Here is a 490,264-nt window from a genome sequence, read left to right as displayed (position 1 = left end):
ACATGGCCAAGCGCGGTGGCTCACACCTGTAATCCCAGCACTTTAGGAGGCTGAAGCAGGTGGATCACTTTAGGTCAGGAGTTCGAGACCAGCCTGGCCAACATGGTGAAACCCCGTTTCTACTAAAAATACAAAAATTAGCCGGGTGTGGTGGTGGACACCTGTAATCCGAGCTACTCAGGAGGCTGAGGCAAGAGAATCGCTTGAACCTGGGAGGTGGAGTTTGCAGTGAGCCGAGATCATGCCACTGCACTCCAGCCTGGGCAACAGAGTGAGACTTCACCTCAAAAAAAAATTTTTAAATTAAAAATAAAAAAAAAAAGACATGCTGGGCACAGTAGCTCACGCCTGTAATCCCAGCACTTTGGGAGGCCGAGGTGGGCAGATCATGAGGTCAGGAGATCGAGACCATCCTGGCTAAAACAGTGAAACCCCATCTCTACTAAAAATACAAAAAATTAGCCGGGTGTGGTGGCATGCACCTGTAGTCCCAGCTGCTCAGGAGGCTGAGGCAGGAGAATGGCATGAACCGGGGAGGCAGAGGTTGCAGTGAGCTGAGATCACGCCACTGCACTCAAGCCTAGGCAACAGAGCAAGACCCTGTCTCAAATAAATAAATAAATATAAATAAATTAATAAATAAAAGACATTACCTAGGCATGGTGGTACATGCCTGTGGTCCCAGCTACTCGGGAGGCTGAGGTGGGAGGATCGCTTGAGCCCAGTTCAAAGCTGCAGTGAGCTATGTTCATGCCACCGCACTCCACCTGGGCAACAGAGCGAGACCCTGTCTGAAACACACACAGACATAGACACACACACACACGATATATATAATACACATATATATAATGTATATAATTATATATATTATAAATATATAAAATATATAATTATATATATTATAAGTATATAAAATATATAATTATATATATTAAATATATAAAATATATAATTATATATTATAAATATATGTAATATATATAATTATATATTATAAATATATATAAATTAAAAATGAATAATTATATATATTATATATAAATAAAATATATAATTATATATTATATATTATATATAAATATATATTTCTTTTTTGTAAATGAAAATTTAACTCACACAAAAAAGTTAATACATAAGAAAATTAATTCTGTTTTCAAAATAACTCTCTGGCAGTAGTAAGTACTATTATTAGCCTCCTTCGCCAGAGTATGAGATTGCAGCATCAGAAAATTAAGTAACACGTATCCAAGGACAGATAATTAGAAAGCAGCCATGTTAGGACTGAATGAAGGCTGGCCAGGGCCAGGGCCAGAGTTCTACTACCCACTCCTCAGCAATGGTGGCCATGAAGGTTATTTCGAGAGGGATGAGATCCTGAGATTCCTCTGAATTAGCAGGTGTTCTCTGGGTCCCATTGCAAAGGAATCCTCCACTCACTTAAATGTCACCATTTACACCATTTACTGCCGGATCACTAAGGACTCCAGATAGAAGGACTTAGTTCAAACAAACAAAGGCTTAGCATTGACAATGGAGGTGAAAACAGTATCCAGATCAGAGGTCGACTGGGACTTCTACCCATCACTAGTTGGCTGTTAAGAGGCCTTTAACACTTAGGAGACTCCTCCCTCACTCCTGGCCTGCCCTGATTCTCTTGAACACCCATTCTCTTCACCCAAGTTGTGACGCAGTCTGCACTCATATCTGGGTGTTGGAAAACATGGTCCTCCTCGGCAAAGTCACCTGGATTCCTCAGGCTGAGTCAGGGCTTCTTTCACCTTCCACAACCTCCTGGAAGCATCATCTGCTATGCTTGATTACTATATCCCCTCCATCCACCTGGCTGTCAACTCCTTCGGGGCAAGGACTGGGGCTTCTACTTTGCTGTGTCTCTTCCCCCTTCTCGTTGACTTGTTCACTACTACTCACCCCTCAGGTCTCATCTTAAAAGGTCACCTCTGGGTGGGCCTGGTGGCTCATGCCTGTAATCCCAGCACTTTGGGGGGCTAAGGCAGGAGGATCACTTGAGCCCAGGAGTTCTAAACTAGCTTGGGCAACGTGGCGAGACCCTGTCTCTAAAAAAAAAAAAAAAAAAAAAAAAAGGGGTTACCTCCTCCCAAAAGCCTTCCCTGGCAACCCCCATAATCCCTATAGAAAATGTTCCTTGGCCGGGCACGGTGGCTCACACCTGTAATCCCAGCACTTTGGGAGTTTGATCATTTGAGGTCAGGAGAGTTCAAGACCAGCCTGGCCAACATGGTGAAACCTGGACTCTACTAAAAATACAAAAATTATCTGGGTGTGGTGGCGCCTGCCTGTAATCCTAGCTACTCAGGCGGGGGGGTGAGGCATGAGAATCATTTGAACCCAGGAGGTGGAGGTTGCAGTGAGCCAAGATTGTGCCACTGCACTCCAGCCTGGGTGACAGAGCGAGACTGTGTTTCAAAAAAAAAAAAGAAAAAAGCAAACATTTCTTGCTGTGTGATGAATTTTTGCTTGTCGAGGTCGCCTCAGCCCTAACCCAGGGGTTCCCGCATCTCAGTGTTTATAAGGCATCTGGGAAGCTTGTAAGATGCAGATTCCTGGGCTCCAACCACAAAGCATCCGACTCTGTGGGACCAGAACAGGGTCCGAGACTCTGCACTGCAATAGCTCACACCTGAATCTCGTGGAGAGGAACAATAAAATAAATGTGACTGGCCAGGTGTGGTGGCTCATGCCACCTGTAATTTCAGCACTTTGGGAGGCAGAGGTGGGAGTATTGCTTGAGCCCAGAAGTTCGAGAGCAACCTGGGCCACATAGTAAGACCCCATCTCTACAAAAAAAAAAAAAAAATTGAAAAACATTATCTGGCCATGGTGGTGCGTACCTGTAGTCCTAGCTACTCAGGAGGCTGAGGTGGGAGGATTGCTTAAGCCCAGGAGTTCAAGGCTGCAGTAAGCTATGATTACGCCATTGCACTCCAGCTTGGGCAACAGAGTGAGATTCTGTCTCTATAAATAAATACATAATAAATAAGTGGGGCTGCTTGAGGGCAGAGACCATGATCCTCATGAGCCCGCATTAACCAGTCTGTGCCTGGCACATAGGAGGTGCTCATACATGATTTCTGAATGAATACTTAAATTAATGAATGGTTGCCAGTGTTATGATACACTCTTCAAATACAGCAACTTGGGCCAGGAGTGGTGGCTCACGCCTATAATCCCAGCACTTTGGGAGGCCGAGGCAGGAGGATCACTTGACGTCAGCAGCTCAAGATCAGCCTGGCCAACATGGTGAAACCCTGTCTCTACTAAAAATACAAAAATTAGCTGGGCACGGTGGCAGCTGCCTGTAATCCCAGCTACTCAGGGGACTGAAGCAAGAGAATCACTTGAACCTGGGAGGCGGAGGTTGCAGTGAGCTGAGATGGTGCTATTGCACTCCAGCCTGGGCGACAGCATGAGACTCCATCTCAAAAAAAAAAAAAAAAAAAAGAAAAGAAAAAAGCAACTTGAGTTTGCCCTTGAAAGAGCCCCATGGCCCCATGGGCCAGGCAGAGTGGCTCACGCCTGTAATCCCAGCACTTTGGGTGGCTGACCTGAGGTCAGGAGCTCAAGACCAGCCTGGCCAACATAGTGAAACCCCCGTCTCTACTAAAAATAGAAAAGTTATCCAGGCATGTGGTGCGCACCTGTATTCCCAGCTACTTGGGAGGCTGAAGCAGAAGAATTGCTTGAATCCAGGGTACGGAGGTTGCAGTGAGCCGAGATCGCGCCACTGCACTCCAGCCTGGGCGACAGAGGGAGACTCCGTCAAAAAAAAAAAAAAAGAAAAAAGAAAGTAAGAAACGAAACAAAACAAAACAAAACGAAAAGAAGGAAGGAAAGAGAAGGGAAGGAAGGAAAGAAGAAGGAGAAGGAGAAGGGGAAGGGGAAGGGGAAGGGGAAGGGGAGGGAGGGAAGGAGGGAAGGAAGGAAGGAAGGAAGGAAGGAAGGAAGGAGGGAGGGAAGGAAGGAAGGAAGGAAGGGCGGGCCCCATGGAGGTCCTACTCTTCCGTAATGGAGGGGGGGTAGTGCTGGGGCCCTGGTGTCTGCAGTGCTAAATTGGAAACCATGGACTTCACTTTTAGGCTGTGCAACGTGAGCAAGTCATTTAGCCTCTCTAAGCCTCAGTTTTCTCATCTGCAAAATGGAGATGATAATAACCATGGCTGCGTCACAGGGCTGTAAAGAGATTACATGAGATAAAGCTTTTAGCACAGTGCCTGACCCAGAGCCAATATCCCAAAACTTCTGGATCCTATTATTATTACTATTATCATTATTACAACTATTAACACCAGGGCTGGAAGGGATCTCAGATCCTCAAATTCAGGGGCTCCCTACATAGGGTTCAGTGGATCACCCCCTCCCAAGGGATCCACAGTAGGGGTTCAGGAGGGTGGTCTGTGTGCATCTGGAAATAGAGTACAATATTGTGTCTGCTCATTTTCCTAAGGATGAGAAACTTAGCTGTCAACAAGTAAAAAATGGGGAAACTGAGTCCAGAGAGGGCGAAGGGGTCTTGCTCCAAGTTTCTCCCTTTATTCATTCATTTATTCATTCACTTTTTGTTTTTTTTTTGGTTGTTGTTGGTTTTTTTTTTTTTTTTTTTTTTTTTTGAGACAGAGTCTCGCTCTGTCTCCCAGGCTGGAGTGCAGTCGCGCGATCTCGGCTCACTGCAAGCTCCACCTCCTGGGTTCATGCCATTCTCCTGCCTCAACCTCGCGAGTAGCTGGGACTACAGGCACCCGCCACAATACCTGGCTAATTTTTTTTTGTATTTTTAGTAGAGACGGGGTTTCACCATGTTAACCAGGATGGTCTTGATCTCCTGACCTCGCGATCTGCCCACCTCAGCCTCCTAAAGTGCTAGGATTACAGGCGTGAGCCACCGTGTTGTTGTTGAGATGGAGTTTCGCTCTTGTTGCCCAGGCTGGAGTGCAATGGTGACATCTCAGCTCACTGCAACCTCTGCCTCCTGGATTCAAGCGATTGTCCTGCCTTAGCCTCCCGAGTAGCTGGGATTACAGGCATGCACCATCACGCCCTGCTAATTTTGTGTTTTTAGTAGAGACGGGGTTTCACTATCTTGGCCAGGCTGGTCTTGAACTCCTGACTTCGTGATCCACCCGCCTTGGCCTCCCAAAGTGCTGAGATTACAGGCGTGAGCCACTGTGCCTGGCCTCCTTCACTTCTTATTTCTTCAACCCAGCACCAAATCTTTCCCCAGGGCCTACATTGGCCCAGGATCACAGATGAACCAGACATGGTCAACTTCTTAGTCTCTACTCCTTACCTCCTTCCCCCGCCCCAGGGGATCTTCCTCCACAAAAGGTAGAGTTTAGTGTTTTCATTATAGTTCCTTTGTCAACACCATGCCCTGGGGCTAATTAGGCACTTCATCAAGTAACTCTAAATTCTTGCCCCAGTTGAATGCCTTACTTACCTCTACTTGGAACCTTCATTTCTCCTCTCTGAGCCTCAGTTTCCCAACCTATAGAAAGGGGGTAATAAAAGCCTTCTGCCTGGGGTTGCAAGAATTAAATAAAATAGAATTGAAAGTGCTTTATAAGCTGCAAAGTGTGGTGCCGATATTAGTATTATGGTCTGGAGAGAGAAGAAATCAAAATTGATAAATAATTGAGAACTGCACAATCTCCTCTCTCTCTCTCTCTCTCTTTTTTTTTTTTTTTCTGGACGGAGTCCCGCTCTGTTGCCCAGGCTGGAGTGCAGTGGCACGATCTTGGCTCACTGCTACCTCCGCCTCCTGGGTTCAAGCAATTCTCCTGTCTTAGCCTCTCAAGTAGCTGGGATTACAGGTGCCCGCCACCATAACCGGCTAATTTTTGTATTTTTTAGTAAAGACGGAGTTTCACCATGTTGGACAGGCTGGTCTTGAACTCCTGACTTTAGGTGATCCGCCCGCCTCAGCCTCCCAAAGTGCTGGGATTACAGGCATGAGTCACGGCTCCCAGTAGTTTATTTTTTGAGACAGAGTCTCACTGTGTTGCCCAGGCTGGAGAGCAGTGGCAGATCTTGGCTCACTGCAACCTCCGCCTCCCAGGTTCAAGCAATTCTCCTGTCTCAGCATCCCGAGTAGCTGGGATTACAGGCACCCGCCACCATGCCCGGCCAAGTTTTGTATTTTTAGTAGAGATGAGGTTTCACTATGTTGGCCAGGCTGGTCTCAAACTCCTGACCTCAGGTGATGCACCCACCTCAGCCTCCCAAAGTGCTGGGATTACAGGCAGGAACCACCGCACCTGGCTTCTTTTCTTTTTAATTAAGCTTTATTGGCCAGGCATGGTGGCTCATGCCTGTAATCCTAGCACTTTGGGAGGCCAAGGCAGGAGGATTGCTTGAGCCCGGGAGGTCAAGATCAGCCTGGGCAACATAGTGAGACCCACGTCTCTACAAAAAATACAAAAGTTAGCCAGGCATGGTGGTGCACACCTGTAGTCTCAGCTACTCGGAAGGTGGAGGCAGGAGGATCACAGGAGCTCAGGAGGTCAATGCTGAATAAGCCATGATTGCGTCACTGCACTCCAGCCTGGACAACAGAGTGAGACCCTGTCTTTTTTTTTTTTTTTTTTTTTTGAGACGGAGTCTCGCTCTGTTGCCGAGGCTTGAGTGCAGTGGCGCGATCTCGGCTCACTGCAAGCTCCGCCTTCCGGGTTCACACCATTCTCCTGCCTCAGCCTCCCGAGTAGCTGGGACTACAGGCGCCCGCCACCACGCCTGACTAATTTTGTTTTTGTATTTTTAGTAGAGATGGGGTTTCACCGTGTTAGCCAGGATGGTCTCCATCTCCTGACCTTGGGATCCGCCCACCTCAGTCTCCCAAAGTACTGGGATTACAGGCGTGAGCCACCATGCCCAGCCGAGACCCTGTCTTAATAAACAAACAAGCAAACAAAAACTTTATTTTTTGGAGCAGTTTTAGGTTCACAGCAATATTAAGCAGAAGGTACAGAGATTTCCTATATATCTCTCTCCTCTCCAGACACAGGCACAGCTTCCCCCATTATCAACGTACCCTACATGAGTGGTGTTTTGTTTGTTTGTTTGTTTTTGAGGCAGAGTTCTGCTCCTGTTGCCCAGGCTGGAGTGCAGTGGCGTGATCTCGGCTCACCGCAACCTCCGACTCCCGGGTTTAAGCGCTTCTCCTGCCTCAGCCTCACAAGTAGCTGGGACTACAGGCACGTGCCACCACACTCAGCTAATTTTTATATTTTTTCTTTTTTTGTTTTTTGAGACAGAGTTTCGCTCTTGTCTCCCAGGCTAGAGTGCAACGGTGCGATCTCAGCTCCCTGAAACCTCTGCCTCCCAGGTTCAAGCAATTCTCCTGCCTCAGCCTCCCGAGTAGCTGGGATTACAGGCACTTGAACTTCTGACCTCAGGTGATCCACCTGCCTCGACCTCCTAAAGTGCTGGGATTATACGCATGAGCCACCGCGCCCAGCCTGTATTTTTAGTAGAGACAGAGTTTCACCATTTTGGCCAGGATGGTCTCTATCTTCTGACCTCATGATCCGCCCTCCTTGGCCTCTCAGAGTGTTGGGATTACAGGCGTGAGCCACCGCACCCAGCTTGTATTTTTAGTAGAGACGGGGTTTCACCATTTTGGCCAGGATGGTCTCTATCTTCTGATGTCATGATGCGCCCGCCTCGGCCTCTCAAAATGTTGGGATTACAGGCGTGAGCCACCGCGCCCAGCTATGGCTCACTCTTGATGCTGCACATTCTGTGGGTTTGGACAGATGTATAATGATATGTACCAACTAACTTTTTGGAGTCTTTCCAAAGCATTCAACTGCATTCATAGAAACATCCGTCTTCTTTTCCGACTCATATTTTATCAGTTTGTCCTATATAATTATAAGATTTAATTACAAGAGTAACTGATGGCCGGGCGCAGCGGCTCATGCCTGTAATCCCAGCGCTTTGGGAGGCCGAGGCAGGCAGATTACTTGAAGTCAGGAGTTCGAGACCAGCCTGGCCAACATGGTGAAACATTGTCTCTACTAAAAATACAAAAATTAGCCAGGCATGGTGGTATGTGCCCGTAATCCCAGCTACTCCGGAGGCTGAGGCACAAGAATCGCTTGAAGCTGGGAGGTGAAGGTTGCAGTGAGCCGAGATTATGCCACTGTACTCCACCCTTGGCAACGGAGTGAGACTCCGTCTCAAAAAAAGGAGTAACTGATGGGAGAACCAACCCCCCTGACTCTTGATAACCACATGGTCACATCTTCACTCAACAGGAGTTAGTGGCTTGTCACACTAGAAATGAACCCACCAGCTGCTGTGGGCCTCACATTGTTCTAGATTTTATAGCAGGCAAAGCGAGCATTTGTTAAGCTAGTGAGCCAATTCCAGGGATTTTTTTTTTTTTTTTTTTGGTAGAGACGGGGTCTTGCCAAGTTGCCCAGGCTGCTTCTGAACTCTTGGCCTCAAGCAATCCTCCTACCTTGGCCTCTCAAGTCGCTGGGATTACAGGAATGAGCCACCACGTCTGGCCTCCCATGAATTTTTAATCCAGTGAGTTGGTTTATCCAGAAAGCTTTCCCTATACAACCATAAACAAAAAGTATAACAAAAAGTGATCTCACTGGAGTAATTGAAGTGACCAGGGTTGATTCTGTCCTTTTTACTCATTTATATTTTCCAGCTTTTTGTACCTTTAATGTAGATGAAAGTTGGGATGTGTGTGTGTGTGTGTGTTTTGAAGACTTAATTAAGACTATAGGGTCATATATGCCTAGGGCTGAATGAACTATACTAGACTTCAAATTCCTTGAATCGAGCGTATTGTAAAAGGCTGGACTTGACATAACATGCCTAATTGGGATAATGACAGTGGAAAAATCTTGGTATTAGGCCATGTTTCTCAAAGTGTGCCCCAGGACTGGCAGCAGCAACATCGCCTGGGAACTTGCTAGAAATGTAAATTCTTGGGAGCCGCCCCAGAACTGCTGCATCAGATACTTTGGGATGGGGTTCAGAAATCTGTGTTTGAACAAGCCCTCCAAAGGATTCTGGTGTTCCCTCAAATTAACAGATGGCTCACCTCACAGGTTTACCACTCAGAGGCTGTGTGATCTCAGACAAGTCACTGCACCTCTCTGAACCTATTTCTTCTCTGATAAGAATAATAGCAGACCTACCTTACAGAATGATTGTGAAGGTTAAATTAAATAATATGTGTAGGCACAGTGCCTGACACACAGAAGACACTCACTAAATGTTAGGAAAGCTAATATTATTTTTAGGAATTCATGAGTGGCAGCTCTAATTAGGGTGAAAAACATGGGAGTAGGGTGTGGTAGCTCACACCTGTAATCCCAGCACTTTGGGAGACTGAGGTGGGAGCATCACTTGAGTCCAGGAGTTGGAGACCAGTCTGGGGAATATAGTGAAACTCCTGTCTCCACAAAAAATTTTAAATTAGCTGCATGTGGTAGTATGTGCCTGTAGTTCCAGCTACTCAGGAGGCTGAGCTGGGAGGATGGCTTGAGCTCAGGAGATTGAAGCCGTAGTGAGCCGTGATTGTGCCACTGTACTCCAGCTTGGGCAACTGAGTGAGACTTTGTCTCAAAGGAAAAAAAAAAGGAAGAAAGAAAAACATTTGGGAGAAAAGAGGAAAAGATGTTATGGAGTTTAAAATATTTCTGGTGGGGAACAGTGGCTCATGCCTGTAATCACAGCACTCTGGGAGGCCTGAGGCAGGAGGATTGCTTGAGTCCAGGAGTTCAAGACCAGCCTGGGCAACATAGTAGGACCCCATCTCTATAAAAATAAATAAGTACCTATAATCCCAGTACTTTGGGAGGCTGAGGTGGGCGAATCACTTGAGGTCAGGAGTTCAAGTCCAGCCTGGCCAACATTGTGAAACCCCGTCTCTACTAAAAATATAAAAATTACCCGGGTGTGGTGGTGGGCACCTGTAATCCCAGCTACTCGGGAGGCTGAGACAGGAGAATCACTTGAACCCAGGAGGTGGAGTCTGCAGTGAGCAGAGATCGCACCACTGCACTCCAGCCTGGGCAACAGAATGAGACTCAGTCTCTAAATAAATAAATTACAAACTATTTCTGACTAGGCACTTTGACCTTATTATGTACCTTCACCCTCCGAATAAACATGTTAAAGTAGAAGCAGGTATCATTATATTCCCTGCCCATTTCACAGATATGGAGACTGAGGGTTGGTGGGGCTGAATGATAGCTAAGAAGTAGCAGAGCTGGGACCTAACCATATCCATGTGCCCCACCTCACTCTCAGCCTCAAACAGATGCAGGCAGATTGCCCACTCACCAGAGCCTCCCCCCTTCCCCAAACCATCTGCCCCTCTGATTGTTTTCTTGGGGCTCTAGAAGTCAGGCCTTTCAGCTCATCTTTACTGCACAGGGATTTCTCCATTGGCCGGTTTCTGCTGCCTGAGACCCTTGCCCAGCCCCAGCCAACACCAGCATGATTCACTTTCTGTTTTTTTGAGATGGAGTTTCCCTCTCGTTGCCCAGGCTGGAGTGCAGTGACGTAATCTCGGCTCACTGCAACCTCTGCCTCCCAGATTCAAGCAATTCTCCTACCTCAGCCTCCCAAATAGCTGGGACTACAGGAGTGCACCACCACACCTGGCTAATTTTGGTACTTTTAGTAGAGACAGGGTTTCGCCATGTTGTCCAGGCTGGTCTCCAACTCCTGACCTCAGGTGATGCACCCTCCTCGGTCTCCCAAAGTGCTGGGATTACAGGTGTGAGCCACCGCGCCCAGCCATGATTCACATTTGAACCTGAGACCAGAGCTCATAAATGCATTAATTCATTAATTTCTCAAACATTCTACATGCTATGGGATAGGTACTTGGGGTACAGAGAGGAGCAAAATGGACATTGGCCCTACTGCAAAGAACCTGAATATTCACGTGGAGTATTTCCCATCACTTTCTAGGCCTAGCCTTGATTTTTGCTGAACCCGGGCCAAGGCAGAGGCACAGGTGCCTCCACAGAGCAGAACCAGACAAATATTGTACACTATAGTCAGTGCAGGGATGGGAACACAACCTGGCTCTGTAAGAGGCCAGAAGAGGCCCTTGATCAATCTGCGGGTGGAAGGGAATCCATGAAGACTTCCTGCAGGTGGTGACCTCTGAGGCTGATTAGGAGGTGTTTGCCATAGTGTTTCATCATTTTCTCATTTTATAGATGGCAAAATGAGTCCAGAGAGAATGACTTAGCCCATGTATTCAATCAATTGAGCAAACATTTCCCTAATATCTACATTCCCCATTATTGAGCCCTGAGCCTGGGGATACAGAGGTGAATAAGGTTAACAGGCCTGCTAGAGGGAATGGTATAGAGAGGCCTCAAGTATCCAGGATACCTCACCAATCACTGCCCATTGGCCTCTGTTTTTTTGTATGTATTTTATTTTATTATTATTATTTTGTAAATTTTGAGACATGGTCTCACTCCGTTGTCCAGGCTGGAGTGCAGTGGTGGAAATATAACTCACTGCAGCCTCAATTCCCTAGCCTCAAGCAATCCTCCCATCTCAGCCTCCCCACTAGCAAGGACTACAGGCATGTGCCACTGTGCCCAGTTAATTTTTTTTTTTTTTTTGGTAGAGATAGGATCTTGCCATGTTGCCCAGGCTGGTCTTGAACTCCTGAGATCAAGAGCTCCTCCCACCTCGGCTTCCAAAGTGCTGGGATTACAGACGTGAGCCACCACACCTGGCCTATTTTATTTTACCTTTTTAAAAGTCAGGATTGGCCGGGCACGGTGGCTCACACCTGTAATCCCAGTACTCTGGGAGGCCGAGGCAGGTGAATCACCTGAGGTCAGGAGATTGAGACCAGCCTGCCCAATATGGCAAAACCCCATCTCTACTAAAAAATACAAAAATTAGCTGGGCATGGTGGTGCACACCTGTAGTCCCAGCTACTCAGGAGGCTGAGGTAGGAGAATTGCTTGAACCTGGGAGGTGGAGGTTGTAGTGAGCTCAGACCGTGCCACTGTAGTCTAGCCTGGGCAACAGAGCGAGACTCTTTCTCAAAAATAAATACATAAATAAAATTAAAAATGATAAAAGTCATGGTTATTGCAGTATACATACAGTAAAATTCTCCCTTTTTAGTACATATGTGGCAAATGCATAGTCCTGTAATCATCATCACAATCAAGACACAAAGACACAGGTCATCATTTGAATCTTTTTTTTTTTTTTTGAGTCGGAACCTTGCCCTTTTACCGAGGCTGGAGTGCAGTGGCGTGATCTTGGCTCACTGCAACCTCTGCTTCCCAGGTTCAAGCAATTATCCTGCCTCAGCCTCCGGAGTAGCAGGGACCACAGGCACGCACCACCACGCTCAGCTAATTTTTGTATTTTTAGTGGAGACAGGGTTTCACCATGTTGGACAGACTGGTCTTGAACTCCTGACCTCAGGTGATCCACCCACCTCAGCCTCCCAAAGTGCTGGGATTATAGGTGTAAGCCACCGCGCCCGGCCCATCATTTGAATCTTATGTTCATCCCACTTCCTGAGTCCAAGCCTTCCCCTTAATTCACTGTGTTATCTTGGGCAACTCTTGCCCTCTTTGAACCTCAGTTTCTTCATCTTTAAAATGGGAACCATAAAACCACCCTTACAGGATTGCTGTGAGGATGGTTGCCTGGCACACAGTAAGCGCTCAATTAACACCAGCTTTTATTCACACTCCTTCCCTTTTCTAGCCCTTTCAAACTCCCCCTCTCCCTCTGGTCTCTCTCCTTCTGGGTCTGTCTCTCCCTCTCACAGACACACACACAAACACACTCCCTCTGGGACACACACACACACTCTGGGACACACACAGGGACACACACACACACACACTCCCTCTGGGGGACAGACACACACACACACACACACACACATTTTGAAGCCTCTTGTTTCCCAGAGAGGTTTTATTTATAGGCTGTGCCTCATTGTGAATGTGAAAAGGAGAAAGCCCAGGCCCTCCGTAGACCTTTCATGTGTAAATCAGCCCGGGCCTGGAGCACGGGGTCACCAGGAGGAGGATTTCACTCTTAATTACTCCTAGAGAAAGCGGGCGGGAAGGAGGCCTCTCTGGGAGCCCAGGGCCTCGCCTGGCGCCGGGCCCCTCGCTCCCCAGGCTGGGGAGCGCTGGCTCTCCAGGGCCGGGATCAGGCTAGAGCTGGGGCCAACACTTCCTGGGTCTGGCCTTGATTTCTGCTGAACCTGAGCCAAGGCAGAGGCGCAGGTGCCTCCAGGGAGCAGGGCCCCAAGTAGGTTTCTTTGAGGGCAAGTTGTTTGGACACAGAAAGAGGGCACACAGCTTGACAGGGTTGGAGATAGCAAGGGTGATCTGCTGAAGTGCCAGGCAGGGGTAATTAAACAAAATTTTTAAGGTTTTAAAATTCATTTCTGATGTAAAAATCACACACTCTATTATAGAAAAATGTTTGAAAAGATTCCTATCCAGGCCGTTAACATTGTTTATTTCGAGGGGTAAGTTTGTTTGTTTATTTATTTTTGAGACGGAGTCTCACTCTGTCATCCAGGCTGGAGTGCAGTGGGGCAATTTCAGCTTCCTGCAACCTCTGCCTCCCGGGTTCAAGTGATTCTCGTGTCCTCAGCCTCCCGAGTAGGTGGGATAACAGGTGCGCGCCACCATGCCTGGCTAATTTTTGTATTTTTAGTAGAGAGGGGGTTTCACCCTGTTGGCCAGGCTGGTCTCACCTCAGGTGTTCCGCCCACCTCGGCCTCCCAAGTGCTGGGATTACAGGTGTGAGCTACTGTGCCTGGCCAGCGGGTAAATTTAGAGGTAAAGAAAGGGACATTATTAACATTTTTATACATTTTTTATTTTTAAACTTATTACAATGACTATGTATTGCTTTTTAATTAAAAAGCACAACGTTATTTTTCATAGTATCCATGGTACTGTTTTCTGATTACAGAAAAGAAATTAATATTTGATATAAGACATTGAGAAAATAAAGTATAAAAACTATCTGTGGCTCCATGAAAGAATATCATTTTTTTTCTTCCTTGATTCTGCATTAAAGGAAATCAAAGAAAAACACTTTTAATATTTAAGTATATGGCCATAGATGATTTATTTCTTGGCTAAGTAGTTCATTTTTATTTTATGTTCATTTTGCATACTTATACTGCACAAACACTTTGGGTACAACTTAACACACTGAGGTTTTCTTTTTTTTTCTTTTATTCTTTTTATTTATTTATTTATTTTGAGTCGGGGTGCAGTGGTGTGACCTTGGCTCACTGCCTCCTCTGCCTCCTGGGTTCAAGCGATTCTCCTGCCTCAACCTCCTGAGTAGCTGGGATTACAAGCACGCGCCACCACACCTGGCTAATTTTTGTATTTTTAGTAGAGACCGGGTTTCACCATGTTGGCCACGCTGGTCTCGAACTCCTGACCTGGTGATCCACCCGCCTTAGCCTCCCAAAGTGCTGCTGGGATCACAGGCGTGAGCCATGGCATCTGGCCTCACACTGAGGTTTTTTTCTTCCATTCATCTTTTCTCTTCTTGTGCTTTATATACAGTCGTCATTCAGTGTCCCTGGGGGATTAGTTCTGGCACCTCCCTCAGATACCAAAATCCACAGATGTTCAAGTCCCTGATATAAAATGGCATAGTATTTGCATATTATCTATGCATACCCTCCTGTATACTCTAAGTCATTTCTAGATTACTTATGATCCCTAATACAATGTCAATGCCCGGTAAATCATTGTTATACTGTGTTTTTTAGGGAATAATGATAAGGAAAAAAGTCTGTCTATGTTCAATACAGATGCAGGGTTTTTTCCCAAATATTTTCCATCAAGGTTGGTGGAGTCCAGGGATGTGGAATGAATAAATACAGAGGACCACCTATATATATGTATGTTACTGGATGGCATTATTTTGAAATATGAAATACACAAGCCCTTGGGGTCCAGCAATTCCACATCTAAAATTCTATTCATGTGAGTAGGAGTAGGTAAATAGTAGAAACAAATTTGTTCATTTTGAAGGTGTTTATAAAAGCAAAGGCTAGCAACAAACTTGATGGTCATCAGTAGGAAATTAAGTAAGTAAATCATCATGTAACTTTACAGTGAAATGTTTTGTAGTCATTATAAGAGTATATCGGCTGGGCGTGGTGGCTCAGGCCTGTAATCCCAGCACTTTGGGAAGCCGAGGCGGGTGGATCACGAGGTCAGGAGTTCAGGATCAGCCTAGCCAATATGGTGAAACCCTGCCTCTACTAAAAATACAAAAATTAGCCAGGCGTGGTGGTGCGCACCTGTAATCCCAGCTACTAGGGAGGCTGAGGCAGGAGAATCACTCGAACCCGGGAGGCAGAGGTTGCAGTGAGCCAAGATCGTGCCACTGCACTCCAGCCTGGGCGACAGAGCAAGGCTCCATCTCAAAAAAAAAAAAAAAAAAGAAAGAAAGAAAAAGAAAAAAAGAGTATATCAGGCCAGGTGCAGCGACTCACGCCTGTAATCCCAGCCATTTGGGAGGCTGAGGCGGGTGTATCACTTGAGGCCAGGAGTTGGAGACCAGCCTGGCCAACATAGTGAAACCCTGTCTCTACTAAAAATACAAAAATTAGCCGGGCATGGTGGCCCTCACCCATAATCCCAGTTACTCGGGAGGCTGAGGCATGAGAATTGCTTGAATCTGGGAGGCAGAGGTTGCAGTGAGCCAAGATCACGTCACTGCATTCCAGCCTGGGTGACAGTGAGACTCCGTCTCAAAAAAAAAAAAAAAAGAGTATATCATACATGCAAAGATATCCAAAAATCTGTACTATAGTAAATAACTAAGCAAGTTCCAAAATCATTTGGATTGTGTGATTCTATATCTATTTTTGTTTTGTTTTGTTTGAGACGGTCTCACTCTGTTGCCCAGACTAGAGTGCAATGGCGTGATTATACCTCACTGCAGCCTCGACCTCTTGGGCTCAAGTGATCCTCCCATCTCAGCCTCCCAAGTAGCCTATATCTATTTTTTAAAATATAATAATCATATCTAAGTATATAGGCATGGAACATTTTTGGAAGGATATACATGAAATTGGTAACAGTTACATTTAGGGAAGGAGTCTAAGGGGTAAAGAACTTTTACTTTTTCATCTTATACCTTTGTGTACTGACGCATTTTTTTCTTTTAATGTGAGCACATGTTACATTTGTAATTTTTAAAAACTAGCTAATAGAAATGTGGTTTAGGGCTGGATGCAGTGGCTCATGCCTGTAATCCCTACACATTGGGAGGCTGAGGTGGGTGGATCACCTAAGGTCAGGAGTTCAGGACAAGCCTGGCCAACATGGTGAAACTCTATCTCTACTAAAAATACAAAAATTAGCCGGGGGTGGTGGCAGGCGCCTGTCATCCCAGCTGCTTGGGAGGCTGAGGCAGGAGAATTGTTTGAACCCGGAAGGCAGAGGTTGCAGTGAGCAGAGATCATGCCACTGCATATCAGCCTGGGTGACAGAGCAAGACTCTGTCTCAAAAACAAAACAAAACAAAAGAAATGTGGTTTTGCTATATATAATTCTAATATATATTTATTAAAGAAAATACAGGCCGGGCACGGAGGCTCACACCTGTAATCCAACATGGTGAAACCCTGTCTCTACTAAAAATATAAAAATTAGCTGGGCATGGTGAGGCGCACCTGTAGTCCCAGCTACTCAGGAGGCTGAGGCAGGAGAATCGCTTGAACTTTGGAGGCGGAGGTTGCAGTGAGCAGAGATCTCGCCACTGCACTCCAGTTTGGCAACAGAGCAAGACTCCATCTCAAAAAAAAACCAAAAAAACAAAAAATGTCCATTAAATAAACACAGTTTCTTAAAGAAATAGTGTTGATTAAATAAAATATAATCCCCCATATTATTCAAGGCAACCATATTAACATTTTAATTTATTTCCTTCTAGTTTTCTCTATATATATATTTATACATTTTTAATATTTTACAAATTTTTTTTTGAGACAGAGTTTTGCCCTGTTGCCCAGGCTGGAGTGCAGTGGTGCAGTCTTAGCTCACTGCAACCTCTGCCTCCTGGGTTCAAGTGATTCTCTTACCTCAGCCTCTGGAGCAGCTGGGACTACAGGCACACGCCACCATGCCCAACTAAGTTTTGTGTTTTTAGTAGAGACGGAGTTTCACTATATTGGGTAGGCTGGTCTTGAACTCCTGATCTCATGATCCACCCACCTTGGCCTCTCAAAGTGCTGGGATTACGGGCGTCAGCCACCGCACCAGGACCTTTTTTTTTTTTTTTTTTTTTTTTTGAGACAAAGTCTTGCTCTGTCACCCAGGCTGGAGTGCAGTGGCATGATCTTGGCTCACCACAACCTCTTCCTCCCGGGTTCAAGCAATTCTCTTGCCTCAGCCTCCCAAGTAGCTGGGACTATAGGCACACACCACCATGCCCAGCTAATTTTTATATTTTTAGTAGAGACAGGGGTTTCACCATGTTAGCCAGGATGGTCTCGATCTCCTGACCTCGTGATCCACCCGCCTCGGCCTCCCAAAGTGCTGGGATTACAGGCATGAGACACCGTGCCCGGCGACACCCTACAATTCTTTAAACTCCCAACAACTCAAAGGAACAGATATTATTATTACTCCCATTTGCAGATGGGTAAGTAGAGGCACAGAAAGATGAGAGGATTTGCCCAAAGACTTGGCTGGTATTTGGCAGAACCAGGATTCAAACCCAACAGGCAAGAGCAGAGTTGTACACTTGACCTAGCTATTCTGCTATTCTGCCTAATGAGGTTCTTTTTTCTTTTCTTTTCTTTTTTTTAAATTTTTTTTTATTTTTTGAGACAGAGTCTCACTCTGTTGCCCAGGCTGGAATGCAGTGGTGCGATCTCGGCTCACTGCAACCTCCAGCTCCTGAGTTCAAGCAATTCTCCTGCCTCAGCCTCTTGAGTAGCTGGGATTACAGGTGTGCACCACCACACCCGGCTAATTTTTGTATTTTTAGTAGAGATGGGGTTTCACCATGTTGGCCAGGCTGGTCTCAAACTCCTGACCTCAAGTGATCTGCCTGCCTTGGCCTCCCAAAGTGCTGGGATTACCAGGCGTGAGCCACCGCGCCCGGCCCTAATGGGGTTCTGACAAAATCCAGGAATTCAGTGCAGGGTGGGCGGACCTGTGAGTGTGTGAGTGAGGGATATGCGTACTTGTGGAGCCACAGATATGCACATGTGTACTCACGTGTTCACCGTGAGTCTGACGGCGTGGGTGCATGCATGTGTTAACCAGTGCTCTGCTGACATCATGGTGCCCAAGCACGTAGAGATGTATGTGCCCATGGATTCCCCTGTCCAGGCTCCCACAGGACCTATCTCCTTGGTTTCTCCACCTTCCCCTTGGTACACAGGAGGCATGAGTGTCCAGGAGGGGCCAGGGTTTGGATTCCAAAGCCCAGCTGCCACTTCCTTATTCCCACCATGTCTCCCAAGAGTAGTTAGGGTCTGGACTCTTAAAACATCAAGCTGGGTGGGAGGCGGTGGCTCACACCCTTAATCCCAGCACTTTGGGAGGCCGAGGTGGGTGGATCACTTAAGGTCAGGAGTTCGGGACCAACCTGGCCAACAAGGCAAAACTCCGTCTCTACTAAAAATACAAAAATTAGCTGGGCATGGTGGCACACGCCTGTGGTCCCAGCTACTTGGGAGGCTGAGGCAGGAGAATTGCTTGAACCCCGGAGGCGGAGGTTGCAGTGAGCTGACATCATGCCATTGCACTCTAGTATGGGCAACAGAGCCAGATTCTGTCTCAAACAAACAAAAAAACCTCATCAAGCTGGCCAGGCACAATGGCTTACACTTGTAATCCCAGCACTTTGAGAGGCTGAGGCAGGAGGATCACTTAAGCCCAAAAGTTTGAGGCTGCAGTGAGCTATGATCACACCACTACACTCTAGCCGGGGTGACAGAGCAAGACCTTGTCTCTATAAAAAATAACAAAATAAAACATTAGCTCTTGCAGGGCGCGGTGGCTCACGCCTGTAATCCCAGCACTTTGGGAGGCTGAGGCAGGCGGATCACAAGGTCAGGATTTGGAGACCAGCATTGCCAGCATGGTGAAACCCCGTCTCTACTAAAATTACAAAAAATTAGCCGGGCATGGTGGCACACCTGTGATCCCAGTTACTCAGGAGGCTGAGGCAGGAGAATTGCTTGAACCCAGCAGACAGAGGTTGCAGTAGGCCAAGATCACGCCATTGCACTCCAGTCTGGGTGACAGAGCGAGATTCCATCTCAAAAAAAAAAAAAATCAGCTCTTTATGAAGTAGAGTTGGCATATGGGCCAGGGAAGTCGGAGAACAATGTGGTTTTCCCCAGGAGGCAGCACCCACAGCTTTTAGCCCTATCTGGCCTCCACTGTGGGTGGCTGATATCTACTACCACAGTGGAGGCCATATGGTCCTGGTTAAGAGTAAGCTGTAAAGTGAAACTGTTGGGTTCAAATCCCAGCTTTGCCACTTAGCTGTGTGATTTCAGCAACTTACTCTCGGATCCTCTACTTCCATCCCTGTGAAGTGGGAGTATTATAATAGCAACAACTTTGAAGGGTTTGGTATTTTAAATTTATTTTTATTTTTTATTTTATTTATTTTTTTAATAGAGACAGGGTCTCCCTATGTTGCCTAGGCTGGTCTCGAGCCCCTGGGCTCAAGTGATCCTGCCACCTCGGCCTCCCAAAGTATTGGGATTACAGGTGTGAGCCACAGTGGCTGGCCCCCTGAAGGATTTGTCGTAAGGCTGAAATAATGCTGAGCTCAAACTCAGTGTTCAATAAATGTTAGTTTTATTACTATTTTGAACCCATACTAGACAAGTAAAGGGCAGAGAAATGTGCTTTTCCAGAAGACAGTGCCTTTGTCATACGGGTAAATTATCCAACCTTGTGAAACAGGTATTATTTTCTTTTCTTTTTTTTGAGACAGAGTTTCACTCTTGTCGCCCAGGCTGGAGTGCAATGGCATGATCTTGCCTCACTGCAACCTACGCCTCCCAGGTTCAAGCGAGTCTCCTGCCTCAGCCTCCCAAGTAGCTGGGATTACAGGTGTGTGCCACCATGCCCAGTTAATTTTTGTATTTTTAGTAGAGACGGAGATTCACCATGTTGTAGACATGTTTGTATGTTTAGTAGAGACGGAGTTTCACTGGTCTCGAACTCCTGACCTCAGGCAATCCACCCACCTCAGCCTCCCAAAGTGCTGGGATTACAGGCATAAGCCACCACGCTTGGCCCCATTTTATTTTATTTTTTGTTTTGTTTTAAAGAAATAGAGATGGGATCTCGCTATGTTGCCCAGGCTAGTCTCAAAGTCCTGGGCTCAAGTGATCCTCCTGCCTCAGCCTCCCAAAGTGCTGGAATTACAGGTGTGCACCACTGCACCCAGTCTGTGCCCATTTTATGGATGAGGAGACTGAGGCTCAGCAGTATGCAGTAACTTGTCCCAGGTCACAGAGCAAGTAAGTAACAAAACCAGATTTCACTTGCTGGTCTGCCTCCAATTCCAGGGCTCTTTCTGCCACCCAACAGCTGCCTTGTTGTTTGGCCTAGAAGCTTCATCCTGTAAGCTCTGATTTGCGCAGATTATCTGCCACCTACATGTCTTTCTCTCATGTTGCCTACTCACAAGAGAATATGTAGGGATTTGCAGGTGGTCAGATTTTATGGGAAAAAAAATAGACATTTCCACACAGAAAAGAAACTCCAGGGAGACAGTTGAGACAGTTAGGCAGGGAGTTCTTGGAGGAAAATGGGAGGTTCAAAAGGCAATTAATGCTACTGTCTGAAACTGTAAACAGATAGTTACTGGCTCTGACACCACCAGCACACAGACAAAAGGCAGACAGAAACAGCGCACCACAAGGAAGCTGGGCATAGACTACGCCCAGGGTGGAAATTAAATGTTTTCCTGAAAGCAGAAAGGAAAACCATAGTTAAAGCCAATCCATGACTCTAAGTCTATGACTCCATGACAGCATAAGTCCAGTGAGTAAAGGCCCTTCATTTGCACCTAGGCGTTGTTATGAATCTTAAGGCCTTACTCCACATTCTCTCTTGACCTAAGTTTGTAAAACAAAAGTAATAATTAGAAGTGACTCTTCAGCATATACTGTTATTTTAATCAAAGATAGATATACACACACACTATATATGTGTGTGTATATATGTATATAGAGGATCTATAGTATATATCCTCTATATACATATATATTATAAATATATATGTATATATATTTATCTATATATACGTATATGTGTATATATGTATATATGTATATAGAGTATATATATTTATACTCTATATACACATATACATATATATACACTATATATATGTGTGTGTGTGTGTGTGTGTGTATATATATATAACAGACATGAGCCACCACACCTGGCCCCATTTTGTTTTATTTCTTGTTTTATTTTCAATAAATAGAGATGGGCTCTCACTATGTTGCCCAAGCTGGCCTCAAACTCCTGGGCTCAAGTGATCCTCCTCCCTCAGCCTCCCAAAGTGCTGAAATTACAGGTGTGCACCACCATATATATATATGGAGAGAGAGAAAGATGTGTGGCTGGGCACAGTGGCTCACATCTGTACTTTGGGAGGCCGAGGTGGGAGGATCGCTTGAGGTCAGGTGTTGAAGATCAGCCTGGGCAACATAGCGAGACCCTGTCTCTACAAAACAAAACAAAACAAATATACATATATTGTTTGTTTTGTTTCGTAGATACGGAGTCTCACTATGTCACTCAGGCTGGAGTGCGGTGGCGTGATCTTGGCTCACTGCAACCTCCACCTTCCGGGTTCAAGCGATTCTCTTGCCTCAGCCTCCTGAGTAGCTGGGACTACAGGCTCACGCCACCGCACCTAGCTAATTTTTGTATTTTTAGTAGAGTCAGGGTTTCACCATATTGGCCAGGCTGGTCTCGAACTACTGACCTCATGATCCACCCATCTCAGCCTCCCAAAGTGCTGGGATTACAGACGTGAGCCACCGCGTCTGGCCCATATATAGCACACGCCTGTAATCCTATAATCCCAGCACTCCGGGAGGCTGAGGCAGGTAGATCACCTGAGGTCAGGTGTTCGAGACCAGCCTGACCAATATGGTGAAACCCCATCTCTACTAGAAATACAAAAATTAGCTGGGCGTGATGCTGTGCCCTGTAGTCTCAGCTACTCAGGAGGCTGGACGGGAGAATTGCTTGAACCCAGGAGATGGAGGTTTCAGTGAGCTGAGATCGGCCACTGAACTGTGGCCTGGGCAACAGAGCAAGACTCCGTCTCAAAAAAAAAAAAAAAATATATATATATATATATATATGTACATATATATAGACAGAGAGAGAGAGAGAGAGCACACACATTGGCACATTGTTGGCAAGTTTCCTCAGCATTCCTAGTTGTAAATGACAGAAAACTCACTGATGCAAACAAAGCAAAGAATCATAATAATTATTATTATTTACTGATTTACAACTGGATCAAGGAGTTCAAAGATTCCAATTCATGTCCTTGCCATGTCTTGACTCTGCTTTCTTCTGTGGTTTCAATCTCAGACAGACACGCTCCTCCCCAGGGTGACAAGAAGGCTCTCAGGAGCTCCACCCATGCTTTTTCCTGTTGGTTAAAAAACAGTGCCTCTCTCCAGCAAAAATCTCAAGTCTCCCACTGATTGGCTCCCATTGGGTCATATGCCTGTTCTTCAACCAATCCTGTGGCCAGGCTGGATCCCAGGGCCAACCCTGGAGGCACAGGTGGGCAGAGTAAGTTCCATCCAAGATACAGGAACTGATATTGGGAGAGGGAGAGTTCCCCAGGGAAAACTGGGGGGCTGTTTCCAGAAGACACATGTTCACCATCTGGTAGTTGCTGCCTCTCTGTTAACCAAATTTAATGAGAAGCTGTCATCAGGAGTAATTTTCTTGTATTTTTACTAGAGCTGGGGCTTCACCATGTTGCCCAGGCTGGTCTCCAACTCCTAAGCTGAGGCAACTGCCCACCTCGGCTTCCTAAAGTGCTGGGATTACAGGCATGGCCACCACGCCTGGCCATGTTTATTTCTTATCTTCATCTCACTTCATCAATGGGCAAATTGACAGAGAGGTTAAGGAATTGGCCCAAGTTTATACAGAGAGTAAGGAGTGGAGCCAGGGCATCCTTTCCAAATTCTGTGCTTTAGTTTCTCCAGGAACTACAGTTAGAGCTGATCTATCTCTCAGAATTGCCAGCTCCGTGCCAATGAGGAAGCCCTGAGCCTTCTAAAGGACCACCTTGCAAGGTTAACCAATGTGGGATGGCAGATATCATCCACACACTCATGAGGGTTTATCCTGGAGCAGTGCCTGGACACTGAGAGGTGTGACAACAAGGCAAGTCTGATCCAAGGACCATTGTGGACTCAGGAGCTGAGATTCCTCGGTAGCCCTGCTTCCCTACCCACAGGAGTGGAGGAGAAAGAGTGCAACGCACAGAGAAGTGCCAAGATTGAGCCCCTAACCTGCCGCTAACCAGCTGTTATGTGTCTTGAATAAACTCCTTTAAGATCTCTGTGGCCAGGCACGGTGGCTCACGCCTGTAATCCCAGCACTTTGGGAGGCCAAAGTGGGCGGATCACCTGAGGTCAGGAGTTTGAGACCAGCCTGGCCAACATGGCAAAACCTCGTCTCTACTAGAAATACAAAAATTAGCCAGGTGTGGTGGTGCTTGCCTGTAATCCCAGCTACTTGGGAGGCTGAGGCAAGAGAATCGCTTGAACCCAGGAGGTGGAGGTTGCAGTGAGCCAAGATTGCGCCATTGCACTCCAGCCTGGGCAACAAGAGCGAAACTCCATCTCAAAAAAACAAACAAGATCTTTGTTTCTACATCCATAAAATGGGCATAATAACACCTTCCTCAGAGGTTAGCGAGGATTCTATTAAATACTGCAGGCAAAATAATACCTGCTTGGCTGGGTGCGGTGGCTCATGCCTGTAATCCCAGCACTTCGGGAGGCTGAGGCAGGAGGATCGCTTGAGCTCAGGAGTTCAAGATCAACCTGGGCAACATAGAAAGACCTCATCTCTACAAAAAATATGAAAAATTAGCTGGGTGTGGTGGCGTGCACCTGTAGTCCCAGGTACTCAGGAGGCCGAGATGGGAGGATCTCTTGAGCCAGGGAAGTCAAGGCTGCATTGAGCCGAGATCACGCCAGCCCGGGCAACAGAGCAAGATCCTGTCTGTAATAGTAACAATAACAATAATAATTCTTGCTTGTCACCCAGCTGGTCTCCATGAGGTTAGTTGTCTCCTTTCCATATTATCCCCCTTCTCCATCCCCCAGACTTAGCAAGAGCAAGGCAAGCGGAGAAAGGAAAGCATCTTTTATCTTCTCCTAGCCGGCCTGGTGGGGTCTCCTCCCCTCCTCCTCTGCCCAGCATCTGTAATAGCACCAAATGAGCACGGAACCTCGCATCATGTTCCTGGGTTTGACTCCCAGCTCAGCCGTCCTCTTCCTAGGCTTGTGACCTTGGATAAGTCCCTGTCACCCCTCTCAGCTGAAGAACATGCTCCCTCATCGAGTCTGATGAAAACGCCCTCCATAAACGTGCCTGGCACATGGTTTGTTTATTCTCTGGATCTGAAACGGTGAAAGAGGCAGAGCTGAGTAGGTCGGGCTGCCTTGGGCATGGCTTTGGTCAGCAGAGGGGCCGGCTTCACGCCACTTCCCATCTCCTGAATAATTCATGACGAACAAAATGACTGGGCCAGACCTGGGCCCTCCCTCCTCCTGTCGTGAAGGCAGAAAAGTTTCTAATTACAGATCAGCCGGCCAGGCTCCCCGGGGCCCCTGGGCGCTGCACACAGGGGGCATTTATGGGAAGAGACCATGGAGGGGAGGGGTTCGGTCCCAGCTCCTTTCCAGAAGAAACTCAACTCCTTTTGAAATTGTAACCTTGGCCTGCTAAGGCCCAGGAAGGGACTGGGGAAAGAAACTTAGAAGAGGAAGAGAAAACCCTGCCGAGGGGTCAGAGAGAAGCGCCCAGAAAAAAATGTCAGGTCAAAGAAGGGGCTCTGGGGACGTCCTGGCAAGAGGAATACACAAGCTGTCAGGGGAGGAGATTTGCTCGAGTCCCGTGGAAAGCATGACAAAGCCGGGCTTCAAAAGGAAGCTGTCCTTCGAAAATACATTGAGAAAGAATAAGATCTAGCGTTCTACCATACAGTAGGGAGACTAGAGTTAATAATTTGTCATAGAGTTCAAAATTGCTTGGCTGGGAGCGGTGGCTCACGCCTGTAATCCCAACACTTTGGGAGGCCGAGGCAGGCAGATCACCTGAGGTCAGGAGTTCGAGACCAGCCTGTCCAACATGGCGAAAGAACCCGTCTCTACTAAAAAAATACAAAAATTAGCTGGATGTTGTAGCGGGTGCCTGTAATCCCAGCTACTTGGGAGGCTGAGGCAGGAGAATCACATGAACCTGGGAGGCGGAGGTTGCCGTAAGCCGAGATCACGCCACTGCACTCTGGCCTGGGCCACAGAATGAGATTCCGTCTCAAAAAAAAAAAAAAAAAAAAAAAAATTTGCTGGAGGAGAGGAACGGAGATGTTTCCCAACATGAAGAAGGGGTGAATATTTGGGTTGATGGATGTCCCAGTTATCCTGATTTGATCATCACACATTGCATGTATGTATCAAAATACCACATGTGCCCCCAAAATATGTACCATTATTATGTATAACTTTTTTTTTTTTTGAGATGGAGTATCGCTCTGTCGCCCAGTCCTGAGTGCAGTGGCGCCATCTCAGCTCACTGCAAGCTCCGCCCCCCGGGTTCACGCCATTCTCCTGCCTCAGCCTCCCCAGTAGCTGGGACTACAGGCGCCCGCCATCACGCCCGGCTGATGTTTTGTATTTTTAGTAGAGACGGGGTTTCACCATGTTAGCCAGGATGGTCTCAATCTCCTGACCTCGTGATCCGCCTGCCTTGGCCTCCCAAAGTGCTGGGATTGCAGGCATGAGCCACCGCGCCCGGCCCATGTGTCACTTTTTTAAAAAAGGAAGATTTCTTGACTCCAACACCACAGCCTCTCAGTTACACTACAATTTACTCATTCATCTGTAAAATGGGGAGATGCCCAATAATGCTACCTTACAGCATTATTGAGGAGTTACACAAGTAAATAAATGTCAAGTGCTTAGAATACTGCCTCACACATAAACTAAAAATATATATTAGTAGTTGTAGAGTTTTTTTTTTTATATTATGCTCCCTCCATAGAGTGGTCAGTAAAGGGTGAAGGTGACAAGAAGAGAAGATTTGGGGAGATTGTTAGAGAGAACAATGATTGTGAGGTAGTTTAGTATAGTGATTAAGATGAGGACCCCATACATAATACCGTAATAATAATAATAAAAGAGGTCAGCTGCGGTGGCTCATGACCGTAATCCCAGCACTTTGGGAGGCTGAGGTGGGCAGATCGCTTGAGTTCAGGAGTTCAAGACCAGCCTGGGCAACATGGTGAAACCCTGTCTCTACTAAAACTACAAAAATTAGCCAGGCATGGTGGAGGGTGCCTGTAGTCCCAGCTACTTGGGAAAGTGAGGCATGAGAATTGCTTGAACCCAGGAGGTGAAAGTTTCAGTGAGCCAAGATGGGCAACAGAGCGTGACTCTGTCCAAAAAAAATAAATAAATAAAATAAAAAAGAGGCCAGGTGTGGTGTGGTGGCTCACGCCTATAATCCAGCACTTTGGGAAGCTGAGGGGAGTGGATTGCTTGAGTTCAGGAGTTCAAGACCAGCCTGGGCAACATAGTGAGACCCTGTCTCTACAAAAAGTACAAAAATTAGCTGGGCGTGGTGGTGGGTACATGTAGTCCCAACTACTTGGGAGGCTGAGGTGGGAGGATCACTTGAGCCTGGGAGGTGGAGGCTGCAGTGAGCCAAGATCGTGCTGCTGCTCTCCAGTCTGGGCGACACAGTGAGACCCTGTTTCAAAAAAATTTAAAAAGTAAGGACTCCAGCACTAGTTTGCCTGGGTTCAAATCCCAGCTCTGCCTCTTACTAGTTGTGTGATCTTGGACAGGTTTGCTGTAGGTCTCCGAGCTCCTATTCACTGTCTGTAATAAACGGTAGCCACTGCAGTTAGTGGAGAGTGGTGAACAAAATGACCAAGGTCCCTGTCCTCATGGAGCTTACAGTCTAGCAGGAAGGTTATACTAATCAAGAGCGTTTATTGCATGCCAACTGTGTGCAGGTCCTGTGCACTTGGCAGACATTCTCTTAACGAAATTTCACAGAATCCACCCCTGTCTTACAGATGAAGAGGGTGAAACTCAAAGAGGTCACAAGCAGAGAGAGGATTTAGAACTGAAAGGTCACTCCACAGTATGGATGAATCACCACATTAGCATGGTGAGCGAAAAAAGCCAGATGCAAACGAGTACACATTGTATGATTTCATTTATATGAAACTCTAGAAAATGCAAACTAACTTATAGTGACAGAAAGCAGATCAGGGGTTGCGTGGGACAGGGTGGGCGGGGCATTCACTGCAAAGAGCCTGAGGAACCTATTTGAGAAGATGGAAATGTTTTACATCTGACATTGATACTAGTTACATGGGTGTATGCATTTGTCAATGTTCATCGAACTGGACACTTAAAATGGGTGTATTTTCCTGCATGTAAATTATACCTCAATGAAGCTGATCTTTTCAAGGGGGTGGGGAAGGTATACCAGACTCCAGAGCTCTGCAACCCTTCCTATATTATTTGAGTGTCTGATTTCAAGCTCATTTGTGGGCAGAGACTGTAATAGATTCATCTTTAGGTCCTCCCCTCACTTCCCAGCCTGAGGGCCTAGCAAAATTCTTTTTTTTGTTTTTTTTTTTTGAGATGGACTCTGACTATGTTGCCCAGGTTGGAGTGTGGCAGCACAATGTTGGCTCACTGCAACCTCTGCCTCCCGGGTTCAAGAGATTCTCTTGCCTCAGCCTCCCAAGTAGCTGGGATTACAGGCGACTGCCACCACATCTGGCTAATTTTTGTATTTTTAGTAAAGACGGGGTTTCACCATGTTGGCCAGGCTGGTCTTGAACTCCTGACCTCAGGTGATCTGCCCGCCTTGGCCTCCCAAAGTGTTGGGATGACAGGCGTGAGCCATCGCGCCCAACCAAAATTCTTAAACCCAATAGTTCAGATTAGCAAATATACCCTGGGCACCTTCTCTGTGCTGGGTGCTGCGGTCACAGACCAATCAGTCTAGTGGGGAACACAGACGGAAAAGGCCAAATAGACACAGTACAGTGGGTAAATGTGCTGATGGAGTAAACAGTTCATTACTGGGCCACAGCAATGAATCCTGCATAGAGTCTGGAACTTGGGATGTGAAGATCTCAAACTGCAATTCATCACCTGCATTCAAATCTCCACTCTACCGCTTGCTGTATGACTTTGGGTGACCATTTTAGCATGCCAAACCTCAGTTTCCACCTCTGGAAAATGGAGATCATAGTAGCTCCAATCTAGAGGGGTGTTATGAGAATTAAAGGAGACAGCAATAAAATGTTTAGCATGGCAGGCATAGTAAGTACTTCATAATTGTTAGTCATTTTTATCATGAATGAAGAGCAGGGAGGTGGGGAGAGGCACACGGGGTGTGTGTATGTGTAGTGGGGTTTCACTACCCAACCTGAGGTGAGAGAGGACTGAGAGGTGCTTTCCCAGAGAGGTGATGCTTGGAGGAGGAATTGGCTAGTTTAAGTGGCCATGGGGGCAGGAGGGAGTGGGAACAGCTTGGAACAAACGCTCAATAAATATTTGCTCAATAAATAAAAAAACAGAGACTGTGCAAAACCTGCCTGTAACCAAGGGGACAGAGAGGGCCCGCCAGAGGAGACTGGGGGGTCCTCAGGAGGCGGGGGCTGGGTGGCTGGCCCCCACAGGCAGGCTCCAGACCTTCCTAGCCTGGTCCGACCCCACCCTGTGCCCTGCCCAGTTCCCCTGATAGGTTTGGACAGCCCCAGACCTGAGGCCTGGAGCCCACGGGAGGAGGAACGGTGGGGAGGGCTGGCGGGACGGGGGTGCTCACAGGCCTTCTCCCTCTAATGAGAAACGGCCAAGTCCCCGCAAGGCGCCTCCCGCGCCCCCGTTGTCCGAGCCACAAAGGACCAGGATCAATGGAAGGCGGGAGCGACCGAGGGGCCTCCTCTTTGTGCGGCTGTCTCAGGCCTGTTTGCGCCGCCGTCTCCGCGCCCCCATTGATCAGGCATGTGGAAAGATTCCGCCTCCCGGGCTCCCTTTGTGGCCGCGTTGCCAGGCTGCGCCCGGAGTGACTGCACCGCGCAGGGTGTACCCGCCTGCGGTGGGCACCGGGCTGCGAGACGGGGTGGGATCCCAGGAGGGCAGGGTGGCCAGATTTAGCAAATAAAAATACAGGACTTCCAGTTAAATGTGAATTTCTGATAAATAACAAAAGCAGACAAAAAACAAAGTATAAGTATGTCCCAAATATTGCATGGGACATACTTACACTCAAAAAGTATTGGTTGATTATCTGAAATTTCAACTTAACTAGGCGTCCTGTATTTTGTCTGGCACCCTTTGAAGGGGAAGCTGAATACATCTGCATTGCCTAGCACTTATATTACCCCCAACTTCAGTGGTTGAAGTTTTGTTTGTTTGCTTGCTTTTTGTTTTTTATTTTTATTTTTTGGCCATATCTGCACACCCCGAACTGCTATTTAGATAGAATTTTTCTTTAAATAAATTTATTTTTTAAAAATCTTAACCTGGCCGAGCTCCGTGGCTCAAGCCTGTAATCCCAGCACTTTGGGAGGCTGAGGGGGGGAGGATCACTTGAAGCCAGGAGTTCAAGATCAGCTTGAGCAACAAAGTGAGATCCCATCTCTACAAAACAAAACAAAAAACTCCCTTAACCTATTAACCGTGATTTATTGATGCATAGTGCAAATACATTAACTTGAACAAATATGAAATGTACCTGTTGATGCATTTTTGCCTACAAGAACACTCATGTGACCGCACCCACATCAAGATATAGAATATTCCCGGCCAGCAGTGGTGGCTGACGCCTGTAATCTCAGCACTTTGGGAGGCCGAGGTGGGCGAATCACTTGAAGTCAGGAGTTCGAGACCAGCCTGGCCAACAAGGTGAAATCCCCTCTCTACTAAAAATACAAAAATTAGCCAGGGGTGGTGGTGCACGCCTGTAATTCCAGCTACTCAGGAGGCTGAGGCAGGAGAATTACTTGAACCCGAGAAGCGGAGGTTGCAGTGAACCGAAGTGGTGCCACTGCACTCTGGCCTGGGCGACAGAGCGAGACTCCATCTCAAAAAAAAAAAAAAAAAGATATAGAATATTCCCATCACCCCAGAAGGTTCCCTGGCGTCCCTGAGCAGTTGAGCAGTATCCACCTCCCCATTGGCAGCCATAGATTTGCTTTAGCTATTCTTGAACTTCGTATCAGTGGAATCGTATAGTATAATGTGTACACTCAAGTCTAGCTTCTTTCGCTCAGTATTATGTTTGTGAGGATGGGCATGGTGGCTCACGCCTGTAATCCCAGCACTTTGAGAGGCCCAGGTGGGTGGATCAGTATCACCTGAGGTCAGGAGTTCGAGACCAGCTGGCCAACACAGCGAAACCCCATCTCTACAAAAATGCAAAAATTAGCTGGGCATGGTGGCAGGTGACTGTAATCCCAGCTACTTGGGAGGCTGAGATAGGAGAATCACTTGAATCCGGGAGGCGGAGGTTGCAGTGAGCCAAAATTGCACCACTGCACTCCAGCCTGGGCTACAGAGTGAGATTTCATTTCAAAAAAACAAAAAACAAAACAAACAAACAAAAAAAGTCTGTGACATTTGTCCCCATTGTAGATTGACCAGTTGTTTGTTCCCTTTCGCTGCTGGCTGAGTATTCCATTATATGGCTGTTCCACGGTTTGTTCCTCTATTTTCTTGTTGATGGGTGTCTTGATTGTTTCCAGTTTTTGCTATTATGAATAAAGCCGCTATGACCATACTTGCACTGGTCACTGTATGAACTTAAATATATTTAACCTAAGCAATACTATTTGTGAACTCACAGGCTTAAAATGCTACTTTAATTTTTTTTCTCCTGCACATTAAATATATAACGATGACACATGTTTCTGGGAACATCTTTGTATTGACCAAGCTCACTGTGAATGGTCACATATCAAACTGCAGAATAGACGTTAAGAGAACAGACTGGCTTGGGGTAGGTCTCGAGCAAGTGCGTCAGTCCCTCTGGGCCTCGGTTTCTTCATCTGTGCAATGGGGGGTGATAATGTTAATTATCTCACAGAGTGGTTGAAAAGGCAAAATGGGCCGGGCACGGTGGCTCACACCTGTAATCCCAGCACTTTTGGAGGCTGAGGTGGGTGGATCATGAGGTCAGGAGTTCAAGACTAGCCTGGCCAAGATGACAAAACCCTGTCTCTGCTCAAACCACAAAAATTAGCCAGGCACGGTGGCAGGCACCTTAATCCCAGCTACTTGGGAGGCTGAGGCAGGAGAATTGCTTGAACCCGGGCAGCAGAGGTTGCAGTGAGCCGAGATGGTGCCACTGCACTCCAGCCTGGGCAAGAAAGTGAGACTGTCTCAAAAAAGAAAGAAAGGAAAGAAGGAGGAAGGAAGAAAGGAAGGAAGGCAGGCAGGCAGGCGGGCAGGCAAGGCAAAATGGGGTAACACCTTATAAAAGGGCCAGCCATGGTGGCACACAGGAGAGTTGCTTGAGCCCAGGAGTTCAAGATCAGCCTGGGCAACATAGTGAGACCCCGTCTCAAAAAAAAAAAAAAAAAGGATACAGCATAGGGCTGACACATAGTGGGTGCTCTACACAGGGAGCTATTATCCAGTGCTGGATGGGCAGTAGCAATTGAACTGGCTATGTTAGATGCCTGTTCTCATTCTATTCTCATTTCAACCCTTTGAGGTAGCTACTGTTATTATCAACCTATTTTACAGATTAGGAAACTGAGGCTCTGAGAGGCAGTCACTTGCCCAAAATGGTATAGTTAGTAAGCGGCAAAGGCACCACCTAGTGTGTTTTCCAGAGCCCAAGGGGGCAGGAGGGACCAATGAGGCTCTCATGCCTGGAGATGAGAATGGGTTATACAGGAGGAGGAGCTGGGTACCTTCTCCTTCCTGCCTCTGCATCCCCAATTAGCGCCCAGCTTGAAGGCAAGCAGGTTTCTCTTTGGAGGGTGGGAGGAGCTGGCCTGGACATTTCTAGGAGACGCCAAGCCTTCCAGCCAACGGGCAGGTGGGAGGACAGGCAGGGCAAGTCTGACGGGGTAAGGAGGGGAACAGAGGAAGCCGGAAGCTGGAGGAAAAGCCTGGCCTCCTGTAGCCACAGCCGCTGGGCAGAGCCCGGCCTCGCTACCTGCCATCTGAAGGGCACGGGAACTGCTGATCTCAGGCGATTAGCATAACAATCCCCGATCCGGCGTCCTCGGGTCCCAAAGCTGGGTCTGCACAATCCCATTTCAAGCCAGCTCTTTCTTTAGCTGGTTAATTAGGGAGGGCACAGACTACTTAAAGGGCCCTGTACACACGGCCTTGGCTGCAGCTGGGAGCAGGAGAGGGCCCGACAATACCTTCAGTCCTGGCAGGTGTGGGTGCTGCCATAGTGCTTCACGGCAGGCCACGGCGAAAAGGCTGCTCTCACCGGGGATTTCACCGGGCCTCCTGTTGCCACCCTCCAAAGCCCCATTAGTGCACATCTAGGATAGATATGGCCTGTTCACAGCTCATGCCAGGGCTCGGCACAGAATAGGTGCTCAAATATAACTTCTAAAATAAGTAACTGGGCCAGGCGCAGTGGCTCATGCCTGTAATCCTAGCACTTTGGGAGGCCAAGGCAGGAGGATCACTTGAGTTTCAGACCAGCCTGGCCAACATGGCAAAACCTTGTCTCTACTAACAATACAAAAATGAGCTGGGCGTGGTGGCACACGCCTGTAATCCCAGCAACTCAGGAGGCTGAGGCATGAGAATCGCTTGAACTCGGGAGGTGGAGGTTGCAGTGAGCCAAGATTGCCCCACCGCATTCCATCCCGGGCAACAGAGCAAGACTCTGTCTCAAAACATAAAAATAAAATAAAATAAATTATCCAGGTGTGGTGGTGCGTGCCTGTGGTCCCAGCTACTTGGGAGGTTGAGGTGGGAAGATCGCTTGAGCCTGGGAGGCTGAGGCTTCAGTAAGCTGCGATCCTGCCACCGCATTCCACCCTGGGTGACAGAGCAAAAACTTGTCACGAAAATAAATAAAATAAGATAACTCACTGAAGCATGGAGCCCATAGTCCAGAACTCAGGACTCTACCTACTCATATAATGAGGGCCCAGGCTGAATGCTAATGGAGGGTACAGGGGCAGCCCCAGCCTTGCAGGTCCCTCAGGGTCCTAAGCCCTTCCTTCCCCTTCCCACAGCCTCCTTGCACTGGAAGTCCAAGAGGGCACTTGGATCAGAGTAGGCAGAACATAGTCTTTGGGATGAGATAGAGGGTAGAGCTGGGTTCGAATCCTGGCTCTGCTGCTTACTAGCTGTGTGATCCAGAGGAAGTCTCTTAACCTCTCTGAGGCTGTTTTCTCTTCTGTAAATGGGGATGATCAAAACCTGCTTCAAAAGTTGTTTACAGGTATTTCTTAAAATATCATATGAGAGCGTCTGCCACAGAGTTGGGGCTCAGGGAATGGGAGTCCTTCCTCTTCTGTAGAAATACCCACTGCCTTTCTACCCGCGTGGCTAATGTTCCCCAGGTCCCCATCATGCACCCGCTCAGTGCTTGTTCTCTCTGCCATCCTGTCAATGCCCTTGTGAGGTAAGTTCTGTGCTTTCTTTTTTTTTTTTTGAGATGGAGTCTCACTCTGTCGCCCAGGCTGGAGTGCAGCGGTGCGATCTCGGCTCACTGCAAGCTCCACCTCCCGGGTTCATGCCATTCTCCTGCCTCAGCCTCCCAAGTAGCTGGGACTACAGGCACCTGCCATCACACACAGCTAATTTTTTGTATTTTTTTAGTAGAGACAGCATTTCACTGTGTTAGCCAGGATGGTCTTGATCTCCTGACCTCGTGATCCACCCGCCTCGGCTTCCCAAAGTGCTGGGATTACGGGGTGAGCCACCGCTCCCTGCCAGTTCTGTGCTTTTTAAAGAAAAGGGGCCCGGTGGTGCAGTGGCTCATGCCTATAATCCCAGCACTTTTTTGTTTGTTTGTTTGTTTGTTTGTTTGAGGCAGAGTCTTGTTCTGTCGCCCAGGCTGGAGTGCAGTGGCACAATCTCGGCTCACTGCAACCTCTGCCTCCCGGGTTCAAGTGATTCTCCTATCTCAGCCTCCCAAGTAGCTGGGATTACAGGCACCTGCCACCACGCCCAGCTAATTTTTGTAATTTTGTAGAGATGGGGTTTCGCCACGTTGGCCAGACTGGTCTTGAACTCCTGACCTCAGGTCATCTGCCCACCTCGGCCTCCCAAAGTGCTGGGATTACAGGTGTGAGTCACTGCGCCTGGCCAATAATCCTAGCACTTTGGAAGACCTAGGCAGGAGGATCACTTGAGGCCAGGAGTTTGAGATCAGCCTGAGCAATGTAGCAAGACCCTGTTTCTTCAACAAAATTATATATTCAAAATGTTAAGGCTGAGCGTGGTGGCTTGCGGCTCTAATACCAACACTTTGGGAGGCTGAGGTGGGAGGATGGCTTAAGCCCAGGAGTGCAAGATCAGCCTGGGCAACATGGTGAGACATCATCTCTACAAACAAAATTTTTTAAAATAAAAAATAATGATTTTTAGGCCAGATTTGGTGGCTCATGACTGTAATCACAGAACTTTGGGAGGGCAAGGCAAGCTGATCTCTTGAGGTCAGGAGTTCAAGACCAGCCTGGCCAACATGGTGAAACCCCATCTCTACTAAAAATATTAAAAAATTAGAGCCAGGCACAGTGGCTCACACCTGTAACCCCAGAACTTTGGGAGGCCGAGGCGGGCCGATCACAAGGTCAGGAGATCGAGACCATCCTGGTCAACATGGTGAAACCCCGTCTCTACTAAAAATACAAAAATTAGCTGGGCGTGGTGGCACATGCCTGTAATCCTAGCTACTCGGGAGGCTGAGGCAGGAGAATCGCTTGAACCGGGAAGTCAGAAGTTGCAGTGAGCCAAGATCGTGCCACTGCACTCCAGCCTGGCGACAGAGCGAGACTCTGTTTAAAAAAAAAAAAGGCCGGGCGCAGTGACTCACACCTGCCTGTAATCCCAGCACTTTGGGAGGCTGAGGCAGGCAGATCACCTGAGGTAAGGAGTTCGAGACCAGCCTGACCAACATGGAGAAACCCCATCTCTACTAAACATACAAAAAAAAAAATTAGCCAAGCGTGGTGGTGCATGCCTGTAATCCCAGCTGCTCAGGAGGCTGAGGCAGGAGCATCACTGGAACCCAGGAGGCAGAGGTTGCCGTGAGCCAAGATCACACCATTGCCCTCTAGCTGGGGCAACAATAGCGAAATGCCATCTCAAAAAAAAAAAAATTAGTTAGGTGTGATGACACACGCCTGTAATCCCAGCTAGTTGGGAGGCTGAGGCAGGAGAATCTCTTGAACCTGGGAAGCCCACTGCACTCAGAGTGAATGAGACTGGGCCACAGAGTGAATGAGACTCTGTCTCAAAATAAATAAATAAATAAATATAATAATAATTTTTTAAAAAGGAAAATGAAGTCAGAGACAAAGTGACTTGCCCAAGGCCACACGGCTAGAAAGTTTCAAAGGGAGGCTTGAGCTCAGCTAACCCTAAGAACAATGGCTCTGGAGCCAGGAAAGGATGGGCATTATTGCAGCCACTGCTCCCTTTCCACTCAGCCAGCCAGATAGTCTCAGGTATCTTTTGATCTTCTGCTGTGTGTTAAGCATTGTGCTGAGGGCAGGGGATAGAGCTGAGCACAATCGCCATTTTCCATCAATGTCTGTGAGTGTTAAGGGCTTGAGGACAGTAAAACAGGGTGATAGGCTAGAGGCCTGGGGGTCTAGGAAGACTTCTTCTGTATAGGTGATACTTGAACTGCAGGATTGCCATGGGAAGAGGGGGGCAGGTAAGTGGGAAGCATTCCAGGTAGGCGGGAGAGCAGGTGCAAAGGTCCTGAGGTAGGACTTAGTTTGGGGTATCTCAGGAACTGAAAGGCAGCCAGTGTGGCTGGAGCACTGGGAGGGAGAGTGAGAGTGGGATGGGCCAGGCTGGAGAGGGAGGAAGGGCCTTAAGGGACATCCTAAGAACTCCTTCCTTCCCTTCCTCCCTCTTCCTTTCCTTCTTCTCTCCCTCCCTTCCTTCCTTCCCTTCCTCCTCCTCCTTCCTTTCTTCCCTCCCTCCCTTCCTGCCTTCCTTCTCTTTTTTCTTCCCTTCCTTCCTTTCCTTCTCCTTCCCTCCCATCCTTTTTTTCTTACTTCCTCCCTCAATCTCTCTCTCTCTTCCTACTTTCCTTCCCTCCTTCCTTCCTTCTCTTGTTCCTTCCTCCCCCCTCTCCTTTCCTTCCTTCCCTCCTTCTTCCCTCTTCCCTCCCTTTCCTTCTCTCCTTCCTCTGTCCTTTTTTTTTTTTTTTTTTTTTGAGACAGAGTCTCAGCCAGGCATAGTGGCTCACGCCTGTACTCCCAGTACTTGGGGAGGCCGAGGCAAGTGGATCACCTGAGATGAGGTCAGGAGAGTTTGAGACCAACCTGGCCAACATGGTGAAACCCTGTCTCTAGTAAAAATACAAAAATTAGCTGGGTGTGGTGGTGGGTGCCTGTAATCCCACCTACTTGGGAGACTGAAGCAGGAGAATCACTTGAACCTGGGAGGCAGCAGTTGCAGTGAGCCAAGATCATGCCACTGCACTCCAGCCTGGGCGACAGAGCGAGACTCCGCCTCAAAAAAAAAAAAAAAAAAAAAAAAGAGACAGAGTCTTGTTCTGGCACCATCTCAGCTCACTCTAACCTCTGCCTCCCGGGTTCAAGCAATTCTCCTGCCTCAGTCTCCTAAGTAGCTGGGATTACAAGCACCTACCACCACATCTGGCTAATTTTTGTGTTTTTAGTAGAGACGGGGTTTCACCATGTTGGCCAGGCTGGTCTCGAACTCCTGACCTCAAGTGATCTGCCCACCTCAGCCTCCCAAAGTGCTGGGATTACAGGTGTGAGCCACCGCGCCAGGCTCCTTCCTTCCTTCCTTCTTTCCTTCCTCTTTTTCTTCCTCCCTTCCCTCCCTCCGTTCCTCCCTTCCTTCTTTTCTCTCTCTCCTTCCTTTCTTCCTTCCCCCCTTCCTCCCCTTTTTCCCTGCCTTCCTACCTTCCTTCCTTCTTTCTCTCCTTCCTTCCTCCCCTCCTCCCTCTCTTCCTTCCTTCCTCCTCTCCTTCCCTCCCTCCCTCCTTCCTCTCTCCCTTCCTTCCTCCTCTCCTTCCCTCCCTCCCTCCTTCCTCTCTCCCTTCCTACCTTCCTTCCTTCCCTCCCCTCCTTCCTTCCTCCCCTCCTTCCTCTCTTCCTTCCTTCCCTCCGTCCTTCCTTCTTTCCCTCCGTCCATGCCTACTGTTTCTCAAGCACTGGCCCAGGGGGCTGCAGGCCTCTGAGTCTCTCTGTGCTTCTCTCCCTCTTCCCTTCTCCCTTCCTCTCCCCTCCCCCTCCTCTTCTAACAGCCGCCCCACCCCCACTGGTCCAGCTCTTCCCCTCCCCTCTACCCCATCCCCTCCCCTCCACGCCACCCCCTCCCACTGACAATGGGGAGGAACCCTGGGCTCAGCTCCCCACAGTATTGTCCCTTTAAGGAATCCCTAAATCCGGACACCCCTCTCCTCCCCCACCTGAGAACCAATTAGGGTTCCCGAATTCAAGTAGAGGCTTTTGTGTGTCACGTGTTTGTGGAACAAAGCCCTCTCCGGCAGGAATAAAAGCTTCTATTCAGGAGCCAGTTTGCTCTCATTCTAATCGTTTCCACTCCAGCCTCGCCTCCTTCCCGGGTTCCCAGGGCCGCCCAGCTCGGCCTCACCTTCCCGCTTCAGCACCCTGTATTAGTGCCCTACCCAAAAGCAGGTGGCCACCGACCCAGGGCTCTGCCCACCTTTTCTTCCCGAAAGATCACGTGATGCCGACTGGCTCCGAGCTGGGCCCTGGGCTCAGCGCTGTGTGAGCATCATTGTACGGGACTGTGAATAGCCTCAATGCAACGGAGGAAACTGAGGCTCAGAGAGGTTAGGGCACTTGCCTGAGGTCATACGGCTGGTAAGACAGGGAGTCTACACCCTCGGGCATTATTCTATGGTACCCCCAGCTGGCCCTAGCATAGCACAGGGTGCAGAAGAAGGGAGCTGCCATTTTTATAAAGCCCATGGGGCCAGGCACCTGCTGGATATTAGAGACTCCTGACAATGCCACGTGAAGGAGCAACGATTGAGGTCAAAGTCACTGACAAGTCCGAGGCAGGATGGCGTTGGGACTCAGAACTTGGAGGGAAACAGTGGGGCCCTCAGGTCTGAAGATGAAGAGACAGGGAGTATGGGAAGCCCATATTACGAAGCCATTAAGAAAACTGTATTGATATGGAATGGTAATTGACACATTGCCAAGAGAAAAAGGCAGTACATTGAATGGAATATGATCTCATTTGCATAAGAGGAAAAGGAAATATCTACACACAAACATGTATACACATATCGCACATTTCTATCTGTATGGAATAAATTTGGGGAAAAAACATCATAAATTGTAGTATCCTTTATTTCCTTTGAAGAGTGGAAATAGAGCATGGAGAGAAGTCACTTAGTACCATTCTGTGCTGTTTGAAAAAAGATATTTTCTTACTATGATCATGTATTTATTTTATGATAATTATTTTTGTTTTATTGAAGTTAACTATTTTAAAGCTTGCATTTCAGTTGCATTTAGTATATTTACAACGTTTTCATCACCCTAAAGGCAAACTTCTAACATCATATCCAGTAAGCAATTACTTCTCCTTCCTTATTCCCCCCGCCCCTGGCAATCACTAACCTGCTTTCTGTCTCTACAGATTTACCTATTTTAGATATTTCATAGAAATGGAATTATAGCATTTCATAGAAATGGAATCAGTATGTGACCTTTTTCATCTGGCTTTTTTCTTTTCCTTCTTTTTTTTTTTTTTTTTTAGATGAGCTCTCACTCTGTCACCCAGGTTGGAGTGCAGTGGCGCGATCTCAGCTCACTGCAACCTCCACCTCCCGGGCTCAAGCGATCCTCCTGCCTCAGCCTCCCAAGTAGCTGAGACCACAGGTGTCCGCCACCACACCCAACTAATTTTTTTGTATTTTTGATAGAGATAGGGTTTCTCCATGTTGTCCAGGCTGATCTCAAACTACTGGATTCAAGCGATCTATCTGGCTTGGCCTCCCAAAGTGCTGGGATTAAGGCCGGCAAAATGCACCCCTGAGCTCAGCCTGGTTTTTTTCATTTAGGATGATGTCCCTCAGGTTTATCCATGTTGTAGCATGTGTCCTATTTCATTCCTTTTAACGGCTAAATAGTATTCCCTTGCATGGGTATACTACATCTTGTTTACCCATTCATCACTTGATGGACATTTGGGTTGTTTCAATCTTTTGGCAGTCGTGAATGGTGCTGCTATGATCATGCATGTTTTTGTCTGAATACCTGTTTTTAATTATTTTGGGTATATGCCTAGGATCTGGGTCATATGATAATTCTGTTTTACTTTTTGAGATACCATCGAACGGTTTTCCACAGTGCCACACCATTTTACGCTCACACCAGCAACGTACAGAAAGCTCCAATTTCTCCACATTCTTGCCAACACTTGTCATTTTCCATTTATTTATTTATTCATAGCTGTGGTAGTAGGTGTGGAATGATATCTCATTGTGGCTTTGCCTTGCATTTCACTAATGGCTCAAGATGAATATCTTTTCACGAGCTTATTGGCTATTTATGTATTTTCTTTGAAGAAATATCTATTCAAGTCCTTTGCCTATTTGTACTTATTTATTAATTTATTTTTTGAGAAAGAGTCGCACTTTATTGCCCAGGCTGGAGTATAGTGGCTTGATCACAGCTCACTGTAGCCTCGACCTCCCTGGGCTCAAGTCCTCCTGCCTCAGCCTCCCAAGTAGCTGGGACTACAGGCACACGCCACCATGCCTGGCTAATTTTTGTATTTTTTTTTTTTTTTGTAGAGATAGGGTTTCACCATGTTGGCCAGGCTGTTCTCAAACTCCTGACCTCAAGTGATCCGCCCACCTCAGCCTCCCAAAGTGCTGAGATTACAGGTGTTACAGGTGTCAGCCACTGCACCCAGCCCTTTTCACTTTTTTTTTTTTTTTTTTTGAGACAGTCTCGCTCTGTTGCCCAGACTGGAGTGCAGTGGCACAATCTTAGCTCACAGCAACCTCCACTTCCCAGGTTCCAGCGATTCTCCCACCTCAGCCTCCCGAGTAGCTGGGACTACAGGCGCCCACCACCACTCTAAGCTAATTTTTTGTATTTTTAATAGAGATGGGGTTTTACCATGTTGGCCAGGCTGGTCTCGAACTCCTGACCTCAAGTGATTCGCCTGCCTTGGCGTCCCAAAATGTTGGGATTATAGGCGTGAGCCACCACACCTGGCCTCACTTTCTTGATAGTGCCTTTTGATGCCCAAGTTTTTATTTTTATTTATCTATTCATTTATTTATTTTGAGACAGGGTCTCGCTCTGTCACCCATGCTGGAGTGCAGTGGCACAATCATAGCTCACTACAGCCTCGAACTCCTGAGTTCAAGCCATCCTCCAGCCTTAGCCTTCCAAGTACCTAGGACTCCAGGCTCGTGCCACCACCCAGCTAAATTTTGTTATTTTATGTAGAGACGAGGTCTTACTATGTTGCCCAGGCTGGTCTCAAACTCCTGAGTTTAAGCAACCCTCCTGCTTAGCCTCACAAAATGCTGGGATTACAGGCATGAGCCACTGCACCCAGCCAAAAGTTTTAAATTTAAATGAAGTCCAATATATCTATTGTTTTCTTGTGTTGTTTGTGCATTTGGTGACATAACTAAGAATTGCCAAATTTAAGGTCATAAAGATTTACCCCTGTGTTTCTTTTATCCATTTTGAGTTCATTTTGTTTTTACATGGTGCCAGGTCCAACTTTATTCTTTCACATGTAAATATCCTATAATAATTGTTTTTAATCTTTGTCTTTGCTGTCTTAAGAAATGATCTCCAAATTTTTGTGATGATACATCCCTAAGAGGAAACAATCTTTGAGCTCATATTTCTAGCATACATACATTTATATATTTACAAAATATATACATACTCTACTGTTATAATATCTATGTTACAAACATCTATGCAAAAGAAATTTTAAAAAGATGAAATAGGCTGGGCACAGTGTCTCATGCCTGTAATCCCAGTACTTTGGGAGGCTGAGGTGGGTGGATCACTGGAGGCGAGGAGTTCAAGCCCAGCCTGGCCAATACGGTGAAGCCCAGTCTCTCCTAAAAATACAAAAATTAGGCCGGGAGCAGTGGCACGCACCTGCAATCCAAGCACTTTGGGATGCTGAGGCAGGCGAATCACCTGAGGTCAGGGATTCGAGACCAGCCTGGCCAACATGGCAAAACCCCATCTCTACTAAAAATACAAAAATTAGCTGGGCATGGTGGCGTGTGCCTGTAATCCCAGCTACTTGGGAGGCTGGGGCAGGAGAATCTCTTGAACCCAGGAGGCAGAGGTTGCAGTGAGCCGAGATTGCACCACTGCCCTCCAACCTGGGCCACAGAGTGAGACTCCATCTCAAAAAAAAAAAAAAAAAAAAAGCTGGGCGTGGTGGCACATGCATATAATCCCAGATACTCAGTAGGCTGAGGCAAAAGAATCACTTGAGCCTGGGAAAAAGAGATTGCATTGCAGTGAGCTAAGATTGGGCCACTGCACTCTAGCCTAGGCGACAAAGTGAGATTCTGTCTAAATAAATAAATAAAATAAGAAATTAGCCAGATATAGTGGCACGCACCTGTTGTCCTAGCTACTCAGGAGGCTAAAGTGGGAGGAAGGCTTGAACCCAGGAGTTCAAGGCTTCGGTGAGTTATGATTACATCACTGCTGCACTCCAGCCTGGGCAACAGAGGCACACCCTGTCTTAAAAAAAAAAAAAAAAAAAAAAGAGCGGGGAAAAGAGATGAAATAGAAAAAAATACTATAGAAGGCCTGATCTTTTCTTGGTGGATGATTTTGAGTGCTCCCAGAGACACTCACCCCTCTGGTGCTTGCTGGTGCTGCTGATGACAGAGTGAGGTCAGCCCACCCTCTAAAGGCACAGCTGGGACAGCTGCAGGCAGGCATGGGAGTGGGCTCTCCAGGTTGGGTCTGACTTCCCTCTTCTGAGTCACAAAATTTCACATCAGAAGGACGGGTGTTTGAATCCTGGTTCCATCTATTTCCTAGTTGTGTGTCACTATATTAAGCTGTATTTGGCCGCGTGTGGTGGCTCACACCTATAATTGCAGCACTTTGGGAGGCTGAGGCAGGTGGATCACCTGAGGTTAGTAGTTCGAGACCAGCCTGGCCAACATGATGAAATCCCGTCTGTACTAAAAATACAAAAATTAGCCAGATGTGCTAGCAGGGGCCTACAATCCCAGATACTTGGGAGGCTGAGACAGGAGAATCGCTTGAACCTGGAAGGTGGAGGTTGCAGTGAGCCAAGATCACACCACTGCACTCCAGCCTAGGCAACAAAGTGAGACACCGTCTCAAAATAAAAGCCATATAGCTATATTAAAAAGCAAAGTCTTAACAGCCTTTTTTTTTTTTTTAGACAGGGTATTCTTCTGGTATCCAGGCTGGAATGCAGTGGCACGATCATAGCTCACCGCACCCTTGATCTCCCGGGCCCAAGCGATCCTCCCACCTCAGGTTTCCGGGTAGCTGGGCCTACAGGCAAGTGCCACCATGCCTGGCTAATTTTTAAATTTTTGTAGAGACAGAGTCTCCCTTTGTTGCTCAGGCTGGTCTCGAACTCCTGGCCTTAAGCAATCCTCCCACCTCGGCCTTCCAGAGTGTTGGGTTTATAGGTGTGAGCCTTACACTTAGCCTTTTTTTTTTTTTTTTTTTTTGAGACGGAGTTTCACTCTTGTCCCTCAGGCTGGAGTGCAATGGTGCAATCTCTGCTCACTGCAACCTCTGCCTCCCAGGTTCAAGCAATCCTCCTGCTTCAGCCTCCTGAACAGCTGAGATTACAAGCATCCGCCCCCATGCCAGGCTAATTTTTTTTTTTCCCATGACAGAATCTTGCTCTGTCGCCCAGAACTGGAGTACAATGGCTCGATCTTGGCTCACTGCAACCTCCACCTCCCAGGTTCAAGCAATTCTCCTGACTCAGCCTCCCGAGTAGCTGGGATTACAGGCGCATGCCACCTCGCCCGGCTAATTTTTGTATTTTTAGTAGAGACAGGATTTCACCATATTGGCCAGGCTGGTCTCGAACTCCTGACCTCGTGATCTGCCCGCCTCAGCCTCCCAAAGTGTTGGGATTACAGGCGTGAGCCACCACGCCCAGCTGGTTATTATTTCTTAAGGCTTAAAGGGGCCAATGTGTCTTCCCCACAATTTACCTATTTGTTCATTCAGCCAAGATGTAAAGAATGCCTGCTATGTGCCAGCCATAATGGGGAACAAGAAGAAAGCAGTCCTTATTATTTATTTATTTATTTATTTATTTATTTATTTATTTATTTATTTTTAGAGGTGAGAGTCTTGTTATGTTGCCTAGGTGTTTGTAACGGTGCCTGGCTAACAGTCCTTTCTTTTGAGAAGCATATGACCTCGGGATACACAGACATTACAATATACACACACAAATACACATTGTCTGTATTTATGCAGTGGAGCAATCATAACTCACTACAGCCTCTACCTTCTGGACTCAAGGGATCCTCCCACTTCAGCCTCCCAAGTGGCTGGGAGCCACCATACTCAAGGCATGAGCCACCATACTCTGCTAATCTTTTATTTTTAGTAGAGGTGGGGTTCTCAGTCTTTTGCTTAGGCTGCTCTGTCTTGAACTCCTGACCTCAAGTGGTCCTCCTATCTTGGGCTCCTGTCTAGCTAGGATTACAGGGACATGCACACCACTCTCAGCTAATTTTATCTCTGCATTTCTGATGAATGAGTTTTTTTTTTTTTTTTTTTTTTTTTTTTTTTAGATGGTATTTCACTCTGTCGCCCAGGCTGGAGTGCGGTGGTGCAATCTCAGCTCACTGCAACCTCTGCCTCCCAGTTTCAACTGATTCTTGTGGCTCAGCCTCCCGAGCAGCTGAGCAGCTGGGATTACAGGCATGTGCCACCATGCCCAGTAATTTTGTATTTCTAGTAGAGATGAGGTTAGCCAGGCTGGTCTCGAACTCCTGACCTCAGGTGATCCGCCCACCTTGGCCTCCCGAAGTGCTGAGATTGCAGGCGTGAGCCACCTAGCCTGGCCAAATGAGTTTTTTAATTTAATTTTTTTTCTGCCCCCGAAACCACCCTGAATGAGTTCTATTCTGCATCAGTTAACCAATAATTTAATGTTGACTCAACATCATGGTGGACACTAGAGGCAATAGTTGGGCCGGTGGTAAATACACAGTTCAGCCAACACAAGTACCCACTGGCTCTCCTTTGAGGAGTGCCCACTTCTCTGTTTCTGCTTTTCCGACCCAGCTTAGATGCCAGCCTTCCCTTTCCTCTCCAACCCACTGTACTCCCTCCCTCCCTTGAGCTTCCAAAGCTCTCTTAAGGCTCTCATACTTTGCTTTGGGATATAATTTGTCCCTTTACTGGAGCGTAAATGCCTCAAGAACTGTCAGCAAGCCTTATTCAGGTGTGGATACCTCCAGAGTACCTGACACGGTGGAAAAGGCACATTTGATTCATTCACTGAGAAGAGAAGAGGCAAAGATGTAGCCGCTGAGTACTAGCTGTGTGACCTTGGGAAAAATAATTCTTTCTTTGGATCTCTAAGTTTATCCATAAAGCAAGAGGGGGGCATCAGAGGCTCTCCAAGGCAGCCTTTCTCAACCTTTTTAAAATTGGGACACTCCTGATGAATGGCATTCCCACGTGACTCATGCTTCCATGGTGTTCAGATAAGATAGTCTGAATTCTGCGTAACCCCAGCTCTTCCTCTCTCCCTCTGGAGAGCTTGTCCAAAGGCCAGGGAGCAAGAGTGACGTTATTTATAGACATAACCTTGACTCCACTTCTCCTCATTTGTTTATTTCTTTTTCTTCTTCATTTATTTATTTAAGGCAAAGAAAGCATTCTCAAGCTTCAGTAGAGGTAGTGGTTAAAAATACCAGACCAGAAACCAGAGACACTTGCCTTTGAATCCCCTCTTTGCCATTTCTGAGTGTAGTATCCTTGGGTAAGTTTGCTGAGCCTCAGTTTCCCCATCTACAACATGGGAGGATCATCATAGAACTAACTTTAGAAGACTGTAGAGGGGATTAAATGCGATCAGACAGGAAAGCTCTTAGCACCATGCTGTACATGGTAAGGGCTCAGTAAAGTTGTCAATATCTACTTTGTTGTTATTAGTTACATGTTACATGTGACACACTAAAAAATTGGGATATGATGCTGAGACCAAAAAGTAAACTCTTGATTAGCTTCTGCCAAATTTGATCTTTTGTGATTTTCTCACCCAGTCTTGGGGACGCTGAGCCGTGGTGAATTTCTCTGCTGGTGGAAATAGATTCACGGATGTAGCTCAATCCTTTCTTATTTTGTTTTATTTTATTTTTGAGATACAGTCTCACTCTGTTGCCCAGGCTGGAGTGCAGTGGCGCGATCTCGGCTCACTGCAAGCTCCGCCTCCCGGGTTCACGCCATTCTCCTGCCTCAGCCTTCTGAGTAGCTGGAACTACAAGCGCCCGCCACCATGCTAATTTTTTGTATTTTTAGTAGAGACGGGGTTTCACTGTGTTAGCCAGGATGGTCTCGATCTCCTGAGCTAGTGATCCACCTGCCTTGGCCTCCCAAAGTGCTGGGATTACAGGTGTGAGCCACCGCACCCGGCCAGATGTAGCTCAATCCTTCTTTACCTTTGTTACTCTATCTCCACTCGCTCATCCTATTCCCCTTTTAATTTTTTCTGTTTTTTTTTTTTTGTAAAGTATCACTCTCACTCTCACTTCTTTTTTTCTTTTTTGACAGGGTCTTGTTCTGTCACCCAGGCTGGAATGCAGTGGCACAATCATGGTTCACTGTTTCCTCAAACTCCCGGGCTAAAGAGATCCTCCTGCCTTAGCCTCTCAAGTAGCTGGGACTACAGGCTCATACCAACATATCTGGCTAATTTTCTTATATTTTTGTAGAGGTGGGGTTTTGTTATGTTGCCCAGGCTGGTCTTGAACTCCTGGCCTCAAGTGATCCTCCCACCTTGGCCTCACAAAGTGCTGGGATTAGAGGTGTCAGCCACTATGCTCGGCTTGGATGAATTTCAAAAATTGTAGGTTGAGGCCGGGCACAGTGACTCATGCCTGTAATCCTAGCACTTTAGGAGGTGGTGGAGGGCAGATCACTTGAGCCTAGGAGTTTGAGACCAGCCTGGACAACATGGCAAAACCCCATCTCTATGAAAAATACAAAAATTAGCCGGGGATGGTGGTGCATGCCTGTAGTCCCAGCTACTCAGGAGGCTGAGGCAGGAGGATCGCTTGAACTTGCTTGAGGTCAAGGCTGCTGTGAGCCGAGATCATGCCACTGCACTCCAGCCTGTGTGACAAAGTGAGACCTTGTTTCAAAACAACAACAACAACAACAACAAACTGTATGAGCAAAAGAAGCCAGATGCAAAAAAATACATACAAAAATTCCATTTATATGAAATTATGGAACAGGCAAAACTAATCTATGGGAAGACAGGTCATAGTCGCATTTATCTTTGGGAAGCAGATATTGACTTGGAAGCAGGAGATAACTTTCTGGAGGAAGGAAAGCTTCAATATCAGTGCTGCCCAATAGAAATAAAATGCCAGCTACACTCACGCCTGTAATCCCAGCACTTTGGGAGGCCAAGGCAGGCGGATCACGAGGTCAGGAGATTGAGACCATCCTGACTAACACTGTGAAACCCCATCTCTACTAAAAATGCAAAAAATTGGCCGGGCGTGGTGGCGGGCGCCTGTGGTCCCAGCTACTTGGGAGGCTGAGGCAGGAGAATGGCATGAACCCAGGAGGCGGAGCTTGCAGTGAGACAAGATCGTGCCACTGCACTCCAGCTTGGGCAACAGAGCAAGACTCCGTCTCAAAAAAAAAAAAAAAAGCCAGCTACAGCTGTAAACCATATATGTAATTTAAAAATTTTCTAGGAACCACATTAAAAAGACATAAAGGCCGGGCGCGGTGGCTCACTCCTGTAATCCCAGCACTTTGGGAGGCCGAGGCAAGTGGATCACCTGAGGTCAGGAGTTGGAGACCAGCCTGGCCAACAGGGTGAAACCATGTCTCTACTAAAAATACAAAAATTAGCTGGGTGTGGTGGTGGGTGCTTGTAATCGCAGCTACTCGGGAGGCTGAGGCAGAAGAATCATTTGAACGAAGGAGGTGGAGGTTGCAATGAGCCAAGATTGCGCCACTGCACTCCAGCCTGGGTGAAAGAGTAAGACTCCATCTCAAAAAAATAAAAATAAATAAATAAATAAATAAAAATAAAAAGACATAAAATGAAACAGGTGAAATTTATTTTAATAATATATTCAAAAATTACGTTTCAACATGTAATCAATGTAAAATTATTATCACTGTATTTTACATTCATTTTCTGCATTCTTTGATATCCAATGTATATTTTGCACTTACAGCACTGGTTAGTTTGGGCCAGCTGCATCTCAAGTGCTCAGTAGCCACACGTGGTGAGTGGTCACTTTTATGGATCTGTATCTTAATCTGGGTTTTAGCTATATATAAAAATTTATATATAAAACTTGGGAGGCACTCCAGCCTGGGTGACAGAGCAAGACTTTGTTTCAAAAAAAAAAGAAAGAAAGAAATTCATTTGTATTGTTATATGTATCTGTCATTTGTGTGTTTTTTTTTTTTTTTTTTGAGATGGAGTTTTGTTCTGTTGCCCAGGCTGGAGTGCAGTGGCACGATCTCGATCTTGGCTTACTCCAATCTCTGCTTCCTGGATTCAGGCAATTCTCCTGCCTCAGCCTCCCCAGTAGCTGGGACCACAGGCTCACACCACCACACCTGGCTAATTTTTGTATTTTTAGTAGAGACAGTCTCACGATGTTGGCCAGGCTGGTCTTGAACTCCTGGCCTCAAGCAATCTGACCACCTCAGCCTCCCAAAGTGCTGGGATTACAAGCGTGAGCCACCAAGCATGGTCTTTTTTTCTTTTTCTTTTTTTTTTTTCTTTTTTTTTGAGATGGAATCTCTGTCACCCAGGCTGGAGTGCAGTTGCGTGATCTTGGAGTGATCTTGGCACACTGCAACCTCCACCTCCCGGGTTCAAGTGATTCTCCTGTCTCAGCCTCCCAAGTAGCTGGGATTACAGGCCTGTGCCACTACACCCAGCTAATTTTTGTATTTTTAGTAAAGATGGGGTTTCACCATGTTGGCAAGGCTGGTCCTGAACTCCTGGCCTCAAGTGATCCACCCGCCTTGGCCTCCCAAAGTGTTGGGCGCCCGGCCCTTTTCATTTTACATAGTATTCCATTGTACGAATATATCATAGTTTATCCATTCTCCTGTTGATGGACGTTTGGATTACTTCCAATTTCTGCTTATTATGAATAATGCTGCTATCAGTGTTCTTGAACAGTCTTTAAATAGACTCATTTAAATTATTTTTACTGTTTTCTGGTTGTTAAGATAAATCCATACTCACAGAAAAAATTCATACTCATACTAACACACACGCCTCCCCACCACGTTAAACAGTTTTTACTGTTTTCTGGTTGTTAAGATAAATCTATACTCACAGAAAAAATTCATACTCATACTAACACACACGCCTCCCCACCACATTAATGGTTTGATGCAAATGGCTTATGGTTTGATGTAAATTCTTTTCCTCCACATATAGAATCATGTATTATCATTATTAATAAAATTGTCACTTTGATGGTTCCTCCCTTGGTTGTCTGACTCCTGGGGGTGCTGCGTAGCTCTTAATCCTTGCCCTTCTTGTTGTAAGGTCTCTAGAAGACCAAAACTGGAAAGGATGTAGTGATCATCTAGTCCAGAGAAGGCAACGCTATAGCACACCTTCTACTGTTCCATGACTACCTGCACCAAGGCAGACATCACTAATCAATCACCCGATTTCTATCCTTGCCCAGCCCTAGCCACTACCAGTCATTTTGGAGGTAATTTGAGAGGCCAAGTAGAAAAACTGAAACCAATTTTCCATCTCTGGAATAATATGCCACTTTCCATTTTGCACATGAATAAACTAGCGCTCAGAGAGGGGAAGAGCCTGTTTCAAGGTCAGAGGTGGAGCCCCAGGCTCCTAACTCCCTAATACTTTTTCCACTAAGTTCACAAACTCCAAAAACTATTTCCCTGGTCCCTGAAAACCTGGGCTCTAGGGAGGGTGCTTTGTTCTCCAGATGGGGCTCAGAGATGAGAACCTCCCCTCTAGCCAGCCCTTCACCTTTAGGTCTGGCCTAAGTGTAAGAGAAGCCCCTGCCTGCAGCCTGGCACCCCTTTCCCACCGTCAGCACTGACAGACCTGCGGTTTCACTTCTCCAGGTCCACAGTTTCAGTTTCCCAAAATAAACATTAAAAACAATAAAACATAAAGGAGGCATCCTCTTAACATCTTTGTCTTTGGCCCCTGAATTGTAGAATGATTAGTTGAGCAGATTAAATCACAGAGTTAATTACAGCAGAGAGGTGACTTCAGATGCTGAAACCATAGAACTCTGAAGCATCCCCCCTTTCACCGACACATCAAACCAGCCCTGGCTGTCATTGGAAGCGACAGTGAGAAAGTGAGAAAGTGGGAGAGTCAGCAGGTCTGGACAGACTGTGGGTGTTCTCAGCTGGGCAAGCAGAATAGTTTATTTAATTCCCTCCCTGCCAGGGCAGTGGGGAAAGTCGGGGGGTGGGGAATGGAGACAGAGTGTAGCATAATGTTTGGGTCAGGTAGAGCTAGATTTTTAGACTGGCCAGCTGCATGACCTTGGGCATGTCACTTCAGATGTTTGAGTTTCAGCTTCGTCATCTGTAAGGCAAGCACATTAATAGAACCTACTACATTTAATTATTGCAGTGATTCAAATGACTTGGTTAAAAAGATGTGTATCAGCCAGGCGTGGTGGTGCATGCATGTAATCCCAGCACTCTGGGAGGCTGAGGCGGGAATATCGCTTGAGCTCAGGAGTTCAAGACCAGCCTAGGCAAAAAAGATGTATGTAAAACTACTGTGTCTCCAGATTGTCACATCTGTGAAAGTAGGAATCACTGTCTGTCTCATTCACCATCTCATCCTCCAGCCCTAGCACAGTGATGGTTTCTAGGCAAGCACAACTAGTGAGGCCGGGCATGGTGACTCATGCCTGTAATCCCAGCACCTGGGGAGGCTGAGGCAGGCAGATCACTTGAGCTCAGGAATTCGAGACCAGCCTGGGCAACATAGCAAAACTCTGTCTCTATAAAAAATACAAAAACTAGCTGAGTGTGGTGGCTTGAGCCTGTAGTCGCAGCTATTTGGGGGGCTGAGGTGGGAGGATCCTTTGAGCCCAGGAGGCAGAGGTTGCAGTGAGCCGAGATCATGCCACTGCATTCCAGCCTGAGTGACAGAGTGAGACCCTGTCTCAAAAACAAACAAACAAACAAACAAAAACCAACTATTGAGTACTTAGTGTAAGGTATGGTCCTGAGGATAAGGGGTGGTGGAGGAGAATGCAAAGAGGTTTAAGGGACTTTCCCTTAGAGAGCTCCCATTCCAGCATAACAGACATTCCAGAACCATCTGTAATAATAGGTGCATTGTGTGTGCATTAAATAGGTAGATAACATAAAATTATGTTCATGATGAAGTGCATGATGGGAATTCTGGTATCAGACTTGAATTCAAATCTCAGCCCCCTCACTTACCACCCGTCTTATCTTTATTAGCAAGTTGACCTCTCAATGCTTTCATTTCCTGATCTGTAAAATAGCGACCTGCCTCAGAGAGCTGTTGCAAGGATTGAATGAGTTTCCCAACGCAAAGTGCCTGAGACACAATAATTGCTCAGAGTCTGACTCTGTTGCCCAGGCGGGAGTGCAGTGGCAGGATCTCGGCTCGCTGCAGCCTCTGCCTCCTGGGTTCAAGTGATTCTCCCACCTCAGCCTCCCCAGTAGCTGGGATTACAGGCATGTGCCACCACGCCTGGTCAATTTTTGTATTTTTCGTAGAGACGGGGTTTTGCCATGTTGGCCAGGCTGGTCTCAAACTCCTAACCTCAAGTGATCTGTCCACCTCAGCCTCCCAAAATGCTAGGATTACAGGCGTGAGTCAGCACACCCGGCACCCCCATAGTGCTTTTGATGGACTACCTTTACTTTCCCATAGTGCTTTAGAGTGTCTAAGGTGCTTTCAAATACATGATCTCACTTAAGTCTTGCAGCAACTCCGAAAGTAAATGGAAGCTCAGAAGGCTAAGTGGTGTATCCCTAGAACCACCCGACCAGAAACAGTGGTAGTCCCAAGACCAGCATATGGATCTTTGGACTCTCAGTCAAGTGCTTTCATTACTCCAGCTCATAGCCTTCTGGTTGAGTCCAGAAATCTGAGAGAAGGAAAAAAAAAGAGAGAAAAATTAGGACAAAAAAGTGAGGGACTGAAGACCTATGTCCACACAAAAACCTGAGCTTTAATCATAATTGCCAGAACTTGAAGGCAACCAAGATGTCTTTCAGGAGGTGAAGGGATGCATAAACCGTGGTACATCTAGAGCACAGACTATTATGCAGCACTAAAAACAGACAAGCTATCAAGCTATGGAAAGACATAGACGGGGTCAGGCGAGGTGGCTCACACCTGTAATCCCAGCACTTTGAGAGGCTGAGGCAGGTGGATCACTTGAAGCTAGGAGTTCCAGACCAGCCTGGGCAACATGGTGCAACCCTGTCTCTACAAAAAATACAAAAATTAGCCAGGGGCGGTGGTGTGTGCCTGTAGTCCCAGCTATTCTGTAGTCCCAGCTGTTGGGGAGGCTGAGGTGGGAGGATTGCTTGAGCCTGAGAGGTTGAGGCTGCAGTGAGCCTGAACATGCCACTGCACTCTAGCCTGGGCGACAGAGTGAAACCTTGTCTCAAACAAACAAACAAACAAACGAAACAAACGAGCAAAAAAACCCAGGAAACAAAAAAATAAAACCCACACACAAAAAAAGCCACCATAGAGGAATCTTAACTGTGTGTTACTAAGTGAAAGAAGCCAATCTGAAACAGCTACTACTGTATGATTCAAGCTATACGACGTTCTTTTTTTTTTGAGACGAAGTCTTGCTCTGTTGCCCAGGCTGGAGCGCAACGGGGCGATCTTGGCTCACTGCAAGCTCTGCCTCCTGGGTTCACGCCATTCTCCTGCCTCAGCCTCCCGAGTAGCTGGAACTAAAAGCGCCCGCTACCATGCCCAGCTAATTTTTTGTATTTTTAGTAGAGACGGGGTTTCATCATGTTAGCCAGGATGGGCTCGATCTCCTGACCTCGTGATCCGCCTGCCTCGGCCTCCCAAAGTACTGGGATTACAGGCGTGAGCCACCGCGTCCGGCCTATATGACATTCTTGAAAAGAGAAAACTATGGAGAGTGAAAGATCAGGGGTTGTCAGGGGTTGGGGGAGGGGAGAACAAATAGGTGGAGCACAGAGAATGTTTAGGACAGTGAAACTACTCTGTATGACAGTATAATGGGAGATACATGTCCTTATACATTTGCCCAAACCCATAGAATGTATAAAACCAAGAGTGAACTCTAAACTATGGACTCTGGGTGATAACAATGTGTCAGTATAGGTTCACCAATTGTAACAAATGTACCACTCTGGTGGGGGATGTTGACAGTGGGAAAGGTTACACACATGTGGGGTCAGGCGGTATGGGGAAATCTCTGTACTTTCTCCTCAATAAAAATAAAGTCTACTTTTTAGGCTGGGCATAGTGGCTTATATTTGTAATCCCAGCACTTTGGGAGGCCGTGGTGGCAGAGGATTGCTTGAGTGCAGGAGCTTGAGACCAGCCTGGGCAACATAGTTAGACCCCGTTCTGCAAAACAAAACGAAACAAAAATTAGCTGGGCATGGTGGCGTGCATGTGTAGTCCCAGCTATTTGGGAGGCTGCATTGGGAAGACTGCTTGAGCCCAGGAGGTTGAGGCTACAGTGAACCCTCATCGTGCCACCGCGCTCCAGCCTGGGCAACAGAGTGAGACCCTGCCTCAAAAAAAGAAAGAAAAAATAAAGTATATATATATAGGTATATATATATATTTTTTTAAGTGGGGGAAGTTTGTAAAATGGGCTGATTATAAATGCATGGCTCTTAATCAGCTTACAGTAAATTTTTCCTTGTCTTGCATGGACAAGAAATGGGAAGTTCCAGGTAATTCAGGGCTTTGCTTGGATATTGCATTTTCTTTTGTTCTTTTTTTTTCTGAGACGGAGTCTCATTCTGTCACCCAGGCTGGAGTGCAGTGGTGCAATCTTAGCTCACTTCAACCTCCGTCTCCTGAGTTCAAGCAATTCTCCTGCCTCAGTCTCCCCAGTAGCTGGGATTACAGGCGTGCGCCACCACGCCAGGCTAATTTTTGTATTTTTAGTAGAGACCGGGTTTCACCATGTTGGCCAGGTGGTCTCGAACTCCTGACCTCGTGATCTACCCACCTCGGCCTCCCAAAGTGCTGGGATTACAGGCGTGAATCACTGCGCCCGGCCAATATTGCATTTTCAAAGAATGAGAACACTGTGAAATACTCTGCACGCTAAAACCACATGGACTATAATTTAATCTTTAATTTTGTTGTTGTCATTCTCAAAGGCTCTTCAATATATCTTAAAGCTGTGTTTCTCCAAGAGTGGCCAAGGAAAACCCTCAGCTCTCAGCCTTCTCATCTGATAGAGGTGTCTGTTCAAAAACTGCCATTTTCTGAGCCCCCATCCACCCCTAGTCCACTTGACCTACAGTTTTAGAGTAGTGAAAGTCAAAATATGAACGTTAATTATCATTGTACTTAAGAGATGCAGACATTCTGCTTAAATGAGAGTTCTGTATCATAGAGTAGACTCATTTACCTCATCTCCTTCAAGTCTTTGCTAAAACGTCTCCCTCCCCATGAGAATGTTGTTGATTTAAAATTGCATCTCAGGCCAGGTGTGGTGGCTCACGCCTGTAATCCCAACACTTTCAAGGGCAGAGGTGGGCAGATCACCTGAGGTCAGGCGTTCAAGACCAGCCTGGCCAACACGGCGAAACCCCATCTCTACTAAAAATACAAAAAATTAGTCAGGAGTGATGGTGGATGCCTGTAACCCCAGCTACTGGGGAGGCTGAGGCAGGAGAATCACTTGAATCCAAGAGGCAGAGATTGCAGTGAGCCGAGATCATGCCACTGCACTGCAGCCTGGGTGACAGAGCAAGACTCCATCTCAAAAATATATATATATATAAAATTTCATCTCACCTTCTTCCCAATAGTACCCACCCTCCCTATCACCCTTCCTTCTCTGTGGCACCTACAACATCTAACTGAACACACCATTTATTTATCTATTGTTTATTCATTCATTCACTCATTCATTCATTGACTCATTCATTCATTCATTTACTTGTATGACTCTCATCTCTAGAATGCAAGCTTTACAAAGGCAGCTGCTGGGACTACAACACCTAGGACAGTGTCTAGTACATAGAAGATGTTCGGTAAATACCTGTGCCAAGTTGCATAATATCATTTGCCCACTGTCTTTCTCAAGAGGATTTTTTAAAAACTATAAAGCAAATTCTTCTTTTATTCTTTGAGTGATGTTCTGTGTGTGTAGTACCAGAGAAAAAGAGCTGGAACCACATCCTCTAATCTCTTAATTCTGAAGTCTGGGCCTGTTGCTCTAAAGATCATTTTTCCTTAATACCACTGAGATCCTCAATTTACTATGAGGATCATGAGTTTACAACTGCATTGTCCTGTGAGGGCTACCTCTAGAAGGGCTTGTCGCCCCTATTGTGAACAAAGTGGACTGAAGCTGCTGCAGCTGAGATACACCTGCACTGAAAGAGGATTTGTCTAAGTCTAACCCATGTTACTGTGATACAAACAAGCTACTGACCAAAAGAGGTAGACGCTTCCTCCTCAGATTCTGAATGAATATGCTAATACATGGATCCTATCTCAAGCTACTTCTTACACAGCATTGGCTGACTCTGAACAGATGCCTTTACCCATTTCCTTTTTTTTTTTTAATCCAAAATGTGTTTATTGAGATGGTTTCCCACTCATCTTGATTCAGAGTGCTTTGGGTGCTGCTTCCTCCTGAAGGAACATCCTTCTGTAGCCTTCCTTTTCCTCCTGTAGGCTGGCAGAGAACAGTGGAGCAGGCAACACACAAAACTACCGTTTGTGCATGGCTACAGACCATGGTGATTTTATAGCATCCTGGGCATGTCATATCCATGAAGTAGGAATCGGGACTCTGCACCAGGCGTTTCTTCTTCTGTTTCCTCTTCTCTTCTGGAGAAGGATGAAGGAGATCCCTGTCGAGAGGCATGTTCTCGTGGGTAGGTCGCCACTGCCGGAAAGGACCCATTTCCTATCCTTCAAGCTCATCTGCCCAGCAGCACCAGCACACAAACCAAAGTCCAGGAACACTGGAAGATCCCTACTCCCCGCACCTCTCCAATGACCCTTTTTAAGTTCAGACCTAAGAAGAGTCACCTCCCTAATACCGCAGAGGCTACCTGCTCACCCTCATCTGTGTCTCTGCTACAACACAAACTGGAATGCTTTTGTGTCGGAATGGTAAGAAATGCCTTGTGTGGGTGGCCCTCCAGTCCCCAGTCCAGGGGATGCTGAGAAACTGTGGGGCAGAGTAGGGGACACAAACAGGAAAAAGCAAGTTTGTTTCTAGTGTTATGCTCACAGGGTGGCAGGATATACCTGCTGAGCATTCCCAGAAGGTCCCCAAGGAAACCATTACTGTAAGTCTCTCACTTTCTTCTCTGCCTGATGGTTGGGGTGGGGAGAGGGAAGGAGGGCTATCAAGAGGGGGATGGGCACCCTTCCAGAGGTCAGAGTTATGATGCCCAGGAATAAAAGGTGTTGAATTCAGGATGGAATGTGAAGGTGAACAGCAAAGGGCTTGTCAACATGGGTTGTCACTGGATTACACCGGATGGATTAAGGTAGGGATGGGGGAAGGAGTAGAAGGTGAGTTGGGAGGGAGGGGCTTGTGTGGCACTGAGACCCCCAGCAGGGATGGGGAGAAGGGGTGTTGGCCACCTAAGCTTCCTGGTTTGATCCTTTTTTGGCTGGTTTCAGCTGGGGAAGTGAAGGGTCCTAAGGCTTGGATATGGAGAGGTGGGAATATGGAGAGGTGGGGATATGGAGAGGCGGGGATAAGGAGAGGTGGGGATAAGGAGAGTGGCCCCGCAGCTCCCCTGGTGAACCAGAATACTTTCTCAGGGTTGTTCCCAGGCTGGAGGGAGGGAATTTTAGGGGTACGTAAGGTGACTCCAAGGAGCCTTGGGTGCAAGTACTGGGGGATCCCAGAGACCCAGAAGATGGGGGTAGAAAGGAAGGTGTTTGCCTTCACGGGGAGTAGCCTCAAAATAAGAGGGACTGAGGGAAGTCATTCCAAATGCAGTGGGTAGGTAGTTTAGGCTCTTCCAATGGGATGGGGTGGAGCTTAGACCTCTGCAAAAGAAGGGGGTCATTCGGAGGGGACGGTGCACAGCTGAGGCGTTGGGCTCCTAAACTGGAAACAGGAGGCTCTAAGAGGCACTGCCTTTTCCTCCAGCCTCGGTGTGGTGGGGGTGGTGAGTGTCTGGAACCGGGTTTCCCGAATCAGGACAGGAGTCTGAATGGATCTCACAAAAACCGGCCAGGGAGGGAGAGAACCAGGGGAGACTCCTCACACCGGGAGGTGGGGGTGGCGGCAAACTGAGAACCCGGGCTTGGGGCGCGGGATTTTCTCAACAGACCATAGGGTCCACTAATGTGGACGGCAGGGATTTGGGGAAACTAAGGGGGACTCTCACTTTGGACACCAAGGGCTGAGGACGGATTGGGGAAGAGGATACGGTTTCTACTGGGGTGCTGATGGAGGTTCCCCACTCGGGACGCGAGGCACTGAGTGGGTCCCCCAAACTGGATATGGGATCCTGGGAACGGAGCGAGGGCTCTAAATTAGAGCCCTGGGGTGGGGGTGGGGGGCTGTAAATTAGGTTGGGAGGAAACTGGGGGCTCTGAGGGCGGCTTCTCGCTCCGACTGGGGAAATGGAGCATGTGGGGACTGGGGAGCACTAGGGCTATCTCCCGCCCGACCCGAGGAGATTGGGGTTCTCTTCAATTCTGGACAGCAGGGACCTGAGAGGGAAGACCGGGGGGGTTCCCGATCCGGAACCGAGCTACCTTGAAGGCACCGGGAAGCGCTTCATTCCGGGAGGGCGTTCCCGCGGCCGGGCCCCCGCGCCGGGGTGGGTGGGGGGTGCGGCCGCGCCCTGGTCCCGGCCCGCACCGGGATTCGGGGGTCTCGCTCGGCCCCGGAGACCCAGGAGCCCCGCGGGAAGGGGGTCCCGGCGCCGCCGCCTCCGCGGGCGCCCGGGCTCGCGGGCGAGCGCGGGGCTTTATGCGCGCAGGGCGGCGGGGGGAGGAGCCGGCAGGTCGGCCCCCGGCGGGCCCTCCCCTCGGCCGTCCCCGCCCGCCCGCCCGAGCGGGGTCGGGGGAGGGGGCAGCATGGCCTGTCCGTCCGGCCCCCTTCGCCGCGCTCCTCATCTGCCCCGCGCCGAGCGCCGCCGCCGCCGCCGCCGCCGCCGCTCCGCTGCCCGCGCCGCCCGCGGCTCCCGATGGAGACTGACGCGCCCCAGCCCGGCCTCGCCTCCCCGGACTCGCCGCACGACCCCTGGTACGGCCCGGCCCGGCCTGCTTGGCCCGCGCCCGCCCCGGCCCCGCCAACATGGCCGATCCGGGTCCGGCCGGGCCTCCCCGGAGCCCGGGCCCGCGCCCCCTGCGCCCTGGCGCCCGGCGCTCACGCGGGCCCTTTGTGTCTCTCCTCCTCCCGCAGCAAGATGTTCATCGGGGGACTCAGTTGGCAGACTACGCAGGGTGAGCGAGCCCGGGAGCGCCCGCCGGTCCGGCAGGGCACCCCGGACCCCCCGGCGCCCCGGACCCGGACACCCCAGCCCGGCCCTGCGCCCTGCTGACCCCGGGCGCCCTCGCGCCCTCTTTCGCGCCCCGCCCGGAGACCCCGAGAGCGCAGGGCGATCCGCGAGCGCACCCGGCCCAGCGGGTGGAGGGGAGCAGATGAGGGGTTCAGGGGGTATCGGGGGGTGGGCTGGGCCCCCGGGACCCGCCGGCGGCAGCGCCAACTCCGCTCGCACCTGCGGCTCAAACTTTTGTGAGGCTGCTCCCGGAGCGGCGGGAACCCGGCCGGAGCCGTCCCCCTTCCAGCCCAGCTCGGCCCTCGGCTTCCCGGGGCCCCGGTGGGCGCCAGGAGGCTCAGCGGGAACGGGGCGAGGGCGGTGGGGGGCGGCGGCAGTGGAGAACGCGCGGGCAGCTTGGCGCGGGGGCGGCCGGGCCGCTCCGGGGTCACCGGGGGCAAAGGACGGGGGGGGGGGAAGGGCGCGGGGCCCGGGCTGGTCCGAAGGCGGGTGTGTGGTTACAGAAGGGCTGCGCGAATACTTCGGCCAGTTCGGGGAGGTGAAGGAGTGTCTGGTGATGCGGGACCCCCTGACCAAGAGATCCAGGTGAGCCCCTCACCCCCTCCTCCTGCTCCCGGCTCGCCCCCCTCCACCCGCCACTCACTGCCTTGTAACCATCTGCCTCTCCCTCACTACGGCGCGCAGGGGTTTCGGCTTCGTCACTTTCATGGACCAGGCGGGGGTGGATAAAGTGCTGGCGCAATCGCGGCACGAGCTCGACTCCAAAACAGTGAGTGGCCCTCGGGGCTTCGGGGGTCCTTTGGGAGAGGGAGGCTGCCGGAGGAGAGGGTCAGGACTCTCCCCAGGGGACAGCTGGACGGGGTCCATGAGGAAGGAGGGAGTTTTTCTGAGTAAGAGGGCTGCCATGCTCTGAAACTTTGTCACTAGAGTTGGGGGGGAGAGGGAGGAGAAAAATCCCTGGCCTGCCATGAGATGCTACATCCCCCCTCCCCTAGTCCTGGTGAGGGGAGAGGCAGCCGCCACCCTCTCCCTAGAAGTACTAATCATGATGCCTCAGAGCAGAGCTTGGGGTGGGGCTAGGTCCCTCCCCCAGCCCAAATTGGGTGAGTCAGGGTAGCACTGACCCACCCGGTGGCTTCTGTGAACTCTAACTAGTATTTGGCTCTGCGACACCCCCTCTTCATCCAGACCAATGGCAAAGCATCCCTTGAAGCCCCCTCCCTCTCTCCTTCCCTCCTCCCCCGACTTTTGGTCAATGAGCTCCTTGCTTTGTGTGGAAGACAGGGACCTGCTTTGCCCACGGAGGGGATTTATGAGAAAGGCTCTAGCTTGCCTGGAAACGACCCTTCGGAAGACTAGATCTTAGGAGAAGCTGCTTGGTTGGCATTCAAACTCATGGAACATTTTGCTGTTGTCCCACAGCTCCTTCGTGTCTTAGACCCTGCAGGGGGCGCTGGCTCCAGGGCAGATGGAAAAGTAGAAAAGTCAGAGGAGGGGGTTACTCCCATGTGATGGGGGTGTCTGTCTGCTGGGGGCAGGGATAGTGTGGATCTCTTCTCTCCATGCTTCCCTGCTGTCCCCCAGCCTTGGGCCTCTCTGCTTGGGTCAGTCCCTGGCTCCCGTTTACCTGCAACAATAGCTGCTTGTGCCCAAGAATTTGTCAAATTACCGCCTGTCCCCAGCTCCTGTTATCTCTGCCCAGTGGCTCCCGCTCCCGCTCGCAGTAATGAGCAAATGAGGCCAGGCCTCAACTTTGCCGGCTCTGAAAGGATCTTCTTGGCGCAGCCTGAGTGACCCAAGCCTGGAAATGGAGAGACAGTGGCCTATTGTTTTTGGTGATTATCTGCCATCAAGCTGCCTGTTCTGCTACCATCCCCTGTCCTCAGAATGCACTGATGGCTTCTGCAGTGCTGAGGAAGCTGAGATTTAGGGGCTGGGGGATGGAGGAGTGGAAGATTGATAAAGGGGAAGAGAATGAGGGAGGAAGGAGGGTGAGATGAGCATCCTTAGGAGATGGGGCTGAAAAGGGCCAGGGCTTTGTCTGTGTTTGGCGTCCTCCAGCCTGGGAAAGGGGGTGGGAGGGAGGTTTACTGTGGGGAGTCTATTTTGAGCTCTGACTTTCACCTTTTATTTACTTGTTGGGTTTTATTTATGTTGCCAGCTGTGAGTCACAGTGGAGGTGGGGTGTGTCAGGGATGGGGTGTGCGTGGGTCTGTGGGATCGTGGCTTGGGTACCATCTCCCCATCGGGGTCTGTGTAGGGGGACTGTGTGTGGTGCGCTGGTGGCTGGGGCGGCTGCTTCTGGGAGAAAGAGAAGGATGGACATGTCCGTGGAGGTGTGGAATTGAAACTTCAGGCGGGAGAAATGGGCAGTTGTGATTTTTCCCTGGAGCCCAGTGGGACTTGGCAGGAGAGGAGGCATTGCCCCAGTGTGGATTTTGGAGGTTCCATCTCTGTGGACAGATTCCAGTGGGGGAGCCTGTAGGAGGCTAGTTCCTGGTCTGTGCCATTCAGAGAGAAGCCAGAGCCAGCTGCCTAGAACGAGGCTGAGTTTTGAACAGAAGGAACTTTGGGAAAAGATAGATCTTCCCTGCGATTGGCTGGTGAACTTATGAATGACGTCCACCCATGTGGGTGGCAAAAAGCTCTGGCCTGACCTGGCCCTGTAGGCCCTGCATGGATCACAGCGTCTCATGCCCTGTCTTTTGCTGTTTGTCGTACAGCTATAGTACCCAGGAGTACACCCAGATGCATCTTGATTTTTCCCTCTGGTTGTTCACAGCCAAGGGCAAAGGTGGCCTGCTGGTAATAGCACCTTTGTTTGTGCAATGAAGGGCAGTTCACAAAGGGCCGCTTTCACCCGCGTTATCTCATCTGATTCCCCGCAGCTGCCCCTGGGAAAAGCGGGTGTGATTGTCCCCACTTTGCAGATGAAGGAACTGAGGCTCACAGAGTTCGAGTGCATTACCAAGATCACAGGCTTGGCAAGAGGCCCAGAGTTTCTAGGTCAAGTCCCATGCCCTTTCACGTCACCGAAGACTGCACTCTGCCTTGCCCCAAGCCTAGCTGCATTATCAAGGAGCTGTTTGCTCACAGCCTCAAGGAGAGCTATTTGATGTTGATAGTACTGCGAAAACAGAACTGAGCCTACTCCTGATGGTTATGAACTCTCAGCTTGTAGCCTTTTGCAGACAAAGAGTATTCCCATTTGCAGGGTTTCCAAAGCCTGAATTGCATACCTTACCTAGATAGGTCATCTGTGTGAAGTCAGTTACGCAAGGAAGGCCCTCGATTTACCTGATACTTGAAGGAATAAGACGGCTTACATTTTTTTTGTTTTTGTTTTTGCTGTGAGCTAGACACCATGCCAAATGCTTTGTATGCATTATCTCCAATAATCTGCTGATGACCCTTTGAGGTGGGTGTTATTATTTGCCCATTTTGCAGGTGAACTTGACCCTGACGTTCAAAGAGGGGAAATAACTTGTCCATGGTCTCACAGCTGGGAAGCAGTGCAAATGGGATTTGAACCCAGCAGTGGGACGTTAGGGTCTAAATGCTTAACTGGCTGGGCGTGGTGACTCGTGCCTGTAATCCCGGGACTTTGGAAGGCTGAGGCGGGCGGCTCACCTGAGGTCAGGAGTTTGAAACCAGTCTGGCCAACATGGTGAAACCCCGTCTCTACTAAAAATACAAAAATTAGCTGGGTGTGGTGGTGCGCACCTGTAATCCCAGCTACTAGGGAGGCTGAGGCAGGAGAATCACTTGAACCCGAGAGGCAGAGGTTGCAGTGAGCTGAGATCGTGCCACTGCACTCCAGCCTGGGTGATAGAGTGAGACTCTGTCTGAAGAAAAAATAAAAATAAATGCTTAACCACTATTCTCTCCTCCTAGAGGCTTTTGTGATTTCTGTCACCTTTGTGTCCTGGGAGGAGAGAGGTCCTGAGGGCTGAAGGCTGTGTGGTCGCTCTTCTAAAAATGCGATAACCAAGACCCCTTCTACCTCTCCCTTTTCTTGTAGATTGACCCTAAGGTGGCCTTCCCTCGGCGAGCACAGCCCAAGGTAGGTGTGTCTATGTCTGGGAGGAGCTCTCTTACTATGGGCAATGCTGGGCAGTGATTTTCCCAGTATTTCCTGCTCTGGAAGATGCTTCTGGAACCTCTGCTTGGAGTGTTTGTGGAATGGGCTGGGCTGGGAAGAGGGGATTCTTGACGTCCTTGCTCTGTGGCCTGAAGACACTATATGTCTTTCCACGTGAGCTCTGGGGTGGACTGGAGAGGGGCTTGTGTGTGTTGGGAGAAAGGGGAGCTACTCAGAGGATTCATCGTCCTGTATTTGAACCCAGTAGAGTTTGGAGCCTGAGTCTAATTCCAACATCATAGACCACAGCCTTGATGTCCAGGCCTCTGGAAGTGAAATACAGGACAGACTTAGACCCTAAGGCCGCGCTACAGGCAGGCTAGGGAGCTACCCTTGGATCCCCCCAGTCACCCTTTGCAGAGGCAGAGGGGACCACAGACTCTGTCACCTGTTGTCTTTCAGTTTAGATGTCTGTGGCTGCTTTCTCAATGCTCTCTTACCCTGCTGCTCTGGCGAGTTCTCCCAGTGAGAGGGTCAAGGTGCGCAGAAAATGGATTTCTGAGCAGTTGAGTGATACAACACTCAAAAAACTTTTGGTGCAGGGCAGGGGCCTAAGAGTCTATTCTAGGCCTCAGGGCAACTAGCCAGGTCTTCCTTTTGAAGCAATTGAATATAGAGGACAGAAGGAGAGACTGATTGCGGAACATGGGGTCAGGACCCCTGAGTTTACTGACTTATCATGGGTCCTAGGACGAGGTCCCTCTCTAGGAGAGTTCGGTTTCCTCCTTTGCCAGGTGGAACTAGAGCTCTTTAAGATTCCGGGCCAGTGAATTCCATCAAGTCCCCCAACTCCTGCCAGGGCTGAAGGAGAGGAAGAGTTTTGGGAGACAGGAAAGGGGCATCTCTGGAAGGGTCCAGTAGAGGGCCTGAAAGCAATTATGGAGCAGGTATTCGAAGGAAGCCGCACCAGGGAGCACATGGTTGGAACTGGGTTAATTCCATTAAGCAGTTTGGTGACAGAAGGTGCTTTAGTGTTAGGATGGGGCTGGGAATTGCCGCGGATTAGCCATGCGCTCCTGGGGTAATTAGGACCATGTGTTCTTCCTAAAACAGGGCTGGGGCCACAGGGCTGCCAGAGGTTGTGTTGGGAGGAGGCTGATGAGGAAAATGTCGGCACTGAGTTCAGGGAGACTCTGTGATGGACCTTGGGGGGTCTCCCAGGAGGGCCAGTGAGGTCTTAGTGTTAGGCTGTGGGTCTGGGTCACTGGCCCGCCCCCTTCCCTGTGTTAGTCCTTAGGGAAGGCATTTTCTGGACATAGTCCCTAGGGAGGGAGGCAGGAAGGAGGCACACTCGAGCCAGCCAGGGTGTGGGTGCACAGCTGCCCATGACAGGCCTAGAGGCGGGGGTCCAAGAGGGAGCTTGCGGGGGGGGGGCCTTTAAAGAGGCTGGGGCCACAGAGAGCTTGTCAGCTGGCATCCTGGCAGGGGGGCTCGAGCCCCTGCTGGTGGCGGTAGGCCACAGGACTCAGATGCCCACTTTCTCATTCCCTCCCCTAACAGATGGTGACTCGAACGAAGAAGATCTTTGTGGGGGGGCTGTCGGTGAACACCACGGTGGAGGACGTGAAGCAATATTTTGAGCAGTTTGGGAAGGTGGGTTTAAACTGGGGGCGCTTGCTGCTGGGGCTGTGAACACACTGTAGAATGGGGCACTAGCAAGCCGAATCCAGCCAGGTCATTCCATTCCTGCAAAAGATGAGAGTGGGGCTGGATCCTGCTGTGGGGGCAGACCAGGCCAATCCACCTTGCAGCCTCCTGGCTCATCTGTGAGCTTCAGACTCAGGATATCCCTCGGGACAGAGAAGCCACACAGTAGCTGGCCCTGTTGTTGCCCTTCCACTGTATTTTTCTCTTACTTATCTTCATTCTCACAAGGGAGGCAGTGCTCCCACAGCCAGTTCAATCAAGTCAGCCCGTGGCCTCCTGGGAGTTTGCACCTGTCCAGGCCACAGGCTATTGAACCTTTCCCCACTCCTTCCAGGCGAGGATGATAAGGAGGCAATAAATATGACTCCCAATTGCACTCGGCACCCTATTTGCACAGGTGGGGAGCTTGGAGCCAGAGCTGGGGGGCTGCTGGTCCCCTGGGTATTGGGGGGAACTGATGAGAGCATCCCCCAATTCCTGATCAGGCCCAGAGGATTGGCTGTGAGCTGTAAGGGGCATGGAGCTTTAATTTCTGGGCCTCTGAAGAGGTAGATGTTGTGGCGACATCCGACATTAGGGTGTCCTCTGAAAGGTGGACAATGTGAACTTTGGAGTCCCATGGGGAGATGGCAGAGAGGGTCCTACGTTTGAAGTCTAGGAGGGAAAGAGGGTTGTTTTGCTTGGGGCCGGGGTCCCTGGTCTTTCTTCTTTTAGGTGAGACAGGCGAGAGGCTGGGTCTCTACTTTCCCATCAAGACACTTCGAGTCACCCCCAGGCAAGCGAAGGGGGACGTGGCCTGGGAAATGGGCCTGGGATTGTGTGGGGGGGGGAGGTGTCCCCTGGCCAGCTGAGGCTGGTGGTGTGGGGGACCAGAGGCCTCGGCTTTCGTGCCTCGGTGGGCACCTGGGTCCGGGACAGAGGGCAGGTCGGGCGGGCCCGGGCCCCAGAGGGTAGGGCGCTCCTGGGAAGCAGCAGGCCCGGCTCGGCTGCGGCGGGGTGTCTTTGTGTCTGAGCGCCGAGCATTAGAGCTCGCACTAATCTGATCCAGCAGCTGTGATTGGAGGCCGCCTGCCCCCGGGGCCGGCGTTGCCATGGCAACCGGGCCCCAGGAGAAGCCGTCAGCGGCCGCGTCTTTTGTTCGGGCCTAAATCGGCGTTGGCATGTGAAACCGGCCCGGGGAGGCCAGGGGGAGCCGGAGAATAGGCTGCCAGGGAGCGAGGGGGACAGCCGGGAATGCCAAGGGCCCCGCGGCGGGGGGCCCCCCGCCCGGATCGAGGGGCCGCCGCCGAGGGGGGAACAATGGTCAGCCGCCATGGCTGCCACTCAGGCTTAGCGGCCGCCGAACTTGGCGGCTCGGCTCCTACTGGTCAGCAGGCCTCGGCCGCCTCCCCTCCCCCCGCCCGATCCCCCCTGCCCTCGGGTTCCCATGGAGACCAAAGCCTATTAAGGACACTGGGCCGGGAGCCTCCCTCCCCTCAGCTCGCCCCAGGAGGGGACACCGGTGGGGCTAACCCGGACCCCCAGCCATCTTCCTTGCCCCCTGCCCTGGCCTCAACCCCACCGTCCCACTAGGGGCCTCTCCAGCCAAGGCCCAGGTTGAAGGGTGTAGTGGGGCCAGGGATGGTGGCCTTCCTTGCAGGGTTGGGTGGAGGAAGGTGGGAGAAGTTGTGGATTTGGGCTGAATCCATTTGTGGGTCAGGCAGGGACTCGGAGCTGTAGGATTAGGGGGGAGGGTGTGGCTGGTTCGTTCATTCATTCATTCATTCATTCAAAAAATGATTGACCTCCAGTCAAGGTGCTCAATAGGATGGTGGTCATGGCCCTAAATGACACAGACGATGTCCTCATGCAACCTTCAAGCCATTAGTATCTGGCTGCTCTCTCCCCAGCTTTGCCACGTTCCCCCCGTGTAACTATGGGCAAGTCCCTCCCTTGTAAAGATAATAATAATAGCTATTATTTATTAGGCACTTACTATATCCTGGGTCTGTGAGTTAAGAGTGTTACATGCACTATCTCACTAAATCCTCTCATAGCCAGGCTTGGTGGTGCACACCTGTAGTCCCAGCTACCAAGGAGGGTGAGATGGGAGGATTGCTTGAGCCTGGGAGTTCAAGACTAGCCTGGGCAATATAGCGAGAACCCTTTTCCAAAAAAAAAAAAAGGTGTCTTTCATTTAACTTCAACCTGTGAGATAGACACTGTTATGCCTATTTCACAGATGAGGAACCAAAGCCAGAGAAACATCAAGTCACCTGCCCAAGGTTACCCAACCAGCAAATGCAGGATCCAGGATTCCAGCTCAGGCCCGTCCTACCCAAAGCCTGTGCTATGACCACAATCCTTCTTTCTGGGTTTCTGTTTTTCATTGGTTAAGTGAGGGGTGGGCAAGATGTGCTGAACCTGAAATGATTGTCCCATTCGGGTGGTCCAGCTGATTTGGGATTGGGACTCAGAGTGGGTCCATAGGATGGGAGTGAGAGTGCCACTCTGTTGCGTGGGCCCCAGTACAGGCAGCTCTTTGAGAAGAGAGATGTCATGAGATTCTCCAGGGACCTTGTTGCCTCCTGGCTCAGTGGGGTCCTGGTTCTCCCAGTGGGAGTCAGAGGCCCACTGTAGCTTGATGCCTAAGGAGAGCTGGAGGATCACGGTAGTTCAGGGTGTTTAATGAGGCAGGGGAGGGCCTTTAGAAGGTAGATGATGGGGTCGGGCCTGGTGGCTCACGCCTGTAATCCCAGCACTTTGGGAGGCTGAGGCGGGTGGATCACTTGAGGCCAGGAGTTCGAGACCAGCCTGGCCAACATGGTGAAACCCCATCTCTACTAAAATACAAAAATTAGCCAGGAGTGGTGGCATGCACCTGTAATCCCAGCTACTCAGGAGGCTGAGGCAGGAGAATTCCTTAAACCTGGGAGGCGGGGGCTGCAGTTAGCCGAGATCATGCCACAGAACTCCAGCCTGGGTGACAGAGTAAGACTCTGTCTCCAAAAAAAAAGAAGGTGGTGGATGCTGGGCCTGGAAGTAGAGGGAAGGAGAGTAGGGAAGAGGCTGGTTACCCATGGCTTGATGGCTTGAGAAAAGTTTTTTTTTAATCCTTTGGATGTCTGGTCATTTGGGGGAGGGTTGGGGCCTGGAGTAGGATTGGGTTGGGTATCAGAGGCAGCCCCTGATTTATACCAAAGGTGACTCAGACCTTAACTAAGAAAGAGGGCAAGGAGGAGGCACCAGATGCAGGCAAATGGAAGGTGGCACCAAGGCCTTTGGTGACCGTATATCCAAGGGGTACCTAGAGGAAGTAACAAGAGTAGACTGGGGTCCAAGAGAGGATGGATGATGTAGATCCTCCCCCTTTCCCAGTCTCCTTCCCTTCCCCCAGTCAGTGGGAGGCAAAGCAGCCCAGGCACTGAACTCTACTTGCTTTAATTACAGCCTCTAGCAAAAGGAAACCTCAATTAGAGGAAAAGATCTGTAGCCGGAGAGGGGAGTCCAGTCTGGTTGCTGTCCTCCTGGCCTTTTACAGAAAGGGATGAGGCTTTTGCTTCCCCATCTTGTCATTTTCCTCCCTCCCATATTTCCTTCTCTAGCATCTTCTCTGTGCCTCCCCAGTTTGGTCAAGGTCTTGCTGTGTGATCTTGGGCAGGCAACTTCACCTCTCTGAGCCTACTTTCTTATCTACACCATGGGGATCTTACCATGCAGGGAATGTTGGGAGGACAATGGAGCTTAATAAATGCAGGCTGGTGCATTGAGATGATGGTGATTGAAAAGGGTTTTCAGTGGGGTTGCAGAAGGAAAGTTGTCCCCTGTGCAGGGAGCAGGTTGAAGGTCAAGCCTGGAGTGGGCAAGAGGGCAGTGGGTTGCCAGAGCCCCTGTTCCTTGGTGGTAGTGGGTTCCGCTGGTATCTGCTGGGTCCTCCATGGCGGGCTGTGTTTCAGGTGGACGACGCCATGCTGATGTTTGACAAAACCACCAACCGGCACCGAGGTGAGTGTGGCCCCCTCCCCCTTCCCAGGCTGGGCCCCGTGGTCAGCCAGGGGGCTGCAGGTCACAGCTGCCCTTTCATCTCGCCTTCTGACATCCTATCCCCCAGGATCTGCGTCCTCTCCCAGGCCTGGCCTTACAGAAGGCTTTTGTCCCACCATTTCCTGTGCTAGAAACTTGCCGAATTGCAGACACACGAGACGAACAGAGGAGTACCCACCCCCCCAGTCCCTGCAACCCACTGAGTCTCCTACCCCCACCCTAGTGGTGTCTGCCTCTGCCCGGGCTTACCTTGTCCCTGGTAACCAGAGCTTAGGCCAGGCCGCCCAGGGTCAGGCTGACTCCACAGCCCCAGGCAGTCACCTCCTGCCCAGCCCCCAGCCCCCAGCCCCGTTGCCTCTGAACCTGTGAGCATCTGGGCCACACCGTGTGCGTGTGCGCCACCTGGCTGTTTTTCTCCCGAGGGCCTTACCTTCTGAGAAATCCCTTTCCAGTCCCTGGGGCACACCCAGGAGGAGACAGGGTTGTTTCTCCAGTTGTTTCAGGACTTTTAGTCCATTTTGGGAGTGGGGTATGTGTTCTGTGTGTGTGTGTATTTGTATCTGTGCAAAAGGGGGTATCTGTGCCTAAATATCTGTTTATATCTGGTATGTCAGGGTAACTGCATGTGTCTGCGTGATACGCAGGTATCTAGATGTATGCATGCGTGAATGTGTGTCTATGTACATTTGTATGTTTGGACATGTACACCTTTGTGTAAGTTTAAATGAGTGTGCATGTGTGTTCCTTCTTCCCTCTTTGGAAAACACCTGAGGACTAGAAAAAGCATGTTGAGTGTATTCTCATCACAGCTCTACCACTTTCTAACTTGCTGTGTGACCTTGGGCAAGTTACTTCACTTACCTGAACCTTATTTTCCTCATCTGTATTCTGGGACTTGAAACCCTGTCTCAGTGGATAGTTGAGAGGATTCCAGGCTGTGAGCAGAGCCTTTCATTAACTCTCACTCGCCAGAGAGAGAGGAGCGGGGATATTGGTACGACCTGGGGTTGAGTTTTGACCCTGCGCTCTGGTTCTGACCTTGCCTTTATCCTTTGTCCAACCTCTAGGGTTCGGGTTTGTCACGTTTGAGAGTGAGGACATCGTGGAGAAAGTGTGTGAAATTCATTTTCATGAAATCAACAACAAAATGGTGAGTTGGGTCCGGGCGCAGTGGCTCACGCCTGTAAGCCAAGCACTTTGGGGAGGTTGAGGTGGGCAGATTACATGAGGTCAGGAGTTTGAGACCAGATTGGCCAACACAGTGAAACCCTGTCTCTACTAAAAATACAAAAATTAGCCAGGCATGGTGGTGCGTGCCTGTAATCCCAGCTACTTGGGAGGCTGAGGCAGGAGAATCGCTTGAACCCGGGAGGTGGAGGTTGCAGTGAGCTGAGATTGTGCCACTGCACTTCAGCCTGGGCAACAGAGTGAGTGAGACTCCGTCTCAAACAAAACAAAACAAAAACAAAAACATGGTGAGTTGGGATTGGATGGAGCGCAGGCACAGAGAAGACTGGGGCTCCTTGTGGGGCCTGCCAGGGAAGCTATGAGGTTCTAAAGGCAGGCAGAGGGGCTTCGAGTGAGTGGAGGCAGAGCCAGTTCTTCCAACCCCTAAAAACCTAGACAGGGAGGCAGTGTCACACGGTAGTTAATCAGGCAGATGACCTCCCTTCTCTGAGCCTCAGTTTCCACATCTGTCAAATGGGACTGGAAAAGCTCCTCCATCATAGTATTGGTAGTATTGGTGTAAGCATTCATTGAACGATTGCATGCAAAGCCGTTTACACACTCCCCAGCACATAGTGAGTGCTCCATCAGTGGTAACCATGAAATAGTTTTCAGCTGGACAGTGAAATTAATAAAATTAATAAAGGGGCTTTCCAGGGAACAAGAGGGCTAATGACTCTAGCTCTGTGGGAAAGACTAACCGCCAGGTCTCATTGCAGGTGGAATGTAAGAAAGCTCAGCCAAAGGAGGTGATGTCGCCAACGGGCTCAGCCCGGGGGAGGTCTCGAGTCATGCCCTACGGAATGGACGCCTTCATGCTGGGCATCGGCATGCTGGGTATGCGCGAGCCTGCGCCTGCGGCTTCTTTCTGCCAGAACTGCTCCCAGGACTAGCAGGGGCTGTGTGGGTGTTGCACCTCCCCTGTGGTCTGCCCTCCTCCTGTCTGAGTCATTGAGCAGGAGTGGGGACAAGGGATCTGTCGGGTCTGGCAGTCCTACCCAAGGTGGGGTGGTTTGGTTGGGGGGTGCTGCCCTCTGGTGGTAGCCAGCAGAAAGGTCCAACCATATTCATTGGTCCTGTCAATCTGTCCATTCTCTCGTCCATCCATCCCTCCATCTGTCCATTCCTCTATCCATTCATCCATCCAGTACACAGTTATTGAGCAACTCTATATGCCAGACATTATGCCAGGAACTGCAACAATGACTTTCTTTACAATCTGGCAGGGAAAACAAGTAAGAAGATAAAATAGATTTCAGATGCAGAAGTGTAGGGTGCCGAGGGAGTGTGGTCACAGGGAACTTGACCGTGACTTGGAGAAGTGGGAAAAGAAGTTACATTTAAGTTGAGTCTGCGGGTGGAGTAGGAGCCAGTGATGGGGAGGCTGGAGAGACGGGAAGGGGAAAAGTGTTCCAGGCGGAGGGAACAGCATTTGCAAAGGCCAAAGGCCTTTGGAGGGGGCAAAAGGAAGGCTGCCTGGTCTTATTCATTCAGGTAATATTTATTGAGCAACTTCTGAGAAGGAGAGCCTGCTCTCATGGGGCTCTCCTTCAAGTTGGAGACAGGAGTAAATGGGCACTGCCACTACAGAGTGACTGGAGGCTGTGGGAGGCCCCTAAACCCACCTGGAGGTTGAGGAGACTTCCTGGAAGAGGTGAAGGCTGCCATGAGCCTTGAAAGCTGAGCAGGAGTCAGCTGTGCTTTGGGTCCAAGACTGAGGGTGGTAAATCTGAGTTTGGCCCCCCAGGAAGCTCATAGGCTCCCTGGGGAGATGAGATGTGTACACACAGAAAGAGAACAGTACAAGGGGGTCTTTATGCCAGGCATGGGGGAGTGGCACACAGAGAGGTACTCTGGGAATTCAGAGGAGGGGGCACGGCATGGGCTAGAGGGTCAGAAGTCGGGGAGGCGAGCAGCCTCCAAATAGGGCACAGTCTTCCTTGAAGCTTTTCTTTTTTCTTTAACATGTTATTTGGAAGTAATCCCAAACTCAGAGGAGCTGCAAAAATAAAACAGTACAAAGAACATCCATATACCCTGTTATCAGATTCACCTGTTCTTAACATTTTGCCCCCATTTTGGTTGATCAGTTTTACTCTATGTGTATATATGTGTGTGTATGTGTGTTTGCAAATATGTATGTACACATGTATAGACACACAGACTTGTGATTTTTCACTGAATCATTTGAGGGCTAGTTACATGCATCGTGGCCCTTTACCCTTTGATGCTTCCTAAGATTAGGGATATTCTTTCATGTAACCACAGTTTAGTTATCAACTTCCTAAGTTTATAATTGATACAATATTTTTTTCTTTCTTTTTTTTTTTTTTTTTGAGACGGAGTCTCACTCTTTCGCAGGCCGGACTGCAGTGGCGGGATCTTGGCTCACTGGAAGCTCCGCCTCCTGGGTTCACGCCATTCTCCTGCCTCAGTCTCCCGAGTAGCTGGGACTACAGGCGCCCGCCACCGTGCCCAGCTAATTTTTTGTATTTTTAGTAGAGACGGGGTTTCACTGTGTTAGCCAGGATGGTCTTGATCTCCTGACCTCGTGATCTGCCCGCCTCAGCCTCCCAAAGTGCTGGGATTACAGGCGTGAGCCACCGCGCCCGGCCTTGATACAATATTTTTATCTAATCTACTTTCTATTTTCCAATTTTATCAATTGACCCAATAATGCTCTTTTTTTTTTTTTTTTTTTTTTTTTTGGTAGAGACGGGGTCTCACTATGTTGCCCAGCTGGTCTCGAACTCCTGGCCTCAAGCAATCTTCTCACCTCAGGTTCCCAAAGTGTTGTGGTGGTAGGCATGAGCCACCATGGCCAGCCAGACCCAGTAATGCTCTTTATAGAATATTTTTGTCCTTCAGAATAAGATCCAGGCTAGAATCAGGTATTGTAGTTAGTTGTCTTGTCTCTTTCACTTTGTTTTATTTAGAACATTGAGAAAGTTTTATTCTAAGGTGATTCATGAGCTGTTTTCACCCTTCATTTAAGAGGTGGAAAAAGAAGTTAGGCACCTTGGCTCACGCCTGTAATCCCAGCACTTTGGGAGGCTGAGGCGGGTGGATCACCTGAGGTTGGGAGTTCGAGACCAGCCTGACCAACATGGAGAAACCCTGTCTCAACTAAAAATACAAAATTAGCTGGGGGTAGTGGCACATGCCTTTATTCCCAGCTCCTCGGGAGGCTTAGGCAGGAGAATTGCTTGAACCTGGGAGGCGGAGGTGGCGGTGAGCCGAGATCATGCCATTGCACTCCAGCCTGGGGAACAAGAGTGAAACTCCATCTCAAAAAAAAAAAAGTGGAAAAAGAAATTATCTAACAAATAGTGAGATCGGTGGTTAAGAGGCTTGGAGCCCGTCAGATCTGAATTTTAATCTTAATTGCACCATTATTGCTAACTATTGGATTTTTCTTTGAGAAGACAGAAAATCAGCACTTAAAGAAATCATGAGTACTTTCTGGCCAAGTGTGGTGGCTCATGCTTGTAATTCCAGACCAAGGCAGGAGGATCACTTGAGGCTAGTAGTTCGAGACCAGCCTGGGCAATACAGCAAGACCCCATCTCTACAAAAAAATTAAAAATTAGCCAGGCATAGCAGCACACACCTTGTAGTCACAGCTACTAGGGAGGCTGAGGCAGGAGAATCACTTGAGCCCAGAAGTTTGAGGCTGCAGTGACCTACAATTGTACCACTGTGCACTCCAGCCTGGGCAAAAGAGCAAGATCCTGTCTCTAAAAAAGAAAAAAGAAAAAAAAATCATTATATAAGTTCAGATAATGATCATCAGTACTAAGAAAAGCCAAGGTGACATGATAGAAATTGTAGCTGATGGGAAGGAGGACACCTATGGGAAGATGTTTCGGAGTCTTGTACAATGAGAGGGACTCAGGCATGTAGTCATCTGGAAAGAGTGCTCCAGGCAAAGGCACCAGCATGTGCAAAGGCCCTGAGGTGGGAATGAGCTTGGCAAAGCTGAAAAACAGCAAGGAAGCCAATGTGGCTGGAGCAGAGGGAGGGAGGAGCAGTGTGCAGGAGATGAGGACAGGAGGGAAGCAGGAGCCAGAGCTCAAAGAGCATTGGATTATTCTCAGCCAAAAAGTGTCACCTTTCAGAGCCTCAGTTTCCTGTCTGTAAAATGGGGTGCCTAACAGTACCTACCTCTAAGGCGAGTTTAACGGGATAATAGTGTGCAGTGTGCTTGGCACAGGGCTTGGTATGAAGAAGGTATTTGGAGGGTATAGCTATTATTCATGATAAAGGAAGGTGAGGGGACATGAGTGGCTCAGGTCCTTCTCCATGATCAGGATCCGCCCTGTGGATGAGCCATCTGACACTGCCCCCTTGCCCCATCAGGTTACCCAGGTTTCCAAGCCACAACCTACGCCAGCCGGAGTTATACAGGCCTCGCCCCTGGCTACACCTACCAGTTCCCCGGTAAGTCCTGCTCAGTATCCCTCTGCTGCCAGCATGCCCCTGGTTCCCGGGCAGTCTGACTTCTCAGGGTGGTGTCTAGGGGTGCATGGCTGGGGGTCTGCTTGCTGGAGGCTTGGAAGGAAGGGCATGTCTGAGGAAAGAGGGCCTCTCCCCACCCATCCCCCCCAAACCCCTCCCCAGAAGCTGGGGACAGGGGCTCCCAGCGTGGCCCTGCATGGCACCGTTTTCTCCCAGGCCATCCTCTGCCTGCCTCCTGCCTGTCTCTCCTCCCCACCCGACTCCAGGGTTGCCACTTCCACCAGAGAGGGCATTGGGCTTGTAGTGGGGGCCTCTCCGAGGGCCATTGTTGGTTGCATCATCACAGACACCTATAATGGCCAGGCTCTAGGCTGAGCTCTTTCAAGTCCAGACAAGGTATTATGCTGAGACCCTAAATGCTGAAAACCAGTTGAAAAGCATTATCATTACCACGCTCATTTGTAAGCCAACATAAAGATAACACTAGACCTGAAAGTAAATGTCAGGAAGCCCAGTTCTGGACTTCCCATGATGACTATTCAATGCAGTTTTCTTTGAAATAAGAAATACAAACTTTTGCAAGGCCATTTATTTATTTATTTACTTGGGGGTCTTATTTATTTGGAGGGCCCCTAAGCACTTACATCCTCTGCCTCAGGGCTGTTCAGCTTGGAGAACTTTGTGTACGGGACGTTGCCTAATTCTCTCAATAATCTCATGGGGGAAGGATGCTTATCCTCATTTTAGAGATGAGGACATAGGCTCAGAGGAAGAATGACAAAGCTAAGATGAGCCAACTAGGAAGTGGCAGAGCTGGGACTTGAACCCAAGCCTGACCTATTCTACCTATTCTAGGGCCGTCGCTTTTCATCAGGCTGCCTTCCCCCAACACACACACACACACACAAGAAGAAGAGGATTCTGGGAGATGTTTTTGGTAATAGTCAAATTGTAAGCCTTTTAGAGACACCCGAGCCTGGACATGGTGACTCACGCCTGTAATCCCAGCACTTTAAGAGCCTGAGATGGGAGGATGGCTTGAGCCCATGAGTTTGAGATCAGCCTGGGCAACATAGTGAGGCCTTGTCTCTACAAGTTAGCCAGGCATGATGTTGTGTGCCTGTGGTCCCAGCTACTGAGGAGGCTGAGGTGGGAGGATCGCTTGAGCCCAGGAGGTCGAGTGTGTAGTGAGCTGTGTTCATGCCACTGCATTCCAGCCTGGGCAGCAGAGTGAGACCCTGTCTTTTTTTTTTTTTTTTTTTTAAATAAAAAGGGCCAGGCGCGGTGGTTCATGCCTGTAATCCCAGCACTTTGGGAGGCCAAGACGGGCGGATCACGAGGTCAGGAGATCGAGACCATCCTGGCTAATACAGTGAAACCCCGTCTCTACTAAAAATACAAAAAATTATCCGGGCGTGGTGGCGGGCGCCTGTAGTCTCAGCTTCTTGGGAGGCTGAGGCAGGAGAATGGCGTGAACCCGGAAGGCGGAGCTTGCAGTGAGCCGAGATCGCGCCACTGCACTCCAGACCGGGCGACAGAGCGAGACTCCATTTCAAAAAAAAAAAAAAAGAGAGAAAGAAAGAAAAAGAAAAGAAACAGAAAAGAAGGAAACAAGCCAACACCTGGAATCGTAGCTCCAGCCCTGCCCCGTGCCCAGGGTATAGGTGGCAACTCTGCTCCCTCTCTCTGTCTCTCCTCTGTGTCTGTCTCCTTGCCCTCCCCTGCCTTCTGGGAACTGTGCTCTCCCCCTCCCCAGCTCTTGGGTCCTGTGCATGGCCTGTCTCCTCACCCAGTGTCCCTGTGGGTGCATTTGTCCTCCCTGGGCCATGTCCAAGGGGCCTCCCCTGCTTCTTCCTAAGCTGTTTTACGTTTCATTTTAGAATTCCGTGTAGAGCGGACCCCTCTCCCGAGCGCCCCAGTCCTCCCCGAGCTTACAGGTCAGTCGCTCGGATTTTGTATACCTCTCAGGCCACATGGGGAGAAACAGAAGGGGCCCAGGGAGTTTCCTGGGGAAAGCTAGCGGGATCCTTTTCTCCTGCCCGCCAGCCCTCCGGCTGTGGGGACACAGCAGACTGTGCCTGGGCACTGGCCAGTCTGGGCGGCTACATGGCCCTTAAGGGTGGGGCATAGGGCCAAGCCAAGCAGATGGAGGCAAAGTCACTCATTCATCCATTTGGCAAATATTTATCTAGCACCTCTCGTGTGCCAGGCTCCATGGAGGCTCTGGGATCCCGCAGTGAACAAGCCAGGGTCTCAAACTCATTGCAAAGTGGGCTGGGTGGGGACGTCTGCACACCAGCGTGGGCATACCTGCCCTCGGTGCCAGCTGACTCTTGCCGGGAGGGGACACAGACTCACTATGCTCAGATCTCATGTTTTTCCAGAGATGCCAGAAACCTGGCTTTTGCTTTCGTATGAATTTTTCCATTATTTTTCAATGTTGGCAACAGATTCTAAATGTTTAAAACACTGTGAGCCAAATGAAATATTGCCAAGGGCCGAATCCAGCCCTTTGGTGACTTCTGGACAAGTGGGGTGAAGGTGACAGGGGGCCGGTTTCCTGGCTGGCACCTTCACTCGGGCCAGCCAGCTCAGCTGCGGAGCCAGCCTTGAGCCGAGGAGACTGCAAGCACGTGGGGTGGGCTGCAGGGGGTTTCTCTGTCCAAGCTGCTTCTCCCCCACCCCACCCCCAGACTCTCCCCTCAACCTGGCCATGTGTGGAAGACGTGAGCATGGACCCTGCTTTAGATAAGACCTTCCTTCCAAGGGGTGCTCAGGGTTCCCCCAAAATGGGGGAGAGGAAGAGAAACCTGGAGTGAAGGAAGGGGTGGGGAGGAGAACCCTAGAGATGCAGGTAACAGAGGCTCTTCCCTGAAAAGAGGGAGAGTTTGGCCACTAGTTGTCAGGGTGGAGGGCTGGAAGGAGGTCCTTGTTACTCATTTAAGAACTGTGTGTGCTGGGCGTGGTGGTTCACGCCTATAATCCCAGCACTCTGAGAGGCCAAAGCAGGAGTATCCCTTGAGGCCAGAAGTTCAAGACTAGCCTGGGCAACATGGTGAAACCCCATCTCTACTAAAAAAAATAAAAAACTAGCCAGGTGTGGTGGTGGTGCATGCCTGTAGTCCCAGCTACTTGGGAGGCTGAGGTGGGAGGATCGTTTGAGCCCAAGAGGTGAAGGCTGCGGTGAGCCATGATTGCATCACTGCACTCCAGCCTGGGCAACAGAGCACCATGTGTTACGGACCTACTGTGCACAGGATGCCCTCCCAGACCCTGGGGACAGAGCGGGGATAAGACAGAGGCAGGCCCTGATCTCACAGAACTCGCAGTTTAGAGAGGGGAGCAAATACTTATTATATAAATAAGTCATTCTTTACAGTGTGGTAAGCACATGCTGGGGTTGGCTCCTCTGACTTTATGGAAATGCCTAAATGAGCCAAACAACAGACCTCAGAGCCCAGTCCCTGGCCTTAAAGAAATGACAGAAGAAATGTCCCTTTTAGAGATATCTTGGCAGGCAAGGGAGTAGGTACAAGATCAACAGTGCTTGGGCACCTAGGATCTGAACTTTCCTCTAGCCTTGGAGAAAAGGAGACTTGGGTGGTTTTTTCATGCATTCGATAAATATTCATTGTACCAGACACCACTCCAGGCACTGGGGCCACAACAGTGAGTGACACAGACAAGGTTCCTGTCTTCCTGGAACTGAAATTCCAGAGGAAGGAGACAGCAGTAAACAAGTAAACAGGCCGGGGGTGGTGGCTCATGCCTGTAATCCCAGCACTTTGGGAGGCTGCAGCAGGTGGATTACTTGAAGTCAGGAGTTCAAGACCAGCTTGGCCAACATGTTGAAACCCCATCTCTATTAAAAATACAAAAATTAGCTGGGCGTGGTGGTGCATGCCTGTAATCCCAGCACTTTGGGAACCTGAGGCAGGCAGATCACCTGAGGTCAAGAGTTTGAGACCAGCCTGGCCAACATGGTGAAACCCCATCTCTACTAAAAATACAAAAAAAATTAGCCAGGCATGATGGTGCACACCTGTAGTCCCAGCTACTTAGGAGGCTGAGCCAGGAGAATCACTTGAATCCAGGAGGCAGAGGTCGCAGTGAGCTGAGATCATGCCACTGCACTCCAGACTGGGCAACAGAGCTAGACTCTGTCTCAAAAAAAAAAAAAAAAAATCAAGTAAAACAAGAAAGGCTTACCTGAGTATCCCCAAAGCAAATAAGATATTTTTGGGCTGGGTGTTGTGGCTCATGCCTGTAATCCCAACACTTTGAGAGGCCAACACAGGAGGATAGCTTGAAGTCAGGAGTTCGAGACCAGCTTGGGCAACATACCAAGACCCTATCTTTTATTTTATTTTATTTATTTATTTTTTTTGAGATGAAGTTGTGCTCTTGTTGCCCAGGCTGGAGTGCAATGGCGCGGTCTTGGCTCACCGCAACCTCCACCTCCTGGGTGCAAGCGATTCTCCTGTCTCAGCCTCCCATGTAGCTGGGATTACAGGCATGCACCACCACACCTGGCTAATTTTGTTTTTTGTTTTTTGTTTAGTAGAGACGGGGTTTCTCCATGTTGGTCAGGCTGGACTTGAACTCCCGACTTCAGGTGATCCGCCCGCCTCGGCCTCCCAAAGTGCTGGGATCACAGGCATGAGCCACCGCACCCAGCCTTTCCAAGACCCTATCTTTACAAAAAAATTAATTTAAAAAAAAAAAGATATTTTTGGAGGGTGAGAAGTTCCATGAGGAAATTAAAGCAGGGAAATGTGCTAAGGCGTTATGGTTGGGGACAAGGGGCCGCCTGAGTGGGGGTATTCAGGGAAAGCTTCTTAGAGGAGGTGGCATCTGAGTGAGAAGGAGCCCACTGTATGAAGTTTTTAGGAAAGATTCACAGTAGGAGGTGCTCATCTCTCAGCCCCAGGGAGCCCCAGGCTCAAGCCATTCAAGCCACTGGGTGTTTTAAGCAGATTCCCTTTCTACTCTTTCAGCAGGTATTAAGCACCTGCCGTGTACAAGGCAAGGTGCTAGGTGCTGCAGAGGTGGCGATGATGGCAGACAGCAAACAAGGGGATAGGTGCCTGTGTCTGAAGAGGAGATGGCAGACAAAGAGGCTGGGGGGATTTGGGGGAGGCAGTGGTCATTTCTGGGTGGTCAGGGAGGCCCTTAGGGTGCTCTCAGGAGACAGGGGCGAGGGGAGCAGGACAGGCAGCAGAAGGTGCGGTGCAACGCTATGGCCTCGGTGTGAGCCCAGCCTCAGCCTGACCCCTAGAGCGCTCTACCTGGGGGCAGCAGGCCTGGGGGCCTGTCCCATGTCTGTCTATCGCCAGGTGTCGTGGGCTGCGAAGAAGGACGTGAGCTCCCAGGCACCTCTGGGCCAAGTGATCCCTGTTTTGCCAAGGGCATCCTGGAGAAGGGGGCAGCTGCGGGCAACCTTCGCAGCTTCTCAGGGTTGGGTGCCCTGCCTCCACCCTCCATGAGCTTTGGGTTATTCAAGCATGTCCCCCCAGACCAGGGGAGAAATTGAGGCTCAGCTACTCACTGGGAAGCTGTCCTCTCTCCCACCTTTTTCCATCCATGCCACAGGTCAGGACACAGATGGTGTGGCCCAAGGTAGCCTTTTCTGCCTTGACCCTGGGGCTACATGGAACCCTCTGAGGTAGGGCCAGGCTGGACAGGCTCTGCCTAAAAGGTAGGGGCCTCCTTCACCCATCTCTGCCCCTCACCGCCATGCTGATGTGCCCATCCCTTTCCTTTCAGCCATTCCTCTCACTGCCTACGGACCAATGGCGGCGGCAGCGGCGGCAGCGGCTGTGGTTCGAGGGACAGGTGAGCTCTTCTGAGGTGCAGGAAGAGAGATGAGGGAGCACAGGGAGCAGAGAAGTCCAGGGGAGGGGAGAAGGCCACTGCCACCCCTTTGCAGAGGGACACTTGTTCATTCACTCAAGTATCACCTGATTACCTGCTCTGTGCTGGGCATCGTGCCAGCATGGGCGAGCCAGCCCTCAGCAAGACTGACAGGGTCGGCTGGGCGCGGTGGCTCCTGCCTATAATCCTGGCACTTTGGGAGGCCAAGGTGGGCAGATCACCTGAGGTCAGGAGTTCCAGAGCAGCCTGGCCAACATGGTGAGACCCCGTCTCTACTAAAAATACAAAAATTAGCTGGGCGTGGTGGTGCGCGCCTGTAATCCCAGCTACTCGGGAGGCCAAGGCAGGAGAATCGCTTGAACCCGGGAGGCGGAGGTTGCAGTGAGCTGAGATCACGTCACTGCACTCCAGCCTGGGCAACAGAGTGAGACTCCGTCTGTCTCAAAAGAAAAAAAAAAAAGACTGACAGGGTCTCTGCCTTCCAGGGCTTGCAGCCTGGTGGTGGCATCAGGTATTAAAAAGGCAATAATGCTGATGGCTGATGCTGCTGCACTAGGGGGAGTCCAGTACCAGAGGAGCTCCCAGCTGGGGCCTCTAGGAAAGGCGAGGGAAGGCTTCCAAGAGGAAGGGCCTCTTAACTTTGCATTCAAAGGCAAAGAGGAGGAAAAGTGTTTCTGGTTGAGGGAATAGCATATGCAAAGGCTTGGAGGCCAGTGGGTGGGGAAAGTGCGGAAGTGGGGAGTGGAGAACGGAGGCAGGAGGAGCCCGGGTGGTGGGGAGACAGTGGAAATTGCAAGTAGCAGAGGGACGCGGGTCAGGGTTTAGAACATGCATTCAGCTGCTAGGTGGGGAGAGGTTGGGAAGGGGCTCAGGAGGTGAGGCTGCTGAGTGGTCAGACGAGATGATGGGGGTCAGGGCTAGGGGTGACTGGGTGGATGGGCATGGGGAGATCTCCAGGAGGTGGGCCCACAGGACTTTCTGAAATGTGGGGGTCCAGGTTAGGGTGGGTGGGACAGGCTTGAGGGGGTGCCGTGGGGTGGCAGAGGGCACCAGGGCTATCACCGTCTTCTTTCTGGGTTGCCAGGCTCTCACCCCTGGACGATGGCTCCCCCTCCAGGTTCGACTCCCAGCCGCACAGGGGGCTTCCTGGGGACCACCAGCCCCGGCCCCATGGCCGAGCTCTACGGGGCGGCCAACCAGGACTCGGGGGTCAGCAGTTACATCAGCGCCGCCAGCCCTGCCCCCAGCACCGGCTTCGGCCACAGTCTTGGGGTGAGTGGCCAGGCCTAGCGGCCCCCACCTCACCCCCCACACCTTGAGAGACCCCCAAGTTGGGGAAGGGAGAGAACTTCTTTGTCTCTGGGGGCAAAAGGAGGGTGAGGGAGGATGAATGGAGAAAGATCACTAAGGAAGAGTTGTGGGGGTTATCATTCATTCAGTGGGCACTTAGTTATCGCCTCTGAATGCCAGGCATAGTGGGCTCTAGGTGCAAATGAGACACATGGCATCTCTGCTCACATGGAGGTTTGATTCCAGGGGTGCCCTGGTTTTATCCAGGGTACGGTTTGTGCAGATTCCCTGGCCCTCTGTTGGAGAATCTTTGAGCAGACCTGCAGTGGGGGGTGATCCGGGTAGGCAGACCTGCAGTAGGGGGGCGATCCGGACAGGTAGAGAGAGGTCAGCGCCTCACTTCAGATGTCCTGCAGAGAGAGAAGGAGCCCCTGATCTTCCTCTATTTCCCAGGAATCTAGGAGTCAAATTCTTTCCTTTTCAGGGCCCTTTGATTGCCACAGCCTTCACCAATGGGTACCACTGAAGCAGGGGACGGTGGCAGGAGGTGAGGATGTGGGGGTGGGCAGGTGGTGGGGTGGCACTGGGGAAGCCTGTCCTGGGCCATCGAATCTGGGACACAGACCCCATCCCTGCCCTCAAGAACCACAGTCCCAGGGGAGACAGATCTTTATACCAGCTGTGGTCAATAAAGATGAAAAGCTGCTCACCCTACTCCATTTAAACACAGAAATCAAAGCAACAGTAAGGCTTCACATCCCACCTATCAGGTTGGCAAAGATTATTATTATTATTATTTTTGAGACAAGATATCGTTCTGTCACCCACACCTCCTGGGCTCAAGGGATCCTCCCACCTCAGACTCCTCCCGAGTAGCTGGGACTGCAAGCACCTGCCACCATGCCTGGCTAATTTTTTTACTTTTTTTGTAGAGACAGGGTTTCACTGTGTTGCCCAGGCTGGTCTCAAACTCCTGGGCTCAAGGGATCCTCCTGCCCTGGTCCCCCAAAGTGCTGGGATTACAGGTGTGAGCCACCAGCGCAGGCCACAAAGATTTTTTAAGATCGTTTATTATTATTACTATTATTTTATTTTATTTTTGTAGATGGAGTCTCGCTCTGTCACCCAGGCTGGAGTGCAGTGGCGCAATCTTGGCTCACTGCAAACTCGTCCCCTGGGTTCAAGCAATTCTCGTGTCTCAGCCTCCCGAGTAGCTGGGATTACAGGCATGTGCTACCGCACCCAGCTAATTTTGGTATTTTTTTTGTTTTTAGCAGAGACGAGTTTTGCCATGTTGGCCAGGCTGGTCTCAAACTCCTGGCCTCAAGTGATCCATCTGCCTCGGCCTCCCAAAGTGCTGGGATTACAGGGGTGAGCCACCGTGCCCAGCCCTATTATTATTATTTTTAATAGAGATGTGGTCTCACTGCCACCCAGGCTGGAGTGCAGTGTGCAATCACAGCTCGCTGCAGCCTGGAACTCCTAGGCTCAAGCCATCCTCCACCTCAGCCTCCCAAGTAGCGGGGACCACAAGAGCATGCCACCATGCCTGGCTAAGTTTTTAAAAAATTTTTTTGTAGAGATGGGGTCTCATTATGTGGCCCAGGTTGGTCTTGAACTCCTGGCTCAAACGATCTTCCTCTGCCTTGGCCTCCCAAAGTGCTGGGATTTCAGGCATGAGCCACCGGGCCCAGCCACAAAGATTTTTTAAGTTGAACACTGCCCAGCATTGATCAAGATATGGGAGAAGCAAGTAAGTACAGTGGCTCAGGGGTTCCCGGGGCAGTCTGGCAGTGTTTGTCCCAGTTTCAAACATTCATGCCCTTGGACCCAACAATTCCACTTCTAGGCATTTATTTTTAAAACTGCAAATAACTGAAATATCCATCAAAAGGAAAGTGGTTAAACAAATTAGTGTGTGTACAGTGGTATAGTACACAGCTATCAAAACAGGATACCTTGGCCGGGCGCAGTGGCTCACGCCTATAATCCCAGCACTTTGCGGGGCCAAGGCAGGCGGATCACCTGAGGTCAGGAGTTCTAGACCAGCCTGGACAACATGGTAAAACCCCATCTCTACTAAAAATACAAAACTTGGCTGGCGTGATGGTGCGCACTTGTAATCTCAGCTACTCGGGAGGCTGAGGGACAAGAATCGCTTGAACCCAGAAAGCGAAGGCTGCAGTGAGCCGAGATCAGGCCACTGCACTCCAGCCTGGGCAACAGAGCAAGACTCCACCTCAACAAACAAAAAACAACAGGATACCTCGACTTGTGGGACTGTGTACACGGCCATCACAGTGTCTATCCAGATGGTGGGAGACTGTGAGCCCATGACATTCTGTTCATTCACCCATTCATTTATGAGCCCCATTCCAGGAAAGAGGATGAACAAGACAGACAAAGTCCTCTCTCATTTCACAGGACAAAAATCAAGTGAACATATGAGATAATTCCAGACTGTGCATGACAGGGCTATTTTAGATGTGGGGTTTAGAGAAGGTATCTCTGAGAAGGGGACATTTAAATAAATCCAGCCATTCGAAATCTGGGGAAAGAGGCATCCAACCAGGGAACAGAAAGTGCAAAGTCTGGCTGGGTGTGGTGGCTCACATTCGTAATCCCAGATCTTTGGGAGGCCAAGGCAGGAGGATGGCTTGAGGACAAGAGTTTGAGACTAGCCTGGGCAATATAGTGAATCCCCATCTCTGCTACAACAACAAAAATGAGCAGAGTGTGTTTGCTTTCACCTGTAGTCCCAGATACTACCTGTAATCCCAGAGTCTCAGGAGGCTGAGGCAGGAGGATCACTTGAGCCTAGGGAGGTTGAGGCTGCAGTGAACTATGATCGCTGTCACTGCACTCCAGCCTGGGCAACAGAGCTGGACTCTGTCTCTAAAAAAATAAGAAGAAGAAAGTAGGTAGTTTACGAACAAAGCTCTTCTGGGAGAGAACTGGGGAGGGCTGCGTGTGCTCCGGGAGCCCCCATAACCTCCTGGCTGTGTTCCCAGCGCCCCAGCCTGCAGCTGACTGAGGACCACGAGTGAGCCAGCGAGGGGGCGGGAGACCTCAGCCGCAGCCGCCGCCCCCTCCCCTGCAGCGACTCGGACCCGCTACTGCCTGCCCCCAACTCCCCGGGCCCGGCCCCTGCCCTGCTGCCCCCAACAGCGTCTGGCTCCCCTACTAACGTCCCCCTCTTCGCCCTTGCCCCCATCCCCACCCGCCCCTCTCCCGGCCCTGCTTTTATTTATTTTGGATTAGCCGGTTGCCCACCCCAGCCCTCTGGTCCATCCCTCCCTCCGTGCCGCGCCCCCCTAGGACCGCCCCCTCCCCAAAAGGCTTTTGGATTTGTGCATAGCTGGAGTGAAGGCGGAGGGAGCCTGCTACAGGCCGCAGCCCAACCCCTGTTTTTTATTCAGATTTCCCCTCCTTTACCCTTTCCCTTTTTTTTTTTTTTTTTTTTTTTAAAGAAACCTTTTTTAAACTATTTCTAGGTTTGTGAATGTGAAGCCCCAGGCCGCAGGGGGCAAGGGGCCAGGTGCCCCCCACCAGCTGAGAACAAAGTGTCTATCTGGGTGTGGGCCCCTGGCCGCCTCCCTCCAGCCCTGGAGAGGAGGGCAGGGCTGCGGGGAGGCCAGGCCGAGCCCCTGGAACCATCCCGTCCTGTATCATATGTAAATACTGTGAGGTGATGTGCCCACCCCTCTCTAAGACCCCTCGGGGGTGAGGGGCTCCCCCCTCCCCTGTTTCTGTCCCCTCAGACACCGTTACTGTAAGCTTGCAGGCCTCAGCTGTGGCCACGGCAGGCCCGCTCTCTCAGGCCCTCAGGGTCAAGGCCTTGGTTGGACCTGCCCACTCCAAAAACCCAGTGTGGGGGCAAAGGGCGTGGGAAGAGCAGGGCTTGCCCAGCGACACTGCTGGACAGGAATTAACTCTCCAAAGGTCTCCCCTGCTCCCTACCTAGGTTGGGGCTTCATGGTTTCTGCTCAGTCTGTCCCCCTTCCCCCTCGACCCCCGCAATGAGTGGGCACCAGGGGACGCTCTGGCGAGGGCAGACCCCAGGGGAAAGCAAAGGGCGTCTCAGGGAACCCCCACATTCTCTCACTGAAGTTTCCCACCAGGATGACCCCACAGCCAGAGTCCCTTGGCAGCCCCTCACCCCAGACCCCCCTTCTAAGGAAAAAGAGAGGTTCAGAGCGTTGGACCTTCATGAACAGTGGCCTGGCTGGCGTGGCAGGGCCAAGGCCCACCCACTGCCATCCCCCTTCTGTGTGTCCCTCTCCCCCAGTTATGAGGCCCAGGGCCTGAGCTCTCTTCCCCAGCATTGCCCCCACCCGGAAACCCCACCTTTGGAGAGTTAATTGTCTGTGTGAGGTGCTTAACCTATCAGCCCTGAGAACACAAAGCAATAATCTTTGTTACTGAGATGCGCGGCTGTTCGTGTTTTGGGTTTTTTTTTTTTTTAATGTTTCCTAATAAAAGAGAAGCTGCATTTTATTGGTTTTTATTTTTAATTTTCTACACGTTTGAGCTGAGTCCTGAGACACTTAGCTTCCCTCTCCCTCATTCCCGGACCCTTCCACCCCACTGGGCCCAACCATGGGCTCAGGACCCTGGAATTCCGTTTTCTGATTTGCTTTGGGATTTTTTTTTTTTTTAAGATGTTACATGGTGTTTCGAAGCCAGCAAGTTACCATCCTCCGGTGTCTCTTCTCTCCACATCTGTAACTTCTTTTTCCAGGTTTTATTTTCAGTTTTAAATTCCTAATAAATTATTTGAAAACGTTGCTGGGCTTGTGAATGTCTTGTGTCTCTGTGCATTCAGGGATACCTCATTTTCCTGTTTTAGGGATGGCAGGACTCACCTCCATCCTCTTAGGGTCCTGGCAGGATCCAAGAATTAAATTGACACAAGATAGATGAACAGGGCCAGTCAGTCACAGTGGCTCATGCCTGTAATCCCAGCACTGTGGGAGGCAGAGGTGGGCAGATCAATTGAGGTCAGGAGTTCGAGACCAGGCTGGTCAACATGGCGAAACCCCATCTCTACTAAAAATACAAAAATTAGCCGAGTGTGGTGGTGGGTGCCTGTGGTCCCAGCTACTCAGGAGGCTGAGGCAGGAAAGTCTCTTGAACCCTGGAGCTGGAGGCTGCGGTGAGCTGAGATCATGCCACCGCACTCTAGCCTGGGTGAGAGTGAGACTCTGTCTCAAAAAAAAAAAAAAAAAAAGAATAGGAGAAAAGCGTACACATTTATTTATTAAAAGTTGTGCATGGCATGGGAGCCTCCATAAAGAAATGAAGGCAGAGTGTGGTTGCTCACACCTGTAATCCCAGTACTTGGGGAGGCTGAGGCAAAAGGAGTGCTTGAGGCCAGGGGTTCAAGACCAGCCTGGGCAACTTAGTGAGACCTTCATCTATATAAAATATTAAATTATTTAGGTATGGTGGCACAAGCCTGTGGTCCCAGCTACTCAGGGGACAGAGGTGGGAAGATTGCTTGAGCCCTGGGAGTTGGAGGCTGCAGTGAGCCATGTTCTTGACACTGCATTCCAGCCTGGAGGACAGAGCAAGATGCTCTCATTCTCAAAAAAAAAGAAGAGAGAGAGAGGGAGAAATGAAGACCTAAAGAAGCAGTTAGAGTTACTGATATACTGGATTGGACAAAGAATAGTAAATTATGAAAAAGCCACTCAATTATGTGGAGAAGCTTAAAAGATAACAGCTATTTTGGGCCAGGCATGGTGGCTCACGCCTATACTCCCAGCACTTTGGGAGGCCAAGGCGGGCGGATCGCCTGAGCTCAGGTGTTCGAAACCACCCTGTGCAACATGAAACCCCGTCTCTACTAAAATACAAAAAATTAGCTGGGTGTGGTGGCACGCACCTGTAGTCCCAGCTACTTGGGAGGCTGAGGCATAAGAATCGTTTGAGCCCAGGAGGCAGAGGTTGCAGTGAGCCAAGGTCGCGCCACTGCACTCCAGCCTGGGTGACGGAGTGAGACTGTCTCAAAGAAAAAAAAAAAAAGCTATTTTGGCTGGGCACGTTGGCTCACAACTGTAATCGAAACACTTTGGGAGGCTGAGGAAGGCGGATCCCTTGAGTCCAGCAGTTCGAGACTTGCCTGGGTGATATGGTAAAACCCCATCTCTACAAAAAAATACAAAAATTAGCCGGTTGTGTGGTGGTGCAGGCCTGTAGTCTCAGCTACTTGGGAGGCTGAGATGGGAGGATTTCTTGAGCCAGGGAGACAGAGGCTGCAGTGAGCTGAGATTGCACCACTGTACTCCAGCCTGGGTGACAGAGCAAGACCCTGTCTCAAAAAAAAAAAGAATTACTTTAACAAGGGCCTGCACAGAATCATCTCGGTGCCGACTTCCCGCCCTCGAAGATAAGGATGTTGCCTTTCCTTCCAGTACAGGTTGGGGGTCTTTCACTCAGGAATTTCATCATCTTCTGCTTTTAAGAAACAGCACAAAGGTGAGAGTGATCATCTTGTTCCTGCTGTTTTTCAAGTGCCTTTAACTTAAATAATCAGAGTGGATATTTTTAAATATTCTCTGCACTTTCTCCCTCCTGCTTTCCTCCTGGGAAGGTCTTTACTTTCCACTTGACCCAGAGCTTAGTGTTGACAATGAGATGCCACTTCACACTCATTGCTGGGATTACAGGCGTGCACCACCGCACCCAGCCCTTCAAACAGATATGTGTACGCCAGTGTTCACAGCAGCAATATTCATGATAGCCAAAAGGTAGAAACAACCCAAAAGTCCATCAATGGATAAATGGATACGTAAAATGTGATCTATCCATACAATGGACTATTTATTCAGCCTTAAAAAGGAAGGAAATTGGGCTGAATGTGGTGGCTCACACCTGTAATCCCCAGCACTTTGGGAGACCAAAGCAGGTGGATTACCTGAGGTCAGGAGTTTGAGACCAGCCTGGCCAACATGGTGAAACCCTGTCTCTACTAAAAATACAAAAATTAGCCAGACGTGGTGGTGGGCACCTGTAATCCCAGCTACTTGGGAGGCTGAGGCAGAAGAATCGCTTGAACCCAGGAGGTGGAGGTTGCAGTGAGCCAAGATAGTGCCACTGTACTCCAGCCTCCACCCTGGGTGACAGAGCAAGACTCTGTCTCAAAAAAAAAAAAAAAAAAAGGAAGGGAATACTGTCATATACTACAACATGGATGAACCTTGAGGACATCAGCTTACATCGTGTTATATGAAATAAGACTGTGGATGAAATACTATATGATTCCACTTATACAAGGTACTGAGATTAGTCAAATTCACAGAAACAAGAAGTAGAATGGTGGTTACCAGAGCCTGGGGCAAGGGAGAAGGAGAGTTGTTTAATGGGTGCAGTTTTGGATTTGCAAGATGAAAAATGTTATCAGTGTGAATATACTGAACACTACTGAACTGCCTATTCAAATATGGTTAAGATGGTAAACTTTATATATTTTTTACCAGAATTAAAAAATACTTAAAGTTTGAAATGCATACAGAAGTGCTTATGAATAAAATGACTTGAGAGCTATGATTTGCTTTAAAATAGCCAATAAAAAAGAAGTATGTGGGTGATATGGTTTGGCTCTGTGTCCCCACCCAAATCTCATCTGGAATTGAAATCCCCAGGGAGGGATCTGGTGGGAGGTGATTGGATTATGGGGGTGGTTCCCCCCATGCTGTTCTCATGATAGTGAGTTCTCACAAGATCCAGTGGTTTAAAAGTAACACTCCCCACTCTGCTCTCTCTCTCCTGCTGCCATGTAAGATGTGCTTTGCTTCCCCTTTGCCTTCTGCCATGATTGTAAGTTTCCTGAGGCTTCCCAGCCATGTGGAACTATCAAACCTCCTTTCTTTATAAATTACCCAGTCTCAGGTAGTATCTTTATAGCAGTGTGAGAACAGACTAATACAGAGAATTGGTACCAGCTCTCATGAGATCCGATGATTATATAAGGGGGAGTTTTCCTACACAAGGTCTCTTCTCTTGTCTTGCCACCATGTGAGACATGCCTTTCAACTTTTGCCATGATTGTGAGGCCTCCCCAGCCAGGTGTAACTATAAATCCATTAAATCTTTTTTTCTTCCCAGTCTCAGGTACGTCTTTATCAGCAGCATGAAAACTGACTAATACATGTGAAAATGCCTGGATGTCCAGGCAGAAGTCAGCTGCAGGGGCAGAGCCCTCATGGGGAACCTCTGCTAGGTGTACTGCTATACAGATAACCTGAAACTTGTAGATGTGACTTTGGAATTGGATAACAGGCAGAGGTCGGAACAGTTTAGGGGGGGCTCAGAAGAAGACAGGAAGATGTGGGAAAGCTTGGAACTTCTTAGAGACTTGTTGAATGGTATTGACCAAAATGTTGATAGTGATATGGATAATGAAGTCCAGGCTGAGATGGTCTCAGATGGAGATGAGGAATTTACTTGGTCCTGGAGCAAAGGTCATTCTTGCTATGCTTTAGCAAAGGGACTGGTGGCATTTTGCTCCTGCCCTAGAGATCTGTGGAACTTTGAACTTGAGAGAGATTATTTAGGTTATCTGGCAGAAGAAAAATTCTAAGCAAAAAAGCATTCAAGAGGTGAGTGGCCTTTTCTGAAAGCATTCTATCATGTGCATTCACAAAGAGATGGTTTGAAATTGGGACTTATGTTTAAAAGGGAAGCAGAGCATAAAGGTTTGGAAAACTTGCAGCCTGACCATGTGGTAGAAAAGAAAAACCCATTTTCTGGGGATTCAAGCCAGCTGCAGAAATTTGCATAAGTAACAAAAAGCCAAATGTGTTAATGGCCAAGACCATGGGGGAAAATGTCTCCAAGGCACATCAGAAATCTTCATGACAGCCCCTACCATCACAGGCACAGAGGCCTAGGACAGAAAAATGGTTTCGTGGGTCAGATCCAGGGCTCCATTGCTCTGTGTAGCCCCCAGACATGGTGCCCTGCATCCCAGCCACTCCAGCTCCAGCTGTGGCTAAAAGGAGCCAAGGTACAGCTCGGGCCATTGCTTCAGAGGGTGCAAGCCACAAGCATTGTCAGCTTCCATGTGGTGATAGGCCTGCAGGTGTGCAGAAGAAAAGAGTTGAGGTTTGGGAACCTCTGTCTAGGTTTTAGAGGATGTATGGTGATATGGTTTGGCTGTGTCCCCACCCAAATCTCATCTTGAATTCCCACGTGTTGTGGGAGGGACCTGGTGTGAGGTAATTGAATAATGGGGGCAGGTCTTTCCTGTGCTGTTCTCATGATAGTGAATAAGTCTCATAAGATCTGATGATTCTATAAGGGGGAGTTTCCCTACACAAGGTCTCTTCTCTTACCTGCCACCATGTGAGACATGCCTTTCACTTTCTGCCATGATTGTGAAGCATCCTCAGCCATGTGGAAGTGTAAGTCCGTTAAATCTTTTTTTCTTCCCAGCCTCAGAAGTGTCTTTATCAGCAGCATGAAAATGGACTAATACATATGAAAATGCCTGGATGTCCAGGCAGAAGTCTGCTGCAGGGGCAGAGCCCTCATGGAAAACCTCTGCTAGGGCAGTGCAGAAGGGAAACGTGGGGTTGGAGCCCCCACACAAAATCCCCACTGGGGCATTGCCTAGTGCAGCTGAGAAGAGGGCCATCATCTTCCAGACCCCAGAAAGGTAGATCCACTGACAGCTCACACCATGTGCCTGGAAAAGCCACAGGTACATAGCCCCTGAAAGCAGCCATGGGGGCTGTACCCTGCAAAGCCACAGGATGGAGCTGCCTTAGGCCTTAGGAACCCACCCCTTACATCAGTGTGTAGGGTCCAGCCCCACAGGGTCAGTGGGTCTCTCCCCATGTGCAGAGACGAGAGAGTGTAGAAATAAAGACACAAGACAAAGAGATAAAAGAAAAGACAGCTGGGCCCGGGGAACCACTACCACCAAGTCACGGAGACCGGTAGTGGCCCTGAATGTCTGGCTGCACTGTTATTTATTGGATACAAAGCAAAAGGGGCAGGGTAAAGAGTGCGAGTCATCTCCAATGATACGTAAGGTCACGTGGGTCACGTGTCCACTGGACAGGGGGCCCTTCCCTGCCTGGCAGCCGAGGCAGAGAGAGAGAGGGAGAGAGAGAGACAGCTTACGCCATTGTTTCTGCTTATTAGAGACTTTTAGTACTTTCACTAATTTGCTACTGCTATCTAGAAGGCAGAGCCAGGTGTACAGGATGGAACATGAAGGCGGACTAGGAGCGTGACCACTGAAGCACAGCATCACAGGGAGACGGTTAGGCCTCCAGATAACCATGGGCGAGCCTGACTAATGTCAGGCCCTCCACAAGAGGTGGAGGAGTAGAGTCTTCTCTAAACTCCCCCAGGGAAAGGGAGACTCCCTTTCCCGGTCTGCTAAGCAGTGGGTGTTTTCCCTTGACACTTATGCTACCACTAGACCACGGTCCACCTGGCAACGGGCGTCTTCACAGACACTGGCGTTACCGCTAGACCAAGGAGCCCTCTGGTGGCCCTGTCCGGGCATAACAGAAGACTCGCACTCTTGTCTTCCGGTCACACCTCACTATGTCCCCTCAGCTCCCATCTCTGCATGGTCTGGTTTTTCCTAAGTTATGATTATAGAGCGAGGATTATTATAATATTGGAATAAAGAGTCATTGCTACCAACTAATGATTATTGATATTCATATATAATCATATCTAAGATCTATATCTAGTATAACTATTCTTGTTTTATATTTTATTATACTGGAACAGCTCATGTCCTCAGTCTCTTGCCTCGGCGCCTGGGTGGCTTGTCGCCCACACAGTGTGCCCTGGATGTGAGACATGCAGTCAAAGGAGATCATTTCAGAGCTTTAAGGTTTAATGACCGCACTGCTGGGTTTCGGACTTGCATGGGGCCTGTGACCCCTTTGTTTTGGCCAATTTCTCTCATTTGGAATGGGAACATTTACCCAATGCCTGTATCTGCGTTGTTTCTTGGAAGTAACCAACTTGTTTCTTATTTTACAGACTCATAGGTGGAGGGACTTACCTTGTCTCAGATGAGACTTTAAACTTGGACTTTTGGGTTATTGCTGGAATGAATTAAGACTTTGGAGGACTGTGGGGAAGGCATGATTGATTTTGAAATGTGAAAAGGACATAAGATTTGGGAGGAGCCAAGGAGGAATGATATGGTTTGGCTCTGTTTTCCCACCAAAATCTCATCTCAAATTGTATTCCCCAAGTGTGGAAGAAAGGACCTGGTGGAAGGTGATTGGATTATGGGGGCGTTTTCCCCCATGGTGTTCTCAAAAAAAAAAAAAAAGAAGAGAAAAAATATATAGTATATTTGAGTTTTAAAGCATAATAACACCCAGTAACCTCTATCCAACCCAATAGTCATTTCAAAAAAAAAAACAAAAAAACAAAAAAACAGTGGTTTAAAACTACATAACTATCAGAATCACCTAGAAAAAAAAATTTTTTTTTTTCGAGATGGAGTTTCACTCTGGTTGCCCAGGCTGGAGTGCAATGATGCGATCTTGGTTCACGGCAACCTCTGCCTCCCGGGTTCAAGCGGTTCTCCTGACTCAGCTTCCCAAGTAGCTGGGATTACAGGCATGCACCACCACACCCGGCTAATTTTTATATTTTTAGTAGAGACGGGGTTTCTCCATGTTGGTCAGGCTGGTCTCAAACTCCCAACCTCGGGTGATCCGCTGGCCTCGGCCTCCCAAAATGCTGGGATTACAGGCGTGAGCCACCATGCCTGGCCTGCTGAAAAAAAATTTAAATAAAAAAGAGCGGCTGGGCACGGTGGCTCATGCCTGTAATCCCAGCACTTTGGGAGGCCAAGGCGGGCAGATCACCTGAGGTCAAACGTTTAAGACCAACCTGGCCAACATGGCGAAACCCCATTTCTACTAAAAATACAAAAAAATTAGCCAAGCGTGATGGCGCATGCCTGTAATCCCAGCTACTTGGGAGGCTGAGGCTGGAGAATCACTTGAACCTGGGAGGCAGGGGTTGCAGTGAGCCGAGATTGCACCACTGCACTCCAGCCTGGGTGACAGAACCAGACATCGTCTCAAAAAAAAAAAAGAGAGAGAGACCACAGATTTCAGATCCTTATACCCAACCTGCACATCTTACATTCCAATAATCTGTATTACCTTTTTTTTTTTTTTTTGAAACAGGGTCTCCCTCTGTTGCCCAGGCTGGAGTAGAGTGATACAATCATAGCACAATGTGGCCTTGAATTCCTGACTCAAGCAATCCTCCTGCCTCAGCTTCCAGAATAGCTGGGATTATAAGCTTGAGCCATCATGCCTGGACTATATCACTCTTTAAGTTTTCCAGGGGAGTCCAGGGATCAGTCAAGTTTGGGAGCCACTGGCTACACTATCCCTTCTCCGGAGAGATGGAGGTAGACAGTGCCATTATAGCAGTTAGGAGGCTGTCAGGAAGATCCTGACACTGAAGATGGTGGCTTTGGGAGTGGAAAAGGTTTAGTTACACCGGTATACTGCCTCATTTTGCTCATTGGCACCTGATGGTGGGCTAGCCTATACAAGGCTCTTAGTATCCTTCCTAGCACAGCCTCACAGCATGTTAATTGCTGCTGTTGTTATCATTGGAGAGAGCAGGAATCAGAGGCAGGTAGACACAGGTTCAAATTTTTTCTCCACTTTCTAGCCATGTGACTTTGAGCAAGTTACTTACACTCTCTGAAACTGCTTCATCATCTATCTATAAGATGGGGAAGATGATGACAACTATCACAGTAATAATAACTATATCAGAAGAGTGTTGTTAGGCTGAAAGACAACATATGTAAAGCACAGTGCTAGCACAGTGCCAAGCGTATAGAAACACTCAGCAGATGGTAGCTGGTAGCTGCTGTTAAGCACTTCCTAGAAACAGGAGCCCTATCCTTTAGAAGCCAAATAGACCTGGCCGGGTGCGGTGGCTCACGCCTGTAATCCCAGCACTTTGGGAGGCCGAGGCGGGCGGATCACCTGAGGTCAGGAGTTCGAGACCAGCCTCAACATGGAGAAACCCCATCTCTACTAAAAATACAAAATTTGCTGGGTGTGGTGGTGCCTTCCTGTAATCCCAGCTACTCAGGAGGCTGAGGCAGGAGAATTGCTTGAACCTGGGAGGCGGAGGTTGCGGTGAGCTGAGATCACGCCATTGTACTCCAGCCTGGGCAACAAGAGCGAAACTCCATCTCAAAAAAAAAAAAAAAAAAAAAAAGAAGCCAAGTAGATGTGGCCTTGCTGAAGCGTGGGTACGCCCTCACCTGAAGGGGCCAAGCAGCTATGCTTAGCTGTTCTTTCCACTGAAGAGTGTGTTTTTCCCAGGCTGGGAGAGGCTGTGCTTCGCACACCTGTGCAGGGATCTGGGGTGGTGGAAGGTCAAGGTACAAAGAGTGTAGGGGCTTGGGGAGCTACCTAGTGCCCTTCCAGGTCCCTTATACTGTCACCTTTGTGGCAGGAGCCACAGAGGTCTGGGCTGTCACAGTGAGCATGTCTCTTTCCAGGGGGAGAGGGTTGTGGCAGCGGCCGGACCCCCTCCCCACCAGGTGCTTTGCCTAAACTCCAGCACGTGGAGTTTGTCCAGATTGTTCTTAGGAAGGCTTTCATGGGCTGGGGAAGGAGGGAAGTCGTAGGTTGGACTGAATCTCTTCCTTCCTCAAGGGACTTTCAGTACTCCCTAGCCTGAGATGGTAGCATGAGAACCAGATCGAACTCATATCTTGGTCCTGATGTGTGACTCTGGGGCAGTCACTTAACCTCTCTCAGCCTCAGCTGTCTTCTCTGTAAAATGAAGTTTGTACTGGACCTACCTCGACCTTTGTGCCAGGTTCTTAGCATATGGGACCTGGGATGGAGTTAGCGCTCAGTTAATAGTAACTCATTAGCCAGGTGCGGTGGCTCATGTCTGTATTCCCAGCACTTTGGGAGACCGAGTTGGGTGGATCACTTGAGAGCAGGAGTTTGAGACCAGCCTGGCCAACATGGCAAAACACTATCTCTAATAAAAATACAAAAATTAGCCAGGTGTGGTGGCACTTGCCTATAGTCCCAGCTACACAGGAGGCTGGGGCAGAAGAATCACTTGAACCTGGGAGGTGGAGGTTGCAGTGAGCCAAGATTGCACCACTGCACTCCAGCCTGGAAAAAAAGGGTAATTAATAACTTTACTTGCAACCATAGCTGCTTCTCCTTCTTTGAGCCACCCCCAATCACCCACTTAGCATCCTTCAGGCCTAAACCTAGGAGCAGTGCCTGGTCCTCTGTCTTGTTATGACCCCAAGGAACCCACATAAGAGGGACTGAACATTTTGCTGGGCAAGGCTTCCCTTTGCTTGGGCAGACTCCACTCATTCTGGGGCTGCAGAGGCAGGACCATTCAGTCAAGCTGATGTGGGATTCTGACCTAACCAAGTCCCCCTCCATTAGTCCTCATAGCCCCCACCTCCCATGGGGCAGCCCTGAGACAGGCTCTGTGACAATCCACAGCAGCCCTGTCCAACAGAACCTTCTGTGATCATGGAAACATTCTGTGGCTGCCAATCTGGCAGCCACTCGCCACATGTGTCTATGAGCCTTGAAATGTGGCCATTGTGACTGAGAAACTGAACTTTTAATGGTATTTCATTTTTATTTTTATTTTTTTTTTATTTATTTTGAGGCAGAGTCTCACTCTGTCACCCGGGCTGGAGTGCAGTGGCACTCGGCTCACTGCAAGCTCCGCCTCCCGGGTTCACGCCATTCTCCTGCCTCAGCCTCGGGAGTACCTGGGACAACAGGCACCCGCCACCACGCCCGGCTAATTTTTTGTATTTTTAGTAGAGATGGGGTTTCACCATGGTCTCGATCTCCTGACCTCAGGTGATCCACCCGCTTCGGCCTCCCGAAGTGCTGGGACTGCAGGCATGAGCCACCACGCCCGGCCCAGAAAAGAGATGATTAAACATAAAGCAGCCATGTGATGAAATGGCACTTTGCCTCTGTGGTCTTCCTCCCCCAAACCCATAACTGTAATCTAATTATGAGAAAAACACAGGACAATTCCAATAGAGAGCCAGGTGCAGTGGTTCACGCCTGTAATCCCAGCACTTTGGGAGGCTGAGGCGGGCAGATCATGAGGTCAAGAAATCAAGACCATCCTGGCCAACATGGTGAAACCCCGTCTCTACTAAAAATACAAAAATTAGCTGGACGCAGTGGTGTGCACCTGTAGTCCCAGCTACTCGGGAGGCTGAGGCAGGAGAATCATTTGAACCCGGGAGGCAGAGGTTGCAGTGAGCTGAGATCGCGCCACTGCACTCCAGCCTGGTGACAGAGTGAGACTCCGTCTCAAAAATAAATAAAAATAAATAAATAAAAATTAGCTGGGCGTGGTGGCACGTGCCTGTAATCCCAGCTACTCAGAGGCTGAGGCACAAGAATCACTTGAACCTGGGAGACAGAGATTGCAGTGAGCCGAGATTGTGCCACTGCACTCCAGCCTGGGCGACAGAGTGAGACTACAACAAACACACACACACACACCCACACACACACACACACAAATTCCAAGAGAGGGTCATCCTGACCAATACTCCTCAAAACTATCAAGGTTGCTGGGCACAGTGGCTCACGCCTGTGATCCCAATGCTTTGGGAGGCTTAGATGGGAGGATCACTTGAGGCCAGGAGTTCAAGACCAGCCTGGGCAACATAGGGAGACGCCGTGTCTCCAAAAATTTTTTTGAGACAGAGTCTCGCTGTGTCGCCCAGGCCGGAGTACAGTGGCGTGATCTCGGCTCACTGCAAACTCTGCCTCCTGGGTTCACGCCATTCTTCTGCCTCAGCCTCCCAAGTTGCTGAGATTACAGGCACCCGCCACCATGCCCAGCTTATTTTTTGTATCTTTAGTAGAGACAAGGTTTCACTGTGTTAGCCAGGATGGTCTCCATCACCTGACCTCGTGATCCGCCTGCCTCGGTCTCCCCAAGTGCTGGGATTACAGGTATGAGCCACCGTGCCTGGCCCAAAAAATTTTTTTAAATTAGCCAGGTGTGGTGACACATGTCTGTAGTCCCCACTAATCGGGAGGCTAAGGTGGGAGGATTGCTTGAGCCCAGGAGGTTGAGGCTGCAGTGAACTATGATCGTGTCACTGCACATCAGTCTGGGAAACAGAGCGACACTTTGTCTCAAAAAAAAAAAACAGATAAATAAATTAAATAACCAGGCCCTCCTTATCCCACAGGGTTGTTGTAGAGGTGACATAGGAACAGAAGAGCACCAAGTTAACCAATTATAAATCTATATAGAGAGAAGCAGATCAGAGGCCAGGCACAGTGGCTCATGCCTATAATCCCAGCATTTTGGGAGGCTGAGGAGTGGATCACCTGAGGTCAAGAGTTTGAGACCAGCCTGACCAACATGGTGAAACCTTGTCTCTACTAAAAATACAAAAATTATCCAGGCATGCTGGCAGGCGCCTGTAATTCCCAGCTACACGAGAGGCTGAGGCAGGAGAATCGCTTGAACCTGGGAGGCGGAGGTTGCAGTAAGCCGAGATCGTGCCATTGCACTCCAGCCTGGGCGACAAGAGCGAAACTCTGTCTCAAAAAAAAAAGAGAGAGAGAGAGAGAAGCAGATTAGCAGTTACCAGGGGCTGAGGGAGTGTGACTGCTAATGGGTACAGGGTTTCCTTCTGGAGTGATAAAAATGTTCTGGAACCCCATAGAGGTGATGGTTGCACAACACTGTGAAGGTACTAAATGCCCCCGAATTGTTTACTTAAACGTGGTTAATGTTATGTGAATTTCAGCTAAACAATGTTATGTAGATATTTGGCCGGGCGCGGTGGCTCACGCCTGTAATCCCAGCATTTTGGGAGGCCGAGGCAGGTGGATCACGAGGTCAGGAGATCGAGACCATCCTGGCTAATGCGGTGAAACCCCATCTCTACTAAAAATACAAAAAAAAAAATTAACCGGGCGTGGTGGTGGGTGCCTGTAGTCCCAGCTACTTGGGAGGCTGAGGCAGGAGAATGGCATGAACCTGGGAGGCAGAGCTTGCAGTGAGCCAAGATCGCGCCATTGCACTCCAGCCTAGGCAACAGAGCAAGACTCCGTCTCAAAAAATATATATAAATAAATAGATATGTGATGTGACAGGTTTTTTTTTGAGATGGAGTTTTGCTCTTGTTCCCTAGGCTGGAGTGCAATGGCGTGATCTCAGCTCACCGCAACCTCCGCCTCCAGGGTTCAAGCCATTCTCCTGCCTCGGCCTCCGGAGTAGCTGGGATTACAGGCATAAGCCACCATGCCTGGCTAATTTTGTGTTTTTAGTAGAGACAGGGTTATTCCATGTTGGTCAGGCTGGTCTCGAACTCTCCACCTCAGGTGATCTGCCAGCCTCAGCCTCCCAAAGTGCTGGGATTACAGGCATGAGCCACCGTGCCTGGCCTCTGATATGACAGTTCTAATGCCCTTTAGTATTCTATAATTCAGACTCAGGCCTTTGGAATCCAAAGCCCAGGTTTTTCTCACAAACCCACACTGCAGAGCGGAGTGGTGGAAAAAAATAAAACCTCTGCCTTGGAATCAGACAGATCTAAACTGGAGCCCTATTTTGTCATTTGCCAACTGTGTGACCTTGGGCAAGTTACCGCAACTCTCTGAACCTGTCTCTTTATCTGCAAGGTGCACGACTGATGGGACTATTCAACCAGACCCAGTGCACAGATTCAGGCACTTGATAAGACATTGAGGCTGCAGGCAGCGATCTTTTTTCTTTCTTTCTTTTTTTTTTTTTTTTTTTGAAATAGGGTCTCACTCTGCTGCAGAGGCTCAATCACTGTTCATTGCAGCCTTGACCTCCCTGGCTCAAGAGATCCTCCCATCTCAGCCTCCTGAGTTGCTGGGATCACAGGTGCAATCCACCACCACACCTGGTTAACATTTTTTTTTTTAGAGATGAGGTCTCTCTATGTTGCCCAGGCTGCACTTCCTTCTTGTCTCCCTTATCCCAGCGTCCGACTGAACTGACGGCTTTGCTTTCCCCAACCAGCCCGTGAAGCTGGGCTGAGTACAAAGTGGTGGGTATGAGGGTCAAGATTGTAAGATCTGAAAACTCCAGAAACCATCCCTTTGGTTAACAGTTGCTAAGGACAAATGCATAACATATTTTCCAGTGATCCCATGCTGGCAAATCGTCAGGGTCATTCCTGCAACAGACAGATTCAAGGCCAGCCCCAAACTCAGCCAAGAGCAAAGCAAACACTCCAGCCTTATCTGGGCAGGGTTGTGTGGAGACTGACTATAAGACTATACCTGAGACTGGTCATCTCAGTTCTTTTCTCACCTTGACTGCAAGATGAAACTCCTTGTGCTAGCTGTGCTGCTCACAGGTAGGCAAGTCTCCCCGGCTCCACCCGCCTTTCTCTCCCAAGTGAGCTAAGATCTCACTCCTCTGGAATGGGGGCCACAGGCCACAGCAAACAGGGATGGCCAGCCCCGCAGTCTCAATTCGAGGTTCCCAGTGGGGCTTAAGGGCTCCTCTATTGGGGTTCCCTCAAGGCTGGCACTTTTTCAACCTGCAAGTCTGAACTCAGATTGCCTGAGCTAAGAAAGCTTGCCTTTATTTTCTTTTTTCCAGACAGGGTCTTGCTCTATCACCCAGGCTGGAGTTCAGTGGCATGATCATAGCTCACCACAGCTTCCAACTCGTGGGCTCAAGTGATCCTCCCACCTTACTCAACTAAGTAGTTAGGCCAATCTCCCATTTATTTTATTTTATTTTAATTTTTATTTTTATTTTACTTTATTTTATTTTTGAGACGGGGCTCACTCTGTCGCCCAGGCTGGAGTGCGGTGGCGTGATCTCAGATCACTACAACCTCCATCTCCTGGGTTCAAATAATTCTCTTGCCTCAGCCTCTCAAGTAGCTGGGACTTGTAGCTCTCAAGTAGCTGGCACACACCACCATGCCCAGCTAATTTTTTGTGTGTTTTTTTTGGTAGAGACAGGTTTTCACCATGTTGGCCAGGCTGGGTGACCTCCCTTTTAGATTCTCCTCATCCTGCTCTATTCTTCCCCTTTCTAATGCAGTATCCAGTTTCCTTACTTATCACATTTATTATTATTCTTATTATTATTGAGACAGAGTCTTGCTTTGTCGCCAAGGCTGGAGTACAGTGGTGCGATCTCGGCTCACTGCAAGCTCCACCTGCTGGGTTCACGCCATTCTCCCGCCTCAGCCTCCCCAGTAGCTGGGACTAAAGGCGCCTGCCACCACGCCCCGCTAATTTTTTTGTATTTTTAATAAAGACGGGGTTTCATCGTGTTAGCCAGGATGGTCTCGATCTCATGACCTTGTGATCCGCCTGCCTCGGCCTCCCAAAGTGCTGGGATTACAGGCATGAGCCACCGTGCCCGGCCTTATCACATTTATTATTTATTGTTTTTCTCTCCCACTAGGTTGTAAGCTCCATGAGGTTAGAGATTATTATTATTATTATTATTATTATTATTATTATTATTATTATTATATCTGTTCACTGCTGTATCTCTAGCTCCTAGGACAGAGCCTGGCACATAGTAAGTGCTCAATAAATATTCACTGGATAAACAGTGCAGATAGTTTAAAACTATCTGACCTAGGGAGGCTGAGGCAGGAGAATGGCGTGAACCCGGGAAGCAGAGTTTGCAGTGAGCTGAAATCGTGTCACTGCACTCCAACCTGGGCAACAGAGCAAGACTCCATCTCAAAAAAAAAAAAAAAACTATCAGGCCTAGCTGGGTGGCACATGCCTGTAATCCTAGCTGAGGCGGTAGGGTCCCAGAAGAAGAAGAAGAAGAAAAAGAAGAAGATATATATATATATACACACACACAAAGATATAAACTTTATATATATAAAGTTTTCATTAAAAAAAAAAAAAAACCTCTACCCACTTTCACTTTACCAGGTTCCTGGGTCCAACGGTCTTCAGAGGAGGCAGCTGGCAGGGGTCAGGGAGGCAGCGTGGGACCCGAGGGAGCAGGAAGGCAGTGTGTCCCCGGGGTGCTGGCAGACCGATTTGAACTCTGGCTATGTCTTCTTGCAGTGGCCGCCGCCGACAGCGGCATCAGCCCTCGGGCCGTGTGGCAGTTCCGCAAAATGATCAAGTGCGTGATCCCGGGGAGTGACCCCTTCTTGGAATACAACAACTACGGCTGCTACTGTGGCTTGGGGGGCTCAGGCACCCCCGTGGATGAACTGGACAAGTAAGTGATCCGCCTGCAGGAAAATTGGAGTGCCTGCCGGGGGCGGGGTGGGGCACACGCCAAGGATCTCACGAGGCATACAAAGGGGACTTGCATATCTGCTAAGGATAACATATTTTCACCTCTTGTCAAATAAACAAATATGTTCCAAGAGGACCCTGTAGCGAACGCACCCCGTTAGAGATGGAAACAATGACCGACGTGCAAAACAGTGGGCGATGCTGCCCTCCAGTGGCAGAATGTAGCAACAGTAAACATCACAGCAACTATCCACGTGTCATTTTCTAGCAGTGGTTGTCACTGCACCTTCTGAATACAGGATTTTACTGTATTCTTGCAACCATGTTAAAAATCGCTTTCAGGCCAGGCGCGGTGGCTCATGCCTGTAATCCCAGCACTTTGGGAGGCCGAGGCGGGCGGATCACTTGAGGTCAGGAGTTCGAGACCAGCCTGGCCAACATGGTGAAACCCTGTCTCTACTAAAAAATACAAAAATTAGCCGGACATGGTGGCGAGCGCCTGTAACCCCAGCTACTTGGGAGACTGAGTTGGAGGTTTCAGTGAGCCAAGGTCGTGTCACTGCTGTCCAGCCTGGGTAACAGAGCAACTCTGTCTCAAAAAAAAAAAATGCTTTCAATAAATATATGATAAAAGGACTTATATTTTTTCAAGCCATAGGATCATTTCTCCTGAAGCATCTTGGCGAAGTCATCCCCACCTGTTCCTGAGAGTGGGCAGGTGAGGGCTGACCTATTGCTCTGCACTTACTCCTATCTCAGCTGTCCCTCCCACTTTCCAGGTGCTGCCAGACACATGACAACTGCTATGACCAGGCCAAGAAGCTGGACAGCTGTAAATTTCTGCTGGACAACCCGTACACCCACACCTATTCATACTCGTGCTCTGGCTCGGCAATCACCTGTAGCAGTAGGTTTATCCCTTCCTTGACCTATGAATTCTAGTTGGTTCTCAGTAGGCCGGGGGGAAATAATAGTAACAACAGCCATGATTTAGTGTTAATTTTCTTGGTTCTGGGCAGTGTCTCCTTTAATCCTCAGAACAACACTATGGGATAGGTACAATTATCCTCACTTAACAGATAAGAAAACTGAGGCTCAGAAGGCTGAGCTATTTGCCCAAGATCACACAGCTTGTAAGTGGTGACAGTTTGGGTTTTTTTTTGTTGTTGTTTAGAGACAGGGTCTTGCTCTGTCACCCAGGCATGAGCACAGTGGTGCAACCATAGGTCACTGCAGCCTCAACCTCCTGAGCTCAAGGGATCTGCTGACCTCAGCCTCCCAAGTAGCTGGGACTACGAGCGTGCACCACCACGCCTGGCTAATTAAAAAAATTTTTTTGTAGAGACTGGGTCTTACTACGTTGGCCAGGCTTGTCTTAAACTCCTGGCTTCAAGCAATCCTCCTACCTTGGCATCCCAAAGTGCTGGGATTACAGGGGTGAGCCACCATGTGCGGCTACTTATTTCTTTACATTCCATCTTTCCAATAGAATGTAAGATCCACAGAACAGGGATTACTGCCTATTTTCTTCCTTTCTTTTTTGAGACAGAGTCTCACTTCATCACCTCAACCTCCGTTCAGCTCACTGCAACCTCTGCCTCCCGGGTTCAAGCGATTCTCCTGCCTAAGCCTCCTGAGTAGCTGGAATTACAAGCGTGCACCACCATGCTTGGCTAATTTTTTGTATTTTTAGCAGAGATGGGGTTTTACCATGTTGCCCAGGCTGGTCTCAAACTCCTGACCTCAAGTGATCTGCCTGCCTCAGTCTCCCAAAGTGCTGGAATTATAGGCGTGAGTCACTGTGCCTGGCCGATTACTGTCTATTTTCTTTATTGCTATATCCCCAGATCTAGAGCAGTGTCTGACATATAGTAGGTGCTCAATAAATAATTGATGAATGCACAGCCTAGATATAAACTTTCTTTTTCTTTTTTTAAAACAATCTTGACAACTTTGCAGAATAAATACAATCTTGCATTCTGCTTTTTCACTTATCACCTTGTTATGACTTTTTCATATTGCCTCAAACCTTTATTGTTACTGTTTTTTCATTGTTACTATTTTAGTCACTGAATAATATGGCTTAATTTGCTTATACATCCTCCTGCTCCACTTTAGAAGGCCAAATTTACAAATCTGATGAAAGCTATGAACCCTCTCCCCAGAGAAATACACACACACACACACACTCACACACAGTTTTTTTTTAATGTTTGCAACTAAGACAAGAAACCTGCATTAGAGGATGTTTGTTCATATTAATTAAAAATAACTCAGTTGGGCACAGTGACTCAAGCCTGTAACCACAGTACTTTGGAAGTCCAAGGTGGGTGGATCACTTGAGGTGAGAAGTTCGAGACCAGCCTGGTCAATATGGTGAAACCCTATCTCTACTAAAAATACAAAAATTAGCTGGGTGTAGTGATGCATGCCTGTAGTCCCAGCTACTCGGGAGGCTGAGGCAAGAGAATTGCTTGAACCTGGGAGGCAGAGGTTGCAGTGAGCCGAGATCCCACCACTGCACTCCAGCCTGGGCGACACAGCGAGACTCTATCTCAAAAAAATAAATAAATAAAATAAAGGATCGGAGAGAAACAAAACTAATAAGATTCCTGAAGGTAAGCAGAGATACGTAAATTATATGTAATAAAGTTTAAATGCATTTTAACTGTAATCTTATTGTTTATTTTGGTTATAAAAGTAAACAAGCCAAAAGTAATGCAACTTCAAACTCTACATAAATATCTATTATGGAAAGTGGAAGGCATCTATAATCCTACTACCCAAAGATAACCAGTTACATATTCCTCCAGATTTTTGGGGCATACACTAGCTTTTTTTATTTGGGAAAATTTCCATGTGCAGGCATACCTAATTTTTCTAAATGTCTATGTAGTATTCCATTTAAGGATGTTCCATAATTTTTAAAATACATGCTTTAAAGTAGAGAAACTAGGTTGGGCATGGTGGCTCACGCCTGTATCCCAGCACTTTGGGAGGCCGAGGCAAATGGATCACTTGAGGTCCGGAGTTTGAGACCAGCCTGGACAACATGATGAAACACCCTCTCTAATAAAAATACAAAAATTAGCTGGGCATGGTGGCGAGCACCTGTAGTCCCAGCTACTCAGGAGTCTGAGGCAGGAGTATCACTTGAACTCAGGAGGCAGAAGTTGCAGTGAGCTGAGATCACGCCACTGCACTCCAGCCTAGGCGACAAAAGGGAAACTCCGTCTTAAAAACAAAACAAAACAAAAAAACACAGGATGCCCAGATAAATATGACTTTCAGATAAGCAATGGATAATTTTTTGGGGGGTATATGTCCCAAATATTGCATTCATTGTTTATCTGAAAGTCAAATTTAACTGGGCATCCTGATGTACTTGTATTCACTTAATCTGTCAGCCCTAAATGTGCATCAGTGGAATGGCTGCCAGCTTATTCCAGTTAATTCTTCTTGCCCCAGATTGTACAAAACAGGGTCCACCTTGGCTCAGTCCTCTCCTTTCATCCCTCTCCAGGCAAAAACAAAGAGTGTGAGGCCTTCATTTGCAACTGCGACCGCAACGCTGCCATCTGCTTTTCAAAAGCTCCATATAACAAGGCACACAAGAACCTGGACACCAAGAAGTATTGTCAGAGTTGAATATCACCTCTCAAAAGCATCACCTCTATCTGCCTCATCTCACACTGTACTCTCCAATAAAGCACCTTGTTGAAAGACCTCATGTTTGGATATTGTTTTATTCTCTGTCTATAAACTAGGTCTCTGCCTACTCTTTTATTTTTATGTATTTATTTTTTCTAGGTGGAGTCTTGCTCTGTGGCCCAGGCTGGAGTGCAGTGATGCCACCTTGCCTCACTGCAACCTCCGCCTCCCGGGCTCAAGCAATCCTCCCGCCTCATCCTCCCGAGTAGCTGGGACCATAGGCATGCACCACCATGCCTGGCTAATTTTTGTATTTTTTGTAGAGACAGAGTTTCGCCATGTTGCCCTGGCTGGTCTCAAACTCCTCAGCTTAAGTGATCTGCCTGGCTCGGCCTCGCAAAGTGTTGGGATTACATGCATGAGCCGCCGCGCCTGGCTACTCTGCCTAGTCTTTTGTGAGTATCATTTCTTCCAGCCTTGGAAGCTAAGTTGAATTAGAAAGACACTTCCAGGAAGCAAGCAAGCACCTTGAAACCTGAGTAATGATTAACGATCACCATCTACTGATTATTTACTCTGTACCAGGACTGTGTGTCCATAAATCCTCTTGACAGCCCTGTGAGGTATTGGCGCTATTAGCAAATCTTATTTTCCTAAGCTGAGGCTCAATAGGAGAGGTCACTTTTCCAATGCTATCATCTAGTAAGCAGCAGAGAAGGAATTTGAACTCGGCAAGTCTAACAACAGAAAACACATGCTGAACCACTGCCCTTCCCTGCCTGAAGTGGTAGGCTTTAGTTTGAGCCAGACCTTGCCCCCGTCTCATGATTCTGCCTCCATTTTCAACTGTATTAAACCATTTTTCTACAATGACTTTCTTTTTTTTTTTTTTTTTTGAGATGGAGTCTCGCTCTGTCGCCCAGGCTGGAGTGCAGTGCTGCAATCTCGGCTCACTGCAAGCTCTGCCTCCCAGGTTCACGCCATTCTCCTGCCTCAGCTTCCCGAGTAGCTGGGTTTACAGGCTCCTGCCACCACGCCCAGCTAATTTTTTGTATTTTCAGTAGAGACGGGGTTTCACCGTGTTAGCCAGGATGGTCTCGATCTCCTGACCTCGTGATCCGCCCGCCTCGGCCTCCCAAAGTGCTGGGATTACAGGCGTGAGCCACCGCACACGGCCACGACTTTCTTTTCTAAATAAAAGACTTCACCACACTCTACAGGCTAATTTTGACACTGTAGTCATGAAATATAATAAACATTAACAAGCCGAGCATGGCGGCACGCGCCTATGATCGTAGCTACTCAAGAGGCTGAGGCAGGAGGATCTCTTGATCCCGGGAGTTTGAGGCTGCAGTGAGCTATGATCACACCACTGCACTCCAGCCTGGGTGAAAGAGTGAGACCCTGTTTCAAGCTACTAGGGAGGCTGAAGTGGAAGGATCCCCTGAGCCCAGGAGTTGGAGGCTGCAGTGAGCTGTGATCACGCCACTGCACTCCAGCCTGAGTGACAGAGAGAGACACTATCTCAAACAAACACACACACAAAACACAAACAAAACAAAACAAAACAAAACAAAACAAAACAAAAAACCAATAACAGCTTGCATTTCTGGAGCACTTACTGCATACTTCCTTGTTCGGAGTTTTCCACATCTCATCTCATTAAATGTTCAAACCAGCTCTGTGATATTGATATTTTTGCTCCCATTTCATGGATGTGGAACTAAAAATTCAGAGAAGTTAAGTCATTTGTCCAAGATCACACAAATGGCAAAATCAGGATTTGGCCAGGTCTGTCTGGTGGCAGTGCCCAAGCTTTTAACCACTAAGTCACTTCAGCCCAATTCCTCTATGAGTATTTATGACTACATTTACATTGAAATTCACCAGAACTAAGCCAGGGACAGTGGCTCACGCCTGTAATCCCAGGACTTTGAGAAGTCTAGGTGGGCAGATCACTTGAGGCCAGGAGTTTGAGACCAGCCTGGCCAACATGGCAAAACCCTGTCTCTACTAAAAAATACAAAAATTAGCCGAGTATGGTGGCATAGGCCTGTAATCCCAACTACTCAGGAGGCTGACGCAGGAGAATGGCTTAAACCAGGGAGGCTGAGGTTGTAGTGAGCTGAGATCACACCACTGCACTCCAGCGTGGGTGACAGAGTGATACTCGGCCAAAGAAAGAAAAAAAAAAAAGAAATTCACCAGAGCAAGTGGGGAGAGGCAGAGAAGGGAACTGAAGCAGAAAAGCAAAGTTGAGGCCAGGCATGGTGGCTCACGCCTGTAATCCCAGTACTTTGGGAAGCCGAAGAGGGCAGATCACCTCAGGTCAGGAGTTCGAGACCAGCCTGGCCAACATGGCAAAACCTCATCTCTACTAAAAAATACAAAATTTAGCTGGGCATGGTAGCGTGCACCTGTAATCCCAGCTACTCAGGAGGCTGAGACAGAAGAATCACTTGAACCTGGGAGGAAGAGGTTGCAGTGAGCCAAGATAACACCACTGCACTCCAGCCTGGGTGACACAGTGAGACTCTGTCCACTATCAAAAGGCACCATTAAGCAGTTTCAGACCACTGGAAACTGACAGAACAGCCACCATTTCTGGGTATGTGGTGGGCAATAGAAGACCTTCCATTTGAAGAAGGGAGTGTGTGTGGACTTATCTTTTGGCATAATTTCTCCCTCATTTATTTATTTATTTATAATTTTTTTTTTGAGACAGATTCTCACTCTGTCACCAGGCTGGAGTGTAGTGGCGCAATCTCGGCTCACTGTAACCTCTGCCTCCCGGGTTCAAGAGATTCCCCTGCCTCAGCCTCCTGAGTAGCTGGGACTATAGGCACGCACCACCACGCCCAGCTAATTTTTTGTATTTTAGAGACAGGGTTTCACTATGTTGGCCAGGATGTTCTCGATCTCCTGACCTCGTGATCTGCCCGACTTGGCCTCCCAAAGTGCTGGGATTACAGGCGTGAGCCACCACGCCCGGTCCCTCATTTTATTCATCCATTCAATGATTATTTATTGAACACTTACTCTGGGCCAGGCACCACACAAAATGCTGAGGATACAATGTATTCGGGGCTGGCCACAAGACAATGATTTAGTGTTAGTATCTGTCTACAATTCAGTCTGCTCTGAGACTTTCTTCCCTACTCTTCAAACTGGCATCCTTGTATATATTATGCTGTATGCTCCAGACGGTGTCATGTCTTTTGCACAATTATCTTGTCATCCTTGAAGTTCTATAGTTGTAGGTACTGTTATATCCACATCTGATGGATGAGGAAACTGGCTTAAAGATGCAATGGATTGCCAAAAGTCACTAATTCCTGGGTGGCATAGCTGACCTTGGAACCCAAATCCAGATAATTCAGAGAAGTGCTATCTTTTTAATTCTTTTTAATTAAAATTAATTCTTTTTAAGTCTTTTTAATTCTTTGGCAGGCAAGAATGGGACTATTCTCAAATTCAAATTCAACAAGCATAAACCGAAGAACCCTTCTTTGCATATTGTGCTATGAAGAATTTCAAGGGATGCAAAATCAAGTTAGACCTGGCCTTAATCTTCAACGAACTGTGAAGGCCATAAAAAATATTTCTTCAGTGGAAAGAAATTGCAAGTCCCTGTTGGATGGAAGAAAAGTGGGCTTTTAGGAAAATGGTGCTTACTTCTTCTTATTTATTTATTTATTTATTTAGATGACAGAACAAACGAGAGAGAGAGAGCAGTCACAGGGCTACTAAAGGCTCTAAAGATATCCTCTGATGTAAAAATCTCTCTTGGGCCGGGCGTGGTAGCTCAGGCCTGTAAATCCCAGCACTTTGAGAAGCTGAGGCTTGCTTGAGTCCAGCCTGGACAACACGGTGAAATCCCGTCTCTACAAAAAATCAGCAAGGTGTTGCATGGCTGTAGTCCCAGCTACTCGGGAGGCTGAGATGGGAGTATCACCTGAGCCCAGAAGGTTGAGGCTGCAGTGAGACTGCACTCTGGCCTGGGTGATAGAATGAGACCCTGTCTCAAAAAAAAAAAAAAAAGAAAAAAGAAAACAAAAAACCAACAACAAAATAACCTACCTCTTTTTCATTATCAAGGCTTGGGAAAGAGAGAATAAATTCCCTTAATTATCTTTAAATGAGCATTTGTATGAAAGTAGGATACGGAAAACTAGTTGAATGTCTAGGATGATTTGAATGAAGAAACAAGGAAATAAGCTGGACAGAGTAATTTGATGGAGAGATTACAATTTCTAGCAACCGCATTGTCTTCACATTGTCTAGCGCATCACATAAGTTCATTAAATAATTGTTCAGAGACGGTAGTGTGACGTAATGTTTCGCCGAAGCCAAGGAGAAAAAGCCACGTGGCCTTATTTACCTTTTCGTGTCACGTGATGCTGTGTGCCCAACCCGATCAACCTCTAGTCCACGCCCCCCAATCCGCCGCCACAGGATGTGATTGTGATTGGATATCTTATGAGCACGTGGCTCTCGATCTCTCTTTTCTATTGGTGAATGGCGGCCCAGCCGTCGGTCTACTTCTGCCCCTTCCCGGCCCAGGCCCCGCCCCTCTGGCGCGCACAGAAAACCCGAGTCTGCGCAGGCGCAGTGGCTGGTAATGGTCACACTAGGTGGCGTCCGCGTGAGGTGGAGGTGTCAGCGGCTCCTGTCTGCAGCTTCCTGGGGTCCTGGCGGCGCTCTTCTCCTGAGCCAGAATCCAGCAGGAAGGACAGAATGGGCGCTAGAGTGTGAAAAGAGGGCGAACTCACGTGGATGTGACTCTCCGGGTCGCTCTTCCCTGTCACCCAGCTCCTCCTGCCGGTTTCCTGTGGGCATCGCCTGCATTGCTTTTATCCCGGGGACGGATTAGGGGGTAGGGAAAGTGGGGTGCAGGGAACAAAGGGGAGCTGAGAGGAGAGGTGGCCAAGCAGAGAGGCAAGGGGATGTTGGGCGAGCCACAGGCCTCTGAGGCGCCCCAAATCTACACTTAAATTTCCACCCCCACATTGAAGGGAAAAAAAAAACCGAAGAGATTTGGTGGTGTAACAGCCATGCTTTTTGCATGAGTGGTTTCCTCCCTTTTCCTACCTCGTGAAGGCATGTTCATCTTTCAGAACCCAGCCTGGGTCACTTCTGGAAGTTTCTTGAGCTTTGTCCTTCTTCCGCAGGTACAGCTGCTGTTACCCCACCGGGTTTCTACAGCAGAAAGTCCGAGAGCGAACTCAGAACTGGACAGACTGGCCTTCATTCCTGGCCTAGTCACCCTCTTGGTGACCTTGGGCAGGTTACCCGAAATAATAGTGCTCTTATCATAGGGTTGTGGGAATTAAGTGTCCAAATATGTTGTGTAAATGCTTCCTAAGTGCTTGTTGTATAGTAAATGTTCGATAAATACTGTTTTCCTAAGGGGAAGGAGAGGAAAGGATAATGCACTTTAATTTTTCTTGAGAAAGTCTTTATTACATTAAGCAAGCCTTGATTTGTAATCTTTTTCTATTTTTTTACTTTTTATTACTATTATTTTTATTTTATTTTATTTTTTGAGACGGAGTTTTGCTCTTGTTGCCCAGGCTGGAGTGCAATGATGCTATCTCAGCTCACTGCAACCTCCGCCTCCCAGGTTCAAGCGATTCTCCTGCCTCGGCCTCCCAAGTAGCTGGGATTACAGGCGCCGGCTACCATGCCCAGCTAATTCTGTATTTTTAGTAGAGGCAGGGTTTCACCATGTTGGTCAGGCTGGCTGGTTTCGAACTCCTGACTTCGGGTGATCCACCCGCCTCAGCCCTCCAAAGTGCTGGGATTACAGACTCACATAAGCCACCGTGCCGGGCCTATTATTATTATTTTATGTATATATATGTGTCTATATAATTTTTTTTTTGAGACGGAGTCTTGCTCTATCGCCCGGGCCAGAGTGCAGTGGCATGACCTTGGCTCACTGCAGCCTCTGCCTCCTCTGCTCAAGCGATTCTTCAGCCTCAGCCTCCCGAGTAGCTGGGGTTACAGGCACTGGCCACTACGCCCGGCTAATTTTTGTATTTTCAGTAGAGACAGTTTTCACCATGTTGGCCAGGCTAGTCTGGAACTCCTGACCTCAGGTGATCTGCCCACCTCGGCCTCCCACCGAGCCTCATTTGCAATCTTTTTTAAAAAAGACAAACAGGTACACTTTGGGAGGCTGAGGCGGGTGGATCACGAGGTCAGGAGATCAAGACCATCCTGGCTAACACAGCGAAACCCCGTCTCTATTAAAAATACAAAAAAGTTAGCTGGGCGTGGTGGCTGGCGCCCGTAGTCCCATGAACCCAGGAGGCAGAGCTTGCAGTGAGCCAAGATTGCGCCACTGCACTCCAGCCTGGGCAAAAGAGAAAGAGCGAGACTCCGTCTCAAAAATATATATATATATAATTAAATATATAAACATACAATCCACATACCTAGTGTGGTTTTTTTGTTTTGTTTTGTTTTGTTTTTGAGACAGAGTCTTTCTCTTTCACCCAGGCCGTTCAGTGGCACAATCTCGGCTCACTGCAACCTCCGCCTCCCTGGTTCAAGCGATTCTCCTGCGTCAGCCTCCTGAGTAGCTGGGACTACAAGCACATCCCACCATGCCTGGCTAATTTTTGTATTTTTAGTAGAGACGGGGTTTCATCATGTTGGCCAGGATGGTCTCCATCTCCTGACCTTGTGATCCACCCGCCTATGCCTCCCAAAGTGCAGGGATTACAGGCGTGAGCCGCTGTGCCTGGCCCTGGTGTGCTATTTTTATTTTTTATTTTTTATTTTTATTTTTTTTGAGACGGAGTCTTGCTCTGTCGCCCAAGCTGGAGTGCAGTGGCGCGATGTCAGCTCACTGCAAGCTCCGCCTCCCGGGTTCACACCGTTCTCCTGCCTCAGCCTCCCAAGTAGCTGGAACGATAGGCGCCTGCCACGACGCCTGGCTAATTTTGTTTGTTTGTTTGTTTTTTGAGTCTCGCTCTGTCGCCCAAGCTGGAGTGCAGTGGCAAGATCTCGGCTCACTGCAAGCTCCGCCTCCCAGGTTCACGCCATTCTCCTGCCTCAGTCTCCCCAGTAGCTGGGACTACAGGCACCCGCCACCACGCCCAGCTAATTTTTTTGTATTTTTAGTAGGGAAGGGGTTTCATCGTGTTAGCCAGGATGGTCTCGATCTCCTGACCTCGTGATCTGCCTGTCTTGGCCTCCCAAAGTGCTGGGATTACAGAAGTGAGCCACTGTGCCTGGCCCATTTTTTTGTATTTTTAATAAAAACGGGGTTTCACCGTGTTAGCCAGGATGGTCTCGATCTCATGACCTCGTGATCCGCCCGCTTTGGCCTCCCAAAGTGCTGAGATTACAGGCTTGAGCCACCACGCCCAGCTGCTGTGCTATTTTTGAAAGATTCCTTTATCTCTTGGTTATAAAAAATTAATTCATGGCCATTGCTTATTTTTTCAAAAATTATATCAAAATGGTTCAGTTAAAGACACTTAACCATTTGGATTATAAATTTAGTCATTTCCTTCTACCCTTACCCCACAAAATTAGTGAGATCCTTGGGTTGGCGCTCCAGAGACCACTCTGGCCTACATATGTCCCAGGCCATTTCTCCTGCCAGGTGAGATAAAAAGGAAATGAATGCAGCTGCTTCTTTGAAAAAGTCTTTGTTCTGGGGCAAATCTCCTCAGCCTAGACCTTAACTCTTTGGCTGGGAAAGCTGCCGGGTTGAGAAATGGGCTGGCAGAGAGGTGTTGATTTGTTGCCCCCTACAGGCTGCACTCAGCGAGCTTTGATTAGTTTGAGAAAAAACGGATGCTCCTTAGGGATCTGTAAAGAAATGAAACAAGTGAATGCAAAGATAAACGAAGAGCAGGGTCCAGGGAATGCTTGTGAACATCAGCCTATCAGTCACAATACCATAGCACTTAGGACATGGAAAGATGACCACTGGCCGGGCTTGGTGGCTCATGCCTGTAATCCCAGCACTTTTGGAGGCTAAGGCAGGTGGATCACTTGAGGCCAGGAGTTCAAGACCAGCCTGGCCAACATGGTGAACTGAAAATACAAAAATTAGCCGGGCATGGTGGTGGGCACCTGTAGTCCCAGCTACTCGGGAGGCTGAGCCAGGAGAATTGCTTGAATCTGGGAGGCAGAGGTTGCAGTGAGCCAAGATCATGCCACTGCACTCTAGCCTGGGCTACAGAGCGAGACTCCATCTCAAAGACAAAACAAAACAAAACAAAACACCCGGGCACGGTGGTTCACGCCTGTAATCCCAGCACTTTGGGAGGCCAAGGCAGGCAGATCACTTGAGGTCAGGAGTTTGAGACCAGCTTGGCCAATATGGTGAAACCTCGTCTCTACCAAAACTATAAAAAATTAGCCAGGTGTAGTGGTACGTGCCTGTAATCTCAGCTACTTGGGAGGCTGAGGCAGGAGAATCACTTGAATCCAGGAGGCAGAGGATGCAGTGAGCCAAGATCACACCACTGCACTCCAGCCTGGGCAACAGAGCGAGACTGTCTCAAAAAAAAAAGTTTTGGCCGGGTGTGGTAGCTCGTGCCTATAAAGTCAGCACTTTGGGAGGCTGAGGCGGGTGGAGAGCTTGAGCTCAGGACTTCGAGACCAGCCTGGGTGACAAAGTGAGACCCTGTCTCTACAAAAAATAAAAACAATTAGTTGGGTATGGTGGTGCACGCCTGTAGTCCTAGCTACTTGGGAGGCAGAGGTGGGAGGATGGCTTGAACCTGGCAGGCAGAAGTTGCAGTGAGCTGAGGTCAGGCCATTGCACTTCGGCCTGGGTGACAGAGCCAGATCCTGTCTCAAAAAAAAAAAAAAATTAGTTTTAGTGCTCTCTTCAGCAGCACATATACTAAAATTGGAATGATACAGAGGTTAGTATGACCCCTGTGCAAGAATGACACACAAATTCATGAAGCATTTCATATAAAGCTGAACAATTTTTTATTTAAAAAAAATGAGTTTTAATTAAGAATATCCACACATTAAGATACCTAGAACCTTCTATACTTTGTCAGTGCACCCTACTCTGTTGAATGGGAACTGGAATCTGTCATTTGAGAAGGCATTTACATTTAGCAGCAAGATTCAAGTGAAAGTCCCTGTTCCAGGTTCTGGAATATCAGGCTGTGGTCAGCATGGGTCTATCAAAGGCAGCAACTCTCCACAACGAGAATTCAGTTTCAGACACGCCAAGTCATCCGACCGTGTGGGCCCAATGTTCAGTATTGCAATCGGGAGCTTCTTCTCCCAGGCAGTGAGGATAAACCTGTAACCAGAGTATACCTGCACGGAGAAAAGACACACATAAGAATGTCTAGGTTCTCTAGATCTAGAAAAAGTTAAACCAAACAGGGTGTCTCTCCAGGACTCCCAATCCCGCACAAGGGGTGGTTACCACTCTTGCCAAGTCAGATACCTGCAAGGATGATCCCACCACCAAGAGGGAGTCGGCTTCTTTTACACGCTTGTGCACAAAATCAACCTTGTCAGGGTTCACTGTGTCCCCGAAGAAAACGACATCTGGTTTCAGATGGCCTCCACATTGAACGCAGGTTGGGACCTGAAAGCTCCGGACTTGCTCCTCTGAGAGAAAGACGTCACCATCAGGAGCCAGGCCATGGGCCTCAGCACTCCAGGTGGGGTTCAGGACTTGGAAACGCTCTTGCAGCACCCCCCGGGGAGTCTGTTCCCCACAATCCAAGCACAGGACCCTGGAACCAAGGAAGACGCTGACTGAACAGTATGCCCTTGGGAGGCACAAAGCTGTCAGAGACGTTTCATCTCCAACCATTTTCAGCCCTTCCATCGCTGCTTTCTTTCCCTAACACACAATCCCCACCCCATTTTAGCCATACTTTCTATTTTATTTTTTTTATTTTTGGAGACAGGGTCTGGCTGTTGCCCAGGCTGGAATGCAGTGGCACGATCTCAGCTCACTGCAGCCTCAACCTCCTGGGCTCAGGTTATCCTCCCACCTCATCCTCCTGAGTGGCAGGGACTGCACTACAAACACGCGCCATCTCGCCCAGCTAATTTTTGTAGTTTTGGTAGAGACGGTGTTTCACTGTGTCGCCCAGGCTGGTCTCAAACTCCTGGCCTCAAGTGATCCTCCCTCCTTGGCCTCCCAAAGTGCTGGGATTACAGGTGTGAGCCACTGCGCCCAGCCCATCAATTTCCTTCCTATACACTCCTTCCTAACCTTCTGCTATAGCTCACTTTTATCCTTAACATGACTGCAAATGCCTTGCCTGCTGATTTCCTTAATGCCCAAACCTGCGTTTTTCCCTCTATACTTTCCCTTGCTCATCTGCTGAATTTGCCACTGTCTATTACCATTCCTTCTAAAATGCTTCTCCTTCTTGGTTTCCAGGACACAGTGTCTCCTGGTTCTCTTCTCACCTCTTTTTTTTTTTTTTTTTTTTTTTTTTTTTGAGAGCAAGTTTCACTCTCATTGCCCAGGTTGGAGTGCAATGGCATGATCTTGGCTCACCGCAACCTCCACCTCCTGGTCTCAAGCGATTCTCCTGCCTCAGCCTCCTGAGTAGCCGGGATTACAGGCAGGCTCTACCACACCCGACTAATTTTTTTTGTATTTTTAGTAGAGACGGGGTTTCTCCATGTTGGTAAGGCTGGTCTCAAACTCCCGACCTCAGGTGATCCGCCTGCCTTGGCCTCCCAAAGTGCTGGGATTACAGGTGTGAGCCACTGCACCTGGCCCCCCTTCTCACCTCTCCAATCACCAGAGCTTGAGCCAGTGAGGGAGAGCACTTTGTGTCTGTTTTTATTTTTTTATTTTATTTTTTATTTTTTTGAGACGGAGTTTCACTCTTGTTGCCCAGGCTGGAGTGCAATGGCGCGATCTTGGCTCACCGCAACCTCTGCCTCCCAGGTTCAAGCAATTCTCCTGCCTCAGCCTCCCGAGTAGCTGGGATTACAGGCATGCACCACCACGCCCGGCTAATTTTGTATTTTTAGTAGAGACGGGGTTTCTCCATGTTGAGGCTGGTCTCGAACTCTTGACCTCAGGTGGTCTGCCCGCCTTGGCCTCCCAAAATGCTGGGATTACAGGCATGAGCCACTGCGCCCGGCCTATTTTTTTTTTTTTTTTTTTTTTTTTTAAGAGACAGGGTCAGGCTGGGCGTGGTGGCTCACGCCTGTAATCCCAACACTTTGGGAGGCCGAGGCGGGCGGATCACGAGGTCAGGAGATCGAGACCATCCTGGCTAACACGGTGAAACCCCATCTCTACTAAAAATACAAAAAATTAGCCGGCCGTGGTGGCGGGCGCCTGTAGTCCCAGCTACTCGGGAGGCTGAGGCAGGAGAATGGCGTGAACCCGGGAGGCGGAGCTTGCAGTGAGCCGAGATAGCACCACTGCACTCCAGCCTGGGCAACGAGCGAGACTCCGTCTCAAAAAAAAAAAAGAGACAGGGTCTTGGCCAGGCGTGGTGGCTCTTACCTGGAGTGCAGTGGCATGATCATAGCTCACTGCAGCCTCGAACTCCTAGGCTCAAGCAATCCTCCTGCCTTAGTCTTCCAAAGTGCTGGGACTACAGGTGTGAGCCACCACAACCAGCCTCATTTTTCTCCTTTTAGTTCTAGTCAGCCATCAGATTATGTTGATTTTCTTCTCTTAAAAGAACCCCTGTGGCCAGGCATGGTGGCTCACACCTTGTAATCCCAGCACTTTGGGAGCGTAAAGCAAGAGAATCGCTTGAGCTCAGGAGTTCCAGACCAGTCTGGGTAGACAGCAAGACGCTCTCTCTACAAAAAAAATTTTTTTGGCTTGTCTTTGTTTTTTGAGACGGGGTCTTGCTCTGTCGCCCAGGCTGGAGTGCAATGGCGCGATCTCGGCTCACTGCAACCTCCGCCTCCTGGGCTTAAGCGATTCTCCTGCCTCAGCCTCCCGAGCAGCTGGGATTACAGGCGCCTGCCACCACGCCCAGCTAATTTTTGTGATCTGCCCACCTCGGCCTCCCAAAGTGCTGAGACTACAGACGTGAGCCACCACGCCTAGCCAAAAAAAATTTTTTAATTAGCTGGAGTTCTAATTACCCAGGAGTTCTAGGTTACAGGGAGTTATGATGGCACCATTGCACTCTAGCCTGGGTGTCAGAACCAGACCCTGTCTAAAAAAGAAAAAAAGGCCAGGCCGGGCACGGTGACTCACACCTGTAATCCCAGCAATTTGGGAGGCCAAGATGGGTGGATCAGTTGAGGTCAGGAGTTTGAGACCCGCCTGGCCAACATGGTGATACCCTGTCTCTACAAAAATACAAAAAAATTAGCCGGGTGTGGTGGTGCACACCTGTAATTCCAGCTACTCAGGAGGTTGAGACAGGAGAATTGCTTGAACCCAGGATGTAGAGGTTACAGTGAGCCAAGATCATGCCATTGTACTCCAGCCTAGGTGACAGAGCAAGACTTCATCTCAAAAAAAAAAAAAAAAAAAGAAAGCGGGCACAGTGGCTCATGCCTGTAATCCCAGCACTTTGGGAGGCCAAGGCAGGCAGATCACCTGAGGTCAGGAGTTTGAGACCAGCCTGGCCCAACACGGTGAAACCCAGTCTCTACCAAAAATACAAAAATTAGCCGGGCATGGTGGTGCATGCCTGTAATCCCAGCTACTCAGGAGGCTGAGGCAGGAGAATCGGTTGAACCCGGGAGGTGGAGGTTGCAGTGAGCCAAGATCTCACCACTGCTCTCCAGCCTAGGCGACAGAGTGAGACTCTGTCTCAAAAAAAAAAAAAAAAGAAAAGAAAAAAAGGCCCCTGTGAAATGTCAAGAAGTCCTGGATTGTTTTAAAATGCTTAAGAAGAGACAGAATGGATAAAGTAGACATGACAAAATCTTGATAAAACCTTGGAATCTGGGTGATGGTATATGAGAATTCATTATACAATTCTCTTTACTTTTGTGAAGTTTGAAATTTTCATTATTAAAAGAACAGATTTTCTTCATGAAAAAAATTGTGAGTTTTTTTTGAGACAGAGTTTCACTCTTGTCGCCCAGGCTGGAGGGCAATGGCACAACAGTCTTGGCTCACCGCAACCTCCGCCTCCCAGGTTCAAGCGATTCTCCTGCCTCAGCCTCCCGAGTAGCTGGGATTACAGGCATGTGCCACCATGCCCGGCTAATTTTTTGTTGTTCTTGTACTTTTAGTAGTGACAGGGTTTCTCCATGTTGGTCAGGCTGGTCTTGACTCCCGACCTCAGGTTATCCACCCGCTTCGGCATCCCAAAGTGCTGAGATGACAGGCATGAGCCACCACGCCCGGCGGAAAAAATTGTTTTAATGAATCCATAAGCATCATTAACTCAAATTCCCTGGATACCACCTTAGTCTAGGTCTTTCAGGCTGACCTCCCTGACCTGCTCTTTTTAATCCTGTTTAGCCTTCCTCAAATGCTATTTTTATCATGTTGCTTGCTTGCTCAGAAACCACTAATAAACCCCTTTGGTGTCTCACAGCAGACCCAACTGCACTGCCTGATTTTCAAATGTAACCATGATTTGGGCCTAACTTTCCCAGACAATCTGGTTTCTGCAAGTCCCAGGTCCAAACCTCTACAGAGGCCAGGCCAGACTCCTCTGGGATCTACAACTTCCCTTCATTTGGAAAGCCCTGTTTCCCGCTCTTGCCTAGACAAACCTGAGCCAATCTCAAGCCCCCTGTACCCATAAAAGCTTTCTTGGGGCAGGCGCTGTGGCTCACGCCTGTAATCCCAGCGCTTTGGGAGGCCGAGGCAGGCGGATCACGAGGTCAGGAGTGAGTTCGAGACCAGCCTGGCCAACATGATGAAACCCTACCTCTACTACAAATACAAAAAATTAGCTGGGGGTGGTGGCAGGCACCTGTAATCCCAACTACTTGGGAGGCTGAGGCAGGAGAATCACTTGAACCCAGGAGGCGGAGGTTGCAGTGAGCCGAGACCGTGCCACTGCACTCCAGCCTGGGCAACAAGAACAAGACTGTGTTTCAAAAAAAAAAAAAAAAAAAAAGCTTTCTTGGGCCAGGCATGGTGGCTCACACCTGTAATCCCAACACTTTGGAAGATCAAGGCAGGAGGAGGGCTTGAGCTTAGGAGTTCGAGACCAGACTAGGCAACACAGCAAGATCCTGTCTCTATTTAAAAAAAAAAATTTTTTTTTTAAAAAGCTTTCTCAACTGATTATTCCAATCTTTACTAAATCTGTTTATTTGAACATGCACAGCATATAAATCAAGAACCACACAATTTCACAATCATGCGTTGTCATTTATCATTAATTATGTGCTTTTCTTTGTTTGTTTGCTTGGTTGTTTTTTGAGAAGGAGTTTCGTTCTTGTTGCCCAGGCTGGAGTGCAATGGTGCGATTTCAGCTCATTACAACCTCTGCCTCCCGGGTTCAAATGATTCTCCTGTCTCAGCCTCCTGAGTAGCTGGGATTATAGGCATGCACCACCATGCCTGGCTAATTTTGTATTTTTAGTAGAGACAGGGTTTCACTGTGTTGGTCAGGCTGGTCTTGAACTCCTGACCTCAGGTGATCCCCTGCCTCGGCCTCCCAAAGTGCTCGGATTACAGGCGTGAGCCACCGTGCCCGGCCAATTATGTTATTTTTGTGTCTTCCCAAATATTACAAAGTTCTTGCATATAAAGTGGGCCATGTTTTATACTTTGGTTTTTGTTTGTTGTTTGAGACAATCTCCCTCTGTCGCCCAGGCTGGAGTGCAATGGCACGATCTTGGCTCACTGCAACCTCTGCCACCCATGTTCATGCAATTCTCCTGCCTCAGCCTCCCGAGTAGCTGGGACTATAGGCGCCCGCCACCACGCCTGGCCAATCTTTTATTTTTAGTAGAGACTGGGTTTCGACATATTGGCCAGGCTGGTCTCAAACTCCTGAGCTCAAGTGATCCGCCCCCTCAGCCTCTCAAAATGCTGGGATTATAGGTGTGAGCCACTGAGCCCAGCCTATACTTTGGTTCTGACCACTAAGAAGCACAGTAGTTAGTGTTATAATGTACTACATAGTGTAACGTATGTACACCATACATTCTAGGCACCCAGTAAATATTTCAGCATTGGCAGACTGACTTCAGCCCTCAGAGGAGCCTCTCTAGGGCTTAAAGAAATAAGTCTCCAATTAGCTACAATTATTGCCAGACCCATAAGCATGATACCCTCCCATGTATCTGTTCCCTCATTATTGATTGAGTTCTGACTACTGCCCGGCTACGTTATGGTCTATGTATCTAGCCATCCTAGGCATTGGAAACCCAGCAGTTTATAGCACATGCTATTGGTGTTCAGCTCATATTTTCCTCAGAACATGCTAAAGGCCACGTTCGAACAGTTTCCTTTCTTTTTGTTTTTTTATTGAGATAGAGTCTCACTCTGTTGTCCAGGCTGGAGTGCAGTGGCACAATCTTGGCTCACTGCAACCTCTGCCTCCCAGGTTCAGGCGACTCTCGTGCCTCAGCCTCCCAAATAGCTGAGACTACAGGCGTGCGCCACTATGCCCAGGTAATTTTTTGTATTTTTAGTAGAGATGGGGTTTCACCGTGTGGGCCAGGATGGTCTCGAACTCCTGACCTCAAGTGATCTGCCTGCCTCTGCCTCCCAAAGTGCTGGGATTACAAGCATGAGCCACCGCACCCGTCCCAGTTTCCTTTCTCTGTTTTTTTGTTTGTTTTTTTTTTTGACGGAGTTTTGTTCTTGTTGCCCAGGCTGCAGGCTGGAGTACAATGGCACAATCTCGGCTCACCGCAACCTCCGCCTCTTGGGTTCAAGCTATTCTCCTGTCTAAGCCTCCCGAGTCGCTAGGATTACAGGCATGCACCACCACGCCCAGCTAATTTTGTATTTTTAGTAGAGACAGGGTTTCTCCATGTTGGTCAGGCTGGTCTCGAACTCCTGACCTCAGGTGATCCGCCCAACTCAGCCTCCCAAAGTGCTGGGATTACAGGCGCGAGCCACCGTGCCCAGCCAATTTCCTTTCTTAAAAAAATTTTTTGTAGAGACGGAGTCTGGCTGTGTTACCCAGGCAGGTCTTGATCTCCTGGCCTCAAGTAATCCTCCTGCTTCAGCCTCCTGAGTTGCTGGGATGACAGATATGAACCACAGCACCCTGGTGGACACAATTTTCTTTCTTTCTTTTTTTTTTTTTTTTGAGACGGAGTCTCGCTCTGTCACCCAGGCTGGAGTGCAGTGGCGCGATCTCGGCTCACCACAAGCTCCACCTCCCAGGTTCACGCCATTCTCCTGCCTCAGCCTCCCGAGTAGCTGGGACTACAGGCGTCCGCCACCGCGCCCAGCTAATTTTTTGTATTTTTAGTAGAGACGGGGTTTCACCATGTTAGCCAGGATGGTCTCGATCAACTGACCTCGTGATCCGCCTGCCTCAGCCTCCCAAAGTGTTGGGATTACAGGCGTGAGCCGCCGCGCCCAGCCTACACAATTTTCTTACAAGCAGTTTCCTGTGTCTCTCTTGCCTCAGATGTTCTCTGCCCACGGAAGCCTCCTTGGGAGGAGCAGAGTCAAAATGTTAGGGAATTAATTCCCCTAGAGTGATCCTGGACCCATGAGGGATGAGAGATGGTGAATAAATACCCTAGCTTCAAGGCCAAGCACAGTGGCTCACACTAGTCATCCCAGCACTTTGAGATGCCAAGGCAGGAGGATCACATGAGCCCAGGAGTTCGAGACCAGCCTGGGCAACATAGTAAGACTTCGTCTCTACAAAAAATAAAAATTAAATTAAAAATTAGCTGGGCACGGTGGCGTTTGCCTGTAGTCCCAGCTACTTAGGAGGCTGGGGTGAAAGGATCACTTGAGCCCAAGAGATTGAGGCTGAAGTGAGCTATAATCACACCACCACATCCCAGTCTGTGTGACAGAGTGAAAGCCTGTCATACACACACACACACACACACACACACGTGCACACACAAACACAAAAGAAAATAAAAGAAAATCACCCTAGCTTGCTCAACTTTCTTTTTTTTTTTTCTTTTTGAGACGGAGTTTTGCTCTGTTGCCCAGGCTGGGGTGTGGTGGCATGATCTCAGCTCATGATCTCAGCTCACTGCAACCTCTACCTCCCAGGTTCAAGCGATTCTCCTGCCTCAGCCTCCTGAGTAGCTGGAATTACAGGTGCGTGCCACCACTTCCAACAGATTTTTGTATTTTTAGTAGAGACGGGGTTTCACCATGTTGACCAGATTGGTCTTGAACTCCTGACCTCAGGTAATCTGCCTGCCTTGGCCTCCCAAAGTGCTGGGATTACAGGCGTGAGCCACCACACCCGGCCTCAACTTTCTTTAAAAAAAAAAAAAAAAAAAAAAAATATATATATATATATATATATATATATATATAAAATTTACTTTACTTATATAGAGACAGAGTCTCACTGTGTTTGCCAGGTTGGTCCTGAACTGTTAGCCTCAAGCAATCTTCCTGCCTCAGCCTTCCAAAGTGCTAGGATTACAGGTATGAGCCACTGTGCACCATCCTCAACTTTTTTTTTTCTTTTTTTCTTTTTTTTTGCACTGTTGCCCAGGCTGGAGTGTAGTGGTGCAATCTCGGCTCACTGCAGCAACCTCTGCCTCCCAAGAGATTTTCCTGCCTCAGCCTCCCAAGCAGCTGGGATTACAGGCATGTGCCACCACGACTGGCTAATTTTTGTATTTTTAGTAGAAATGGGGTTTCACCATGTTGGCCAGGCTGGTCTCGAACTCCTGAGCTCATGTGATCTGCCCACCTCAGCCTCCCAAAATGCTGGGATTACAGGCGTGAGCCACTGCGCCCGGCCCCAGTCCTCAAGTTTCATTGAGACAATCCTCAGGCATGTCCTAGACAGTTGGAGGGTCCCTCACAGGACTGAACCCCAGTGCCCAAGGCAGTAACCCACTCATTAACACACACTTTCTTGGCTTTCCTCTCTTTCCTGTTTTACATCCTTGCTCCGTCAATGAATTTACTGGAATCAACTGCAAAATAAACAACTTGCTCTGAAATCCTTTTCTCAAGGTCTAAGACTGTGGTGATCAAGACAGCCAAGGTCCCTACTCTCCCAAAACAACACACGGGTTTGCGTTCAAACCGTGTACAGCTCCTGCACCTGTCCATGCATCCGTGGAGCTCTGTCAGGCGCCGACTCCCCGCCTTGGTGTGCAAAGCATCCACATTTTGGGTCACCAACCAGTACAGCTTTCCGAGTTTCTCCCAGGTGCTCAAAGCCCAGTGTGCAGGGTTAGGCTGGTGGGAGGAGAATTGAGGCCAGCCTACGAAGTTTCTCGCCCAGTACCGCTGGCGGATTGGGGCACTCCGGACAAAATCACCATGCTGGATGGGCCTGCGGTCAGTGCGGGCATAAAGCCCCACTTTTTCTGACCTGTAGTCTGGTATCCCCGATTCGGTGGAGATTCCTGCCCCAGTCATCACAAGGAGTCTCTTGGAAAGGGTGATGAAGCGCTGTAACTCTTTGACCTTCTCAGGGTCCAGAGGAGGACTTGCTGGCACAAATAACCCAATGGAGGCTTTCGAGCACGGCTGGCTGGGGTTTGCGATCCAACGGCCTTTTGCTGACCTGAAAGTCAACGCAAAGCTCATCTTCATTCTAGAGAAAAAGAAGCCTCATGTGAGAAACTGGGGTGGTTTTTTTTTTTTCTCATTTTTTGTTTGTTTGTTTTCGTTTTGTTTTTTGAGACAGAGTCTCCCTCTGTTGCCCAGGCTAGAGTACAGTGGCATGATCTTGGCTCACTGTAACCGCCGCCTCCCGGGTTCAAGTGATTCTCCTGCCTCAGCCTCCAGAATAGCTGGGACTACATGGCCACCATGCCCGGCTAATTATTGTATTTTTAGTAGAGGCAGGGTTTCACCATGTTGGCCAGGCTAGTCTCGAACTCCTGAGCTCTAGTGATCTGCCCGCCTCGGCCTCCCAACGTGCTGGAATTACAGGTGTGAGCCTCTGAGTCTGGCCCTAATGAGTCAGGTTTTGTTTGATTTTGTTCATGTAATTAAGCACACACACGCATTCCTTTTATTTTTTCATTTCCCCCTTATTTTAGTTTACCCTCCACTGCAAGCTCTGCTACTTGGACACATCAGAGAGACAAGACCCCTGCCCGTCAGCTTTTCTAGCTGTAACAATAGAGGGCCGGGTGCGGTGGCTCACGTCTGAAATCCCAGCACTTTGGGAGGCCGACGCAGGCAGATCACTTGAGATCAGGAGTTCGAGACATGCCTGGCCAACATGGTGAAACCCCGACTCTACTAAAAATACAAAAAAAATTAGCCGGGCATTGTGGCACGTGCCCGTAATCCCAGCTACTAGGGAGGCTGAGGCAGGAGAATTGCTTGAACCCGGGAGGCGGAGGTTGCAGTGAGCCGAGATCGCGCCGTTGCACTCCAGCCTGGGCGAAGAAGCAAGACTCCGTATCAAAAAAAAAAAAAAAAAGAAAAAGAAAAAACTTTGACATATTATTTGACACAATGCAATGCATAAATCCTCTAGTGACATGCACCCCGTATGTAAACATTATTTTATGTTTGGCTTTCCAGATCTGAGATCAGGACCCCGCTTTCTCCTTGACATTCCACAGCAAAACGTGAACAGCTGAACAAACACACAGTCCGGTTTCCCGAGACCAAAGGGTCAGGGGAAACCCCCGCTGAAAACGTGCATCAGTGGAACAACTACTCTCTTCCAGGTCCCACCGAGGGCAAAGAGGAGAAATAGAATCCCTCACAAGAAATCCACAACTTCTAGAAATCCGCAGCACACACAGAACACACTTACCTCTCACAGCTCTACGGACACTTCACACCCCACAGTGGGACCGTCTGATTGCATTTGCATTTTGGGACATGTAGTCCAGAAAGCTTAAATGATGCGAGAAAAACCACAAGTCCCACAATCCTCCGCGTCTCGCAATTGACAGCCCCAGATCATCCAGGAACGCCCCCTGTCGGCTCTTTCTGGTCAGAGGTTCCCCCGTTAATATAAAAGCTTTTAATCATGGATTTTTTTCTTTGTTTTCAATTTCTGTGGGCACTTAGTAGGTGTATATATTTATAGTGTACATAAGATTTTTTTTCTTTTTTCTTTTTTTTTTTTAAGACGGAGTTGTTGTTTTTTTTTTTTGAAAAAACTCCAGTCTGGAGTGCAGTGGCACGATCTCGGCTCACTGCAACCTCCCTCTCCCGGGTTCAACCGATTCTCCTGCCTCAGCCTCCCGAGTAGCTGGGATTATTTTTGTATTTTTAGTAGAGACGGGGGTTTCGCCATGTTGGCCAGGCTCGTCTTGAACTCCTAACCTCAGGTGATCCGCACGCCTTGACCTCCCAAAGTGCTGGGATTATAGGCGTGAGCCACTGCGCCCGGCCATCTTTTCTCTTATTTTTTGTCTTTTTTTCTTTTCTCTGTGCCTGTCTATGCTTTACCCACATGAGATGTTTTGATACAAACATGCAATGTGAAATGAGCACGTCATTAATCATGGATCTAGATTTGACTTTTTTTTAAAGTTTTTGTATTTTTAGTAGAGACAGAGTTTCACCATGTTGGCCAGGCTGGTCTCGAACTCCCGACCTCAGGTGATCCGCCAACCTCGGCCCCCCAAAATGCTGGGATTACAGGCCTGAGCCACTGTTCCCGGCCTAGATTTGACTCATTCTAAACATCAGAGTTTGTGATCCTTTTCATTCACAACGACAGTATCAAGTTATTTGCTATTGGTAAAATACCTTGAACTTGTGAAGAAATGTGTTTATACATATCTGAAAAAGTGATAGTTTGTTGTTGTTGTTGTTGTTGTTTGTTTGTTTGTTTTTGAGACGGAGTCTCGCTCTGTTGCCCAGGCTGGAGTGCAATGGTGCCATTTCGGCTCACTGCAACCTCCGCCTCCCGGGTTCAAGCAATTCTCCTGCCTCAGCCTCCTGAGTAGCAGGGATTATGGGCGCATGCCACTACGCCCGGTTAATTTTTTTATTTTTAGTAGAGACAAGGTTTCACCATGTTAGCCAGGATGGTCTTGATCTCCTGACCTCGTGATCTGCCCACCCTAGCCTCCCAAAGTACTGGGATTACAGGCGTAAGCCACTGTGCCCAGCCAAAAGTGATGTTTTTACAGTTAATATGAAGCCAAATATATTATACCTGGACTAATGTACTTAACCTGCTTGGCTTCTCCAATTTTATTTATCATATTTTTTTTATTAAGTTAATCAAACAAGGCCTGCGTCTCACTCCCAGGGATTCTGATCTACAAATTTCCTAATTGTTCCTAATGTGTAGACAACCAGAACTGCCGCTCTGCAGCATCACCTAAATCAATAAATGTATAAGTGTCTTTGGACATAAAGGTGGGCGGCCAGCAGGGACCTTGAAGACCACCTAAGGACTCCCTTCCCCCATTTTAAGATGAATTGGGCTGAGTGCAGTGGTTCCCACCTGTAATACCAACACTTTGGGAGGCCAAGGCAGGAGGATCACTTGAGCCCAAAAGTTCAAGACCAGCTTGGGCAACATAGTGAGACCCACTCACTACAAAAAATAAACAAAATTAGCGGGGTGTGGTGGTGTGTGCCTGTAGTCCCAGCTACTCAAGAGGCTCAGGTGGGAGGATCACTTTGAGCCCAGGAGATCGAGGCTGCAGTGAGCCATAATTGTGCGACTGCACTTCAGCCTGGGTGACAAAGTGAGATCCCATCTCTTCAAAAAATAATAATAATAAATAAAGATGAACTGAAGTGCAGAGAAGTAATGTGGAAGCTTGAGAAAGAGTTTTTAGGTTTTTGGTTCTATCATTGTATCTTTGGAGGTAATATTGGCAAAATGACCATTTAGTAGTTTGCCCATTTCTGCTTTTTTTTTTTCTTTTTTTTGAGACAGGGTCTCGTTCTGTCACCCAGGCTGGAGTGCAGTTGTGACATCACAGCTCACTGCAGTTTCTACTTCCCAGGCCCAAGGGATCCTCCAACCTCATCCTCTCGAGTAGCTGAGATCACAGGCATCCACCACCACGCCCAGCTAAATTTTGTTATTTTTTATTTTTGTCGAGACACGGTCTCACTATGTTGCTCAGGCTGGTCTCAAACTCCTGAACTCAAGGAAAGCTCTTGCTTTGGCCTCCCAAAGTGCTGGGATTACAGGTGTGAGCCACCATGCCGGGCCTGCTTATTTCGACTTGGCAGCATCGTTTCATGAAGCCCCTGACTCTGTGACAACATACAGCTCTCCAGAAAGATGCTTTGAAGACAAAACAGAATAGAGCACACAGCCCTCCATGTCTCTTCCAAGTCACTATATTCATTAAAAGATAAATGACTCTGGTCATTGCCTTTTCCTGCACAAGATAATGTCTGATGGGGTTAGTGATGATACCTCTGTAATCCATAACCAGATATACTCTTGCACCCAAACTTTGATATGATTGTGCTTTAATGTAACTTTGAAGCAAGTTTAATGTGATTTTGCAGGCGCCGTACACTCACCACTTGTATATGAGTGGCTGAAATTCTGTGTTGGACCAGTCTGATGGAACTGCTCCCACACTATAGCCCTCGGTCTGTAATCCTCAGTAAGACTTGTAAGTAAAACTAACTTTAATTTTTTTTTTTTTTTTTTGAGAGAGTCTAGCTCTGTTGCCCAGGCTGGAGTGCAGTGGCGCGATCTTCACTCACTGAAGCCTCTGCCTTCCCGGCTGAAGTGATTCTGCTGCCTCGGCCTCCGGAGTAGCTAGGATTACAGGCGCTCGCCACTGCGCCCGGCTAATTTTTGTATTTTTAGTAGAGATGGGGTTTCGTCATGTTGGCCAGGCTGGTTTTGAACTCGTGACCTCAGGTGACCCACCTGCCTCAGTCTCCTAAAATGCTAGGATTACAGGAGTGAGCCACTGCACCCCGCCACTTTTATTATTATTATTATTGTATTTATTTATTTATTTATTTATTTTTGAGACGGAGTCTCGCTCTGTCGCCCAGGCTGGAGTGTAGTGGAGAGATCTCGGCCCACTACAAGCTCCGCCTCCCGGGTTCACGCGATTCTCCTGCCTCAGCCTCCGGACTACAGGCGCCCGCCACCACACCCGGCTAATTTTTTGTATTTTTTTTTTAGTAGAGACGGGGTTTCACCGTGTTAGCCAGGATGGTCTCTATCTCTTGACCTCGTGATCCGCCCGCCTCAGCCTCCCAAAGTACTGGGATTACAGGCGTGAGCCACCGCGCCCGGCTATTTATTTATTTATTTATTTATTTATTTATTTATTTTTTGAGACGGAATATTGCTCTGTGCCCAGGCTGGAGTGCAGTGGCACGATCTCAGATCACTGCAACCTCCGCCTCCCGGGTTCAAGTGATTCTCCTGCCTCAGCCTCCCGAGTAGCTGGGATTACGGGTGCCCGCCACCATGCCCGGCTAATTTTTGTATTTTTAGTAGAGACGGGGTTTCACCATGCTTGTCAGCATGGTCTCGAACTCCTGACCTCGCGATCCGCCCGCCTCAGCCTCCCAAAGTGCTGGAATTACAGGCATGAGCCACTGCGCCCTGCCACTTTAATTATTTAAAAGCTTATTTTTTTATTTTGGGGACATGGTCTCACTCTTTCACCCAGGCGGGAGTTCAGAGGCACGATCACTGCGCACTACAGCCTCAACCTCTTGGACTCAAACCATCCTCCCACCTCAGCCTCCTGAGTAGCTGGGACTACAGGTGGGCCACCAAGCCCAGCTAATTTTTGTATTTTTTTGTAGAGACGGGGTTTCACCATGTTGCCCAGGCTGGTCTCGAACTCCTGGGCTCTAGGCTTTCCAAAGTGTTGTGATTACGGGCGTGAGCTACTGCGCCTGGCCGATTCTTTTTAACTTAGTACACAGGGAGTAGTAGCTCCAGCAACAGCGAAAGTCAGTAGCTGTAGGATCTACTAGGCGGGGAAACTCATATGACAGCCCCCTCCTTTTTTTTTTTTTTTTTTTTTTTTTTGAGATGGAGTTTCACTCTTGTTGACCAGGCTGGAGTGCAATGGCGCCATCTTGGCTCACCGCAACCTCCGCCTCCCGGGTTCAAGTGATTCTCCTGCCTCAGCCTCCCCAGTATCTGGGATTACAGGTGTGAGCCACTGCGCCCGGCCACCCCCTTTTTTTTTCAAGGCTGCAGTGAGCCATGATCCTGTGACTGCACTCCAGCCACTGACAGCCCTTTCTGCATTAGTTAACCTGACCACATCTGCTGAAAGAAAGCACCAGAAGCTAGACTGAAATTTTCGTTGTCAAAAAAATTATAATCCCCCCCAAAATTTAAAAATTATAATCCAGCACATTTTCTGCACACATTTTCTGGGTATTTGATCATAACTTTTAAAAATGTGAGAACAGTGACATTCTCCTTCCCCATTCACCAATTTTACTATGAAAAAGTTCAAACCTAGGTTATTTTTTCAGTTCTCCAAGTGGAATGATCATCACTAATAGAGATTGGTTGGGAATTCTATTGTGCTTCTAGGCCCCCAAAAATCTCATGCTCTGAGGAAAAGTTAGCTGAGTTTTCAATTTTTCTCATAGTGCTGGAAAATCATCCCTGGACGGTGAAGTCATCCAAGTCTTTTTTGTTTTGTTTTGTTTTTTCTTTCTTTCTTTCTTTCTTTTTTAATTTTTGTATGCTTTGTTTCTATTTCTTTTTTTTTTTGTCATCCAAGTCAGCTGGTGAAACACACAATTTCACTTGATAGCTACTGAGAGAGTGTAATGGGCCACCCATTCTAGAATTCTCAAGGGCTAGGAAGTTCCTTTGATACCCTCATGGGATTAGGATTAGGGCTTTAGTCTTTTTCTCTCTCTCTTTTTTTTTTTTTTTTTTTTTTTTTGATTACAGGCGTGAGCCACCACACCAAGCCCCATTATTTATTTATTTTATTTTATGTATGTATGTATGTATGTATGTATGTATTTATTTATTTTGAGACGGAGTCTCGCTCTATCGCCCAGGCTGGAGTGCAGTGGCGCAATCTAGGCTCACTGCAACCTCCGCCTACCGGGTTCAAGTGATTCTCCTATGTCAGCCTCCCAAGTAGCTGGGATTATAGGCGCCCGCCACCATGCCCAGCTAATTTTTGTATTTTTAGTAGAGACGAGGTTTCACCATCTTGGCCAGGCTGGTCTTGAACTCCTGACCTTGTGATCCACCCGCCTCGGCCTCCCAAAGTGCTGGGATTACAGGCGTGAGCCACCGTGCCTGGCCTAGTGTTTTTCTCACAACTCCACCCCATCCAGAATTAATGACTAAATCCTTGACTGGATGATCAAAGTAAAAGAATCTAAATTCACCACATTGCTAGTCTTTTCTTTTTATCCAGGCTGTGAATTAAATAAGAAATCTGCTGCAGTGGCTCATGCCTGTAATCCCTCCCCTTGGGGAGGCCGAGGCGGGCGGATCACTTGAGCCCAGGAGCTGGAGACCAGCATGGGCAACATGGTGAAACCCTGTATCTACAAAAAATACAGAAAAATTAGCTGGGCATGGTGGTGTGTGCCTGTAGTCCCAGCTACCTGGGAGGCTGAGGTGGGAAGATCGCTTGAGCCCAGGAGATTTAGGCTGCACTGAGCCGTGATTGCACCCCTGCGCTCCAACCTAAGCGACTGAGAACATGTCTCAAAAAAAAAAAAACAAAAAAAAAAACACAAAACAAGTTAGAAATAATCACATAACACATCAGCATCAAACAGGCCTTTTAAAATGTCGTTTTTGACCATCCTGGCTAACACGGTGAAACCCCATCTCTACTAAAAATAGAAAAAATTAGCCGGCCGTGGTGGCGGGCGCCTGTAGTCCCAGCTACTCGGGAGGCTGAGGCAGGAGAATGGCGTGAACCCGGAAGGCGGAGCTCGCAGTGAGCCGAGATTGCGCCACTGCACTCCAGCCTGGGCGACAGAGCGAGACTCCGTCTCAAAAAAAAAAAATGTCATTTTTGTATATGGATGATGAGTACATGAATGTTCACTGAGGAATTCTTTGAACTTTTCGTGTTTACAATTTTTTATGATAAAATGTTGGGGGAAATGTTACTTTCTTTTTTTTTTTTTTTTTTTTTTTTTTTGAGACGGAGTCTCGCTTTGTCACCCAGGCTGGATTACAGTGGCATGATCTCAGCTCATGGCAACCTCTACCTCCCAGGTTCAAGCGATCCTCCTGCCTCAGCCCCCCTAGTAGCTGGGATTACAGGCAAGCGCCACCACGCCCCGTTAATTTTTGTATTTTGTATTTTTGTAATTTTGTATTTTTGTATTTTGTATTTACAGGGATGTCGCCATGTTACCAGGCTGATCTTGAACTCCTGACCTCAGGTGATCCACCTGCCTTGGCCTCCCAAAGCGTTGGGATTACACGCTCGAGCCACCACACCTAGACCAGATGTAGGTTTCTAATAGCTTTCTACATCCTGAAGGAAAACAGGCAGTGAGGGTGAAAGTTGCTTCAAATTTTAGAAACTGTGAACATTCTGTGGAAATAAATCCTTATTATTTGAGCCTCTTTTTGAATTAAGGTGTCCAAACCCTTTTGAATTAACATATGATCCAGCAATTTTACTTCTAGGTATGTACACCAAAGAATAGAAAACAGGGGCCAGGCGCGGTGGCTCACACCTGTAATCCCAGCACTTTGGGAGGCCGAGGCAGGCAGATCACTTGAGGTCAGGAGTTCAAGACCAGCCTGACCAACATGGAGAAACCCCGTCTCTACTAAAAAAAAAAAAAAAAAAAAAATTATCTATATATATATTTATACATATATATATATAAAATTAGCCAGGCATGGTGGCGCATACCTGTCATCCCAGCTACTTGGGAGGCTGAGGCAGGAGAATCACCTGAACCCAGGAGGCAGAGGTTGTGGTGAGCTGAGATTGCGCCTTTGCAGTCCAGACTGCGCAACAAGAGCGAAACTCAGTCTCAAAAAAAAAAAAAAGGAAAACAGAAACTTAAGCTGATATTTGCACACCAATAGCAGCATTATTCCCATAGACAAAAGGTGGAAACCAGCAATGACCATCTAAAAATAAATGGATAGGCCGGGCGCCGTGGCTCAGCACTTTGGGAGGCTGAGGCAGGAGGATCACTTGAGGTCAGGAGCTTGAGACCAGCCTGGCCAACATGGTGAAACCCTGTCTCTACTAAAAATACAAAAATTAGCCAGGATTGGTGGCACGCACCTGTAATCCCAGTTAGTTACTCGGGAGGCTGAGACAGGAGAACTGCTTGAACCCCAGAGGCGGAGGTTGCATGGGCTGAGATTGAGTCTATGTACTCCAGCTTGGGCAACAGAGCGAGACTCCCCCTCAAAAAAAAAAAAAAAAAGGATAAACAGTTGGTCCGGGCGGCAGCTCATGCCTATAGTCCCAGCACTTTGGGAGGCCAAGATGGGAGGATCACTTGGGCCCAGGAGTTCGAGACCAGCCTGGGCAACATGGTGAGATCCTGTCTGTACGAAAAATACAGAAAGTATCCAGCTGAAGTGGGAGGAGGATCACTTGAGGCCTGGAAGCAGAGGTTGAAGTGAGCTGAGATCGCGCCACTGCATTCCAGCCTGGGCGACAGAGCCAAAAGCTGTCTCAAAAAAGAATGAATGGGACCGGGCGCGGTGGCTCACGGCTGTAATCCCAGCACTTTGGGAAACCAAGGCGGGTGGATCACCTGAGGCCAGGAGTTCAAGACCAGCCTGACCAACATGGTGAAACCCCGTGTCTACTAAAAATAATCCCAGCTCCTCGGGAGGCTGAGGCAGGAGAATCGCTTGAACCTGGGAGGCGGAGGTTGATCTCGCCATTGCGCTCCAGCCTGGGCAACAAAAGCAAAACTTCGTCTCAAAAAAAAAAATAGACAAGAATAAATGGGCTGGGTGAAGTGGCTCACACCTGTAATTCCAGCACTTTGGGAGGCCGAGGCAGGCAGATCACGTGAGGTCAGGAGTTTGAGACCAGCCTGGCCAACATGGTGAAATCCTGTCTCTACTAAAAATACAAAGAGTGGTGGCATGCATCTGTAATCCCAGCTACTTGAGAGATGGAGGCAGGAGAATCGCTTGAATCCGGGAGGCAGTGGTTGCAATGAGCCGAGATCATGCCACTGCACTCCAGCCTGGGCAACAAGAGCAAAAACTCCATCTCAAAAAAAAAAAAAGATAACATCTCATACAGTGAAATATTATTCAGCCATAAAATTAATGAATTCCTGATATATACTACAACATGGATGAACCTTAAAAACATTATTCTGAATGAAATAAGACTGACCTCAAGGACAAATATTGTATGATTCCATTTATATATATATAAAGTACTCACAAAGTCATAGAGATAGAAAGTAGAAAAGAGGTTGCCACGGGGGCTGGAGGAGAAGGGAACAGGGAGTAAGGGTTTAATGGGTACAGAGTCTCAGTTTCCACCCTTGGGCATGAAAGATAAAGTTCTGGAGGTAAGTAGTGATGATGGTTACACAACAATGTGAACATATTCTATGCCAGTGAATTTACACTTAAGGTTAAAATGGTAAATTTTATGTATACTTTGGCATAATTTAAAAAAAAGTTTGAAAAAGAAAAAAGACAAAACAATAATCGTCTTTGGAGAAGTCTGTTACACTGAATCTGGAGCCAAGTGAACAGAACCCTGATTTTGATCCCTTTTCTCTCAAAAGCCCTTCGCAGTCTCTGAATTAAGTCTATTAGCATGTTCCTCCCATAGTGCTTTGCTTCATATCAACAAAAACCTAGCTAAGTGAAATCAGCAACGATATGCAGAAACCACCTACGCAGGTCACAAACATCTTTCTATGATTGTATAATTTTCAAGCAAGCAATAAGTGAAGATTTTTCCATAGGCCCTAAACTCACCTTTGCGAAATAGGAAGCTGGTTTATTGGGAGTGATGAGCAGGGGGCGTAACAAATTAGCTTTGCGCAGTGGCAGTATCGTAGCCAATGAGGTCTATCCGAGGCGCGATTATTGCTAATTGAAAACTTTTCCCAATACCCCGCCGTGACGACTTGCAATATAGTCGGCACTGGCAATTTTTGACAGTCTCTACGGAGACTGAATTTTCTTGCAGTTGAACAACAGAGGCTTTTTTTGTGTGTGTGGGGGTGCTTGGTTTTGGGAGGTTGAAGAGTACTTGTTCGCAAACTCTCTAAATGAGAGATGGGGAAGTGTCTTACCAGCTGATTCGCGAGAGCACCTGCAAGTTTACCTGTTTTAGTGATTTGCGTTTATGAAAGTTGGAGTTGCTGATTTTGTGATCTCTACTTTTAAGGTAAAAGCAGGGCGGTGTTGACTTTTCTTGCCAGTTGGCTGTCCTGTTTTCTTTCTCGCACTGTTTTCTTTTTGAGACGAAGTCTGTCGCTCAGGCTGGAGTGCACTGGCGTGATCTCGGCTCGCTGCAAACTTTGCCGAACCCCTGTTTAGCGATTTCCGTTTGTGAAAGTTGGAGTTGCTGATTTTGTGATCTCTACTTTTAAGGTAAATGCAGGGCGGTGTTGACTTTTCTTGCCAGCTGGCTGTCCTGTTTTCTTTCTCTCGCACTGTTGTTTTCTTTTTGAGACGAAGTCTGTCGCTCAGGCTGGAGTGCACTGGCGCGATCTCGGCTCGCTGCAAACTGCCGCCCGGGTTCAAGCGATTCTCGTGCCTCAGCCTCCCGACTAGCTGGGATTACAGGCGCCTGCCCACCGCACCCCGCTGATTTTTTTGTATTTTTAGTAGCGACCCCGTTTCACCATCTTGTCCAGGCTGGTCTTGAACTCCTGACCTCGTGATCCACCCGCCTCGGCCTCCCAGAGTGCTGGGATTACAGGCGTGAGCCACCGCGCCCAGCCGTGTTCTCCATTCAGATTTTGTCACAGTGACGTCCTAAAATTATTCCCAACTCCCCCCACCCTGCTGTTTCCGCACCCTCGAGCACAGCTAGTCGTCCGTCTGCGCCCTCCAGGCTCGCTTTCCCACTGCTCACTCTCCTCGCTCAAAATTCAAGTCTCAACCGAGTCATCTCTGTGACGTCACGTTGATTTGCATAAGATTCCCCAGCGTCCCAAGCGAATATTCTTATGGTTTTCAAAACCTGAATGTTTGACACGGGATGTTCCAACAACAAGAAACCTCCTATGCAGATGGGCCTTAAATACGGCTGGTGGAGTGGGAACACGTCGTATACACGGACACACGGGCAGGCACTCACCCTCAATGTAATGGTAGTCATCATCCGTGGGGGAGCGGGGCGCGAACAGAACCTTTCCAGCTTTGCGCAGTGGCAGTATCGTAGCCAATGAGGTTTATCCGAGGCGCGATTATTGCTAATTGAAAACTTTTCCCAATACCCCGCCATGACGACTTGAAATATAGTCGGCATTGGCAATTTTTGACAGTCTCTACGGAGACTGAATTTTTAAAAGTCTAAAGAAAAGGGTTTTAGGAAGTTGTATTATAGCAGGTTGTGTCTTATGTTTGGTTTGATAAGTTATGAGCTGTTCCTATGATAGTTTTTTGGTTGTTGTTCAGGAGTATTCCGTGATTGAATGTCCGGGGTTCTGTGCGGGTACTGTGAGTTGTTTTCCAAAATGTATGACACTATGTTGGGAACTGGGTTCTAACTAAGACAGTTATCGTTAATCTTTTTTATCCAAATGCAGCCAGCGAGTGAGCTACTCCACTTCCTTTGTCACTGAAGGTCACAGATTCCCTTAAAGGGAAGGGGAACTCTAAAACTAACACATTAATACATCCAAAGTCTTCCTTTTTTTTTTTTTTTTTTTTTTTGAGACGGAGTTTTCGCTGTTTCCCAGGCTGGGGTACAGTGGCGCGATCTCGGCTGACTGCAACCTCCACATTCCGGGTTCAAGCGATTCTCTGTCTCAGCCTCCGGAGTAGCTGGGATTACGGGAGCCCAACATCACGCCCGGCTCATTTTTGTATTTTTAGTGGAGACGGGGTTTCGCCTTCTTGGCCAGGCTGGTTTCAAACTCCTGACCTCAGGTGATCCGCCTACCTCGGCCTTCCGAAGTGCTGGGATTACAGGTGTGAACCACCGCGTTTTCTTCCTTTTAAAGCGACCAAGAGGGAAAAAGGCACAGAAGATTGCTCAGGTCCTACTGTGGAGTCCTCGGCAGAGCTGGGGCTTATCAGGTTCTCTTGCCCCTAGTGTGGTACTTGTTCCCACTACACCAGCCTCTTCCAGTCTTACCTTTTTACGAAGACCTGGGCTGTCCATGGACAGAGGTCCTCAGGAGTCACAACTCTGGGCATGGCGGATCCAGCTGGACCTGCTTAGGACACCGCCCATAAAAGACTCCTCCAGCCTGTAGCAAAAAGAGGTGGCAAAAAGGGTGGCAACAGTACCTACAAGGTCAAAGACGGTGCTGGGAAAAACAGCTCCAGTGGCAAATTAAACTCAGTCCCCAGTTCAAGGACCTCACAGACTGGAGACGTGGAGGCGAAGGTAGCAGTGAGCTGAAATTGCGCCACTGCACTCCAGCCTGGGTGACAGTGAGACTCTGTCTCAAAAAAAAAGAAAAAAGAAAGAAGAAGAAGCCGGGAGCGGTGGCCCACGCCTGTCATCCCAGCACTTTGGGAGGCCAGGGCGGGCAGATCACGAGGTCAGGAGTTCAAGACCAGCCTGGCCAACATGGTGAAACCCTATCTCTACTAAAAATACAAAAAAAAAAAAAAAAAAAAAAAATTAGCCAGCCATGGTCGTGGGCGCCTGTAATCCCAGCTACTCGGGAGGCTGAGGCAGGGGAGTCGCTTGAACCCGGGAGGCGGAGATTGCAGTGAGCCAAGACCGCGCCATTGCCCTCCAGCCTGGGCGACAGAGTGAGACTCCGTCTCAAAAAGAAAAAAAAAAAAGTTATCCAAAACTTAGAAATAACGTGAAAAGAAGAGTGCATGTCCTTTCAAAATCAAACTACAACAATTTCTTAAATTTTGGCGTGCATAAAAATAACCTTGAGAATTTGTTAAGACACAGATCGAATCCCCATTCCTAGAGATTCCAATTCAGGAGGCCTGGGATGGAGACTAAGATTCTGCATTTCTAAAAGTTCGCAGGTGCTGGTCCAGGGTCCACAGCTTGAACAGCAGGGGAAGAAATGTAGCATTGTATAATTAGCATCATCACACGCTAGAAGAAAACTCGACTTACTGTTTATTGCAGATTTTTTATTAGAGATGGGTTCTTGGCCGGACCTGGTGGCTCACGCCTGTAATCCCAGCACTTTGGGAGGCCAAGGCAGGAGGATCTCTTGAGTCCAAGAGTTCAAGACCAGCTTGGGCAACATCATGAGACACTTGTCTCTACCAAAAAATATGAGAATGTTTTTGTTGTTGTTCTTTTTGTTTTTGTTTTTTGGAGAGAGCAGGGTCTCACCCCGTCACCCCAGCTGGAGTGCAGTCATGCAATATCAGCTCACTGCAATCTCCACTTCCCAGGCTCAAGTGATCCTCTCACCTCAGCCTCCTGAGTAGATGGAACTATAGGCACGTGCCACCACACTCAGCTAATTTTATTTTATTTTTTGTAGGGGTGGAGGTTTTGCATATTGCTCAAGCTAGTCTCAAACTCCTGGGCTCAAGCCACCCACCTGCCTTGGCCTCCCAATGTGCTGAGATTACAGGCATGAGCCATCGTGCCTGGAAAAATTAAAAAATTAGTGTTTGCCTGTAATCCTAGCTACTCAGGAGGCTGAGGCAGGAGGGTTGCTTGAGCCTAGGAGGTCGAGGCTGCAGTGAACCGTGATATCGCCACCGCACTCCAGCCCAGGTGACAGAGTGAGACCCTATCTCAAAATCCCCCACAAGGAAAATCCAAACAAAAAAATTGAGGTAAAATTTACATAACATAAAATTAACCATATTAAAGTGGATCCATTTTTTTGTTATTATTCTGCAAGCAAGGAGGGGAGAGAGGGCTTCATGTGATTTTTACGTATCATTGTTTTCTGTTTCAAATCTAAATTCTTTTTTCTGAATACAAAAATTACTGCATGTTTGTATATAAAATTCAAATATACACATGAAACAGTGACAAAGGCTCTCACAATAATCTCACCTTGACTCCAAGGAGATAGTCACAGGTACGTGAGATTATTCCTCCAAAATGTTCTACTTATAGGTCAACATAATTATTAACAAAAATTGGATTATACTTGGCCGGGCGCAGTGGCTCACACCTGTAATCCCAGCACTTTGGGAGGCCGAGGCAGGTGGATCATGAGGTCAGGAGATCGAGACCATCCTGGCTAACACGGTGAAACCCTGTCTCTACTAAAAATACAAAAAAAATTAGCCAGGCGTGGTGGCGGGCGCCTGTAGTCCCAGCTACTTGGGAGGCTGAGGGAGGAGAATGGCATGAACCTGGGTGGCGGAGCTTGCAGTGAGACAAGATCGTGCCACTGTACTCCAGCCTGGGCGACAGAGCGAGACTCCATCTCAAAAAAAAAAAAAAAAATTGGATTATACTCTACATATAGTTCTATTACTTCCTTTTTCTTTCTGCTGTACAATACATTGTGGACACATTTTCCATGCCAGCACCTAATTCCCCTTTTCCCATATGGATGTGACCTACCAAGGTTAACCAATCCCCCATTATTGGACACGTGAGTTGTTTCCAGTTTTTCCCATAAGCAATGCTATAATGAATACGCTTGATGCTACGTCATCTTTCCTTACTCTTGGGGTATTTCTGGGGAGAAATCTCTTTCTTTCTTTCTTTCTTTTTTTTTGAGACGAAGTTTTGCTCTTGTTGCTCAGGCTGGAGTACAGCGGCATGATCTCGGCTGATGGCAACCTCCGCCACCCGGGTTCAAGCGATTCTCCTGCCTCAGCCTCCCGAATAGCTGGGACTACAGGCACCTGCCACCACGCCTGACTAATTTTGTATCTTTAGTAGAGACAGGGTTTCACCATATTGGTCAGGCTGGTCTCGATCTCCTCGCCTCAGGTAATCTGGGCGTGGGGAAAATTTCTATAGGTAGAATTGCCTCCTCAAAGGCCATGCTTATTTTGCGTTTTAAGGGATATCCCTATACTGGCACCCCTAAGACTATACCAATGTATTTGCCCAACAAATCACATATGAGGACAGCTGGAGAAGGTTTGACATATACATATTTTTTTTTTTTTGAGACGGAGTCTTGCTCTGTTGCCCAGGCTGGAGTGTAATGGTGCGATCTCAGCTCACTGCAACCTCTGCCTCCTGGGTTCAAGCGATTCTCCTGCCTCAGCCTCCTGAATAGCTGGGATTACAGGCATGTGCCACCACGCCCAGCTAATTTTTGTATTTTTAGTAGAGATGGAGTTTTGCCACATTTGCCAGGCTGGTCTTGAACTCCTGACCTCGTGATCCACTAGCCTCGGCCTCCCAAAATGCTGGGATTGCAGGCGTGAGCCACCGCGCCTGGCCTGATACATACATTTGTAAGTGTTCTGCAGCTTTCACGGGGCTGTCACGGGTCAGGGAGGGGAAGAAGCGGGAGGGTGAACGTGCATCCATTTTCCTGAGGCGCTGAGTGTACAATCCAGCTTCAACCTAGGTTTGTCTTCCAGCTGTTTTCCAGGTGGAGAGAAGGGAGAAGGGGCTGTGTTGGGTGAGATAAAATGTCTCGGAGGGAGGAGAAATCTGGGCTCATCCAAAACTGACCTTCTCCCTATCCACCATGTAGGTAATATCCTTGGATACATTAGCCACCCCACCCGCCATGAGGCCAACCCCCACCCACCCTCCCACCCACTGGCTCCAGAGGATGGAAAAGCCCTACTACAAGGGCTATCTCAGCAGGGAAAGAGCCCACAGACCCCTAAACAATCTGCTCAGTGTTCAAGGCACTGCAGAATGTTAGCAAGAATCACCAGCTTCTAGGTTAAAAATATCCCATGCCCAAGGGGCCCTCAGTGTCTGTCTCAAAACAGAGCTGGCTCTAAGCTCTACAGTTTCTCCATTGCTGGGAAATTAACTGAGGCCAACTGATTTTTTTTTCCCCCATGAAGCTTTGAAGCCAGACTTGGGTTCAAGACCTTGCTTCGTTATTCTCTACTTGCATGACGGTAAGCCACTCATCTACCCTCTCATGCTTCAGTGTCCCTGGCTGTAAAAACAAAAAGAGTCCTGATTCTATCTCAGAGTTCGGTAGGTCTCCACCCTGACTGTGTGTGCAAGAAAACCACCTGAGGAGCTTTACAAAAATCCCTGTGCCCCGGCTGCATTCCAGACCCATTAAATCAGAATTTCTGAGGAATGGGTCAGGGCAAAAAAAATGTGTGTTAAAGCTTCCAATGTTTCTGCAAAGATGAGACCCACTACCAGAGAGGTTCGGTGAGTATCTTTTGTTTGTTTGTTTTTGAGATGGAGTCTCGCTCTGCTGCCCAGGCTGGAGTGCAGTGGCGCGATCTCGGCTCACTGTAACCTCCACCTCCTGGGTTCAAGTGATTCTCGTGCCTCAGCCTCCCAAGTAGCTGGGACTACAGGCACCCACCACCACACCCGGCTAATTTTTTGGATTTTTAGTAGAGACGGGGTTTCACCGTGTTAGCCAGGATGGTCTTGATCTGACCTCCTGATCCACCTGCCTCAGCCTCCCAAAGTGCTGGGATTACAGGCATGAGCCACCACGACCGGCCAGAGATTTGGTGAGTATTAAGTGAGATATGGGAAGAGTGCTTCCTTTGGTGCCTGTTTCAGAGTTAAGTACTTTAGTGGGGATGGGGTGGTCATGGGACTGACTAGCTAAGCCTGGGTAGTTGTCAAGGAGGGCTTCCTGAAGAAGGGGGTAGCTGAGCTGTGAACTGAAGGAGGAGAGGCATTAACCGGGACAAAGAGGGCAGGATGGATTTTAGCAGTGGTAACAGCACTGGCAGGGGCCTGGAGTCAGGAATATGTGGCCTTTCTGTTGTGGTTGTTGTTGTTGAGATAGAGTCTTGCTCTGTTGCCCAGGCTGGAGTGCAGTGGTGCAATCTCGGCTCACTGCAACCTCCACCTCCCGGGTTCGGGCGATTCTCTGGCCTCAGCCTCCCGAGTAGCTGGGATCACAGGTGCTCGTCACCACACCTGGCTAATTTTTTATATTTTTAGTAGAGATGGGTTTCCACCATGTTGACCAGGCTGGTCTCGGATTCCTGACCTCAGGTGATCCGCCTGCCTTGGCCTCCCAAAGTGCTGGGATTACAGGCGTGAGCCCAGCCTTTTTTTCCTTTCTTTCTTTCTTTCTTTCTTTTTTTTTTTTGAGCTGGAGTTTCAGTCTGTCACCCAGGCTGGAGTCCAATGGCACGATCTCGGCTCACTGCAACCTCCACCTCTCAGGCTCAAGCAATTCTCCTGCCTCAGCCTCCCAAGTAGCTGGGATTATAGGCGTGGGCTACCACGCCCAGCTACTTTTGTAGTTTAGTAGAGATGGGGTTTCACCATATTGGCCAGGCTGGCCTCGAACTCCTGACCTCAAGTGATCCACCCACCTCAACATCCCAAAGTGCTGGGATTAGAGGCGTGAGCCACTGTGCCCGGTGTTTTTGTTTGTTTGTTTGTTTTTGTCTCTTTTTTTGAGATAGAGTCTCTCTCTCTGTTGCCCAGGCTGGAGTACAGTGGTGTAATCTCGACTCACTGCAGCCTCCGCCTCCCGGGTTCAAGTAATTCCCGTGCCTTAGCCTCCCAAATACCTGAGACTACAGGCATGCATCACCATGCCCAGCTAATTTTTGTATTATTTATTATTATTACTTTTTGAGACAGAGTTTCACTCTTGTTGTCCAGGTGAAGTGCAATGGCACAATCTCAGCTCACCGCAACCTCCGTCTCCCAGGTTCAAGCGATTCTCCTGCCTCAGCTTCCTGAGTAGCTGGGATTACAGGCATGCGCCACCACACCTGGCTAATTTTGTATTTTTAGTAGAGATGGGGTTTCTCCATGTTCAGGCTGGTCTCGAACTCCCGATCTCAGGTCATCCACCTGCTTTGGCCTCCCAGAGTGCTGGGATTACAGGCGGGAGCCACCATACCTGGCCATCGTGGCCAATTTTTTTTTTTTTTTAGGTGGAGTCTTGCTCTGTCTCCCAGGCTGGAGTACAGTGGCACGATCTCAGCTTACTGCAACCTTTGCCTCCTGGGTTCAAGTGATTCTCCTGCCTCAGCCTCCTGAGTAGCTGGGATTATAGTCATGCACCACCACGCCTGGCTGACTTTTGTATTTTTAGTAGAGATGGGGTTTCGCCATGTTGGCCAGCCTGGTCTCGAACTCCTGTCCTCAAGTGATCCACCCGCCTTGGCCTCCCAAAGTGATGAGATTACAGGCATGAGCCACCACGCCCGGCCCAACAAGGCTTATTGAACAACCTGAAAATTATTCCCAGTGAGTGGAGCTGAGAAGGGAGGAAGTAGAGAGAGTTGGTGAGGAGGTACATACTGGGTCCTCCAATGAGATCATGAAAAACCACTGGGCTTTATTCTGGTGTCATGAAGGTTTTATGCAGGGCAGTAACCCAGACTGTGTCCTTCTCCCAAATTCAGAGGCAACCAGAGCCTTCCCAAGGCACTGTGTCCAAGTCGGCTGGGAATCCTGGACTTGCCCAAAGGCTGTGGCACAACCCTGACACTCCCCTTCATGAGTCAGACAGTCTTGGGTTTGAATCCTGACTCTTCCACTTTGTAGCTGTAGCTGGGAGCAGGTGACTTTACTTAATAAGCCTCAGTTTCCTGGCCTGTAAATAGGACATAAAACACCCATTAGGTTTTAAAGACTTAACGTGATGCTTTACACGTGTTAAACAATGTGTACTCAATAATAATAATATTTATTATTAACTCACAACAACTCGATTCAGCACTTGGGTGGCTGGATAAATCCCCAAATCTGTCCTTTTCCCTCTTAGCCCTAAAGTCTCACCTCGGTTCTTCAATGATGCTAATAGCTACAATTTCTCAGCCCTTTTTGTGCATTTTTGTTTTTGTTGTTAAATCCACATAACAGCCATGGAAGGCATATATATGTTTTATTATCCAGATTTACAAAGAAGGCAACTGAGGCTCAGAGTGGTCAAGTCACTTGGTCTCAAACCACACAACTACTAAGTATTAAACCTGTAGAACCTCACTCCCATTTTACTGAAGAGAAAAGTGAGGCTCAGAAAGGTGAAAGATGAGGTATCATGCCAAAGACTACACAGTTGGCAAATAGAACTGGGATTTTTTTTTTTTTTTTTAGATGGGGTCTCACTGTGTCACCCAGGCTGGAGTGCAGTGGTGGAAGCTCAGCTGACCGCAACCTCCGCCTCCCGAGCTCAAGCGATCCTCCCACCTCAGCCTCCCGAGTAGCTGGGACCACAGGCACCCACCACCACGCCTGGCTAATTTTTTGTTTTTTTGGTACAGACAGGGTTTCGCCATGTTGCCCAGGCTGGTCTCGACCTCCTGAGCTCAAGTGATCCACCCACCTCAGCCTGGGAAGTACTGGGATTATATGCGTGAGCCACTGCACCCAGCCAGAACTGAGATTTAAACCCTTGCCTGTTTTGGGTTTCCTGGACACGAGGAGCCTCTCCTAGAGGGCCGAAGGGCCTGGTAGGACCCACCCTCTGAGCCATGAGGCTCCTCCTTGAGATAAGCCAGGGGAGGCTGGAAACTTTCCGTCTTACTACCCCTATTCTGGGGCCCTCGGCATACCTTTCCAAATACCAACCCCTCCTTCCAGAATGCTCTTCCCACAGCCTCCCTTTCGCAAAACATCAAGCTAGGGTTAGCTCTTTTCCAGGAAATGTTTTCAAGTCTCAGTTGAATCACTCTTGAGCGGTTGAGGCCCCTCTTGTTATTGTCTGTACTGCCTTTCTTTTCTTTCTTTTTTCTTTCTTTTCTTTCTTTCTTTTTTTTTTTTTTTTTTGAGATGGAGTCTCACTCTATCGCCCAGCCTGGAGTGCAGTGGCGCGATCTCGGCTCACTGCAACCTCCGCCTCCCGGGTTCAACTGATTCTCCTGCTTCAGCCTCCCGGGTGGCTGGGACTACAGGCACGTGCTACCACGCCCGGCTACTTTTCCGTATTTTTAGTAGAGACGGGGTTTCACTGTATTAGCCACGATGGTCTTGATGTCCTGATCTTGTGATCCGCCCACCTCAGCCTCCCAAAGTGCTGGGATTACAGGCATGAGCTACCGCTCGCGGCCCGTCTGTGTCTCTTTCTTTCTATTTAACTTTCCCCTTCCTTCCTTCCTTCCTTCCTTCCTTCCTTCCTTCCTTCCTTCCTTCCTTCCTTCCTCCCTCCCTCCCTTCCTCCCCTCCCTCCCCTTCTCTCTTTCTCTCTTTTTTTTTTCCAGCTTCCAAAAGCTTTATTGGCAAATATGCTCTATAAAAGAATGATCAATCCTGTTGCCTCTAAGTCAGTAGAATGAAGAGCTGTGTCCAGGGACACACCACACCGTGCTGAAGGAGACTGCTGCTGTGTCCACCTCTTATTCATAGACCCAGTCATGAGCACAAGACTTGTAGTCAACCAGTTCTTCAGGCTTAAACCGTAGGCTGATTTCTTTTTCAGCACTTTTTACTGAATCACTGCCATGAATGATGTTCCTGCCAACCTGAATGCAAAAGTCCCCACGAATGGTGCCTGGCTTAGAATCTGCTGGATTGGTCTCCCCAAGCATCACTCGGCCTGTCTTCACGACGTTCAGCCCCTCCCAGACCATGGCCACGACCGGCCCTGAGTTCATGTACTTCACCAGCCCAGGGAAGAATGGGCGGTCCTTCAGGTCAATGTAGTGCTGCTTCAGGTGTTCTTCAGAGGCCGGGAGGAACTTCATGGCCACGAGGCGGAACCCCTTCTGCTCGAAGCGCTTGATGATCTTGCCCACCAGGCCGCACTGCATGCTGTCCGGCCTGATGGTGATGAAGGTGCGCTCGAGGTTGGCCGTGGTCCGGGAAGCTGGAGGGGCCAGGCGGCAGTGCTGCGCTCCTCTCTTTCTTTTTTGGAACAAGGACTTGCTCTGTCACCCAGGCTGGAGTGTAATGGTGTGATCATGGCTCACTGCAGCCTCCAACTCCTGGGCTCAAGCAATCTTCCTTCCTCAACATCCCCAGTACCTAGGACTACAGGTTGGCACCTCTACAACTGGATAATTTTTTAATGTTTTGTAGAGATGGGCTGTTTTCCTGAACTCAAGTGATCCTCCCGCCTGGCTTCCCTAAGTGCTGAGATTATAGGCACTAGCCACCACACCCGTCCAGTAGTGACATTTTTTTAAATGTACTTTTTAAAAATTATTTATTTATTTTATTTTTATTTTTTGAGACAGAGTCTCCCTCTTGTCACCCAGGCTGGACTGCAATGGTGCGATCTCAGCTCACTGCAACCTCCCACTCCTGGGTTCAAGTGATTCTCCTGCCTCAGCCTCCCCAGTAGCTGGGATTACAGGCATACCACCATGCCTGGCTAATTTTTGTATTCTTAGTAGAGACGGGGTTTCACCATGTTGGCCAGGCTGGTCTAGAACTCTTGACCTCGTGATCCGCCCGCCTCGGCCTCCCAAAATGCTGGGATTACAGGTGTGAGCCACTGTGCCTGGCCTATTTTTGTAAAATATTAATTTGTTTTAGCAATAGATTAAGTTACATATGTGGGCCGAGCTCAATGGCTCACACCTGTAATCCCAGCACTTTGGGTGGCCAAGGCAGGCAGATTACACGAGGTCAGGAGTTCAAGACCAGCCTGGCCAACATGGTGAGACCCCATCTCTACTAAAGATACAAAAAATTAGCTGGGCACGGTGGCATGCATCTGTAATCCCAGCTACTCAGGAGGCTGAGGCAGGAGAATCGCTTGAACCCAGCAGGCGGAGGTTGTAGTGAGCCGAGATCGTGCCATTGGACTGCAGCCTGGAAATAGAGCAAGACTCCGCCCCTAAAAAAAAAAATTCAAACTATGCAAAAGAGTACTTAGTGAAATCTCCTTTCTACTCTTGATTCCCAGCCACCCCATTCCTCCAGCCCCAACCCTAGCCAGTTAACATTGGTAGTGTGCATTCTTCCAGAGTTGTTTCAATTTAATTTGTATAAGTATCTTTTTTATCTTTTTTTTTTTTTTTTTTTTTTAGACACAGCCTCACTCTGTCCTCCAGTCTGGAGTATAGTGGCACACTGCATTCTTCACCTCCTGGGCTCAAGTGATCCTCCTACCTCAGTCTCCTGAGCAGCTGGGACTACAGGCGCCCACCACCATGCCCGACTAACTTTTTTCGTATTTTTTTAGAGATGGGGTTTCACCATGTTGCCCAGGTTGGTCTGGAACTCCTGGGCTCAAGCAGTCCACCTTCCCTGACCTCCCAAAGTGTTGGGATTACAGGCGTGAGCCACTGCACCCAGCCTTGTATAAGTACCTTTTTTTTTTTTTTTTGAGACGGAGTTTCACTCTTGTTGCCCAGGCTAGAGTGCAATGGCTCAATCTCTGCTCAACACAACCTCCCCCTCCGGGTTCAAGTGATTCTCCTGCCTCAGCCTCCCGAGTAGCTGGGATTACAGGCGTAAGCCACCACGCCTGGCTAATTTTTGTATTTTTAGTAGAGATGGGGTTTCACCAAATTGGCCAGGCTGGTCTCGACCTGCTGACCTTGTGATCCGCCTGCCTTGGCCTCCCAAAGTGCTGGGATTACAGACGTGAGCCACCGCGCCGGCCTGTATAAGTATCTTATAATCATATTGTATCCCACTTTTTCCCACAAATGATACACACGTTACCTACATCGTTCAGTGTTATGTTTTCAGATCTTGGAAGCTGTTTCGTTTCAGTACATTTGAGCTTCCTGGGATCTTTTCTGTGGCTACATAATTTTCCGTTGTAGAACTGTATGTGATTTAATTAAACAGCCCCCTATTGATGGACATTTGAGTTGTTTCCAGTCTCTTGCTCTTAAAAACAGCACTGCGGCTGGGCATGGTGGCTCACGCCTGTAATCTCAACATTTTGGGAGTCCGAGGCAGGTGGATCACGAGGTCAGGAGTTCGATACCAGCCTGGCCAACTTGGTGAAACCCCATCTCTACTAAAAATACAAAAATTACCCGGGTGTGGTGGCTCACGCCTGTAATCCCAGCTACTCGGGATGCTGAGGCAGGAGAATTGCTTGAACCTAGGAGGCGGAGGTTGCAGTGAGCCGAGATTGTGCCATTGCACTCCAGCTCTGGGCAACAGAGCAAGACTCCATCTTGGGGAAAACAAACAAACAAACAAAAAAACGGGCCGGGCATGGTGGCTCATGCCTGTAATCCCAGCACTTTGGGAGGCTGAGACGGGCAGATCACGAGGTCAGAAGATTGAGACCATCCTGGCTAACACGGTGAAACCCCGTCTCTACTAAAAATACAAAAAAAAAATTAGCCGGGAATGGTGGTGGGCGCCTGTAGTCCCAGCTACTCGGGAGGCTGAGACAGGAGAATGGTGTGAACTCGAGGGGTGGAGCTTGCAGTGAGCTGAGATCGCGCTACTGCACTCTAGCCTGGGCGACAGAGGAGAGTCCGTCTCAAAAAAAAAAAAAAAAAAAAAAAAAAAACCACTGCAGTTAAGACCCCTGTACTGTCTTGTGTGTCAGTCCTGGGAAGATCTGTGAATGGCCTGAGAAGGAGGAGAGAGGTTTGGGCTGGGGGCCAGGAGATTGGGGTTTTCATCCTGATGCTACAACTAATTATGCAGCCCAGCTCACTCATCTCCTGGCATCTCCATGTTGCCAGTCTTTCATTCGTTCAAAAATAGTTACTCAAACCTACCATTCCAGATGCTGGTGAACAAGCAGCAAACAAGACAGACATAGTCCCTGTTCTCATAGCCCTGACATTTTAATGGGGGAGGCAGAGACAAATAATAAACAAGTACACAAATAAACGCAGAATATAATGGCAGAAGGTGAACCTCAACAAATACCAGGGTAAGGAGTCTGATTTGGTGGGGTACGGGGAGACTTTAGATAAAATGTTCAGGACCCACAGAGGTGGCACGTGAACAGCTATGCCAAGATCTGAGATCAGCTATGTCAAGATCCCAAAGTGCTAGGATTACAGGCATGAGCCACTGCACTTAGCCCAATAAAGTTGATTTTTAAAAAAAAAACATAACAGCTCCCTCCCCCTCCCCCATCCCCCTCCCCCTCCCCCTCACCCGCTCCCTCTTTCTTTCTTCGGTCTCCTTCTGTTGCCAAGGCTGGACTGTACTGCCGTGGTCTCGGCTCGCTGCAGCCTCCCTGCCCCGGGCTCCCCTGGTTCTCCTGCCTTGGCCTGCCGAGTGCCTGGGATTGCGGGCACGCGCCGCCACGCCTGACTGGTTTTTGTATATTTGGAGGAGACACGGTTTCGCCCTGTTGACTGGGCTGGTCTCTGGCTCCTGACCTCGAGTGGTCTGCCCGCCTCGGCCTCCTGGGGTACTGGGATTGCAGACGGAGTCTCGGTCACTCAGTGCTCAGTGTTGCCCAGGCTGGAATGCAGTGGCGTGATCTCGGCTCGCTGCAACCTCCACCTTCCAGCCGCCTGCCTTGGCCTCCCAAAGTGCTAAGATTACAGCCTCTGCCCGGCCGCCCCGTCTGGGAAGCGAGGAGCACCTCTGCCTGGCCGCCCCGTCTGGGAAGCGAGGAGCCCCTCTGCCCGGCTGCCACCCTGTCTGGGAGGCGAGGAGCGCCTCTGCCCTGCCGCCACCCCGTCTGGGAGGTGAGGAGCGCTTCTGCCCGGCCACCACCCCGTCTGGGAGGTGAGGAGCGCCTCTGCCTGGCCGCCACCCTGTCTGGGATGTGAGGAGCACCTCTGCCCGGCCGCCACCCCATCTGGGAGGAGTGCCTCTACCCGGCCGCCCCGTCTGTGAAGTGGGCGCCTCTGCCCAGCCACCCCGTCTGGGAGGTGAGGGGCGTCTCTGCCCGGCTCCCCCGTCTGGGAGGTGGGGAGCACCTCTGCCTGGCCGCCCTTCATCTGGGAGGTGGGGGGCGCCTCTGCCCGGACACCCCGTCTGGGAGGTGGGGGGCGTTTCTGCCCGGCTGCCCCATCAGGGAGGTGGGGGGCGCCTCTGCCCGGCTGCCCATCGTCTGGGATGTGAGGGGCGCCTCTGCCCAGCCACCACCCCTTCTGGGAGGTGAGGAGCGCCTCTGCCAGGCCGCCCCGCCTGGGAAGTGTACCCAACAGCTCCGAAGAGACAGCGACCATCGAGAAAGGGCCATGATGACGATGGCGGTTTTGTCGAAAAGAAAAGGGGGAAATGTGGGGAAAAGAAAGAGAGATCAGATTGTTACTGTGTCTGTGTAGAAAGAAGCAGACATAGGAGACACCATTTTGTTCTGTACTAAGAAAAATTCTTCTGCCTTGGGATGCTGTTAATCTATAACCTTACCCCCAACCCCGTACTCTCTGAAACATGTGCTGTGTCAACTCAGGGTTAAATGCATTAAGGGCGGTGCAAGATGTGCTTTGTTAAACAGATGCTTGAAGGCAGCATGCTCCTTAAGAGTCATCACCACTCCCTAATCTCAAGTACCCAGGGACACAAACACTGCTGAAGGCCGAAGGCCGCAGGGACCTCTGCCTAGGAAAACCAGAGACCTTTGTTCACGTGTTTATCTGCTGACCTTCTCTCCACTATTATCCTATGACCCTGCCACTTCCCCCTCTCTGGGAAACACCCAAGAATGATCAATAAATACTAAAAAAAAAAAACAAAAAAACCATAACATTGCCGGGTACTCACGCCTGTAATCCCAGCACTTTGGGAGGCCGAGGGGGGCGGATCTCCAGAGGTCAGGAGTTCAAGACCAGACTGGCCAACATGGTGAGACACTGTCTCTACTAAAAATACAAAAAATTATCCAGGTGTTGTGTCGTGTGACTGTAATCACAGCTACCCAGTAGGCTGAGGCAGGAGAATCACTTGAACCTGGGAGGCGGAGGTTGCAGTGAGCCGAGATCATACCACTGCACTCCAGCCTGGACGACAGAGTGAGACTCCGTCTCGAAATAAATAAATAAATAAAATAAAATAAAATAACATTAGGCTGGTGCCGTGGCTCACGCCTGTAATCCCAGCACTTTGGGAGGCCGAGGGGGGTGGATCACCCAAGGTTAGGAGTTCAGAACCAGCCTGGGCAACATGGCAAAACCCTGTCTCTACTAAAAATAAGAAAAATTAGCCGGGCGTGATAGCGTGCCTGTAGTCCCAGCTACTTGGGAGGCTGAAGCAGGAGAATGGCTTGAACCTGGGAGGTGATGGTTGCAGTGAGTCAAGATTGCGCCATTGCATTCCAGCCTGGGTGATACAGCAAGACTCCATCTCAAAAAAATTTTTTTAAAAAGATAACATTGGCTTATTGGCTTCTGGGTAGAAAATTGACAATAGAGGTCCAGTTTGGAGGTTCATGCAGTAATCCCAGGCAAGAGAGGGTAGTGCGTGGCTGCACCTAGAGATATAATTGCAGAGGTGAAAATGAGGGGGTGGGGGTGGGAATTGGGCTACACTTTGCAGATGGACAGGCAGAACTGGGTGTGGAAAGCGAGGACGGGGAGGAACAGAGGATGACTTCCAGGTGGACACCCGGTCAACATATGGGGTCCTTAGGTGATAGAGAGGAGGATGAAGGTGGAAATCCAGCCCCCTTCACCTGAGAAAAGGTTGAAGAATCTCTTGAGATCCTTTTTGACCTTATAATTCTTTGTTTTCTTTAACTTTTTTTTTTTTTTTTTTTTTTTTGAGATGGGAGTCTCACTCTGTTGCCCAGGCTGGAGTGCAGTGGCCCAGTCTCAGCTTACTGCAACCTCTGTCTCCTGAGTTCAAGTGATTCTACCTGCCTCAGCCTCCCAAGTAGCTGGAATTACAGGTGCACGCCACCACACCCAGTTAATTTTTGTGTTTTTAGTAGGGACGGGGTTTCACCATGATGGCCAGGCTGGTCTCGAACTCCTGACCTCAAGTGATCTGCCCACCTCGGCTTCCCTAAGTATTGGGATTATAGGCATGAACCACCATGCCCAGACACAATTCTTTGTTTATAAGCCCTTCCAGGCAGGCATGCCATATGGAGAAGAATTCTCAATATCCCCATCTCACAGATGAGAAAACTGAGGCTGAGAGACTCTCCCAGGATCCCCAAATGGGAACTGAGGAAAACTGGAATTCTAGCTCAAATCTTCTTTTTTTTTTTTGAGATGAAGTCTTGCTGTGTCGCCCAGGCTGGAGTGCAGTGGCATAATCTCGGTTCACTGCAACATCCGCCTCCCAGGCTCAAGTGATCCTCCCACGTCAGCCTCCTAAGTAGCTGGGACTACGGGGCCTGCACCACCACACTGGCTAATTTTTGTATTTTTAATAGAGATGGCGTTTTGCCATGTTGGCTAGGCTGGTCTTGAACTCCTGACCGCAGGTGATCCACCCTCCTCAGCCCTCAGACTCTCACAATGCTGGGATTATGGGCGTGAGCCACTGTGCCCGTCCCTACATAGTTTTCTTTAAGTGGACCCACTTTAAAACAAACAAACAAACAAAAAAACCTTATCTTTATCCTAAACAATAATATTGGAGCTGGGCCAGGCGCGGTGGCTCATGCCTGTAATCCCAGCACATTGGGAAGCCGAGGGAGGTGGATTATGAAGTCAAGAGATCGAGACCATCCTGGCCAACATGGTGAAACCCCATCTCTACTAAAAATACAAAAGCTAGCCAGGCATGGTGGTGGGTGCCTGTAGTCGCAGCTACTCGGGAGGCTGAGGCAGGAGAATCACTTGAACCCGGGAGGCGGAGGTTGCAGTAAGCCAAGATTGTGCCACCGCACTCCAGCCTGGTGACAAAGCGAGATTCCGTCTCAAAAATTAAAATAAATAAAATAAATAAATAAATAATATTGGAGCCATCACAGGTTTTATGTGCTAATTAGATAATTTTCTAACACATAAATATGTAACTATTAAAATAAGGAATCTGGCCGGGCGCGGTGGCTCACGCCTGTAATCCTAGCACTTTGGGAGGCCGAGGCGGGCAGATCACGAGGTCAGGAGATCGAGACCATACTGGCTAACACGGTGAAACCCCGTCTCTACTGAAAATACAAAAAATTAGCCAGGCGTGGTGGCAGGCGCCTGTAGTCCCAGCTACTCGGGAGGCTGAGACAGGAGAATGGCGTGAACCCGGGGGGTGGAGCTTGCGGTGAGCCGAGATCGCGCCACTGCACTCTAGCCTGGGCGACAGAGCGAGACTCTGTCTTGAAAAGAAGAAAAAAAAAAAACTGAGCTGGGCATGGTGGCTCATGTGTGTAATCCCAGCACTTTGGGAGGTCGAGGTGGGAGGATTCCTTGAGCCCAGGAGTTTGAGACCAGTTGGGCAACAAAGTGAGACCTCTCTGTGTCTGCAAAAAATACAAATAAAATAATAAATCTTTGTACTAGCTACAACCTCTCATTCCACCAGTGGCAGTTAGTCACACTACATTTGGGAGAATTATGCCTGGGACCACCCTACAGTGTTGCATGTCAACTCAGTACTCATGAAATATACATGATATATTTATCTAGATACAGCAGTTATAGACCACACTTTGTCAACACATAGTAAACGGACTAACGCGACACTTAACCTCACACTTCCACTCCTTAAGAACTGATCTGCAGGAAATCATTAAGGAAGTGTTCCGAGATTTAACTATAAGGATGTTGTCCTAGCATTGCTGATTATAGTGAAAATTTGTAACTAACTAAATTTTATCAGGAGATTGGCTAAGTAAATCCTGGTACAATTATATGATGCAATGCTGTTTTACCCAAGGAATTGATGTTTCAGAAGAATGTTAAATGCCATGAAAAGATGATCACACTGGACTGGCCACAGTGGCTCATGCTTGTAATTCTACCTCTTTGGGAGGCCAAGACTGGAGGACTGATTGAGCCTAGGAGTTCAAGAACAGGCTGGACAACATAGGGAGGCCCCCAGCTCTACAAAAAATTAAAAAAAATAACTAGATGTGGTGGTGCACACCTGTAGTCCCAGCTACTCAGGAGGCTGAGGTGGGAGGGTCACTTGAGCCTGGGAGGTCGAGGCTGCAGTAAGCCGTGTTTGCACCACTGTACTCCAGCTCTGGGTGACAGAGGGAGACCCTATCCCAAAAAAAAAAAAAAAAAACCCCAAACAAAAAACAAAGTAGTGATAAATGGGTAAATGAGAAAACCAAGTTTCAAAACAGTGTGCAAAAATATTCAAATATATATTTAATGTTTTATATCTAAAAACATATATGTGTATGTTTTTTGTGTGTAAAAGAACGCTCTGGAAAATCTACAACTGGTCATTCTTTTAGTTTTGGATTATGGATAATTTTAATTTTCATCTTAGTTTATTCATTTTAAAATAAGTTTTTTATTTTAAAAGATATCTGTAGGTCTGAATCTGAAAGGAAATCCAATAAAAAATAAAATAAAAATAAAGAAGAGGTCTTACTATGTTGCCCAGGCTGGTCTGGAACTCCTGAGCTCAAGTGATCCTCCTGCCTCAGCCTCCCAAGTGCTAGGATTACAGGTGTGAGCCACTGTGCTTGTCCATTTATTCGAGTTTTTGAGACGTTTTCCCACAATGACCAACTATTGGTTTTGTAAAGAAAATGTCCACACGTATATTATAAGCTCTGGAACTGACTCTTCTAGATCTGCTTTTATTCTCTCTCTCTCTTTTTTTTTTTTTTTTTGAGACAGAGTCTCACTCTGTTGCCCAGGCTGGAGTGCAGTGGCACGATCTTGGCTCACTGCAAGCCTCCCAGGTTCAAACGATCCTCCTGCCTCAGCTCCCCTAGTAGCTGGGATGACAGGCATGTGCCACCATGCCCAGGTAATTTTTTTTTTCTTTTTTTTTGAGACAGAGTTTCGCTCTTTTTGCCCAGGCTGGAGTGCAATGGCGCAATCTCGGCTCATAGCAACCTCCGCCTCCCGGGTTCAAGCCATTCTCCTGCCTCAGCCTCCCGAGTAGCTGGGATTACAGGCATGCGCCACCACGCCCGGCTAATTTTGTATTTTTAGTAGAGATGGGGTTTCTCCATGTTGGTCAGGCTGGTCTCGAACTGCGGACCTCAGGTGATCCACCTGCCTCAGCCTCCCAAAGTGCTAGGAGCCGCGTGAGCCACCGCGCCTGGCCGGTAATTTTTGTATTTTTAGTAGAGACGGGGTTTCGCCATGTTGGCCAGGCTGGTGTTGAACTCCTGACCTCAGGTGATCCACCCACCTTGGCCTCCCAAAGTGCTGGAATTACATGTGTGAGCCACCATGCCCGGCTGCTTTTTTTCTCTTAACCTCTTTCTTCCCAACTTTAGTTAATGCAGTGCTAAGGCTAATTCATTAAGTGTGTGCTTAATAAATGTTATTCACCCAACACATCTTTATTGAGCACCTGTTGTATGCCAGCACTGGGATAGAACAATGAGCAAATGGTCTCCACCTTTCTGAAGCCTACAGTCTAGTAGGAGACAAACACAAATAACAAGTTAATAGGAATGATTATTATTACTATTTTTGAGACAGAGTCTCGCTCTGTCACCAGGCTGGAGTGCAGTGGCGCAATCTCGGCTCACTGCAAGCTCCACTTCCCGGGTTCACGCCATTCTCCTGCCTCAGCCTCCCGAGTAGCTGGGACTGCAGGCATGCGCCACCACGCCCAGCTAATTTTTGTATTTTTAGTAGAAACGGGGTTTCACCATGTTGTCCAGGATGGTCTCTAACTCTTGACCTCGTGATCTGCCCACCTCAGCCTCCCAAAATGCTGGGATTACAGGCATGAGCCACTGTGCCTGGCCGGAATTATTATTATTATTATTATTATTATTTTATTTTTTATTTTTTTGAGAGGAGTCTCACTCTGTCACCCAGGCTGGAGTGCAGTGGCATGATCTCGGCTCACTGCAAGCTCTGCCTCCTGGGTTCATGCCATTCTCCTGCCTCAGCCTCCTGAGTAGCTGGGACTACAGACGCCCGCCACCACACCTGGCTAATTTTTTTTTTTTATATATTTTTAGTAGAGATGGGGTTTCACCATGTTAGCCAGGATGGTCTCGATCTCCTGACCTCGTGATCCACCCGCCTCAGCCTCCCAAAGTGCTGGGATTACAGGCATGAGCCACCGTGCCCGGCCAGAAATTATTTAATTATAATCATGATGAGTGCTTCTAGAATGCTAAAAAAAAGATTTTATTTATTTTTATTTTTATTTTTTGAGACGGAGTCTTGTTCTGTTGCCCAGGCTGGAGTGCAATGGTGCGATCTCAGCTCACTGCAACCTCCACCTCCTGGGTTTGAGTGATTCTCCTCCCTCAGCCTCCCGAGTAGCTGGGATTACAGGTGTGTGCCACCACACCTGGCTAATTTTTGTATTTTTAGTAGAGACGGGGGAGTTTCACCATATTGGCCAGGCTGGTCTTGATCTCCTGACCTCAGGTGATTCATCTGCCTTGGCCTCCCAAAGTGCTGATTGCAGGTGTGAGCCACCACGCCTGTCCCAAAAAAAGATTTTAATAACAGGGCTGACATAGTTCAGCAGGTCAGGGAACAGTTTTCTGAGGAAATGATTTTTAGGTTAAAACCCCCAAAATAGGCCAGGCGTAGTGGCTCATTCCGGTAATCCCAGCACTTTGGGAGGCCGAGGTGGGCGGATCACGAGGTCAGGCATTGGAGACCACCCTGGCCAACATGGTGAAACCCCGTCTCTACTAAAAATACAAAAATTAGCCAGGTGTAGTGGCGCGCGCCAGTAATCCCAGCTACTCGGGAGGCTGAGGCAGGAGAATTGCTTGAACCCTGGAGGCAGAGGTTGCAGTGGGCCGAGATTGTGCCATTGCACTACAGCCTGGGTGACAGAGCGAGACTCCATCTCAAAAAAAAAAACAAAAACCAAAATAATGATGACAGCTGACATTTAAAACTGTACCGTTCAATGCAGTAGCCGCTAGCCACATGTGACTACTGAGTACTTAAAATGTGGCTAGCTGGGCCGGATGCAGTGGCTCATGACTGTAATCCCAACACTTTGGGAGGTAGAGGTGGGCAGATGGCTTGAGCCCAGGAGTTCAAGACCAGCCTGGGCAACATGGCAAAATCTCATCTCTACTAAAAATAAAAAATATTAGCCAGGTGCGGTGACATGTGCCTGTAGTCCCAGTTACCCAGGAGACAGAGATGGGAGGATCACTTAAGCCTGGGAGATTGAGGCTGCAGTGAGCCTCAGTCTCACCACTCTACTCCGGCATGGACAACAGAGTGAGACCCTGTCTCAAAAAAAAAAAAAAGAAAAGAAAAGAAATGTGGCTATTTGGATTGAGATGTGCTGTAAGTGTAAAATACACATTGGATCTTGAAGACTTCATACAAAAAAGAGTAAGATATCTCACTGATATTTTGTTATATTGATTACAAGTTGAAATGATAACATTTAGGATTTTTTTTTTTTTTTTTGAGACAGAATCTTGCTCTGTCGCCAGGCTAGAGTGCAGTGGTGGGATCTCAGCTCACTGCAACCTCTGACTCCCTGGTTCAAGTGAGTCTCCTGCCTCAGCCTCCCGAGTAGCTGGGATTACAGGCACGTGCCACCAGCTAATTTTTGTATTTTTAGTAGAGATGGGGTTTCACCATGGCCAGGATGGTCTTGATCTCCTGACCTTGTGATCCTCCCGCCTTGGCCTCCCAAAGTGCTGGGATTACAGGTGTGAGCCACCATGCCCAGCCAACACTGAGGATATATTGAATTAAATAAAATATATTATTAACATTAATTTTATCTATTTTATTTATTTATTTTGAGATGGAGTCTCACTCTGTCCCCCAGGCTGGAGTGCAGTGGTGTGATCTTGGCTCACTGCAAACTCCACCTCCCAGGTTCAAGCGATTCTCCTGCCTCAGCCTCTGGAGTAGCTGAGATTATAGGTGCCCACCACCATGCCCGGCTAATTTTTGTGTTTTTAGTAGACCAGGCTGTTAGCCAGGCTGGTCTTGAACTCCTGACCTCAGGTTGTTTGCTCACCTCGGCCTCCTAAAGTGCTGGGATTACAGGCATGAGCCGCCGTGCCCGGCCATATATTTTTTTATTTTTTATTTTTTGAGATGGAGTTCTGCTCTTGTAAGCCAGGCTGGATCTTGGCCCACTGCAACTTCCGCCTCCCGGGTTCAAGCGATTCTCCTGACTCAGCCTCCCAAGTAGCTGGGATTACAGGCATGTGCCACCACACCTAGCTAATTTTGTATATTTAGTAGAGATGGGGTTTCACCATGTTGGTCAGGCTGGTCTCAAACTCTTGACCTGAGGTAATCCACCCATCTTGGCCTCCCAAAGTGCTGGGATTACAGGCATGAGCCACCGTGCCTGGCCTGTTTCTTTTATTTTTTTAAAGATATTTTTTAGAGAGGAGGTCTTGCTAGTTTCCCAGTTTGGACTCAAACTCCTAAACTCAAGCAATCCTCCTGCCTCAGTATCCCATGTAGGTGGGACTACAGGCATATGCCATTGCACTTGGCTAAAAAAGTTTTGATTGGGCCGGGCGCGGCGGCTCACACATGCAATCCCAGCACTTTGGGAGGTGAGGCAGGTGGGATCACCTGAGGTCAGGAGTTCAAGACCAGCCTGGCCCACATGGTGAAACCCCATCTCTACTTAAAGAAATGCAAAAATTGGCCAGGCGCGGTGGCTCACGCCTGTAATCCCAGCACTTTGAGAGGCCGAGATGGGCGGATCACGAGGTCAGGAGATCGAGACCATCCTAGCTAACACGGTGAAACCCCGTCTCTACTAAAAATAGAAAAAATTAGCTGGGCGTGGTGGCGGGCGCCTGTAGTCCCAGCTACTTGGGAGGCTGAGGCAGGAGAATGGCATGAACCTGGGAGGCAGAGCGTGCAGTGAGCCGAGATCGCGCCACCGCACTCCAGCCTGGGCGACAGAGCAAGACTCCGTCTCAAAAAAAAAAAAAAAAACAAAAACAAAAATTAGTCGGGTGTGATAGCGGGTGCCTGTAATCCTAGCTACTCAGGAGGCTGAGGCAGGAGAATCACTTGAACCCGGGAGGCAGAGGTTGCAGTGAGCTGAGATCATGCCGCTGCACTCCACCCTGGGCGACAGAGTGAGACTCTGTCTCAAAAAAAAGAAAGAAAAAAAAGAAAAGTTTTGATTGCATATCCGGCTTGCATTCTGTTTCTTTTCTCTCTCTTTCTTTCCTTCCTTCCTTCCTTCCATCCTTCCTTCCTTCCTTTCTTCCTTCCTTCCTTCTTTCTTTCTTTGTTTTTTTTTTTGACAGAGTCTCACTCTGTCGCGCAGGCAGGAGTGCAGTGGCACAGTCTCGACTCACTGCAACCTCCGTCTCCTGGGTTCAGGTGATTCTCCTGCCTCAGCCTCCTGAGCAGCTGGAATTACCGGTGCACACCACTATGCCCAGCTAATTTATATATTTTTAGTAGAGATGGTGTTTCGCCATGTCGGCCAGGCTGGTCTCGAACTCCTGACCTCAAGTGATCCGCCCGCCTTGGCCTTCCAAAGTGCTGGGATTACAGGTGTGAGCCTGGTCGAGTTCTGTTTCTATTGCTGAGTGAAGAGTGTTATTTTGTGGTGACAAGGACCATTCTAAGTACTAGGTGTGTCGTTTCTTATTTAGTCCTATGAGGACTCTGAGAGGTAGCTACTATTAACCTTTCTATAGGGGAAGAAACTGAGGCACAGAGTAAATTGCCCAAGATGAACCACTAGCAAGAAGTCAGCAGGGTTGTCCATCTGCTCTGTCAATGTCGTTTAATCTTTAGGAAGAATGAAAAAACCTGATTGATTTTATCAAATGCAAGGGACTGAATGTTCATATCCTTGAAAATTCATATGTTGAAATCTAATCTCAATTCGATAGTGTTAGGAGGTGAGGCCTGACAGGTGATTAGGTCATGAGGGCAGGGCCCTCATGAAAGAGATTAGTTAGTGCCTTTATTAAAGGGACCCTCTTTGAGCCGTGTGAGGGTACAAAAAGTCAACAGTCTGCAACCCAGAAGAGGGCCCTCACCAGAACCTGACTGTGCTGGCACCCTGATCTTGAACTTTCAGCCTCCAAAACTGTGAAAAAATAATTTCTGTTGTTTATAAGTCACTCGGTCTACAGTATTTTGTTGTAGCAGCCTGAACTAGACACCAAGTTTAATTGCTGTGGGGTGAGAGTCCAAGGGAAGAAGGAAGCCAGGGAGGAAATGGGGGTTTAGGAATGATTTACATGAGGAAATCCCTGGCAGGGACCTGAGTGTTCGAGTGCACCAGCACTCAACTCTGAAGCTTCAGTTCTCTTTAGAACTCTGCATAGCAATGGGAAACTTGCCCATTCAATGGGTGCCTCGCATTTCCAGACCACACAGCTTTGAAAAAGAAAGGTTTTAGACCTTTGGAGAAGTGGACAAGCGTATGCCCTGGGGTTGGTCTAAGTTGTTAGCAGTTTCACTTAGCCGTTTCATAACCAGGCCTTGGCATAAGCCTCCCCAGGTTCAAATCTCAGTTTCCTTACTTATTAGCTGTATGACCTGGAGTAATTCAACCTCTGACTCTCAACTCTTCCAGCTGTAAAAGGGGCTAACAATGCTCATCTCCTAGGCTTGTGGTCAGTATTAAATGTCTTGTCTACAGACCTTTGCACATGCTGTTCCACACAGCTGGGAGTGGGGCGAGGCTACTCATCCTTCATGCTAACCACTTTGCTCTTTTGCGTGCACCTTTAGATTCAAGAAGGTAGACATCATGTTAGTCTTATTCATCATCCCAGCCTACGCAACAAAGCAAGACTGTGTCTTAAAAACACAAAAACAGGCTGGGCGTGGTGGCTCACACCTGTAATCCCAGCACTTTGGGAGGCTGAGGGGGGCGGATCACCTGAAGTCAGGAGTTCAAGACCAGCCTGGCCAACATGGTGAAACCCTGTCTCTACTAAAAATACAAAAATTAGCCAGGCATGGTAGTACACGCCTGTAATCCCACCAGGAGGCAGGAGATCACCTGAGATCAGGAGTTCAAGACCAGCCTGGCCAACATGGTGAAACCCCATCTCTACTAAAAATACAAAAATTAGCCAGGCATGGTGGTATGCGCCTGTAATCCCAGCAGGAGGCAGGAGAATCACTTGAACCTGGGAGGCGGAGGTTGCAGTGAGCTGAGATTGCACCACTGCACTCCAACCTGGGCGACAGATTGGGACTCCATCTCAAACAAAAACAAAAACACAAAAACTAAAACAAAATAGAGGTATGTGCAAGATGCTGGAAAACCACGCAATAGAGTGTTTGAGGAACAGTCTTTGGTCTTGAATTTATTATAGGAGAATGTGGCAGCCACAGAAGCTGCTTGGATCTGCCTTTATAAAATGACTGAACATGGTGGGAGCATTGGAACCCGGATACTTCTGCCCAAGGAGACTTCTCATTTTTTTTGTCCTGGAATTCCCTGATGGGTTGACCTGTTTGTCAGATCTGAGTCTCCTTGCCCAACCCTGCTTATTTCCCCTTCTCTGTCACGGGCATTACCCCTAGCTTTATCTCAGCATCTCATCTGCTTTCTGGAGGACCTGATCTGACCCAGAAGGCCTGGATTCTTGAGGGACAAGGGGAACTCGAAGCTGTACTTGCAGAGCAGTTTTATATAAAATCCACAAACTGCCATCACCCATCCCAACGGGTAGGGAAGTACCTCTAGGAGGATTAATTTAGAGAATAGCTATATAGTGTCTGTCTATTCAGACACTCAATAAATGGTAGTTGTTATTATTACCCAATTTCCGAGTGTGTGGGAGCACTGGGTGTGACTTTCCTGTAGTTTTCCCTTTAATGTCTAATCTGGGGACCCCTCTGCCCCATGCAGTTTTGGAAAAGTGTCTAGGGAGGGTGGCTGTGTGGAAGTAATATTAAGAGAGATGGAACCACACAGGTATTGGGTTTGGGCCAGAAAGGGTGAACTGCGAGCTGCACTGCCATTGATCCAGAGGACGACCCCAGGAAAGGTCAGCCACGGGCTCCGGGCCTTGCCTGGTACTGATTTATGGTCCTCCTGGGTGGTGACCTACAGGTGACAGACGGACAGGTGGGCAAAACTGACTGTCCAGTGGACAGGCATGTGATGACCCAGTGGCTGACGAATGCACAGACACATGGCTGACTGTGGACGGATTTGTCATCCGCAGGGTCAGGCAAGTGACTTTGAGAGGGACAGAAAGATGGATGGGAGTGGCTGGAGGCCTGGGAGCCGCCCACCTGCCCGCTTAGCCGCGAGGGGGCGCCACCGCCCCGCCCAGCGACGCCCACTGCCCGGGCTCTTGGCGGGGGCGGGACCAGCGTGCGCAGGGGGCGGGGCCAGCAAGCTCGCGGGGGTGTCCGGGGGCGGGGCGCGCGTGCACAGGGGGCGGCCGGGGGCGGGGCGCGCGGCGGGCGCGGGCGCGGGCGCGCGCGGCGGCGGCGCGTTCCGTTCCGGGCCGAGGCTCGCGGCGGAAAAGTTGCGGGGCATAGACGAGCGGCCCCGGGACGGGCAGCTAGCGCGACCCTGAGCCGGCGCCCGTGGTCCGGCCATGGACGACCTCGGTGAGTGAGCGGGAGGCCGAGGGAGGAGGAGGCGAGAGGCGCGCAGCTTGGGGCCAGGAGGGCGCCAGCGAGCGGCAGGGGCCGCGGGATCCCACCCTCGGCGGCCCCGGCCTCAGCTCCTGTCCCTGCCGGCCGGGGCTCCGCGGGGCTGGGATCCCTAACCGGGCCTTAGTCTCGGGCCAGGCCGGCCCCGGCACCGACCGCACAGCAGCGACCCCCCGTCTGGGACGGCTTCACCTCTGGACCCCCGACCTCGGGGACCCATCACCATCTCCCAGAAGGGCCCCAGGGACCAGCCCGCCCCTCAGGGACCCACCCCGTCCGCTGCAGGGACGAGACTTCCTGCGGCAGACCACCTCGTCAGCTACGGGACCCTCACCTCGCAGACCTCTCCCCACCCCCACCTCACAGATCGACCGCCCAACTCGGGGAGCAGCTGCCCGATCTCATGGGCTGCTCCCTCATTTCCTCGACCTGCTCCCCGTCCCTCCAGGGCCGCCCCCCACTTCACAGACTAGCACCCCCCTTCAGGGATAACCCCTCGGAGCCCACCCCTTTCATTTCACAAGTCAGATGCAAAAGCTAGAGATGAGCGTGTGATGACCACACCCCCATTTCAAAGACAAGTTTCCCAGTCTGCCTGCTCTTCTGACCCCCCACTTCAAATCTGGTCACCCCGTTTCAAGGACCCATCACTCATTTTCTCTCACTGACCTCCCCGCTCTGTGGACCAGCCCCTCAATTCACAGACCAGTCCGTCTACCATGGTATCTAAGTCTAGAACGGTAATTTGGGAGTCCTGATTCTCTCCCCACCCCTAGATTCTGGTGAAATGCCAGGGGAATGAGGTGGAAGGTGGGCCCCAAGGTATGACCATCCCTGAACGTGTCCTGGCTAGCAGAGTCCCCTCCACCCTCTCTGCGTCAGGCCCTGCTGGAAGCCACGCAGGTGAAAGAGGACAGGATGCCCAGAACAGAGTTTTACTGTTTTCCTGTTATTGGAGCCCCAAGGCTACTCTTTTCAGTCCAGTCTTGATCTGGTGTTAGGGGAAAGAAAGTATCTCCTGGAAGCCGACTCTAAACCCAAGGGGGTTGGTGCCAGGGTTCTAGGAATGCCTTGGGTGGCGTGAACGCAGGAGTGGGAGGATTCGCTGTCTCTCCCTCCCCTTCACGCCTGTAGCTGGAGGGCCCTGAGCTTGGGAGGTGAGGAGGGGGGCAACGTTTCTTCTCTGCAGGAGCCTTGTCTTTCCTCTCTGGACTGTGGGTGGCTTGTGTGACCACTGATGCTTCCTCTGTCCCAGGCTCTGAGGAGTAGATTCAGCAGACAGGACTGATGGACCTCTACCAAGCAGCGCCGGGCACTAAGTTAAGACTGGCTATTTGTAGGTGCTGGACTTGACTGCTTCCCTCCAGCTTCCTTTTGGGATCAGGGTGCCCCTGAGATCCTGGAGCTGGGGTTGGTGTAGGGTCCTGCCTGTTTTGCAGAGTGAGATGGCTGCCAAGCGTGGTTCTGCCTTTGGGTCAGGCTTGGCACCCATTTTTCCAGTGTGCTCAAGGTTGGCATGGCTTCCAGGCAGGTATTTTTTTTTTTCACATAAAAATAGCTCAGCTGGAAGGAGGCTGGGGGATGTTCTTTGAACCAGGATCTAAGAGTCTGAGTGCTTTCCCAGTGGGAACTGGGAGCAAAGTTACAGTTTCTAAAGTGCTGGTGCAGTTCTGTTGCTTCTCGGCAGTCCCCGTGCTGTTTCAAGGACTGAGAAAGTCTTTGTAGAGCTCGCCATCGAAATCTGGAATTCCTGTCTTCTGACAGTCTTCCATTTAGGGCCAGGAAACTGAGTTCTGAAAGGAAAGAGAGTACTGTATACGGGAGAGGGGATTGTAGGGATTTAAATTGCTGTTTGTGGAGTACTTCCCTCTACCTCGATTTGTGATATCCTCACAACAACCCTTTTATCAGATTCCACCTTAAAGCCAATGCTGTCATGACCACCTGCCTTTTTACAGATTGAGAAAGCCGAGACGAAGAGAGGCTGATTCTCTTGCCCAAGGCTGCACAGCCATGAAATGACAAAACCATAACTGGAAGCCCAATTCCTAGCTCCCAGATCTGTGGCTCTTGTATACCGAGAAGACTTTTTTTCCTGGGGAGGAGGCAAGGGCACTTGAAGGAGGGGTTGCCACTGGGTGATGGCGATCACCTGTAACTTCTACTGCTTTCTACCATAGACTCCCAGTTGCTTACATCCGGGCTGCCCGACTTCCTTGGCCTGAGCTCCCAAGGGGCAAGCCACGCCTGACTGACCGGAGCCTGGGGTGGGAGGAATGGGGTGTGCAGGAGGGGAGAGGAATTTGCCTTTGCACTGGGGCCCCGTCAGCTGTCTGGATGGCGGCTCAGCACACTGCCATCAGCTGTTTTCCTTAGGGTGGCTCAGCTGTTTTCCTTAGGGTGGACACAAAGCCCAGACCTCTTGTTTTTATTTTTCTCCTGAGCGTGCTCTCAGCCGTGTGCCTCCTGGTCCCTAACACAGGGGAGAGTTTATGGTGTGTCCGGTAGCAAGGCCAGAGGGTGCATCACCTCCTCTGTGACTTTGTTTTTTGGTCTAATAAAAAATGGGGAACTCTTCTCCTTCCCATAGTTGCCAATGACAGACTCACCATGTGCTGCTTAATAAGTTACAAATTTATAGCTCTCTGAGCAGAAAAATATCAACACAGCGTGTTCTGCCCTTCCCTGTGTGTTCTCTCCACTTTGTTCTTTGGGGTGGCTGCTTGGTGGCTTTTCTTATTACTGTTTAGATGCTGGTTTGGCCCAGAGTTCGCTCTGTTCAAGTTCTGGCCGGAGTTTCCTGGACAGAGTTCCCACAACACTGAGATGCACTCTGACTGTGTTTTCTAACCCGATTGCTTGCTCTTCCTCTGTTCATGTTCTCAGTGTACTTGGTGGGGGCTTTGACCACAACTGTGGTCTAATCATGATCATGTGCGCTTCATGGGAGACAGGCACTGTACTCAGCACTTTACGAGCTGTATCACAACCTTTCAGAAAGGGAGGTGTTTTCGCTCCACTTTATACATGTGGAAACCTGAGCTCAGGGAAGTTTAGTGGTAGTGCTGGGATTTGAACCCAGGCTCATCCAATTCCAGATCCGGTTATCTTAATCATCATAAGGTGGTAGGTGCTGGTGACTAACCAGGGGGATGAGCCTTGGGGCCTGCTGAGTAATTGATAGTTACCTTTAACAATCTCTGCCCTAGGGGCCCATCCCAGGAAATGGCAAAGGGTGTGTCCAGTGCAAGACTGGGTAGCTTTGCCTTCCCATCCTCTAGCAGGGGGAACAGCCAGCTGTTGGCAGTGCCCAGTTGCTGCTGGAATCTGGACATGTCTTCTTTCAGCTTCTCAGCAGTCTTGACCCTTTGGAAAACAGTGCCTCATTGTCCTTGGGGGTAGTGCTAGGGGGGCAGAGGAGTTGCCTGGGGCATTGGGAGCTATGGAGCCTCCCTGTTTCCATGGAAAGTCTGGACTTTGGGCTTTCCTGTCTGTGGTCCCTCTGTGTGTTAGGGCAGAGTCAGGGCACCCAGCTGCTGGGCGTGTGGCAGAGGCGGCATTTACCCATGCAGCGATAGTGCCCTCCTGGTGGGCTCTGCATCAGTGCCAGACCTTCTCCTGGGCTTGTGCTAGTAAGGGGCAGAGCTGGGATTCAAACCTTGGTGGGTTTGATTCTTCAGCGGGTACACTTTCTGATATGTGAAGCTGTCTGCTGCCTGGGCAGACATAGCTTGATGGAGAAATGCTCAGCCTACTGGAACCCAAAGCCCTGTCACTATAGGTTCAAGGTCTTTTGAGGGAATATCTCAGTATTCCTTTTTTCCAGCTTCCCTAGTGATGGTCATGCATTGAAGAGACTGGGTGTACCCTTGGCTGGAGAGGCTGATGGAAGGCCAGAGTTATTGGTGGGCCACTGAGCAGCCCTCCTCTCCTATTTAGTCATCCTGCTTGGAGTATCTGACTCTGAAGCTTCTCTTGCGTCTTTACCTCGCTCCAGAGATGTTGAATAAACTTCCAGCCTCATTGCAGCCTTTCCGGGGATCATCCTAGTCTCAGTGCCTTCATTAATAATAACAAAATCTGCCGGGCATGGTGGCTCACACCTGTAATCCCAGCACTTTGGGAGGCTGAAGTGGGTGCATCTTTTGAGGTCAGGAGTTCAAGACCAGCCTGGCCAATGTGGTGAAACCCAATCTCTACTAAAAATACAAAAATTAGCTGGGCGTGGTGGCGCGTGCCTGTAGTCTCAGCTACTCAGGAGGCTGAGGCAGGAGAATCGCTTGAACCCGGGAGGCAGAGATTGCAGTAAGCCGAGATCGCATCACTGCACTCTGGCCTAGGGGGTACTTTTCTTTTTTACAGTGTTTACAGAACTTTTTCTCATAATATTTATTGAGCTCTTATTATGTGCAGGCACTGTGCTGGGCACTTTACATGCATTGTTTGCTTGAATCAAGCTGGCCATATGAGGCAGGTTTTATTAGTAGTCGTATTACTACTACCTGTTTTATAAGTGAGGAAACTGAGACACAGAGAGGTGAGCCCACTTGCCCAAGTTCTACAACTAGTGAATGGCAGTGCTAGGATTTGAATCCAGGTGGTCTGGCTGCTGAGCGGGACTTGCAGCCAACTGTTTTGTACACTTTTTTTTGGAGACAGGGTCTGCAGCCTCTGCCTCCCAGGCCCAAGTGTTCCTCTTCCCTCAGCCTCCCGAGTAGCTAGGACTACAGGCATATGCCGTAACGCCCCGCTAATTTTTGAAATTTTTTGTGGAGACAGGGTTTCACCATGTTTCCCAGGCTGTTCTTGAACACCTGGCCTCAAGCAATGTGCCTGCATCAACCTCCCAAAATGCTGGGATTACAGGCATGAGCCATTGTGCCTGGTGCATTCTTTACACTTCTGTTCATAATACTGCATCTGATATGGGTTGCCCATTGGTTTGACTGTTTTCTGTTTCTAGGACACTAACATTTTTCTGCACCCACCCTATTCTCTGTTGTCTTCCACATCTGTCATTTCCCTGTTCTCTGCAGCTTCTTGTCTGTCTTTTGTTCTTTTTTTTTTTTTTCCTGAGTTTCACTCTTATTGCCCAGGCTGGAGGGCAATGGCATGATCTCGGCTCACCACAACCTCCACCTCCCAGGTTCAAGCGATTCTCCTGCCTCAGTCCCCCAAGTAGCTGGGGGCATGAGCCACCATGCCCAGCTAATTTTGTATTTTTAGTAGAGACGGAGTTTCTCCATGTTGGTCAGGCTGGTCTCGAACTCCCGACTTCAGGTGATCCACCCGCCTCGGCCTCCCAAAGTGTTGGCATTACAGGCGTGAGCCACTGCACCCGGCCTTTTTGTTCTTTCTTGGGGACACACACTCAGGATGGGATGCAGGGTCCTGGGGGGAGTGTCTCCTGTTCCAGGGGAGGCCCCAATCCTCCCTCCCTGGTCACCTCTCCAGTCACCTGTTACTCTTGAGACAGAGCAGTGAGCTTACAGCACCACTGCCAAGGAGAACCTGGGGCAGGTCCCCTGTGGTCCCTTGCCACCTCCTCTGCTCAGGAATCAGAAGCCTTCCTGTGCCCCCAGCCCCGCTGCACCCGAACATGCTCCTTGTCTTTCCCGTATCCAGAGGAGGGAGTTGTTGAAAACTTTATGGTGGAGAATGAAGGATGTCCTATGGGAGGGGGAGAGGAAGAGAGAATCAGGAAGCTGAGTTTTCTCAGAAATGTTCACAAAGCAAGTCATGGAAATGGCTTCAGGGTGCCCTCCTCACCTGGGATGGGCCCTGAGACTCCATCGACAGCCTCACGGGGTCCACTCTGCCTTTTGCAGTCTGGGTCTTGTTGGGAGTCTCATATCTGGCCTTGAGTGTACATTCATACCCTGATAAGTCTTCCAACTAACTAACCGATTGCCTAACCAGTGGTGCTCAGGGCTGGCCTCTCCAGGGAGGCCTTGGATGCTGGGCCAGTGGTAGACAGAACATGCGGTTGGCCAGGCCCAGTGGAACCCCAGTGGCCAAATCTTCCCTTAAAGACGGACTTTTAATGCTTATTTCTTGTGTGATTGTGGTATTGTGGTTTTATGGGAGAATATTGTTATTGTTAGGTGCATGCTAAAGTATTTAGGAGTGAAGTGTCATGATGTCTTGCAACTTATTTTTATTTTTTCATTTTTTATTTTTGAGGCAGAGTCTTGCCCTGTCACCCAGGCTGGAGTGCAGCAGCGCGATCTTGGCTCACTGCAACCTCCGCCTCCTGGGCTTAAGCAATTCTCCTGTCTCAGCCTCCTGAGTAGCTGGGACTATGGGTGCATGCCACCACACCCGGCTAATTTTTGTATTTTTAGTAGAGGTGGGGTTTCACCATATTGTTTAGGCTGGTCTTCAACTCCTGACCTCAGGTGATCCACCTGCCTCAGCCTCCCAAAGTGCTGGGATTACAGGTGTGAGCTACCCCACCTGGCCTCAACTTAGTTTTATTTGTTTTTTTTTGTTTGTTTGTTTTGAGGCAGAGTTTTGCTCTTGTTGCCCAGGCTGGAGTGCAGTGGCACCATCTCAGCTCACTACAACCTCTGCCTCCTGGGTTCAAGCGATTCTGCTGCCTCAGTCTCCCGAGTAGCTGGGATTACAGGCATGCACCACCACGCCTGGCTAATTTTTTTATTTTTAGTAGAAACCAGGTTTCTCCATGTTGGTCAGGCTGGTCAGGCTGGTCTCAAACTCCCGACCTCAGGTGATCCACCCACCTCGGCCTCCCAAAGTGCTGAGATTACAGGTGTGAGCCACTGCACCCAGCTCAACTTAGTTTTAAATGATATAATGAAAAAAAGGATATACACATAAAGGGCAGAGAGCACAAGGGCCATGCGTTTACACAAAGTGGTAAAACAATGACAGCCATTCAATCTAAGTGAGAGTACCCGGGCCTCTCAACTTCTCTGTGTGCTTAGACATTTTTATAATGAAAAGTTGGAGAAAAGTAAGGAAACCCTGCTTTTCCATGATGGGCTTGGAGTTGTTGGGCCTAGGTGCTGGCCTGCGCCTGCCTATGGTTGGCCTGAATGACTGCTGGTCTCCTGTGATTGAGCAGGTGGTGGGAAGACTGGGTGAGCAGAGACAGTAGCTGGGGGGGCCTCAGGTGACAGTGACTGCTGACTATCATCTGGGAAATGGGGAGCACAGTGCTGTGACCTGTGCAGAAAAAAGACAGGCCCAGAGACAGTGTGTGTCCATAGGTGTGGAGGCAGCCTCATGAGTTATTTGAGCATGATGACATTAATCAGACCAGGGTTGAAGCATGTGAGATGCCGAACTCTGGTTGGAGTTTGAGATGGGTTGTCTAGGCTGATGGGATGCAGAGCAAGACTTTTTTTTTTTTTTTTGAGACGGAGTCTTACTCTGTCACCCAGGCTGGAGTGCAATGGTGTGATCTTGGCTCACTGCAACCTCTGCCTCCCAGGTTCAAGTGATTCTTGTGCCTCAGCCTCCGCAGTAGCTAGGATTATGGGCGTGCGTCATCACGCCTGACTAATTTTTGTAATTTTAGTAGAGATGGGGTTTCACCATGTTGGCCAGCCTGGTCTCGAACTCCTGACCTCAGGTGATCCGCCCGCCTTGGCCTCCCAAAGTGCTGGGATTACAGGTGTGAGCCACGGTGCCCAGCCACAGCAAGGCTTTACATAATTCAGGGAACGGTCTCTGGGCAGCTTGAGGCCTGTGGGCGGGGAGGAGATGTCTTTTGCCTCACATCATGAACCCCTTATCTGTGGCCAGTGGAACACCATTAACCTGTGGGCAGTGATGGCTGAGTGTCCCCAGGCTTTTGCTTATAGCTCAAGTCTGACCATCCAGTTTTCCAGCCTTCAGGCTCCCCCTCCTGGAATCCCCACTCCCTTGGTCCCTCCTGTCTAGTTTGTGCTGACTCAAAGCTGGCCCTCTTGGACCTCCAGTCTGTTTTGGGGAAATAGCTGGATTCTGGCACCAGTGGCCCTCTTGGCTCTGAGGCAGAGGTGAGGGCCCTGGTGCCTACTAGAAACATTTCGGGCAGCCAGCAGGCTCTCATGAGGGGAGGGCTTCATGCCAAGGTCTTCTTTCAGCCTCATGTCATCTATGTCAGCGTGCAGAGATGCCGAGGCTGGCCACTTGGCGAGGACTATGAGGTCTTCTAGCGAGGGCTCAGAGCTTCACTCTGCCTATTTGAAAGCAGCATGATGTGTGTTTTATGGGGGAGGGGGTGATGCTGGGAGGAAGCTTTATGTAATTCTTGGCTGGAGCTCAGGTAATTGTTTTAATGAAATGGAATGCAGCTTATTCAGAATTCGCTTGGCAGAAACAGCCATGTTCTGTTCTGTTTTCTTGTTGGGGAGAGCAGGGCACACATTTCCAGCTGTTTTGAATCGTAGAACTCTGGGTGAGCTGGAGCAAGGGGGGTGGAACCCTCCAGGGAGCTCCAGGGAGCTTCAGGCCGATTCTCTTCTGGATCCCGGTCTGTGTGTATTGTTTTGAATGAGCCTTGGAGACTTTGGCCTCTTCTAAAACATAAAAACCCTACTGAGGCCAGGCGCGGTGGCTCATGCCTGTAATCCCAGCCTTGGGAGGCTGAGGCAGGTGGAACACCTGAGGCCTGAAGTTGGGAGTTCGAGACCAGCTTGACCAACATGGAGAAACCCCATCTCTACTAAAATACAAAATTAGCTGGGCGTGGTGGCGCATGCTTGTAATCCCAGCTACTCGGGAGGCTGAGGCAGGAGAATTCCTTGAACCTGGGAGGCGGAGGTTGCGGTGAGCCAAGATCAGGCCACTGCACTCCAGCCTGGGTGACAGAGCGAGATTCCGTCTCAAAAACAACAACAACAACAAAAAAAAACCCTATTGAAAGCAGGCTATGAAATGGGTGTAATGCCTGCCTTCCACATTGTTGGGAGACTGAGTGAGGTGCTTAGCACATAGTAGACAGATCCTCAAGGATGGCCTCTATTTGCTCACGCTTTACTCCACCCCCCACGTCCCCATCTTTCTACCCCCTTTTATACCTCATGGTCATCATCTTCTGTCAGTGTAGATGGCTGTGGCCCCATGTGGCCCCGATGTCCCCATCTGCAGGTCCACCTGGCTCTCCTTTTTCTTCTGGTTCCGTTTTTCTCCTCTCCTTCTCTTCTCTTCTTTCTCTTTTCTCACAGGGTCTTGTTCTCTTGCCCAGGATGAAGTACAGTGATCTGATCACAGCTCACTGTAACCTCCAACTCAAGCGATCCTCCTGCCCTCAGCCTCCTGAGCAGCTGGGACTACAGGCACGTGCCACCATGCCTGGCCAATTTTTTATTTTTTATACAGCCGGAGTCTCATTATGTTTCTCAGGCTGGTCTCGAACTCCTGGCCTCAAGCAATCCTTCTGCCTTGGCTTTCCAAAGTGCTGGTATTATAAGTGTGAGCCACCATGTGTCTTGCCTGTTTCCCTCTTTTTACTTTTCTGCTTTTACTAACTTCAGTTTTTTGTTTTGTTTTTTAGAGAGTCTTGCTCTGCCGCCCAGAATGGAGTACAGTGGCATGATCTTGGCTCACTGCAACCTCTGTCTCCCAGGGTCAAGCGATCCTCCTGCCTCCGCCCCACCCCCCCCAACCCCCCGCAGTCCGCAGTAGCTGAGATTACAGGCACACACCACCATACCTGGCTAATTTTGTATTTTTGGTAGAGATGGGGTTTCGTTTGCCATGTTGGCCAGGCTGGTCTCGAACTCCTGAGCTCAGGTAATCCGCCCACCTCGGCCTCCCAAAGTGTTGGAATTACAGATGTGAGCCATTGTGCCTGACCTGCACTTACTAACTTTTTTACTTTGCTCCTTTTTATTTTATTTATTTTTAAATTTATTATTATCTTTTTTGAGACAGAGTCTTTCTCTGTCACCCAGGCTGGAGTGCAGTGGCATGATCTTGGCTCACTGCAACCTCCGCCTCCCGGGTTCAAGTGATTCTTCTGCCTCAGCCTCCTGAGTAGCTGGGACTACAGGCGCCCGCCACCATGCCCAGCTAATTTTTGTGGTTTTAGTAGAGATGGGGTTTCACCATAGTGGCCAGGCTGGTCTTGAACTCTTGACCTTGTGATCTGCCTGCCTCGGTCTCCCAGTGCTGGGATTACAGGTGTGAGCCACCGCGCCCGGCCTGTTCCTTTTTAAATTTTAACACAGTCTGACCCATTCTTCCACGTTTGCTCTTTTGCTGAGACACCTGTCTCACCCTTTAGCTGCATATTTTTTTCTCCCTTCCTTAAGCTCCGCTTGCTTCTCCAGAGACCCTCCCACCTTCTTTTCCCAAGTCTCCTCTGATCCCTGAGTGGAGGTGCACCTGGGTGTTTTCCCAAAGGATTTCTCTGAACTCCTTGTTTTTCAACTATGCACCTCGGTCAGTTAATCAACTGCATGACCTCTTTTATAACCTGTGTGCTGGTGACTCCCAAATTTATATTTCCACCCCTGACGTGAATTCTATTGTCCAGATTCTTCCGGTCTGCGCACCAGCAGAGACTCAACTCATTTCCTTTCCACTCTCCCTTCTCATCTACTCCCTTCTCATTTCCTTTTCACTCTCCCAGGCCCCATCTACTGCCTGTTCTCTGTTAGCGCCCCCTCTCTTCTCTGGGCCTGTATTAGATAATGGGCATTTGTGTAGCACGTTAAGCTTGAGGAAATATTTTCATGTGCTTCTTTATTTTTTAAAAAACTAAACCTTAGGCCGGGCATTGTGGCTCACACCTGTAATCCCAGCACTTTGGGAGGCCAAGGCAGGTGGATCTTGAGGTCAAGAGATCAAGACCAGCCTGGCCAACATGGTGAAACCCCGTCTCTACTAAAATTACAAAAATTAGCTGGGCGTGGTGGCACGTGCCTGTAATTCCAGCTATTTGGGAGGCTGAGGCAGGAGAATCTCTTGAACCTGGGAGGCGGAGGTTGCAGTGAGCCGAGATCACACCATTGCACTCCAGTCTGGGTGACAGAGCGAGACTCCATTTCAAAAAAAACAAAACAAAAACAAAAGAACCACTAAACCTTATTGTGTATATTCGAGGTTTACAACATGTTGTCATAGGATACGTACAGATAGTAAGGTGGTTGCTAAAGTGAAGCAGATTAACCTGTCAGTCATCTCACAGCTACTTTCCTGTGTGCCAAGAGCAGCTAAATCTACTTATGTAACAAAAATCCGAAAATCCCGAGTACGATTTTCTTAACTTCAGCCCTCATATCATACATTAGATTTCTAAACTTGTGCATCTCGTGTATCTGCTACTTAGTATTCTTTGACCCACGTCTCCCCATTCTCCACTTCCACCCATAGTAACCACTGTTTCATTCTCGATCTCTGTATTTGACCTCTTTATAGATATATAAATATATATATTGGACTGGACGTGGTGGCTCACGCCTGTAATCCCAGCACTTTGGGAGGCTGAGGTGGGTGGATCATCTGAGGTTAGGAGTTCGAGACCAGCCTGGCCAACATGGCGAAACCCTCTCTACCAAAAATATAAAAATTAGCCAAGCGTGGTGGCACGGGCCTGTAGTCTCAGCCACTTGGGAGCCTGAGGCAGGAGAATCGCCTGAACCCAAGAGGTGGAGGCTGGAATGAGCCAAGATCACGCCACTGCACTCCAGCTTGGGTGACAGAGAAAGACTCGATCTCAAAAATAAGTAAAATAATAAATAAATAAATATATGTATATAGTACATATAAGTGAGATCATGCAATGTTTTTCTTGTTGTGTCTGGCTTATCTTACTTAGCACGTCCTTCCATGCTGTGGCAAATGGGCAGAATCTCCCTTTTTAAGGCTGAATAATTCACTGTATCTATATACAATGGATGTATAAACCACATTTTAATTATTTGTCCATTGACGATCATTTTTTATATGGTTCTGATAGCCACCCTTTGAGGTAGATAGTAGTTATTTTCTACTTTCAGAGGAAGCTAAACTGAAGCCCAGAGGAGTTAGGGGAAGGGAACACACCCAGTGTTACCACAGGCAATGATGCAAGAACCTGCACCTTGGGTGGGTCTTCCCACAACTAGCCCGGTCTCTTTTTTCTTTTTCTTTTTTTTCTTTTTTGAGATGGAGTCTCGCTCTGTCACCCAGGCTAGAGTGCAGTGGCGTGATCTCAGCTCACTGCAACCTCCGCCTCTGGGGTTCAAGCAATTCTCCTGTCTCAGCCTCCTGAGTAGCTGAGACTACAGGCGTGTGCCATCATGCCTGGCTACTTTTCATATTTTTAGTAGAGACGGGGTTTCACCATAATGGTCAGGCTAGTCTCAAACTCCTGACCTCAGGTGATCCACCTGCCTTGGCCTTCCAAAGAGCTGGGATTACAGGCGTGAGCCACTATGCCTGGTCTTCTTTCTGGTTTTTCATATGGGAAACCTCAAGGTAGAAATCAGAAATCTACGGGTCAGATTTGGTCTGCAGACCCTTGTTGCTTGGTCTGCATGGTATTCAAAATATTCCAAATTAGTTGCCAACATTTAAAACATCAGGAGATTGCACCAAAAAGTCCATGTTGTTCCTTTTTTTTTTTTTTTTTTTTTTGAGACAGAGTCTCACTGCGTCACCCAGGCTGGAGTGCAGTGGCATGATCTCGGCTCAACTGCAACCTCCGCCTCCTGGGTTCAAGCAATTCTCCTACCTCAACCTCCCGAGTAGTTGGGATTACAGGCGCCCGCCACCACGCCCATCTAATTTTTGTATTTTTAGTAGAGACGGAGTTTCATTACATGTCGTTTCTTTTGAAAAATCAGATCAGGCTTCATGGGATGTGTGTACTCTGTGTCACCACTTGGTTAACCTCAATAGCTCCAGCCTTGTATTTGACCCTCTCTGTTGCCTACATTGGGTCTCACTTGCCTCACACATATTCCTACTTGGCCCCTGCTTTGGGGGATTCTAAGAACTCTCTGTGCTCGATGTTTAATGACAAATGCAGTTGCCAGATCTAGGGGGTATCTTGTATTGCAGTCTCTGAATTACATTTGACTTCTGACCATGCCAACCACTCAGTTCTGCCTTGAGTCTAGATGTTGGTTCAAGTTGCAGAAAATAGCCTTCTCCTGACTCACCTTACCCTCTGCCTTTAAAATCTTAGCTGAATCCACCTTTTTGAGAAGGCTTTTTTCCCCGATAAAACTAACCAGCCTGTTGACCCTCCTGCTAAGGTAAAACTTTACAGATCTGTGTAAATTAGGCTTTCTTCTGTCTCCCGCTCTGCCCCGTAAGCTCTTTGAAGACAGGGATTTTATCTGCCTTTCAAATACCCCTTGCCACCAAGCACTGTGCTGTTCTCTCTGCGGTCACTTAATAACTACTTGATGGTGGTTGGTGATTAAATGGGTATGAACTGCGACACCCACAGTGATGCTGAGCCTGCAGCAAACCACTTCCTCCTCTGGAGAACCTGAGTTCTCTCTGGGTTTGGGGTGGGGAGGTGGCATAGAACCCAGCCTCTGACATCAGCCACACTTGGTTCTGTATCAATGCTGTTGCCTACTACTTGTGTGACCCTGGCAGATCACTTTACACTCTGAGCCTTGGTCTCCTAATCCATGAAATAGGTGCATTTCCTGACATACTTTCCCGAAATACTTTCAAAGTGCTCAGTAACTGGTGATGGTTATCGTTCATTCTTGGGATAATCTTGACAACTCCTGGGGTGGAGGGTTTGGCTTTTGGTATCATTCTCTTGGCATTTATTTGTTTGTTTGTTTATTTATTTTTGAGACCAAGTCTCGCTCTGTTGCCCAGGCTGGAGTACAGTGGCACAATCTTGGCTCACTGCAGTCTCTGCCTCCCGGGTTCAAGCAATTCTCCTGCCTCAGCCTCCCAAATAGCTGGGATTACAGGCGCCCACGACCACGCCCAGCTAATTTTTGTATTTTTAGTGGAGACAGCGTTTCACCATGTTGGCCAGGCTGGTCTTGAATTCCTGACCTCAAATGATCTGCCCACCTCACCTCCCAAAGTGCTGGGATTACAGGAGTGAGCCACCGCAGCGGCCTGTTTGTTTATTTATTTATTGAGATGGAGTCTTGCTTTGTCATCCAGGCTGGAGTGCAGGGGCGTGATCTCAGCTCACTGCAGCCTCCACCTCCCATGTTCAAGTGATTCTCCTGCCTCAGCCTCCTGAGTAGCTGGGATTACAGGCATGCGCCACTATGCTGGCTGTTTTTTGTAGTTTTGGTAGAGGTGGGGTTTCACCATGTTCGCCAGGCTGGTCTCAAACTCCTGACCTCAAGTGATCCACCTGCCTTGGCCTCCCAAAGTGCTGGGATTACAGGCGTGAGCCACCATGCCGGGCCTTATTTATTTTTTAATTAATTGATTTTTTTTGAGACAGAGTCTCGTTCCGTTGCCCAGGCTGGAGTGCAGTGGCGTGATCTCAGCTCATTGCAACCTCCACCTCCTGGGTTCAAGTGATTCTCCTGCCTCAGCCTCCCGAGTAGCTGGGATCACAGGCACCTGCCATCACACCCAGCTAATTTTTTGTATTTTTAGTAGAGATGGGGTTTCGCCATGTTGGCCAGGCTGGTCTTGAACTCCTGGCCTCAAGTGATCTGCTCACCTCGGCCTCCCAAAGTGTTGGGATTACAGACGTGAGCCATTGCACCTGGCCCACTCTTCGAATTTAAGCTTCCACTTCATCTTTAGGTTGGCTGCATTTCCCGTGGCCTTGGTGGGCACTTAGTGCAATTGGCCCTGTTTGGTTGCTTAGCTAGGCCTGGGGGAAGAATCTGACTTCAGTTACTTTCTGGAAGAATGTGATTTAGGACTCTTCATGGCGCCATGGGTTGGAGAATGTTTGGAACTCTGCTGTGGAGGTGAAATGGCCACACCCTTGGGCTGGTGGTGTTAAGTTGGGTTTTGGTTATATGACTTTTAATTTCCCCTGAGCCTCTTTGGTGGCTTTCATGAGGAAGTGGTGGGGGAGGAGGTGGCTTGGTGGCTTGGTTTATACTAATCGCTCATCTAACACTAATATTAGTGAGAGCTGCCACAGGGAGCTGTGCTGAGATCCACTCCCAGATCAGCCCTGGGCTTCTCCTAGCACTCTAGGCATCCAGAAAGCCTCATGGGGTGGTCTGGCCCCTGAGGCTCCTAGTAGCAGTAGAAAAAAGGAGAGTTGGTTTTCTGGACTGTGAACTTGGTGGTTGTACACTGAGTGGACACAGCTGTGTCATGAAGCTGGCCCAGTGACTGTACCCCTTTAGGGGTAGTTGATCTGTGGGACCCACCCTGGGCTCTGTTGGAGGTTTGAAGTGGCTCAGAGAGTCCTGGCCGAGCTTTGCCCCCTCTGTTTCCAGGAACATTCCTCTTCCTTAGGTGGAAATGGGAGTGTCCAATGGCCTGCACTTGGTTTCCTCTGGATTTGCCATTTCCCCTGTGTACTCCTGGCTCGGCTGGCCGGCTAAGGCAGTTTCTCATCACTGATGTGCTCTGGGACAGCTGAGTGGGATGGGCTCCTCTGGGGTGGGTGTGGAGGAGTGGTCGTGATGCCTGGAACACTGCAGTCACTCCTCAGAGACACGACTTGGCAGCCCTCCTGAGCCTGCCTGGTCACATGCTGCCTGTCTTGGAAGGTCCTCTGTCCCAAGCAGTGGATGTGCAGTTTCTTCACCCCTGCTTAGCTTCATCAGGCACAATGCGTCTTTGAGGTGAGGTAGCTGTTGGGATAGCTGGGTGGTCTCATTTCTTCCCTGCCTCACCACCTCAAATGGCCTCTTCTGCTGTGTCCTGAACTTTCCAAGAACTCCTCCCCCTTCTCTCTCTTTGGAAGTTGGCACTTGAAGTCTTTTTGTCTGGTCTTTGGAGGCAGCCAAGCCGGAAAGAAGCTGGGGAAGAAGATCGTTACCTGGAGGCGGTTGTCATGGCTTCCTGTGGTCACTTGTGGTCATCTGCTTCTAAACATCCTGTTTGTGCCTCTAGAGCAGCAGGAACAGTGACCAGGAGACAGCTGTTATCTGCCTGACTTTGGCCAAAGCATGGGGGCTGGGGTGTCACCATCCTGGGGGATGCTTGATTGGCTGATCACTGGCAATTGAGGGCATTGCTGGTAGCAGCTCCTTTGGGCACCACTGGCTTGGGCTCTGTCCTTCCTCTTCTCCCTGCTTCGACTGTCTGAGATTTTCCCTCCTAATGGCCTGTTGGGTATTATCAGTCTGCACTCCCCCTCTGTGCTTCTGGACTGATCCATTCTTTCTTAGAGTCCTCTGGTGCTTCCAGAGCTGGAAGGAACCTTAGGATGTCATTTCCTCCTATGCTTGGGAGTTTGTGGCCGTCATCTTCTTCAGTCAGAGCTGCTTACTTTTCTCTGTTTATATATTGAGCTTCCATCTAAGACCACAATTACAAAAGGGGTTTTGTGGATTTTTATTTTATTATTTATTTATTTATTTATTTTGAGACAGAGTCTTGCTCTGTCGCCCAGGCTGGAGTGCAGTGGTGCAATCTTGGCTCACTGCAACCTCTGCTTCCCAGGTTCAAGCGATTCTCGTGCCTCAGCCTCCCACGTATCTGGGATCACAGGTGCCCAACACCATATCTGACTAAGTTTTGTATTTTTAGTAGAGATGGAGTTTCACCATGTTGGCCAGGCTGGTCTCAAACTCCTGACCTCAGGTGATCCACCCGCCTCAGCCTCCCAAAGTTTTGGGATTACAGACGTGAACCACTGCACCTGGCCATAACTGCCAGCATTAATATAGTGTTACTCACTCTGTGGCAGCCACTGTTCTAAATACCTCCCTTACGTTCCCTTATCATTTCCTCACAACAGCCCTCTGAAGTAGGTATTCTAGCTGACGACACTGAAGCACAGAGAGGTGAGCAACTTGCCCGAGGTTAGTTGCTGATTAGTGGTGGAGCTGGGATTGGATTCAGTGACTGTCGCATACAGCCCTTTGCTGACATTGTAGACTCTGTTCTGATTCCTGCTCGCCAATGAGGGTGATGCCACGCGGTGCCACTGGGGAGGAGGGAAGAGAGGGGACAGTCTGGTGTGTGTGTGTGTGTGTGTGTGTGTGTGTGTGTGTGTGTGTGTGTGTGAAAGTCATCTGTGGATTGTATATGGTGTGCTTGGGGGTGCAGTAATTGAGGAAACATAGTCAACCAGGTGTCTGCTGAGGGCAGTGGGGGCTGTTGAACACTGACCCCTATCCAGGGTTATCAGGGACTGAAAATGACCCCAGGAGAAGTGTGGTGTGAGCTGGCGTGCTTCCCTCTGGGGAAGGTCTAGGGGCTGTGGACAGAGGAGGGAGCATTTCCTGCTCTGTGGCCATCCTCCAGCCCCCTCTTCTACCGTGAGCAAAGGCTGGGGTCCCTCATGTTCCCCAGACCAGCAGTCTGGCAGCCCTCTGTCCTCCTGCTCTTCACCTCTCTTGGGTTATTTGCTTATATCTTCCACTGGCTTCCTTTGGAAGAGTTTTTTCTCAATTATTGAGCTTTCTCAACTGGAGAGTCAAAGTCTCCAGTTTCCAACTAGGATTGTGGATTTGTCACTTTTTCTTTTCAATTTTGTCCATTTTTGCTTTATCTACTTTAGAGCTCTGTTGTTGAGTGGGTGTACATTTAGGATGATTATGTCTTCATGATGAATTGACTCATCATTATGAAATGTCCCTCTTTACCTCTGGTAATATTCCTGTCTGGAAGTCTGCCTTGCCTGATATTAACAGAAGCACTTCAACTTTCTTTCTTTTTTTCTTTTAAACAACTGCTATTCTGTTAATAAAATAGTTGCTTGAAACATCTGCAGTGGTGACTTTAACCTTGAATCTCAGCTCAGTACAGATGGACGTAATCTGCTTAGCAATCTCGGGAGGACCATCCAGGTCAGTGAGTCACTTGCGGATTCTCATCTGGAAACGATCCCTTGTCCTAGAACCTTCATCACGAGGCGTTTTTCTTATAGTGATTCTCAGAGTCTTGATAGGCATCTGAACTGATCCTTCACTTTGAGATTCTTTTCCTTTGCACCTCTGATCAAGTCAGCACACACCTTCTCCAGAGATTTGATGTTGCGGCAGGCTAGGGTAATTCTGATTTAATAAATTGCCACCTCTAGTTCCACGGATGGCTTTGAAAGCCATAGCTGTGGTGTGGCTTCCTAGCTGACTTGTTCTGGGGTGAGGGCAAACAGTGGCAACTCAGGAGCAGGCGAGGGCACACCAGAGTTTAGTGGCAGCTGCCAGCTGGCTCCCTCAAAGGGCCACTCTGCCTTCCTTGATATTAGTGTTTGCATGGTATATCTTTCTCCATTGCTTTATACTGAATCTATCTGTGTCTTTATATGTAAAGTATGTTTCTTGTAGATAGCATGTATTAAATACTGCATTTCTACCCAGGCTGAAAATCTCTGCCTTTTAATTGGAGTATATAAACCTTTTAGATTTTAAAGTAATTATCAATGTGGTTAGACTGAAGTCTATCATGTTGCCATTCATTTTCCATTTGTGCCATCTGTTTATTCTTTCTTCTTTTCTAGCCTTCTTTTTTTTAAAATTTTTTTTTATAGAGACAGGGTCTTGCTGTCACCCAGGCTGAAGTGCAGTGGTACAGTCATGGCTTACTACAGTGTCAAACTCCTAGGCTCAAGTGATCCTCCTGCCTTAGCCTCTCGAGTAGCTGGAATTACAGGCATATGCTAACATGCCCGGCTACATTTTTCTTTTTTTTTTTTTTTTTAAGACAGATTCTCACTCTATTGCCCAGGCTGGAGTGCAGTGGCGCAATCCTGGCTCACTGCAACCTCTGCCTCCCGGGTTCAAGTGATTCTCCTGCCTCAGCCTCCTGAGTAGCTGAGACTACAGGCACGCACCACCATGCCTAGCTAATTTTTTTGTATTTTTAGTAGAGACAGGGTTTTACCATGTTAGCCAGGATGGTCTCGATCTCCTGATCTCACGATCTGCCTGCCTCAGCCTCCCAAAGGGCTGGGATTACAGGCATGAGCCACCGCGCCTGGCCTGGCTAAATTTTTCTTTTTTCTTTTTCTTTTCTTTTTTCTTTTTTTTTTTTTTTTTTTGAGACAGAGTCTTTCTCTGTCCCCCAGGCTGGAGTGCATGGCTCACTGCAACCTCTGCCTCCCAGGTTCAAGTGATTCTCATGCCTCAGCCTCTGGAGGAACTGGGATAACAGGCATGCGCTACCATGCCCAGCTAATTTTTGTATTTTTAGTAGAGATGGGGTTTCACCATGTTGGCCAGGCTGGACTCGAACTCCTGACCTCAAGTGATCTGCCCACCTCAGCCTCCCAAAGTGCTGGGATTAAAGGCATGAGCCACTGTGCCCAGCCTAATTTTTTATTTTTATTTTTGTAGAGACGGAATCTCACTGTGTTGCCCAGGCTGGTCTCTAACTCCTGGCCTCAAGCAATCCTCCTGCTTTGGCCTCCCAATGCGCTGGGATTATAGGTGTGAGCCATTGTGTCTGGCCTCTTGCCTTGTTTTAGATTCATTGAGTATTTTTTAGGGTTCTGTTTTATTTCCACTCTTTGCTTATTTAGCTATACTTCATTGGTTTGATTTTAGTGGTCACTCTGTGGTTTGCAGGTTTAAATTAATCACAATCTGCCTTCAAATCATACCATACCATTTCACGTATAATGTAAGAACAGTATATTTCCATTTCCCCCTCCTGTTTTTTGTTATTTCTACATATATTATGAAACCCGTACTATGTAGTCCACCTTTTATGTTTGTCCACAAATTTACTATAATATTTCTAGCATTCTTTTTTTTTTTTTTTTTTTTGAGATGGAGTCTCGCTCTGTCGCCCAGGCTGGAGTGCAGTCGTGCGATCTCGGCTCACTGAAAGCTCCGCCTCCTGGGTTCACGCCATTCTCCTGCCTCAGCCTCCCAAGTAGCTGGGACTACAGGTGCCCGCCACAACACCCGGCTAATTTTTTGTATTTTTTAGTAGAGACGGGGTTTCACCGTGTTAGCCAGGATGGTCTTGATCTCCTGACCTTGTGATCCACCCACCTCGGCCTCCCAAAGTGCTGGGATTACAGGCGTGAGCCACTGTGCCCGGCCGCATTCTTTTTTTTTGAAGACTAAAGAAGTTAACAAAAATGTCAGGAAAACATTGTTTTGTTTTTTTTTTTCTTCCCCTCCTTTTCCCATTCTCGTCTGAGAACGTGTTGTCTTCTTCCTCCCTGGCTAGTTTCCCTGCCTGTGAACTCCCTCAGCCTCACTAATCTGTACGTGCTTTGTGGCTCATCCCATCTGTGCTTCAGTCATGATAATCGATGCTGTCAGTCTCTCTGGGCTACACAGCCCCACACTTGGTGTTGCTGACACATTCCGGTGGTGCACGTTTGAGAAAATCGCACATTCCAGCTCATGTCCCCTGCCTCCTCTGCTCCATGGGGAGAGGTGTGACCAGATCTGCAGGGCCTGGGGCTGCCACACTCCTGTTCCTTCTTGCTCTGTTGCTACGTGATGCCCCTCCTCCTCCTTCCCCAGCACCAAGCCAGAGAGTCACCCAGTCCCAGGCCCCAACTCCCTCCCAGCTGCCTCATTCCTATGCCCTGAGCCCACCTCTTGGAGCTCCCCTTCCCCACCCACAAAGGAAGCCAGATAGGCCACCCAGTGAGTTTAAACCTTAAGTACCCACAAGGGGCTATGCTCCAGCCACAAAGTCTTGTGGACTATTCCTTTGATTTTTTTTTATTATTTATTATTTATTTTATTTTATTTTATTTATTTATTTGTTTTGAGACAGAGTCTCGCTCTGTCACCCAGGCTGGAGTGCAGTGGCGTGATCTTGGCTTACTGCAACCTTTGCCTCCCAGGTTCAAACACTTCCCTGCCTCAGCCTCCTAAGTAGCTGGGATTACAAGCGTCTGCCACTGCGCCCAGCTAAGTTTTGTATTTTTTTTTTTTTTTTCCGAGACGGAGTCTCACTCTGTCATCCAGGCTGGAGTGCAGTGGTGCGATCTCTGCTCACTGCAAGCTCCGCCTCCCGGGTTCACGCCATTCTCCTGCCTCAGCCTCCCGAGTAGCTGGGACTACAGGCGCCCGCCACCACGCCTGGCTAATTTTTTTTGTATTTTTAGTAGAGACGGGGTTTCACCGTGTTAGCCAGGATGGTCTCGATCTCCTGACCTCGTGATCCGCCCGCCTCGGCCTCCCAAAGTGCTGGGATTACAGGCGTGAGCCACCGCGCCCGACCAAGTTTTGTATTTTTAGTAGAGATGGGGTTTCACCATCTTGGCCAGGCTGGTCTTGAACTCCTGACCTTGTGATCCACCCACCTCAGCCTCCCAAAGTGCTGGGATTACAGATGTGGCCACCATGCCCAGCTATTTTTTTGTTTGTTTATTTTAGGGTAGGAGTTTTGCTGGTTGGGGAGGGGTGGTGGCAACTAGATCACAGTAGATGGGACATTCTGGGATAGAAGAGTAGGAACAACTTGGGCCCTGTGCTCCTGTGTTGCTCTCCCTCACCGGGCTTTGCATACAGTGAGCTCTTAGGGAGGACCAGGAGGTGGCATGAGCTGAAGTGGCAAGGCTGATCTCAGCAGCAGACTGACTTGGCGCAGGTCATTTGTTGATTTGTTTGGTATCATCCATGGAGCCCCTATTATATGCTAGGCTCTGCCCAATGCTCAGATGAAGATGAATATAGGCGTACTCCCTACCCACAATGTGCTATTCCTAGGCTGTGAGACATGGCCCCTTAGGCAGACAGTTCCTACCAGCTTGAGGTGTTCTCATAGGAGAAGTGCACAGTGCTTTGGGAACTCAAAGGAATGGAGCCTCAAACCCTTTGTAGGAGAGTAAGGTCAGGGAGGGCTTCCTGGAGGAAATGGGATCCTAAACTGACTCTGTTTTGTGTGTGTTTTAAGAGATAGGATTTCTCTGTTGCCCAGGCTGGAGTGCAGTGATGCCATCATAGCTCACTTGCAGCTTCAAACACCTGGGTTCAATCCATCTTCCAGCCTCAGCTTCCTAAGTAACTGGGATTACAGGCATGTGCTATAGCACCTGGCGAATTTTTAAAAATTTTTTGTAGAGACAGGGTCTTGCTGTGTTGCCCAGTCTGGTCTCAAATTTCTGCCCTCAAGCAATCGTCCCGCCTTGGCCTCCCAAAATGCTTGGATTACAGGCATGAGCCACCATGCCCGGCCTTTTGTTGTGTGTTTAAATAGAACCTCAACATTTAGAAAAGGCCCCAACCTTTGTCCTTTACTTAAATGGTCATTCTGTAATAAGATTTTGGAAAGAGACCTTCCCAGCAGAAAAGCAACACGTTGCTTTTTCTCTAGGTAGGCAGGATGGATCCTTTTTATCCTCTCGTTGAAGAAGATAAACTAAGCTATTATGAGTCTCAAGGGATTAGAAAGGATTTAGCCTGGTAAAGAAGACAGGAGAGAGGTCTAGGGAGAGGGAATAGCTCATGCAGAGGCCTGGAGGGCGGACGTGTGTGCAAGCATGTGTGTTTAGTTCATTGGTAGTGATTTGGTGCCCTGTGTCCAGTTGGATCTTTCAAGCTAATCAAACTTATCCTGAGCCACAAGGCCAAGGACAGTCATTAGGCTTTGCATCTTCATTGGAATGACCTTTTGGGGATGACCTTGCTACGATAGCTGAGATGGGGCTGGCCTTTGGGGCATCTGTTATCCTACAGTGAGATGAGCTTTTTTTTTTTTTTTTAAAGCCCGAGTCTCGCTCTGTCGCTCAGGCTGGAGTGCAGTGGCATAATCTTGGCTCACTGCAACCTCTGCCTCCCAGGTTCAAGCAATTCTCCTGCCTCAGCCTCCTGAATAGCTGGGATTACAGGCGTGTACCACCACACCAATTTTTGTATTTTTAGTAGAGACAGGGTTTCTCCATGTTGGCCAGGCTGGACTCGGACTCCTGACCTCAAGTGATCTGCCCGCCTCTGCCTCGCAAAGTGCTGGGATTACAGGCATGAGCCACCACACTTGGCCATGAGATGAGCTTTATCTGTGCAAAGTCTCTCTGTGGTCAGCTGGGGCTGGGGCCGTGGGTCAGTTCTGAAGGGCATTTCCATGAGGGTTTGAGGCCTGAGATTGTGTCCTGGGCCCTCTGGCCCCAGTGGTGAGCCGCATGCTCATGTGGCAGGAAGGATCTGGTTCCTCTGATAACCTGCTTAGGCTGACCCCTCTTTTTCCTGGAGGACGGCTGTCAGAGATGGGGCTGGCTTTCTATTTGAATTTCAGAGGCAGACTCGTGCAGATGGGTGCGGGCAGAGGAAGGGAGCCCATGGTCTTCCTGAACACTCTGAGAATTCCCAGAGCAGGCTGCATGCAACTTCCTGAGGTTCTCCCAAAGCCAGACAGGGAGAACAACTTGTGTTCAGGAGAAGGGTACCATATAATTTAACAAACTGTTACTTAGATAGGTGCCTTGGCCAGAGAAAAACGTCCTTGGGCCCTGGCTCAGGGAACACTGTGGCTCTGCCTGTTCTTGGTGTAACTCCTGATCCTTGTTACCGTCATTACCTGACCCCTGCCGCAGACCTTCTTCCCTGTCTCATCTGTTCCATCCCTCCTGCAGGAAACAAACATGGGAGGCATCCTGCACTCCTCACTCCTTCTCCATATCCACTCAGTTTCCAGGTAACATTGATTTTACCTGATTTCATGTAGAGTATTGCAACTCTTGCTCTTCCTCCAATTGAGCCCTGCCTCCCTCTGATCTCCCCTGCCTGAGTGATGTAAAGTGCAAGCCTGGTCCTGCTGTTCCGCTGCTGACCGCCTTCCTTCTGTGGCTTGCCCTTGTAAGTCCAGACTCCCCAGTGGGCCCTCGGCCCTTGACTCCTCTTCCATCAAGCTGGGACTTGCACTCTGAGCTCCCATCCCCTCTGTCTGGGCACTTTCCCAGGCTGTTTTCCACCTCTGCCTGGAAAGCCCCTCCCCTTTCCTCCTGGCCCACTGCCGCTTTCAGGGCCTTCTGCCCCTCGTTTATGACAGTCTCCCACTAGTCAGTGCTCCCCGGAGACAGGCATTGTATATTTGCCCCTCCCATGCCCAGCATAGTGCCCGTGCACACTATGTGTTTGTGAACGCGATTGGAGCCATCACTAGTAAAGGTGAGGCTGTCCCAGTGAGAGCATCGGAGGGAGGGTCTTGGAGGAGGCACGTGAGACAGGTGCAGGTGGCTCTGCCTTGGATACCCAAGCGAGGCCACATCTGTTTTGTGCCTCCTGAACTGGGGTGGCTTCACTGGAGTTTGCTGCCTGGGTCAGTGTCCAGGCAGGTCCCATTCCAGAAATTCTGATCACCTGGGATTGAGGTGAAGATGAGGCAGCTTCAGCTTCAGCCCCTAGTGATCAGACTTGTCTTCAAAGGACCAAGCTGTGATCTGACAGGGGCAGGGTGGTGCACTGTCAGGCCTGCCCATGGCAGTGGTTTCATTCAGATTCCCAACCCCTTTGGGCCATGACTATTGGGATCTCTCCCCAGAGTAGTGTGGTAGGGACATGGTAGTGAAACTTCAGGTGGTCCACAGATCCCCAGGAGGGTCAGCTCCAGATGCCAGATTAAGACTTCTGATATAAAGTTTAGCTCCCTTGGGGGGCTCTCTTCCTCCCTTTCCCTTTGAAAGGGAAAAAAAGAGAATGTGGAATACTTTTGCTCCAGGGTTAGGGAGCTGAACTGAGCCAGCAGGAAGAGGGTGGATTGTGGGGCCAGGTGCAGGCCACCCTGAGTGGGTGGGCACTGTTATGCCTGACACTCAGGGCCTCTGGAGTCAGTCCTGGGTGGGTTAGTGTCGATGTTCCAATGGCGAATGCTCTGGCAGAGTTAGGAGGCAGAGACTTCAGAAGGGCCATCCCTGGACTCCTTTCTTGGCACTTGCGTCATTGGGAGCACTGTGGGGCTGCGATGCCAGCTTTTGGACTGGACTCCTGGGAGGATCAGCAGTGCCCTTCTTCCTGTTGGCTTGTGCACTGAGCTTCCCACACCACGAATGCAGGGGCCTCCAGATGCATCTGCTTGGTGACCCTTTGAACTTGGGAATGGCTTCAAAGCCAGGGAGAGAGATTGCTGTTTTGGTTGGGTCCTGCAAAGCCTCTCAGCTTTTTAGCCCAGATCTTGTTTACAGTCTGATGGTCTGGTCCCAGTGTCTTAACAGGTGACTCTGGAGCCACTGTGGGAGAGTCAGACTACCTAACTGACACCTGTCAGAGCACCTTCTCTGCAGTTGCTTATGGCTTGCAGTGCTGGGCATGCACTTGCTCTGGTGGGGCAATCAGGGATGTCAGCTTTGTGGGTGGGACAGCTCCTCATCCCCCATCTGTCACCTGTCACCTGGTGAGATAGGCACTAATGATATGCATGGCTGTGTGCTTGTGATGTACCAGGACTGCTTTATGATTGTTATCTTATTTGTTCCTCTAAATGGCTTGAGTGAGGCTTGGGAACCCCACAGTCCCCATTATATAAGGGGCAGTTATTATACCTATTCTATAGATGAGGGAACTGAGCTCAAAGAGGTGTCATGCTAGCAAGTGGCAGAGCTGGACCTGAAACCACGTAGTTCAGCGACAAAACCTGTGCTACATTTTTGTTGCATACTCACTTACCTGCAGAGGCCAGGCAGGTCATGTGAATGGATGAAGTGGGCCAAAAAAAAAAAAAAAAGGGAGCTAGATTTCATGTTGTTCCAAAGAAGGTAGCCAAGCAGACCAGTGTTGCTAGCTAGCTCTTCTGACTGTTCCTGGGAAGCCAGAAATCCTGGCTTTCATGTGAAATCTCTCAATTTATTCAGATTAGCTCAGATTTTTTATTTAATTTAATTTATTATTTATTTATTTATCTGAGACAGAGTCTCGCTCTGTCACCCAGGCTGGAGTGCAGTGGTGTGATCTCAGGTCACTGCAACCTCCGCCTCCCAGGTTCAAGCAATTCCGTTGCCTCACTCAGCCTCCTGAGTAGCTGGGATTACAGGCATGCACCACCACGCCTGGCTAATTTTGTTTTTGTTTTTGAGACGGAGTCTCACTCTGTTGCCCAGGTTGGAGTGCAGTGGCACGATACTGGCTCACTGCAACCTCCGCCTCCTGGGTTCAAGCGATTCTCCTGCCTCAGCCTCCCGAGTAGCTGGGACTACAGGCATGCGCCACCATGCCTGGCTAATTTTTTGTATTTTCAGTAGAGACGGGGTTTCACCATGCTGGCCAGGCTGGTCTCGAACTCCTGACCTGTGATCCACCTGCCTCAGCCTCCCAAAGTGCTGGGATTATAGGCGTGAGCCACCCCGCCTGGCCTAAATTTTTGTATTTTTAGTGGAGACAGGGTCTCACCACATTGGCCAGGCTGGTTTGGAACTCTTGACCTCAGGTGATCCGTTGGCCTCGGGCTCCCAAAGTGCTGGGATTACAGGCGTGATCCACCACACCCAGCAGAAACTTCCACCCTTTAAAAAGGAGAAACCAGTGGCACCAGGAAGGGCAGTAGTGGGACAGGTGCTTGCTCAGCTCCCTGGCTTTTTTGGTGACCATTTCCTGTCTGAACATAAAGATGGGCAGGAGGAGAAGGAGCAGCCCCACCCGACAGTTTGGTTCCCGTCAGAAGTTCCCTAGCTGACCACGAAGCTCCCTGTGTTGCAGTACAGTAGTTAGGGGGCAGAAGCACGGGATTTCTTGTCCTTGGGAAGTTTAGCTTAGGAGCGTCCAAGGACAGCTGTGCCCCCCATACATAGCTAGGCACAGAGCAGGTACTGCCTGAAGGAGGAATGATGGGGTTCACCCTAGCACCTCATGGCAAGACAGCAATCTCTGCAGACACTGCAGAACCTAGCATCCACTGGAGCTAGTGATGTAAATAGTCTACCTGAACAGTCACCCAGTTTCCCCTCAGAGTATTGTTTCTATTAGAAGACATTCTCCACAGCTCAAAATCCAACTTCCAAACAACCTTCTGGAATGCTCCACGTGTGTACATGGGGACTTTCTGTGTGGTGTTTCTGGGCATTGCGGCCACGTACTGCTGTTGCCCTCTGGCTCTGCTGGGCTGGATTTGCGGAGCCCCAGAGTGTCTCCTGCAATAAAATCCAAACCAGGGGCGAGGTGTGTACCCCCTCCCCCATCAATCCCTGGCATAGCCAGCTGGGCATGGTGGAGGGAGGCCAGGCCAGCCAAGCCTGGTTGGAGCCCTGGAACCCTCTCTGCTGCATGAACCCCCGGGCACAGGCACCTCCGTTCAGTTTACCCATGAGGCTTGGCATCTGCTTGGCCTGCTTCCTCAGCTTTGGAGTTAGTGGGCTTCTTGCAGGCTAACTACGACGTGGTCTCATTTGAGTTCTGTTCCCACCCTATCCCTCTCCCCTGCACCTTGATATACCTACACGTGAACTCCACTAGCCAGACTGAAAGCCCAGAGGTCTCCCTGGGTGCTTTTTGTTTCAGGAAAATATCTTCTCTCCTTTTTTTCTATTGTGGTTTCCCAGCGTGACTCTGCAGCTCCATCTGCTTCCTCCCTGTCCAGGAAGAGGCAGATTTCCCCATGCGGAGAGTTGGCAAGGCTCCGGGCCTCCGGAGAAATTGGCCTTGCCCTCTTCAGGACAGTGGCCGGGGCATTCCTCCTTTGTAGCTCAGTGATGCCATCCCACCAGCGCCCTGGGTTGGGTCAGGCCTGCTGCCTATGATTGTGCCTGGGGAGCCTACAAAGCTCAGTGGGGTGGGGGGACTGAGACGAGACTTGGAGCTTCTGTGCATGGGATGGGCCCTCCTGAGACCACTCCTTATTCAGGAGGTGCCAACTCTCTGTGGGGACGCCAGCTGTCAAGGGGCCTCAGCATTTCCTAGAGCCCTGAAATCAGCAGATGGCTTCCAAAATTTGTGTGCCCAAGAAGACCCAGGGCTGGATGAGGTAGACACTTCTAGGGAGGCAAAAGGGTCACTGAGGGTCAGCTCGGGGAGCACTCTGGGGGCAGCTAGCCTGACTCCCCTCCCCCACTTCTTCTCAGCACTCGTGACCATCTATGATAGTGGTTTCAAATGGTGCGCTGCCAGGACATAGCCTTCAGATGACACCAAGGGTGTGTCTGGCATTCTTTGCACTCCTAGCTCTTTCTTTCACTCAAGTAAATGCACTGGAACACATGCGGGTGGGGCTGATGGTCATGGAGTCATCTTGAACCCACTTCAGTTTATTTTCTCCAAAATAAAAGCAATGGCCAGCAGGAGTTCGAGACCAGCCTGGCCAACATGGTGAAACCCTATCTCTACTAAAAATATAAAAATTAGCAGGGCGTGTTGGCACATGCTTGTAATTCCAGCTACTTGGGAGGCTGAGGCACAAGAATTGCTTGACCCCAAGAGGCAGAGGTTGCAGTGAACCGTGATCATGCCACTGTACCCCAGCCTGGGCAATAGAAGTGAGATTCTGTGTGTGTGTGTGTGTGTGTGTGTGTGTGTGTATACACACACACACACACACACGTACATACATAAGCAAGCAAGCAATGACCAGGTGCAGTGGCTCATGCCCGTAATCCTAGCACTGTGAGAGACTGAGGCAGGAGGATCGCTTGAGCCCAGGAGTTCCAGGCTAGCCCTGGCAACATCCTAAGACCCTGTCTACAAAAAATAGAAAACTTAGCCAAGTGTGGTGGCATGCACTGTAGCCCTCATGACTTGGGAGGCTGAGGTGGGAAGATCACTTGAGCCCAGAAGTTTGAGGTTGCAGTGAGCTATGATCACACCACTGCACTCCAGCCTGGGTGACAGAGTGAGACCTTGTCTCAAATAAATAAATAAATAAATACATAAATAAAATTAAAAGATCAGCTGGGGCCAGGCACAGTGGCTCACACCTGTAATGCCAGCACTTTGGGAGGCCAAGGTGGGTGGATCACGAGGTCAGGAGTTCAAGACCAGCCTGGCCAAGATGGTGAAACCTTGTCTCTACTAAAAATACAAAAATTAGCTGGGTGTGGTGGCAGGCACCTGTAATCCTAGCTACTCGGGAGGCTGAGGCAGGGAATTGCTTGAACCCGGGAGGCAGAGGTTGCAGTGAGCTGAGATGGCGCCACTGTACGCCAGCCTGGGCGACAGAGTGAGACTCCGTCTCAAAAAAAAAAAAAAAAAAAGATCATCTGGGCATGGTGGCACACACCTATAGTTCCAGCTATTCATGAGGCTGAGGTGGGATCCCAGGAGGTGGAGATTGCAGTGAGCTGTGATCATGCCACTGTATTCCACCCTCCAGCCTGGGTAACAGAGCAAGACCCTGTCTCAAAAAAAGAAAAAAATCAGTTGCAGATGTCCATACCTTATGATGATTAGCCAAGGACTGGTGACACACCTCATGGCAGATTGCACGTCAGGGTCGAGAGCCAGTGGCTGAGGACAGCTCTATGCTCAGGCTTGTGTTTCCCCAGCGTGTTGTGCCCTCTGCAGCCCTCTTGTGCCCAGACACAGAGTAGTTAAAAACAGCAGTACAGAGGGCAAGACATGGAACTGCCTACTTTTTTGCTCAGTGGGAAAAGTGCTTGGGTGAGACATGTGGCTGTCCATTGAAGGGAACAGCTATGCTGACTGTGGGTTGGAAAATCTAGGCTGGCTGTCTTGCTGGCTGTCCCGTGTTGGCTGGTTTGGTGCCTACAGTGGAGTCCCTTGTCTGCCTGTGTGTCTCTTAATGATTCTGATGTCATCTCTGCGAGGTCAGAGGTTGGTTCCCGGGGCAGGCCCATCTTGCACCCTGAGGTTCAGATGGGACCACAAGCAGCGTAGCACAGGGGGAAAACACTTGTGCGCGTCGACCTTGCACATCAACAAGTTAGACCAGAACATGGAGTGCACCAGCCTTCTCAGAATTCTTGAGCTCTCTGTACCACCACTAGGGGCTCCTCTGTGGCTCAAGACCCCTCCTGAGGCAGAGGGTGAGGAGGAGGCAGAAAGAAAAGAGAACAGGAGACTTGGAGTGGGCAGCAGTAGAGCGGAACCCAGCAGGCCCGCCTTTTTGGATTCCTCTGGGGGCTCTGGGGATGTGTGTTGTGGGAGTGGAGAGTGGTGACGAGCAGAGGACGGACAGCTGCTGAAAGCGATCATTCCTCTCCTTGTGGGGCATCCTGGGAAGAACATGGGTGATCTCTGCAGTCAGGCAGCGCAGTCCTCGTGGGGCCTTATGGGGCGGCTCTGGGTGTCTGCATTCTAATCCCTGGCAACAAATGGGGCTGCAAGGCTGGGCTCCTGGTAGATGCTCAGGAAGGGTTGTTCCACTCCTCACCCCCTCCTGAGCTGCTTTCTAGCCTCGCAGCCCCGTCTTTGGATCCCTTTTTGGCACTCTGCTGGGCTCAGAGCTTCCGTGGCAGGAGCAGAGGCTGCTCTCTCCTGGGTTCCTCTGGGAGCTACCATGGAGCTTGGGCAGTTCCTTCTATTGTTGCGATTCTGGGTTCAAAGCCACAGGCCTCTCAGACAGCTGTGACTTCCCGGCAGGCAGTAGGGATGGGGTGGGGGTGGAGGCGTTGGGGCCCTGCAGCTTCCCTCGCTTGCCTCTGTCCTTGCTAGGCAGTGAGTTGGAGGCGCCTGGGCTCAGCTGATGTTCTCCAAGGAGGACTTGGAATGAACCCGAGACACAAAGGGTGAGGTCAGTGGTTTGCTCAGCAAGAAGGCTGAGTTAGTGACAACCTGTCACAGCTCCCAGGATCCCTGGCTGCAGTCCCTGGCTCCGACTCCTCCCCCTGCTGGCCTTAAGGGAGATGAAAATCAGTGATGTGGATCTATTGACTGAGTGTCTCCTGTGTGTCAGAGTGGGAGGCTTACGTTTATTTTATCCCAGCCACCAGGATGGCTCTCACATTCTTTTTCATCCATTACTCACTGTGCGCTATGAGGTGCCTGAGTAAACTAAAGCCCAGAATTATCTAGTCACTGGTCACCCAGGCTAGTGAGTGGCGGATTTGAACCCATCCTCCTCACTGTTAGATGGCCCATTCCTTCCACTCTACCACACTGCCATGCAGGTGGGATGCCCAGAGGGTGTCCAAAGAACTGTGTGACCATCCTAGCTCCCAACGACAGCAGACCAGCCAAATCTGTGATATGGGCAGGGGTGGTTTTATGTGTGGACAGTGGGGGCTTTGTGGTGCTGCTTAAAATTGTTTGCCAAAGTCCCCAAGAGCAAAATCTTATCTGTTTTTTTTGTTTTGTTTTTTTGAGACAGAGTCTTACTCTGTCGCCCAGGCTGGAGTGCAGTGGCGCAATCTCTGTTCACTGCAACTTCTGCCTCCTGGGTTTAAGCCATTCTCCTGCCTCAGCCTCCCAAGAGGCTGGGATTACAGGCATGCACCACCATGCTCAACTAAATTTTGTATTTTTAGTAGAGTAGAGATGAGGTTTCACCATGTTGGCCAGGCCAACATGGTTTCGAACTCCTGGCCTCAAGCAATCTCCCTGTCTCGGCCTCCCAAAGTGCTGGGATTACAAGCATAAGCCACCATGCAGGCCTTGAAGCCTCTCTTTTTATCTTACGATTTCACTTGCATTTTGCATTTGACTCCATAATGTAGCCTTGTTTGTTTTAAGACAATGATTTACATTTCTTGCCCCTGAGTACATTTGATCCTCAGAGTGTTCTGGGTTTATCCTGAGGTGGCTTCCTGTACCCCTGGCTTCCATCTGTCCCCTGGGGGTATGGATATCCTTGTGCGAGAGGCTCAAACCAGGTGAATGATGATAGAGGTAGTGGTGGGACACATTCAGTATTGTGAAGAAAGGCACGCTGGCAAAAAGGGAAGCGGGGAGTCCAGTTTGGCTGGAGACATGGGTTGCAGTGAGGGGGACCAAGGAGGCAGTGAAGGTTAGTTTGGGGCCATATTCTGAGAGGGTCAAGAACAGAATGCCATCCCCAGGGTTTCTGACCTTGTTTTATAGGCAGAGAGGGCAACAGTGGGTGAGTATTATAACTCCACCCCTTGCTCTGCACACATTCATTCAAGCCCCTCTAAGAGGCCTGTGAGGGCCGGGCACAGTGGCTTATGCTTGTAATCCCAGCACTTTGGAATGCCGAGGTGGGTGGATCACTTGAAGTCAGGAGTTCGAGACAAGCCTGTCCAACAATGTGAAACTTCGACTCTACTAAGAAAATACAAAAATTAGCCAGGTGTGGTGTGTACCTGTAGTTCCAGCTACTTGGGAGACTGAGGCAGGAGGATCATTTGAACCCGGGAGGTGGAGGCTGCAGTGAGCTGAGATCATGCCACTGCACTCCAGCCTGGTTGACAGAGCAAGACTCCATTTCAAAAAAAAAGGAGGCCTATGAGGGTATCCATGCTGTGGGGATTCAGGAGCAGGAGGATGTTCTTGCCCACAGAGGACCTGCAGTCTAGGGGGAGAAGCAAGAGTGAAGTGTGAGGCATGCCCCAAAAAGGCTGGGTGCCAAGAAGTTCGGGCCGATGGTGTGTGCAGGAAGCGTTAGATTGGGAGAACCCAGGGCAGGGGGCTGCAGTCAAGTTCAGGTAGGCACTGAGCATGGATTCGAATGCTAGTCCAAGTGGTTGGCTGTGGTGATGAAAGGAAAGGGAGGCAAGTGATGACAGGGAGAGGCCCCGCGAAGGAAGAATTGATGTGACTTAGTGACCAGCTAAATGTGGGAGCTATTAAAGGGACTTAGAAAAGAGAACTGGGGAAGTCAGGCAAGCGAGAGCTGACTTCGGGAAATGACCTTGCTGCCTGAAAAAAGGGGAAGGTGCTGGCTGGTTAGTGAGAACCTGATTAGCAAAGAGTGGGTAACTAATGCTATGAAATCCACAAAAATCGCAAAAAAACTGCAGCTCATCTCAGGAACAGGCAAACTTTTGAACTTTTTGTTCGGGTCTCTGTGGGACGATGACTCACTTTGAGCCCCTCCTAACCTCTGTTGGTGATTAGCAGGGGTGAGAGGCCCAAGGAGCCGCCCTGCTCTGCAACAGATCAACTTGCCTGGAAGAGCCCAGATTGCAGGAATGGGCTGGGGTCGATTTGGAACAGCTGAGAACCTTTCCAGCCCATGAGTCTCCTGGGTTTGAGGCTGTCTTTTTTGTATGTGAATCTGGGTTTTACCCATTGAAGGAGCTGTGAGTTGGGCCTGGAATGGGGCCCTGGACTTGACCTGAAAAGGTCTAGCATCTCTGGGCGACCTAAAGAGGTGGATGACATCTGACCAATGAAATGTGTCCACAATGTTCTGGGACCTCTGGAGGAGGGAGGGCCCACTGATTCTGGACAGGAGAGATGAGTTATTTACAATATGAAAGAGACTCTGGGGATGGGCATGGTGGCTCCTGTCTGTAATCTCAGCACTTTGGGAAGGCCCAGGCAGGAAGATGGCTTGAGGCCAGGAGTTCAAGACCAGCTTGGGCAACATAGTGAGACCCTGTCTCTACAAAAAAGTTTTTAAAAGCCTAGTGTGGTGGCATGTGCTTTTAGTCCTAGCTACTCGGGAGGCTGAGGCAGGAAGATCCCTTGAGCCCAAGAATTCTAGGCTGCAATGAGCTGTGATCAGGCCTCTAGCCTGAGTGGCAGAACAAGACTTGTCTCAAAAAAAGAAAAAAAGAAGAGAAAGACTCTGGTGTTTGGCCAGCCTGGCCTGAACTCCTGTGTCTGTAGCCTAAGGCAGATGCATAGAAGTGCTCAGAGTCAACCTGGGCAGCCTTGTCTCACCTGCTGTTGCTTAAGCTCCTGGAGCCCAATTTGATGGGGAAGTGGCTGCAGCCAGGAGCCTGATGGGTGGGCCTTGTGTGTGCCTGGTGCAGATGGGCCTGGCACAGTTGGTCTTCTGCCTGGAGCTCAGGGTGACTGCTGGAGTTGCCTTGCAGCCATTATTTTCTCAGGTCTCTGGTTACCTGTGCCCTGTGACCTTGGGCACAAGCCAGGCAGCCAATAAAGCCAGTCTGTCTGCACACTCATATTGTGTCACCCTCTGCAAGGAAGAGCTCCTCAGCATACAGGAAGCCACCCTCCTAAGCTAGGCCTGTAGGAAGCCTGGGGAAGAACCACTTCATCCAAATGACCACCCCCTCCTCCCCTGGCGGCTGACTGGAAGACTCCTGGGCCTTCTCCCCTGGCTTCCTGTGTGTCACCCCCCAGCCCACACTTCCTTCAGGGCTGTAAGGGTAAAATGCAGTTCCTGTTGAGTGAGGCATGAGTCAGCGGAGGAGAATTGGTGGCTGAGTCTTTGTAACCTCCAGGCATGGCTATTAAATATTTAAATGACACTATGGTATTGATCGTTTCTCATCCATCCTCTTAGCAGAGCAGTTCCTGTCTGGGATTCAGATAATAGCAGAATCTTGGATTTAGACTAACTCGGAAGAGCTCAAAGGTGCTATATAAATCTCACCCATAATTGTATTATCTCCTCAGAGCATGCTACTAGGAATGGGGACAAATCGGGTTCTGCCCATTTTCTTGATAGAGAAGACATCCAGAGAGGTTAGAGGATCCGCTGAGGGGCCCCCACTCATCCGCTGGGCCTGGGATCAGGGCATCCTGGCTCCCCTCCTCCGCACTGGCTGTTTGCTCTGCTCACTGCTGCTTCCCCATCCTCCTCCTCTTCACAGCCCCTCTGTCATTCAGCCATTCATTCTAGCTGCTGGGGATATGGCATCGAACAAGACCGACAAGGCCCCTGCTCTCTGGAGCTTAATTCTTGGAGAGGAGACAGTTGACAAGAACCCAAATTGGCAGGGAAGGCCCCTCAAGGAGACTGAGTTCCTAGTCAGTGTCCAGGCCCTAGGTCCCTGGGCTGGGGGTGGGTGGGGCAGAGTGGATCTGGCCTAATTGTGGATTGGCCCTTACTGAGGACAGACGGTTATCAGGATAAATATACCCAGCTCACCATTCCTGGGGACTTACTCACCGAGTGAAAGCACCCCGCTGCGGATTAGATTACCTCTGCTCTAACTGCTCATGTGCTCTGGGCTGGGGGAGGGGAGGGGAACTTGGAGCCAGGGGGAGGGGGGAGACCCGCCTTCCCGTTCTGTTTTCCTTCCTAATCTGGAAGAGTCTCACCAAAGGGGCTGAGATGAGACCATCCCTGAGCTGGTCCTGCTGTTTACATAGCTCCTTCCTTAGGAAGGGCCAAGCCCTGCTCACTGCTTATATCCCTGAGCGTGGGCAACTGTAAGGAGGCCGCAGCTTCTCTGACACTCAGAGCTACCAAGGCTGCCCAGGTGGTCATCAGGGGGTTGGGAACCTCCCTTGTCCAGAGTTCTGGACCCAACAGGATAGACAGGCCATGAGGCTGGGCATCCCCAGACCCCCTAGGACAGGGACTTGTTTCTCTGGGAGTCTGGGTTTCCTATCAGATGGCAGGGATGGACAGCTGGCCCAGGGCTGCGGGGAAGGCCCCTGTGCTATGGCAGCCCGTTGCTGCTGGTGCTGGAGCTTTCAGGGCGGTGCTTGCTGCTCCTTCCTTTGGCTTGTCAGCTCCTAAGGAAGCTGCACTGGCCGCTCCCTGCCTGGGGCAATGAAAGCTGAGTGAAATTGGCCTGCAGAAGAAGGTGGGTGAAGGGGCTGGAAAATACCTTGTTCTTACGTGGGCCTCTCCTGGGCCAGGCCTCGAGAATGCAAGGCGTGCTAAGGTGGGGCGCTGCCTGAGGGCCACAGGACTATACCTCTTCTAGTTCTGCCTGGGGCTGCTGGTGGAGGAGTCCAGAATGGCAAAGGTGGGCAGGGACCACGGGGCCCTGGCGCTGGGGCTGGTGTGGCAGGGCAGCCTGTAAACTCCAAGAAGGGATGGAAAAGCTGGCTCCATGCCCCACATTTACCTGCTTCCTGCTGATCTGGGACTAGAGGGCAGCACCCTTTGCCCTCAGGGATTGGATAGGACGGGGAGGTGATTTCTTTCCCCTCCTAGGGCTTAACACCTCCCTGGGAAGAAGCTTGTAATCTATTTAGCAACTCCCATTTCCTGTGTGCTGTATTCCAGGCACTGTGCTAAGTCAGCACTTTATATCTTTTTCTCATGTAGTCCCAATCCTGTGAGTAAAATGGTGGAATTCCTATTGGGCAGACAAGGAAACTGAGGCACAAAAGCAGTTAAGCAGCCTATCCGAGCAGTTCAGCCATTGAGCAGAGCCCAGGTGACTGAGGATTCACCGTACAAGTTGTAACACTGAAAGTCCTCAGAGCCTGGGAGGAGAGAATGGAATCGCTCTGGGTCCTCCCACCCCCTCAGAGAGATGGACTTTTATCTCCTCTCTCTTGGCACCTGTCCAGCTCCAGGCCTCTGGTCTTGATAGTCTTTATCACACACTAAGAAGTGGCAGGGGCTTAGGTAGGAGGAAGCAGCCTGGCTTGTTTCTGTGCTGCAGTCGGGGGTGGGGGCGGAAGGTTTTAATTGATTCTCTTTAATCTGATATTGAGTGCCATGCGTCAGTGGATCAACCGGGGTCCCCAGAGCCACAGTCTGGGGGACATCCCCCCATTGTAGGTACAAGGGGACCCAGGTTTCCTTCCACCCGGAGCCCCTAGGTGGGTACAGGAATGTGAGGGATGCAGCTGCAGCACTTGCCCTGGAATGCAGGCGAACCGGTCCCCTCCTCCTCGGAGCAGTGGGCTGAGGGTGTCTGTACCTTAACCCTCCAGCGGCTCCCACCGGTTGTAAGGATTACGCTCAGTCAGTTGCTGAGGCCCAGGGAAGGGCTTCTTCCTCTCAGCCTGGCCGTAGTGCACTGTTTCTGCCCAGCCACCTGCCCCAGGGCGGCCTCCCGACCCAAAGCTGCAGCTGTTCCATGCTGTTGCTCCGACCAGGTGCAGCCATGGGGTGCAGATAGGGGCGCACACGGTGCTGCATTTGCACAGGGCCCTGGAAGCGAGGGCGTGCACCCCTCTGGTTCTCCAGAGCCCTGCATGTCACCCTTGGGTTGTGCCTTCAAGTGATACCAGGCTACCTGTGTTCCTCCCACTAGCTTGCTGTGTTCCTCCAGCTCAGCCTTGTTCTCTAAGGATAGAAACTTCCCCACTGCGCCCATGGCCAGGGGCTCCCCAGTCTTCCCCGGCTAGAAAATTGCAAGATTGCACGAGGTTACCCAGTGGCAAGAAGCTGACGGGCCAATGGTGCCCTCTGGTGGGGAGCAGCAGACAGTCTGCACCCCTTCCTCACCAGGGCGGAGCCAGGACATAGCTCCGTGGCCTTTGCCCATGGCTCGCTGGGGACTTTGCACCTAGCCTGCCCTCAGCCTCGAGACAGCCTGGCCTACCTCCTCATGTTGCATACTTCCGCTGGCCCAGAGAGACAGAAAACCTGCAGAATTCAGGGTGGGTTTCCTCCAGAAAGTGGTTGGGAAGCCCCAGAGAGAGAGCTTCCTCCTTCAGGGTGACTTGGGTCTGGAGGGCCCCAGGCCTGGACCTGGAAACTTAGTAGAGTAATGCCAAGGAAATTTGAGGCCTTTCTTAGCTTGAATGAGGTCTCCCGACTACTTCCGAGCAGCGTGTCTGGAATCTGTCCTCCCAGCATGTGGGAAGGGAGGGTGTATTCCTGGTCTTGAATGGTTTCAGTGGGTACCATTTTCTCTGAAGAGTGGATAGCCTGACACCTTCTTTGGGGTATGAGGAGCAGGAATATTTAGAGCAGAGGGAAAGGCTGGAGCCGGACACTGGGGGACCCCGCTGGGATGGGGCTCTGCCTTCAAGTGGACTCCTTCCTGTGTGCAGTGTCTGCCAGCTCTGTTTGCTCAAGCCAGGGGGGACGTTTGCTGAGCTTGCAAGGGGACTCTGACCCTTAACCATTTTGCAGCCTATGGGGAAGTCTCAGGTATTTGCACCCATTGGAAATCAAAGTAAAGCTAGGAGTCTACTGTTGGCTTGCCTCCTGTATTTCTGGTTTTCTTTCTTGAGGAGTTTGTGGGGGGTTTGGAGGCACCAACCCCTACCCCTCTTGCCTAGTCCTTGCCTGTCCAAATCACTAGGTGAGAATGAAGGGTGGAGAGAGAGGAGGAAGCCATACCAGAGACCCTGTGGCTGGTGGATGGACTTGCTGGGGTTTTTCTCTGTCCCTCAAATAGACAAAACTTTGGAGAAAACTGAATAATGATGTGCCTTCTCCCTGACATCTGCACTCTATGATTTGTTCGTTTGTTTTTAAGACAGGGTCTTGCTCTGTCACCCCGGCTAGAGTGCAGTGGTGCAATTGTAGCTCACTGTAGTCTTGACCTCCTGGGCTCAAGCAATCCTCCTGCCTCAGCCTCCTGAGTAATTGGGACTACAGGCGCATATCACCACACCCAGCTAATTTTTAAATTTTTTGTAGAGATGGGGTTTCACTGTGTTGCCCAAGCCGATCTCCAACTCCTGTTCTCAAGTGATCCTCCCACCTCAGCCTCCTGAATAGCTGGGACTATAGGCATGCGCCACCACACCCAGCTAATTTTTAAATTTTTTGTAGAGACAGGCTCTCACTGTTTTGCCCAGGCTGGGACATGCTACAATTTGAATGTTACTTTATTACTTTTCTTTTCTTTTCAAGGTTGCCCTTTTCATGGTTTGCTCATATTCTACCCAGAAAAGACTTAGGAGACTTAGAAGAAGTTAGTACTTTGCATCCTACCTACACTGCTCTCCTTGGAGGAAGACCTTATTCTGGATTTTACAGAGCAAATCAGATCTGATGTTTGTAGCTTCCAATGTGCTATGGAGCTTCCTCCTGCAGAGTGACTTGGGTCTGGAGAGCCTGATATTTGCAACTGATGTCTGCAGCTTCCAGTGTACCTGCTAGCCCTTATAAACCTCACACCAGTACTTTGAGGTCAGAGTTATTCAAGAGCTTACTGAGACAACAGGCCCTGAGAAGCTAAGCGATTTGCCCTGTGGCATGGATGGTAGAGAGGGGAGCTGGCACTTGAACTCAGGTCTGGCTCGACCTCAGAATGAGTGATCTTGTGTCTCTGTGCCCCAGGACTGCATCCTCTCACCAATACTTCACCAGCCTAGGGATCTGTGCTCCCAAGAGCCTGTTGACATTGTAAACCTGAATCCAATCCATAAACCAAAAGCCCAGGCTTAGAATCACATTGTGGTGGAGCGGGTGTTTGGTGGAGTCCCTGATTCAAAATGTTTGACAAGGAAGCCTGACCATTTGTCTTCTGTTGGGTGTTTGGAGTCCAAGAGACCTGAGATCAGAGTCCAGCATTGTCACTTCATCCAGCCTTGGCAGTGTGGGATGTGACTCTGCCTCTGAACCGCAGTTATACCATCTGTGCTGGTGGCGTTGTGAGGATGGCAGGTAACAAAGGTGAAGCTCCTGGCCCCAGTGGGCCTTCAAGGATGGCAGCTGCTCCTGCCCCCTACTGGGGTTGCACTCATTCGTTGCCTGCTCTGGGGAGTCCTATGGGGTTTCTTAGCTGGCCCTGCCCATGGTGGAGAAAGAGGGATCCACCCATTGCTGATTGGGCCCAGAGGAAATGAGGACACTGCGTGAAGCCAAGACAGCAGGTGTGGCCCTGGAGAGGCCGTGGGGATTGGCCTGGACACTGGTTCCTTTTCTGCCGTTACCTAGATACCTACCAACTCCCTCTAGTTCCGGTTTGCTAGAGACAGGAAGCCAGGCCTCCTCCATGGGACCCGGAGGGCGGGGCGGGCTGTAGGACCTGAACTTCCTTGGAGGTCAGGCGACCAGACCCGGGGTCCTGGGCCTTGGAACAGACATCCCCTCTGTCCATCTGGGCAGGAGCATGGGGTAGGTGTGGCCAGCCTTGAGGGTAGGAGATCAGGACAGGCAGCTGGGACAAGGTGTGGCCCCATAGACCGAGGCCCTGGGTGAGGGCCTTGCTTCTCTATTCCCTCCTCTGAACACAGGTTGGGGGACTGGGAGCAAGGCCACAAGGAAGGATCACACTGGCAGGCCTCACAGCTTGGGCCTCCAACATTCAGGAAGTTGAACCCTTTAAGTATGGCATCATCTGGTAGTCATAGTGGCCTCTTACAGGCCAGGTTTTTGGGGTTTGGGGCTTCTGAGGAGTCAGACAATTGTGCCACTCACTGGCTTTGTTATTTGGAGCAAACACCTCTGACCTCTGCCTCTCCAAGCCCGGCTTTCCTCATCGCTTCGGGGAGAATCATTTCCAGCTACAGGGGGTATTAGGGGGATTAACGGAGACCTCGTACATGCTGCTAGAATGCCTAGCAGTCTGCCTGCTACTGATAAGTGGCAATAAACGCAGCCATTGCTTTTTAGATGTTTATTATCCTGAGGGCTAGGGATCAAGCTGTCAGCTCCCTGGACCCAGCAGGTTACCGGGGAGCTGAGAGCAAGCAAGTTGTGAACGGGGCAGGAATGAGGGTGTGGCATCCAGGGCCAGGCTGTCTGAGCCGTGGGGCTGTTGAGGGTCCCAGGAGGGGATGGAGGAAGTGGGGGTCAGCAGGTCCTACTCCTGCCCTTCTATACCCTTCTTTTCTGGAGACTGGGGAGACCTAGTGCCCCCCTGTTGGCTGCCAGGTGCCAGGGTAATGGAAGCTTACACTAGAGGGCTGATTTGGCTCCCTTGCCGCTGTTAAAAGCAGAACAGTGGGGGCCTGGAGCCTCTGGGGCCGGGCTGCTTGCCAGACTTCCGCAGAAACAGCCAATGGAGCAGTCTTGCCCCCTGCTCACTGAGGGGGTGGGGACCGCTGCACCAGCCTCACTCCAGCCCCCACCTCCCCGCACACCTTACCCCATAAGCCTAGAGCCTCAGGAGGAACCTGGAGCCTGGGCTTCTGCTTCCACCTGGTTAGGAGGGCAGGGACCATCCTGAGTGCCCCTTCCAGTCGGGGGCTGGGAAAGCCTAAGCTCTTAGAAATCAAGTGAGGGCCTGGCATAGCCAGGGCCCCTCCCTGTGACGTGGGGCCCCTCCCGCCCATTCTCTCCGCGTTGCCCTGCAGATTCAGAGTTCCAGACAGGCACTTCACTCGCGGCTGCGCGGCCCTGTCAGGAGGGAACGCAGTGCCAGGTGCCTGACTCCCAGAGGTAGGAGATCCCACAGGGCAGCCCCAGAGCCCGCCTCTAGAGCACTTTCAGTCCTGGGTGGCCAGAAGAAGTTAGCTTTGGGAGCCGGCTCTTGGTTAGGCTGGTCGGGGCTGGTGGCTTCCTGTCCCAAGGCTGGTCATTTCTCCCATGGGTGGGGCAGGTGCTAGAAGGCATTAACTCTTGAGGTGCAGGCAGGGAGGGCCCTGCCACGGGAGAGTCCCCAGGATCCCGGTTCTCACCTGCTACCCGTGCCTTCTCTTTGCAGACGCCCTGCTGGCGGACTTGGAGTCTACCACCTCCCACATCTCCAAACGGCCTGTGTTCTTGTCGGAGGAGACCCCCTACTCATACCCAACTGGAAACCACACATACCAGGAGATTGCCGTGCCACCCCCCGTCCCCCCACCCCCGTCCAGCGAGGCCCTCAATGGCACAATCCTTGACCCCTTAGACCAGTGGCAGCCCAGCAGCTCCCGATTCATCCACCAGCAGGTGAGGCGGGGACAGTGGCTGGGAAGGCCAAGGAGGCTGGGGGACAGAGGGAACTTAGCTGGCAGGGGCTTAGGGAGCCAGGGGATGGAATGGAATTGGGGCAGTCGACCCTTCCCAACCAGACACTGCTCTTCCCACTCACCACGTGAGTGGAACAGTGACCAAGTGGTTAATCACAGGTTTCCTGGCCCAACTGTGGAAATTCCCTGGTGAGACTGGCTGTGGGCAGGAGCCTCCTGGGGGTGACTGGAGCTGCTCCTGGCCCCTGTTCCTTTTTCTCCCCTCGGGGTAGCCTCTGAGCATTCTCCTTCTCGCAGCCTCAGTCCTCATCACCTGTGTACGGCTCCAGTGCCAAAACTTCCAGTGTCTCCAACCCTCAGGACAGTGTTGGCTCTCCGTGCTCCCGAGTGGGTGAGGAGGAGCACGTCTACAGGTACTGCCCCAGTCTGCCCAGGGCACCTTCCCTCCTGCTTAGAAATCTCAGGGACCTGGCCAGGGTGGGAGGCAGCGGAGGCCCGGGAGCAGGCATAGCAACTGGGCCTTGTGGGGTTATTCTGGTTTAAGCTGCAGAAGGCCTGTCGGTGGGCCCGTCTACCTCATCAGTGCCATCTCCATGCAGTGGACATTCTGGGCTATCACAGCATCTCCGTGTAGCTGAGGAACTGAAGCAAGACTTCATTCCTCCCCTCTTCTTTTTTTCTTTTTTTTTGAGACGGGGTCTCGCTCTGTCACTCTGTCGCCCAGGCTGGAGTGCAGTCGCGCGATCTCGGCTCACTGCAAGCTCCGCCTCCTGGGTTCACGCCATTCTCCTGCCTCAGCCTCCCAAGTAGCTGGGACTACAGGCACCCACCACCACGCCTGGCTAATTTTTAGTAGAGACGGGGTTTCACCGTGTTAGCCAGGATGGTCTCAATCTCCTGACCTCATGATCTGCCCGCCTCAGCCTCCCAAAGTGCTGGGATTACAGGCGTGAGCCACTGTGCCCGGCCTCCTCCCCTCTTCTTACCACATCCCTTCCCTACCCTCTGTCCTCTTGCGGGGGAAGACTTCGCATCTCCTCTGCCTTGTTCTCCTTGGGAATCTGGGAACTGCCAAGCCAGTACAAGGCCAGAAAGCATCTCTCACTATCTTCTTTCCTTTGCCTCTCAAAGCTTCCCCAACAAGCAGAAATCAGCTGAGCCTTCACCCACCGTAATGAGCACGTCCCTGGGCAGCAACCTTTCTGAACTCGACCGCCTGCTGCTGGAACTGAACGCTGTACAGCATAACCCGCCAGGCTTCCCTGCAGGTAGGACCGGGTCCCTGGGGCAGGGTCTACCAGGGCCCAGGGCCCATCTGCTGACCTCTAGATCCCAGGAGGGCTCAAGGGCTGAGCAGCCTTTTTCTCTCCTCTCTGCAAGATGAGGCCAACTCAAGCCCCCCGCTTCCTGGGGCCCTGAGCCCCCTCTATGGTGTCCCAGAGACTAACAGCCCCTTGGGAGGCAAAGCTGGGCCCCTGACGAAAGAGAAGCCTAAGCGGAATGGGGGCCGGGGCCTGGAGGACGTGCGGCCCAGTGTGGAGAGTCTCTTGGATGAACTGGAGAGCTCCGTGCCCAGCCCCGTGTGAGTACCCACTGGGCCCTCCCCAGGTGGGGAAGGGCTGGCCCAGCCTGCCCCGGGTCCAGTGTCTGTCCCCTTAGCCCTGGTATCACCCACTCCCTCCCGTGTCTGCCATTTGCCAGGCACTGGGGGGATAGTGGTGAGTCACATGGACACCATCCCTGCCTTCAGCCAGTCACTGCCAGTCAGAAAGGACAGACGTTGTGCAGGCTGAGGGCGCCTGGAGCTTAGCAGCTCTTAGCACAGGCTTTGGGGCCACACAGTGGGGTTCACATCTTGGCTCTGACAGTTACTGTCAGCTCTCAAGCCTTAGTTTTCCCATCTGTAAAATGGGACAAGAACTTATGGGATCACTGGGATAAGACCACCTACCTCAGTAAGGGTGAGAACCAGTAATCCATGTAAAGCGCTTGGAATGGTTTCTGGTGTGTAGTGCGTGGCACACATGGTGAGTGCCCAACACGCGAGCTCTTACCAGTGCCGTCGTGTTACTGCAGTAGCCTCACCTCCATGTCCAGTGTTGTGGAGGAAACACAGGGCGCTTGGGCTTGTTTCGCAGGCCAGCTTTCACTTGGGCTGGGGGCTAGAGGAGTCTTCCTGGCACTTCCTGGTGCCATTGAACTGCCCTTTCTTCTGACCCAGTGATGGGTCCCCAGGAGAGACAGGGAGCTGGTGGACCTCCCTGGGGTTGGGGATGGTGAGACCCCAGTGTCCGAGGTGAGAGGTCGATCTGATCCCCGGGAAGTGTGGGGCTGACTGTGGGCTCCCCACTGATGCTGTGCCCACCCTGCAGCCCTGCCATCACTGTGAACCAGGGCGAGATGAGCAGCCCGCAGCGCGTCACCTCCACCCAACAGCAGACACGCATCTCGGCCTCCTCTGCCACCAGGGAGCTGGACGAGCTGATGGCTTCGCTGTCGGATTTCAAGGTGCCCTGTGAACCCTCCATCTTCCCTGCCCTGCCGCCCCTCCCTCATCCTTCTCCTCCCTTACCTCAGTGTGGGTAGCTGGATCTTGGCATCTCAGTGTTTGGGTGCCTTGCCCCTGAGCCAGGGACACTGTCATGCCCTGGCCTTGCTGTGATGCCAGGAGATGGGGAGGGAGGGCCGGGTCAGCCTGCCTGAGGATTGCAGTAGCCAGTGAAGGCAGACAAGCTGGAGAAGTGCTCAGCTGGGACATTCCTTCCTCCCTGGGTGCTCCCAGCCTCTCAGGTCGAGGGGATCAGGAGGCTGGGACGCTGGGACAAAGAACCTTGTGTTGATGGCTGCTCTGGGTGGGGGAGGGCATTCTCTGCTGGGCCATGTGGGACTTGGGAGCCTGTGCCTGGGAGGTCATTTGCCCTGGAGCCCCATCTCCCACGCTAGCTGTCCTCAACACATCCTCTTTCTTTCTGCCTCTGATCCTGAATCCACAAGCCTCCCTTGCTACTCTTCTCCCATCCTTCCCTCTCGCCCTCCAGGGCCTCTGAGTTCCCACGAGCGTGTCTGTGGGAAACCATGGGGCCAGGCTTGCACGAGGTACCTGCCCTTCCCCTCCCCTGCTGGGCCTCCCCAGTCCTGCCAGGCCTGAGATGTTTAATTTAGAGGATTCAGTGTTTCCTTGGGGATTGATATTGACAGAACTCACCAGCAGCTGCTGACTTCATACTTCCACGTGGGTCAGCTGGAGACCTTTGGGGCATGACCTAGGGAATATGAGAGGGGAGTGAACGGTCCCTGCACCCTTGGCCCTGATGGTGTCTCCTAGCCTCCCTTCAGCTGAGGTTTCATGGTGGGAGACAGGAGTGTGGCTGGGGTGGAGGGTTGAGCCTGGCCCTGTGACCCTTGCGTGCTATAGTTCCAGCTCCAGGCCAGTGGTTCTGAGCAGCCATGGTCAGAAGCAAGTAAGTTGGATTCAGGGCCTGGCCTGAGGGAGCTGTGCCCCGGTGCTTTTAAGGCTGCCGTTTTCTCAGACAGCCTGTGTCCTGATGCCAGGAGAAGCAGCAGTGGTTTTAGTCAGATCCCTGGAGCAAGGATGTGGAAGACGTAGAGGACTTGGGGTGTAGGAAAGCTGGGATTGTCCGGAGGGACATGGCCGAGTTGGGCCAGTGTCCGAGGCGGGTTCAGCAGCCCCTGGGGCTGGCTCTCCCTCCATTTGTGCCTGGGGCTGTCTTCCGTAGCCACCTGGCTCCCCATTTGTCCACCTTACCGTGGTCTTTTCTTTCTCATACCCTCCCTGGGTGGCTCCACAGGCACGGCTTGGTGGCTGCTTTCTCTTGCTTGGGTTTGGTGAGGGCTAAGCACGCAAAGCCCAGGGAAGCTTTTTTGGGGTCTGGGTCTCCTTCAAGGGTCAGTCCTGTGCGTCAGCTTTGCAGCCACCTTGGTCAGCCCTAAGGCCGAGCCCACCGCCTGCAAGGTGCAGCCGTCCTCACTCCCCTCATCTCTCTCTCTCCTCTCCCCTCTGCATTTCTCTCTTCTCCAGACCAGCTCCTCCACTGTGGCTCTGAGTGCCCCGGGGCTGTCCAGCTCTGCTCCGTCCTCATACTGCTCCCTTCCTCCTTCTCCTCCTCCCATGCCATCTGTATTTCTGCCACCCACCACTATACCCTCCCCTCGAGGCCAGGGCCACACTCCGGAGTTCCCTTGTACTGAGCAGAGTGGACGAGGCCTTCTACCTCCTGTAGCCCCCAGCTGGCTTGATTTGGCTGGTCTTGGGGTGATGCCTGACACCTTCAACTCAAGGTCTCCCTCTGTGGAGGGTTCTCTGTGGGCAGTGGGCACAGAGAGTCAGGGTCGAGATTGGAGGCACCTGCCGACCATCACAAGTGAGCTCTCTGGGGCTCCCCGCTGCCACACTGTACCCTGTGCTGGGAGCACAGCTCTCCAAGAGCCTGGGGAGCCCCAGGGGCCACCAGCCAGCCCTTCGTGCCCAGAGGAGGCCTTGGCTGCCACATGGGAGCAGCCATGGGCTTCGGAGGTATTCGGGCCTGAGAGAATGCCCCCCTCTGGAGCTGCTCGAAGCTTCCAAGAAGTAACAGAGCCAGCTGTAGTGGCAGTGGACCGGCAGGCCATCTTCCCAGATACCTGGACTCTCACGGAGGAACATGGCCTACAGCAGGAGAGGCCAAGGCCAGAGCCAGGGAGGCTGGGAAGCAGCTCCCCTGCCTCAGTTACCACGGAGCAGCTAGGTGCAAAGATGACCGAGAGGGGAAGTGTGGCCAGGCCAACCCAGGGACCTGAAACCCCAAGGAGCCCAGAGGGCACCACGGAAGCTGCCACCCAGGACGGGAAGGAACAGCCAGAGCTTCCATGTGCCATGGCCATGGGCACACCCAGCACCACGGAGAGGATTTCCACCTCTGGCCAGGCAGGCACCAGCTCGCATGGCTGCTGGGCATGGCCATTGGCGGGTCTGAGTGTGGGCCGCTCCTCGCTAACTGCATGCAGCCTCCCACTCTGCGCATGTCTGCTTGGGCAGAAAATGCTGAGACACTGTGGCCGGACCTGACAGTCAGCACTTGGCAGTGGGCTCTGTGGACCCAGCATTTCTCATAGCGTCAACCCACCTCTTGCCTTGTTGAGGCTTTTTCCTTTCAGATGAGCTGTCCTTGACATTCTGATGTGGTGAAATGGTTAGCAGCATGGACTTTGGAACCAGATAGACCTAGATACAAACCACATGTCTAACACTTGCTACCTCTGTGACCTTGGGCAACCCCCTCCCTCAGCCTCAGTTTTCTCATCTGTAAAGTGGGGAGAATTTCCATCAAGATTGTCCGGAGACCTAAATGAGATAATTCCTGGAAAGTGTTTAGAACACAGCATGTGGTCCCTCAATAGGCCGTGGCTGACAGTACTTTTATTACTTGCTTTTTGCTTAAATTAAAACTTTATGCCGGGCCAGGTGTGGTGGCTCACGCCTGTAATCCCAGCACTTTGGGAGGCCGAGGCGGGCGGATCACCTGAGGTTGGGAGTTCGAGGCCAGCCTGACCAACATGGAGAAACCCCATCTCTACTAAAGATACAAAAAGATTAGCTGGGCATGGTGGCGCATGCCTGTAATCCCAGCTACTCAGGAGGCTGAGGCAGGAGAATCACTTGAACCCAGGACGCAGAGGTTGCGGTGAGCCAAGATCATACCATTGCACTCCAGCCTGGGCAACAAGAGTGAAACTTGGTCTCAAAAAACAAAAACAAAACAACAACAACAACAAAAAACTTTATGCCTCACCCTGGCACAGTAGCTTATACCTGTAATCCTAGCACTTTGGGAGGCTGAGGCAAGAGGATCGCTTGAGCCCAGGAGTTTGAGACCAGCCTAGGCAACACAGTGAAACCCTGTCTCTACAAAAAATTAAAGATTAGCTGGGCGTGGTTGCACATGCCTATAGTCCCAGCTGCTGGGGAGGCTAAAGCAGGAGGATGGCTTTAGCCCAGGAGTTTGAGGCTGCAGTGAGTTGTGATCGCACCACTGCATTCAGCCTGAGCAACAGATCAAGACACTGTCTCAAAAAAAAAAAAAAAAAAAAATCCCCCAAGCTTTATGCCTCTTTGGAAAACAAAACGAAACAACCAAAAACCCCCAAAACACTACCAACAAGTATAATAGCATAATATAATATTAGCATAATAATATAAATAAGAAAAAAAAAACTAGTTAAAAAAGTTCCTGGCTAGCTGAGCACGGTGGCTCACACCTGTATTCCCAGCACTTTGGGAGGCCGAGGCAGGCAGATCACGAGGTCAGGAGTTTGAGACCAGCCGAACCAACATGATGAAACCCCATCTCTACTAAAAAAAAAAACAAAAAACAACAACAACAAAAATTAGCCAGGCGTGGTGGTGCATGCCTTTAATCCCAGCTACTCAGGAGGCTGAGGCAGGAGAATCTCTTGAACCCAGGAGGCGGAGGTTGCAGTGAGACCAGATCGCGCCACTGCATTCCAGCCTGGGCGACAGAGCGAGACTCTGTCCCCCCCCAAAAAAAAGTTCCTGGAAGGAAACACTTTTTCTATTATAAATTAAAAAAAAGAAAAAAGAAAAAGCCGTATGCCTTGTCAAGGGCATGCACTTACATCCTCTGGAATAATTCTTGTGCAAACCCTGTGCGGTAAGCCAAGAAAATCTTGTGGTTCCATTTTAAGGAAGGGGAAGCTGAGGCCCATGGCAATTAAGTGTCTTGCCCAAGGTCAGTGGCCAACTTAGAGGTGAATGCTGGGTCAGAGGTCTCGCTCGCAGCCTGTGCTTCTGGAGCCAGTCCGATCTGCCCCCTCCCCTTGCCTCTACCCACCTCCACCGGTCCAATCTGCCCCCTCCCCGTGCCTCCACCCACCTCCGCTTGGTTCTTTGGTGGTTTTCTTTTGTGCTCCCTCTCCTGAGGCATCTGAGTGTGGCCTGAGCAGCGTTGTGCAAGCTGGGAGTGGGACGGTGACAGCCTCCCCTCCCCCTCCCCCTAGATCCGATCTGTGATCAGGAGGAGCTGGGAGTCTGGCCACGCACACCCCATGTCCCGGGAGCCCTCCCCTCGCCGCCGGCTGGACCCTGCCACCTTGAGCAGGACCCCATCCCAGGAACAGCTCATCGCGGAGCTGCAGGGGCGGCTGGGCATCCAGCCTGAGGCAGAGGAGCCGGCGGAGGCGGCGGGGCCCTCTGCCCAGGACTGGCTGACCGAGGGCGTCATCATCACTGTGCAGCCACGTGGGAAGCGGGCCGGGGGGCAGCTCGTAGAGAAGGTGGCGAGGAGATGCCCATGGCTGGGGCTGGGCCAGAGCCAAGCACCTGGGGTCCGGGTTCTTCCCTGGCCCCAGTGCTGGCCGGAGGGGAGATCTGGGGAGAGGGTGGGGGTTTCTTGCCTCCTGTGACTTTGGAAGACTGGCCCCACTCTTGGTGCAGAGTGGGAAGGCCCAGGGGGAGCCTGGGGAGGTCCCGCCACCCCTGTGGGCTGAGCTGGCGATTTCTTCCTCATCGCTCTCCCTCCTTTCTTCTCCCCAGGTTGTCTTCCCTCCTGGCTCTCCCATTCCCCTGAGAAGAACCATCTCTGTCCTGGCTTCTCCTTCTGTCCCTTTGCTCCAGCATCGCACAGACGCCGCGGCCAGCAGCTCTTCTCCCCTGCCCAGCCTGCTCGCCTCCTCCCCCCTGGGGCCCTCAGCTTATACCTGTGGTTCTTCTGGGGTCCAGAGTGCAGGGGAAGAGCCCCATGATGAGGGGGTGCAGGGCCCTGCCCTTCCCATTCCTGCACCCCACACCATGAGGTCCGTGGGCTGCCAGACTGATGAGGACCCGCTCTTCCCCCCGATGCAGGCAGGCCTTAAAGGAGCCCCTCCCTTTCTGTCCCCTGTCCTAATGCCTGAGCCATCCCCCACTCTGCACACACACACGTGCACACACACATACACAGATACCCTCCATCCCTCCATCTACAAGCCCCAGCACAGTAACCACAGTCCTGCCGTAAACCTTGACCCCGGTCTTCCCCCACTCAGAAGGTCCGCTGCCCTCTTGCTTTTCTGTGGGTCCACCCATGTCTGCTCCTTCCTCGACTGGTCCTCAGTACTGCCCCGGGCTCCCATCGAGGAAAGAAGCCACTCCAGAAGGGAGACCAGAAACCTGTCTCCTCCCTTCCAGCCCCCAGGCCCAGCGCCCGGTGAGGCCTCATCACTGAGCCCGGCCACCTCCCCTTGCCATTTCCTCTGCCTTTGGTCGACTCCCCTCCCTGTCCTTCTTCCTTTCTCCCTAGGCCTCTCTCTCAGGGCTCTTTTTCTCCAGATTTTTTCCCCCAATTTTGGTCCTGCCGGTGGGGGAGAAACCCTCAGATCTCATCCTAGATTCCCTTTTAGTCCAGTGACAAGGTCTTGTATTCTTTCTTAATTTTTAAAAAAGATTTCTTACCCTCATCTCTTCCCCTATCTAAGATCCAGGGCCTGGAGCAAAGAGCGGATGGGGAGCGGTGCTGGGCGGCCGGCTGGCCTCGGGACGGCGGGCGGAGCAGCCCCGGAGGGCAGGACGAGGGAGGGGTCAGTGCCAAGGCTGGGCTGGGTGTCCTGCGTGTCGTGCTCTCCCTGGGCTTGGCCATGCCTGCTGGGTGCCCTCAGCCTTTCCGACCCTGGTGGGCCCCTCCGACCACCAGGAGTCCTGCTGACGTCACTCCCACTTTAGGGCTCCTGGCCCCTGGAGGAGGTTGTACTTCTTGTCTCCATCAGCTCATCTGTCCAGGAGGGAGAAAAGTACCCCCATCCCTGTGCTGCCAGACACCGTACCCCGAGCCTCAGGAGTCCTGACCAGCCCCCTCCGTGTCCACAGTTCATGGCCCAGGGGAAGACAGGGAGCAGCTCACCCCCTGGGGGGCCCCCGAAGCCCGGGAGCCAGCTGGACAGCATGCTGGGGAGCCTGCAGTCTGACCTGAACAAGCTGGGGGTCGCCACAGTCGCCAAAGGAGTCTGCGGGGCCTGCAAGAAGCCCATCGCCGGGCAGGTGATGAGGGGGAGTGGGCAGGGGTGTGGCCAGTGGACTCCTGCAGGGGTGGGGGTGCTCCGGGGCTGGCCTTGGCCCTGGACCGCATTCCATCTCCTCCTCAGGTTGTGACCGCCATGGGGAAGACGTGGCACCCCGAGCACTTCGTCTGCACCCACTGCCAGGAGGAGATCGGATCCCGGAACTTCTTCGAGCGGGATGGACAGCCCTACTGTGAAAAGGACTACCACAACCTCTTCTCCCCGCGCTGCTACTACTGCAACGGCCCCATCCTGGATGTGAGTTCCTCATCCGGCACCGCGCCCGCTTCCGCTCATTCCAGCTTCACCGCAGCCCTCTGAGGATGCAGGGGGTGCCGTGGGAGGCTCAGAGAGGTCACATGCCCGAGGCTCACAGGGCTAGGGAACAGTGGGGCCGGATTCACAGCCACACCTGAACCACAGCCTGTCCCGATGTGCATCGGGCAGCCCCACCTCCCTTCACCTCCCATCTCGATTCCTTTCTGTGGAGACTCCCAGGACTCAGGAGCCCTGAGGAGATAAATGGAGTTGGATGCCAGCGGCCTCACTCTCCCTCTCTGTGAACTTAGGAAATGCCTGGCCTCTCTGAGCCTATGTTTCTTCACTTATAAAATGGGAGTCATAGAACTTGTGCCCTCTACTTGGGGTGAGGAGTAGAGGAGAGGGTATGTGTCTGGCTTGTCCCATCCTGAGTAACTCTGAATTCTTAGAGGCATTCACAGCACAATTAGGAGAGACCCCCATCTTGGGAGTGTTTTGCTCTGTCTATGGCTATGAGCTGCGGGTGGAAGGACGGCCTTGCTGGGCGTCTCAGTTGTGAGATCTGCCCAGAGCTCAGCCTTGATCCCACATTTTGCTTTCACAGAAAGTGGTGACAGCCCTTGACCGGACGTGGCACCCTGAACACTTCTTCTGTGCACAGTGTGGAGCCTTCTTTGGTCCCGAAGGTACGGGCTGGACCGGCGGACTGACCCACCGCCTCTTAGGAGGGCCGGGGAGGTGGGGGTGGGAGACGCTGCTGAGGTTGGAGTCAGAGTGGCTCCACTTCTGGAAGCCGGAATGAACTGTGCCTCCAAAACCCCCGCTCCCCAGGGTTCCACGAGAAGGACGGCAAGGCCTACTGTCGCAAGGACTACTTCGACATGTTCGCACCCAAGTGTGGCGGCTGCGCCCGGGCCATCCTGGAGAACTATATCTCAGCCCTCAACACGCTGTGGCATCCTGAGTGCTTTGTGTGCCGGGTAAGGAGCCCCTGACCACATCTGGAGGGGCGAGGAGCAGGCAGTGGGGAGAGAGGGGTCTTCCTCATTGTGCTGTCTGGATCCAACTCAGAGGCCTCATTTGGGGTTATTAATTGGGGGAGCAGGCAGGGGATCTCCTTCCTCCAGTCCAGTAGGTCCTGGGCCAGGGTTTGTACTGAGGCTGGGACAAACCAGGAGCAAGGTAGACATGTCCCCCAGTCCAGCCCTGTGCAGCGGCCCTGGGCCATTCCTATTTGGGAGGAGAGTGTGTGAGAACTAAATGAGATAATGCAAGTATTTAGCAGACTCAACAGAAATGGGCAGTGGTTTCCAAAACCACTGCATTCTGGGGGCCCCACAGGGGTTATTAATGATTCAACAAGGGCTCTCTGACCAAATGAGTTTGGGAAACACTGTTCCCTGCAGGACTTCTCAGAGCCTTTTCTTTTCTTTTCTTTTTTTGAGACGGAGTCTCACTCTGTTGCCCAGACTGGTGTGCAGTGGCACGATCTTGGCTGACTGCAACCTCTGCCTGCTGAGTTCCAGTGATTCTCCCGCCTCAGCCTCCCAAGTAGCTGAGATTACAGGCACACGCCCCCATGCCTGGCTAATTTTTTGTATTTTCAGTAGAGACGGGGTTTCACCATGTTGGCCAAGCTGGTCTTGAACTCCTGACCTCAGGTGATCCGCCTCCCTTGGCCTCCCAAAGTGCTGGGATTACAAGTGTGAGCCACCTCACCCGGCCCCTCTCAGAGCCTTTTCTACCTATATGTGATGTGAATCTCCAATGAGAATCTAGGAGGCAGAGTTTGACTACAGACCAGTGTCACACCTGTGTTTCTGGGAACACTGTTACAGCCACCTGGCTAAGTGCTCAGGAGTCAGACCTGTGTATGAATCCAGGCTGTGACCTCAGTAGCTGCATGACCCTGGGCAAGTTACTTCACCTGTGTGCTTCAGTTGCCTCCCCTGTTGGGAGAACTAAATAATCCCAGCCCTGTGGGAGGCCGAGGTGGGAGGATTGCAGGAGGCCACATTTGACCAGCATGGGCAATATAGTGAGACCCCCATCTCTACAAAAAAAATTTATTTAATAAAATAAAAATGAAAAATGAGCGTTTAGGACAACACGGCACATGGGAAACGCCTAGCAAGTAGGAGTCACTCCGAGCGTGCCGACTATGCCCACCTCGGCCCCATCACACAGGGTGCAGCTCTAGCCCGAGGGGCAGCTCCCTGAGCCCCTCTCTCCGCCTGGCAGGAATGCTTCACGCCATTCGTGAACGGCAGCTTCTTCGAGCACGACGGGCAGCCCTACTGTGAGGTGCACTACCACGAGCGGCGCGGCTCGCTGTGTTCTGGCTGCCAGAAGCCCATCACCGGCCGCTGCATCACCGCCATGGCCAAGAAGTTCCACCCCGAGCACTTCGTCTGTGCCTTCTGCCTCAAGCAGCTCAACAAGGGCACCTTCAAGGAGCAGAACGACAAGCCTTACTGTCAGAACTGCTTCCTCAAGCTCTTCTGCTAGGTGCCCTGCCCCTGTCTCTGCCCCCCTTCCCCAGCCAGCATCCCCAACTGCGACTGTGACCTAGAGACTTCACCCGGGGGTGAAGGGGTAAACCCGACTGAAACTGGAACCCTTGTCCTCCGCTGGTGCGGGATGGACAGAGGGCCGTGAGGGGTCCCCCTGCTTGTCTTCACCCCTGCCAGAGCCTCTGGGCCCCCTCCTCCCTCCTGTAGCTCTCCCTAGGCTGCCCACTCTCCATCCTCCCCAGGGGTAGAGGCTGGGGGCTCCACCCCAGCCCATGTACGTCCCCACGAACTGGCCTGGCCAGCACCCCACACTGGAGCCATCTCTTCCTCATATTTCAGCAGTGCAGCCGGGGGGCAGGGAAGGGCAGGCAGGGTCTGTTGGGGTCTCTTTTTATCCTTATTCCTCCCCCGACCTAATTGTCTTTGTTCTGTGATTATTGGGGGACACCCGGCTCCCTCCAGACAATGCCAGCATAAATCCATCCATCCAAAGGCAGAGAACCAAAGGGGCCATGGAAGGTTCTCTGTGCTCCTCCTACCCTTCCAGTGCCCTAGGCCTGGCGACTGCCCCTGCCTTTTAGACCCGCCCTCCCCTTTTATACCTGCTCTTGTTCTACTGAGAAAAGCCTCTCCAGCAATAATGTTTTCTAGTCACTTCCTCCGTCTCCGGGACGGCGTGCCTGGACACTGTACCGACTTTGATAGATTTCTACACTGAGGTTTGAATTCATATCGCCTGAGTTGCTTTTACTTCTCTATACAAAATGATTTTGAAGAGATTTTAAAGACGTTCCCTTTTGTATTCTCTTCCTCATCCACCGCCACTGGGCCTGTCACTGATGGTGGCTCTGGTGTGAAGTTTGCTTTGTACTGAGGGTTGGGGTGGGGAAGCAATTTGTATTTTATTGTTTCTTAGCACAAGCAGGTGAACTGGGAGCAGCTCTGTGACTCCCCCTCTTTCACTTCATAGCTCACCAGGACTGTTTTATAAACTGCTGTATTTGGAAACCCCTTCTTTACTTCCCAGGCCAGCAAGCTCTTCACTGAAACTGGTTGAAGGGTGTTGCACCCTTTTGGGCCTAGAATTCTGAACTTTATCTGTTCTGTTTCTGTGGGAGGAGAAGGGGAAGTATGTTTTGGGGGGCTGCTTCCTGTCTGAGTAAGCCCTCAGGAGCCTCTGCTCCCCTGTGAACCCACTGAACCTTCTGAGCCCCCACTGCTTCTATGGGGCTCTCTCTTCTGCCTTCTCAGGAAAGCTGGTGTCTGATTTTGGCCATCAGGACTCTGACGTCTCTTTGGTCTTGTTGATTTCCTCTGGGCATATCCCTTCCCCAGATCTGCTCCTCCCCTTTCACAGGTGGGATCGGCACTCAGGGGGTCTGGAAAGAAGGTCATAAGGGAGCATGATAGGATTTGGGGCAGAGGGACAGGCTCCTCTGGGGAAACCCCCCAGAGCTCTTTACCAAGGATGAAAGAGGAGCCAGGCCTTGGGCTCCTGATGAGGAGAAAGGGGCCCCACCGGGGTCTAATGGTGACAGTCCAAACCACTCCACTGGCCTCCTGGCAGAAGCCGAGTGTGCTGGGGTCTCCGAAGAGGGTCCCTCCTTTTTGGGGGAAGGTCAGCCCAGCCCCTCCAAAGGTCTGATGTCTCCACTTTCACCCGCAGGCCTTACCGCTCTGTTTATAGTGACCCACCCTAGATCTTCCCCAAGAGGGACTGGGGTTTCTGGGGTCCATTCTCTGAGTCAGTGGTTATTTGAAAATTTGATTTTGATTTTATTTTTTCTCTGTAAACTTCCAAGCTGGCTTTTCCCATTTCAATTCCTGTGATTTATGCCAATAAAGTTTGCCCATGATTTTCACCTGTGCTAGTGCTATTTCTTGGTGGTCTGAACCTCATGGTCCCAGCAGAGACCAAACCCACCCCAGATGCAGCTGGATCACCAGATGGAGGGTAAATTGTGGATGTTTCCTTTCTTGAGGTCAAAATCCCTGGGGCTGGGGTCCGTGGTCCTTGCCTGTGGTCACAGGTCCTCCCCGTGGGCTTTGCTCCTGCCTGGGCAGTTGGTGAGGACAGGCTGGGGAGCAGCGGGATGGGGCCCTGTGGGGCAGGGCCTGCCCAGGGTGTGATCACCTGGGTTTACCAAGGGCATCCTCACTCACGGGCTTGTGGGTGGCTTTCCACTCATTTAGAAGTAGGGAAAGAGGCTCTAGGACAAGAACCTACATGTACAAGGCAATCTGAGTGAGGGCAGAGCCATGATGCGGACCCAGGGCTTGCCTCTGCCTGTGTTCCTGCACAGAACCAGACGCGGCCGTGCCTGAGCCCACACAACGTGGGTTAGCCCCTTCCCTGCCGAAGGCAGTTACTTACAGTTGAGGATGGGTCTCTACTGCCTCCTCGTCGTCATGTCCGGATTTGCGTGCTTCCTCTTTGCTCCGGTCAGATCCAGAGCTCCAGTCCTAGGCCCTAGAGCAGGGATGTCCAATTTTTTTTTTTTTTTTGAGATAGAGTCTCACTCTGCCCAGGCTGGAGTACAGTGGCATGATCTCGGTTCACTGCAACCTCCACCTCCCAGGTTCAAGGGATCCTCCTGCCTCAGCCTCCTGAGTAGCTAGGATTACAGGCAGCTGCCACCACACCCGGCTAATTTTTGTATTTTTAGTAGAGCCAGGGTTTCACCATGTTGGCCAGGCTGGTCTCAAACTCCTGATCTCAAGTGATCTGCCTTGGCTCCCAAAGTGCTGGAATTACAGGCGTAAGCCACCACTCCTGGCTTTTTTTTTTTTTTTTGAGATGGAGTCTCACTCTGTCATCCAAGCCAGAGTGTAGTGGCACGATCTCGGTTCACTGCAGCCTCTACCTCCTGGGTTCAAGCAATTATCATGCCTCAGCCTCCCAAGTAGCTGGGATTACAGGTGCCCACCACCACACCCGGGTAATTTTTGTATTTTTAGTAGAGCCAGGGTTTTACCATGTTGGCCAGGCTGGTCTCAAACTGCTGATCCCAAGTGATCTGCCTGCCTCGACCTCCCAAAGTGCTGGGATTACAGGCATGGGCCACTGCGCCCAGCTGGGTGTCCAATCTTTTGGCTTCCTTGGGGCCATGTTGGAAAAAGAAGAATTGCCTTGGGCCACACATAAAATACACTAATGATAGCTGATGAACTAGAAAAAAAATAATAAAATCACAAATCTCATAATGTTTTAAGAAAGTTTACAAATTTGCCCTGTAATTCCAGCACTTTGGGAGGCCGAGACGGGCAGATCATGAGGTCAGGAGATCGAGACCATCCTGGCTAACACGGTGAAACCCCGTTTCTACTAAAAATACAAAAAATTAGCCAGGCATGGTGGCGGGCGCCTGTAATCCCAGCTACTCGGGAGGCTGAGGCAGGAGGATGGCATGAACCCGGGAGGTGGAGCTTGTAGTGAGCCAAGATCACGCCACTGCACTCCAGCCTGGGCGAGAGAGCGAGACTCCGTCTCAAAAAAAAAAAAAAAAAAAAAAAGAAAGTTTACAAATTTGCATTAGGCCAAATTCAAAACTATCCTGGGCCGCATGTGGCCCACAGGCCATGGATTGGACAAGCTTGTCCTAGAGCTTCCTGGGCAGTTTTGTTTAACCTTGAGCTGTGTCTTCACAGCTTCCCTGTTGTTTGGAACGGTTCTCCAAAAGCAGCATGTTGAATTCTAGTTTAAACTCTTCCCATGCTATAGTGAGCTCAGAAGTGAAAATTACCTTCAACGCTCACCCAAAGAGAATGATGGGGCCAGGCTCTGTGGCTCATGCCTGTAATCCTAGCATTTTGGGAGGCCAAGGTGGGAGGATCATTTGAGCCCAGGAGTTCAAGAGAATAACTTGGTTTATTCTTCCAGCCCATGTTGGATTTATTTTATTTCTAGAAATGGGTATGGTATATTTCCTTTTTTTTCTTTTTTTTTTTTTTTTTTGAGATGGCATCTCACTCTGTCACCCAGGTTGGAGTGCAGTGGCGCGATCATGGCTCACTGCAACCTCTGCCCCCCAGGTTCAAGCGATTCTCCTGCCTCAGCCTCCTGAGTAGCTGGGATTACAGGCACCCGCCACCACGCCAGGCTAATTTTTATACTTTTAGTAGAGACGGGGTTTCTCCATGTTGGCCAGGCTGGTCTCGAACTCCTGATCTCAAATGATCCACCCTCCTCGACCTCCCAAAGTGCTGGGATTACAGGCGTGAGCCACCATGCCCGGCCAGGTATGGTATATTTCACTGTAATGTGCTTTTCGCTTTGCTTTGTGGATATTTTCCCATGTCAATAAATATAGATCTGTACCATTTTCTAATGGCTTCATGGTATTCCGTTATATTGATGTACTACAATTAGAGATGATATTTATATCATCAGAGCCAGGAGGTCCTTGGAAATGTACCTTGTGCATATGTATATACTTGGAAAAGTGCGTTCAGAGGGAGGCTGACTCAGGGTTTGGAATGGACTGTATAGCACAGTGAGGCCCAGGGGCTTTGAACTTCCTCCTAGATTTCAGTTCTGAAGCCTTCACTTACTGGCTGAGAGACTTGGGCAAATTATTTAACCTTCCTGTGAGTATTCTCATCGATAAAATGGGAGTACTGACAGTACTGTATCTCCTCAGAGGATTGTTGCAAAGATTAGCTTCAGTAATGTGCACAGAGTACTTAGGACAATACGAAGTGTGCAGTAATACATTGCCATTAAAAAGAGATCTCGGGTGTCCGCGGGTTGCCGAATGGAGCTGAGCATCTTGATGGAACCAGGGATCTCAGGGTGAAGACTGAAGCCCTAGGCTATGGCGGAAGTTGGGTGCCTGAAGTACAAGTGGAAATATGCCAACTGAACATTGGACCACCACAGCCTGCCCCCTGGCTCAGCGCCCAGTGCCAACAGAACACCTTTCAGGATCCACAGCAAGGCAGACAACGGAATCCACACAGGCTTCCATTCTCAAAAGGCCATCAAAACATAACTGCCGGCCGGCCACGGTGGCTCATGCCTGTAACCCCAGAACTTTGGGAGGCCGAGGCCGACAGATCACTTGAGCTCAGGAGTCCAAGACTAGCCTGGCGAACATGGTGAAACCCTGTCTCTACTAAAAATACAAAAAGTTAGCTGGGTGTGGTGGTGGGTGCCGGTAATCCCAGCTACTCTGGAGGCTGAGGCAGAAGAATTGCTTGAACCCAGGAGGCGGAGGTTGCAGTGAACTGAGATTGCACCATTGCACTCCAGCCTGGGCGACAGAGCGAGGCTCCATCTCAAAAAAAATAAAATAAAATAAAATAAAAATTAACTGCTGACGAGACAATTTATATTTCCTTCCCCTCACTACACTCCCTGAATGTTCTGGATCAGTGTGTCTCACACCTTTGGATCTTACAAGCTAGTTGGGAAAGTTCTATGGAGAAGGCAAAGATTTTGAAGGCACAGGAGACTATCATAGACACTCACAATGATCATAGATAGTAGTATCATAGTACCATAGATACTCCCAATGATCATAGATAGTAGTATCATAGTACCATAGATACTCTCAATGATCATAGATAGTAGTAGCATAGTATCATAGATACTCACAATGACATCTCCCTAAAGGATTCAAAAGCTTTGCATCAACCAAAGGAAAAGCACCAGTGAGAGTCAAGATACAGTTCCAGACAGATGCTACCTCTGATTGTAAAGGTGTCCAGGTCTTGTGCTTATGATGTGCTCACATCAGTGCCGGAAACGATGAAGACAAAGAGACTGGAAGGAAGAACATGACAGTTTAGTGAGTACTAAGTATTGTCAGTTAGATCGGGGTCCCTAACTCTCAGGCCAAGGACCAGTACTGGTCTGTGGCCTGTTAGGAACTGGGCCGCACATCAGGAGGCAAGCAGCAGGCGAGTGAGTGAGCTTGTCGTCCTGTCAGATCAGCAGCAGCATTAGATTCTCACAGGAGCGCGAACCCTATTGCAAACTGCATACGAGGGATCTAGGTTGCACGCTCCTTATGAGAATCTAATGCCTGATGATCTGAGGTAGAAGTTTCATCCCCAAATCACACTCCCCTCTGATCCCTGGTGTCTGTGGAAAAATTGTCTTCCACAAAACTGGTCCCTGTTGCCAAAAAGGTTGGGGACTGCTGAGTTAGATCGTAACACTTAACCCTGATAACTCTGTGAGGCAAGGTTTGTTCGGCCCAATAAAAAGCAGAAATATGGGTCAAATCTAGGTTCAAAGTTGATGCTCATTCTACGATACATACTGCCTCTTTCAACAGGTATCCTAATAAGTACCTTCCTGGAGAGTTTTGTTGCTATATGACTTTCTGTAATTACTTTCTTTTCTTTTTTTTTTTTTTGTGACGGAGTCTCACTCTAAATAGTCGATATTTTAAGCCCTTCCTGGAGAGTTTTGTTGCTATATGACTTTCTGTAATTACTTTCTTTTCTTTTTTCTTTTTTTTTTTTTTTTGTGATGGAGTCTCACTCTAAATAGTCGATATTTTAAGCTTTGGGGATCACACAGTCTCTGTTGTAACCACTCATTTGTGACAGCCATAGACAATGTGTAAACGAATAGGTGAGCAAGGCTATGTCCCAATAAAACTTTATTTATTTATTTATTTATTTATTTATTGAGATGGGGTCTTGCTCTGTCGCCCAGGCTGGAGTGCAGTGGCACAGTCTCAGCGCACTGCAAGCTCAGCCTCCTGGGTTCACGCCATTCTCCTGCCTCAGCCTCCTGAGTAGCTGGGACTACAGGCGCCTGCCACCATGCCTGGCTAATTTTTTGTATTTTTAGTGGAGACGGGGTTTCACCGTGTTAGCCAGGATGGTCTCGATCTCCTGACCTCGTGATCTACCCACCTCGGCCTCCCAAAGTGCTGGGATTACAGGTGTGAGCCACTGTGCCTGGCCTATTTATTTACTTTTATTTTATTATTATTTTTTTGAGATGGAGTCTTGCTCTGTCACCAGGCTAGAGTGCAGTGGCACAATCTTGGCTCACTGCAACCTCCATCCCCTGGGTTCAAGCAATTCTCCAGCCTCAGCCTCCGGAGTAGCTGGGATTACAGGCGGCTGCCACCGAGCCCGGCTAATTTTTGTATTTTTAGTGGAGACAGGGTTTCACCATCTTGGCCAGGCTGGTCTTGAACTCCTGACCTCGTGATCCACCCGCCTCGGCCTCCCAAAGTGCTGGGATTACAAGCGTGAGCCACTGCGCCCGGCCACAACTTTATCTACAGAAACAGACAGTAGCCATATTTGGCCCATGAGCTATAGTTTGGCAAACCCTTGTGATATACCAAAGACAGTCATTTTTGACATATTTCAGTCTGCATAGTTTCAGAGTGCTCTGACTCCTGTAATTCTTGCAACTCCCTAGTTCTGTATCCTGCAGTGATTCCCCAGTCTCCCTCACCATAGAAGCCTCCATGTTTTAACGTAACAAAGCCTTGGAAACAAGGGTGTGAGCCAAGGACTCGAGCTTGTGCCCACCATGGTGAAATTTGCGTCATTAGAAGAATATTTACAGCTGGGCACGGTGGCTCACGCCTGTAATCCCAGCGCTTTGGGAGGCTGAGGCGGGCAGATCACCTGAGGTCAGGAGTTCGAGATCAGCCTGACCAACGTGGAGAAACCCCATCTCTACTAAAAATAAAAAAAATTAGCCCGGTGTGGTGGCGCATGCCTGTAATCCCAGCTACTCAGGAGGCTGAAGCAGGAGAATCGCTTGAACCTGGGAGGCGGAGGTTGTGGTGAGCTAAGATCACGCCATCGCACTCCAGCCTGGGCAACAAGAGTGAAACTCCATCTCAAAAAACACAAAAAATTTACAAAGGACTTTAGAGAAATCAGAGTCAGTACCCTACTGCTTGCAACAGAGCTAGCCCTGTGGTAGGAAATCTCATACAGTGGGTAGGCTCTAATTTCAGAGAATAAGAACCTGGCCTCCCACAGAGGTCTCAGTTGGAGCTACTGATTTATGGTAGAACAAGATGAGATTGACAGCACTTGAGCTACCCGTATCTAAATTCTGTTCAGGGAATTTTATGCCAGTCAGCTGCACCAATATACCCTGCCATGCAAGTGTCTTGGTTTTAAACCTGCTACCGCCACCACCCCCCGCCCCGCCCACCACTTTACCAAATTATTCATGTTGGCCTGATTTTCTTACTCTTCCATCTTTTCTGGCATTTTTTGGGGTGTGTGTGTGTGTGTGTGTGTGTGTGTGTGTGTGTAGCTGCTTTAGAGACATTCTGCCACCTTTCTGGACTTCGCTCGATCAGGGAGAGTAGGCAGATTGTGATTGGAATCTTTTTTTTTTTTTTTTTTTTTTTGAGACAGAGTCTCTCTCTGTCACCCAGGCTGGAGTGCAGGGGCACAATCTCGGCTCACTGCAAGCTCCGCCTCCCGGGTTCACCCCATTCTCCTGCCTCAGCCTCCCAAGTAGCTGGGATTACAGGCACATGCCACCACGCCCGGCTAGTTTTTTATATTTTTAGTAGAGATGGGGTTTCACTGTGTTAGACAGGATGGTTTCGATCTCCTGACCTCGTGATCCGCCCACCTCAGCCTCCCAAAGTGCTGGGATTACAGGCGTGAGCCACCGCACCTGGAGTGATTGGAATCTTAATAACCTGTCAAAACAGCATTTAAATCTCATTCATGTTATTTTCCATCCTTCCCATGGAACACAGATAGCCAAGAAGACAAATAAAAGAGACCCCAGGCCAGGCACAGTGGCTCACGCCTGTAATCCCAGCACTTTGGGAGGCTGAGCTGGGTGGATCACCTGAGGTCAGGAGTTCGAGACCAGCATGACCAAAATGGAAAAACCCCGTATCTACTAAAAATACAAAATTAGCCGGGCATGGTGGCACATGCCTATAATCCCAGCTACTCAGGAGGCTGTGGCAGGAGAATCACTTGAACCCGGGAGGTGGAGGTTGTGGTGAGCCGAGATTACGCCATTGCACTCTACCCTGGGCAACAAGAGTGAAATTCTGTCTCAAAAAAAAAAAAAAAAAAAGAAAAGAAAAGAAAAAAGAAAAGAAAAAGAAATACAGTAACGTGAAATCGAGCTACTTCTAACTTTTTTTTTTTTTTTTGAGACGGAATCTTGCTCTGTCACCTAGGCTGGAGTACAGTGGCGCAATCTCAGCTCACTGCAACCTCTGCCTCCTGGGCTCAAGCAATTCTCCTGCCTCAGCCTCCCAAGTAGCTGGAATTACAGGAGCCCGCCACCACTCCTGGCTAACTTTTGGTATTTTTTAGTAGAGACGGGGTTTCACTGTGTTAGCCAGGATGGTCTGGATCTCCTGACCTCGTGATCTGCCCACCTCAGCCTCCCAAAGTGCTGGGATTACAGGCATGAGCCCCCGCACCCGGCCTACTTCTGACAGTTTTATGGTGTGTGATATAGGATATAACATGATGTATGAAGCTCTTTGTAATAATTTTTAATTTTGAAATAGCTGATTCTTTGGGGATCATTTAATACATAATTCCATAGGTTTCAGTGAAAAAAAAAAAAAAAAAGAGATCTCAGGGTTGGGCAAGGTGTCTCATTCTTGTAATCCCAGCAATTTAGGAGGCCAGGGTGGGAGGATTGCTTGAGCCCAGAAGTTTGACATCAGCCTAGGCAACATGGCAAGACCCCATCTATACAAAAAGTACAAAAAATTAGCTTGGCGTGGTGGTGTGTGCCTGTAGTCCTAGCTACTTGGGAGGCTGAGGTGGGAGGATCACTTCAGCCTGGGAGGTCAAGTCTGCAATGAACTGAGATTGCTCCACTACACTCTAGCCTGGGCAACGGAGTGAGACTGCTTCTCAAAAAAAAAAAAAAAAAAAAAAAAAAAAAAAAAAGATTTGATGGAGGTGAATTATTCTATGGATGTTTGTTGGCTAGTTTTCTAGGAAGAGGGAATGGCTAATGCAAAAGCCCCCAAGTAAAGCCTGCTCTGGAAAAGCAGCAGAGCATCATCTGGGTAGAAAGCAAGTAAGTGAGGAGGAAAACATCTGAGATGATCAGAGTGGGCGTGAGGGACAGATAGGTAAGGGCCTTGTAGGTACTTTAGGTTTTAGATTTTTACTCTGTAGGAAACGGAAAGTTTTAAGCAGATAAGGAGATGAGCTGACTTAGGTTTTTTTTTTTTTTTTTTTTTTTTTGAGATGGAGTCCCTCTCTGTCACCCAGGCTAGAGTGCAATGGTGTGATCTTAGCTCACTGCAGAGCTCACAGCTCCCGGGTTCAAGCGATTCTTCTGCCTCGGCCTCCTGAGTAGCTGGGATTACGGGCATGCGCCACCCCACCTGGCTAATTTTTGTATTTTTAGTAGAGACGGGGTTTTGCCATGTTGGCCAGGCTAGTCTCGAACTCCTGACCTCAGGTGATCCACCCGCCTCGTCCTCCCGAAGTGCTGGGAGTATAGGCGTGAGCCACCGCGCCCGGCCAGGTTTTAAAGGATCCCTCTGTTTTGGTAGGCGGAAAAACTAGAGAAGACGAGAGACCATTCTGAGGCCGGGCGCGGCGGGTCACGCCTGTAATCCCAGCACTTTGGGAGGCCGAGGCGGGCAGATCACGAGGTCAGGAGATCGAGACCATCCTGGAGAACATGATGAAACCCCGTCTCTACTAAAAATACAAAAAAAAAATTAGCCGAGCACGGTGGCGGGCGCCTGTAGTCCCAGCTACTCCGGAGGCTGAGGCAGGAGAATGGCGTGAACCCGGGAGGCGGAGCTTGCAGTCAGCCGAGATGGCGCCACTGCGCTCCAGCCTGGGCGACAGAGCGACACTCCGTCTCAAAAAAAAAAAAAAAAAGAGAAACCATTCTGTTTCTAAGCATGTGCAATTATGTCTCAGCTCCACGTCATACCTTTTAGTTTGCTGAGCTCGCCAGGTGGCACAGGGAACCGGGACTCCGAATTCGCAGCTCCAGCTCCAGCTCCAGCCCAGCAGGTGGCAGCAGCTCAGAGCAAGCTCCTCCAACGCGAGGCAGCGCCTTCCTTCGCGACCCTACTTAAAGGCGGCTTTCCGTTGGCTGGAGTGGCAGCGATATTATCCAATGGTTGCCTGTATTCGTTCAGCTTTGTCTGACGGGCGATGGCGCAGCCAATAGACAGGAGCGCTATCCGCGGTTTCTGATTGGCTACTTTGTTCGCATTATAAAAGGCACGCGCGGGCGCGAGGCCCTTCTCTCGCCAGGCGTCCTCGTGGAAGGTTCGTGTGCTAGTTAGATGGGCGCCAGGGGTCGCCGGCGGGAAGCATGGAGGGGTCTTTGGGGGCCTTTGGGAACATGGAGTCCTATTCTGTTCCGCCTGGGGCCTCGGTGGCGGCTTGCACGCCCCGAGATGACGGCCGCTGCCCTAGGCAGGGCCGGCGGGCGATTGCGCGTGTCCTGCTCCTCTTAGGCCCGGGACCGCGGGATGGGTGTCGGCGTGACCAGGCCTGAGCTCCCTGTCTCTCCTCAGTGACATCGTCTTTAAACCCTGCGTGGCAATCCCTGACGCACCGCCGTGATGCCCAGGGAAGACAGGGCGACCTGGAAGTCCAACTACTTCCTTAAGATCATCGTAAGTGCAGGGTGGGTCGCCTCTGCTCTTCATGTTGCCCCAGCGCAAATAGGGACAGTCAGCTGCTATGTGCTGAGGGTCTACTCACACCGGCTACTGAATTAGGCCATTTTTGGGAAAATACTGTTTAGTTAACAATTTCCTGAGATAGGTCCCTTCTGTTGCAGATAAACGGGCTCAGGCAAGTTAAGTGGGTCCTAAGATGACAGCATTCGTATCCAGGTCTGTCTGGCTTCTAAAAGAGCGCGCTTTATACTTTTTTTTTTTTAAACGGAGTCTCGCTCTGTTGTCCAGGCTGGAGTGCAGTGGCTTGATCTTGGCTTACTGCAACCTCCGCTTCCCAGGTTCAAGCGATTCTCCTGCTTCAGCCTCCCGAGTAGCTGGGATTACAGGGGCGCGACACCACACCCAGCTAATTTTTGTATTTTCAATAGAGACAGGGATTCACCATGTTGGCCAGGATGGTCTCGATCTCTTGACTTCATGATCCACCTTCCTCGGCCTCCCTAAGTGCTAGGATTACAGGTGTGAGCCACCGCGCCCGGCCGCACATTACAGTTTTACTCCATTTTTGAGAAGGTCTGAGGTCAGGAATGACTCATTGTAAGGAAGCAAGCTGTTGCATATTTAGGACCTGTCAGCCAAGAAACTTAAGTGTCCAATGACTTTTGGATGGCCTTTGAGGTGGGTCTCCCTTGCCCAGAAATGCTGACTGTACTGCGCTTAAGCAATTAGGCAGCATTGTAGAGCATAGCTTGTATTACATTTTCCCACACTTAGAAGGTTTTCAGACACAAAACCCAAAGGAATTGTGTAACAATCCGGATAAACACGCCTAGATTGTTTTTACAAATAATAATGTTGCTATATTTGCTTAACGTGGTGCTTTTAATGCTGTGAATCTAGCCCTCCTCTTGACCAACTTACTTGGAACATTCCTTTTTTATCCTGTTAACCATTTTAGTGAATCAGAAGCATGCCTGGTAATTGGGAAAAATTAAAAACTAAGTAAAAAAAGAAAAAACTCCTTGATTGAATGTAGAAACCTAATTTTCAGCGTTCATACCCAGCTAGCCAATCATCCAGTTTGGCAGTGTTACAACGTAGCTCCCAATCTCCCTCTGACTTCAAAAGCTTAGAAGAAAGGGAGTGGGATGGAAACAAATTGTGGGGTTCAGTTTCTTCTGGCATTTTTTCCCTCTCTCTTCCTGTTAAACTTGGCTCCTCTGGCTTGTTTTTTGTAGCAACTATTGGATGATTATCCGAAATGTTTCATTGTGGGAGCAGACAATGTGGGCTCCAAGCAGATGCAGCAGATCCGCATGTCCCTTCGCGGGAAGGCTGTGGTGCTGATGGGCAAGAACACCATGATGCGCAAGGCCATCCGAGGGCACCTGGAAAACAACCCAGCTCTGGAGAAGTCAGTTCCCCTGGCAGTTTTGTCCTTTCTCCCCAGTGCCCGTCTCCCTCTTCCTGGAGAATGGTGCTGAAAGGTGATTGTCTCCCATAAACTTCTCTTTGCAGACTGCTGCCTCATATCCGGGGGAATGTGGGCTTTGTGTTCACCAAGGAGGACCTCACTGAGATCAGGGACATGTTGCTGGCCAATAAGGTAAGGGGACAATTGGGTTGGCTAAAGAGACTTTGTTGTTGCTCCTTAAAGCAAAATGGACCATTCTCAGGTTGTGTGAGTGGAGAGGCTTTTCTCACTGTTTGTTGTCTTTGTCAGGTGCCAGCTGCTGCCCGTGCTGGTGCCATTGCCCCATGTGAAGTCACTGTGCCAGCCCAGAACACTGGTCTCGGGCCCGAGAAGACCTCCTTTTTCCAGGCTTTAGGTATCACCACTAAAATCTCCAGGGGCACCATTGAAATCCTGGTGAGTGGACCTGGTTTGCCTGTGCTAACCAGGCAAATGGGGAGCTGCTTTTAGTGGCCATGGATCTGCTGGTTGTCCAACAGGTGTTTACTGCCCCACTATTATCTGGTTCAGAGTGATGTGCAGCTGATCAAGACTGGAGACAAAGTGGGAGCCAGCGAAGCCACGCTGCTGAACATGCTCAACATCTCCCCCTTCTCCTTTGGGCTGGTCATCCAGCAGGTGTTCGACAATGGCAGCATCTACAACCCTGAAGTGCTTGATATCACAGAGGAAACTCTGCATTCTCGCTTCCTGGAGGTATATGCTGTCAGCCTTGCCCCCTCTTACACTGATGGTTGAGAGCATGACAAGGTTCAGACTGAGTCCCTGTAACCAAGGACTGTGTTTTCATCTGTCTACCTACCTCATCTGTAAAATGTCAGTAACAACATAAGATTGTTGAAGGATTTTTTTTTTTTTTTTTTGGAGACAGAGTCTTGCTGTGTCGCCCAGGCTGGAGTGCAGTGGCACAATCTCCCGGCTCACTGCAAGCTCCGCCTCCGGGTTCACACCATTCTCCTGCCTCAGCCTCCTGAGTAGCTGGGACTACAGGCACCCGCCACTACGCCCGGCTAATTTTTTTGTATTTTTAGGTTTCACCGCGTTAGCCAGGATGGTGTCGATCTCCTGACCTCGTGATCCGCCCAACTCGGCCTCCCAAAGTGCTGGGATTACAGGCATGAGCCACCACGCCTGGCCAAAGGATTTAATGAATTAATGGATGTACAGTGCTGGGGCTGTTATTCTAGGGCCTGCATTGAGACTCACATTTTGCCATCAAAAGCCTTTTAAGAGGTGGAGGTTGCGGTGAGCTGACATGGTGCCACTGCACTCCGGCCTGAGTGACAGAGTGAGACTCTGTCTCACAAAAAAAATAATGCCCTTTAAATAATGAATAATAGTGATAGAAAATGTCATTTCTTGGACAAATGAAAAATTGAAATTAATGTATATAATTAGATATTATTAGCTACTCTTAGGTAGCTTCATTTGTTGAAAGTTTGACAAGTGAATGAAGTTCACATCTGGAAATCGTTGAACATTTTTCGTTCATGGAACTCAATGGCTACGTTAGTCGTTTATGCTTTTCACTGTTGTGGTAGGGGCTTTGGAAGTAAATGCCATCAACAATGGATACAGAAGACCTGGATTTGGAATAAGGGCAAAATTTATTTGATGGGGCTGAATTGCTCTGCCAGGAGCATTTGGTATGAGATGAAATGGCCTCTCTTGAGACTGAGCTGCCAACCTGGCAATTATTGTCTGCTAAGGGTTCTCTTTATTCACCCTTACTTGGACTTCCTTTCCTGTAGGGAATCTCACGTAAAATGAAATCTTCCCTCCCCCAGGGTGTCCGCAATGTTGCCAGTGTCTGTCTGCAGATTGGCTACCCAACTGTTGCATCAGTACCCCATTCTATCATCAACGGGTACAAACGAGTCCTGGCCTTGTCTGTGGAGACGGATTACACCTTCCCACTTGCTGAAAAGGTAAAAGGATCCCACCAGGACCACAGTGGGCCTGACTGTGACAAATTAGCAGGGTGATGTGGCCTTCTACCTTACTGCTTTTATAGTTGTATTTTATATAGCAGATAATTTTGTGAGGGGATATTTGAGAGGTTGGGAGGCAGGGAAGGCGTTTCTCACTTGAGAAATGACAAGAGACCCAAAGAGGGGGTTAATGGGCAAGAGCTGGGCCTTAGGAACCCTGCCTCACTAGGCCATACCCAAGCTGTCCTGCTTGGGCTGCTTCTGACAGGAAAGGCTTCACACGGACTTTGATATTGTTGGTCCTTAAACTCTACCAAGGCAGGAGGGTGGTGGGTAATAGAGGAGTGTGGATGACCATTTTGACCACTTCCCCCCTCCTTTCAGGTCAAGGCCTTCTTGGCTGATCCATCTGCCTTTGTGGCTGCTGCCCCTGTGGCTGCTGCCACCACAGCTGCTCCTGCTGCTGCTGCAGCCCCAGCTAAGGTTGAAGCCAAGGAAGAGTCGGAGGAGTCGGACGAGGATATGGGATTTGGTCTCTTTGACTAATCACCAAAAAGCAACCAACTTAGCCAGTTTTATTTGCAAAACAAGGAAATAAAGGCTTACTTCTTTAAAAAGTCTCTGGACTCTTAATTTTGTAATTTTTTTTCCTTTTTGACACAGGGTCTGGCTGTTGCCCAGGCTGGAGTGTGGTGGTGTAATCATAACTCACTGCACCCTTGAACTCCTGGGATCAAGGGATCCTCGTATCTCAGCCTCCCAAGTAGCTGGGACTACAGGCACACACCATGACACTCAGCTACTAATTTTTAAATTTTTTTTTTGTAGAGATATTGCACAAGCTGGTCTCAAATTCCTGGCCTCAAGGAATCCTGCCTCAGCCTCCCAAAGTGCTAGGATTACAGGCTTGAGCCACCATGTGCCTGGCCCTTAATTTTGAGGTTTATAGTGCCATATGCTAGAAACGAAAGCCATGGTAAAACCAGAGCTTTGTATTTAGGTGTTGATGTTTGGGTATCTAAATGAAGCTACCAATCAAACATCCTATACAGTTTTCTAGACACAGTTGTAACTATTACACTAGAATTACTGTTTCTATGGCTGCTGCATACTTGGAGTAGGTTTAGTGTCAGCTGAGATAGGCACCTGGTGGATGCTGGGGCCAGTCCCCTAGAGTAAAGTTTTTCAAACTGGGTGGTGCTCCAACTCGGTGGTAACCAATTTATATTTTCGAGATAGTCTCAAATATATTTGAGACTGGGGTGCAGTGGCTTGGACTTGGCTCACTGCAACCTCCGCCTCCTGGGTTCAAGTGATTCTCCTGCCTCAGCCTCCCAAGTAGCTGCAATTACCGGAGGCTGCCACCACACCGGGCTAATTTTTTTGTTGTTGAGACAGTCTCGTCCTGTCACCCAGACTGGAGTGCAATGGTATGGTCTCAGCTCACTGCAACCTCTGCCTCTCGGGTTCAAGCGGTTCTCCCACCTCAGCCTCCCCAGTAGCTGGGACTACAGGCATGTGCCACCACTCGGCTAATTTTTGTACTTTTAGTAGAGACGGGGTTTCACTATGTTGGCCAGGCTGGTCTGGAACTCCTGACCTTGTGATCTGCCCGCCCTGTCCTCCCGAAGCGCTGGAATTATACAAGGGTGAGCCACCGCACCCGGCCTTTTTTTTTTTTTTTTTTTTTTTTGGTATTTTTAGTAGAGACAAGGTTTTGTCATGTTGACCAGGCTGGTCTGGAAATCCTAACATCAGGTTGATCTACCCACCTCAGCCTCCCAAAGTGCTGGGATTACAGGCGTGAGCCACCATGCCTGGCCCCAGTATTTAAAGAGAAAGCAGCATCTGCTGAGAATAGGTGTTTTTGTTGTGATTCCTGTATTTCACTTAGAGATCTGTCTGCTGGAACATGATATATTCATTCTAACTAGGTCTGTGTCAAAGGTTTGAAAGCCACTGCTAACAGGGCTGACAACTAAGCTGTGGAGACCCTGTTCCCTAAATTGCAGCCACGTCTGCACGTAGCCTCTTGCCCTGTGGCCTTCAAAACTCCCAGCCTGGGGCGTCCAGCATTTCCCCAGGGCAGGGGCCTCGTTCAGTTCTGAACCTTCCCTGACCTCCGTATCCAGCCACGTTTGCTAACCCTGTACAAGTCATCCGCCAACTGAACTACAAACTGAGGACAAAAGACTAGTTCACCGACTCTTTTACCTAGTTTTTAGTTCCTGCTATCTAGGAAGCAACACTTGTTTTTCTAAAGAACTTAGTCATCACTCAGGAAAGGCCCACGTAGGGCTGGCCCTGCGGGCTGGAAGTGGGTCAGGGGCTGCAAGGCGGGCCCATAGCGTTACACCGCGGGCTCACCACGTTACAAGCGCTAGTCTCCCACGAGGCGCCCGGGGCTGAAGAGCGGGCCCTGGGGAGGAGGCCTTGTGGCTCGGGCGCGGGCCAACTTTAAGCCCGTGATCCGGCTGCCCGGGCTGCAGCGGCCGCCGTCCTGCCCGGGGGCACCAAGCCCGGGGCCCTGCCCCCGCTGGCTCCCGGCCTCGCCCTGCCGCGTGGGCCACGCTGTGACCCGGAAGCGTTCCGGAAGCGGTTCCGGAGTCAGCCCCGGCAGGATGGCGGCGGACACGCAGGTGAGGCGGGCGGCTGCGGGGCCAACGCGGCCAGGGACTGGGTGCGGACGGTGGCCGTCGGGCGGGGCCCCTCTCGCTCCTCGGCTTAGGGGCGTTGGAGGTGGTGGCTGTGGAGGTCGTAGTCTCGGGGCCGTCTCAGGCTGGACTCTCAGGGCTGCGGGCTTGGCCCGGCCCGGGCGGCGCAGGCAGACCGCGGGCTCGAGGAGTCCGGGGCTCCCGCCTCGACTTCAGCAGCTGGAGCTCGGCGGGGCCTTTGCCCGACCCCAGAGTTGCAGAAGTTCACTTTACCGAGCCTCTACTTCTTTTCTCCAAAGCCCTCCGGCTGTGAGCCCCGGGCCAACGCCAAGTCTTCCTTAAACTTTGTATTCAGCAAATATTCTTTGAGCACCTACTATGAGCAGGGACTTTGAGTGTAGTCTTTGGATTCATACAGATCTGGGCTTGAGTTCCTGCTCGTCGATTTCTGTGACATGCCAAACAAGTGACTTAACCCCGCCAAGTCTGCCTTTTCATCTATAAAATGAAGTTAAAACAATACTTATCTTAAAAGGTTGTTGTGAAGGTTCAGTGAGATAAAATACGGCTTGATATATGTTGGTTGTTATCAGATCCAGGGTTAGTGAAAAGAACTGTCCTGTCCAGGAAGAGTGTTACCTATGGGTACCTTGTAGTTCAGGAAGGACCTGGGAAAACCTTTTCCTCCACCCAGTTGTTATGTTTTAAGGTGAAAAGACATTGTCATGAGGCAGGGGAAGAACAGGTGTCTAAGGACAGCTGGGCTGATTTGGTGTCTCCAGGGTGATGGGATTGATTTTTATGTGTAGGCCCAGAAAATGACCACTTAAGCATTCAAAAAGACATTTACTGAGACTCCTATGCAGGTGGCTGATGTTCAAGTTATGTTGTACTGAATACTAGAAAGAAAAGCTTAGTATGAGAGGGTTAGGGGAATACATGCTGAATGTTTAACATTGATACTCACTTGAGGGAAAAATCTCTAGAGCTGCAATGTCCAGTATGGCAGCCACATGGCTTAAGTTTGTTAAAATTAAATTAAATAAAAAAATTCATTGTTTGGCTGGGCGTGGTGGCTCACCCTGTAATCCCAGCACTTTGGGAGGCCAAGGCGGGTGGATCAGTTGAGGTCAGGAGTTTGAGACTAGTCTGACCAACGTGGCAAAACCCCGTCTCTACTAAAAATGCAAAAAATTAACCGGGTATGGTGGCATGTCTGTAATTCCAGCTACTCAGGAGGCTGAGGCATGAGAATCGCTTGAACCTGGGAGGCAGAGGTTGCAGTGAGCTGAGATCGCACCACTGCGCTCCAGCCTGAGCAACAAGAGTGGGACTCTGTCTCAAAAAAAAAAAAAATTTAGTTCTTCACTTGTACCAGCCACATTTCAGTGCACAGTTAGCCACATGTAGCCAGTGGCTACCGTATTGGGTGGTGCAGGAGAATATTTCTGTATTTTATAATTTTTGTATTTTTAGTAGAGATGGGGTTTCTCCATGTTGGCCAGGCTGGTCTCGAATTCCTGACCTCAGGTGATCCTTCTGCCTTGGCCTCCCAAAGTGCTGGGATTACAGGCGTGAGCCACCGCACCTGGCCTGAAATTATTTTTTATTATTTTATTTTATTTTTTGAGACGGAGTTTCTCTCTTGTTGCCCAGGCTGGAGTGCAATGGCACGATCTGAACTCACTGCAACCTCTGCCTCCCAGGTTCAAGCAATTCTCCTGCCTCAGCTTCCCGAGTAGCTGGGATTACAGGCATGCGCCACCATGCCCGGCTAGTTTTTGTAGAGACAGGGTTTCACCATGTTGGGTAGGCTGGTCTCGAACTTCTGACCTCAAGCAATCTGTCCGCCTCTGTCTCCCAAAGTGCTGGGATTACAGGCGTGAACCACCATGCCCGGCCTTGTCTTCAGTATTCTTTTTTTTTTTTTTTCGAGACGGAGTCTCGCTCTGTCGCCCAGGCTAGAGTGCAGTGGCACAATCTTGGCTCACTACAACCTCTGCCTCCCGGGTTCAAGCGATTCTTCTGCCTCAGCCTCCCAAGTAGCTGGGATTACAGGCACCCGGCACCACGCCCAGCTAATTTTTTTTTTTGTATTTTTAGTAGAGACGCGGTTTCACCATGTTGGCCAGGATGGTCTCGATCTCCTGACCTTGTGATCTGCCTGCCTTGGCCTCCCAAAGTGCTGGGATTACAGGCGTGAGCCACTGCACCCAGCCTTGTCTTCAGTATTCTAAAGGAAAATGATTTCAACCTAGAATTCTGTATTTGGCCAGAACATTTTCATACTTGCAAGGAGTTTACAAAATGGAGGCTGTGCTTCACCCAAACACAAGAAAGTACATGTTCAGGGTGATAAACTGTGCCCCAGCTGTAGAGGATCACATGCCTAATTGGGGCAGGTCAGAAAACTCTGGGAGAGATTTCCTTAGGAAGGTGGAATTTGATGGAATACCTGATCTCCCTAAATGTACTGAGATTTAGACAAATGGCAAAAAGTTTGGGTTTTAATTATTTATAAGAACAGATAAAACAAGTCAAACTGAAGTGAGGTGGGAAAGGGTAATTATTAACACCAGGGGCATAAAAAAGCTGGGAAGAATCAGAGTTTATTAAATGGATGTTGAATGCCATTTACATATAATGTAATCACTGACTACTGACCTAGCCTGTATGTGAAACTGGGGACTTCCACTGGGGAAATGGGGAGGGTGTGCGATGGGGTCACAGCAGGAAAGGGAGCTGTGGTGGAAAGGTAGCAAAACTGAAAAATCAAGAAGCACATGCAAGTTACCTCCATATTTAGAGATACTTAGATATATGGAGGTAACTACCCAAATATCCACCAGATCAACCTAAGGGTTGCCCATGGAGAGTGAGGGCAAGGGACTGGTTTTTATGGCAGACTTCTCAGAACTCTTTGGTTTTGACTCTGTGTGCATCTATGACTATAAAAACAAAAGACATTTTAAAGTTAAAACTACATTATTTATGTAGAAGACAGTTTTGGACATCAGTTTCTTTTATTCATTGCCAATAGAATTATGGCAGGGATTTAAGCACGAAAAACTCAGCATTATTTTATTTCTGTGTGTACGCTTGACTCTTACGCTACTGATAAGGCCTGCCTTTGAAATACCCTCAAAAGAAAAACATGATAACCCCACTGTGTTAAGTTACATGAGCCTTATCATGCCCTGCTCTACGGCTTATGAATCCACAACCTGTCCACTTGGTAGCTTGTAGAATATTGCTCAAGAGCAGATTTTCAGGGATGTTTGCAAACTGCCCCCCATCACTGGGTCTTATGCTTATGTCCCTATGCAGGGGACTGCAGCTGTGGTAACTCGATGGCTGTTGAAAGCTAAAGATTTGTTAGCATCAGTTTATAGACCTGTTTGGTTTCAAAGTTAGTTTCAAAAACGCAGGTGCTGTGGCTCTCGACCCCACTCTGAGCAGTGACTTCCTCTCTTGGAGATGGTTTCTTCATCGCCTATAAAATGGGGATACTGATGCCTCCCTTGCAGGCTTTTTGGTAGTAGTAGCCAACTTTTTGCTTGGGATGAGAGTAGATGCACCTTATACGCAATCTCATTTAAGCTCCATAACAGTCATATGAGGTAGCTGCTATTGTCCGCATCTTATAGATGAGAAAACTGAAGATTGGGGGAGTGACATTATTTGACTAAGTTTCTACAGCTAGTAAAAGGCAGAGCTGGGATCCAATCTCCTAACCTTTCCCCCTTTAGCCAGTGTGCTTATCCTCTGCCAGTGAGTTGCCAGGATGCTGACATTCCCTTTATGGGGAGGTTAAAGTGAGATAATGTAAAGGGAACATAGTTGGCACGTACCAGGCCCTTGCTAGATTTTGGGTAGTTCTGAAGGGATATTTTCTTTTCAGAGGTCTTTGCCTTTCCTCTTATTGCCAAAGTTTAAATAAGGTATATTGATTTGTTGACTAGTTGAATTAAAGCAGTACATCTCAAGTGGGAGTGATTTTGCCTGCCAGGAGACATTTGACAATGTCACAACTGGGGCGGGTGGGGAAGGTGGGCTGCTACTGACATCGAGTGGGTAGAGACCTGGAATGCTGCTAAAAACACGGCCCCCACAACCAGAATTACCCGGTGCAAAATGTCACCAGTGGGGAGGTTGAGAAACCCCAGGTTAGAGAGATCCCCAAATTCTACACCCACCCCTCAACACACACACTCATAGTTTTATAGTCTGACTAGTGAATTTTTCTGTTGCTTGGCCTTCACAGGTTTCCGAGACACTAAAGCGTTTTGCAGGGAAGGTGACAACAGCCAGTGTAAAGGAACGGAGAGAAATCCTCAGTGAACTTGGGAAGTGTGTTGCTGGAAAAGGTATTTATTTTTCATCCACATACCCTGGACAATATTCATTGTTTTTCTTTCTTTCTTTTTTTTTTTTTTTTTTGAGACAGAGTCTCTCACTGTTGCCCTGGCTGAAGTGCAATGGCACGATCTCAGCTCATTGCAACCTCCACCTCCTGGGTTCAAGCGATTTTCCTGCCCTCAGCCTCCCGAGTAGCTGGGATTACAGGTGCCCATATCATGCCTGCCTAATTTTTGTATTTTTAGTAGAGATGGGGTTTCTCGAATGACAGTGTTCCATATCAAAAATAAATTTTGTGGTTTTTTTTGTGTTTTTTTCTTCTTTTTGAGACAGAGTCTCACGATGTCACCCAGGCTGGAGTGCAGTGGCACGCTCTCGGCTCACTACAACCTCTGCCTCGCTGGGTTCAGGCGATTCTCATGCCTTAGCCTCTCCAGTAGCTGGGATTACAGGTGTGCGCCACCACACCCAGCTAATTTTCGTGTTTTTAGTAGAGATGGGGTTTCACCATGTTGGCCAGGCTGGTCCTGAACTCCTGATCTTAAGTGATCCGCCTGCCTCAGCCTCTCAAAATGCCGGGGTTACAGGCACGAGCCACTGGGCCCAGCTGAAATTGCCTTTCTTTAGAACCATGGCCTTGGCCAGGCACGGTGGCTCACGCCTGTAATCCCAGCACTTTGGGAGGCTGAGGTCAACAGATCACAAGGTCAGGAGTTTGAGACCATCCTGGCCAACATGGTGAAACCCCGTCTCTATTAAAAAAAAAAGTACAAAAATTAGCCAGGTGTGGTGGTGTGCACCTGTAATCCCAGCTACTAGGGAGGCTGAGGCAGGAGAATTGCTTGAACCTGGGAGGTGGAGGTTGCAGTGAGCCGAGATTATGCCACTGCACTCTAGCCTGGGCAACAGAGTGAGACTCAAAAAAAAAAAAAAAAGCCTGGGTGTGGTGGCTCACGCCTGTAATCCCAACAGTTTGGGAGGCCGAGGCGAGTGGATCACGAGGTCAGGAGTTCGAGACCAGCCTGACCAACATGGTGAAACCCTGTCTCTACTGAAAACACAAAAATTAGCTGAGCATGGTGACGCACGCCTGTAATCCTAGCTACTCAGGAGGCTGAGGCAGGAGAATCGCTTCAACCTGGGAGGCAGTGGAGGTTGCAGTGAGCTGAGATCGTGCTACTGCACTCCAGCCTGGGCGACAGAGCAAGACTCCGTCTCAAATAAAAAAGGAACCATGGCCTTCTTCCCCCCTCCCTGCACAACTTCTGCCTTTACTTTATTTCCTTGCTATAGTGTGAATTGCAACAGTTAAAACTTTTGGGTTCATGGAGAGTTTATCCATTCAGGTGTGAAAGCTATTTACACTTTTAACCATTTTGTTTGGAAATATTTAAAAAAGATAGCTAAAACCTTTCTCAAGTAGTATACAGAGTACAAAAACTTTTTTTTTTTTTTTTGAGACGGAGTCTCACTGTGTTGCCCAGGCTGGAGTGCAGTGGCATGATCTCAGCTCACTGCACGCTCTGCTTCCCGGGTTCATATCATTCTTCTGCCTCAGCCTCTGGAGTAGCTGGGACTACAGGTGCCCACCACCACACCTGTCTAATTTTTTGTATATTTAGTAGAGACAGGGTTTCACCGTGTTAGCCAGGATGGTCTCGATCTCCTGACCTTGTGATCCTCCCAAAGTGCTGGAATTACAGGTGTGAGCCACCGCGCCCAGCCAAAAACATTTTTTTTATGACTTGGGATATCATTTTTCCCAATCTGTGTTCCGTGGAAGTCAGCACCATGGTAGTAGGTGATTGGCCAATAAAGGATTCCAAGATCAAATAAGTTGGGAGAGGTTTTTTTTTTTTTTTTTTCTTTGGTGAGACAGAGTCTCCCTCTGTCACCCAGGCTGGAGTGCTGTGGCGCGACCTCTGCTCACTGCAACCTCCGCCTCCCGGGTTCAAGTGATTCTCCTGCCTCAGCCTCCCAAGTAGCTGGGATTACAGGCACCTGCTACCACGCCCAGCTAATATTTGTATTTTTAGTAGAGATGGGGTTTCACCATGTTGGCCAGTCTGGTCTTGAACTCCTGATCTCAGGTTATCCGCCTGCCTTGGCCTCCCAAAGTGCTGGGATTACAGGCGTCAGCCACCATGCCCAGCCTAGAGGTCATGTTTTTGATGTCCTCTTGGAATATTCGCAACAAGGTGTTTTCACTTTATTAAGCTTCCTTGGATTCAGTGTTTTCTTTGAACCTCTTTTTTGCTGAAAATCTGTTGAGGGTCTGGGGAACACATTTTGGGAAATGCTGAGCATATCTGATTATCCTGATCTGCACCATAACCAAGGGATAGCTCTATGACTTATTAGAGTAAGACCATTTTGCCTTCACTCAATAAATTCTAGTTTTTTGTTTTTTTTTTTTTTCATTTCTTTTGGTATGTTTGTTTTTACCGTATAGCATTGGCTCTCAAAGTGTGGTCCCTGGACAGGCAGCATCAGCATCATCTTGGAACTTGTTAGAGATAAAAATTCTCAGCTCCATTGGAGCAACTCAAATCGGAAATCCTGGAGGTGCTGTAGCCCCAGCTACTTGGGAGGTTGAGAGGTGGGAGGATCGCTTGAGCCCAGGAGGTTGAGGCTGCAGTGGTCCATGATTGTGCTACTGCTTTCCAGCCTGGGTGACAGAGTGAGACCCTGTGTCAAAAAAAAAAGTTTGGGCACAGAACCCAGCATTTGTGTTTTAACGAGTCCTTTAGGTGATTCCTATGTTTACTAAAGTTTGAAAACCATGGCCATGGCTGGGCTTGGTGGCTCACACCTGGAATCCCAGCACTTTAGGAGGCCGAGGAGGATGGATCACCTGAGGTCAGGAGTTCAAGACCAGCCTGGCCAACATGGTGAAACCCCGTGTCAACTAAAAATACAAAAAAATTAGCTGGGTGTGGTGGTGGGCACCTGTAATCCCAGCTACTTTGGGAGGCAGAGGCAGGAGAATCGCTTGAACCTGGGAGGCGGAGGTTGCAGTGAGCTGAGATTGCGCCATTGCACTCCAGCCTGGGTAACAAGAACGAAACTCTGTCTCAAAAAAAAAAAAAAAAGAAAATCATGGCCATATAGATTGGGTCTCCCTTTCTGTCCACTTTTACTTCCTATTTCTACCACTTCACCCAACTTCTCATTTGCTGCTTCTGACCTGCTTATGCCTAGTAAGATACCCAAGCTTGTAAACTTGCTATTTGTGAGCGTCTCAGAGAGTCTCTTGTGTGTTAATGCTTCAATGTATGAGTTTTATGGCATCCTCGACGGTTTTTCTGGTCACTTTCCCAGCAGAGCCCTCTAGTTAGAAAAGGCAGCCATGTGATACCGATCTTTCCAGTCACAGGCCTCTAGTGCAGCAGTCAGTGATGAAGGGCTCAGATGGGCTGTGCCACTTACAGGCTGTGTGACCTGCTTCAAGTTACTTCACCTCTCTGAGCCTGTTTCTTTGCTTTGAACATGGAGATAGCAGTAGTACTTCCCTGATAGGTTGGAGTAAATGTAACGCATTGTCTGGGTATGGTAAGCTCACAGTGTGTGTTAGCTGTTATTGTCATTGTCTTAGCCACAACCTGTTTCTGGCCCCAGTCATTCTTTTTCCCCAGTTACTGAAATAGCCCCAAATCACATGGACCAATGCAGTGGTCAGGGCCCTGGGGAAACTGCGTCCCTGTACCTCATTCATTTCTCTTCCATCATTCAGGTGCCTGAAGTGTGAGGAATGGTATGGGCCTCCTGCTCTCAGGTTCTTCCTACACCCAGTATAAGTCTGTCTTACACTGCAGGTTAAATTTCCTCCTCCTCAGAAGCTCCTCCCTTTTGTTTGCGTGCTTCACTGTGTCATGCAGCACTTGTCACAGGTTGGCTTTCCAACATTATTGAGCACTCTTTTTTTTTTTTTGAGATGGAGTCTCGCTCTGTCTCCTGGGCTGGAGTGCAGTGGCGCCATCTCTGCTCACTGCAACCTCCACTTTCTGGGTTCAAGCGATTCTCTTTGCAGCCTCAATCTCCCAGGCTTAGGTGATCCTCCCACCTTAGCCTCCTGAGTAACTGGGATTACAGACACGTGCCACCATGCCCAGGTAATTTTTGTATTTTTAGGAGAGACGGGGTTTCACCGTGTTGGCCAGGCTGGTCTTGAACTCCTGACCTGACCTCAAGTTATCCTCCCACCTTGGCCTCCCAAAGTGCTGGGATTACAGGCGTGAGCCACTGCCCCCAGCCATATTGAGCACTCTTGTTCAACCAAGAGTTGAACTCTTTCTGCCCAGAGTTAGAGTGTATCTGTTTCACTCCAGAGTTAGGGTGTATCTGTTTCACTCTGACTGGCTGGCTTGGTTTCCCATTACTTGGTTTCTTCATTTAAAAATGGGCTTAATCCGGGTGCGATGGCTCACGCCTGTAATCCTAGCACTTTGGGAGGCTGAGGCAGGTGGATCACAAGGTCACAAGTTTGAGACCAGCATGGCCAACGTGGTGAAACCCTGTCTCTACTAAAAATACAAAAATTAACTGGGCGTGGTGGTGCGCACCTTTAGTCTCAGCTACTCATGTGGCTGAGGCAGGAGAATCACTTGAACCTGGGAGGCGGAGGTTGCGGTGAGCCGAGATCGCACTACTGCACTCCAGCCGGGGCGATAGAGTGAGACTCCGTCTGAAAAATAAAAGGCGGGGGGGCCTTAATAACACTGCCCACCTTACATGGATTAAATGAGTGAATGTGTATGAATGATCTAGAGCAGGGTCTGGCATCTTGTAAGCACTAAGAGCTAGGGTGTTATTAGTCCTCTCTTCTTCTTCATGTGTTCTGAATAGGTATTATGCCTTCTTAACCCTGCACTCTACATGTATCTCCCTCTCTTTCCATTTTTCCAGAGCCTACTAATCTGATAGGCCAAGCTTATGTGTCCTTCAGACTTTCAGAAACACTCCAGTTATAGGTGTTCTTCCCTTTTCTGGTCCCTCATAGTACTTCAGTGTTGCACTGTTTTTTAAACCGTTTATTAGAATGTATGTGAAGAAAGGTACGCCTCCTAATGGAACAGCTCACTGAATCATCACATGTTAAACACCAGTATAACCAGCACCCAGATCAAGAAGTAGAACCATTCCAGCACTCCTGAACCTCCTCTTGATGGCATGTGAGGTTTCGAGGCCACTTTTATTTTCTTAGTTTCGTTCATTTAGCAAATGTCTACCCAAAGCTTTTCTGTACCAGGCATTTTCCTAGAGTCCTGTTTTGTTGTTGCTTTTTCCTCTTGGGGAGGAAGGTCTTAAATATATGGGGAGTGTCCAGTGGGCTGAGATCATGTCTGGGCAGAATACCTGACTCCAGCGGCTTACCAAGTGATTTTTATTGACCGCTGTCTGTGTAATCTCTGGTTTCAGATCTTCCAGAGGGAGCAGTGAAGGGGCTCTGCAAATTGTTCTGCTTGACTCTGCATCGATATAGGTGAGTCCCAGCCAAAGGCCCCATATGTGGAGCACTTTGTACAGAGAGGGGATTTAGAGTAGTGGTTAGAGCCCAGATTAGAGCCAGACTGCCTGGTGCCAAATCTGGGCTATGTCACATCCTAGCCATTAGATCCTGGGCAAGTTACTTAACCTCTCTGTGCCTCAGTTTCCTTGTCTGCAGAATGGGGATGGTGCCATTCTCTATCTCATGGGTGGTTGTTAGTAAGCGTGAGGTGCCTGGAACAGTTGCCTGCTGTGCCATAGTGGTCAATGTGTTTATGCTGCCATTTAGTCATGTGTGTTAAATCGTCTGGCCTACTTTGAGACCCTTATAACTGCTCCATAAATGTAGGTGCTGCCCTTACACACTCAATGGCTTATTTGCCCTTATGAGATACTTTTAGAACTCTAGGAGGAGGTGAGTTTATCTAGTTATTTCCTAATCCCTTCTCTGTTATCCACTGGAATATGGTGTGATCAGTTTCTCCTGAGAAAGACCAGTGTATGGCCTGAGCAGCCTTGCCCCTGCCTCTGCCTGAGGTCTGCATGTTCACCCTTTCCTTTGCCTCTCCCCCTAGAGATGCAGCCTCCCGCAGGGCCTTGCAGGCAGCCATCCAGCAGTTGGCTGAGGCCCAGCCAGAAGCCACTGCTAAGAACCTTCTACACTCTCTGCAGTCTTCTGGTATAGGCTCCAAAGCAGGTGTTCCCAGGTAAGAGGTAAAAGTTGTGGCCCCCTGAGAATTGGTACAGTCCTGCTCAGGAGAAGCTGATGCAGTTGACTGTGCACCAGAGGGAGGAGCCAGGATAGCAAGCTTAGTGGAGAAAACCACTTTCCCGAGGAGCAGGGTTGGGAAACAGTGGAAGCAAGGCCATTTTGAGGGGAACCAGTTGCCCACCAGGCCCCTAATGGTGGAAGCCATCTGTTTGTTTTTATAGTTGTCAGTGCCAAGAGATGGGAGTTTGGCCACTGAAGCCTGGACTTCTTGTCCTGAATTGCCACAGATGGTTTGTGGGGAACTTGTTTCAAGTTCTGTTCCATGAGGTGAAGGGAGGGTCCTGCATTACCAGGCGGGGCCTTAGGGACAGTGTTCGTCCTCAAGGTGGAGGCTGCTGCTCTGAACTCATCCCCAACTCTGCTCTGCAGTAAGAGCAGTGGCTCTGCCGCCTTGCTGGCCTTGACCTGGACCTGCCTCCTGGTGCGCATTGTCTTTCCATCGAGAGCCAAGCGACAAGGAGACATCTGGAACAAACTGGTAGGTTCCCTGTGTCTCTGAAGTAGCAAGGGTCAGCTTTCTGCCAGGAGTTAGAGCATGTTTCAGCACCTTCTTGGTGCCAAGTGCTTTTCTGGGTGCTGGGTGACCAGACACTCTGAGTTGTCCCGAGGTGTGTGGCTTTGGTGGATGGCCATGAGTGCAGCATAATCACATTGTTTGGTGTATTAGACATTTTGGAGCTTCTCTGTCAGGCATGGTGCTAGGCACTAGAAATGCAGTGATGCACAACAGAAATGAGGCCCCTGATTTCATGGCATGTGTGGAAGCCGTGACAGGCCAGAGTTGGGAAGACAGCCAAAAATCAAGTAGACTAGAAAATATCATAGTGTAAATCCTCTTGGTGTTTTTCTGGCTGATCATTCCATTCCCTGTGTTTGATTTCAGTGTTGAACTGGTGAATGGAATGGATTTTTTGTCTTGGTTTTGGTTCTTAAATTCCCTCTTTCCATTCTCTACCTGCTCCTTCCATATTCTCTTCTTTTTCTTTCCCCATGTCTGCTCACCAGGTTGGGAGGTGAGCAGAGCAGACATGTGCCTGGGTAGGCTTAGTGTAGGTCATGAGGAGTGGTTTTTTAGTGTAGGTCATGAGGAGTAGTTTTTTTTTTTTTTTTTTGAGACGGAGTCTTGCTCTGTTGCTCAGGCTGGAGTGCAGTGGTGTTGGCTCACTGCAACCTCTGCCTCCTGGGTTCAAGCGTTTCTCTTGCCTCAGCCTCCCGAGTGGCTGGGATTACAGGTGCCTGCCACCACACCTGGCTAATTCTTTTGTATTTTTAGTGGAGACAGGGTTTTTCCATGGTGGCCAGGCTGGCCTTGAGCTCCTGACCTCAGATGATCCGCCTGCCTTGGCCTCCCAAAGTGTTGGGATTATAGGTGTGAGCCACTTTGCCAGGCCTTGGATCTGATTCTTGTCCATGAGACTTGGCTGAGTCACTTAACTTCTGAGCCCATTTCCTCATTTGCAAAGTGGGAAAGAAAATACTACTCACCCTGTCCACCTCAAAGAGTTGTCGCAAAGCCAGGTTTCGTTGAGGGTTGAGATGACTGTGGAAACTGGAGAGTCCCAGGCAGGTAGGTGCCAGTGATGACCGGCCTTAGGAAACACAAGTACCGCTCCATGAAGCAGCCTGCTGGTTAGATAGAGGGCTGCATCCCTGGGAGCTTATCCAGCGCACCTCTGGGGACAAACATGGAATGGCTGTCAGTATAATTGATTGATGATGGATTAGAATGCTGAAACCTTGAGGGTCAAGGATTACGTATTGTGAGCTGGGACTCTCTTGGATTTGCTTCAGGGAATGGGTGTCATTGTTACCAAAAGCCTCCTTGTAAGAAGGGGCAAGCTCATTGGCTTATCTGCACTGAGTGGTTTTTTTTGTTTTTTTTTTTTTGTTTTCTTTGAGAGACAGAGTGTAATTCTGTCACTCAGGTTGGAATGCAGTGGCGCAATCTCGGCTCACTGCAACCTCTGCCTCCCAGGCTCAAGCAATTCTCAACCCTCAGCTTCCTGAGTATAACTGGGACTATATGTGCATGCCACCACACCTGGCTAATTTTTGTATTTTTAGTAGAGATGGGGTTTCACCATGTTGGCCAGGCTAGTCTCAAACTCCTGACCTCAGGTGATCCGTCTGTCTCAGCCTCCCAAAGTGCAGGGATTACAGGTATGAGCCATTGTGCCCAGCCTACTTTTTTTTTTTTTTTTTTTTTTGAGACGGAGTTTTACTCTTGTTGCATAGGCTGGAGTGCAATGGCGCGATCTCGGCTCACCGCAACCTCTGCCTCCTGGATTCAAGCGATTCTCCTGCCTCAGCCTCCCAAGTGGCTGGGATTACAGGCATGTGCCACCATGCCCGACTAGTTTTGTATTTTTACTAGAGACGGGGTTTCTCTATGTTGGTCAGGCTGGTCTCGAACTCCTGACCTCAGGTGATCCGCCCGCCTCGGCCTCCCAAAGTGCTGGGATTACAGGCATGAGCCACTGCACCTGGTCGTGCCCAGCCTACTTTTAAAAAAATGTATTAAAAAATTTTTTTATACACACACCATGATTCTGCAGACTTCTTTTTTTTTTTTTTTTTTTTTGAGACAAAGATCTTGCTCTGTCACCCAGGCTGGAGCACAGTGGCATGATCTCAGCTCACTGCAGCCTTGACCTCCTGGGCTCAAGCGATCCTTCTGTCACAGCCTCCTGAGTAGCTGGGACTACAGGCATGCTGGTGTATGCCTGGCTGATTTTTGTATTTTTTTAGAGATGGGGTTTTCTTTTGTTGCCCGGGTTGGTCTCGAACTCCTGGGCTCAAGGGAACCACCTGCTGCGGTCTTCCAAAGTGCTGGGTTTATAGGTGTGAGTCACCACGCCCAGCCAGTAATCCTTTCTATACTATGCTATATATAGGGAGTCCTCTGTTGCTTACGGTTTTTTATTGTTACTAACAGTTCTGCAAAGAATAACCTTGTACATATGCCATTTTGTATACATGCAAATGGAATTTATCAGCATTGCTTTCCACAAGCATATCTGCTTGCTTGCTTTTTCTTTTTCTTTTTTTTTTTTTTGAGACGGAGTCTCGCTCTGTCGCCTAGGCTGGAGTGCAGTGAGGCGCAATCTCGGCTCAGTGCAAGCTCCGCCTCACGGGTTCACGCCATTCTCCTGCCTCAGCCTCCCGAGTAGCTGGGACTACAGGCGCCTGCCACCATGCCCAGCTAATTTTTTTTGTATTTTTAGTAGAGACAGGGTTTCACCGTGTTAGCCAGGATGGTCTCGATCTCCTGACCTCGTGATCCGCCCGCCTCAGCCTCCCAAAGTGCTGGGATTACAGGCGTGAGCCACCGCGCCCGGCCACAAGCATATCTGTTTTCTGAGGGTGGCAGTTCACACGACTCACTAGTGACCTTGGGCATTTATGGCACATAAAGTCTCTGAGATTTTTGTTTGTTTTTTTTTGAGACAGAGTCTTTCTCTGTCACCAGGCTGGAGTGCAGTGGCGCTATCTCGTCTCACTGCAAACTCCACCTCCTGGGTTCAAGCGATTTTCCTCCTGAGTAGCTGGGACTACAGGCGCCTGCCACCACACCCGGCTAATTTTTGTATTTTTAGTAGCGACAGGGTTTCACCATGTTGGCCAGGATGGTCTCGATCTCTTGACCTTGTGATCCGCCTGCCTCAGCCTCCCAAAGTGTTGGGATTACAGGCGTGAACCATTGCACCTGGCCTTTATTTTTTGAGATGGAGTTTCGCTCTCGTTGCCCAGGCTGGAGTACAAAGGCGTGATCTCGGCTCACCGCAACCTCTGCCTCCTGGGTTCAAGCGATTCTCCTGCGTTCAAGCAATTCTCCTGCCTCAGCCTCCCGAGTAGCTTGGTTACAGGCATGCGCCACCACACCCAGCTAATTTTGTATTTTTAGTAGAGATGAGGTTTCTCCATGTTGGTCAGACTGGTCTTGAACTCCCGACCTCAGGTGATCTGCCTGCCTCGGCCTCCCAAAGTGCTGGGATTACAGGTGTGAGCCACTAGGCCTGGCAGCCTCTGAGATTTTTTTAGTCAAGGACCTATTATGTATGTCAATCTGGGTTGGACGGTGTGAGCTCCATGCAGTTCGAATCCCCATATCAAGATGCACTTCTGTATTCACAGTGCTCAGCATAGAGCCTGCCATGCAGTGGTCAGTAAGTATTTGTGGAATTAATGAAGGACAGGTCAAGGCAGATAAGAAGTAAATGAAACAGGACCCTTAATTCTTTACCTGCATGGCACTTAAACCTCACTGAAATTGTATGTTCATTTGTGTATTTATTTGTTTAATATCTCTTTTTTCCTCTGAATTCTAAGGTACATGAAAGCAGGGACCGGCTGGGCGCAGTGGCTCACGCCTGTAATCCCAGCACTTTGGGAGGCCGAGGCGGGCGGATCATGAGGTCAGGAGATCGAGACCATCCTGGCTAACATGGTGAAACCCCGTCTCTACTAAAAATACAAAAAATTAGGTGGGCATGGTGGTGGACACCTGTAGTCCTAGCTACTCGGGAGGCTGAGGCAGGAGAATGGTGTGAACCCGTGAGGCGGAGCTTGCAGTGAGCTGAGATCGCACCACTGCACTCCAGCCTGGGCGACAGAGCGAGACTCTGTCTCAAAAAAAAAAAAAAAAAAAATTAGCTGGGCATGGTGGCACGCACCTGTAGTCCCAGCTACTTGGGAGGCTGAGGCGGGAGAATCACTTGAACCCGGGAGGTGGAGGTTGCAGTGAGCCGAGATTGTGCCACTGCACTCCAGCCTGGCGACAGAGCGAGACTCCGTCTTAAAAAAAAAAAGCAGGGACCATGTCTGTCTTCCTCCCCTTGTGCCTTCATTGTCTGATTCATAATAGGTGATCACCAAATATTTATTAAACGAACACTAGTGGGAACAGTGTCGTTAAAGGACAGAACTAAATGTGTGGGGTGGAGGGAAGAGGAGCTGGCTGGAGTTGAGTGGGAGAGGCTGAGTGGAGATGAAGCCAGGATTTGGAGGGTCTGATGGAGGTCTTTACAGGCTATGAGAGCCATGGGACCCTCAGTCTCATGTCCCACCTTGACCTGAGTCTTCCCTGGTCCTGGCAGGTGGAAGTGCAGTGCCTGCTCTTGCTGGAGGTGCTGGGTGGCTCCCACAAGCACGCCGTGGATGGTGCTGTGAAGAAACTCACGAAGCTGTGGAAAGAGGTGACAGGACTGCAGGGGCTGGTGGGCATTGCTTCTTCCATGCCACTCCCCCACTGCCATCTTAAACACCTGCCTGGCACTTTCCTCTTCAGAACCCCGGGCTGGTGGAACAGTACTTGTCAGCCATTCTCAGCCTAGAGCCCAACCAGAACTATGCTGGCATGCTGGGGCTGCTGGTGCAGTTCTGCACGAGTCACAAGGAGATGGACGTGGTCAGTCAGCACAAGGCAAGTGCCAAGGCAGAGTGACTGTGGGTTTGCTATGTTGGGGATGTTGGGAGCTCGCTGGAGGGAAGGAATGGGAACCTGCTTTGCCCTGGTGACCCTAGCTGTTGACCTTATCTGAAACTTGTTGGTTTTCTCATGTGAGACTCTGGCCTTTTGCCATGATACATGAACTTCTAGGAGCTGGAAAGTTTCCCTTCTGTTTCTGGCTTGGGTGATAGTTTGCTTGTTCATGCAGTCACTTATTCATCCCAATTTAGTGGCTGCCATGTTCTAGGCACTGTGCTCGGTGTTGGGGGTACACCAGCGAGTAAGGGAGCTATGACCCCTGCCCCCATGGAACTGAGTCTGAGAAACTGACATTAAACAGATAGTCTAGCTAATTATAACTAGTATGTGCTACAAAGGGAAAGTGTGAGAAGTCGTGAGACTCCACAACGGAAGGACCTGATTTAGGCTGTGGGTCAGAGAACACATCACTCTAAAGAAGGAACTTTGAGAGTGAAGAGGAATTAGCAAGGTCAAGAGGTGAGGCAGAGCATTTTGGGCAGAGGAAGCAGCCTGTGGGCAGGAACAGAGAGGAGGCGAGCGGGGTTGGAGTGGCAGGAATGGGTTAGAGTGAGACGCAGCCAGCTGAGTGGTGGGCAGGACCTTATAAGCCATACGAAGGACTTTGGACTTTATCCCGGGGGCCATGGAAAGCTGTGGAAGGGTTTTAAGTGGGGTTGCGTGATCAGTGGGACCTCTATGCTTAACACTGAAATTTGGGGCATTGATTTGTATTTTTTGGAGGCACTCTCACAAGAGGGACCCCTTAGGCCAGTGATGAGATACTTGAGAATGTCAGGATCTAACCAGAGCTTTGTGTTCTCTAGAGCGCCCTACTGGACTTTTACATGAAGAACATCCTGATGAGCAAAGTCAAGCCTCCGAAGTACCTGTTGGTGAGCGAGAGGTGGACGTTACTCACCTGGACAACTGATCCCATTTTCAATTCTGGGATGCTGAACTCTTTTTTGCTTCTTGGTCCGTTCCCATGAGGGCTAGGTGCCTTATTCCTTTTTCTTTGTAGGATAGCTGTGCCCCTCTGCTCCGATACCTGTCCCACTCAGAATTTAAGGATCTGATACTGCCCACCATACAGAAGTCCTTACTGAGGAGTCCAGAGAATGTTATTGAAAGTAGGTTGCTGTCAACCAGGATGGTGGGAGGGAGATGAGTTGCCTATATCTCTATTCTCGATATTTGGCAACAAGAAGTGTGTGTGGTAGGGGGGAGGGAAGGGGGATGTATTCATTGTTTACCTTGTTGGGACCTTGGGAGAGAGATTGGGGACCTTTTGCGATTATGTTGAAAGCCAGACGCATTGGCTCACACCTGTAATCCCAGCACTTTGGGAGGCGGCAGTGGGCAGATCACTTGAGCGCAGGAGCTCAACTCGGGAGGCTGATGTGGGAGGATAGCTTGAGCCCAGGAAGTGGAAGTTGCAGTGAGCCAAGATGGCGACACTGCACTCTATCCAGCCTGAGTGACAGAGTGAGACCCTATCTCAAAAAACAAGAGGCCAGGCGCGGTGGCTCATGCCTGTAATCCCGGCAGTTTGGGAGGCTGAGGCAGGTAGATCACCTGAGGTCAGGAGTTTGAAACCAGCCTGACCAACATGGTTAAACCCTGTCTCTAATAAAAATACGAAAAAAATTAGGCGTGGTGGCACATGCCTGTAGTCCTAGCTACTCAGGAGACTGAGGCAGGAAAATCACTTGAAACCGGGAGGTGGAGGTTGCAGTGAGGCAAGATCATGCCATTACACTCCAGCCTGGGCGACAGAGCCAGACTCTGTCCAAAAAAAAAGAAAGAGAAAAAGTCATGGGCTGTCTTGTCAGAAGAATGCACAAAAGTATATCCATTAATAATACTGCATATAATTTTAGGGGTTCAAGAACCCACTGGATCAGTTCATAGCTTTATGGAGGTGCTAGCCATTGTTCTGATTCCCAGAAAATATCAAGTGTTCACTTTCAGAGTTGAGTGGAAGAAAACAAAATATCCTCTTACCCCTCCACCTCCCCAAAAGAACTTTCTGGAGACGATTCAGGTTAAGAACCTCCTCTGTAGACATTCTGGACTTAGTATGGAGGTGGCACTTGAAATCATGGGATCTGAGGGTTGAGTCTCTGTCCCTGTGTATCTTAGTAAAATGTGTTGGTGGGATGTTGGAAAGGCAATTTTTGCTGATCGGGATGGGGAGGTATACAGCTTTTCAGCAGAGCTTTGGGACTACTCATGTAGCCTGTAGAGATGAAGGGCCAGACAGCAGGCCTAGTGGCATTTGCTGGGGAGTAGGGGAACAAAATTATCTGTTGAATTTATTGCTTAGACTGACATGGTCAGTGCTTTCTGTCCCCCTTAGCTATTTCTAGTCTGCTGGCATCAGTGACGCTTGACCTCAGCCAGTATGCCATGGACATCGTGAAAGGACTGGCTGGTGAGTATCCCAGCCCCTCTCCAGCCCATAAGTGTCACCTTGGGTTTGGTTGTACTTGTCCTAATTGTTGTAGCAGGGGTAGGGGACAGCTCAGGGTAGTAATAAGGCCCTAACCTAAACTACATTGGCATTGGCAGTTTCTTTCTTGAGATTATTTGAATGAGAGCAAACAGCTAATACTGAAGAGATGGGGGCATGGAAAAGACAAAGACGAAAGTCTGGATGCTCAGTTGTTGGCTGCTTCTGAGCAGTGGCTTTGTGTGTGCAGGTCACCTGAAATCCAACAGTCCCCGCCTGATGGATGAAGCTGTGCTGGCACTGCGGAACCTGGCACGCCAGTGCAGTGACTCTTCGGCCATGGAATCCCTGACCAAGCACCTATTTGCTATCCTCGGAGGTGAGCAAGCCTTCTTGGCCATGCGGGTGGTTGAGGCGTGGCCCCTGGTATTTCCCTCAACTGGGATCTGAAGGGGACTTGATGCTCCAAGTCTGCCTGTGGCAAGGCTGTGTGGCCAGGGGGACGTCACACTGGAATGTGAATGTGTGTGAATGAACAAAACCGTGCACGGGGTGGTGTGGATGGGGTGATCTCAGGTTTTTTGTTTTTAAGATACACATTTTTGTAGGCATAGCAGAAAAAACTAAAGGAAATACACCAGAAAAGAAATGTCTTTGAGTAGTGGAGACATGAGTGCCTTTTAAATGTTTTTCTTTATATTTTTTCTGTTTCTCAAGTTTTTTGTAGGAACATTCTTTTTTGAGTCAGAAAGCAAAAGGCTAGTAAAAGTTGCTTTAAACCCAGCTTCACAACACAAAGGCTACTTCTGGAATCAGAAACCGTATCGTGGCATCACACACGTGACTGCATTGTTCACTCTCTTGGGAAATGTGGCATATGTGAATGTGAATCTTTGCTGTCTCTCTTCTCAGGCTCGGAAGGAAAACTAACTGTTGTAGCCCAGAAGATGAGCGTCCTCTCAGGTATAGGATTTCTTTTTTTTTTTTTTTTTTTTTTTGAGAGAAAGTCTTGCTGTGTCATCTAGGATAGAGTGCAGTGGTGCCATCTCAGCTCACTGCAACCTCTGCCTCCCAGGTTCAAGCGATCCTCATGCCTCAGCCTCCTTAGTAGCTGGGATTACTGGTGCACACCACCACGCCTGCTAATTTTTTTGTATTTTTAGTAGAGATGGGGTTTCACCATATTGGCCAGGCTGGTCTTGAACTCCTGGCGTCAAGTGATCTGCCCGCCTCAGCCTCCCAAAGTGCTGGGATTACAGGCAGGTACAGGATTTCTCTGCCAGGAGTAGAGCTGTGATCTGGTAGTAGATAAGCTTTTTTTTTTTTTTTTTTTTTGAGATGGAGTCTCACTCTGTCGCCAGGCCGGAGCGCAGTGGCACAATCTTGGCTCACTGCAACCTCTGCCTCCCGGGTTCAAGCAATCCTCCTGCCTCAGCCTCTTGAGTAGCTGGGACTACAGGCACACACCACCACATCCAGCTAATTTTTTTGTATTTTTAGTAGAGACAGGGTTTCACCACGTTGGCCAGGATGGTCTCGATCTTGACCTCATGATGCACCTGCCTCAGCCTCCCAAAGTGCTGGGATTACAGGCGTGAGCCACTGCGCCTGGCCTAGTAGTAGATAAGCTTTAACATAATTCTTAGGTAAGGCGAAGCCTTCTTTGCATCTTGACTCCTGTGACGATCTTGGGTCCAGCCTGCCTCCCAGGACCCTGCTGCTTGCCTGCTTGACAAGAGGGACTTGTTCAGGTCTAGCAGGAGGCTTGGCTTCTATAGAAGGCAGGAGGTGTAGAGGGGGCATTGAAGGAAGATCAATAATGGCCAAAGGAGAGGTATGCCTGCTGGAGACACAGAAGAGGTCTGTGACCCAGAGTGCGGAGGTGGCAGCAGTGGGAAGACTTGCCTCTGTGGTTCTGTGCTGATAAGAGACTGAACAGGGAATCTGCCTTTTAGGGATTGGGAGCGTCAGTCATCACGTGGTGTCTGGACCTTCCAGTCAGGTCCTGAATGGGATCGTGGCTGAGCTGTTCATCCCGTTCCTTCAGCAGGAAGGTAATTCTGTGCAACATGGTGAGCATGCGTTCTGTACTCATCCTTGACCGTGGTTTTTCACAGTTGGAGCTTTCCTTCCATAAACCTCTCCTAAAGACACACCTCCCTCAGAGCAAGGCTCGTAGCTGTCTGAAATATCACTGCTTCCTCCCGCTTGTACTCTGGCTTGTTTTTTGCACTGCTTGCAATGATTTGACATGGTTATAAGACATTGGACTGACTGGACTTCTGCTTTTTGCCCTAGTTCATGAAGGGACCTTGGTACACGCTGTCTCAGTCCTGGCTCTCTGGTGTAACCGATTCACTATGGAAGTGCCCAAGAAGCTCACTGAATGGTTCAAAAAAGCTTTCAGCCTTAAAACCTCCACATCTGCGGTGAGGCATGCCTACCTGCAGTGCATGTTGGCCTCTTACCGGGGTAAGACAACTCCCAGGGCTAGTGTCCAGGTCTCCTTGCAGAGGTTACTGAGTCTTTAGGGTATTGTTAGTGTTCCCGCTTTCCCTGTTAGTTCAGCTTATTTTGCACTGTTTAATTCTTCCTGAAATAAATGAGAGCATTGGGCTTAGCCCAAAATCCGAATTCAGTCTTCACAACAAATTCTGGCTTCTCCCCCTTGTCAGACTTTCAAAGTACAAAGCTTTATTCAGAGAGGACCAGAACCAGAACTTGTCACTATAGTATCTGAAATCATGGAGAAATGACTCAGATAAGACTGGTTTAAGGGCTGGGTGCGGTGGCTCACACCTGTAATCCCAGCACTTTGGAAGGCCGAGGCGGGCAGATCACCTGAGGGCAGGAGTTCAAGACCAACATGGCGAAACCCTGTCTCTACTAAAAATACAAAAATTAGCTGGGCATGGTGGCGGGCACCTGTAATCTCAGCTACGTGGGAGGCTGAGGCAGGGAGAATTGAACCCGGTAGATGGAGGTTGCAGTGAGCCGAGATTGCGCCATTGTACTCCAGCCTGGGCAACAGAGCAAGACTCTGTCTTGGAAAAAAAAAAAAAAAAAAGACTGGTTTAAAAAATCCAACTTCGTGTAAACTTTACTCTGGACTTATTAAAAATGACCACCGCCCTTCCTTCAGTGTTGAGGAACCTACTGTCATTTGGGCAAGCAGAGCTGGGGGAAACTTTCAAATCTGTATAGGAGCTTGGTCTCCAAGCTATAAACCTCTATTACTGATTTCCATCTCAGAGATATGCTTGTATTTCTTTTTAAAAAGATTTAAACTTATGAACTGTATTTAAAGAAGCATCTAGGAGAGGCTGGGCACAGTGGCTCACGCCTACCAGCACTTTGGGAGGCCGAGGCGGTTGGATCACCTGAGGTCAGGAGTTCGTGACCAGCCTGGCCAACATGGTGTAACCTTGTCTCTACACAAATACAAAAATTAGCCAGGCATGATGACAGGTGCTTGTAATCCCAGCTACTCGGGAGGCTGAGGCAGGAGAATCGCTTGAGCCCAGGAGGCAGAGGTTGCAGTGAGCCGAGATCAAGCCATTGCACTCCTGCCTGGGTGACAGAGTGATACTCTGTCTCAAAAAAGAAAAAGAAACATCTAGGAGATTCCAGGGCCTCCTCTTGGGAGGGGACCCCCTTCTGTGTGAAATGTCTTGTCTGATGAACTTTGTACTCACATATTTCTTTTAATGATAAGGGAAGAAGAATCTGACCATAAGAGATTTTTGCACTGATTTGAAAGCAATATATCTTTTTCTGAAATATGTCTCCCAGCTCAGAATCATAGATCATCTTTGTGCAGTGGTTTGTGAGGTTTATTCAAACCACAGGTAGTGCTGATTGAAGTCATAGATTTTCCATGGGTAGAAATGTACGCTCAATACATTTTCAGCTGCCTTAGGGATATAGTGAACTCACATCCATGACTTAAAAACAGTCTATGAGGCAGGCGAGCTGGCTCACGCCTGTAATCCCAACACTTTGGGAGGCTGAGGTGGGAGGATTGCTTGAGCCCAGGAGTTTGAGACCAGCCTGGGCAACAAAGTGAGACCCCCATCTCTACAAAAAAATTAAAAAAATAGCTGGGCATGGTGGTACATGCCTGTGGTCCCAGCTACACAGGTGGCTGAGGCAGCGGGATTGCTTGAGCCCAGGAGTTCAAGATCAGGCAGGGAAACATAGCAAGACTCTGTCTCTACCAAAAATTATATAAAAAGTCTATGTACTATATATATCAGTTTGCATTATTGCTGCATTGAATGACCATCAGTTGTAGGTGGGACTTTGAATTGTAGATGGCAAAAACTTGGTTTTACCTAGTCTCTTCAGCTTGAGCTAGTTCTGCTCGTTGCATTTATTTTTAATTTATTTTTTAAAAAAGGAATGCAGAGTGCCAGAACTCAATGCTCATTGCTTTTAAAATAAACATAATATAAAATAAACCTTTTAAAAACAAAACGAAAATAAACCTCTGTAATAAAGATTTCTTGGATTCAAGTATAAAACATTATCTGGGAAACTGCTTTCATTGTGAAATGTTCTGATGTACCCATTTAGTAGCTATGGAAACATGGAACAACAAACCAAGGTGTTGGGGTAGGGGGGAAGAAAACATGTGCTTGAGCTATAGTTTTTTTTTTGAGATGGAGTTTCTCTCTGTCACCCAGGCTGTAGTGTAGTGGTGCGATCTCAGCTCACTGAAACCTCCGCCTCCTGGGTTTAAGCGATTCTCCAACCTCAGCCTCCTGAGTAGCTGGGATTACAGATGCCCACCACCATGCCTGGCTAATTTTTGTATTTTTTAATAGAGACAGGGTTTTGCCATGTTGGCCAGGCTGGTCTTGAACTCCTGACCTCGGGTGATCTGCTCGCCTCAGCCTCCCAGAGTGTTGGGATTATAGGCATGAGCCACCGTGCCCAGCCAAACTATAGTTTTAACTGGTTTCTCTTTTTTTTTTTTTTTTTGGAGATGGGGTCTCGTTCTGTCACCCAGGCTGGAGTGCAATGGCACAATCTCGGCTCACTGCAACCTCCGCCTCCTGGGTTCAAGCGATTCTCCTGCTGCAGCCTCCTGAGTAGCTGGGATTACAGGCGTGCACCACCCCACCCGGCTAAGACAGGGTTTCACCATATTGGTCAGGCTGGTCTGGAATTCCTGACCTCATGATCCCCCCCGCCTCAGCCTGCCAAAGTGCTGGGATTACAGGCATGAGCCACTGTGCTTGGCTTCCTTTTTTTTTTAAAAGAGTTTAGTTCAGAGGTCAGCAGATTTGGACCCAAATTTAGAATTTGGGTCCGAAGGTCATCTGTATGGGGGAAGAGTACCAGATGGGAATTGACAGGATTGAGGGTGGCTCTGACTTGCCTCAACTAGCCGTGTGACCTTGAGCAACACACCTAATGTCTCTGCTTATCCATCAATTGAATAACTGGACCACGCCCAGCTAATTTTGTATTTTTAATAGAGACGGGGTTTCTCCATGTTGGTCAGGCTGATCTCGAACTCCCAGCCTCAGGTGATCCACCCGCCTCGGCCTCCCAAAGTGCTGGGATTACAGACGTGAGCTACCGCACCTGGCCATAAGGATTATCTTTCTCCCTCTAATTTTGTGGCTGTAGAGTTTGATTTAAGTTTTGATTTCACTTCACTTCTTTTTGAGATATTTGAAAAATTAACTGAAGGGTTTTAGTCGTCTGGTTCACAGCTGGTTAGATAAATCCTTTCTCAGTCCTGTCATTTCCAAGGATCAGGATGTCCTTTAAGGTGCTTGTCCTCTCTCCACAGGTGACACGCTGTTGCAGGCCCTGGACTTACTGCCCTTGCTCATCCAGACAGTGGAGAAGGCAGCCTCCCAAAGCACTCAGGTTCCCACCATCACTGAAGGGGTTGCCGCAGCCTTGTTGCTCTTAAAGTTGTCAGTGGCTGACTCACAGGCTGGTATGAGTCCAGAGGTGTCTAGGATGGTAGAGACAGGGGCCTCTGACAAGAGTCCTTGGGAGGTGTGTCTTGATGTTCAGGATTAGCTTGGTCCTGACCACACTGGATCAGCCACAGGTTTGCTTGTCATCTGCAGGATGAACCTCATGGTTGCATGGGCAGTGGGAATGCAGTCAGGGGACTGTGTCACTGTCCTCCTTCATTCTGTTGCTCCAGTGCTACACAGGCTTGTAGATGATACCTAGATGGACCAGGGTTTAGTATTGGGACTGTTTGTTTCAGTTGGTTATACATTCATACAGTACAAAATTCAAAAGGATATAACATGAGAAGCTTCCCCTTAGCCCTGTCTTTTCCCGTAGCCGTTAAGTTTCCCTCTGTAAACGGTGTTACCAATTTTGCACTTTGGGAGGCCGAGGCAGGCGGATCACGAAGTCAAGATTTCGAGACCATTCTGGCCAACATGGTGAAACCCCGTCTTTACTAAAAGTACAAAAATTAGCTGGGTGTGGTGGCGCATGCCTGTAATCTCAGCTACTCGGGAGGCTGAGGCAGGAGAATCGCTTGAACCCAGGAGGCGTAGGTTGCAGTGAGCTGGGATTGCTCCACTGCACTCCAGCCTGGGTGGCACAGTGAGACTTTGTCTAAGAAAGAAAAAACAGTATTACCAATTTTATGTCCAGACATAGTGTGTTATGTAATTGAACATGCTGGGGAACATACGCTATATGCCATATTACTTATAATATATAATATATATACTATATATAATATATCTTCGAAATGATTCCAAATCAGTACATCAGAAAGAGCTTTCTCATTATTTTTTGTGGCTACATCGTATTTCAGGCTTTCTTTTCTTTTTTTTTTTTCTTTTTTTTTTTTTTTTTTTGAGACGGAGTTTCGCTCTGTCGCCCAGGCTGGAGTGCAGTGGCGCGATCTCGACTCACTGCAAGCTCCGCCTCCTGCCTCAGCCTTCCGAGTGGCTGGGACTACAGGCGCTACGCCGCCACGCGCGGCTAATTTTTTATATTTTTAGTAGAGACAGGGTTTCATCGTGTTAGCCAGGATGGTCTCAATCTCCTCACCTTGTGATCCACCCACCTCAGCCTCCCAATGTGCTGGGATTACAGGCGTGAGCCACTGCGCCCGGCCAGGCTTTCTTTATTTCATCTCCCAATCTCTGCACTGGGACACACCTGAACTTAACTCCTTTGGTTAGGAATGGAGCTCAGCTCTCCTCATGTAATATCGTGTGCTCACTGTGGCCATGCAAGGCACTGGGCTACCTGGGGGAATGCTAAGATGAACATGACCTTCTTCAGCAAATTTCAGGGTGCTTACTTCACAGTAGGCGCGAGGAAATACAGAAATATATCCGTAGCTTAAGACAAAATGCGGCATTAGAGCAGTTTTGAAGGAGAGATTGCTTTTAGTTGGGGGGGTGGGTATTGGGAAGGGCTTCATGGAGGAAGCATTTGAACTGGTACCCTGAAGCCTCTGAAGGATTTCATTATCCTGAAGGGATGGCCCAGTGTGAGTCCAAACAGCCCCAGTCAGGGAAGGGCAGGGAAAGCCAGAGTCTGTAAACCTCAGGTATTCCAGCTTGGCGCCTGGGGTGGATGGGAATTCCGGATGAGAAGCAGTTCACCTAGGATCCTGTAGGCAGCAGAGAGCCACCGAAGAGTTTCGTACAGGAGGTGATACCAGAAGGACTGAGGTCAGTTCCCCAAATGGAAGAGCACTGAGCCTCCTGCTGCAGAGGAGGGTTTGTCAGCAAAGCCCACCCCAGCAGCTTCAGGATGGAGTAGATCAGCTCTGGGGGATGTGGTGAGCTGCGTCGTGGGGTAACCTTTTGTTTCTTGCAGAGGCCAAACTGAGCAGTTTCTGGCAGTTGATTGTGGATGAGAAAAAGCAGGTTTTCACTTCTGAGAAATTCCTGGTCATGGCTTCAGAGGATGGTAAGTTACTCCATGCTTAGTTGAACTCGGGATTGAGGCAAAGTCTCTTTGGAAAATCTTCAGAGAGGACCCTTTCTTGACCAACCAGTCAGGTCTGCAAAAACCTGGGCCAGAGTGATCTGGCCAACAGCTTAGCTGTTGTGGGAATAAATTCATTCCTGTAGGGAACATAAGGTTAGGGAAATGGGACTTGGGAGATGTGTGGAGACAGAGCAGTAATGGCTGTGGAGCTACGACATGAGCTGTAATTATAGCTGATTGGGTAATTGGTGCTGTCTCGGAGGTTTTCTTGTGTTAAGGCAGCTGAGAAGCTCTTGTGGAGTCTGGCAGGCTCTACTCCCCCACCAAGAGACACAAAAACTACTGGTTTCTATCCTGGCAGAAAAGGAACAGTTGAATTTTAAATATGTGTTTAATATTCTACGTTGCCTTAGGAGTGTCTGCCACTAATTGGTGATTTGAAGAGTCGTTTGACTCATAAATCGCAACATCCCATTAATGAGCTACAACTGTTAGTCATTTCCTGGTTTTAGAAAAATTTTTAGCTAAATTTTGAAAAGGAAATAGACTAATGTAATTCAAAAATAGATACAAGAGGGTCTACATTGAAAATTATACCCCTGCTTTGATCTCTGGCTACCCAGTTCCTCGGCTATAGATAACCAATTTTATTAGCTTCTTCTGTAGCCTTGATATTTTATATATATGCAAGTAAATACCTGTATATGTTTGTTCTGTACCTTTTTTACACAAATGGTAGTGTGCCTGCCGTATGTACTGTGCTTTCTAGACCTGGAAATGAGTCCATATCAGTATATAATGAACTTCATCATTCTTTTTTTTTTTTTTTTTTTTGAGATGGAGTTTCGTTCTTATTGCTCAGGCTGGAGTGCAGTGGCATGATCTCAGCCCACCGCAACCTCTCCCCCTGGGTTCAAGCGGTTCTCTTGCCTCAGCCTCCTGAGTAGCTGGGATTACAGGCATGTGCCACTACCACCAGGCTAATTTTGTTTTTGTTTTTTTTTTTCTTAGTAGAGATGGGGTTTCTCCATGTTGGTCAGGCTGGTCTCGAACTCCCGACCTCAGGTGATCCACCTGCCTCGGCCTCCCAAAGTGCTGGGATTACAGGCATGAGCCACCATGCCCGGCCTCTTTTTATAACTCCATAGTAATTTGTTGTTGTTGTTGTTGTTGAGACAGGATCTCACTCTGTTGCCCAGGCTGGAGTGCAGTGACACAGTCATGGCTCACTGCAGCCTCGACCTCCCTGGTCTCAGGTGGTCCTCCCACCTCAGCTTCCTGAGTAGCTGGGACTACAGGTGCACACCACCACATCTGGCTAATTTTTGTATTTTTTTTTAAGAGACGGGGGTTTCACCATGTTGCCCAGGCTGACCTTGAACTCCTGGGCTTAAGCAATTCTCCTGCCTCAGCCTCCAAAAGTGTTGGTGTTACAGACATGAGCCATCGTGCCTGGCCTTAGTAATTTTTTTTTTTTTTTTTTGAGACAGAGTCTCGCTCTGTCGCCCAGGCTGGAGTGCAGTGGCGCGATCTCAGCTCACTGCAAGCTCCGCCTCCCGGGTTCACGCCATTCTCCTGCCTCAGCCTCCTGAGTAGCTGGGACTACAGGTGCATGCCGCCACGCCTGGCTAATTTTTTGTATTTTTAGAAGAGATGGGGTTTCACAGTGTTAGCCAGGCTGGTCTTGGTCTCCTGACCTCATGATCCGCCCACCTTGGCCTCCCAAAGTGCTGGGATTACATGCGTGAGCCACCGGATCAGGCATTTTTTTTTTTTTTTTTTTTTGAGACAGTCTCACTCTGTTGCCCAGGCTGGAGTGCAGTGGTGCAATCTCTGCTCATTGCAACCTCCACCTCCCGGGTTCAAGCAATTCTCCTGCCTCAGCCTCTTTGAGTAGCTGGGACTACAGGTGCACACCACCACACCTGGCTAATTTTTGTATTTTTAGTACAGACGGGGTTTTACTATGTTGGCCAGGCTGGTCTCGAACTCCTGACTTCAGGTGACCTGCCTGCTTTGGCCTCCCAGAGTGCTGGGATTACAGGCGTGAGCCACTGTGCCTGGCCGTAATTTTTAATTATTAAAAAAAAATAGGCTGGGGCCGGACACGGTGGCTCACGCCTGTAATCCCAGCACTTTGGGAGGCCGAGGCGGGCAGATCATGAGGTCGAGATCGAGACTATCCTGGCCAACATGGTGAAACCCTGTCTCTAATAAAAATACAAAAATAAGCTGGGCGTGGTAGCAGGTGCCTGTAATCCCAGCTACTCGGGAGGCTGAGGCAGGAGAATCTCTTGAACCCAAGAGGCGGAGGTTGCAGTAAGCCGAGATTGCACCATTGTATTCCAGCCTGGGTGACAGAGCAAGACTCCGTCTCAAAACAACAACAACAACAACGAAAACAAAATACATAGGCCTGGCATGGTGGCTCATGCCTGTAATCCTAGCACCTTGAGAGGCTGAAGTGGACTGATCACTTGAGGTCAGGAGTTCAGAATTATCCTGGCCAACATGGTGAAACCTCGTCTCTACTAAAAATAGAAAAAAAAAAATTAGCCAGGCTTGCTGGTGGGCTTCTGTAATCCCAGCTACTCAGGAGGCTGAGGCAGGAGAATTAGTTGAACCTGGGAGGCGGAGGGTGTAGTGAGCCAAGACTGCACCACTGCACTGTAGCCTGGGCAACATAGCGAGACTCTGTCTCAAAAAAAGTAAAAATAGGCTAGGTGCGGTGGCTCACGCCTGTAATCCTAGCACTTTGGGAGACCGAGGCAGGTGGATCACCTGTGGTCAGGAGTTCAAGTCCAACCTGGCCAACCTGGTGAAACCCCGTCTCTACTAAAAATACAAAATTTGGCCTGGTGCAGTGGCTCACGCCTGTAATCCCAACACTTAGGGAGGCTGAGGCAGGTGGATCACGAGGCCAGGAGATCGAGACCATCCTGGCTAACATGGTGAAACCCAGTCTCTACTAAAAAATATAAAAAAATTAGCGGGTGCCTGTCGTCCCAGCTACTCGAGAGGCCGAGGCAGGAGAATGGTGTGAACCTGGGAGGCGGAGCTTGCAGTAAGCCCTGAGATCGTGCCACTGCACTCCAGCCTGGGCGACAGAGCGTGACTGTCTCTCAAAAAAAAAAATATATATATATATATGTGTGTGTGTGTGTGTGTGTGTGTGTGTGTGTGTATATATGTGTATATATGTATATGTATATATATGTGTATATATGTGTATATGTGTGTATATTATATATAAAATAAATAAAAATAGTATATACTTTACTGATTCCAAAATACATGTGTGCATAAGCAAAAAAAAAAAAACAAGCTGTAATTTCACTTCGAGTGATAATCACATTTATATTTTGGTGTTAATTTTCAGTTCATTCCAGTTATTTCTGGGTATTGGTATGTATGTGTACACTTAACTATTTTAAAAACACTTCCATTCCTTTTCTTCCCTCCAAGCCCTGTGTACTGTGTTGCATCTGACAGAGAGACTTTTCCTTGACCACCCGCATAGACTCACTGGCAACAAAGTTCAGTACGTGAGGCTGGCTTACCTTTTCTTTTGGGCCAAATGAGGCAAAGGCTGGCAGGAACCCGAGAAAGGGTGTGTGGCAGGTGGAAGGGTTGGCTGTGGAAAGCCCTGCTCTTGGCCTTCCCCCAGACCTGTCTGTCCCTGTGCTTGCAGGCAGTACCACCGGGCTCTGGTGGCGGTGCTCCTGAGCCGCACCTGGCACGTCCGCAGGCAGGCTCAGCAGACAGTTCGGAAGCTGCTGTCCTCTCTTGGGGGCTTTAAGCTGGCGCACGGACTCTTGGAGGAGCTGAAGACTGTCCTCAGTTCTCACAAGGTGAGGGCATCTGGGCTCTAGAACTGGGGCTCTTGGATCCACTTAGCTGCCCCTGCTTACGATGTGGGGTTTTGGCTGGGCCACTCCCTGGGTGTTCTTTCTTAATCTGTGTGATGCCAGCATCTTCTGCTCTGCCGTCAAGCTCCAGTAACATCTTTCATAGGATTCCTTTTCCTTTTCAGAGACTTTTTTTCACATGTAGCTTAACCTTTTTTCCAGGGTTTTTGGGGTTTTTGTTTTGTTTTGTTTTGTTTTGCTCACTGCAACCTCTACTTCCCAAGCTTGAGCGATCCTTCCACCTCAGCCTCCCAAGTTGCTGGGACTATAGGTGCACACCACCTGCAGTGGCCGCTAATTTTTTGATTTTTGATTTTTTGTAGAGATGGGGTCTCGCCATGTCGCCCAGGCTGATCTCGAACTTCTAGGCTGAAGTGATCCTCCTACCTCGGCTTCCCAAAGTGTTGGGATTACAGGCACGAGCCACCGTGCCCTCCCCCTTTATCCTTGATTAATTGAATAACACTTTATGTTTTTAAAGCACTTTGTACTTTTTAAAGCATTTTCTACCCATTTTTTCCTTTTGATTTTTTTTTTAACAATGCGTTTCAAAGGCAAATAGGGCTTGTTATTCTTGTGTCATATGAATTGACCAGGGTTCTAGGAGTTCAAATGACTTGCACAGGGTCTCCCCCGACGGAGGGAGACCCTCAAAGACCTGGCTGTTATTTCTGTGCTCTTTGTGCCGTGTTCCACTGCTTCCCTCCCTCCCAAAGCCTGTTGAGGAATGTGGGCCAGTGACAGACTTGCCACCACAGGCTGGGTCTCCTGGACCAGTTCCTGGTGCCTTCTTTACCCCTGCAGGCTTTTTAGATGCAAAGCCACAGGTGCTTCCTTCTTCCAGGCACATCTCACAGCCTGTGGGTCCCATTGCAGGAAGCTGGGCATCCATTTCTACTCCAGCAAGGACCCCAGGGAAGAACTGAGTGAGGGGCCGCTGTGTCCGTAGCATATTTGGTTCCTGTGTTCCAAGCCTGCACAGGGCTCTTAGCAGTATTATCTCATGTGTCTCCACACAGGTGCTGCCCTTAGAGGCTTTGGTGACTGATGCTGGAGAGGTGACTGAGGCAGGCAAGGCCTACGTGCCTCCACGGGTCCTGCAGGAGGCTCTGTGTGTCATCTCCGGTGTGCCAGGGCTCAAGGGTGATGTCACCGACACTGAACAACTGGCCCAGGAAATGCTGATCATCTCCCACCACCCATCCTTAGGTCCGTGGCTGCGGTGGGTGTGGGAGAGCCCAGAGCTTTAGGGGATGGGGTAAGAGCAGGCCAGGCAGAAGGCCTCAAAGAGCTCCCTTCCCCTTCAGTTGCCGTGCAGTCTGGACTTTGGCCAGCACTTCTTGCCAGGATGAAGATCGATCCTGAAGCCTTTATCACCAGGCACCTGGATCAGATCATTCCCAGGATGACCACACAGAGTCCCCTAAACCAGGTGACGGGCACATGAGCTGGTCTGGCCTCAGGTCCGGGAGGGGGCCCTCTCATCACAGTGTACAGGAAGAGAGGATTCAAAGAAGCAGGTGAAGATGGATGAAATGTAGGCTTGGACCCTTGGTTGCACGTGACAGAAATGTAAACTGGTTTAAGCACAAAAGGGAACTTACTGCCTCATTTACCTGCAAAGTCCAAGGATATGACTGGCTACAGGGGTTCACATGTTGCCCTTGGAACATTGTAGGTGATGTCTCTCTTACTCTGTCCCATCCATCTTTGTCTGTTGTCTCTGTTTTCCACGATGTGGGCTCCATTCTCAGGCTTTCCCTTTCTGGTAGCACAAGAGCTGCTAGAGTTCCAGGCTTTGTCTTGCCATCAGCTCCTAGGGGAATAGCTTGCATATTTCAATAATGTCTACTGGCTTGGGGTCGCTTTGACCCTGATTAATCTGACTTGGGTGCCATGCTCATCTCTGCACCCATCCTTCTGTTCTGGGTCACATGCCTACCTCTGGAAAAAGTGAGGGCAGCTCCACCTGAACCACGGAGATTGAGAATTGGGAAGGAGTGTATCACCTCACGTCAGGTGCTGTGTCAGACAGAGGAGCACTGCTTGGTGAGGAAAGCAGACGCAGACTCCAGCCGGCCACTGTGATGGGCATTGCCCAGGAGTAACAAGGCAGTGGCATAAAGAAGGGGAGCCAGTGCTAGGGGCATTCAGGTGTGGTGGACCTCTTGCCAGTGCCAGCCTTGGCACACACTGACCATGTCTGCGTTTGTCTGGCAGTCCTCCATGAATGCCATGGGCTCCCTTTCCGTCCTGTCGCCGGACCGGGTCCTCCCACAGCTCATCAGCACCATCACTGCCTCCGTGCAGAACCCTGCACTGCGCCTGGTGACGCGGGAGGAGTTTGCCATTATGCAGACCCCTGCTGGGGAGCTGTATGACAAATCCATCATTCAGAGGTGAGACCTCACTTATGGGCTCAGTTTCCTTTGCTCCCCAAGGCATAGTTTTCTTGTGTGTAGAATGGAGCCAGTGCCTCCTGTGAGTTGAATGCAACAGCCTATCCATTCATTGGCTAAGCGCCTGTTGTGTCCCCGGCACGGTGCTTAGGTCCTGGGTATTTAAGTGTGTCCAGTATCCGGCACTGTGCTGGTGCACAGTGCTTAACAGCTAGTTGGAATTGCATGGCTGGCGGGAGGCTGACAGGACTTGCGGTGCTTTTCAAGCTGGCTGATGACCCACTCTGGTGTTTCAGTGCCCAGCAGGACAGCATAAAAAAGGCCAACATGAAGCGAGAGAACAAAGCTTATTCCTTCAAAGAGCAGATCATCGAGCTGGAGCTGAAGGAGGTGAGTACACGGAGGCACTTACGGAAGGTGGCTGCTGAGCTTGGTGGCCTCAAGCTGGTGGCTTTTCCCACTGCACATATGCTGTTCACTTGGAACATCCTGAGGCCCATGGCACACTCCTCTGATGCCCCTGACCAGTGTCTGGTGCACTGGCACACTTTCCCTTCACCCTTGCTTCATAGCTTCTTCCACCCACAACTCAAAACCGGTTTCTTTCTCTGCTGGGTGCTGGCGACAGTGCACGTGTCTCCTCTGCTAAGTGGTGTTGCTGGATTCCATGTCTGTCCCTCCACTTCCTTGAAGACTGGGACCCATCTAGACTCCTGATAGCAGGCACAGCGCCTGGTACAGTGGGACTTCTGGGGAATCATGACTTGATTGCTGAATTCAGCTTTGGGCAGAGCAGGTTCTGACAGGAGCAGAGCACACAGGACTCTTTCCTTCTCAGCGTTTGCTCTTCTCTCTGTCTTTACAAGGCAGGATTCTTCTTGTCTTTCTCATCTCAGTCCACATGTGTGCTTCTCAGAGAGGTGGCCAGCTTGTCCACCCTATCCAAAGTAGACCCCACCCTTCCTCCCTTTTACTAAACATCATATTTGTTTCTTTACTAACATTTATCATAACCCAAAAGCATCTTGTTTATGTGCTTGTTGACTTGTTTATTATCTATCTTCGCCTGCTAGATTGTGAGCTCCGTGAGGGCAGGGACTTTATCTTGTTCCTACGATATTCCTGCCATCTGGAACAGTGCCTGGCACAATCCAGGTGCTCACTAAATGTTTGCTGAATGAGTGAGTGAGTTCTGTGGCTTGTTGTCTCAGGCCACTATAGCAGGCCTTTTCTAAGCTTCAGCTTATCCTGTGGGAGAGCTTATGTAGGAAGGGGTTGGAGAGGAGGAGGCTAAAGTTTTGATTCTGAATCCATTTGGCTGTCAGAATACCCTTTTGAGTACATTGAGGAACCTTTATTTCTCTAACATAAAAAGCCCTCTTAGCCTTTGTCAGTAGAGAATCCAGTAAAACAACTACTTCTCTATTGCTGTCTCCATTCTATAGAAACCAGGTGGCTGTGGACTTTGTGGGAGGTTGGGGGTGCACATGGTGGGTTCAGGGGCCCAACTCACACTTAGAGCTGGTATGGTGCTGTTTGTGTGGAAGCAAGCTCACCTTCCTCTGTTGGGGAGGGAGGTCTGTTCCCTGGAGATGGGATTGGTTGGTTTGCCCATCCTCTTTAGGAGATAAAGAAGAAGAAAGGCATCAAAGAGGAGGTGCAGCTGACCAGCAAGCAGAAGGAGATGCTGCAGGCCCAGCTAGACAGGGAGGCGCAGGTCCGGAGGCGGCTGCAGGAGGTGAGTGGCCACCTCCGCCACATGCTCAAGCCGGAAGAGTGCTGGGCAGCTTGGTCCTGCTGCTTGCTGTCACAAGCAGGGCCCTGCTGACCTGCCTTCTGGACAACTCTGCTTGCAGCTGGATGGGGAGCTGGAGGCGGCGCTTGGACTGCTGGACATCATCCTGGCCAAGAACCCGTCCGGCCTGACCCAGTACATCCCTGTTTTGGTCGACTCTTTTCTGCCCTTGCTGAAGTCTCCCCTGGCTGCTCCCAGGATCAAGAACCCCTTCTTGTCCTTGGCTGCCTGTGTCATGCCCTCTAGGCTCAAGGCTTTGGGTTAGTCCTTGTTTGCTGGCTGCAGGGATGGCCCAGGGGTGCCCCTGAGTGCTTGGACAGGGTGTGCCCCTGAGTGCTTGTGGGGAGGTGGGTGGTGACCTCAGCTGCTGAGTTTTGTTTTCTTGTGGAAGCAGCCTTGGAGACTCAAGCTGGATATGCTTAGGAGAGACGTAGTGCCTCCTCTTCTCTCCCACTTCACATCTGTGCCCTCCCTCTGAGGAGTAGGTTTTAGATGCTAGTCAGTGTTCGATCTTTGTATACCAGTTTTAAAACTAAGAAGTCAGAAGTTCAGTGGCAGTGAGGATGGTTTGGTGGCTCAGCCCAGCCCAGATCTCCTGAACAGCCACATGACAGCAGTGAGCAGAGGCCCTTGAGACCTTTAGCTTCCTCTTAGCTCTGGAGAAACAAACACCAGGTAGGGTGGCTGGCAGTTCTGGTGGCCTTGCTTCTGTGGGTTGTTTAGTGGCCTTCAGCAGACTTCTATCCTGGCCTAACGGTGATGTTCCCACGGGTGAGGCTAGAATCTGGGAACTGTTCTGAGTGGAAAAGTCAGCTGGTGCATATGAAACCTGCCAGAAGTGTCACCTGGCTGTCTGGGCTTGTTGCGTAGAGGTGGAGATGCTGCACAGATAGAGCTGTACTCTTGGCTGAATGACTCTTTGGTGGCCCTTGTCTCCTGTCAGCGTACTCATTTCTTAAATGTCCAAAGGGCAACTCTCTGCCTACCTGCCCTCTGAGGCTGTCACAAAGATCAAGTGAGAAATTAGGCTGGGGACATTTTGGCGAAGCAGAAAGATTTTTTTTTTTTTTTTTGAGACGGAGTCTTACTCTGTCACCCAGGCTGGAGTGCAGTGGCGCCATCTTGGCTCACTGCCAGCTCCGCTTCCCGGGTTCATGCCATTCTCCTTCTTGAGCCTCCTGAGTAGCTGGGACTACAGGCGCCCGTCACCACGCCCAGCTAATTTTTTGTATTTTTAGTAGAGATGGGGTTTCACCGTGTTAGCCAGGATGGTCTCAATCTCCTGACCTCATGATCCGCCCGCCTCGGCCTCCCAAAGTGCTGGGATTACAGGCATCAGCCACCGCGCCCAGCCGCAGAAATATTTTTTTAAGTCAGAAGGATGAGGCACTGGGTCCCCTGTTTTAGCCTGGGCTGGATTCCACATCTCTGTGTGTCATCTCCTGCTGGGTCTCTCCTCTTCAACACAGGCACTTTGGTGAGCCACGTGACCCTGCGCCTGCTGAAGCCAGAGTGTGTCCTGGATAAGTCCTGGTGCCAGGAAGAGCTGTCGGTGGCTGTGAAGAGGGCGGTGATGCTGCTGCACACCCACACCATCACCAGCAGGGTGGGCAAGGGGGAGCCAGGTAAGGGCTGGGACGGGATCAGGGGCACCAGGCGGTGTGAGCTGGTGCCAGGAATGCTGCTCAAGGCACAGCGTCACCCAGGGCCTCCTGAGCCTGGGGGATTGGACCATATGGAGGATTTCTGAATTGAACCTTCGTAGTCTGTGAATTGCAGTGAGCCCAGTTGAGGGTTTACTTTTTGTCACTGGTGTCCCCATCTCTGTTTTAACTCTCACATCCTGGAACTGGGCAGTGTTTGGCAGTAGAAGCAGAATTGGTTTTAGAACTGGACTACCAGCTGCTGTCTCTGTCCTCGTGCCATGTGCTTCCAGGTGTCAGAACGGGCCTCTGGTCCATCCGTTCCCTACTTTCCCTGAGGATAGAAATAGGCAGCAGTGGCCCGGGTCCCTGCCCTGCCTGCAGAATCTTATCTGCTTCTCGCTCTCACAGGTGCTGCGCCCTTGTCCGCGCCAGCCTTCTCCTTAGTCTTCCCGTTTCTGAAGATGGTGCTGACGGAGATGCCCCACCACAGTGAGGAGGAGGAGGAGTGGATGGCCCAGATTCTTCAGATCCTCACTGTCCAAGCCCAGCTGAGGGCCTCCCCCAACACCCCACCCGGGCGGGTGGACGAGGTTGGCAGGGAAGCTCTGCTCTCCTCTTGGTTTAAAGGGGATCAGGGAGGCAGGGCCTGTGGACACGTTTTGTCTCATGAACAGTTCCTGGTGGGGAAATAGAGAGTGTATGTTTATACCAACAGCAGCCTCACACAGTGTTGTGGGTTTTTTAAGGCAAAAACGGGTCAGACTGCTTCTTTCATGTGATTGTAGACTCTGGCTCTCCTGCCATGCCAGTACATGTCAGTTCACCTGATTGACTTTGTTGGCTGCATGAGATTCTGTGCTATGGATGTACCATGTTTTACTTAACTCTTTACCTGTTGATGAGTTCTTAAGGTTGTTTCTAACTTTTTCCTGTTTTGAACAGCACTGTGATGTGCCCTCTTGTATGTATATGCCCCTTACTTAACCAGTGTGAGCATTTCTTTAGGACAGGTTCATTGGACATGGAATTACTAGATTATATGGCATATTCTGAGCTATACTCTCACCAAGAGTTTTCTTTTCTCAAAGCCTTAATGCAACCTCAGATAGTATTAATATCGTCAGTGATGAGTGAAAGAATGATAATCTCATTTTATTTTGCATTTCATTTAAAGTTGAGTGTCTCTTCATATATTTACGGTCTTTCTGGATTTCATAGTGTGAATTTCAAGCAAGTTTCAGAATTTAGTTTTTAGTTCCTGAGGATCATGGTTGACTGGGGTTAGCACCTGTGGACCTAGTTGTAAACTTAATGAGGTTTCTGTGGTGGGGCCGGTTGTATGATCCAGAATGTTCCCCCGTGGGTGAGAGGATGCCCTGCCGTTGGCCGCCTGGGTTACAGACCTCCCCACAGCCTCATCTCGACTTACCTGCCGTTCTCTCCTAGAATGGCCCGGAGTTGCTGCCTCGCGTGGCCATGCTGCGTCTTCTGACTTGGGTGATCGGGACGGGCTCGCCTCGCTTACAGGTGATGTGGTTTTCAGTTGGCTGTTGCTGTGACTCAGTTCGTGACCCAGACCTCAAGTCCCAGTGTAAAGGGTGGAGTCCTAGTTTCCTTTCAGCCCTTACTTTTGGACTTTGGTAGAAAGACTGCTTTAGAGAGCCAGCCTGACTGTTGTTAGCTAGTGAGGGGTTTTGCTTGGGTCCTGCCACTGGAGCTGGGGTCTTAGCCCTTGCAGTGCTGTAGGGGTGGGTGTTCTCAGTGCATATCCCTCTCTGGCCCCCTAGTAGTAAATGAGTTGCTGACTGAACCAGTGGATTGATGTTCTCCTTAGGTTCTGGCTTCAGACACCCTGACCACCCTGTGTGCCAGCAGCAGTGGTGATGATGGCTGTGCCTTTGCAGAGCAGGAGGAGGTGGACGTGCTGCTCTGTGCCTTGCAGTCCCCGTGTGCCAGCGTGCGGGAAACCGTGCTCCGGGTGTGTGCTCAGTCTCAGAGCCACTGCAGTGTCCCTTGTCACTCTATGCAAGTGCAAATTGCATGATGGGCATTTGAGAGAATGTCCCTCACTCTGGTGGGAGGCCTAGAGGCAAAGAGAAGAAGTCACATGGTTGGGGTCTCTCTGAGAATCAGAACACTAAGCAGTCATGATGTATCACTGTATTTTTTCCTTTACCTTGGAACACTTCACTTAATTTTTAAACTGGAATGTGGACCTTGGTACTTCCACGGACAGAGCTAACTTGCAGGAGGAGTTCAATTCTTTAGCCCACTGCCATGTACTTGGTTTTTCTTCATGGCTTTTGGACCAAAAACTGAAGCATCCCCTTGTAGTGGTAAGACAGTGGTTCCTACCTGCTGATCCACAGCCTCCTGCTATTGATATGTGACAGAGTTTTCACTGGCTTTTGGTAAAATGTGAAAATGATGACAATATAGTAAATTTTTCCTTAAAATTTTTTTGAACAAAAGGAATACGCTTTTTCTGAGGTTTTTATCTGTCTGGTTTATTTAACGTTTTAATTTTCACATTAAAAAAACATTTTACCACCTCACACTCTAAGGAACTTACTTAGAGTTAATTTTAATTGATTTAACTTTAGCCACATGCGGTTAGTGGCTACATCTTGGACAGTACAACCTAGAGAGAGGTGAGGAGGCAGGTCAGAGGCTCTTCTGAAAGATGATGCCTCACACGGTCCAATCCCACCCCTTCCAGGGGCTGATGGAACTCCACATGGTATTGCCAGCACCTGATACTGATGAGAAGAATGGCCTGAACCTTCTGCGGAGACTCTGGGTGGTCAAGTTTGACAAGGAGGAGGAGATCCGGAAGCTGGCTGAGAGGTGAGAGAGCCAGCATGTCGCTTTCTCCTGCTGCATCCTCTCTTCCTTTAGGAAATAACTGAACCCAGTGTGCTCAGCCTCCAGTGGGAAGAAGGGCTGGGCTGGCAGGGCAAGTGCTGCAGATCTTTGTCTAAGCAGCCCCTGCCTTGGATCTCCCACAGGCTCTGGTCAATGATGGGCCTAGACCTGCAGCCAGACCTCTGCTCCTTGCTGATTGACGACGTGATCTATCATGAGGCGGCTGTAAGGCAGGCAGGGGCCGAAGCCCTCTCCCAAGCAGTGGCACGTTACCAGCGGCAGGCGGCGGAGGTTATGGGCAGGCTCATGGAGATTTACCAGGAAAAGCTCTACGTGAGTGACCTGTGCAGCCCTGATGCAGTCTGGGTGTGTGCGGTTGGGTGGGTCTCTGCTCACCCCGCTACTGCTCCAGACAGGAATCTCGGGGCTCACGGTGGCTCAGGGTAGCTGCGGCTAGTTTCCTGCCTCACAATCCTGGTGCCCAGGTCATTGATCTGCCCGTTGCAAAGCATTTACCAACTTGTCTGTTGCAGCGGCCGCCCCCAGTGCTGGATGCTTTGGGACGAGTTATTTCAGAATCTCCTCCAGATCAGTGGGAAGCCAGGTATAACAATTGTTCAGCCTCGTTCTACTCCAAGCTTTGTGAGATGTGGCAGGTTGGCTGGGTGGGTGCTGTGAGGAGGCAGCATGGGTTAATGAAAGAGCAGGACCTCCCTCAGAGTCGGGGAGGCCTGAGTTCCATCAGCCCCTGGAAGGGGTGGGATTGGACCGTGTGAGGCACCATCTTTCAGAAGAGCCTCTGACCTGCCTCCTCACCTCTCTCTAGGCTGTACTGTCCAAGATGTAGCCACTAACCGCATGTGGCTAAAGTTAAATCAATTAAAATGAACTCTAAGTAAGTTCCTTAGAGTGTCCTCTCCTGCACTAGCTGCGTGACCGTGAGCGTGTTTCTCCTTTTCCCCAGGCCTCTGTTTCCTCATCTATATGCAGGGCACAATAACAGAAGCTACCAGCCTTTCTCCACAGAGCCCATGAGTAGCAGTTGGAGGATTAGACAGATGTCTGGGAGCAACTGGGACATTGAAAGACACTTGCCTCCCACAGAGCAGGCTCAAAACACGCAAGGGTGTTAGTTCTCTGAATGGCTCATCCTGGCCGTGTCCACTCCCGTGAGGCCTTGTGTGTCAGTGTAGGGTGGTGTATGGGCCCATCCTGGCTTATTTTTCATTCCAGACCATCAGCCAGGGATAGGACACAGATTCTTTGCTCCATGACTGGAAAGAGTAACAACACTTTGCCCTTGGAGAATGTGTTCACTTCCACAGGCCTCTACATCTGGTTCTTTTACCTCTGTGTTCTCTTACAACCTGCTTTGCAGGTAGAGGGGTGAGCATTGCACTCACATTCCTCTCTGGGGAAACCAACACAGGGCTGGTCACCCAGTAGGAGGTAAAATCAGGGCAGATGGCAAGTCTCCATATGACAAGTGGGTTGTTCCAGAACATTGGGTGAGCACTGGGTGGTGGGCTTCAGGCTGTTCTCTGCCCCCAAAACAGTGTTTGCCTCAGGCAAGCTCCCTCTCCTTGCCGTGCACCAGCAGAGGTTCCACTGGCAGAGGAGGCCCCCTGACTGCCCCTCCTGATGTGCTCCCACTTCTTTCCCAGGTGTGGCTTGGCGTTGGCCCTCAACAAGCTCTCCCAGTATTTGGACAGCTCTCAGGTGAAGCCACTCTTTCAGTTTTTTGTCCCTGATGCCCTCAATGACCGACACCCAGATGTCCGGAAGTGCATGTTGGATGCAGCCCTCGCAACGCTCAACACTCATGGGAAGGTAAGGGGGTCCCAGCCAGGGAACACCCACGGGAAGGTAAGGGGGTCCCAGCCCGCTAAGGAGACACGGGAGGCAGGCGCTAGGGCTGAGCAGGGGCCAGAAATGCTGAGTGCCAAGAGTCCTGGCAGAGCACTTTGAGCCAAAAAGACCATGATAGTGTGTTAAATTCTTTTAAGTCTGTGGCAGTCCTGCCAGAAAACTGGAAGAGCCACTGGCTGGCATGTCAGGATGCCTGTCCCAGAGCTAGACTTGGTCTTGGTCCTCAGGGCAGGGACTGTTGTCCCCAGATGCAGCCTGTAGGGTTGACCTGAGGCTCTGAGGGGTTTGGCTTTCCAGGAGAACGTCAACTCGCTGTTGCCAGTATTCGAGGAGTTCCTGAAGAACGCGCCCAATGATGCCAGCTATGATGCTGTGCGACAGAGTGTGGTGGTCCTGATGGGCTCTCTGGCCAAGCACCTGGACAAGAGTGACCCCAAAGTGAAGCCCATTGTTGCCAAGCTCATCGCTGCCCTCTCCACCCCCTCCCAGCAGGTACCTGCCATCTGGCCTGGGACCCACATGTCGGTTAGAGAATTGGGACCCGGCTGTGGTTAGGCGGTGGGATACTAGGGGTGGAGTTGGACAATCAGGGCCCTGAAAGCCCAGTTCTTGTTAAGGATTCACCCCCTCTCGCAGGGGAGAGCCTGGTTTATAGTCAGGAACACTCCTGGAGAGGGAGTTTCTTTGTTACTTTGTTCTAGTAGACCTCCCAGATAGTTTCATTTTTTTCTACTCACCTGGTTTATAGTGAAGAATGCCCCTGGAGAGGGAGTTTCTTTGTTACTTTGTTCTAATAGACCTCCTAGATAGTTCCATTTTTTCTATTCACTAACGTGCACTGGGAATCCAAAGGGAAAAAAAATAAAAGGTCAGGCTTTCTCTTATGTCAAGCCTTTTTCTGGCCCTCTACATGTGTTGGTTGTGTGTTACAGGTGCGTTTTAATGTAGCCTCTAAGCTACAGTGCAAATAAATTTCTTTTTCTTTGTTTTGAAAAACACGCATGTATGTATATATAAATATATATATATTTATATATATATATTTTGTGTGTGTGTGTGTGTGTGTGCGCGTGTGTGTGTGGTTTGCATTTTGGACCACTTAGAGTGTCTTCATAAAGTGAACAGTTGGGCTGGGCGTGGTGGCTCATGCCTATAATCCCAGTGCTTTAGGAGGCTACAGGTGCGTTTTAATGTAGCCTCTAAGCTACAGTGCAAATAAATTTCTTTTTCTTTGTTTTGAAAAACACGCATGTATATATATATAAATATATATATATTTATATATATATATTTTGTGTGTGTGTGTGTGTGTGTGCGCGTGTGTGTGTGGTTTGCATTTTGGACCACTTAGAGTGTCTTCATAAAGTGAACAGTTGGGCTGGGCGTGGTGGCTCATGCCTATAATCCCAGTGCTTTAGGAGGCTGAGGTGGGAGGATTGCTTAAGGCCAGTAGTTCGAGACCAGCCTGGGCAACATAGTGAGATCCTGTCTCTACAAAAACTTTAAAAATTAGCCAGAGGTGGAGGCCATGCCTGTGTTCCTAGCTACTCAGGAGACCGAGGCAATAGGATTGCTTGAGTCCAGGAATTCAAGGTTATAGTGAATTATGATTGTGCCACTGCACTGTAGCCTGGGTGACAGAGTAAGACCCTATTTCTAAAAACAAAAACAAAAAACAACAAAAAACTTTACCAAAAAAATGCACAGTTGAAAACCAGTTTCCAAAATTGTGGTCAAATATGGTGTCAGAAAGCCTAAGCAGCAAAAGAGTCGCACCTGGGCACCTGCCAGCATGGCCTCGGGGTTGCTGCTCCCAAGCTGGGCTTAGTGAGCTGCGGCTGGGAGGCAGGATTGAGTGTCTTTTGGTTCCACTCAATTTGTGCCTGGTCCTATAAGGCCCTGCCCAATTTCTCTGTGATTTTGACAAGTTTGGAAACAGAGACACGGGCTGTTTTTATGGAGGCAAAGCAGCACACTTCTCTGGAAGCTTTCTTTCTGAGTGGATTTAGTCTTTAGAGTCCCTTCCTTGGTCCCCTGCCCCACTGCCCAGGCCTAGGTTTTCCATTTAGACCAGAAATGGCACCATATGGGCCAAAGCTTTTGTCGTCAGCAGATTGTAGTGTGCACCCTCAGAGGTATACAACACTGTGTATACCTGTTTGCTTCTCTGGTGCCCTGTGACATCCGCAGGCAGTGGCTGAGATGGGGCTTGGGACATCTAGTGGTGGGTGCTGTGTAGAATGGTCAGACCCCCCACCAACCATGAAACGGCTGCAGCGGAGCCACAGCATTGACAGGTGGGCCCTTCCCCAGGTCCAGGAGTCCGTAGCCAGCTGCTTGCCACCCCTTGTGCCAGCCATCAAGGAGGATGCTGGAGGGATGATCCAGAGGCTTATGCAGCAGCTGCTGGAGTCAGACAAGTACGCAGAGCGCAAAGGGGCCGCCTATGGCCTGGCGGGCCTGGTGAAGGGCCTGGGCATCCTCTCGCTGAAGCAACAGGAGATGATGGCGGCACTGACTGATGCCATCCAAGATAAGAAGAACTTCCGCCGGCGAGAGGGTGAGCATCTCTGAGCTTGGGGCTGCCCAGCATGGGAAGTTGGTCCCCAGGTTGCCAGAGGAAGGAATCTGACCGTGGCGCCCCAGGTGGAGGCCGTTGCTTGTGCGTGTACTACAGAGGGCCCCGCTGTGTGCGACCCAGTCCAGCTGCGTCCTTGCTGCTTTCCTTGGACTTGCAAATTTTTTTTTCTTTTCTGTTTTTTTTTTTTGAGACGGAGTCTCGCTCTGTCGCCCAGGCTAGAGTGCAGTGGCGTGATCTTGGCTCACTGCAAGCTCAGCCTCCTGGGTTCATGCCATTCTCCTGCCTTAGCCTCCCAAGTAGCTGGGACCACAGGCGCCCGCCACCACGCCCGGCTAATTTTTTGTATTTTTAGTAGAGGCGGGGTTTCACCGTGTTAGCCAGGATGGTCTCGATCTCCTGACCTCGTGATCTGTCCGCCTCAGCCTCCCAAAGTGCTGGGATTACAGGCATGAACCACCGCGCCCGGCCACAAATTTCTAACTCAGCAACACCCTTAGCTGAGAGAGGTTTGGCTTTTCTTTCTTTCTTTCTTTCTTTTTTTTTTGAGATGGAGTCCCACTCTGTCTCCAGGCACAATCTCGGCTCACTGCAATCTTCACCTCCTGGGTTCAAGCAATTCTCCTACCTCAGCCACCCTAGTAGCTGGGGTTACAGGTGCCCACCACCATACCCAGCTAATTTTTGTATTTTTAGTAGAGACAGGGTTTCACCATGTTGGCCAAGATGGTCTCTATTTCCTGACCTCGTGATCTGCCTGCCTCAGCCTCCCAAAGTGTTGGGATTATGGGTGTGAGCCACCGCGCCCGGCCAAGGTTTGGCTTTTTTAACTGTTAGTGCCAAGAAGTGAAGGTGGCTCCCCTGTGCTGTCCTCCCTTTCGCTCAGCCACATTCCTTTGCTGGGGCTTCTTGAGCTGAGGCAGAGGGTGCTGCCTCCTCATGGGGCATCTACTAGTTCCACAGCTGTTTCTGAGTGTTTCCAGAGGGGTGGGAGGTGGCAGGGAGGTTGCTGTCCCTTCTGTTCTCTGTGGCTACCCCCAGGGGACATTCTCTTCCCAGCCGTCCCACCTTCTTTTCCCCTAGGAGCCCTCTTTGCCTTCGAGATGCTCTGCACCATGCTGGGGAAACTTTTTGAGCCGTATGTGGTTCACGTGCTGCCCCATCTGCTCCTGTGCTTTGGGGATGGAAACCAGTATGTGCGTGAGGTAAGTCCCCGGACTGCTCGGGAGAACAGCATGGAAACTTTATGAGATGTGTTCCCAGCTGTGTCTGCAGGCCTTGGCACAGGGTCTGACATAATAGAACCCCAGTAAGCGTTGGTTATAGGAGGAACGCTAGGACTGGTGTCAGGCCTTGCCCCTTGCTTGGGTGAGGAGGCCCCTGAATGTGTTTTCTCCCCCCTTGAGGCTGCAGATGACTGTGCCAAGGCTGTGATGAGCAACTTGAGTGCTCACGGGGTGAAGCTGGTGCTCCCCTCCTTACTGGCTGCCCTGGAGGAGGAATCGTGGCGGACCAAAGCTGGTAAGACCACTCGCTCTGCCTCTCTTCCCAGCTTCCTGTTATGAAAACCAGCCTCAGCAAGGATCCTGGGTAGCCACAGCTCTTGTCCTGTGAGCTCCCCAGACCAGGGATAGGGTTAAGACTCTGCCTTTTTAAAAATTTGAGATGGAGTCTTGCTCTATCACCCAGGCTGGTCTTTACCTTTGGGGCTCAAACCATTCTCACAGGAGCATGCCACTACACCTGGCTAATTTTTGTATTTTTTTTTGTAATGATGGAGTCTCGCTATGTTGCCCAGACTGGCCTTGAATTCCTGGGTTCAAGTGACCCTCCTGCCTTGGCCTCCCAAAGCACTGGGATTGCAGGTGTGAGTCACCACGCCTGGCCAGCTCTCCCTCTGGCAGTTGGATCTTTCTATAGTTTATGTGCTTTCATGCCAAGAAACAGGTCTCTGACAAGAGCCACAACCCTAAGTCAGGATATCCTAAAGCTCTAAAGCTCCTCTTTGGCTTTAAAGTTTTCCCCCCCCAGGAAAGCTCTTTTTGAAAATAACCTTAGGCAGGAGAATCTCTTGAGGGCAGGAATTTAGACCAGCCTGGGCAATATAGCAAGACCCTACCTCTACCAAAAAAAAAAAAAATAGGCCAAGTGTGGTGGTGCATGCCTGTAGTCCCAGCTACTCAGGAGGCTGAAGTGGAAGGATCACTTGAGCCCTGGAGTTTGGGGCTGCAGCGAGCTATAATCTTGCCACCACACTCCAACCTGGGCAGCAGCGTGAGACCCTGTCTCAAAAATAAATAAATAAAATGTCTGGCACCCTAATAAGCAAACAGATAAAAGTAGAGCTGCTCTAGTTGGGGGAGGATCACCATCTAAGGCCCTCCCACTCAACCTCCTTCTCAGTCCTTCAGGCTTCACCCTGTAGTTTGAAACAACACAAATCTAAATCAGTTTCCTCATTTGTGGATGAAGAAACAGTTCAGAGAAATTCAGTGAATTGGCCTTGGATCTCACTGTAAGGATTAAACCAGGTCTTACCTATCCTGGTCTCTTTCTCCCATACTGCCCTGCCTCTCACCTGGGATCCCACTGTTCAGCAGGCCACAAGAGCTTTTTCGACCCCTCTGCTAGAGCCAGCCCCCTCTCCCCTCCTCCCAGTGACTGCTTGAGCACCGTCTGCAGGGGCCAGGGTAGATGTCCCTTGCTCATGTAGCCAGCACAGGTGAGTTGCTGGCCTTTGCTCAGTGATTCAGTACTGGGCTTGTGTCTGCTATCCACAGGGTCAGTGGAGCTTCTTGGGGCAATGGCGTACTGTGCTCCTAAGCAGCTGTCATCCTGTCTACCCAACATTGTGCCCAAGCTTACGGAGGTGCTGACCGACTCCCATGTCAAAGTCCAGAAGGCTGGACAGCAGGCGCTCAGGCAGATCGGCTCCGTTATCAGGAACCCGGAGATCCTGGGTAGGCCTTTCCCGTGAGGGTGCTTGCCCTGACCTCCCACCAACGCCGCAGCCTTTGGACACTGCAGGGAACTTGCACCCATTCAGCTAAGATCTTTGCCTCCGAGGACAAATATGTTCACAGTGAAATAGGGACACTGAGTCATTGGCTCAGGAGCAGTTTGACTCCAAGAGATCCCTGTGCACTAAGCTGAGCATGAGGTCAACAGAACTGAATGACATTATCTGGACCACATCAGCACCATTCAAAATGTTAGGACCTGTGAAAACTTGCTATTCCATCTCATTCCAGGAGGCCTTTGATAGAGGGGAGGGTTAAGGAAGGGTTAGGATTAACCTGACTACTCTGGATGTGGTTCTTTCTCAAGTACTGGGAAGAGGTCGATCGCTAGGAACAAAACCCAGCCAGCCACCTTGACCAGCATGTCACTTGTTAAATTCTAAGCTTCAGCTGCCAGTGCCCAGTCAGTACTTCAGTCTGGAAAGTGGAATAACCTCAAAATACATAAAACAAAATTTATAAAGCTATAGGGAAAAGTTAACAAATACATTATATCATAGTGGGAGATTTCAACACACTTCTCCATTACCGATAGGCAAACCAGAAATTTACTAAGGATACATGCTTTTCAAAAATTTTATTTCTGTGGCTCATGCCTGTAATCCAGCGCTTTGGGAGGCTGAGGCGGGCGGATCACCTGAGGTCAGGAGTTGGAGTGAAACAAGGATTGCTCTTTGTGGGTTTCCTGTCTTCCCCAGCTGGTGACTTGTGGGGTTTCAGGGAGGAGGTGTGCCAGACTCCCTTCTCTTCTGATCCATTCTAGTTCTGGGGGCCCAGGGGCCTTGCAGCTGCATAGATGTATATCATCCAGCTCTCTTCTCTTTGGATGTGCAGCCATTGCTCCAGTCCTCCTGGATGCCCTGACGGATCCCTCCAGGAAGACCCAGAAGTGCTTGCAGACCCTGCTGGACACCAAGTTTGTCCACTTCATTGATGCCCCATCCCTGGCCCTCATCATGCCCATTGTCCAGAGAGCCTTCCAGGACCGTTCCACGGACACGCGGAAGATGGCAGCCCAGATTATTGGCAACATGTACTCCCTGACAGACCAGAAGGTAGCGGCCCAGCTGAGGCTAGTGTGGGATAGACCAGAAGATGTTTGAGTGCAGAGTCAGAGGTGCAGAGTCCCCACATTAGACATGGAAAGTTATGGACGTTAGTCCCTAATTATTTTTATGGGGAGAAATGAGCCATTTTGTGGTGGAAATCCGGGCTCTCTGGGCATCTTAGCGCAGTGGTTCAAGTCCTTCTTAGTTCTCAGCTGAGGCCCAGAAAGGCCTGTCTTCTCTTTTGACCTCTCAAGAGTGTTGAAGTGCTTGCCACTTTGACTACTTGCTCTTGACAAGAATACTCCTGTATTGTTGTCAGGAGAGCCTGGTTTGGGAGATTTTGTTTGTTTGTTTGTTTGCTCCCAAGAGCTTGCATGTGTGATCTCACTGTCTGCCTTAGGAGCTCACATGTGTGGTCTCACTGTCTGCCATAGCTCTGCTTTGCTTACTGAGGCTATGGGCAAAAAAAATATATAAAAGTTATATTAATCCTAGAAAATTTGGGAAATTAAAAAACCAGAAAAACAGACCAGGCTTGGTGGCTAATGCTTGTAATCCCAGGACTTTGGGATGCTGAAATGGGAGGATAGCTTGAGCCCAGGAGGTTGAGGATACAGTGAGCCGTGATAATACCGCCGTGATAATACCACCGCACTCCAGCCTGGGGTGACAGAGCAAGACCCTGTCTTAAAAAGTAAATTAATTAATTAAAAAAATTAGAAAACCAAAATATTTTATCTACAGTTCCCCACCACGAAAATAATTACTGTTAATTTTTTTTTTTTTTTTTTTGAGATGGAGTCTTGCTCTGTTGCCAGGCTGGAGTGCACTGAATCAGTCTCGGCTCACTGCAACCTCTGCCGCCTGGGTTCAAGCGATTCTCCTGCCTCAGCCTCCCGAGTAGCTGGGATTACAGCCGCCCACCACCATGCCTGGCTAATTTTTGTATTTTTAGTAGAGACAGGGTGAAACCATGTTGGCCAGGCTGGTCTCGAACTCCTGACCTCAGGTGATCCACCCGCCTCGACTTCCCAAAGTGCTGGAATTATAGGCGTGAACCACCGTGCCCGGCCAATTACTGTTAATTTTTAAAATTACATTTAAAAATGGCATTCCTAAACTTAAAACTTATTCCCAAGTTATAACAAGTTATTCACAAAACTGATTTTTAATAGTTACATAATATCTCAACAAGTTTATATACCATAACTTATATAATTCTATCATTGGTCATATAGTGTCCAAGGTTTTTGGCTATTTTAAGTGATGCTGCAGTGAACATAAGGCATTTTCTGTATTTAAAATTATTCCCTAAAGCTGAATGCTCTATCAAAAGACATAAACATTTTGAGATGAAGAAAGGGAAGATGTTAATAAAATTCTGAAAGGAAATTACCAGAAGTAATTTGCTAAAGATTCCAGAGTCTGGACAGGCCTTGGTCCTAAGAGAAGGGTGGGAGGTGCAAGAGCATTGAACTCCTGTTTGTTGAGGATGGGCCTGGGGTCCCTTGTAGGAGTCCCTGAGCAATTGCAGAGGGCCTTGAAGGAACCAGTCGGAGAGGGGACTTACTTGCCCTCCCTGTTCCGTGGGCAGTGAGGTTTGCATGCTAGGTGCCCCTGCCAAGCACTCCTTGCCAGCAGAATGGGGAGGTCAGGGTCCACAGTGGAACAGGCCTGGAGAAAGCAGGAGTCGGGCCTCACCTGAGCCGCCTCCTGTGTTGTTGCAGGACTTGGCTCCGTACCTGCCCAGCGTGACGCCTGGCCTGAAAGCATCGCTTTTGGACCCTGTGCCTGAGGTGAGTCTGAGGTAGGCTGGGGGATGGGCCAGGCCCCTCATCCAGTCCCCATAAATGGATTCCTGAGAATTCCCCAAAGCTGCTTTTGTGTCTGTTGGGTAAAGAGAAAGAGGCCCTCGGTGCCCCTTCCTGCTCCCATGTGGCTACCTTGTTTTGAGCCTCATCTTCTCACACCATCTCTGCTCTCGGTTACCTGACAGGTGCGGACCGTATCTGCAAAGGCCCTTGGGGCCATGGTGAAGGGCATGGGGGAGTCGTGCTTTGAGGACTTGCTGCCGTGGCTGATGGAGACACTGACCTATGAGCAGAGCTCTGTGGATCGCTCAGGCGCTGCACAGGGTAAGGCCAGAGCAGGTCCAGTGGCCAGCCTGGGAATGCTCTAAGGGGCCCTCAGATCCAGTGGACTCATTCTGTCCTTTGTTGCAGGGTTGGCTGAGGTCATGGCCGGTTTGGGGGTGGAGAAGTTGGAGAAGTTGATGCCAGAAATCGTGGCTACAGCCAGCAAAGTGGACATTGCACCCCATGTCCGAGATGGCTACATTATGATGTTTAACTACCTGCCCATCACCTTTGGAGACAAGTTTACTCCTTATGTGGGGCCCATCATCCCCTGTATCCTCAAAGTAGGTACCATGACCTTGGCAAGGGTAGAGTCCTTGAGGAGGGCAGGAGGCAAGTGCTCACCTGGAGAGCTAGAGATCCCTGCTGGCTGGGGTTGGTTGGCAGAGCCCTCAGCCTTCAGTGAGCCCCATGTTTTTTGGGCTGGGGGCCTGGGGGTGGCAGCTCTGGCTGACCCACCCTCTGTGTGCCCAGGCTCTTGCTGATGAGAATGAGTTTGTGCGTGACACCGCCCTGCGCGCGGGCCAGCGGGTTATCTCCATGTACGCTGAGACAGCCATCGCCCTGCTGCTGCCCCAGCTAGAGCAAGGCCTCTTTGATGACCTTTGGAGAATCAGGTGAGAACTTGGGCAGAAAGACCCAGTGGGGATGATGCGTGGTGGCTCATGCCTATAATCCGAGCACTCTGGAAAGCCGAGGCAGGAGGATTGCTTAAACCCAGGAGTTTACGATGAGCCCTGGCAACATAGTGAGACCCTGTCTCTATAAAAAATAAAAAATTAGCTGGGAATGGTGGTGCACACCTGTAATCCCAGCTACACAGGAGGCTGAGGCGGAAGGATCACTTGAGCCCCAGAGGTAGAGGTTGCAGTGAGCCGAGATTGTGCCACTGCACTCCAACCTGGGCAACAGAGCAAGACGCTGTCTTAGGAGAAAAAAAAAGATCCAAAGGGTTGAACTTTGCATTTTGATAACTCCAGTTGAGAAATGAAGAGCAGAATGTTGCCAAGAACTCTCTCAACTTTTTCCAGACCCTTGCTTTTAACCATTTTGTAACTTTTCCAGTTTCCTGTAGCAATGTCTTTATTCTGATTCTTTTTTAAAAAGTCCTCTCTATACAGGCTTCCAATTTGTATTCAGATTTTAAGTGTCAAGTACTCTTTAATCTAAAAATTTTACTTATGGGAATATATTTCAAGGATGTAGGGAATGGTCAAGTGCTTAAAGCTGTTAGACATAAGGATGTTTGTTGCAGTATTGCTTACCATTTGAAAAATTGGAGGTTGATTTAAAAATATAGCACATTCATACAGTGGTCTTTTTTTTTTTTTTTTCCTTTTTGAGACGGAGTCTCGCTCTGTCACCCAGGCTGGAGTGCAGTGGCATGATCTCGGCTCACCGCAACCTCTGCCTCCCGGGTTCAAGCAATTCTCCTGCCTCAGCCTTCCGAGTAGCTGGGATTACAGGCACCTGCCAGCACGCCTGGCTAATTTTGTATTTTTAGTAGAGGCGTGGTTTCTCCATGTTGGTCAGGCTGGTCTCGAACCCCCGACCTCAGGTGATCCGCCTGCCTTGGCCTCCCAAAGTGCTGAGATTACAGGCGTGAGCCACCACACCTGGCCTGAAATAGTTTATCCTTTAAGGCCTCTCCTGGTTCCTCCACTTCTGATGATCAGTCTTCCTACTTGCCTGTTAATGCTTCCCCTTTTGTACTCACTTTATTTTTTATAACTTTTGTTATAGAAATTTTTACATGTTTTTAAAAAGTTTTTTTCCCTCAACATTAATGTATGTTCATTAGTAGAAAACTTGGAAAATATGTGGGCGAGTGTAAAGAAATGTAAACCACCTGACTCTTCCCATTCCAAGATGACCGTCATGAGTATTTTGGGTGCACTTCTTTCCATCTTCTGTGCAGTGCTCAGTTGTGCCGAGCCCACTCCTTGCAGCTGTGTGACTGTGTTGTTGGCCTCCTTCTCAGGTTCAGCTCTGTTCAGCTCCTTGGGGATCTCCTGTTTCACATCTCAGGAGTCACTGGGAAGATGACCACAGAAACTGCCTCTGAGGATGATAACTTTGGAACTGCCCAGTCCAACAAGGTGCCTGCAGTGGCTTTCCTGCCCCTGCTGATGGTAGGGTGTGCCCTGATGCCCATGCCATAGAGGCTTCACTACTCTCTGTCCCCTTCTACTGGCTGCAGGCGATCATCACTGCCCTGGGGGTAGAGCGGCGGAACCGGGTGTTGGCAGGGCTGTACATGGGCCGCTCAGACACCCAGCTGGTGGTGCGGCAGGCGTCCCTGCATGTCTGGAAGATTGTTGTCTCCAATACCCCCCGCACCTTGCGTGAGATCCTACCCACTCTCTTTGGGCTCCTGCTGGGTTTCCTGGCCAGCACGTGTGCAGATAAGAGAACGGTGAGTTTCCTGGGCCTTGTTTTGGACCAGCAGCCCCAGTGCCTCCTTTCAGAGCCTAGAAGGCTGGGTCTGCAGAGCCTGGGAAAGTACCCATCCACCCTGCCTAACAGAGGGACATTGTGTTCTTTACTTAGTCATTCTGCAAATATTTTTTGATTAATTTTATTTTATTTATTTTTTTGAGGTGGAGTCTTGCTCTGTCGCCCAGGCTGAAGTGCAGTGGCGTGATCTCAGCTCACTGCAAGCTCCGCCTCCTAGGTTCATGCCATTCTCCTGCCTCAGCCTCCCGAGTAGCTGGGACTACAGGCATCCACCACCACACCTGGCCATTTTTTTATATTTTTAGTAGAGACGGGGTTTCAGCACGTTAGCCAGGACGGTCTCGATCTCCTGACCTCGTGATGCGCCCGTCTCGGCCTCCCAAAGTGCTGGGATTACAGGCTTGAGCCACCACGCCTGGCCTCTGCAAATATTTATTAGCATCTCCTGTGCACTAAGCAGGGGCCTAGCACCTGGGGACACAATGGAGAAGAAAGGCAGCTTCATTCCTTATCCTCATGAGAGGTAGTCTAGTCGAGGAGATGGATATTAATCAAATAACCACACAAAGAGATGTAAAATGCGACTGTGGCCAGTGCTGCATGGCACTGCAAATGCTTATAATAGCTGCATTTGACCTGCTGGGGAGGGATGGGCCTGTGTTAGTGAACACTTCTCAGAAGAAATGATGCTGGAAGATGAAAGATAAGTAAGCACTAACCAGGTGAGGAGGTGGCGAAAGACCATTCCAGACAGAGGGAATAAATAATGTTTCAGATACAAAGACAGGATATGCAGAGGTCCCGTGGTGGGCAGGAACATAGCACCAGTAGGGGCTGAGCAAGGCCAGTGTGGCTGGAGTGAGGAGGCAGGGAGGAGCAGTGCGGCATGAGATCAGGCTGGCGCGCTGGCAGGGGCAGACAGATCAGTGGGCCTGGAGGAGGTGCCCAGATGGGCTGGTGATCATTTCTGCCCATCTCCTTTGGTCTACTTCCAACCCCCCATCCTTGGCAAGCAAATTGTGTATTTGGCTCTAAAGAAGGGTTTGCATGAGGTCTCAGAAAGTAGATGTTTTTTTTTCCTTAAAGCTTTGTTCCAGATTCGGCTCCTGCTCAGCCATAGCACAGTGTTAAGGCTTCAGTCATCCAGGGAAATTGGCCCTTGACTGTGCAGCAGATGATGAATTTTTTGTACATGTGTAAGGTGCTGCTGGCTCTTAATGTTAGGTTGTGTAGGTGTGTGTGAAACAGATAATTTTTTGGTAGTGTTTTGCAAGCACTACAGAGAGTATTTGGGGGCTCTTTAGGGGTAAGAGCATTTGGGGAAGTTAAGTCAGTGATTCAGATAAAGCCTGGGAGGTTTCAGGGCCCTCATTCTGGAGTCCTCCTCTGGGTGCCCTGGGCTTTGCAGGGACTTTACTTCCTGGATTGGTCTCTGTTGACAGATTGCAGCGAGAACATTGGGAGATCTTGTGCGGAAGTTAGGGGAGAAAATCCTCCCCGAGATCATCCCCATCCTTGAGGAAGGCCTGAGGTCTCAGAAGAGCGATGAGAGGCAGGGTGTGTGCATTGGCCTAAGTGAGATCATGAAGTCCACCAGCCGGGATGCCGTGAGTATCTTCCAAGGATCCCGCCAGCTGTGCACTGCAGACGACCTGACTCAGAGGGCGGGGGAGGGCTACTGAAGGAGGTTCACCTCTAGGGGGTTTGTGCTGCCCTCAGGGATGAGCCAGTCTCACTCTGGGGAGGTGCTGGCTGGGCCACATGGACTTGAGGCTCCGTCTTCTCAGCTTTCCTGTCAGTTTTGCAGGCTAAGAGCTAAGTGATTTGGATGCCTCCTTGAGTGGCCTTTGGAAACTGGAGATGATCGCTCTCTTACAACTGTGGAGGTTGCTCAGGATCAGTCTCTTTTGTGATGCTATATAAGTCCAGTTAAAATGTGTGCACCTCCTTCTGGGAAAGGGGATGGACAGCTGTGTGAGTGGGTAGGGCAGGAGGGTGCGGGAGGGGGTGTGCACTCACCCTTAGCAGGAGGGGAGCAGGTAAGAGTTGTGGTGCCAGGTGGGAGGAAGCATATTGCGTCTGGCAACAATACTGTTTCCATAGCAGCAACGTTCAAGGGGTGTGAAGTCCATTACTCTTACTTGGTTCCTGAGTTAAATGATCCTGGAGACCACCCTGGGGAGTAGGTTAGGAGTGCTTTTAGGCACTGCCTTCGTGTTTGGATGAAAACGCCAAAGCAATTAAGTGGATGGCCCGCTAGAAATGTAAGCAAGTGGCCAGTTGCTTGGCTTGGGCATCCTTGTCTGAATTCCTAGGATACCAGATCCCTCTTCTCCTATATTGATGTTTGTCTTACGTTTGGTTTTTAAAATTTACATTTGGCAAGGAATCAAAAGAAATTCTGTCATCAGAAAGAGTTGTGATTCATTGGAGAGGTAGAGTTCCACAGAGGCTGAGTTCTTGTCTGCAAAGTCCCCACAGTCCAATGGCAAGGCCCACATGCCAACCAGTCATTAGAATGCAGAGTGGGCTTTGCTGTGCTGGGATCGTTACTGAGGGAGCAGAGCCATTATTGGCTCCATTGTAGACCCAAAGACTTCATAGAGCACAAAGTCTGGATTGAGACTTGAAGAAGGACTTGGAGTTTTCCAAGAGAATAAGCAAAAGAAAGAGTCCAGGGAGAGAGGGGGCCAGATGCCATGGGAAGGAGTTTGCAGTTCTTAGAGAAGATGGGAGGTATATTGAGAATTCACCTAAAAGATTCAAGCTGTTGATTATTAAGTCTCAGTGAAGGATACATGGGGGTGCATCACATCCTCTCTGCTTTTTTTTTTTATTGAGACGGGGTCTTACTCTGTCACCCAGGCTGGAGTGCAGTGGTGCGATCATAGCTCATTGTAACCTTGACCTTCTGGGCTCAAGTGATCCTCTCGCTATGGCCTCCTGAGTAGCTGGGGACTATAGGTGTGCACCACCACACGTAGCTAATTTTTGCATTTTTAGTAGAGGTGAGGTCTCACTATGTTGCCCAGGCTGGTCTCAAACTCCTGGCCTCAAGTGATTCTCTTGCCTCCACCTCCCAAAGTGTTGGGATTACAGGCGTGAGCCACTGTGCGCGGCCCCTCTCTACTTTTTAATTTTTTTAAAATTTTTAGTTTAAGACAATCTCACTCTGCTGCCCAGGCAGGAGTACAGGGGCACCATCTCTTTTGGCTACAGCCTCTGCTTCCTGGGTTCAAGCGATTCTTGTGCCTCAGCCTCCTGTGTAGCTGGGATTACAGGTGTGCACCACCACACCCAGCTAATTTTTGTATTTTTAGTAGAGATAGGGTTTTGCCATGTTGACCAGGCTGGTCTCGAACTCCTGGCCTCAAGTCATCCGCCCACCTTGGCCTCCCAAAGTGCTGGGATTACAGGTGTGAGCCACCGTGCCCGGCCCCTTCTCTCCTTTTTTTTATTTCACAGTAAAGAGTTAAGTTAAAAGACAAGTCAGGCAAAGAGAGTTAGGGTGGCCTAGCTGGGTCAGAGTCCCCTGCCTGTGCTTCTTGTCTGCTTCTGCTCCTTCTTTGCCTTTCCTGCATCTGGTACAGTTGTAGCTTGCCATTGCAGGTGCTGTATTTCTCTGAATCCCTCGTGCCCACGGCAAGGAAGGCTTTGTGTGACCCACTGGAGGAGGTCAGAGAGGCGGCAGCCAAGACTTTCGAGCAGCTGCATTCCACCATCGGCCACCAGGCTCTGGAGGACATTCTCCCATTTTTACTAAAGCAGCTGGTGAGTGGATCTACCACACACCTACCTACCAGTTTGGCTTTTGCCGTCTTTGTAGATGGAAAATACAGGGCGATTATTCTGCCAAGGCAGTCGCAATGTGGGCCCTCCAGAGGGAGTGGGTATAGCAAGATCAGACTTGGCTTTGTGCTTCGCCTTCGGCAGTGAGGAAATGTGGGTGCAACAGGAGGGAGGGAAACAAGTGGAGAAGGAAGTTGGCGGTGGCTGGTTGAGACAGCAGAGATGCAGATTCCTCAGGGTTGTCCCCAACACCCTCTGCAGGATGACGAGGAGGTGTCAGAGTTTGCCTTGGATGGTCTGAAGCAAGTCATGGCTATTAAGAGTCGTGTGGTGCTGCCCTACCTTGTGCCCAAGGTAAATCCCAACATGTGGTCAACACCCTCTGGCTCCAGGGCATTGACATTTCCAGGGCCTGCAGTGAAGACCAGTTCTGAACGTAGATGTTGGAGGGCTGGGGGAGGAGGGTGCAGTGCAAGCATTACATCCTTCCCCTGTTGTCTTCCAAGATATGCTGGAGTAGATGCTTGGCTCTGAGCAGTGGGCTTGGGCTCTCTTGCCCACCCGTCTGTTCCCAGAGCCTAGCGCAGCACCTGGCACAGTATTCACTGAGTTAATGTTTGTCATTCCACCAGCTGACAACGCCACCTGTCAACACCCGGGTGCTGGCTTTCCTTTCGTCAGTGGCTGGTGATGCCCTCACCCGTCATCTTGGCGTGATCCTCCCAGCGGTCATGCTGGCCCTGAAGGAAAAGCTTGGGACCCCAGATGAGCAGCTGGTAAGGGGCGAGCCTGCTCCTGCTTTCTCATGTCCCGTCTGCCCGGAGGATCCCTGCTCAGCACACATGTCCCTTGTGGTTTGCAGGAGATGGCCAATTGTCAGGCTGTGATCCTCTCCGTAGAGGATGACACAGGGCACCGGATCATCATCGAGGATCTGCTGGAGGCCACCCGCAGCCCTGAGGTGGGCATGAGGCAAGCTGCTGCCATCATCCTCAACATCTACTGTTCCCGCTCAAAGGCTGACTACACCAGCCACCTGCGGAGCCTGGTCTCGGGCCTGATCCGCCTCTTCAATGACTCCAGCCCTGTGGTTCTGGAGGAGAGCTGGGATGCCCTAAATGCCATCACTAAGGTGAGGGGACTGCTGACCCCACAGCCAACTTTTGCTTTTAGAAAATTCCAGACATTTACAGGAATAGACTTATAAGAATCCCCCACGTACCTGTCACTCAGCTTCGGCGTTTACCCACTCGTGGCAAGTCTTGTTTATACTCCCGCCCACGCTTTCCCCATATATTCTTTGGAAGCAGTCTTGAGAGGGCTGTACATCCTCTCGCTTTTTCCTGGATTCCTGCAGAAGCTGGATGCTGGCAACCAGTTGGCACTCATTGAAGAGCTGCACAAGGAAATCCGGCTCATAGGGAACGAGAGCAAAGGCGAGCATGTGCCAGGATTCTGCCTCCCGAAGAAGGTAAGCCAGGGCCTCGTGCAGGGGGCTGTGGGCGTGCAGTCTGTTGTGCCCTTCTGGCCCTTACCCCTGTCCCAGGTCTGCGGTAGGGGCTGCTGGAGCAGTAGCCGTGGTGGTTGGTGTTCAGCACCTTCGCAGACAGCATGTTTTCTTCCATGGCAGTCAGATGGGGACAGGGTTCATGCTGCCTTTGGTTTAAGCTCTGCAGGTCACCTTGGCCAGAGTGAGTGGGCCACAGGGTAACAGCAGTGCATGTTCTCTCTGTGTGATAGGCCTGTTGGGGCCCTTGTCGTCTTTTCTCTGCCAAGACCGTTCCATAGCCAGCCCTCTCAGGCTGTGATCCTGAGATTCAGCCCAAATCAATATCTCCCATGGAGTTGAGGGGAGGACAGCTGTCAGGACCACTTTGCTTGCATGGGAGACACCAGGGCCCAGGGTGTTTGAGATTTGACTCTCAGTTGTGGTTCTCTTGTCAGGGAGTGACCTCCATCCTTCCAGTGTTGCGGGAAGGAGTCCTGACTGGCAGCCCTGAGCAGAAGGAGGAGGCAGCCAAAGCCTTAGGCTTGGTAATCCGCCTGACCTCGGCTGACGCCCTGAGGCCCTCCGTGGTCAGCATCACTGGCCCTCTGATCCGCATCCTGGGGGACAGGTTCAGCTGGAATGTGAAGGCGGCTCTGCTCGAGACACTCAGCCTCTTGTTGGCTAAGGTGAGTGGCTGATGAGTTTGTTCAGATCTTAGAGAACAGGTCTGTCTGCAGGAGCCTGATACAAGGTGTCATGTAGCAGCAGGGCAACAGATTTATTGTGGAGAGCCGCATAGCAGAGGGAGGTAAGACCTTGGACTTCAGACATGCTACACCATGGGTCAATTCCAAGTCGTCCTTACTAGCTCTGTGACCAGGATGACCTTGGGAAAGCCATATAACCTAAGCCTGTTTCCTCACCTACAATGTGAGACTAATAATACCAGCTGCCTCATGAAGGGCTGCTAGATATGGGGATTAGATGAGGTTATGTCCAGCATGATGCCTGCTACATACTAAGCACTCAGTACATGTGAAATGCTATTATTTTGAAAAACTACTTTTTCAAAGGAAAAAATTCAGGACCACGTAAATACAAGGAAAACATTGTTTAAAGATATTGCAGTTTTTGTTTTTTTTTGTTTTTTGTTTTGTTTTGTTTTGTTTTTGAGACAGAGTCTAACTCTGTCACCCAGAGCTGGAGTGCAGTGGCGCGATCTCGGCTCACTGCAACCTCCGCCTCCTGGGTTCAAGCAATTCTTCTGCCTCAGCCTCCCAAGTAGCTGGGATTACAGGTGTCTGCCACTACACCTGGCTAATTTTTTTGTATTTTTAGTAGAGACAGGGTTTCACCAGGCTGGTCTCGAACTCCTGACCTCGCACAGCTCAGATTTACCAGCTCCCCCTATCCCCTTTGTGTGCCTGCCACAGCCTGCACACCCACCCAACTCCAGTATTTCCAGACCTTCATTGGCACTGAACCTCCAAACAGTCACTCTGGTTTTCCTAATTAACAATAAGTAAGCCGGGCGTGGTGGCTCAAGCCTGTAATCCCAGCACTTTGGGAGGCCGAGGTGGGCAGATTACCTGAGGTCGGGAGTTCGAGACCAGCCTGACCAACATGGAGAAACCCTGTCTCTACTGAAAATACAAAATTAGCCGGGCATTGTGGCGGGTGCCTGTAATCCCAGCTACTCAGGAGGCTGAGGCAGGAGAATTGCTTAAACCCGGGAGGCGGAGGTTGCAGTGAGCTGAGATCGCGCCTTGCACTCCAGCCTGGGCAACAAGAGCGAAACTCCGTCTCAAAAAAAAAACAAAACAAAAAACAGTAAGTAAATCTTTACTCTTGGACCCACCTGTATTGTATCAAAAGTGTGCCTGTGTTTCTGTATAGTCAGGGGTTGAACTGGATTTTTAGTTAGGTGGGTACACATTTGTGCAGGGAGGATTCTCCAAGGTCATTTGTTTCACAGGCTTGTTCTGAGGGCTGAATGTGGAGTGCGTATCCTGCTGTCAGTTGCTCAGTAGATGGGCTCTGCAATTATACACTGAGTCCCTTTCCCTGTCTTGGCATTAGAACTGTGCTTCAGTACTGCCGATAGTCTGCCCTGCTTGTTAATGTATTCAGAGGAGGATTTGAGTCACTTATCGATATGGACAGGTCTCCACTAAGCCAAACCCCAACGCAGCCAAGGCTGCGAGACAGCTCCCTCAGATAGCGGCCGCCGCCTCCTCGGCCTCCTGCTCCTCCAGTGTATCAAAGCATGCTGGATATGACCAGGAGGCCAAGCGAAACCTGTCTGTGTTTGGCCTCTCTGACGGGCTATCTGTCCCCAGCCCTGTATGAGAGCTGGACTCGCTGTGGTGGTTTGGGATTGTCATTTGTTCTCATGCCTGTGGTACACTGTGGCTTTGGGTCTACCACAACTGTCTTTCATGGATGTGGGTTCCTCCCACAGGTTGGGATTGCCCTGAAGCCCTTCCTGCCCCAGCTGCAGACCACTTTCACCAAAGCCCTGCAGGACTCCAACCGGGGGGTGCGCCTGAAGGCCGCAGATGCTCTGGGGAAGCTCATTTCCATCCACATTAAGGTGGACCCCCTCTTCACAGAGCTGCTCAATGGCATCCGCGCCATGGAGGACCCAGGTGTCAGGTACGGCGCTGGCAAGGGAGCACTGTGGCCTCCAGGAGGCCAGGGGTTGCTGTGGGCCGAGCCTGCGCTGGCAGGAGGGGTGGTGGTGGAGGCACCCAGGGCTTAAGGCGGTGCATTGCTTCTGCAGGGACACCATGCTGCAGGCCCTGAGGTTTGTGATTCAGGGAGCAGGGGCCAAAGTGGATGCCGTCATCCGGAAAAACATCGTCTCACTCCTGCTGAGCATGCTGGGACACGATGAGGTACGGCTGCAGGCAGGACTAGTGGCAGCACTGGACCACTGGTTTCCCTCCTCCTCCTTAGGTTGAGTTCTTCACTTTGTGTTAGAACCAGTACAGCTCAGTAGTAATAAGCATTCCTGACATTTCTATCACCCTGTATGCTTCACCAACATTTCCTCGGGTTTCAAGGGAAACGGGGCAGGTATTGTGGATATATTGGTTATTTCCGTTTGTTTGTTTGTTTTTTGGCTGAGTCTTGCTGTGTCACCCAGGCCGGAGTGAAGTGGCACAATCTCGGCTCACTGCAGCCTCCGCCTCCTATCAAGCGATTCTCCTGCCTCGGTCTCCCGAGTAGCTGGGATTACAGGTGTCCGCCACCATACCCAGCTAATACTTGTACTTTTAGTAGAGATAGGGTTTCACCATGTTGGTCAGTCTGGTCTCAAACTCCTGACCTCAGGTGATCCACCCGCCTCGGGCTCCGAAAGTGCTGGGATTAACAGGCATGAGCCACCGCGCCCGGCCGGTTATTTCTATTTTATAGATGAGGCAAGTAAGCTTTGTAGAGACCCAGACCTCTCACCTATTTGCTCTCTGATCTTAAAGAAGTCACTTTCTCTGTCTGCCTCTCATTTCCACTTTTGTAAAATGAAGAGGTTTATTTATTGTTTTGTGAAACATTTGCCGAGCTAAAGGGCCTATCCCAGAGGTGCATAGACCTCGTGGTCACAGACCTCAAGAAACTTAGTGTGTAGTGGGATAAATGGTCTCCAGGGTGTGTCCCGGTGGCAAGTCTTAGAGGTCTATTTTCGAGGGTGAGACTTGTCTGGGCCATACCCAGCAAGTAGTAGAGTCCAAACCAGAAGCCCTGGACTCCTGGTTCTGTCCCAGTTCCATCAGCCTCACCTAGTCTGGAAGCATCTGTCAAATATTTGGCTGCGAGCACTGTGGGGCCAGTAGGGAGTTGAGTCTATGGAGAAGAGTTTTCTGTTCCCTTTTCAGACAGCCCTCTGTTGTGGTCTAATTTACTTTGTAGGGCCAATCTAGGAGGAGAGGGCCTTTGGGCTCACATGGTTTTACACGTCATTGACACACACACACACCCACACACACTCCTCCTGCCCACACCTGCAACACACACACTTGCTGCTGCACTTCCCATGGCTCCAAAGGCCTAGTTCTGGTCCCCAGGCGCCAGCTGTCGGACTCCAGCCCCAGCCTTCTCTGTGGGGACAGACAGGAAAGTCTGCTGTCTTGGTCACAGTCTTTCAGGGCTTCTACAGAGTCATGTGTACAGTGCAAGCAAAAGTTAGTATTGAAACATATTTGCATTTTACCACAGTGCAGCTTAAAATAGATGAAGTTGGAGAGAGTCGGTGTCAGAGCCAGCTTTAGCTTGGCACCTGGGCTTCTGCTTCGAGCTCAGAGGCCCAAACTGCTGGCAGTCCATTCTCTTACCCTCTGAACCTCCACTCAGATTGAAGGTGGCAGTTCAGGGTGCCAGCCTGGCATTAGCTTTTTGGGTTATTGAGTCCCTGGTTGGTGGTTTGTTTTGGGGACATGTTGAGTTGGCACCTGTAATAAGGAACATAACTTAAAATCCTCTCTTGGTATTCCATAGTTAGCTGGCCAGGGAGGAGCACGGAGCCGCTCGCGTACCTGGCTCTGATTTGAACAGGAAGTGCTTGCCTTTCCTTATCTTCCTTGGCTTGATTAGTGGCTTTAGTTTGACTTCCTAGGATGAACCCAAGTAATTTCGGTGGCAGTGGGGCACTCATGCAGTAGGGAGATAGCAGGAGTCATTCTGGCCACAAGATGACACAAACTCTGTGGGAGAAAGGAGCTCAGAGTGGCCGTCTCTAGCCGGCTTCCCTGGTGGCTGGGGGCAGGTGCCTCCCCTCCTGCCCCTCCCGCCCCTCCCTGCCTCACAGGGCTGTTGATAGTAATTGAGATAATAAATATGAAACATTCAGCCTTCCTAAGAAGAAAGATGCTATGTAAATACAGTTATTACTGCTATTACAAGGATGATTACCATATGCATACACACTGGGGTTTTCTATAATTAAGTGAAGTGCTGGCTGTGTAATGTTTAACTCCATACCAGTGGCAGCCCAATCTGGCAGGGGAGCACGAGTGCCTACAGGAAGGACTGGATCTTGAGTCTCTGAGTTGGCTTTTCCACCTTCTTTGTTGCTGTCCATCCTGGGCTCTAGAGCTGCCTGCCTTGGTTCCCACACAGCTGGTGTTGTTCCCTGCACCCCCTCACTCCCTTCTCTTCCCTGTCAGGACAACACTCGCATCTCCTCAGCCGGGTGCCTAGGGGAACTGTGTGCCTTTTTGACTGAAGAGGAGCTTAGTGCCGTTCTACAGCAGTGCTTGCTGGGTAAGTACACTGGAGAGTTCCCCTTCAGGGACCTGGGCCTCTCAGCCCTAGCGAAGAGTCGACGGGCATCTCCCTCCCTCCCTCAGAGGATCTTTTAGCAACTGGACTGTCCTTTCCTTGGGAATCCAGCAGTTAAAGCAAAATCCAGGCCAGGGGTGGTGGCACTCACCTGTAGTCCCAGCTACTCAGGAGGCTGAGGTGGGAGGATCAGTTGAGCCCAAGAGTTGAAGGTTGCAGTGAGCCTTGATCACGCCCCTGCACTCTAGCCTGGGCGACAGAGCGAGGCCCTGTCTCTAAAACAAACAAACAATACTGAATTTGCAGTGGTCCCGTAGCCCTGAGTGTCTCTGCTCAAAGAACACAGCTGTAAGCCCGGAGTGGTTCATGAGCAGGCTTTCCTTACTTTCCTTAATGTGCCACTTTGGGGAGCTTCTGCCAAGATAGCAGGGAGGTCCATGTGAATGTGGCCTGGAGTTTTCCTTGTGCTCTGGGTCAGCACACTGGTCTCCAGCGGGGTGGGCCCATGGGCCTCATGGGTGCTGGGGACATGCTGTAAAATACCGGTTGATCCCAGTCGTGTCCTTCCACCCAGCGGACGTGTCCGGCATTGACTGGATGGTTCGGCACGGGCGGAGCCTGGCACTTTCCGTGGCTGTGAATGTGGCTCCTGGCAGACTTTGTGCCGGCAGATATAGCAGTGATGTTCAGGAAATGATCCTGAGCAGTGCCACGGCGGACAGGGTAAGGCATTCGGGCCATATCCCATAGGCATAGGCCACATCCCATAGGCAGCACCTTGTGGACACAGCGCGGGTGGACCCCAGACTGGGGCTTAAGAAGCTTGGGTCTAATTTTACCTTTGTCAGTAACTTGCTGTGCCCTTGGACCAGCACTTGATCCCTTTGGGCCCCAGTTTCATCATCTAAACAAGGAATTTGGGTTGAAGAATCTAGATGCCCCTTCTGGGTCAGGTCTTGGATCCCTGTTCCTGGGAACCAGTGACTGTACTCATCTGCCTCAGCCGGGGCAGCCTGCCTGAGAGCTGTCATGGTGTAAGGGGTGATGTGGTGGTGATGTAGTGGAGGGTCCTGGAGATTACTAGGAACTGGGGTTTTCCTGGCTCTGGGGAAGGGGTGGGGGGCCTCCCGTCTAGCGCTGTCTGTTCTCCACAGATCCCCATTGCGGTGAGCGGGGTCCGGGGCATGGGCTTTCTCATGAGACACCACATCGAGACAGGCGGAGGGCAGTTGCCGGCCAAACTTTCCAGCCTGTTCGTTAAGGTGAGTGGGGGCCAAGCATGTGTTTAAGCCCTAACACCTGGCTTGTGAGGAGGTCCTAGGATCAGAGACCACCAGCAGTGCGCCCTCAACTAGTTGTGTGCTAGTTCTCCGTGGACGGCCTCCAGGAGATCGCTGAACACTTAGGGATGGAATGTAGGGGGTTTCTGTGTGTGCTTTACACTGCAATAAAGCCTAACTTTTTGTCAGATTCTCAAATTGACCCGTGACTCTGAATCAAGTTAGGAATCGCTATTTTAGGCATTCTTTCTAGGCACCGTAGTTTTGTAAAATTAGATACAGACCTGGGTTCCCATCTTAATACCTCTCTTTTCCCTCCTTCCTCTTCTAGTTGGCCCAGCACTTCTTGGTGTGGTTACTGTGCTATGTGCCAGGCCCTAGTTAGGAAAGCCAAGGAATGTGCCAGCAGGGCTCCTGTGGCCCGTGTGATATGGCGTGCTTCTGAAGCATTACTGTGCACAGAAGTCAGAGCCAGGGTGTATTTTAGTGAGATGGGGCCATGCCTGGTACTCTAACCAGCTCTCAGCAACAGTGTCAGTGGTGCTGTGCATGGACCTTGCCTTGAGTAATGAGGTTCCCAAGAGTGACTGCCTCCCCCCGCAGCACCGGGAACCCACGGAGTTTCTGAGGGGCCTGATTCGATTGAGCCTCGTCTGTGATGACATCAGCCTGCACCCGCTTGTTCACTTGGCATTATCCTGAAGGTGTAGAGATGAACAAGGCAGACAGGATCCCTGGAGCCCATGGGGAGGACCCTGATATAGATAAGATTGGCAGGGGGCACCTCTAAAGGATGACATGGGAGCTGAGACCTGCAGGATGGGAAGGAACTAACCTAGAGAGGATCCGGGGCAAGCACGGCCCAAGCTGTGGGACCAGCCAGGGCAGAGGCCCGAGGCCCTGGGATGTTGGAGGAAGTAAAAACGCATGCGGGCTGAGAGTAGTGAGCAAGGGGAGAGTGGCATGAGATGAGGGTGCAGGAAACCAGGGTCGAGTCATGCTGGGACCCTCCCACAGGAGCAGGGGGGGTCAGTGTTCATGCTGTAGGGAGAGTGTCGAGGCTGGGCATTTGGGCTGCTTCAAGGAATAGATGACATGCCTATCCAAAAGCCTGTTTGTGGTTCTTTTTACAGTGTCTGCAGAACCCATCCAGCGACATCAGGCTGGTGGCTGAGAAGATGATCTGGTGGGCAAATAAGGACCCACTGCCTCCCCTGGACCCCCAGGCCATCAAGCCCATCCTGAAGGCTCTTCTTGACAACACCAAGGATAAGAACACCGTGGTCAGGGCCTACAGCGACCAGGCAATTGTCAACCTCCTCAAGATGCGGCAGGGTGAAGAGGTGTTTCAGGTGGGAGCCTGGGGGGCCTCACCAGGATGTGCTGTGAGCATTTGTCTTTCAGCTCTTCTTCAGCATGGAAATATTTAAACCACAGGCTCTTCTCTGCCACCACGGATGTGCTAGCTTTCAGGAGCAGATTAAGATTTGGGTGACTGGGGCCGGGCGCGGTGGCTCGCGCCTGTAATCCCAGCACTTTGGGAGGCTGAGGCGGGCAGATCACCAAGTCAGGAGATGAAGGCTAACACGGTGAAACCCCGTCTCTACTAAAAATACAAAAAAATTAGCCAGGCGTGGTGGGCGGCTTTGTCCCAGCTACTCAGGAGGCTGAGGCAGGAGAATGGCGTGAACCCAGGAGACGGAGGTTGCAGTGAGCTGAGATCATGCCACTGCACTCCAGCCTGGGCGACAGAGTGAGACTCCGTCTCAAAAAAAAAAAAAAAAAAAAAAGATTTGGGTGACTGGCCCAGTACCTGAAAACATACATTCCCATGGTTTTCAGACTTCTTTCCGAGCAGGGCCCTTTCTTCAAATAAAATCTCACATGACACCCAAACAGACATAGCAGATCCCAGGAGAGCTGCCCAGAGGAAACCCAGAGTTGTGTTCACTCAGTCCCCAGCCCCCAGCAGCCTTGAAAGCCCAAAAGCTGGCCAGCCGCGGTGGCTCACGCCTGTAATCTCAGCACTTTTGGGAGGCCAAGGTGGGCGGATCACCGGAGGTCAGGAGTTCGAGACCAGCCTGACCAACATGGAGAAACCCCGTCTCTACTAAAAATACAAAATTAGCCAGGTGTGGTGGCGCTATGTCTGTAATCTCAGCTACTCGGGAAGCTGAGGCAGGAGAATCGCTTGAACCTGGGAGGCGGAGGTTGTGTTGAGCTGAGATCGTGCCATTGCACTCCAGCATGGGCGACAAGAACGAAACTCCATCTCCAAAAAAAAAAAAAGCCCAAAAGCTGCAACTCCCACTGCCTCGTCTCATGAAAAGCATGATGGGGCCAGGTGCGATGGCTCATGCCTGTAATCCCAATACTTTGGGAAGCCAAGGTGGGAGGATCACTGGAGCCCAGGAATTCAAGATCAGCCGGGCAACATAGGGAGACTCTGTTTCTAAGAAAAAGGGAAAAATAGAAAAGCATGATGAGTGTTTTCATTGGCTTTCCCTGGATCCATCTGATTCCCTTATTTTGCCAGAGTCCACCTCAGTGTCTCTAGTTCTGGGGTTAACATTCATTTTTGTCTTTCTCCAATTGGAGAACGTGGCAGCCGTATGTTCTGACTATGTTTCCTCCTGCTCATCCTTCCCCACAGTCCCTCTCCAAGATCCTGGATGTGGCCAGTTTGGAGGTGCTGAACGAGGTTAACCGAAGGTCCCTGAAGAAGCTGGCCAGCCAGGCCGACTCCACGGAGCAGGTGGACGACACCATCCTGACATGAGAGGCCTGGGCCAGCAGCAGCATTGCCGCTCCACATCTTTGCTCAATGTTTTCATTTTTGAAAATACATTTGTTCCAATGGGGAGCTTGGAAGATGGCGTTCCCAGAAAGTATTTTAATATCAATAGACCACAGCCAAAGCCTTAAATCAAACCCACACACAACTGAAAATTGCCTCCTCCATCTCTCACCTTTTCCTGTGGAGAAGAGAAGGAAAAGCACACGCATGCGCCTCAGCAAATGGCAGCCCAGGAGCTGTTTGTCCAGTTTAGCATGGCTAGGTCTGGAACTATAATAGCAGGGTCAGACTGTGGGTTCCTCTTCTCCTGTGCTTGAGCTCTGGTTTGAGAGCTGGCGCTACCAACCTTTTTCCTATATCCCGAGTGGGGCACAGACGGTGGATCTCTGCCCAGTGTGGTGTGTCTGGCTTGGCTTTTCAATATTGTGAGGTCTGAATGGATCTGACCCCTGTCAGATGAAAATGATTCACAGCTCTGGCAGTTCCCAAGTCTGGGGAGGGGTATAGGTTTGAAAGGCTGTTTGAAAGAGGAATGTTTAATAAAGGCTTTGATTTAATCTTGATATAAACAGATTTTTAAAAATCTCCACCCATTAAACATGAAGCTTCCTGCATCAGGAATAAGGAAAGGTTTGTACCTGTTTTTGTAAGTATTCACAGTTCTCTGATTTCTGGACATATCTCTCTCCTGCTTTCGAAAGTCTTAGCATTCCCTGTAGACGTCTGTCCTGAGGTTGGGTTTTGAGAGGTGTGCAGCCTGGCCTGTGATCTCCCCCAGTGTGGAGAATGCAAAGGTCGAATTAGCCACTTTCCTGTTCTGTTCTGACTTGGAAAGGTAGGGAGCTTCTGGTACTCAGGTTGTAAAGAGAAATCCAGCCCCTCTGTGAATAAGAAAGGGCCACATTCCTATAGTTGAAGGACTTGGAAGAGGAAGCCAAAGTTGCATTTCAGCATCTGCCTCCTTTATGAATGACTTCCTTCCTCCTGATTCTTAGAAGGCTCGTGACACACACATTCTGTCTGATGGAGCACACCCCACTGGGCCTAGTGACGCAAGTTTTTCTGGGCTGCTCCCTGGCCACAATACAGGACAAACCTCTGTCAAAATTACTGGCCTGAGCTGTAAAAGGAAGAGAAAAAGTGGTAGTGGCAAACTCACTTTATAAAAGGTATAAAAATGCTATGCCAAAAAAAGCAAGACTTTGGTTATTAATAATGCAGCCAAGGTGGAAAGTAGGCCTGTGACTCAACACTTCCAATGAATAAGGCAAGGTGACCTCTGAGGCACTTCTCATGAGCCCTATTTTCTTGCAGCAGACATGGTGTCAGCTGGCTTGAGGTAACTGTAGAATCCCAGGGCTGGAAGGGACCTTGAGAGGTCAGCTGAGTCCTTGTAGCCAGAACAGCCAATGGCTACAACTTTTGGTAGCCATGGTAACTGTTCTCTGCCTCTGGAATTCGGATGGTCATCAGCATCCTCCCAACTGCCAAGGGCATGTGTCCATCAGGCTGTCTGCAAATGTGTTCTCCACCACCAGTCAGCTATGGGGAGATACGGGAAAAGTTTCTGTTGAGGGGCATGAGCTGGGAAACCTGTTAAGCTGTGAGACCATCTTCACTGTTTCCTCCAGGGTCTTGGATCAGATGCTGATATCCACCTGTGGCTTTTAGCCCCCCTTCTGCAACTGGGAGGGGAACCTGACGTACTTAGAGGTATCAGACACTCATTAAGCAAAATCCAAAGGAAAAACACCAGATACCAGTTCCAGAAACTGGAGGAGGATGAGCTCTCTGTTCGGAATGGATGGAGCTTGACTGACAGACGGGGATGACTCGAAGGCTCCCAGAGCATATTGAGTTGCATTCTCTGAGTCTGGAAGGAGGGTGTGAGCTCCCAGGAAGTGAGCCATGAAGGGCTGTCATGGACATGCCAGGGGAGCCCACAGAAAGGACCTTGTCACCCCAAAGTCCTAGCAGTCCTGAGAACAGCAGCCCAGACCAAGCACCCTGGGGACATTGAGGTTAGCAGCAGAGAAGCAAAAGCTGTTTGTCCTGGAGGCTGGTAGAGCTGTTTCACCTTGGGCAAGTCATCTGACCTCCCTGGGCCGGTTTCCTCTTATGTACAATGAAGAATTTGGAAGAGAAGCTCTAAAAATTTATTCTCAAAGTTATTCTGTAGGTGGTGGTACTCTCTAGGTTAATGGTACTTACAACAGATGACATTTGCTATCATTTCATTTAGTCCTCTTAACAGTTCTATGAAGCGGGTTCTCAATACTATTTTCTAGAGGAGGAAACTGAGGCACAGAGAGGCCACTCGCCCAGGGTCATATGGCTAGTAAATGGCAGCCTGTCCCCAGACCTCTGTTTTTAGCCTTTCTCTTAACTTCTCCTATGCCGGCTAGTTAGCCATCAGCATTTTTCATTCTTTAGAGCCTCCAGAACTTTTCCATCCAGGTATATACAGGAAATTAGTACGTGTATAGCACACTAAGTGAACAGCTCCAGCCGCCTTGCCCAGGGATGCCACCCCCTCCAGACCCTACCCAGCTGCTCTGCAGGCTGTGGGGAGGAGGACCTCACTCCACTTAACAGGACACTGGCTGGGAAAGTCTTCAGAGAAAGCGGATTATTCTCAAAGACTCGCAGTGATCCTCCAGGGGAGACTGTCCCTCTTTCTCTTCTTGTGTCTGAAAGTCAATGACAAAGTCATATTCCCTTATCCAGAGAAAACTGAAAAAGTTCTAAACTGAGCATTCCCAAACCTTCACCTAACTCTGGGAGCCTCAGGAATCATGGGCAGCAAGATTATTTTTAAAAGGTGGGGGTATTAGGCCGAGGCGGGCGGATCACCTCAGGTCAGGAGCAAGACCAGCCTGGCCAACATGGTGAAACCCTGTCTCTACTAAAAATACAAAAATTAGCCGGGCTTGGTGATGGGTGCCTGTAGTCCCAGCTACTCAGGAGGCTGGGGCAGGAGGCGGAGGTTGCAGTGAGCCAAGATTGTGCTACTGCACTCCAGCCTGGCGACAGAGCGAGACTCCGTCTCAAAAAAAAAAAAAAAAAAAAAAAAAAAGGTGGGGGGGTATTGTTAAAACATGGTTCACGCAACCCTTCAAGGAACCAGACCTTCAGGTACATTCTCTTTGTCCAACACTGTGATGCGGGAGGACTTGGGAGAGTGGCAGGGAGGCTGCAGATTTGACAGTTTTGGGTGCAGGGATTGGAGACATTATTTGACAGATTTTGAAACACAATTGGCAGTTAGGAATGTTTTTCCTCAATGTATGGCTCTGTGGATGTGTCTCAGATTGCTTCAATAAGGAAAAAGAGGAACCAATCTAACTTAAAAGGTCTAAGTTCTAAAATATTGTGAAGGAAATGTAGATACCGCTTTAAAGTTCTAGTGCAGGATAGTGGAGCCACAGGGACTTCCAGGACAGGTTAGAACCTTAATTTCACTGCTTAATACTAAGCTGTGTGATCTAGACCATGTTCCTTAACCTCTCTGAGTGCATCCCCTCACCTTGACAGCGCAGTCTCACCGTGTTGTCATCTGTGTTGAATGACATAATGCACTTTGCACAGAGCCAGGCACACATAGGAGGTTCTGGATACATGGATGGTGACAGTGAAACAAGGATGATGGGGAATGAGATTGATTTTGAGAAATGATGATGATGACTATGTTTGATTCTCCAAAATGCTGAGTGTACATACATCAGCACACAGATGGTCTCCACTGTGCATGGGCAGGAAGGCACATTACCACCACTTAGATCGGTGCTTCCCACCGTCGTGAGAGAGAGAGGCCGGCAGGACGTGGTCTTTATTTTATGAAGAGTAAAGTTGAGGTACAGGTGGCAAGGAGCATCTCTGAGGTCACATTGGCAGAACTGGGAAAAAACCCATATTTCTTGATTCTCCGCTCACCAAGCCCCAGGGGCATTCTACAAAAATAATTTGGAAGGTGAATGTAACAAAAGTGAAACCCACGTTCTTGGCCTGTGACTGGGTTTCACTTTTTAAGAGATGGAGCCCAGTTATTTCACAGGGTGGCTCTGAGTTGCCCCTAGGTTCTGTTAGGAAGGGTCCCTGCTGCCTGCCCCAGGGGAAGGGGAGTGTTGATGTCAACACAGCTCAAGACACTGGAAAAACTGGTCTGAGGGATGATTGCCTCAGAGGGATTTCTAGGTGAGACCTTCCTGATTGTGCCTGAATGGATACCCCAGTCCCTGTCAGGTTCCCTCCTGTGAGCTATTTCTCTAGTGAGATGGCGGCCTGGTCACAGGGACAATTAGTGCATGATAATTCCTCAGGGCTGTGCCCCGCAGTCCCACAAGAGAAAGCTGTGGGTTTTGAATGTATTTACATTAGATCTTTCTTACCACTTGGGTTCCCACAAAAAAGGGAGCTAGGAAGCTGGGGTGCAGGATTCAATCTAGCATTTCGCAAATATTTTGCCCTCAAGACTCCTTATTTATTTACATGCAGGGTACTGCTCTGCCGCCCAGGCTGGAGTGCAATGGTGTGCTCATGGCTCACTGCAGCCTTGAACTCTTGAGCTCAAGTGATCCTCCTGCCTCAGCCTCCTGAGCAGCTAGGACTACAGCCACACACCACCACACCTGCCTAATTTTGTTTGTTTTTGAGATGGAATCTCACTCTGTCGCCCAGGCTGGAGTGCAGTGGCGTGATCTTGGCTCACCGCAGCCTCTGCCTCCCAGGTTCAGGTGATTCTTGTGCCTCAGCCTCCAGAGTAGCTGAGATTACAGGTGCCCGCCACCATGCCCAGCTAATTTTTTTTTTTTTTTGTATTTTTAGTAGAGATGGGGTTTCACCATATCGGTCAGGCTGGTCTTGAACCCCTGACCTCAGGTAATCCACCTACCTTGGCCTCCCAAAGTGCTGGGATTACACGTGTGAGCCATCGTGCCCAGCCTGGCTAATTTTTTAAATTTTTTTTGTAGAGATGAGGGTTTCACTATGTTGCCCAGGCTGGTCTTGAACTCCTGGCCTTGAGCCATCCTCCCTCCTCAGCCTTCCGAAGTGCTGGGATTACAGGTGTTTGTCACTGTGCCCAGCCGGGATCCTTTTATATTTTGAAATTTTTTTGAGGACACCAAAGAGCTCTTGTGTATACCTATCTTACCTATTGATATTTAGCATCTTAGGAGTCAAAACCAGGCTAGGCACAGTGGCTCATGCCTGTAATCCCAACACTTTGGGAGGCTGAGGTGGGAGGATGGCTTGAGGCCAGGAGTTCAAGACCAGCTTGGGCAACATAGTGAGACTGTTGTCTCTACAAAAAATTTAAAAATTAAAAAAAAAAAAAATAGCAGCCAGACGCAGTGGCTCACACCTGTAATCCCAGCACTTTCAGAGGCTGAGGTGGGTAGATCACCTGAGGTCAGGAGTTTGAGACCAGCCTGACCAACATGGCAAAACCCCGTCTCTACTTAAACAACATAAATATTAGCTGGGCATGGTGGCATATACCTGTAATCCCAGCTACTCGGGAGGCTGAGGCAGGAGAATTACTTGAACCCAGGAGGTGGAGGATGCAGTGAGCCGAGATCATGCCACAGCACTCCAGCTCCCACCTGAGTGACAGAGCAAGACTCTGTCTCAAAAGAAAAAAAAAAAGCCAGGCATAGTGGTGTGGTGGTGTGTACACCTGCAGTCCCAGCTACTCAGGAAGCTGAGGTGGGAGGTTCACTTCAGTCCAGGAGGTCAAGGCTGCAGTGAGCCATGATCGTACCACTGCACTCCCAGCTTGGGCAAGAGAGAGACTCAGTCTCAAAAACAAACAACAACAACAAAGCAAAACTGTTCAAGTGGCATTGTTCCACATTTTTTTAGGTTTCTAATGTCTGGATTCGCATGTCAGCTCTGCATTTGGTCTGTTGTATCACATGTCATGTAGGCTCTGGCAAACACTGTACAGTCATAAGCAAATGAAAGTGAAAAAGGCAAATCACATCTTAGTATTGTGAACATGTTTTGACTCTGAAGATCCTTTGAAAAGGTCTTAGGGAGCCCTGCGGGTCCTCAGACTACACTTGCAAAACCACTGATTTAATAATATAAAGGTTGAGTGAGAAAATTCCTGCTAAACGGTTTGGAGTCAGGGGAAGAAGCTGACCCTGAGTTAGACCCCAAGTTTGGCCCACACCCCAAAAAGTGAACTCAAGAGAGGGTTCAACTAATTGTATCTGACATTCTGTCCAACTCTCACACTGTGTGTGTGGCTTCACTTTAATTCAACAGGTATCAAGCACCTACCAGGCACTGGGTCTCCAGAGGATACAGATAAAGAGATGGTCCCTGGAATCATGGAACTTACATTCACTTGATTTCTGGGGGCTACATCAGGGCAGGGCAAGGCCCACTGCCAAGTCTCTTGGTGTGGCATCAGGCTTGCAGGTGTGGGAGAAAGGGCCCGTTTCCACTTCCATCAGAGGGAGACACCAGGCATCATATCATATCCTCTCTTCCTTCCCTCTTGGACCAGTATGCTGAGTGGTCCCCATCTTGCTCCTAATTTAAAGTCCCTGTCGGTCAGTTTACCTGCCTTCTCTGAGTTCTGATTCACCACCCACTGCTTCCTTCCTGGATGATCACAGCACACGTTCCCTCCCTTGCTACCTAGCACTCAGCAGCTTTGAAGTCCATGTTGCTGTCTGAAATAATGGATTTCACAGGTCCCTCCAACCTCCACTGCACTGATCTTCATCCCTGACACTGCTACCCTTGAGGGCCTGAGGTCCCCCTCTCCTTTACCCACTTAGCCTTCTGGTTGGTGACACTTTACTTCCCAAAGCTCTTTGAAGCGCCCTTAGCTCATCTTCCCTCCAAATATTCACTCCTTATTATTTCCTGGCTGCTAATCCTCTGCTTCCACTATCCTGAAAAATACTTCATGAGCCCCACTGCTCTCACCACCAAGCATTGTTTCTCTTGTCATCCACTGCCAAACTTCCTGCCACCTCTGTGGCTCCACTGCCTGCTTCTGCAAACCTCAGCGTGCTCCCTGCTTTACTTTTCTCCTTGGACATACTTGGTGCCTGTATTCTCTATCAGAATATAAGCTCTATGAAAGCTGGGATTTTAAAATTTTACTTACTGCTGAATCCTCAGCTCGTAGATCAATGTCTGGCATAGTAGGCCCTCAAGTATTTGTTGAATGAGTGAATGACTTGTTCCCCACTAAACTGTAAACTCCGTGAGGACAGGAGCTTTGTTTTGTTCATGTTCTAGCCTCTGTGCCCACTACAGTGCCTAACACCTAGTAACTGTGCAAATTTTTTTTTTTTTTTTTTTTTGAGATGGAGTCTCGCTCTGTCACCCAGGCTGGAGTGCAATGATGCGATCTTGGCTCACTGCAACCTCCACCTCCCAGGTTCAAGTGATTCTCCTGCCTCAGCCTCCCGAGTAGCTGGGACTACGGGCGTGTGCCACCACACCCAGCTAATTCTTTTGTATTTTTAGTAGAGATGGGGTTTCACCATGTTAGCCAGGATGGTCTTGATCTTCTGACCTCATGATCCACCCGCCTCGGCCTCCCAAAGTGCTGGGATTACAGGCGTGAGCCACTGCACCCGGCCACTTAATATTTACTGAATTAAGGATGAATCCAGTTACCAGGTAAATTACGTGATTTTTTTTTTTGGAAGCTGCTTTGTCTAGTTTATAAGTTTGCTTATTGTCTTTTGCATCTGTCCCTGCTGTTACCTTACACCCAGGCTTCAGCAATAACCTTTAAAGCTCTGCAGCTGAAATCCATCCTGCACCCTGCCAGATTACTTCACTAAAATATTTTGAGATTGCCTCTTTGCTCAAAAACTTTCAATGCCTCCTCATCGTATTAATAGTTTCTAATGTGCAAACAGGTGGTGTTGCAAAAGTTCATCTGTAAGTTAGCTGTTCAGAGCAGTGGAACAAAGTTTCCCATTACTGGACACACTGATCCTTTAGGTCACACAAGTTTACATATGTATACAGTGAGAAGGAGAAAGAAAGCTTAACATAACTCATCACTGAACTGTAGTTTAAATAAATGTCTAACAATGTTTCCAGAAGAAAATGTGCTGATTCATTTTGAGATGCCAGGCACATACCCTGGCCTGCAGGGAATTCCCCTCCAAGCCAAATGATGATTCTCATAGACTGTGACAGGGACTGTCTAAATAGACACTCAAAGCTCTCCTATTCCAGTGCCATCATGACATCTTTATGATAAAATCTTCTCCCCATCATTCTAACTAAAAGCTATAGCTTTCCTCCTCTGAAGTCTAGACTGCATATCTGACAGCTTTTCTATCTACTGTATTGTCTTATACTTTCAATTTCCTCATGAGTATGTCTTAACTCTTGATGAGGCTGTGAACTGGTGAGAAAAGGCTCTGTTCCTTTTTTTTTTTTTTTTTTTTTAAGACGGAGTCTTGCTCTGTCGCCTAGGCTGGAGTGCAGTGGTGCAATCTCGGCAACCTCTGCCACCCGGGTTCAAGCGATTCTCCTGCCTTAGCCTCCCGAGTAGCTGGGATTACCGGCGCCTGCCATCGTGCCCGGCTAATTTTTTTTATTTTTAGTAGAGATGGGGTTTCACCATCTTGGCCAGGCTGGTCTTGAACTCCTGACCTCGTGATCCTCCCGCCTCAGCCTCCCAAAGTGCTGGGATTATGGGTGTGAGCCACAGCGCCCGGCCTAAGGCTCTCTTCTTATAACCTCTGCAATCCGTGGCACATAAACACTCATTAAATAGTTACCAAAGAAATGAAGGAATTTATGCCGATTGCTTTCCAGATGACACATGCAGGCAAAGTCAGGAATCTGGTTTTAATGGCCAATTTGGATTTATTTCCCAAAAATATCCTACAGCCTTATTATCAGGAAGCTGCCTTGAAAATGTGTGCTAGAGTCTACAGTAGGAAATGGCTCAAAGTATGAATCAGTGCAAAATGACCTTGAGTAACATTGGTTACAGTCTGTCACATGCCTACATGTGCCAGGTAATTTACAAACATAACTCTAAAACAACCATTCTGTGAGGAAACGGGGGCTTTGAGATAGTGTGATGTGACTTACCTAAGATCACAAAGCTTTTAAGGGATGGAGGCCAGGATTCCAAAGCTAGCATTGGAACGAAAGTCTTCCCGACACCAGCCCAGGTTGTGAAGATGAGCTAGGAGGACCTACTGCCTCGCTGGCTGGTTAGGGCTGGGCGTGCCTCCCTGGTGGAAGGAAGGTACATACCTTCCTTCTCCCCCTCTATTTCCTAAAACTGCTGAGTCAGAGGATGGCCCTAACCTTCCCGACCAAGGGGGACTTTCTATCGGGAGCACATGAGCAGCTCTTCTCCCTAGCCAGTACCTTCAGATTCCAAGCTCATGTTATTTCGATATCACCACACTGATTCTCAGCTCCCGGAAAAACAACTCAAGGCTTGAGTCAGACACTCCATGTGTTGTTCAATGATCCCGCCTGCAACAATGTTTATTATAACCAAAAAATATAAACAGCATGAATGTCTATTAATAGCGGAGTGGTTAAATAATAGTACATCCGATGGTTATCGGATGGAGTACCATACCACGCAGATGTTAAATGATAAAAGTGTACTGTTAAATAGAAAAAGCAAGGTATGTACATATATGTTTGTACAGGCAAAGGAAATTCACTGGGGGGCACTTATTCATTCAACAAATATGTGTTAAGCATTTTAAGGTTACCTGTGAAACTAACAGGGGTTACCTGTGAGGAGTGCTTCAGAAGGAAAAATAGTAACTTGTACTTTTCAGTAAACTTCTGCACATAATTTTAAGGACGAACATTGTTTTTTTTTTTTGAGACGGAGTTTCGCTCTTGTTGCCCAGAATGGAGTGCAATGGCGAGATCTCAGCTCACTGCAACCTCCGCCTCCCGGGTTCAAGCGATTCTCCCGCCTCAGCCTCCCGGCATTGCTTTTTATAAAGTCAAAAGAAAAGGAAGTTTGATAAAACAAGTAGAACTATCCGATAAATACTCGCCTGGAAAGGGACAGGATTATAAGAAACAGGTAATAAGGAGCTTAAAACCCTCTGCAGTTCTGCAGTGAGGATGGTCGTGGGGGCATACAACTTTCCGTTTCAGGTCAGTTTAGGTAGGGCAGGTGGGAACTCACTCTAAAACGAGAAACCGGGGCTGATGACAAAATGCACACGTTTAGCTTCTGGCGGCCCAGGTCTTCCTAGCCGCAGATTCTGAGACGTGTATCTGCAGGTGGTGTGAAATTGAAGCCGGGGGAGCGGTTGCTTTCGGTCTCCGAGGTGCGCCTTGCACACTGGGTCATTCAGCTCCCAGGCTCGGCTCGGAGCTGGACCACTCCCTCCCCTCCACCAAAGAGGCAATGTGGGCTCCAAGAGGTCACAGCGCTGGGATGGGATTTCGACCCCGCGCTGCCCTCAAAGGCCACCTCCTCGCAGCTCTGCTCCCGCCGGCAGCTCCCGTTCTGTCCAACTCGGAAGCCGCCCGCCGCCCTCGGCGTCCACTCCACAGGCCCGGGGCCGGGGCCAGCTCCGCGGGGGAGGGGTCGGTGCGGAAGGGGCGGGGTACCGGGCCTTCCCCGCGCGACTCTGCCTTCTACGGCCCCGGCCCCTGCCTCTGGAAACCCGGAGCTCGTGCGAGCCCCGCCCCACGGTCGCGGCGTGCCTGTCATTTCCTCTCCGCAGGGCGTGCGGGTCTCGAAGATGAGGGAGCAACAACGTCCACGACCGGGCTTCTCCGGCACCTTGGGCTTCTTTCCGCTGGGACTCGACAGCGGCTCGGCTCCGCAAGCTCTCAGCGCCCAGGGTGGCGGCGACGACGCTCCCCGAGGAGACGCGAGGAAGACGGGCCCGCGCTTGCTGGGACTCCGTCAGGGCGCGTGCGCGACCCGGGCGCGGCCGGCTCAGGCTGCGGCTGCGCAAGGCGGTGCCAGACGCTGCGCCTGCGCAGTGGTGGGGCGGGGCGGGAAGGAGGGAGGCGGTGGTAGCGGCGGCGGCTGCTGAGGAGGAGGAGGGGGAGCGGAGGGAGGTGTTTCTGTCAGTTCCGGCTGTTTGTTCGGGAAGTGGATCCGCCGCTGCCGGAGCAGCCCGAAGGGAGCTGCGGATCGCGAGGCCAGTACCGACCCCGCCCGCCCGCGCGCACCGCCCCCGCCCGCCATGGCCCGGGACTACGACCACCTCTTCAAGCTGCTCATCATCGGCGACAGCGGTGAGGGCCGCAGCGGCCGGAGGCGGCGCGGGCCCTGCCGGGCGCGGCCCGCGGGGGCCTCGGGGCGGCAGGCGGGCGGGGAGGTGCCGGCCCGTGCGGGGCGGGCGGGCGGGGCAGCCCGGCGGTCTGGGCCCCAGGGGTGCGCCGAGGGGCTCCGGACCGCGCCGAGGGGAGGTTGGGGCGCGGGGCGGAGGGGCCAAGCGCGCCGGGTCCAGTCATCGCGCCTGTTCCTGCCTCACGTGTGACCTTGGTCAAGTCGCGCGATCTCTGGAGTTGGAGAGACGTGGGTTCGAGTCTCAGGACTACCACCTGCCTCGCGCTGACCTTGGGCAAGTTGCTTCGCCGTCCTGAGCCTCAGTTCCCTCATCTGAGAAGTGGGGATGTGCCTTGCTGGGTGGTGTGAGGATTCGATGGGATAAAGTAGGAAAAGTGCGTAGCGCCCTACCCGGTAAAGTAAGCTCGAAGTAAATGTTCACTATTGTCATTATCATCAGTATCCTTTATAAGCGTCAGTTTCTTCCCATCTAAAATGAGGACGTTCTCAGAACCTGCCTCATGGGATTGCCGTGAGGTTTAAATGAGGTAAGTCGGATAAAGGGCTTTGCACAGGGTCTGGCATATTCCTGCTGAATTATTATATCCCTGCGTGGTTCAGTTTCCTCATCTGTAAGATGGAATGATAGTTGGATCTGCCTTATGGGGTTGATGTGAGTATTAAGTGAGATTCTGCAGTGTTGCTCACAGCTCCTGGCACATAGTGAGTTGTCACTGTTTGCTGTTACACTACTATATACAGAGGGGTCCTGGGGATGGGACAGCCAAAATTATAAAAGTGCTTTGGCCACACACACACACTGCTTGAGGGCTCCTAGCTCTGATCACTGCTCTAGCTCCAGTGCCTAGAACAGTGCCTGGCACCCAGTACATGCTTAAGACATATTTGCAGAAGGAATTAATGAATATTAAGTGTCCTTCGAAAAGGTAGACTGGTTTCTGGGAAAAGGTGGAGGGTTTTAGAGCTGTTTGGAGTGTGGCAGGTGAGCAGGTTTATGGAGTGACCAAGAGGTCAGGAAGGCAGGCCCCAGAAGGTTTATGGGAGCGAAACTGAGGTGCTGGGGTTATATGATGTTCATGAAAGAGTCTTGGGAGCATGCTCAGTTTGTAGACCAGACCTGAGCTGAGTGTGGGGAGGGATGTCTTATGATTGGAGGCAGAGGCCAGGCTGGTGGTAGAGCCCATGGACTGTTAAGGAAAGGGGATCAAATCAAGTGAGCGGTATGACTTGGGATGTAGGAGTGTTGGGTAGCGATGTCAGAGCTAGGTCAGGGAAGTGGGTGGTTTTGGCCTCCCTTTTAAAGCTGGATGGAGATGTGGTTGGTGGTTTGGATCAGGTGAAGGATGGCTGAGGTTTCCGTGGTTGCTGGAGGAGGGGAGAGGTAAGGGGGAAAGCTGGGGGCTAACCAGGGAGATGGAAGAGTAACTGAGGTTGGGGAAGGAGGTAGAAAGGTGGAGTACTGACTGGTTATGGTTTGAATGAAGGGAAACCAGGCAAGCTCTGGAGTGTTCTCTTGGAGATGGCCTTTGGTATTCTTCAGGGTCTTGAGGCTTCTTCCTTTACATGATTTCCTTGCAGCCCTGGCCTGGGTTCTGAGGGACTGGCACTGGGGCCATTTCTCTCTTTTTGGAGTGACAGCCCGCCGTGGTCAGGAGCCTTTATCCCTCTGCAAGACATCTGGACCTCTGCGTTGATATCCAACAGTGAAAAGCCTAAACTCAGCAGGAAGATGCAGCTTGTTGGCTCTTCTCCTCTGTAAAGCCCAGGGGATGGGTTTGGCCCGCTTTCTCACAGTACATTTTGTGTGATGAATTGATTTTTCTCTCCGAAGTCAGGTGTGGGAGAAGACTCATTGGGTCGAGATTTATGTGGTCTAGCTCCTAGGTCAGCCATGTAGGCGTAGGTTGTGCAGAGGAGATGGATGCTGTGCTCTTTGATTTCTCCCGACATTGAGATCCTCAAAGCTGGGAGATGGTAGCCATGGAAGTCCAGACTAAGCTTTGGCAGCTGAGCCCAGAGACTGACATTACACACTCCCCTGAACTGGGCTCCTTGTGTGAATGCCTCCTTAAGATATGTTGAACGATTTCACAGACGCTTATTCTCACCCGCCCCCTGTGTGATTTGTCAAATAAGGAAACTAAGGCTTAAGGCCGGGCGCGGTGGCTCACGCCTGTAATCCCATCACTTTGGGAGGCCAAGGCGGGCAGATCACCTGAAGACAGGAGTTTGAGACCAACTTGGGCAACATGATGAAACCTCGTCTCTACTAAAAATACAAAAGTAGCCGGGCATGGTGGAATGTGCCTGTAATCCCAGCTACTTGGGAGACTGAGGCAGGAGAATCGCTTGAACCTGGTAGGCGGAAGTTGCAGTGAACCAAGATCGCACTATTGCACTCCAGCCTGGGCGACAAGAATGAAACTCCGTCTTAAAAAAAAGGAAACTGAGGCTCAGAGGAGGTGACTTACTTGCCCCAAATCACATAGCTCAGCAGGGGCAAAGCCGGGAGCCACTGCATCTCAGTGCTAATACGTGTGCGAGCAGCTCATGTCAGGGCTGGCAAACAATAGGCCCTCCATGAATGCTGGTTTCTTTCTTCATAAATCTAGAGTTCTGCCCACTCTGCACATTGTGGATGCTTCTGCAATGGATTCCCTCAATCTCTGCATCCCTTCGTTATGCCGGAGGTTCTATATTTTCTTTTTTTCCTTTTTTTTTTTTTTGAGACGGAGTCTCGCTCTGTCGCCCAGGCTGGAGTGCAGTGGCGCGATCTCGGCTCACTGCCGGCTCCACCTCCCCGGTTCACGCCATTCTCCTGCCTCAGCCTCCCGAGTAGGTGGGACTACAGGTGCCCACCACCATGCCCGGCTAATCTTTTGTATTTTTAGTAGAGACAGGGTTTCACCATTTTAGCCAGTATGGTCTCTATCTCCTGACCTCGTGATCCGCCCGCCTCGGCCTCCCAAAGTGCTGGGATTACAGGCGTGAGCCACCGCGCCCGGCCAGTTCTGTATTTTCTATACTTTCCCTTATACTCTCTGACACTGGCTTTGATTTGTAACAGCATGTCGTCTGCATCCCTCAGGCCAGCCATCCTCATTTGGAGATGGAGTTAGCCCTTCACTTGACAGATGAGTAAATTGAGGCTCAGAGAGGGGGCGTGACTTGTGTGAGGTTATACAGTGAGGTGGTGGCTGAGGCAGGTTTAAAATTGAGAACATGGCTGGGGGCAGTAGTTTGTCCTAGTGCTTTGGGAGGATGAGGCGGGAGGAACACTTGAACTCGAGACCATAGTGAGAGCAACATAGTGATAGCGAGACCCCATCTCTTAAAAAAAAAAAAAAAAAAAGGCCGGGCACAGTGGCTCACACCTGTAATCCCAGCACTTTGGGAGGCCGAGGTGGGCAGATCACCTGAGGTCAGGAATTCGAGACCAGCCTGGCCAACATGGTGAAACCCTGTCCCTACTTAAAACACAAAAAATTAGTTGGGTGTGGTGGTACGCACCTGTAATCCCAGCTACTCGGGAGGCTGAGGCAGGAGAATCATTTGAACCCAGGAGGCGGATGTTGCAGTGAGCCGAGATCGTGCCACTGTACTCCAGCCTGGGGGACAAGAGCGAGACTTCATCTCAAAAAAAAAAAAAAAATCAGTTGGGCGTGGTGGTGCACATCTATAGTCCCAGCTATGTGGGAGGCTGAGACAGGAAGATTGTTTTAACCCAGGAGTTCAAAGTTACAGGGAGTTAGGATCACACAACTGCACTCCAGCCTGGGTGACAGAATGAGACACTGTCTCAAAAAAAAAAAAAGGTCCAGGCACGGTAGCTCACACCTGTAATCCCAGCACTTTGGGAGGCCGAGGTGGAGGATCACTTGAGCCCAAGAGTTTGAGACCAGCCTGGGCAACATAGGGAGGCCCTGTCTCAACAAAAAGAAGAAAATTAGCAGGGCATGGTGGTGCACGCCTGTGGTCTCAGCTACTTGGGAGGCTGAGGTGGGAGGATCTCTTGAGTCTGGGAGGTTGAGACTGCAATGAGCTATGATCACGCTGCTGCACTTTAGCCTGAGCAACAGAGCAAGATCCTGTTTCAAAAAAAAAAAAAAATATCGAGAACAGTTCACTGAAAGGTCAGGGCTCTTCAAGAGGTTGAACTGAAGCAGAGAGGAGTGAGGGGGCCATAGCCCAGGCAGGAGCAGGAGGAAGGGAAGACATGTGTGTGGCTTGCGTGGTGAGGACCAGATACAGCAGCCAGGGGTAAAAGGCCGGGAGCAGTAGCTCACTCCTATAATCCCAGCACTTTGGGAGGCCGAGGCAGGCGGATCACTTGAGGTCAGGAGCTCGAGACCAGCTTGGCCAATGTGGTGAAACCCTGTCCCTACAAACAATACAAAAAATTAGCTGGGCGTGATGGCGGGCGCCTGTAATCCCAGCTACTCCGGAGGCTGAGGCAAGAGAATCGCTTGAATCTGGGAGGTGGAGGTTGCAGCCAAGATCGCGCCACCGTACTCCAGCCTGGGCGACAGAGTGAGACTCCATTTAAAAAAAAAAAAAAAAGAATGACAGGCTGGACTGGTTGGGGTCATGCTGATGTGCCCTTGGGCAGCCTCGGGGGTGGCTGTGGTGAAGGTTGGTGGGTGCCCTCTGCTCCTGCCCTGACACTGATGGTGTGGGGTAATGGCTGCAGCTTGTGTTTCCGAGGAAGCCTCTTCCAGGGATATTTAGGAGGTAGTGTTTCTTGGGGTGGGTTTCTGTTCCTCTCAAAGGGAGAGCAGTGTCAGAGGTTGGTGTCAGGTCCAAAGCAGCAGATAATGTGGTGATGGTTGTGGTCTTTCTGCAGCCTAGTGGCTTTTTTTTTTTGAGATGGAGTCTCGCTCTGTCGCCCAGGCTGGAGTGCAGTGACACGATCTCAGTTCGCTGCAACCTCCGCCTCCTGGGTTCAGGCGATTCTCCTGCCTCAGCCTCCCGAGTAGCTGGGATTACAGGCACGCACCACCACGCCCGGCTAATTTTTGTATTTTTACTAGAGGTGGGGTGTTCATCATGTTGGCCAGGATGGTCTCGATCTCTTGACCTCGTGATCTGCCCACCTCGGCCTCCCAAAGTGCTGGGATTACGGGTGTGAGCCACTGCGCCTGGCCAGCCTAGTGGCTTTTAACTGCTCTGCCGAGACGCCTGGGGACAGTATGGGGACCTGGAGAGGCCAAGCTGGAGGGGATACTGCTGTGTCATTGCAGAGAGAGCTGTTTTACACATGGGATTTGGGTAAAGCTTGGATGAAGAAAAGGATTCTGCTGCCCTGCAGAAGTTTGGAAACCCCTGCTTAGGCGCCTGCTGTGCTGCAGTGGGAGCGCTGGATAGCAGAGCTGTCAGTGTGGCGGGCGTTCGTTTAGGCAGAAATTCATTAAGCAGTGTTTGGTTGGCACCTACTAAGTGCTGGGCCTGGCTTACAGCACTGTGAATGCACAGGGCGGGTGAGGCGAGGGCTCTGTCCTAGAGGAACTCCCAGACTCAAGCTTTTAGCTGAGTAAGCTGGACCCAGAAGGCTCCAGGAGGAAGCAGAGGAGGCGGCGAGGCCAGTGGGGTGCTGGTGTTGGGCACAGCGCCGTGAAGGACCCAACCCGGGACTCGGGCTCTCCTTGAGCTCAGCAGGAAGCCTCACGGCGGAGCAAGGAGGAAGTGGCCCTGAGCATGAGCCCTGCAGGCCCAGGCTGAGCAGCGTCTGCCTGCCCAGGAGAGCCTCACCCTGGCCTGTCTTTAGGAAAGTAGGACCCAGGCTTACTCAGTGAAACAAGTTCTTCTGGGCATCGTGGGGCAGCTCACTCACCAGGAGAAGCTCCCAGAAGAGATCTTTAGAGGATTGCCCAGAGAGGATGCTGGGGTTAGGCTTAGGGAAATACAACTGCGACAGTGGTTTTCCGCTTTGGTTACTTGGTAGAGTGCAGGTGGAGGCAGTGCCCTTCTTGAGAATCTATTAAAATTGTGGAGCCAAATGCAGTGGCTCAGGCCTGTTAGCCCAGCACCTTGGGAGGCAGAAGCGGGCAGATTGCTTGAGGCCAGGAGTTTGAGACCAGCCTGGGCAATATAGTGAGAGGCCATCTCTACAAAAAATTTTTAAAGAGTTTGCTGGGTGTGGTGGCGAACACCTGTAGTACTTGGGGATTTCAAGGTTAGAGTGAGTTATGATCGCACCACTGCCCTCCAGCCTGAGAGACAGAGTAAGGCCCTATCTCTCCAAAAAAAAAAAAAATGCTGTGGGCTTCTCCCATGAACAGACACCTAGGCTCAAATCTGCACTTTGTTTCAGGGGGTTTCATAGCTTTCGTGGCATTTTCATTAAAAATCTAACAGGAGTGAGATGTTGGAGCCCCCACAGGTCATTTTTTCCAAACTTCCTGAACCAGACGCAAGACTCCCAGCAATGTGTATTGGGAGGAGTGTTAGCACTCTGGAGGAGTCCGGCCTGGATGCAGATCTCAGCTTTACTGCTGCTCACAGAGGCACTTAGGCCGGCCACTCTGGGCCTGAGGTTCCTCATCTCAAGAGATGTGGCCAGAATTATAATCAAAGAGGCATCCAAGGGCTCACCACACACACAGCCCGATGCATGTGAATTCTTTGTGGTCAATTAACTTGGCTGGCCTCAGGGGTGTTGGAGATTGGGGACAGGATAGGAGGACATGGAACAGGTGTACTTGGCAGGCTGAAAGCACTGTGAGTTGAAGTCAAGGGGAGAGGTCCAGGCGCAGTGGCTCATGCCTGTAATCCCAGCGCTTTGGGAGGCCCAGGCGGGAGGGTTGCTTGAGGCCAGAAGTTTGAGACCAACTTGGGCAACATAGCAAGACCTCGTCTCTACAAAAGATTAAAAAAAAAAAAAAAAAAAGCCTGGGCAACGTAGCCAGACTCTGTCCCTACTAAAAATAAAAAAATTAGCTGGGCATGATGGTATGCACATGTGGTCCCAGCTACTCGGGAGGCTGAGGTCAGAGGATCACTTGAGCCTAGGAGTTGGAGGCTGTGGTGAGACATGATTGCACCATTGTACTCCAGCCTGAGTGACTGAATGAAACCCCATTTTTTTTTTTTTGAGACAGAGTTTCGCTCTTGTTGCCCAGGCTGGAGTGCAGTGGCATGATCTCAGCTCACTGCAACCTCCGCCTCCCGGGTTCAAGTGCTTCTCCTGCCTCAGTCTCCCGAGTAGCTGGGATTACAGGCATGTGCCACCACGCCCAGCTAATTTTGTATTTTTAGTAGAGACGGGGTTTCTCCATATTGGTCAGGCTGGTCTTGAACTCCCGACCTCAGGTGATCCGCCTGCCTCGGCCTCCCAAAGTGCTGGGATTACAGGCATGAGCCACCGCGCCTGGCCTGAAACCCCATTTCTTTACAAAAAAAGTGGGGGAGGCCAGATGTGTACATGTTTGTGCTCTAAGCAGCCAGGAGCTGCTGTGGCTGGTGCATGGTCTGAGCACATGTGGGCTGCTGCCCTGATGGGTATAAGGCAGACCCTCCACTCCACCAGCCCACCCGGCGGGGACATCAGCCAGAAAGATGGTAGCCATTGAGTTCTAGCTATGTGGGCCTTGGTTTCCTCACCTGCAAAATAGCCCTGATGATCTCAAGGGTCCTTTCCCGCTCTACAGCTCTTCATTTTGGGCGGCTCCCTAACTGATGTGCTACAACGTGCTGTGCACTTTTCTAGGGACCATGTTGTAGACGCACTTGGGGGCCGTTTCGTGTGGTTGACCTTCATTCTGCTTTGTCGTCTGGCATCTCCCTTTGGGCCAGCCCTCAGCCTAGGGCCTGGGCACCAGTCCCTTTCTCATCTCTCCCCCAGGGGATTTGGGAGCAGCTTGTCTTACACAAGGACGAAGGAAAAGGTCAGGGATCGAGTGGAAGAGATGTTCTTGGTGTGTGGCCGCTCAGGGAGGTGGAAAGAGCATTGAGAAGTGAGCTGGGTCCCACCGAGCTTCTTAAGAGTTGGGACTGAGGCATCCTCTCCCGGAAGAAGGGCTGGGGCTGCGGGGAGGGGACCCACCTGCCCCCCTCATCGCAGTGCTTTCTCTCTTGCAGGTGTGGGCAAGAGCAGTTTACTGTTGCGTTTTGCAGACAACACTTTCTCAGGTGAGTCCTCCCCTGCAGTGCTGCTGGGGTGTCGTTTTTGTTTGTTTGTTGACATCCCCTCCCTGGCACCAAACAGAGTTGCCTCTGCCTGATGTTGGGAACTGTCTCATTCTGGTTGCCAGAGGAGGGAAGAAGATGGAGTGGGGCTTAGGACCTTGTGGCGCTTCTGTCAGAAGCCTCTGTGGTCTGTCTAATGCACCTGCTCACGAAAACCCTTTGGCTGGCCCATCATTTTCCCACCCATGGTCCAAACAGGAAGGTTCCCATAACAGCGTCTATGGTGCCACCCGGGACACAGTCCCTGCTCCTGCCCCCTATGCCTCCCTGGCAGCCTGTGGTCAGCGTGTGTCTTTCTGATTTCTTTCTGCGCTCCACATGCAGGCCTTTGTGGTTCATCTGAGTGCGGTGGGCTTTCTGTGCTTGAAGGCACCACATGGTGCACTGACGCTGCTGTTACATCGTGCCTGACTTCTGGTTGTGTTTTCAGCGATGCTTAGCTACTTGGGATATAGGCGATATTTATTCTTTTTTTTTTTTTTTTTTTTTTTTTGAGATGGAGTCTTGCTCTGTCACCCAGGCTGGAGTGCAGTGGCGCGATTTCGGCTCACTGCAACCTCTGCCTCCTGGGTTCAAGCAATTCTCCTGTCTCAACCTCCCAAGTAGTTGGGACTATAGGCACCTGCCACCACGCCCGACTAATTTTTATATTTTTAATAGAGATGGGGTTTCACCATGTTGGTCAGGCTGGTCTCGAACGTCTGACCTCAGGTGATCCACCCACCTTGGCCTTCCAAAGTGCTGGGATTACAGGCGTGAGCCACTGCGCCCAGCTGATACTTATTCTTGTGCACGTGTTTCTGTAGAAGTGGGGTTACTGGCTTACAGGGTGTATGCACTGAGAATTTTCATAGGTACTGCCAACCTGCTTTTCAAAGAAGCTGGAGTCATTTAATCCAGTCCCACTGAAGGGTGGAAAGTGCCCCTTGTCAACCCTGGTCAGTGCTGGATCTTAGTAGCTGTCTTCATTCTTGCTGAGCTGATAGGCAAAAAGGGCTAACTTGTTTACATTTGTATTTCCCTAATCACTGGTAAGATGGAACACATTTTTGTTTGTTAAATACATCAGGTTCAGCCGGGTGCGGTGGCTCACACCTGTAATCCCAGCACTTTGGGAGGCCGAGGCGGGTGGATCATGAGGTCAGGAGTTCGAGACCAGCCTGACCAACATGGTGAAACCCCGTCTCTACTAAAAATACAAAAATTAGCTGGGCGTGGTGGTGCATACCTATAATCCTAGCGACTGGGGAGGCTGAGGCAGGAGAGTTGCTTGAATCCGGGAGAGGGAGGTTGCAGTGAGCTGAGATGGCACCACTGCACTCCAGCCTGAACGACAGAGCGAGACTCCATCTCAAAAAACAACAAAAAAAATCAGGTTCATTACAGATGCTTTGGGTGGGGTTGACATCTCTGATTATCTTGTGGAGAATTCCCTCTGACATGGCTGGGCTGCCTTTAGAAAGTGATTCCGTTGGCCAGGCGCGGTGGCTCACGCCTGTAATCCTAGCACTTTGGGAGGCCGAGGCGCGTGGATCATGAGGTCAGGAGATTGAGACCATCCTGGCCAATATGGTGAAACTCTGTCTCTACTAAAAATAAAAAAATGAGTTGGGTGTGGCGGCATGTGCCTGTAATCCCGGCTACTCAGGAGGCTGAGGCAGGAGAATCGCTTGAACCAGGGAGTTGGTTGCAGTGAGCCGAGATCTTGTCACAGCACTCCAGCCTGGCGACAGAGTGAGACTCCGTCTCAAAAAAAAAAAAAAAAAAAGAAAAAGAAAGTGATTCCATAGCTGATGTCTCTTGGTGGAGAAGTGGGTTTTGCCCCCTTTGTTTCCTTGACACTGTCCCTGCAATCTCACTAGTGGTGTGGTGTTAGAAAGAGATGGCTGCTCTGTGTGACCTTAGCCAGTTCATTTGTAAAATAGAAGCCTCAGTTCATGTGTAAAGTAGAAATCATAATGGTCCTTTCCCCATGGGGTTGTTATAGGATGACCTGAGATAGTGCAGGTTGCAGTGCCTGGGACTAAGTAATTGCTCAATAAATACCAGCTATTTGTTGCGACTGGCTGTTAACCTTCTGTTTAAGAATGATAGCTGATTAACAGCCTCTAATTATGCTAAAAAATGTTCCTCTTCCTCCTTAATGGCCTCCTCCCTCCCCATCCCAATCTGTGTTCAGTGCTTGGAGGGCTTGTTGTTGCAATCTCTTCCCACCTTTCCATTTCTACGACCAGCATCTCAGTTTACTGTTGGTTCTACCTGGAAGCATTACGGCAACCCCTACCCACCCTGAACCGCTCATGTGTGTGTCTGGTAGGGTCTTTTCTCTGTTTAAAAACCTCAGTGGCCCCTCTCACCTGCACAGAGTTTACAGTAAGATTTCTTCACTTGGACACTGTTGACCCTTTGGGCCCTGTGATTTTTTTTTTTTTTTTTTTTTTTTGAGACGGAGTCTCGCTCTGTCGCCCAGGCTGGAGTGCGGTGGTGTGATCTTGGCTCACTGCAAGCTCCGCCTCCCGGGTTCACGCCATTCTCCTGCCTCCCAAGTAGCTGGGACCACAGGTGCCCGCCACCACGCCTGGCTAATTTTTTGTATTTTTAGTAGAGACGGGGTTTTACCATGTGAGCCAGGATGGTCTTGATCTCCTGACCTCGTGATCTGCCCACCTCGGCCTCCCAGAGTGCTGGGATTACAGGCGTGAGCCAGCGCGCCGGGTCTGGGCCCTGTGATTTTTGTTGTGGGGCTATCCTGCGTGTCGAAGGATGTTGAGCAGCATCCCTGGCCTCCACCCACTAAATGCCAGCAACACTTCCCTCCCCCTGCTGTGACAACCAAAAATGCCTCCAGACATTGCTGAGTGTCCTTTGGAGGGACAGTCATCCCGGCTGAGAACCACTGCGCTCGTAGTCTGTTTTCAGTTCGCCTTTCTGGCTTCCTCCTACCCCCTGGTCATTCTTTTGTTCTTTGGCTTGCTTGGTTCGTTAGCCACCAGCTGTTTCTGGGGAGCCTAACTGTGCTAGGCAGTGGGCTGCACTCCTTGGCGTTCCCCTGGCTGGAAGACCCCGGGTGCTGGCCGCTTTTCTGAATGTGTTCTGGTTGCGTATCATCCTCAGCTATTTGCTTTTGAGTGGGATGTCGTTCCCCTACCTAATCTCAACCTTTGAAGTCTTACCTGTTCTTTCAAGCTAGGCCCAGATGTGACGTCCTCCCTGAAGCCTGCCTTGTTCCCCACCCCACCTTGGAATTTGACCTTTCCTACGCCCTTGCCACATTTCACATAATTGTGTGTGTGTGTGGTGTCTCCTGCACTGTTATAGCATAAGCCCCAAATGGAGTGAGAAGCTGTGCTCTTCCTAGTGTCAGGCTTTGGAAAGCTGGACTGGGCAATTACACCGGCTAGAAATTCTCCTCAAATCCATCTTTCAGGCCGGGCACGGTGGCTTGTGCCTGTAATCCCAGCACTTTGGGAGGCTGAGGCAGGCGGATCACTTGAGGTCAGGAGTTTGAGACCAGCCTGGGCAACATGGTGAAACCCCGTCTGTACTAAAAACACAAAAATTAGCCGGGCGTGGTGGCGCATGCCTGTAGTCCCAGCTACTCAGGAGGCTGAGGTGGGAGGATTATCAGACCCTGGGGGAAGGTCAAGGGTGCAATCCCACTTCACTCCAGCCTGGGCGACAGAATGAGACGCTGTCCCCCCCCCACCAAAAAAAATCCATTTTTCCCACAGATGCTGCAAGAGAGCTATTTAAAATGCAGCAGCTCATGCCACTGATTAAAACCCTTTGGTGCCTCCCCAGCACACACGAGAGAAAGTCCACGTTCTTGGAAGTGGCACACAGGTCCAAGATCTGGCCTCGCCACTTTCTGCCTGCCTTGGGCGGCAGGCTTGACCTCATGTGACCGCCCCCACTCACGGCTGTTTTTGCTACTGTCTCCCCTGCCTGGAGCAGTGGCTTTCAGACTGCAGCTCATGACCTATTTGTGTGTTTGGAAGTGAATTTTGAGGGCCCTAAATTTTTTTTGACTTGAATAGAAAAGAAAAACCCAGAGTGCCCGTAGGTCTACCATTCTCAGACATAGCTGGTGTGTCCCCATCTAGCCACTCTAAAGGAGCCTGTCCCACTCCCGCCAGTCCCATCCCGTGTTATTTCCTATGTGTCACTTTTCACTCTCGGAAATTGTCCTCTTTGTTTGTTTGCTTGCATCCTGTCTCCCTCCTTCACTTGTGTGTGGAGGGGCCTTGTGAACAAGGATGTTCAGGGCTGTGTCCCTGGGACCTAGAATGTACCAGGCACATGTAATGAGTCGGGAGGGTGGGGGAGCCTGGGGGTGTGTTGTGTGCAGCGTGGGGCTCAGGGCCTGGGAAGATACCGCGCTGGGCCTCGTTAACTGCCCTGTGTGTGCAGGCAGCTACATCACCACGATCGGAGTGGATTTCAAGATCCGGACCGTGGAGATCAACGGGGAGAAGGTGAAGCTGCAGATCTGGGACACAGCGGGGCAGGAGCGCTTCCGCACCATCACCTCCACGTGAGTCCACACGCCCACTCCCACCCAACCCGCGCCACTGACCTGTGGACACAGTTGAGCGACCGGTGCCTGGTCATGGTGGAAATGTCACTGGTGGGTCCCTGAGGCTGTCGGGAAGTGAGCCTGTTGTTGGCTGTAGTAGGTGGCGTTTGGCTGCACCCTTCCTGGTCCTGAAGATGTGAGGGGGGTGCTGTGGGGGAGTCGCTGAGCACCCTGGCTGGAGTCTGGCCGGACAGTGGCCATGTTCTATCTCCTTGGAGAGTCAGCCGACCCTCCGGCCCACTGTGCCGTCACCTTACAGAGAGAGCAGAATAGCATTTGCCTCGCTAGGGGGTTGCGAAGTGCCTTGCCCACCCAGGACTTAGTCGCTGACAATTCCTCTTGGTAGGTGTCAGTTATGGCAGCTGGAGTTGGCCTGTGCAGGCTCCCGTCACCTGCACTGATGCCTTGGAAGTGACGCTGTCTAGAGACGAACACGGTGCATGTCAGCAGGCCCTTCCCTACCCTTAAAGCTGTTCCTGGGAAATCCGGCCGCCCACCGGTTGCCCACCTTTGTGGCTGAGCTGCAGGCCGGGGGGAAGCTGGGCTCCTGCGCAGATGGGCAGTGTCCTTCGGAGCGGCTCCTGGTTATTGGGTTGTTAGTGGAGCAGGTTTTAGGAAAGAGCAGGGTCTGAAGGGGCCGATTTGGAGCTGTTGGGCTGTGTGTCCTTAGGCAAGTTGCCGAAGCTCTCTGCGCTCGTTTCCTGGAGGGCCTGCCTCTGGGATTGGCTTCCATGTGGAGGGTGCCAGGTGCTCTGCTGCAGGCGTCAACGTGCGTGCCGGGGTGTGGTGTCTGGCAGCTCTGTGTGCTTGGTGCTGCTGTCATCCCATTTGACAGAGGGCGCCCTGGAGGGGTCCCTCCCAGCGGCCAAGCCTGTGCTCCACACAGTGGCCTGTGCAGAGTGAGGGGCGGCTGTCTGGCTCCACGGGCACCTCCTTGGCTCTCTCGAGCAGCTCCTCTGGAAGTGACCTCAGGAAGGCGAATGAGGAAGTCCCAGCCAGCGGCCCCCTTCCTTCCCACAGCATGAAAGCCCGGCACTCCCCAGGCTGGCTGCCCCTGCCCCCGGGCCCCTCGGCATCTCCCGAGGGTGGGAAGTGTGGGGTGCAGCGCCCCCATGGATGGCTGGGAGTATGGGGGAGAGCAGGGCTGCTGGAGAGGGACAGGTGTGCTGGGCGAGCAGCTCCTGGGGCTGGAGCCAAGGCGGAGGGCTTGTCACTGGGTTCACCCTATGCTGAGCACATTTGTGCTGTGGCCCGTGATGCCCGGAATCCCTGGGAGCTCCCAGTCCCGGGGTCGCCCTGGTGTGGTGCTGTGTGGTGACCGTTGATGAGCCCTGTGAGCGAGGGCTCTGTGGCCTGCATGTCTTGGCAGCTGCCAGTGAGAATCTGCGGAGGACACTGGGGCAGGGCTGGCATCAGTGCTTTGGGCAGCCTGGGGCTGCAGGCCCAGGCGAGGCAAGCCCTCATGCCGTTGGCTGGTCTGGGCGCTGACCTCATGAATCCTTGCTCTGGGTTGGTCCTGTCGCTAGGATTTCAGCTGCTTTATTTTGGTTAATCCCGGTAGAGAGACCTGTGACTATCTCCATTTTATGGACAGGAAAACAGGCCCAGGGAGGATGAAGCCTCCTAACTCAGTGGGGCAGAGGTTGGGGGCACTCAGGGTTGGCCCTGAGTCTGCCGAGGCCCTGCATCGACTGGGCAGGTGGCGCCCCTGCCTTCCTGCCCCGTCCTGTGCCTTAAAACCAGGCGGAGGTTCAGGGTGGCAGAGGTTCAGAGGCCCGTGGCCATGAGGAATGAACTCCTGGGCAGGGCAGTGGGGCCTGGGGGGTCCGAGGCTCTTTCAGCAGGAGGAGCCACAGCCCCTCCCTGCCATCATGCAGTCAGCTGCTTTCTGGGCTGGGCAGAGCGGGAAGAAGGTGAACTGGTTCCTCCATTCCGTGGGGAGGCGGGGAGGAGTCACTCAGCTTCCTGGGAGCAACATGGGTTTTTCCCCAGGGGCTTGGGAAGGGGCGGCCTGTGGGCAGCGGCTGGGCCCCTGCTGCCGTCCCACGTGTCTGGGGAAGCAGACAGGTGGCTCCATCTTAGAGTCCCGCTCTGGCCCTCATGAGGCAGGAGGCCCAGCAGGGCGCCCTGAGGGGCCACTGGAAGTCTCGACGCCCTTTGATGGTCACTGGCAAAGAAGGAAGGAGTTTTGGGGAGGTGAGGAGTTTTCAGGAATAGGGCAGTCAGGATGCAGTAGCGTGACTTTTTTCCGATGCAGGGCGTTCAGAGAGAAACTGAAACTGCATCCTGTTAGCCTGGCGAGAAAAAGCCTTGTGGTCACCCCTTCTCGGGTTCTTGCTCTCAGAAGCTGAGGTTTGCCGGCCCTGAGAGGTGCGGGTGGGATGGAGGTGAGGGGAGAAGTGACAAGGAAGGCAAGGCCCTGGCGTTGGGCCTGGGAGTCAGCCCTGGGCGCCAGGACTTCCAGCTGGCCGCTGCACTCAGCCTCACGTCCTTGCTGGTCACATGGCCATCCTGAGGTCTGCTGGATCAGGTGGCTGCAGACATTAATAAGGTAATGGATACCAAGCCCCCAGCTCTGTGCCTGGCCTAGAGCAGAGTCCCTGTGAGTGAAGGTGATTCCTGGTGGCCATGGGAAACGTCGGTGCTCCGGTTCCTCCTAGCCAGAGCTCTGAGCCCCTGACTTCATCCCCAGACAAATTCTCTGCTCTCAGATAAAGCCCCTTTCCTGGGCCCCGGATGAGGCAGAGGCGCCCAGGGAGCCGCGGGGGCTGTGCGCCGGGGCCATGGCTGCAGGCGTTTCTTGGCATCTCTGATCATCTTCAGCAAAGGAGAGTCTGCAGAGCCATCCGCTCCTTGGGCTTCCTCTGCTGGCAGGGGACAGTCGCCTGTTCCTGTGGCTCCGGCGCGCCCTCGCTCTGGAAGGCGTCTGACACACCATGCCATGTGCTGACCCGGCGCTCTCAGCAGCAGCTGCCAAGGCCAGAGCTAGTTCTTGGGCCCAGTGCCAAGAGAGCTTGATCGTCACAGCTACCCCGAAGCCAAGGAGCGACGCTGCCCTGGAAGCAAAGCTGTGGGCAGAATGAAGCCCTGGGAAGAGATCCCAGCGGTCGTGTTGAGGATGGAGCAAGGATGGGGCAGGGGCGGTGGCAGGGGCAGGTTGGGCTTTGTCCCAGGGCTGGGCAGGAGCTCTGGCTCTGCAGCATCAGGGAAGATGCTCAGGGCTGCCCCTAAGCTGCCTGTTGGTTTCCTTCCACCACCTCTGTCTGGGACCACAGATTGTCCTTGAAGGCACATTGATGATGCTGAAGAACGCATACTGACTGTTTACTGCTCCCCCGCCTTGGGGTAATGCTTAGCTCCTTTCTTCCTCATGACCACCCCAGTTAAGGACTAGCCACCTGTGTGCTATAACTGTTGAAGCTGCAAGGTGTGGCAGGGTGAATGCAGGCACCTTCCCAAGGGCCAGCCTTTCAGAGATGGAGCCAGGGTTGGTCTTTGTCCTTAGATCGGGCCTCAGATGTGAAGCATTGGCCAGAGAGCTGATGGGCAGGTGGACAGGAATGGAGCTGCAGCCACAAGTCAGCCTGGCTGCCCCATTCTTGCTCAGCCTGCGCTGACTTGGGCTGTTCCTGAACTGGGGCTTGGGCTGTCCCCATGAACCTCATGGGGGTGGAGGTAATTAGGGCTGGGGCAGGTGGCAGCCAGAAAGCCGGGAGGAAGCGGCCTGTCCACTCATGGTTTGTCTGTGTGCTGTCCTGAGGAGCCCTGGGGTGGAGGTCCCTGCGGCTTTGGGGAGAGGGGACAGAGGGACAGCTCTGGCTGATTGCACAGTGTGGGGCGGGGCTGCCGCCTGGCCTCCGGCTCTTCGACAGCTCTCGGGGAAGCGGAGGCTGTGGTCCCCCTCCTCCTCCGGGGATTGATGTCGTCCTGTGCCACTGGGATGAATGGGGACATGGGGTCTGGAGAGGAGAGTTGGGCCTCCCCTTCCTTCTGGCCTTCCTGGCTGGCCCTGGGCTCTGCATGTTTGGGGTGATGGCTTTGCTGGGCGCCCTCTCCCCAGCCATCCCTGGATGCTTGTGTGGCTTCCATGCTTTTCCTGCCACCTGCACAGATGAGCCAAGAGTAGCAGGAAGGGAGGTGCCTACCTGCCCCAGGGGAGGGGCACAGACTTTGCCAGGGCGTCATGATGGTGTGGCTTCTTGGAAAGGTTCTCTAAAACAGGTTTGAGGAGCAAATATTTTTTTGAATGTTCAAAGACAGTGATAACATGATGTCAAATACAAAAACTGCCTGATTTCCCAAAATAAAGCAAGAACTTCAAAGATGTTTCAAGCCTGCAGCAGACTCTGAACAGCAGGAGGTGACTCCTCAGACCTGCTCTGCTGCCCAGGGGCTGGCCCTCCCGCCCTGTTGGTGCCCCGGGCGGGCAGGGGGAGTCAGTGCTGCCGCAGTAGCCTCTCCTGCTGGCCTGTTGTGGCTCGGGGGCATCTGCCGAGGCTGAGTGAGAGCCCAGGCTCCAGGGCCACCCTCACCTTTTCCGGGTCAGTGTCCTGACGTGGGCAGGTGGGTCCCGGCAAGGGGGTGACTCCTGTCGGGGTTGACATGCTGCCGCACACTCTGGCCCTGCAGGTATTATCGGGGGACCCACGGGGTCATTGTGGTTTACGACGTCACCAGTGCCGAGTCCTTTGTCAACGTCAAGCGGTGGCTTCACGAAATCAACCAGAACTGTGATGATGTGTGCCGAATATTAGGTGAGGCTGCACTCAGGGCCGGGTCGGGGTTGGGTGGGAGAGAGGCAGCCGGCTGCGCCCCTCAGGGCTGCGCTGACTCTGCCTTCGTTTGAAGTGGGTAATAAGAATGACGACCCTGAGCGGAAGGTGGTGGAGACGGAAGATGCCTACAAATTCGCCGGGCAGATGGGCATCCAGTTGTTCGAGACCAGCGCCAAGGAGAATGTCAACGTGGAAGAGGTGAGGCCCTGGGCCACTGTGGCTCTGCCACACACCCGTGGCCGCCTTCTCCATGCTGCTGGCCTGCTTGAGGCATCTAAATGACCAACAGAAAATGTCATAGTAACTGCCATTTATTGAGTGCCTACTATGTGCCAGGCCCTTTAACGATCTTAGTTCATAGTTCAACAGTCCTCTGAGGTAGGTACAATTATACCCACATTTCAAATAGGGAAACTGAGGCTCCAAGTGTTGAAGTAACTCAAGGACCACCACCTGGCTAGTAAGAGACTGAGTAAACCTCTGTCCCACACCAAAGCCAAGCACAGTTTCCACTCCAGTCCTCTGCCTCATTGGCCGCCTTGTGCTGTGTGGAGCCCAGAGGCCTGTGGAAGTCGAGGATCCCACTGCTTCAGGGCACAGGGGCCACACAGCAGCGGGCACAGGCTCCTTTGTAAGTCAGGCTGGTGTCCTGATGCTGGCCCATCCACCTGGGCCTGTGGGCAAGGCTGGTATGACCTTGGGCGGTGACTTCACCTCTCTGGGCCCCACATGCCATGAAGTGGCGTGGAGCAGGCAGACCCCGGGTCACCTATGTCCGTGAACAGCAGGGGCACTTTCATCTGTCATGTCATAAGATTCCAGCTGGGCCGGGCGCGCCGGCTCACGCCTGTAATCTCAGTGCTTTGGGAGGCCGAGGCGGGCGGATCACGAGGTCAGGAGATCGAGACCATCCTGGCTAACATGGTGGAACCCTGTCTCTACTAAAAATACAAAAAAATTAGCCGGGCGTGGTGGTGGGCGCCTGTAGTCCCAGCTACTCGGGAGGCTGAGGCAGGAGAATGGTGTGAACCAGGGAGGCAGAGTTTGCAGTGAGCTGAGATCACGCCACTGCACTCCAGCCTGGGCGACAGAGCGAGACTCCATCTCACAAAAAAAAAAAAAAAAAAAAGATTCCAGCTGAAGGAAAGGGGTTGGTCTCTCTAAAAGAAGGACTGGAAAACCCCTGTGAGATTGACTTCCCCAAGTCCACACAGCTCATGGGCCTCTGATGGTGTTCCTTTTTTCAGACTTATTTATTTGTTGAGTCAGGGTCTAACTCTGTCATCCAGGCTGGAGTGCAGTGGTGTGTTCACAGCCCACTGTAGTCTCGATCTCCTGGGCTCAAGTAATCCTCCCACCTTAGCTTCTCAAGTAGCTGGGACTACAGGTGTGCACCACCACTCCCGGCTAATTTTTGTGTTTTTTGTAGAGGTGGGGTTTTAGCAATGTTGTTCCTTTTTGACCTTTAAATAAAATAATTCACCACCTCCTTCTAGAATAGGCTTTGAAGACATACATACCAAAAATGCACAGGTAGAAAGAGCTGGGCCCCGGAAGGCGGGGAGGCAGCCGTGCAGGCCAGCAGGGGCCTCCTGGCCAGGTCTGAGGCGGGCCCTTCCTCTTTCCTCTCCACAGATGTTCAACTGCATCACGGAGCTGGTCCTCCGAGCAAAGAAAGACAACCTGGCAAAACAGCAGCAGCAACAACAGAACGATGTGGTGAAGCTCACGAAGAACAGTAAACGAAAGAAACGCTGCTGCTAATGGCACCCAGTCCACTGCAGAGACTGCACTGCGGTCCCTCCCCCAGCCCGAGGCCCACGGAGGTTCCTCGGGGGACAGTCTCAGTTTCGTGCCGTTATTTAAAGAATTCTCTCCATGTTTTTGTATCGGGAGGTGCCATCGGCACTTCCTCCCCCGCCCTCCTCGAGTGCCAAGAAGGTGTTGGACCAGCCCGCCCTTCCCTACTGGTGCCCCCTCCTCCCCGGCCAAGGCGCCTGGACCTGGCGAGGACGCTGCCCGCCGAGCGGACTGATTCGCAGAGTCTGTACATAGTGTATATTGCTCTACCCGGCCGCACACCACGTCCTGCTCTGGCTTTTGCCTTCTTGATGCCAGCCTGCTGCAACAGACCCTCCCCGCGCCCCTCCCCAGCCCATCTTACTGCAAGCAGCGTCCTGAGGAGACAGCGGCACGTTCTAGCTGCGTCTGCGGCCAGCCCGTGCCAGTGGAGTGGGCTCCGCGTTGCTCATTCTCTCCGACAGGTTGTCAGCCTCTGTCCCCGCTGCACAGGGTCTTGCCCCTTCTCCGGGGCCTGTGCCAGCTCCCTTCCCTCCCCGTTGTCCTGTCCCCACAGCCATTCTGGGAGCTGGGGAACCTGGTCTCAAGGCAGGCCCTGCAGTTCCACAGAGGTGGCAGGTCTTGCCCTTTGGCCAACAGATTTCTTGTCCTGCCTTCTAGATGCCTCTGAGCTCCAAACCCAGGGCAGCCATGGCTTCTCATTTACACCAACAGGTTTCAGTTCCAACAGAAAGGTCGGGGTAGGTTCGTGCAGAGATGGGGCTGGCAGGGGGGCTATGGGAGGATTATTTTAACAGATCAAGAAAATGAAGCCAAATCAAGTGAATTAAATTCCTCACAATTATTTTCTTTCCCTGAGGTTTGATTGGCACAGCAGCAAAAGTTGAGGCCACCCCACTTGTGTCCACTGTTTTTAGAAAAAAATGAATGGCTTCCTGCCATTGTGGGGCTGGACTCTTGGGCTTTCTTGGTGGGAGCGGAGAAGGGGCCTCCCACCCTTGTCCGAGTTGCCTCCCACTGGAGGTCAGGAGTCTACACTGCAGCCTCGGGCACTGTGGGGAGTGCATGCCTGGGGCCTCTGGGTGGGGACCATGGACAGGCCCTGGTCACTGTCCTAACCTTTGTCAGGACAAAGGTAGCAAGAGGATTTCCTGGCGGGTGGGAAGGAATGGCTGGGGCGGCCAGTTTTGACACGCCCCAGTGCCCTGGAGAACAACCAGGGTCATCTGCACTTGATGACTGCTCCCCGACCCCCAGCCCGGACACCTCATTCCCCTCCCACTACAGGGATCAAGTGACCTGGGAAGAACCGAGTTTAACACCAGGATGTGTTTCCTTAGATTTCCTTTCCTAGGCGATTTCCAGGGAGAGCCCTGATTGGACAATCACATCACAGATCACACTGCAGTTTCCATGTTAGCACTGTGGATGGGTTTTTAATCAATAAAAACTGGGGGTTTCTTCTCACCGACTCTCCACTTGCCCAAACTGCCAAAAGCTGGTGATTCTGGGACAGGCCTTCACTTTGGAGCCACGGGATGGGGTGGGGGAGCCCCATGGGCCTGGGAAGGAGGGTGCTGTGGAGGGGGCTGCAGGGCTGACCAGCAGGCAGCCTCATCTGGTCGGGGGCGGGGGCGGCAGGAGCAGAAGCGGGGTCTCCGTCCTTGGGACTGTCCTGGTTGGCCACGGGCCCTGAGGATGCACGGTGCCTGGGGCTCCTGTGCCGGTGGGCGGGGGGCATGCTGGCCTCTGAGCGATCAGGCGAGGCCAGCGAGGGTGTGCTTGCAAATTCAAGCAATAAGAGGGGGGTTCCTGGGGGCTTCCAGCCCAGGCTAGAAGCCCCCATGGCTTCTGGCAGCTGGACATCAGCCCCAGGTATTGGGGTGATTTTGGTCATGACAGTGTGCCTGTCCCACTGTTACACGCATGAATGGGGGTTATGGGGTGGGGGTGGGGACTCAGGGCTGGACCGACGTCCTAGTGGACCTGATGTGAAATTCCTGTCAAACAAACACCACTTTTCAATGGTTTGCTAGGAGTATTTCTGTATTGAAAGTTTCTAATTATGCTTTTTAAAAAAATACTAAAAATAAAGGTTCAAGCTGCCAAATTTTCTTCCAGGGTCTGTTTGCTCTCCCTCCAGAGATGTGCTGAGTGGCCGTGGCTTCTTCCCACCCACCGTGTCCTGCTCTTCCCTGTTCTTGGCCTAAGTCTTGCACAGGAGCCTGTCGAGGCCCTTGGGACACTTCCAGAAGCCAGGTCCATTTTCTCCATGAACAGGTGGGCCAGGGTTGAGTCTCCCCCTAGTTGGACTGGGAGCACATGTGGTAAGATGCCAGGGGAAGCTCCGTGTTTATCCTCCACATGCCTGGAAGGATGCAGTGGAAGCCTTTGCCTGGCGTGGTTTCTTTCTGGCTTGAAGTTTCTGCCAAGCTTTAGGGCCCTGCTGGCCTGGGAAGCAGCGTTGGCAGGCCTGCCTTGCGGATGGCACGCTGCAGCACTGGCAGGGGGCAGTGCCAGGCGGGAGGGGCAGGGGAGGATGCCCTTCCTGGCCAAATCCCTTGGTTAAGTAAGTACCAGCATCTGAGGTGGCCCGGGTGCAGGGGAACCACTATTGCTACCTCTCCAGCAGCAGCCAGTGGTGAGTCTGACATGTCAGCTGCATTCAGACCAAACCCGCCCCCCGCAAATACCCAGAGACTGAGGCAGGAAGCTCTGTAGAAATTCATTTTATTCTTATTCAGACTATTTTCAAAAGAAGCAGTGGTGTGCTGTTTTTCTAAAAATATGCCTTTATAGATTTTTATATATGTATATTATAAAATCCATACATGTATTTACATGATTGCTACATACAAAATTACAGCACTGTGGTATGTACACATCTACAGGTACATTCTTGCCGCGCATCCCTGCTGTGCTTTCCCCACGTGAGGGAGGGAGGGAGACTGAATCGGTTGTGAGCAGCTGAGGGCTGGCCGGGCCGCGGAGCCTCTGAGTTGGGGCCTGGGTGGAGGAGGAGGGGCGGCTGCAGAGGCAGGAGCAGCAGCCACTGCAGGCTTCTGCAGGCAGGCAGGCAGCATCTGGAGGCTTCCGGCAGCCTCCCCCTCCCCTCCACCCCGTGGTGCCTGTGCTGCCCTCAAGGTGGGGTGGCTGACCACAGACCCCTCTGGTGCCATTCAGTGGCCTGGACTTGTTTGGCTAGGCCAAGAAATTATGTATGTATGTGAGGGGTGGAGGAGGGAGCTGTGGGAGGAGGAGACCCCGTCCAACCCCAGCCCTGAGCAGGGGAAAGGGCTGGATGGCTAAAGCCTGCAGATGACTGGTGATAACACTCTGCCTGGCCAGGCCCTGCTAAGGGGCAGAGACTGAAGGCTGGGAGGGAGAGCAGTGGCGACAGGGGGACAGGGCCTTCTTCCTCCCTGGGGCTCGGGTGGCCTCAGCTGAGCTTGGGTAAGCCCCGGCTCTTAGACCCTGCGGCCAGAGGCTTGGCCTCCTGCCAGCTGAGGTGCATGCATGCGGGGGAGGGGCTGCCATCTCTCCTTTGACCCTGGGCCAGGGGCTGGGGAAGGAATGGAGGCTCAGGCCTGGCCCGCTGCCCCCACAGGTCTAGGCCCCTGGGGCTCAGGCCTCCTGAGGCATGCAGAGAAGGGCCTCCATTCCTTCTGTTCCCCATTTGCTAAAATCAAGGAGGCAGCAGTGCCTGGGGGTGGGCTGCGATCTGTTGGGTGTGAGCTGCAAAGCCCAACACCAAGGGGCCCCTCTGGGAGGTGGCCTAACCCTGCTCAAGCACGTGGTCCTGGAGAAGCCCAGGCGTGGGCTTGGCCAGGCGGTGGGCCAAGGGAAGCCTTCAGTGGCCAAGGCAGGCCCCCACCTCTAGGTCTCCATCCCCACCGACGAAAGGGAGCAGGCCCTCCCGGACCCATGGGGCCCTAGCATGAGGGGCAGGGCAGCTGCTGAGGTGCAAGCTGCAGGGGAGGCCTTGCCTGCACCGCCTTTCCAGCTGCCTCCAGTCCACCCATCTTTGGTGGCCTGACTCCTCCCAACTTAAATTTTCCTGAAGAATGAGAAGAGTCGTTTGCCTTCAGCGATGCTGGGCTCATCCCCCCGCCCAGCGCTGTGGCCCCTGCAGAGGGCAGCAGCCGGCTGGCTCCGTTCTTTCAGGTGCGTGTCCATCAGCTGCCGGTCAATGACCCTGTGCATGTCATCCTGCAGAGGGGAGGGGACAGTGGCCAGGACTGAGTAGCTGCTCTCACCTAACCCTGGGGCTGGACAGGGAGGTGGGAACATCAGACAGATGAGAGATGAGAATGTGATGAGTGAGAGGCTGCAGCCGGGACTGCCCTGACCAAGAAAGCGGTGAGCGTGGGCAAGACACCAGGCGCACGCAGGAGCCGTATGGCACCTCCAGCCTCCTCAGGCTTGGGCTGGGTTCTCCTCAACAGTGTTACTCCTGCTGGGCCGCCACAGTCCTCAGCTGATGGCTCGGGTGGTCTCTCCCTGCAGTCTCCACACTAGCACTCCACCTGCTCTGACCAGGCCTCACGGCTCTGCCTCCTGTGTCCTGTGGGCCTGGCTGGTGCCTCCGGTTTGGCTTGCCACCCCCAGCCCCGGCAGGCCCTAGGGCCACCTCAGCTTAACAGCTCCCCAGCCCAATGGCCTGGCCTCAGGGGCTCCTCCTGCCTTTTCCTTTCCAATTATTCCAGCCTGAGCTACTGATGCCCAGGCACCAACGGCAGCCTCACGTGGCAAGGATGCCCTGGGTGCTGCCCTAGACCCTGCTGCTGAGGCTCCCATCTGCGGCAGAGGCCAGGGGCCTCACGGTCTTCAGGGGCTGTCCTGCACCAAATCAGGCCCATTTCTTTCAGCTTCCTCACTGGGGTAGGACCGTCCCCCAACTCGAATTCGTTCATGTGGTCCAGAAAATGCCTTCCTCCCCACAGCCCGCCCCACCATGTTTTACAGAACAGCAGCCTTTCCCATAGAGAAGCCTGTGGACAGGGCAGCTCCACTCCCTTCCCATTTTGGTGGCTAGATTCTGACTCTGGGTAAGACTCCATTTGACAAAAGTTCTGCCACTAACAAAGTTTGAAAACTCCTGCTTTAGAAATATGAGCAGCCTGTGTAATTAGCATCATCAGTAAATGTAACATGTGTCTGCTCGATTCCTTCATGACTTGAACCTGGCAGGCTCTGCGGCATCCTGGTAAGACCCCAAGCTTTTCTGGCTAAACCCCTGAGTGAGTCAGCCTGTGGTGTCCGAGCACAGGACAGGTGAGGCCTGTGTTCAGGGCAGGCTCCCTGTGGCCAGGGCAGATGACCTCTTTGGTTCCGAGCAGCCACTGACGAGATGAGGGCATGAAGTTGGGCTGGCTGGGCCCCTCCATCTGAGCAGCTTGTCCACTCCTCCTCCCTCCCACCCATGGGTGTCATTCTAATATCTCTGCAGGTTTCAGCATGAAACAAAGGGGCCTTCCTGAGTCATCGTGGGGTAGCAGTGAGTGTGGACCCCTCACGCGCTCTGGCTCAGGGCCTGCTCTCCAGCCTCCCTATTCTCTCAACCCTGTCTTTCAGACTCAGCTCATTCCTGGTCTTCTCCTTGCCCTTGTCTTCTTCCCTTCTCTTCCATCCCCTTTTCCACTTGCCCCTCAGAGCTGGCACTGTGCCAGGTATTTGCCAACACACGGTCCCTCCTTATAAGGGTCTAGTATATGATCCTTGGCACAGTGCCCTGCACTTACGACGTGCTCAGTAAAATCTACGCTAAATCCAATGTAGGAATGCTAAAGGGTCTTTCAAAAACCAACCTTTCAAAGCTGCCAATGTTTTGTTTGGCACACTGAAAACTTCATTTTTTTAACTTTAAGCAATCAGGTCTGTCCAGGTCGCCCTTTAGAGTTTCCCAGACACACGCTGCTCATCATTCCAGGCCTGCTGGTCCCTCAGTGGATGGAACAGCCATCTATGAGAAGACGGCACCAGCCGTTAGCACTGGGCCACACACTGCTGAAGAGCTCACTGGACGCGACTGTGATGGAGGAGGGAGCTGGGACTTGAGGGCATGTCACACTGCACAGAGATGACGCCAGGCTCCAGCACACAGAACACAGTGGGCCATGAGGGGAGGCGGCGGGGCAGCACAGCAATGGCAGGGCGAGACGGTGGATGGGATGTAGGGCTCAGGCTCACCTCAAAGGCAGGAGGGGTGTACAACTAAAGCTGTTGATACGGGAACTGAGAAAGGCCACTAGATCAGAAACCAAAGGAGCCAGATAGTAAAAAGCCCTGAGGAAGCAAACTGTAGCCGGGAGAGAAGAGAGAGAGCAGCGGTCAGCCAGGGCGCGGCCAGCTGGCTGCCATGCAGGAGCCAAGGAGCCAGGGACGGGCACCCTGCGGTGGGGCCAGTGTTCTGGCTGCCAGCCCCATGGGGCCCTGGGAGGAATGGTCACCAACAACCTGCCCTCCACGGGGGGCTTACCTTGTAAAGCCACAGACGGCTTTTCATCTGTCTGGATGAGAATTCTTGGGGAGAAATATTAATGTTTATACCCATATCCTAAAACTGTGCTACCTCAACCTCACGAACAAAACCCAGCCAGCCACAGCCCAGTCCAGTGGGGGAGCCATGCTGGACCCTGAAAACAGTGGGTCTAGAGAGGGACCCACTGACTCCTCTTCCCCAGGGCCTGTGCCAGCACAGTGCTCTTTGGAAAATGGAGGCTGGCCCTTGAGAAGGGGAAGGGTAGCAGCTGCTGGCTGCAGGAGGGTTGCTGAGCCGCATCCCGCTGTGAATTTTCATGCAATTATACTGAGCTTCCTGGGCCTCCATGTTAACCAGTTGTTTCTTTCCAGCTTAAAGCCCAGACAACCAGCTGAAAGGGGGCCCCATTCCAAGTCTGGAGATCACTACATCTCCAGACAGCAGCAGCCTGGGCACTGTCGCTCAAAAGCATCCTTAAGCATTCTTCCCCAAGGACTAGGGGACATGAGCTCTGGATCTTGCCAGGTGAAGACTGGGATGTGCTGTTCACCCAGTCACATGGAACCCTCCAGTGGCAAACTCTCCTTACACTCTGCCTGGGTTCAGAGATTCCTCCTGGAGTCTCCTCTCGCCCTGGATCTCAGGCTCCAGTTTACCTGCCAAGCTTCCAGCTGCTGCGAGAGGTTCAGTTTCTGCTGAATGGCATCCAGCAACTGGCTGTTCAGAGACATCATATCCATCCTGCACTTGGCAAGTTCCAGCTCCACAGCATTCTTCCTGAGAACAGACAAGCCAGGGTGAACATGGACACCTTGTGCCAGAGGCATCTTGGTCTTTACTTGGGGCACCTGGAGTCCCAGGATGAGGAAACAGGCTCTGACCCTGAACTCACAACAAATAGCAGCTGCAACAATAACTATGATGTTGCCTGCAGAGGGTTAGTTTGCAACATGTTTTCACATATATTCTCCCAGTTTTCATAACCAACCTGTAGGTGAAAGGAATATTTGTCATCCCCACCTCACGGATAAAGAAACAGAAGTTGAGGCCGGGTGTGGTGGCTCATGCCTGTAATCCCAGCACTTTGGGAGGCCGAGGCGGGTGGATCACCTGAGATCGAGGGTTCGAGACCAGCCTGACCAACATGGAGAAACCCTGTCTCTACTAAAAATACAAAATTAGCCAGGCGTGGTGGCACATGCCTGTAATCCCAGTTACTCGGGCTGAGGCAGGAGAATTGCTTGAACCCAGGAGAAGGAGGTTGCAGTGAGCCGAGATTGCACCATTGCACTCCATCCTGGGCAAAAAGAGCAGAACTCCGTCACACACACACACACCACACACACACACACGTTGAAAGAGCAGAACTCCGTCACACACACACGCCACACACACGTTGAAAGAGCAGAACTCCGTCACACCCCACACACACACACATACACACACACACACACACGTTGAAAAAGGACAATACTAAAATAAGGACTGGAACCCAGAGGGGATCAAAAGCCTCACACAGCATAAAGGAGCTACTCATCCTTTCCCAAAATGGCCCATTCCCCACTGGAAGGCAGGAACCTTGTCCTGCTGGTATAGAAGGGATTCCTTGTAGTTAGCAATCCCCCTTAGGGGAACTGTCCTGAAGATACAGAGGTGTGCGAAGATAGCCACACAGTGGTGATCACTATAGCTTAGCTAGTCAGAGTAGCCAAGTGGTCATGAATGATGGGATGGAATACAGTCACCAGTAAAAACCATAAAGTAGGCCGGGTGCGGTGGCTCACCCCTGTAATTCCAGCACTTTGGGAGGCCAAGGCGGGCGGATCACGAGGTCAGGAGATTGAGACCATCCTGGCTAACAGTGAAACCCCGTCTCTACTAAAAATACCAAAAATTAGCCAGGCATGGCGGCAGGTGCCTGTAGTCCCAGCTACTGGCGAGGCTGAGGCAGGAGAATGGCGTGAACCCGGGAGGCGGAGCTTGCAGTAAGCCCAGATCGCGCCACTGCACTGCAGCCTGGGTGACAGAACAAGACTCCGTCTCAAAAAAACAAAAAAACCCCATAAAGTGTGGCCAGGCGCGGTGGCTCGTGCCTGTAATCCCAGCACTTTGGGAGGCCAAGGTGGAAGGATCACCTGAGGTCAGGAGTTCGAGACCAGCCTGGCCAACATGGCGAAAACCCATCTCTGCTAAAAATACAAAAATTAGCTGGGTGTGGTGGCAGGTGCCTGTAATCCCAGCTACTCGGGAGGCTGAGGCAGGAGAATCGCTTGAACCTGGGAGGTGGAGCTTGCAGTGAGCCCAGATTGTGCCACTGCACTCCAGCCTGGGCAATAGAGCAAGACTCCGTCTCAAAAAAATAAAAACAAAACCCCACAAAAAACCATGAGGTAGAATATTTATTGACAGTTCATAACATATTGCTGAGTGGAAAAAGCACCAGAAAACAAGGTCTAGTATAATACTAGTTTTGTAAAACAAAAACTGCCTGTGTCCGCAGGGTGCTGTGGCTCACGCCTCTAATCCCCAGCACTTTGGGAGGCCAAGGTGGGCGGATCACCTGAGGTTGGGAGTTCGAGACCAGCCTGACCAACAAGGAGAAACCCCGCCTCTACTAAAAATACAAAAATTTGCCGGGCGTGGTGGCGCATGCTGCCTGTAATCCCAGCTACTCAGGAGGCTGAGGTAGGAGATCACTTGAATCCAGGAGGCGGAGGTTACAGTGAGCCAAGATCACGCCACTGCACTCCAGCCTGGGCAACAAGAGCGAAACTCTGTCTCAAAACAAAACAAAAAACTGCCTGTGTGTTCAAGGATATGCACAAAAATGTCTAGTTGGTTATCTCTGGGTGATGATTACTGATGGGTAACTCCTCCGACATTATTTTGCATTTTTTTATTTTCACATTTGTGTTTCACGTATTACTTTGTTCACCTTTCCCAACATTCCTAAATCACGGCTGTTCAATGCAAAAGAAAATTAATTTTTTTCGAGGGCAGGGGAACGGGAATAAAGGTGGAAGGACCTCTGCAGAGGCAGCCCTGGTTGCCCAACTGCAGAAACGTGTATTATTTAGCCCTTGCCTTCATTAATCGCTCCCTTAAGCACTCAAAACAGCAAAGCTAACAAAAGCATGCTCCTTGTACAGGGCCAGCGACTAATGTGCAGGGCTCAAGGGCAGCTAGAGGATCCGCCTGCAGAGGCCGCCTAGCTCGAGCTTCACAACACCGACCGCACTAACCGAAGTGCGGCCAGAAAAAGGAACAGGTGGATCCCACTTGCAAAGTGCTCAGGCCACTGCTGCGACCAGCACTTCTTCTTTGGCTTCAGGTCTACCGAGCAATTAGTCACCTGTGCCGACACCGCAAGTGCGCCCCGCCCGCCGGCCCGCCTGCCTTCCCTAGAGAAACCGCTCCAGACAGCTCAGCCACCGCGTCAGCCCCGCCCACTGCGGCAGCGACGGGACCCGAGCCCGTCTAATGGATGCTGAGGGCTCAGATGCCGAAGGCTGCCTCCGTCACACCCACTGCTATTGGCTGGCAGCAAACAGCGGAAATCCTCACGCGGCATCGGTTGCCATGGACACCCCTCCAGTAGCGTCAGAACCCGTGGTGCCCCACGACAGCCACAGCCTCCTGAGCTTCCGGCGTCCCCCGGCAGGTGGCGCCGAGAGCAGCGGGAGCCCCAGGAATGTGCTGACTAACGTTGCCGGCGAGGGACAGATGGGCCCAGGGCTACAGCCGCGGCGCAGCGCCGGGCATGGTGGGGTTCCCTTCCTTGCCAAAAAACGCCCTGAGGCAGGGGCTGCCTGGACGACCTCCAATCCTGGCCACGCGCTGCACCGTTGGGACATTTGCTCACCAAGGAATAAGTGCTCGTCATTCATGGGAAACCCCAGACCAGGATCAACACATTAATCACATTTTAAAAATAGGAATATTCCAAGGGCTCGAATAATTCCTTTTTACAAATGAAACCACTAGTAACTGACTTGTTTTTGTAAGGCAGATTGCTAGCCCAAGATTTATTTTTGGTTTTAGTGAAGGCCCTTCACCTGCAAGGAGATAAAAAAATTGCTACTTAATTTTCCTGAAACTCATTTATTGTATAGGAGAAGGTGCACCTTAAGGTTTCTGCAGCCCAGTGACGAGAAGGAAGTTATATTTCTTAGGGATTCTCACCCCTGACTACACATTAAAATCAAGGGGGAAAGAAGTGGGCCCCACCCAACTGACCCCACCCCGTGATTTCAACTGTATTGTTCTGGTGAGGTTCCTGGTGTCTGAGCGCTCCCCAGATGATTGTAATGTGCGGCCAGGATGGAGAATCAGAGATAACGTATATGGAAGAAGTATCTGGTAAAACTAAGTTACTATACAAATGGGGGGTGTGGTTTCCTCTTTAAATGATTCCTTAGGCTTGTCGTCTCAATTCTTGTATAACAAAAATTCATTTCTAAGGTATGGGAAAAGAACTATCCTCCCAGAGTAACCTAACTGCCCAGCCAGCCCTGTTCTATAGGAGTCCAGGAAGGACAGGACCCTTGCTCCAGAGTTCTCCCTACTGGGGGCATCCTTCCAGAGGGGAGAATTTGCAAGTCTAATCAGACTCCTGGATAGTAACTGGGCCTCCTTTGAAAGCAGGCAAGAGCATGCATTACAAGGTTTCATGTAGATTTGCTCACCCAGGTGGCAGAGCTAGGTTTTACTTTTTTTTTTTTTTTTTTTTAAAGGGAGAAAGACTGGACAACTTGCTTCTTCTCTCCTGCACCCTGACACTTTCTCTGTTTGTATCCCCCACCTTCCATCCCACCTTCCATGCTGATGACAGAATATGATCTTAATGTTCAGCTTCTTGTCTGAGAGAAGGTAACCAACCCATGTGTACTTCTATCTTCATTCTGCCTTTTTTTTTTTTTTTTTTTTTTGAGGCAGGATCTTGCTCTGTCATCCAGGCTGGAGTGCAGTGGCATGATCACAGCTCACTGCAGCCTCAACCTTCTGGGCTCAAGTGATCCTCCCACCTCTGCGACTCCAAGAATGTACCACCACACTCAGCTAATTTTTTATTTGTATTTTTAGTAGAGACAGGGTCTCATTATGTTCCCCAGGCTGGTCTTGAACCCCTAGGCTCAAGCAATCCTCCCATTTTGGCCTCCCAAAGTGCTAGGATTACAGGCGCCCTTGCCTGGCCTCCTTCTGCTTTTGATTTCTAGTGGACTTCCACGATAAGCATCTTCATTTTACCATTTTATTCCATCACACAATTTCACTGTTATTCATAAAGGTATGCTGCCTCCTCTATCACACTGTTACTTTTTTTTGAGATAGGGCCTCACTCTGTCACCCAAGCTGGAGGGCAGTGGTGCAATCTTGGCTTACTGCAACCTCCGCCTCCTGAATTTGTGATCCTCCAACCTGGCTACTTCTTTTTTTTTTGTTTGGGTAGGGATGGGGTTTCACCATGTTGGCCAGGTTGGTCTCGAACACCTGACCTCAAGTGATCCACCTGCCTCAGCCTCCCAAAGCGCTGGGATTGCAGGCCTGAGCCGCTGCACCCCAGCCTTATCACACTGTTACTTAAGTATCCATTAACTAAATATAGTGGAAATCCAAGCAGCAAAGATACATCGTTATGTGGGATTCACCAAGAATAATTTCTAAAATGAACTAGAAACTGACAGACACCATGACATGAGGTTCTGACCAGAAAGAAAAGGGGACCCAAAGGTAAAACGGAAATAGAGATAATGAAAATGATGAAAGAGAACAGAAGGGAGGGGGAAAGTGTGTGTGGAAGTGAGGTTAGAGTATGAGTAATTTTTTTTTTTTTTTTTGAGACAGAGTCCCCGTTCTGTTGCCCAGGCTGGAGTGCAATGGCGTGATCTCAGCTCACTACAACTTCTGCCTCCCGGGTTCAAGTGATTCTCCTGCCTCAGCCTCCTGAGTAGCTGGGATTACAGGCGCCTGCCACCATGCTTGGCTAATTGTTGTATTTTTAGTAGAGACGGGCTTTCACCATGTTGGCCAGGCTGGCCTCAAAACTCCTGACCTTAGGTGATCTGCCTGCCTCGGCCTCTCATAGTGCTGGGATTACAGGTGTGAGCCACCGCAACTGGCCTGAGTATGAGGAATTTTAAAGTCAGAAGTTAAAATGTGTGTCATATTATTTTTTTTACAAAAGCATACAGTATCTTATTTACACATTGTTTCCAAGTAGTTCATTTTAGCTTCCCAACAAGTAGCAGTGTAGCAAAGGGAAAAGGGTGTCAGGAAGACGGGAATCAGAAGACTTGAGGTGGAGGCTCATGAGTCACTGCTGGCTGTGGCCCTGGCAAAGTATTTCTTAGTTTCCTCATCTGTAAAATTGGGATTAAAAATTTTTACTTCTTACTGTGGCTGGGAGGATTAAAGAATAAAAGTGTTGGCCGGGTGTGGTGGCTCATGCCTGTAATCCCAGCACTTTGGGAGGCCAGGGCGGGTGGTTCACAAGGTCAGGAGATCGAGACCATCCTGACTAACACGGTGAAACCCTGTCTCTACTAAAAATACAAAAAATTAGCAGGGCATGGTGGCACATGCCTGTAGTCCCAGCTACTCGGGAGGCTGAGGCATGAGAATCGCTTGAACCTGGGAGGCGGAGTTTGCAGTGAGCCAAGATCATGCCACTGCACTCCACCTGGGTGACTGAGTGAGACTCCGTCTCAAAGAAAAGAAAAAAAAAAAGAATAAAAGTGCTTTGTAAACTATAAAGTGATGTATAAATATTACTATTGGCTGGGCACAGTGGCTCACGCCTGTAATCCCAGTACTTTGGGAGGCTGAGGCAGGTGGATCACTTGAGGTCAGGAGTTTGAGACCAGCTTGACCAACATGCTGAAACCCCGTCTCTACTAACAGAAAAATTAGCCAAGCATGGGGGCGCATGCCTGTAATTCCAGCTACTTGGCTGAGGCAGGAGAATCGCTCGAACCTGGGAGGTGGGGGTTGCAGTGAGACGAGGTCGTGCCACTGCTCTCCAGCCTAGGCAACAGAGCAAGACTCCATCTCAATAAATAAATAAATAAATAAATAAATAAATAAATAAATAAATAAATACTACTATTAATATTTTGTAAATGACCCCAAAGTAGACACATTTTTGGTAACTATCTCCTCACACTCCTTGAACAGGGTGGGGCTGGGCACCGTGGCTCTTGCTTATAATCTCAGCACTTTGGGCAGATCCCTGGAGCTCAGGAGTTCAAGACCAGCCTGAGCAACAGGACAAAACCTCGTCTCTACAAAAAACAAAAGCAAAAACTAGCCAGGTGTGGTGGCGTGCACCTGTAGTCCCAGCTACTCGGGAGGCTGAGAGGTGAGAGGATTGCTCCAGCCCAGGAGGTCAAAGATGCAGTTAGCTGTGACTGGGCCACTATACTACAGCCTGGGTGGCAGAGTAAGACCCTGTCTCAAAAAAATAAATACATAAAAAGTAATTCACAGGGGAATAGGGGATATGTAAATATGTTTGTTTCCAAAGTTTCTGAATGTAAGACAATGTGTTTATGAAGAAAATGTGGCCAGGCTGGGCATGGTGGCTCATGCCTGTAATCCTAACACTTTGGGAGGCCGAGGTGGGCAGATCACTTGAGGCCAGGAGTTCGAGAGTAGCCTGGCCAACATGGTGAAACCCCATCTCTACTAAAAATACAAAACTTAGCCAGGCGTGGTGGTGTGTGCCTGTAATCCCAGCTATTCGGGAGGCTGAGGCACGAGAATAGCTTGAACCCAAGAGGCGGAGGTTGCAGTGAGCTGTGAGCATGGGTGACAGAGTGAGAATTTCTCTCAAAAAAAATAAAGTAAAATAAAATAAACACGGCTGGGCGCAGTAGCTCACGCCTATAATCTCAGCACTTTGGGAGGCTAAGGTGGGTGGATCACTTGAGCCCAGGAGTTCAAGACCAGCCTGGGTAACATGGTGAAAACCCGTATCTACAAAAAATACAAAAATCTGCCCGGCATGGTGGCACAGCTACTTGGGAGGCTGAGGAGGGAAGATCACTTGAGCCCAGGAGGTGGAAGCTGCAGTGAGCTATGATTGTGTCACTGCACTCCAGCCTGGGTGACAAAGAGAGACCCTGTCTTAAACAAACAAACAAAAAAACACAAAACATTTTTAAAAAGACCTAGTTGGCTGGGCACAGTGGCTCATGCCTGTAATCCCAGGACTTTGGGAGACTGAGGTAGGAGGATCGCTTGAGCCCAGGGGTTTAAGACCAGCCCTAGCAACATGGCAAAACCCCGTCTCTAACAAAAATACAAAAAATTAGCCAGGTGTGGTAGTGTGTACCTGAGGTCCCAGCTACTCGGGAGGCTGAGGTGGGAGGATCGCTCAAGACCATGATGGGGAGGTTGCAGTGAGCCAAGATCATGCCACTGCACTCCAGCCTGGGTGACAGAGTGAGACTCTGTCTTCAAAAAAAAAGACCTAGTTTATTGGAAATATAAGGGACAGAGGAAAATGCTAAATGATGCTATGGGATGCAATCAAACCCAGAATGCAGCAAATCTATGAGAGAAATGATCCACTTTCTTCAACAAATAAATGTAATATGAAAAAGAAGAAAGAGGAGATGTTACAGACTTTTGGGACACATCAGTTAAATGGAATATGTAGGCTTCGGAGTCTGATTCTAAATCAGTTATCAAAAGATATTTATGGGCCAATTGGGGAAATTCTAACATCAACTGGATTCTGATATTATTAAGAAATTATTTTTTTCAAGTGTGATCATTGTATTGTGTTTTTTTTTTTTTTAATTCTTTCTGGTAGAGATGTATACTGAAGTGTTTATGGAGATGACACTATGTCTTGTGATTTAACATAATCCAACAGGGAGGTGGAGGAAGTGGGTGAGGATATAGATGAAATAACACTGACCATATGCTAATTAGTATTGAGGCTGAGAGATGAAGTCATCTTATATCTTCTATTTTTGTGTTTGCTTGAAAATGTCCATAATAAAAAAATAGAAACAAACAACAAAAAAACTAAAAAAAAAAGGTGAGGTAGATATATACATACGATAAAACTGGAGGCCGGGTGTGGTGGCTCACGCCTGTAATCTCAGCACTTTGGGAGGCCAAGGCGGGCAGATCACCTGAGGTCAGGAGTTGGAGACCAGCCTGGCCAATATGGTGAAACCCTGTCTCTACTAAAAATACAAAAATTAGCTGGGCATGGTGGCAGGCACCTGTAATCCCAGCTACTTGGGAGGCTGACAGGAGAATCGCTTAAACCCAGAGGCAGAGGTTGCAGGGAGCTGAGATCGCGCCATCGCACTGCAGCCTGGACAAGAAGGGCAAAACTCCGTCTCAAAAAAAAAAAAAAAAAAAGGAAAGCTCTTTAAGATACAAGTGCAAAAAGGCAAGACATGTAGAGTATCATCCTATTGATGTCTAAAAACACATAATAACTACATTGCCTACACACCTACATATGCATAAGAAAAAGAGCTGCAAAAAATGCACAGCTAACTTTCAATACCAGCATGTGTCTGGGGAGGAGAATGGGAATGGGGGTGGGGGTGGGGGTGGGGGTGGGTAGCGGGGAAACTAACTTTTACCTTTGTATTCTTTTGTATGATTTAATTTAAAAAATTGAGCATATGCTCAATTCTATATACTCAACTTTATCTTAAGAATAAAGTGAAGCCATCCCTACTCACTTTGCAATGGCCTCGTCGCGGTCCCTGATGGCCTTCTGAAGCTGCTCCTTTGGCTCCTTGTCCTCAGAAGTGACTCTGAGTCGGTCTCTCTCCTCTTTTAGGGCAGTCATCTCCACACTCAGCAGTGTCACCTAACAGGAGAATGAATATGGTATCACTGCTGCTGTCCTGGGTGGTTTTCCCTCCAAGAGGGAAAAAGGAACAAAGAGACCCCAGGCAGGACCAGGGTACATGTGTGGGGGTGCAAGCTGGTAGCATTCCACTGCCATCCTGCTTCAAGAGAGGGCCTGTCTCTCTTGAAGAAAGGGTACCACATCACATGCTAGGCTTGAGCTCGGCAGCAAGGGAGCTGGGGGGAATTTAGCTCTGGACCTGCAGCCGTAGGCCAGATCTTCCCTTTGCACTCAGCACGGCATACTACCTCCTCCATCTCCAGGCACTCCAGGTAACAAGTGAATGAAGACCATAAGTCATCATGACACACAGTTTTTAGGGTAGGGAATCCCGTTCCCTTTCCCACCATCTCCCACTCAACATGGATGCTGCTATCAACAGAGCCCTGGATGATTCCAAAGCTGGAGTCCCTGCTCCCCCGTGACAGCCCTTGGCACAGCCCAGCTCGCTTTAGTTCCTCATTCAGCTCCCCAGGTGAAAGCCACAGGGAACTTAGACACCTAAGTGACATTATCATCTTCCACCTCAAACCTGTTACCTTTTCTGTGGCCCATGCTTCAGCAAAGGGCACCACCACCTTCTCAGGTCCTTGTGCCCCAGCTGGGAGTCAACCTTTGGCAGTGAGGCACCCCTCCAGTGGCTCCGTCAGGGACCACAGCTTACCCTGCCCCACAGTATGGTAACCCTGTGTACACCATGATCTGTGTGATGGCAGGAAGCATGTCACATCCATCTGTGCATCCCAGAGCCTGGCTGTGTAGGGTGCTTAATCCCAAAGCAGTAGACAATTGTCATTTTTTGGCTAGTCATCATCCGAAATCTCTTCCCATTTTGGGGGCACTCCTGGTTGTGTGAGACTTGGTGTGACACAAGGCTTGACCTCCAACTAAAGAAGCCAACAGGGAATAGACATTTCCTTTCCCAGGCAGTCTGGGCGTGGGCCTGTGACCAAACTTGCCAGTTACAACCCCTTCCAGGGACTGCAGCTCTGAGCACAGCAAAGCCCCAGGCGAGGGAGGAATTAGTGACAAGGGCGGCAGTTTGTTTGTTGTCCCTTTTCCCATGGCCCTTTCTTGTTTTGGAACCGGGTTCTCCCACTTTCCTGTTGATTCTGTAAGCTTTCAGGTCTCATACATTCTCTTTCTGCTTACATTAAGCAGAGTACATGTTTTGCTGTTTGCAACCAGAAACCCTGCCTGGTAGAGCTTTCAATAAATATTTATTGAATAATGAAAGGGTGGGAGCCCCTTCTTCTCAGTTGATAAGATCAGACGTGAGTCAGGATGCCTAGCCCTGCCTTCATGTTAAATATTACACATACTTTGACATTTTTCCAAGGGAGGATCCATCCATACAGGTCTGCCTCCCTCCCACAACGGGACAAATGCCACCTTTCAGCATACTCCTCTGTTCTTCAAGTCCCAGGTCTAATCCTCTTCAGCTAGAATGAAACTGAGCAAAGGCCCCAGGTGTAAGGCTGAAGATCAAGCTTCCCTTGATCTTGAAGTGTCTGAAAATCAATACATTTCAGACATTCTCCAGAACGAGACGGCAGAGCTGCCAGCCCCTGGGGTAGCAGCCACTCTGGAGGAATTCAGAGGACACCCAACAGTGAAGAGGGACAGAAGGACAATCTGTTGCCACCATAAGCAATGGGTTTTATACTCTGCAGAGTCTAGCAGGAAACATCAGGGCCGGGTGCTCTGTACTGAGAACAGCCCAAAGCAGCAGCTTTTCCGGTAGGGACAGCTGGGTGAGGAGGGCGGAAGCCTCGGGGAAGAACAGGCTGGAGCACCTGCAGCTACCCAGCACACACATGCATCTAGCCCCGAGGCAGACAAGGCACCAGGGCAGAGCCCAGCCTCCCCCTATTTAGCAGCAGACTCTGCAGCCTGGTAGGCCAGGACTCAAGACCTACAAAGCACCTGGAAGAGACAGCCAGACCTCCTCTTAGGCCAAATGAGCCCTGCCATGGCCTTGGACCAGCTGTGGGCCAGTCGGACATTCTGCCAGCAGAGTAAGGGACAGGTAAAACTATATGCTAGGCAGGAAAAGCCAACATTTAATATGCTCCAGATGAAACTTCAGAAGAACTTTTTGCTTTGGCCTAAAAAACCTGGTCGAGTTACAGCCTACCAGACATGTGCCTTAGGAGAGGTGACAAGGCACTTGCCCTCTTTGAGCTATACATACTTTTTATAATAAGCGGAAATAAAAATAACTATTTCTCACCACTAAGTTGTCGTTGAGGATTACGAGATAAATGATATCAAGGGCTCAATGCATGTGGTTGTAAGCTCTACTCTCTCCTCCCTCCTGCAAGGTGGGACCTAATCACTGCTGTCATGATAACTGATCTGGCTTGTTTATACAAAGACTTAGGTTACATCCACCCCTAAATCCACTTTTCCCAAATAAGGTGGGTGTCCCCGCAATTAAATAGCAAAGAAAACATTCAAAAGTCAGATATTGAAGGCTTAATTTGCTCTTTTGTTCAACAACATTTGAGTGCTTATTCTCAGCAAGGCACTGTACTAGCTGCTTTAGGAGAGGACACAGCTAGATCAGACCTTGAGCTCATCCTCATGGGGTCTAGGGTTTGACTGAGAAGATGAGATGTGAGCAGGGTAACTGTGACAAGACAGAGACAGGGGTGCTCCATGAGGAAAGGAATCAAGAGGGTTTCAGGAGGAAGTGATGCTAGATTGGGAACTTGAAGGCTGAATAGCATGGAGATATGAGCAGGTGAGAGAGAAGGCCTTCTGGGCACAGAGAAAGCTGGGGAGAAGGCCCAGGTGTGGGTAGCATGGGGTGCATGTGCCACTGCCCTTTGTATCCTATGTTCAGTTCTGCTAAAGCAAAGGGGGCAAGAGGGAAACCAGAGGGACGCAGGCTGTGCGGCTGGAATGCAGCCAGACTGCACAGCCACAACAGCTCAAGGCTTCCTGCTATTTGATAATGGGAACCCACCCAGAACTTGTAAGGGGCGTCCCACTTTCAAGTCACGCTTCAGGAAGATCAATCCAAAGCGTGTGAGGGTGGGCGGGCTGGGGGAAGGCAGATAAATTGGGAAGTGGTGACCATAGCCAGGGTGTGAAAGGATGCAGGTCTTGAAATAGGGCAGGAGCTAGGAGGACGGAGGATGGAGGAGATGGCCATGCTGAGATTTCAGAGGAGAGGCACCCAGATTTGGCGAGTGAAGCCCACAGGCTCCCAGCACTCTCTGCATGTTCATGCCCCTTCTGGAGTAACAAGTGTGCACTCGAGTCAAGCATGAAGGATCCAAACAACAGAAATGGGATGCTTCTAACTGAGCCTCCTGCCACCTGGGTGACAGGCCTGAGAACTGGCTGAGGGCCTCACCGATAACGTGTTCATATTCTACAGACTAATCGCAGAAGACCCCCCTGCATCCTAGCAGCTGCTCCACACACACCAGAGGTGAGGGGTGGGCCACTTGGGGAACAGAGGAGGAGGCAGTTCCTTGCCACTGATGGGAGTGGGGTAGGAGGGGGCACACCACCACAGGAAGGACTTTGTTCCTTAAGCACAATAACAGGTGCCAGCAAGTCTTCGGGTCTGGGTATGGATTTTGCTTCTAAAAAATAATTACCGGTCAAATTAAACCTACGCTTTCCTTTATTTTAAAGTTTGGATAGGCTTCCAGCCCCCACACCTTTGACCTCTGGCCTAGTTTTCAAGAGAGAAAAGAACACTCTCAGGTGACAGGCTCAGAGGCTGGGTCAGCCATCAGATGAGGTTTGAGCCCAGTCCAGGAGCTGTGTGCTAGAACCTCAGTCCCACCTAACCATGTCTGGGCCTTGCCCCCAAAAGGGCTCAGAGATGGCTCTGACTGTCCTCTTGGCACTGTGGGGTCCTAGAGAGCAGGGGCCCTGCACATCCATCTGGTGCCTCTCAGGGCCTAGTGCAGCACCAGGCACGCAGTGGGTGTCAGTGGATGTTGAACCAACCTTGCATGCAGAACGCCATGCCTGCTGTGATGGCTGCAATTTCTGCAGTCATTCTGGGACTCAATCTGCACCCTACCCCTGCCTTGGGAGGCCAGTGTTACTCCCCATGAGGTGGCTTTGCTACGTGCGGTGTGGCTGAGAGGTTTTCTGCTTTGACTGAGCATCTGGGAAGAGATGGCCTACAGAAGTCCAATTCTATACCCCGCGTGGGACATGAGTACAACCTTCCACTTGGTGAACCATTTGAAAGAGAATCCACAGCAACTGGCCTAAACCATTATCAGCTGAACTTCTAAGAAAAATTTCGAGGTGGAAATGGGTTCCTAAATATTCTACAGTAGAATCTTGGCAACCTACAATTTGCTTATGTTTCTGAATAAAACAATGCCCCCCGCATCCACTGTGGAGTTCTAGTTTTATAATTCTGAGAAACAAAACAACAAAACCAGTTAATATTAAAGAACTCATGAACAGAAGCACCCTATGGAAATTTAAATAGGCTTTAAAATAAGCAAAACTTTTATTAATCCAAAGACCTTACAGATTCAACTTTCTCCTGCATTTTATTTTTCCAGTTTAGAAGATCTGTCTCTGAGTCTGAATCACTCTCTGGCCAAATTACCCGCTGAAGAACTTAGGTTTCAGGCGGGTGAATGTCTGTGGCTGCCTAACCCAAGTCTCTAGCGTTCGGCTGTGAGCAAGCTACAACTTTTTGAGACAGAGTCTCACTCTGTCATCCAGGCTCAAGTGTAGTGGCACGATCTCAACTCATTGCAACCTCCGCCTCTTGGTTTCAAGCAATTCTCCTGCCTCAGCCTCCCAAGTAGCTGGGATTATAGGCATGTGCCATCACACTGGGCTAATTTTTCTATTTTTAGTAGAGATGGGGTTTCGCCATGTTGGCCAGGCTGGTCTCGAACTGCCGATCTCAAGTGATCCACCTGCCTTGGCCTCCCAAAGGGCTGGGATTACAGGCGTGAGCCACCGTGCCTGGCCAAGCCACAGATTGAAATGGCATCTTTGTGTCCTTGTTATCTGGTCACTCACAGAAAGAAGAGGACAGTAGATGGCTGGAGGTGGGTCTCCCGATATTTTCCAAGAAAATATCAGGAAGACTAACGGGATGACTCCCAGAAAAGGGGAGTTTCTTTCTATAAAGATATTTCAAATGTAGGAAATACTGACTGGGGCCACATGTGGTGGGTCACACCTGTAATCCCAGCACTTTGAGAGTCTGAGGTGAGTGGTTCTCTTGAGCCCAGGAGTTTGAGACCAGCCTAGGCAACATGGCGAACCCTCATCTCTACAAAAAATTAGTTGGGCATGGTGGCGTACGCCTGTAGTCCCAGCTACTTTGGCAGCTGAGGTGGAAGGATTGCTTGAGCCTAGAAGTCAAGGCTGCAATGAGCTGTGACTGCGCCACTATACTCCAGCCTGGGCAAGAGTGAAACCCTGTCTCAAAAAGAAATAAAAAAAAAAAAAAAAGAGGAAATACTGACTGAAGTGAAAGGCAGGCTTAAATTCCATCTCAAAGAAACCTCATGCAGCAGCAAGGCGTGAACAGCTTTGAGCCAGGAAAGGACAGGGGCAGGAGCAAGGTTTAGATGCTGCTTGCTTGGTGCTACCCCAGCCCCTACTCCCAAGCAGCACAGAACCTCTACACATGACCACAGTCAACAGGAAGAGCCTTTATCTATCTCCTAGGATAGGTTTTAGAAGCTCCTTTTTGGGTGGGGCTGCCTATAAGTCCTTTAAAGTTTCTCAGATGAGAATATAAATGTCTTCCTTCAGCGTTCTCTAGAGAGATGAAATCGTGATCAAATGAGAAAGGAACAGCAAGGGTAGCAGTAAGTTCTTCTAAAGCAGAAGAACAGGCTGAGAGAAGTGATGGCACTTACAAAAGGGAACTGTGCTGTAAAGATCAATTGTTCCTTGGTTTGCAAACTTCCCTGCCCAGCAACTGCTGGAAAAGCACCCATAAGTAGCCCGAGGGCTGTCAGCATCTACCAGTCAGATTAACTTTGGCTCTGTATAAGGCAGAGTGTCACTGGAGGAAATGGAGGACCAGCCATTCTCATCCCTGCCAATTTTACTTTGGGCTAAAGGACTGGGTTCTTCTCTTGAAGACATTCAGTTTACCTCAACTTCAGGTCACCATTCCTTGATGATCTGATGAAGGAGAGCCACTTCTCACACAGAAATGGGAGAGAGAAACTCAAAAGGGTCCCAAGAGAGCCAGGGGCAGGTGCACATGCCCTGCACTGAACTGAAGGTTGGGGTGCTCACCTGACTGTGGAGTCGCTGCAGCTCTTCTAGGCTTTGCCTCAGTTTACCCCTCTCTCCCTCCATGAGCTCCCTTAGGGCTCTCGAGTCCTCACTGGTCTGCCTTATCTGTTCTTCTAAGGAGTCATCATCAAGTCTCCGGGAGCCCTGACAGTAAAAGAAAGACAGCCAGACAGATATGGTAAGGGTACAGGAGAGATAGGGAAGGGGGAGAGAGATGGTTAGTCGGGGAGAGAAGGAGAGGAGAAATGGGGGAGAGTGGAGGAATGATGTGGGGAAAGATAGTGGGGAAAGATAGTAGGGAAGATGAAGGGAAGGAGAAAAGGAGGAGGGAAGAGACAAAAGGTGGAAGGAAGAAGGGGTCAAGAAGAGAGATTGTGGCCGGGCGCAGTGGCTCACGCTGTAATCCCAGCACTTTGGGAGGCCGAGGCAGCAGATCACGAGGTCAGGAGATCGAGACCATCCTGGCTAACACGGTGAAACCCTGTCTCTACTAAAAATACAAAAAATTAGCCGGGTGTGGTGGTGGGCACCTGTAGTCCCAGCTACTTGGGAGGCAGGAGAATGGCGTGAACCCGGGAGGCAGAGGTTGCAGTGAGCCAAGATGGCGCCACAGCACTCCAGCCTGGGCAACAGAGCGAGACTCCGTCTCAAAAAAACAAAAAACAAACAAAAAAAAGAGATTGCTCAATTTCAACCTGCAAACAGATGTTCACTTTTGTTTCAGGCTTGGGGGAAAGGAAGCCGTGTGGTGGGAATAGCACACCATCACATTCTGACAGCTCTCTTCTCCCACAATGACCTGGCCTCATAGTATAATACCTCCCACAGATCAATACGGCATGGTCAGACAGAACAGCTACCCTTCATATTACTTTACCCAATACAGGCAGAAAGACACAAGTTTTCTGTAGGAGGATGAAACGTGAGGAGAAATAATAGCCAAAAAGCTGGGAGCGTGAGTGGAGGGTAAGTCGGGGAGAAATGTGTCATGAAGCTGGAAGAAATGCCAGACTGCCCAGGATGCCCACGGGAACAGTCCTCTCCTCCACAGGTGGCCACATCTAGGATTCTAAAAGGCCCTTAGAGCTGATCTTCCCAACTTCCTGTGCTCACTTACATTCTTTTGGCGGAAGCTTCAGATCTTTTACTTTTGCCAATTCACAGCTAACCCTACCACTAGGACCAAAGGGCTATAGAATAGCAACTTACAGTTTTTACTTGGATACAAACTTCTATATGCAAAGTTTCCAAGGAAAGCCCTTAAACTGGAAGCTGCCATTGTCTGTACATCACTACCTGGAGAAAAAGGCTCTATGTGTACCTGGTGTGTGCAGGAAGCTGCCTTTGGAGCCCTGACACTTGGCCCCTCTGCCTCATCACAGCAGTAGTTGGTGTTCTCAAATAAGGGCTCACGGCCTGGCGTGGTGGCTCACGCCTGCAATCCCAGCACTTTAGGAGGCTGAGATGGGTGTATCACTTGAGGTCAAGAGTTAAAACTAGCCTGGCCAACATGGTAAAACCCTGTGTCTACTAAAAATGCAAAAACTAGCTGGGTGTGGTTGGTGGTGCACGCCTGTAATCCCAGCTACTCAGGGAGCTGAGGCACGAGAATCACTTGAACCTGAGAGGCAGAGGTTGCAGTGAGCCGAGATTGTGCCACCTCACTCCAGCCGGGGTAACAGAGCGAGACTCTGTCTCAAAAACAAAATCCAAAACAACCAATAAGGGCTCAGAAGAATTCTTGCAGATATTTTATAGGGTTCCAGTTCCATGGCTGACCTCACCCTATGCACTGGGTTCTAACCTCCCACCAGCCAGCTCCTGTGGGGTAAGGACCATCTCAGACTGGCCTCTTACCGTGGGCTCCATGCCATCCACAATGCTCTGTATCAGTCTCTTGAGCTCATTGAGGGCAGTGCGCAAGCTGCCGGCTGGCACATCCTTGGCGGACGAGGTTTCTGAAGACTCGTCCATGGAGGAGTCCGTGGAGACGGCTGAGTCAGCACTGTCATTGCCTCGAAGGTGTGAGCACAGATAGCGAACCTGGCAGTAGGCTTCCCAGAGCTGCAGTCTCAGCTGTTCCACAGAGAATTACTATTCATTTCAGACTCTAGAGAAGACTGCTACCTGGCCATCTTTTTCTAGCTCTGAACCCAAAATACTGATACCCAAGACACCAGTTCTAGAAGAAAGGGTTTTTTGTTCTGTGTTTTTTTTTTAACTCATTTGTCCCAAGAAATAATACTTATTCTGAACCAAGTACATTTATACAGATTCCAAATTCTTATTCTCCCTGTTCTCTAGCTTCTTCCATTCACAATATAAAGCACTTCTTTATATAATCAGTTATTTTGGTGGGAGTCAGAAAACAATCAGGGGAATGAATGGTTCTGTATTATGAAAAGTGTGAAAAGAAACCAGTTAGATGGAGAAGATGGATCATGACTGCTCTGGAACTCTGTCAGTATAACAGGTATGGAGCTGATGGCACAAGCATTTCCTAAGAGGAACTGGGGTGACAATGAGTGGGAATTGGCTGTGCCTATGATACTCTGTCCTCTAGCAATTCTGCTCAATGCCTTAATGGATAAAGTGGGTGGAAAATGGAGGGCCAGGGACATGCTCCATCAGGGCCTGCTTCATGACACTCTAGCCAGCAGGCCAAGGGGCTGACACAGGCACAGGGGCACAGCCTTGCCAGGATGGCAGCTGAGCACTAGGGAGGAGGATGAGACCTAAGCAACCCCAGGTAGCCTCGCCTGTGGGGTGACAGGCAGGTCAGCACCTGCTCTCGCTCCTGCTCCAGCTCCTCAGCCTCCATGCTCTGCTCGATCTCTGACAGGAGGGATGTGCTGGTGGCGGCAGAGCTCTGCAGACTCCTCTCCTCAGTGAGTTCTTCCACCTTCACCTGCAGCTGTCGGCAGGAGAGACGCACCTCCTGAAGCTCCAGCTGGCTTTGGTGCAGCTTTCAAAGAAAGAGCAAATGGTTGAGGTTTACCAAACACAAAAACCAAGACAAACTGACCCTCAACCTGATCATGCTTCTGGATCCAACCACCAATTTATAGAAAAATAAATAGGAGAGAAGAACATGTTAAACTACATCAGGAGATGCACTCAGCAAAATCCAGATCTAGAAAATTCTGACTGGGCGCGGTGGCTCACCCCTGTAATCCCAGCACTTTGGGAGGCCGAGGCGGGCAGATCACCTAAGGTCAGGAGTATGAGACCAGCCTGGCCAACATGATGAAACCCTGCCTCTACTAAAAATACAAAAATTAGCTGGGCGTGGTGGCGGGTACCTGAAATCCCAGCTACTTGGGGAATGAGGCAGGAGAATCGCTTGAACCCAGGAGGCGGACGTTGCAATGAGCTAAGATCACGCCATTGCACTCCAACCTGGGTGACAGTGCGAGACGCCACCTCAAAAAAGAAAAAAAGAAAAAAGAAAATTCTATAGGACAAACAACTCCATTTCCTTAACAAAAACATTGCAAGGGAAAAAACAGATAAAGGAGGAACACAGAAATAAAAAAAGACTTGAGTTATACCAACCAGGCCGGGCGTGGTGGCTCACGCCTGTAACACCAGCATTTTGGAAGGCCAAAGGGGGCAGATCATCTGAAATCAGGAGTTCGAGACCAGCCTGGCCAACATGGTGAAATCTGTCTCTACTAAAATACAAAAATTAGCTGGGCATGGTGGCAGGCGCCTGTAATCCCAGCTACTCGGGAGGCTGAGGCAGGAGAATCGCTTGAACCCAGGAGGCGGAGGTGACAGTGAGCCGAGATTGCGCCATTGCACTCCAGCCTGGGCGACAAGAATGAAACTCCGTCTCAAAAAAAAAAAAAAAGAGTTATACCAACCAATCGCACTATGTAGGCCCATTTTAATCTGTATCTTGATTCAAACAAAAATGTAAAAAAATTATGGACGTTTATAAGACAAGTGAAAATCTGAACACTCACTGGGCATTTTATGATATTAAGAAAATATGCTAATTTTTTTGGTATAATAGTACTGTAGTTACATTTTTTAAAGTTCTTATCTTTTAGAGTTAGTACTTTTTATTTACAGATGAACTTATTAAATTCTGAGATTTACTTCAAAATAACGTGAGAGAAAAGGAAATGGATGTTATGAAGATGGGGCAGCACTGGGCAGGGATTGGTGGTTTTCAGGGCTGGGCTTCATTACACTGTGCCACTGTGGAATGTTTGAAATCCTTTGCAATAAATAATCAAACACACACAGGCACACAAAGTGAGATACCATTAGAGTCTCACCCAAGATGGCTAATATAAATAATACAAATAATATCAAGTGTTGATGAAGATGTGGGGCAATGCTGGTGGGAGTAGAAAATGTACGAATACTTTGGAAAATAGGCAGTTTCTAATAAAGTTAAATAGAATCTATATTCTATGATCCAGCAATTCCACTTTTAGCTGTAGACCCAACAAAAATGAAATGTGTACAACAGACATACACAGGATGTTCAAATAACCACAAATGGGAAACAATCCAAATGCTAATAAGAATAAAATAAGTGAATTGCGGTATGTTCACATGTTAGAATACTATAGAGCAATGAAAGAATATACTGCTACTATATGCCACAACATGGTTAAATTTCACAGACACAATGTTGAACAAAAGCCAGACATAAAAAGTATACATGAGTCTATAAAACGTTCCCAAACTTCACTGAGGTAGAAAAACGTTGGAGTAGAGGTTTGCTTTTGAGGAAGCGGCAAGTATTCTTTTTAGGGTGCTGATCGTGGTCTGTATCTTGATCTCCATGGTGGTTACACAGGTATGTATTTGTAAAAATTAATTGGGCTGTCCCCTTAAGATTTGTATGCTTTACTATATATACATTTTCATGAAAAAAAAATTAAGGGGAAAAAGAGTAGCTTGGAAAGGAGCCGGAGGTGGAAACGGGAGTAGCATCTGGATAGCAATACCAAGAGTTTCTACCCCCACCCAACCATTAGAGGCAAGGCCCTAGGCTGGCCCCTCACTTCCACATCAGGTAGTTGAGTCACAGGTGAAAAGTGACTTTCCGAAAACCCTTGTGAAGCAGAACTGGACTCATGACTCCCAGTCCAGGGTTCTTTCCAGTTTCCACATACCTCATTTGTCCCAGAGAGATATTGACAGATGAGATAGTAACTTATTTTGAAGATCTTTGAGGGAGGAAGTCCCACAGCTTCAGTTCTAACTCTCACGGGCAGAAATGTCCACAGTTTTGCCATGTCTAACATCAGTCCTTCATCCTGCACGTTCACCTGTTTGTTCTCTCTCAGTCCTTTTCTGAAGACTTGAAAAGAGCTAATTACTTGGAGACATTCCTTTTCAATAGCTTTCCAAATTGCTCTATTCTGCAAGCCAAATATATATATTATATGCCCTTTAGACTTTTCCCAGCCTCTCTCTCTTGATTTTTAAATGATCTCAGAGATTTTCACATAAGCCTACATTTTTAGAGCTAGCACAGCCACAGAGATCAATGAGTCCAACTATGTCAGGATAAAACTGAAGCTTAGAAAAGGGGAATGACGCCAGTGGTAGAGAGGAGACAGCAGCGCAGGGGTCAGGAATTGTGGGCAGTGCTCTTTCCTTCTCTCTCCATGCTGCTACTTCACCCCCTCTACCCCACTGCATTCTCCATGGCCCCTTCTGTGTGCAGTTCACAATAGGGTACAACTCTCTGGGGAGGTTACTACTGCTGAATATAAGGGGATGACCCAACCACAGCTGCTAAATGCTATTTTTTTTGAGTCTCTGTCACCCAGGCTGGAGTGCAGTGGCACGATTGTGGCTCACTGCAACCTCTGCCCCCTGGGTTCAAGCAATTCTCCTGCCTCAGCCTCCCTAGTAGCTGGGACCACAGGCATGCGCCGCCATGTCCAGCTAAATTTTGTATTTTTAGTAGAGACGGGGTTTCACCATATTGGCCAGGCTGGTCTCGAACTCCTGACCTCAAGTTATCTGCCCATATCGGCTTCCCAAAGTGCTGGGATTACAGGCGTAAGCCACCACGCCCGGCCTAAATGCTATCTTCTTATCTGTGCACTCCATCACTAACTTGCTTTTAATACAGCAGACCCTAGTTGCAGAATTGTCATCAGTTTGCTAGAAGCTAGACACACGACCACATGCCACATGCCACATCTGCCCAGAAGCAATGCTTCCTACTCTTCCTATCTGTGGACTGCAACTCCCCACTCCAGGTCCTTAGAAGACTTTCAGGAAGTGGTGGTGTGGGGGAGAACTTCTTGGGATTTAAATTAAGCTAATTTATTCTTTTATAAAACAGCATTTCTGGGGTCACCTCTGTTCCATTAAAAAGAAAGTAGACACTGCACTGGTCTTTTTCAGACCTGTGGCTGAGTTGGCTTGTGGCTCCTGCAGAAATGCAGACTGGGGTGGCTGGCAGCCACTTGGAGCTCTATAGTTCTCATGAAGGGAGAAAGCTGCCTTGCAGAGCCTTAGGGGACCTGGGAGCCTCACCTTCACCGTCAGTACTTCGAAATGATTGGCTAATGGCACCAGTGATCTGGAATAGCCCTAAAGAGGAAAGGTTTGGAGCCTGGCTGCCCAGAGAATGAAGAAAGGATTGGCAAGCCTGCTCTGCGTAGTTCTGGTGGATCAGCAATACCTGCTGGTCCAGTGGGAACTTCTCCAACCCCAGTTTTGAGGAGACTCAGAAAGAAAAACATCAGGGTTACAGGAAAAAACAGACATTCCTAGGAAGCATTTGGCACAATTACAAATGGCATATTAAACTGGCAAAATGCTTCACAATTATTTTTTAGACAACTCCACACACATCTCAGCAGGAGGAAGTTTGGCACAGACAAGTACAAGTTCTTATGTACTGGACAAAATTAGTTCAATTACTCATGCACACTCAAAGGTGCTTAATTAATGATAACAGCAAGGGAACAAAAGACCAGGAGAGGTCTGCACTCTCCAGTCAACAATTGATTCACCAACTGGACAGACACAGGCAGAAAAACCAAACCAAACAAGAGAAGAGTCTATTACATTTAAGAGCCCTTTAAAATAAGAAACATCATCCTTTATATGACAAAGATGACACTAAGTATACTTATATGTATGAATAAGAATGACACCAAGTGCTTTGTGTTTGTACAGTACACTACATTTACGCTCATCTAAGGGAACTGGGATGGTGTGATGTTACGTGATTTGCCTAATGGTACACAATCAGCATTAGAGCAAGGTCTAGGCTCCAGGTCACCTGCTTCCTGGGTTGCCCCACAGTGAGCAGGGCCTGTGCTCTGCTGATGGAATCCACCCAGTCGCTGGGACTAGGCCCTGCAGACATCTGTAAGATGCCCAGCTGAGTATGAGACAGGGCAGTTAAGTGGCCCTTAGAGGGACAAATAGATTTCCTTTACTGGATAGTAAGAGTTTGGCAAAATACTTGATATATACTGGGTGTTCAATGAATAATAATTTTTATGCTTATTCTCAGGTCTGAAAAAATTCAGAGTTGGATTTGATCAGTTGTTTGAAAATCTGTTTTTGACAGCAGGACCCCAATTATATAGTGACAGAGATCAAAAGGGGGCTCCCCTGGTTGTGACAGGCCTGTTGCCTTGCCTGCTCAGCCATCCCTCACCCTTGTCTGAGGATTTAAAATCAAAGGATTAAGTACATTCCAAGGCCACTAGCTTTACATTTTACAAATATGGTTTAGGATCATTCAGCTGCTACCTGAGTAAGCTGGATTTTTTATTTCTGTATCAGTACGGGCCATTTTAGCAACAGAAAGGACTTTCTGGAGGACACTGGTAATTAGTGGCAACTGGAGAGTTTCACATGAACTGAAGGACTATAATGATAAATTGTTAGAGAAGATGAGAATTCAGCCTATAAATGCAGATTTTCCAAATCAGTTGAGTACTGCCTGACTTGCTGCAGGTCCTTAGGTGAATGACACCTTCTCAGTCTTGAAGTTCAACAGAAAGACAGTGGATGTGCACATGGTGAGCAAGTGCATGTGGCATGACGGGATTCTCGCTGCTAAAGAATGTACAGCCCACAGTGCTGGTCAGGCCCCTGAAGGCATACTAGTCCTGCCTCTTTCCCCCAACCCAGGTCCCCAGTTCTTGATTTGAAATAAGGACTTTTCACTATAAATTCATGCTGAACTGAAAGTTTCTTTTAGGCAAGGGCCATTTTTCTCTTTCTCCATACTTATTTTCCTTCTCCTCCCATACTGTATGTCAGCAACCCTCAGGAGAGCAGCTTGATAGGGTAATAAATGCTGGTCAGGAACTGATTTTTGGAGGCAAGTGATACCAAGAAGTTATCACTGAGCTACAGGTAAAGCAGGTGAGAGGGTTCCAGTCTCGATTCTACCAAAGACTCACTACATGACTTTGGATAAACGATTCAGTTTTTCTCAATTTCAGCTTTATGATGTATGCTAAAAGCACCCTGTATGCCAAAGAGGCACACAAATGTTCACTGCTATTATTATCATCAACCTTGAAAAATGAGCAAATTCTTTTCCATCTTGAAAACTGCTGTAAGGCTTTAGCCAGCACCATTTTCTACTCAACATTGACTGAGGTACTACTATTAATATATGGAAAGTTACTAGCTGAAGGTACTAAAAACATGCAGAGATAAAAGCCATTCATTTTCCCTCAAAGCGGTTAATCACTCAGGTGTCAGCTTAGCTGATGGTGCCAGGGACAAGTAATCTTAGTCCAAGACATTATATTTCCTTATCCCATACCCCAAGGCTTTCAAACAGCCTACCTATGAGCCCAGTGGGACCTTCTGTGGCCTAGCCTTCGGGCAGAGATCCACCTGGTGCTTGAGTACACCTGGCTGACCACCTCTGCACAAACATCACTGTTGCAATCCAGTGCACTCCCTGGCATGCACAGAGAATGCCAAAGGGAAGCAATGCACTCCTAGTTTCTGACCCCAAGTCCTCCTAGGCCAGCCCAGCAAAGCATCTTGGTAGCAGATGCTGTACTCTATTTCTGGGAAGACTGGAGTGATGATATCTTTTTGTTTTGGGAGTTGTTTCCTGTCAAGTGTGAGCTTGGGGATTCAGCTGAGGCCCGGTAGCAGTTCCCAAATAAGAACAAATATGGCCATGAAGCAATTTCCTTCAGAAAGAAAAAAAGAGACTGATGAGGCTCACAAAGGGGTCAGTCTATGCCTTTTCTGGCAACTGGCAGAAGCAGCATATAAATCTTGCTGTGTTCAGTGGGCAGCTTCAGGTTTCTGCTCCATGCCAGCCAACTAAATCCATGAGCTTGGGAAGACAGCAGCAGAGAGCATTATGAGCTGAGTTAGAGAGTCACAGGCTCCCTCTGAAACCTTCTAGCAGATTTCGCAAATGCTAGGAGGCCAGAATAGCACTCCTGGTGTTCCAGCCATGTTAAGAACCCAGAGAGAACTCTGTGAAACTGCTCCGTGGGCCAGTGGCTCAGAACACATTGTAGAAATGATCTGTGGGTAGCAGTGCACTTCCTTTAGGCAGAGTCGGAAGAGCCAAGTTAGTGAATGCCCCAGGCCCCACAGCGAGACCTCAGCATCATCCACTCCCAGCTTACCCCAGCAGTGATGCTGGCCTCCCAGCCTTTTCTTTTTGGCTAAGTGCTCCTTTTATCTGGCTCTAGTCCTGCAGGACAGCTTCTCTACCCCAGTACCTGTAGGTCCTTGTCATGGCCCTGCCTCTCCAGGATTAGCACCCGGTCCTGTAGCTCCTCCACGGTCCCTTGGAGCAGGTCATTTTCCTCTAAAGTAGCGCTGAGACGATGCTCCAGCTCCCGTTTCCGATCTGACAGCATCTTGATCTGAAAGGGTGGAGAGCCACAGGGGTGGTGTGGAGTTACACCCGGGCTGACAAGTAGGAACTAGGGACTAGCCCCAAAACATGAAGGCAAGTATCTTTCAGTATTCTGCCCAATGTCACGGTACCCCCATCTCTGAGAGAATAGCTATGAAACCCTAAGCTGAAGAGAAAACCCCTCCCCTCTAGAAACCTGTCTGGGAAGGAGTAGGAGTTGAGCTCTGGGGAAGCTGGAATGTGGGATGCCAGGCAGAGGAAGGGAAGGCTAGTGCTCTGGAAATTCCAGAGATAAGATAAAAAAAAAAAGGGCTCCACCTTGCCTGCCCTCAACTTTACCCCATCCTTACAACTGGCAGGAGGAGTGGAACCTAACCTGCTGCACTACTTCTCCTCCTCAAGTCATGAGCACAAGAAAATGCCCAGGAAATCCTCTGGAGCGCCGTGTTTTCACACCCCGGGATTCCCCTCCGTCTTCCTTTCCCCGCTCCTGGCCCCTCTGGCACTAGAGGTCACAGCTCAGATCCAGTGCCTTGAGTTAAGGGAAGAGCTCCCAGGGTACAGAAAACAAAGTAGTGCCTGCATCAGCCTGTGTCCTGGGATGGAGCAGGACACAGATACAAGTGAATGCTGACTTTACTCAGAGTAACTTTTACCTGAGCGAGTCATTCGTGAAGAGGCGCAAATTCTTTTTATGAAACAGGTTGATATGTTCGTATACACTGAATACCTAGTCAGTCTCCACATAAGTAAATCTTCTTTTAGGAAGGTCTGTCTAATCTCTTCAGTGTCAGTGAGAAAACAGAGGCAAAGAGGGAAGAGATGCCAAGTCTCCTCTGGCCTCAAGGTTTGAAGGGTGAGAAGCTGAGCCAGTGCTCCCCAAGGCCAGGGATGCTTCACTCAAAAGATCACCACCCTGGCTCAGGGGGTCCAGAAAGCCCTGCCAATTGGATCTGACTCCTAGGGGACCTTCTGGAATCCTGGAGGTCCTCGTGGATCCTCCCATTTATTTAGCAGTGCCCTGCTGGACTGATTCTTAACCAGTTTCTTGCTTGTAAATATTTTCTTGACATGGTTAAAATATTCTCCAAGCTCTCTAGTCCAGCTTTGATAACAATTCCTTAAGGCTTTTACTTGTGCAAGTTTTGGGGACCAACCTTAGAACTTTTCCAGGGGAAATCCTGAAATGAATGTCTAGCTTGTTTCAGTCCTACGAGATACACTTTTCCCTTTACTTTTTATCTGTTCTCATTCTCTGAACTAGAATTCTGCTCACAGGGCACAGATCTTCTCTGGCCACCAATTCAATCAGATAGGATGTTGTCCTGGGGAAACAAAGTATGTGGCCTTTGTCCAGAGAGATCAGATATCTGGCCAAACAAAGAAATATTGTCTCTCAAGTGTGCATCTGGGTAGGGGACCAAAAGGAGCAAGCCCCTTTTGTGAATGGGTCCACTATTTCCTACACTGAAGCAAAGTTACCCATGTGAAGACAATTCTTACTCTAGTTGATTTTCATTTAAATACCCTCTGACCTTTAAATTTTCCTTCCCATGAATCATCTTTGTTTCCCAACTTTCAGTCAGTGAAGTGATGGGGTAATAAGATTCTGATACACAACTGACCCTAAAAAAACTTAGTTCGGAGCTACACAAAGTAACTTACTTGAAACAAACAATTTCATAGCTTGCCTTTTAAAGGTAGCAGTGTTCATGGACAAAGCAGGGAATCAGTGTTAGGCCACCAACTCCCTCACCCAGCGCTATACACCCTGAAACTTGTGAAAAAATCTGGCAATAAACATTCCTGGGGACGACCCGGTTCATGAGGGTCTAGAAAAAATGAACGGGTGAGGAAAGAGGAAGACAGGAAACGTGAAGGAGTCAGAGGCTGGCAGAGGCAGGTGAATGGCAAGTCATGCACACAAATGGTCACACACAGGCATGCCAAACCCCACTGGAACAAACTCTACTTACTTCAAGGACCTGCTGCTCAATACCAGTAGGCATTCCAAGGGAAAGGGGGAAGGAAGGGAATAGGAGGCAGGAGAAAAGAGAAGATATTGACAGACTTTAGGAAAAACATCCTCAGGTCATTTACCGAGCAGGGCAACAGGCTATCTGGGTTTCTCTGGCCTGACCATGATGGCAGATCGCTTCGTCACAGTGGAAGGTTACTTGTTCAACCTGGCTCTAGACTGTCCTTCAAACTCTGACTTAGCAAAGGGGCTGCTACTTGGCCCCTTTAGCCAGATACTTGGCTAAAGGGTCCTCAAAAGCAGACCAGGTGGAAGCCTCCCCTAGGGGGAGGCCTGGTTTGGGCTGGTGATAAGATCCTTACCCTCTCTTCACCTTCCACAACCAGGTTCTCACAGTATTGTTCCCCTGCCGATACTTTCTTTTTCCCCTCATCCTGGCCCTCACATTCTGGCCTCTCCTATGGTTCCAATAACATCACTGTGTTCCAGGTATCATATAAAGTGCCTTGTATGCATTAACCCATAATATCCTTGCAAAAACCTGTGAAGTAGAAACTTCTATTTCTCTCATTTTGCAGGTGAGAATGATAGTAGACCTTACTAAGTTGGACTGAACTGGGCCTAAATGGAATAGAGAAAGGCGAGATGCCCTTTCCCACCTCCTGTTTGGGATTGGCAAGGATATTTTTGGAGAGATCAACATATTCAGTAAAATGTAGGTCATTCGTGATTTCAACACACCCGGCAGTAACTCTGAGCAACTTCATTTTTCCAGACAACAGGCTACCCAGAGAAACAGATCAAATGTTTCCCATTTAGTTTCGCACAGAAATGTCTTTCTGTAGAGATTTTAGGCCCTTTTACATAGAGCAGTTTTTTGTCTCCCAGTGAGAAAAGCACTCCACCTTCCAGCACTGCTGTGTCGGGAGGCTCACCTCGGCCTGAAGGCTCTCCAGCCGGATAATGTGCTGGTTGGTTGATGAGTTTTTCTCCCGAAAGTCTTCTCTGAGGGCGTGGACCTGCATGGAGAGTTGTCTCTCAACTTCTGATGCCTGAAACAGAGGAGACCTGCAGAGCTGATTCGGAGGTTATGCAAAGGAACTCTGTTAAGGTTTCTGCTTTCATTTATCAAGCATCTCTTTGCACTTTCTATTCTTTAAGGAGCACTAGATGAGATGCTGGTTTCCCATCCATTTGTTCTCTAGTCCAAAACAGGACAAACTCCCACCCCCACCTCTACCATTAATGACCCTGAATAGGTGCAAGACCACTCTACTGATCAAAGGAAACAGCCCTAGGAAATAGTATGCTCTCAAATGTTAGTTATCATTATTACTCTACATATAGCAGAAACTCAGCAAATATCTAATAAATTGAAAGTCTGAATATTTTACATAAAAGAATAAGATGGTTATACCTACTGCCTTAGAAATTCCTTTACTTCTCCCATCAATTTCCTCAAGTGGGCTCAGTCAAATCACGTGCATCTGCATTTCTCTCCTCTACTTAACATGGACACTATTTGAAATTTCTTGTCATACCTGTTAAGATTTTTTGCCACTCATTCCTCAAGGACATTTTTGCAACTTTTAATTCTTTGGGGAGTGCCAGCAGAGGTGCCTGTTTCCCACCTCAATCCATTTATGATCTAATGCTAAAATACAGCAAACACCAAATACCATCTGGTGTTGCAGGAGGCTCACCTGGTAACACAAACTCCAGCCCTCCTCCTGAGGGTCCCAGCCCAGACCCTACTGAGGGAGCCCTGCCCACTGTCCTGTGGAGAGGAGAGCCACGGGACAAATTAAGTAACTGCCTCAATGCTTTTTTGAGGCCAAATGGGGTCAGTAAGCTTTATGGGTTCTCTCGGGAGAGATCACCGTGTGCTGGAACGGCCAGGAAAGGCTTTCCGAGGAGGTGGGATGGTGATAATGTTGAAGTGGTAGGCTAGCTGTTCAATGAGGCTCTCACAGTAATGGTTACATGTTCAGTAGTTCTTTTTATCTTCAAGTACTATATAATCAATTGTCCATCTTTTTTATTTTTGGTTCCACATATTCAACAAATGTTACCTCACTGGACTACAGAGCCACAGAAGATTCTCAACCTACAGTGCTATTTTAAAAACAATTACAAAACACAAAACAAAATAAAATCAAACCATACTCTAGTTGATTTTCATTTAAATACCCTCTAACCTTTAAATTTTCCTTCCTATGAATCATCTTTGTTTCCCAAGTTTCAGTCAGTGAAGTAATGAGCTAGTAAGATTCTGATATACAACTGACTCCTTAAAAAACTTAGAAGTTCAGAGCTACATGAAGTAACTTATTGGAAATGAACAATTTCATAGCTTGGCTTTATGATGCAAGGAATCAGCATTAGGCTGCCAACTCCCTCACCCCACCCTACACACCCTGAAACCTGTGAACAATTCTGGCAATAAACATTCCTGGGAATATTTTCCCTATATTATTTCTCCTTCGTATTCTAAATTTAATTTCAGATACCCACTAGGCTGTTTTAGACTTCTCAATCACTTAAAAACACATTAGTCATTCACTTTTGCCTAAGAATCACATTAGTAATATTTACTGAGTACATACTATGTGTCAAGAACTGTGCTAATTGCTTTCCAATGCATTATCTTGATTGTTACCCCCAATTAACAAGGAAATCGGCTCAGGAAACTGAAGGAACTTGCCCAGCATCTCAGTGACAGAATCAGGATGGTAAAAACTTTGGGCTGGGTTGGGTACGCTGGCTCATGCCTGTAATCCCAGCACTTTGGGAGGCTGAGGTGGGTGGACTGCTTAAGCCCAGGAGCTTGAGACCAGCCTGGCCAACATGGTGAAACCCAGTCTCTAGAAAAAATACAAAAATTAGCTAGGCATGGTGGTATGTGCCTGCAGTCCCAGCTACTTGGGAGGCTGAGGTGGGAGGATCACCTGAGCCTGGGGAGGTCGAGGCTACAGTGAGCCATGATCGTGCTGCCACTGCACTACAGCCTTGGCAACAGAGTGTGAAAGCCTGTCTCAAAAATAAATAAATAGGCTGGGCAGGGTAACTCACGTCTGTACTCCCAGCATTTTGGGAGCCTGAGGTGGCTGGATCACCTGAGGTCAGGAGTTTGAGACCAGCCTGGCCAACATGGCGAAACCCTATCTCTACTAAAAATACAAAAATTAGGCCGGGCATGGTGGCTCACACCTGTAATCCCAACACTTTGAGAGGCCGAGGTGGGCGGATCACAAGGTCAGGAGTTCAAGACCAGCTTGGCCAACATGGTGAAACCCCGTGTCTACTAAAAATACAAAAATTAGCTGGGCATGGTGGCATGCACCTGTAATCCCAGCTACTCGGGAGGCTGAGGCAGGAGAATTGCTTGAACTGGGACACGGGAGGTGGAGGTTGCAGTGAGTTGAGATTGAGCCACTGCACTCCAGCCCAGGCTACAGAGCGAGACTCAGTCTCAAAAAACAAACAAACAAACAAACAAATTAACCGGGCATGGTGGTGCGTGCCTATAGTACCAGCTATTGGGAGGTTGAGGCAGAAGAATCGCTTGAACCTGGGAGGCAGAAGTTGCAGTGAGCCAAGATCATGCCACTGCACTCCAGCCTGGGCAACAGAGCAAGACTACGTCTCAAAAAGAAAAAATTAAAAAAAATTAATAAAAAAAAAACCAACTTTGGCTGTCTTAACCTCAAATTAGTACTGTAATACTATCTTCTTGTATTTTGAAATAATTTTTCATATTTCTATTGCTCACTACTAAAACCAAACTTTACACGAGTCCAATTTAGCAAGGCTTTTCTTCTTTTTTTTCAATGCTAGGCATTTCATTTGAGACTCTTAAAATTTCTTCTAAGGCCAGCTGCAGTGGCTCACGCCTCTAATCCCAGCACTTTGGGAGGCTGAGGTGGGTGGATCACCTGAGGTAAGGAGTTTGAGACCAGCCTGGCCAACATGGTAAAACCCAGTCTCTACTAAAAATACAAAAATAAGGCGGGCGTGGTGGCGGGTGCCTGTAGTCCTAGCCACTCGGGAGGCTGAGGCAGGAGAATCGCTTAAACCCAGGAGAGGGAGGTTGCAGTGAGCCAAGATCGCGCCACTGCACTCCAGCCTGGGCCACAGGGCAAGACTCTGTCTCAAAAAAAAAAAAAAAAAAGAAAAAAATTTTAACAGAAGGTAGGGCTGGCCCATCAGGAAATCACATGCTGCAGTTTGAGTGCATATACTGAATTCAGTTGACTGTTGAGATTTCAAACATACTTAGATGTGCAGAGCACTGGGTAATTCAGGTAGCTGATCTTATTCCTACCATCACCACTTTGACATGAATCACTCAACAACGAAGCCGCAGAGATGCACCGAGGGCTGCAAATCTAGTCCAGCTGGTATAAAATGCTCCTGCAGACTACCTCTTCTCAAAGCGATCTTCTTAGAAATAGAAATTTGTCTCTTCCTACCAGAAAGTTAAACTCTAGAGCCTAAGCTGTTAAGCACTAAGCTATAATGCTCCCTTTAAATGTCTGACTCCTCAACTATGCCCAGGGATATGCACAGCAAAAGCTTTTAAACTCCATTTCTCATCTCAATTTACAATAGCCTTAAGAAGCAGGAATCGGCCAGGCGCGGTGGCTCATGCCTGTGGTCCCAGAACTTTGGGAGGCCGAGGCGGGTGGATCGCGAGGTCAGGAGATCGAGACCATCCTGGCTAACACGGTGAAACTCCGTCTCTTCTAAAAATACAAAAAAAAATTCTCCAGGCGTGGTGGCGGGCGCCTGTGGTCCCAGCTATTCGGGAGGCTGAGGCAGGAGAATGGCATGAGCCCGGGAGGCGGAGCTTGCAGCGTGCCGAGATCGCGCCACTGCACTCCAGCCTGGGCGACACAGCAAGACTCCGTCTCAAAAAAAAAAAAAAAAAAAAAAAAAAAAAAGCAGGAATCGCTGGCCTCCTTTTGCAGGGCAGGGAGATAGAGGCTCCAAGGGTGTGTACTGCACTGGCCTTTGGCCACCACATCACAGCCACCTTCCAGCCAGGGGGGCCAATCAATTGCCTGTGATGGTGATGGAGGGAATAGATAATCTGAGTTATAAACCTACCCTTTGCAAGGAGCTAATGCACCTTCCAAAATAAATTATTTTCTTCTTTTTCAGAGATAGAATCTGGTTCACACCTTGGACTTGACTAACACAATGAACATTAGCTATTTCTGCACATAAATTAAATAATAACCTCTTAAGTTTATATATAACTCTTATGTTCTAAATGCTTTCTGGAAGTTAAATGCTAAATAAGGAAGCCTTAGCTCTGGAATGAATTTCAGAGGTTCTTTGAAGAACCTTTGAAGAAGTGGGAGAGTTAGCCAGGGTAACAGCAGTCTCTCTGAAGGGATACACTGTGCTCCTGAGAGGAGGGGTATCGTGGAAAGACAAAAAATTGAATCAAATGGGCCAGGCGCGGTGTAATCCCAGCACGTTGGGAGGCCAAGGTGGAAGGATCGCTTGAGCTCAGGAGTTCGAGACCAGCCTGGACAATATGGTGAAACCCTGTCTCTACAAACTTACAAGTCCTAGTAGTACTTGTCCATGTAATTTCTCTGTAATAATTGGGAACCTGTCATCCATGATAATGTCCTCTAAATATACAACCACAGCATCAAATTCTGCATCAGAGGTGGAGGAGGACAGCCTGAAGCTCTCTTCCTCTAAGGCATCCATTGCTGTTACCATTCCCACCTGCGTGGGCGAGAGGACCACTGGGCTCCTATCCAACCCAGGGCTTGGCACAGGGCCCAGCCTCCCCTCTGCTCTGTAGAGCCCTAACCTGCATCAAGGGCAGGCGGTCGGCTGGGAGGAGGCATTGCTGACCAGGCCACAGACTGCTCACTCACTGCCCAGCAGGGTCAGTGCTCATGCTCGAGGCCTGGCCTCAGGTTCCCCAGCTGCAGCCACTCTCCTGCCAGGTCTCCACATCCATCTAGGACCCTCTGCCCAAATCTTTCTTTCACTCTTTCTCTTTCACTTTTTTTTTTTTTTGAGACGGAGTCTCGCTCTGTCACCCAGGCTGGAGTGCAGTAGCGCGATCTCGGCTAACTGCAACCTCTGCCTCCCAGGTTCAAGCAATTCTCCTGCCTCAGCCTCCTGAGTAGCTGGGATTACAGGCGCACTACCACGCCCAGCTAATTTTTGTATTTTTAGTAGAGACAGGGTTTCACCACGTTGGTCAGGCTGGTCTCGAACTTCTGACCTCGTGATCCGCCCACCTTGGCCTCCCAAAGTGCTAGGATTACAGGCGTGAGCCACTGCGCCCGGCCTCAATTCATTCTTATAGCAGAAAATGGCAGACACAAGTCTTATAGTTTACTTATCAAAATGATGAGTTTTGGCTACCATGCCTAACTAAGCAGCCAGTAATTACTTGTGGCAAAAAACATTTGAAATCATAGGTGAATATAAAATAGATGGCAAGACTTTAGTTAAAGCATTTTTCTTTCCATTTTAAACTCAGGTTTCTTTCTATGATAAAAGTTACAACTGTTCAGAGTAAAAAAAAGTAAAGAAAACTGAAGAATTAAAATGAAAGTTAAAATCTCTACTTACTCCTAGTATTAGTGCCACCCACCACAGGTAATCACTATTAGATCTTTCTTGGGAGTCCTTTTAGAAATTTTCTATTCATATGTATGTATCTATGTAGATCTACCTTATTCTAATTTAACTAGTCCCTACTGATGAGCATTTCGAGTGTTCCAATTTTTTTTGCTATTATGAACATTGCTCCAAAAAATATCTTTGTTCACCCATCTTTGTGCTTGTGGGTAATTTTCCATAAGTGGAATCACTGGGTAAAAGAATACGCACATTCACTCTGAACAAGGTATTGCAAAACAGTCCTCTAAAAAGGTTGCATCAATTTATATCCCTATCAACAGTACAAATACACCTGATGCCTGTTTCTCAATACTCTGCCACCACTGGGTATTATGCAATGTTTTAATCTTTAGATACTTATTTTTTGTTTGTTTGTAGATACTTATTTCTAATATCTTCAAAACTTAAGTCTCTTTTACTTTCACTGAATACAGATTGCATGATGAAGCAAAAAACATTTGAAAAATATCTCTAGTTCTGTTACAGAATGCTAAAAATTTTAATGCACACTCCCAAAACTATCTGAAATAAACTCTTTTTATAATTTGCTTGGGTTACTATTATTTAATGAATCCTCAAGTTGGCAAAACAAAGTAACAGTGTGTTCCTTTTCCTGTTGGTCAGAGTACCATCTAGGACAGATTACTTCCTCCCCACTGAACAAAGCTGTTTCATCATTACTTTGCTTGTGGACATGATTAATAACATATGAACATTCCCCCAAACTAGAACCTTTAGATTAAGCTTGTTTAAACTTGCCAAAGCAGAACTGTTCACTACACACTTTCTTGTTAAATGGAGGGAAGGAAATTGCATTATTTATACGAGTATCCAGTTTACTTATTTGTTGAAAGAAAACAAATGAACTAATAAACTTAGAAATTATCATAGGAAAGATCTACTATTTTAATATTTTGCCTGAATAATTGAGTTTTACCTTAAGAGAGAAATTCTCAAACTTTCTTTTGCCAGGGCATGATGGATAATGGGCACCTTTTGGGGTGGCAGTGACAGTGACAATGAGGATGACGACATTTATTTTAAAATTTAAATGTAACAAAATCCCACTGCAGAATATGGGTATTTTAAAAATGCTGCTAGCATTTTATTTTTTCCCCAATCTTTCTACATATATGTGTGTGTACAATTACTTACAATCCTACTGTTATAATTTTTTACTTAGCATTGTATCAATAGCATTCCTACGTTATTATTATTATTTGAGATGAAGTCTTGCTCTGCTGCCAAGACTGGAGTGCTGTCGTGCGATCTCGGCTCACTGCAACCTCCGCCTCCCAGGTTCAAGTGATTCTCCTGCCTCAGCCTTCTGAGTAGCTGGGACCACAGGTGTGTGCCACCATGCCCGGCTAATTTTTTTTGCATTTTTAGTAGAGATGGAATTCCTTCATGTTGGCCAGGCTGGTCTCAAACTCCTGATCTCAAGTGATCCGCCCACCTCAGCCTCCCAAAGTGTTGGGATTAGGCGTGAGCCACCACACCCAGCCTATTATTAATCCTCATTTTATATGACTGTAATATTCCATCAAGTATTTCCTTTACCATTCCCTTATTATTAGGCACGTGGGATTTCCCCATATTTTGCAATTATAATGCATTGATGAAGACATGTCACTGGCGTAGTGGTAGAAAAACTTACCTGAGTAGAAGTAGACTGGACAAGCTTACTGTGTCAGCAAGGTAGATTAATACTCTTCAGAAAAGAAAACCTGGCCAGGTGGCTCATGCCTGTAATCCCAGCACCAATTTGGGAGGCTGAGGCAGGCAGATCACTTGAGGTCAGGAGTTCCAGACCACCCTGGCCAACATGCAGAAACTCTATCTCTACTAAAAAAGCAATAAAATTAGCCGGGGGTGGTGGGGCACACCTGTGGTCCCAGCTACTCGGGAGGCTGAGGCAGGAGAATAGCTTGAACCCGGGAGGTGGAGGTTGCAGTGAGCTGAGATCACACAACTGCACTCCAGCCTGGGCGACAGAGCGAGACTCTGTCTCAAAAAAAAAAAAAAAAGTTACAATTTTTTTGGGATTATAGGTGCCCACCACCATGCCTGGCTTATTTTTTTTATATTTTTAGTAGAGACAGGGTTTCACCATGTTGGTCAGGCTGGTTTCAAACTCCTGACCTCAGGTGATCCGCCCACCTTGGCCCCTCAAAGTGCTGGGATTACAGGGGTGAGCCACTGCACCTGGCCTTACAGTTTTTTATATACACAAATGAGGAGTCTGATAAACATACATGTATTTATGAGCATACATATACTTATTCCCTAGCTCTGTCCTCTGAGAGGACCTACATACAATGACACTCTAGTAGCAATACACGCATAGCACTCAAATCTTGCTTTCCAAATACCATTCTCTAATAAATGAACGAAGGCTCCTTGGAGAAAAGGCTAGTTTCAGGGTTGGGGCAGGAAAAATACAGGATGAGCCTGGAATATCTCATGGTACTGGAAAGTAAGAAGTGCTCAAAAAATGATGGTGGCACATGAAAAAATAATGGTTGACACAGGAGTCAATCTGAAGGAGCTCCTAATGGCTAAGGCAAGGACCATTTAATCAATAAACAAATAATGACAGTAATGGATTATAACACATAGGATAAATATTCCTGAGTCTACACTGATAAACAATTCAATCAACAAACGGGGAAAAGGGCTCTTCTCCCTTACAGGATAAATGTAGAAGAAATGATGAAAATAGAAGGCGCAGTAGCTCACGCTCTAATCCCAGCACTTTGGAAGGCCGAGGCGGGTGGATCACCTGAGGTCAGGAGTTCGAGACCAGCCTGATCAATATGCAGAAACCCTGTCTCCACTAAAAATACAAAATTAGCCAGGCATGGTGGCACATGCCTGTAATCCCAGCTACTCGGGAGGCTGAGGCAGGAGAATTGCTTCGCTTGAACCCAGGAGGCAGAGGTTGTGGTGAGCCGAGATTGCGCCATTGCACTCTAGCCTGGGCAACAGGAACAAAACACCTCAAATAAAAGAATGAAAATCAGGCTGGCTGTGGTAGCTCACGCCTGTAATCCCAACACTTTGGGAGGCCAAGGTGGGTGGATCATTTGCGGTCAGGAGTTTGAGACCAGCCTGGCCAACATGGTGAAACCCCACCTCTACTAAAAATACAAAAATTAGCCAGGTGTGGTGGCGGGTGCCTGTAGTCCGTAGTGCCCAGCTACTCAGGAGGCTGAGGCAGGAGAATCGCTTGAACCTAGGAGGCAGAGGTTGCACTGAGCCAAGATTGTGCCCTGCACTCCAGCCTGGGTGACAAAGCGAGACTCTGTCTCAAAAAGAAAACAAAAGAAAATCATCATTAGGCAAGCATCACAGTAATTGCTGCAGGCAAGACCAGAGAACGAATGCTAAAATTTGTGGGCAAAAGTTTCATGAGAAACAGGATATTTTCATATCCTCAAAGTATCTCTTCATAAGATTTACTGATTTATTAATAACAAAGGGAAAAATCATTTATAGTGGGGAGCCTGGCAAACACTACCTTAACCAAGCAGTCAACATCACATGTCCTCCATATGATGTACTGAGAAGGGCCCAACTGTACTTTTGTGCTATTCTCGGCAAGACTGAATAACCTCAATCTAATTATGACAAAACATTAGACAAACCCAAATGAATGACTTTGTACCAAATAATTGATCAATAGTCTTCAAAAGTATCAAGTTCAAGAGAAACAAAGACTATTCAGAATGAACTGTCATCAATTAAAATGAAAGAAAAAGAGAAACAGAGAAAGAGAGAGAGAGAGAGAGAAAGGAAGGAAGGAAGAAAGAAAAAGTTAGAAAGAGAGAGAGAGAGAAGGGGAGGGGAGGGGCGGGGAGGGGAAAGAAAAACAAGGCATGCCTGTAATCCCAGCACTTTGGGAGGCCAAGGTGGGCAGATCACGAGGTCAGGAGTTCAAGACCAGCCTGGCCAACATAGTGAAAACCCGTCTCTACTAAAAATACAAAAAAAATTAGCTGGGTGTGGTGGCGGGCAACTGTAGTCCCAGCTACTTGGGAGGCTGAGGCAGGAGAATCACATGAACCGGGGAGGCAGAGGTTGCAGTGAGCCGAGATCATGCCACTGCACTCCAGCCTGGGAAACACAGCGAGACTCTGTCTCAAAACAACAACAACAACAACAACAACAACAAAGACTGAGAAACTGGCAGAGATTGGAGGAGAGAAAAGAAACATGACAACCAAGTGCAACATGGAAGCCTGAACCGGATTCTGGAGCAGAAAAAGAACATTTGTGGGAAAACTGACAAAATTCCAATAGGTATGTAGATTAGTTAATAGTAGTGTCTCAATATTAATTTTCTGGTTTTGATAACTGCACTATGATTACAAAAGATGTTAACATTAGGGGGAGCTACATGAAGGGTATTTGAGAATCCATATTGCTTTTGTAGCTTCTTTTTTAAGCCTAACTTTTTAAAATCCTAGACTAGTTGTGCCCCCAAGACACTTAACAGAAGAAAACGCAAATCCTCTTTGGAGGATGGTACCTTCAATCCGAAGATCAAATAATCTCCATAAATAGTTTTCTAATAAAAATAATATTATAGTAAAAAAAATTAAAAACAAACATGTACCCATGGAAACAAGGACTCATTAGGAAGTACTGGTAGAAACAGATTCATAAAAACTTCACATCCTGATATTATCAGATATAGACTATAAGACAACGCTGCTATGTTTAGAGAAATAAAAGATTAAAAATATCTCCAGGGGGCTGGGCTCAGTGGCTCACGCCTGTAATCCCAGCACTTTGGGAGGCTGAGGCAGGCAGATCACGAAGTCAGGATTTTGAGACCAGCCTGGCCAACATGGTGAAATGCCGTCTCTACTAAAAATACAAAAATTAGCCAGGTGCGGTTGTGTGTGCCTGTAATCCCAACTACTTGGGAGGCTGAGGCAGGAGAATTGCTTGAACCCGGGTGGTGGAGGTTGCAGTGAGCCGGGATCACGCCATTGCACTCCAGCTCTAGGCACTCCAGCTCTGGGCGACAGAGCAAGACTCTGTCTCGGGGGAAAAGAAAAAAAATCTCCAGGGAAGAGGAAAATGTAAAGTACAACCTTCTCAGATTTGGAAAAGATCCAAGATATCTAGAAATACAAAATAATAACTTAAAATTAAAAACCCAGGCCAGGCCCAGTGGCTCATGTCTGTAATCCCAGCACTTTGGGAGGCCAAGGTGGGAAGATCACTTGAGGCCAGGAGTTCAAGACTAGCCAAGGCAACACTGAAGAATTCTGTCTCTAATAAAAATTAGCTGTGCGTGGCACACAACTGTTAATCCCAGCTACTTGGGAGGCTGAGGCATGAGAATTGCTTGAACCTGGGAGGCAGAGGTTGCAGTGAGCCAAGATCGTGCCACTGCATTCCAGCCTGGGCAACAGAGTAAGACTCTGTCTCAAGCAAAAACAAAAAATGTCACAAAACCCAATGGGTAGTATCAAAATTAAAGACTTCTAAGCATTAGAAGACATCATTAAGAAAACAGATCTAGGCCAGGCGTGGTGGCTCACGCCTGTAATCCCAGCACTTTGGGAGGCTGAGGCAGGTGGATCACGAGGTCAGGAGATCGAGACCATCCTGGCTAACACGGTGAAACCCTGTCTCTACTAAAAACACAAAAAAATTAGCTGGGCGTGGTGGCGGGCACCTGTAGTCCCAACTACTTGGGAGGCTGAGGCAGGAGAATGGCGTGAACCCAGGAGGTGTAGCTTGCAGTGAGCCGAGATCACGCCACTGCACTCCAGCCTGGGCGACAGAGTGAGACTCCATCTCAAAAAAAGAAAAAAAAAGAAAAAAAAAAAAGAGAATAGATCTATAAAGCTCAGACTGGGAGAAAATGTTTATAACACATATATCTGACTTGTATTCAGAATATATAAAAACCTCTAACTCAATAAAAAGACGCGTAATTTTTTAAATGAGCAAAACATTCGAACAGATACTTCAAAGACAAAAATAAATGAATGGCCAATAGGCACATGAAGAAGTGCTCCCCATCATTAGTGACCAGGGAAATGTAAATTAAAACCACAATGAGATACCACTACATACTCATAAGAAGGCTACAATTAAAAGGAACAACAACACAAAATACTGGGAATGTCAACAACTGGAATTCCCACACACTGTTGGTGGGAGTGTAAAATGGCATAACCTACTTTGGAGGAATAAAAAGCTTTCCAGTTTCTTCTTAACCTAATGGACAGAGTTTAAGAACACATGTGACAACTGAAGAGAAAATTACCAAATTGGAAGACTAGTCAGAAGGAATTATCTACACTACAATACAGAGATAAAGATGGAAAATAGAAGCACTACGTTAGTATAGTCCCCATATGTTTAAACTGCAGTTCCAGAAAGGACAGAGTGAATGGGACCGAGGCAATACTTGATGAGATAATGGCTGATAATCTCCTAACAATGAAAGACACCAATTCACAAACTCAAGATGCCCAATGAAAACAAAGCAGAAGAAATAAAACGAAATCCACACCTAGATATATCATAAAGAAACTGCAGAGCGCCAGACTAAGATAATCTGAAAAAGAAGATAAAAGACAACCTTTCCAGAGAAAACACTTGGTTCCCCTAACGACCACAAATACGGCCCATGTTAGCAGATCTCTTTAAAATAAAAAGACACATATAAAAATGTAATATGAAAAGACATTTTCTTGCTGAAATCTTTTAGTACTTCCCTATTACAAACAGGCACAAAAAGCCTTCCAAGGCCAGTCACCTGCCAACCTTCTATCTCCTGTAACTCTGTCCCCTTTATCCTTGTTCTTTCCCTAGGCATGCTTCTTCCCTATTTTTCACAGGACTAACTCTGTCTTTCTAGACTTAGCTATAGCATCATCTCTTCCCAGAAGCTTTCTGTGCTCCTTGGCATTCCAGAGGGACCCTCCTTTGCGTTCTCAGAGCACCCCAGGCACAAACTCTAGCAGAGGACATATTACATTTTATGAGTTATCTTCTTATGAGTCCTTCACCTCATTTGAAGCTTTTTAAGGACAGTGACAGCATCTAATTCATTTTTGCATTCCCAGTAGCTAGTCCAGTACCTGGCCAAGAAATGCCTGAACTGAACTGAATGAAGGATCTTTCAAGGCTGAAACAAACTGTCCTTGAGAAATAAAAGTTTAAAGGTACAGTAGGTAACTACAGAATGAAAATAAGAAAAAAATCTCCAAGAAACTAGAGTAGACACACAGACCCCAAATTAAAAAAAAATGTCAACAAAAGTTTAATAAGCCTTTCTGTGTGGCTAGATTTATCCTAGGTACTGGGGATGAAACAGAGAAGGCAGATCTGGTACCATCTTAGATTTCAAGGATGTCAGAGCTGGACCTTGCCAAAATAAAAGAAAATCAGTTAAGTGAACTCCTTCATTACACAGATGAGGAAACTGAGGCCCAGAGGAGATGCCTTGGTCACAGAGTGAGTAAGGGATAGGTAACCAAATGAGATAGGGAAAAAATGGAAAAGCAAATCACAGGAAACAAGAACCTGTAATTTTTTTTTCCCACATCAGACAGGCAATGTGCTGACACTATAAGGTTTGAGGAAGACACACCTCAAACAAGTGTGAAAGCCCAATCATCATGTTTATGAACTACAAAAAGATCAAGGACCTGTAATTTTAACAGCAATGCACTTGACAGTGAAAGGCTAAAGGAGAAGAAACTAAAACAAAACTTAAGCTTAGCAGAATCCAGATGTTTGCAAATATGGAGGTTGTATTATCTTAACAATCAGGAGAAATAAAGCCTAAGAGTTCAAGGCTACAGCAAGCTATGATCGTGCCTGCAAATAGCTTCTGTACTCCAGCCTGAGCGACACAGTGAGACCTCTCCCTCTTAAAAAAAAAAAGGTAAATTCATAAGACATCAACATCTAGGGAGAAAGGTGAAAGAAAAAAAACTGTGTTGATAACATCAAACAAAGATCAGGAATTTCAGTAATAATGAGGCTGGGGAGAGTGATATAATAATCATAACAAATTTCAGAAAGTGTAAGCTTAGAAAGATTGAGGGAGGAAAGGAGTCATTTGCTTGTTTTTTTTATTTTATTTTTAAAAGACCTTCCATTTTGGAAATATACAAAGTTTCATGTCCCTATGAGAGATATAAACTATAAGACACAATCTTCATTCTTAAGTAGCTGAAGATGAGATGAACCCTTATGAAGCAGCCAATATAAAGCACAGAATAAATATTTGTATAAACTGGCAGGTGACTTGAGAAGTACACAAATAAGGCAAAAATACAGTAATTATCTTAAGGGAAGAATAAACAAAGTACATAGCTGTATGACCTTCAAAAATTATCTAACCACTCTCTACCTCAGTTTCCTCATCTGAAAGATGGTGATTAAAAAAAAACTACCTTTCAAGTTATGCTAGCATTAAAATGCAATAATATATATGAAATGTTTAGCACAGGTTAAATATGTAATACACTATAGCTATAATTATTTATGATAAAGTGAAAATTCCAAATAGAATATTGGCTTTAGCTCAAAGGAAAACATGCAGTTTGAGAGTTGAAACTTCAGAGATAATCTGGTTCAAAACCCTAATTTTGCAGGTGATGAAATTGAGGCATGGGTCAACAAAGTTAGGCCCGTAAAGATACAATTTGCATGAAGGTTCCTGCCCAGGATCACAGAACTTGTTAGCTTCTGACTCCCATTTCAGTTTCTTTCCATTTCATTACCCCTTTTTAAGTCAAAAACAAATAGTCAGATATTGGATGATTTCCAGGGATGACAAAAACTCATCCCCTGGAATGAGGAAGGTCTGATGGCCCTAACAATTGTGAGGGAATGCCTGATAAAGTCAATGCTTTCCTGGTCATACTGTTTATAGAAGGCATGTATAAAAGCCACTATGTGCCATTTAGAAGGTATACATCCACTAGATAGGGGCATGTTTAATTTTGTTTCATTTGAACTAATGTCTAAATTAGAGCACAATAAAAGTTTTGTTATTATCCTTTCGGTAACTATCAGAAACGTAATCCCTCAGCATCAAAGACCAGCAACTCCAGCAGCACCAGCTTTAATTGAAAAAGAAAAAAGGACAAATGTTAATACTGCTTTTGTTTCTGGAAGAGGACTATTATTCAATGTCAGATCCCTACTGCTGGTTACTAACATTTCAGAAGTCAGAACAGATCTTTTAATTTTATTTTTAAATGTTCTATGAGGACTCATAATAAAACAGGCCCCAGATACTCCTAATACACCACACTGTACTCGCAATTGGAGATTTTGATTCAGTCTTTTTTTCTTAACCAAAATGACACTATCCCCTATGTTAACTTGATGGCCTGGCACTTTGCACTAATTCCAACATGGATGGAACACTACTATGCTTTGAACTGGGGATACAGAGATAAATAAGACATAGGTCTTGTGGAAAACTCAAGGTCTAAAAATAACATAGTCTCTTCTCTATCAGTTACTGTACTGTGTGACCACAGGCAAACTGCTTAATTCTCTGTGTCTCAGGTTCTTCCCTTACATTTAGGAGAAAGTAGTACCTACCTCATAAGGTTGTATGACTGAAATAAATATATGTAAAGTGTTTGGAACAGTGTCTGGTACACAGTAGGCAGTACGTGTGTTAGCTGTTGCTGTTACTATATTCACCTTCATCATTATTATAAGCCAGCTCTAATAACCTGAAAGATCAACTCTGACTTTAGAGCTGATGTTTAAGTCACTGGCACAGAAAAGTCTAACAGATTAAATGTAAGTAAGAGCAGACCTTAAAGAGCCTGAAGACAGAGCTTAAGAAAATCTGGCACAGGGACTGATGGAGGATGGAGAGAAGGACACCCCTAACAGAGGCAGAGTTGTAGGGAATTTAGGCACTTGCTTTCATCCATGAATGGTAGTTAGTAATAACAGAGAGGACTTGAAAGGTCTTGCAGCTAAAGGGGGAGAGTGGATATGAAAATGCAGCCAAGCTAAAATAATTACCACCCAGCTAAACTGAGGCACTGCATAGTTCCTAAGAACATGTCCACCTTGGAACAAGCTTCTGTTTCTTCAAGGGCAGAAATACTATGACTATCTTGGGCTTCCTGGAATGTGAAATGTTTATACTTTCTTTTTATTATTATTATTATTATAATACTTTAAGTTTTAGGGTACATGTGCACAATGTGCAGGTTAGTTACATATGCATACATGTGCCATGCTGGTGTGCTGCACCCACTAACTCGTCATCTAGCATTAGGTATATCTCCCAATGCTATCCCTCCCCCCTCCCCCCATCCCACAACAGTCCCCAGAGTGTGATGTTCCCCTTCCTATGTCCATGTGTTCTCATTGTTCAATTCCCACCTATGAGTGAGAATATGCGGTGTCTGGTTTTTTGTTCTTGCGATAGTTTACTGAGAATGATGATTTCCAATTTCATCCATGTCCCTACAAAGGACATGAACTCATCATTTTTTATGGCTGCATAGTATTCCACGGTGTATATGTGCCACATTTTCTTAATCCAGTCTATCATTGTTGGACATTTGGGTTGGTTCCAAATCTTCGCTCTTGTGAATAATGCCACAATAAACATACGTGTGCATGTGTCTTTAAAGCAGCATGATTTATAGTCCTTTGGGTATATACCCAGTAATGGGATGGCTGGGTCAAATGGTATTTCTAGTTCTAGATCCCTGAGGAATCGCCACACTGACTTCCACAATGGTTGAACTAGTTTACAGTCCCACCAACAGTGTAAAAGTGTTCCTATTTCTCCACATTCTCTCCAGCACTTGTTGTTTCCTGACTTTTTAATGATTGCCATTCTAACTGGTGTGAGATGGTATGTCATTGTGGTTTTGATTTGCATTTCTCTGATGGCCAGTGATGGTGAGCATTTTTTCATGTGTTTTTTGGCTGCATAAATGTCTTCTTTTGAGAAGTGTCTGTTTATGTCCTTCGCCCACTTTTTGATGGGGTTGTTTTTTTCTTGTAAATTTGTTTGAGTTCATTGTAGATTCTGGATATTAGCCCTTTGTCAGATGAGTAGGTTGCGAAAATTTTCTCTCGTTTTGTAGGTTGCCTGTTTCAATGCCATCCCCATCAAGCTACCAATGACTTTCTTCACAGAATTGGAAAAAACTACTTTAAAGTTCATATGGAACCAAAAAAGAGCCCGCATCGCCAAGTCAATCCTACGCCAAAAGAACAAAGCCGGAGGCATCACACTACCTGACTTCAAACTATACTACAAGGCTACAGTAACCAAAACAGCATGGTACTGGTACCAAAACAGAGATATAGATCAATGGAACAGAACAGAGCCCTCAGAAATAACGCCGCATATCTACAACTATCTGATCTTTGACAAACCTGAGAAAAACAAGCAATGGGGAAAGGATTCCCTATTTAATAAATGGTGCTGGGAAAACTGGCTAGCCATATGTAGAAAGCTGAAATGTTTATACTTTCAAAAGGAGATTGCATGAAAATGCTTGGAAAAGAAATTGAGAACCTTTTCGTAATAAACAGGAAGGCTAGGGGAAGACGGGCAGTTGGAATGACATTCTACTCAGCAAACTTTAACTTAGAACAGGGATGGAAATGGGCTGGGGTGTACCCTAAGGAGCCCTTCACTGGAGACAAGTGGTGACACAGGGACACATTCAGGATTCTCTCAGGAAAGAGCAGTCACGTCTAATCCTAATAAAGAAAGAAAATTTTAGTGTTTTTCATACTTCCCCACCTCACCCCGCCACCACCTGTTTTGGTCATATGGCTCACCAGGAGACTTCTTAGACCTAAAAAGAAGGTTACAAAGTTAAAATGTTCTTGTTTGGAATTGGAGAAGGGTTAGGGAAAAACTGCTTTCCAAACTGGTGGTCACTTTCTTCCCACCACCATAAAAACAAGACTATTAATCACAGTATGGCTTTTTCTTCCCTGAACATGCCTCTTTGACTTTGTTCATGATATACCCTCTTTTGGAATGTCTTTCCTCAAATTTTCACCTGATAAATTCTTAACCTTAACAGCCCAGTTCAGACATAACTTCCATATTGCCATTATAAGATCCCCGGTTAAAATGACTACATTATTTGCAGTGCTGCAATACTCTTATTAGAGAACTTATCACACACTCTGTTTACATATCTGTTTTCTCTTAGACTGGAAAAGACTTAAGGGCAGAAATTATATCTCCTATTTATCTTTGCTTCCCTAATAAAGTACATGGCACATGGCAGGTATTCAAATGCGTACTGTATGAGATAAAATCTGAACACCTTAAGTGAGGGCTTCTTGCAAAAGTCAAGCTATGACTGTAGAAAATAGAAGTGGGATTAACTTTAAGCCCACAAGTGCCCCTTTAGCAAGGTTCCACCAGGATCACCAGAGAATTAATGAGATAATTCCCTTTGATTTACATAGCCCATCCACAGGAAAGGGCACTATTTCCTCCTATAGGTCATCTCCATGGCTCAAGTAGATTTACTTAGCCTTTGATGTAAATTACGCATGACTGATCCATGGATTTGCTGCTCGGTGTTTCTACCTATACCCTCACCCTGCTTTTGCATGTGCAATCTTTTAATACTCAGAACCCATGACTATTTTCCCTGTTCCCTTTATAAACCTCACTCAAGTCTTTTCTTTTATAAAGTCATTCTCATTTGATAACAGATGGATTTGAAATCCTTTTCTTTTTTGGAGCTTGTCATTAAATAGGCACGCCCCAAAATATGTGTACTTGGGAATAGGCTGTAAATTCAGACTTCCTTCATCCTGGAAGACAAGCTCTTCTGTTAGTCTGGGTTGAATTCAACAAACTAAATCCAAGGAAAAGGAAGATGAATATTATTTAGCATTTTCTAGGTCGGAGCACTGCTCTAGGTAACATACCCAGGCTACTTCATTTTATCTTAACAACGCTACAGGATGAGCATTGTTAACCCCATTTCATCGATAAAGAAACTGAAGCTAGCCAAGATTAGGTCACATAATTGAGGTCACTTAGCTAGTAAATGGTGGAGCTAGGATTCAAATGCAGGTCTGATCCCAAAGCCAATGAGAGTGCTACTACACCACCACACCCAAGGGAAAACACACCCCTTGTGTCCACCTCTGGTTAGGTTTAGCAGAAAAATAGACACCAGGCTGGCACTTCTTCCTGAATGCTTTGATATCTAGTTTGTAATTTATCTCCAGCTCTCAGCCCTGACCTCTCCTCTGACTTAGGTTCTTCGTCTTTTTTTTTTTTTTTGAGGGGGAGTCTCGCTCTGTCGCCCAGGCTGGAGCGCAGTGGCACAATCTCGGCTCACTGCAACCTTCGCCTCCCGGGTTCAAATGATTCTCCTGCCTCAGTCTCCTGAGTAGCTGGGATTACAGGCACCCGCCACCAAACGCAGCTAATTTTTGTATTTTTAGTAGAGACAGGGTTTCATCATGTTGGCCAGGCTGGTCTCAAACTCCTGACCTCAGGTGACCCGCCTGCCTTGGCCTCCCAAAGTCCTGGGATTACAGACGTGAGCCACCACGCCCGGCCTGACTTAGGTTCTTATATCTAACTGCCTACTTACCACATCCACTTGGAACACTAATGTGCGTCACACTCAACATGTCCAAACCTGAACTCCTGATTTGAGGGCCTCCACCCAAACATGCTCCTCCTTGACTCTTCCCTTCTCAGGAGATGGCAACTTCATTCTTAGGAGTTTTGGGCCCCAAACAGGAATCATCTTTGATTTTCCCCTCACACTCCACATCCAACCCATCCACACATCCTGTGGACTCTACTGCTGAAATATACCTCAGAGGACTATTATGAGTATGAGATGAGCTGATATTTATAAAGCCATTGGAACACTGCCTGGCATATAATAGGTGCTATATGAGATTTATCGAGTAAAATTAATATCCAGGATGCTATCACTTCTTCCCGCCTCCACTCTCCCATCCTAGTCCCAGCCAGCATCACCACCCACCAAGACTACTGACTGTGGTGCCACCTACTTGGTCTCCCTGCTCCTACCCTTGCCCTCCTACAGCCTACTCTCTGCAGCACAGCAATTCTCAGAAACCCAAGTCAGACTATGTCACTGCTCAAAACCCTCTAGAAGCTTTCTTACTCAGAATAAAACATAATAAAGTCCTTACCATGACTTCTAAGATTCTACAGGATTCCTCCCTGCATCCCAATCTTATCTCAGATCTCCTCTTTTCTCCGCTGCATTCTCTTTGTTCCACTCATACTGGCCTACTTGCTGCCCTCAGACCTGCTGAGCAGACTCTTATTTCAAAATCTGTGCATATGATTCCCCTCTGCCTGGAACATGCTTTCCTCAGACATTCACGAGGCCTGTTCCTGCACTCCACTCGGGTCTCTTCTCAAATGTCATCTTATCAGAGAGGCCTCCTCTGCTCACCCTAACCCTACCTGTGCCGCCCTCCATTCCTTTCCTCTGTTTAATTTTTCTCTGTAGCGCTTATTACACCCGACAGATAGTTCTTTGTTAATCGAGCTATTGCCCCCGCCCCCTGCCCTTGATGTAAGTTTCAAAAGGTCTGGGCCTTTGTTTGCTGCCACAACCCCAGTACTCGGAAGTGAGCCAGGCACATAGCAGACAAATTTGAATGCAGGGAAAACATGTCTATATTAACTCATTTTTGGCTTAAGGTTGTCTGTAACAGGGAACAAAACGGTCTGTAAAACCCCCATATTACATAATGAGTTCAGGTTTCAGAGGTAAAATTTAAATATTAAGAATTTTATCTTTCAATCTTCCCTTTAGAGTAAAACTGATAGAAGAGGAATCATGTTGATTTTTGGCCCTTGCCCCTAACTATTATCAATAGTCACAAATTCTACATAATTAGATATAAAATCTTTCTCCTCCCTCTCAGTTTTACCTTATTTGTTATATCCACTTTATACAAACTATTCAACAAGAATTCAAACATAATGCTATTTCCTTACAGAAAAAAATCATGGCAAGATTTTTTCTTAAAAGTATTTCCTGCTGGCTGGGAGCAGTGGCTCATACCTGTAATCTCAGCACTTTGGGAGGGTGAGACAGGTGGATGACTTGAGGTCAGGAGTTTGAGACCATCCTGGCCAACATGGCGAAACCCCTCCTCTACTAAAAATACAAAAATTAGCCACGTGTGGTGCACATGCCTGTAATCCAAGCTACTCGTGAGGCTGAGGCACAAGAATTGCTTGAAACTGGCAGACAGAGGTTGCAGTGAGCCGGGATCATGCCATTGCACTCCAGTCTGAGCGACAGAGTGAGACTGTCTACAAAAAAAAAAAAAAAGTATTTCCTATTAAATGTTCCAACATGGAAATATAGGGCCAGGTGTGATGGTTCACACCTGTAATCCCAGCACTTTGGGAGACTGCGGCTGACAGATGGCTTGAGCTCAGGAGTTCAAGACCAACCTGGGCAACATGGTAAAACTGTCTCTACAAGAAATACAAAAAAATTAGCCGGGTGTGGTAGTGTATGCCTATAGTCTCAGCTACTCAGGAGGCTGAGGTAGGAGGATGGCTTGAGCCTGGGAGGTGAAGGTTGCAGTGAGCCAAGATGGTGCAGCCTGGGCGATAGAGCCAAACCTTGTCTCAAACAAACAAACAAAAAAACAAAAAGAAAAGAAAAGAAAGAAAAGAAAAAGAAGGCTGGGCTCGGTGGCTCACGCTTGTTAATCTCAGCACTTTGGGAGGCCAAGATGGGCAGATCACCTGAGGTCAGGAGTTCAAGACCAGCCTGACCAACAGCGATTCTCTACTAAAAATACAAAAATTAGCCGGGCATGGTGGTGCCTGTGATCCTAGCAACTCGATAGGCTGAGGCAGGAGAATGGCTTGAACCCAGGAGGTGGAGGCTGCAGTGAGCAGAAATTGCACCACTGCACTCCAGTGTGGGTGACAGAATGAGATTCTATCTCAGAAGAACAAAAAAAAGAAAAGAAAAGAAAAAGAAATATGGAATAACAGAGTTTAGATTTTGGATACAGCAGCTAGGTAGTCTGGTAACATCCCAGTGGGACATTCTACCAGTAAAATTGGGTATTTGTTGATGAAAGTGCTTCTTACATTTTGCCTTACTATAAGGTTCTGGATTGGCTGATGGTTGCCATGGAAACAGTAGTAATGCTAATATGGATTAGCCCCATAGGGTTTTACCACACTGGTTACAGAATTATTTTCTGTAAAGTCACTGAAAAGGTAATACGGTACGTGGGGCTAAAAAACTGGTGACACTCCCTGAAAGTGGGGGAGGGTGGAAGAGCCCAAACTCCTCCTCCAGGCCAGAATCTGTCCATTCCTTATCGTTATAATACCTACAGTTTGATAATCTAAGTTCTAGAGCCTCTTTAAATCCTACATCCTCCATGAAGCCTTTTCTTTTTTTTTTTTTTTTTTTTTTTGAGACGGAGTCTCACTCTGTCACCCAGGCTGGAGTGCAGTGGCGCAATCTTGGCTCACTGCAACTTCCGCCTCCCGGGTTCAAGCAATTCCCCTGCCTCAGCCTCCTGAGTAGCTGGGATTACCGGCATGCACCACCACGCCCAGCTAATTTTTGTATTTTTAGTAGAGATGGGGTTTCACCATGTTGGTCAGGCTGGACTCGAACTCCTGACCTCATAATCCGCCCACCTTGGCCTCCCAAAGTGCTGGGATTACAGGCGTGAACCACCACGCTCGGCCCATGAAGCCTTTTCTAATAAACACCAGCTCTCAGTTCTTGTTTTCTTTTCTTTTGTTTTTGGAGACAGAGTCTCACTCTGTCGCCCAGGCTGAAGTGCAGTGGCGCTATCTTGGCTCACTGCAACCTCCGCCTCCCAGGTTCAAGCGATTCTCCTGCCTTAGCCTCACAAGTAGCTGGGACTATAGACACCCGCCACCATGCCTGGCTAATTTTTGTATTTTTAGTAGAGATGGGGTTTCACCATGTTGGCCAGGCTGGTCTCAAACTCCTGACCTCAGGTGATCCGCTCGCCTCTGCCTCCCAAAGTGCTGGGTTTACAGGCTGAGTCACCGTGCCCGGCCTTGTTTTTGTCTTCTAATTCATATTTTTAAAAGTAGCCTTCATGTATTTTAAGAATCTAATGACAGTCTCTTGCATGGTTCTCTAGATGCAAGTGGAATTAACAACTGTACTGAGTACCCACCCTGAACCAGGCACCCGTGCCAATTGGTGTCACATGAACTATTTCATTAAATCCTCAAAATAATCCCTGTTAGACAGGTATTATTAACCTACTCTTTAGATGAGGAAACTGAACTTCAAAGAGGTTGTGACTTTCCCAATACAGTAAGTTATCTCCCTAAAATAGGCCTTATTACTAGCATTAAACTATGGACTCCTCAAAGGAAAGGGTCACTCAACTTCTGCAACCTCTCTAGCATTCGGAAAAGTCTTGGCTCACAACAGCCAATCAATCAAAACATGATTTAAAGAAAAAAATCAACATAATGATTTAAAGAAAACCAACAATGAAAAAAATTCACTACATTTAATGTGAGCAGGTGGGATGGGAGAGACTTTTTAAAAAAGAAATCAAATGTATTAAGAGACTTCTAACAATGTCCACATACTATTTTGAAAAAAAAAATACAAACACTTATATAAAGCTCTAACTATGAACACATTGATGTTTGGTCATAATCAACTGTAGGATGTGTTATAAGTCATTTCTTATTACTGATAAAGTAATAAAATAAATCCTTTACTTCAAAAAATATCACTAAGAGCAAATTCAAAATGCTCACTATGTTTTCTCAGGCGGAAGGGAAAAGGTGTAGTTACGGCTAGCCCTTTGCGCAAACTGAAGGTAACAGAAGCATTTGAGCATGTGTCTTGATGGAAAACGGGTTAGGAACCACTCACTGCTTTAGGAATAAGTATTGGGACAGGGATCACCTATTTTTGGACTCCATTCCCAACTGCTGCTGGCTCACTGGATGGACATGAGCAATGCATGAAGAATCTGGCCTCTGTCTACCCAGGGCTTCAAAAGCATGGGACAAACTACCCACTTCCAGGTCACCCTTCAGGGGCAATTAGACACTGCTTAATGTTCTGAGCAGGCATCTGTTTTCTTGTTTCTCTAGGATAGTGAGGGAGCAAGAGTAGTTTGCTCCCTGCCAAGTGAATTGGCTTGTGGAAATGAAACCAGTAGACTCTGAAGTTGATTAACTCAGTTGCCTACTTCTGAGAAGGATGGAAGGTCAAAGGACGAGTCTGTTAAAACAAACTCATATTATAAAAAAGTAGGAATGTATTATGTAGACCAGGCTACAAAGAATGTCTTTATGATTTTAAACAAATATAGTTGCTTCTAAGTGAACATCACCATCTCAGGAAGAGTTAGGAGATTAAAAGCATATCACATTTGCTCAGCTATTAAATACATAATAAAAATCAATTTCCTACTTCTCCAAAGTGTTGGAAATTGATTAATGTCTGTGGAAGCTTTCAGGTATAAAGTTCTCTCTCATTGCTGAGCACTATTCTATTTAAACTCCTCTCTGCTTCCTTACTGTCAGTCAACTTCTTATGTCTATCTGGGATGCCAGGATGGAGAATATTAATGAACTGCACGCAGTCTTACAAGCCTGAAAATTCTCGGGAGCAGGGAAGCTTAAAAAGACAGAAATGAATATGTGAAACCTCCAGACCAAGGCTTATTTAAATGCCAGAAAAATTATTTCAAGCAAAAAAGAACCAGTTCCAAATAACGTGTCTCCTCAGATCTCTAGGTGAGAGAGAAGGTACTTTAGAAATCAAAATGAACATTTATTAATAAAACTAACATACCAGAGAAGAGCACAAATACAACAAAGGCAATAATTCCAAATAATGCTGTACCCATTTCATTCAACATACGATTACTGAGCACCTACCACAGGCAAGACAACATGTTAGGCACTGAGTAACTTGTAGTACTGCATTCAAGCAGGACATGAAACCCAAGTGAAACAAATTAGGTGTCACACTTGCTAATGTAAAAGCAACAACACAGAAACACATATATTAAAACACTCAACTGACAGAACTTAAGTTCTGGAAAGTGAATCCTCAAAGCATACTGATTTAATTCCTTCATCATAGATTTGATTTTGGTAAACTTTCATATATGTCTGTGCAATAAGATTCACCAATAGTTGTCTGTTTGTTTTGTTTTTTGAGACAAAGTCTCACTCTGTCACCCAGGCTGGAGCACAGTGGCATGATCTTGGCTCACTGCAACCTCCGCCTTCCGGGTTCAAGTGATTCTTCTGTCTCAGCCTCCCGAGTAGCTGGGACTACAGGCGCATGCCACCACGCCCGGCTAATTTTTGTATTTTTAGTAGAGATGGGGTTTCACTGTGTTGGCCAGGCTGGTCTTGAACTCCTGACCTCAGGTGATCCTCCCACCTCAGCCTTCCAGAGTGCTGGGATTACAGGCATGAGCCACTGTGCCTGACCTAAGATTCACCAATAGTTCTAAGCTTTCCAGCCAATCAGCCATAATCACTACCTAAACCCAAAAGAACAGGCTTTAGACCAGATGAAAGAAATACAATTCCAGATAAAATTTAGAGAAGTCTAAACAAGTCTAACGCTCCCAGTACAAGGAAATGGCTTACTGATTCTATAGCTTGTTTCCACAGACTGAACAAAGTATAGCTGGTTTACACTGCAGCAGAAAGAATTAAACTAGCATAAAGGCTATCCCATGGATAACTGAGTAAATTCATAAAAGTCTTGAAATCACCTTCCATGGTTACACCTTCTGATCCATTAATTTTACTGCTAGGAATCTATCCTTAGAAAATAATTGGAGAAGCTGTCAAAGATATACATACCCAGCAATTCCCTAGGTGTATATCCCATAGTAATGTGTGCTTATGTGCACCAGACTGTATGTCCAAGACTGTTTATAGCAGCATTATTTGTTAATAGCTAAAACCTATAAACCATCACCAGTGAAACAGATCTGTGAATATTCATACAATGAAATATAATATACCAAAGCAAAATAATTTACTAAGCTACATGCATAAACATAAATTGTAAAAACTAAATGTTAAGTGAAAGAAGACAGAAAATAATTCACAATGTGTGATTCCATTTATATAAAATTCCAGAAAGGCAAAACAAAATGGTATTATTTATGAACATATACTTAGCAGGTAAAACTCATTATAAAGCAAAGGAAAGGAATGATTATTATAAAAGTCAGGTTAGTGGTTCCTCTTGGGGGAAGAAGAGGTCGTGCTTATGGAGGGAAATAAGAGTTGTGCTGGCAACACTATTTCTTAACCTGTGTGGTGGTTACAAAGGTTTTCCTTTTATTATAACATTTCATTAATATGTATGTTTATGTTTTATACTCTGTATAGAGCATGGTTTTTTGAAAAAAAATTCTTTAAAAAAGATTTTGACGCAAGGGCATTTCTCAGAGCTCCATTTACAGTAAGTAGTTTAGCAGGGGTTTAAGAGCAGGGTTTTAGAGTCAGCTGCCTTTGATGTGAATCCCAGTTCAGCCACTTGTTCACTATATGTGGTGACCTTAGGTGATAAATTTAGCATCTCTGAGCTTCATTTTTTCATTTCAAAGAAATAAGATAAGGCTACGTATCACATAGGGTTAACATGGGATCAAATGAGAGAAAGTGGTATCTTACATAATGCTTGGTACACAATAAGCAGTCAATACTTTTTCTCTATTTATTTATTTATTGAGATGGAGTCTCACTCTGTTACCTAGGCTGGAATGTGGTGGCATGATCTCGGCTCACTGCCACCTCCACCTCCCGGGTTCCAGCAATTCTCCTGCCTCAGCCTCCCGAGTAGCTGGAATTACAGGCGTGCACCACCACACCCGGCTAATTTTTGTATTTTTAGTAGAGATGGGGTTTTGCCATGTTGGCCAGGCTGGCCTTGAACTCCTGACTTCAAGTGACCCACCCACCTTGGCCTCCCAAAGTGCTGGGATTAGAGGTCTGAGCCACCATGCCCAGCCTCTCCTTTTATTCTTACTCTGGAGCAACAATTACAGAAACAACCTAACTCTAAGTATCTTCTTTGTGCATAACACAATTATACTAAGAGCTATGGGGGAAAAACACACAGCAAGTGGAGCTAAGACAGACAATCATAAAAAATAAAAATGTAAAGGTTACATAAAACAGAGACTGGAAGTGGCAGGCCTGCACTGCTGCTGGCCTTGAGGAGGCAATCAGCTGTGTTGTGAACTGCCTATGGACAGGGTCAACGTCTAGGAGCCACAGGCCTCAGTCCTGTCCTATAGCAACAAGAAATGGGATTTGGCCAACACCCTGAATGAGCTTAGAAGAGGACACGGAGCTCCAGATGAGAACCTGGCCTGGCCAACACCTTGAATGCAGAATTGTGAGACTCTGAGCAGAGAACCCAGTTAAGCCATGCTAACTCCTGATCCTTGGCAATGGTGAGATAATAGTTAGCTGACCCCTGCATCCCTCGAAAGAAACTGGCATGTGAAGCCAAATCCCAATAAGGGAATTTCTGGGATGATCTTACATCCCAAAACGGGTCATAAAGTCACATGTCCTGCCCTCTCCAGGGATTAACTGCCCAAGACCAGATGCCTCTGTTCAAGCTCAGTGCCCCACTCCAAGGAAGGAGACCCACTTGCTAGATAGCCGCTCTAAAACCCCTCTGTGTTAATTTTAGTGTCATAATTTTAGTTATAAAAGTAGTCCAGTCACGCCTTCTTGAGTTACATTCAAGTAACCTTGATTGTATTTTGCATGTTCCTAAATCTGTACTCATTAAAAGACAATTCTTAGTTTGTTATTTCTACAGATGGCAGATCTCATCCATATTTGCAGCCTTCCTAATTTCATTCGTAGGGATAAAGTATCATTTCTATTAGTCTATAACTAATACTAGTTTATTTTCCAAAATGAGAACAGCAAGTTTATGAACCAAAAACCATGTAGTGAAGTTACTTGTGAAAACTTTCATCAAAATGCTCGAGTACAAAAGATGAGAAAGTATGCCTGTATCTGGCTGTGTTGAAATAAGTTATCTTTCAAAAGCCAATGCCTGAACACTCCATAGATTACTTTTCTTGTCAATATGGAGAAAAAACTGAATAAGGGGGATCTCACATCACCACCACAGTCCAGGGGTCTCAGCACTGGTGACAGAGGGATGCCAGCTATGTGTCATCTGATGTAATACATCAGAAGTGCACATCTTCTGGCCAAAAATGTTTGACCTAAATCTATCAAGCTTATATATATATATACTCTCTCCAGTTAATACAAAATATCAGGGAATAGAAGAAGGAGCTAAACGTCATTATGAGGAAACAACCAGGTAAATTTAAAAGCAAGAACTCTCAGCCGGCCGCAGTGGCTCATGCCTGTAATCCCAGCACTTTGGGAGGCCGAGGCAGGCGGATCACAAGGTCAGGAGCAGGAGATGGAGACCATCCTGGCTAACACGGTGAAACCCTGTCTCTACTAAAAATACAAAAAACAAAATTAGCCGGGCGTGGAGGCGGGCGCCTGTAGCCCCAGCTACTTGGGAGGCTGAGGTGGGAGAATGGCGTGAACCCGGGAGGCGGAGTTTGCAGTGAGCCGAGATCATGCCAGTGCACTCCAGCCTGGACGACAGAGTGAGACTCCATCTCCCCCACAAAAAAAAAAAAAAAAAAAAAGGCAAGAACTCTCCACAGGAAAACTGGCCCAGTTTCTTCAACATGTCATTGGCATAAAAAAGGAAAAGGATTATAATAAAATAAATAACACTTAAAAGACCAGGCATAATGCACCAGACATAGAACAGTTCTGGTTTGGGTCTTGATATGTGAACCAGCTGTAAAGGACATCTTTTGAGGTCCACTGGGGAAATTTAAATTTGACTTGAATTACAATAATGAAAAAATTACTGAAGCGGAAAGGTGGAGATCACTGATCTAAAAAGCAGGTTACAAAGTAATACATGCAGCATATTATATGATTTTGGCTTAAAAAAATTATAGGCCAGGCATGGTGGCTCACGCCTGTAATCCCAGCACTTTGGGAGGCTGAGGCCAGCAAATCACGAGGTCAGGAGATAGAGATCATCCTGGCTAACATGGTGAAACCCTATCTCTACTAAAAATACAAAAAATTAGCCAGCATGGTGGTGCCCGCCTATAGTCCCAGCTACTTGGGAGGCTGAGGCAGGAGAATCACTTGAACCCAGGAGGCGGAAGTTGCAGTGAGCCAAGATCGTGCCACTGACTCCAGCCTGGGTGACAGAGCAAGACTCCATCTCAAAAAAAAAAAAAAAAAAAATTATAGATGTATTTAGGTAAACCTAGAAGAAGGTCCCTAAAGATTTGTACTAAGCTGTTTTCAGTAGCAATCTCTGGAAGGTGGAAATATGATGTTTTTAAATTATTTGGCTTGCCTCTATTTTTAATTTTTCTTCAGTGCACATGTAATGCTTTTGTAATAAAAGGTTAAAAATAAGTTAAATAAAATTTCCCAAGGCAGTGCCATATAAATGATAGTGACTTCAGAAAGTGAAAGTAATCACTGTGGGCTACAATGGTGAGGAAAGCCTTCATGGAATTAATTTATCATCTGGTCTTAGAAAATGGGACAGGCAGAAACTGTCAATTCTTTAACCCACCAGTCAGCTTAAAAGTGACAGGGCTGTGACAACTTGGCTAGGCCATAAGATACTTAGGCCAAAAAATAAAAAATTTTTAAAAATCTCCCTTTAAATCCTAGCTAGCTGCTCCTTGTTTCTGTCATTCTTCAGGACCCCAAAGCTACCCAATTCATCACCACCAGGAAGAGGAGCACCAACTTATTCTGGACTCATTTTCTCAAAAAGATTCTTCCTGACTTCTGAGAATGGAATGTTCTAACACAGGTAGATGTGAGGTCCTGTATACACATAATGGGGTGAAGGGAAGATACAGTGGGAAGTATTTTCTTTTTGAAATAGGGTCTCACTCTATTGCCCAGGCTGGAGTGCAGTAGTGTGATCATAGCTCACTGCAGCCTCAAACTCCTGGGCTCAAGAAATCCTCCCACACCTAAGCCTCCCAAGTAGCTGGGACTACAGGTGCACACCACCATGCCCGGCTAATTTTTTTTTATTTGTAGAGACAGGGTCTCATTATATTGCCCAAGCTGGTCTCAAACTCCTGGGCTCAAGCGATCCTCCTGCCTCGACCTTCTGAAGGCTGGGATTACAGGTGTGAGCCAATGCACCCAGCCAGGAATTTTCTTTTGAGACTGTCAAGACAGTAGACATAAAATGGCCTTTTCGAATTACACAGGGATCTACCACTTTCATGAATGTGCAGACTCTAGTCTTGATTTTGTTTTTTGATCTGATTAAGCCATTTATGCTTTCAACACACATTTGATAAGTACCCATCAAGTGCTTGGTGCACAAAGAGCTACACACACAAAAAGGAAACTGAAGTATGTAGGAATAAAGTATACTGATATCTTCAACTTACTCTGAAATAGATAAAAAAATAAAATGAAGTGATTGATGAATACAGATGGATAGATGTGTGATAAAAAATAATAAAGTAGCCTGTAATCTCAGCACTTTGGGAGGCTGAGGCGGGCAGATCACGAGGTCAGGAGATGGAGACCATCCTGGCTAACATGGTGAAACCCCATCTCTACTAAAAATACAAAAAAATTAGCCAGGCATGGTGGTGGGCACCTGTCATCCCAGCTACTGAGGAGGCTGAGGCAGGAGAATGGCGTGAACCCAGGAGGCGGAGCTTGCAGTGAGCTGAGATTGTGCCACTGCACTCCAGCCTGGGCGACAGAGCAAGACTCTGTCTCAAAAAAAAAAAAAAAAAAGGAACATGTTAATTATAAAATACAGGTGATAGGTATATAGTGCTCACTGAATGATTCTTTCAACTTATGGAAAAGTTGCTTTTCCATATGCTTGAAAGATTTTTTAATAAAGTGTTGGGGAAAAATACGTATACCTTGGTGCCTTGCCTGTAGTTGGTGGTCAGTTCTTAATAATTGTTGGTTGAATTTATGAAAACCAAAACAGGTTAAACACAGTAGGTTCTAAACTCATATCTAGAAACATGTTCTATAAGAGAAATTTGAAATTTGGTCAAGTCCAAGGTTTCTGATCCTCTGAGGCCAAAACCCATGCCTTGAGGCAAACTGGTTATTTGTCATACCCAGGCTGTGCTCTTCACTCAGTTACTGTTGAAAGTAGCAAAGACAAAAAATAGCCCAGGGGTAGAAAAGCAACTTGAAGTATTGTAAGGAAGAAAAATAAAGTGAATATGAGATGTATATATTTCTATAAAAGAAACACTCATTAGCATATAATTCTAGGCAACTATTTTAGTGATGTGGGTCATCCTGCACTTGCAACCTGAAGCCCAGGGTTCCAGACAACATCAGTCTTGCTACCTATCAATAATGTTATGTGACCTTGGGCAAGTCATTTAGTTTGAGGTTCCTCTTTTGTAAAACAGGAGACAATATAAGCCTTTCTACCTCCTGGGGTTTTGATCACGGAAATGCACATTTTTTTGTAAATCTTAAAGCACAATACAAGTGTGAGGTATCTTCATCAACCTACTAGCTCCAAGTGACGCAAGCCTGTCTCACTTTCCAAAATACACCCATCTCTTCAGGAAAATAGCGCAGATAGTCATTATTAGGCTCTTTCTTGGGTTTAATGAAGGGTTGACCTTTCCTCTAAATCATGGGGCTACATTAATAATCTACATCTCGCCTCATTTCCAGATCAATCCACTTGTTATATAGCTATTATTTCCAGAGTATGTTCTGCCCCAACAGTTGTTTACTAAATATAGTTACTAATACAGTATTGTTTACTTGAAATTTGCTTAGAGACAATTTTAAGTGTCCTCATCACTCACTCACACAAAGGGTTACCAAGTGTGGTGACAGATGTGTTAATTAGGTTGTGGTAATCATTTTGCAATGTATACATCTATCAACTCATCATGTTGTACGCTGAATATATACAATTTTTGCCAGTTATCCTTCAATAAAACTGGAAGAAAAAAGACTATTTTAAAAGAAGGTTGATGGGTATTAGCAACAAAAAACAAAATTCTGGGCCGGGCATGGTGGCTCACTCCTATAATCTCAGCACTTTGGGAGGCCAAGGCGAGCAGATCACCTGAGGTCAGGAGTTTGAGGCCTGCCTGGCCAATGTGGCGAAACCCCATTGTACTAAAAATACAAAGATTACAGCTGACGGGTGCCTGTACTCCCAGCTACCTGGGAGGCTGAGGCAGGATAATTACTTGAACCGGCGGGTGGAGGCTGCAGTGAGATCGCGACACTGCACTCCAGCCTGGGCAACAAAGCAAGACTCTGTCTCAAAAATAATAATAATAATAATTCTGGGGTCAAAAAAATTTGGGAAACACTGGATTAAACAGATTTCTTTACTGCTAAGACTTACAAAAGCTTTTAGTGTACTAACATATACTGCAAATCTTTAAGAGATCAATTTATTTGACCATAAGACATTTTTAATTCTGAGATACACTGCTTGACATTGATGCTATTAAAGAAAGCTGCTGTAAATACTTTTGAAAATTCTAAATAGATCTACATTTCAATTCGGGGTCCATGAATGGCAACCAAGTTAAAAATAAAAAATAACACTAAGTTATAATAATCAAGAAGTCATAGACTGTGTTCTATAGAATGAAGCTGAAGGGTCTTTGTCCTATTGAGGGGGAAAAAATGGTGCTAACCTTTAGGTAAAATTATAGCCCTACAATTCAGGGCACAGAGAAGAATACCGCCCTGGGGTTGCATAGTACATTCTGTTCATACCTGTGGAGATCTCAACACGTCTTCCCTTGTATGACTTAGAACAGGGTACACTTTGGGCCTCTAATCACATGCATTAGAAGCCATGGGTCTAAAGGCCCTGCACCCTCAGCTCAGGGCCTGCTTTTGCTCAGCAGGCAATGTTAAGAGGATCCTCACTGACTTCTTGGATCACCACCACCTCAATGATCATTGTTACCTGCCTGCTTTTTCCTAAGTTAGTTGCCCTCCAATTTGACTCTTTGCTTACCTGTAACTTAAGGGATCTGTAGATTCTGCCTAAATAGCTAGGTTTCTGGCCAGTCTTAACTCTTTGTGGCCTCCTTCATAATATAATACATTTTCTTGGTTTTTTCTTTTTTGTTTAGAGACAGGGTTTCACTATGTTGTCCAGGCTAGACTTGAACTCCTGGGCTCAATCAAGCCAGAAGCTCCTCTAGCCTAAGCCTTCCAAGTAGCTGGGACTACAAGTGTACAACAACACACTCAGCTATTTTCTCGCTAATTTTCAATATCTTTTTATCTTATTATTATTATTTTTGAGTCTGAGTCTTACTCTGTTGCCCAGGCTGGAGTGTGCAGTGGGCGATCTCATCTCACTGCAACCTCCACCTTCTGGGTTCAAGTGATTCTCCTGCCTCAGCCTCCAGAGTGGCTAGGATTACAGGCGCCTGCCACCACGCCCGGCTAATGTTTTGTACTTTTAGTAGATACAAGGTTTCAGCATGTTGGCCAGGCTGGTCTCACACTCCTGACCTCAAGTGATCTGCCTGCCTTGGCCTCTCAAGGTGCTGAGAGTACAGGCGTGAGCCACCACGCCCAGCCAATATCTATTTTTTTTTTTTGGAAACCAATTCTTGGATATGTGATTGACAATGGGCCTTTGTAAAGGCCAATGAAACAGAAGAGCCTAAGAAGTAGAGAACAAAACAAAATTAGATATATTTTCTTATTAATTAAAACTCGAGTAAAAATGAAACTTGGAGAAGATCTACCAAACCAGTATTTCTGATAAAGTGTGTAGTCCCAGATAATGACAGAGCTACATTCCAATTCTAGATCCTTGATTAAATTGATAGTCATGACCCTGATGATCAGACATTGAGAGAAAAGCAAAGCCATTTAACAGCTAGCCTTCAAAACAGCCAATTTCCCAATGAATTCTGAATCATTAACAGCATAACAGTATGGTAATGCAGAGTGAGATTAATACCCACCATTACCTCAATTAAAACTCTGCCTTAAAAACACCCATTTAGGAACACAACGATCAACGTTGTGGTGCCTCTGGACTGAATCTTCTTGCTGTTGGCCTTTCTTGTACTGCACTATAATTGCAAATTAAGAGTAAACAGATCTGTTAATTAGGAATGATGGTGTTAAGTGATGTTAGCCTCTGTCTTAAGATGAAAATAGCTAACCTAGTTCTGTGGAGACCAAACATATTTTGGATGCTTACTACACTATACCCAAGAGAAAATTCTAGGACATAAATTGTTCTACAAGAAAAGTCATATTTTCATCATCACCTGCAGAGTGCAAATTGGATTTTTAAAGATCTCAAAGAAATCTGAGGAAAAACAGCCATGACAGAACACAAGAAAGTGACAACAGTATGAGTTTGCGCAGGACCCGGATGATCAACTTTGGGCAAATCACAGCCTCTCTGGGTCTTGGTTTCCTAACCTGTAAAACCGGGATAACAACACCTAATTCAATTTCCCTACCTGTAGAAAAGGGTAATATCTAATACCACCATTTTCAATCTCAAATGAGATTTAATATATTAAAAAATGTTATTACTAAGCATTTTCAAGGTAAAGTGGTACCTCAAGAGGAATAGGGCAAGATTCAACTTTATTTCACAAAAGGATGTGAAATTACACCATTATTCCCAGCTGGGTGTGGTGGCTCACACCTGTAATCCCAGCACTTTGGGAGGTCAAGGCAGGCGGATCATGAGTTCGAGACCAGCCTTGCCAACAGAGTGAAACCCCATCTCTACTAAAAATACAAAAAATTAGCCAGGTGTGGTGGTGTGCACCTGTAATCCCAGCTACTCGGGAGGCTGAGGCACGAGAATCACATGAACCCAGGAGGCGGAGGTTGCAGTGAGCCGAGATTGCGCCATTGCACTCCAGCCCAGGCGACAGTGCAAGAACCCATCTCAAAAAAAAAAAAAAAAAAAAAGAAATTACATCATTATTCTCGTTCTCATTTCAGGTACTGGAATAGCCAATAATTCATATTCTTTCTATGATCCCAGTTTTCCCATGGAATTCCCACCTCAGTTTAATACCAACTCCAATTCAGTTGGATGTGCGGGTAGGGTGAACCAACTTCCTATACTGCCAAGTCTTTGTCATGCCACAGCACTGAGACCTCACAGTAATGCTGGGCAGGTTAGTGGAACACATCCACAGAGGCAGTAAAGAGAGCAAAAAAGATGGCTGACAAGCTAGAGCCTATGACACTGCAGCAGAAAACTCCTGCTCACAATTCATGCCAACAAGTGCTGGGAAGTTGCATCAGGCAATGGTCCTTCTTGCCACAGAAACCCATAGAACCCTCTGAGCTGAAGCAGCCCTTTGCCTCCATCATTAGTGTATTTCCTTGTTATAGGTACTTTAAATCTTGTGTAGTTTTTGTCCTTTTCCCTCAAGAGTGATTAGCTCCTGTTGGTCTAGACTTGGCAAAGCCTTCGGTTCCATTTTATCTTCCATGTTCTTATCTACCTAGCTTCTCATCCACTGCTCTAAATGACAATATTATTTTTTTTTAGAACTTCACTTAAAAACTTTTGTTGGGAAGAAAACTTAAGCCTACAGGAAAGTAAATATTATACTATACAAATGACCATCTGTCCCTCACCTACAACTGTTAATGTTAACATTTTCCTCCATTTGCTTTGTAAATTTTTTCTAAAGTATTTAAAAATAAATCACAGACATTAGGATAATCTTCTCTATAAATGCATATTTATATGCATTTCCATGTAAATTTCAGAACAAATTGATGAACTGCACTTGTCGAATTCTACAAAAAATACTTCAATATGAAACTCTAAATAAATAAATGTGCGTCGGGCACGGTGGTTCATGCCTGTAATCCCAGCACTTTGGGAGGCCGAGGTGGGTGGATTGCTTGAGGCCAGGAGTTCGAGACCAGCCTGGCCAACATGGCGAAACCCCATCTCTAATAAAAATACAAAAATTAGCTGGGCGTACTGGTGTACACCTGTAATCCCAGCTACTCAGGAGGCTGAGGCAGCAGAATCACTTGAACCCTGGAGGTGGAGGTTGCAGTGAGCTGAGGCTGAGCCACTGCACTCCAGCCTAGGTGACAGAGCAAAACTCTGTCTCCAAAAAAAGAAAAAAAAGAAAGCAGTAAAAGGAATGTGGTATATATAGAAATATATACCACAATACTATTAATATTTCACATACAAAAATGAAAAATAATTCCTTAATACCTGATACCCAGTGAAGATTAAAATTCCAACTATACTACACCTTATTTTGAAAATAGCTTTACTGATGTATAATTGATATATGGTAACCTGTACATATTTAAAGCATACAGTCTGGAGTGAAGGTGATCAGCAGTCAATGCTATGCAGTAGGGAGTCTGAGTGCCAGTGGGAAAAGGAAGACTTCAGAGTGTACGGTCATGTGGAAGCCACGCAGGACAGGTTGAGCGAGCTGAAGAGAGAACACGGGTGCAAACACCACATAGGGACCATGTTCTGGGGCAGGCTCCATGGGATGTCCTCATACCCACAACTGTGACCCGTGGTCTACACCAGAAACAAGAGCTTCTGTCTCCTACACTGTCCCTCCAGTTCCCTGTACTAAGAAAGTATAATATCGGCCGGGCGCGGTGGTTCACGCCTGTAATCCCAGCACTTTGGGAGGCCAAGGAGGGCGGATCACGAGGTCAGGAGATCAAGACCATCCTGGCTAACACGGTGAAACCCCATCTCTACTAAAAATACAAAAAATTAGCCGGGCGAGGTGGCGGGCGCCTGTAGTCCCAGCTACTCGGGAGGCTGAGGCGGGAGAATGGTGTGAACCCCAGGGGGCGGAGCCTGCAGTGAGCTGAGATCGCGCCACTGCACTCCAGCCTGGGTGACAGAAAGACTCCTCCGTCTCAAAAAAAAAAAAAAAAAGAAAGAAAGTATAATATCACACACACTTTAAAGAAGAAGGACTTGGCTACACACTTTAAAGAAGAAGGACTTGGCTGGGTGCGGTGGCTCGTGCCTGTGATCCCAGTATTTTGGGAGGCCAAGGCGGGAAGATCATTTGAGGTCAGGAGTTCGAAACCAGTCTGGCCAACATGGTGAAAATCCGTCTTTACTAAAAATATAACAACAACAACAACAACAACAACAAAATGCCAGGTGTGGTGGTACACACCTGTCAATCACTTGAACCTGGGAGGCAGAGGTTGCAGTGAGCCAAGATCGTGCCACTGCACTCCACCCTGGCCAATGGAGTGAGACTCTGTTAAAAAAAAGAAAGAAAGAAAGAAAGAGGATTTAAATAAATTATTATATTTGAGAGTACATACTGAAGGGTACACTGGACGGTGAGAAGCAATAAACTTAGATAAATGACAGTGTAGTTTTCTTCATGTTTCTTGTGTTTGGCATTCAATGAACTTCTTGGATCTGTGGGTTTATACTTATCTTTGGAAAATTTTCAGCCATTATTTGTTCAAAAGTTGTTCCACAGCTCACTGCTAGATGTTTTTTTACTTTTCTGTGTTTCATTGTGGATAATTTCTATCACTATGTCCTCAAATTCATGAAATCTTTTCTCTTGTAATGTCTAATCTGCTATTAATGACATTTAGTGCATTTTTCATCTCAGACATTGTCATTTTCATTTCTAGAAGTTCGATTTAGGTCTGTGTTTTTTGTTTTGTTTTGTTTTGAGATGGAGTCTTGCTCTGTTGCCCCAGCTGGAGTGCAGTGGTGCGATCTCAGCTCACTGCAACCTCTCCATCCCAGGTTCAAGTGATTCTCCTGTCTCAGTTTCCTGAGTAGCTGGGATTACAAGCGTGCACCACCATGCCCAGCTAATTCTTGTATTTTTAAGTAGAGACAGGGTTTCACCATGTTGTCCAGGCTAGTCTCGAACACCTGACCTCAGGTGATATGCCTGCTTTGGCCTCCCAAAGTGCTGGGATTACAAGTGTGAGCCACCGTGCCCAGCCTTAGGTCTGTGTTTTATATCTTCCATGTTTCTACTTAAGTTTTAAACATACAAAGTACAGTTCTAAGAACTCTCCTGTTCTTCTATGCTAAGTCTAACACGTGTGTCAGCTCTGCCTCACTTTCAACAGATTATTCTCTTTATTACAGACCATATTTTCCTGCCTCTTTGCATACCTGGGAATCTTTTTTTTTTCCTTTTTTTTTTTCGAGATGGAATTTTACTCTGTCACCCAGGCTGGAGTGCAGTGGTACGATCTCAGCTCACTGCAACCTCTGCCTCCCAGGCTCAAGCGATTCTCCTACCTCAGCCTCCTGAGTAGCTGGGATTACAGGTGCCTGCCAGCACGCTCAGCTAATTTTTTGTATTTTTAGTAGAGATGGGGTTCACCATTGTTGGCCAGGCTGGTCTTGAACTCCTGACCTCAAGTTATCCACCCAGGTTGGCCTCCCAAAGTGCTGGGATTACAGGCATGAGCCACTGTGTTGGGCCCATACTTGAGAATCTTTGATTGGATGTCAGACATTGTGAATTTTACCATGTTAGGTGTTCAATATTTTTGTGTTCCCATAGCCTTTTTTGATCTTTATTATGGGATAGAGTTAAATTACTTGGATATAGTTTGATCCTTTTGAATCTTGCTTTTAAGATTTGTTAGGTAGGCCCAGAGAAGTACTGTTTAGATGCAAGCTTGTCCAACCCATGGCCCACAGGCTTTGAAAGTGGTCCAACACAAATTCATAAACTTTCTTAAAACATTGAGATCTTTTTGCAATTTATTTTTTATTTTTAGCTCATTAGCTATCATTAGTGTATTTCATATGTGGTCCTAGACAATTCTTCTTTTGATGTGGCCCAGGGAAGTCAAAAGATTGGATACCCCTGGTCCAGAGCTAATTATTCACTACTACTAAGGCAACACCTTCCCAAGTACTGGCTGGTAGTAACAAGCACTGTTGCAACTACTGTCTGAACATGGGACCCATTCCATCAAATCCCCAGTCCTGAATAGTTTGCTCACATGTTTATGTTGATTGGTCTCTGATGAATACTCAAGAGACCTGCAGACCTCTGGGGTTCTCTCTGTATCTCTCTCTTCTTTCTGCTACTCCCTCCTATGAATGGTAGCTGCACCGGTCTCACTGGATTCACAGTACCATGTCAACTTACAGAGTTCACTGGGCTCTGCTTCATTTTCTGCTTCTGGTGCTACAGCTTTGAAAGTCAAGGCAGTCTGGGGGCAATTGTAGGCCTCACCTCTTTTGTTTCCCCATTTCTCGGGGATCACTCTCCTGCATTACCTGATATCTAGTCTCTTGAAAACATTGTTTCATATAGTTTGTGTATGTTTTTATAAGTGGGAAAGTAAACCTGGTCTCTGTTATGCCAGCTTCACTGGAAGCAGAAGTCCCCAATATACCTTATAAAGCTAATTTGTTCAAACTAAGATCCAAACATTGCATTTGTTTTTCATGCCTCTTAAGTCTCCTTTAATATATATATATACACAAAAATATATAAAATATATATAAATATATAATATATAAAATACATATATTATATATAATATAAAAAATATATATATAAATATATATTTTTAAGAGACAGGGTCTCACGCTGTTGCCTAGGGTGGTCTCGAACTCCTGAGCTCAAGCAATGCTCCTGCTTCAGCATCCCAAAGTGCAGAGATTACAGGCATGAGCCACTGTGCCCAGGCTCTTTCAATTTTTAACAAATTTCCATCCCATATATTTCTGCTTTTCTGTGAAGCTGAATAGACCTAGTTTTCCTACAGGTTGTCCACTTTCTGGATTTATCTGACATGGCTTCCTCATTAAGTCAATTAACTTGTTCCTCCAACCCAGAGGCTGACAAACTTTCTGTAAAGAGCCAGAAAGCAAAACTGTGGTTCTTGTGAGCCACATACTACCTCTGTTATATACTCTTCTTTGGTTTTTGGTTGTCTTTTTGTTTTTTTTGTAAAAGTCATTATTTTATTTTACTTTACTATGATATTTTTATTTATTTTTTTATATTTTATTTTATTTTTATTATTTTATTTTTTTATTTATTTTATTTTATTTTATTTTATTTGAGACAGAGCCTCGCTCTGTTGCATAGGCTGGAGTGCAGTGGTGCAATCTCGGTTCACTGCAACCTTCACCTCCCGGGTTCAAGCAAATCTCCTGCCTCAGCCTCCCGAGTAGCTGGGATTACAGGCATGCGCCACCACGCCCAGCTAATTTTAGTATTTTTAGTGGGGACAGGGTTTTACCATGTTAGCCAGGTTGATCTCCAACTGGAGACCTGACCTCTGGTGATCTGCCCACTTCAGCCTCCCAAAGTGCTGGGATTACAGGCATGAGCCACCACACCTGGCTGATTCTCTTTTTTTTTTTTTTTTTTTTTTTTGAGATGGAGTCTCGTTCTGTCACCCAGGGTGGAGTGCAGTGGCGCAATCTTGGCTCACTGCAACCTCTGCCTTCTGGGTTCAAGCGATTCTCCTGCCTCAGCCTCCCTAGCAGCTGGGACTACAGGCGCGTGCCACCATGCCCGGCTAATTTTTGTATTTTTAGTAGAGATGGGGTTTCACCATGTTAGCCAGGCTGGTCTCCAACTCCTGACCTCAGGTGATCCGCCCACCTTGGCCTCCCAAAGTGCTGGGATTACAGATGTTAGCCACCGTGCCCTGCCTATTCTCTCCTTTTTTTTTTTGAGATGGAGTCTTGCTCTGTCGCCCAGGCTGGAGTGCTCTGGTACCATCTCTGCTCACTGTAACCTCTGCCTTCTGGGTTCAAGCAATTGTTATGCTTCACCCTCCCAAGTAGCTGGGACTACAGGCACATGCCACCACACCTGGCTAATTTTTTGTATTTTTAGTAGAGACAGGGTTTTGCCATGTTGGCCTGGCTGGTTTCAAACTCCTGGCCTCAGGTGATCTGCCTGCCTTGGCCTCCCAAAGTGTTGGGATTACAGGTGTAGACACCACGAGACCAGTGTTTTTTTTTGTAAAAGTCCTTTAGAAACATAAACACCATTCTTGGCTCAAGGGCCATACAAAGATGGCCAAATCCAGCACAAGGCCTGTCTAAAGCCTTGAATAGATTCAGGTGAAATAATTTTCACAAGAACACAGCATAGGTGAGCTGTTTACTTCATACTGCCTGGTTGTCCCCACCATTCATGATGCCAAGATGGAGCACTTGTTAAAGTAAACCCCTCCCATTGTAAAGCTGTGTCTTTCTCCTTGTAATCATCAAATAACCTGTGGGATGATATGTCCAGTTCTCCATCTACTGTTCACCTAATAGTTTTATCATCTGTAGATGATTTTTGCCTGAATCAGTTATTTTATTAGGAGTTGGAATGGTTATTCCCCAATTATAACATTACTTCTATAAACATGAGCAGGCATTCTTATGTAAAGATCATACCCTCATCACCTAGAGTTATTTGGTTACCTTAAAAAAAAAGGTTGCTCCTGGAAAAATGCTTAATTTTTTCTTTTTATCAATATTTAGAGTAAGGAGTTAATGTTTAAGTAATTTTTAGTTCTGACAACTGTTGGGGAAGCTTTCTCTTTTCTGAGTATTATTACAATATAACAGACTCTGACGTTTTATATATTCATGTGTTTAAATCAATTGCAGCCAACTCTCCAGCCGTCCCGCCTTCGGCCAATTAAGAGTCCCTTCCAACTGGCTTCTCTGTCCTTTTGACACAACTCCATTAGTTCATCTGTTTTAAACTGCGGTATAATTATTCCATTAGATTTTAATAGTGTTCTTATTTCTGGCACAAGATAATGTGTCAGGCTCGCCCTATCAAGTTCCTGTTTCAGACCTGGAATTAGTCATTTCTCCAGAGAGCCCTGGTTATTCAGAAATTAAAATATGGGCACTGGGGGTGCTCATTACTACTAACTAGTATTTCATTGCTTCTAAGCCCTTTGAGGACAGAACTAAGAAAAAAAAGATATATGAACAGCACTTCCATATTCTGATTCTGGTTTGCCTATACATCCTAACCTCTTTTGACCTCTCTCTCATTGCTTGCCTGGTTCTTCATCACAGCTGCTCCTCAAACCCATTCCCTTGCTTACATCATACTTGCTATAATTACTGAAGCCTCTCTTGCTAAATACTAAGGTGCTACTATTTTTGTTCTTGGGTTGTATGATATTGCATGACTTTGACCATGAATCTCAGCAGACAAAAATGAAGGGATATCGCCATCAAAATAATGTGTCTGCCAGTTGCAGTGGTGGACACCTGTAGTCCCAGCTACTTGGGAGGCTGAGGCAGGGGGATCTGTTGAGCCCAGGAGTTCCAAGCCAGCCTGGGCAACACAGAGAGACTCCCAGACTCGGTCTCAAAAAAACAAACTAACAAAAACGATGTGTAGCAAGATTTACTTGCTGAGCACTAATGATGTAATGCCACATCTCTGTTATTTACCTATGAAATCAGCAAAATTTGAAAAAAATATTAAATTTTCTATTTTCTGAATCATCAAACTTTATAACCTTCTGCACACAGGGCACTAGTATAGGCAATGGAAATATAAATGACTCTAAAATACAATCTCTAACTTCATAGTCCTTTCAGCTTTAATGCCCAGGTGATGAGACACCAGATGAATTACAGTAGAGTCAGAGGATAAAAAGAAATATAAATAAATGAGTAACAGTACAAATGCAGTTACAATTCACTAAGCCAGATAGACTTTTTTTTTTTAAGAGACAGAGTCTCACTATGATGCCCAGGTTGGAGTGCAGTAACTTTTCATAGGCACAATCACACTACTAATCAGCACGCAAGTTTTGACCTGCTCTGTTTCTAACCCGGGCTGGTTCACTTCACCTTAAGCAAGCTGGCGGTCCCCCGCTCCCGAGAGGTCACCATATTAAGGCCATGGACACAAGACACAGACTTTTTTTTTTTTTTTTTTTTTTGAGACGGAGTCTCGCTCTGTCGCCCAGGCTGGAGTGCAGTGGCGGGATCTCGGCTCACTGCAAGCTCCGCCTCCCGGGTTCACGCCATTCTCCTGCCTCAGCCTCCCAAGTAGCTGGGACTACAGGCGCCCGCCACTACGCCCGGCTAATTTTTTGTATTTTTAGTAGAGACGGTGTTTCACCACGTTGGCCAAGAAGGTCTTGATCTCCTGACCTCGTGATCCACCCGCCTCAGCCTCCCAAAGTGCTGGGATTACATGTGTGAGCCACCGCGCCTGGCCAACACAAGACTTTATATGTAGTCTACAACCCTAACAACCCCATAAGGTATATAGTATGATTTTTTTTTTATAACAATTCCTATTTTCCAGATGAGGAAAATGTGCAACTGCAAACTTTCTGAACATCAACCAACACAACTGGTAATCAACAGAGCCAAAATAAACCCAGGTTCATCTAGTGCCAAAACCTGCATTCATTTCACTACAGCATACAGCCTCCTAGAAAGAGTGATGGATGAAATATACCCTGACTTCAAGATTTAAGGTTTTGCTTTCATTCCACACAATCTTTCTCAGACACTGACTGTGCTACTTAGGTGGAAGAAAGGCTTACCTGAAAGGTTCCTCCAGTGCCTTGGAACTCTCAGATTCTAACAGGGAATCTGAGAGAGTCCATTTTGTTCAATTTCCTTACCAATGAAGGAATTAAGTTGTAACACTGGCTACTGATACTAAATTGGGCAAGAACAGCTGTCTCCAATCCTGGTTTCACGTTAGAATGGTAATTCTCATCTTTGCCTACACATTACAATCACCTGCTTTTAAAAATCTAGATGCCCAGATCACATCCCAGAGCAGTTAAGTCAAATCTCTGAGGGTGGGACCAGACATCGGTATCCAGCGCAAAAGCTGCCCAGGTGATTCTAATATGCAATCAGGGATGAGAATTACAGCTTTAGAACACAGGAATAGCATTTACTAAATGACTTTGACAGATTGCTGGTGGGGAGAAGGTTCCTATCCAAAAAGATGAAACCAAAGGAAACGGGTAGATATAAACAGCAATCTGAAGTCAGCAAGAATCAAGCATGGAAACAGGTGTTTGCAAGTATCCACACAGTCCCCATTTCAAAAAAGTTTGTGAAAAGCAGACTACTATTAATCTCACCTAATTCAGGTTAAGTTAGAATTCTCAGCTGTTGGCTCCACAGCCTATACTCGATTAAATCATACTGCTTTCTACTAATACTAGCTGCCACTAATTGAGCAACTATTATGCGGCCAAATCTTGACACATTTTCTTTTTTTTTTCAGGCAGGGTCTCACTGTGTCACCCAGGCTGGAGTACAGTGGTGTAATCATAGCCTACTGCAACCTTGAACTCCTGGGCTCAAGTGATCCTCTTGCCTCAGTCACCCAAGTAGCTACAACTATAGACCTGTGCCACCATGCCCAGCTTATTTTTAAAAAAATTTTTGCAGAGACGGGTCTTGCTATGTTGCCCACGCTGTTCTCAAACTCCTGGGCTCAACCAATCTTCCTGCCTTGGGATATATTTTCATTTAGTCTTCAAACAACTTTATGAGGCAGGTCTCCATTTTACAGATGATGCATAAAAAGACACAAAATAACTTACATTTATTTCTAAACAAGTCATCTGGATCAGTGGCTCCCAACTTACAAACCATGAATCCTTTGGGGACACCGAGTTGCTTTAAGAGCACTGCCTCTATACTGAACACATCATGTTAATACACGCTGTTTTGATTCTAGAATATAAATCCTTTTAAAAGTATTACTCAATCCCTGTGTTGTTTTATCAATCTGCTGATATAAAACAACATCTAGGCTGGGCACGATGGCTCACGCCTGTAATTCCAGCACTTTGGGAGGCCAGGGCAGGCGGATCACAAGGTCAGGAGATCTAGACCATCCTGGCTAACACAGTGAAACCCTGTCTCTACTAAAAATACAAAAAATTAGCCGGGTGTGGTGGCGGGTGCCTGTAGTCCCAGCTACTCGGGAGGCTGAGCTCAGCAGGAGAATGGCATGAACCCGGGAGGCAGAGCTTGCAGTGAGCCGAGATCGTGCCACTGCACTCCAGACTGGGAGAGAGAGCGAGACTCCGTCTCAAAAAATGAAATAAAATAAAGTAAAATAAATCTATTACCATGTGAAGGTCTACAATTTTTTTTTTTTTTACATACTAAAAAGGAGTCCTCTTGTGGAGAAACTGGAACTCTCACGCATTGTTGGTAGGAATATAAACTGGTACAAGCTTCTTTGAAAATAAGTTTGGCGGTTTCTTAAAAAGTTACAGACAGGACAGGTGTGGTGGTTCACACCTGTAATCCTAGCACTTTGGGAGGCTAAGATGGACAAACTGCTTGAGCCCAAGAGTTCAAGATCAGCCTGGGCAACATGGCAAAACTGTCTCTACAAAAAATACAAAAATTAGCTGGGCATGGTGGCACATGCCTGTAGTCCCAGCTACTTGGGAGACTGAAGTGGGAGAATCACCAGAGTAGTGAGCCATGATCACGCCACTGTACTCCAGCATGGGTGACAGAGTGAGACCCTGTCTCAAAAAAAAAAAAAAAAAAAAAAAGGTTACAGACATACCATATAGCAATTCCACTCCTAAATATCTACCCAAAAGAAATGAAAGTGTAAGTCCAAAGACTTGTACATGAATGTTCCTAACAGCACTATTCATAATAGTTGAAAATTGGAAACAATCCAAATCTCCATTAACTGGTTATGGATAAACAAAATGCAGTATATTCACACAATGGAATACTAAAAAAGGAACTATTATGTGCTATAACACGAGTGAACCTCACAGACGTGATGCTAAGTGAAAGAGGCCAGACACAAAAACTATATATTGCCTGATTCCATTTATATGAAATATCCAGAAAAGGAAAATCAATACAGACAGAAAACAGATCAGTGTTTTCCTGGGGCTGCGGGTGGGGACAGGAGTGAAGACTGAATGCAGAACGATATGGGGGAACTTTTTGGGGTAGCAGAAATGTTCTAAAATTGGATTATGGTGATGGCTGCACAACTCTGTACATATGCTAAAAATTGAATTATACATTTACAGTGGGTGAATTTATAAACTGTAAATTATACTTCAATAAGGCTGTTTCAAAATATTGTAGAAGGTCATTGGATTAGGTTTTAAAAAGGGGGTTCCTTACACTGAAAGACTGGGAACCAGTGATCTGGACAATGGAAAAGGAATTCAGCAAGATTAAGTATATATTAAGAGAAGTGAAATAATTCTCTGGGTGGGTTCAACCTTTTAGTAAATGGTCAAGTTTGCTATACATTTGAACCACAGAACTAAGTAACATATGCTTAGCTGGCTTGTGAATCTAGTTCTAACACATACGAAGTTTCCAGATAAGGTGCTCAGCCCTGTGGGGGAGGTGCCCTGAGTGCACAGTCCTTGACTCAATGGAGTCAAATACATGAATTAACCGTAAGAGATGACAGAATGTAAATGACAAAAGAAAGGGACTAAAGCACTCTAGTTGGTAAGTAGGAGAGATCAAAGCTGGTGGGAGAAGAACAGCAAAGTTCTCATGAAGGAAGTGGCAACTGAGCCTGGCCTTCAGGACTGGGGGAAATTCCAACGGTGGTACAAGTAGAAAGAAGAGGCAGGGCTGGAAATGTGTGCTAGGTCCAGAAGGTACAGGGCTTTGAATGCCATGCCCTTTCTTATTTGTTATGCCAAGGGAGTCCCCTAAATGCAGTAAGAGTTGTTTAGAGCTTCCAAAGAGGAAGGTATCTGACAATGGGAAAAAATGGAGGAGCAGAGCTTAAAGGCAAGGAGATGTTTCAGGTTATTGCATAAAGTTAAGAAAGCTTCAACAAGCTTTCCCTTCCCACTGCAAGTGGGAAGGGGCAGACTCTTGAATTCTCTGGTCTTGGGGCAAGGGAGGGAAGATCCATCTTGAATTATGTGTCCTCTCTTGAGGGTTTCAGCTTTGTCACTTTCCCTGACTCTCATAAGATTTGTCTGTCTCTCCCACTGACAGTTAAAAGTCCATAACCTATAACTTTAGCAGACTGTATTTTCAGAAGACATGTTTTCACTCATTTTTTTTTCAAACAAAGGATTCTATTTGGTAAATAAATTCCTTTCATTTTAGGGAAGTAACATGACATACAAATAATTTTTTTTATTTTTTAATTTTTTTTTAGAGATGGGAGTCTCACCATGTTGCCCAGGGTGGTCTCGAACTTCTGGGATCAATCCTCCCACCTTGGCCTCCCAAGTGTTGAGATTACAGGTGTAAGCCACCACACCCAGCCAAGAATGGTTTGCTTTTTTTTTTTTTTGAGATGGAGTCTCGCTCTGTCACAGGCTGTAGTGCAGTGCCGTGATCTCGGCTCACTGCAACCTCTGCCTCCTGGGTTCAAGCGATTCTCTTGCCTCAGCCTCCTGAGTAGCTGGGATGAAAGGCACGCGCCACCACACTTGGCTAATTTTTGTATTTTCAGTAGAGACGGGGTTTCATCATGTTGGCCAGGATGGTCTCGATCTCCTGACTTTGTGATCTGCCCGGCTCAGCCTCCCAAAGTGCTGAGATTACAGACGTGAGCCACTGCACCGGTGCAAGAATGGTTTTTTAATTCAAACTCTGCTGGTTTTCAAAATAGATGTTACTTTTGAAAGATGCCTCAATCCGATGCTACATTAAATTTTATTTTGGTTTTTGAGGAATAATTCAAATACTAAGCAGAATGCAAGGCTTCGAGTTGACTTGAAGTAACTGGTAGGTAGGTTCTATGTAGGGCTCCTTTTAAATATTGAAGTTCTTCTTTAATAATAGCTTTCTGTCTGCTAGGTTTTTAAGTAAACAGACTGCATAAAACAAAACATGATCGTTTAAGTAAACAGAATTACTTTGCAAAGATTTTTACACCTTGTTTTTCAAAGATTTTTTATAACACACATTTACCTAAACCACAGGTTTACTGGCTGTGACCTTAGATGAGTCACATCCTCCTACGGCCTTAGTGCTTTCTTCAACTGTGAGATCAAAAGGTCAGACTAGACAAGAGCTAAATAACATGGGTTAACCTTGCCCTTCAACAACTGTAATATGCGGGGGTTTCCACCATCTTAAAACACTATGCTAGAAATCTAAAGTCAAATTAGTTATTACCTACATTTCAGTCTTCAGAACAAATCAATGAGACTTTTCTGGATCCCTGCCATAATATGCATGGCACTAAGTGTTGTTGGGGATAAAAACTGGTTAAAGGCTGGACACGGTGGCTCACGCCTGTAATCCCAGCACTTCGGGAGGCTGAGGCAGGCGGATCACTTGAGGCCAGGAGTTCAAGACCTGCCTAATCAACATGGCAAAACCCTGTCTCTACTAAAAATACAAAAATTAGCCAGGCGTGGTGGCGGGCACCTGTAATCCCAGCTACTCAGGAGGCTGAGGCAGGAGAATCACTTGAACCCAGGAGGCGGAGGTTGCAGTGAGCCGAGATCGCGCCACTGCACTCCAGCCTGGGTGATAGAGTAAGACTCTGACACACACACACACACACACACACACACACACACACACACACACTCTGGTTAAAGACATAGTCCCTGCAATTCATGGTGTCTAAAACCTAGCAGGAGAAGAAATATAATCATGTGACATTAAATGACAATAAAATTTGGACCACAGGCTTTATAATTTTTTTTTTTTTTTGAGATGGAGTCTTGCTCTGTCCCCCAGGCTGGAGTGAAGAGGTGTGATCTTGGCTCATTGCAACCTCCACCTCCCAGGTTCAAACGATTCTCCTGCCTCAGCCTTCTGAGTAGCTGGGACTACAGGCATATGCCACCAGACCCGGCTAATTTTTTTTGTATTTTTAGTAGAGACGGGGTTTCGCCATGTTGGCCAGGCTGGTCTTGAACTCCTGACCTTAGGTGATCCACCCGCCTTGGCCTCCCAAAGTGCTGGGATTACAGGCATGAGCCACCATTACCGGCCCACAGGCTTTATAACTTAGATAAATTAAGAGTTTGACAAAAAGCATTCCCAAATGTCCCTACCACTGAAGGCAATGTAAAGGATAATGATATTCCATGTATAGCCCACCCTATGGGAGGTGGGGTGCTGGTCTGTGTAGGGAATGAGCTGGACACAGTATAGCAGATCTTATATTCATATTTTATAATCTGTTAGTTCCATTTCTGCAGAATTATAATGGAATAAAGGCTTTCCCCTTCCTTTCCCTTCCCTTTCCTTTAAAAAAGAAAAAAAATACATAATGGAATAAAGGTTCTAAGTGGTGGACTGTTTGAGGGATTCAGCTAATACCTCATGTCCTTAATTCATATATGAGAACACATAGAATTGATATCTATTACTTAGATCTTATCATTAATGTAAAGGGAAAGACATATGCTAAAACATCTCTGACATCATAGTTACATCTTGCCCGCCCTCTGAGCCTGACCAGGACAGTGTCATAGGAGGAGGTATAACTGGTATCCATGGCAACATCACCAGACTGGGACAATGTGAAAAGCCGTAACCTAGCAACTGATGACGAGAGGTGTGTATAGGGGGAATTCTTACAGTTCTGCAAATGACAAACATGCAGCATTGAATGCAACTAATCATACCAGGGCAATGCGGAAAATCTGACTTATTCGTGGAGAATTACAGAATGTCAACCTCATAAAACCTTAGTACTATGATGCATAATTTTAAACAGGAAAATCACATAAACACCTCCTCATTCCCCACACCGTCAGTCGTGTGCAGGGAAAGTACCTTATGTGTCATGACTGGAATGGAAAATAAATTTTGTTGTGGCACCAATCATCTCAACCTCTCTCTATTTCTCATTACACAAAGGAGTAAATTTGGGTGAGAGGAGAAGCCGCCCTCGGTCCCAGAGAAGGATGAATATGTTCTGCATGCAAAGGCGGCAGCATTACAAAGTTACCAGACATGATATACCACATCATGTGAGACTATCTCTCTACTAATTTTCTTTCCAACAGAGATCGCATACGTACATGTGGACATTTAGAGAGCGAAGGAATCATCTCGTTCAATCTCCGTGTTTTACTGACAGAAATTGAAACCCAGAGTGAGGATTTATTCAAAGTCAGAAAATTAGTGACAGAACATGGGCTAGAACCTAGGTCTTCTGTTTTCCAGGTCAATTCATTCCATTAAAGCACAATGCTATTCTTCCTCATGTTTAAACAGAAATGCTGTTGGACTTTATGGGAATGAGAAAAAAACCTCTATTATGTAAAGCCATTGAGAGCTTAGGGTTTATGTATTATAACAGTTAATGTTATTCTACCTAATATAACCATGAAAGGGTCTATCTCACCCTAAGGCAATCCCTGAAAAAGATACCAACTTTTTTTTATTTTGGGGATTCTGGATCAAGTTATAACTTCAAAGGAATTTACCCAACTCTGTGATTATCAAAGATATTACCTGAGTACAAAAAGACCAAACAGCTTCTCTATCTGGGATAGAATGGTGAATGTGTACCAAAAAAGGTGATACTGTTACAACTATATCTGCCTTGGAATCCTACCTAGTTAGAATTGGAAGATCTTAGCAATCAGCCACTCTAATCTCTTTAGAAAACTGAAGCCCAGGACTCTTTCTACTGACTCCATTATGGCTGACACTGGCTAGTTGTTCACCAACCCATTTCTTCTCCTCCCTGGGCAAAAAGCTGGTCTACATTTCCCAGGTTTTCTTGTAACTGAGTATGGCCATGTGACTGAGCTCTGACCAGCAAATGAGCGGAAGCAACAGGCACCATTTCCAGGCATAGCCCACAGAAATCTTCCAGGTTCTTTTCCTTCTGCTACGACCTTAGAAGTCACCTGTTGAAAACAGCCGAGTCACAAGATGGAAGATGGCTGGAGGAGAACTGAATCACTGCCTGAACTAAGAGCCACTGACCACTCAGGAATACCAGCTTTTAATTCCTGTTAGGCTACTAAAAGTTGGTGACTGATCCGTCACAACAACTTCAGTATTAACGAATAAAACTGTAACTAGGGTTACTCTTCTACAAATAATGAATACCACCCCTTTTTTTCTTAATCAGTAAATATCATTTATTATCAAAGAGATGGCTTGTTTTACTTGTTAAGCCAGTAAGAGCCCCACAGGAAGCAGCAGAGGACTGGGACTGCAGACTTGAGCAAATCACTTAACTTCCCCGGGGCTCTGCTTCCTTAACTAGTCATAGATTAGTGACTGCACATCATTTTTCTTTAAACTCAGATAAAAAAAAACACTTTTTCCCTCAAATAAAATATTAAACAGAACTTCAATACATAAAACATTAAAATGCTCAGGTTGAAGTGAAAATGGGGAAGGGGACAGGAATCCACCAGATTAACAATCCATTCAGCTCTTCCTTGCAGCTATTCCCTGAGGCACCTCTTAGAGACCTATGGCTCCTCAGAATAGTTTGAGAACCGCTGATTGAAACCAATGGTTTTCCAAATTATATGGGATTTTTTTGTTGGCACCCACAGCCCTTTTCCATATGAAATCTTATGTGAAGCCTCAATAAACAGAACAGATAAACAGAACAAAGTAATCTTTTATTAAGTATTTTATAATGTAGATGTATAAAATTTATAAACTCAATTAAGAAAAATTAGACCTTTCCAAAATAATTTGAAATTGGAGGATAAGGATGATGGTGGCAATCTTACTCAGTATGCATGTATTTGTGAATTTAGTTGATTTTAAATATTGAAAACAAATTGTTTTATTCACCCAGTGAAGCAGTTACAAGCGCAACCAGTTTTACTCAGTCCACCTTACAACTGCATAATACTCTTTAGTTAATAGAAGTGGCATGGAGGCTGCAGGCTGGCGTCTCCACACATTCAGGCAAAGCTGGCAGCACAGGCTGAGGCACTGGTGGTCTTGCGTGTGTTCTACATGACATCTCAAGAGGGTTCATGATGACTATTTTGGTAATGGTTCTTTGGAGTGTTACAAATTTTAAAAACACATTCAAGTTTGCAGAATCCCTGAAGAGCAAACATTTCACAAACCACTGGTCCAGATAGACCAGAAGTTCTCTTTTAGCTCTAAAACACTTATAATAGCACTGGACTATTGGCCCAGATGCCAATGTAGAGAAATGGAGATGATGCTATCTGTGTCAAAACATTACTTGCTTTTCTGTTGATGGTTCATTCACTGGATACAGATATTTTGTTTTTCAAAGCAACAATACTTAGGAACCACAACTATGGGCTAACCAGCATAAGTAACAAAAGAGTATATAGTATGCTGCCAACTTTTTGTCTGCCTGTCAACTCCAACCTTCCTACCATCTGCAATCTTCCTACCATTTACCAAGTACAAAATTTGGGGGCCCCACCTCACATCAGGCAAGGGCAGCTCATTTAAACTCTATTTTTATCTCTCCTACACAATATACCAAGCTGTCTACAAGGATTGAGTGAATCCAGATTTCAAGGTAAAAAGAAAGACTAACTGCCACATTAAGCCAAATCTAGAAGCATGAAAAAGATCTACCCCTACAGTAATTAATCTGAATCTTGGGCCTTCAAACCTCCAAAATTTAGGCCCAATATACTAGAACTTTAGGCGTTCCTCTTTGGAAAAAGAAAACCAGAACTAGATACTTGTAGCCCACACAACCAACCTGAAGACTCTTGAATCAGGCATGGCTCTCTCGGTAAATAATTAAGAACAGGCTCAGCCAGGCGCAGTGGCTCATGCCTGTAATCCCAGCACTTTGGGAGGCCGAGGCGGGCGGATCATGAAGTCAGAAGATCGAGACCATCCTGGCCAACATGGTGAAACCCCATTTCTACTAAAAATACAAAAATTAGCTGGGTGTGGTGGCGTGTGCCTGTAATCCCAGCTACTCGGGACGCTGAGGCACGAGAATCACTTGAACCCAGGAGGTGGAGTTTGCAGTGAGCCGAGATTGCGCCACTGCACTCCAGCCTGGTGACAGAGGAAGACTCCATCTCAAAAAGAAAAGAACAGGCTCAACTAATCAATACAAGAATCTACCAAAAAAAAAAAAAAAACACCTCTATGCCGGAAGAATAAGCAATTACCACCCTAATGTGTTTAACCTACTAATTAGCAATAGCACAATCTGGAAATGCTGGAAAATCTGTCTTCACAGAAGAGAGCTCCTATGTAAAAGGCCCTTTTCTGTTTTAGCTGAAGTGGTCCTCTCAATATACCACTTTTAATCCTTCTAGTACATCCTTAATATAACAAACATTGCTAAGAATGAATTCCAAACATTTGGATTCATTTTACCTAGTGATGTAAAAGGCATCCAAAACAATACCACCCAGCAAATATCAACCAAAAAATCAACCAAATCAATGAGATAGAAATACATATGAAGTGGTTTTTATTTCCAATTGACTACCCATCCTGGAAGATTTACAAAAAGCCAATCCTCAAGCCAGTGGTTAACATGTAACCTTTGCAAGGCCTTGAGCAAGTGTCACCAAACTTCTGACCCTCAGTTTCCTTATCTGCCAAATAAAGAGTAACTATTGGCTGGGCACAGTGGCTCACGCCTGTAATCCCAGCATTTTGGGAGGCCAAGGCAGGTGGATCACTTGAACCCAGGAGTTCAAGACCAGCCCGGGCAGCACGGTGAAACTCATCTCTATAAAAAGTATAAAAAATTAGCCAAGAATGGTGGCTTACAGCTGTAGTCCCAGCCACCTGGGAGGCTGAGGTGGGAGGATCACCTGATCCCAGGAGGTCAAGGCTATAGTGAGCCATGATGGCGCTGCTGCACTCCAGCTTGGGCAATAGAGTGAGATCCTGTCTCAAAAAAAAAAAAAAAAAAAAAAAAAAGAAAGAGTAATTATCATGACTTCCATCACAGGCAGGAATGGGATCAGAAGAGGTCACATATGAGAACGTCCTTTGGAAATTTAAATAGCTGTTATTTGGTTGAGAAATTATCTTGTTTTCATAACTTCTTTCTAGAATAGGATGACTAAAAATTGCCAGCCTCTGTAAACGAAGCAGACTTTTAAGAAAAAAACAAATAATACAGCCCCCACCTCAAAAGGAACAAAAGCCCATTCAGCAATTAAAACTACTTCTGATAACCAGCTGTTGCTCACTGTAAAGTGTTCTAGAAACAAAAATGGTTCTGCATCACTCAACAGAGGCAGAGTGGTGGTGACACTTATGGACACTGTATTAATGTCTTTAACTCCAAGAAAGGAAACTGGGAGAAATGTGCTTCAAGAAGTGTACCAGACGCAGAGTTGCTAATCCAAAATGAGCTGTTTAAAGAACAAGGATCTGTTTACCTTTCAGAGGAAAATTAGTCTTTTCAGAGAAGATTAGTTTCAGCTAGTATGCAAACTGTATTCTTTGTGTGTGGATAAGGCATTAGAGGCTGACTGAGGAAAACAGCTCCAAACAGGCAGGAAACAGACAAAGCATCTGTTTGCATTAACTTCCTCCTACACATCTCACCTCACAGGCATGAACTCAGAAGGTGGTTCTTCTAGGAGCTGAGAGTGTGTACGTGGGGGGTGGGGGACACTCTTGTCTGAATTCAGCTTCCGTCACTGTGAATGAGGAAATTCTTGGTGACAACCTCATGAAAGGTACTAGAACAGAGTCTCAGGTCCTGAGAGAGCTCAGATGGCTGCGGAAATTTAACTCAGTATTTCACCTCAATACAACAGAATTCTCATTTGTTCTACTTATGTGAAACTAACATGGATATGTAAAGGGCATCTCAACCTTAATTATCCACACAGTCTAAGATGAATTATTTGACTTTATATTCCAACCTATCCCTCTTTCCTTCCTCTAGCCTTTGGTCTCTCAAGTTAATGATGCCACTATTCCTCCAGTAGCTCAAGACAAAAACCTAGGAGTCATTTTTGATTATTTTTTTTCTTTAACCTTCCTTCCCACAACCATTTATTCCATTAGTAAGTCTTGTCAGTTCTACCTTCAAAACATATATCCAACCTAACCCGTTTCAACACTTCCATAATCAAAGCTACCATCAACTCTACCTGGGGAGTCGCTTCTTCATCCATCTCTATCCCTCCACCCTCAGCCCGATAATCCATCCTCCTAGAGTAACTAATCTTTTAAAAGTTGTTATCAATCAGGTCATGATGCTCCCCTGCCAAAAACATATCACTGGCTTCCCAGCACACTGACTAAAACCCCTGGTAGCTAGCAAGGCCCTATGAGATCTGGCTGCTGATTACCTCTCTGATCTCATCTCCTAACCCTTTCCAAGCTAACCACACCCCAGTCATAGCAGCCTTCTTTCCACTGTTCTTAGGCTTTTACATGTTGTTTTCTTTGCCAGGAATACTCTTTTGCTCCTTTTTATCCTGCTCAAACTTCACCTCCCCAAAGGTTCCTTCCTGAGAATCCTATCAAAAATTGAGTTGTCTCTACAGCTACCACTTTCTCCTCCTTACCTGGTTTTATTGTATTCATAGTACTATCACTAGCTGATTTGTCTGTTTATGTATTTCCTTCTTTACTGTCAACTTCCTGCATTATTTTCAGACAGGGAATGCACCTTGTTCACTGTAGCATCACTGTTACTCAGAACAGTGACTTCATACATAGTAGGTGCACATTATAAGTATTTGAATGAATGAATGAATGAATGAATTTTTCAAATTGTGAAATACAACATATATAAAGATAAATACATAAAACAAATACGTCTTGCTTAACAAATAATTATAAAGCAAACACCCACATAATTCCCACCAAGGTCAAGAAACAGAACACTGCCAGCTTTCCAGAAGCCTCCTCTCCAGGCACCATTCCATGATGACGGGGATCCTCCCCACCAATCACACACATTCCCCAGGTAACCATTATCTTGACTTTTGTGATGATAATTACCTCAGTTTTCTTTATAGTTGTACTATGTATGCATACAGAATGATAGGTTTTGCACTCTTGATGAAGGTAGATATGAGGAGAGTATAGACTATTAAAACATTCTTGGAGCAATATGATAGTATCTATTAAAAATTTAAATGTACATACCATTTGACCTAGCTATCCTGTTTGTAGGCATCTAACCTAGAAAAATGTGAAGAGTGCAAAAATGTATGAACAAGGATGTTCACTGCAGCAGTATTTGTAACACTAAATCACTATAACCAACACATATGCCCTTCAATGGCATAGCTGTTACATTAGCCGTGGTACCTCCATATGTGCTATATGGAATACTATATACAACCATTTAAAATACTTTAAAAAAAATTCCAAGATATAGTAAGTGAAAGAATTTTAAGAAAACCATTTTGTTTAAAATGAAAGCAAAAACGGCTGGGCGTGGTGGCTCACACCTGTAATCCCAGTACTTTGGGAGGCCGAGGTGGATCACCTGAAGCCAGGAGTTTGAGACCAGCCTGCCAACATGGCAAAACCGCATCTCTACTAAAAATACAGAAATTGGGTAGGCATGGTGGCACTCGCCTGTAATTCCAGCTACTTGGGAGGCTGAGACACAAGAATCATTTAAACCCAGGAGGTGGAGGTTGCAGTGTGCCGAGATTGTGCCACTACACTCCAGCCACCGCACTCTGGGAGACAGAGCAAGACTCTCTCAAAAACAAACAAAAACAAAGCAAAATAAGTAGAAAAGTTATGTACAACATGTGTGCATGTGTGTATCACATATGAAGAAATACAAAAAAAATTAACACCAAACCATGGCTAGTATTTTCTTTGGAAGAGGACCATGGGAGATTTTCACTGAACATTTGTACTGAACATTTCTCTATTGTCTCAATATTATTTCACAGTGAACATGAATTCTTTTTGCCATCAGGAAACACAATAAACATTTTTAAAATTTAAAAATCTATAGGCCAGGTACGGTGGCTCATGCCTGTAATCCCAGCACTTTTCGAGGCCGAGGTGGGCAGATCACCTGAGGTCAAGGAGTTTGAGACTAGACTGGCCAACATGGTGAAATCCCGCTTCTACTAAAAATACCAAAAATTAGCCGGGTATAGTGGCGGGCGCCTGTAATCCCAGCTACTCAGGAGGCTGAGACAGGAGAATCCCTTGAACCTGGGAGGCTGAGGCTGCAGTGAGCTGAGATCGTGCCATTGCACTCCAGCCTGGGCAACAAGAGCGACACTCCGTCTCAGAAACAAACAAACAAACAAATCTATAAAACTTAAACTTAGGATAGAGGCAAAACTAGAATTTCTGAATATCTACTAAGGAATATTCAGTAAAGCTAAGTTCCTTAAGAAGCCGACCCTATCCTAGCCAGATAAATCAAAGTTCATAAAAATAACACCCCATTGGGAGCCAATCTTTCATAAACATAGATTTCAAACTTCCTGGCTTCACCTGAACTATAATGGATCTTTGTTTCTTTATTTCAGTCTCTCCTTCACCAATATTTAGACCATTCCTCCAGGTATCTCTTGGCCTAATCCCTTCTAGTTTAAAGTACAGGCTTTGGATTCTCCTGGCCTTGGACCTAGGCATAACTTCCTGTTGAATGCTCTTTATCACCCTCCCTATCTCAGTGATTCTATAGTAGAAACCCATCTTGGCTTCATTCAGCCTTTGAAGCAGCCCTTTTTATACAATGCTCCCAAAACAGCTTCTCTCTTTGGGTATTAGGGAGTAATACCCAAAGTCATAGTGACAAGGCACATGACCCCAATTCTGGATGTGAGAAACTGGGGAGAGGTTTGTTAGAGACACTTGTAGCACTGTGATGAGGGGAAAGGGATAAATGGAGGGGGCTCTGGGAAAACAAATGCAAAAAGAATATAGCACAATACCTAAATAAATCAAAGAAAAAATAATTATTTTAAGGTGAATTCTCGAGTTTTACTCTTGAAGAAGCCATCAGGGCTGCACAGTGAGCAATTATATATCCTACGTGAGGCTCTGCTCAGAAGCAATCACCATTCAGCTTTCCAAATGAGAACCTCTGGCTGCCTCCTTCTCCATACTACAGACCATGTGGAGCATGAGAACAGATGAGATGACACAGAGTTGCAGACAGGGAGTTCTTTTGTCTAGTGTACGCTCCCAAGAAGGACAGGAAAGCCATAATGATACCTAAACCCAAATAATGGCCAATCGTCCCATGAGACGAGAATTTTTTGTAAAAGCTAAAAGGCTCATTTCCATACCCATCAGTAGAGTCAGAGAACTACAGAACCAATCGCTCTGTAACTGACCAACCTGCAGACCATGGAGAAGCACAGTGCAATGCAAAAGGACCTGCAGACTTTAAATCAATGCACAAAAGCTCTGTCCATTCTCATATGTAGTCACTCTTCTCAATTCATTGAAGACTGGCTTTTTATGCAATTCCAGGAGTATCTATGATAATAATATTAGGTGTCTAGGCAAGTGAGTCACCATTAGCTATAGGTTGCCTGTCAAAGCACTGATATCCATGGCACCTTTGACAACTGGTTTTCAAACAGCATACACGCAGTGTAAGAGTGAGTGTGAAAGTCAGGAGTGCACTTCTAAAGAGTACATGGAGGGGTAGTGTATTCTTGACAGTTATAGTTCTAATAATCTCCTTATTGGGTATTTTAGATAATCATTTAACAACAACAACAAAACCCAACCATCTTTTATTGAATGCCCACTCTGCTAGATACCTGTTTACAACAATAAACAAGACAGATAGAGTCCCTGCTCTCATAGAGTTTACAGTCTAACAGTATTCATCAAAGAATGCTGTTCCCTTAGCTCTTCCACAGCTGGCTCCTCACCCTTGGGGTCTCATCTCAGATGTTGTCTCCCCACAGAAGCCTTCCCTACCGACTGTTTTTTTTTTTTTTTTTTAAAGATGGGGTCTTGCTCTGTTGCCCAGGCTGGAGTGCAGTGGCACAATTTCGGCTCACTGCAGCCTTTGCCTCCCAGGTTCCAGCGATTCTCCTGCATCAGACTCCCCGGTAGCTGGAGATTACAGGCTCACGATACCATGCCCAGCTAATTTATGTATTTTTAGTAGAGATGGGGTTTCACCATGTTGGCCAGGCTGGTCTCAAATGCCTGACCTCAGGTGATCTGCCCGCCTTAGCCTCTCAAAGTGCTGGGATTACAGGCGTGAGCCACCATGACCCGGCCCCCTACCGAGTCTTTCTAAGGTAGAAAAAGCTCCCTGCTTTCTAGTCAGTCTCCATCAAATCACCCTTCATAGTACCTACTGCAATCTGTATCTTGTGGATTGTTCATTTATTTATACATCTTCTCCTACTAGCTTCATAAAACAGAGGACTTGTGTTCTCCACTGTATTCCCAGTGCCTTGATCAATAAATATTTGCTGAATGTTGAATTAAAGAAGATCTAAAAAAATAATAAAGGCTTTCATATTTTACTCAAGGAATAGAATGCAGGTTAGTCTTTAGAGGAGGGTAATGAGAGAGGTGGATTGGGACTTTTTCAAAGAATAAAATTAAGGGTTCTAAGTATCTTCCCATGAACCATGGCAGCTCTTAGTCATATGGCCAAAGGCTTATGTATCTTTGGTATGTAAATATGTTATTAAGTATATGCAACCCCCCAGAAAAGTGACACTACTGTGAACACCTCCCACAGACAGCACTGATTAACATCCAAGAGTTGTATCTGTTGGTAAGAAAACCCCAACACGTTTCTTATGGGTTGAATTATGTTCCCCTTCCCCTATCCATATATTGAAGTTCAAAACCCAGTACCTCAGAATGTGACCTTATTTAGAGACAGGGTCTTTACATAGGTAATCAAATTAAAATGAGGTCATTAGGGTGGGTCTAATCCAATATGGTTGGCGTCCTTATAAGGTTAGGAGAAATGAGTGACTGCTATGGGTACAGGGTTTCTTTTGCGGAGGGTGACATGTTCTCTAATTAGATAATGGTGATAGTGGCACACCTCTGTAAATAACTAAAAACTACCCAATTATACACTTAAAAAAATTTTTTTTTAAGAGACAAAGTCTCACTCTGTCACTCAGGCTGCAGTGCAGTGGTGTGATCATAGCTCATTGCAGCTTCAAAGTCCTGGGCTCAAGCAATCAGCCAGTACTACAGGCATGCACCACTACACATGGAGAATTTAAAAACATTTTTTTTGTAAAGACAGGGTCTTACTGTATAGTTCAGGCTAGTCTCAAGCTCTTGGCCTCAAGTGATCCTCCTGCCTCAACCTCCTAAAGTGCTGGGATTACAGACATGAGCCACTGTGCTAAGCCCCAAATTGTACCCTTTTAAAGGGTAAATGTTATGGTATGTGAATTATATCTCAATAAAGCTGTTATTAATAAAGAGAAGAGCAGCCCTGGAGGCCAAGGAAGCCAATGAGATGTATGTAAACTCTGGACGAAGGTATCAAAGAAATACTGTACATTTTAGATATTATACATTTCATACTTATAAAAACACATTTTAAACACTATAAGAAAAGTACGGCCTTTGGCCAGGCGTGGTGGCTCATGCCTGTAATCCCAGCACTTTGGGAGGCCGAGGCGGGCAGATCACAAGGTCAGGAGATCGAGACCATCCTGGCTAACACAGTAAAACCCCATTTCTACTAAAAATACAAAAAATTAGCCGGGCGTGGTGGCAGGCGCCTGTAGTCCCAGCTACTTGGGAGGCTGAGGCAAGAGAATGTCATGAACCCGGGAGGCGGAGCTTGCAGTGAGCTGAGATTGTGCCACTGTACTCCAGCCTGGGCGACAAAGCAAGACTCTGTCTCAAAAAAAAAGAAGAAGAAAAAGAAAAGTATGGCCTTCTATTACCTCTGTTGATTATCTTGTCTTAATTCACTTCAAAATATTTAACTCCTCTAGTTCCTGGATACTCAGTTAATAAAACGCTATCTAAACTTGCTGCTGATGGAAACCCCAGGGGCTGGTCCTGCTTGAAAAAAGGGAAAAAGCTATAAAACTCACCAAGGGCCTATATTCAAGGCCAGAAAGGATAACAAAAATCTAGATCTAGTAGAAATGTTATCTTCCTACGTTCTTTTAGGAGCAGCTTATCAGGATTTTCTATAAGAAATTAGGCAAAGTGAACAAATTATAAAGACACTGCTTTAGTAAAACAACCATCAACACTGAAACAAATCCTTACCTTCACACGCTGTTTAACATAAACACATTATCTCATTTTTCATTTCAATAATACTTGTATGAGGCATAATTTTTACACCCATTTTAAAGAAAAGGAAACTGAGGCACAAACAAGGTCCCCCAGTTAATGAGTAACAGAGTCAGATTCCAAGCTCCATGAGCTTTTGCTATGTCATGTTGAAATCTGCTTTTTCCCTTCGTCTCTCTTGGTCACCTATCTTTCACGGGGCAGAGTCTGCTTTAGCTCATGTTATTTTGTAACATGAACTTAGCCCCCAAGAAATCTTAATTTCCCCTTTAATTTTTCTGGTTTGTTGCATTCATTCTATAAGTCTCCGTAAGAAACACTTACTCAAAGTATGTATTAAATGTTTTTGAACAAATAAATCAATCTAGCCAGGCCTCTCTGGTTGAATCTTTCATGAATAATGAATGAAAATAGTCAAAAACATAAAAATTTTTACAAGGATAGAGATTCCATTCCCAGTTGCTGAAAAAAGCTTTTAGAACTGAATCAGAAATCCTGTTACTGAGCTGGCTCTGTGAAGTGACTTCCTGAACTGTCCAATTCCTACTTCCCAGACAATCAAATGGTGACTGGATTCTCCAGATGGGAAACCTGCAGGCAAGAAGATCTTTAGCTCTACCTATTGCCTGAATCCTCAGCTCTCACAAACATTCTGGTATTTCCCTGCAACTATTTTCCAAGTTACTAAGCATCATTTTCCTTCTTTCTTTCTCCCTCTCCTCTACCTTTCCTTCTTCTCCTCCCTTCCCCATTGGTGGCACTTCTTCCCATATTCTTGTGAGACACGTTTTTTCACTGGTCTCAGAATAACCACAGGAAGCAACTACAACACAAACTAGTGAAATAACTTCATACAGCATCACCCATCAAATTAGTGGAAGATCCAGGAATTTATGAAATGCTGCCCTATTTACACTTTTCCCTAAGACCAAAGCACCAAACACTAACCATGCAGACACGGCACTGCTCCCATGAGAACATCAGTGCTGAGGGATGATATCAGAGAAGTTCTTTTTCCTCCGGTAACTGAAGAGTTGGTAGTTTTATTTTCAATATACAAGAAGGGCTGAGGTAGAATAGTAAATCCAAGTCTTAATTTTCTAAAATAGATGGATTTATAGACCAGGGCATTAATAACATTCCTGCATTTGTTTAAAAGGTATGTTCTGTATTTAAATTAGATTTCCATCTATTTAGCCTCAACCTCCTTCCTTGAAATGATTTTACAGCCTTGACTTTGGTTAATACTTCCATGACACCACCTTAGAAAGGTACAAATAAAGAATGTTTACTAAATGTGGAAATAAAACAAATTTTCAATACAGATACACATTTCTTTTCATATTTAAACAATACAAAAAGTGTACATTCACAAATGCAACATCAATAAAAATCAATTGCTCTAGAAATTTTCCCTAAGCTTAAAAAGTTTAAAGACAGTACCTTTTAATATTTGAACTAAACGAATTAACATAATTTTGCCAGTGATAGACTTTCATAGGTAAAGTAATCACAGACTTTTAGAGCTATAAAAACGTCAGAAGTCATTAAGCACAACCCCTTCATTTTAAAAATGAGAAAACTCCCAAGTTAAGTGATTGTCAAAGTCTGTGGCTTGTTAATCACAAGCATGCATCTTGGCTCCTGACCCCTAGTTCAGTAATACCAAAGTTCTTGTAGATAGAAATACTGAACTTTGTTAAAAACGAAGGCATACAAAATCAGAATTGCTCTTGTCATCTATATGACTCACATTATACAGAAGCTCTATTTCAACTTTTTTTTTTTTTTTTTTTTTCCGAGACAGGCTGTCACTCTGTTGCCCGGGCTGGAGTGTAGTGGCATGACTGATCACAGCTCACTGCAGCCTTGACCTCCTGGGCTCAAGCGATCCCCCCACCTCAGCCTCCCAAGTAGCTGGGACCACAGGCAGGTGCCACCATGCCTGGCTAATTTTTAAAAAACTTTTGTAGAGATGAGGTCTCCCTGTGTTGCCCAGATTGGTCTGAAGTGCTTCTCCCACCTTGGCCTCCCGAAATGCTGGCGTCACAGGCATAAGCCTCCATGCCCAGCCTATTTCAACTTTTAGTATTTTACATCTTAAATTCTTAATTTGTGACTCACCCTGCTGAGCTGATCCAATAGCCTTTGGTTCTGTTCCGACAGTTCCTGGACAGCCCGTGATTTTTCTCGATCTGCTTCCCGCAGATGAATCTGCTGCCTCTCCAACTCATCCTGTAGCTGCTTCACATCACTCTCCAGCTCTGACACTCGGCCTTCCCACTCCCCTTCTCGGTTCTCAAATCGTCTTCTCAATTCATGTTTCTCTTGCTCTAAGTGCTGGGTGAAAAGTGAAGGGATTTAAACACTGATAAAAATTCCACAGCCTTTTATTTTTTCTCTCCGCGCTGTCCCAACTTTTCTTTTTCCTAGTCAGTAGACACAATAAAACACCCTACCACATAGGACAAGTTGCCGAATTCACAGCTACAAAAATATTCCTTCTTCCAGAGCAGGGAAGAAGTTGGTTTCACAAAGAGAACGCCATTCTTACTGAAAATACTTAAAGTTATTATGTTTATTCTTATCCTTAGGCATGAGGTTCTAGACTAGGGAGTTCACTTGAAATTTGCCAATCATCTAATCAATTGGTGAACTATACATTTAAACAACTAAAAATGAGTCCCACAACTAAAATCCTTTTTGATTTTTTTGAGATGGAGTCTTGCTCTGTCGCCCAGGCTGGAGTGCAGTGGTAAGACTCCGTCGCCCAGGCTGGAATGCAGTGGTGTGATCTTGGCTCACCACAACCTCCGCCTCTCAGGTTCAAGCAATTCTCATGCCTCAGCTTCTCAAGCAGCTGGAATTACAGGAATGCGCCATGACACTGGGCTGATTTTTGTATTTTCAGTAGAGATGGGGTTTTACAATGTTGCCCAGGTTGGTCTCGATTTCTTGACCTCGTGATCCCCCCGGCCCGGCCTCCCAAAGTGCTGGGATTACAGGTGTGAGCCACCGTGCCCCACCCCCTCCTTACTTTTTTTAAGGAGGCTTCCTTTGGAGTCACCTATTATCCATGGCATAATACCAGATTCTTACTATCACAGAATTTTTCAGAGATGAAAAGAACTCCAGAGATCTTTTCAATTAACCATCTCGTCTTAGAAATGAAGCAACAGAAGAGGTTAAGTGACAATCTCAAGGTCACTACTAGTAAACGGCAAAGCGGGGACTGTCTAAGTCAGTTGACTCTGGTTCTCTAAGTCACAGCTCAATAAATATTTGTTGCTATATATAGCAATGTAATTCAAAATCATTAGGGCAAGTTGAGGTTCAGGGCCACTTTAAATCATGGCCCATTAAGCCTTGTATATTTATTTGATACATTGATTCATTCTTGAGCACCTACTATGAGCCAAGCACAGTCCTAGGGACGTTCTAATGAGCAAAACAGACATGGTCCTTGCCTGTATGGAGTTTTCATTCTAGTGGAGGAGACTGATAAAACAAATTGCATATGAAAGATGGTATGCAGGAAAAGTACATATGGTTTAATGTAGCAGCTCAATAAAACAAGATTTCTTTGGATTGAGGGAAATAAAAACATCTTTTTGTGGCCAGGCGCGGTGGCACACGCCTGTAATCCCAGCACTTTGGGAGGCTAAGGAGGGCAGATCACGAGGTCAGGAGATCGAGACCATCCTGGTTAACACGGTGAAACCTGATCTCTACTAAAAATATAAAATTAGCCGGGCGAGGTGGCGAGGGCCTGCAGTCCCAGCTACCCAGGAGGCTGAGGCAGGAGAATGGCATGAACCCGGGAGGCAGAGCTTGCAGTGAGCCGAGATCGCGCCACTGCACTCTAGCCCGGACGACGGAGCGAGACTCCGTCTCAAAAAAAAAAAAAAAATCTTTTTGTTTCTGAGATAAATATGCATGCCTCTGAAAAGAGTATGTTCTTCTATTTAAAAAGCACAGTATGTACAACAGCCAAAACTATACTTCAAGGACTCTAGGAAATCTAAGTGAAAGTGATGGTCCTGAACTTTTGATGCTCTCAGAAACATTCTGGTGTAACTATTCAAAATACACCCTGGACTGCAATTCCTGAGATTGTGATGCAGTTAGGAATAGACTGAAGTCTAAGGCATCTATGCGTGTGTGTGTGTGTGTGTGTGTATCTGTATATGTATATATACTGGGTTCTACAGGAAATTCTGACACACTGAAGGTTGACATCAAGCACTGAGACTGAATGAACTAAAATGCACCTATGAATCTTCTCTTTCAGACTACTCAGTCATCTCCTTATCTTGAGAGGCTATACTCTTATTCACCTGAAGTTCTCACCATTCAAAATATCTTTCAGAATGCTTCTTTTGGAAAGCCTTAAGGGACAGCTTACAGTCATGCAAGAAAATAAGTTCTATTACTTCACATCTGGGGTGTGTCTAAAAAATGAGATTAGCCTCCTTCATCCTGCCATCTTATTCTCCTTACTTTGTTGAGTGACTTTTGAATGTTTCTGAAAGTCATTAACCCCAAAAAGATGAAAATTTACCATGATTGAGAGCAGTCAAAAGAATGTGCCAAAAGATAAAAACAGCAGTAGAAAATTAACATTCTGAGCACACTGGCAAAGGCAGTTTTCACCGAAAACTCCCAAGTTGACAACTTTAAGGAGACAACTCATTTGGAGATAGCCACTCGAGTGTATCTGTTGAAAAAGACACATTATATTTTATACAGTCTGTTTGGGGCAATGTGGGAAAAGAAATGACAAGGGAGGGCCTTCTCATCAGTATGAGAATTTTTTGCTCTATGCATCCCTTGTATTGCTTAACTTCCAAAAATGAGAATTTTTTTTTTTTTTTTGAGACGGAGTCTTGCTCTGTCTCCCAGGCTGGAGTGCAGTGGCATGATCTCGGCTCACTGCAACCTCCGCCTCCCGGGTTTACGCCATTCTCCTGCCTCAGCCTCCCGAGTAGCTGGGACTACAGGCGCCCACCACCACGCCCAGCTAATTTTTTGTATTTTTAGTAGAGACAGGGTTTCACTGTGTTAGCCAGGATGGTCTCGATCTCCTGACCTCGTGATCCGCTTGCCTCGGCCTCCCAAAGTGCTGGGATTACAGGCGTGAGCCACCGTGCCCGGCCAGAGAATGTTTTAGTCACTGTAGAAACTTCAGCAAGATGGAATGCAGAAACAAATGCTAATTGCAATCCTAAAATTGTGATACTTGCTTTTATTCAATTTTTTCAAAATGAAAAAGATTCAGCAGAAGGCAATGGCAAGAACTCAGTAATCACAGTGTTACTGAGAGGCCAGATAAATTAGGCTCGTGTTCTAAAAGAACAGAGTGACTTAAAAATATTCAGCAAACAGCTGTTAGTGAAGAGCCCAACCAAGCAACTGAAACAATCCAATCCACTTGGGGGCAGGGCTGAGGACAGGTGGTGCTGATCAGTCTATTCAGTCCTTGTATTTCTTTGGACATGAGACAAACTTCCTATTTCATGTTTCCCAATCCTTTGACAAATTCCAGGCTTTCCTATTAATAAACATACAGAATTTACCATTTTGTACAGAATTTAGCATCTGCTCTGAGAAAAGTTTCTCCTAGAATTATATTTTCAATTAAGTGCTAAATTAACCAGAAAACTCTAGGGAGACTGTCAGGAAGTGTGAAGGTCAAGTTCTGCTTATGCTCTCCTTCGTTTCTCAGGGTTATATAGTATTTTAGAAAGTTAATATCAAAATTGTCAAGGTCATCAAAAATAAGGTTAAGAAACTGCCAGTCACAGCTAAGAGGAGCCTAAAGTGACACAAAAACTAAATGTAATATGGTATCCTGGAACAGAAAAAGGTATTAGATAAATGCTTAGATAATCTGAATAAACTGAAGACTTCAGTTAGTAATCACATGAGTACTGGTTCAATAATTATGGCGGATGTACCATACTATTATAAGATGTTAATAAGAGGAAGCTGGGTGCAGGGTATATGCAAACTCTCTGTACTATCTTTCCAGCTCTTTTGGAAATCTAAAACCATTTTAAAAAATAGAGTCTATGGCTGGGCGCAGTGGCTCATGCCTGTAATCCCAGCACTTTGGGAGGCCCAGGTGGGCAGATCACGAGGTCAGGAGTTTAAGACCAGCCTGACCAAGATGGTGAAACCCCGTCTCTACTAAAAATACAAAAATTAGCCGGGCATGGTGGTGTATACCAGTAGTCCCAGCTACTCAGGAGGCTGAGGCAGGAGAATTGTTTGAACCCGGGAGGCGGAGGTTGCAGTGAGCCAAGATGGCGCCACTGCACTCCAGCCTGGGTAACAAAGTGAGACTCCGTCTCGAAAAAAAAAGAGTCTATTTAAAACTAAAAAAACCCCACCACCCAAAATTAAGATCATTAGTTTACATAAAACAGGTCTTTACAGAAATGGATTTCTGCCAAAAAAAAAAAAAGAACCAAAAAACTGACAATATGCTCAGAAGTCCAGTACATGGTTCTGAAAAAGTACTGTTCTTTAAAAGGTCCAAGAACTAAATGCAAATCAGAACCCCTGGGTTTTCTTCCCTAAATCCACTAGTGACTCCCATTATGTATTCATTTTCATCTTTTGTTCTTCCTCTTAAAAAAACAGTACTGGACTAATGAGAATTGGCCTGGCCTGGGGAAGGAGGAAAATATAACTGAGGGAAGAGAACAATCTCTGCAGTAAAGAGATAATCCACTCAGCCATGATGGAAAAAAGGGAGATACTGTACATTAACAACAAATATTTAATTCCTGAAGAAAAAAGGTGTATAAATACAAGTTACTGTCTTACTTCATATTCTGGGGAAAAAGCTAAGGACATGACCGGATATAAGTTTTAAAGCAAAACGGCTAATTGTAGATGAAAAGAAATTTTTAAAAATGCCTTCAGAACTTTAAGCATCTGGGCTGGGTGCAGTGGCTCACGCCTATAATCCCAGCACTTTGGGAGGCTGAGGCGGGAGGATCACCTGAGGTCAGGAGTTCAAGACCAGCCTGGCCACCATGGTGAAACCCCATCTCTAAAAAATACAAAAATTAGCCAGGCATGATGGTGGGTTGTGTAATCCCAGCTACTCGGAAGGCTGAGGCAGGAGAATCGCTTGAATCCAGGAGGCAGAGAGGTTGCAGTGAGCTGGTATCACGCCACTGCACTCCAGCCTGGGCAACAGAGCAAGACTCTGTCTCAAAAAAAAAAAAAAAGAAACAACTTTAAGCATCTGATTCAGTGAATGAGTAACAAAATACAGAGTCAATTCAAGAGCGGAAAAAATGGCCCAAACCTTACAGTTTTTCCAATTAACCTGAATTTTCATTTTAACCCCAAGAGACATATAACTAAAAAACTTCTGTTAACCTTTAAACCACTGAAGACTTTAAATATTAATAGTATGCCTTTAATGACACAATAGTGTAGCATCAAGTACTTTAATGTTTGAAATGAAAACAACAAAATCTTGGGCTTGGCACACAGAACCAGAGAGGTATTTAGTATTAACTAATGAATAGGTAGAAAAGATCTTGAAAATGCCTTGTTTGTCCCGACATTAGAAAGGTGCCGGCCCGGCGCAGTGGCTCATGCCTGTAATCCCAGCACTTTGGGAGGCCGAGGCAGGCGGATCACGAGGTCAGGAGCTCGAGAACATCTTGGCTAACATGGTGAAACCCCGTCTCTACTAAAAATACAAAAAAAAAAAAAAAATTAGCCAGGCGTGGTGGCGGGCGCCTGTAGTCCCAGCTGCTCAGGAGGCTGAGGCAGGAGAATGTCATGAACCTGGGAGGTGGAGCTTGCAGTGAGCTGAGATTGCGCCACTGCACTCCAGACTGGGCGACAGAGCGAGACTCCATCTGGGGGGCAGGGTGGGGGGGTGGAAGAAAGGTGCCAATTTTGAAGTAGTAGAGAAGATGGGATTAAAATAAAACCAGTCTCATTATTCAATAGTGAAAGTGGCATTCCCTCAGTCCACTCACATGTTTCTCTTTCAAACCACCCTGTAAGAAAATGTGTTTGACTCCAAATGTCCGACAGTTTGTGGAAGATTATAAATTTTTTTTTTCTGGTCAAGTTCTCTCATGAATAAATGCGTCTTAAAGTACTGGTTTTATACTCCCAAGTGTTTGATTTAATTGAAAATACAGGCCAGGCTCAATGGTTCACTCCTGTAATCCCACCACTTTGGAAGGCCAGGGCAGGAGGACTGCTTGAGCCCCGTAGTTTGAGACCAGCCTTGGCAACATAGTGAGACCCCATCTCTACGAAACATTTTTACAAAATTAGCCAGGTGTGTAGTAGGCGCCTGTAGTCCCAGCTACTCAGGAGGCTGAGTGGGAGGGTCACTTGAGGGTGCAGTAAGCCATGATCAGCCACTCCACTGCAGCCTGGGGGATAGAGTGAGATCTTGTCTAAAAAAGAAAAAAGTACAAAGTACAGCAGTTTGTACTGAACGTTAGAAAGTATTGTCTAAACAGACATTCTAAAACCTACATTGTTCAAACAATGTACTGTGGGGAAAACTAAACCGGAGGTGTCAAATAAAACAGTACTCTGTAAACCAGGTTTGTCACTCTCACATTAACACTAGAAAGATTAACAAGCAACTAATGGTACTCTCTTAGTATCTTTAATGAACATTTTTAAAACTTTAAAATTTTTTATAATTTTCAAACCTACCTATAAGAAATAATATAACTGACTCCCCTCATCACTGAGTTTCAACAATGATCAATATTTGGCCTGTAAGTATATGTTAAGTATATGTTAGTTATATTCACATTGTTGTGCGACTATCTCCAGAACTTAAAATTGAACTTTTAAAACTAGAGTTCATATGCTGACCTGCAGAGGAATGAAGGTTTTAAAAAATAGTTTAAAGAGTTTTAAACTATTGTTGTCCATTAAGTAAATAACAAAATGTCAAAGATAATTTATTCTTTTACAATACAACCTTTTTTTGTTACCATTCTGAAATCTTTGCCCTATGTTGAAGAAATGTATAAAGGCTCCACATGGAACCCAGAATGTATGTAATTGCACACTCAGGATTACTATGAAATCTGGCACTAATCAAACTGATACGGTGCTCCTTTCAAGTCAGCTGTCTCTTCAATCAAGTCCTTCACTGAAGAAATTTCAAATCACAAGTATAAATCTCTGTAGTTGTACTTCTTTACAAAGTCGTACAACTGAATCTCTTTATAAAAAAAAAAGGAAGGCTTTTTATTTCTAGACCTCTACTTCAAGTGAAAATTAAACAATTCAATTCATTAGGCTGCTTTTTGGCAGTCTACCTATAGGTTTCACAAACGACTTTTCAGAGAGGTATCTCAGGAGTTCATCGACTGGCAGACCTAGTTAGCAGGACAACCGAACTACAGGGCACTCACAGGTTTCCTTTTTTTCTCCCGGATTTACTTTTACGTCGCTGGACTATAGGCATACTTAAATCTTATTACAGAATATTTCTGAATTTCCATTCTGACTGTTCAACCAGTAGCAGAGATACGGAACCTGACTAGGGTCAATTTCAAACCTCATTCAGGTCTGTACTATTGTCTTGCTGTAACTAAGAATGAAAAGAGCTGGCTGCAACCAAACTAGGTAACAATAATAGTAAACGCACAGGCAGGAAAGGTAAGTCACAGGTGACTCCCTCTCCCCATCCCCCTGCCCCTTTTTTTTGCAATCTAATTTTTAGAAATGCTGGCATTCTGTACTGCATTCAAGGCCCTTTTCTAGTTAAGGGCAAGAAAACAAACAACTCTGAAAGACTGCCTAGAGAACTGGCAGAAATATTACGGATACCTTAACAGGTATTTTATAACAGAAGTTAAAGTAATATGGTTCTCATAGGTTGCATTTGGTCATTCAATTGCAAGCCTGAGACCCAGAACACAGAAAAGTACTGTTTAAATACACATAAATACTGAGGCCCAAATTAAATCCACTACCAGCGGTCACATGTTGAGCCCTGGCTCGCCTGATTTCTGCAATGGAACCACATTTCCTAATCCCTGAGCATTTGAAGGCTATATAAAGCTCCTTTAGGGGCACTTGTTTCCCACAACTCTGAGCTGCCAGGAAGTTAAGACAAGGGCATCTAAAGGCCTTAACGCCCAAACTGGAAGGCTTTAGGCTAACACCCTGATTAGAGATTAACTGCTCTGAAAACCTGCAACATATTTTAAATGCTTCCCGACTTCCTCATTTCTCTGTATGCAGACATCACCTCAGTGCTATATAGTCATACTGTAAGCTCTATTTTAGATGCTGGGTACAGTACGTATATAGAACGGCCCACAGCGGCTGGAGCCACGCATGGACCCATTTGCTGTGAGCGGGGTGGGGAAGTCAAGTGGGTTCAACGAAATCTGATAATCCTCCATCCTCCCTCCCCCATTCATTCCAGATTTTCTGCGAGGTAGGGTGAGCAACGAAGTGGGGGTGAGTGGTTCCCTAACTGCCCAGGGCCGGGCGCGTGCCTGGGCGGCCCCTGCTCCCCACCCATCCCTGGAGGGAGGTCCTCACCTCGAGCTTGTCTGTCAGCTCCTTATGCATCTGCTCGTACTGCCGGCTCATGTCCTGGTTCCTCTCGAGCAGCGCCTTACCCAGCCGGGCCGCCAACACCAGATCCTTCTCCTTCTGTCGGATCACCGACAGCAGCTCGGGGTCCTGGGAGGGCGGCGGCTGCGGTCCGGCCCCCTCGGCCAGAGACCCAGGCTCGGCCTGAGGGTGTTCCCCGGGGTCGGACGGCCGCTCCCCGGCCGCCAGCAGCGCCAGCTCCTCCTCTAACGCCAGTTCTAGCTCCCCGGAGCCCCCGGGGAAGATGAGGGCGGCGGCGGCGGCGGGACTCCGGACTGCGTCCCCGGCCGCGGCGGGCAGCTCCATGCAGCAGGCGCTGTCCGGCTCGGCGGGTGCTGAAGCGCGGCCGACCAAGCCCAGGCAGAAAGCGGACATGGCCCGCGCGCGCGGAGCCCGCAGCGGTGCGGCCCGGCCCGCGCGCGCCAGGCTGCAGGGGGGAGGGGCCCTGCCGCGCCGCCCCGCGTCCCGCGCCTCGCCTCGCGCCGCGGCACGCGCCCCCGGGTCCCCGCGAGCCCTGGGCGCGGCGCGCGCCGGCCCGCCCCTCCCCCGCGCCGGCGGCACGCGCCCCCTCCCCCGCCCCCGGGCTCAGCTGCTCAGGCGCGCGCGGGAGGAGGGGGTGGGGGTAGTGGCGGAGTAGGTGGTGGGAACGGGAAGGCTGGGGAAGGGAGGACTCAGGAACAGAGACTGAGGGTCGGCGAAGCGGGAGGGGAGGAAGCGAGGAGGAACGCCGCCGCCGGGTTCTCAGCCGCCCTGTTGCCGCTGCCGCTGCTGCTGCTGCTGCCGCCGCCGGCCGGGCAGCGCCTCACGGGGCGGGCTGCGCTCCGCTGTCGCCGCGACGCTTCCTGCTGCTGCTGCTGTTGCCGGCGGCCGCTCTCTGCAGCCGCACTCCATGACCCCCGGCTCCGCGGCAGCCCCAGCAGCAGCGGCGGCGACGGCGGCTGCTGCTGCTGCAGGGGCCGAGGCGGCGGCTCCACATCGCGCGCCGCGCAACCCGGCGAGCTCCTTCCTGCCTTCCCCGGCTCCTCCCGGCTCACCGGGCCGGCAGCGCCCCGCCCCGGGCTTCCGGCCGCGTCCCCTCGCCCCGCCCCTTGCCGGCGCCTGACGCGCGCGGGCACCTGTTCGCCCCGCCCGCGCGGGATTCGCCGGCTCGCGGGTCTCCTCAGCGACGCCCAGGTGGCGCCGGCGGCCTTAACCCCTGCTCTGCCTCACGCCCTGCGGGCGGCTGCGCGCGCCGCCTGCGGAGGCGGCTGGCGCATCCCTCACGGTCCTGGCTGCCTCACCGCGCGGCCACGCCCCCAGCCTTGCACCCACTTCGGGGTGCGGTTCCGCCCTCAGCCTCGCTCAGAGCTGGGGTGTGGCCACGCCCTCAGCTCTCGTACCTCGGGGTGTGGCCTCGCACCCGGCCTCGCTCTCACCTCGGACGGAGCGCGGCCCCGCCCACCGCCTGCTGCTCACCTCCAGGCGCGGCCCCGCCCCCAGCTACTTGGAAGCCGGGGCGCGCCTCAGAGTTCTGTTGCCGCATCTCTGGTGGTGTCTGGGGCAAAGGGGACTGAGGACATTCCTCCAAGACTGGTGACCCGGCCCCGAGAAAGACATACCCTCACGAAATTTAGGTCTGGGCCCCCAGGAGAACTAAGCAGTCAGGAGAGGGAGCCCTAGAGAGCAGTAGGAGGAGGGAGGACTTCGGAAACCAGGCATCTTCATGCTGATGACTCAGGGATATGAAGGACCAGATGCTTCGCAGATCAGCAGCCCGGAGAGAAAGGGTTTCTGCGGAGAAATAACGGAAAAAACTGCTCACAGATGGGAATACGAAGCAAAGAACCTCCCTAATAATAACTACCGTTTATTCGGCACTCAGTGTGTGCCATGTCCTGTATTAAGTGCTTGATAGTCATTATTTTAGATAATCCTCACAAGAACTTTATAAAATCAGTACTGCCGCTTGTCATTTTAACAGAGAAGGAAATTAAAGCCTGAGAGATGGCATCGTCTGCCCAGGTCATTACAACTGGTAGAGTCAGGATTGAGATCTAGCCAGGCCGACGCCAGGGATCACGTGAATCATTATTCTTTATTTTCTTCACATAGAAGCAGTCTTGAGGAAGATAAATGGTCCTTTGTGACCAAGATGGATTGGGTGGATATGGAAGGAACATTTCCTCAATGATTAAAGGAAGGTTTGGAGAGCCTACTGGGTGACTTGCAGTCATTCCTTGGTGTTGACCTCGTTGGTGGTGCTACGTGTCTCCTATTTCCAGAAACAATCCCATCTAAAGCTAGAATTCGTCCCTATGCTTCCTTTTCCTCTTGGACAGACAACCCATTTTTTACTTGGATCATGCCTTTCTTCTTTTCATCCCAGTGAGATGGAAATTTCAGAACATCAAGAGGCTGAAATGGGTCAAATAGTTTCTCATGGTTTTTATCGCTTATTAAATTCAGAGCCTAAACAATATTCAAGTTTTAACATCGTTACCCTTAGACTGAAGGCCAGAATCTGAAAAGCTCCTGGGCCTCAGGGCTGGCATTGTTCACTTGTTGACTGGAAAGGAGACAGACAGTTGAGGGATTCCCACATCAATCTTAGAGCTAAATTTCTGCAGTTGACCATGTTACCATTCCAGCAAGGAAATGTTCTAACACTTTTTATTATGACCTCCCACCTTGAGCTGGAATTGTGGGCCAGAGGTGAGATCCAATTGCCACTTCCTTTTGTCTTATTTGAATCACAGAAGGACAAATTTCTCCCTAATATGTCTGGAGACACATCAAGAACAAACAGGGCCAGGCTCTGTGGCTCCTGCCTATAATCTCAGCACTTCGGGAGGCTGAGGCAGGAGGATTGCTTGAGCCCAGGAGTTCAAGACCAGCTTGGACAATGTAGAAAGTAAAGTTTCCTCTTCAAAGCTTCCCTTCTTGTTAAAGAATGAATAATAAGTGTTAGAAATAATGGTTTCTTTTAAAGACTAACTTCCTTCAAGCCACCTTATTTTATGCTAATAACTCTCTGTTAAGCCCTTTCCTATGTAGCTGTTAGATCTAAGGGAATGAGTACATTCTATGTCCATGTACTTTAACCAAGATACCTGTGCTGGACATGCTCACTGGCATGTCCCAGCTTGCAGCCTATGCCCCTTCCCTATTTGGGAATGTTACTACTTTTCTAAGTCTTTTCATAAATAACTTCCTCTTTTCCTTTGTTCTCCATTGCTTTTACCTATTTAGAAAAGTTTTAAGTTGTTAGCCTATCAGGTTCAGTTTAAATTGTAAGGTCTGGCTCCAGCCAATGGAGACAAGGCACAGTAGCAGGGACAAACTGCGTAAGGGATAAAAATTGCTTCTTTCCTTTATTCAGGTGTGCTCTTGCCATTGTTCCAGCTGCAAGGAGCACCCTTTCTGCAGAAACTAAAATTGCATTGCTGAGAAAACTTTCTCTCTAAATGCTGATTTTTCCTCGTGGTACCGAGGAACAAGCATTCTGTTTCTAAATAAACATTTTACTTATAACAGGCAACATGGCAAGATCCTGTCTCTCCACCAGTTGGGTGGCTCATGCCTATGACCCCAGCATTTTGGGAGGCCAAAGTGGGAGGGTCTTATAAGCCCAGGAGTTTGAGACTAGCCTGGACAACATGGCCAAAACCCCGTCTCTACAAAAAATACAAAAAAATTAGCCAGGCATGGTGGTGTGTGCCTATAGCCCCAGCTACTCAGGAGGCTGAGATGGGAGGGTGAGTTGAGCCTGGAAGATCAAGGCTGCAGTGAGCCCTGATCATACTATTGCACTCCAGTCTGGGTGACAGAGCAAGAACTTGTCAAAAAAAAAAAAAAAAAAAAGAGTTTCAGCTCTTTTTCCTTAATGCAGACATGCAGCCTATCTTTCAAAAAATGACTTTGTTTGCCTGCCTTGAGCCCAATGGTCCTAATCTGTTCCACTTATCTGTTACTGTGAAAATGAACTGTTACAATTCTAACTCCAGCTTCTGAATTTCCTTCCTAACAATGTTCCACTGCTGAACCTTACTAGGAAATGTTCACTTCTTACAGTAGGTTTGGCTCTAAGCACTGTCTTTCTGGGAGAACCAGCCCAACTTTGCAGAACTATTCAAAATAGTGGTTCTTAAACATTTTGGTCTCAGAATCTCATTACACTCTTGGGCCGGGTACGGTGGCTCATGCTTGTAATCCTAGCACTTTGGGAGGCCGAGGCAGGCAGATCACTTGGGGTAATGAGTTCAAGACCAGCCTGGCCAGCATGGCAAAACCCTGTCTCTACTAAAAATACAAAAATTAGCTGTGCATGGTGGCATGTGCCTGTAGTCCCAGCTACTCAGGAGGCTGAGGCGGGAGGATCGTTTGAACCTGGGAGGCGGACGTTGCAGTGAGCCAAGGTCACGCCACTGCACTCCAGCCTGGGTGACAGAGTGAGACTCCATCTCCAAAAAAAAAGTTTTTAAATAATTAATTCATTTTAAATATTTATGATAAACCTATTATATGTAACTATAATGAATTTTTATGAACAATAACTATATGGTCCTAAATGTAAAAAAAACTAGTGAGAAGAATGGCGTTATTCTTCATTTTTGTAAACCTCTGTAATGTATGGCTTAACAGTAGAAAAGTGAATTCTTGTATTTGGATATATCTATAATGTATGATATTTTGAAATATATGAAGAAAATTTGGACTCACAAAGATATGTGGTTGGGAAAAGGAGGAATATTTTAGTAGCCTTTTCATTTTGGATATTTTTCTTTGATATTACACCCAAACTTGACAAGTTATAGTTTCTTTCTTTCTCTCTCTCTCTCTCTTTCTTTCTTTCTTGAGATGGAGTCTCACTCTGTTGCCCAGGCTGGAGTGAGTGCAGTGGCGCAATCTTGGCTCGCTGCATCCTCCACCTCCCAGGTCAAGTGATTCTCCTGCCTCAGCCTCCCAAGTAGCTGGGACTACAGGCATGTGCCCCCACACTTGGCTAATTTTGGTATTTTTAGTAGAGACGGGGTTTCACTATGTTGGCCAGGCTGGTCTTGAACTCCTGACCTCAGGTGATCCACCCACCTCAGCCTCCCAAAGTGCTGGGATTACAGGCGTGAGCCACTGCGCCCAGATGACAAGTTGTAGTTTCTTAAAGGTTAGTTGCAATGTGAAATCTAAAACCATGTCAAGGAAATCCCATTGATCTATTTTTCACTTTGAATGGATTTTTTACATATGTATGATTGATTGTATAACAGCATGTATTTTCATTTGGAAAATGTCTGAGTTATGCAGATCTTACAAATATTGTCACATGTCATTACACAATATCAGCCTAATCACATTCATTAATATCACCACCACTGATCTCATCATAAAAGTCTTTAAGTATTGAGAAGTTACTAAGCTTGAGTTTTATCATTAGTAACAAATATTTTGAGTTGTTTTCCTTGAAGTAACAGACTTACTTCATTAATTCTTGAGAAAATATCTGCCAAATACCCGAATCTGAATACCACAGTTTGTGTCATTCATTCAGGTAAAAACAGTGTTCCGTGAAAAATGTGGCTAGTTAGTTCCCAACTCAAACGGAGGTACAAGTGCTTCACCTCAAGATAACCATCATACTTCAGTACACAGCAGAAGTGCTTTGTGGGTACTTCCCATTTCATCACATGAAATATTAAAAAGATGTGCACTCAAGGGTCTGGACTTAATAGAAGTACTGCTTCGTCAGGGACATTGGTTAATAAAACTAGCTTCTGTTTTTTCTATGAGCACATGAAAGTGAAGACTACCATGTGTACCAGCACAGCTGGGTAACACTGCCTTGACTCATGCTAAGGTATCAGTGGTGTTACCTACCATTGCTTTTGCACCATCAGTGCAAATGTCAACATAATTACAAACAAAAATAGTATTAGATGATTAGCATTATTATGAAATTAGTTTGCTATTGTTAATAACATTAGAATGATAATCCTTACACTTATTATGAAAATAGTTCTTTTCTTGGTAGCCCTCTGAAAGACTCTAGGACCTTTAGGAGCCGGTGCACCACACTCTGGGAACTGCTGATTCAAGTCCATTAGGTCAGCCTTGAGGTAACAGAATGAATATATACCTGCCTATATGGAAATTAGTGCCAGGATTTAAAACTCATTAAAGCCAAGTTATGAAAACCATCAGACTTCTAAGAAGCTTATTAAATTTATTCTTCTTCATGCTAGAACAATAACAGCTAAAATACATTTAGCACTGTGCTCCTTAAATCCTTTATGTAACACTCTCTCATTTAATCCTCACAATAACCCTATAATGGTAGTGTGTTACACCAATATATACTAGTACATGATACTATGATGCTAGTGTTTTAGAACTGTCTGTCTCTAATGGACTTGTTCTTAGTTACTCTACTGCACTTCACTTTTTATCACTTATGTATTCCTTTAAAATATATTTGCATTAGTGTTAGTTTTAGTACCTGGATAGTCTGGTAAACTTGAGTATGAGTACAGTTTACATACTTAACATACTATGGGTGAATTTCCACGTAAGTGCTATTACATCACTAAGGGCAAAACATGACATTTTTCCTTCTTAGAGATCCTGATATCTACAAATATGACAACGCTCATCCGATTTCCCCAAGTTGTTTACTTTTATTAACATCTTGGTCCGTGAAAACTGGAAAGTGTAAAAGACAAAACGTCTCGAAAATTTGTTTTTGAAAAGCCAAGTGTTGAAGAAACATGAGGAACTGGCAAAATGTGTAATAAAGCTGTTCTATGCTTGATATTTTCATTTAGCTATGATGTGTGTGTTTGTGTGCACCAGCAGATCACGCGTGTTTTAAGTTGTATATTTTGTCTATGAAATAATCGTGGAAACATACAAGTCTTGGACATTCATCAAATGTTACCCAAAGCACTTTATATTTTTTAGAGAGGAGTGATCTCAACATTTTGCAGAATGTGGTGTGTATACCCCTGGTGGTTCTCAAGTTGGTTTTTAGGGGAAAAATGTTAACATCAGTGGCTGGTGCTCACCGGTGTCAGTCTTCAGCAGAGACCCTGCCCTGCCTGATGTCGGGAAGTTCCTTCTCTGCTACTCAGAAGGTAAATAGAAGCCTCATCTTGTCCCTATATGGATACACAGTGTGAGTTCCCAACTTCCTCTCCTCCAGCTTCTATCCTTTCCTACCAACATCCTTGCCCAACTTTTCCCTTCCAGATGAGAACTCCTCTCTCCCAAGGATTTGCCTAATACCCCAGGTCTAGCTGCCCTGTTACCTCTGCCAGTTATTTTCTGACAACTGTCATTTCCAGCTTCTGACCCATTTTTCCTCCCTTCTGATTAGGCATCTTCAGTCTTTCCCCTTAATGATCATGAACCAGACTTCCTGGGCTGCATCTAGTTCTGCCACTTAGGAGTTGGATGACTTTGGACCTCTATGCCTCAGTTTCTTCATTTATAAAATGGGGATAATGGTAGTACTTACCTGATAAATTTGGTCTTAAGACAGAAAGATTTCAGATACGTACAGCTCTTAAAAATGAAGCCTGATAGGCCAGGTGTGGTGGCTCACACCTGTAATCCCAACACTTTCAGAGGCCGAGGTGAGTGAATTGCTTGAGCCCAGGAGTTCAAGACCAGCCTGGGTAACATAACAAAACCCTGTCCCTACAAAAAAATAAAAAATAAATTAGCCAGGCATGGTGGTGTGTGCGTTTCATCTCAGCTACTGGAGAGGCTGAGGTGGGAGGATCACCTGAGCCCAGGAGGTTGAGGCTTTAGTGAGCTGTGTGCCACTGCACTCCAGCCTGGATGACAGAGCAAGACCCTGTCTCCAATAATAATAATAATAATAAGAAGAAGAAGAAGTAATACTTACTTAATAAGGTCAGTCTTAAGACAAGAATATTTCAGATATGTTTAAAATGGAGCCTGGCAGGCCAGGTGCAGTGGCTCACTCCTGTAATTTCAGCACTTTGGGAGGCCGAGGCTGGAAGATCGCTTGAGGCCAGGAGTTTGAGACCACCCTGAGCAACACAGAGAGATCCTCTGTCTCCCACCTATAGTCTTAGCTACTCCTGAGGCTGAGACATGGAGTTTGAGGATGCAGCGAGGCGGTGAGCTACTATCGCGCCACTGCACTCCAGCCTCGGTCTCAGAGCGAGACCCTGTCTCTAAAAACCAACCAACAAACAAACAATCTGGGCTTTCTGAATTAGATCTGTCATTAACCAGCTGTGTAGCTATGTACAATTGAACAAGGCATTTAATGTGCCTAGGCTTTGGCTTCCTTATCTGTACGGTATGAAGTTGGCCTGGTAATCACCCCTGTATGCTCTAAACCAGTAGTTCTCAACTGGGGGTGATTTTTTTTTTTTTAAGACGGCATCTCACTGTGTCAAGCAGGCTGGAGTGCAGTGGCATGATCTCGGCTCACTGCAACCTCCAGCTCCTGGGTTCAAGCGATTCTCCTGCCTCAGCCTCTCTAGTAGCTGGGATTACAGGTACATGCCACCATGCCCAGCTCATTTTTGTATTTTTAGTAGAGAAAGGTTTCACCATGTTGGCTAAGCTGGTCTCAAACTGCTGACCTCACGTGATCCGCCTGCCTCAACTTCCCAAAGTGCTGGGATTACAAACATGAGCCACCGTGCTTGGTCTGGGGGTGATTTTGACCTCCTCCTAGGACCCTAGAGATATTGGGCAATGTCTGGAGACATTTTGGGTTGTCATAACTGGGAGGAAGGAGGTGTTATTGGCATCTAATGGATGGAGACTAGAGATGCTGCCAAACATATTTTAATGTCCAGGACAGCCTATCTGGCCCCAAATGTCAATAGTGCTGAGTTGAGAAACGCTAGTTTAAAATGACAGGCTTCGGGACAGGCGCATTGGCTTATGCTTGTAATCCCAGCACTTTGGGAAGCTGAGGTGGGCAGATCACTTAAGGTCAGGAGTTTGAGACCAGCCTGGCCAACATGAAAAAACCCCATATCTACTAAAAATACAGAAATTAGCCGGCGTGGTGGTATGCACCTTCAGTCTTAGCTACTTGGGAGGCTGAGGCAGGAGAATCATCTGAACGTGGTAGGTGGAAGTTGGCAGTGAGCCGAGGTTGGGCCACTGCACTCCAGCTTCGGTGACAAAGACTCTGTCTCAAAAAAAAAAAAAAAAAAAAGACAGAATGACAGGCTTTGACCGGGCGTGGTGGCTCACACCTGTAATCCTAGCACTTTGGGAGGTCGAGGTGAGTGGATCACTTAAGCCCAGGAGTTCAAGACCAGCCTGGGCAACATGGCGAAACCCCGTCTCTACAGAAAATCCAAAAATTAGTCAAGCACAGTGGCTCACGCCTATAGTCTCAGCTACTAGGGAGACTGAGGTGGGAGGATCATGTGGGTATGGGGAGGTTGACGCTGAAGTGAGCTGTGATCACGCTATTGCACTTTAGCCTGGATGACAGAGCAAGACCCTGTCTCAAATAAATAAAATAAAATAAAATAAAATAAAATAAAATGACAGGCTTCTACAACTTAACCATGAGGTTTGTTGCCTGAGAAAGATATAAATGGGTTACATGCATGATGGGCTCTGATGCAAGCCCAAGGGTGCTTTGGCTGCTTTTAGGGATTCTCTTCTGGAAAACCAGCCCATAACACAGCCATACCACTTAGGCAAATAAATAACCAAAAAGCTCCTCTGCTTTGAGGCAATTGCTCCCAACATTGACTAAATTACTTTCTACTCTCCCCTACCCTCTTATAATGATTTGGCTGTCACTGTTGCCCAAACTCATCAGAAAATGACTGCTTTATGCTCAGGTTGGCTGTTTTTGGTTCTTCCAATGCCCACATCTAGAAAGATTTGTGGTTTCATTTTCTATGTGCTCATATTTTCCTGCTTCTTTTCAATGATCTTGGCTCTAAACACATTGTTGCTGTGTTTTGCTACATATATCATTCATCTCGAGCTATTTTAAAACATTTCCTAGTTTTATTTCATCTCAAGAATTTGCCAAACATTTGTTATATCTTGTTCCTTCCGCATTACATTCTGGTTTAATCTGTTGGCAGGCAAGTTATTTATACCTATTGATACTGCTCATACTAAAACTGTTTCTTAAGTGAATTTCCTCCCTTTAGTGTTCTTTGTCAATTTCAGAGTACACTGATTATGGAAATTTTATATCATCCAGTTTCCAGGATAACTAAAAACTTTTGCTGGTGGGTAGGTAAAATGTCCCGTGAATCTGTTTTCCATGGTTTGTGTTAGCATTGCTACTGCTACACTTCTCACTTTATGTAAAAAGCCTTTATGGATTTCTTGGTGCCTTCCTATGATCAGAGGAATAGTCATCTTCTAAAGGGTCAAAATTTAATCATGTCCTAGAAAATGTAGCTATGTTTGTGTGGGGGGCACATGTGTAGGTGTGGGATATATGTGAATATTAAGTGTTCTGGAAAGATAGTTGGTGTAATGCAACTATCTTAATAGTTAATTTTTCCATTAAGTAATGTATATATATATATATACACACATTTTATATATTTATATAAATATATATATTTTTTCTTTTCTTTTCTTTTTTCTTTTTTTTTTGAGATGGAGTCTTGTTCTTATTGTCCAGGCTGGAGGGCAGTGGCACAATCTCAGCTCACTGCAACCTCTGCCTCCTGGGTTCAAGCAATTCTCCTGTCTCAGCCTCCCCAGTAGCTGGGATTACGGGCGCCTGCCACCACACCTGGCTAATTTTTGTATTTTTAGTGGAGACGGGGTTTCACCATGTTGGCCATACTGGTCTCGAACTCCTGACCTCAGGTGATCCACCTGCCTCGGCCTCCCAAAGTGTTGGGATTACAGGCATGAGCCACCGTGCCTGGCCTTTTTTTTTTTTTTTTTTAAGACGGAGTCTTGCTCTGTCACCCGGGCTGGAATGCAGTGACATGATCTCGGCTCACTGCAGCCTCTGCCTCCTGGGTTCAAGCAATTCTCCTGCCTCAGCCTCCCGAGTAGCTGGGACTACAGGTGTGTGCCACCACACCTGGCTAATTTTTTGTATTTTTAGTAAAGACAGGGTTTCACCATGTTGGCCAGGTTGGTCTTGATCTCCTGACCTCGTGATCTGCCTGCCTCGGCCTCCCAAAGTGCTGGGATTACAGGTGTGAGCCACCGCGCCTGGCCTACACTTATATTTTTTAGAGACAGGGTCTTGCTCTGTTGCCCAGGCTGGAGTGTAGTAGCATAATCGTAGCTCTCTGCAGCTGCGAACTCGTTGGCTCAACCAATCCTCCTGCCTTAGCCTCCCAGGAAGCTAAAACTGCAAGCATGTGCCACCATGCCCAGTTAATTTTAAAATATTTTTTGTAGAGACAGGGTCTCGCTATGTTGACCAGGCAGGTCCCAAATGACTGGCTTCAAGCAATCTTCCCACTTTGGCCTCCCAAAGTGCTGGGATTACAGGCATGAGCCACCACACCCAGCCAGCAAAATAATTTTTTAAAGTTTCTAAACTATAAGGAAATCTATTGAATTATATAGTTACCAAGGCAGTTGGCCAGTATTTATTGAGACACAATTGACGGTTGGTGTGCGTTTGGTATTATTATCTCATTATATGAGAATTTCAGGATTTTAGAAAATTTTAGAAAACATATCAGGCATGGTGGCTCATGCCTGTATCTCAGCACTTTGGGAGGCCAAGGCAGGCAGATCACTTGAGGTCAGGAGTTCGAGACCAGCCTGGTCAACATGGTGAAACTCGTCTTTACAAAAAATACAAAAATTAGCCAAGCGTGGTGGCTCATGACTGTAGTCCCAGCTATTCGGGAGGCTGAGGCAGGAGAATCACTTGAGCCTGGGAGGTGGAGGTTGCAGTGAGCCAAGATCACGCCACTGCATTCCTGCCTGGGTGACAGAGTGAGTTTCCATCTCAAAAAAAAAAAAAAAAAATTTAGAAAACGTGATTCTCATCCTCAAGGAGTATTCCATCAGTGTTTGTGTAAGAGTGTGGGCCGAGCGCGGTGGCTCACTTTGGGAGGCCGAGGCAGGCGGATCACGAGGTCAGGAGATTGAGATCATCCTCTCTAACACGGTGAAACCCTGTGTCTACTGAAAATACAAAATATTAGCCGGGCATGGTGGCAGGCTCCTGTAGTCCCAGCTACTCGGGAGGCTGAGGCAGGAGAATTGTTTGAATCCAGGAGGTGGATGTTGCAGTGAGCCAAGACCATGCCACTGCACTCCAGCCTGGGTGACAGAGCGAGACTCTGTCTCAAAAAAAAAAAAAAAAAAAAAATGGACATGGCGTCACCAAGGCATGTCCATAATTCACACCACAGGAAATTTAATATAGTGGTTAAGAACATGGTTTCTAGAGTAAGCTCTGGTTTCAAGTCAAGGCTCCCTCAGTTACTAGCCAAAATAACCCTAGGAAAGTTAGTTAACCTTTCTATGCACTATGTAAGTAAATAATTTTGTTACTAGTGGGTCTTAAGGCCCAGCACAGTTCCTAACATATGATAGGAACTTGATACTTTTTTTTTTGAGATAGAGTCTTACTCTGCCATCTAGGCTGGAGTGCAGTGACACAATCATTGTTTGCTGCAACCTCTGCCTACCAGGCTCAAGCAATGCTCCCCACCTCAGCCTCTTGAGTAGCTGGTACTAGAGACAGGCGCCATCACACCCAGCTAATTTTTGTATTTTTAGTAGAGATGGGGTTCACCATGTTTTCCAGGCTTGTAGGAACTTGATACATTTTTATAATGAACGAATAATGTGTCTAAAGCACTTAGTACATTGCTAAGACACAGTCAGAGTTTACTCAATAAGATGTTAAAGACAAAAAACCAACAAAAACTCTTGATCTCAGAATACCAGATTTGTTACATATTAATATGGTCCACATGGTTTGTGTTAACCTCTATACTCATACAAAACATTTATCGCATAGAGGCTATCATGTGATAAGTTGGAGATTATGTGGGGGAAACATATATGTATACGCTGTGATCCTTACCCTCAAAATGTTTATAACTTAATAAACAATAGAAAACATAAACCAGAATTAGTTGGCCATGGTGGTGCACACCTGTAGTCCCAGCTACTTGGAGGCTGAGGCAGGAGGATCGCTTGAGCCCTGGAGGCAAAGGCTGCAGTGAGTCGAGATCACGCCACTGCACTCCAGAATGAGACCCTGTCTCAAAAAGAAAGAAGAAGAAGAAAAAAAACATAAACAGGACTGGGTGCAATGGTTCATGCTTGTAATCCCAGCACTTTGGGAGGCTGAGGCAGGAGGATTGCTTGAGTCCAGGAGTTCAAGACCAGCGTGGGCAAGAGGGCAACACCTCATGTCTTATTTATTTATTTATCTCTTTATTTTTTGAGAGAGTCTCACTCTGTCACCCAGGCTGGAGTGCAGTGGTGCAATCTTGGCTCACTTCAAACTCTACTTCCCAAGTTCAAGCCATTCTCTTGCCTCAACCTCCTTAGTAGCTGGGATTACAGGTGCATGCCACTATGCCCGGCTAATTTTTGTATTTTTAGTAGAGATGGAGTTTCACCATGTTGGCCAGGTTGGTCTTGAACTCCTGACCTCAAGTGATCCACCTGCCTTGGCCTTCCGAAGTGCTGGGATTACAGGCATGAGCCGCCACGCCCGGCCTGTGAAACCCTGTCTATACAAAAAATACAAAAGTTAGTTGGGCGTGTGGCATGTGCCTGTAAGCTCAGCTATACAGGAGGCTGAGATGGGAGGAATGCTTGAGCCTGGGAGGTGGAGGTTGCCATGAGCTGAGATCGTGTCACTGCAATCCCAGCCTGGAAGACAGAGTGAGACCCTTTCTCAAAATAAATAAATAAATAAATAAATAATAAAAAATTCAGAGAAGGGAGACAGTGCTAGATACAATGGGGAGCCACTGGACATGTTGAAACTGTGAGGAAATCTGAATAAATCTGTACTTCAGGAAGACTAACCTGGCACTGGTGTGAAAGATAGATTCAAGGTGAGAGTCAGGAGTCGGGGAGAACAATTACAATACTGCTGGAAGAATCTATATGGAAGTTCTGATGGAATGGAAGACAGAGGTCAGAGATGTTATAAACAAGAGAAATAATTGCTAAATTTGGAGTCTGATCAGCTATTAGAGAGTGAGAATGAAGAAAAAGGAGGATTCAGAGATGCCTCTGAGGTTACCAATGTGGACAACAAACAGAATGATGGTGTCTTGCCAGAAACAGGAAAACTGGAAAAATAGCAAGAATCAGATAATTAGGCCCTTTGATTTGGCTATGGCCAAGGACCTCTCACCTATATAGGGAAAAAGGCAAGCGTGAAATCAATATACATAGCAATGATGAGAGCGAGTTGTTCACACAGACACGGTGGCTCATGCCTGTAATCCCAGTACTTTGAGAAGCTGAGGTGGGAAGATCATTTGAGCCCAGGAGGTTGAGGCTGCAGTGAGCAGAGATTGCACCACTGCACTCCTGCCTGGGTGACAGAATGAGACCCTGTCTCAACAAAACAAAACAAAACAAACAAAAAAAGAGTGAGTTGATGACAAATGTATCAGTGGGATTGAAAATGCAAAGTTCTTCCTCATCCAGCAGAAAGCATCCTAGAGAAAACTACAATTGATGCAGGAGAAGAAATGAGAACACTTGACAGGAGGAGGAAGATCGTCCCATGTTTGGAAAACCATTGGGGTAGATCTGGCAGTGGGACAGGGAACTGAACAGGGTTCTGTGCCTGTGGATCAAGTGACCATTTCCCCATTTTCCTCAACTCCCATCTACATCAAAGTGCATGGGACTCCTTTTCCTGACAGCCAACTTCTCCCACCCACTCCCTATCTAATAAAGGAAGGGATGATGGAAAGAAGCAGGCCTTCCTGATGGGTTTAGAAAATAATTGCATAGAACAAAGCTATATGTATGTTTTATTATGCATTTGCATTTACAGAAAATCAAAACTTTGAAAAGGCTTATATTCAAGAAGACATATGAAATCACCCAATTAAAAGATAGATGGCAAAGACTCAAAAACTGATTATAGAATTTAATTTAAGAAAAATCAAGAAATACATCAAAGGTATAAATCTGCATTTCCCTGGGGTCTCAATTCAGTGATTCAGCTTCTTTTTAGTAAGTGGGTCAGAAAACTGCTAATCCTGTAATGATTTTGTTCAACTGCACCCAGCTGGTAGATGTATTTCTTGCAGATCTAAAAAAAACAAGTATGTTAAAATTGTCAAAGTTAATGTCAACCCAATATCCAATTGCTTTGTTTATCAACCATGAAACTTGATTGAAAGTCTGTTCTTTTAATTGGCAAGTAGTAACAATGTTGTTTGTATTTTTGAGATGCTGTGTTCCGTGTTGCACATTTCTATGGTATAGCTGATACAATGACACCATATAATAGGGAGTCTCAGGCAGGGCGTGGTGGCTGACGCCTGTAATCCTAGGACTTTGGGAGGCCGAGGCGGGTGGATCACGAGGTCAGGAGTTCGACACCAGCCTGGCCAATATGGTGAAACCCTGTCTCTACTAAAAATACAAAAATCAGCTGAGTGTGGTGGCGCACGCCTGTAGTCCCTAGTCCCTGGTGCTTGGGAGACTGAGGAAGGAGAATCACTGGAACCCGGGAGGCAGAGGTTGCAGTGAGCTGAGATCGCGCCACTGCACTCCAGCCTGGGTGACAGAATAAACTCCGCCTCAAAAAAAAAAAAAAATAGGGAGTCTCATACTGGATGAAATTCAACAGGACAAACCGGTTACACTACAATATGAGGGCAAATATAGGAGCTGATGTATTGGCCTTGTGAAAACAGCTCAGGTTTGAAAACAAAAAACAAAAGGCATAAGTCATCATAGAGAAGCTTTTTTTTTTTTTTTTTTTTTTTTTTTTTCTGAGACGGAGTCTTGCTCTGTCGCCCAGACTGGAGTGCAGTGGCCTGATCTCAGCTCACTGCAACCTCTGCCTCCCAGGTTCAGTGATTCTCCTGCCTCAGCCTCCCGAGTAGCTGGGATTACAGGCGCGCACCACTATGTCCAGCTAATTTTTTTGTATTTTTGGTAGAGACGGGGTTTCACCATGTTGGCCAGGCTGGTTTCGAACTCCTGACCTCATGATCTGCCTGCCTCGAACTCCCAAAGTGCTGGAATTACAGGCGTGAGCCACCGCGCCTGGCCTTTTTTATTTTCCCCCTTCTTTCTTTCCCTTCCTTCCTTCTGGCCTTTTTTCCCCTTCCCTTCCCTCCCTCCCTCCCTCCCTCCCTCCCTCCCTCTCTCCCTCTCTCCCTCCCTCCCTCTCTCCCCTCCTCCCTTCCTTCATCTCTTTTTTTTTTTTTTTTTGAGACGGAGTCTCACTCTGTTGCCCAGGCTGGAGTGCAATGGCGTGATCTTGGCTCACTACAACCTCTGCCTCCTGGGTTCAAGCAGTTCTCCTGCCTCAGCCTCCTGAGTAGCTGGGATTACAGGTGCATGCCACCACGCCCGGCTAATGTTTTTGTGTTTTTAGTAGAGAGAGGGTTTCACCATGTTGATCAGGCTGGTCTCGAACTCCTGACCTCGTGATCTGCCTGCCTCGGCCTCCCAAAGTGCTGGGATTACAGGCATGAGCCACCGTGCCCAGCCCCTGTTTTTGTTTTTGAGATGAAGTCTCATTCTGTCACCCAGGCTGGAGTGCAGTGGCACAATCTCGACTCACTGAAGCCTCTGCCTCCCAGGTTCAAGCAATTCTCCTGCCTCAGTCTTCCCAGTAGCTGGGACTATAGGCATGTGCCACCATGCCCAGCTAATTTTTGTATTTTTGGCAGTGATGGTGTTTCACCATGTTGGCCAGGCTTGGTCTTGAACTCCTGAACTCAAGTGATCCACCTGCTCAGCCTCCCAAAGTGTTGGGATTACAGGCATGAGCCACCACACCTGGCCCCATCTTAACCATTTTTAGGTGTAGTTCATTAGTTAGGGATATTCATATTGTTGTGCTACCGTCACCAAAATTCATACACAGAACTCTTTTCATATTGCAAAACTGAAATTCTGGCCGGGCGCGGTGACTCACGCCTGTAATCCCAGCATTTTGGGAAGCTGAGGCGGTCGGATCATCTGAGGTCAGGAGTTCGTGACCAGCCTGGCCAACGTGGTGAAACCCTGTTTCTACTAAAAATACAAAAATTAGCCGGGCGTGGTGGTGTGTGCCTGTAGTCTCAGCTACTCGGGAGTCTGAGGCAGGAGAATCACCTGAACCTGGGAGGCGGAGGTTACAATGAGCTGAGATCGTTCCATTGCACTTCAGCCTGGGCAACAAGAGTGAAACTCCATCTCAAAAAAAAAAAAAAAAAAAAAGAAACCTGAAATTCTGTCCCCATTAAACAGTAACTCCCCTTTTCCTTTTCCCTCCAGCCCTGACAACCACCATTCTACTTTCTGTCTCTAGGAATTTGAGTCTAGGTACTTCATATATAAGTGGAATTATACAGTATTTGCCCTTTTGTGACTGGCTTATTTCAATTAGCATAATGTCCTAGAGGTTCAACCATATTGCAGCATATGTCAGAATTTCCTTCCTTTTTAAGACTAAATAGTATTCCATTGTATGTGTATATCGTAGTTTATCAGTTTGTCTGTCATGAACACTTGGGTTGCTTCTACTTCTTTTTTTTTTTTTTTTGAGATGGAGTCTCACTCTGTCACCCAGGCTGGAGTGCAGTGGCGCAATATTGGCTCACTGCAAGCTCCACCTCATGGGTTCACGCCATTCTCCTGCCTCAGCCTCCCGAGTAGCTGGGACTACAGGCACCCACCACCATGCCTGGCTAATTTTTTTGTATTTTTAGTAGAGAGGGGGGTTTCACAGTGTTAGCCAGGATGGTCTCGATCTCCTGACCTCGTGATCCGCCCACCTTGAGCTCCTAAAGTGCTGGGATTACAGGCGTGAGCCACCCGCCCGGCCGCTTCTATGTTTTGACTAGTGTGAACAATACAGCTATGAACATGGGTGTTCAGATATCTCTTGAGTCCTGCTTTCTATTGGTTTTATACTCAGAAGTAGAATAGCCAGATCATATGGTCATTCTACTTTTTCTTTCTTTCTCTTTTGAGACAGGGTCTCACTCTGTCCCTCAGGCTGGACTGCAGTGATGCGATCATATCTCACTACAGCTTCTGCCTCCTGGACTTAAGTGATCCTCCCACCTCAGCCTCCCGAGTGGCTGGGACCACAGGCATGTGCTAGCAAATCAGATTTCATTTTTTTTTTTTTTGAGATGGAGTCTCACTCTGTTGCCCAGGCTGGAGTGCAGTGGCACAATCTTGGTTCACTGCAACCTCCACCTCCCGGGTTCAAGCAATTCTCCTGCCTCAGCCTCCCGAGTAGCTGGGATTACAGGTGCCCACCATCACACCCGGCTAATTTTTTTGTATTTTTATAGAGACGGGGTTTCACTATGTTGGCTAGGCTGGTCTCGAACTCCTGACCTCATGATCCGCCTTCCTCAGCCTCCCAAAGTGCTGGGATTACAAGCGTGAGCCACCACGTCTGGCCCCAAAATCAGATTTCTAAGACTTTCAGACCATGGCCAGGCACATAACAACTACTATATAAATGTTGAATCTTGTTATTGATGACAAATTCTCCAAGGTATTATTACCTTATGAAATCTCTTAATAGGCAAAGTCTGACCTCATAGAGCACATAGGCAAGCTTCTTTTCTGTTGAAATCTGCATAATTCTGTGTGTGTGTGTGTGTGTGTGTGTGTGTGTGTGTGTGTGTGTGTGTGTGGTGGGGGAATGACAGGGTCTCATCATGTAGCCCAGGGTGGCCTCAAACTCCTGGGCTCAAGCAGTCCTCCTACCTCAGGCTCCCAAGTAGCTGAGACTACAGGCACACCACTATGCCCAGCTTGCACAACTTTTTTTTTCTTCTTCTTTTAGACAGGGTCTCACTCTGTTGCCCAGGCTGAAGTGCAGTGGCACAAACGTGGCTCACTGCAGCCTCAACCTCCTGGACTCAAGCAGTTCTCCTGCCTTGGCCTCCCAAATTGCTGGGATTTATAGGCATAAGCCACTGCACCCGGCCCCAGCTTGCATAACTCTTATTCTCAAAGTATAAATAAAATTGTGAAGGATTCATCTGGGCATGGTGGCTCATGCCTGTAATCCCAACACTTTGGGAGGCCGAGGCAGGTGGATCACCTGAGGTTAGGAGTTCGAGACCAGCCTGGCCAACACAGCAAAACCCCATCTCTACTAAAAATACAAAAATTAGCTGGGTGTGTGGCGGGCACCTGTAGTCCAGCGACTTGGGAGGCTGAGGCAGGAGAATCGCTTGAACCTGGGAGGCAGAGGTTGCCGTGAGCCGAGATCATGTCACTGCACTCCAGCCTGGGTGACAGAGTGAGACTCCGTCTCAAAAAAAAAAAAACATTATGAAAGATTTATTTTGGTTGTCTTCTCACCTCTTCTTTTGGTGCCTCTTCCCCTGCTTCCAAGCACGCTACACCCTCCAGATTTTCTACTATGGTGAGACAAATCACCCCCAACCCCAGGTAGTACCCTAAGATCCGGGCTTCCCACAACCCAGTAAAGTTACTGTTTGAGAAATTTATGATGTCAGTAAAGACATTTATGATGTCAATATGAGAAATTTATTGATGTCAATGCAGTCATTACTGATAACGGCTGTGGATTACATATGCATATGTTTTAACCTTCCTAGAAATTTATTGTCAACATCCAAAGCAAAGCTCTTAAGTTGTAGAATTTAATTGACTGAGAGAGGCCAAAAGGGACAAAACTTTTAGGTCATACGAGGCCTGTTTGTTGTCACTTTGTCTGTTGTTTTCTCTATTGTCCCTTTTAAGAATTCTGGGCCAAGGCTGAGCACGGTGGCTCACGCCTGTAATCCCAGCACTTTGGGAGGCCAAGGAGGGCGGATCACCTGAGGTCAGGAGTTCAAGACCAGCCTGGCCAACATGGTGAAATCCCATCTCTACTAAAAATACAAAAATTAGCCAGGCTTGGTGGTGCATGCGTGTAATCCCAACTACTTGGGAGGCTGAGGCAGGAGAATCACTTGAACCCAGCAGGTAGAGGTTGTAGTGAGCTGAGATCTTGCCACTGCACTCCAGCCTGGGAGACAGAGGGAGACTCTGTCTCAAAAAAAAAAAAAAAAAAAAAAAAAAAAAGAAAAGAAAAAGAAATTATAGGCCAATGACAGAAAGAGAATTTTATGCCATTTTCAGGAGTTTGGATGAGACTGGGGAAATTCTGGGGCTAAATTAGGGGATCAGGCATGGGTGATAACCACTATATAAGATATTTCAGGGCTTGGGGGGCAGAAATAATAACATGAAATGAAGCTGATCAAAGCCTGGGACAGGCACTGACTGAATGAATGAAGCTGATCAAAGCCTGGGACAGGCACTGACTGTTTCTACTGGAGCAAAATCAGGCTTGGCCCAGGGGAACCGAAGCAGGGAGCTGGACTAGTCGCCATTTATTTTGTTACTAATTATGTGTTAATACATGACACCAAAACGAGCCAATGGTTCAGAGACTCACAAAATATGGATAAAATTGCTAAATGGAACTTACAAAGAAAATGTGAGTGAATAGGATTATCTAACCTGAGAGAAGTAATAACATACTCTGTTATTTTATAGAAGGTGGTGATCAATTACTCTTTTCTTTTTTTTTTTTTAGATGAAGTCTTGCTCTGTCGCCCAAACTGGAATGCAGTGGCCCAAGCTCGGCTCACTGCAACCTCCACCTCCTGGGTTCAAGCAATTTCCAGCTAATTTTTTGTATTTTTAGTAGAGACAGGGTTTCACCATGTTGGCCAGGCCGGTCTCGAACTCCTGACCTCAAGTGATCCACCTGCTTCAGCCTCCCAAAGTGCTAGGATTACAGGTGTGAGTCACTGTGCCCAGCCTCAATTACTCTTTAATTGCACTGAAGGATTTTATTAAATATCAAAGAACATTCTCTGAAATGCTGGTTGCCAGACACTAGAATTATTATTTATTTTATTTTATTTATTTTTGAGGCAGGGTCTCACTCTGTCATTCAGGCTGGAGTGCAGTGGCACAATCATGGTTCACCACAGCCTTGACCTCCCAGGCTCAGGTGATCCTCCCACTTCAGCCTCCTAAGAAGCTAGGACTACAGGTGCCCACCACCACGCCTGGCTAATTTTTGTATTTTTTGTAGAGACCAGGTTTCACCATGTTGCCCAGGCTGGTCTTGAACTACTGGGTTCAAGCGATCCACCTACCTTGGCATCCCAGAGTGCTGGGATTACAGGCATGAGCCACTAAGCCCAGTCCAGACACTAGAATTATTTACCGACTTTACAGGCTGTGGGCTGCTTTTAAAAATTGGGGTGGTAGGCTCGAATGTGGTTTAAATAGGATGGTTTGGGTGTGGTTCTGATGAACGTCCAGATTTGAATAAATGATACACAAATAAGCTTATCATTCTATTATAATTAACCATAAAAGCAGAATTTAATCTGTGATGACTTAAGCTTATCTGCTATATTGGTAATTTACGTCAACCTGTAGTAACAATATTTACAGAAAGTTCTTGCCTTTAATTTAACACTTAGGTTATTACGGTAACTGGGCTTCTTTGAGATGTCTAAAAATAAATCTGGATAGTTTGTTTCAGTGAGAGGAAGTTTTGAAAGTGAAAAGTGAAGGATACAATTTTATATCAAAGACAGCTGCAACTTCCATGTTAAAAATTACTTTTCTTTTTATACGAATGGAATTTGACTCAAAGGCTAAGATTAAGTCTGCAGGACTCAAGCTAGGTTGTGGAATCTCATTAGACTCTTGTGTAATACAGGTTCCAAATTTGGTGTGACCACAAACTGTTACTATAGGAAACCGACCTTTGACAATTTCCTAAGGAAGGAAGGAGCTTTTTGTTTGTTTGTTTGCTTGTTTGTTTGTTTTTGAGACAGGGTCTCACGCTGTCGCCCAGCCTGTAGTAGTACAGTGGTGAGATCACAGCTCACTGCAGCCTCAACCTCCCAGGCTCAAGCGATCATCCCACCTCAGCTTCCGAGTAGCTGGGGCTACAGGTGCGAGGGGAAGCTTTTCTATTTTGAAGCTACCTGGAGAAGAGTGAAGAGTACATTACTTGTATGGGCCCGGGCTGCCAACCTCACTTGCTTTTTGTTCACTTTTCTCCTGAAGTTCTCCATGACTGGTACCCACTTTTGGGTGGTTGCAAATACAGGAATCAAAGGAGAAAGAGCAGAAAAATTCAATGAGGAAATTGTTTGAGTAGGCTGTCAAATCAGCAGCAACTGTCTCAGTAAGCTAGGAAGCTTTTACAAGATCAGAAACTCAGAAACCTAAATTTTTCAACCTGGCATTTTTTTTTCTTGCTTTTGGTATTTCATTTGTTTATTGGAATATCTTCTTTTGAAAATGACAGATGATCTCACTTTTGCTAAAGGGAATGTTTTAAGTTTGTCCATGGTTAGGCCAATGTTGAAAGGGAGAACTGTGGAGAAAGTCAGAGATGTACTGGGTTTTCTTGTTTGTGTTCCATTATTATTTGCCAATTTCTTTTTCTTACTGAAATGAACCTCAGGCAAATCATCTAAGGTATAGAACCATAATACGAAACTGAGAACAGGTACAGCAGCACATACAATTGCTCTCACAAAAATGGATATCCCAAGAAGATAATTTTACCAAAGTTGGTATCCTACAGCTCACTAAAAATTGAAACCTAACAATGTAACCTTTAGGGTTGACTGATCTTTTCAGAACACATTCTTGAGAGGTCCCGCATAATCATCTAGTATCATTACAAATGCTGGTTAAAAATTAGTCTTTTACCAGCCTCAGCAGCATGGCAAAACTCTGTCTCTACAAAAAATAGAAAAAATTAGCCAGGCATGCTGGTATGTACCTGTAGTTCCAGCTACTTTGGGGACTGAGGTGGGAGGGCTGCTTGAGCTCAGGAGGTTGAGGCTGCAGTGAGCTGCGTTCGTGCCACTGCACTCCAGCCTGGACAGCAAAGTGAGACCCTGTCTCACAAAATAAATTTGTTTTTTAGCTGGCTGGCTAAAAAAGCTGGTGGTTCACTGCTGTAATCCCAGCTATTTGGGAGGCTGAGGCAGGAGGATCACTTGAGGCCAGGAGTTTGAGACGATCCTGGGCAACATAATTAGACTCCTCATCTCAAAAAAAAAAAAAAAGGTAAAAATAATTATCTGGGAGAACTGCCATGCGCCTGTAGACCCAGCTACTCAGGAGGCTGAGGCAGGAGGATTGCATTACTGCACCCTAGCTTGGACGACAGAGTGAGACCCTGTCTCTAAAAAAAATGAGTCTTTTGCGGTATGAAGATCTTTCTGTTATTTATTTTTTAGCCTTCTTCCCAACTACCCATGGTACAATTCTGCTATTTTAGGAAGCATGAATACGATTTTGCCATTAATGTATTCAGTATCAATTATCCACTCGCACATAGCTCTGTGTGGGTGAATTTCCGAGTTAAGAATTTCCTTAAGAAAATGAATTCTAAGGTTTTAAGTTTACTTTGATCACTTTCCCATTCCAGCTGGCTACCTGCAGTGAAGTAAAGCTCAAAAGACCTGACACCTCTTTCAACTTTTGGCTTGAGTCATGCCGATTAGGTTTAACCTTAACAAAAACAGAAGAAATAAACCCTGAAGTGTATGTGTTCTTCCAAATTTATAGATCCTAGACCAGAAGCCTGAGTTATTTTTTAAAAATTCATAAGGAGCACACTTTTCATTTTTCTGCTGTTTGAAATCTGAGGCTGCCTGGGTGCAGTGGCTCACGCCTGTAATCCCAACACTTTGGGAGGCCAAGGCGAGTGGATCACTTGATGTTAGGAGTTCGAAACCAGCCTGGCCAACATGGTAAAACCCCATCCCCACTAAAAATACAAAACTTAGCCAGGTGTGGTGGCGCGGGCCTGTAGTCCTGGCTACTTGGGAGATTGAGGCAGGAGAATCGCTTGAACCCGGGAGGCGGAGCTTGCAGTGACCGGAGATCATGCCACTGCATTCCAGCCTGGGTGACAGAGCAAGACTCTGTCTCAAAAAAAAAAAAAAAAAAAAAAGAAAAGAAAGAAAGAAAAGAAAAAAATCTAAGGCATTGCTTAGTGTAGATCTACAACTGGGCAACAAAATGATGTACGATTAGATTCTTGGCAAAATGTTCTTAACTCTGCCCAACCTCCCCACCCAGCGTTTTTCTCTCCCTTGCCAGCTCCTGTTTTTCCCTCATCACTCCAAAGATACCCTCACTGGCTTCAGTATGATTTAGTGAGCTGGTCTGTCTCTTTTAATGTCTTTGTTTTTTTTGAGATGGAGTCTCGCTCTGTCACCAGGCTGGAGTGCAGTGGCGCGATCTCGGCTCATTGCAACCTCTGACTCCCAGGTTCAAGCAATTCTCTTGCCTCAGCCTCCCGAGTAGCTGGGATTACAGGCATGTGCCACCACGCCTGGCTAATTTTTGTATTTTTAGGAGAGATGGGGTTTCACCATGTTGGCCATGATGGTCTCGATCTCCTGACCTCGTGATCTGCCTGCCTCGGCCTCCCACGGTGCTGGGATTACAGGCATGAGCCACCGAGCCTGGCATTTATTTATTTATCTATTTATTTTGAGACAGGGTCTTGCTCTGTTGCCCAGGCTAGAGTGCAGTGGTGCAATCTCAGCTCACTGCAGCCTGAACCTCCTGGGCTCAAGCAATCCTCCCACTTCAGCCTTTCAAGTAGCCGAGACTACAGGCTCATGCCAACATGCCCAGCTAAGTTTTGTATTTTTCTGTAGAGATGGGGTTTCACTGTGTTGCCCAGACTCATCTTGAACTTCTGGGCTGAAGCGATCCACCAGTCTTGGCCTCCCAAAGTGCTGGGATTACAGGTGCGAGCCACTGTGCCCGGCCTAATGTCTCATTTAATGAGCCTGTCTCTTAGCCTTATTTTCTTTCATCATAAAGGCTGTTTCTCAAAGTCCTGTTTGTAATTAACTAACCTTGGGAGTTGGGATAACAAAAGGTGAAGCAGGTTCCCGCAGCATGTGGGAAATTTCCTTTACGGGTGGTTTCTTTTTCTTTGGTGGAAAAAACAGAAATTATTGGATGGCATATGATGGCTCAAAATTAATCATGAACCAGGTTTTATATTCATCAACCTGACCCAACCAGAGTGTTCGCTTTTTTTGTAGAGACACAGTCTTGTTATGTTGTCCAGGCTGGTTTCGGACTCCTGGCCTTAAGTGATCCTTTTGCCTCAGCCTCCCAAATTGCTGGGATTACAGGTGTGAGCCACTGCGCCTAACCCAGAATGTTCTGATTTATCAGACTTGCCTCTCTATGGAGACAGTAGACAGTTCATCCTCACCTCTATCTGGGCCTAAAAGAAATTAAGCCAATGAGAGATAAGCCCATGTTGGATAAAAACATTGTTGATACAGGCATATCCAAAAGAGTTGAAAGCAGGACCTGGAAGAGATATATACTCATGTTCATAGCAGCATTATTCCCAGTAGCCAAAAGATGGAAGTGAGCCAAGTGTCCCTCGATGGATAAGTGGATATACAAAATGGGGAGATATATATATATATATATATATATATATATATATATATATATATATATATATAAAAGATTCCATCTTAAATATAAGGCAAATTTTAACAAGCTACAATATGGATGAAACTTCATGTCATTATGCTGAGGAAATAAGCCATTCTCAAAAATATTACTATAGCAGGATTCCACTTACACGAGGTATGAAGAGTGGTCAAAATCATAGAGACAGAAAGTAGAATGGCGGTTGCAGGAGTCTGGGGGAAGGGAGAACGGGGAATTCTTGTTAATGGGTGTGGAGTTTCAGATTTGCAAGATGAAAGCACTCTGAAGACTTGCTTCAAAGCAATGTGAATTCACATAACACCACTGAACCGTACGCTTACAAATGGTTAAGATGGGCTGGGCATGGTGGCTCACACCTGTAATCCTAGCACTTTGGGAGGTCGAGGTGGAAGGATTGCTTGAGCCCAGGAGTTCAAGACCAGCCTGAGCAACATAGTGAGACCCTGTCTCTACAAAAAATACAAAAATTACCTGGGCGTGGTGGCTTGTGCCTGTAGTCCCAGCTACTTGGGAGGCTGAAGTGGGAGAATTGCTTGAGCCTGGGTGATTGAGGCTGCAATGAGCTGTGATCATACCACTTCACTCCAGCCTGGGCAATAGGGGGAGACCCTGTCTCAAAAAAGTAAATAAGGCCGGGCGCTGTGGCTCATGCCTGTAATTCCAGCACTTTGGGAGGCCAAGGCGGTTGGATCACTTGAGGTCAGGAGTTCAAGACCAGCCTGGCCAACATGGTGAAACCCCGTTTGGTGAAATCCCAGCTACTCAGGAGGCTGAGGTGGGAAAATCGCTTGAACCTGGGAGTCAGAGGTTGCAGTGAGCCAAGATCATGTCACTGCACCCCAGCCTGGGTGACAGAGCAAGACCCTATCTCAGAAAAAAAGTAAATACATTTTTAAAAATGATTAAGATGGTACATTTTATGTTATGTGTATTTTACCACAATAAAAAAGAAGTCTGGAAAGAGGAGTTGGTGAGGGACAACTCCGATGAGGAGCTGGAGAGGCAAAGAGAGACAAGAATTGAGTCGTGGACACAGATGGGGTTTATTGTGGTTGGCGCCACTCCGATCTCCCCTTTAGGACTGAAGGACTTTTGCCCTAGCCTCTGGGAATGCTGCTGGCAGATGCCACAGTTGCCAGTCTCAGCTGTCAGCCCTTTCTGGAAATTGCCCTTGGCTGAAGAAAGGCATCACACCCAGCATCACATTCAATCTCCCATGGCAGCCTGTATTCAAGGAAAGGCTGAGGCAGAGATAATCAAAGCCTGGTCCTCTTGTCCCAGCAGAGACAGCTCTGATAGATGAGCACAGCTTCAAAGCTCCCTGTGGCATCAGCTGAAATCTAGTTGTGATATATCCCAACTTCTCTTTCTGTCCAATCCTGCTTCCTTCACTTCCCCCACAGATGTTGATGCCGAAAATGCTCCCTAAAAAATGTCCTGCGTGTTAAGCTCTAGAGATGAGAGTCCGAATCATATCACCAGCTAAGACACTAAAGCCAGCAAAGGTAGTAGCTGAGGCTTGGGGAGGCATCTAGAATGGGTAGTGGAGGAAAGGGAGGATGAGTGTGAATTGCAACCTTGAGACCGATCGCAGCAGCAAAGGCTGTGGTTCATCCCAGTAAGCTTCTTTCTCTGAGTTCTTCCTTAGGAAGAGGGGCCCATAGCTGGGTGCGGTGGCTCGTGCCTGTAATCCCAGCACTTAGGGAGGCCGAGGCAGGTGGATCACTTGAGATCAGGAGTTCAAGACCAGCCTGGCCAACATGGTGAAACCTCACCTCTACTAAAAACACAAAAATTAGCCGGGCATGGTGGCGTACACCTATAGTTTCAGCTACTCAGGATGCTGAGGCAGGAGAATCGCTTGAACCCTGGAGGCAGAGGTTGCAGTGAGCTGAGATTGTGCTACTGCACTCCAGCCCAGGTGACAGAGCGAGACTCTGTCTCAAAAAAAAAAAAAAAGGAAGAAGGGCCCACTGGACCCATGGAAGGGAGGGGCTAGTCCCTGAAAGTGTATGGAAACCTGGATCTGTGCACAGCAAGAGGTGGACTCTGGTAGACGCAGACATGGGCTACTCAAATCCTTTAAGGAGGAACTTGCCACCCCGCTGTGGGGAGTGTGGTCAGGAGATGGCCTCCAGCTGGCAGCTCCTTTAGAGTCAGACTCACTTAAGGTCAGACCCTTCCTAGGGCAGCCTGCATCTGGGCTGAAGGATGAGGGCATATAAAGAGATGGCTAGGCTGTGCACAGTGGCTCATGCCTGTAATCCCAGCACTTTGGGAGGCCAAGGTGGGAAGATTGCTTGAGCCCAGGAGTTCAGAACCAGCCTGGGCAACATAATGATATCCTGTCACTACAAAAAGTTTTAAAAATTAGCCGAGTGTGGAGGTGCACGCCTTAGTCCTAGCTACTCAAGAGGCTGAGGTGGGAGGATTGCTTGAACCCCAGAGTTCAAGGCTGCAGTGATCTGTGATCGTGCCACTGCATGCCAGCTTGGGCAACAGAGTGAAACCCTGTCTCAGAAAAACAAAAAAAGTTTAAAAAAAAAAAGAGAGAGAGAGAGAGAGAGAGAGAGATGGCTATCTTGGCCCAGGAGCTTCCTGCTGGGTTGACCAATACTCTGTTAGGCTTGCATTGCAGACTGACTTTTTCCATTCTTTAAACACCTTGCCCCCCAAACTCCTTCTGATTGTCTGTGTCCTGAGACCCCAACCTGCAACACAGGACAGATACTTTAGTTGGTTTTTTTTTTTTTTTGGTTTTGTTTTATTTTGTTTTGCATTACTATCTGAGGAAGCCAAGTTGATATTCTTTTTTTTTTTTTTTTTTTTTTTTGAGACAGAGTCTCACTCTGTCACCCAGGCTGGAGTACAGTGGTATGATCTTGGCTCACTGCAACCTCTGCCTCCCAGGTTTTAGCAACTGTCCTGCCTCAGCCTCCGGAGTAGCTGAGATTACAGGCACATGCTGCCGCACCCGGCTAATTTTTTGTATTTTACTAGAGACAGGGTTTCACCATGTTGCCCAGGCTGGTCTCGAACTCCTGAGCTCAGGCAATCCACCCGCCTTGGCCTCCAAAGCAAGTTGGTATTCTTAACCTATCTCATTGTCTATCACATTGTAGGAGTTCAATAAATGTTGCATAAATAAATCAAATTCAAAAATATTTATTGAGTAACCACTATGTAAAAGGCCATATGCTGGTTAAACAAAAAGAATAAGACATTATATCTTCAATGCGTCTGGCTGCCTGACGCCCTCACAGCTTGCAGTGTGGGGCCATGAACATAGTGGCCATGACGGGAGGGATGGAGACCATGTGTGGATCCAACAACATGGGTCCACCAAGGATGCTCTAGGTTTGCCGTTGCTAAGTATCCAGCTGCTGGCAGGAGGGCTCAATATGGTACCAATCTTCAGAGAGATCAGCATGGCCACCAGGTGGTAGGTCCAGGACATCTGTCTGACCCCTCTCCCCTTGGAGAATTAGAAATTTATCCTTTTAAGCTTTAAATGTATCCTTTAAGCAGGTTTGCCTCCCCTTTCCAAGTGTCTCTACTAGCACCAGCATCTGGTGGACTGCAGATGTCATATAGTGGCATACTATCTGTATTAGTCTGTTCTCACGCTGCTAATAAAAACATACCCAAGATTGGGTGATTTATAAAGGAAAGAGGTTTAATGGACTCACAGTTCCACATGGCTGGGGAGGCTTCACAATCATGATGGAAGGCAAAGGAGGAGCAAAGTCACGTCTTACATGGTGGCAGGCAACAGAGAAAATGTGCAGGGGAACTCCCGTTTATAAAACCATCAGATCAGCCAGGCGCGGTGGCTTATGCCTGTAATCACAGCACTTTGGGAGGCCAAGGTGGACGGATCACCTGAGGTCAGGAGTTCCAGATTAGCCTGGTCAACATGGAGAAACCCTGTCTCTACTAAAAATACACAATTAGCCAGGCATGGTGGTGCATGCCTGTAATCCCAGCTACTCAGGAGGCTGAGGCAGGAGAATCACTTGAACCTGGGAGGTGGAGGTTGCAGTGAGCCGAGATCTCACCACTGCACTCCAGACTGGACAATAGAGCAAGACTCTGTCTCAAAAAAAAAAAAAAAGGCCGGGTGCAGTGGCTCATGCCTGGAATCCCAGCACTTTGGGAGGCTGAAGCAGGTGGATCACCTGAAGACGGGAGTTCGAGACCAGCCTGACCAATATGGAGAAACCCCATCTCTACAAAAAATACAAAAAAAATTAGCCGGCCAGGCCTGGTGGCACATGCCTCTAATCCCAGCTACTTGGGAGGCTGAGGCAGGAGAATTGCTTGAACCCAGGAGGCAGAGGTTGTGGTGAGCCGAGATTGTGCCATTGCACTCCAGCCTGGGCAACAAGAGCAAAACTCTGTCTCAAAAAATAAAAATGAAAATAAAAACAAACAAAACCATCATATCTCATGAGACTTACTACCATGAGAACAGTGTGGGGGAAACTGCCCTCATGATTCAATTATTTCCACCTGCCCCCACCCTTGACACTTGGGGATTATTATAATTCAAGGTGAGATTTGGGTGGGAACACAGCCAAACCATATCACTATCACACACAATCTTGGGAACCAAGAGACCCCTTTTACAGCAAAGAAAGTGTGGTGTGATGTGATAAGGGGCCTATGGCCATGGGCTTCACTAGTCTTAACCATGTACCTATCACTCAGAAATAACTGGTCTGATAGAATAATGGGATGGCCTATTGTATTAACTGTATGTTTCTGATTTTTTTTTTTTTACAAGAGCACAAATCCACTTTTATTTATTTAGTTTTCATTAGTTTAAATATTTGAAGGGTACAGCATCACATGGATTCCATGTCTAGTGGCTTTAGCAGGAAGTTTGCTTTGGAATTTGGCACAAACCACGCCACTGTTTCCATAGGTCTGAGTTACCTTTCCCCAGATTACTCTGGTTTGGTTCGGTTTGCCACCAGGAGTCACTGTGTTATTCTTTGCTTTGTATAAATAAGCAGACCTCTTGCCCAAACAGAATTCAGTTTCATCTTGGGCATAAACATCTTCAATTTTAAGGAGAGCTGTGTGCTCCCTTTGGTTCCAGAGACCCTGCTTATAGCCAGCAAAAATGGCCTTAGGACCACAGCCTTCCAGACATATTTGCCTTTTAGAAGTCCTGTTCCCAGGTGGGGCACAGTGGCTCACGCCTATAACCCCAGCACTTTGGGAAGCTGAGGTGGGCAGATCACCTGAGGTCAGGAGTTCGAGACCAGCCTGACCAACATGGAGAAACCCCGTGTCTACTAAAAATACAAAAATTAGCTGAGCGTGGTGGTGCTCGCCTGTAGTCCCAGGTACTTGGGAACCTGAGGCAGGAGAATCGCTTGAACCCGGGGAGGTGGAGGTTGCAATGAGCCGAGATTGTGCCACTGCACTCCAGCCTGGGTGACAGAGTGAGACTGTCTCAAAAAAAAAAAAAAAGATTGAGTCACTCTGGTTCAAATGCCTCTGACACTGGTGCTTCCCCTATGTGGCCATGTGGCCATGTATGGCCTGGTGTGCCCCCTCCTCTTGGGCCTAGTGAGACACTATCTTTTCAATGTCAATTGCCTCCTATATTGGCCTCACCGTATTTGCATAATAATAAAATCTACATTTAATAGCATCTGTTGAAGGCCCAATTAATGTGCTGGAGAAGTATATCTTGCAGGATAGGTGCTATCTTTTTTTTTTGACACAGAGTCTCACTCTGTCACCCAGGCTAGAGTACAGTGGTGGGATCTTGGCTTACTGCAACTTCTGCCTCCCGGCCTCAAACGATTCTCATGCCTAAGCCTCCTGAGTAGCTGGGATTGCAGGCGTGCGCCACCACACCCGGCTGATTTTTGTATTTTTAGTAAAGACGGGGTTTCACCATGTTAGCCAACCTGGTCTCAAACTCCTGGCCTCAAGTGATCTCCCTGCCTTGGCTTCCCAACGTGTTGGGATTACAGGCGTGAGCCAATGCACCCAGCTATGGGCTATCTTGAAGGATGTGGCTTATTCCTTGAGCTAACAAGTAATATACTATACTATGCCTCTCTAGTTAGTATATTGGGGTTGGGAAACAGGGGCTGACCTTTCTCACAATTGCACCCAGTGACCCACTTGCAGATTTTGTGCTTCTCATCCCTGTAACCTTGGGCTCTGTAGGATAAGAGTTTCTAATTTCTGGAAGAACTCTTAGGCCTGGGGACACAGTAAGCATTCCATTGAATTGGATGCTGCGACTATATAGTACTTAGTTTGAGTTCCTCGTATTATTGAAGTGACAAGCAGAGAAGGGAGTTACTGCACTGCCTGGGATAATCATTTCTGATTGTTCTGGGGAATTAAGGTAGCTGCTTCACAACAGGGGCAGGAGACAAAATGTCTGGAACCCAGAAGATTCACTAGTGTATCATTTGATATTTTCATGCTTGGGATGACTGTTAATGGGCAGTTACAACAACTGTGAGCTCGCAAGGGTTCCTAAACACCTATACTCCTTGGGGATGAATGTCTGGGTAACCCCAACTGGGTCATGGAAGACAGAGATGATAAATTTCAATTATGAAACACTTTTGCAAAAATTATAGCAGTGAGAAAATTGTGACAGTGAAAGAGATCTGATCTAACCAACCCCCATCTTGCCTTTAACCTCTGAACTGACCTTAATCATTCCTGGGATTGGGTCAAGCTAACTTTGGGAGACATTTAGTTTATTGTTTACATGGCAATTGCCCTTCTCTCAAACTAAACCACTTTGTAAAGCTAATGAAAGACCGCTAGAATAGGCGCATGAGGGGAGCCTGACTTCTGCTAAGATCTAGGTGTAAATGATTGCTGGCCATTATTCCAGAGGTCACAAGATTTGCCACTTCCCCAATGACTCCTGCAGATAACCTCACTATTGTAGAACCTAAGATTGTCCTTTTGAGATGTCTTTTCAGGTTTTTGCATTTCTGGCAACAAATGGTTCCACCCAGACCTGCCAATGGGTCATGCGGCCGCACCCAGAAGTGGACTCAGCATGCACAAGGACCATTTTCCACACCCCTATGATTGCATCCCCAACTAATCAGTAGTATCCATTCCCTGGCCAACCAAACTATCCTTGAAAAGTCAACCCCCAAATCTTTGGAGAGATTGATTTGAGTAGTAAAACTCTAGTCTCTCATTCAGCTGGCTCTGTGCGAATTAAACTCTTTCTCTATTGCAATTCCCCTGTATTGATAAATTGGCTCTATTTGGGCAGAAGGTAAAATGAACCCATTGAGTGGTTACAATTGTGGCCCTAGAACTAGCTATAGCAGTAGAGACTGTGTATCAATTTCCTCTTGGTGCTATAACAAATTATCATAACTTAATGGCTTAAAACAATGCACATTAATTTTCTTCTAGTTCTATAGTCCAGAAGTTCAACATGGATTTCACTGGACTAAAATCAAGGTGCCACTAGGGCTGTATTTCTTTTTGGAGGCTCTAGTGGAGAATCCGTTTCCTTGCCTTTTCCAGCTTCCAAAGGCTGCCCCCATCCCTTGGCTAGTGGCCCCTTCTCCATCTGCAAAGCCAGCAATGAAGCATCACTCTGGCCCTTCTGTTGTCATGTCTGTCTCTGAACACAGCTGGGAAAGATTCTCTGATTTTAGGGACGAATGTGATTAGATTGGGCCCACCTGGATAATTCAGAATATTCTTCCCTGGGTGCAGTGGCTTATGCCTGTAATCCCAGCACTTTGGGAGGCTAAGGTGGGCAAATCACCTGAGATCAGGAGTTCGAGACTAGCCTGACCAACATGGAGAAACCCTGTCTCTACTAAAAATACAAAATTAGCTGGGCATGGTGGCGCATGCCTGTAATCCCAGCAACTCAGGAGGCTGAGGCAGGAGAATCACTTGAACCCGGGAGGCAGAGTTTGCAGTGAGCTGAGATCGCACCAGTGCACTCCAGCCTGGCCAACAAGGGCGAGACTCTGTCAAAAAAAAAAAAAGAAAAAAAGAAAGAACTCTTCCCAGATTCCGTCGATTATCTTCTTTCTTCTCTACTAGTCAGCACCCTATCCACACTGAATTACCTCTCTACTTCTGGATTTGTAATGCCACGCCATTGGAATTTGCCAGCCTGGATGGCTGCAAGGTGCTAGGTTACACAACCAAAGAGTATAGGGGAGTTAGTTTCCCCAGGGATGAATCTTGGCCACTGAGAAATGGAAGATAGGAGAGAGCTAAGCAAATACATTCCTTCTCCTTTCTCACTTGTGAGGATCTGTTCCTAGATGTGGCTCCTCCTCGTGGTCTCTCTGGAAAAGACTATGCACCAAGCAAACAAGGCTGGTGAGTAACCTGCTGTGCAGGATTGGGATTGGTGGCCAGTACGGCAATATTATACGACCAACAGGCTCATGTGCCTGATGTACAGTAACATACTAATTACACTGAGACAGTAGGGCTTGCAGCAGAGAAAGAGTGTAATGGTTGCAGGGCAGCCAAGGAAGGAGATGAAAGGAGACAGTCAAATCCATCTCCTCAAGGAGTTCTGGGCTGGGGTTTTTAAGGGGATCATGGAATTTGGGGTCATTGATCAGGGTAAGGGGGATAAAATCATCAGTACATGGAAACTGAATTCTTTTGTGACTCAGTTCCATTGGGGTCCTTCAGTACAGCTGATGTTAGTAATTTCACTGGTATGCAGAACCTGAAAGAATATCTCAAAGGGAAAACTTAACATTTCATCATGTTCAAGTTGTTACCTGTAGAGCAGTTAAGGGGAACTATAATTTTTTTTGTTTGTTTTGAGACAGAGTCTCGCTCTGTTGGCCAGGCTGGAGTGCAGTGGCACGATCTTGGCTCATTGCAACCTCTGCCTCCCAGGCTCAAGTAATTCTCCTGCCTCAGCCTCCCGAGTAGCTGGGATTACAGGTGTGCACCACCACTCCTGGCTAATTTTTTTATTTTTAGTGGAGACGGGATTTCACCATGTTGGCCAGGCTGGTCTCAAAATCCTGACCTCAGGTAATCCACCCACCTCGGCCTCCTAAAGTGCTGGGATTACAGGCATGAGTCACCGTGCCCAGCTGGGAACTATAATCTTTTAACTGGGTATATACGATTCTAGGACAATAGGAGACAAACAGCTATGAGGAAGCAGGTCAGAGACCAAGCTACCTAATGATTAGTGCTGAGTGTGCTGCAAACTTGGTTTATTTTCATCTCTCCTTCTCTCTCCCTGAATAAATCTTTTTTTTTTTTTTAATTGAGACAGAGTCTCGCTCTGTTGCCCAGGCTGGAGTGCAGTGGAGGAATCTCGGCTCACTGCAAGCTCCGCCTCCCGGGTTCACGCCATTCTTCTGCCTCAGCCTCCCGCGTAGCTGGGACTACAGGTGCCCATCACCTCGCCCAGCTAATTTTTTTTCGTATTTTTAGTAGAGATGGGGTTTCGCTATGTTAGCCAGGATGGTCTCGATCTCCTGACCTCGTGATCCACCCACCTCAGCCTCCGAAAGTTTTGGGATTACAGGTGTGAGCCACTGTGCCCAGCCTGATTAAATCTTTTTTTTGGAACAGGGTCCCCCTCCGTTACCCAGGCTGTAGTGCACCATCATGGCTTACTGCAGCCTTGACCTCCCAGGCTCAAGTGATCCTCCCACCTCAGCTTCCCAAGTAGCTGGGACTACAGGTGTGAGCCACCATGCTCAACTAATTTTTTTATTTGTTGTAGAGATGGAGTCTCCGTATGTTGCCCAGGCTGGTTTTGAACTCTTGGGCTCAAGCAATTCTGTCTTGACCTCCCAAAGTGCTGGGATTATAGGTGTGAGCCACTCCATCTGGTCCCTTGATTAATTTTATAAAGTTCACAGGGAAAGTTTTGGAAACACATCATTTTTTTTATTTTTTTATTTATTTATTTTTTTGAGACAGAGTCTACCTCTGTCTCCCAGGCTGGAGTGCAGTGGCGCAATCTTGGCTCACTGCAACCTCTGCCTCCTGGGTTCAAGCTTTTTTCCTGCCTCAGACTCCTGAGTAGCTGGGATTACAGGCACATGCCACCACACCCCGCTAATTTTTGTGTTATTAGTAGAGACAGGGTTTCACCCTGTTGGTCAGGCTAGTTTCAAACTCCTGACCTGAAGTGATCCCTCGGCCTCGGCCTCCCAAAGTCCTGGGACTATAGGCATGAGCCACCGTGCCTGGCCAACACATCACATTGATTTGTATTTCACCTCACCTCTTTCCTCTTTTCTTCCTCATTCTCACCTCTATAGGCTTTCAACTGCTAAATAAAGTGTTAGCACTTCAATCTTGTCTCAGGCTCTGTTTTCTAATCAGGCTAGCAAAGTAGGTCCGAGAAAAATAATTATTTGAGTATGATAAAGGAAAGCTCTATAGTATTAGGCCTCTAGATGCTTAGAAAGAGGGTTGTAAGATTGTAGAGCCACTAAAAAGAAAGGTCCTAAAGACATACCTCTGTGACCTAACACTTCTGTTGAAGTATGCCTCCAGAGTGGAGGTGAAAATGGGGACGTGGCTCAGTCATACGTGACAGTGACACAGAGAAAGTCAGGACAGTAGGAATTCAGAGCCTGGAGAGAGAAGTTCCATGAAGGCTTCCCTCCTATAAGCTACAGCTAGTTTTATTATTTTCTTTTTTTCCATTTATTCATCCATCCACTCATCCTTCCCTCCCTCCCTCCATCCCCTATTTGTTGGGATACCTTCTATGTGCTGGGCACCACACTAGGTTCTAAAGACACAGCATGGAAGGATAAATGATGATCCTTTTCTTCCTGGAGCTCACTGTTTAGCAGAGAAGACAGAAAGGATGCATCTAAATGAGAAGTGCAGGATGTAAGGGGAGAGTTTGTTTTAGAAGTTTTTGGTGCCAAGAAACAGATGGTCTCCTATTACTGTAAGGATATTAATGGAAATAAGGAAGGCAGGGATTTCAAAAGGCTGCCAGTCCTCATGGGAACTCAGGTAAAAGTGTGCAATTCAGCCTCCCTCAGTGTATCAAACCTGAATCCTGCTGGGTTTCTGAATGACTACATCCTGGGCAGGAACCATAAGGCCCTTCAGATCCAACACAGCAATCCCAGCTCTATTATTTCATAGATAAGCTACTGTAACAAACAGACTCCAAAATACAGGGGCTTAAACAAGTTAAAAATTTCTCTTTTTTATGTGCTAGTCCATAGATAGGGTTCAAGGAGATTAGGCTGCTTTTATGGTTTGAATATTTTTTCTCTTCAAAACTCATGTTGAAATTGAATCCCCAAAGTGGCAGTATTGAGAGTCTTTAAGAGATTCTTGGGTCAGATTAATCCTTTCATGGATTAATAAATTAATGGGTTAATGGGTTATCATGGGAGTGGAACTGATGACTTTATTTATTATTATTATTATTGAGATGGAGTCTCACTCTGTCGCTGAGGCTAGAGTGCAGTGGCACCATCTCGGTTCACTGCAACCTCCGCCTCTCGGGTTTAAGCGATTCTCCTGCCTCAGTCTCCTGCGTAGCTGGGATTACAGGCATGCGCCACCATGCCTGGCTAATTTTTTTTTGCTTGTTTGTTTTTTTGAGACGGAGTCTCGCTCTGTCACCCAGGCTGGAGTGCAATGGCGCGATCTCAGCTCACTGCAAGCTCTGCCTCCCGGGTTCATGCCATTCTCCCACCTCAGCCTCCCGAGTAGCTGGGACTACAGGCGCCTGCCACCACTCCTGGCTAATTTTTTTTGTATTTTTAGTAGAAATGGGGTTTTGCCATGTTAGCCAGGATGGTCTCGATCTCCTGACCTTGTGATCCACCCACCTCGGCCTCCCCAAAGTGCTGGGATTACAGGCGTGAGCCACCGCGCCCAGCCTAATTTTTGTATTTTTACAAAATACAAAATTTCACCATGTTGGTCAGGCTGGTCTTGAACTCCTGACCTTGTGATCTGCCCACCTTGGCCTCCCAAAGTGCTGGGATTACAGGCGTGAGCCACCACACCCGGCCTATTTATTTTATTATTATTATTTTTTTTTGAGGCAGAGTTTCACTCTGGATTCATCCAGGCTGGAGTGCAGTGGGATGATCTGTGTTCACCGCAACCTCTGCCTCCCAGGTTCAAGAGATTCTCCTACCTCAGCCTTCCGAGTAGCCGGGATTACAGGCACCTGCCACCATGCCTGGCTAATTATTTTTTTTGAGATGGAGTCTCGCTCTGTCGCCTAGGCTGAAGTGCAGTGGTGTGATCTTGGCTTATGCAACCTCTGCCTCCCAGGTTCAAGTGACTCTCCTGCCTCAGCCTCCTCAGTAGCTGGGATAACAGGTGCGTGCCACCATGCCTGGCTAATTTTGTATTTTTAGTAGACACGGGGTTTCACTATGTTGGCCAGGCTGGTCTCGAACCCCTGACATCAGATGATCTGCCCGTCTCGGCCTCCCAAAATGCTAGGATTACAGGTATGAGCCACTGCGCCTGGCATGGTTTCTTCCTTTTCTAGGATGGTTTAGTTATCCACCTCTTCCTTTGCTTCCATAAAATGCCTCCAACATCCTTTCATTAACTTCCTCCTTCCCTTCCCTCCCTTCTTCCTTCCCCTTCCTATTCCTCTCTCCTCCCCTCCTCTTCCCTCCCCTCCCCTTCCCTCCCTTCTTCCTTCCCCTTCCTATTCCTCTCTCCTCCCCTCCTCTTCCCTCCCCTCCCCTTCCCTCCCTTCTTCCTTCCCCTTCCTATTCCTCTCTCCTCCCCTCCCCTTCCCTCCCCTCCCCTTCCCTTCCTTTCTCCTCCCTTTCTTCCTTCCCCTTCCTATTCCTCTCTCCTCCCCTCCCCTTCCCTCCCCTCCCCTTCCCTCCCTTCTTCCTTCCCCTTCCTATTCCTCTCTCCTCCCCTCCCCTTCCCTCCCCTCCCCTTCCCTTCCTTTCTCCTCCCTTTCTTTCCTTATGCTAGCCATAGGACATTCCCATTACTTGCAATCAAAAACTTGCAAACAAAACATTGCACACAGCCAAGTTTAACCTTGAAAGAGGCATAAATGACAGCAACTCTTTTGGGAATATGTGTTATTTCTTCTGAGGCATCTATAAAAGCCATCACTTTCATCAGCAACAGGATTGAATGTGCTACCATGGTTTGTATTTTATTGTTGTTCTTGTTTTTAAAGAAACTATCCAAGGCCTATGTTATGAATAAGCAAGAGAGGTATAGATTTATGCTGATAGCTCTCGCCTCAATATTAGAAAGGCAGATTTTTTTTTTTTTTGAGACACTGTCTCACTCTATCACTCAGGCTGGAGTGCAGTGGCGCTTTCTTGACTCACTGCAACCTCGGCCTCCTGGGTTCGAGTGATTACAGGTATGTGCCACCACATCCGCCTAATTTTTATATTTTTTAGTAAAGATGGGGTTTTGCCATGTTGCCCAGGCTGATCTTGAACTCTGAGCTCATGCAATCCACCCGCCTTGTCCTCCCAAAATGCTAGGATTACAGGTGTGAGCCACTGCTCCTGACCAGAAAGGCATAATTTGAATACATTTGTACTATTGGGCTGGCCAAGAAAAAAGTGGCCAATGGAAATTTTATTTTACTCTTCTCTCCAATCTGATAAAGGAGACAGCCCGGCACAGTGGCTCATGCCTGTAGTCCCAGCACTTTGGGAAGCCAAGGTGGGCGGATCTCTTGAGGTCAGGAGTTTGAGACCAGCCTGGCCAACATGGGGAAACCGTCTCTACTAAAAATACAAAAATTAGCCAGGTGTGGTGGCGTGTGCCTGTAATCCCAGCTACTCGGGAGGCTGAGGCAGGAGAATCACTTGAACCCTGGAGGTGGAGGTTGCAGTGAGCTGAGATTGCACCACTGCACTCCAGCCTGGGCGACAGAGTGAGACTCCATCTCAAAAATAAAAATAAAAATGATAAAGTAGAGCGAGAGCGGAAAAAATGTAAAGGGCAAGCAAGAAAGACAAACGAGGAGAAATAGTCAGGCAATTTACAAACTGGATAATTCTTTTTTTTTCCTTTTTTTTTTTTTTGAGATGGAGTTTCGCTTTTGTTGCCCAGGCTGGAGTGCAATGGCGTGATCTCAGCTCATCGCCACCTCTGACTCCTGGGTTCAAGCAATTCACCTGCCTCAGCCTCCCGAGTAGCTGGGATTACAGGTGCCCGCCACCATGCCCAGCTAATTTTTGTAGTTTTAGTAAAGACAGGGTTTCTCCATGTTGGTCAGGCTGGTCTCAGGTAATCCACCCACCTCCTTGGCCTCCCAAAATGCTGAGATTACAGGCATGAGCCACCGCGCCCAGCCAAAAATTGGATAATTATATTGAGATGTAGAAGCATCAAAAATGCGAAAATACTAAAGAGTTATTTCCAGGTAAAAGGTCCTGACATTCAGGGAGCAGCCATCATTAAATGATATCCAAGTTAGCAGACAGGTTTGAAAGATCAGCTAATAGGAGAGCTTCTGATAAGACTTAGAGAAACACTTCTTGACACCTGAGAGGTACGATTCAGTGCAATGAGAAAACAAGGGCTGGTGTGGATCTTTATCTCTTGGGAGTTGAGAGAAAAGGGCAAATTGCTCTTATTCATCCAGGATGGACCAGGTGAGCTCATCAGATACTTCAGAGTCTAATGAATTATCCTTGGGGTTCTTAAGATTTGACATCCCTAATCATTTTAACTGCTCTTTTTATATGTCTTACTACCAGCATGGTCCCTCTGTATGAGCTCATTCCTCTTCTCTTATTCTGCAACTCTCTAGAGGCGAGGGCTGCAGGGAAACATGATATGTCGCTTCTTGAGACACAGACCACTGGCTTCTTTTTTTTTTTTTTTGTAGAGACAAGGTCTCACCATGTTTCCCAGGCTGGTCTCAACCTCCTGGGCTCAAGTGATTCTCCCACCTCAGCCTCCTGAGTAGCTGGGACTACAGGCGTGTACCACCACGCCTGGCTAATTTTTTTGGTGAGATGGAGTCTCCCTATGTTGCCCAGCCTGGTCTTGAACCCCTGGGCTCCAGTGATCCTTCCACCTTGGCCTCCCAAAGTGCCGGGATTATAGGCGTGAGCCACTGTACCCGGTCCAGACCAGTAGCTTCTTGATGCTTCATTCCCTTCAGAAAAAACGATTACAGAATCACAACCTGCTCCGAAGTGTGACAAACCCAACAATCTGTCACCCCAAACGTGCTAATCATGTGGAACAGTAGCAATCAGATTCATGGCTAGCTCCTGTGAAATAGAAACGTGACACTTCAGCGGCTGCCAGGTGGTGCTTAAATAAACTGGGACACTTCACCTTGAAAGCTTTTGGCAAGTGCTGGGAAGTCAAAACAGAAATAAATGATTTAAAAAGCTATACGAGTTGCATAGGAATAGTCAAGTCACATGTCCTGTAATGCCATAGCCTAGTGCTATTGAGCACGTGGATTGTGGCTACACTGTGACTGAGAAACTGAGGTTGGAATTTTATTCAAATTTTATTAATTTTAATTTTATATATATATATATATTTTGAGAAGGAGTCTCACTTTGTTGCCCCCAGGCTGGAGTGCAGTGGCGTGATCTCTGTTCACTGCAACATCCACCTCCTGGGTTCAAGCAATTCTCCCACCTCAGCCTCCTGAGTAGCTGGGATTACAGGCACCCGCCACCATGCCTGTCTAATTTTTGTATGTTTAGTAGAGACGGGGTTTCAACATGTTGGCCAGGCTGGCCTCGAACTCCTGGCCTCAGGTGACCTGCCCACCTCAGCCTCCCAAAGTGCTGGGATTATAGGCGTGAACCACCAAGCCACCACATCCGGCCTATTTTTCATATTTTTTTAGAGACGGGGTCTCGCTCTGTCTCCCAGGCTGGACTGCAGTGGCGGATCAAGGCTTACTACAGCCTTGACGTCCCAGGCTCAAGTGATCCTCTGGCCTCAGCCTCCTGAGTAGCTGGGACTACAGGCATGCGCCATCATGGCCAGGCTAATTTTGGAATTTTTTTTTGTAGAGAGAGGGTCTTACTAAGTTTCTCAGGCTGGTCTTGAACTCCTGGGCTCCAGAGATCTTCCCACCTCAGGCTCCCAAAGTGCGGGATTATAGGCCTAAGGCACATGCCTGGCCCAAAACAAACCATTTTTTATTATTTTATTTATTTTGTTTTATTTTATTTTATTTTATTTTATTATTTTATTAACTTTCTGAGACAGTCTCACTCTGTCACCCAGGCTGGAGTGCAGTAGTGCAATCATGGCTCACTGCAACCTCTGTCTCCCAGGTTCAAGCAATGCTCGTGCCTCAGCCTCCCAAATAGCTGGGATTACAGGCACGTGCCACCATACCCAGCTAATTTTTGTATTTTTAGTAGAGAAGGGGTTTTGCCATGTTGGCCAGGCTGGTCTCAAACTCCTGACCTCAAGTGATCTGCCGTTCTTGGCCTCCCATAATGTTGGGATTACAGGCGTGAGCCAATACACCTGGCCACAAAATGAGCCATTTTAAAATGAACAACTTTATGACATTTAGTACGTTCACAATGTCATGCAACCACCACCTTTGTCTAGTTCCAAAACATTTTTATCACCCCTGAAGAAAACCCCATACTCACTAAACAGTTGCTCCCCATTCTCCTCTCCTCCCAGCCCCTGGCAACCACCAATCTATATTTTGTCTCTATGGATTTACCTATTCTGGATATTTCACATAAATGAAATCACACAATATGTGGCATTTTGTATCTGGCATCCTAGGCTTAGCATATTGTAAATGATTTCCATTTTAAATTACAAAACCTAGGCTGGGTGTGGTGGCTCACGCCTGAGGTCAGGAGTTCGAGACCAGCCTGCCAACATGATGAAACCCCGTCTCTACTAAAAATACAAAAATTAGCTGGGTGTAGTGGCATGTGCCTATAGTCCCAGCTACTCGGGAGGCTGAGACAAGAGAATGGCTTGAACCCAGAAGGCAGAGGTTGCAGTGAGCTGAGATCATGCCATTGCACTCCAGCCTGGGCAACAGAGCGAGAGTCTGTCTTAAACAAACAAACAACAAACAAACCAAAAAAACCACCAAGACTTATCTGGCTAAGTTTGAATGAGTGATTTTTGAGGACAGTGGGGTAGCTATCACTCAGATTAATTATCAGGACCATTCCTTATTGCCTAACCCATGCTTGAGTTTTATGTGATTATGGCTGTAAGTAAAAATTAAAGGAACATTAGGGGTTATTTAATGAAAACAGGATTGCTTAATGAAAACTACATTTTGGCCCCCAAGCAATGTTGTTCTGGCATCTTGTCCACATGGCAGAACACAGTGTGGGTACCCTCTACTGAACATCACCATTGAACGTCATATAGCTTTGGCATCTTGGGCCAGTTAGTACCCAATAAAAGCCAACAGTGCCTGATAGCAAAGATGGTACCCAATGGTACGAGGTGCAGATGTTCTTTGGATAAAGTGGAAATCAACTGAGATAGTCAAAACCAGCAGAAATAGGCCGGGCATGGTGGCTCACACCTGTAATCCCAGCACTATGGGAGGCTGAGGTGGGCAGATCACTTGAGATCAGGAGCTCGAGGCCACCCTAGTGAAACACCATCTCTACTAAAAATACAAAAATTAGCAGTGCATGGTGGCAGATGCCGGTAATCCCAGCTACTCTGGAAGCTGAGGCAGGAGAATCACTTGAACCTGGGAAGTGGAGGTTGCAGTGAGACGAGATTGCACCACAGCACTCCAGCCTGGGTGACAGAGTGAGACTCTGTCTCAAGAAAATAAAAAACAAACAAAACAAAACAAAACAACCAAACCAAAAAACACCCAGCAAAAATAGCAGCATGCCTGGTTAATATCAGTGCATCCAGAACAGGAGGAAAGGAGGAAAAACCCACAAACCTGAGACCGACAAGACTCGTTTCTGTGTGTGATCCTCTCCTGGGCATTCCTGGAAATTCTGACAGGGAACAAACTTTGCAGGAGCCTGGAGTTCTACATTAAATAGCAGATGAAGGCATAGTGCATTGTCTTGGGTTGGGCTCCCCAAGAATCCTTGCTGAGACAATAATTCAATTACAGGCTGTTTATTTGGGAGGTGATCCCAGGAAACAACAGTGTGGGGACAGAAAAATGGAGACAGAGAAAGGAAGTCAGCCAATAAAAGGTCTGTTACCAAGCGGGTTACCACTGTGGGCAGCAGGAGCTCGGTCTCACTGGGGAGCCCTGGAAGACTGTATAGAACATGCCTCAGGGTTATCTCAATGGAGGATAAATATGGAACTGGTTTTTTTTTTTTTTTTTTAGTTTTTTGAGACAGAGTCTGGCTCTGTCGCCCAGGCCGGAGTGCAATGGCACGATCTCAGCTCACTGCAACCTCCGCCTCCTGGGTTCAAGCAATTCTCCCGCCTCAGCCTCCTGAGTAGCTGGGATTAAAGGCGTGCACCACCATGCCCGGCTAATTTTTGTAATTTTAGTAGAGACGGGGTTTCACCATGTTGGTCAGGCTGGTCTCAAACTCCTGATCTCAAGTGATCCACCCACCTTGGCCTCCCAAAGTGCTGGGATTACAGGTATGAGCCACTGCGCCTGGCCAGGAGCTGGGGTATTTATCTAACAACTCCCATCCCTCACTGGGTGAGGGCTATTTCTAGGGACTTGAACTTTCTGGGACTTCTAGGCTATCCTGCTTGCAGACCAGGTGTGCGTCCACAACCAGAACAAAGCCTTCATTCAGAGAGTCACGAGGAACATTCTTTGGCATTTAGAAATGAGTGTTGAGGGTCTCTGGGCAGGGCCCCAATAACATCCACCACACCTGTGATTGCACCAGGCTATGAGCACAGAGGAACTGATCATATTTATCCCTGTGTTAGTCTCATCTCTGGCCCCATTTCAATCCTCACTCTTGTTTTGTTTTTCTTCTTCCTTCTCTTATGTATAATTTATGCTGTCTAGCTATGTTTTATGTATCCTTGTAAGCTGCCTTAAATCTTTTCTGGAACACAACAGGGTATAAGTAAATAAATACTAGTGAGGAGTAACATTTTACCTTTATTTTTGACCATTTCTCCCATTCTGTGTCTTCTTGGAACAGACCCTTATTCATCTGTGCCTAGCATTGTGTTGAGCACATCGAAAGCATTTGACTATTGTTCTGTAAAATAATAGGCAGCACAAAGATACACATAATGGTTTATAAACTGACTCTGTGACCAGACACAGATGCAGAGGCACAGTCCTCTCTGGCCTCTGACTTCTTAAACCCGGTGCCTAGAACAGTGTTTACCACATAGTATAGGTGTCCAGAAAATTTGTGTTGAATGAATTAATGAGACTTATAGGACCTACATTGTATTAGCCCATTTTCATACTGCTGTGAAGAAATGCCCATGACTGGGTAATTTGTAAAGAAAAAGAGGTTTAATGGACTCACAGTTCCACATGGCTGGGGAGGCCTCACAATCATGGCAGAAAGCGAAGGAGGAGCAAAGGCATGTCTTATATGATGGTCGGCAAGAGAGTGTGTGCAGGGCAACTGCCCTTTATAAACCCATCAGATTGGCTGGGTGCAGTGGCTCACACCTGTAATCCTAGCACTTTGGGAGGCCAAGGTGGGCAGATTGCCTGAGCTCAGGAGTTCGAGACCAGCCTGGGCAACATGGCAAAACCCCATCTCTACTAAAAATACAAAAAATTTGCGGGGTATGGTGGCACATGCCTGTCATCCCAGCTACTCGGGAGGTTGAGGCACGAGAATCGCTTGAGCCTGGGAGGTGGAGGTTGCAGCGAGCTAAGATTGCGCTACTGCACTCCAGCCTGGGCGACAGAGTGAGACCCTGTATCAATCAGTCAATCAATACATAAATAAAAATAATAAAACTATCAGATCTCATGAGACTTATTCACTATCATGAGAACAGCATGGGAAAAACCCGGCCCCATTATTCAATTACTTCTCACTGGGTCCCTCCCACGTCACATGGGGACTATGGGAGCTACAATTCAAGATGATATGTGGGTGGGGACAGAGCCAGACCATATCATACATACAGTAAGGCCTCCCTTAGACCACCAATTAGAAATCCATCAACATACTGGAATTGTTTTGCGTTTTTGTTTGTTTGATACGGGGTTTCACTCTATCACCCAAGCTGAAGGGTAGTGGCATGATCACAGCTCACTGCAGCCTTAACCTCCTGGGCTCAAATGATCCTCCCACCTCAGCCTCCTGTGTAGCTGGGACAACAGGCATGTGCCACCACACCGATTTTTTTTGTGTGTGTGTCAAGACAAGGTCTCTCTGTGTTGCCCAGGCTGGTCTCAAACTCCTTAGCTCAGATGATTCACCTGCCTTGGCCTCCCAAAGTGCTGGGACTATAAGCATGAGCCACTGTGCCTGGCCGGAATTGCATTTTTTGCAAGGTCAAGGTTGCCCTTGAAATTACTATCATGTGGATGTACTTAATTTCATGAGCACAAGCTGAGGGGTAGGGACTAAAGATAGAGCTAGAGATGGTGCTTTAAAATGTATACCCAGCAGGCTATGAGCATCTAAGAACACCCAATGGCAATTCAGAGGCAGTCTGTTTATGAGCCTAATCTTTGCTTATAGATGTCCTGGCAAATTGTTCTTAATAACACCCCTATTGAGCAAAGAATTACCAGCAATGCTGGAAAGTGAGCTCCCCAGGAATCTCATATGCTAGAAATTGAGGGATTGCTTTACATCCCATGAATCTCTGAGGAACATGTTCTATTTAACTCCCTGTTTCCCCATAGGCATGGTTTGGGGCTAGGTTCTCTAGAAGCAGATGCTTACATGGAGTTTGGGGTACAAAATCCTCATTAGGAATCAATCAGCCAGGTGCAGTGGCTCACACCTGTAATCCCAGGACTTGGGGAGCCCGAATGGGGCGGACCTTTTTTTTTTTTGAGATGAAGTTTCGCTCTTGTTGCCCAGGCTGGAGTGCAGTGGCGCAATCTCTGCTCACCGCACCCTCCACCTCCCCGGTTCAAGTGATTATCCTGCCTCAGCCTCCCGAGTAGCTGGGATTACAGGTATGCACCACCCTGCCCGGCTAATTTTGTATTTTTAATAGAGACGGGGTTTCTCCATGTTGGGGGGTGGATCTCTTGAGTCCAGGAGTTCAAGAGCAGTCTGGGCAACATGGTGAGACCCTGTCTCTGCAAAAAATACAAAAATTAGCCAGGCATGCTGGTGTGCACCTGTAGTCCCAGCTACTTGGGAGGCAGAAGTGGGAGGATCACCTGAGCCTGGCAGATCAAGGCTGCAGTGAGTTGAGATCCCACCACTGCACTCCCGATCTCAAAAATAAATAAGTAAATAAAGGAATCAGTCCCTATGAAAAAAATGAGAAGAAGCAGGATTGGGCAGAGAGAAATATCCAGCCACAGTGCAGGCTTGACAAAGCTTTGGCTAACCCAGAGGGGAGCTCCAGAGCAACACTTTGACACTGCCTGTCAAAATGTTCCAAGTCAGGTGGAATGGGCGACCTTTATAAATGACTTTCCTGGCTGGGTGTGGTGGCTCACACCTGTAATCCCAGCACTTTGGAAGGCCAAGGTGGTTGGATCACTTGAGGTGAGGAGTTCGAGACCAGCCTGGCCAACATGGGCGAAACCCTGTCTCTACTAAAAATACAAAATTAGCCGCACGTGGTGGTGAGTGCCTGTAATCCCAGCTACTCGGAGGCTGAGATAGGAGAATTGCTTGTATCTGGCATGCGGAGGTTGCAGTGAGCCGAGATCGCACCACTGCACTCTAGCCTGGGTGACAGAGCGAGACTCCATCTCAAAAAACGAAACAAAACAAAACAAAACAGAACAGAACAAAACAAAACAGACTTTCCTTGCCCAGTCAACAGATGCAGGCTACCTCGGGAAGGGCATGGCCTTGGGCTGGGCAGGGCTGTACAGCTGAGGCTGACCTTGAAGGAGGTGACAGCTGCAGTCTGTCTACTGACTGCACTCCCTGCAGTCCCTGGACAGCAAGTCCTCCCTTGAGGGGGCATGTGGGTGGCCCAGCTCTGTGGCCAGCACAGGGATCACGTGGCAGTTGCCCACAGTAACAGCTAGCTTGATAACACACTTTTTTGAGACAGAGTTTCGCTCTTGTTGCCCAGGTTGGAGTGCAATGGTGCGATCTCAGCTCACCGCAACCTCTGCCTCCCGGGTTCAAGTGATTCTCCTGCCTTAGCCTCCTGAGTAGCTGGGATTACAGGCATGTGCCACCACACCCGGCTAATTTTTTTTATTTTTAGTAGAGACAGTGTTTCTCTATGTTGGTCAGGCTGGTCTTGAACTCCTGACCTCAGGTGATCTGCCCGACTCGGCCTACCAAAGTGCTGGGACTACAGGCATGAGCCACACTCTTATTGGCTGCCTTTCTTTCCTTATCTTATTTTCCTACTCCCCTACAAGGTGCTTCCTTCACTTCCCAAATAAACTAACCCAAATCCTTGTCTCAGGATCTGCTTCTGGGGGAGCTAAAACCAAGACATATCCAACTTGCCTTCAGAATCATGTTCCTAGGGGCAGGGCTGTTGGTTTCTGGTTTTGTAAATTTACTTTTCCTGAGTTGCATAGACTTAGGGTAACTTAAGTCCTGTTTTTTCTCAACACAATTCCTGTTTAATATGTGGCCTTGGTGTTCCATTCCCTAGATGTTCCCTTTTGTCTTAAGAGTATCCTGGTTTGGCTGGGCACGGTGGCTCATGCCTGTCATCCTATCACTTTGGGACGCTGAGGTGGGCGGATTGCTTGAGCTCAGGAGTTCAAGACTAGCACGGGCAACATGGTAAAACCCTATCCCTACAAAAAATACAAAAAAATTAGCCAGGCATGGTGGTGCACGCCTATGGTCCCAGCTACTTGGGAGGCTGAGGCAGGAGGATTGCTTGAGCCCAGGGGATCGAGGCTGCAGTAAGCCAAGATCATACCACTGCACTCCAGCCTGGGCAACATAGCAAGATGCTGTCTCAAAAAAAAAAAAAAAAAAGTATCCTGGTCTGGATGACACATTTTTTTCCCCCTTTCTTTCCACAGGTGTCGATGGATGACACTGTTTTTTTTTTTTTAGACAGAGTTTTTGCTCTTGTTGCCCAGCCTGGAGTGCAGTGGGGCAATCTCGGCTGACGGCAACCTCTGCCTCCTGGGTTCAAGCAATTCTCCTGCCTCAGCCTCCCAAGTAGTTGGGATTACAGGGACCTGCCACCACTCCTGGCTAATTTTTCTATTTTTAGTAGAGACGGGGTTTCACCATGTTGGCCAGGCTGGTCTTGAACTCCTGACCTCAGGTGATCCATCTGCCTCAGCCTCCCAAAGTGGTGGGATTACAGGCGTGAGCCACTGAGTCCGGCCCCGATGACACATTTTATAATCATCCTACAACTGTTTGAAGTGAGTGATCCTTGGTCAGATACATGGACAAGGAAAAGTGGTTAGTTTTGATTTGAATGCCATCAACTCATTGTTTACTTTGGGTGAATCATCCCATTGTAGAGCTGGAAGCAGCTTTTGGAACTGGCTATTCCATGGACTCTCCACCTTGTTTTCTGTTACGCTGCACATGGTCAGGCATTCATATGCATAACACTCCCAGGGGAAGTCTTAATATGCCAGCTGTAACTCTGCTCCTTTTTCTCCCGGTAGGGAAAGCATATTAAATGCTGGCAAGAATTAGGTTGGTATAGGGATAATGTATTATTTAAAAATATATGAATCATCCTCCAGCTAATGGTACTTTAACCATTACCATCAGATCACTCATGGCACAGGTCATGACCGATCGAATTTGAGAACAGCTGATCTCTTCTCAAATCCTTGAATTACATGAAAAAAATCGTCTAGCCTCATGGTGTCTTCATTTTCTCACCTGGAAATGGGGATGGTAAAATCTCCTTCTCTGTCTGGTTGGGATGTGGCAGAAGGCAAATGAGATAATGATTGTGAAAGCCTGGGGAAGTATAAAACCTTAAAGGAATGGAGGCGGTGTGGTGGCCACGAGGCAGCTGCATCTACTGAGTTTGCAAGCGTCACACCAGGATTTACACAGTAGGCTCGCAGGGGAATTGGATCCATCTAGTTTGCACAGGGATTCTCTCCTCAAGACATTTACAAGTCAAAATTTTACCAGTGCTCCTGGTCATTACATAAATTCTCTACATCTTTGTCAAGATGTGTTAGTCAGCGGCCGAGCGCAGTGGCTCACGGCTGTAATCCCAGCACTTTGGGAGACAGAGGCAGGTGGATCACAAGGTGAAGAGATCGAGACCATCCTGGCCAACATGGTGAAACCCCGTCTCTACTAAAAATACAAAAATTAGCTGGGCGTGGTGGCGCGTGCCTGTAGTCCCAGCTACTCTGGAGGTTGAGGCAGGAGAATTGCTTGAACCCGGGAGGCAGAGATTGCAGTGAGCCAAGATCGCACCACTGTACTCCAGCCTAGCGGCAGAGCAAGACGCCGTCTCAAAAAAAAAAAAAAAAAAAAAAAGATGTGTTAGTCAGAACCCTACAGTTGCAAGATACAGAAATCCAATATACATTAGCTTGAATAAAAAGTGAGAATTGGGGCCAGGTGCAGTGGCTCATGCCTGTGATCCCAGCACTTTGGGAGGCCGAGGGGGAGGATTGCTGGAGGAGTTTGAGACCAACCTGGGCAACGTAGCAAGACCCCACCTCTACAAAATTTTTTTTTAATTAGCTAGGCATGGTGGCATGCACCTGCAATCCTAGCCACTAAGGAAGATAAGGTGGGAGGATCACTTGAGCCCATGAGTTTGGGGCTGCAGTGAGCCATGATCGTGCCACTTCACTCCATCCTGGGTGACAGAGTGAGACCCTGTCTATTAACAAAAAGAGGAGGGGGGGTATTTATTGGCTCACAAGAGGAAACTATGGGAATGTCCCGGTTGGAGCTAGCCACAGATGGCCAAACTCCAGACTTGAACATCACAAGGATTTTCTGTGCCACTTACCCATCCTGCTGTCTGTATACTGGTTTCATTTTCCTTAGAACAACTTCTTTCTTAGGTGGGGGCATGGCTCTTTGATGCTGGGCTTCCATACTTACAGCCTTGTGACCAGGGAGAAAAGATACCCTTTTCTCTGACCCTGGCCCCTCAGTCAGTTAACCTGACCCCTCAGGTTAAACTAGAAGAACTCTAGAGAAGCACTCTGATAGGCTCATCTTTGAACCAATCACTGCAGTCTAAGCCAGGTGAGACTGATGCCCACACCTCAAATGAATTATCCAGTTTCTCATGTACGAAGCTACTTCGAGGACTGTTGGCAGCTGGCAGCCATCACATCTGTGTCTATCACTTGGGGAAACTACAGTCTTATATATCATCAAACCTTTATTCCTAATGAATCTATTACACTTCTAGGACTATAAATAATAAATTCTCTCCCATTCCTCCAATGCAAATATTTTGAATATTTTAATGATTGCTTTCCAAAGCCTACTTTCAAAATCACCCGTCCAAGATTTGTGCCAATATATACTCCCACAAACAGATGGTGGTGGGCATCCTTGAATTATAAGCTGTCATTGATCTATACTGGTGGTTCTCAACTGAGGATTTTGCCTCCCCAGGGGACAATGGCAATGACTGCAGACTTTTTTTTTTTTTTGGCAGAATCTCTCTCCGTCGCCCAGGCTGGAGTGCAATGGTGCAATCTCGGCTCACTGCAACCTCCAACTCCTGGGTTCAAGCAATTCTTATGCCTCAGTCTCCTAAGTAGCTGGGATTATAGGTGTGCACCACCATGCCCAGCTCTTTTTTTTTTTTTTTTTTCAGACAGAGTCTCACTCTGTCACCCAGGCTGGAGTGCAGTGGTGCGACCTCACCTCACTGCAACCTCTGCCTCTCGGGTTCCAGTGATTCTTCTGCCTCAGCCTCCTGAGTAACTGGGATTGCATGCATGCACCATCATGCCCATCTAACTTTTGTATTTTTAGTAGAAATGGGGTTTTGCCATGTTAGCCAGGCTTGTCTTGAACTCCTGGCCTCAAGTGATCCGCCCGCATCAGCCTCCCAAAGTGTTGGGATTACAGGTGTAATCCCAGTTACTTGGGAGGCTGCGACAGGGGAATCGCTTGAATCCAGGAGGTGAAGGTTGCAGTGAGCCAGGATCGGGCTACTGCATTCCAGCCTGGGTGACAGAGCGAGACTCCATCTCAAAAAAAGAAAATGCCTCATTATTGGTAAAGGAATATAAAAATGTAAGAAAGTATTTATAAGTTGCCTGGTACAGAACTTTGAACCCAGTAGGTGCCACATAATTGTTGGATAGAAGTTTTTCCTGTGAGAACTGCTCCAGTAACAGCCACCAGATGGCAGCAAAGAGCAAGTTTCCCCTCAGAAGTTCCCTCTGGTTAGGCTATGGGGTTTGAAAGGGGGAAGAAAATGGTTGATTTCTTTTCTTTGCATTTTTGTTGTTGTTGTTGTTGTTTGTTTGTTTGTTTTTGAGATACAGTCTCGCTCTGTGGCCCAGGCCGGAGTACAGTGGCACGATCTGGGCTCACTGCAACCTCCGCCTCCTGGGCTCAAGCAATTCTCCTGCCTCAGCCTCCCGAGTAGCTGGGATTACAGGTGTGTGCCACCACGCCCGGCTATTTTGTATTTGTAGTAGGGATGGGTTTTCACCATGTTGGCCAGGCTGGCCTCGAACTCCTGACCTCGAGAGATCCACCCGCCTTGGCCTCCCAAAGTACTGGGATTACAGGCGTAAGCCACTGCACCCGGCCATAAATTTTTTGTAGAGAGGTGGTCTCCCTATGTTGCTCAGGCTGGTCACAAACTCCTGGGCTCAAGTGATTTTCTTGCCTCGGCCTCCCAAAGGGCTGGAATTACAGGCATGAGCCACCATGCCTGGCCCCTCCCTGATTGCTATCAAATTGATTCCCCATCGCTCACTCCTCCCCTCCTCCTCAACACTTTCCTACCTCAAACCCACTCATGTGTGTTTTTTTTTCTTTCTCCCAATTTCTACCATGGGAATGATTTCTTTAAAATGCACTGAGGGGCAAATTGAAAGTGACAACAATCTTTGTGTTCGGAGCCTGAAGTTAATGTGTTCTGGCAATGGGGATTAAACCTGAGAAATTCACAAAACATGTTTCAAGCAAAATGAGTGAAAATGGATGAGGTGATGGGAAAGAATGAAAATATTTAAACAGATTACTTACACCTTAAGTGCCTGTCCCAAGTGGGCCTTCCATCCACCCATCGTCTATTCTGCAAATATTTATTCCTGACTTGGGAATACAGACACAGTCTTAATCCTCATGGAAAAAGGGAAGACAAATATTAGAGAAGTAATTAATTACACATGTGATGTAGGCTAGGATGGGGAGGGGACCAGGACCATGGTGATGTGTAATGGGGTGACCTAATTTTTGGAAAGAGTCAAGACAGGCCTCTCTGGGAAAGTGATGTTTAAGGTGAGACTCAAGTATGAGTAAGAGTTGGCAAAGAAGGAAGGGGAGGGAGTGGGCTAAGCCCTCTAGGCTGAGGGAACAGGGTACTTGAAGGTCCAATGGTTTCCATGTAATTTTAGAGCACTCTGGTTGAGAAAATACATGACT

At 48.3% G+C, this 490,264-nt stretch overlaps 8 protein-coding genes, 4 long non-coding RNA genes, 4 other non-coding genes and 5 pseudogenes across 98 annotated transcripts, besides 103 other annotated features; 10 read left to right on the top strand and 11 right to left on the bottom strand.

Annotated features, from left to right (window-relative positions):
* Positions 19,358-19,558: a silencer, noted in NCBI's record as "peak2005 fragment used in MPRA reporter construct". NCBI's record gives its function as "represses an SCP1 promoter by STARR-seq MPRAs in K562 erythroleukemia cells {active_cell/tissue: K562}" and the evidence as "EXISTENCE:reporter gene assay evidence [ECO:0000049][PMID:32103011]".
* Positions 22,598-22,798: a silencer, noted in NCBI's record as "peak2004 fragment used in MPRA reporter construct". NCBI's record gives its function as "represses an SCP1 promoter by STARR-seq MPRAs in K562 erythroleukemia cells {active_cell/tissue: K562}" and the evidence as "EXISTENCE:reporter gene assay evidence [ECO:0000049][PMID:32103011]".
* Positions 24,710-25,004: an enhancer, noted in NCBI's record as "tiled region #12947; K562 Activating DNase matched - State 8:EnhW". NCBI's record gives its function as "activates a minimal TATA promoter and a strong SV40 promoter by Sharpr-MPRA in K562 cells {active_cell/tissue: K562}" and the evidence as "EXISTENCE:reporter gene assay evidence [ECO:0000049][PMID:27701403]".
* Positions 24,710-25,554: a biological region, named in NCBI's record as "Sharpr-MPRA regulatory region 12947".
* Positions 24,789-25,554: an enhancer, noted in NCBI's record as "H3K27ac-H3K4me1 hESC enhancer chr12:120839499-120840264 (GRCh37/hg19 assembly coordinates)". NCBI's record gives its function as "activates a minimal SCP1, AML or CMV promoter by ChIP-STARR-seq in naive H9 embryonic stem cells {active_cell/tissue: H9 hESC(naive)}" and the evidence as "EXISTENCE:reporter gene assay evidence [ECO:0000049][PMID:30033119]".
* Positions 27,348-27,467: an enhancer, noted in NCBI's record as "active region_7142". NCBI's record gives its function as "activates an Ori minimal core promoter by ATAC-STARR-seq in GM12878 lymphoblastoid cells {active_cell/tissue: GM12878}" and the evidence as "EXISTENCE:reporter gene assay evidence [ECO:0000049][PMID:35858748]".
* Positions 28,723-28,772: a silencer, noted in NCBI's record as "silent region_4949". NCBI's record gives its function as "represses an Ori minimal core promoter by ATAC-STARR-seq in GM12878 lymphoblastoid cells {active_cell/tissue: GM12878}" and the evidence as "EXISTENCE:reporter gene assay evidence [ECO:0000049][PMID:35858748]".
* Positions 50,286-50,786: an enhancer, noted in NCBI's record as "H3K27ac hESC enhancer chr12:120814267-120814767 (GRCh37/hg19 assembly coordinates)". NCBI's record gives its function as "activates a minimal SCP1, AML or CMV promoter by ChIP-STARR-seq in primed H9 embryonic stem cells {active_cell/tissue: H9 hESC(primed)}" and the evidence as "EXISTENCE:reporter gene assay evidence [ECO:0000049][PMID:30033119]".
* Positions 55,555-55,895, bottom strand: RPS27P25 (ribosomal protein S27 pseudogene 25; annotated as a pseudogene).
* MSI1 (musashi RNA binding protein 1) lies at positions 58,086-87,588 on the top strand. Of its 23 annotated transcripts, NM_001414494.1 has the most exons (16): positions 58,086-58,217; positions 58,377-58,417; positions 58,977-59,058; positions 59,158-59,242; positions 60,176-60,308; positions 62,495-62,536; positions 64,115-64,207; positions 68,197-68,245; positions 69,352-69,434; positions 70,231-70,348; positions 73,871-73,951; positions 75,850-75,906; positions 79,736-79,804; positions 80,928-81,115; positions 81,618-81,680; positions 84,145-85,920. In NM_001414494.1, exons 7-15 carry the CDS (start codon positions 64,115-64,117, stop codon positions 81,657-81,659), a joined length of 780 nt encoding a protein of 259 aa, NP_001401423.1. In that variant the 5' UTR covers positions 58,086-58,217; positions 58,377-58,417; positions 58,977-59,058; positions 59,158-59,242; positions 60,176-60,308; positions 62,495-62,536; the 3' UTR covers positions 81,660-81,680; positions 84,145-85,920. The 23 variants fall into 23 exon arrangements, with proteins under 23 accessions (NP_001401423.1, XP_011536663.1, NP_001401414.1 ...); XM_011538361.4 differs by lacking the exons at positions 60,176-60,308; positions 84,145-85,920 and adding an exon at positions 87,550-87,588; NM_001414485.1 differs by lacking the exon at positions 60,176-60,308 and having other exon boundaries at positions 58,980-59,058.
* Positions 61,333-61,523: a silencer, noted in NCBI's record as "fragment chr12:120803530-120803720 (GRCh37/hg19 assembly coordinates)". NCBI's record gives its function as "represses an EF-1alpha promoter that drives an FKBP-Casp9 reporter gene in an ReSE screen in HepG2 liver carcinoma cells {active_cell/tissue: HepG2}" and the evidence as "EXISTENCE:reporter gene assay evidence [ECO:0000049][PMID:32094911]".
* Positions 64,921-65,638: an enhancer, noted in NCBI's record as "OCT4-NANOG-H3K27ac-H3K4me1 hESC enhancer chr12:120799415-120800132 (GRCh37/hg19 assembly coordinates)". NCBI's record gives its function as "activates a minimal SCP1, AML or CMV promoter by ChIP-STARR-seq in naive H9 embryonic stem cells {active_cell/tissue: H9 hESC(naive)}" and the evidence as "EXISTENCE:reporter gene assay evidence [ECO:0000049][PMID:30033119]".
* Positions 65,639-66,357: an enhancer, noted in NCBI's record as "H3K4me1 hESC enhancer chr12:120798696-120799414 (GRCh37/hg19 assembly coordinates)". NCBI's record gives its function as "activates a minimal SCP1, AML or CMV promoter by ChIP-STARR-seq in primed H9 embryonic stem cells {active_cell/tissue: H9 hESC(primed)}" and the evidence as "EXISTENCE:reporter gene assay evidence [ECO:0000049][PMID:30033119]".
* Positions 67,654-68,265: an enhancer, noted in NCBI's record as "H3K27ac-H3K4me1 hESC enhancer chr12:120796788-120797399 (GRCh37/hg19 assembly coordinates)". NCBI's record gives its function as "activates a minimal SCP1, AML or CMV promoter by ChIP-STARR-seq in naive H9 embryonic stem cells {active_cell/tissue: H9 hESC(naive)}" and the evidence as "EXISTENCE:reporter gene assay evidence [ECO:0000049][PMID:30033119]".
* Positions 68,266-68,878: an enhancer, noted in NCBI's record as "H3K27ac-H3K4me1 hESC enhancer chr12:120796175-120796787 (GRCh37/hg19 assembly coordinates)". NCBI's record gives its function as "activates a minimal SCP1, AML or CMV promoter by ChIP-STARR-seq in naive H9 embryonic stem cells {active_cell/tissue: H9 hESC(naive)}" and the evidence as "EXISTENCE:reporter gene assay evidence [ECO:0000049][PMID:30033119]".
* Positions 70,315-70,815: an enhancer, noted in NCBI's record as "H3K4me1 hESC enhancer chr12:120794238-120794738 (GRCh37/hg19 assembly coordinates)". NCBI's record gives its function as "activates a minimal SCP1, AML or CMV promoter by ChIP-STARR-seq in naive H9 embryonic stem cells {active_cell/tissue: H9 hESC(naive)}" and the evidence as "EXISTENCE:reporter gene assay evidence [ECO:0000049][PMID:30033119]".
* Positions 91,374-91,443: an enhancer, noted in NCBI's record as "active region_7141". NCBI's record gives its function as "activates an Ori minimal core promoter by ATAC-STARR-seq in GM12878 lymphoblastoid cells {active_cell/tissue: GM12878}" and the evidence as "EXISTENCE:reporter gene assay evidence [ECO:0000049][PMID:35858748]".
* PLA2G1B (phospholipase A2 group IB) lies at positions 99,471-105,135 on the top strand. Its single transcript, NM_000928.3, has 4 exons — positions 99,471-99,530; positions 101,230-101,389; positions 102,189-102,316; positions 104,933-105,135. Exons 1-4 carry the CDS (start codon positions 99,497-99,499, stop codon positions 105,055-105,057), a joined length of 447 nt encoding a protein of 148 aa, NP_000919.1. The 5' UTR covers positions 99,471-99,496; the 3' UTR covers positions 105,058-105,135.
* Positions 101,515-101,574: an enhancer, noted in NCBI's record as "active region_7140". NCBI's record gives its function as "activates an Ori minimal core promoter by ATAC-STARR-seq in GM12878 lymphoblastoid cells {active_cell/tissue: GM12878}" and the evidence as "EXISTENCE:reporter gene assay evidence [ECO:0000049][PMID:35858748]".
* Positions 109,634-109,983: an enhancer, noted in NCBI's record as "active region_7139". NCBI's record gives its function as "activates an Ori minimal core promoter by ATAC-STARR-seq in GM12878 lymphoblastoid cells {active_cell/tissue: GM12878}" and the evidence as "EXISTENCE:reporter gene assay evidence [ECO:0000049][PMID:35858748]".
* Positions 110,024-110,073: an enhancer, noted in NCBI's record as "active region_7138". NCBI's record gives its function as "activates an Ori minimal core promoter by ATAC-STARR-seq in GM12878 lymphoblastoid cells {active_cell/tissue: GM12878}" and the evidence as "EXISTENCE:reporter gene assay evidence [ECO:0000049][PMID:35858748]".
* Positions 110,915-111,690: an enhancer, noted in NCBI's record as "H3K4me1 hESC enhancer chr12:120753363-120754138 (GRCh37/hg19 assembly coordinates)". NCBI's record gives its function as "activates a minimal SCP1, AML or CMV promoter by ChIP-STARR-seq in naive H9 embryonic stem cells {active_cell/tissue: H9 hESC(naive)}" and the evidence as "EXISTENCE:reporter gene assay evidence [ECO:0000049][PMID:30033119]".
* Positions 112,705-112,888: a silencer, noted in NCBI's record as "fragment chr12:120752165-120752348 (GRCh37/hg19 assembly coordinates)". NCBI's record gives its function as "represses an EF-1alpha promoter that drives an FKBP-Casp9 reporter gene in an ReSE screen in phorbol 12-myristate 13-acetate-treated (for megakaryocytic differentiation) K562 erythroleukemia cells {active_cell/tissue: K562(+PMA)}" and the evidence as "EXISTENCE:reporter gene assay evidence [ECO:0000049][PMID:32094911]".
* RNU6-1088P (RNA, U6 small nuclear 1088, pseudogene) lies at positions 113,909-114,012 on the top strand (annotated as a pseudogene).
* On the bottom strand, positions 114,001-135,470 carry SIRT4 (sirtuin 4). 5 transcript variants are annotated; one of them, XM_006719309.5, is made up of 4 exons: positions 133,956-135,470; positions 123,192-123,689; positions 114,500-114,794; positions 114,001-114,366 (listed from the first exon to the last, which is right to left on the bottom strand). In XM_006719309.5, exons 2-4 carry the CDS (start codon positions 123,686-123,688, stop codon positions 114,214-114,216), a joined length of 945 nt encoding a protein of 314 aa, XP_006719372.1. In that variant the 5' UTR covers position 123,689; positions 133,956-135,470; the 3' UTR covers positions 114,001-114,213. The 5 variants fall into 5 exon arrangements, with proteins under 5 accessions (XP_006719372.1, NP_001372662.1, NP_001372664.1 ...); NM_001385733.2 differs by having other exon boundaries at positions 134,308-135,061; NM_001385735.2 differs by having other exon boundaries at positions 123,465-123,689; positions 134,308-135,061.
* Positions 133,369-134,360: an enhancer, noted in NCBI's record as "OCT4-NANOG-H3K27ac-H3K4me1 hESC enhancer chr12:120730693-120731684 (GRCh37/hg19 assembly coordinates)". NCBI's record gives its function as "activates a minimal SCP1, AML or CMV promoter by ChIP-STARR-seq in naive H9 embryonic stem cells {active_cell/tissue: H9 hESC(naive)}" and the evidence as "EXISTENCE:reporter gene assay evidence [ECO:0000049][PMID:30033119]".
* On the top strand, positions 134,013-134,157 carry RNU4-1 (RNA, U4 small nuclear 1). The gene has a single exon (NR_003925.2). It is a non-coding gene; the product is annotated as an RNA, U4 small nuclear 1 (small nuclear RNA).
* Positions 134,023-134,132: a silencer, noted in NCBI's record as "silent region_4948". NCBI's record gives its function as "represses an Ori minimal core promoter by ATAC-STARR-seq in GM12878 lymphoblastoid cells {active_cell/tissue: GM12878}" and the evidence as "EXISTENCE:reporter gene assay evidence [ECO:0000049][PMID:35858748]".
* Positions 135,313-135,512: a silencer, noted in NCBI's record as "silent region_4947". NCBI's record gives its function as "represses an Ori minimal core promoter by ATAC-STARR-seq in GM12878 lymphoblastoid cells {active_cell/tissue: GM12878}" and the evidence as "EXISTENCE:reporter gene assay evidence [ECO:0000049][PMID:35858748]".
* Positions 135,313-137,337: a biological region, named in NCBI's record as "hESC enhancers GRCh37_chr12:120727716-120728708 and GRCh37_chr12:120728709-120729700".
* RNU4-2 (RNA, U4 small nuclear 2) lies at positions 135,347-135,491 on the top strand. The gene has a single exon (NR_003137.3). It is a non-coding gene; the product is annotated as an RNA, U4 small nuclear 2 (small nuclear RNA).
* Positions 135,353-136,344: an enhancer, noted in NCBI's record as "NANOG-H3K27ac-H3K4me1 hESC enhancer chr12:120728709-120729700 (GRCh37/hg19 assembly coordinates)". NCBI's record gives its function as "activates a minimal SCP1, AML or CMV promoter by ChIP-STARR-seq in primed H9 embryonic stem cells {active_cell/tissue: H9 hESC(primed)}" and the evidence as "EXISTENCE:reporter gene assay evidence [ECO:0000049][PMID:30033119]".
* Positions 136,250-136,544: a silencer, noted in NCBI's record as "tiled region #8153; K562 Repressive non-DNase unmatched - State 2:TssF". NCBI's record gives its function as "represses a minimal TATA promoter and a strong SV40 promoter by Sharpr-MPRA in K562 cells {active_cell/tissue: K562}" and the evidence as "EXISTENCE:reporter gene assay evidence [ECO:0000049][PMID:27701403]".
* Positions 136,345-137,337: an enhancer, noted in NCBI's record as "H3K27ac-H3K4me1 hESC enhancer chr12:120727716-120728708 (GRCh37/hg19 assembly coordinates)". NCBI's record gives its function as "activates a minimal SCP1, AML or CMV promoter by ChIP-STARR-seq in naive H9 embryonic stem cells {active_cell/tissue: H9 hESC(naive)}" and the evidence as "EXISTENCE:reporter gene assay evidence [ECO:0000049][PMID:30033119]".
* NME2P1 (NME2 pseudogene 1) lies at positions 144,394-145,032 on the bottom strand (annotated as a pseudogene).
* Positions 146,587-147,087: an enhancer, noted in NCBI's record as "H3K4me1 hESC enhancer chr12:120717966-120718466 (GRCh37/hg19 assembly coordinates)". NCBI's record gives its function as "activates a minimal SCP1, AML or CMV promoter by ChIP-STARR-seq in naive H9 embryonic stem cells {active_cell/tissue: H9 hESC(naive)}" and the evidence as "EXISTENCE:reporter gene assay evidence [ECO:0000049][PMID:30033119]".
* Positions 161,213-161,492: a silencer, noted in NCBI's record as "silent region_4946". NCBI's record gives its function as "represses an Ori minimal core promoter by ATAC-STARR-seq in GM12878 lymphoblastoid cells {active_cell/tissue: GM12878}" and the evidence as "EXISTENCE:reporter gene assay evidence [ECO:0000049][PMID:35858748]".
* On the top strand, positions 161,520-216,803 carry PXN (paxillin). Of its 38 annotated transcripts, none has more exons than XM_011538622.2 (16): positions 161,520-161,633; positions 202,523-202,607; positions 202,873-203,099; positions 203,417-203,532; positions 204,251-204,387; positions 204,500-204,701; positions 205,492-205,627; positions 207,159-208,043; positions 210,134-210,409; positions 210,669-210,977; positions 211,589-211,690; positions 211,833-212,147; positions 212,252-212,425; positions 213,033-213,114; positions 213,260-213,408; positions 214,670-216,803. In XM_011538622.2, exons 5-16 carry the CDS (start codon positions 204,294-204,296, stop codon positions 214,934-214,936), a joined length of 2,991 nt encoding a protein of 996 aa, XP_011536924.1. In that variant the 5' UTR covers positions 161,520-161,633; positions 202,523-202,607; positions 202,873-203,099; positions 203,417-203,532; positions 204,251-204,293; the 3' UTR covers positions 214,937-216,803. The 38 variants fall into 38 exon arrangements, 37 of the variants coding, with proteins under 37 accessions (XP_011536924.1, NP_001372910.1, XP_006719595.1 ...); XM_047429236.1 differs by lacking the exons at positions 161,520-161,633; positions 202,523-202,607 and adding exons at positions 177,087-177,367; positions 200,133-201,097; NM_001385981.1 differs by lacking the exon at positions 202,523-202,607 and having other exon boundaries at positions 211,977-212,147.
* Positions 161,653-161,802: a silencer, noted in NCBI's record as "silent region_4945". NCBI's record gives its function as "represses an Ori minimal core promoter by ATAC-STARR-seq in GM12878 lymphoblastoid cells {active_cell/tissue: GM12878}" and the evidence as "EXISTENCE:reporter gene assay evidence [ECO:0000049][PMID:35858748]".
* Positions 166,498-167,064: an enhancer, noted in NCBI's record as "H3K27ac-H3K4me1 hESC enhancer chr12:120697989-120698555 (GRCh37/hg19 assembly coordinates)". NCBI's record gives its function as "activates a minimal SCP1, AML or CMV promoter by ChIP-STARR-seq in naive H9 embryonic stem cells {active_cell/tissue: H9 hESC(naive)}" and the evidence as "EXISTENCE:reporter gene assay evidence [ECO:0000049][PMID:30033119]".
* Positions 176,656-176,705: an enhancer, noted in NCBI's record as "active region_7137". NCBI's record gives its function as "activates an Ori minimal core promoter by ATAC-STARR-seq in GM12878 lymphoblastoid cells {active_cell/tissue: GM12878}" and the evidence as "EXISTENCE:reporter gene assay evidence [ECO:0000049][PMID:35858748]".
* RPS20P31 (ribosomal protein S20 pseudogene 31) lies at positions 179,459-179,790 on the bottom strand (annotated as a pseudogene).
* Positions 181,578-182,404: an enhancer, noted in NCBI's record as "H3K27ac-H3K4me1 hESC enhancer chr12:120682649-120683475 (GRCh37/hg19 assembly coordinates)". NCBI's record gives its function as "activates a minimal SCP1, AML or CMV promoter by ChIP-STARR-seq in naive H9 embryonic stem cells {active_cell/tissue: H9 hESC(naive)}" and the evidence as "EXISTENCE:reporter gene assay evidence [ECO:0000049][PMID:30033119]".
* Positions 187,999-188,629: an enhancer, noted in NCBI's record as "H3K4me1 hESC enhancer chr12:120676424-120677054 (GRCh37/hg19 assembly coordinates)". NCBI's record gives its function as "activates a minimal SCP1, AML or CMV promoter by ChIP-STARR-seq in primed H9 embryonic stem cells {active_cell/tissue: H9 hESC(primed)}" and the evidence as "EXISTENCE:reporter gene assay evidence [ECO:0000049][PMID:30033119]".
* Positions 192,759-193,318: an enhancer, noted in NCBI's record as "H3K27ac-H3K4me1 hESC enhancer chr12:120671735-120672294 (GRCh37/hg19 assembly coordinates)". NCBI's record gives its function as "activates a minimal SCP1, AML or CMV promoter by ChIP-STARR-seq in primed H9 embryonic stem cells {active_cell/tissue: H9 hESC(primed)}" and the evidence as "EXISTENCE:reporter gene assay evidence [ECO:0000049][PMID:30033119]".
* Positions 194,439-194,998: an enhancer, noted in NCBI's record as "NANOG-H3K27ac-H3K4me1 hESC enhancer chr12:120670055-120670614 (GRCh37/hg19 assembly coordinates)". NCBI's record gives its function as "activates a minimal SCP1, AML or CMV promoter by ChIP-STARR-seq in primed H9 embryonic stem cells {active_cell/tissue: H9 hESC(primed)}" and the evidence as "EXISTENCE:reporter gene assay evidence [ECO:0000049][PMID:30033119]".
* Positions 194,999-195,558: an enhancer, noted in NCBI's record as "NANOG-H3K27ac-H3K4me1 hESC enhancer chr12:120669495-120670054 (GRCh37/hg19 assembly coordinates)". NCBI's record gives its function as "activates a minimal SCP1, AML or CMV promoter by ChIP-STARR-seq in primed H9 embryonic stem cells {active_cell/tissue: H9 hESC(primed)}" and the evidence as "EXISTENCE:reporter gene assay evidence [ECO:0000049][PMID:30033119]".
* Positions 194,999-196,237: a biological region, named in NCBI's record as "P300/CBP strongly-dependent group 1 enhancer GRCh37_chr12:120668816-120670015".
* Positions 195,038-196,237: an enhancer, noted in NCBI's record as "P300/CBP strongly-dependent group 1 enhancer chr12:120668816-120670015 (GRCh37/hg19 assembly coordinates)". NCBI's record gives its function as "activates an origin of replication core promoter dependent on BRD2, BRD4, P300/CBP, MED14 and CDK7 cofactors, with strong dependence on P300/CBP, by STARR-seq in HCT116 cells {active_cell/tissue: HCT116}" and the evidence as "EXISTENCE:reporter gene assay evidence [ECO:0000049][PMID:35650434]".
* Positions 196,679-197,238: an enhancer, noted in NCBI's record as "OCT4-NANOG-H3K27ac-H3K4me1 hESC enhancer chr12:120667815-120668374 (GRCh37/hg19 assembly coordinates)". NCBI's record gives its function as "activates a minimal SCP1, AML or CMV promoter by ChIP-STARR-seq in naive H9 embryonic stem cells {active_cell/tissue: H9 hESC(naive)}" and the evidence as "EXISTENCE:reporter gene assay evidence [ECO:0000049][PMID:30033119]".
* Positions 196,679-197,798: a biological region, named in NCBI's record as "hESC enhancers GRCh37_chr12:120667255-120667814 and GRCh37_chr12:120667815-120668374".
* Positions 197,110-197,404: a silencer, noted in NCBI's record as "tiled region #8677; K562 Repressive non-DNase unmatched - State 1:Tss". NCBI's record gives its function as "represses a minimal TATA promoter and a strong SV40 promoter by Sharpr-MPRA in K562 cells {active_cell/tissue: K562}" and the evidence as "EXISTENCE:reporter gene assay evidence [ECO:0000049][PMID:27701403]".
* Positions 197,239-197,798: an enhancer, noted in NCBI's record as "NANOG-H3K27ac-H3K4me1 hESC enhancer chr12:120667255-120667814 (GRCh37/hg19 assembly coordinates)". NCBI's record gives its function as "activates a minimal SCP1, AML or CMV promoter by ChIP-STARR-seq in naive H9 embryonic stem cells {active_cell/tissue: H9 hESC(naive)}" and the evidence as "EXISTENCE:reporter gene assay evidence [ECO:0000049][PMID:30033119]".
* Positions 198,647-198,756: a silencer, noted in NCBI's record as "silent region_4944". NCBI's record gives its function as "represses an Ori minimal core promoter by ATAC-STARR-seq in GM12878 lymphoblastoid cells {active_cell/tissue: GM12878}" and the evidence as "EXISTENCE:reporter gene assay evidence [ECO:0000049][PMID:35858748]".
* Positions 198,867-198,956: an enhancer, noted in NCBI's record as "active region_7136". NCBI's record gives its function as "activates an Ori minimal core promoter by ATAC-STARR-seq in GM12878 lymphoblastoid cells {active_cell/tissue: GM12878}" and the evidence as "EXISTENCE:reporter gene assay evidence [ECO:0000049][PMID:35858748]".
* Positions 200,150-200,830: an enhancer, noted in NCBI's record as "H3K27ac-H3K4me1 hESC enhancer chr12:120664223-120664903 (GRCh37/hg19 assembly coordinates)". NCBI's record gives its function as "activates a minimal SCP1, AML or CMV promoter by ChIP-STARR-seq in naive H9 embryonic stem cells {active_cell/tissue: H9 hESC(naive)}" and the evidence as "EXISTENCE:reporter gene assay evidence [ECO:0000049][PMID:30033119]".
* Positions 200,847-200,896: an enhancer, noted in NCBI's record as "active region_7135". NCBI's record gives its function as "activates an Ori minimal core promoter by ATAC-STARR-seq in GM12878 lymphoblastoid cells {active_cell/tissue: GM12878}" and the evidence as "EXISTENCE:reporter gene assay evidence [ECO:0000049][PMID:35858748]".
* Positions 201,514-202,195: an enhancer, noted in NCBI's record as "NANOG-H3K27ac-H3K4me1 hESC enhancer chr12:120662858-120663539 (GRCh37/hg19 assembly coordinates)". NCBI's record gives its function as "activates a minimal SCP1, AML or CMV promoter by ChIP-STARR-seq in primed H9 embryonic stem cells {active_cell/tissue: H9 hESC(primed)}" and the evidence as "EXISTENCE:reporter gene assay evidence [ECO:0000049][PMID:30033119]".
* Positions 201,710-202,004: a silencer, noted in NCBI's record as "tiled region #4390; HepG2 Repressive non-DNase unmatched - State 10:DNaseD". NCBI's record gives its function as "represses a minimal TATA promoter and a strong SV40 promoter by Sharpr-MPRA in HepG2 cells {active_cell/tissue: HepG2}" and the evidence as "EXISTENCE:reporter gene assay evidence [ECO:0000049][PMID:27701403]".
* On the bottom strand, positions 201,829-207,159 carry LOC124903034 (uncharacterized). 2 transcript variants are annotated; one of them, XR_007063487.1, is made up of 3 exons: positions 206,325-207,159; positions 202,847-205,935; positions 201,829-202,770 (listed from the first exon to the last, which is right to left on the bottom strand). It is a non-coding gene; the product is annotated as an uncharacterized LOC124903034 (long non-coding RNA). The 2 variants fall into 2 exon arrangements; XR_007063486.1 differs by having other exon boundaries at positions 201,829-205,935.
* Positions 202,313-202,362: a silencer, noted in NCBI's record as "silent region_4943". NCBI's record gives its function as "represses an Ori minimal core promoter by ATAC-STARR-seq in GM12878 lymphoblastoid cells {active_cell/tissue: GM12878}" and the evidence as "EXISTENCE:reporter gene assay evidence [ECO:0000049][PMID:35858748]".
* Positions 210,520-211,246: an enhancer, noted in NCBI's record as "H3K4me1 hESC enhancer chr12:120653807-120654533 (GRCh37/hg19 assembly coordinates)". NCBI's record gives its function as "activates a minimal SCP1, AML or CMV promoter by ChIP-STARR-seq in naive H9 embryonic stem cells {active_cell/tissue: H9 hESC(naive)}" and the evidence as "EXISTENCE:reporter gene assay evidence [ECO:0000049][PMID:30033119]".
* Positions 214,422-225,959, bottom strand: PXN-AS1 (PXN antisense RNA 1). The gene is made up of 4 exons (NR_038924.1): positions 225,824-225,959; positions 220,629-220,705; positions 217,316-217,411; positions 214,422-214,875 (listed from the first exon to the last, which is right to left on the bottom strand). It is a non-coding gene; the product is annotated as a PXN antisense RNA 1 (long non-coding RNA).
* Positions 222,090-222,384: an enhancer, noted in NCBI's record as "tiled region #12439; K562 Activating DNase matched - State 5:Enh". NCBI's record gives its function as "activates a minimal TATA promoter and a strong SV40 promoter by Sharpr-MPRA in K562 cells {active_cell/tissue: K562}" and the evidence as "EXISTENCE:reporter gene assay evidence [ECO:0000049][PMID:27701403]".
* Positions 225,624-225,983: an enhancer, noted in NCBI's record as "active region_7134". NCBI's record gives its function as "activates an Ori minimal core promoter by ATAC-STARR-seq in GM12878 lymphoblastoid cells {active_cell/tissue: GM12878}" and the evidence as "EXISTENCE:reporter gene assay evidence [ECO:0000049][PMID:35858748]".
* RPLP0 (ribosomal protein lateral stalk subunit P0) lies at positions 226,139-230,551 on the top strand. Of its 2 annotated transcripts, none has more exons than NM_001002.4 (8): positions 226,139-226,167; positions 226,419-226,520; positions 227,765-227,940; positions 228,045-228,132; positions 228,250-228,396; positions 228,511-228,696; positions 229,788-229,928; positions 230,316-230,551. In NM_001002.4, the coding sequence occupies exons 2-8, from the start codon at positions 226,467-226,469 to the stop codon at positions 230,475-230,477; spliced, it is 954 nt and encodes a 317-aa protein (NP_000993.1). In that variant the 5' UTR covers positions 226,139-226,167; positions 226,419-226,466; the 3' UTR covers positions 230,478-230,551. The 2 variants fall into 2 exon arrangements, with proteins under 2 accessions (NP_000993.1, NP_444505.1); NM_053275.4 differs by having other exon boundaries at positions 226,359-226,520.
* Positions 226,384-226,453: an enhancer, noted in NCBI's record as "active region_7133". NCBI's record gives its function as "activates an Ori minimal core promoter by ATAC-STARR-seq in GM12878 lymphoblastoid cells {active_cell/tissue: GM12878}" and the evidence as "EXISTENCE:reporter gene assay evidence [ECO:0000049][PMID:35858748]".
* Positions 227,494-228,435: an enhancer, noted in NCBI's record as "H3K27ac hESC enhancer chr12:120636618-120637559 (GRCh37/hg19 assembly coordinates)". NCBI's record gives its function as "activates a minimal SCP1, AML or CMV promoter by ChIP-STARR-seq in primed H9 embryonic stem cells {active_cell/tissue: H9 hESC(primed)}" and the evidence as "EXISTENCE:reporter gene assay evidence [ECO:0000049][PMID:30033119]".
* Positions 228,555-229,054: an enhancer, noted in NCBI's record as "H3K4me1 hESC enhancer chr12:120635999-120636498 (GRCh37/hg19 assembly coordinates)". NCBI's record gives its function as "activates a minimal SCP1, AML or CMV promoter by ChIP-STARR-seq in primed H9 embryonic stem cells {active_cell/tissue: H9 hESC(primed)}" and the evidence as "EXISTENCE:reporter gene assay evidence [ECO:0000049][PMID:30033119]".
* Positions 232,238-232,827: a silencer, noted in NCBI's record as "silent region_4942". NCBI's record gives its function as "represses an Ori minimal core promoter by ATAC-STARR-seq in GM12878 lymphoblastoid cells {active_cell/tissue: GM12878}" and the evidence as "EXISTENCE:reporter gene assay evidence [ECO:0000049][PMID:35858748]".
* GCN1 (GCN1 activator of EIF2AK4) lies at positions 232,535-300,048 on the top strand. The gene is made up of 58 exons (NM_006836.2): positions 232,535-232,570; positions 236,850-236,952; positions 242,363-242,426; positions 243,007-243,138; positions 243,573-243,681; positions 248,300-248,398; positions 248,491-248,625; positions 249,498-249,566; positions 249,695-249,803; positions 251,033-251,107; positions 251,376-251,504; positions 252,038-252,088; positions 253,081-253,179; positions 253,424-253,597; positions 256,929-257,081; positions 258,950-259,042; positions 262,529-262,604; positions 262,755-262,914; positions 263,991-264,180; positions 264,279-264,403; positions 265,192-265,370; positions 265,667-265,760; positions 266,995-267,108; positions 267,227-267,425; positions 268,635-268,790; positions 269,220-269,401; positions 270,258-270,338; positions 270,646-270,789; positions 271,531-271,658; positions 271,820-272,009; positions 272,210-272,280; positions 273,341-273,506; positions 273,843-274,037; positions 275,859-276,105; positions 277,207-277,328; positions 277,530-277,644; positions 278,904-279,083; positions 279,978-280,198; positions 281,920-281,988; positions 282,189-282,327; positions 282,415-282,611; positions 282,802-282,944; positions 284,309-284,426; positions 284,528-284,743; positions 286,227-286,391; positions 288,394-288,555; positions 288,835-288,927; positions 289,206-289,349; positions 289,436-289,705; positions 289,931-290,044; positions 290,518-290,748; positions 292,524-292,717; positions 292,845-292,959; positions 295,228-295,324; positions 295,917-296,065; positions 296,497-296,604; positions 297,756-297,974; positions 299,276-300,048. Exons 1-58 carry the CDS (start codon positions 232,553-232,555, stop codon positions 299,399-299,401), a joined length of 8,016 nt encoding a protein of 2,671 aa, NP_006827.1. The 5' UTR covers positions 232,535-232,552; the 3' UTR covers positions 299,402-300,048.
* Positions 241,844-243,043: an enhancer, noted in NCBI's record as "MED14-independent group 3 enhancer chr12:120622010-120623209 (GRCh37/hg19 assembly coordinates)". NCBI's record gives its function as "activates an origin of replication core promoter dependent on BRD2, BRD4, P300/CBP and CDK7 cofactors, and independent of MED14, by STARR-seq in HCT116 cells {active_cell/tissue: HCT116}" and the evidence as "EXISTENCE:reporter gene assay evidence [ECO:0000049][PMID:35650434]".
* Positions 260,269-260,318: an enhancer, noted in NCBI's record as "active region_7132". NCBI's record gives its function as "activates an Ori minimal core promoter by ATAC-STARR-seq in GM12878 lymphoblastoid cells {active_cell/tissue: GM12878}" and the evidence as "EXISTENCE:reporter gene assay evidence [ECO:0000049][PMID:35858748]".
* On the top strand, positions 271,751-271,816 carry MIR4498 (microRNA 4498). Its single transcript, NR_039719.1, has one exon. It is a non-coding gene; the product is annotated as a microRNA 4498 (primary transcript).
* Positions 293,943-294,142: an enhancer, noted in NCBI's record as "active region_7131". NCBI's record gives its function as "activates an Ori minimal core promoter by ATAC-STARR-seq in GM12878 lymphoblastoid cells {active_cell/tissue: GM12878}" and the evidence as "EXISTENCE:reporter gene assay evidence [ECO:0000049][PMID:35858748]".
* Positions 294,353-294,402: an enhancer, noted in NCBI's record as "active region_7130". NCBI's record gives its function as "activates an Ori minimal core promoter by ATAC-STARR-seq in GM12878 lymphoblastoid cells {active_cell/tissue: GM12878}" and the evidence as "EXISTENCE:reporter gene assay evidence [ECO:0000049][PMID:35858748]".
* Positions 303,242-303,381: an enhancer, noted in NCBI's record as "active region_7129". NCBI's record gives its function as "activates an Ori minimal core promoter by ATAC-STARR-seq in GM12878 lymphoblastoid cells {active_cell/tissue: GM12878}" and the evidence as "EXISTENCE:reporter gene assay evidence [ECO:0000049][PMID:35858748]".
* Positions 307,254-307,313: an enhancer, noted in NCBI's record as "active region_7128". NCBI's record gives its function as "activates an Ori minimal core promoter by ATAC-STARR-seq in GM12878 lymphoblastoid cells {active_cell/tissue: GM12878}" and the evidence as "EXISTENCE:reporter gene assay evidence [ECO:0000049][PMID:35858748]".
* Positions 308,138-308,929: an enhancer, noted in NCBI's record as "H3K27ac hESC enhancer chr12:120556125-120556916 (GRCh37/hg19 assembly coordinates)". NCBI's record gives its function as "activates a minimal SCP1, AML or CMV promoter by ChIP-STARR-seq in primed H9 embryonic stem cells {active_cell/tissue: H9 hESC(primed)}" and the evidence as "EXISTENCE:reporter gene assay evidence [ECO:0000049][PMID:30033119]".
* Positions 308,247-310,343, bottom strand: RAB35-AS1 (RAB35 antisense RNA 1). Its single transcript, NR_182302.1, has one exon. It is a non-coding gene; the product is annotated as an RAB35 antisense RNA 1 (long non-coding RNA).
* Positions 308,429-308,478: an enhancer, noted in NCBI's record as "active region_7127". NCBI's record gives its function as "activates an Ori minimal core promoter by ATAC-STARR-seq in GM12878 lymphoblastoid cells {active_cell/tissue: GM12878}" and the evidence as "EXISTENCE:reporter gene assay evidence [ECO:0000049][PMID:35858748]".
* Positions 308,519-308,588: an enhancer, noted in NCBI's record as "active region_7126". NCBI's record gives its function as "activates an Ori minimal core promoter by ATAC-STARR-seq in GM12878 lymphoblastoid cells {active_cell/tissue: GM12878}" and the evidence as "EXISTENCE:reporter gene assay evidence [ECO:0000049][PMID:35858748]".
* Positions 308,619-308,718: an enhancer, noted in NCBI's record as "active region_7125". NCBI's record gives its function as "activates an Ori minimal core promoter by ATAC-STARR-seq in GM12878 lymphoblastoid cells {active_cell/tissue: GM12878}" and the evidence as "EXISTENCE:reporter gene assay evidence [ECO:0000049][PMID:35858748]".
* Positions 309,431-309,609: a silencer, noted in NCBI's record as "fragment chr12:120555445-120555623 (GRCh37/hg19 assembly coordinates)". NCBI's record gives its function as "represses an EF-1alpha promoter that drives an FKBP-Casp9 reporter gene in an ReSE screen in phorbol 12-myristate 13-acetate-treated (for megakaryocytic differentiation) K562 erythroleukemia cells {active_cell/tissue: K562(+PMA)}" and the evidence as "EXISTENCE:reporter gene assay evidence [ECO:0000049][PMID:32094911]".
* Positions 309,597-309,656: a silencer, noted in NCBI's record as "silent region_4941". NCBI's record gives its function as "represses an Ori minimal core promoter by ATAC-STARR-seq in GM12878 lymphoblastoid cells {active_cell/tissue: GM12878}" and the evidence as "EXISTENCE:reporter gene assay evidence [ECO:0000049][PMID:35858748]".
* Positions 309,722-310,513: an enhancer, noted in NCBI's record as "OCT4-H3K27ac hESC enhancer chr12:120554541-120555332 (GRCh37/hg19 assembly coordinates)". NCBI's record gives its function as "activates a minimal SCP1, AML or CMV promoter by ChIP-STARR-seq in primed H9 embryonic stem cells {active_cell/tissue: H9 hESC(primed)}" and the evidence as "EXISTENCE:reporter gene assay evidence [ECO:0000049][PMID:30033119]".
* Positions 309,722-310,566: a biological region, named in NCBI's record as "OCT4-H3K27ac hESC enhancer GRCh37_chr12:120554541-120555332".
* Positions 309,747-310,096: a silencer, noted in NCBI's record as "silent region_4940". NCBI's record gives its function as "represses an Ori minimal core promoter by ATAC-STARR-seq in GM12878 lymphoblastoid cells {active_cell/tissue: GM12878}" and the evidence as "EXISTENCE:reporter gene assay evidence [ECO:0000049][PMID:35858748]".
* Positions 310,257-310,566: a silencer, noted in NCBI's record as "silent region_4939". NCBI's record gives its function as "represses an Ori minimal core promoter by ATAC-STARR-seq in GM12878 lymphoblastoid cells {active_cell/tissue: GM12878}" and the evidence as "EXISTENCE:reporter gene assay evidence [ECO:0000049][PMID:35858748]".
* Positions 310,497-332,151, top strand: RAB35 (RAB35, member RAS oncogene family). Of its 2 annotated transcripts, NM_006861.7 has the most exons (6): positions 310,497-310,651; positions 318,783-318,833; positions 323,301-323,424; positions 328,096-328,220; positions 328,315-328,439; positions 329,877-332,151. In NM_006861.7, the coding sequence occupies exons 1-6, from the start codon at positions 310,600-310,602 to the stop codon at positions 330,003-330,005; spliced, it is 606 nt and encodes a 201-aa protein (NP_006852.1). In that variant the 5' UTR covers positions 310,497-310,599; the 3' UTR covers positions 330,006-332,151. The 2 variants fall into 2 exon arrangements, with proteins under 2 accessions (NP_006852.1, NP_001161078.1); NM_001167606.2 differs by lacking the exon at positions 328,315-328,439.
* Positions 310,514-311,306: an enhancer, noted in NCBI's record as "OCT4-H3K27ac hESC enhancer chr12:120553748-120554540 (GRCh37/hg19 assembly coordinates)". NCBI's record gives its function as "activates a minimal SCP1, AML or CMV promoter by ChIP-STARR-seq in primed H9 embryonic stem cells {active_cell/tissue: H9 hESC(primed)}" and the evidence as "EXISTENCE:reporter gene assay evidence [ECO:0000049][PMID:30033119]".
* Positions 310,667-310,796: a silencer, noted in NCBI's record as "silent region_4938". NCBI's record gives its function as "represses an Ori minimal core promoter by ATAC-STARR-seq in GM12878 lymphoblastoid cells {active_cell/tissue: GM12878}" and the evidence as "EXISTENCE:reporter gene assay evidence [ECO:0000049][PMID:35858748]".
* Positions 315,920-316,119: an enhancer, noted in NCBI's record as "active region_7124". NCBI's record gives its function as "activates an Ori minimal core promoter by ATAC-STARR-seq in GM12878 lymphoblastoid cells {active_cell/tissue: GM12878}" and the evidence as "EXISTENCE:reporter gene assay evidence [ECO:0000049][PMID:35858748]".
* Positions 316,280-316,799: an enhancer, noted in NCBI's record as "H3K27ac-H3K4me1 hESC enhancer chr12:120548255-120548774 (GRCh37/hg19 assembly coordinates)". NCBI's record gives its function as "activates a minimal SCP1, AML or CMV promoter by ChIP-STARR-seq in naive H9 embryonic stem cells {active_cell/tissue: H9 hESC(naive)}" and the evidence as "EXISTENCE:reporter gene assay evidence [ECO:0000049][PMID:30033119]".
* Positions 316,310-316,359: an enhancer, noted in NCBI's record as "active region_7123". NCBI's record gives its function as "activates an Ori minimal core promoter by ATAC-STARR-seq in GM12878 lymphoblastoid cells {active_cell/tissue: GM12878}" and the evidence as "EXISTENCE:reporter gene assay evidence [ECO:0000049][PMID:35858748]".
* Positions 316,800-317,317: an enhancer, noted in NCBI's record as "H3K27ac-H3K4me1 hESC enhancer chr12:120547737-120548254 (GRCh37/hg19 assembly coordinates)". NCBI's record gives its function as "activates a minimal SCP1, AML or CMV promoter by ChIP-STARR-seq in naive H9 embryonic stem cells {active_cell/tissue: H9 hESC(naive)}" and the evidence as "EXISTENCE:reporter gene assay evidence [ECO:0000049][PMID:30033119]".
* Positions 316,850-316,959: an enhancer, noted in NCBI's record as "active region_7122". NCBI's record gives its function as "activates an Ori minimal core promoter by ATAC-STARR-seq in GM12878 lymphoblastoid cells {active_cell/tissue: GM12878}" and the evidence as "EXISTENCE:reporter gene assay evidence [ECO:0000049][PMID:35858748]".
* Positions 317,318-317,837: an enhancer, noted in NCBI's record as "H3K27ac hESC enhancer chr12:120547217-120547736 (GRCh37/hg19 assembly coordinates)". NCBI's record gives its function as "activates a minimal SCP1, AML or CMV promoter by ChIP-STARR-seq in naive H9 embryonic stem cells {active_cell/tissue: H9 hESC(naive)}" and the evidence as "EXISTENCE:reporter gene assay evidence [ECO:0000049][PMID:30033119]".
* Positions 322,252-322,853: an enhancer, noted in NCBI's record as "H3K27ac-H3K4me1 hESC enhancer chr12:120542201-120542802 (GRCh37/hg19 assembly coordinates)". NCBI's record gives its function as "activates a minimal SCP1, AML or CMV promoter by ChIP-STARR-seq in naive and primed H9 embryonic stem cells {active_cell/tissue: H9 hESC(naive and primed)}" and the evidence as "EXISTENCE:reporter gene assay evidence [ECO:0000049][PMID:30033119]".
* Positions 322,854-323,455: an enhancer, noted in NCBI's record as "H3K27ac-H3K4me1 hESC enhancer chr12:120541599-120542200 (GRCh37/hg19 assembly coordinates)". NCBI's record gives its function as "activates a minimal SCP1, AML or CMV promoter by ChIP-STARR-seq in naive H9 embryonic stem cells {active_cell/tissue: H9 hESC(naive)}" and the evidence as "EXISTENCE:reporter gene assay evidence [ECO:0000049][PMID:30033119]".
* Positions 323,456-324,057: an enhancer, noted in NCBI's record as "H3K27ac hESC enhancer chr12:120540997-120541598 (GRCh37/hg19 assembly coordinates)". NCBI's record gives its function as "activates a minimal SCP1, AML or CMV promoter by ChIP-STARR-seq in primed H9 embryonic stem cells {active_cell/tissue: H9 hESC(primed)}" and the evidence as "EXISTENCE:reporter gene assay evidence [ECO:0000049][PMID:30033119]".
* Positions 324,058-324,659: an enhancer, noted in NCBI's record as "H3K27ac-H3K4me1 hESC enhancer chr12:120540395-120540996 (GRCh37/hg19 assembly coordinates)". NCBI's record gives its function as "activates a minimal SCP1, AML or CMV promoter by ChIP-STARR-seq in primed H9 embryonic stem cells {active_cell/tissue: H9 hESC(primed)}" and the evidence as "EXISTENCE:reporter gene assay evidence [ECO:0000049][PMID:30033119]".
* Positions 332,152-332,754: 603 nt separating the features above from the next.
* Positions 332,755-438,014, bottom strand: BICDL1 (BICD family like cargo adaptor 1). 16 transcript variants are annotated; one of them, NR_147892.1, is made up of 12 exons: positions 436,953-437,406; positions 428,514-428,729; positions 365,424-365,540; positions 364,487-364,498; positions 362,371-362,517; positions 355,449-355,628; positions 354,521-354,739; positions 352,664-352,807; positions 346,233-346,363; positions 337,179-337,299; positions 336,231-336,339; positions 332,755-334,250 (listed from the first exon to the last, which is right to left on the bottom strand). NR_147892.1 is itself a non-coding variant. In XM_006719694.4 (11 exons), exons 1-11 carry the CDS (start codon positions 437,379-437,381, stop codon positions 334,089-334,091), a joined length of 1,878 nt encoding a protein of 625 aa, XP_006719757.1. In that variant the 5' UTR covers positions 437,382-438,014; the 3' UTR covers positions 332,755-334,088. The 16 variants fall into 16 exon arrangements, 12 of the variants coding, with proteins under 12 accessions (XP_006719757.1, XP_006719759.1, XP_011537302.1 ...); XR_007063143.1 differs by lacking the exon at positions 332,755-334,250 and adding an exon at positions 335,849-336,003 and having other exon boundaries at positions 436,953-438,014; NR_147893.1 differs by lacking the exon at positions 352,664-352,807.
* Positions 333,166-333,809: an enhancer, noted in NCBI's record as "H3K27ac-H3K4me1 hESC enhancer chr12:120531245-120531888 (GRCh37/hg19 assembly coordinates)". NCBI's record gives its function as "activates a minimal SCP1, AML or CMV promoter by ChIP-STARR-seq in naive H9 embryonic stem cells {active_cell/tissue: H9 hESC(naive)}" and the evidence as "EXISTENCE:reporter gene assay evidence [ECO:0000049][PMID:30033119]".
* Positions 333,810-334,453: an enhancer, noted in NCBI's record as "H3K27ac-H3K4me1 hESC enhancer chr12:120530601-120531244 (GRCh37/hg19 assembly coordinates)". NCBI's record gives its function as "activates a minimal SCP1, AML or CMV promoter by ChIP-STARR-seq in naive H9 embryonic stem cells {active_cell/tissue: H9 hESC(naive)}" and the evidence as "EXISTENCE:reporter gene assay evidence [ECO:0000049][PMID:30033119]".
* Positions 335,879-336,471: an enhancer, noted in NCBI's record as "H3K27ac-H3K4me1 hESC enhancer chr12:120528583-120529175 (GRCh37/hg19 assembly coordinates)". NCBI's record gives its function as "activates a minimal SCP1, AML or CMV promoter by ChIP-STARR-seq in primed H9 embryonic stem cells {active_cell/tissue: H9 hESC(primed)}" and the evidence as "EXISTENCE:reporter gene assay evidence [ECO:0000049][PMID:30033119]".
* Positions 339,846-339,925: an enhancer, noted in NCBI's record as "active region_7121". NCBI's record gives its function as "activates an Ori minimal core promoter by ATAC-STARR-seq in GM12878 lymphoblastoid cells {active_cell/tissue: GM12878}" and the evidence as "EXISTENCE:reporter gene assay evidence [ECO:0000049][PMID:35858748]".
* Positions 374,213-374,386: a silencer, noted in NCBI's record as "fragment chr12:120490668-120490841 (GRCh37/hg19 assembly coordinates)". NCBI's record gives its function as "represses an EF-1alpha promoter that drives an FKBP-Casp9 reporter gene in an ReSE screen in K562 erythroleukemia cells {active_cell/tissue: K562}" and the evidence as "EXISTENCE:reporter gene assay evidence [ECO:0000049][PMID:32094911]".
* On the bottom strand, positions 378,722-378,820 carry LOC124903114 (small nucleolar RNA U13). The gene has a single exon (XR_007063649.1). It is a non-coding gene; the product is annotated as a small nucleolar RNA U13 (small nucleolar RNA).
* Positions 414,590-414,669: an enhancer, noted in NCBI's record as "active region_7120". NCBI's record gives its function as "activates an Ori minimal core promoter by ATAC-STARR-seq in GM12878 lymphoblastoid cells {active_cell/tissue: GM12878}" and the evidence as "EXISTENCE:reporter gene assay evidence [ECO:0000049][PMID:35858748]".
* Positions 433,194-433,297: a silencer, noted in NCBI's record as "fragment chr12:120431757-120431860 (GRCh37/hg19 assembly coordinates)". NCBI's record gives its function as "represses an EF-1alpha promoter that drives an FKBP-Casp9 reporter gene in an ReSE screen in phorbol 12-myristate 13-acetate-treated (for megakaryocytic differentiation) K562 erythroleukemia cells {active_cell/tissue: K562(+PMA)}" and the evidence as "EXISTENCE:reporter gene assay evidence [ECO:0000049][PMID:32094911]".
* Positions 436,398-437,369: an enhancer, noted in NCBI's record as "H3K27ac-H3K4me1 hESC enhancer chr12:120427685-120428656 (GRCh37/hg19 assembly coordinates)". NCBI's record gives its function as "activates a minimal SCP1, AML or CMV promoter by ChIP-STARR-seq in naive H9 embryonic stem cells {active_cell/tissue: H9 hESC(naive)}" and the evidence as "EXISTENCE:reporter gene assay evidence [ECO:0000049][PMID:30033119]".
* Positions 436,667-436,726: a silencer, noted in NCBI's record as "silent region_4937". NCBI's record gives its function as "represses an Ori minimal core promoter by ATAC-STARR-seq in GM12878 lymphoblastoid cells {active_cell/tissue: GM12878}" and the evidence as "EXISTENCE:reporter gene assay evidence [ECO:0000049][PMID:35858748]".
* Positions 437,037-437,246: a silencer, noted in NCBI's record as "silent region_4936". NCBI's record gives its function as "represses an Ori minimal core promoter by ATAC-STARR-seq in GM12878 lymphoblastoid cells {active_cell/tissue: GM12878}" and the evidence as "EXISTENCE:reporter gene assay evidence [ECO:0000049][PMID:35858748]".
* Positions 437,257-437,326: a silencer, noted in NCBI's record as "silent region_4935". NCBI's record gives its function as "represses an Ori minimal core promoter by ATAC-STARR-seq in GM12878 lymphoblastoid cells {active_cell/tissue: GM12878}" and the evidence as "EXISTENCE:reporter gene assay evidence [ECO:0000049][PMID:35858748]".
* Positions 437,370-438,343: an enhancer, noted in NCBI's record as "H3K27ac-H3K4me1 hESC enhancer chr12:120426711-120427684 (GRCh37/hg19 assembly coordinates)". NCBI's record gives its function as "activates a minimal SCP1, AML or CMV promoter by ChIP-STARR-seq in naive and primed H9 embryonic stem cells {active_cell/tissue: H9 hESC(naive and primed)}" and the evidence as "EXISTENCE:reporter gene assay evidence [ECO:0000049][PMID:30033119]".
* Positions 437,370-438,386: a biological region, named in NCBI's record as "H3K27ac-H3K4me1 hESC enhancer GRCh37_chr12:120426711-120427684".
* Positions 437,377-437,466: a silencer, noted in NCBI's record as "silent region_4934". NCBI's record gives its function as "represses an Ori minimal core promoter by ATAC-STARR-seq in GM12878 lymphoblastoid cells {active_cell/tissue: GM12878}" and the evidence as "EXISTENCE:reporter gene assay evidence [ECO:0000049][PMID:35858748]".
* Positions 437,747-438,386: a silencer, noted in NCBI's record as "silent region_4933". NCBI's record gives its function as "represses an Ori minimal core promoter by ATAC-STARR-seq in GM12878 lymphoblastoid cells {active_cell/tissue: GM12878}" and the evidence as "EXISTENCE:reporter gene assay evidence [ECO:0000049][PMID:35858748]".
* Positions 438,407-438,466: a silencer, noted in NCBI's record as "silent region_4932". NCBI's record gives its function as "represses an Ori minimal core promoter by ATAC-STARR-seq in GM12878 lymphoblastoid cells {active_cell/tissue: GM12878}" and the evidence as "EXISTENCE:reporter gene assay evidence [ECO:0000049][PMID:35858748]".
* Positions 441,346-441,527: a silencer, noted in NCBI's record as "fragment chr12:120423527-120423708 (GRCh37/hg19 assembly coordinates)". NCBI's record gives its function as "represses an EF-1alpha promoter that drives an FKBP-Casp9 reporter gene in an ReSE screen in K562 erythroleukemia cells {active_cell/tissue: K562}" and the evidence as "EXISTENCE:reporter gene assay evidence [ECO:0000049][PMID:32094911]".
* LOC112268087 (uncharacterized) lies at positions 452,053-487,859 on the bottom strand. 2 transcript variants are annotated; one of them, XR_002957391.2, is made up of 4 exons: positions 487,650-487,859; positions 481,703-481,807; positions 473,402-473,483; positions 452,053-452,232 (listed from the first exon to the last, which is right to left on the bottom strand). It is a non-coding gene; the product is annotated as an uncharacterized LOC112268087 (long non-coding RNA). The 2 variants fall into 2 exon arrangements; XR_002957390.2 differs by lacking the exon at positions 473,402-473,483 and having other exon boundaries at positions 487,650-487,855.
* Positions 462,757-463,056: an enhancer, noted in NCBI's record as "active region_7119". NCBI's record gives its function as "activates an Ori minimal core promoter by ATAC-STARR-seq in GM12878 lymphoblastoid cells {active_cell/tissue: GM12878}" and the evidence as "EXISTENCE:reporter gene assay evidence [ECO:0000049][PMID:35858748]".
* On the bottom strand, positions 467,493-467,826 carry RPL35AP30 (ribosomal protein L35a pseudogene 30; annotated as a pseudogene).
* Positions 487,860-490,264: the final 2,405 nt, after the last annotated feature.

This window comes from Homo sapiens, chromosome 12, assembly GCF_000001405.40.
Source record: "Homo sapiens chromosome 12, GRCh38.p14 Primary Assembly".
Lineage (NCBI taxonomy): Eukaryota > Metazoa > Chordata > Mammalia > Primates > Hominidae > Homo > Homo sapiens.
Note: the sequence above shows the minus strand (reverse complement) of the source record. Positions and strands in the feature narration are given on the sequence as shown.

Coding starts and splice junctions, on each gene's coding strand:
- PLA2G1B (NM_000928.3), top strand. CDS start 99,497: ATGAAACTCCTTGTGCTAGCTGTGCTGCTCACAG. Junction 101,390..102,188: donor CCCGTGGATGAACTGGACAA/GTAAGTGATCCG, acceptor CCCACTTTCCAG/GTGCTGCCAGACACATGACA. Junction 102,317..104,932: donor CTCGGCAATCACCTGTAGCA/GTAGGTTTATCC, acceptor ATCCCTCTCCAG/GCAAAAACAAAGAGTGTGAG.
- PXN (XM_047429236.1), top strand. CDS start 201,067: ATGAGGACACTGCGTGAAGCCAAGACAGCAG. Junction 204,702..205,491: donor AGCTCCGTGCCCAGCCCCGT/GTGAGTACCCAC, acceptor CCCACCCTGCAG/CCCTGCCATCACTGTGAACC. Junction 213,115..213,259: donor AGCCTTCTTTGGTCCCGAAG/GTACGGGCTGGA, acceptor CCCGCTCCCCAG/GGTTCCACGAGAAGGACGGC.
- RAB35 (NM_006861.7), top strand. CDS start 310,600: ATGGCCCGGGACTACGACCACCTCTTCAAGCTGCTCATCATCGGCGAC. Junction 310,652..318,782: donor GCTCATCATCGGCGACAGCG/GTGAGGGCCGCA, acceptor TCTCTCTTGCAG/GTGTGGGCAAGAGCAGTTTA. Junction 328,221..328,314: donor TGATGTGTGCCGAATATTAG/GTGAGGCTGCAC, acceptor CTTCGTTTGAAG/TGGGTAATAAGAATGACGAC.
- GCN1 (NM_006836.2), top strand. Junction 262,605..262,754: donor CTCACTGGCAACAAAGTTCA/GTACGTGAGGCT, acceptor CTGTGCTTGCAG/GCAGTACCACCGGGCTCTGG. Junction 292,718..292,844: donor ATGGAGGACCCAGGTGTCAG/GTACGGCGCTGG, acceptor TTGCTTCTGCAG/GGACACCATGCTGCAGGCCC.
- MSI1 (XM_011538361.4), top strand. CDS start 58,159: ATGGAGACTGACGCGCCCCAGCCCGGCCTCGCCTCCCCGGACTCGCCG. Junction 58,418..58,976: donor CAGTTGGCAGACTACGCAGG/GTGAGCGAGCCC, acceptor GTGTGGTTACAG/AAGGGCTGCGCGAATACTTC. Junction 59,243..62,494: donor ACGAGCTCGACTCCAAAACA/GTGAGTGGCCCT, acceptor CTTTTCTTGTAG/ATTGACCCTAAGGTGGCCTT.
- BICDL1 (XM_006719694.4), bottom strand. CDS start 437,381: ATGTCCGCTTTCTGCCTGGGCTTGGTCGGCCGCGCTTCAGCACCCGCC. Junction 354,740..355,448: donor TGGAGCAGGAGCGAGAGCAG/GTGCTGACCTGC, acceptor TCTGTGGAACAG/CTGAGACTGCAGCTCTGGGA. Junction 337,300..346,232: donor CGCGACGAGGCCATTGCAAA/GTGAGTAGGGAT, acceptor GTCTGTTCTCAG/GAAGAATGCTGTGGAGCTGG.
- SIRT4 (XM_006719309.5), bottom strand. CDS start 123,688: ATGAAGATGAGCTTTGCGTTGACTTTCAGGTCAGCAAAAGGCCGTTGG. Junction 114,795..123,191: donor CTCCACGGATGCATGGACAG/GTGCAGGAGCTG, acceptor CCTTGGTTCCAG/GGTCCTGTGCTTGGATTGTG. Junction 114,367..114,499: donor TGGTGGGATCATCCTTGCAG/GTATCTGACTTG, acceptor TTCTCCGTGCAG/GTATACTCTGGTTACAGGTT.
- RPLP0 (NM_001002.4), top strand. CDS start 226,467: ATGCCCAGGGAAGACAGGGCGACCTGGAAGTCCAACTACTTCCTTAAG. Junction 227,941..228,044: donor AACAACCCAGCTCTGGAGAA/GTCAGTTCCCCT, acceptor TTCTCTTTGCAG/ACTGCTGCCTCATATCCGGG. Junction 228,697..229,787: donor TGCATTCTCGCTTCCTGGAG/GTATATGCTGTC, acceptor TCCCTCCCCCAG/GGTGTCCGCAATGTTGCCAG.